The sequence below is a fragment of the Notechis scutatus genome, chromosome 4, assembly GCF_049901735.1.
Source record: "Notechis scutatus isolate UNSWTSFEM ecotype Mainland chromosome 4, rNotScu1.2, whole genome shotgun sequence".
Lineage (NCBI taxonomy): Eukaryota > Metazoa > Chordata > Lepidosauria > Squamata > Elapidae > Notechis > Notechis scutatus.
The window spans coordinates 61,163,273-61,739,988 of NC_142012.1; the positions used below are offsets into that span (position 1 = coordinate 61,163,273).

Genomic DNA, 576,716 nt, shown 5'->3' on the forward strand with positions numbered 1-576,716 from the left:
AGCCTCAAAAGGTAATTGCAAAAGAAGTTGGATGTTCCCAAAGTGCTGTATCAAAGCACATTAATAGACAGTTATGTGGAAGGGAAAAGTGTGGAAGAAAAAGGTGCACAAGCAGCAGGGATGACTGCAGCCTGGAGAGGATTGTCAGGAAAAGGCCATTCAAAAGTGTTGGGGACCGACCGGACAAGATTGTGCAGGAGGAAGTTTAAAGGAGAAAGTTTGACTGACAGGGGTTGAATGGAGAAAACATCTATTTAAGGTACCTGGAACTTGAATTATAAAGTTTAATACTATTCCTAAACAAGATCTTTAAAGCGCGAAAGGGAAAGGAAAAAGAATTGGCTTTTTTCTCTCTCACATTGACAGCTTTAATTGACTTTGAATGTTAAGAAGAAGAGATCTAAACGAGAAATTGATATTAATCCACTTTGACGTTAACAGGCTATTTTTAGCTGAAAATGAAGTGTCAAAGGGATAAAGACTTGGATAATTTAAAAAAAATTTAAAGGAAGAAAGCAGAGGGGAAGAAAAAAAAAAGAGGGTGGAATCTGGAAAAATAGAGGAGACCACCTGGAAGTAAAAAGAATTGATAGTGGAACTTTAACAAGACTTGTAAGGATATGTTGTAGCTGAAACTTTGTTACAAGATAATAAAGCCCCTGGAAAGGGAAAGTGAGAAAAGCAACAAACAGCTTTATTTTATTTTTTTATTTATTTTTGTCAATTGCTTACAAGATAATAGGTATAAGTATAAAAAAACATATAAGAAAAATAAAAAAAAATTAAAGAAATAATAGGACAGGGACGGTAGGCACGTTGGTGCGCTTATGCACGCCCCCTACAGACCTCTTAGGAAAGGGGTGAGGACAATAGTAGACAGTCTAAGGTTAAAGTTTTTGGGGTTTGGGGAAGAAACCACAGAGTCAGGTAGAGTATTCCAGACATTGACTACTTTGTTGCTGAAGTCGTATTTCCTGCAATCAAGTTTGGTGCGGTTAACCTTGAGTTTGTATCTATTGTGTGCTCTTGTGTTGTTATGGATGAAGCTGACAGGTAGGACATTTCAATGTATGATTTTATATACTATACTTAGATTGGACCGAAGGCGGTACAGTTCTAGTTTTCTAAGTCTAGAATTTCAAGTCTGGTGGCATAAAGTATTCTGCAATGAGTAGAGGAGTGGAGAACTCTTCTTGTGAAATATTTCTGGACTTTCTGGACTGTGTTAATATCAGATACATAATATGGGTTCCAGACTGATGAGCTGTATTCGAGTCTAGCAAATGTTTAATATGCTCTAGTTAGTAGTGTAATATTGCCAGAGAAAAAGCTACGCAGGATTAGGTTAACAACTCTTAATGCCTTTTTGGCTATGGAGTTACAGTGGACTCTAGCACTTAGGTCATTTGAGATGAGTACTCCAAGATCCTGGACAAAGTTTGGATCATCAACAAGATCTTGACTATTCGGCCTGTATTTTATTTTCTGATTTTTTTTTGCCAATATGTAAGACAGAGCATTTATTTGTTGAGATTTGAGGTTACCATTTGTTTGACCATTCTGATACATAGTCGAGATCTTTTTGAAGGGTAGCAGTATTGTCTGTGGTATTGAATAGCTTTACATCATCAGTGAAGAGAACGCAGTTGCTCTTGATATGATCAGGTCATTTATGTTGAGTATGAAAAAAGTTGGTCCTAGTACACTGCCTTGGGAGACACCACTGTTGACAGGTACCCAGAATTTGATAGGACGCTCCCAATTTTGACCATTTGTTGTCTGTTTGACAGGAATGCTTCTATCCAGTTATGCAGGTGTCCAGAGATACCATAAGTTTTTAGTTTTAGTAGTTTGTCGTGTACCACTAAATCAAAAGCTTTACAGAAATCTATGTAGATTGCATTTATTGCTTTGTCCTGATCGAGTTGTGTAGTCCATACGTTTTTGCAGTGTAAGAGTTGCAGATTGTAGGATAGTTTTTTCTGAAACCAAGTTAGAAAAAGATATGTAATCGAACTTAGAAAGGAATGAGATAATTGAAAATAAGGTTACAGAAAGCAAGGAAAGGGAAAAACTATTGAGAAAATTGCAAAAATAGTTATAAGATATAGATTAGAATACATAAAATGAATATGCAATTGAGTTTATGTCTGCATGGAGAAATGATAATCCAGGAGCATGCTGTTCTCAAAAAAAGATGTTTTATTTGTACTTGTATGTTTTGTGAAAACCCAAATAAAACTTTTAATAAAAAAAAAAGTGTTGGGGACTTTCACAAGGAGTGGACTGAGGCTGGAGTCAATGCATCAAGAGCCACCACACACAGACGGATCCTGGACATGGGCTTCAAATGTCGTATTCCTCTTCTCAAGCCGCTCCTGAACAACAAACATTAGAAGCGTCTTACCTGGGCTAAAGAAAAAAAAAAAAGAACTGGTCTGTTGCTCAGTGGTCCAAAGTCCTCTTTTCTGATGAGAGCAACTTTTGCATCTCATTTGGAAACCAAGGACCCAGAGAGTGGAGGAAGAATGGAGAGGCACACACTGCAAGATGCTTGAAGTCCAGTGTGAAGTTTCCAGTCTGTGTTGATTTGGGGAGCCATGTCATCTGCTGGTGTTGGTCCACTGTGCTTCATTAAGTCCAGGGTCAACGCAGCCGTCTGCCAGGAGATTTTGAAGCACTTCATGCTTCCTTCTGCAGACAAGTTTTATGGAGATGCTGACTTCATTTTCCAGCAGGACTTGGCACCTGCCCACACTGCCAAAAGCACCAAAACCTGGTTCAATGACTGTGGGATTACTGTGCTTGATTGGCCAGCAAACTCGCCTGACCTGAACCCCATAGAGAATCTATGGGGCATTGCCAAGAGAAAGATGAGGGACACAAGACCAAACAATGCAGAATAGCTGAAGGCCGCTATTGAAGCATCCTGGTCTTCCATAACACCTCAGCAGTGCCACAGGCTGATAGCTTCCATGCCAGCCGCATTGAGGCAGTAATTGCTGCAAAAGGGGCCCAAACCAAGTACTGAGTACATATGCATGCTTATACTTTTCAGAGGTCCGATATTGTTCTATGTACAATCCTTGTTCTATTGATTGCATGTAATATTCTAATTTTCTGAGATTGTGGATTTGGGGTTTTCATGAGCTGTAAGCCATAATCAACGCAATTATCACGGCTTGAACTATCTTGCTTTGCATGTAATGAGTATCTCATATATTAGTTTCACCTTTTAAGTTGCATTACTGAAATAAATGAACTTTTGCATAATATCCAAATTTTTTGAGTTTCACCTGTGTGTAAATATTGAATTTTTTATACAAAAAAAAGAGCAATTTTTACCTAAAATCAGGCAAAGAAGGCAGGCAGATTGAGCTGCTCACAGAATCACAGATTCATTCACTGATCTATCTGCCATTGTCTACCTGAGTCTGTCACATAAACTTTGCTTGCCGTGAGTCTGCACTGAATAATAGAACCTTCAGTCCTAAGGGAGGTTCGGATGTGCTTAAAAGCAGAGCCAAAGATCTAAAAACTAGCTAGAAAGCAAGAAATCCAGCCATTTCCTGCTTCCTAGCTAATCTAAATATCACAGCTGATGGTCGGAAAAATAGAAATTTAGCAAGCAAGTTTGCCAGGTAAGGAGTGAGTGGGCGGGGAGGGTTCCTGCGGGCCATGTGGGCTGAGCAGCCTTGCGTTTCTGTGCAGCCTGGATTAATTGCTTTGGGGGGGGGGGTGCTCTGGAGGTGAGATTTCTCTGCGGCCCACCAAAATTTTCTCGCAGTCCACCAGTGGACCACCGCCCACTGGTTGGCGACCGCTGCTTTAAACTAATGTTTCTCAACCTTAACTTTAAGATATCTGAATCTCAACTCCCAGACATGGATGACTGGAAAATTCCGGGAGTTGGAAGTCCAGATATCTTAAAAGTTTTCAGATAAAACCGGTCAGCTAAAGGCCCCACCAGATGCAGCACCTGTTGCTTGTGTAGATGTGGTTCTCCATGGCCAAAAAAATTTGGATCGTCCAGGTTCTGTTCCATTAGGACACACAAGTCTCAAGTCTTCTCAGACAGTTCCTAGTGGAAACCTTTGGTTGCTTTCCCAAAATCAAAAATGTTTCCAATTTCTCATGTCCCCCATATCCATTAATGGAATTGTCAGAGGAGCGGGTAGTTAATAGGTAGCTGGACTAGAAAAATCAATGTTGCAGTACATCTTTATACCTCCAGCCCAACTTTTGCCTCAGTGTTTCTCAACTTTGTCAACTTTAGGACGTGTGGACTTCAACTCCTACAATCCCAACCACCCATCCTGGGTGGGGAATTCTGGAAGTTAAATTTCACACATCTTAAAAAGTTGCCAAGGTTGAGAAATGCTGCTTTACCTACAGTAAGCATCATAAATGCTCTGCAGCTTTCCATAAAAATTGCTCAAGCTGCAGTACCCTTTTCTTAAAAAAAAATACATTTTCCAACCCCCAAACCAAGAAGCAAAGCTTGGTGATGGGAGATTGGTTGCATTCAAATGAACACTTTTCCCCTCAGTCTCTGATGGAACCCGAAAGTTTCCCCAGTTTGAGAAATGCTGGTCGAAGGTCAACAAGCAGATTGCAGCCAGTGAAAACTACACACTGCCCATTTCCTAGTGTGCTTACATTATTCTAGTACAGTTTGAACGCCATCTTCATTATTTCAGAATAGTTTTCCTAAGCAGCATAACTTATAAACTGGTTCCAGTTTCTTCTTTTTGGTCTAGAGTAGACTCCACAAATAAACCTTCTTACAACTAATCTGAATGACAGAAGAATTTAGTCACACCCTGAAACCTTATTGATTAGTAACACTAATAATATTCTCCCTTCTGCTCATGCTTAAATTGAGCATTGCTAGAAACCAAAAACTGAATAGTAGCCCATTCCAAATTGTTCAATGCTTACACAAACTATTATTCAGAGTTTTGCACCAAAGGAATCAGTGGTATTATATGGAACTTTTAAATGACGTATTTAAACTTAAAATGATTTATTTTAAGTCTGGCATTCATATAAGCATTAAGCAAAGTGGGGGGAAGCAAAGCAAAAATAAGTCACAATTATAATCATGGTCACTTTATTAGAGAACTTATGCTCAAGAAAAATAATGAAATTACCATACTGACTCTGGGCAAAGGAAATATTAGTTGTTTCAAAATTTCAGATGATGCATTATCTTATGAAATAATTACTGACCAACAAAATAATTCCTTTCATAGGTGTGCTGCTGAGATCATGCTTCTTTCTACACATATCCATAATAATGCCTATGAACCTGGCACCCAATTATGTCATTTTACTCAGCTGGAAGACAACGCAGTGCTGTAGTACAACTTCTGAATTCGTGCTTGCTTTCCCCGTCCTACTTCTTTCAACAGAATGCTATCACATCTAACACGTTTTCCTTAAGGTCTGCTTGCCTGCATTGGCAATTGTCACTGTGAAACATCACAACAGTTGCCTATTTTGCCTGAGGTTGACTCACAGTGCATTCCTCTGTCTACAGCAGCCTCCCCTACGAAGATATTAAGACGATGATTTCCTTCCCATATAACAACAAAAAAAGGACTTGAGCTTGCTTTTACCCCTTCTGCCATACCAAAATAAAATGTAGTTTGTCAGAATATACCGAGCAGATTCTCCTGCTCCTTAATGTAATTATAACAAATGAGGTAGAGGCATTTGGTTCCATCCTGATTTACATCTCTGCTTCCTTGGCAGCCTTCCCATGCTTGGCAGCCTCCTACTTCCAAACAAACAAAATTTCTGCTCGGTACAATTTGACAGTGAGGACTCTCCTCTATGCCCTTTTCCTTAAATAATATATTTGAAGCTAAAGGTGCTATCGCAAGAAAGCCGTTTGCCTTTGCATCTTCCACAAAGATCTTGACGATGGGGTCTCTTGGGATCCACATGGCGCAGTTTCACAGAGCAGGAACATCTGGTCTGCTTGCAGCTCTGAAATTGACACACACAAAAAGCAACAGGGTAACTGAAAAGAAAAACGACTTGGATCTGTATATGAATTCCACAGGAACAAAAATTTTGACTAGGGACAATACGATTGAGGTCAGTTTTTCTGTATTTATGCATACTGTTCAGTCGCAAGTGGGATGACTAAGACTGCATATTATTGCTAGTAGTAGTGGTATTGAAACATCTGCTCCAAGGAAGTGGTAAAATGCCCTGGCAATCCAAATCAATGTTCTTCAACCTCAGCTACTTTCAGATGGATGGATGTCGACACCAAGAATTCTGGCTGGGAAAATCTGGGAGTTGACATCCACACATCTGGAAATTGTTGAAACTGAGAAACATTCAATCTAGATGGTTATTGCAAAGCTCAAAATCTTTCCCTGCTCTCAGATGGTCTAACACAGGGGTCCCAAAACTTGGCAACTTTAAGACTTGTGGACTTCAACTCCCAGAATTCCTCAGCCGGCTATAGGAATTGAAGTCCATAAGTCTTAAAGTTGCCAAGTTTGGGGACATTTGGCCTAACAAGAGCCTTTATATGTCAAGGATGTGGCAGTAGAAAGAAAAAACAGCTATGTAAAAGAGGCATAAACTATATGCTTCCCATATTTAAAAATTCCTACAAAGAAGGAAGTCCAACTTGAGGTGTCAGTCCTCTAATTGGTGGATTCATAAGCTGACTCCCCCAATAAGTGCTGTGATTGGGAGCAATCAGCCGGGCTTGACTCATCCCTCTAAATAAATTTAAGTAGGATAAAACCAGATCTGTACCTGGATGACAGATTATTAGGGAATCTCTAAGTACTTGATTGGGAAGTAATAAAATCTCAGAAAGTAGGAGCAAACCAGTTCCATCTGCAGTCAAGCAAACTAAATGGAGCAATCCAAATGATCTTAATTTTAAGGCAGCTGGATTTTTTTATCAGCAGACATACATTTAATGGAATTAAGGAACATCACATGGTGATATTAAGAATTTCCTTTTAACATCAGAACAGCTGCTTTTGGGAGCAAAAACTTACTGCTTGATTCCTCACCAGCATCCTTCCCATTTCACTCTCTTTCATTTCAGAGCCTTGGTTGGAAGGATTCTAATACCTTTGTTTTTAAATAATGAGAGGAACCATGCCAACCTAAGCTCATGCAGTGGAGCTGTGCTGTCCAGACAGTTTAGAGTTAATGGGATTTGGGATAGTTAGTTAGGAATTGAGAGCTGTCCCCTGAAGGGAATGCATCATGGTAAATGTAGTTAAGGTATCCTGGAAAATGTAGTTCATGTCATGTGGGAAATGTAGTTCATGTCATCTGTAACTCTGATTGGTCACTGAACTGACCCTTGGTGGGTTGGGGAAGGTTTCTTCACTCTTGCTTGGACCCTAGCTTCATGCTAGCCTCTCTCCTTTGGCTCCAGTACTACGGGATGAAATATGGGATGATTACTATCATTTTACACTATGATTTCAACTATGCAAAGAATTGGACATTAGATGCATCCCAACATAACTGTGAGTTACCTTGAGGATACCTAATATAATCCAATAAAAGAAACTTTGTATGGAAGAATTTGTAGAGTTATTCTATCTGTCTTTATATTCAGCAAGTGAATCAAAAGACAGAATAGGATCCCCAATGGACCTTCTACCTTAAATGATGTCCTAAAAGGATCTGCTTACTTGGCAGGTAATATCCTCCACCCGGTACGGGTTGTAAGATTTCTGGCAAGTTCGACAAAACTGCCTAAAGTAAACCTGCAAAAAGAAAGAGAAAATTAAGGTAACTTTTTTTCTAAGGCAGGAACATCCACCCCCCAGTGGTGGGATTCAAAAACTTTTACTACTTCTGTGGGCATGGCAGGGCTTGGTGGGCGTGGCTTGGTAGACGTGGCAGGGGAAAGATACTGCAAAATCCCCATTCCCTCCTCACCCCAACCCACTTAACCTTCTTTCCAGCTCCATTCTCCTGTGCAGGGCAACCAAAGAAGATCCAGCCGATCAGCTGGGACTTGGGAGGCAGAGAAGAGCTGGGGGCGGGGCCAGTCAGAGGTAGGATTTGCAGGTTTTCTGAACTACTCAGAATTTCCGGTTCTTCAGAACTGGTCAGAACCTGCTAAATACCACCTCTGCCCTCCCCCCACCCCCCACTTCCCACCACTCCAAGGAAACAAAGTCTACCTTGGACAATGTTAGGATTTAGGAGATTTCCTGACATTTCACCAGCAACTGTAGCTGGTATCTGCAGACCACCTTGCCTCTAAAGATGCCAGCCAAAGTTGCTGCTGGAACATCAGGAAGTTAGTGGTCTACACTAGGGGTCCCCAACCTTTTGGTTCCATGGACCGCCAGTGTCTTCGGGCAATGGAATGGGGGGAAATGGTTTCGCATGCACAACCTAAATCCCTTTCGTGCGCAAAATGAAGCTTCACACGCTTCCCCGTGGCTTTAGCAGCCCAGCTCCCAATGGGTCACGGTCCGGTAGTGCAACTCAGGGTTTCGGGACCTCTGCTCTATACCCCAGCGACTGAACCCTGAAGCCCAACACTAACCCAAACGATTGTAGTCATCAAAGCCTACCTTGCTTGTGCCCTGTACGCACCAGACATAGGCACTCTCCCATCGAATATTGCAGTCCTTGCAGTGATAATAGCCATACTTCTGCTCTAGGAACTAGAAAACACAGGGGTTAAAAATAGAATATCACTGCAGGTCCTCTTCTAAATTCATCCTACATCTTCTTTCTTCAACCCAATGACCTGGTAAGAAGATCCTTGGACTGGAACTCCTTCAAGTCCCAGACAGAATTTCTGTAGTTCTTATTTACGCAGGTTTCTACTGTATTCGTTTTTTTATTTATTGGATTTCTAGGGCTGCCTAACTCATAATAGGGTTCTGTGCAGTGTACACACACAAAACCCACAATAAACCAAAGGAACCACCTAACAGAGCAACGATCCTCAAGTTTGGGCAAGTTTAAGATACATGGACTTCAATTCTTAGAATTCTTCAACCAGAATTGCGGGAGTTAAAAGTTCAGACATCAAAGTTGTGAAGTTAGAACAAGATGGTCATTCTGAAGCAATACCTAGTAAAGGTAGTTTTCAACTTCACATGCTTCCCCCCAGCAACTGGGACTGGAAAATTTGTTGTTAAGCAGAGCAGTTGCTAAGTGAGGCATCCATGTAACTATGACTTGCAACCTTCTTGCCAGCTTCATAGAATTGGTATGTTGGAAGCTTGCTGGGAGGTTGGCAAATGCTGATCACATGGTTCTAGGAAACTTACTGCAACTATTGAAAATGTGATCCAAGTGTCTAGATCACACCGACAATTGTGAGGATGCTGCAAGGATCTTAACTATGTATTTCAGATAATTGTTTCAAGTTTGCTTCAGATTGTCAGCTTTAACTTAACGCCCTAAATAGGTCATGAAAAGGTTTACAAACTAACACTGGCTGGATTCACAAACTACACCTGGGAAACAAACATGGAATAAACCATATCATGGTTTACTCTGGCATGCAAACCCCAGTCAGAGTCATAGAAATAAACCAGGATGTCTGCCAAACTTGGGAGTTTATAAACTGTGAATGGCACCAAGGAATTCCGGTATTGCTGGAGTACTGCTTCTAGTTTAACATCTGAAAGGGTTTTTTTTTTTTTAAAAAAAAAAAGCTCATTGTGTGTTTGAAAATAGCCAGTCCGTTTTTTGGGCACCCGTCTCAATTCTTTATTCTGGTTTTCCTTTAAAAGCATTTTTTAAAAAAAAAAAACTACAGGCAATCTTGGCTTATTCTTTTCACAGCCTGAGGGAAGAAGTCCCTCTCAACCTACCACCCTTTATTTGGCAAAAAAAAAATATTCCCCTTCTATTGCTAAATAGGGTTTTAAGCCAAGTTATCAAAGGAAGAACAAACAGGCAGAGGCTTGAATTTGATTTTCGGGGTCTCCATTCCGTGTTTAAGGGAGTGAAGCCGTCTAGTTTATCTCTACACTAGGGGTCCCCAAACTTGGCAACTTTTAAGCCGTGTGGACTTCAGCTCCCAGAATTCCCCAGCCAGCATAGCTGGCTGGGGAATTCTGGGAGTTGAAGTCCACACGGCTAAAAGTTGCCAAGCTCTCTACACAGAAGCGGCTTCACGCTTCGAGCAACGCTCCTCTAAGCCAGGCGGCCGCGATAAACTGGGTAAAAAAACCCACAGGGCAGCCGCGACGAAACGGGCCGACTTCCAGCCGCTTTTTATGGGCGTCCGGCACCGTCGCTCGGCCGCCCTGTGGGCTTTTTTGGGGGGGACCACGCCCTGCCGGGGAACGCGGGCGGCTGAGGCGCGTCGTAGGCGAAGCAGGCCGCCCGGGTTACGGGGAGGCTCTCCACCAGGCTTCGGGCCTGGTTCTCCTCGTCGACGGGGGGCAGCTCGGACTGTGGAAGATTTCCCCTCACACCTGGAAGCGCACGCGGGCCTTGTCCGCCTCGGCTTCCTCCCCGAGCGCTTGCGGTGCGCCTTCTTCGCCTTGCCACTTTTCCCCTTCCTCGGCCGAACTGACGGCTTGGGGCTTCGACGGGGAGCCCCCCGCCCCGTCGGGGACCGAGGCCGACTTCTTCCGCTCCTGAGGCTCGGCGACGCTCGCTTCGGCTTTGGCCCGGACGGCGCGGGCGGCGTCGGCGTCCTTCCCCTCGGTGCTTGGAGGCGGACCGGCGTCGGGCGTCGGCGGCTCCCGGGCCTCAGGTTCTTCCAAGAAGGCGGGGAGGCGTCGGGAAGCCACCGGCGAGTAGACGGCGATGGTCCGGGGGAAGCGCACGTGCCGCGCGGCGCCGCCGCTGACCAGGCAGCCTCGTTCCTGCTCGACGACGCCTCCTCCGCCGCCGCCTCCTCCTCCTCGGGCCCGGGAGCGAAAGAGCAGCGGCCGCGGCCCGAGCGAGCACTGCACCGAGGCGTCCTGACGAGGGTTGACCTGCACTCCCACCTCCTTGGTGTTGGCCTTGCGCAACCGCGGCGTCAGGTTGGGGTTGACCTGCGAGAGGATGGCCTTCAGCTGCGCCCGCTGGTAGTTGTCGAAGTATTCGGCCGCCGCCGCCACCATCGCTTCGCTGTAGCCGGACAAGTAGCCGCCGCCGCCGCCGTTGCGGTGGTGGTGGTGGTGCTGTTGGTAGTGGTGATGCCGCCAGGCGCCCTGCCCGCTTTTGCTCTTGGGCGGCTGGTAGCGGTAGGAATAAGGGTTGTACGAGGGATAAGCGTAGCTCTCCATGGCCTCGTCCATCAAAGTCTCCATCGCGCAACGTCCCGGGGACTGGCCCGCCTGCCCGAAGGCGCTTAAATCTCCCCGCGGGGGGCGGACCCGGGAGGCTGCGCTCAGCGCGCTGCTCCCCAAACGAGACACTCGCCTCAGCTGGGCCGCCGTCCCTGACCGCGTGGGGAGGAGGAAAACCCACGCTACCCTGGTTTAATGTTGGCCGGCTTCAGAGAGGCTTTGGGCCCTTCCCATCGTGCCTCGGGGTCGGCTGCGTTTCCAAAATAAAAATAAATAAAAATAAAACGTCCCTGTCCTATTGTTTCTTTTTTATTATTATTATTTTTCTTGTGTGTATCCATTTCATAGCTGTGTTTAGACTTATACCGGTTATCTTGTAAGCGATGGACAAATCAACTCAATAATAAATAAAAAAATAAACCTAGTTTAAACAGGGTTTCCTGTTGAGATGGCCGAGTTACTGGGAAGTCTCCCTTCGGGGAAACCCAAGTCAAAAGTTGCTTTGCGGCAAACGCGCCCAGGATGCAGCTGTCAAATCGAGTTTTTGGAGGCCGTTAATTCATTAGAAGAAAAGGCGATTAATGGGGAGTCTCAATTAATTGTCTGGCATTCCCGTTACTGGGTTAATAAAAACGAAAAAGTGAAAAGGCTGCAATTCTTGGATGCATTTAGGCAGAAGAAAGCAACTACCCCGGTTCATTTGATCAAGTCTGTGTAGATCAGGTGTGACTGCAAATTTAAATAGACAGCTTTGAATCAATGACAACTAGATATACTCACTATGTGCAAAGATACTAAGTATCCCAGCTGTTACCTAGGATTCGCTCAATCAATGGTGGTTTTTGTGTGTGTGTGTGTGTGTGTGTGCTGTAGTGTTGATTTTTGCAGAGATCCCTTAACATTTTACATTAAATTGTAAATAACAGCAATAGAAATGTTTTAGAGATATTAAGTGGCTGTTTGGTTATACCCTAAATCCTTTTAAACTGTAGTGATTTGAAACAACAGAATGTATTCCTGAGCAGGCAGGCATGTTTGGAATAAAAAGAAAATTCAGTAGACTAGTTTTGCCTGGTGTATGTACTTGGGGGGGGGGTCACCTCTTTGACAGTCTTGATGACCTCTCTTCCCCCATCCTAGCTCCGTTTCTTAGTCTAGATGCATTCAAAATATATTCCAAGTAGGAGAACTCGGATTGAGATCTTAGACAGATGTTGCAGTTAAAGTAAGAACCGGTGGTTTTTTTGTTTAAACAAGAGTGCCTCTAATCAGTTTCCCTCCCCTCAATGTCTGTCATAATTAATCCCAGTAAGAAAACGTACTTTTTCTTGTCTGCATTCTTCTACTTCCTATAGAAGTAGTAGTTCTGAACTGTAGAAGAGGCAGGCAGGCTCAGATAAATTCCTTAATGGTTTGTCATATTTGCAAGTAATTTAATCAGTCATGAGGATACACAACTTTACTTCAATCTTTCCAATGTAGAAGCTGAATAATACAGAAGCTACACAACTTGTTTTTTTTAAAAAAAAAACAGCAAATGCAATTGATGATGAAGGTTTACAGTTATCAAATACATTCATCAATATGTTCTCTCTCTCCCCCTCTTCCTCCCTTTCTGTCTCCCTCTCCCTTCCTCTTCTGTTCCTTTGCCTTATCTGGTGGGATGACGGCATCATTTTCTGAGGTTGAAGAGGTTTATACAGTTGTGCAGTTTCTGAAAACAATTACTTCTGAGCGCAGTGAAAAAAGATGACATAACAACAAATGCTCAGCATCCCTGTTGTTTCTCCTACTCGGCTGACCAGTTTATTTCAACACGGGATGTTCTTTTTAAGATCTCCTCTCCCTGTAGAGGACGGTCTGTCACCTCCATAGCCCCTGGACCATGATCCCCAGCAGCTACTGTGCCGTAAGAAATTTCTGGGGTTTCTTCTTCCTTCAGTTTCTTGTAAGAAATGTCTGTATCTTCTTCGTTGTCTCCTCCCAGAGGCTCTTGCTTGTACAAATCCTTTCCATATATCTTGTAAGCCAGTACGAACAGCCCGGCTTCAGCAGATTGAAAGAGGGCGTAGAGTAGGGGAAACATATACATGCTCCCGATGAACTGTGGCGGGAAGCTCAGCTTGAGGATAGCGGTACAGAGCTGGACGTTCTGGCAGCCGGTTTCCAAGGACACCGTCCGCTTGCAGTGCGGGGGCAAGCGAAACAAGGTCGCTACCCCGTAGCCGCAGCCGTAGCCTGCCAAAGGCATCAGCACAGCTACTACGTATACGGTGGCAGGAATAGTAGCCAGAAGCTCAGGACCCAGCATGGTGCCAGTGAGAATGAAAAGTATCACCAGGGTCACCAGGAGAGACCACAAAGAGATCTAGGAAAGAAAGAATTGGATGAAAATTAAATCCGTCATCACGTGGTTGCATTTGGGGCATTTATTCGCTGGCCGTAAAAAAAAATAAAGTTTGTAAAATTGGACGCCGTCACTTGGTGACGTGGTTAACAACCAGCATAATTTACGATCCTAATCCCTGGCTCAAGTGAAGGTCTACCTACTGTATACAGCTGTGTTTTAGTTGTATTAATCAGAATCAGACAAGACCAGGCGTGGGCTGCTACGGGTTCAGCCGGGTTCGGGAGGACCTGTTGCTAACGTTATGGCTGATTTTGGCAGTTCGCCGGTTCAACCCTGGCTGGCCCTACCCACCCTGCCTCTCCCAGGAGTCTCCACACGGTCCATTTTGGATGTGAGGTAAGAGCAGGGCCTGGACAGAGGCTTGGGGAAGGGGAAAAACGGGCTTCCCGGAAGTTCCAGAAGGAGGCCATTTTTTTCCCTCCCGAAGGCTCGAGAAAAGCCTCCGGAGTCTGGCGAAAGTGAAAAACAGGCCTCCTGGAAGTCCAGAAACTGGCCCGTTTGGAGTTCTGGAAGTCCGGAAACTGCCTCCGGAGCCCAGGGAAGGTGAAAACAGCCCCCCTTTACCGTGGTGCAGGAGGCCGACTAGGCCACGCCCACCATGGCCAGCCACACCCACCCAGCAACCGGGCAGAGAACCTGTTGCTGAAATTTTTGAAGGCCACCCCTGGACAAGACTGCTTAAAAGGCCTTGGCAACTTTCAGCAAAAGAGAAGGAAAGACATGACTCCCACTCACCCCCAAATAATTGATATTCGCAGCCAAGAGAAATGATCTTTCATTTGGTTCCAGAAATCTTTTCATGCCATTAAATCACCCCAGATTCTAACATTGAGGTAAAGTGAGAAAATACTTCATTCGTGTTCCTCTTGAGGCTCATTTCTAAGGTTTAAGAAGACCCCAGTGGGATTTCTTGCTGTAAGGAAGATGTTTTAGCCTTGTCATCATTTATTTGCCCTTTTCTGTCCTTTTCCCAGCTGTACCCTTTTAAAATGTTACCAGGACACAGTTGCACTAGAAAAATCTAAAAGGTCATATTAGAATGTCAGATTTATTTACATTCTTTTCTCTAATGATTCCTAACATGGAATTTGCTTGCCATGCACTTACATTCCACGTTTCCATTTAACATCTTCATATTTTTTCCAACTCTGCTTCCATTGACTACATGCGTAGGTGTGTATGAGAGCTGAAGTGGTGGAGTGATAAGACTAAGGTCACTCAGGTACTGGTCTTCTGGTAGTCAGAGAAATCAAAAGTTCATGTCCCTTTTTAATTTTGCTACCTGAATAATCTTTGGGCTGTTGGGGCTCATCCATAGGTGCCCCAAATACATTGAGGACCTGTCCCCACAATGGAGCATCCATCTGAATGCAGGAGTTCTGCTGAAGAAGAAGATTGAAGCAGAGTCAAAACATTCTGGTAAGAAACTAGTGTTTTCCACGGGATAAAGGAATATGTCTCCTTTGTGGACAGTCTGTGTTATGGGGCTCCAATTGGCCCAATTAAGGATCAATTAATTTGTTTTATTCATTGGCCTTTGTTCTTCAGTTGCTGGAGAACTTTGCTTGCCAGCATATTCTTTTATTTTCAGTAGTGATTCTATCTAATATTCATACTGAGGGTGATGAGGTTTGCAGGCGGCCTGTGCAGATGGCAGCGGAATCGGACAGTGGGGAAGGACGGGGACCAGCCCAGGAGTCTGGAGAGGACTCGGACGAGGGTCCTGTGTCCAATGCAGAGATGGGGACAGGACCATCTGGGAGTTATGTGCTGACTCCGGAGTCTCCAGAGTCTGTCAGCAGCGAGGCAGAGGAACCAGGGGAGCCTGTTCCCAGTGCGCATATGCGCAGAGCTGCTAGAAGGCAAGAGCAGCTGAGACAAAAGGGGCAACTCGAGAGTAAGGCTTGGAGGTGATTGCCCCTCCCCTAAGGTATAAAGGACAGGCAAAGGTGACAAAACCTTTGCAGGAAGCAAAGTCATTTGCTTTGTTCAGGTTAATCCTTGAAACTCTGTGCAGACTTTGTACTTCGGTTGGTTTTTTTTATAGTTCATTTGGCACTTTTGTTGTTGGCAGCAATTCAAAAGAGAGAAAAGTGGGTGCTTATCTCGAGGGACTGTTGGCGACTCATTACAGGCTGGGAATGAACATAATTCCCAGTGCTGAAATAAAATAACTACTGAAAATAATATGCTGGCAAGCAAAGTTCTCCAGCAACTGAAGAACAAAGGCCAATGAATAGAACAAATTAATTGATCCTTAATCAGTTTAAGAGTTGTTTTAACTAAGTGTGTGCTTAATTATGGTCTCGGAAGCCTTGGTCAGAACAGAGGGCTTCCATTCAGGACCAATCAAGCAATGGTCCCATTCACTAAGCAGGAAACACTGGATCTGGTTTTCTGAACTGAGAAAGGTGATTTATAATTAAGAGAGGCAGAAATGCCTCCTTTGTCGTGGGCATATCTATCTACCTGATCAGGTTGCAATGGTTGGCATCACCTGTTTCCCCATAAGTGTATGGGGTCAGTTCTGAGGAAAGCATGCAACGTTTTCTGAATCTGAGGAGTTTTCTGAATTTGCTGGCGAGTGTTATTGCTGATACCCCAAATATTATGGTCAAGGCCATCATGATAACATCCTGGAATGGCCAATTTCCCAGGTCCTCTTATCAGTTGGGGCCTTCAGTCCGCCCACTGAGCCCCAAGATTTGGTTTTCCAAAGAGTTATGGGCCATGGAACATCCTGGCAAATGTGTAACGTGACAACAGCATAAATCTAGAAGCAAACAGAGGCAGGTTTACCTTTGAGCTCTCTGGGCAGCCTACGTTGTGACAGTGATAGAAAAGAAAAATGCTTCCACTAAACTTGATGAAAATCAGCTCAGGGAGCTATTCTGTGAAGTGCAGAACCTGAAACCACCTATTAGGGTTATGAAACATCCCCTTATATCCCTGGCAAAGAACTATAAGAGGCTTCATGGATTTTTTTTCACAGATGTTTGAGCTGTGGATTCATTTCATCCTATTGAAAGGATGCTTGAATGAGTTTGGGCCACTATTATTATAATTCCTCCCCCAGAAGAAGAAGCACCGCTTGTCTTGAAAGGGGGATATAGCTCTTCCTTAAAAAAAATCACCAGAATCTTCTTCTTTTTTTTTCAAATTTGGAACATTTCTGGCCGAAGTTGTTTAGGAGGTGAGTCATTAAGTGGGGTTGAATAAATCCAAGTGCTCCAGAAAGAAAATGGATTTTCTATATTTATTCGGTTTTATGCCAGACCATATTTTCTCAATCTGTAACTTTGAAGTTCCTCACCATTAGGATTATTTTTTTTCATTAATGTCTCTAATTTAATTTTCCATTTGAAGATTACACTTAGATAACCATTGGCTGTTTTTATTCGGCTAAGTCTCTGTAGTACTAATAACACCTATGTTCTCCACTGAATATTTGAATAGAAACTCTGCCTGTGACAAAGACAAGCCTTCAACTGAAATAACCCCTGACTTGGGAGACCCTATTCTCTAGAGCGAAAAGGTATGTTGTCATCATTCAAGCATTAGGTGTCTTTCTTTTAAGTTATACATCTGTTTTCTGGAAGCTTCCTTCTCCATGATGGCAGAGGAGAAAGGAAAGGGATGACACTATATTTCAAACATGATAATCTTGCCCAGAAATCACTCAAAAAAAGCAGTGTTATCATTTTCTGACCATCAGTAGAGTTTTGCACCTCTGGATGGTTATTGTATGACAATGCAATGTGTAATAAAATATATTTGGAATGAAGAATTCTTCCTGTGAGCGTTTGCCTCTTTCCTTAAAAAACAACAACGTATACTAGAGAACAGGATATCCAAGTAATAGACTATTTCAGCTGAAGGCTTAACTTTGTCACAGGCAGAGTTTCTATGCAAATCTTCATTGAATAAGTATTGGTGCTACAGAAGAACATAGGTATTATTTAGTACTACAGAGACCTAGTGGAATAAACATAGCCAATGATTATCAAAGTGTAATCCTTTCTTTAAAAAAAAAGGCAAAAGGCAAATGGTCACTGGAAGAATTCTTCATTCCAAATATATTTTATTACACATTGCATCATGCCATACAATAACTACCCAGAGATGCAAAATTTTAGAAAGCAGCACATTTATTGATGGTAATATAATGATTACAATCACTAGCACAAGTAGCAGTAACATTAGCAAAAAATACTTTGGCCAATAAATAAACCATGTATTATTGAAATTTCTTTGGTTCTTGTATTTTTTCTTGACCTCAATGGTATGAAATTGACTTAGAATTGTCATAAGGAATGTTGTACAAATCTTATTTTAAGCTAGAACAAAATTTTTGCACATGCTACATTCTTCATTTAGTATTGCTGCGCCTGTTTTGACTTTCTTAGAATGGGAAAAGGAACAATTTTCCTCCCAAATGATTCCATTCTTTCTTGTAATATTGGATCTGGATCTACATTACATTTTGCTCTACTGTACATTAGTCCAAAGAAATATCTGTTCAAACCTCAGCCAGACCATAAATAGTACGTTATAGTCCTTGTGTTTCTCAGCAACTACTAATTAATGAGATAAAGTTAATTACACAACCTTCCATGCCCTCAATGAATCTGGATGCTTGCTGGCACAATTCATATTTTTTGTCCCTGATTAATGCTCCATAATTAACATTACATTCCACTTGAACAAAGAACAGCACGAAATATCAGCCTAAATGCATTAAATGCGGGAGAACCATCTCTGTTCTGATTTCTTATAAGTGTGTATGAGATAAGCATGAGTCAGATCTAGACAAAGAGCATCGAATCCAGTTAGAAGGAAGGAGGGGATTTTTTTACTGAGGTTTTTTATTTAATTTTCTTTCTGAGTTTGAAGGTATTTTAAAGATAAAAAGATTGTTAACTGGTAAATAGGAGCCTAGTTTGGGGAGGGGGTGAAATAATGAGATAAGAAACAGAAATAAATAGAAACCATCCACTGGATTCATTAGATTTTAAAATAGGTTGTTTGCTAGGAATAAAATCCAAATTTCGTGTTATCCCTTCTTATTCCTAAATCATCCTGAAAAAAAAAAACAAGATTGCCAGTGGCACCTGTAACTGTTAGAATTCTGTAGTTTTAAGAAGGAACCTCAAGAACTGGCTGTTGAGATAATATTTTCATCTACCCTTTGCATTCATATTAAAAGATTTGGGAAGGAACCAAAAGATGAAGCAAATGATGTTCTTGTAGCTAAAGAAATTGTATTAACAAGAGAAATTTGGTTTTGGGAACCATGATCTGCACTTTCTGAATGAATGAATCCAGGATCAAGATGAATTATAAGGACTGGGAAGAGGTAAGTTTTGTCAAAGCATGGTAAGCGTGATTTCAAAATCATTAAATGATATCCTGTCACAGGTTGGGGGTGAAAATCCTGAAGACCTCAGATATCCATTGTTTAAGAGGAGGAAAGAGACTACTGAGACCTGTTACCTTTGAATGAAAACTTTGAAAATCTGCTCCTAAAGTTTATTGCCTTTGTTTTCTTTTCACAAAGAATCGTAGAACCTTAGGGCTAGAAGGAAGCTTGGGCAGGGGTGGTATTCAGCAGGTTCTGACCAATTCTGGAGAACCAGTAGCATTCAGAGAACCAGCAAATCCCACCTCTGACTGGCCCTGCCCCCATCTATTCTCCACCTCCCGAGTCCCAGCTGATTGGCTGGATCTTCTTTTGTTGCCCTGCACAGGAGAACGGAGCTGGAAAGCAGGTTAGTGGGGTGGGGAGGGAATAGGGATTTTGCAGTAACCTTCCTCTGCCCCACCCACCAAGCCACACCCACAGAACCATAGTAAAAAAAATTGAATCCCACCACTGATAATCCAACCCCCGCCATCCATCATAATTCCTACGGACATAATTGGATTATACTTTGAGAATTCCTGGCTTAAAACAAGTAGACAAGACTAATAAGGGCTGATGTTTATTGCCAATCACTCCATCAGGCAGAAGATAAATGCTTTCCAAAATCAATTTGTAACTCAAGAAGACATGGAACAACAAGGTCTTTAATTACCTTGACATCTGCTGGGAGATACACTCAGCTAAGCATGAGCTCTGCAGGTGATTCTGAATATGGATTGCTAACAACTCTACGCTTCAGAAAGCAAAGCAAGGCACAAGAGAGAACATAAGTCCTCGATCTGATATTAATCAGTAGGGAAGACTGAAGTGGAAGTTCCAAAAATGTCACAGGGAAATGACTATGGAATTATGGAATTCTAGAATTTAAAGAAAACTAAACCTCTGTGTGTGTGTGTGTGTGTGTGTGTGTGTGTGTGTGTAGATATAGATACAGATATAGATATATATTTTCTATGAGAATATAGGTCTGTGCTCAGCTTACCTTCACCAGAATGTCTGCCAGCCTTGTGTATCTGTAGCGGATGAAAACCCCAAGGCCAATGGGGAGCAGAGTACTGCACAAGGTCAGGGTGACTGCCCCCAGGGGTAACAGGCGCACCAATGGGGTGTTGATCCAAGCCCGGCTATAGATCCACAGACAAAGAGGCATCAAGATCAAAGCCAGCAAGGTGGAGGAGGCAGTCATGATGATGCTATCAGGAAAAGAAAGAAAGAAGACAGCCCTGGGTCAAAAGCACAAGGTAAGCGGCATCCTGAAGCCCCTCTTCTCTTCCTCCACTTCTCCCGAATGGCCCAGTTACTCCTACTGGCAAGAGGGAGCTGCATGTAATTAGTAGTTCAGAAGTCAGGCTCTTTTTCTGTGTACCCTCTATGCCCAACCCAAGTCTGCTCTTGTATCTTTACACTTTATATTGTTTTTACTGGTTTTCCTAGTATGTTTTGATTGCATATTAGTAACCTATGTATGATTTGATTGCTTATTTAGTAACCTATGACTATCACTAAGTGGTGTGTCTTATGATTCTTGATGAATGTATTTTATTTTTTCTTATGTACACTAAGAGCTTATGCACCAAAGACAAATTCCTCGTGGGTCCAATCACACTTGGCCAATAAAGAATTCTGTTCTGTTCTGTTCTGTTCTGTTCTGTTCTATCCTATCCTATCCTATCCTATCCTATCCTATCCTATCCTATTCTATGTGAAGGAGGAGAGGAGGCAGCCATTTTGAGGGGGGAAGGGGAACAAACTTGTTTTGCTCAAAACCAATTCTTAATATTTGCCCTTCTAGCAGAATTGCCTGTTGCCTACTGTATCCCTCTAGTGCAGGGGTCGCCAACCTTTTGGACCTCAGGGACCACCAAACTCATCATTTTAAATCCCGCGGACCACTAATATGAATTTTGACTGACGGTGGCTTGCTGACATTTTTCCAGGGTCTCTGTAGAAAGCAGCAGAGACCCTGAGAAAATCCCCAAAAAAGTCTGCAGGAAAATTCCCCACCACGTTTTCCTATCAATCAATCGTTCTTTATTTGGGATCGCAGGATCCCATCTCCAGCTCCATTCTCAGGGGGGAGAAAGAGAGAGACTTTTGGCTTCATGCAAGGAAAGCAGCAGAAGCAGCAGAAGTCTTTCTTTCTCTCCCCCAAACTCCACCAAAAATGAATCTTTGTGTGACTTGCTGGCACAGCCTCTTGGAGCAGGATGCCTTGCAGGGTCCCAAAGACTCATTTCTGGCAGAGTTTTGGGGAGAGAAAGACAGACTTTTGCTGCTTTCCTTGCGTGCAGCCAAAAGCAGAAGAAGAAAGAAGTGGAAAGAAGAGCGTGCAGCGAGGCGGGCGAGTGGGGCAAGTTCCCCCTCCACCCTTTCCCCCCCCCCTCACTACCTTGTGTTACTCACAATGCAAGGGACGCAACCCTTGTCTTTCTGCCGGCCATGTGGGTGGCGCAGCCTTGTGTTACCGCGCAGCCTGGATAAATTCCTTTGGGGGTGACATTTCTCTGCGGACCACCAAAATTTTCTCGCGGACCACCAGTGGCCCCTGGCCCACTGGTTGGCAACCACTGCTCTAGTGAAGATTCTTACAGAGGGTTTCCAATTCTCGCTTTTTCCTACTCCTGTTCTCCAGAAAATAATTTTGCCTCATCATCCCCTCTAACCCTAACCCTAGCCCTTCGGCCAGCTCTGGAAACATTATTTTTCATCTGGTAGGTCCCTGGTTGACTATTCCAATCACATTAGAAGTCTCCCAACCCTTCTTTTTTTAATCATTTATGATTCAAGCTATATCAATCCTAGTTTTCCCATCCAAAAAGGATAAAATAAGAAGATGAGAGAAATAACAGCACATTAGCCAAGTACAACCAATCGGAAAGAACACAGGGAAAACATTTCAAGAGAGAGAGAGAGAAAAGAGAGAAGCCGGAGCTAAGCAATTCACAAAAACAGATAACAGGAAAGTGTTTTCTTATCTATATAGGGATCTATTTGGGGCCTCGTCCCTTACTCAACCCCCATACTTTCACTCATACTTCATTTGTTCAGGAAAAGGGAGGAGGCCAGGAGTAAAGTCTGCAAAACCCAAATCCATCAAGTTCTGGGCAATACTTGGCAGGATGCTCCTCTGGGTATTCAACAGGTGAAGCATTTCCCAATCTGGGGAAAGAAGCTTCCTCTTGTCAGAACAGACAGTTCTTATCCCAAACTCCCGGCACCCAGGCATCTTGTTCCCAAATTTCCCCCTCTGGAGAAAGGTGGGAAAGGCCTTTATAAGTAGTCCTCAACTTACGACCACAATAGAGCTCCCAAATGATGTTGCTAAGTGAGAAATGTGTTGAGTTTTGCCCCATTTTATGAATGTTGTTAAGTGAATCACTGCAGCTGAAAAATGAAGCGAATCCGGATTTTCTCTCCTTTGCTTGTCAGAAGGGGATCCTGTGACCTTGGGACACACGGCGACCATCGTAAATAGGAACCAAGTGGCCAAGCATCTGAATTTTGATCCCTGGGATCATGGAGCTGCTGCAAAGGGTCGTAACTATGAGAAAATAACGGTCATCAGTCACTTTTTCCCCAGCGCCGTTGGAACTCTGAACGGTCGCTAAATGAACTGTTGTAAGTCAAGGACTATCTGTACCCGATGTCACCTAGCAAGACCCGCATCCTCATTTTAAGCAGCCGGGCAACCCTTAGGGTGGTGCTACAGCGAGCGCCACACCACACCGGGGGGCATATCTGGCTGAAGAGCTGAGGCAGAATCACAGATGAGGATAACAAGAGTCGGAAGGGACCTTGGAGGTCATCTAGTCCAACCCCTTGCTCGAACAAGCAGGAGAGTCCATGCCAAGTATTAGCCTCTACCTGGGATCGAACTCACGAGCCTCCTGATTGTGAGGCGAGAGCTCTACCTCTAGGCCACTAGCCCAACCCCCTGCTCGAGCAGGCGAGCCTTATGGAATAATAGAATCACGGAGTTGGAGGGGACTTCGGAGGTCATCTAGCCCAACCCCATGCTCAAGCAGGGGCCCCTTACAGAATAATAGAATCATGGAGTTGGAGGGGACCTCGGAGGTCATCTAGCCCAACCCCGTGCTCAAGCAGGCGCCCCTTACAGAATAATAGAATCATGGAGTTGGAGGGGACCTCGGAGGTCATCTAGCCCAACCCCGTGCTCAAGCAGGCGCCCTTACAGAATAATAGAATCATGGAGTTGGAGGGACCTCGGAGGTCATCAGCCCAACCCCGTGCTCAAGCAGGGGCCCTTATAGAATAATAGAATCATGGAGTTGGAGGGGACCTCGGAGGTCATCTAGCCCAACCCCATGCTCAAGCAGCGCCTTACAGAATAATAGAATCATGGAGTTGGAGGGGACCTCGGAGGTCATCTAGCCCAACCCATGCTCAAGCAGGGCCCTTACAGAATAATAGAATCATGGAGTTGGAGGGACCTCGGAGGTCATCTAGCCCAACCCCATGCTCAAGCAGGCCCCTTACAGAATAATAGAATCATGGAGTTGGAGGGGACCTCGGAGGTCATCTAGCCCAACCCCTGTGCTCAAGCAGGCGCCCCTTACAGAATAATAGAATCACGGAGTTGGAGGGGACCTCGGAGGTCATCTAGCCCAACCCCCTGTGCTCAAGCAGGCGCCCCTTACAGAATAATAGAATCACAGAGTTGGAGGGGACCTCAGAGGTCATCTAGCTCGATCCCCTGTGCTCAAGCAAGCGACCCTTACGGAATAACAGGAGTTGGAAAGGATCTTGGAAAGGATCTTGGAGGCCGTCTAGCCGAACCCCCTGCTCAGAATAACAGAATGTTATGTTGGAAAGGAACCTAGGAGGCCATCTAGTCCAACCCCCCTGCTCGAGCAAGCAGGAGAGTCCATGCCAAGTATAACCTGGGATCGAACTCACGAGCCTCCTGATTGTTGAGGCGACAGCTCCACCCCTCTAGGCCACCCGAGCACCCGAGGAAGCACCTCGTCCGCTCTCGGCGACGGGCACCCAAGCCAGCCGCCCCCCCCGGTTCTCCTCTCCGCCTCCCGCGGCCGGCCTACCTGAGGTTCATGTCTCCGTCGACCAGGAAGGACATGAGGTTGGAGAGGTTCCCTCCGGGGCAGCAGCCGCAGATCAGGACGGCCACGGCGGCCACCTCGTCGAGGGCGAAGAGGAGGGCCAGCAGGAAAGCCAAGAGGGGCATCAGCCCGAACTGGCAGAGCAGCGCCAGCCACAAGCCCAGCGGCCGCCTCAGCTGCGCGCCCAGCTGGCTCAGCTCCACCGTGCAGCCCAGGCCCAGCATGGTCACCCCCAGCGCCAGCCCCACGAAGACGCTCAGCCCGTGGTTCAGCCTCCCGTCCCAGAAGGGAGCCTCGACGCCGCTCTCCAAAGGGGCCAAGCCCGGCGGCGGCGGCGCCGCCGAAAGAGCCGGGACGGCACCGGGACCGGAGGGCTCGGGCGTCGCGTTCCCGGCGAAAGGCGGCAGCAGCAGCAGCAGGTGCCCAGCGGCCGTGCGGTTCTCCGGCACGGCGGAGCTGTCCATGGCGCGCGTCCAACTTCGAGGAGCGGCGGGCGGGCAAAGCAAACGGGCGGCCGCCTTTTTGCCAGCCTGCCCCGTGGACGGGGAGAGCGCGGAGGCGAAGCGCCCGGGGAAGGAGCCGCGGAGCCGGTCGGCCGGTTCAATTCTTCGATGTGAGGCTGAGGGGAGACGCCGCGTCCTCCCAAGCCCCGCTCCGTCCGTCGCCTCAAGCGCCGCGCCCCTCTCTCTCTCTCTCTCTTCCGTTGCGGCCGCCCGCCGTGCTTCTCCAACGGGCGCGCCCCCGAGAAGGCCGTCGGACGCCACCCGCCCAGCCCCCGGCTCCGCCGTCTGAGGGTGGATTTCGGCCTTCCCCGTGCGCGCCTCCGATAAGGAGCAAGGCCGCCACCCTCACCCCCCCCACACACACACACACCCGCGCGCCTTTTCTGAGGGGAAGCCAAAGCCGCGTGGAAAAGAAGCGTCTTTATTTGAAGCAAAAAAATAAATGACTCCAACTTCAGGATTTTAAGGGCAATGAACGAAGCGAGACCCCCATCTTGGACTTCAGAAAGCGGTTTTCATAAACTTGCCTCATAGCAAGAGAAAATTAACGGGGAAAAGGAGACAAGGGCTGTGAGGGGAGCAGTTGGAGTTGTTGAAAGCCCAATTGTTCTGAGGGGAAAGGAAGAGAAGAAGCTACCCAAAGAGCTTAGGGAAGAACTGGAAAACAAACAGCGAGACACAGTTTCTGACAGTGAGAACAATCCATCAGTGGAACAGAAGTTGCCTTCGGAAGTTGCGGGAGCTTCATCCCTGGAAGCTTTTCAAGAAGAGACTGTCAGAAATGGTGTGGAGTCTCCCGCTTGAGCAGGGGGTTGGACTGGATGACCTCTAAGGTCCCTTCCAACTCTCTTATTCTGAAACAAAAAGTATATTCTAATCTATGGCCATCGGAGAGAGTCAGGTCGCTGAGGAGAAGCCCAGAACTGTGAACCCACTGAGAATGAGAATGGTGGAGGAATAAAAAGAACTTCTAATACAAGCAAGTTAAAAGAAGAAGAAAAGAAGAAGAAGAAGAAGAAGAAGAAGAAGAAGAAAGAAGAAAGAAGAAAGAAGAAAGAAGAAGAAGAAGAAGAAGAAGAAGAAGAAGAAGAAGAAGAAGAAGAAGGAAGAAGAAGAAGAAGAAGAAACAATTATAATGCCAACAGCTCAAGGGAGGGGAAAGGCAATGCTAACATGCAAAGCTCCTCTTTTGGATCCATTTTCTGTCACAAGAAAACGTATTGTCTTCCACCAAGAAATTGTGAAGGAGCAGGACTGCAGCTTCATTCAGCCTGATAGAAACCAGATCAGAAAATGTTAAAAGTCTTTATTTTAAATGGGATCCACTATCCAGGACCGGATGAATGGCATCTTCCAGAAGTGAACAAACTGGGTTTGGCCAAACCTTGTAAATGATCTTATGCAAATCCTGAAGGATTTTTTTGAAGTGGCTAAGAGAGCAAATATTGATTCTATTTTCAAAAAGAGGGAAAAAGGAAGATCCAACAAACACAAAGTATTCAATTGGACATCAGTAACTGAGAAGTTCCTAGGTACATTCATAAAGAGATTTATCTGTAAGCACATTGAAATCAATGAAGTAATTACCAGAAGTCAGCATGGAATTGTAAAGGAGAATCTTACTCTTTCTCTTTTTTTAAATCAGAGAGCTTCATGAATGGATTCTGGGTGTGCTCTAAGCTATAATATACCTTAAGTTCAGCAAAGCATTTGATAAAGCATGTCATGGAAATTAATTGTGATTGAATGTCATGGTAATTATTACAAAACTGGCTCAAAAATTGTACTGAAGAAATACTCAACTAAATGTGTAATTTTGATTTTTTTTTTCAAGTGCAGGCACCTTGGGAAACCAGAACTTCATTTTATTAAAAAAAAATAGCATAATGAAATTATTGATTTACTCAATGAACAAGGATGCTGAATTTTTCTATAACATCCATGGCATTTATCTTTCAAAACTAAAGAAAGAAATCGTTCAGAAAAAAAGACCCAAAGACATGTACAGTCAATCTTCACTATTCATGAAGTCCATGTTTGTGGGTTTGCTCACTCAGTAACATTTATTTGTGACCCCAAAATTAAGACTTGCAGTACTTTCACAACTGTTTGTGGACACATTGGGAACATTTGAGTTGTTTGATGCCTCCTAAGGCTGAACAATGCTCTGCCTTCTTGTTTCAGTTCTCATTCCATAAACTAATGTCCTGTATTTTCTAGGAACAATGGTTGAATATTTTGCTAAATCAGTGTCCATGGTGACCTTATAAAAGCATACCTACCACGAATAATGAGGATTGACTGCATATTTATGTTTCTAACAATGAGAAGTTACAAACCTAAGAACGTATGCAGCTTCTTTAAAGAAGCATTTTCAACACCAGTTAATCCCACCCTGGAAAGAGTGTGAATTATTTTGAAACACGGATGGTCGGACTTGGTGGCCAAAACAGCTCATCCAATTCTGTGATTCCCATTAAAAGATATTATCCACGGTCCGTACAATCTCCCTTCTCAAGCAATCCCGCTGAGAGGGGAAAGGCTCAGCCATGAGTTTTCTGCAGCAGCCCCCCCCAACCCATTGTATCCAACACAATTGTTGTCCCTATACAAACACTACAGCCTTAAGCATAAAAAACACATCAAAAGCTCAGCCTATAGAAATGGATGAGTGCTTTTGACCTATGCTGAGATTGGAAAATGGGCCAGGGAGAAGCTTTACGGGTGGAAGGCAAGGTCTTTGTCCGTATTGGGCTCACGCTCTGCATTTTCCATTACTAGCAGGTCATGGAGAAGACTTGCTGTCAGGCGCTGGAGAATTACTGAGGCAAAAGATGAAGCCGGTCTAAATGGATAACTTCCTTAAATAAGATAATCTGTGTTTATTCCCTTCTGAAGTACAAGTAATCCTTGACTTACAACCACAATTGAGCCCAAAATTTCTGTTGCTAAGTGAGACCTATGTTAATGGGAATTTTGTCCCATTCTATGACCTTTCTTGATACCGTTGTTAAGTGAATCACTGCATTTGTTAAATTAGTAATTCAGTCAGAGGTGGTATTCAGTAGGTTCTGACCAGTTCTGGAGAACCGGTAGTGGAAATTTTGAGTAGTTCAGAGAATCAGCAAATACCACCTCTGACTGGCCCCACCCCCATCTATTCTCCGCCTCCCATTGAGTCCCAGCTGATTGGCTGGGTCTTCTTTCGTTGCCCTGCACAGGAGAACGGAGCTGGAAAGCAGGTTAGTGGGGTGGGGAGGGAATGGGGATTTTGCATATCCTTCCCCTGCTACGCCAACCAAGCCACGCCCACAGAACCAGTAGTAAACAAATTTGAATCCCACCACTGAATACAGTTGTCAAGTGAATCTGGATTCCCCATTGATGTTACTTGTCAGAAGGTCACAAAACAGAATCACGTGACACTGGGACACTGCCACCGTCATAAATATGAGCCAGTTGCCAGGCATCCAAATTTTGATCACGTGACCCTGGGGATGCTGCAACGGTCACCCTAAACCAGGGGTGGGATTCAAATTTTTAACAACCAGTTCTGTGGGCGTAGCTTAGATGGTGGGCGTGGCTTGGTGGTAATGTGACTGGGTGGACATGGCTTGGTGGTCATGTTATTGGCTAGGTATGGCCAACTCAATATCACTCGCATTGAGGCACGCATCTCCTCACCTGGCCTCTCATAACCGTGGGGATGCTGCAACAGTCGTAAGTGTGAAAAATGGTCATAAGACACTTTTTTCAGTGCCATTGTAACTTTGAATTTTCACTCCACGCAAGCAAAGTACCAGCAAAGGAGGGGAAAATAACTCCAGAGGAAGTTCCTGAGACAGGAAGTCTAGTCCTGTCAAGAATGTAATAAGGGTTAACGGAGAGGCAGTTTCTATAAGCAACACCAGAATGTTTCCTTCCTGCTTTCCTTACAGGATTAGGCCAGTAATTTCTTCTAACAACCAGTTCTCCAAACTGCTTAAAATGTTAACAACCAGTTCTAGCGAATAGGTGCGAACTGGTAGAATCCCACCCCTGCCCTAAACGTCATCATAATCATCCTGGTAGAATTGTAGAATCCGAGGGCTGAAGGTCTTCTAATCCAATCTCCTGGCCAAGTCAGGAGACCTTATTGTATCCCAGACAAATAGCTGTCCAGTCTTTTTCTTGGAAGACTTCCAGGGATGGAGTACCAACAACTTCAGGAAGCAAGCTCTTCCATTGATTAATTGTTCTCACTGTCAGGAAATTTCTCCTTAATTTCAGATTCTTGAGCTTTCACCCATTGCTTCTTGTCTCTCCCTCAGGTGCTTTAGACCAGGGGTCACCAACCTTTCGGACCTCAAGGACCAGTCAAGTCATAATTTTAAATCCCGCGGACCACTAATATGATCTGCCTAATGACCGGCTGGGTGGGCATGGCTAGGTCGTCATGTGACTAGATGGGTGTGGCCAACTCACTGTCACTCACATCGAGGGGTCCCTCGCTGGCCTCTACTCACCCCTCCCCTCCCAGCCACTCCTCGCCTGCCCAACAGGACTCCTTAGGGCTCCAATAGGAAGCAGTTGTTGGAGCTAAGCCGTCACCACAAGAAAAGAGTTGGCAAAACAGCTGGCTCAGTTCAAATTGGATCTGACCGAGAAGGAGGCTCAGCAGAAGCACCTCACTGAGGACTATGAGCATAGGCTTTCCAAGCAGAGGGAAGACCTGCAGGAGTGCAAGGCCAGGCACTGGCACCCGGAGGCTCAGCGGGATGAGATGGTCAGCCAGTTCCAGGCCATGATGCAGTCCCACTGGAGCGAGGCCCTCCGGCTCTTCTCCACCAGCGGCCCTTCCCTCCAGCCTTTGCCCAAAGCCCCCCACCAGGAGGCTGAAGCAGACCCCAAGTTGGAATTTCTGCTCCCCTCCTACCTACACAAAAAGACCCCGAAGGGGGAGACTCTCTGCAGCAACACAAATGTTCATTGCATGCATCCGGCCCAAGGCCCATAGTTTGAGGACCCTTAATTTGGTGCAATATAAACAAATGCAAATAATTTTTCTGCGGACCACCAAAATTTTCTCGCGGACCACCAGTTGATGACCACTGCTTTAGATAATAAGTTGACCCCATTCTTCCTGTGATAGCCCCTCAAGTATCAGTAGATGGCTAACATGCTACCCCTAATCCTTCTCTTTGTTATGCAGGACATACTATATCTAGTTCCCTTGACTGTTCATTATACTGTTAAGCCTCTAGACTTCTTATCATCTTTGTTGCTCTTTCTAGAGTCTCTTGTTTATATCATCGTGACCACAACTGGATGCAGTAGGCCAAGTGTGGCCTCACAAGTGCGGTATAGGGAGGTACTATCGTTACTTCTCATGATCTTGACGCCATCTCTCTGTTTATGCAGTCTGGCACTGCATTGGCTTTTTTGGAAGCTGCAGCACACTGCTGTGTCATACTTAAGAGGTGGTGCATTAATACACCCAGATCATTTTTACAGTTACTACTGTTGAGCCAGATACCGCTTATTCTATACCTGTGTGTTTGATTTTCCCTGCCTAAATGCAGGACCTTGCTTTTCTCACCACTGAACTGCATCTGGTTGGATCGGGCTCAATGCTCACGTCTGTCAAGACCCTTCGGAATCTTGAGTCTATCTTCCAAAGTGTTGACAATTCCCCCCCAATTTGGAAATTTAATTTGCGAATTTGATGAGTTTCCCTTCTATCTGCTCGTGTAGGCCGTTTATGAAAATGTTGAAGACACTGGGACCACACACACTGAGTGTGGTTGGTCAGCCAACTGCGAATCCATCGGATGGTAGAACTGTCTATCCCACATTGTTTTTAACCAAGAAATAGGCTGTGGTCTACTTTGTCAAATGCTTTACTGAAATCCAAGTAAACTACATCCACAGCATTTTCCTGATCCACTAATTTAGTTACTTTATCAAAGAAGGCAATAAGGTTTGTCTGATATGATCTGCTTTTGACAAACTCTTACTGGCTTCTAAGGATTGCTATATTCATTTCCAGAGGCTCACAAATCTGTAACTTGATTATCTTTTCTATGATTTTCTCAACTATTGATGTCAAGCTAATTAGTCTATAGTTTCCTGGATTCATTTTCACCCGGTCTTCCTGAAGATTGGAATCACATTAGCACTTTTCCAGGGCTCTGGCCCGGAGCTCTGAAAAATGTCATTCAATAGTTCTGAAATCACATCTGCCAGCTCTATAAACACCCTGGGATGTAAACTATCTGGTCCTGGCAATTGGAATTGGTCTAAAGTGGATAGCAGTAGAGGTATTTAGCAGGTTCTGACCAGTTCTGGAGAACCAGTAGCGGAAATTTTGAGTAGTTCGGAGAACCGGCAAATACCGCCTCTGATTGGAGATTTTACAGTATCCTTCCCCTGCCACGCCCACCAAGCCACACCCACAGAACCGGTAGTAAAAAAAATTGAATCCCACCACTGGTGGATAGGGATTTTTTTTTAAAAAAATAATTTCTTATCTATTTTGACCTGTGTTCCTGTTCTCTCCTGTTCTGTCTCCCACTGCGCTGTTCTTGAAAAGCTGAGCATTCCCCGCCTCCTTCTTGGGTAAAGATAAATGCAAAGAAGGAATTAATTAGCACTGCTTTCTCTCTAGTGCCCATCACCTTCTTGCCATTTTCTCCCATTAGTGGACCAATAGTTTCCTTGACTTTTTTCTTGTCCCATACAGAAAATTTATTTTGTGTTATTTTTGACATTTGTTGCAAGTCTTAGTTCATTCTGAATCCACCTTCCTGATTCCATCTCTGCAGATTCGGGCTAGTTGCTGATATTCTGCTTTACTGATACGTCCCCGTTTCCATTTTTTATATTTGTCTTTCTTGTCCCTCGGTTTGTGAGGGAGCTCTTTGTACAACCATGCTATCTTCTCTGATGTCTTTTGTTTTTCTTTCTCTGTGGTACTGTTTTCTTTGGGCCTTTTTTCCTTCAAGATTTCTTTCCATCCATGGAATCCTTCCAAATCTCAGTTTGTTTTTGTGGAAGTCACTGCTCTTAAAGTCTCAAACACTTTGTTTGACTTTGTTCAGTTGCCTGTGGCAGCATTATGGCAAATGCTGGTATGACATGTACCCCAAAGTTCCTAAACTTTGAGTCACTCAATCATTTCATTTTTATTAGTTAGGATTAAATTCTTACTCTTAAATCCTTAGCTCTTTCTTCTAACTTGTTAACCTGAAAAGTACTGAGCCCTCGCTGAACCTCACGGTAGCATTGCCTTTGGCTAGAGTAAGGCTAAAATCTCTTTTATGAGGTAAGTGAGACAGCTGGGCAATGCAAGCTACAAACACATGCCCTTCACTTTCAATTTCTGTGCCAGTGTGAAAATTCTAAGTATGCTCCACATTTCAGTGATCTAGAATCACTGGGCATTACTGCCAAATGAACATGATTTCTCTTATAGCAGGGAGAATCACAGAGAGTAATTATTTCTTTTTGTAATATGAAATAGGGATGCTTGATTTCACATGTATCCCTCACTCCTCACTCACTGCCTTCCATCGAGGACCTGTATACTGCATGAGTCAAAAAGAGGGCTGTGAAACTATCTACAGATCCCTCACATCCTGGACATAAACTGTTTCAACTCCTACCCTCAAAACGATGCTATAGAGCATTGCAAACCAGAACAACTAGACACAAGGACAGGTTTTTCCCAAACACCATCACTCTGCTAAACAAATAATTTCCTCAACACTATCAAACTATTTACTAAGTCTGCATTACTATTACTATTAATCCTCCCATCCTTCCTTTCACCCATCCCCTCCCACTTATGACTATATGACTGTAACTTTGTTGCTTGTATCCTAACTATTTTTATTGACTGTTTCCTAGTATGATTTGATTGCTTGTTGTACCCTATGACTATCATTAAGTGTTGTACCTGGTGATTCTTGATGAATTTATCTTTTCTTTTATGTACACTGAGAACATTTGCACCAAGACAAATTCCTTGTGTGTCCAATCACACTTGGCCAATAAAGAGTTCTTTCTTTCTTTCTTTCTTTCTTTCTTTCTTTCTTTCTTTCTTTCTTTCTTTCTTTCTTTCTTTCTTTTCTATCTATCTATCTATCTATCTATCTATCTATCTATCTATCTATCTATCTATCTATCTAAAGCAGATTGAAACTGATCTGCAGCTATCCTCACTCAAGCAGACTTCAAAACCACATTAGATGCTTTTAGGTGGGCAAATGAATAAACTTTTCTTCTGTAGGCAGAATTCATGTGGTTGTTTTATTTTTTATTTATTTTATTTTATTTGGTTTGTCAATTGCTTACAAGATAATAGGTATAAGTAAAAACATAGTTATGAATACATGGATACATATAAGAAAAATATAAAAGAAACAATCGGACAGGGACGGTAGGCACGTTGGTGCGCTTATGCACGCCCCCTACAGACCTCTTAGGAAAGGGGTGAGGTCAATAGTAGAAAGTCTAAGGTTAAAGTTTTTGGGGTTTGGGGAAGAAACCACAGAGTCAAGTAAAGTATTCCAGACATTGACCACTCTGTTGCTGAAGTCGTATTTCCTGAAATCATGTTTGGTGCGATTAACCTTGAGTTTGTATCTATTGTTTGCTCTTGTGTTGTTATGGTTGCAGCTGAAGTATTCATTGACAGGTAGGACGTTGCAATGTATGATTTTATTTACTATACTTAGATCGGATTGAAGGCAGCGTAGTTCTAGGTTTTCTAGATCTAGAATTTCAAGTCTGGTGGCATAAGGTATTCTGCAACGAGTAGAGGAGCGGAGAACTCTTCTTGTGAAATATTTCTGGACTTTCCCGACTGTGTTAATATCAGATACATAATGTGGGTTCCAGACCGATGAGCTGTATTCGAACATTGGTCTAGCAAATGTTTTGTATGCTCTAGTTAGTAGTGTAATATTGCCAGAGAAAAAACTACGTAGGATTAGGTTAACAACTCTTAATGCCTTTTTGGCTATGGAGTTGCAGTGGGCTCTAGCACTTAGGTCATTTGAGGTGAGTACTCCAAGGTCCTTGACAGAGCTTGGGTCATCAACAAGGTCTTGACCATTCAGCCTGTATTTATTGGTTGTAAGCCTTATTGATTCATCACCAATATCCCATCTGATTTACTGTAATTTAGTAGGTAGCAAGAAGTACCAAAGCAGCCACCTGACTATGCTAATAGACCAAGCATGGAATTTTAACTGACCAGGTCATCAACTGTCAAACCAGTCGCTATTACAGATAGTCCTGCACATACAACAATTAATTTACAACAGCACTGAAAAAAAGTGACTTATGAACATTTTTCACAGTTACAACCTTTGAAGCACCCTCATGACCATGGGATCAAAATTCAGATGCTTGGTTCATACTTATGACCCTTGCTCTGTCCCAAAGTCATGTGATCCCCTTTTGTGACCTCCTGACAAGCGAAAGTCAATGGGGAAGCCAGATTCATTTAATAACCAGCTTACTAGCTTTGGTGGTGCAGTGGTTAGAGTGGTGTACTGCAGGCCATTTCTGCTGACTATCGGCTGTTAAATCCCACTGGGCTCCAGATTGACTCAGCCTTCCATCCTTCCACGGTGGATAAAATGTGGACCAAGATTGTTGGAGGCAATAGGCTGACTCTGTAAACCGCTTAGAGAGAGCTGTAAAGCACTATAAAGCGGTATATAAGTCTAAGCGCTATTGCTATTGCTACTAATTTACCAGCTGCAGTGATTCACTTAACAACTGGGGCAAGAAACGTCCTAAAATGGGGCAAAATTCACTTAACAAATGTCTCACTTAACAACAGAAAATTTTGGACTCAATTGTGGTCGTAAGTCAAGGACTGCCCGCATTTTTGCTAAACTTTTCTCAAGATCAGAAAGTTGAAACTGATAAATTGACACAGGTTGTTGATTTGTTAGCAGGGAAGTCACTATTTCTGGGATTTTGTTTTGTTTTGTTAATACTGAATTTCTAGCTCAAGATTTACAAACATTTTTCATTCGTTGGTGACAGATATAGTTCAGATTGATTTATGGGGGCAACTCACACTTGTCAAAGCCTTGTAAAAGAATATCCAATATATTTTTCTGCAGTATTTATGCACTTTATTTTCCTTCCTTGTAAAAGGACACAAAAGAAGTGTAATACAACATATAAGAAATTGGGCTGAAATCTCAAGATCTGTGTTGAGATCTTGTCTTTAGCCTGGAGCTATTTGTTGGAAGGCGGGGTGGGTTGGGGGAGGGAGAGGTTTTAATCTTTCACTGTCGGTGACCTGACTATATAACAAAAGTATCCCTGCTTAACAAGTATGATGTGAGCATGAACATAAACCAGATGGCTCAGTGGTGGAATTCAATTTTTTTTACTACCAGTTCTGTGGGTGTGGTTTGGTGGGCGTGGCTTGGTGGGTGTAGCAGGGGAAGGATAATGTAAAATCTCCATTCCCTCCCCACCCCACTAACCTGCTTTCCAGCTCTGTTCTCCTGTGCAGGGCAACCAAAGAAGATCCAGCCAATCAGCTGGGACTCAGGAGGCGGAGAATAGATTGGAGGCGGGGCCAGTCAGAGGTGGTATTTGCTGGGTCTCCAAACTACCCAAAACTTCCATTACCGGTTCTCCAGAACCGGTCAGAACCTGCTAAATACCACCTCCGAGATGGTTCCTTGCAAATTCAAAGTTCTTCTGTTTTTTCTTCTCTCCTATTTATTGCTCTCCTGTACTGTTGCCTTTTGTTTCAGCTTTTCTGTGCATTTTCTTTCATCCTCCTATTTTATTATTATTTCTTGTTTCACCTGGTTTTCATTCAACATTTAATAAATGTTCCCCTCTGCCTCAATGATCAATTCACTCCTCTCCCTCTGAGTGGTTAGTCTTCAAGTTATTTATTTTGCTGTCATCCTTTTTCTGGTTTGGCAGTTTCTATGTTTATTTCTCTGCTTGTATGGGTTTATTAGCTACCGGGCTAATAATTTTCTTCCTCCTCCTCCATTATTAATATCCATTAATAGTAATACTTTATCTCTTGGCTTCTTAGATTATTGAGCCCTTATTTCAGAATCATCAATACTCTTGATTATACCCAGCACTAATGTTGTTTTCACATCTTTTATTTTATACTAACATCACCTGTTATCTTACAGCTTCCTGTTCTTGTTTTTCTTTGATAGTTCTCATTTTCCTCTTCTACTATCTTAAAAACATACATTCTCTTTGATCAATTTCCATACCTATTCCAGTTAAGCCTTGTATATTTCTCTATACTATTTCTAATGATTCAACTCAAAATTATACATTATCTTCTACTATTTTCACTTTGTTTTGATTGTGCTTCATGTAATTATGTTACACTTTTTTGAGTGGCTTCCTCTATTGTTTTTTATGAAATATAAAATTCCTTTAGCTTTAAGACTTTCTAGCCTTGTTTTGTGCTACGTGTAACTGATTTTTTTTTCCAATTCCTCTTTTCTTCCTCCTCTCTCTCAATTCATTTACCATTAATATCTTAAATTTTGTACTCGTTGGTGCAACCTATTTTACATACATACATACATACATACATACATACATACATAGTGCCTTTCATCAACCAATACGAATATAGTAAACTATAAATAATACAAATAATCATGAAATGCAATAAGTACAATCCTAAGACATTAAATACATATATTTCAAGTGTTTCTTTACTGTTTTAGGATTGTGCTATACATACATACATTTTATGTATATATATATTACAAACTCTCTGTAATGGTAGCTTAAAACTCTTACACACACACACACACACACATAGAGAAAGATATATGTATTTGCCATCTCACTTAGGTCTTAAAGAGGAGCATGCAATTACGGGGCTAGTTGGTGGCCTCCTCTGTCTTTTAATTACCTTTTAATATCAAATTTTAACTATCCTTGCCTCTATTTTAAATTTTTATATTCAGTTTTAATATTTTTAACATTTTTACACCACTAAGAGTGGTGGTTTCTCAATGTGATAAATAAATAAAATAAAGGCAATAAAAATTCAACAGAACAAAACAACTTTAAATTCCGAACCAAGATAAAAAACATGACTTGGAATTAAATCACTGTGACATCCATTTTAATCACAGTATGTGGAGAAAATGTTCTAGAAGTCGTGTGCCAGAACAGTAAAAGGGAGGTCATCCATCAGGGCAAACAATTCCACTGAGATATGAAATCTGGGCTTGTATCCAGATTGAAAAAGATTCCAGTAATGAATGTCTTCCCAAATTATCTGTAGTTGCGCTCCCAATGTTTGTCTTCCAAGACTTTGCTGTTAGGAAGTAGGTGATTGTCCGCAAGCTCTCCTTGATCACTCATAATGAGCACCCACACAATTATCTTTTTCAAAGTTATTGTTACCATGCTATTTTTGAAAAGTATATGACTGACTATCCACTCAAAACCAATTCCTTGTAATGTAAGTAATAAAAAAGGATGAGAATAAAACCTAAACATAATTGAAATTCATTCTTTCATTTACTTTCTCCACGTAGCTCAAACTTTTCATAGAAGCATCAACTGAAACATCCTAGCGATCAATGACATATTTAATGGAACCATATCAAGAATGGAATCAAATTCAAGGCAAATACGTGTGGTTGAAGTTCCTTGCACATGAGACTCAAGCATTCTATTACTACCTAGAGAAAACAGACTTTATTAACTCATATGTTACACATATCTCTGGGACTGTTACTCAGTGATCTATGAATGCTTTGCCATTGGTCCTCTCAAAAAGTAGATTCAATAATCTCTTTTTGCTTGTGTTCAGTTGTATTCATTGACCAATTTCTGCCATAGCTTTTTTAGTCATTTTCCAGCTAGATGGCTAGGGTTGAGGAGTTGGGACTCCATCTCAAGGTGAGTTGATCTTTCCTCCCACTGCCCTACAGATATAAATATTTTTCCAACATTTTCTTTAGGAAACCAGAAGTGAGAACAAACATGTTGATTGTGGAGGAAGAAGGAGTATACTCTTAAGTGTCTGTAAAAATTTTCCCTGGGTTCTCCTGTAGCTAATTCTGCAGAGGTTGGGTGGGTTAGATATCTCTAATAGCAGACTGCAATTTGTAAGTTACATTTACAGATAAGAAAGGGATGGTTTCATCTTTATTCTCAAGAACAACTAAGCATATTTAAGCTAAGAAGGGTGAAGAACTGACAGGCAAGACGTATTGCTTCTGCCACACAAAAAACTAGGCCCAGTGAGAACACGTATCAGCAAAGGCAAGAAGAAAAGAGATCTTAGACAAAATAAGGGGATCTGATGAACCAACAAGTTGTATCAATGCTATCAGAATATATCCGTCTGGCTGTTGTAGGATAGAGAGACTAGACTCTGTTACAAGGATCTCCTGACATTCTTAAACTACAACATGGTTTTCTTTGACTTTTAACTAGGTTATTATGTGCAATTTGCAATCACGATTTCTAAATTATTGTTATTTAGCATTATGTAAGAAGCCGGCTAATCACGTTCAGTCGATTCCGCTTCAAACTAGCTATGGCTTAACTTGTTGCATAGATTCAAATCTAACACAGTTTTTGCATTCTGGTCACTGTATTTTGGAACAAACTCAGATTTCTGTTTCTCTAATGTTTAATCCATATTGCAAGCTTCCAAACAATACTGTGTTGCATAATTATCACCACTTATCTGTGTCTGAAAAACATGTTTGGTATAAATAATATTTTACAGCCATTTCCATGCTGTGGAATATGAGAATAGGAAGGGTGAAATGACAAAGGCTTGTCTCTGTCACATGAAGTCTGCAATTCAGACAGAGGACATAAAAAGCAGACAAGTGACAGTGAAAAGAATGATGTTATATAGTTTTTTCAATGCCCTTTTCGCTATCCCAAGCAGCCACCAGAAAGCTGCTCCAATTTCTGCAGTCGTCTCCCCACTAAAAGCAGCATTTAAATGCTCTGGTCTGGGGGGTGGGAGGATAACAGCAGATCAATACAATCAGAGATTATTCATTGATTTTAATTTAGGAACCATGTGCTTGCTGACTCAGCAAGTGATCGAAGAACAACATTGTCTTCCAGGGAAGCAGGATACCATTCTCTGTTTCTATTTTCTCTCTTTTTGTTCTCTAAAAACACTGGTTTTGCCATTTTCTCTAAGCCAATTGACCACACTGGTTAATCTGAGGAGATTTAGATACTGTATAAATGTGGAAGAAGGTCAGTCTACTTTTTTTCCACAAACATCAAGAGGAAACAATAATTGAGACAGACTTTTTTAAAAAAATCTTTTGTAATATAAGAAACAGTTAACTTTCAACTCCTCCCCTCAGGAGGCTCTTATAGGGCATTGCATGCCAAAACAATTAGATGTAGGGACAGTTTTCCCCCCTCGTGCCATCAGTCTGCTGATTACCCAATTCTCACACTACTACCTTATGTCTAAATATATTTATCCAAGTTATATGGCTGTAGTACTGTTTTTAGACTTTACTATTCCCTCTTACTGGTATCATTATTATGATGATGATTACTCTGTTTGCTTTGCATGTTCACTGAGAGCTTTTGCACAGAGACAAATTCCTTGTTGTCTAATCACACTTGCCCAATAACGTATTCTAATAAAGTATTCTAATTTTCCAGTTCTATAACCTGAAAAGAACCTAAACCAACTGGACTACCCATTACCCAAGCTAGAATCAACTGATCTTAATATCTATCAGCAATTTAGATCTGAGTGAGTATCTGTACCGAATAAAACAGGCTGTTTACAATCAACTTTAACTACAAAAGTCTGATTCTGTTGCCAAAATCTTGGCCAAGATCTCACATGGCAGCTGATTTTTGCATCACATTATTGAGTCTGTCATCTGCACCTCTATAACTGTCTGGTTTGGTTCTGCAATCCAACAGGACAAACACAGACTTCAGAGAGTAATTAGGACTGCAGAAAAAACAATGGCTATCAACCTGCCTTCCATCGAGGACCTGTATACTGCACGAGTCAAAAAGAGGGCTGTGAAAATATTTACAGACCCCTCACAACCCAGACATAAACTGTTTCAACTCCTTCCCTCAAAATGATGCTATAGAGCACTGCACACCAGAACAACTAGACACAAGGACAGGTTTTTCCCAAATGCCATCACTCTGCTAAACAAATAATTCCCTCAACACTGTTTACTAAGTCCGCACTATTATTACTATTAATCTTCTCATCACTCCTTATCACCCATCCCCTCGCACTTGTGACTGTATGACTGTAACTTTGTAGCTTGTATCCTTACGATTTATATTGACTGTTTCCTAGTATGACTTGATTGCTTATTGTACCCTATGACTATTATTAAGTGTTGTACCTGGTGATTCTTGACTCTTGACGAATGTCTCTTTTTTTTTAGGTACACTGAGAGCATTTGCACCAAGACCAATTCCTTGTGTGTCCAATCACACTTGGCCAATAAAGAATTCTATTCTATCTACACCAATCCACAGTCTAAGAATAGTTAATCACAATAGTCAAAGCCAAACAAACCACACCAATGCACAAACTGAATCATGTTCAAAATAAAATACTTATTTATTCTGTGCCAATATGTTTATTTGTAGCCCTTACTGCCATGAATTTTTAATCTCCAATCCAATTCTAGTTTATGTTTGGGATGATTTACCTTAACTTTTTCTTTATCAATACTTCGGCTTATTTCCTTCTGCTCACTTTTCTCACATGAGAAAACAGAGTGGGGTCTCCCAGAATAGACAGGACACTTAAACTAGTATTGTGTGACTCAGGCACAATTCCTTGTTTGATGTATCCATCATAGTTTTATCAGTATCCCTGGACAGTGTCCAACTGGATTCAGGAAACTCTGGTTCCATCAGCTGTCTGGGCAGGCCTTGTTACGTAATCCAGCAGGATAGACATTGATTCCACAATAACCACAATAACAACACCAGAATAAAAGAGAGTTTGTGGGGTCATGATATCACATGCAAGTATAAAAAGGAGACACCTCCCTCTATACATGCCATTATACACGACCACTTGGAACCCAGTTCCCAGAAGAATCACAAGGTTATTTATCCATTATAATGGAGTCCTTGCTCCTTCAGGTTTGTAACTGAAATTGAATGAGTAAAGGTTCCTGAGCAATATTTATGGTGACAGTACATTTAAGAACTCTAATAAATCTCAGCCGCATGTTTTCTCTCCAACATGCAGGTATTAAACATTCCTGTAGTATACTGAATTTCCCCTTCTTTAATGATGCCATTAATCAGCAAATGAGAACACGGTGTCCAACTATATTGGTAGCTTCTCTGGAGGATGTTTCTCATATCCATACATGTGATTTGGATCGGAAACTCTAACAGTTATATACAGTACTTTAACTCAAGGGTCTTCAAACTTGGCAAATTTAAGACTTGTGGACTTCAACTCCCAGAATTCCTGAGCTAACATGACTGGAGGAGGAATTCTGGCAGTTGAAGTCCACAAGTCTTAAAGCTGTCAAGTTTGAAGACTCCTGCTTTAACTGTTGCTACTAATAGATAATCTGTAACTATAAGCTAATATGGTATACTTCAGAATTATTCTCTGAAGAATGTATGTGTTGGCACAAAACACTCAAGATCAACAGAACCATGGCTTATGCAACCCAATGTTTTGACCCACACAGCATTTTAGGCAAAAATATGATTGGCTAGTTTGTACCTAAATTAGATGTTGAACCCAAACCAAATGCTTTCTTTGTTGAGGCCAGTCTGCTTTCACTGGGTGGAAATGAATGTGTTAGGCTGACTTAGGACTATACAGAACATAAACAGTAAAGTAACAAGACAGGTGTGCTTGGTCAGTTGTTGGATTGGAAGTTATGCAGGTGAAAAAGACGTTAGGCTTCTGCCTGTTTAAAATGCAAATTCAGGTATAACTGCCATAACTACTAGCAGTCAGCATGGTGGGATTCAATTTTTTTTACTACCTGTTCTGTGGGCGTGGCTTGGTGGGCATGGCAGGGGAAGGATACTGCAAAATCCCCATTCCCTCCCCACCCCCCTAACCTGCTTTCCAGCTCAGTTCTCCTGTGCAGGGCAACCAAAGAAGACCCAGCCAACCAGCTGGGACTCGGGAGGTGGAGAATAGATGGGGGCGGGACCAGTCAGAGGCGGTATTTGCTGGTTCTCTGAACTACTCAAAATGTCCGCTACCGGTTCTCCAGAACTGGTCAGAACCTGCTGAATCCCACCTCTGATCTCCATTATCTTTGGGCAGCCCATCTTTGAGCGCGCTCCCAATGGAAGGACATCGCTCAGACACTGTGTTAAATATTACGTGGTTTCTTTGGCTTTGTGTTGTGTGAACCCAGACATAAACACACTGCAGCCAGATTTACAAATGTAGTAAATGAAACCACAACGTGCCTTCTAAGTTAGTGTTGGGAAGTTTTCATCTTTAATTTGCAGCTACAACCAAAGAAATAAAGCTTTTGGTTGTTTTTTTTTCTTTCCTTTACGTGCTTTATTAATCATATTTCTCTTGAGAATCGCTGTAGCCTGCTTAGTCATGAACATGATACAGGGTGATTTTATTTTCCCCAGTGGAATTGTTAAAAAAAATAATAGCTGGACAGATTGGAAGAGCCTATAATTGCATGATCTTTGAAACATTAAGTCAAATGGTACCAGGAAGTGTGCTTGGGAGCATCAATTTTTAGTGGATTTAGATCATTCATACCTAATTATTCTGTTTCTTCCTAGGCAGCTTGCTTTCAGTTTGCTTTCAGCCTCCATATTGTCCAATTTATAGGAAGATGGATCGCTTTGGATTTCAGGGAAAAGATATAGAATGGCAGTAAACAAACATCATACATGGTGCACTCAATGTCAACAATCTGGCTTTGATTATTTTGAAGTAAAATAGGGAAAAGCTTTATTGGAGTACAACCATAATCGCTACATAAAAATCTTTCCTATTTTTTCCTTTGAAGACTAGATCACAGGTGGTCAGAAACATAATGATTTAAGAAAGACTACTTAAAGATAATTATTAATTATGATGATTTTAGGATCCATATAGACAGTGGAGCATGGGCAGAGATTCTGGAACAAATACTCAATATGTAACGAAGATAAATTAAAAGAAGCTGATGCCTCTAACATTGCAGAAGAGAAAAAAATGAAGACAAGACATGAACAATGGAAATTGTGAAAGTTAAAGGATTGAAAAGAGGGTGAGTTAAATAATGTGCAGGCAGGGTTATGGACATTTTTCTTTTTAAAGTGAAGGCAAAAAAGCTTTCTGGTGTAGAACAATCCAATGTATGTAAGGTCGTCTGGATTTAGGTTGGCTTTGAATATTTTCTGAGTTTTCTCTGTCCAAATCCCTGACTTTAACAGAAGTTTTGGATGTCATCATAAATGTGGTATTTTGGATGAAACACATTTTCCCTCATTAAAAAAAAGCAATCCCTGTTCTTTGGTGTTTCAGTCCATTCTTGGAACTTCATCATCATCATTCATCAAATGATGCCTCCATCCATATCTTTAAATATCTCTTTGTAGCTTACTGTTTCTTCAAGGGCTTTGTTGAATTAGGGTTTGATTGGTTTTTTTGCGGGGGTGGGGTTGGATATGAGCATTGGGAATCTTCTGTACAAATTATGTTCAAGAGAGATAAAAGGGACACAATCAGAGCATTTCCCACTTCATAATCAACTATAAGCATTTGCAGGCAGCATGTTTGATTAAATGGTTTTTATAAAGGGACATTAATACTTTTTACCAGGCTTAAGCTAGTATTATGCGTATATCTTTTAAAAGGTTGTAAAAATATGATTCTAGAATACAAGTGGATTTTTTTTTGTAAATTTTATTGGTTTTTAAAAACAAACATAAACAAAAAAAAACATAAAAACATCAAGCTTTCTTCCATAGGTATACAAACAGTGTACCAGTTGGTTTACAGATCATTTTGTGCCTCCATTTCGCAGTCTTCAATTACAGTTACATTACATAAAAGCTCATATTATCAATCAAAAATTAGATACCCTAATATCATTATTAATCAATCATTTGACTATAGTTTTATTCATTCATATTTTACGAGATAACCATAATTTACTTAGTTTATTTTATAACAATTCATATTATCCTCCCAAATCTATCCTAAAAACATTTTGTAGATATAATAAAAAATAATAATAATACATCTTTATATATTTATTATTCTCTAAAAATCTACATATTTCATTAGTGTATTTTATTATCTAACCATTGATAGAAAAGGTCCCAAATTTTATAAAATTGTTTATCCTCTTGTTCTCTAATTTCAAGTGTCAATCTACTCATTTCAGCACATTCCAATATTTTCTTAATGATTTCCTCCTGCGATGGTATTTTCTCATTTTTCCAGTTTTTAGCAAATACAATCCTAGCCGCTGTTAATACATTTACAATCAGGTATTTCAAATCTTTGCTATATGTTTCAGGTAAAATTCCCAATAAAAATATCTCTGGTTTCAAGTCTATATGTTTTCTTGTCATTTTTTCCAACCACATGTGGATTTTAGTCCAGTATTTTTTAGCGTCCGCACAAGTCCACCACATATGGTAATATGAGCCAGGTATCTGATGACATTTCCAACATTTTTCGGATTTGTTCTTGAACATTCTTGCAATTCTTGTCAGGGGAAAATGCCACCTGTAAAACATCTTATACAAATTTTCTTTATGAGCTGTTGACATTGTCATTTTATAAGTTTGAGACCACAATTTTTGCCATTTCTCTAAATCAATCCCATATCCAAAGTTCTTCCCCCAAGCAATCATAGTTTCTTTAACTTGTTCTTCTTCTAATTTAATTTCTAATAAATATCCATACAGTTTTTAAATCACCTTTTCATCAGTACCTGTCAAAATCTTATCTAGATCAGTCAATTTATCATAGAAACCTTCTGTTTTAGAATCTTTATCATACCTTGAATGTATTTGCGCATATGAAAACCAATTCATCTTTATACCTTGTTCCTCTAGTTTTTGCATAGATTTAAGTTCACCCTTTTCATTCAATATTTCCCCATATCTAACTGTTTGTTCCTTTTTATATATTATAGGATAAGAAAATGCTTCAATAGTCGATAACCAGACTGGAATTTTCAAATAACATTGTCTTTTAATCTTCTCCCAATTTAACCACAAAGACTCCCGTATATAATGTCTTCTAAAATACCCCTGTATTTTAGTTCCCTTGTACCATAAAAAAGTGTGCCACCCCAACAACAAATCATGTCCTTCTAATGTCAACAATCTAGTATTTCTTAATGTTATCCATTCCTTGACCCACATCAGGTTTGTAGCTTGGTAGTACAACTCCCAATTAGGCAAACCAAATCCTCCTCTAATTCTAGCATCTTGCAAAAGCTTTAACTTTATTCTCGCTTTCTTACCTTGCCATATATATTTCAACACAATTTTATTTAAATCTTCAAAATAGTCTTTTCCAAGCCTAATTGGAATTGTTTGGAACAAATATAAAATTCTGGGTAATACATTCATCTTGATTGTTGAAATTCTCCCTATTAATTACAGTTGTAGATTTTCCCATTTCGCCAAGTCTAGCGCTATCTGCTGTTTAACAAGTGGAAATTTTATGGCATTTAAATGTATCCTGTGACATATGGAAATAATCTGGGAAATTGGCAGGCTGGCATATTCTTTTTATATATAGCTATGAACATAATGCCACAATTCATATAGTCATTGAAAATCCTAATTTTGAACATTTGCCCACAAAGTCTATAATGTACCTATAATGTTCATGTTCACGCACAAGTAAAACCTCTTTCCTGGTTAGGCTAAAGAATTACATGAACCCCAAGTTCTGGTTATGTGTGTGTTTATTAAACATACACAGAGCAAAGAGAACAGCTCTTTAAAACAACATTATCAAAACCTTTAACCTTTGAGGACACTTTACCACGCATCCAACTTAGTCATAATGTGATTTCTTTGGTTTTGGTTTAAGGTAATGAGTATGTGAATCTAGCCATTGCAATTTGCCAACCATGATTTATGGCTTAGAGTTATTTGTGAATCAGGCCACTGTGGCTAGTCTATCAAGAAGGCCCTACCAACTTCAGGGCTTGGGGCATAGCTGGCTAAATTGGTCTCAGGTCAATAAACTATTGTAACTTCCATGAAATATGGCCCTTGTAAGCTACAGTGATCTTAATAATGGTTTAATTAATCTGCTCTGCTGCTGTTAACAGTTTATTTAAATTGCTCCCCAACAATACTTTGTACTATATTACCTTATTGCCTTGAGTGCTTAGAAGGTGGCATTGTGGGTTAACTCTGTTGATTGCCAGCAGTTCGAATCCCACCAGGCTCAAGGTTGACTCAGCCTTCCATCCTTCCAAGGTCGGTAAAATGAGGACCCAGATTGTTGGGGACAATATGCTGACTCTGAAAACTGCATGGGAGAATGGAGCTGGAAAGCAAGTTAGTAGGATGGGGAGGGAATGGGGATTTTGCAGTAACCTTCCCCCAGGAGTGGGGAAAGAATGGGGATTTTACAGTATCTTTCTCCTGCCACGCCCACCAAGCCACACCATGCCCACCAAGCAACCCCCACAGAACTGGTAGTAAAAATTGTTGAATCCCATCACTGGATGAGATGTATACACTGAGTAAACACTCCAGCATCCCCCATTGAGAGGCCAAATAATGCTTCAAATAGTTCGATTTGCATGCCAATAACAGCACCTCTTTGTTCTGACTGGGAACCATAAAAAGCCCAGGTGAGTATTTACTTCATTATTTTATTCAATATGAGGGGGGAACTGCAAGGTCTTTTATGGTTTTGCTCACAGTCCAGTGAAACTTTTGTTGAGCTGATGGCCCTGATGACTCCTTTGGCTTCCCACCTTCAGAGGGTCTTAGCACTGCCACCTGCACAATTCTCCTTCCTTATTTGCCCATAAAAATAATGCTTGCAAAACAGGAATCCAACATGGTTGCAACATTTAAAACAGCCATTTTTATTTTGACAAGTTAAAACACACAAACATGCAGGCGCCTTTTTTGTGGGATCATTGATATGTCTTCTTACATCTGGGCATTCAGCCTTCCAGGGTGTGAAGCTAGTTCGCCTCCTTGTGGTGCATCTTGGATAGCACAACAGCATGAACTAAACTAACTAGCAACTGCTGGCAGCCAAACTATCCAGGCTCTCAAATATATTAAACTGTGTTTTGCCACGATTATAGTAGACTCTGCAGATGGATCAGTAATGCATCTGGATGTATGTCTGGGAGAACATCACCATCAACTAGAGAGAGCTGAGCTTCATGTGTTTGTTAGAACACCCTACAATGTGTTGTTGTAAAAAATGTGAACTTTAGGGAAAAGAACTATTTGCCCTTTTCGTAACATTTCCTAGGGCTGTGGAGGTCATCCAGATTTGGAGGGCGGAATGTGACTCAAAATGCAAGTGGATGATCCATAGCACCATTATTCAAGAATAAAACCAGAGGTGGGTATTCAGCAGGTTCTGACCAGTTCTGGAGAACCGGTAGTGGAAATTTTGAGTAGTTTGGAGAACCGGCAAATCCCACCTCTGACTGGAGATTTTACACTATCCTTCCCCTGCCACGCTCACCAAGCCATGCCCACAGAAGTGGTAGTAAAAAACTTTGAATCCCACCACTGAATAAAACAAGTAGAATTTGGGAAAAGGATAGAAGCCTAAATGCCAGGAATGAATGATTTATCTCTTTTGTGTGAGCACCAAAATCTGCATGGATAATTTTGCTCTTCTTCTTGTCCTCTTTATCTTACAAGTAAAAAGGGAACCACGGGTCAAAAGCCAACAATAAATCACAATAAAGGAAAGTGGTTGTTCCCTAGAATAAACTTCAATAAATTATTAAGACATTCTCTTTTACATTTCAGTCTATTGTAAAAATTAGCAGCACTAAAATAGAGTGTTCTGGGGGAAAAAAAACCCATCAGTTCTGAGATGTCACAATCAAACCGAGACACCACATCCTATGCCGATTAGTCCAGTACAAGACAGCTTTGTTCCTTATGCTATCCATTTTGTAACTTTGCAGGATTCTTTTTTTCGCCATGTATATGTATACATTTGAACTGGACTGCGATGGTTCGTGTGTGTGTGTGTGTGTGTGTGTGTGTGTGTAATGGTTATCCTTTGAGAGCCAAATGCAACAGAATTTTAATTTTAATGTAACAGAATTTTAATTTTAATGTATGCTGATTAGTATGCATTTAACTATTCTATTCCATATTCCATTCTGTATTCTATTCCTATTCCATTCTATATTCTATTCTGTTCTGTTCCATTCCCTATTCTATTCTATTCTATTCTATTTCTATTCTTATTCATTCTATATTCTATTCTATTCTGTTCTGTTCTGTTCTGTTCAGTTCCGTTCTATTCCATTCCATTCCAAATTCTTTTCTATTCTATTCATTCCAATTCCTATTCCTATTCTATCCCAACCTTACTTACCTATATGATTGCCAGGGACAGAATCATCGTATCCCTCTTGATCCCAAACACTAACTACCGTGTTTCCCTGAAAATAAGACCCTGTCTTATACTTTTTTGCCACCAAAAAGACACCAGGTCTTATTTTCGGGGGATGTCATCCACTGACTAACCTCAATTGCATGCACCGCCCCCGGCCTCCTTTTCGCTGTAAGAGGCCTTCAGGAACTTCTTCTTCTGCGGCCAGCAAGGCTTTCCTGAAGGCTTTCCTGCAGCCGATAAGAGAGCTCGGGATCGATCCGGAGCTTTGTTATCAGTTCCAGAGGCCTTCAGGAAAGACTTGCCAGCCTTGCCGGCTGCAGAAGAAATGGGCCGGCAAGGCAGGTGTTGGGGTGTGTGAGGCCTGGCTACAACTGTCCAAGAGTAAGTAGTAGGGCAGCTTTACGCCTATCCCCACCCTAGCTTCATTTTTACCTGTCCACTCTGGAGTGGGTGGGACCTTAATTAGGGCTTATTTTGGGGGGTAGGGCTTATATTGGGTTCATGTATAAGAATCAAGCTAGGACTTACTTTCAGGGTAGGTGATATTTTAGGGGAAACAGGGTATATGCAGGTGGATGTTGCCTGACAATTGAGCTTTATACAAAACCTGGTTCTTCTGTTCTCACGGCTGAAGGCAAAGCTACCTTTCCGGATCCTTTGTCCCCTCAGAAATGTATCGCTCTGCCTTTAATTGTCCCTGCCTTGTCCATAATAGATTCTAACAATATTCCCAAGGGACATTTATTCAGTAGCTGGTGAAGCAGCACTGATGACATGCGGAGCAACTCTGAATATCCAAAGCCTGCTGAACTACTATGAACTCGTTTAGTTCTGTGTTGTTGTTTTTTTGAGATATTATCGCAGAACTAGTAAAAGTAACTCCCAGTCTCCTGCAAAGCAAACAAAGCACAGTCAGAGTGACAGGAATCTTGGTACGTGACAGGAAATCTTTCCCTGCATAAATACCATGGAAGCTGTGGGTTCATACAGCAGACTTATAAGGGTGGACACACCTTTCCTTTGTACTTAGCATTGCTCCAAAGTAAATTAGTATTAACAAGTAGCCTTTCAAATGTCTCATGAATGATTAATAATACATCATATTATGGAGAATTAATACGTTAAAGGGACCACGCTCTCGTTCACTATCTTTCTCCCTCATCAACCCTGCAAACTCTGCAATCTTTTCTCCTGGGAATGTGTGGCCTCCAGCTATTATTGAACCTTAATTCCCCTGATTCTTAGCAAGATCCAAGTGATAAGATATGGGAATCCCATCCGAAGAACATAGGCGAGAGATCAAATTTAACTAAAACAACACAAATAACAAGTTTATCCTTACTTAGTCTCCTGATCCCTCAGCTTGAAATAAATGAATGAATGAGTGAATGAAATATTAGACATCCTATGTTTAAAAATGGGATTGTTGCTATTATGTGTATTTGAACACAGGGCAGGATCGCCCACACAATTTTTCTGAAAACATGCAAATGAACAAAGTATTTAATATATTTAGGGATACAACAAATATTTCATTTTATATATATTTTATTTCAAAAAGGAGTCAAAGAAACGTTTTAAGAATACCTATATTCTTCCTTTTTACACTTTTTATTATTAACATTTACAAAAAACATTCAAACACTGAGGAAAAATTAAATAATTTTAGAAGCAGAACTCCTTTCTTTTCTGCCTACATACATACAACAATTCTGAGCTGTTGACACAATCCCCCCCCCCCACATTCATAAAACCCTTAACAACTATTGTCAAACATAAATTAATTAAATCATAGGCACTAGTTTATCATATTCATGTTTCCACACTTCAATATACCCAAACCTCTAAACACAGAAAGTTGTAGGATGTCATGGCAATCAAATAAACTGACAATGTGAAAGTCTCCTCTAACTATACCTTTTTCAGGAATCTAAATTTGCTAGATGTTTATTGCAATGTGGCAGCAGGGGGATGACACCCTTAAAATTAGATGCATTATCAAAGTAATGCAAGGATGAGCTTCATAAAAACCAAAAACCTTACATAAATCAAGGTGATGTAGCTTGGTTAAAAAGGCAACATCTGGATGTTTGAAGAAAATATTCAGTTAAATATTTCTTTTCTAGTAAAAGTAGAAATGAGAATGTTCCCACTTATAAAGACTGCAATATCTGCTTCACCAAAGCCCCGTTTTAAAAATTAGGCTAGGTAAAAGTTACCTAAAAAAAATATTTAGACATCTTATGTGTTCTGTTCAGCGCTTCAAATATGCTGGACTAACAGTGCAATGCAGCTCTGTTAGCTTCTCTTCCTACAATTATTGGCTACCCTGATTTAAGAAGACACCCTCCGTTCAATTCTTTTTGATCTGACTTGACTGTAATTAGGATGTGTTCATAGTAACATTCCCAGTTAAAGGAAAATCACTTCCCACACTGTGCTTGTGACTCACAGAAGTGCAAGTAATTCCAACTATGTAAAGTGGCAGGGTGAGATGGACTCTGCAAAGTCTCCATGATGCCCACGTCTTAACTTGCAGATGATAATTTGTGTCTGAAAGGTTTATATTGTGCCTTCAGAACCCAGCATCTAAAGATCCCAGAGTCCCATCCCTTACGCAAGACCACAGAAGGGCCATTCCTTTAAATTAAAAAGAAAAAGAAAGAAAAATTGCCTGAGTGCTGGAACAGATGTCTACTCCTATCCTGCCTTGGTCACATTTCCAATTCAAGTAAAAATTGCATGGCTTTTAATCCACTAATCTAGGAAAGCTACCAAAATGATCAAAAGACTGGAATCCCCAAACCATTTACTCCTTTTGTAAAATTCAAAAGCACAAAATTTAAAGAGGCAGGCATGAATGAGGTTTTCAAGCCACAAACAGAATATGTTTCGATGCTCAGTCCTTTTTTTTTAAGCTCAGTACTTGAGACAGCAAAATGAAATGTCATTCTAAGAGGCTGCCTTTTCTTTCCTTTAAAAAGAAAAAAAAAAACAATCCTTGCAATTCACTCACTCTGAATTTCTTTCTGATAAGTAGGCTTACCTTCTGCCTTCCACTCCAACATAAAAAGAAACTGAAAAAGGGAGCTGCAAGAGATGGGGCTTTGGGTATTGACAGTTTTCTACCGCGTGAGGGATACCCTGACAACAAGGACTAGCGAAATAGTGAAAAACTGACAACTGTTAAGAGGAACAAACCACTTTGTAAACATACGTGGCAGAGTTTTCTTTTTTTCAAACTGTTACCAACAATGCAAAATACAAATATAAGGCAAAGTACATAGTTAAAATATTAATGGGGGCAATAACCTCAGTGGAAGTATTTACAATTAAACACACCTCTAGGAAGCTGATTTTTAAACAAAAAAAAAAAAAAAGGAGAAAGAAGACTCCCTCATACCGTGAAACATCACCCACACGAATAAAGCTTTTGGTATCAGTGGAACAACTGATTCCCTTAGAATCCATCTCTGGGCAAGAGCTGCTTAGTTGCCTTTTCCCTTTTATGTTAAACTACAGGCCTGCTCAGTTGCACTCCAGGCATTAAGCACGTGGCGATGTTTCTTCGTCTGTTCTCTTCCTTTCTCTTTCCAGGAAGCTTAAAAAAAAGGACTTGTATGTTTTAAAAAATATCGCTGCAAAAAGAAAAAGAAAAAGGGGGGGGGGAGGCTATTTTCCTGAGCCAGGAACAGCTAGTTTTGGGACTGTACAACTAAAAAAACGAGCCCTTTTGGCAACCTTAGTATTATACAAAACCTGATATGAGACGTCAACATAAAAGAATGCACACTACGCTTACCAAATCTCAGAGACCTAAGGTTTGTTTGTTTAAAAAAATAATAATAATAATTGGTACGGACTCTCCTCCCACTCCCTCTCCCAGGGAGACTCCAGAGACAAGGGTTCTGTGGTGACTCAGTTTCTCCACACATCTTTCCACAGTTGCCTACAACAATCTCACCTAGCCCAGTAGCATTTTTACAATCCAATGTTTTGCTTTGATCGACGTTAATATTTCTCTTCTGCGTGTTAAAAGAAAGCCTTGCTCTTTAAAATCAAGTAACGTATGCTCTTTCAAGAATTATTATTATAATTTTTTTTCTGCTTTAATATTTTATGTGCTGCTTTTTCAAAATGGATGTATCTTTGGCATATTAAAAGATATCTGCCCTGGTTGTATCCGTGTTGTAGCCGCGTGAGCATCGATAACAATTCTAGGAAGCAGGGAAGCAGAGCTTCAGAAATGATACGTGATTCACATAAAAATGATTTGAGTGATCACCAAGGATCTGATGTTAATGTCATTAAAGTGCTGTTTTATAATCTCTGCCAGCTTGTGCTAATTAAAAGGCAGAGAGATCTGGAGAGTTTCAACCCCTCCCCCCAAAGTATTTTCCATCCGTCTGCATGTTGATCCGTGGTTTCGTCTGGTGAAGAAGTGCATGCTGGGTTAACAAACTTTCGCTGCTCAGTAGCAGCCATCCTTCCAGCTCTCGTCTTTTGCGCTGCTATAGGTTTTGGGAGCTGGCAGAGATCTGAAACAAGAGAAAATGAGATTCCATCAGGAAGTTTCTCAGCCAGCAGAAGTAGCCTGCAGTACCCCATTCTAACCACTGCGCCACCGCAACGGAGGCAGCACTGCCAAAAAGCACAGAGGCCCCGAAGCTTCCCGTAATGCTGTGCAGACTGTGTGAGGGAAGCAGAACAGAGTGGTTTGTTGCGCAGCCACGTGGCACAAGTGACATGCCAATTCAACGTGGCGGCTGGAAACATGGCAGCTGCATGGCCTTGTGATGAAGCGATTGTCCTAGTGGTGCAGAAGCTTCTGGAACTCTTGCAAACGTAAATGAGTAGGTGGGTGTGGGACCTGGAAGTGTGTGTGTGGGTGGGTGGGTGGAAATCAGGCCTAAGGTCTGCAGGGACCTGGTGTGTGTGCATGTGGGAAAGTCCTGTAGTCACCCGGCCGGGCGTATGGGGGATTGCAGTGTCTTTCAGCTGGTTGTAAGGTCAGACAACTGCGAGGGTGATGAAGTGGCTTTTGGGAAGTCCTGTGCTGTAACTTTGAACAGCCATTAAGGACTGGTCATTAAGCAAGGACCACTTGTAGTATACAGTCTAACATTGTCACAAGCCAAAAAATGCCTTTGCAGTGAAGCATCTATGTAGTAATTCCAAAAACCACCTCAAAATTAGTAAGACAATGATATAAAAATAAGAGGGGAAAAAAAAACTTCAAAGGTAGATTTAAGTCAAAAGGTACACATAGCAATAATTATCTAAAATTACGGTTATTTCATTCAAAGGCAGCAATAGTGTGAAAATGTTTTATTTCTCCCAAAATCTGAATTGTAAGAGTAAGTATGAGACAGAGGTAACAAACGTGAAGTTAGAATGGATGTTTCAGCCATGAAATCACAAACCGACTCTACCTAACAAAGCACCCAAAATTACTTTCTACCTTCGTTGACGTAAAAATTGCAGTATCCATAAAACATCCAGATCTTTCAAGTCTACCCATACCCCCCCCATCTTATCCCAAAATACTTACCCAAAGGCAGAAAAGTAGATTTAAGTCCCCCCTACTAAATTACACACACAAAATAACATTCCTCTCTATTACCAGCTTCTTAGAAATGCACCACTGAAAATATATTATTTCTGATACAAAACTGACTCATTTTCAAAATAAACACATAAGAGACGAATCTTTTTAGCTCTGTGAGATGTTGCTACCCAAGAGACGAAGGTTTCCCCCATAAATGATGGTGTTTTTCCCCCCCCACATAAAAAGTGAAACTGGCTCACTCACCTGCGAACGGGCTGTGTGAGTTTGCTGCGAGGCACTGGGATTCCCCCTGTGGAGGGGGCACTAGGTCTTGGCAAGCCACTCCTTAACCCTGGGGTTCCCGCAGGTCTGGTAAGGGTAGCGCTGTTGATGGTGCTGGCTGGACTTGCAGAGGCAGGAGCTGCTAAAGGCAGCTGAGTGGCTTCGGGAAGAGAATTAGGTCCATGGGTATTAAATGCTTTTACTGGCTGTCTCAGAGCCAGAGGTGAGGGCGCTGCTGGAGACCGGAACTTACTGGGAGACGGAACTGGAATAGCACCAAAAGAAGACAGTCACATTCAGGGTCAGTAAAATGGCCGCCGCTTAAAACCAGACAGAACCCAAATAGCAATAGCACTTATAGACTTATATATACCACTTCACAGTGCTTTTACAGCCCTCACTAAGCGGTTTTACAGAGTCAGCCTCTTGCCCCCAACAATTTGGGTCCTCATTTTACCCACCTCGGAAGGATGGAAGGCTGAGTCAACCTTGAGCCGGTGAGATTTGATCTGCCACATTTCAGGCAGCCGACAGTCAGCAGAAGTTGCCTGCAGTACTGCAGTCTAACCACTGCACCACCGTGGCTCATAAAAGCATCAGTGATGTAGTAGAACAGCACCCAATATGTATTATTTCATAATAGCCAATATTTCTGAACATTTTTGAGAGAAGCAAATACATCAAGTTGAAACAACAACAGCAATTCAATGAGAAGCAGTTCAAATAAAAACAGCTGCAATGACAAATAACCGTGTAGCTAATTCATCCTAATTGTTTCAGCAGCTAACTACTTTTCATGGATGATGTGCGTAAGTATGTCTAGGTTTTGGTAATTCCTTATTGAAAAAGGAAGTTTAAGTGACCCCAAATTTAAATTTATTTAAATTATTACCTATTACATCAGAAAATGAGGGTAATATATATTTCACAAACTAAGAATGTAGTTCTTCCAGCCAGGTGTACAATATACAGCAAAAACAACATTAATTAATATGTTACAATACTTTAAATTGTGTATGCATGCACGAGATTCAAATTAACGTCAATTAAATGAGATTCGTATTCAAACTATGAATTTGCAAGGTAAAGTACATTCAAAGAGTGTATGATGTGTAAATATGGGACTGTCTCATGGGCCAAGTATATTCATAGCTCAAAGTATGAACATAGTTCATGATAAACCACCCCTATAGGAAGGTTATGATCTGTAATCATGTAAGCCATGTGGGCTTAACAGTTGAGTTACATGTTACAGATTTTTAGAATATTTTTCTTCTGATCCTTCATGTACTTACATTGTGCAATGATTCTATTAAAATACAAATCTTTCTTTCAAGAATATTTTTAGGGGAATTACCAAGGTGGCATTGTGAAGGCATTTTGAGGAGCACACAATGGGTTAACTGGCGGGGAGCTGGGGGACGGAAAACACATAGACTCGGTTTGAAAAAGATCAACATAATGAATTAGAAAAATTGCTAAATAAAAATGGAGGGATATTTGAGAAGCATTATATATAACTGCAGAACCTGAAAGCTCTTGGAGCTATAAATAAATAAACACAATTCCAGCATAGTACAGGGAAATATTTTTTGGAAAAACACAATAGTAAATTCAATGATGAAAATATCCCTTTTTGATATTCTAAGAGCTATTAAATTAAGAAAACATACTAGTTTCTCTTTAAATGCTCTAATATGTCCTATGAGCAAGGCATCCCAAGCTGACTTTATAAAAAAAAAAACTTCATTTGCCTGCAAAACACACTGCCCACAGATGGTGATTTTGCAGTAACAAAAAAGGCCTTTACAACAGAAAGCATAGCGCTTAGAAAAGGATTTCTTTGTCTGAGGTCTAAATCATTTGCAGTCTGATGTATTAATGGACTGTCATCTTTGTTCCGTTCTCAAATAAGTCTTTAGTTCGGAGATGTTTACTTGTAACCACACTTCTATACCACCCACTTTCAACACCAATAAATTCAGCACACAAATGAGATATTATCCCTTATTGGTAATTAGAATGCTAATTAGAATCCTCTCAAGACAGACATTGCTTCCAAAATGAAGCCCTCTAGTAAAGAAATAACAAACTTACAAATCTTGAGCGACACTAACCCAATCAGCAAAAATGTTGTATATGTGTGTGAATATAGGCATGCAACACATTATATATCCAGTCTTCAGCAAGCAATGGGCTAATTTTCCTGAATGCAAAATTGTTAACTTCTTGCATGAAAATACAGCTGGAACTGTACAGTATACCGAGGAAATCAAACTGGTCTTCTATTATATGGTGCAAAATCAAAGATATTAATTATGAAATACTGTAAATTATTGATCTCTGTAATAGATGACTAGATGCATGTCTAGAAAAGCACAGATACGTAGTTTACGTGCGTGGCAGAAGAACCTTAAGCCAAGAGATTAATGGTGTTTATTTCCCCCCCCCCCAGATAACGGTTTACATTTTAAATTGATGCCCAAAGTCATTTATAAACTATCGAAAGAAACTGAAGCCCAATCTAAGTAAGACTTCTAAAACAACCACATTTGATGTGATACAGTTTTGATGTTTTAGGTAGCTGGGTTTGTTGCAATAATCCTGACATTAATTTTGTATGTGTGAAGCAGAAGTCCACAATAAAGTTATCCAGTATAGATTATTGTTATAACTGCATGATTTCTGCTGCTCACCATCTACCAGGTTTCTAAAGCTTTTAGTGAATATTATTTGTGTGGGTTTTTTTTACTGTGAGATCTGCATAAACACTGGAACAATCTCCACTGCTTAAAATTTCTGAAGTCAATCAATGTTTGGTATCCTAAACTTTCCATTAACGTGGACAATATTTTTTTAAAAAAAATGCCAAGGCTTTTTCTAAAATACTGTGATTACGTTGACCTTTCTCAAAGACTCCATATATTATCCTGATAATATTAAGTTCCATAGCTATTCTTGGTTTTTTAGCAGAAAAGTACAAAACTACTTTGAATAGCTGTCCAAGAAGAGTTTTTTAAAAGCACAATATAAGAAAGCCAAAATTAATTAGTCTTGATGAAAATAAATGAGTTTTAAAAAGTATCTTTCTCTCACCAACCATGAATTTCAGAGATATCAAACTTGAATAATACTGATACAGTGTTGCTTAATGCAACACAATAAGTCGTCTTTGAACAAAAAAACAAAACAAAACACTCAAAAAACAAAAAGCTGTTAAGTTCTGAGAAGGTACCCAGGCTGTAAGAAGTTATATCATGTTGTCTTAAAGCAGCCTGTAAAGATGACTAAGTGGCCCAAAGAAGCAATGATAGATTCTGTCTAGAAAGGATGACAATCAAACAGCCTGAGAATTCCACCCAAGGATCCCTAAAGGAGTCGACTTAAGGCAAAGAAAAACAAATTCAATTAGTATAACTACTGGGAGTTTTCTTAGGAAGCAAGAGGGAAGTTCATTTGTACAATCTCCTCAACAAGAGTTAATCCTTTTCTGACAGCTCTGGCTGGGCTGAACCGTGTACCAAGCTTCAGATAGTCACCATCTGCTGACAGCTTGTGCCCCAAATGTACAGTTCAAAATACGGTGAGGTTCTCACAGAGGACCAAGTGTTAACACTGAAGATCAATATTTCCTGGTGAATACATCAACCACAACGTTGAACACATAAAGAAACAACTTCTTGACTTTAGCTGGAGCGCAGTAAGAGCCTGTAAACTAATTACCTCCTTTGGCAGCTGGAGTATGAAGTGCTTGTTTGGTTTTGAAGGCAACACGGTGCAAATTTTTCTGCTTTTGCAGAGCTGTTGAAACAAAGACGTGTTATCTCTGTCTAAACAAAGGCTGATAAGAACTTTGAACTGCATTGAGGTGTCACTTAAGATTCTAAGATTGTAATTTTCATCTTAAACATTAGACAGCAAATGAACAAAAAAATGGCAAATAGCTTTCAAAAGCTGTTATGGCTCCAGTAATAGTAGCAGCAGCAGCAGCAAAGTGTTTTATTTTAAAGAAATGATGCTCAACTCAGCAAGAACTGTCAGAAAATGTGTAGAATAAAATGCATTATGTGTTTTAGCAGGCAAAGAATTTTTTTGCAGGCCAAAAATAATATTAATAATAAATATCTGCACACCTATAAGTGAAAACAAACCGCCAGCCAATCATGCAAAGCCGTATCAGTGCAAGGTTAAATTTAAAGAAGGCAACTGTCCTATTTAACTCCAAAGGTTTATAAAGTTTCACATCAGTCAACTCTTAAGAACAGTTTCTTTTTCTCAAAGTCCCAAAGGTGCTTTTTCAGGAGGCAACTGGACTTTCTTTGTTTTTTTTTCTTTTGAAGACGTTTCTCTTCTCATCCAAGAAGCTTCTTCAGCTCTGACTGGATAGTATCTGACTAGATAGTGTGGAATGGAAGGATTTATATTCCTTGCAGAATCCTTCCACTCCCCACCATCCGGCCAGAGTTGAAGAAGCTTCTTGAATGAGAAGAGAAATGTCTTCAAAAGGAAAAACAAAGAATAGAATAGAATAGAATAGAATAGAATAGAATAGAATAGAATAGAATAGAAGAGAAGAGAAGAGAAGAGAAGAGAAGAGAATTCTTTATTGGCCAAGTGTGATTGGACACACAAGGAATTTGTCTTGGTGCAAATGCTCTCAGTGTACATAAAAGAAAAGATACATTTGTCAAGAGTCAAGAATCATCAGGTGCAACACTTAATGATAGTCACAGGGAACAATAAGCAATCAAATCATACTAGGAAACAGTCAATAAATAGAATAGAATAGAATAGAATAGAATAGAATAGAATAGAATAGAATAGAATAGAATAGAATAGAATAGAATTCAATTCTTTATTGGCTAAGTGTGATTGGACACACAAGGAATTTGTCTTGGTGCAAATGCTCTCAGTGTACATAAAAAGAAAAGATACATTCATCAAGAGTCAAGAATCATAAGGTACAACACTTAATGATAGTCACAGGGTACAATAAGCAATCAAATCATGCTAGGAAACAGAAAGTCCAGTTGCTTCCTGCAAAAGCACCTTTGGGACAACCATGACTTGGATGACTAAGAATCTCCATAGACTTTTCCCCAAAGGTATGTGCATTTTAAATAATATTTATTTCTGAAACAAAATTGCCAACTATTCTCCTTCCTATTTCAAACCGGGCATTTCTTCATTCCAGATAGGGTTACTCAACTATTACAGTGATAGTTATTTAACAATCTACTCCTATTAGACAGAAAAGGCAAACACAGACAGATTTAATCTCTGTGGTAAAGAAACTCTGCAATCAACACGGAAGAGAGGGAAAGAAAATATAGGATGTCAAATATTAAAGCTGATAGGTGAAAATCAATATAAACTAGTGTGTCCACTACAAGTCATCCCCAGAAACAGGATTCTGTATCATAACATGGAATATTCTTTAGCATCTTCTGCCTTGCTTTAGTGTGCAAAAAGCCCTTTTTTAACCGGACGACCACTCTTAACATACTCTAGATCAGACGGACATAATTGAACTCATTTTGAGAATAATTTTAAAAGTCAGCTGCTTGACAAGCATTTTGGAGAACAGGGAGATAGGTTATTTTTTTTATTGATTTATCTGTGCTTCGTGTGTGTGCAGCCACTGAGAAGACACTTTCTGACAAAGGCCAGGGGAAACCTGAAACTGCTCCTATTTGCATTTATGGATCTTTTTCACAGATAAGAGCCGTTCACACGTAATACCACTGTCTGTTTCCTTTTGCTCCATATGTAAAACCAAGGAAAAATTAGCAGCAGCAGCAACAATGGAAACAGGATGAGGGAAGAGTTAATGAGAGAAGAAAGCTAGAAGAAGACAAGAATAAGGAAGAGGCATTTGGAGAAGAAGAAATAAAAAGGGGAAATCCTGATAGATATTTATTTAATATAGCCTGTATTGTCATTTTTTATACTACGGGGACACTGGCATGCAATTAAAAATTGATATTACACAAAGGGGCAAATTAAGTAGGCAAAACAGCCTCCGCCAAGCAATAGCTAAACTTCAAGCTCTTCAAAGGCCATAAAATTCAGAGTTATCTGCATCTCTGCAATTCACTTTTCTTCTATTCTTCTGAGCAACAATTCCCTTCCCTAAGTTCAAATAATTACGAGTCTTCCTGTTAGGGAATATGCTATATAATTATCTATCTTTAGTTTAATTGGCACTTATCTAATTTTAAATTAGTTTAAGGAGATTTAGCAAATGGCTCGGGTATTCCCTGACCTCAATAGTAGGTGTTTTAATTTTTAATCATCCAAATAAATGGTACTGTGTTAAAAATATATCTTTAAAATTATTCACTGAAATAATGTTATATCCTCTGCTCACCTCTAAAACAGAGATTTTTCCCCCCCTTTGGCCTCCCATTTCAAAAAATATAAAATGGCACACACATTGACATACACAATATTCAGCTAAGAGGGAAAAGCACATAAAGTATTTCCGCTGGATTTAAGAGATCCTAATGCTAGTAAAATTTTAACTTCATCATTTTTCTAGATGAATTGAGGTTTGATTCTGACTCTAATTATAGTTTATGCTTGGTTTTCAGATCAACCCTCTTCTTAATTATTATTTTTTAATTCCTAGTTTGACTTTGAAATATCGTTGCATTTAAACTCATAATATTCTCCTTTTGTTTCTTTTGCCTTTCCAGATTCATTCTTTCAGTGGCTGCATGATTCTTTATTTGTCTGCCTTTCCTCTAATAATTCACCTCTGCTGCCAAACCTAGCAGTCTAGGTTTGTATAATAGCAACTGGGAAGAAACCTGCCTAATAAAAGGTTACATTTAGGTGGTTAAAAATTGAGATTGAAGTAACTTCTTTCCTATGCCACTTGAAGATAAGTCTTTTTCATTTTTTTTTTTTTCTTTTAACAACTCTGCAATCTCTTGCATTGGGGTGCAGTTAGGGCAACTGATTGGATGCTGAGTGTTTACTGGCCGGATGCCCTTCCTAACGCCTATTTAGAGCTCACAGCAGATATTTTCTCTTTGCGCCCAGGGAGAGAAATGTCTGCTGTGACCTAGGATCAAACTCAGGGCATCCTGGATTGAGCTCCATCTCTAGGCCACCATGCCACCCTCTTACTCATTTATTCAAATACATAGCCTGAAAATGTCAGCTGATATCAAATAAATTATACCAAAAATATGAGGGGGAAAGTCCACTTGGAATAATTTCTCCCAATTATCTGTATCTATCCCCGAAAACATATTCCCAAGAGATCTCTCATTATGCACAACTTCTTTTCTCCACCATTTCTTTTCTGCTGTAACCAAATACTGCTTTGGTTTGCTAATGAACGGAGTTTCTCACGAATCAAAAATATGTATTTATTGATGAACAGGTGCTGGTTATGGAGAAAGAATCTTCGGAAGCTGGGAGCCCATAACCAAGGATAGTTTTTATGGGCAAGATTTGTATAAAATATAGTGGGTATTAAGGTGCAAATCAAAAGTTGTCTAGGAAACCGAAATGAGTAAGCACTGATCTTTTTTTGGGGGGTGGGGAATTCTAGAGAACAACTGGAAACAGATTTTTTCTGTTTTTCTGAAGATGAAAATGTTACGTAAATTTCTGCCAAAGCCAGTGTGGGTTAAGTATTAACTCGTTGCTTTTGTTTATGCAAATAAATTAATGGCAGTCCATTGAGGAAAGAGTTTGAATTATGTTCAAATTCTAGCTTTTGCACTGAATACCAAATGAACAATGAGTACCGGGATAAAAGTTTCACATCAAAATGCACTGAGTACTAAATGTGATGAGTTTCAAAGCAGTTGAGTTTATTGTAAGTACTATTGAGACTGTGCTAACTCAGGAATGTCAGCAAAATCTTCAGGGTATATTGCATTAAAATGAGGGCAGGATTAAGCCAATATTGAGCAAAGAACTAATTATAGGATGTGAAAAACTAACCGGATTGCTTGACAAACCATGACTGAAATAAACTACAGCTTACTGTTACCCACTTAAAACAGAGCTGTCAGCTCTGAACTTAGTATAAAAAGAAACACACTTTTCAACATAGGTATCAACATCTGTAAATGTTCTGACATTTATATATGCATATTAATGATATATGCTGACATTTATATCAGTTTGGACACACTATGTATATTTCCAATGTATTTTTCAATACTAATATAGTAGGCCTGCAGTTTCTGAAATCTTACTTGTGGAATGAAAAAGGTAATAGTTTTAAACAGAAATCAAAGTAACCTTGTCAAGTTAAGCCCATGCAGAACAGCAGTTTGAAGTGCAAAGGACACTGTAAAGTGATAAAAGTTTTTTAAAAGCAAATCCAAAGAAAACATGGGAAGGTAAACCACGAACACCGAAAAGTGTGTAATAGCAAGATTTCTATATATCAAACTTAATATCAGACTTAATAATACAGTAGGGGCAAACCACAATGTTAAGCACATACTGTCTAATATCATTAAATGCACCTTTGTTTAGTTGGAGATTTGGCAATTGGGATGACAGAGAGAAATGTGTTCTTCCAAATTAAAAGCTCTCAGGTCATATAAACCTTCAAGAAAACATGTTAGCAGTGACTAGGCAAGATATTAATACCCTTTCTCCCTATAAGTGCTCTGGACTTGATTCTGAATGAACAGCTATTACTCAACAGTTAAGCAACAATATATGCTATGTTAAGCTTCATGTTTTCTACCAAGTGTAATTTAATCCTGAGCTTCCTAACGCCATGCCTGATAGGTCTCCATGTTTCTTCCAAATTTGAAACACACGGTTCTACAACACATATACAGTATGTATTTTATATCCATATACTAGAGCTGTGTCTGTATTATTCGCCTGTCCCTTCTAGACACACAAGGCAATTAATAATATTCTCTGAAAAGTCAAAACTCTTATTTTTATAATATATCCTCCCATAGCCCTACAGCGATTCCTTAGCAAAATGGATGCAAAGCAAATCAACATGCTCAAACAATGGCTATGTAATTAATCACATTATCGTGTTCAGCATATTGTGCTACTTTTAAGCCCTTTGCAGGTGTGTAGATGGTAGATGTAAGCATGAAAGCACTGACGGCAAGAAAAAGCAAGTGAGCCTTGCCCCAAACATCTGCATACCTCTGCAGGCATCTATGCACTGAGCATGGAAATCAAGAATATGTTCAGTTTGAGTTTGCTGATCAGGGACTTAAGATAGTTTCTAACTGCAGAAAAATGCATGTGGACAAATAATCTTGTGCCGTTCTTAGAGCTCAGCGCATAAAGATCTGCAGAGGTCACAAAGATGTTTGTGAAATCAGCAACATTAAGTTTTGCCTTTATTCAGGCAAGCATTTTAGGAACCCAGTCTAAAGTATGAAATGAGAATGGCTGTCCTTTGATCCATTTAGGAGAATCCACAGAGAACAATGCACTGTCTTTATCTTATTATTCCCCCCAAAAAACAGTATTGAGCCATAACTACAAAAAGAAAATGGCTTTTCAATATGTTTTGTATTATATTGAAGATATCACAGCTGCAAATTGCAAGAAAATGTGCAGCACACATTAAACCCTAGGTAGTATACTTGTGTGATAATAAATAAAATATGGACATTATATTTGCTGATGATATTGAATGCTTAAAGAATCACTAAAGTTCTCTGGGTAAACCTAAAAAGAAAGGAATACATATCAATAGAAAAAAAAATGCAACTTGGGACAATAAAAATGTTTTCAATGGTGGGATAGAAAAAATAATTTCATTCATTCGACATACATTAGATCTGGCTAAGTTAGCGTTAGCCACATGAAACATCCAATCCCTTTACCATGAAACTGTAAACACGCAGCTACAATTTTCAGCCTTCTTTCAGAAGCTGCATTTACAGCATCACTGTAAAGATACTTACTGGCTGAGGACTGAGGCTGAATACGAGGTATTCCTCCGTTTGGCACTTGAAAGTTTGAGTCACTTCTACTGTTTTTCACAGACTCAACATGGATGTTAGATGTCCTGGAGAGGTTTGGAAGACTACGCCTTAGTTTTTCTGTATTAAAGAAAGATAACAACATACCATCTAATGCAGGGGACTGCATTCTTCTACCACCCAGAGCAACCGGGAGTACAGAAGTCCTGAGGGGGAAAAGGCTAGGTACAGACCTTCAGAGCACATATTCCAGCTGTCAGGCAATACATAATCAATCAAAGCATTAAAAAGTACATATTTATCTAAAATATTGCATTTTATAAAAGTCTGAACCCTCACATAGAGCAAAAATTCATTGATATTTGTCACTTTAGGAGAAACGGTCTAGTGTCGTGATTCCTTCTCTCAAAATGGTGAACGCATATCCAACAGACGGCAACCTATTTATTGATTTAAAATTCCTTTATGTCTGCATAAAGTTATGTAGAACTAGTTCTGAGTCAGAACTGGGATACTAAAACAAAGAAGAAACAAACCAGCAATATATAACCGGGGGAAAAAGAAAGGTTTAGTGAGTTGGGGCTTCACAATAATTTCCTTACACTTCCATAATTGCTGCAAATCTGTTTTGGATGATCAGATTTTATTTTATTTAATACTGTATTTATAGAAGACAGAGAAGGATTCAGAAATTCACAATGTGTTTTCTGGTGGAACAGCTTTTACCAGCTGACACCATTGTACAAAACCCTATTTATTTTGAAAGCCAATGCTATACTTTTAAGAAGAAACAGTAGGAAACAATTTAGACTAGCATTTTTCAGAAACCCTACAGTGATGGAGATTAACAGATTCCATAAGGTAAAGGTTCCCCTCACACACACATGCTAGTCGTTTCTGGCTCTAGTGCGGTGCTCATCTCCGTTACAAAGCCGAAGAGCCAGCGCTGTCCGAAGACGTCTCCGTGGTCACGTGGCCGGCATGACTAAATGCCAAAGGCGCAGGGAACGCTGTTACCTTCCCCCCAAAGTGGTCCCTATTTTTCTACTTGCATTTTTACATGCTTTTGAACTGCTAGGTTGATAGGAGCTGGGACAAGTAATGGGAGCTCACTCCGTGATGCAGATTCCATAGCTTTGAACAAATATGGGTAGTCAAAAAAATTTCTCCATCATCCTAGCAGTACTGGCTTTCATATAGAATGATCCTCACTTCAGATTTGGGGGAAAAAATCAGCTTTATTAGCTAAAAAATATGCTTGCTAAGCAATATAATAATTATTATTCATAATAATAATTATGAATCTTAATAAGAAAAAATTTAATTTATATCCATAACAGTATAATAGTCCAATAAATTAAATATGAATTTGAAGTTTTAAAAATGTGGAATGCATTGTATTGTGGACTTTGTTTATTCTGCTCTGATGTAATACAGGGCTCCCCAACTCCTGGTCATGGACCACAACTGGGCTGCAGCCTATTTGCAACCGGGTTGCGTGAGCAGTGGGCCAGTGCACACGCAGCTCGACTTGTGCAACTGGCAGGCCAGCGTGCATGCACACACGTGCACAGCTCAACTTGCGCAAGTTGAGCTGTGTGTGCTGGCCCATCACTCGCACAAGTTGAACTGTGCACGCGCTGCTGGCCCAATACTCGCATGGCCCATTTTCCTCCACCCCCCCGCCGGGCTGCCAAGCCACAAAGGTTGGGGACTGCTGATGTAATATATAACCAACCAATCTGCATCATCTTACTTTTTCATTCTTTAGCGATATAAATCAAATGGTGTTCTCTGTATATTATTTTCACCTGTTATTTCTTTGGAAAAGAAACTCTCTCAAGTGCAATGACTGTAAGACATAGTGATTTAAAACAGATTGGGGAATTTCTAAAAAGATTTATGGGCCAGTTGTCTGCATGAAATGACAATTGGCATTTTGTCTGCAAAAACTATTGCAAACTAGACTGAACCGTCAACGGAGATATATAATAATATGGACATGCACTGGAACACCAATGCAAAAAAGAATCCTAACTTTATTTGAAGAATATAGAAAGCTAAGTTCTTGGATTTGGTAATACTCCAAATCATGCGAACTTAATTTTCTCAGCTGTCACCAAATCGGAATCCGGACTAAGAAACAACACAAATAATTTCTTAAATTTAATGGAATTAACTGCGTTGCCTTGACCGCTTTTGCTATACCCACAGAATGTATAGTTTTAAGTAAAGATAGGCTTAAAATATATTTCACTGATCACAACATATAATCTATTTTATGGGTGATTTTCGAGTTAGAGAATATTTCTTGTTGTTTGTTGGTGTATCCCATTTTAAGATCAATGCAAGAGAAGCAAAAGCGAAGCAAAAGCTCAAAGGATGAAAAATAATGCAAGCAGGGATAAAGATGAATAGAACTATTCAAATAAGTTTAGCGCCCACCTGCTATGAACTATGCCAAGAATCGTTATTTTAGTCTGATATATAAATACTGTACGTACTTTCATAGTGCTTTGCATCTATCCCTCAATCCCATCCAGGAATAATTACTATAGGGAATAAAGGGATTACTCTCCCACCCGAAATTATGGTCTGTCTGAGATTAGCAGTCTAAGATTATATCAAGACTGGAACTTAATGACAAAAGTACAGAATCACTGTGAGCAGCTATAGCTTATTGCCATTTTGACTTTGTATATTGTGCAAATCAATCTTATAGCAGCTCCCAGCTCCTTAATTGGTACAGAGGAATATAGATGGGGCCACCATCTCTTACAAATAAAGACAGTCCCCCACCCTCCAATCTATTACTGAGTATATTAGATAATCCCTCAATCTTGCTAAGAGACGCAGTAACAATGCATTTTTAATTCATTAATAGCCAAGTTACTCAGACTAATTTTCCTGATCCCTTTAGGAATTTTTCAACCTACTTCTAGTAGAAAGGCTCTTTTCCTTTCAACCAGCTGCTCATTCATGGTGCAAGGGTGTGCATGCATGCAGGGAAGCATGAGGTACGCCAACATAAAGAACAGCTTAAGGTTTTTCAGCCACAGCGTTATTTTTGCTCCAGCAAGATTATCAAGAACCGATAAAATATGGTATACAAAAGTGGTCCCGGTCACGTGCTTTGTGGAACAGGTGTGCCGTCACTTGCCATGCCAACCAAGTGCCATCGTTGCTACTACTCACCTTTCAAGTGTGCCTATCTAGCTTACGGCTCCCGTTTCCACCCTCCCTGTATAGTTTTTCCACTGAGATTAAATCCTATTTAAGAGTTAGTGGCAGATAGCCACAAGCCTGTCAGTACAAAACACAGATTATTTTCCAGTCTGGCATTTTCCACACCACTTGTAGGTATGTGAAAAAGGGAAGGTGCAAGACACAAAAGAGTACATTTACAAGATGTCACCCTCAATATTTCAGACAAAAAGCAGCATATCCGCTTCTTCTAGGAAGCATAAATTATTTTCTGTTGGACTTTAGAAGGAATTTTTGCTACATTTTTTTTTTGAAAGGGTCCCATTTAAGGTACAAACCACACATTGTTTCACTTGATTTATATTTATCGTCTATTCAAACTTTTGAAACACTTAAGATCTGCTTAGAAAAACATATGCTCCAGACATTCTTTATAATTATTTTTGATCAGCCTCCTGTTAATTGAGGTAACAGAAATTATAGTACTATAATATCTTGAGTTCAGATTGCTCACAGAGCTCAAATTTTGTCATCTCTTTTGTCAAGTCAAAGAATTACATTTTTGAAATGCTAATAACTGTTTGGTTGATAAGGATGATAGAATTCTTTCATTCAATTTCCTTAGATCTTAAGTCTACCTGGTAACTAACAAAACAGTTAGCTGGAATTTCACTTGCTGCAGAGGATATACAGAACTGAAAGAAAGCTTTAAAGCAAGCAATGAAAGGGAGCAAAACAGGAAGATGAAATTTTTTAAAATGCAATCGTTTTTTAAACCGTGCTATACGATGTACAGTCTGGATAGGTCCCATTTCACAAAGTAGAATTAGCAATGCAACATGCTAGGAAGCAGCAGGAACACCCAACAACAACAGAAAAATAACAGTGTTGAGTCTGTTTGTGGTCTCTTAGCAACAGTTTAGTTTACATACCACATTGAATCCCATTAAAAACATGCTAACTTTTAAAGGAAAATGTTAACAGAAGAAACATCCTAGTTATTTTTCTTCTGAACTGTAATGAAATTATTAGGAAATGTATATATCTCACCCTCTAACAGTATCTTTCTACTTTGAACTTTGAAAAAAACACTTTTTAGTTTCTGGATACAGTATTTATCCTTCAGGTATAACACATATTATGACTAGATCTTAGAAAAAGATGCAAGAATAAAATGAACTAAATCCTGATATAATAAAATCTCGGTTGTTCTTTTAAAACGTAACTTTGTTCCCCCTTCCATATATTCTCATGAGTCCAGTGACTTTGCTCCCTTTCTTTATTTCAAACTAATGTTGACTGATTTGATTCAAAGGGCAAAAGATATATATATATATATATATATATATATATATATATATATATATATATGTATATGTATATGTATATGTATATGTATATGTATATGTATATGTATATGTATATGTATATGTATATGTATATATATATATATATATATATATATATATATATATATATATATATATATATATATATATATATATATATATATATATATATATATATATATATTTACCCCTCAAATAAACAGTTTTGGCTTCATCCATCAAGCAAGTTAAGTTTGAGGTTAAGAATGAACACTTTATTTTCCAATTCTAGTTTTGAATTACCCGATGTTTGTTGTTTGCTTTGCCATTATTTTATTTTCTTTTGGAGTTGTGCATAGTTGAAAATAATTTATATTTTAATTGGTTCTAGGTAGCTTTTAAGAATATTATTAAGAGTTGTTTCAGTATGAGATGGGTGGCAAATAAATTGAATAAATAAATTGAATAAAAATATTATCATATCCTATCTTTTTTATTACATTGGCCCTCATTATTTTTTTTAAATAATGGCAGATAACCTACCATGCAAGGAATAATTGAAAACTGAAAATTGAATACACGCATGCTTACAGAAAAGGGAATTTACTTTTCCTTTCTCATATATCTTTGCTGAGAATAATTAATCCTATTTGCAATAGCTTAGCAGCTCAAGAAGTTTTTTTAAAAAATATCTTAAAAGCTACCACCTCTTTAAAGCAACAATTTTCATTTTACTATTAATTCTGTTTAGGGAAAAAATACAATAGTTGTCACTATTTTGGCCTAATTAACCTTATTTTTTTCCTAATGAACATTCTTCTTGATGGAGTTCTCAAAATGAGAACAATTTGGCCAGAAAACTACATGGCCAGAAAACAAAGTTGTTTTCAGAGCTTATGGATTTCTAATCATCCTAATGAAAAACAAACACACCCAACCCTGTCACAAATCGTATTCTACCTTTCCTTGTATCTTTGGCTGTAAGGCCAAATACATAGCACATTTTTATTTTATTTTATTTTATTATTTCATTTCATTTCATTATTTTATTTTATTTATTTTATTTATTTTATTATATTATATTATATTTGAATAATCTATAGAGCTGCTGATTTCACAACCAGAGTTTAAATGCTCCCATACCACTGGGGGCACACTCACAGCTACTAGTTGAACGTTTCATACGTAAAACCGAAGATCAGAGTCTTTTTACCTTCATTTTTGACAGAGGTGGTTTGTAAATCAGGGGGATGTCCTTGAAGTGAAAGGCGGGGTTGCTGCAGGCGGCTAAGCATGGGCTGAGGTGACACTCTGCTGTACTCTATTCCTCTAGCAGGAGATCGAGACCGGGGAGAATTTCTCGGGGACTGTTTTGGCGAAGGTCGAGGTGAATTGCGGGGTGATGGAGAGAATCTATTCATAGCTGGGTGCACGGCATGATGGCAGCTGTCTTCTTCATCCTCTAAGCTCTGGGCGTCAAGTTCCTGGTCGCTAAATGTTCCACGCCGCATAGAACTACATGAAGAACCAGAGCTACGCCGAGAAGTAGTTGCTGCATATTCTTGCCGAAGACCTAACGGACAGAAAGAACATTGCTTTGAAGTACAAACCCTTCCTTTTTTTTATTAGTACAGTCAAGGAACATGTCATAACACAATCCCCATTCTGTGGTTTGACTGTGCTACACAATTCAACATGGGTTGTGTTGAGGTAATTCCCCGTTAGGAGAATGAGCGCATACAGGGAGACGTATTTGAGAGGAATGTTTGAATAATACACACAGAGCACACAGATACACTGTACGGTAAATGTAGGTTTTTACTTCCAGAAAGGTTTAAGCAAAGTCCAAAATAAGCAATCCAAAAGTCATTCACAGGTAAATCAGTCAGTTTTTCAATCCAGGGATAATCCAAATATCAAATTCCAGTGTCAAAAACAGTTCAGTATCAGACTTACATTAAATCCAGTAATATCAGTCAATTAGAAGAAATGGAGGAACAGCAACACTTTCCAACAGAAGGAAACAGAGATACTCACTTAGACACACTCTCTTCTGAGACTAAGACTAAACAATCCAGGTTTCTGGCTCCATCTTATGGCCGTTTGAGAAACCACACCTAATTACAGTTTTGCATTTTCTTAAAGTTACAGTTTTAAAATGTTTATCCTGGTTTATATATTTCTAACCCAAATAGCTGTTAGGTGACTCATATTCCCAGCAGGTTGTTTTCAAGGCAGAAACGTCGCTGAATGTATACCAACTTTTCCAGTAAAGGCAGCACATTATTAGCTGTCATTGCTGAAGGCACTGAAGAATCTGGTAAGGAAATATGTTTGAAGTACGAGCGTCAAGCTCAATAACGCCACACGACGTATCGTGACATATCGCAACAATTTTTTGCCTTTGAGAAGCTGGGGCGGGCCTGATATATCCGGCCCGTGGACCACCAGTTTGATACCCCTGGTCTGAAGCAATGGCCCAATGGAGCATGTGTTATCTAGAATTAACCAAAGTTAAGTTATGCACTAGCTATTCTAGACCTTAACATCCAGGATTCAGACAAGATTTGAAAGCAAATGATAATGGACTAGCAATGTGGATTTGACATCAGTTCCAAATTTAGCATTTTAACCAACACTACATTTTTCTTGTCAGTATTTAACCAGCGTTTATTAGGCCAGCTCTTAATAAACTCAGAAATCAAATGTTTCACAGCTTCCACAGCAGCAGATGGAAAGACAAAGCTAGGCATTATTCACAACTTAATGACACGCAACGCCAAATGGCGGCAATATGCCTCCACGTTATCCAGCCAGAAAACAACACACTAGCTTGATTGTTATGCCTACAACATCTCAAACCAGAATCCTTTGGCAGTATTAACTGTATGCTACTATATACTGAAAAATTAATTCTATGGAGAAATTGTATTATAGGATCTCTGAGCTAAACAGAAATGTAATAAATAGACACAAACAAAAGCTGGGTAATATCTACTGACAAAATGTAAGTAGGATAGAAAAGAATACTTTATTGGCCAAGTGTGATCGGACACGCAAGGAATTTGTCTCCGGTGCATATTCTCATAGTGTACATATAAACAGCAAGTCATAGGTCTTTAATCCTAAATTACAAACAACAATTGACAAATCACAAGAAACCAATAGGAGAAAATAGGGAAGATGAAAAATGATACAGTGCTGTGGGAATTAAGTCTTCAGCAGAGTGCTGGTAGGGGACAAAAACTATTTTTATGTCTAGTTGTTTTGGTATGCAATGCTCTTTAGTGGCGTCCTGAGGGGAGAAGTTGAAATAGATTATGTCCAGGATGTGAGGGGTCTGTAGATATTGTCTCAGCCCTCTTTCTGGTTCATGCAGTATACAAATCCTAACTTTACCATGTCACAATTAACTTTCTTCTATGGTTTGGGGGAAGGGACAGACATTTTTTTTGACATCTTGTAGTATTTGTCCAATTCCTGTCCCTCTTCCCTTTAGCTTTAGATTGGTTGGATCACACTATAATTACAATGCCAAAGTAATTGATATTATAACTGATAACATTTTTCTCCAATGAATCTGCGGCTTTACATTCTATCCAGGAAGCATAATGAAGACTTGGGTTTTTAAGAAGTTCGCATTAAGAAACAAATTTTAGCCAAAATATTCCTACAAATCCTTTGTTTCATTCTGGGTAAGTTACTCAGTGCAACAAACGCAAAGTCACAACCTTTTTTATAAACCTAGTTTCAGTTATGTGGCCTCGATGGCAATCACTGAAGGAAAATTGTTCTGTGAATCCGAACTGAAATCGTGCCTGGTAATGTTGTCCTCAATGCAGCTCTCTAAGAGGACTGTAACTAAGAAACATAAATATTGTAATATTAACTCTGATTTAATTCCCAGTCTGTTTCAGAAAGAAAATAATGGAATGGCGGCTCATATATAGACTTTTCCATCCTTCTTGGTAAATGTACCGGGTGATGGTGGTGGTGCTAGAAGAACTGCCTATTCAAACCCAGATCATGTCTTTAACTACAACCAGCACGTCATCTGAGATTCAGGGCAATCTTTTGGGTGATTAGAAGCCAACAAGTCTGTCCAATTTCCAAAATGTTCCCACTTTGCTACTTGTTTATAATCACAGTACTATAGCAATTATTTAAAACTGCATCTAGAAAGAGTTGCTATGTGGAAACGTACACAGACACATTTCAGTGTTAAACATTTCCCTATTTTTATGTCCACTTCTTAGTCTTTCCTATAGTTTTCCTCGTCTCTTGGCCTATATACTTCTCAAACCTTTTTGTTTCTTAACATGTGGCCTTCATGTTGAATCCCTGAAGTTTACCAACAAAAGCAAACTTGCTAAAAATAACAGTAAAAAACTCAGGATGTTTACTCTTTATGATGTGAAAATACTTACTCTCTTCTTGCATTCGGGCTAAAATTTGCACATCAGTTAAGTCATTTAGTTTGTAATTAGATCCTATTGAGTCTTCATCCATTTCTGAAGCACTTAATTCACTGTCTATAGAGGATTGTGGGCTGAGTGGAGGATTTCGATCAGAACTTTTGAAATGACCTATAAGAAAAGAAAAACAAATTAAAATCTAAAGACATTCCTATCATCCCTATAAATCAGCATGATTTTTAGAAAGGAAAAACTTCCAAGAACTCAAATATGTTGAGAAATAAACTCATTTCTCTTCAAGTTAGGTTCCGATCAATCTACCAGGTGCTGGGCTTGAAACGCATAAAGTGCTCTAAAGGAAAAAAATTTGATCTTTTGCTATTAAGGAAAAATAATTCTGGCATTCAAAATTGTACTTCCGCTACAAAAGATGAATTTATAAATGTCAAATAGAATAAATATAATAATAACTTTAACACATTTTGTAAGTATAGTAGTGTACCTTGACCAGGATCTGGGGATACTCTGGTCTGTAGGAAGTTGACTAGATAATGGAAGGGAGGGAAGGAGGGAGGGGAAGGAAGGAAATGTACAGACAAAGCAATATAAGGATTACAGCTCAAAATTAGACATCATTAATAAATTGCTAATATAGTGTTTTATCTGCATAAGCTATATAAGCAGAAATAGATTCAAAAGTCTGAAATAAAAGGAAATATTAAGAGCTAATAAGTTTTTCTTGGTGTCTATCATTTGTGCCTTAGATCTGAGGCTCTTACCTGAGTTGTTAGGATATATGAGCTGTTTTACTAAAGGAGCTTTCGCTGGTGTAGGGGAAGAAAAACCAAAGCTAGTGCTGTAGGGACTGCCAGCACTGTGGCTTTGGGAATTTGTGTAATTGACAGTGTTGAATGGATTACTATATAGGCTGTGTCTCTTGAGAGCTGTATGGAAAAACAGAAAAGAAAATTCATACACTGTTTCACAGAACTTAAAATTGCATTTCTGATTTTAATTCCATATGGTATGTTATGAGGTACAGACCGTGGGAACAAAGTAGAATAAGGTTTTTTTAAAATAAAATGCATCTCTTCACCTTGTTAATAGCACAAACTCTACAGTACAATCCCATCAATTTTTAATTTTTAAATTTAATTTGGCAAACACTAATATTACATTTTGATAATGTAACAGTCCAGGAAATGGTCGTCTGATCATTTATTTCAATTATTTAATGTGCCTGATAAATGTTTTGAAAATCTTTATTAAAATTATTATTTTACATGCCATTTCCCAGATACCAATTCATTTAAAATAAAATGACACTGTTCAAAACAGCTGCCATGCTGGTATACTTATTAGACAATAACTACAGCATAGCTGGACACTTGTTCCCCATTAATTTTTAATATAAGAAAGCATATAATAATCTTCCCATTAACGTAAATTGGATTTAAAACAGACTAACTTTCACTGGAACATAACTATTTTTTTAAAAAAAATGTATATTAAAATACTACCTGTTTAAAACAAGTTAGCATTAAAAAAAAAATCCAGAAGCTCACCTGACATGGTCTGTTCAAGCCTATGGATCAATGACTTTTTAGCACATTCAATGTCTGGAGTTGGATAATCCAATATTTGCCTGCACCAAACAAGGGGGCTCATCGATTTTTGCACAGGGGTCACTTTCTTCTTTGGTGACATATACAACCTGGTGGAAATTAAAACACATAAACATTACATAGGGATACACAGAACTTCAATATAGTGTTCTTTTTAACAACAACAAAAAAAACACACAAGACGACACGGTTTTCAACACAGTGCATCTTTTTCTCAGCATGCTGCAAATTAAGAGACTGCCTTTCCTTGATTGAATGTGCCCACCTAACCCAGATGTTGCCTACATGGGGTCCCCAGATACCAGGGGGAAGAGACCTGAAGGCAGGCGCTTTCTGCAGGGCTCCCCTCTGGGCAGGGGTAGGGTTCAAATTTTTAACAACCGGTTCTGTGGGCGTGGCTTAGGTGGTGGGAGTGGCTTGGTGATCATGTGACTGGGTGGACATGGCTTGGTAGTCATGTTATTGGCTGGGTGTGGCCAACTCAAGATCACTCACATTGAGCCACACATGTCCTCGCCTGGCCTCTCATGACTGTGGGGATGCTGCAACAGTCGTAAGTGTGAAAAATGGTCATAAGTCACTTTTTTCAGTGCCATTGTAACTTTGAATGGTCACTCCACACAAGCAAAGTTCCAGCAAAGGAGGGGAAAAAAACTCCAGAGAAGTTCCTGAGACAGGAAGTCTAGTCCTGCCAAGAATGTCATAAGGGTCAACGGAGAGGCAGTTTCTGTAAGCAACACCAGAATGTTTCCTTCCTGCCTTCCTTACAGGATTAGGCCAGTAATTTCTTCTAACAACCGGTTCTCCTAACTTCTTAGAATGTTAACCAGTTCTAGCGAATAGGTGCAAACTGGTAGAATCCCACCCCTGCCTCTGGGACACATTATCTTTGGAAGCAATAAGAGCCCCTCTTCTTACACTGTAATCTTCTGGAGAGCTATAAATATCCAGCTTTTGCGGAATTGATTCTGGAACCGTCACATAACTTTTAGTTTCATTATCATACTACAAAGTTTCTATTTTACATTGCTTAATTATTGTTGGTTGTATAATGCACATAGTAACCATCTAGAGCAGTGGTGGCTAACCTTTTTGGGCTCCTGTGTTGGAAATTGCGGGCATGCAAGCACTTGCGTGCTGCACACCAGCATCCAGAAGGCAATGTGCGTGGGGGGGGCCACGCCCCCTGCGCATGCGATGCCCCCACACATCTCTGTGCATGCACGTAAGGCCCCCGTGTGCACTGCGCATCTCTGCGCATGCATGCACAGCTCCTGTGCATCCCAGCCTCCCATGCATGCACACCAAATACCCGACAATCAGCTGTCGGGTGTGTGGCACGCACGCATGTGCAGTAAACCTGCTCTGAGCGAGGGCTCGCATGCCAGCAGTAATGGCTCTGCATGCCACTTCCGGCACGCGTGCTCTAAGTTCGCCATCACCGATCTAGAGACCAGTTACTGAGGGAGATTGATTGATGGGCAGACTGCCTGCCCTCCAGGAAAAAAAAACAGATGAATGTTAATTTCAGTATGCAAAAATCAGAATTTATTAATTCAATAGAAAGCATGGGAACTGTCAAAACAGTTCATACAACAAAACAGCCTGTTAAGAGATCCACCCAGCCTTTTTCTGTGCGTAAGTAAACACTCAGAAATGATATGGAATACTGTTTAGGAAATTGAGGTGGGATGGTAGGAAACTTTACTAAGAAGGAGCTCTTGTCCATTGTGGGAGGCAGCCAGGAATCTTCCAACATGCAGGGAAGTTTTGCTTTGTTAAGGAGGCATGGGAGCCAAAAGATGATGGGATGACAAAATTAAAGTCTAACAGTGTAAGTTTAAAATCAAGCTCACACAATATACTGAAAACCCAAATAATTTGACTTGAATTCAAAACTGCTTGTAAAATAAACTACAGGATAAAATATTACATGAAGTATTTTAATACTTTAAACATTTTAGGCTTGAACTAAAGCTTCAATTTAGTGTTTTCAGCAGTGGTGGGATTCAAATTTTTCTACTACCAGTTCTGTGGGTGTGGCTTGGTGGGCGTGGCAGGGGAAGGATACTGTAAACTCTCCAGTCAGAGGCGGTATTTGCCAGTTATCCAGGATAGACTACTCAAAATTTCCGTTACCGGTTCTCCAGAACTGGTCAGGACTTGCTGAATACCACCTGTGTTTTCAGATAGTTTATGAAACATATTCACCATCCAAAGAATGGACAGGTACTTAACAAACAGACTCGTTTAGTTTTTAAAATATCTTTAAAGTCTCGGTTAATATCTTTATAAAATATGTAAAAAATATCTTTAAAGTCTCCGTCGTCAACTGAACCTTGTGTTAGAAAAATAAAAGGCACAATATCAGTCATCCTATTCCAAAGAATCTACCACCAAGGTAACACTTATACATTTCAATAAGAAAAAAAAAACCTAACATGGGACAAAGAGTTACAAGAACTGTATACATTGTTCATTGAAAGTGTAGGTATAAACAATTTATACAGAACTGCTATTCTGTATTCTGCATTATATTTGAAACTTTTTGTCATTCCTTCTAGAATTGTAACTAGTTATGAATGAAATATCAATTCCTCATATTTAACACCTATATGCACACTTTATGGGGACGTGATGGCTCAGTGGTTAAGAATCTGAGTTCGAGACTTGAGAGCCACACGATGGAGGTGAGCACCCATTTTTGCCCACTTAGCAGTTCGAAAGCATGTAAATGCGAGTAGATAAATAGGTACCACTTTGGTGGGAAGGTAATGGCGTTCTGTGTTTTGCTGCATGCTCTGCATATCAGCATGATGTCGTGAGGACTGTGGAGACATCTTTGGACAATGCTAACTAGGAAACAGAGATGAGCACCACCACTTAGAATCAGAAGTGACTGGACAGGGGAAACCTATACTTTTATGAATACTTTAAATCACGGCTGTCAAACTCCCGGCCCGCGGGCCAGATGCGTCATGTGCTGGCCACATCCAAGCCCGGTTTAGCAAAGGGGAAAAAATACGTCACGTGACGCTGACGTGATGCCGTGAGTTTGACACCCCTGCTTTAAATGAACACAGTATATATCAATATTTAAACATTTTAAAGTGATAAATAACCTTGCTTCTTGTTTGTTAATTTATCTGATCTAGGTTGGATTGACAACAATGCTAGTCACAGGAGGAAATAAAACTAATACGGATTTTTGTGTGTGCGTCCATTTCTTCAGAATCATTTCCAGCATCATGCCTACATTCCTCAGATTTTTGGATGGGTTACAGACAACAAACTAACTTTAAAATATCATATATTGTAATGTGGTGATACTTTGTATGACCAACTTGCACCAGCTGTAACAACAACCAAACTGGTCTATACTCTGTAAGACCAATCCACATGTCTTGCATTTATTTATATCTCAAGCAATGTCAATTGTCATCTAAGTTTCTAAATGCTTACTCATGGTAGACCAGTAACAGTAACAAATATTTCATGCACCAACACTGGATCATCCTTTGAGTAGCACCGCTATAGCTAATGCCAGTTGTGGGCTAGACTATGAAAACAATAAAACAGCACGTCACATCCATGTTACTGCCAAAATATCTTCACTGATTTAAGCATGAATTCATGAAATGTCTTTGATTAAGGAAATAATGCATTTGGAAAATAGTTTGTCAATTTTTTTCCATTATCAAAACACAGCTCAATAGCAAACAGGCTATGGAGAGAAAATAACACTTTTTATAAAGTTTTGCTGTACTTTAGAGAAGAGAATGAATACAGAATAGTGAAATGAATTAAACATAGTGGAAAAGAGTTAAACTAACCAATCAGCAGCTAATGACCTCGGAAATCTTTCTACTCGGAAATTTTATTCTGCTTATTTGAGAATTAATACTGAGTTAAGTACATACATGATTGTACCATCAAAGACAAATAAATTTAAAACGAGTTTATCTGTGTTCAGTTCACAATTATAAAATTAGCCTAATGAATCACATTGCACATGGATGAGATAGAAGAGAGGTTCCCATGCTTCCAAATATATGCCTGTATATTTTAATTACTTAAATGTAATTGAGCTCTGCCTGTCAAGAATGAAGCAAATATAATGCATGGAAGGGAGAAGCATTTACAGCACTCAACCATACAAGCAATACATATAAAAGGAGGAAATTGCTCCACACCCCAATTTTAAGTGAAGAAGTCTCAATTTGTTCATTTAAGCTACCACAATCAAATGACATAATGCAATCTTAATAGATCATCTCTTATTCCATGATCTAATTTTGACACTAATGAACACATCCATCCTGACTCATCATTTTGGAAAAATAATTGAAATGTATGTATCCCATTATTTGTGCGTGTGACTGTGCATATGAGGCAATACACAAATAAATGTAAGGTGAAAGAGAATTGGGAGAGAATTGAAGAAACCTTATTGACTATTGGTTTTTCTTGCTAATGTTTTCTCCAGAACTTTAGGGCACATTCTATATTCCTTTCAAATATTGTTCTACGATGCAACATCACCTTTTCGCCCCAACTTTGGTGTCTTTTCAAGAGACAGGATTCTAATCACAAAAGGATCCTTTGATTTCCTGTGTAAACTAGCAAGTTTAAGGCTGAGAGGAAAAGGCACTCAGGGTCACTATGATCTAATTCAATTTTCCCCCCAAATTGGCAAATTTTAAGACCATTAAGAGTTCAACTCCCAGAACTGAAAAATGATGATCTAATTCAGCCCAACCCAACCCATGCAGCTGTTCAACCAATGTTAGACCATAGAAACCTCACCACTTCTAAAAACCTGGTTTGAATTTACCAATCACTCATATTTATGAGATATTGGAACGAGAAAAGGCGCAACCCGTCCACTCCAGACACCGGTGTAAAATTAGGCCAATTTGGTTGTGTCTTTTCCCAGTTAACAAAAGTGTGTCCAGGCCCAACAAGGGAGATCCCCAAACCACCTTTCCTGCCCACCTTAAGCAGCTGTGCAAAGAAGGAAAAGGCTGTGGGGAGATTCCTTAAGGAAAACCCTTGAAGGGGATTCCCAGCTTTGGGGATCCTTGCTCCCCACAAGGATAACTAGAGTTAGCCAGTCTTTGCAGATCCCCCAATATTTGGAATAGGAGGATCCTTCCTTCCTTCCTCTATTGATCTCCTTCCTTTTATACATGTCCTTCCTTCCCTTCCTTCCTTCATCTATTCATCTCCTTCTTTCTACCCATGTCCTTCCTTCCTTTTTCTATCACCTTCCTTTTATACGTGTCCTTCCTTCCTTCATTTATTCATCTCCTTCCTTCTATCCATGCATTTCCTTCCTTCCTTTCCTTCATCTATTTTTCTCCTTCCTTCCTTCCTTCGTTCCTTCCTTCCTCTATCTCCTTCCTTTTATACATGTCCTTCCTTCTTTCATCTATTTATCTCCTTCCTTCTAACCATGCCTTTCCTTCCTTCCTTCCTTCCTTCCATCTCTTTATCTCCTTCCTTTTATACATTCCTTCCTTCCTTCATGTATTCATCTCCTTCCATCCACCTTCCTTCCTTCATCTATTCATTTCCTTTCTCCCCATGTCTTTCTTTCTTTCCTTCCTTCCTTCCTTCCTCCCTCCCTTCCCTTCATCTCTTTATCTCCTTCCTTTTATACATTCCTTCCTTCCTTCATGTATTCATCTCCTTTCTACCCATGTCTTTCCTTCCTTCCTTACCTCCCTCCCTCCCTTCCTTCCCTTCATCTCTTTATCTCCTTCCTTTTATACATTCCTTCCTTCCTTCATGTATTCATCTCCTTCCTTCTATCCACCTTCCTTCCTTCATCTATTCATCTCCTTTCTACCCATGTCTTTCTTTCTTTCTTTCCTTCCTTCCTTCCCTCCCATCCTCTATTCCTTTCCTTCTATCCATGTCCTTCCTTCTTCTATTCCTTCCTTCCTTCCTCCCTCTATTCATTCCCTTCCCTTTCTTCCCGGTTCAGGTGTGGCCTCCCTCCCCGGAACGCGACGCCCCAGCCACGTCGGCCCAAGCCACCCTTCCCCGCTCTGTCCCCCTCACCAGCCCGTCTCGTCCTCTTCGCAGCCGGCCAGCCGCTCCAGCTCGTCGGGCCTCAGCGGCTCCACCTCGTCCAGCAGGCCGCTCTTCTCGGCGGGGCCCCGCGCCGCCTCCGCGCCCCGGTCGTCGTTCGGGGGTGGCCGCCGCGGCCCGGCCTTGGCGTTGAGGCCGCGGCTCTCCAGCCCCAGGGGCGACGGCGAGGAGGAGGAGGACGGCGAGAGCTGGGCGGCGGGAGGCGGGAAGAGCAGCGGAGGCGGCGGCGGAGGCGTGCAGGCGCCCGACCCTCCGCCGCCGCCGCCGCTGAGTAGCCGCTTGGGGCTGCTGCCGCCGGGCGCCCCGGCCGCGCTGCGGATGCGGAGCTGCTCGTTCTGCTTCTCCAGCTTCTTCACCAGCTCCTGCAGCTTCCGCACCTCCGCGTCGGCGTTCACGTTGGAGTTGATGTCCTCCATGGCGGCGCCGCCGCCGGCCTCTCGTCAGGCGGCGACGGTCTGCCGCTCCTCAAGAGGCCGAGGCCGCCCGCTTCCCGAGGCCGACGGGCCCCCCCTACACGGCCGGGCGGGGAAGCGCAGCCTCGCCTCACCCGCCTCCGCCTCGTCGGTTTGGCGGCGCCGGGCCCGCCTCAGCTGCGGCCCCGCGCGGCGGAGGGAACCGACACGTAGATCCGGCCGCGGGCCTGGGCTGAACGCCCCCGGCGGGGGGACGGAGGCCGGCCGTCGGACGGACAATCGGCGTCGGGAGGTGGAGCGTTTTCTCCCTGGAAACCTCCGCCTCGAGGAGGGCGCCCTCCGTGGCTGGGAAGGCGCGCCGTCCTCGGGTTGATCGTGGCGGGGGGCTCGGGGGAGCCGGTTGGGGTCGGCGAGAGCGGTTTGCCCCGGGCTTTTTTTGGGGGGGGGAGTGTGTGTGGGGAAGGGTCTTTGCCCCTCTGAAAGAACCGGCCGCGGCCGTCAAAATAGGCCCCTTTTTCCCTCTCAGAGGCGGTGGGGGAATCGCTTGGAGGTTTATTGCAGGCCTTGTTTCCCAGGAGGGGTCCTCGGTTTACGGCAGTTCCTTTAGTGACCGTTCAAAGTTGCAGCGGCCCTGAATAAAAGCGGCTTCACCTTTGTGAGCATCCCTAAGATGCTTGGTACAACTGGTTTGTACTTAGGACCGGTTGCTGAGTCCTGAGGTTGTATGGGATCCCCCTTTTGCATAGTCGAACAAGCCAAATCAATAATAGGGAGGCCAGATTCCACCATGCAAACTGTGTTACTAACTTCTGTCAAGTGCAGCGATTCACTTAAATGGGGCAAGGAAGGTCGTATAAAACGGGGTAAAAACTTCACCAATGACTCACTGAACAACAACAACATTTTGGGCTCAATTGCGGTCGTAAGTCGAGAGCTAACTATAGTTTGAAGATGGCCTGGGAGGACTTGCCCTGGAGACAAGGCCTGGTTACCTGCGTGTTCCGCGGGTTGGAGCAAATTTAGTGTCTCATCCCAGTGCAAAAGTTTAGGCCCGTGATGGCTAACCTTTTCGTCGTCGCGGGCTGAAAGTGTGTGCGTGCAATGCATGTGTGACCCCCGTGCCCTTGCGCATGCACACACTCCCCTGCGCATGGCCCCCACCCCTTGTACATGCGTGCACGCCCCGCATGACCCCTGCGCACGCATGCCCCCTTGCTCCCCCTGTGCATGCACGCGCAGCTCCTTCATGCGCCCTGCGTATGCACGGCAGATACCTGACAATCAGTTGACTAGCGGGAGGCGCATGCTCAATGCAACTGAGCTGGGGAGACAGCTCACGTGCTGGCAGAGATGGCTTATGACAGGTTTAGGCTGAATTCAGATATCATGCATTTAAAACATGTTTGTAATTCACTCCTGTCCTCCTTATTTAGAAATGATTCCTGATTCCTGATAGCTTTTATAATATACTGATTCCTTGTAACTTTTCACTTGTTTTCATGGAAACAAAGTGCATCTGAGAATATTACAAGAACTTTCTGTTATAAAACAACGATAGTTTGGTACATTGGAAATCCTTCAAGACTGTACAGAGGAAATTCATCTCAGTCTTTTTTTTTTACTGTCATGCCATTATTTTTTGGTACATATTAAAGAAGTCCCAAGGATTATATTCTATTTAATATAGTCATATAGTACAGGTATTCCTTGGTTTATTAAGTGACTATTCGAAGTTACATTGGCACTGAAAAAAATAATTTATGACCGTTTTTCACACTTACAACTGTTGCAGCATCCCTATGGACATGTCATCAAAATTCAGATGCTTGGCAACTGACTCATATATCTATGACAGCTGTGGTGTCCCAGAGTCATGTGATCAACAACTTCTAACAAGCAAAGTCAATGGGGAAGCCAGATTCACTTAACAACTGTGTTACTAACTTAACAACTGCAGTGGTTCTCTTAACAGCTGTGGCGAGAAAGGTCGTAAAATGGAGGAAAACTCACTTAACAAAATGTCTCACTTAGCAACAGAAATGGTGGGCTCAATTGTGGCCTACCTGTAACCAATAGGATTTCTTTTTTAAAAAATGACACATTGTAGGCCTTCCCAGGCCTAAGTTTCTGAGAGAAGTTTGCTCAACCCAAATTATTCAGTATTCTAACCCATTTGGTTGCACTGCTTATTATATTATCTCCATTTATGATCAACATCTGACAGCATGTGAGCATAAATAATTGCCCTTTATTATCAAGGCAAGGGGAGCAATTATATCTACATTTAATTGTGGGTAGAATCCAAACTCCACAGGTAAGTAATAACTTTCATGCCCAGAGGTAGAATCCTGTGATTACTGCTACTTATTGTTTGGATGGGGAAGAAAGGCCTCCCATCAGGTTAAAGCCATGCAAAAAAAACCAACCCTAGATCTTTTGTTTTACCGTTAAGAATTGAAATTCCTAATTGAGTCCAACGTCTGCGCATTCTCTGATGAACTCTGGGGGAAATTAGCTAATAGGGTTCAAGGCTAATTTTTTTTTATAAAAGTTTTTTTTTTTAAGACAAACACTAACAAACACAGACATGAAACATCAACACAAAGCCACCTTCCAAAATACAGCCTGGCAGTTGGTACATTTCTTTTGTGTAATGTCATAATATCAACTGTCTGTACCCTTCCAAACATACATTCATATTACATAAGTCAACTATACATTTTATATTGTATTATAGTGTATTATTATTATATCATTAGACTCAATTAGAAATTCACATAATTCTTATTGAGCAAATCTCAATTTTAATAAATCTGAGAACATCCAATTCATTTCATTCAATTATATAATATCATTACATTATATATCTTGCATATTATACCATTACTTTTTAGAACACATTTTACTTCTCTGTTTTCTTATCTAACCATTGATAAAATAGATCCCAGATTTTTTTAATATTCTTTATCTTCTTGCTAATTGCTAATGTCAATTTATTCGTTTCTGCACATTCCATCATTCTCTTAATCACTTCTTCTATTGGACTTTTTTCCACTTTTCCAAGGCTAAATTTTTAACGAAGTTTGCTCTGAAGGCTTCTAGAAGGAGGTGAGGCAGTAAGCATGCTGAGCCATGTCTCTGGGTACAAAATATAGCTAACATAATGAAACAAACCATAGGCTGGGGAGCAGCTCTCTTGGCTGGTATCCCAGTCCATATTTGCAGCAGCTGGCTGGAAGAAATGTGAATTGACACGGAGACCAGAACAAGTTTGACAAGAATAAGAGCCAGATGAAGAAGGGTAGATATAGAAAAACAACTTTCCCATAAAATTGTAGCTTTTGTGGAGTTTCAAGCATGAAATAAGATGTCTCGTTTCTGGAGAAGTGAGACAAACCACTTACAAAAACCTTGTCATAGACTTAAGTGTAGCACACAAAATTATCTGCTACAATGTCCTACCAGTCAATAAGTACTTCAGCTTCAACCACAACAATACAAGAGCACACAACAGATACAAACTCAGTGTAAACCGCTTCAAACTCGATTGCAGAAAGTACGACTTCAGCAACAGAGCGGTCAATGCCTGGAATGTACTACCTGTTACATCCTCTAATCCCCACTCCTTTAACCTCAAACTAACCACTATTGACCTCACCCCATTCGTAAGAGGTCTGTAAGGGGCGTGCATAAGTGCACCATCATGCCTACCGTCCCTGTCCTGTTATCTCCATTTATTCGTACCTATTTCCTGTATTCTTACATTGATACTTATATCATCTTGTAAGCGATTGACAAATCAAATAAATAATAAATTGTGGGGACTAATCTAGATAACCGTCAGGAGTCATCACTAGCATTCAAAACAGAGGAAGAGAAAGAAGAGAAAGACCCCCTCCCTATCTTACCTACTGCAGATAGTTCTTGACTTACAACAGTTTGTTTAGTGACCACCCAAAGTTTGCAGCGACATTGAAGAAAAAGCGACGTATGACCATTTTTCACACTTATAACCGTTGTAGTATCCCTGAGCTCATCTGATCAAAATATCTGCACATTTGGCAGCCGGTTCACATTTATGACAGCCTTTGATTTAAAGGTCGTCAAACGGGGCAAAATTCACTTAACAAATGTCTCGCTGAACAACAGAGATGTTGGACTCAGTTGTGGTTGTAAGTTCTGGTGCCGAGTGGAAACTTTGCTGTTTTTCCTCTCTGACTTACAAGCAGTATACATTTATTTTGCTGCTCTTTTTGTCTCTATCTGTTGACTAGCTCCAGATTTAACTAAATGCGAATTGCTGCTATAGCAGGTGAACCAGAGCTCCAAGACAAAAGAAGGTTATGAAAGACTATTTTCACGCTGTTTCCTCTTTCTCCTGAAGGAGACTTCTGCTTTCTGATTCTTGCATCTGTAATTGAAGCTGAGATACCATGTTTCGGGAGATTGCAATATTGTTGAGGACACTGCTTTCCTTTTGTCAGGTAACACACTAACATCAGTGTAATAAATTAATAGCAATAGCACTCAGACTTATATACCGCTTTATAGTGCTTTACTACCCTCTCTCAAGTGGTTTACAGAGTCAGCCTATTGCCCCCAACAATTTGGGTCCTCATTTCACCCACCTCGGAAGGATGGAAGGCTGAATCAACCTTGAGCCTGGTGGGATTTCAACTGCCAAATTGTAGGCAGCCAGCAGTCAGCAGAAGTAGCTTGCAGTACTGCACTCTAACTACTGCGCCACAGAGGCTCCTTATCATGATAATGCTCCAATACCTATTGTAAAAACGAGTGAGAGGAGAATGGTGAAAAAGCCATACCTGGAATTCTTCCTTACTTCCTCCCTCCTCCCCCCAAAACCAGCCTATTTTTGGTGGGTTGGGGAGTTTTACAAATATTCCTAAAAACTTAAATTGGGATGGATTGGAATTGGCAAGTATCAACAGGGGTCTTAAGGCAGCACATCCATTACTGTTAGTACTACCTTGAAATATTCAAATGACATGTGACGTCACTGAAGCACTGCCTTCCTCCTATTATCTGAGTCAGAAGCAGAAGACCCAACACAAGAGACTGGTTAGGCAGAGCAACTGTGTTATGTACAGAATAACCCTTGAGTAACAAGGATATGCACATGGAAACATTTATGAGAGTAGTTATGAATAATTATTCAGCCACACACAGATACACTAAATTGACTTAAAGTTTACTTTAAGAAATAGCACAGTCCAATAAATGGTCCAGGTCATATACGTTTAACAGTCCAAAGAATATCCAATTAAAAAGTCTTCTTACCGGTTGCCTTTGTCATTTACAGTAAACAAAGATATCAAAATATAAGCACAGCTTAGCAACAGAATGTCAGAGATACAGAATGTCAGAGAGAGCAAGCCATGATCTCTAGCTCCCTCTTATGGCAATTCACAATGCAATCAACCAATCAGAACATAGTACAAATCAATACAGTAACTTTGTCTTAAAGCTACAAACATACATAGTTGGTTTATATATTGCCAACCCAACTAATTGGTGTACAAATTCCTAACAAACTGGATTTTAGCAGAAAAGCAAAATTAAATTCCGTTGTTTCTGTGGCAGGAAAGGTCACAAAAAGGGGCAGAACGCACTCATCTAGCTGAACTTTAGTTGTTGGACTACTAAACTTTAAATTTTGTACTTTACCAATTTCATCATGAGGGCCTTTGCTCATTTAAATGTGCACAGTCAACAACTTCCTTAGGATCAAGGATGAAATGAGTATCTTGACAATGCATTATTAGATTATATTGTGTAAATGGCTTGGATGAGGCGTCAGACACTATGCTGTTCTACTACAAAAATCTCTTTAACATTACAGATTTGAGGTTTAATAAGAGTCTATTAGGATTCAAATGACATTTTTTTTCTAGCGTGTTCCTGTATTGATCCATTTGGTTGATCGATTGATCCACCACAGTGGTGGCTAACCTTTTTTGGCTCTCGTGCTGATAATTGCATGCCCTCGCTTGTGCGCATGCTCGTGTGCCAGCACCCAGAAGGCAATGCATGCTGGGTGCCCCCCATGTCCCTTGCGCATGCGCATGACCCCCTCATGCACCACACATCTACGCATGTGCGCGTGACTCCCTCGTGTGCCGCACATCTGTGTATGCGCCCGCGATTCCCCTCGCATGCCACGTGTCTGTGCATACATGCGTGATTCCCCCTCGTACGCTGTGCATCTTTGTGCATGCGTGTGTGACTCCCTTGCGTGCAGCACATCTGCGCATGCGCACGCAATCCCCTCACGTGCATGTGCAGGTGTCTCCCATGCACCCCCCTTCACCCCTGCGCACCAGATACCCGACAATCAGCTGTCAGGTGGCGGCGTACATGTGCATGCGCAGTGGGGCTCTTCCGGGCGAGCTCACGTGCTGGGGGAAATGACTCTGCATGCCACTTCCAGCACACATGGCATAGGTTCGCCAACACAGATCTACCAGATTGTTGCCTGAGCCTGACATCTGGGCTAAAAGAGAGAGAGAGAGAGAGCCCAACTTCTACAAACTTTTTGCCGTGGTTGTTAGGTGTTAAGTAAATCATAACGTCGTTAAGCAAATCTGACTTCCTTGCCTTGACTTTGCTTGTCTGGCAAGATCAAGTCTGAAATTCCTTCTCCTGCCCTGTCAAGATGATTACTTCAGTTTGGTTTGTTTGGATTTTAAGTTAGTTTGTGTGTACCTTGTTTTGGACTGAATTTTCTACAGTTAAAGGCTGTTCCTGGGAGAGTTTTTCTCCAGCCGAAGGTAACCTGGACATTGGGGGCAAAGTTGGAGATAATAAAGGGACTCTTATTGATTATCTGACTGTTGCTTTTGTGCCACGCCCCGGGTTATCACAGCTGTACACAATGAAGTTTGCTGGAATTTTAAACTAAGAACATAACAGCTGAGACCACAATAAAACCACCCATTTTAAATGTCAGCATATCTTATTCCCAGAGTGCAAAACTGACAGCTCAAGAGTGAAAATGTATGCATGATGCAAAGCATTTGTGAACTATCCAGACACCTTAAGTATAAATAATCCACGTCTTGAATTACATTTCAATAATATCACAGTAGGACTGAATAGCCTACATAGTCACAGTTGACTAAGCGCATCAAATCATTTGCTAATAGACCATGCCTCTGCTCTGCATCTCATTTCCAAGGTGTACACATCATTTGGTCATACCATTCTTCTCTTTTTTACAAAAAAAATTATTGATGTGGAACCATCATCTGTTTAGAAATTTGAATTGCATCTATGTGACATCATCATCTCACTTCATTGTACCGCTTTACATGTATAGAGTTATTAAATAAATAAATAAAGATTGATCAATATGTACCATACGTATATACTAGTTAAATGTAAGGAAAGGATTAGACTACAGTTCATTTATAGGCAAACTCGGCAATTTTAAGATGAATGGACTCCATTTCCCAGAATTCTCCAATCAGCATGAGCTCTCTGGGGAATTCTGTAAGCTGAAGTCCACACAATTTAAAGTTGCTAAGGTTGAGAAACCCTGCAATTCAAGAATTACAGTTGTCTACTTCTATTTTTTATTATTATTTGAATTTATTGGCCACCCCCACTCCATGTAGATTTCACATAAAAACTTTCTCAGGAGAAACTATAAAAAGCTTAAGTAGATGATTCTGAGGTAAAAACTTTAAAAAGCAGTTATCTAACACCTCTTTGAAGAACGCAATTGCGGAAAAATACGCTGAGAAACCTTGTACAATCTGCTTTACATTCCCAATTGAGAGTTGCTACTCTGCTCTAAAGGGTTAACATGCTCATACTTGCCTTGTTATAAAATTAGTGTCATGGGAGCCTTTGTTTTGGAATTAAATAATAATTCTGGCTTTTTAAAAATTGGTACTGTTTCCATTCACTTTTTTACATCCTAACGTTATATTTATCCGGACAACATTGGACACTACTAGGAGAAGGAATCAGTTCTCACTTGAATTGAATGCAAATATGCTTAAGAAATAGCTGGCAAGCAAGTTCTTGTTAAAGATGGTGCAATAAATTATTATGCTTTATAGAGTTGAGTAAATATCAATGATACGTTCTGGATTTATCAGCAAGTAGTATGTTGTCTTTTAGTAACCATTCAGTATTATTCACATTCTCCCCCCCTTGTTGCTGGCTTCTAAATCTTTTACATTTGTAATGGCGCTTAATTATTTCATTCCACTCCGTATTTGTCTTTGTTAAATGCCATTTTGCTTTCAACAGTTTTGTATTCTGTTGAGGGTTTTATAACAGAGTTCACAGAGGTCTGCTAAAATTATTTTTCAATCATTGATCTAATATTAAAAATTACCAGATAGACAACATTTTGTACTATTGCATGGGAACACTGATGAGCACTTTTAGATATGGCTTATAAATAGTCCTTTAACACTCTGTGCTGATATAGTAGGAGCAGACCCCCCGAAAAAACTTTAACCTTAGACTGTCTACTATTGACCTCACCCCTTCCTAAGAGATCTGTAGGGGGCATGCATAAGCGCACCAACATGCCTACCGTCCCTGTCCTATTGTTTCTTTTATATATATTTTTATTTTTCTTATATGTATCCATGTATTCATAACCATGTTTTTACTTATACCTATTATCTTGTAAGCAATCGACAAATCAAAATAAATAAAAAATAAATAAATAAAATAAAATTTAAAGAAATCCTGCATACTAGAGAAAAACTGGCTGTGTCTCACAACTCCATTAAGTAACTTAGGATGCAGTTTATCTGTGTATGAAGTTTAGAACTGATTGAAGGTAGCTAGGTCTTACTTAACACTTCTTATCAATAGTGAATCCAAGTCATGACAGTTCTCCAATCAGATTACATCTATTTTGTAGAATGTGGGGTCAAGAGTAGAAGTCTTGTAGTCAAACAGAAACAGAAGGCCCTATATTCCAAGTGTGGTCTTACCAAGGCTTCATAAAGTGGTACTAACACTTCATGCAATCTTGATTCTACCCCACTGTCCACTAGGATGCCAAGATCCCTCTCACGGGTTATTGTTATTGAGCCAGGTTCCACCAATGCTATACATTTGGTTTTTCTTGCCTAAGTTGTAAAAAAATTACTTTTCCCACCATCAAATTTCATTTTATTAGATAGGCCCTATTGTTCAAAGTCTGTTGAGATCCTGGATCTTGAGTCTACTAGCGTGTTAGCTATTCCTGCTAACTAGGCGATGTATGCAAATTTGATGAGTTCTCCTAAGTCATTTATAAAGATATTGAAGAGTACTGGGCCTAAGACAGAATATTGTGTACTTCAGTGGGCTATTGATCAGTATTTGTGCTTAATTTTCTGTTCTCTCTTAAACATCCCTTTTTATGTTTTCAAGCCCTTATTAAGTTTACAGACTGTCCTCTGAAAGATCTCACATTTCAGTGGTTTGCATTACCTGACACCTCACACAAGGGAAAGGTGTAGGCCCTTAACAACATACCTTCTCAGGCTGATCCACGTTTTGTAAATGGTTGCTACTGAAATTCCTAGAAAAAAGAATTTCAGAAGGAGAACCTAGCCAAGAATGGCTACACTGAGTCAATCCTTGTTAATTTCATGTGTCCCTTAAACTGAGATGCTATTTTTAATGCTCATGTCCATTCATTATTAGCATAAATAATACTCTTTGTATGATTTTATAATTTGACTTCTCTAATTGTATAATCGTTTGGAAGCCAAACAAGAAAAATGGACTTATTATTGCAAAGTGAAAATTGATTTCATGGTGAAATTGAAAGGGACAAATGTGCCTTTCAAAAAGTAAAAGATAAATAAATAAAGTATATTGATATTTGATGCTACAGTAAACTCTGGAACTTATAAAAGACCCCACCGGTAATTTCTTGATTTAAGATTCCACCCTTTGTAGGCCTCTGATACGCTCAGAAAAAAATTGTTCCATGCTGGCTAAGATTGGAACTGTTAGTTGTAGAGATGGTATTCAGCAGATTCTGACCAGTTCTGGAGAACCGGTAGCGGACATTTTGAGTAGTTCGGAGAACCAGCAAATACCACCTCTTGACTAGCCCAGCCCCCATCTATTCTCCGCCTCCCAAGTCCCAGCTGATTGGCTGGATCTTCTTTGGTTGCCCTGCACAGGAGAACGGAGCTGGAAAGCAGGTTAGTGGGGTGAGGAGGGAATGGGGATTTTACAGTATCCTTCGCCTGGAGTGGGGAGGAAATGGAAATTTTGCAGTATCATTCCCCTACCATGCCCACAAGCCATGCCTGCCAAGCCATGCCACACCCACCAAGCCATGCCATGCCCACCAAGCCACGCCCACAGAACTAGTAGTAAAACATTTTGAATTCCACTACTGGTTAGAAGACCAGTTTTTTAAAAATAAATACCCTGAATAAGGAGTATATTGAGTATGTGGAGCCTTAGCTATTATGCACACTGTTGAGGGATTTGGGCCCATTTTATTTAAAAAAATTTTATACTATGATTCAGTAATTTAATTAGGGTAGTTTATATGAAGGACGTAGAGGTAGTTAGGTTGCATGCATATAAATGAACAACAACAAGCTACTGATGCTTTTTACTGAATATATGCTGAATATATTTAAGGCTGGGCCTTAACTCTCTTCCTCTTTACACTCCTGCCCTCTTCAGAATTCAGTTTTCGCCCAACTCTCAAAAACTACTCTCTTGTATAGGGGTAATCGAATACATATTTATGTCAGGCTGAGATCTCATGGTTAAAGTTAAGAACGGGCATCCCAGCCTTGCTGCTACCTGGAATCTCAGGAACTCGTGATATCTATTGGTTATTATAAGACCTGCAAAGGAGGGACTTTCAGAAATGTCGATGTAAGCACCGGCCATTGACTTTGCTTGTCAGAAGGTTGTAAAAGATGATCCCATGACCCCAGGACACAAATATGAGTCCGTTGCTAAGCGTCGTAATTTTGATCATGGGACCATGGGGACGCTACAAGAATCGCAAGTGTGAAAATTGGTCATAAGTCACTTTTTTCCAGTGCTGTTGTAACTTTGAACGGTTGCTAAATGAACTGTTGTAAGTCAAGGAATATCTGAACTCCAAATCCTGTGACACCCCCAGCTCCCTTCTCCCAAGGAGGCCTGCCTAGGTTGGAGGCACCAAAACCAGGTAGATGCCAACTAATTGAGCAATACTTTCGGCCTTTGCTAGTTAAAAGTTGGAAACGATGCCAGAAGCGATACTGTTCGTGTTTTCCCTACCTTGTTGTAACAGTAAACATAAACAAACAAGAATCACTTGTTCTAACCTTTTTTCTGACTTTATTTTAAAACAAAGTTGGGCTTGTATTTGGCCTAACTTTCAATTGTTGCCTCTGCTATGCAAACTTCATAGTTGTGGATAGGATATCACAGTTGGTGCATTAATATGATGTGTGAACGCCAAGAACTGTATCTGATTCAACAAAACACAATTAAAACACTGTTGTGTGTGGACACACCCAAAACTGCAGTGAAATTGCCTCAGGAATATGTCACTAGAGGGCAGACTGTGACCAGGAACTGCCGTGACTGTTAAGATTGTATGGGCTGCAAGTCACTGGAGTCCTTCATCTGTTCTAATTAATATACAAAATTTGCACACATTTAGTTGTTTTATGAATTAACTTTACATTTCAATGATAGTTCTTTCAAGAAATATTGTATATTACAGTGGAATACAAAGCTAAAAAGCAATCTTGCTTGAAAGTGTTTTTGTAGGGCATTTGTGAAAAATTGTAAATGATTGTTGTGGCTCGCTAGTGGCCAGCAGAGCTGGCAGCAGACTCATACAGGGAGGAGGTTACGGAGGAACATGGACCAGTCCTGGAGTCTGAGGAAGGTTCTGACAAGTGCTCTGCATCAGACGCAGAAATGGGGCCAGGGCCATCCAACAGTTATCAGCTGCCTTTGGAGTTGGACATCAGCAAGGCAGAAGAACAGCTGGAGTCTGTTCCCAGTGTGCACATGAGCAGAACTGCCAGGAGAATGGAACAGTTAAGGAACAAGGATCGACTCGGGAGTAAAGGCTCAGGTGGACGGTGAATGGCCCCTCCCATAGGGAATAAAGAGGAGCGAAAGGGGAGTGGTGTTTGCAGGAGACAATTAGTTCAATTCATTAGGATGAAGATCTGTTCCTGACTTCTTGCCAAGTATTGTCTGCTACAGAGTGACGTTTGGAAGATACTGGCCTGGCAGCTCTCCAAGCGTGATAAAGGTCTGTAGTTGTGAAATCTCATGAAAGACTGTTTGCCGGGACTTTGCTGGAGAGGAATTCACTTTAACCTAAATAAAAGGGGTTTTATCAGGACGAGGAGTCGGCTTCATGCTTTTGGAAGCCTAGGTCAGAACACCGATCCAACTTCTCCCCTTAGCAGGGAGTTTGTACCAAATTTGCCAGTTGTGGCAAAAAGCCGCAACTCAACTCTCTGCATGATTGTACTCGCGATGCAGATGGTCTTATACAAGAATTCTCTCAAGTAGACTGGTCTTTCAAGATAATAATTAACTTTTTTGTATTTAACCAGGAAGCTGTTATTCAAGAACTCCGTGTTTTTCCAGAGACCAATCTGGAATTGACCACGGTAGAGAGAGAGACCAGTTAGGAATCTCCTTACTGGAAAGTGATGCATGGCATCTGTCACGCATCAGGACTGCCATGACTGTAGTACATTGGATCACTAGTATAGTTCAGTTTGGCATAGGGCAGCAACAGCAGGACACAGCATCAGGGGCTGGTGTGATGCTAACTGGTCCCAATTTCCTATGTGGCTTCTTGGGAAAATTAATTGCCTACACTATGCCTTACACTATCCTGGACAAATGGATGTCTAATTTATTCTTGAAATTTCCAGTGATAGAGCACCCACAACTCTCTAGAACAGTGGTGGCTAACCCTTTTGGGCTTCTGTGCCAAAAACTTGTGCGCGTTTGCACACTCGCACTTGTGTGCCAGCATCCAGAACGCAATATGCACCCTCCCACGCCCCTACGCATGCATGAGTAATCCCCACCCACCCATGCCGCCCCCTTACCTGCATTGAGCCTCACAGCTGATTTTCGGCCAGTTTGAGGCCTTTTTTGGCCTCTCAAAGGCTTGAGGAAGGCTTCTGCAGGCTTTGCAGGCCGAAAACTAGCCCCGTTTCGTCACTTCCAGTATTTTCGGAAAAACAGGAAGTGACGAAACAGGGCTAGTTTTCGGCCTGCAAAGCCTGCAGAAGCCTTCCTCAAGCCTTTGGGAGGCCGAAAAAGGCCTCAAACTGGCCAAAAATCAGCTGTGAGGCACGTGCATGCCCAGTGAGGTAAGTTTGCCTGCAGTTGGCGTGCCAGCACAAATGGCTTTGCGTGCCACCTGTGTCACTGAGTGCTATAGATTCGCCATCACGGCTCTTGAGGCAAGCTCTCCCATTTATTCTCATTGTCAAGAAGTTTCTCATTAATTCCAGGTTGGATCTCGCTTTAACAACTTCCACCCATTGCTTCTTGTCCTGCCCTCTTTCTCTTCCTTACTCCAAAAATGTTAGAATGCCTTCATTTACTTTTATTTACTTGCCAAGTGACTTCAATTATTGAGTGACCTGGAGGATAAATCATTATGTATTAAGTAAATGAATAACAATGCACATTATGTATTATATTACCTAAAGCAAGGGTCTTCAAACTTGGCAAGTTTAAGACTCGTGGACTTCAACTCCCAGAATTCCTGAGCTAACATGACTGGAGGAGGAATTCTGGGAGTTCAAGTCCACAAGTCTTGAAGCTGTCGAGTTTGAAGACCCCTGACCTAAAGTATGCAATTGCACTAGCCCAAGTAAATATGTTAAGTGAAACAGGGTTTCGGAGTAACCAGCTCAATTAGGTTTTAATTTTTATAAAACAAAGGAAACAATAAGATTAAAAGGAATATTCATAATATAAAATTCACAATAAACATATAATTTATGTATAAATATACATACTATGTAAATTATTCTCCTGTAGTATAGTATCAACATGTATGTTTTAATGACACCAAGTTTCATTACTGTGAAATGTTTTATATGGGCTGTTTATTCTTTTGGGTTTCATTGTCTTATGTAAATAAAAATGTAAAAAAAATGAGCTACATACAATTACTCGTTCAGAACTTGGGTAATTCTGACCTTCTTCAACCAAGTAGAAAAGACCTTATTAAAAATAAATCATTAGTTTCTAGGTGATTTCCAAACATAAGCTAAACTAAAGTTGTTCTGGTCTTAAATAGGGTGGAATGTCAGTAAATCTGCCACGCAGATCTAACCAATATTTTGTGCTTAATTAAGATAAAATCAGCCCTGATTTTCAAGTTGCTTTAGATTCTCTGTTGCTAAAGGTTGTGTTGTAACTTGCAACTTCTTCCACTGTTATGAAACACAGGAGTATCTACCTCTGCAGAAGTCAACCAGGGTCATGAGCATTCTCTGAAGTTGCTCTGTTCAAAGAGGTGGGAGTGAAGTGAATGAAAGTAAAGAGGCTTAGGGTGGGAAAAATAAATATTCCAAATTTGCCCTACCATGATTGGCCCATTAATGTTGATCATAAATACTGGCTGTGTTCACATAATAAGCTTCATTGGGCCCATAGCATCCACAGAACATAGAAAAGTACCGGTTGGGAGAGATCTTGGAGGCCTTCTAGTTGAAGGCTGGCTGAGGAATTCTGGGAGTTGAAGTCCACAAGTCTTAAAGTTGGTAAGGTTGGAGACCACTATTCTAGTTCAATCCCCTGCTCAAGTAGGAGACCCTATACCAGTGATGGCAAATCTTTTTGTTGTTGTGCTGGCACCCACAATGCAATGCGCCCTGCCCCCCCTTGCACATGCGTGCACAATACCCCCCCTTTACCTGCACTGCGCATGCGTGCGCCTCCCAGCTGATTTTCGGCCCGTTTTAGGCCGTTTTTGCCCTCCCAGAAGCTCGAGGGAAGCCTCTGCAGCCTCGGGAGGCCGAAAAACGGGCCTTCCAAAAATACCGGAAGTGCTGTTTCCAGCCTCCGGAGGGCCTCTGGAGCCCAGGGGAGGCTGTTTTCGCCCTCTCAGAGGCTCGAGGAAAGACTCTGGAGCCTGAAAACAGGCCCATTTTGACACTTCTGGTATTTCCAGAAGGCCCATTTTTTGGCCTCCCGAGGCTGCAGAGGCTTCCCTCAAACCTCCGGGAGGGCGGAAATAGCCTCAAACGGGCCGAAAATCAGCTGGGAGGTGCACACATGCGCAGTGCAGGTAAGTTTGGCTGGGGCTTGTGTGCCTGTACAAATGGCTCTGCGTGCCACCTGTGGCACGCGTGCCATAGGTTCGCCATCATGGCCCTATACTACTCCAGACACCTGTAATTTCTTGGCTTTGCCCTAGGTGCTTTGAAGAATAGCTTGCCTCCCTCTCCCTGTGACAGCCCCTCGAATATTGGAAGACTACTGTCATATCATATCAATCCTACTCCTTCTCTTTGTTAGACTAGTCCAGGGGTCGGCAACCCATGGCTCTGGAGCCGCATGTGGCTCTTTCATCCCTCTGCTGAGGCTCCCTGTGACCAGTCGGTAAAAGGAAAAAGGATGCTGAGCTAGGAGGAGACTCTATAAAGGGGGAACCGGACTTCTGGTTGGCAGAGGAAAAAGGATGCTGTGCTAGGAGGAGACTCTATGGTGGGGGAACTGGACTTTTGGTCGGCTCCAGAATTGAACAAGGGCTTCTGGTTAGGACCTTTGGTGGCTCTTTGAGTGTTTAAGGTTGCCGATCCCTGGACTAGTCATACCTAGTTCCCTCAGTCGTTCATTATATGGTTTAGACTCCGGATTCCTTGTCATCTTTGTTGCTCTTCTCTACACTCTTTCCAGACTAGAGTCTCAACATCTTCTTTTGCATGTGGGTGATCAGAACTGGATGCAGCATTCCAAGAGTGGCATCACTAGTATAGTTTAGAGTGGTGGTAGTATCACTTCATGTGATCTTGAAACTATCCCTCTGTTGATGCAACCTAGGACTGCATTATCTGTTTATTATCTGGCTCATAGATAAGTGATTGGTCACGAGGATACCAACATCCCTCTCGCAGTACTACCTGTTGAGCCAGGTACCCCCTATTCAATATCTCTACATCTGGTTTTTCTTTCCTATGTGTAGGACCTTACCAGTGGTGGAATTCAAAGATTTTTACCACTGCTTCGGTGGGCGTGGCTTGGTGGGCACACTTTGCATGCATGCACACACTTTGTGTGTGTGTGTGTGCACCAAACACGCACTTTGCGCAGGTGGAGAGGCGTTCCAACTCACCTCCTGCAAGCCTGCACTCTCCCTGTTGCTTCAGCAACTGCCGCGCAAAGCAGTTGCGCTTCAAAAGCAGGGAATATATCCTCCTGGAACGGCATGCAATCACCACCTGTGCAACTATCCATGTTAATTTCTTGGTCTCCACTGCTCATCAGCACTACCGGCTTGGCAGAACCGGGCTGAACCGGTAGAATAGCACCTTACTTGGACCTTACTTTATCTCACCACTGAATTGCATTTTGTTGGATGCACACTAAGGCAGGGGTGTGATGAGCCAGAGTGTAACACAAACGTAACAAAATCCAAATCACAAATAAATGTCCTTTAATGCCTCCAGCTTGGCCCCACTGTTCAATAATTCTCAGTTGGAGATAAAACGTACTCAAAAATAGTCTTCCAAAGAAAGCAATACAATCCGAATTTAATGAGCAGATAGAGGTGAAATAAAAAATCAAACTACAATGATGAAATTTCCACAACGGAACAGGAGAAGTATTTACCAAATTCAAGGAGATAACAAGGCACAGTCTGTTGGAAGGACGCCAACCAAGATAACTTCAGACCAAAATGAAACACGTTTGCTTCTGGCAACACTGTGTTTCAACTGTCTCTCTTATATACTTGTCTCCCCAGCTGTAACCAATGAGGAGGATCATGGCCGCTTCCTCTCTCGCAAGCCAAGTTGTTGCCATCTCCATTCCTCCCTGCGTGTCCTAGGATGAAGAGGGGATGGGCCTGGTTCTTCCTCTGACTGCCCAGCCGGCCTCTGCCCTTCCCCAGCCTCCCCCACAACCTTCGGAGCCACACCTCCACTCCCTGTGAGCTGTTCTTCCTCTCCCTCAGAGTCTGACTCTAACAAGGGCATGACAAGGGGTGTCAAACTGGATTTCTTCGAGAGTTGGATCAACATTGTAGTTCTCCTCTGTGTGCCGGCCAGAGGTGGGTGTGGGTGTGGGACCCGGGACGGATGCCTCCTACTGGCCAAAATGGGACATGGGTGGGGGCACACAAGCTCCTCCATGCCCTATTTTGGTTGTCAGAGGCACCATGGCCTGGTCCTTTGCTATTTCCAGGCCAGATTTAAGTATCCTGCGGACCTTGACATGCAGTAAGGCATGTCCTTTGCTGGTCATATATTTGGACCAGCTGAAACTTCTAGGTGACTTCATATGAGGTGTGTCTGGACATCCTTTATCCAGAGAGATGGCCAGTAAAACTCTGGTCTTCAAAGAATATCCTGGTTCTGAATTAGTGGAATAGAAACACAGAAGTGAGAAAAAAGAAGTTAAATATTGTATTCATTGGAATTTATAAATAGGACCTGATATTTTACAAACAACATGGGGGGGGGAAGCATTATACAAGTAGTCTTTGACTTACAATCACAACAGAGCCACAAACTTTTGTTGCTTAGCGAGACATTTGCTAAGTGAATTTTGCCCCATTTTATGACCTCTCCTGCCACAGTCGTTAAGGGAGCTGCTGCAATGTTATGTTAGCGACACAATTGTTAAATGGATCTGGTTTCCCTGTTGACTTTGCTTGTCAAAAGGTCGCAAAAGGGGAATCCCATGCCCCCGCAGGGGACACTGCGACCGTCATAACTATGAGTCAGTTGGCAAGCATCTGAATTTTGGATCACGTGACCATGGGGAGGCTGCAACGGTTGTAAGGGTGAACCATGTTTATAACTCGCTTTATTTTTAAAGTGCTGTTTTAACTTTGAGCTGTCATTAAATGAAACTGTTGTAACTTTGAGGACTACCTGCTTTCCTGCAATTGGATTCATCTCACCAGACTATGCCGAATAGACGAAACTAAAAATAAAAGTCCCTCAGCCTTCGGGGAAAGGGTGAGGATGGCAGTGTGTTTGCTCTTTTTTTTTTTTTTTTTAATGGCATTACCATTTTTCCCTTGCAAGATTTCCGAGCAAAACAATACAAGTTGGCTGGTTGGAGACGGCATTTCCTTGGGCTCAGTTCCTTCTATTGTCAACTGTTAACAGAATGGCCCTTTTCTTGTCGCTACGGATGCCTGGTATGAAATAGCTTCATGTGCACCAAAACACAAGGACTCCTCCTCCTCCATAGAAGTAATGTAAAATAATACATTCCCGTTATTACTGTACGCTGGATATTGCATCCATGTTCTAATTGTTGTGAACTACCCAGAGGCACATTTGATATACACATTTGATTAATAAAGTGTGTGCATCCCTCTCTCCCCCTCCCTCTCTCCCTCCTTCTTTCTCTCCTCCCTTTCTTTCCCTCGCTCCTTCCTTCTCTCCCTCTCTCCTTCTCTCCTCCCTCTTTCTTTCCCTCTCTCCCTCCCTCTTCCTCTTTCCCTCTCTCCCTCCCTCCCTCTTTCTCTCCCTTTTCTCTCTCTCCCCTTCTCTCTCTCTCCCTCTCCCCCTCTCCTTCTCTCTCTCTCCTCCCTTTTCCCTCTCTCCTCCCTCTTTCTTTCCCTCTCCTTCCCTCCCTCCCTCCCTTTCTTTCCCTCTCCCTCCCTCCCTCTCCCTCCCTCTCTCCTGTCTCTCCCTTTTCTCTCCCTCTTTCCTTCCCTCCTCTCTCCTCCCTCTTTCTTTCCCTCTCTCCCTCCCTCTCTCCTCTTGTTCTTTCTCTCTCCTTCCCTCCCTCTCTCTCCCTCTCTCTCCCTCTTTTCTCTCTCTCCCTTCTCTCTCTCTCCCTCTCCTTCTTCTCTCTCTCCTCCCTTTTTCCCTCTCTCCTCCCTCTTTCTTTCCCTCTCCTTCCCTCCCTCTCCCTCCCTCTCCTGTCTGTCTCTCCCTCTCCTTCCCTCCCTCTCTCCTCCTTCTTTCTTTCCCTCTCTCCCTCCCTCCTCTCGTTCTTTCTCTCTCCTTCCCTCCCTCTCCTCTCCCTCTCTCTCCCTTTTCTCTCTCTTCCTTTCTCTCTCTCTCTCCTCTCTCCTCCCCTTTTCCCTCTCTCCTCCCCTTTCTTTCCCTCTCCCCTCCCTCCCCTCTCCCTCCCTCTTTCCTGTCTGTTTCTCCCTCTTTCTCTCCCTCTCTCTCCTTCCCCTCCTCTCCCCTCCCTCTTTCTTTCCCTCTCTCCCTCCCTCCCTTTCTTTCCCTCTCCCTCCCTCCCTCTCTCCTGTCTCTCCTCTCTTTCTCTCCCTCTCTCTCCTTCCTCCCTCCCTCTCTCCTCCCTCTTTCTTTCCCTCTCTCCCTCTCTCCTCCTTCTTTAACCTATCTATTAAGCATATAGCCTTGGGAACCACCAATCCTTTTCTGATCTGCCTTTTAATTTCCAGCAAAACTTGGCAGTCCACTATTAGCATTTCTGGGCATTTGATAGTCAGGGGAAAAAACTCCTCTCCTCTCTGGGCCTCGGAGAATTTTAATATTTTAATTATCAGAGACTAGACGGGCAAGTCCAACAAGATCTCCGGAAGAAGGAGGCACAGCAGTTACGACCATTTGGCTCCCCGGGGAAGAGATCCTCGGAATGCTTTGGCTCCCCTGACCCTGAGGTGACTTTTGCGCAACCCTTTTCTGCAGAAGCGCAGTGGGCTAGGCCGAGGCAACCACAAGCAGCAACACCGAAGTTCCGGTATTACAGCCAAGGCTGAGGCTGAGCTCCTCCGTTGATTTCGCCCTTCTGCAAAGCCCTTCGGGAGGACACCTTGAACCAGACTTCTTGGGCCTGGTTGCCTTTCTTTTGCCCCCTTGCCCTCCATCCCCTCCCATTCCTATCGCCTCCCTCCAAAGCTGAGAGGCTCTTCCCTCTCCTCTTCTTCATCATCTTCTTCTCCCCCTCCCTCTCCTTCTTTTCTCCTTTTTCTCCTCCTCCTCTTCCCTCTCCTCCCCTCCTTCTCCTTTTCTCTTCTTTCCTTTCTCCTTTTCTCCTTCTCCTCCCTTCCCTCTCCTCCCCTCCTTCTCCTTTTCTCTTCTTCTCCTTTCTCCTTTTCTCCTTTTCTCCCTTCCCTCTCCTCCCCTCCTCTCCTTTTCTCTTCTTCTCCTCCTTTTCTTTCTCCTTTTCTCCTTCTCCTCTCCTTCCCTCTCCTCTCCTCCCCTCCTTCTCCTTTTCTCTTCTTTCCTTTCTCCTTTTCTCCTTCTCCTCCCTTCCCTCTCCCTCTCCTCCCCTCCTCTCCTTTTCTCTTCTTTCCTTTCTCCTTTTCTCCTTCTCCTCCCTTCCCTCTCCTCCCCTCCTCTCCTTTTCTCTTCTCCTCCTTTTCTCTTTCTCCTCCCTTCCCTCTCCTCCCCTCCTTCTCCTTTTCTTCTTCTTTCCTTTCTCCTTTTCTCCTTCTCCTCCCTTCCCTCTCCTCTCCTCCTTCTCCTTCCTTCTCTTCTTCCCTTTCTCCCTTTCTCCTTCTCCTCCTCCCTCTCCTCTCCCTCCCCCTCCTTCTCCTCCTTCTCTCTTTCTCCTCCTTTCTCCTCCCCTTTCCCCTTCCCTCTCCTCCCCCTCCTTTTCTCCTCCTTCCCTCCTTCCCTTCCCCTTCTCCTTTTTCCTCCCTCTCTTTATCCTTCTTTTCTCCTTCTCTCTTCCGTCCTTTTCTCCTCCTCCTCCTCCTCCAGCCTCGGCGAGGCGCGCCAAGAAGGACCAAGCGTGCGTTCCGAAAGGCGCGGCGGGGCGCGAACCCGTCGAGCCCGGAGTTTCGCCGCCTTTCGCTTCCTTGCCGTCCGCTGCGAGGCGCGACCTCCGTCCCTCCCCAACGCCGCAAATTCGCAATAAACCAACCCCCTCGCGGAAGGCGCTGCTCCGGAGAGGGCGAGGTTAAAGAAGCGCCGTCTTTGGAAACCGCCGCCCCCGTCGGAAGGGGGACGGAGGAAGACGAGAAGGGGGTCGGTGGCTGCTCGGCTCTTTTCCACCGCGGTGTAATCTCGTCCCTCGGCCCGCAGGCCCCGCCGGGAGGTTCCGCTTCGGACGGCCAGGTAAGGCTGTGAGGGGAAACAAACCCAAAACGCGGCTCTAACTCCCCCTCCCACCCACCCCTTTTTTTTTGCAAGTCACTTTCGGTGGTTAAAGATGGAGCGGAAAATACAGAATAACTTGAGTTGGAAGGGACCTTTGGAGGTCCTCTAGTCCAACCCTGAAAAAAAAAAAGGCAGGTCCGTAAGTGTCCTTGGCCTGGATGGCGCCAGGTGGAAGGGGTTTAAATTCTGGGCAACACCTATTTTATTTTACTTTTTACTTTTTATTTGTCAATTGCTTACAAGATTATAGGTATAAGTAAAAACAGGGGTCTCCAACCTTGGCAACGTTAAGCCTGGCGGACTTCAGCTCCCAGAATTCCCCAGCCAACAGGCTGGGGAATTCTGGGACCTGAAGTCCGCCAGGCTTAACGTTGCCAAGGTTGGAGACCCCTGAGTAAAAACATAGTTATGAATACATGGATACATATAAGAAAAATAAAAAGAAACAATAGGACAGGGACGGTAGGCACAATTGGTGCGCTTATGCACTCCCTCTACAGACCTCTTAGGAAAGGGGTGAGGTCAATAGTAGACAGTCTAAGGTTAAAGTTTTTGGGGTTTGGGGAAAAAAACCAGTCAGGTAGAGTATGCCAGACATTGACCACTCTGTTGCTGAAGTCGTATTTCCTGCAATCGAGTTTGGTGCGGTTAACCTTGAGTTTGTATCTATTATGTGCTCTTGTGTTGTTATGGCTGAAGCTGAAGTATTCATTGACAGGTAGGACGTTGAAATGTATGTACTATACTTAGATCGGACCGAAGGCGGCGTAGTTCTAGGTTTTCTAGGTCTAGAATTTCGAGTCTGGTGGCATAAGGTATTCTGCAACGAATAGAGGAGTGGAGAACTCTTCTTGTGAAATATTTCTGGACTTTTTCAACTGTGTTAATATCAGATACATGATATGGGTACCAGACTGATGAGCTGTATTTGAGTATTGGTCTAGCAAATGTTTTGTATGCTCTAGTTATTAGTGTAATATTACCAGAGAAAAAGCTACGCAGGATTAGGTTAACAACTCTTAATGCCTTTTTGGCTATGTAGTTACAGTGGGCTCTAGCACTTAGATCATTTGAGGTTGTAGCTGCAAGACAAGGCACTAACTTGCTTGCTCGGCTGTTTCTATACAGGCCACCTTACTCTGCGTTAGAATCCCGGACCTTGAACCTCGTCGTGCTAAAAGGAGGTAGTAAACCTGTTGAACCTTACTAGTAATTGGGCAGCTCAGGTTTGGCTGGGGGTTTGTGGATTCTTTTAAACTTCCCGGCCCAGAAAGTCTTCAAGGAAGCATCAACTCTTGGGAGAGACCCTACCAAATCTCTGGAATTGGAATTTTCCCAGGACTTTGTATAGATAGTCCTCGACTTACAACACTTACTCACTTAGTGACAACGGCACACTGTGACAAAGTTACAACGGCACACTGGGAAATGTGATTTATTGTGGCCGTTTTTTCAGAGTTACCACCTTTGCATCTTCCCCAATGATCAGGCGATCTGAAAACATTCAGATGCTTGGTTCATACTTATGACCATCACTGCGTCCCGGGGGGTCATAGGTGATCCCCTTTTGCGACCTTTGAACCAGCAAAATCAGTGGGGAAGCCAACCACTTCACAGCCAGGGGACTAAACTTATTCGCTGCAGTGATTCACTTAACGACTGTGGCGAGAAAGATTGTAAAATGGGGGCAAAGTAAAAGATCTCCCTTAACGACAGAAATTTTGGGCTGGGTTGTGGTCTTGAGGGCTGCCTCTATTGCATGCTATAACAGTCGGCAGTAGCCTTTTGATGAATATGGTGCCCAGCTTGGGTGAAACTCTTTTTTTTTTAAAAAAATATTTTTTATTGTTTTATATCATACACCAACACAAATTCCTTGTGTGTCCAATCACATTTGGCCAATAAAGAATTCTGTTCTGTTCTGTTCCGTTCCGTTTTCTTTTCTCTTCTATTTTCCATTCCATTCTATTTTCTTGTCGATTCTATTCTATTTTCTGTTCTATTTTCTATTCTATTCCATTCCATTCCATTCCATTCCCTTCCCTTCCCTTCCCTTCCCTTCCTTTCCTTTCCTTTTCGTTTTCCTTTCCTTTCCTTTCTTTTCTTTTCTTTTTCCTTTTCCTTTCTTTTCTTTTCTTTTTTTTCTTTTCTTTTCTTTTCTTTTCTTTTCTTTTCTTTTCTTTTCTTTTCTTTTCTTTTCTTTTCTTTTCTTTTCTTTTCTTTTCTTTTCTATTCCATTCCATTCCATATTCTATTCTATTCTATTCTATTCTATTCTATTCTATTCTATTCTATTCTATTCTATTCTCTACTCTACTCTACTCTACTCTACTCTACTCTACTCTATTCTATTCTATTCTATTCTATTCTATTCTATTCTATTCTATTCTATTCTATTCTAAGAGATGGGGCCAGGGCAGACTGGCAGTCAGCTACTGCCTTCCGGTTCAGACAGCAGTGATGCGGAGGAGCTTCTGGAACCAGTTCCCAGCCTGCGTATGCCTAGAGCTAGCAAAAGACGAGAACAATTGGGAAAGCAGGGTCAACTCAGGAGTAAGGCCACACCTCGGAGATGATTGGCCCCTCCCGTAGGACATCAAAGAGGAGCGAACGGGACGTGAGCTTTTGCAGGAAGCAATTAGTTTGTCTGGTCGGTTCAAGCATTGAAAAGTTCTGTTTGACTCTGTGTCGAGTTTGGCCTTGCCCTGTGTCTGGCCATTCGTTCTCTGGCCGCATTCCAAGTGTGATAAGGTGTGTGTTTTTGTAAACATTCCCCTGAAAGACTGTTTGTGAAGCCTTGCAGGCTGTGAATGAACGTAATTCACAGCCGTGGAAATAAAAGAGGTTTTGCCGGGAATAAGATTGTGTGTTATGCTTCCTAAGGAAGCCTAGGTCAGAACACCTTTGACTTAACAACAGTTCATTTTTACCCAAAGTTACAATGGCATTGAAAAATGTGACTTAAGACTTTGTTTCACACTTATAACCGTTGCAGTATCTCCGTTGGTCGTGTGATCTAAATTCAGATGCTTGGCAAATGACTCATATTTATGACGGTTGCAGTGTCCGGGGGCATGGGAACACCTTTTGGGACCTTCTTCTTTTTTTAAAAAACAAAATTTTATTTTTTAGACAAACATACACAAACACAACATTAAAACATCAAGCCATCTTCCACTTATGTACATACAGTGTGTCGGTTGGTTAAAAATTGTTTTGTGCATCCTCTCCATAGTCCTCACTTACAATTACTTGTATATATTCTCATATTATCAATCAAATATTCCTAAATATGTTATTATCATTGTTAATCATTTGACTATACTATTATTCATTCATGTTATGCGGTCTCCTTTTGGGACCTTCTAACAAGCACACTTAAGCCAGGTTCATTTAACAACCAGGCCACTAACTTAATGTTGTGGTTCGCCGGCAGCAGGTGCAGACGGCTGAGGTCTCGGAGAGCGAGGACTCAGATGAGGGGCCTGCGTTTGATGTAGGGATGGGGCCAGGACTATCGGAGAGTGGGGTGCTGCCTTCGGAGCTTGTGGAGTGTGGCAGCAGCAAAGCAGAGGACCCCAGGAAGCCAGTGTGTGTGCGCGCAAGGCCGCTTGAAGGAAAGAGCAGCTGTAGCAGCACGGGCGACTTGGGAGTAAGGCTGCAAGGTGATGGCCCCTCCCATAAGGGATAAAAGCCAGCCTTCGGGGTTGGCTTCTTTGCAGGAAGCAAATAAGTTCTTGCACTTCAAGTTCTTGTGGAAGTCCTGTCTATTCTGGTTTGTTTTCGGAGACTTTTGATTTTAGATATTTCCCTGCCATTAATCTTGTGTTCTTAGCAGCCTTTCACAACCTTGAAAGGGCTTGCTCTTATCTGGGACAAAGAGTTTTCATGACCCTTTGCTGTGAAGGAACGGAATTCACAGAGACGCATTAAAAAGGTTTGCTTTTATATATACTTCGTGTTTATTTGATTTGAACGAGGCTTGGGTCAGAACACTTAACAACTGCAGTGATTCACTAAACGACTGTGGCAAGAAAGGTCGTAAAATGGGGAAAATTCAATTACCGACTGTCTCGCTTAGCAACAGAAAGTTTGAGCTCAATTGTGGTCGTAAGTCAAGGACCACCTGTATTTCACAGGGCTTTTGTTAAGATAACTTGGAAAGGGAATTCAGTAGCATGATTGCCACCTTGAGCTACTTGAATTAAAACAGAACTCTATTTATGTGTGTCTGCATCAGGATAAAAAAAACCTTCCTTCCTTCAGTGACTTTCAGATTTGATATTTGAATGACTTAAGAAATTGATGAAGAGGAGATAAAACACTGAAAATTGTTTTGAAAGACTTTGTCACAGCAAGATTTTAGAGAGGACAAATATCAGAAACCTTTCCCCCCCCTAAAAAAATAGGTGATGTGTATGAAATTGGGTTTTTTTGTTTTTAGCTATCGTTAAGGTCCTTCTTGCTTTTATCCATAGAATTGCTCAACCTCTTTCTAAATCTCAACTTGAATTTAATGGCCTTATCATAGAAGTTGAACTGGTTAAGGATCTCCCATGACCACCCTGTTTAGGAGAAAGTATATATTTTAACTTAATGTCCAGGCAGTTATTATAATCATGTTGATGATTCACTTCTCTGATTATAACAAGGGTGTCAAACTCAGAGCTTAGGGCCGTGATGGCGAACCTATGGCATGCGTTCCACAGGTGGCATGCAAAGCCATTTGTGTGGGCGTGCGGGCCCCAGCCAAACTTACCTGCACTGCGCATGTGCACACCTCCCAGCTGATTTTCGGCCTGTTTTGAGGTCTTTTTCGCCCTCCCGGGAGCTCAAGGGAAGACTCTGCAGCCTTTGGAGACTGAAAAACAGGTGTTCTGGAAATACTGGAAGTGACGAAACCGGAAGTGCCAAAACAGGCCTGTTTTTCGGCCTCCAAAGCCTGCAGAGGCTTCCCTTGAGCCCCTGGGAGGGCCAAAATGGCCTCAAACGGGCTGAAAATCAGCTAGGAGGCACACACATGTGCAGTGCAGGCCGGGGGTGGGAGTTGTGTGCGCATACGGAGGGGGCACATTGTGGGTGCTGGCACACGTACGTGCTATTGCACGCGCGCTTTCAGCGCACCACAACAAAAAGCTTCACCATCACTGGCTTAGGGGCTGGATTTGGCCAGCAGGATGCTTAGATCTGGTCTGCGGGGCCAAAATGGCGAAGGACCAGCCCGTGGTGCCTCTGCCAGCAAAAATGGAGCTTGTGAGGGTTGCGTGCAGTCCTTTGCTGGCAGAGGGAGGCCGTTGTAGCTAAAAATGGAACTCAGGAGCCCGTTTTCGCTGGCAGAACACTTGTGCCACCAGAGCCCCCCCAAACACAAGTGATATCATGCTGGCCATGCCCCCTGGCCATGCTCCCCCACAAGGTCAAACACACCCTGATGCGGCCCTCAAATGAAATTGAGTTTGACACTCCTGGATTACAAGAAATGTGATTTCACTATTACTATGAGTGAGCCAGTGCTTGCTGACCATGTAGCCTAAATTTGCAAATTTAGGACTATTAAGACAGCTGATGAATCTCATTCTTTGCCCTGAAATAGCCAGCAAAGATATTCTATAATATTAGATGCCCTACACTCAGATGTATAGATTGAAAACAGGAAGGTCAGTTCACAACTCTGTAGGAGCCAGGCAGCTTCTTAATAGTGACACTCTGTTTATATTCACTTTGTTTGCCATCAGAGATTTTGTTTATATGCCATGCTTACTCATCATTCATTTATTTGTGATTTATTTAGCTGAGTTTTCCAGGTAGATACGGACATTGTTTTCCCACAACACAGACTGGTGGGTTGTTACTTATCATTTATTTTATTTAACTAATTAATTCATCTTATAACTCTGGTTGGCTCCCATAGTTAAAACAAGCCGACATGGATTTATTTTTCACGTTCAAAACTTTTATTACAGAAAGTCCTCAACTTATAATTAGAATTAGAAGAACTTTATTGTCATTGTACAAGTACAACGAAACTGTGGATGCACCCCAGCAACTGTTCGCAGTACAATAAAACCAAAGCACTTTAAAATGAAGATAAGAAAAATAGAATACCCACGTCTCCATTTGCAATTTGAGAGTACAATATCTACGAATATACACAAAATAAACATCCAACACTGACTGTAACTTTGAACCACAACTGAGGCCAAAACTTCTGTTGCTAAGCAAGACAGTTGTTAAGTGAGTTTTGCCCTATTTTGCAGCCTTTCTTGCCACAGTCATTAAGTGAATCATTGCACTTGTTAAATTAGTAACCCGGTTGTTAAGTGAATGGGACTCATCTCTGGCGGGGAATGAGTCTGCCTACCGAGATGAGGTGGACCGGTTGCTTTCGTGGTGTGGAGACAATAACTTGGTCCTCAACACCAATAAGACCAAGGAGCTTATAGTGGATTATAGAAGGAACAGATCAGACATCCAGCCCTTGCTTATCAATGGAGACCGAGGGGAGCAAGTGGCCAGTTTTAAGTTTCTGGGTGTTACCCTAAAAGAGGACCTGACCTGGGATGCCCACATTGCAGCCCTGGTCAAAAGGGCCCAGCAGAGATTATACTACCTGAGACTTCTCAGGAAACAACAACTGAGTGAAAATCTGCTGGTGACCTTCTACCGCTGCACCATAGAGAGTATTTTAACTTACTGCACCTCTATATGGTTTGCCAATTGCACAATGGCAGATAGGACAGCACTCCAAAGGGTTAACGTCATTGCCCAGAAGATCATGGGTTGCCCTCTCCCCTCTTTGGAAGAGCTTTATAGCTCCCGCTGCCTTAAGAAAGTTCAAAACATTCTCAAAGATCCATCTCATCCTGGGCACCCCCTTTTTTTGAGCTATTACAATCTGGCACACAGTACAGAATAATAAAAACAAGGACAAATAGGCTGAAAAACAGCTTCTATCCCAGGGCAGTAGCTCTGTTGAATTCTACTGTATAGTGCAGTGTTGGTGCGGTGTCAGGGGTTTTCGGTTCAATGTGTGGAGTGTGAAGGATGTGTGTTTGTGTTTATTTTCATGGTCATGATGTGCACTGAAAATGGTGTTTGATTTCGTTGTATGAGGTGCAATGACAATAAAGTAAACTAAATCAGGTTTCCCCATTGACTTTGCTTGTCAGAAGGTAGCAAAAGGAGATCATGTGGCCCTGGGACTCTTCAACCATCATAAATATGAGACAGTTGTCAAGTGTCTGAATTTTGATCCTGTGACCATGGGGATGTTGCAACAGTTGTAAGTGTGAAAGATGGGTCATAAGTTATTTTTTTCAGTGCCATTGTAACTTTGAAAGGTCACTAAACAAACTGTGCTGAATCGAGGACTATCTGTAGGTCACCAGAATATAAAATACCAAAGAAAATAAAAAATAATGGGAACTAGCGGACAGGGGAAAGGGTAAAAGAGAGGTGTTGACCAGGTTCTCTTTAGCATAGAAGATAATAACATTACAATCTCAACTTTTTACTTTTATATAATAATATATGTATATACTAAAGGTAAAGGTTCCCCTCGCACATACGTGCTAGTTGTTTCCAGCTCTAGGGGGCGGTGCTCAGCTCCGTTACAAAGCCGAAGAGCCAGCACTGTCCGAAGACATCTCCGTGGTCATGTGGCTGGCATGACTAAATGCCGAAGGCGCACGGAACACTGTTACCTTCCCACCAAAGGGGTCCCTATTTTTCTACTTGCATTTTTTTACATGCTTTTGAACTGCTAGGGTGGCAGAAGCTGGGACAAGGAACGGGAGTTCCTTCCATTACATGGTGGTACGGATTCGAACCGCCGAACCGCCAACCTTTATGATCGACGAGCTCAGCATCTTAGCCACTGAGCCACTGCATCCCAATACATACACTAGCCATTTGTATAGCAACAAATCTATCTAATCAGCAAAACCAAAGTCAACGTTTCATTTTTCTAGCACGAGCACAAAATCCAGAAGCAGTTTCCAAATAAAAACAAAATTAGGTAAATTTCTTTCTTTGAATAAAGGGACAGTTTAACCCAGGGGTCCCCAATCTTGGGCTACGGCCCACTATTGGGCCGTAAATCATTCGGAACTGGGCTATGGAAGCAGTGGGTGATGTGCATGCCTATGCACTCCCACCACTTCTTTGGCCCAGTTCTGAACAGCTCACACCCATGTTGCTTAAATATGAACTAGCAATGTGCTGCAGCTGCCCAAATAGTCAACCTACTCCTAGGCTGCATCACCAGAGGGATAGCGTCAACATTATGGGAAGTGATAGTACCACTCTATATTGCATTAGTGAAGCCAAACCTGGAATACTGCTTCTCCTCCATGCTGCATCGAGAGCCCAGGATGGGTTGACTCCTTCCTATGATGTCATTTAGCTGAATCTGTACTAAGATATGAAAGCCAGCCCCCGGAAGAGACTCCAGCTTTTGACTCAGCTCCTTTCAGTCAGTAGCTGTGTCTCTGAAAGCTTCTGTTAGATAACACTCACCAGCGATCTTCAGTGCCGTTTTTCCTCGTTTCAAGCAGCTCCCAGGATCTGGGCAGCTGCTCTTCCAGGAGAGCAGGGCGCTCTCTCTCTCTCCTGCAACGTTGGGAGCAGCGTTGCCAGAGCGCTGTTCAGGCAAATTGGGCAGCGTCTGTAGACCTCCCGCACGCCTGCAGTTTGAGCGGTCGTAAAAAGCGATCGGCAAACCGATAACAGCTTCAGCCAGCTAAGGTTCTGTAGATAGCACTCACTAGCGATCTTCATTAACTTTTTTCCTCACTTCAGCAGCTCCCAGGATCTGGGCAGCTGCTCTTCCAGGAGATCAGGGCTCTCTCTCTCCTGCAGCATTGGGAGCAGCGTTGCCAGAGTGCTGTTCAGGCACGTTGGGCAGCATCTGTAGACCTCCCCCACACCTGCGGTTTGAGCGGTCGTAAAAAGCGATCGGCAAACCTATACCAGCGTCAGCCAGCTGATCGTGTGGCCAGAGGCTGCCCTTTCCTTTGCTGACTTCACTCGGGGCTCTTTATAGCCTAAGGAGGGATTCTTCAATCTCGGAGCCTGTTTTCCACAGTCAGCGGCCATCTTGGATTGAAGCCTTCCACCACGAGGTGAGCGGCCATTTTGTAAGCCCGGGGGCCAATTTATACCCTAAGGCAGGGGTCCCCAACCGCCGGTCCGCGGACCGGTACCGGCCGCGGAACAAGCCTTACTGGGCCGCTGGTTGCTGGGCGCCGCCATCTTTTTGGTAAAAAAGCAATTTTTCGTCAAAAGATGGCGGCGCCAGTGGTGAGCTTTTCCGGTAGAAAGCCATTTCTACCCGAAAAGCTCACCAGAGCGCTGGCGCGCGCTGTCGGATTTGACGAAAATCACTTCCGTGACGCCACCGGAAGTGATTTTTTCGTCAAAAAGATGGCGGCGCCCAGCTGACGCTGAACCGGCGCGGCGCCCAGCTGACGCCGGAACCGGGCCGCGGCATCGAAAAGGTTGGGGATCCCTGCCCTAAGGGGCTTAATACAAAAAATTTACAAACAGTTTCTTTCCATCGTAAGAGCCTTTATTCTTCAAATGGAGCAAGATAAGGGTCAGGCAGAGTTTTCCCCACCAGTGGAACAGTCTCTTAAACGCAATAAGAGAAAAAGTCGTAGGCAACGCACCCAATCAGTCCAGAGGGAGGTGGCTGCTAAAATGAGAGCTAAGGCTCTAGCCCCTAAGAAGGCAACTCAGGCTGAGTTGAGGGCAGAAAAGCGCAGACATGCAGCCCTAGAGAGGCAGTTCAACAGAACTATTCAACAGAAAGTAGTGCAACTACAGCAGGTTGCAGGTGATACCCGTGGGCCCCAGCCAAGCCCTCCCAGGGGAGGAGAAGTTATCTATGAGCCTTTCCATCCTCCATCCTGGTCTCCTGAGGCCTTTGTAGTACAATATGATCCTCAGGATCTAACCAGATCTGGGCCTTATTTCCAACAGGCTTCTGGGCCCTATGCTCCTCCCCCTCCCTCCAGGCTTCTAACCTCTTCTCAATCTAGGCCTGAAGCCACCTTCACTCCCACAGCAATGGGCCTTCAGCCTTCTGCCTCTACCTTTGAGCATAGACCAGGGGATATCCAACATGTTGTCTCTTTGGCCATTAGGCAGGGATTGGCTGAAAGCTTCAAGCAAATCCTTCGACCTCAGGAAAGGGTTCAGGCCCTTCTCCCTTCTCAATCTATAAGTTGCCTCATCACCCTGATTTACACAGGCCCCAGGACCTCAGGGTCCATTCTTCTCTACCAGAATGGGAGGAGCTTGATGAGGGGGGAAGAGCTTCACCATCTGAACACAGTTACCCCTCTCGTTCAGAACGTGAAGAGGGCGAGACCTTTGACCAAAATCTTTCAGAGGGAGAGGACTCTTGCCCAGAGCAGACATCCTCTGCATGGTCTTCAATCCTTCTCTCTTCAGGCCATTACTCAGCAAGGCCTTGGTCACTGCCAAGCTGTCGCCAGAGGAAGTGGCTCCCGAGCCACAAGGAATTCCCTCTAGCCAGGCAGACTCACTCTTCTCCAAGCCTGTAGTGCATGCAGGGGTTTTGCCTTCTCCCACTTTGTTCCTGGACATGGTCAAGGAACAGTGCGCTTCCCCTTCGGCAAGTCCTTGCCCATCTTCTCTGGATAAGCATTTCTACAACGTCAGCGCAACCCTGGACAATACCCTGGCAGTGCCTTCTGTTGACATTCCGGTTCTGGCCTCGTTCCCATTTTCTGGCACTCTCACATGGGCATCCATACGGTGGCTGCACCAACGCCAGATTAGATTGCCTACATCTGACCTTCGGTCTCACCAAGACCTTAATAAGATTATTGCAGCGGCGGAATTCACTGCAGATGCCACTCTCAATTCCGCCAAATTTGCATCTAGGGCCATGGCATCTTCAGTAGCAGCAAGAAGACTGTTATGGCTCAGAAATTGGCAGGCGGAGTCACACCATAAATGGAAGCTGATTTCAGTTCCATTCGTGGGCGATAAGCTTTTTGGCGATGCTCTGGAACCTTATCTCATCGAAACCAGAGATAAATGTAAAATTCTCTCTTTCTCTGGGAAGAGAGCCGACTATCGCCCAGCTCCTTATACTGGTAAACAGCCCTTTCGGGAGGGTGGGGGTCATTCCTTCCATCGCTCTAAGTAATCCCTCGTTCTCCCCACCCATCGGAGGTCGCCTAGCCTTCTTTGCCTCCAAATGGGAGGAGTCACGGCGGATGCCTGTGTGCTCAGCACTATTAGGTCAGGATTACAATTGGACTTCCCAATGCCACCACCCCCAAAAATTTTTATTATCTGTCCTGTCCCTCGGGACATTTCAAGGCAAGACCTCATGAATCAGGCCATTCAACTACTTGAAATCCGAGCTATTCAAACCTATTCCCCCCTCTCAATGGGGATGTGGGCTTTATTCTCACCTTTCATCGTTCCCAGAGCCTCAGGGGGGGTAGCGAACCATCCTGGATCTAAAATTTCTCAACCAATTTGTAAAATACAGGCAATTTAAAATGCAGACTCTGCATTCTATTTTAGAGAGCGTTCGGGAGGGCGATCTCCTCTCTTCCACTGATCTCACGGAGGCTTACTTCCACATCCCCATTTGGCCTCATCATTGCCAGTTTCTCCGTTTCTGTTATCAGAATACCCATTACCAGTATTGAGCACTTCCCTTCAGCCTCTCATCGGCTTCAAGGGTCTTCACAAAGGTTCTGGCAGCATTGATGGCATCTCTGCTTTCTGTTCCAGTGAGGATCCAATGCTACTTGGACAACATTTTGATTCTGTCCTCCTCCATCCATGCAGCCCATCGGGATCTACAAATTACCCTGTCATATCTCCAGAGCCACGGATTTTTCCACTCCTGTCCACTCTAATGGTTCCTGCTTCCCTAGAATAGAATAGAATACTTTATTGGCCAAGTGTGATTGGACACACAAGGAATTTGTCTTGGTGTAAATACTCTCAGTATACATAAAGAAAAAATACATTTGTTAAGAATCAAGAATCATAATGTACAACACTTAAATGATAGTCATAGGGTACAATCAACAGTCAAATCATACTAGGAAACAGTAAGTATAAATCGTAAAGATACAAGCGACAAAGTTACAGTCCTACAATCACAAGTGGGAAGGGATGGGTGATAAGGAGTGATGAGAAGATTAACAGTAATAGTAGTGCAGACTTTGTAATAGTTGAACAGTATTGAGGGAATTATTTGTTTAGCAGAGTGATGGCACTTGGGAAAAAACTGTCCTTGTGTCTAGTGGTTCTGGTGTGCAGTGCTCTATAGCGTCGTTTTGAGGGAAGGAGTTGAAACAGTTTATGTTTGGGATGTGAGGGGTCTGTAAATATTTTCACAGCCCTCTTTTTGACTTGTGCAGTATACAGGTCCTCGATGGAAGGCAGGTGGGTTGCAATTTTTTTTCTCTCTCTGAAGTCTGTGTCTGTCCTGTTGAGTTGCAGAGCCCAAACCAGACAGTGATAGAGGTGCAGATGATAGACTCAATAATTCCTCTGTAGAACAGGATCAGCAGCTCCTTGGGCAGTTTGAGCTTTGGCTGTGGTTTATTTAATAAGCTAACTATGGCAGCAAGATATGTAACCCAAATGTCTGCTAACTGGGTGACTAGAGCAAGGGTGTCAAACTCAATTTCATTGAGGACTGCATCAGGGTGGTGTCTGACCTTGGGGAGGCTGGGGGGGGCATGGCCAGCTCAACGTCACTCGTGTTGAGGTGCCTGTGGTGGCCCGAGCACTCTGCCAGCGAAAACAGACTCCCGAATTTTGCAGATCCCTCATTCAAGTCCCTCCCCGCCCAGACTCCAGAACTGGGCCATGTTCCTCCCCACTGCCTGACTCTGCTGCCAGCTCCCCAGGTATCCTGTGGACTACAATAGTGGCAAATATGCATAACATTCTTTCCTTCTCCTATTTTCCATACAACATCAGCCCTATGAGTTGGATTGGACTCAGAAAGAGAGCGATGAGGAGAGAGTGACTGGCTCCTCCCCTGCTTTCTTTCTGGTCCAAATCTTGTCCCATTTGTTCAATTTTTGGAGAGTTATGCTGCACACAGGCACACCGAAAGATGGAAGGAGTCTTTCCAATATACCACTAGGTTAAAAAGTTTTTTAAAAAATACACGAAAAACAAAACTATAATGCAGACAGAGCATTTTCATCACAGCACTTTTCATGATAGCTGGTGGAACAAGTCACTGTTCATTTTTTAAAAAATAGTTTGATACTTAAGCAGTCGGAAATGCTGACATGTCAACCTCATATATCCTTAAATGGTTTTCACAATTCTTCTCTCTTGTATATCACACCTTTGAATTGTTGCAAAAAAGGGGCCAGTAATGAAACCAAATAATTCTTGAGATTCTTTTCATATATGTTTATTTTCATGTAAAGTTCTGTCTTTGGTGCTATTTTAACATGCCAAATCACATGCCAACTTATATATTGCTATAATGGAAACTTTTTATAAAGGTTTCCTGATCCAGTCGTGTCTGACTCTAGTGGACAGTTCTCATCTCTGTTTCTTAGCCAAGGTAGCCAGCATTGACATTTCCATGGTCATGTGGCCAGCATGGCTTATGCCAAGGGGCATAGAATACTGTTACCTTCCCACTGATGTAGTGCCTATTTATGTACTTGCATTTGCATGCTTTCGAACTGCTAGGTGGTAGGAGCTGAGACAAGTAACAGGAACTTACCCTGTGGCGTGAGGCTGGAGTCTCAAACCAGAGTTGTCATCTTTCCAGCTGATAAGCTCAATGTCATTAACCACTGAGCCATCGCACCCCCTTGGGGGGAAAAAAGTCATGCTTTGAAGAAGTTCACTCTAAAAGCTACATGTGACACAATGTCGCTGGAGGAGCCTTCCTTTTCTTTCTTTCTTTCTTTCTTTCTTTCTTTCTTTCTTTCTTTCTTTCTTTCTTTCTTTCTTTCTTTCTTTCTTTCTTTCTTTCTTTCCTTCCTTCCTTCCTTCCTTCCTTCCTTCCTTCCTTCCTTCCTTCCTTCCTTCCTTCTTTCCTTCTTTCTTTCCTTCCTTCCTTCCTTCCTTCCTTCCTTACTTGCTTACTTACCGTGTTTCTCATATAATAAGGCCGGGTCTTTTTTTTTTTTGAGCCCCGAAAAAATGGCTAGGCCGTCTTTTCGGGGGTGACTTAATTCCCCCCCCCTTGCATCTTCGGGCGGGTGGGCGGCGATGGCTTGGATGTTGACCTCGGCGTTGGTGGGGCACTTCGTATTGGGGTCAACGCAGGCAGCACCATATACGGGTGTGCAACAAAAGTACTTCCTAACGGCAAGCTCCCCCATCATTCCCCCCATTTTGCATGTTTTAATATAGGCCTTAATTTGGGGGGAGGGACTTAATTTCATTTCATGCCTATAAAACATGCTGGGACTTCCTATTGGAGGAAGCCGTATTGTTGGAGAAACAGGGTACTTACTTACTTACTTAACTAGACATGATGGTTATAGAGACTTCTGGGTAGGGTTTCCTATGACAGATGGGGACTTAATCTTCCTGACAAAATAGGTTGAATGTTTAGCAGTTTTCCTGCTACCTTGAGAAATTAGTTGTGGTGACACCTAAAATGACTTTGTCAGTTGTGGTTTTAACATGCTCCACAATTTCTTTGATGGAGAACGTACTGTGTCAATTGAGACTTGACATAACCAGCATCAGTAAAAACAACTCAAAAGCATAAATAGGAAACAATCCAAAAAGCTGTATGATTCTTTAAAAATGTGGGATGGACATAGCATTATTTAGTCTATTTCAGTTCAGGGGTTTAGTGGCCCTTCTTGATCCAATTTCAGATATTATGTTTATATACAAGGAGAGTTTCACCAATTTTCCTTTCCGCCTGCCACATGGAAGAGAGAGAGTGCTCACAACAGCGTAGCACACAAAATTATCTGCTACAATGTCCTACCAGTCGATACAAGAGCACACAACAGATACAAACTCAATGTAAACTGCTTCAAACTTGATTGCAGAAAGTACAACTTCAGCAACAGAATGGTCAATGCCTGGAATGCACTACCTGACTCTGTTGTTACATCCTCTAACCCCCACTCCTTTAACCTCAAACTAACCACTATTGACCTCACCCCATTCCTAAGAGGTCTGTAAGGGGCGTGCATAAATGCACCATCGTGCCTACCGTCCCTGTCCTATTGTCCCCATTTATTCGTACCTATTTCCTGTATTCTTACTCATGTTTATACTTATATCTATTACCTTGTAAGCGATTGACAAATCAAATAAATAAATAAAATAAATAAAGAGTGAACGAAGAAAAAGGAAGAGCATCACCTCTCATTTAATTTTAGTATTTATTTCCTATGAGGCATAGGTACTAGGTCCATTTCTTAAACTTTTTGTTTTCATGGACTTCTAAATAAGCATTCAAAAAATGCAAGGACCACTGACTTAAACGCATATATTTTTAATCTTCCAGAGAAGCTCAGCTTACATCTTCAATGTATACAATAATGATTATTATTAATATTTAACTGTGCTTTCTTGTCTTTTTTATTTTAAAGGTCTTTTCATTAGATTCTGTATTCAAAATATTTAGCCAAAATTATTTTCCACTTGAATTGTTTTATGTATTTCCTGCTTTATAATAAGAACTCTTTAGCTTTATGGCATTGTTTGACAAAATTTCAGAACATAATGCTTGAGAGGACTGTGTGGGAGTTGGGGAATGGATCTCCAGCCCAATGAAATTACAGTTTTAGATACTTATCAGTATATTTCCTGTTCACACATTTTTGCTTGCTTATATAAGACATGACTATTCCACTTGGCATAGCAGAAATAATAATAATAACTCTAGAAGTAATAACAACTCTAGAAGTAATTGCACTTGCCACCTCTTCATCATTGTCCTAGATCAGGGCTCTTCAAACTTGACAGCTTTAAGACTTGTGGACTTCAACTCCCAGAATTCCTCCTCCAGTCATGTTAGCTCAGGAATTCTGGGAGTTGACGTCCACAAGTCTTAAACTTGCCAAGTTTGAAGACCCTTGTCCTAGACTGAAGTTGCTGTTTGTATCTTCATGCTATTTGTACTTTTCCATTAATTCATTTTCAGTCACAGTTCATTTTTGTGAACCAAGTAAGGATAATCCAGCATCATAAATAAAAAGCAAAAGCAACTTGAAGAAACGTAAGAACTCGAGGAACATAAAGCATGAAAAATAGCCATGTAAACTTGTATTTAATCTATGTAAACTGGTATTTAATCTATGTAATCTAGACCATGGTCTGCATTACCTACATGAAGGGCTCCTGGCAAGGAAGGGATGGGCTGTCCCTCACAAGAACCAGAAAGAATGTATTCAGAAAATAAGTTGCTCCACCCGAATGCTGGAAATGCAAACATGCAAGGAACATATTGCCATGTGTGGTGGACATGCCCTGTAGTAAGGAAATATTGGATAAGGACAAGAAAATGGATAGAAGAAATAATTAAACAACAAATTGAAATAATACCGGAGACTTTTCTGTTAGGTATAATAACAGGAACATATGATAAGAAAACAGAATATTTTATAACAGCGGCAAAAATAACTTACACACAAAATTGGAAAAAAGATAGTATGCCACTAGAGGAAAATGTGATAAAAAAGATATTAGAGTGTGCCGAGATGGATAAGTTGACCATGGAGATAAAAAATAGAGAAGAAACAGATTATTATTTGACGTGGAATGCATTGTACGATTGGCTAAATAATAGATATAGAGATGAATAGAGAATATGACAATAGGATAATACAGTAAAGGTTATAGATGTAGTTATATAGGTTAAAGATAGATGAAGGAATATAGATAAATGTACATCTAGTTAAGATTTATGGAAAAGTATGTATACTGTCATAGAAGTATTGCAGTGAATGAAAATGATGCTGTATATGAGAAAAACTGTTTAATTAAAATTATTGAAAAAGAAAATAAGTGGCTTAGCTTATTCAAAAAGCTTTAAACGAAAACTGAGGGGGGAGGGTGACCAATTTTTAGGATCTAATCCCAAATATAAACCCCAAGACAACCAAGCAAACAAGGAGGAAGGCAGTGATGGGAAGGAAGAAAAACTCAGATATAAAGCAGGAGAAGTAGAAAGTATATCCAGGATCAGCCATAAAGGACTCAGATGCCGATACACTAACGCTCAAAGTTTAGGGACTTTCAAGTTCAGGGTGAACTTGAACTAGTAATATATGAAGGCAAGTATGATATGAGAAAAGTAAAGTCCTACACTTAGGCAAGAAAAACCAAAAGTACACATATAGACTGGGTGAAACCAGGCTCAATAGCAGGAACTGTGAGAGGGATCTTGGAGTCTTAGTGGACAACCAGCTAAATAGGAGCCAGCAGTGTGCAGCAGCAGCCAAAAAAGCCAATGCAATCCTAAATTGCATTAACAGGGATACAATCAAGATCAAGTGAGGTACTAATACCACTCTATAAAGCCTTAATAAGACCATACCTAAGAGTCCTGCATCCGGTTTTGTTCACCACATTATAAAAAAGATGTTGAGACTCTAGAAAAAGTACAGAGAAGAGCAACCAGGATGATTAGTGGACTGGAGACTAAAACATATTAAGAACGGTTACAGGAACTGGGCTTGGCTAGTCTAGTAAAGAGAAGGACCAGGGGAGACATGATAGCGGTCTTCCAATTTGAGGGGCTACTACAGAGAGGAGGAAGGGGGTCAATCTATTTTCTAAATCACCCGAAGGCCAGACAAGGAATAATGGATGGAAACTGAACAAGGAGAGATTCAACCTGGAAATAAGGAGAAATTTTCTGGCAGTGAGAACAATCAACCAATGGAACAGGAGTTGCCTTTGGAAGTTGTGGGAGCGCCATCACTTGAGACTTTCAAGAAGAGATTGGACTGCCATTTGTCAGAAATGGTGTAGGGTCTCCTGCTTGGGCAGGGGGTTGGGCTAGATGACCTACAAGGTCTCTTCCAACTCTGGTTATCTGGTATCTGTTATATACTTGCCATTACTGAAATATTCATGACTGGAATGTACTGCTGGAAGTATATAAACTGTTCAAAAGAAACAGACCCTAACAAAAGAGAAGTTAGAATTGCATTATATGTAAAAAAAAAAACACCACACCTCTACAGAAATGCATAAAAGCAAGGATGAAAGTCTTCTTGAATGCATATGGGCTAATATAAAGGGGGATAAAAAGAACGACATTGCCACAGGTCAGGGCTGTCAAACTCCCGGCCCACAGGCCGGATGTGTCACGTGCTGGCCACGTCCATGCCCGGTTTAGCGAACTGGAAAAAGTCCCGATGTGTCATGTGACGCTGCCATGACGAAGTGAGTTTGACAGCCCTGCCATAGGTATACACTGCAGGCCATCCAACCAAGCAGGAAAAAATAGATGGACTTTTTGCTCAACTTTTAATATACGTAGGAAACACACCACAGTAGTAATAGGGGACTTCAACTAACCTGACATTAACTGGGAAACAAATTTTGCATCAAGTGGGAGATCAAATAGGTTCCTGACCACGCTAAACGACAACAGGTAGAGAGATTGGAACTTAGAGGGTCAGCTGTACTAGATTTAATTCTTACTAACAAGAGATGAAATGATTGAGGGGGTAGAAGTTGCAGGAACTTTGGGGGCGAGTGAGACAAGCACAAGACTAAATAATTTTTGTAGATATTGAAAGTCCAATGCAATAATAACTGAAAGGCATGTTTTCAGATATTTTATTTAATTTATCAGATTTATTTGCTGCCCATCTCATGGTTCAAGGCAACTCTGGGCTGTTTACACCAAGGTAAAACACACAAATACCCAACAATTATAAATATAAAACTGATTTAAATTACAAAAATTAAAACAAACTAAAATACAAGGGTTCGAAAGGGGAGAGGTGGGGGTGCCTTCCCTGTTAGTGCTTAGCACAGTAGTATGTTGGTCTTAGTACAGATCTCTCTTTTTTTTTTACACATTTTTACATATTCATGTTTACAACTGAATTTTTTTAAATATTTGAACTTTTAAAATATCTGCTTGAATTTTGCTGTTAACTTGATGCTCTTGGTTTTGTTTGTGAACAAAGTTCTATAAACAAACTCATAATAAAGAGGTAGTGATTTATTTCATTCAACATTAGAATGCCTGCCTTTCTAACAGCCTCCCCATTCTATTTCCTTGTTGCTTCCCCCCCCACACTATTCCCTAATTTAAATTTCTTCCCTTCTTGCCCCCTTTCCAAGTTTTATTCTTTAGAAGTCGAAAATTATATTCTATCTTTCTTTTTCAAAATGCCACAGCTAGCACTCATATACCAAGCGCGAGTGAAATCAAAATGCAGAAAAGCACCAAATGAAAAAAGGTATTGAGGAAAACAAGAAACATCCCCTAAGACTTGCAATGATTTGGTGCAGCAGGTTTCGTTTCAGGAGCTTAAGTCGTGCAAATATGAAAAGACTTCCTAAGTAAGGATGTTTAGGCATATCTTCTTCTTCTATATACATAAAAGCGAAATACCACTCACGCATCATCACAAAATCTCCAGAACCGTAAAGCCTACAAACTTGAAATTTGGTACGTATTGTTCCTCTTGGCTTCTAGGTGCTCACTAAGAAAGGATTTTTCAAAATGACCATCAGAGCATTAGTATTTCGTATATTATTATTATTAACACGCTCTGATGCTAAGGAGTTCTACTCCCACTCCCCATCTGAAAAGAAATCTGTTCCAAATGCAAAACACAGACAGAGGAGAGGAGTTTCAGTTTCAGTTTTAGTTTCATAGCTGCAACCAGCTTTAGTACAGAACAGTTGAGCTAAGCCACGCCCAGGCTCCTTGCTGTCTCCTTGCTCACACAGCTAATACTGTTTCAGTTTCCAAAAAGCCCTCAACTCTCTCACACACTGTCAGGATGCTAGCCAGATGAATACCGATGGATGCTGGTAGGCGGAACAGAATTCCCCCCCCCGCTTATTTTCCTCCCCCAAAACTAAGCCCGACCACAAAGTTTTGTAGTGAAGCATGGGTATCGAGCTAGTACATTAATTAAAAGGGAGGTGAGATTCTCTCTGAAGAAAGTTGTGGAACATCAGGGCATCTCCAGGTCCAAACTAAGAGTTCTTGTGGCCCTGGGATGCATTCAAGGACCTCAAGTGATGATTTTAGTTAAATGAGCAGGTTTCAATGAGAAGGAAGGGAGGATCTTCAGATATTCTGGTCTCAAAAATGCTTAGCATAACGTTGAAAGCTATCCACAGCGGATAACTACTGCAGAATGTCATTCTTTTCATACGAGATTCACATGCTCCTTGTTATAAACCCGGTTACTCTCTACCCAACATAAATTAACAAGTACCCTCTCTCTCTTCACAGAATCAGAGAAGCCAAGGATAGCTTGGTGGCATTATTGTTCTAACAGCAGCCCGGACAATAACCTGTCGCTACCACCTCCCCAAATGTCTTTCGTTCATGATAGCACAGACAATATTCTATAGACATTTATTCCTTGAAATATCTTTGTCATTTATAGCGTAAATAGATCAAAGCGAAGTAGAAATAATGGTCAAAAATATTCTGCTTTGCTGACTTCTAGTGCAATGACAGCCGAGACAAAATCTTTACAATGTTCACTTTAAGAGATCCAAGAATATTTACATGTTGAGCCATCACATAAAATTTTCATTTGGGTTGTTAGACTGCTAAACCGCTGGTGTCCGTCTTCAATTATGGTTCCTCTGCCTGCCACATGTATGCTATTTCCTCTTTCTCACAGTCACACGATCTACAAGTGGTTTTTTCCCCTCTTCTTCCTCAAAAGTTGTTTCTCCCCCTCTTGTATGTCTTTTTTTGTGTGATTGCTGTTCATCTCGGCTTCAATTCCCTTGAGCTTTTCCATCTTCTAACCTTCGTACAACATTTCTGATGGCCATGTGGGAACAGAAGAACCATTGCATAAGGCCTGTTTTCTAGGGAATAACGTTTTATTTCCAAGAGCTTTTAGCAGTGAGTGCAGAGTTGCTTGTTCCTTTGTGAACCTCTGATGCTGGGGTGGCTCAGGCACCAATGGAGGAGAAAAAGGATCAGGAGAAAGGTAGCTTCCCGTATCTTGTTTTCTAATCTGCTCCACTCTTGTTAACTTTGTATTTCTGTAAATATTCTGTTGTTTTCTCTGGACTTTTAAGTAATGGAGGTTTGGCTAAAATGGATATGATGGGAGTATTGCCTGCATAATTCGATTGGTATAACTTGTTGGTGGAGGAATATTTGCTGGAGAACAAGACTCGTGGTTCTTAGTTTGTCCTTCCAAGGGTTCTGGTCTGGTCATTCTTTTCGCTTGGAAGACTGTATTTGACTCATAAGGGCACATTCAGGCAGACAGCATTAAGGCACATTATGGCACATAAGGGCACATTATGCAGACACAGACTTCAGAGGATAGTTAGAACTGCAGAAAAAAAATTGCTACCAACCTGCCTTCCATGGAGGACCTGTCCTGGACATAAATTGTTTCAACTTCTACCCACAAAACGACGCTATAGAGCCCTGCACACCAGAAAACTAGACACAAGGACAGTTTTTCCCCCGAACGCCATCACTCTGCTAAACAAATAATTCCCTAAACACTGTCCAACTATTTACTAAGACTGTATTACTATTCTTCTTCTCATCCTTCCTATTTCCTATCTCTTCCAACTTATGACTATAACCGTGTTGCTTGTATCTTTACAATTTATATTGTTTTATTTGTTCCCTAGTATGATTTGATTGCTTATTAGTAACCTATGACTATTCACTAAGTGTTGTATCTTATGATTCTTGATGAATGTATTTTATTTTTTATGATGTACACTGAGAGATTATGAACCAAAGACAAATTCCTTGTGTGTCCAATCACACTTGGCCAATAAAGAATCCTATTCTATTCTATTCTATTCTATTCTATTCTATTCTATTCTATTCTATTCTATTCTATTCCATACTTATACTTATACTGACACTGACACTGACTACTCTACTCTACTCTACTCTACTCTACTCTACTCTACTCTACTCTACTCTACTCTACTCTACTTTATTCTGCCTTGGTACTGAGAGCAGGAAGTGCTATTATCCTAACAGATTAGTAAAATACAATAATTGCTGAGTTTTATGCCAGCAGCAAAACAGCCCCCAATCACTCCCTCAACATGGATGACTTTGGCTGAGGAAGGAGGCAAATCTTGATAGACAAAGTGATGGGTTTAGCAATCGCAATAGCACTTAGACTTATATACCTCTCCATAGTGTCTTAGCACTCTCTGAGTTCTTTACAAATTTTGGCATATTGCCCCCAACAATCTGGGCCCTCATTTTGCCAATCTCAGAAGGCTGGCAAGCTGAGTCAACCTTGAGCTGGTCAGGATCAAACTGGCTATGGGCAGAGTTGGCCTGCAATACTGCATTTTAACCACTGCGCCACCACGGCTCCTTTAGCCATCTAAGTCGGGTGAGTTAAGTGTTGGCCTAGTGATCCTGGTGTGACCTGCCTGTCAGATTTGTGAAGAGGAAAAAAAAAAGATACCTTGATTGCAGCATTGTCCTGCAATGTAGCCCGTAGATTAGAAGTTCACAAGCAGTTTTATGCTGGAGTTATAAATTTGTCAATGTGAGTGTCAGGGTTCCGGCAATTGCCCTCATTAAATCATGAGCCTTGAGCCAAGCTTCAAAAGAATCCAAAAGATTTATTAAGGGCAACATGTCGGCATTAACCTACATGAAGCCAACTCTGGCATACGTAATTTACAGTCACCTGTGACCCTGTTTTCCCCCTCCCCCCTGGGTGTTTCATAAATCATATCCTCCAATGAAGCATGTTCACAGGCTGAGTGTCCTCAATCATGTTCTCCAATGAAAGATTTTTGTGGCAGAAGATCTGGTAGCCTAGCTATAATCTTTGTAAGATAAGCGTGGAATGTACTTCCAGTTTTAAATTGCCATACTACTCCTTCAGATTCCCACCCCCCCTTGTTTATGGCAACTCGAAAACAGGCATAGGAATGTTTTACGAGTTGTCAGTGAATGGCAGACATCATACTTGATTGAGATCATACTTGATTGGAGAGGTTGCAAATCAAGAGTCAGGAGATGTATGTACTTTGCTTTTCAAGTCAAAGCATGTTGACAAAGAGTATGAAGAAGCAGAGAAGCCCAGGGGTAGCCAGAGTCCAATTCAGAAGCAGTGCCAGAGGTTCAATGTGCAAAGACCAAAAATGGGAATGTTGTTTTCGAAAAGGGTTAAGAAAGAGTCCGGAGGTTGCTCTTACATAGTCCCAGTCGTTGGCAGAGGTTGGCCACCAATTTTTCTTGAGGAGACAAGCTGACCACCCTGTATTCTGCATGTCTTAGTTGCTGGTGAGTTCTTGGATCAAGATCAGCCGTCTCTTTCTCTGGCTCAGCTCCAGATTTCTGAGATTCATTGGGAACTGGCTCTGCTTAGAGAGCACAGAGTAACAAGAGCTGGAAGGGACCTTGGAGGTCTTCTAGACCAACCCCCGCTCAAGCAGGAGACCCTTTGTCAGTGGTGGCTAACCTTTTTGAGCTCCTGTGCCAAAAATTGTGCGCGCATCAGCACCCAGAAGGCAAGGCATGGGCTCCCATGCCCCCTGCCCATGTGTGTGTAATCCCCACCCACGCCGCCCCCTTACCTGCACTGTGCCTCACAGCTGATTTTCAGCCAGCTTGAGGCCTTTTTCGGCCTCCCAAAGGCTTGAGGAAAGCTTCTGCAGGCCTCTGCAGGCTTTGCAGGCCGAAAACTAGCCCCGTTTTGTCACTTCCGGTATTTGGGTCAGAACAGTATGTATATGTATGTGTATATATATGTGTATGTATGTATGTATGTGTATGTGTATGTGTGTATGTTTATTTGATGGTGTAAGTGAGGGGTGTCAAACTCAATTTCATTGAGGGCCACATCAGGGTTGTGTTTAACCTGGGGTGGCTGAGGTATTTATGGCCAGGATGGGCGTGACCAGCTCGACATCACTCGTGTTGGAGGTGCCTGTGGTGTCCCAAGTGCTCTGCCAATGAAAACAGGTTCCCGAGCTCCATTTTTTGGCTGTGACAGCCTACTGCAACGCTCTGCCAGTGAAAATGGAGCTTGGGAGGGCTGCCCATGGTTCCTGAACTCTGTTTTTGCTGGCAGAGGCACTACAGGTCAGTCCTTCACTGTTTCCAGGGCAATCCCAGGAGCCAGATCTAAGTACGCTGCTGGCCGGATCCGCCCCCCCACCCCCCGGCCTTCAGTTTGACACCCCTGGTGTAAGTCTTTCTGATACCTTGTTCGATGTCCAAACAATGGCATTTCTTAAGATTTCATTTATGTTAATAAGTTCATGGTAAAATTATTCATTGGATCCCAACGAATTGGATTATGTCTCAGGGATCATAACTGCTCTGTCGATTCCAACTTAATCCATTAAATTGTGGCGTATCTTTCCTATATATAGCTAATCTAAGTATGGCTTTAATTTTGTTTGCTGCTCAGAGTCACCTTTGTGAAATGGGTGGCCATTATAAATCATATCGGAAAATTATCAGTCTGGTTTTGGAAATACCCAGTGACCACTCTCACGCAAAAGGGAAACGATTAGTCTGATTCTCCTTTTTAGTGAAATAGCTACCCATTGTCACACAGAGCAGCTTTGTGTCTGCTTATCTAAGCTACTAAGTTAATTAGAAATCTTTTTATTTATTTATTTTTAATTTTTTTCCCCTTCCATAAGATAAGAGCAATAACGCTTAGACTTATACACCACTTCATAGTGCTTTCCATCCCTCTCTGAAGTGTTTTACAGAGTCAGCCTATTGCCCACAGCAATCTGGCTCTTCATTTTACCCACCTTGGAAGGAGGGAAGACTGAGTCAGCTTTGAGCAGGTCAGGATCGAACTCCTGGCAGTGAGCAGTGAGATAGCCTGCAATACTGCCTTCTAACCACTGCAACACCATGGCTCTTAAACTAGCATTCTCTTTAATTTACAAATCCTAATTTGCACAAGAGCATCAAATTGAGATCCTGACTCCAGGCATCCCAGTCAGCTTTTGAGTTTGGGTGACTATATAGGTCAGTGATGGCGAACCTTTTTGTTGGGGTGTGCCAAAAGCGCTTGCACCTACAATGTGATATGCCCCGCCCCCCCTGCGCATGCATGCGCAACACCCCACCCCGCCCCCTTACATGCACTATGCATGCACGCGCCTGCCAGCTGATTTTCGGCTCGTTTGAGGCAGTTTTCACCCTCCCTGAGACTTGAGACTTTGGCCTCCTGCAGCCTCAGGAGGCCAAAAAAAACGGCCCTTCCAGAAATACTGGAAGGGCCCATTTTCAGCCTCTGGAGCCCAGGAGAGACCGTTTTTGCCCTCCTGGAGGCAGCAGAGCTGCAGAGACTTCCTTCAAGCCTCCGGGAGGGCGAAAAACGGCCTGAAACGGGCCGAAAATCAGTAGGGAGGCACACGCATGCGCAGCGCAGGTACGTTTGGCTGGGGCTTGCATGCCCGCACAAATGGCTCTGCGTGCTACAGGTTCGCCCTCACGGTTATAGGTCCTTACTTAAGTCAGAGGCAAAATGATCAGATTATACATAAATGCATGTAACTTTGAGAGATACAAATGTGGGAAAACAAATGGAGGAGGCCAAGTGACAAATGGTTTGGAAATCAGGTGTGTTTCTATCACTGTATCTCTCACATGGAAGGTGGTTGAAAATCACCTGATTTCCAAACCACTTGTCACTTGGCCTCAAATGACAAATGGTTGTGATTTTCTACCGCCTTCCAGAGATACAGAGGAAAACACAGTATTACATTGTTGGCATTTAATTTCAGCTGGCTTAGACTAACAGAACTAGTCCATAGTCATTCATCAAAATATGGATGAATAATTTAGAAGAATAAATAAAGAAAAAGTATAAAAGTAATCCAGAATTGGGATTATTACATATTTTTGAGGAAGATAACTATAGAGTTTATTGTAGCTTTCCTGGCTGCAGGTTTGAGATTTGCTCCAAACTGATCCATTTCTGGATAACCTATCATTGAATAGTTGCCATGCAAAGGTATGGAAAATTGCTTTTATGGGGAAAAAAGTGACCAATACATGCTTGAAAAAAAAATTCAGATATATGCTTTTCAAACGGATGAATCACATTTTTATTGGATCTAGAAAGATTATGTATAAATGAAGCTATTACTAATTTCTCTTGATAAATAGACTGTTATATGCAACTTATGACTGAATGTTGACATACCTTATTCATTGCTGTTACCTTTCGTTCTTGTTCTTTCTAGCATAAATATTACCTAAAAACAATTAAAATGAAAAAAGGGATCTGTAGGGTATTTTTCCATTAGATCAGCCGTGTCAAACTCACGTTGTCACGGCATTGTCACATGACATATCGAGATTTTTTTCCCCTTCATTAAACCGGGTGTGGGTGTGGTCAGTGCATGATACATTCGGCCTTGTGGGCCGGGAGTTTGATAGCCCTGCATTAGATTTTTATCTTATTTGATCTCCGGTGGTACTCTTTCCTTAATCTTTTGAAATAGCTTGGGCTGAACAAGTTACCAGTGGTGGGATTCCAATTTTTTACTACTGGTCCTGTGGGCGTGGCTTGGTGGGTGTGGCTTGGTGGGCATGGCAAGGAAGGATACTGTAAAATCTCCATTCCTTCCCCACCCCACTAACCTGCTTTCCAGTTCCGTTCTCCTGTGCAGGGCAACCAAAGAAGACCCAGCTGATCAGCTGGGACTTGGGAGGCGGAGAATAGATGGGGGCGGGGCCAGTCAGAGGTGGGATTTGCCGGTTCTCCAAACTACTCAAAATTTCCGCTACCGGTTCCCCAGAACTGGTCAGAACCTGCTGAATACCACCTCTGAAAGTCACCCAGTGAACTTCTATGGCTGCAGGTAAACTTAAACTTGGGTCTCCTCAGGGCCAATCCAGCATCTAACCATTACACCACACAGAAATACAGAATAACCTGTCTTGAAGTGACTTCTCCATGTTGTAGCTACTCTTTCTATTACAGACTATTTTAATGTCTTATAATGGGCTACAAGACTTTGTGTAGGAGGTTGCTCTATTTAGTTTGTTCTGAAGTGCATGTGCTCAGCTACCCATACAAGCAAGGAAGTGACAGAGGAAGTAATCTCAGGATAAGAATGTTATGGTATATATTGAGACAAGCTTTTTAAAAAAGCACCCTGTAAAACAGCTGTTCTTAAAAAGACAACATCAGATGATCTAGTCTAAGTTTGTATTTCAAAGCAAAGAAACAGGTGATTCAGTTTCTCCAAAAAGGCTACATTTAGCTGGTAAGCCATGTTTTACAACAGAGGTAGCAACCATTGAGTGTCTGCACTTAATATTTTTTGGCAGGGGTATAAGTCATCATTGCTCAGGGTTGTCAAACTTGCAGCCCATGGGCCGGATGCATCATGCACTGGCCACGCCCTGTTTTAGCGAAGGGGGGGGAAGTTGCAATAGGTCATGTGACGACAGCATGTCGTCACAAGTTTGACACCCCGTCATAGGTGAACAAGATAAGATGAAAACGAATGTTATATCATTCCTTTAACTAATTTCAGTTGATTACCAGACAGCCTTAAAAAGATAGAATATAGGAATATGGATTTTGAGGGTTGGCTAGGGGGTGGTTGGTACTCCAGCTCTTCCCTCCGAACTCTTGCTTTTTTAGTTGGTTTAAATTTTTGTAATTTTAATCTGTTTTTATATATTTATAATTGCTGAAGGTTTACTTTATCTTGATGTGAGCTGCTCAGAGTTGCCTGAACACAGTGTGATGTGCAGCCAATAAATTTGAGAAATAAACAAGAAACCAACATCAACAAAGTAAAACCAGTTTTCATTTTCCTCCGCTTACAATAATTTTGTTAACAGCTTTTCAAAGCTATGACAGTACTGGGAAAAAAATCTTGGGGCCAGTGCTCATGCTTGTGAGGTTACTTTGAGTAAATTATAATCTAATTGGATGATATAATCATTCAGCACATTGATGGACTTATCCTGCTATGGATTTATAACAAATTTTAGATTTTTTTTATCTCCCTCAGGAAGGATAACGTTTTGAGGGTCAGAATCAAGAAGATCCCAAAAGGTTATTTATCTTATTTTAATTATTTTTTAAAAAATAACATATGAGACACAAAAGAGAAACGTAGAATATGCTGCTCTTTATCAAAAGCAGGTGGATCTACTGCAAAATCTTTTTAGTACCTTATTTGAATTCAGTTTTTTTTTCATAGAAGCGTTTTTTCCACTTTCATAGAAGCGTTTTTCCATACAGCAGTTATACTGAAAATCTGGATTGCTTTCTTGTTTCTGTAGAACAATTGTGGAGTACTTATTTAATGTAATTGTTAACCTAGATAGATACACGAGGACATTTTTTCTCTATGAAGCTACAGAATTTAGCATAAATATTACCTAATACATTTTTTTGCACATTTTTATTTTTACAATCTCCACTAGCTGATCTTTTTAATACTTTTGAAATCAGAAATTATTTTCGTTTACATTTGCCGGTTGCTACATAAAAACATTGCTTTTGTACAGATTGAACAGTATGTTAACTCTGTTTAACTGCTATGATGGTCATTTGTGTAACCAAAAAGCTGCTATTGCTATTTTTTTAATACATTTTGACTACGGATCATCACGGAAATTATACTCTGCACAAGAACTTTTCTAACCTATTAGGGGGAAATTGTTCCCCACAAGATTTGCAAAATAAGAGAAGTCATTTATATTTGTCTATATTGCATTAGCCAAGGTGCCTCGCTTCTTCTTTTGTATCTTTTTTTTTTCATGGCTTCCTTCAACACACTTATGTTTGCAGTTAAACATACCATAATCCTATTCCTCAGAAATAGATGTTTTCAATGTAGATATTTTTGTTTGGTGCATTGTCCAGGGAAGGTTTATATCTGACACGTTCTTAAGAAGAAAAAGGAACATTGTCCCCCCCCCCCCCCCCCCCCCCCCCCCCCCCCCCCCCCCCCCCCCCCCCCCCCCCCCCCCCCCCCCCCCCCCCCCCCCGCGCCCCCCCCCCCCCCCACAAAAACCCCCCCCCCCACAAAAACCCAACCACACCCAAAAAAAAACCCCCGCCCCCCCCCCCCCACCCCCGCCCCAAACCCCCCCGCCCCCCCCCACCCCCCCCCCCCCCCCCCCCCCCCCCCCCGGGGGCCCCCCCCCCCCCCCCCCCCCCCCCCCCGCCCCCCCCCCCCCCCCCCCCCTGCAGGACTGAGAGTGCCATAAAGGTACTTCTATATTTGTCTCCACTCTCGCTGTTATTAGTTTCAGATTTTGATCAGTGTTTCCTGAATTGAAAGCATGAATTAAACTACTCTAGATTGCAATGATTTGGTTCCCTCAGTGGAATTTTGCTTTGAAGTGCTCTCTCCAAACTGGTAAGAGAAAATTTGGGAAACCCATCACTGTTGCTAAGTCACTCCTACTTGGGCAGTTGCAGTGTCCCTGGGTCATGTAATCAACGTCCACAGAAATGTTGGACTCAATTGTAGTTGTAAGTCGGGGACTACCTGTAATCAATTTTCAGAAGGAAATTCAAATCCATTCTGTTGGCTACCACCCAAAATAGAGAATCCAGTTAAATTGCATGTAACTGTAAGAACAGTTTTGAAAAGAGAAAGAAAATAGTTTAAAGCATGTCAATCAAAGGTGGATATTCAGCAGGTTCTGACCAGTTCTGGAGAACCGTAGCCGAAATTTTGAGTAGTTCAGAGAACCGTCAAATATTACCTCTGACTGACCCCATCCCATCTATTCTCTGCCTCCTGAATCCCAGCTGATCGGCTGGGTCTTCTTTGGTTGCCCTGCACAGGAGAACAGAGCTGGAAAGCAGGTTAGTGGGATGAGGAGGGAATGGGGATTTGCAGTAAACTTCCCCTGCCACGCCCACCAAGCCACACCACGCCCACCAAGCCACACCCACAGAACCAATAGTAAAACAATTTGAATCCCACCACTGATTTCAATCACACTTTTAAAATAGGTTTGTGCAATGTTCTTCTGCAGAGATGATTTTTTAAAAATAACTTCTATATTAGTGGTAGAGAAAAGTGGAATGACATATTGGTTTTTGTGTCAAGTCTGGTAAAATACCAGATCTTCTAATAGTTGACCATAGTCCAAAGCCACTTGATTACAAGTAATCAGCCTGCCTATAATATATATAACTTGTAATTGCTTAAATGTTGTTTTTTTTACACTAAATTGGATGGAACACAACCATTCTTAGTGTTTGATACATGATTTATTTTCTGTTCACAAGGAAGATTGTCACAAGTTTCCGGCATTTTTCCATTGGCTAGTGTTATGTGTTGGAGGCAAGGGATCTGATTTTGAGGTCAAGATTAATTTTGCCACTGAATCACCCAATTTACTCAACTTCCCAGTTTCCCCATTTGGAAAATGAAAGAGTCTTGAGGCCAGTCTTAAAGTCAGATTGGAGATCTACAGATAACTTTACATTCATAATGTACTTCTAAATGAAACAGGTTAATGGAAGTAGCGTGACTAGTTTTTATCTCAAGTAACTATATAAATCATACTTGTAAACGTGGGTGGCTTGCATTCAGTCAGCATTTTTTGGCTGACGAGTTTGTTTTCTCCAAATCTGAAATTGTTAGCCTGTGTTTGAAAGGAGAGCTTTATAGTTTTAAGGGCTGCGTTTCATGTTGCCTTTTCGAAACATTAAAATACCACGAGAATTATTGAAGAGTTTCAAATGCCTCTTCAATGTCTCTCTCTCTCCCTCCACTTTCTTTCAGAATGAAATGCTGACAAGTTCTCACGTTGTCCGTCTGAATGAGAAATATAATGCAAAACCCTGTTTCCAGACTTTTAAAATCAACTTATTCCCCTGACATTTCAGCTTTCTGCTTAGGAATAACCTAATGTTGATAGTCGCGTTACAACATAAAGGACAACACGTTGTACGTGATTTTGATGCCTTGCTATTATATGGTTATACCTCAGAGTTCATGTTGAATGCAAGGATGGCCTGTAGGGGATCAGAAAACCGCGTGGCTTTATTCCTGATTGTGTGGAACACCGTGGCAGCATTTATTCAAAAAAGAGTGAGGTCTTCATTTCTGGTCTCTCATATTCCATAAGAGGTTGGTTGTGTTCCTAAACTTTGGACTGAGATGGATGGAGCTCTTGTTGGACGTATGTTTTTGTGTAGAGCATGGGTGCCAAACTCACCGCCTCATGTTGCCGTCATGTGACGTTTCGCTATGTTTTCCCCCTTCGCGGAGCTGGGGTGAGCATGGACTGTGTGTGATGCGGAGGTGGGTATTCAGCAGGTTCTGACCCGTTCTGGAGAACCGGTAGTAGAAATTTTGAGTAGTTTGGAGAACCGGCAAATACCACCTCTGACTGGCCTCGCCCCCATCTATTCTCCGCCTCCCGAGTCCCAGCTGATTGGCTGGGTCTTCTTTGGTTGCCCTGCACAGGAGAACGGAGCTGGAAAGCAGGTTAGTGGGGTGGGGAGGGAATGGGGATTGTGCAGTATCCTTCCCCTGCCACGCCCACCAAGCCATGCCCATCAAGCCAAGCCAAACCACACCTACCAAGCCACGCCCACAGAACCAGTAGTAAATTTTTTTGAATCCCACTACTGGTGTGATGCATCTGATCCACGGGCCTCCAGTTTGACACCTCTGGTGTAGAGTGATTGCTACAGGGAGTCCTCAACTTACAACCACTATTGAGTCCAAAACTTCTGTTGCTAAGTGAGAAATTAAGTGAGTTTTGCCTCATTTTACGAGTTTTCTTACCACTGATGATAATTGAATCACTGCAGTTGTTAAGTTAGAAATATAGTTGTTAAGTCAATCTGGACTCTGGGACACCGCAACCATCATAAATATGAGTCAGTTGCCAAGCATCTGAATTTTGATCATGTGACCATGAGGATGTTGCAACGGTCATAAATGTGAAACACATTCATAAGTTACCTTTTTCAGTGCCGTTGTAATTTTGCATGGTTGCTAAACAAACTGTTGTAAGTTGAAGACTATCTGTATTGTGTTGTATGGTTTATTATATTGTGAACCACCCATTTTGGAATTGGATGATGCCTAAACTGACTGAAATAATAATTTTTCCTCCTTCATTTCATTTTTTTCCACAATTTCCCCCCCCCAATTTCCCCCCCCTTTCATTCCCCCCCCCTCCAATTGCCTAAGGTCGTGATAGTGAACCTATGGCATGCATGCCACATGTGGCGCACAGAGCTATTTGTGCCAGCATGCGAGCTGCATGCAAACTTACCTCACGGTGCATGCGTGCGCCTCACAGCTGATTTTCAGTCAGTTTGAGGTCTTTTTTGGCCTCCCAAAGACTTGAGGAAAGCTTCTAGAGGCTTCTTCAGGCTTTTCAGGCCGAAAACTAGCCCCGTTTTGTCACTTCCTGATTTTCCGAAAATACCGGAAGTGACAAAACAGGGCTAGTTTTCAGCCTGCAGAAGCCTGCAGAAGTCTTCCTCAAGCCTTTGGGAGGCCAAAAAAGGCCTCAAACAGGCCGAAAATCAGCTGTGAGGCGCAGTGCAGGTAAAGGGGCAGCGTGGGTGGGTGGGGATTGCGTGTCCATGCTTGGGGGTAATGGGGGGGCGTGCATTGCCTTCTGGGTGCTGGCACGCGAGCATGCAAGCACGCACACAATTTTTGGCACAGGAGCCCAAAAAGGTTAGCCACCACTGGCCTAAGGGTTCCTAGTATTATTCTGAAAATTAAGCAGAGGCAACCTGGAGCCATTAAAGCTGAATATTTAAAACTCCCACAAACGTGGGTGTTGGTTACAAAACCTCAATGTCTCAACTAGTCAGACTGGCTAAACAACGGCTGGTGAAACTGAGCATCATGGAGATTTGGGAGGGATCCTATTTGGAAGCACCAAAAGCCATTGCTTTTATTGGATGGTTTGAATGAGTAATGACTTCTAGTCTAGGAGGTTTTCAGGACAAGCGTACACTAAAGGCATTATACTATACAGGTAGTTCTTGACTTACAAAGTTCATTTAGTGATCGTTCAGAGTTACAAAGGCACTAAAAATAGCGACAGGACCATTTTTCACACTTACAACCATTGTCGCATTCCCATGGTCGTGTGATCAAAATTCAAACACTTGGGGACTGATTCACATTTATGAGGGTCCCAGGGTCATGTGATCACTTTCTGCCACCTTCTGACAAGCAAAGTCAATGGGGAAGCCAGATTCACTTAAACTGTGTTACTAATTCAACAACTGCAGTGATTCACTTAACAACGGTGTCAAGGAAGGTTGTAGAATGGGACAAAATTCATTTAAGAAATGTTTCTCTTAGCAACAGAAAGTTGGGCTGAATAGAATAGAAATAGAATAGAATAGAATAGAATAGAATAGAATAGAATAGAATAGAATAGAATAGAATTCTTTATTGTCCAAGTGTGATTGGACACACGAGGAATTTGTCTTGGTGCAAATTGCTCTCAGTGTACATAAAAGAAAAGATACATTCATCAAGAGTCAAGAATCATCAGGTACAACACTTAATGATAGTCATAGGGTACAATAAGCAATCAAATCATACTAGGAAACAGTCAATTTAAAAAAAATTGTAAGGATACAAGCAAAAAAGTTACAGTCATACAGTCATAAGTGGGAGGATATGGGTGAAAGGAAGGATGGGGGAATTAATAGTAATAGTAATGCAAACTTTGTAAGGAGTTGGACAGCGTTGAGGGAATTATTTGTTTAGCAGGGTGATGGCGTTCGGGAAAAATCTGTTCTTGTGTCTAGTTTTGTGGGCGTGGCTTGGGGGCTTGGCAGGATATTGCAGAATATCCATTCCCTTCCCACTCTTGGGGGAAGGATACTGTAACATCTCCATTCCCTCCCCACCCTTCTAACCTGCTTTCCAGCTCCATTCTCCTGTGCAGGGCAACCAAAGAAGACCCAGCCAATCAGCTGGGACTCGGGAGGCGGGGAATAGATGGGGGCGGGGCTAGTCAGAGGTGGTATTTGCCGGTTCTCCAAACTACTCAAAATTTCGGCTACGGTTCTCCAGAGCTTGTCAGAACCTGCTGAATACCCACCTCTGGCGCCATGCCTTCTCCACTGCAGTGGCTGCCCTATGGAACAACTTCCCCTTTGAGCTACAGACGCCATAATCCTCTCAGCCACCCAGAAGGCTGTGAGGATCTGGCTTTCCCTCAAGTATCGAGCTGGGATGATAGCTGAGCTCAAGCGTAAGTATAAACTTTGTGTTAGTGAGTTTGTCATACAATGCCTTGGTTATTATAGTCAGGTAGTCGTACAACAATTCATTTAGTGACTGTTTAAAGTTTCAATGGTGCTGAAAAAAGTGAGCTATGACTGTTTTTCACCCCTTATGACCATTGCAACATTCCCGTGGTCACGTGATTGAAATTCAGATGCTTGGCAAGTGGTTCATATTTATTTATTTATTTGTATTCAAGGTCATCACCTTTTGTGAACTTCTGACAAGCAAAGTCGAAGGGGAAATCCAGGTTCACTTAACCACCATGTTAAAATTTTAATAAATGAAATGATTCACGTAACAGTAGTGGGAAGGAAAGTCATAAAATGAGGCAAACTGATGTAACCCCTTTCTCACTTAGCAACGTACATTTTGGGCTCCACTGTGGTCATAACTCGAGGGCTACAGGGTATTTAATTTTAATGATGTTTTCTATTTGGCTGATAGGAGATTTTATTGTACTGCTGTATTGCTTTTGATGATTGTTGTTTGTCAGTCGGATTTCATACGTTACCTGGGTGGCCATATCAAATTTAAAAATAAGTAGACCTCTGTTCTACATTGCTTAACATGAATTTCATATTCAAGTTGTAAACTATATGAAAATCATTGTGTGTCATGCCAGCTGAGTCCTGGGCTCCAATTAGCTATGTAAATTTATTGCAGTCCTTGGTGAAGCAAAATGTGGACTTTTCTGTCTAATATTTAACTTCCTTCCACCTGGAGCAATGAAAGTGTCCTGATCAGTTGTTGCTTTCTGTTTCTCAGTGTGCGTTTGTGTCGCTGAAAAAATAAAATAAGGAGTTTAAGGGTTGCTGCTGCTGCTTCTTTTACAGAGTTGGATCTTCAATGGCCGGAGAAAAAACGAGGAAGGGGTTGAAATGAATATGAATGCTATCCTAGAAGAGATTCTGATTAAAAGGTCTCAACAAAAGAAAAGGACATCGCCTTTAAATTATAAAGAGAGGCTTTTTGTGCTCACAAAATCCATGTTAGCCTACTACGAAGGTCGTCCCGAGGTAGGAAACTGAATTTCAATTATGTATTTTTGCTATTGCCTTTAGTATTTGTTTATATGGTATTTTTATAAATCTTAGTTTGAATAACTTTGCATTTCAAAGAGATTGATAACTGTGACTGAGTGGGCTTTTGCAGGCATTTCATATATACCTGTGATGGCGAACCTATGGCAGGTGTGCCACAGGTGGCACGCAGAGCCATTTGTGCGGGCATGCAAGCCCCAGCCAAACTTACCTGCACTGCACTGCACATGCACGCACTTCCCAGCTGATTTTCAGCCCGTTTGAGGCCTTTTTTACCCTCCCAGAGGCTCGAGAGAGGCCGAAAAACGGGCCTTCTGGAAATACTGGAAGTGCCGAAACGGGGCTGTTTTTCACCCTCCAAAGGCTCCAGAGGCTTCCCTCGAACCCCTGGGAGGGTGAAAACTGCCTCCCCCAGGCTCCAGACGCCCTCCGGAGGCTGAAAACAGGCACTTCTGGTCTTTCCGGAAGGCCCATTTTTCAGCTTCCCGAGGCTGCAGAGGCTTCCCTCGAGCTGCCAGGAGGGTGAAAAAGCCTCAAACAGGCTGAAAACCAGCTGGGTGGCGCTCACATGTGCAGTGCAGGTAAGGGGATGGAAGGTTGCACACGCATGTGCAGGAGGGGCAGGGCGCATTGCATTGTGGGTGCCGGCACGTGCACGCTTTTGGCACACCACAACAAAAAGATTCGCCATCACTGATATATACAGTTCCTCTTATAATATACTATACAAGAGCTGCTGTGGCTCAGTGGTTAGAGTGCAATGCTGCAGGCTACTTCTGCTGACTGCCAGCTGTCTGCAATTTGGAAGTTCGAAACTTACCAGCTCCAGGTTGACTCAGCTTTCCATCCTTCTGAGGTGGGTAAAATGATGACCCAGATTATTGGGGGGAATATGCTGACTCTGTAAACTGCTTAGAGAGGTCTGTGAAGTGTGTATAAGTAAGTCTAAGTGCTATTGCTAAGTGGTATTGCTATATTATTGATTGCTTGTATGAACCATGCCACTTACAGATTCTTGGAAATCAAATTTTATTCTCTCTAAGCCTGAAGAGCTTCTTACTCTGCTGTAGGAGAGTTGTTCAAAACCATGGCCTGATGGAAACATGAGAATGTGTAGACTCAAAAGTAGTGTCATCTTTGTTTCTCAGAAAGGCTGTCTCACTAGAGGGCCACCATAACTAGACCACAGTGGAAATCCAGACATCCATGAGATGGCAGTAAGGAGATGGAGAGAATTCTAAATTTTAATGCACATCCAGATTTTTGTAGGTCAGATATGGTAGTCCCACACGAGCACAGGATAAGAACATGCCAAAGTTGGATCTCAGTTCAATCCAAGAAAGGGAGAGTTGGAAACCCCTCCCAAATTCCTGCTCCAAAATCTCAAATACAGCCTGCCTGAACAATGCTTTTGGTTGGTTGCTGAAGTATCCCGTCTACTCCTTTGTGTCTTACTTAATATGGCTGTGTATATTTGAAAATGATAGACCCATGTAATACAATGTCTCTTTTCAGTTCATTAAAGGAAACTTGAAAACTAAAGAAAAAGACTTTAGTTTAGACAATTTGCTTTGTGGGCCATGCAACTTGCTCTCTTTGTTTATAGAAGAAAATTATTTTTGTGCAATCAGGGTTGGATCTCTTTTGTAGTATGTACAGCATGTGTAGAAAGTCCTCTTGCATTCGTTTGGATCTGTCTATCATTTTGGAAGAAATGTTTATTGGCAGGCAATTGTTTATTTTATTTATTTTGTTTGTCAAGCTTGTATGAGAAAACAAGTATAAGTATGAACATAACATATAAACAGGTATAAGTATATATATATATATATATAATAAATGAGTACGAATAAATGGATAAATGGGAACAGTAGGACAGGGACGGTAGGCACACTGGTGCACTTATGCACACCCCCTTACAGACCTCTTAGGAATGGAGTGAGGTTCACGGTAGACAGTCTAAGGTTAAAGTTTTGGGGGTTTGAGGATGTAACAACAGTCAGGTAGTGAGTTCCAGGCATTGACCACTCTGTTGCTGAAGTCATATTTTCTGCCATCAAGTTTGGAACGGTTTACTTTGAGCTTGTATCTATTGTTTGCCTGTGTATTATTACAGTTGAAGCTGAAGTAGTCATTGACAGGTAGGACGTTGTAGCAGACAATTTTGTGTACTAAGCTTAGACCAGACTGTAATTTGCTTCATTATGTTTTTTCTTCCTCCTTATACGCAAAACCTTTTTAATTAAAAATAATGCTCTGGGTGTTTGGGTGGGAGTGTAGCAGATAAGAAAATAGCCAGTTGGTTCAGTGCCTTATTAGAACTTAGAAATGAGAACTTGTTAGGGAAAAAACTCATTTGGTTAAATGTTAGGGAGAAGCCCTCTGCCTGTAATATTTATGCACTGAGAAAGTGCTGTGTATTTGCCTTGGGTTTCATCTTGCATCATGGCATTCCAGGATTGTGCTGAAGTGAAGCTGGTGACAAATTAAATTGGTGACTAATTAAAATCTTGTCAGGATGCCCTGGCAGTTAACATCCCAAGAAGTAACATAACTGGAATCTGAAAGTCAGGGGCCCATCTGGTTTGAACCAGGACAATAATCAAAATCAAAAGATAAAACAGTGGAGAGTTCTTGAACATAAATTTAATCTGACAGCATTTTCTGATTTAGAGACAGTGGTGAGATGCTGCTGGTGTAACATTGACAAGAACAAATTGTGGACAACCCTTAAAGATATCGTTGTATCAGGCTATATGAGTTGACCGTTGAAAATAATGTGATCTGGAAGCAACATTTAGGATAGAATATTGAACAACCACCGTAAATATTTAATGTTTGGGAAAGGATCCCAGTGTTCTTCCCTTAATTTAATTTATTAATTAAATTTACATGTTGAATATAGTATGAGAAATGCCGAACTAGGAGATGTGGGAAGTAAAAATGGTGTGTTAGAGATCAATCTCAGTTATACTGATGATAACCACTTTGATGGCTAGAAGTGAAGAATGAGAAATCTTGTGGAATGTCATTTATAGGTTTAAAAAAAGAAAGAGCAAAATTTAGTTGGCTATTTTTTAAAAAAAACCAACAACCAAGATTATGCCAACAGGCAATGCCATTCCAGTTCAAGTAAGTGGAGAAGAAGCTGAAATTATAATAGACTTTATATTCTAAGGCTCAAACGTTCACAGGGATGGTGAATAAAATGGAAGACTCAGAAAGTTCTAGTTAGGCAGAATTGATGGCAGACCTTCAAAAGGGGAGAGGGGAGAGGTGTAAAGAGCAAAAGTTAGTGCACGGATTGGCATGTAGACCAGAGGTGGGTATTCAGCAGGTTCTGACCAGTTCTGGAGAACAGGCAGCGGATATTTTGAGTAGTTTGGAGAACCAGCAAATCCCACCTCTGACTGGCCCCGCCCCCATCTCTTCTCTGCCTCCCGAGTCCCAGCTGATTGGCTGGGTCTTCTTTGGTTGCCCTGCACAGGAGAACGGAGCTGGAAAGCAGGCTAGTGGGGTGGGGAGGGAATGGGGATTTTGCAGTATCTTTCCCCTGCCACGCCCACCAAGCCACACCCACAGAACCGGTAGTAAAAAAAATTTGAATCCCACCACTGATACAGACATGGTGGAAGAAAGGGTAGTCCCAAAGAATAGAAAGATATGGGGAAGAGTAGTGAATAAGGTAAATTAGTTTTAGCTGTATTTCCTCTTGGTTTTTCTGATTTCATGACTTTGTTACCGGCTCTGAGTTTCTCATAATATTCTTCATCTCAAATGGTGTATACATGATTGTATATGTATGTACGTATGCAGGTAAACTTCAACTGATGTGCATTCGTTTAATGATGGTTCAAATTTATGAAAAGTGACGTATGACTTATCCTTGAAGTTATGACCATTGCATCACCTCCAGGGTAAACATGATCATAAAAATTAGGCCTGGTCACATGATAACTCACTTAATGACCGCATCACTTACTGAGTGAAATCCTGACCCCCGCTGTGGTCATCTGCACCTCTATAACTGTCTGGTTTGGTTCTGCAACCCAACAGGACAGACACAGACTTCAGAGAATAATTAGGACTGCAGAAAAAAACCAATTACTACCAACCTGCCTTCCATGGAGGACCTGTATACTGCACGAGTCAAAAAGAGGGCTGTGAAAATATTTACAGACCCCTCACGTCCCGGACATTAACTGTTTCAACTCCTTCCCTCAAAACGACGCTACAGAGCACTGCACACCAGAACAACTAGACACAAGGACAGGTTTTTCCCGAAAGCCACCACTCTGCTAAACAACTAATTCCCTCAACACGAACCAACTATTTACAAAGTCTGCACCACTATTACTATTAATCTTCTCATCATTCCTTATCACCCATCCCCTCCCACTTGTGACTGTATGACTGTAACTTTGTCGCTTGTATCCTTATGATCTATATTGACTGTTTCCTAGTATGATTTGATTGCTTATTGTACCCTATGACTGTCATTGTCGTACTTTATGATTCTTGACTCTTGATGAATGAATCTTTTCTTTTATGTACACTGAGAGCATTTGCACCAAGACAAATTGGTGTGTCCAATTTGTGTGTCCAATCACACTTGGCCAATAAAGAATTCTATTCTATTCTATCATTTGAGAACCACCTGTATATGTTTTTCGATGTAATGGTCTTGACTTCATTTGGAGCTTATCAATAAAGTCAGTTTCCCAGATCCCATGCAACATTCAGTGGCAGGAGCATACAGAGGCAGTCCCCAACTTACGACCACAATTGAGCCCAACATTTCTGTCGCTATGGGAAACATTTGTTAAGTGAGCTTTGCCCCATTTTATGACTTTTCCTGTCACAGTTGTTAAGTGAGTCACTGCAATTGATAAGTCAGTAACACGGTTGTTAAATTCATCTGGTTTCTCCATTAACTTTGCTTGTCAGAAGATTGCGAAAAGTGATCACATGACTCCTGGACCCTGCAACTGTCATAAATATGAGTCACTTGCCAAGCATCTGAATTTTGATCATGTGACCACAGGGATGCCACCATGGTTGTAAGTGCAAAAACCTGTTGTGGTTTGCCGGCAGCCTCGTACGGAGGCAGAATAAGACAGTGGGGAAGAACGGAGACCAGTCAGGGAGTCTGGAGATGACTTGGATGAGGGTCCTGCGTCCGATGCAGAGATGGGGCCAGGACCATCTGGGAGTGGGGTGCTGACTCTGGAGCCTCTGGAGTCTGGCAGCAGCGAGGCAGAGGACCCAGGGGAGCCTGTTGCCAGTGCACAGAGATGCCAGAAGGCAAGAGCAGCTAAGACAAAAGGAGCGACTCGGAGGGTAAGGCTGGGAGGTGATTGCCCATAAGGTATAAGGGACAGGCCAAAGTGATGATACTTTTGCAGGAAGCAAAGTCGTTTGTTTGGTTCAGACTCATTCTTGAAGCTCTTTGTACTTTGGTTGGTTTTTGTTCTAGTTTATTTGACACTTCTGTTATTGGTAGCACTTCACAACAAACAAAGGTGGGTGCTTATCTCAAGGAACTATTTGAGATTCATTACCAGTTGGGAATAAAAATAATTCCCAGCGTTGCAATAAAACAAGACTTGTTTTTAAAATAAGCATGTGCGTAATTATGGTCTTGGAAGCCTTGGTCAGAACAAAATCGGTCATAAGTCACTTTTTCAGTAATGTCATTAAATGAATGGTTGTAAGTCAAGAACTACCTGTATTAGACATTAGGGTAGGGTGTAGCTCAGCTACACATTCAATAGACTAAATCTGTACTTGTGTGAACAGAAAGAACACAATTTCTTTTAAATATTTTTTTTATTTTATCTCCAAAGTTAAAATAAGATATTTGAAATACATCTTTCAGCATTCAATCAGGGAGGGCATTTTATGATGAATGTTAAAGTTAATGATAATTTGTTATTTATTTTATTTGGTAGTTTATTATGTCTGATTATCTAACAGATTATCAGATTCAAGTGATGGCGCTTCCACAACTTTTTTATTCTGTATTTTAAAAGCAACAATTTCTTAAAGCCTTTAGAAACTTCTCAGTGGATTATACAGTATCTACAAAGAACAATTTATATCATAAGATGGAATCTGAGCATCACTAATCACAGAACATTGCTAATTAAAAAGAAACGCCTTTACTGTCACTGTATGTAGGAAAGAGAAAGGACAGGTCATAATTACATGCGGCAACCATTCCCATAGTTTTTGCAAGTGGAGCATTTCATAAGAGAGAAATCGAATAGCCAGCCCCAAAATGGCTGGTAATTAAAAACTCGGATTGAAAGAATCTGAAACCAATATTAAAAATGGAAAGTTGTTTCTCTGGTATTCTTTAATAATAACTCTGAGAGTTTTGTTGTGTGCACAATAAAAAAGCTTTGTTGTCCCTTTAATTTCAGGAACTGCAGACTATGTTTTTTCATGCATATTTTTAACCTTATCTAGATTAACAACATCCTGGCTTTTCTTCCTGATGTTGGGCAGTAAAGCATGAACATGCAATACACAGTTTTTGTGAGTGTTTCTATCTGTGACACTTCTAGGGCGTAGTTTTCCCTCGTTCATCAGATCATTTTGTGGATTGGTTGCTGTCTAAAGAACTGAAAGCAAAATCTCTTAGGAATATGACTATGTTCTCTATAAGAATATGTCTTACTCTGAAGGGATATAAATGTGCTTTTCAATGCTTTTTAAGAGTGACCAGAAATAATATAGAAAGGTAACCAGATTTGGAGATGGCATCAAATATTTCAGGGTAGCCTTACAAAAAACAGATAATGAAAAATTTCCAAAGGATCTTCCCCAATGAAGCACACATGTCTTTGAAAGGCAGATGTGATTTAGGGTCAGAACTGTAAAAATTGGAGCAAAGAAATAATTTTATAAGTATGCTGTTGAAGTCTGAACTGGCCCTAAGGGAAAATTAAAGATAGCTAAATGAAACTTTTGATGCAGGAGATGACTGCTATGAACGAAGGAAAATTCCCATTGGGGATCACAAGATAAGGAATGTAAATAAAATTCTCAGAATCTTACTGCTCTCATATAAATCTGTGGGCAAAGTTTATTGTGCACCTGGGAACAAGGACAGAAAGAGGCAATCAAGAGGATTTTTCACCTAGGATTAATTGCTGTGCATTTGGGAATAGATAAACCCTTCCACAATGACTAAGCTTAAAATAACATACCTGTTCGATATCAGGTTCCACACCGTGGTACCTTGGCACCCAACTGTTTTGAAACTCATTGAATTTGGTACTCAACGCATTTTGATGTGGAAAATTTTGTCTTGGCACTCGTCACTTGTTTGGTCACGCACAAGCTAGAGCTTGTAGGTGTCGGCTGCCTTGTGACTCACTATGGGAAAAATGTGTTTGGTACTCATCATTTTTTTTTACTCATCACACTTCCTGGAATCAATTGATGAGGAGTACTGAGGTACCACTCTATTTTTAATCGCCATGATAATGATTTAGAATAGAATAGAATAGAATAGAATAGAATAGAATAGAATAGAATAGAATAATGAAATGAAGAATAGAATAGAATGGAATGGAATGGAATGGAATGGAATGGAATGGAATAGAGAAGAGAAGAGAAGAGAAGAGAAGAGTAGAGTAGAGTAGAGTAGAGTAGAGTAGAGTAGAGTAGAGTAGAATAGAATAGAATAGAATAGAATAGAATAGAATAGAATAGAATAGAATAGAATAGAATAGCTCTCAGTGTTAGGCATAGAAAGGGTGATTGGAAGAAAATAGCTAACATTTTTCTCCCTGGAAATGAAGCCACTTGAAATTTCTGTTGGGTATAAATACAAGTAGCCCTACTTCAAAAAAAAAAAAAAAAAAGGATCACTCTTTGAAAAAAATGATGGACATTTCTATACTTGAATTGTGCATCAGAAAAGTAGTAAAATTTAAATCTCTTAAGTCTCTGGGACCATTTTCAAGGAAAAGAACAACGACCTTGGGGTACTTCAGCTTTATTTGAACAATTGTGCCCTCTTCTGGCCTACTCCGTGTAGGATTGCAACTTGCCAGGTTTTCTAACTCTGCAAATCGTTTGAAATCCCTCATTTGAAAAACTGTTCCATCTTTGTCCTGTTGCAGAAAAAGTACAGAAAAGGATCGGTTGACATTTCCAAAATCAAATGCGTTGAGACGGTAAAGAATGAGGATATTGTTATACCTTGTCAAAATAAATATCCATTTCAGGTGAGCTGTGAAATCTGGTTTGCTGCACTTCAACCAACATGGAAATATTTGTCTAGCTAAGCAGACACACTGCCACCCTTAACCTGATCCACTCTGTGAGAGCACAGGTGGTATTCAGAAGGTTCTGACCAGTTCTGGAGAACCGGTAGTGGAGATTTTGAGTAGTTTGGAGAACCGGCAAATACCTCCTCTGATTGGAGATTTTACAGTATCCTTCCCCTGCCACGCCCACCAAGCCACGCCCACAGAACCGGTAGTAAACAAAATTGAATCTTACTACTGTCTGAGAGGCTTACATGACAGCTAAATTTCCCGCTGTTAGCCAAGTTAACCACTTGGAAGAGCAAGCGTATATTTCCTTTTGGCGAGCACATAAATGATTTTATTTGGAAAATCGCTAAAGCAGACACTGTGGGTATGACCTGTGGGCAGGTTTGATTACTTTCTTGTGCTTTTTCTCTCTATTTCCATGCAATTTTTCCTCTCCCCCTTTCTTCCTTTTATGTGCTATTGATTGGCATGAACTAAAACTGCATGAGCAGTTCCAGATGGTCACTCAAAAGTGTCTGAAAATGTGTTCAGACTTTCCTCTTCCTGTTACGACTGTTGATAACACTCTGTGGCTTTGACTCTTAAGTTGTGAGCTCTAAGAAGCAGCGTACATTTAGATGAAAGTAAAGCTTATTTTGAGTTCAACCAGGCAATTTTCATTTGAACAGAAGTTGTTTTTCAAATTGCCTTCTTTGGAGAACTTTTTTGAAGTTCTCTTTTCAGCCTAGCCTACATCATTGGTAGCCTCATATAGTCTTGCATCCAATTCCTAACCAGACTGGATCTTGCATTGCTTCCAGATCCAGTCTAAGGTGAGGCAGAAGTTGTGATTTGAGGAAGCACAAAGTCTATATACAAGTAGGAATATGCAAATCTGATATAAAAAATAGACTTCTGGCAAGCACTGAACAAGCCATGGCTATTTTTCTAGAGCTGAGAAAGTAACTGGCATTCATTCAGCTGGATTGGTGCCTATGGTTGATTTTTTTCCCCCTAGATTCCAAATATTGAAAGCAGATATTGGCTTTATTTAAATGTTGCATAAGATAGCTTTCAAGAAGCAACAAAAAGAAGTATACATAGATAGTAATAATTGTTTATTTAGTTACGTATTTGTACTTTGGTTGTAAAACCCAACTTTCCACCCTGCAAACTCTCAAGGAAGCTAACATTTAAAATGTGTGTTTAAAGAAAACCAATATTTAAAAAATAGCTAAAAATAGCTTCATTTGTATAAGCCCCCATTCAGTCCATTGCTTATATCCTGTATTAATTTAGCAATTATTGAGGAATAATTAATTGTAATAACTGAGGAACATAATAACTGCAGAGGCAAACTGTGTGCGATTGTAATATTCTGTTTTTCTTTCTTGCAGGTTGTCTACGATAATAGCACCCTTTATATTTTTGCCCCCACTGCCCATAGTAGGGATCAGTGGGTAAGAAATTTAAAAGAAGGTAATTGCAGTTCTTGAAAACATACATCTCTTTAAGTGAAGAATGTGAAGGAAATTTAACAAACAATTCTTCCCCTATGTTTGCCTATTTATTTATTAGTTTAATTTTTTTTAGTCTTAGTTTTTAGGAAACAATTCCTTGCCATCTTTACTATTTATTTTTCTCTAGTGTTTTCTTTCTTTTTCTTTTTTAATGTTTTTATTTTTCACTATCCAAGAGTCGTTGGAAGTTAGGCAGCGTATAAATAAAATAAACAGCATCTGCCTATTTGAGATCCTTGGGAAGGACAAAAATACCAAATCTGGTCTGGGTTACTGTGCAACAAACATTATTATGGTTGATCACACAATCACCAGATGTTTAGATTAGATTTGGCACTTTTGTCTACCTATCAAGTTCATACCAATGATCTAAGAAAGGCACATGTTATTGTTTAATAATATTAAGGGTATTGTTGCAGGACGTAAGTTTACTATTATTATTTCCTTATTGCTTCAGATGAAAATGTTATACCTTGGGGGGAGAAACAAAGAAAGAACCATCAGAAGGGATTCATTTTTATTTTTATTTTGGCCACAAATTCTTATGTGGGAAATGTAGTATTTCTCTGGTCATAGAAACAATGAATGCTAGCTGGAGTACAGATTGTTGTTAGTTTCCCTAAAAAAAATCTGTAATGCTGTCAGTTGGAGAATACAGCTGTACATGATTTACCTTATAACTATGATCTTTCTTAGTTTAAAAAAAAAAGCATTTTAAGCCTCCCACATGTTATGGGCATATAATTTTTACAGAAGATATTTCTTTTCAAAGAGCTCAGCATGACTCTAAACTCCCCATATCTATCTATCTATCTATCTATCTATCTATCTATCTATCTATCTATCTATCTATCTATCTATCTATCTATCCATCCATCCATCCATCCATCCATCCATCCATCCATCTATCTATCTATCTATCTATCTAAAAGCGAAATACCACTCACGTATCATCATGAAATCTCCACAACCAAAAAGCCTACAAACTTGAAATTTGGCACGTATGTTCCTCTTGGCTTCTAGGTGCTCACTAAGAAAGGATTTTTCAAAATGACCATCAGAGCATTAGTATTTCCTATATAATTATTATTAACATGCTCTGATGCTAAGGAGTTCTACTCCCACTCCCCATCTGAAAAGAAATCTGTTCCAAATGCAAAACACAGACAGAGGAGAGGAGTTTCAGTTTCAGTTTCAGAGCAGCAACCAGCTTTAGTACAGAACAGTTGAGCTAAGCCATGCCCAGGCTCCTTGCTGTCTCCTTCTTGCTCACACAGCAAATACTGTTTTACTTTCCAAACAGCCCTGAACTCTCTCACACACTGACAGGACACTAGCCCAAATGAATACCAATGGATGCTGGTAGGCAGCGGCACAATTTTTTCTTCCTTATTTTCCTCCCCCAAAACTTTCCTGATCACATAGTTTTGTAGCGAAGCTAGTATTTCATAATTAAGTAAAAATAGAAAAGACTTATTGGCTGCCTGATCTCTATTAAAATATAAATGCAAGTCTGTTCATCCCTGAGCCATTCTGATGATTTTTTTCTATGATTTGTCGATGGAGATCTTCAATCATCCAGGTCATGGTTGTCCCAAAGGTGCTTTTTCCAAATGGTAACTGGACTTTCTTGGTTTGACACTTTACATTTCTTGGTTCTTAATATTAGTATATCAATAATCCCAATTTATTGCCATTGTTATTGATAATATTTGGATTGTTGCAAGTTGAGCTACTATATAAACTGCTTTGGGTTCAAATATTTACTTACAGTACAACTTAATAAGACATAATAATTTAATTTGCGGCTGTTTTTAACTTTTCTCTTTTTTAGAAATAAAGAGTAATAATAATATAATGGTTAAGTATCATCCTAAATTCTGGACAGATGGAATCTATCAATGTTGCCGGCAGACTGAAAAACTGGCACCTGGCTGTGAAAAGTATAATCTCTTTGAAAATGGTAAGCGCCCTGCTACCTTATAGTCTGTCTATATTTTCATAAATGTATCTTTTTTTAATCTTTACTAATGAATATAATTGCTGTTTTGTGATTCATCAAATAGTTTAATTAGTGTACTGCACACTGCTGTGGGCCCATTAAATTCAAGTTTAACCTTCGACTTACAATTTATGAGAAAATTATATATTTGGCTAATTGGAAAATATATTATCTTCTCCTTAAGGAAAACATATACTTGAATACTCTTGATCAACACTGAAAGCTTAGAATTGTTTTAAAAATAAGATCTGATGAATTCCGGATATGCAGTAGTTGTTGGTTCTTTTTTATATATTTTCTTGTATGATTTGTTTTCCTTTTATTTTTTGTATGGTAAATTGTTCCTTTTTATTTTATTTTACGCTATTTTATGTTTGTTTAAAAATTGATTGATATTTGGGGGGAAATTGCTCAGACACAGTTAGGGTTAGGTAATTGTGTCAGAAGGAATTCCTTCCTTCCTTCCTTCCTTCCTTCCTTCCTTCCTTCCTTCCTTCCTTCCTTCCACTCTTGTGTATATTTATTTTCATTTTTTCTTTCTTCATCATTATGGATATATTTACACTTCAGTATCACAACAGATTGATGATTGAATTTTAATATTGATAATAAAGAATATCACCAGAATAAGGAAACAGTTCATATGGCATCACATTACCCTAGGGAATTAATTCAGTTTCATTATTTTCTGTCCTGAAATATTTTCTAGGATATTAGTTTTAGGATAACAACAAACTGTATAATATACCCATTATTTTAACATTAACAGAAACACAGAGGTTACTGTGAAAACAGCTGTACAGTAAAAGACATTTTCTAATATTCGATAACTTTTTAATGGATATGTGTTAACTTATACGGTTTTATTTTCTCTTGCTTTTTTTAAGGAGTTAAAGCTGTACCTTCATCAAGGACAGATAAACATAAGGTAAGACTAAAATTCAGCACACTAAACAAAAATAAGGGGGGAAATTGCATTTTGTTTGGGATTTGGTTTGGGAATTCTGATAAAGTTATAAACTATTTAGTGGCTAAATTAAATGGATAGCTGTTTTTAAAAATAAAGCTAAATTTATTCTTCTGCAAAATGGAACTTTTAACTATTACTGTAGAGACAATTTTTTCCACCAATTTCATACATGTCTAAATTAGATTGGTAATCATTATCTTCAAAATCTGTAGGAAGATACATAAGTCAAACATAAGTCAAAAGATTAAAATGTATGCATTCTGAAATGGGCTAATGGTCTCCTCCAATCACAGTGCCTGATGGGGGCAGGCTGAGGCACTAAGCACTTTTTTTCACCACTTGTTTCGATGTTGAGGGATAGGCTGCCTATGGACCAGAAGTGGCATTCAGCAGGTTCTGACCAGTTCTGGAGAACCAGTAGCGGAAATTTTGAGTAGTTCAGAGAACAGGCAAATACCACCTCTGACTGGCCCCGCCCCCATCTATTCTCCGCCTCCCGAGTCCCAGATGATTGGCTGGGTCTTCTTTTGTTGCCCCGCACAGGAGAATGGAACTGGAAAGCAGGTTAGTGGGGTGGGGAGGGAATGGGATTTTGCAGTACCCTTCCCCTGCCACGCCCACCAAGCCACACCCACCAAACCGGTCGTAAAAATTTTTGAATCCCACTACTGCTATGGACCTCAGATATATCCCCTGCATATTTTATTTAATTTTATTTTATTTATTTATCCCACCGGAAGTCACTCTGGGTGGCATAGAACAAAGCTAAAACAGTTGATAAATTCATGAAATTGCTTATCATAATTGTTGTAAAAACATTTTAAAACTATAAAAACAAAACAAGGAAATTACAGACAAAAGGACGCTAACCTCACAAGCTCGCCACTCATCTTCCATAAACTGCTAAAAATTAAATTTCTTTCAAAGATGATTGAGATGTTACTTGATTGAGATGATAACGATTAATGATGTTTTTATTGCTATTTCTTGTTTTGATTGACAGCTTTTAGGTAATTACTGTGGATTTTTTTTTATTGCATGGTATTGTGAACTGCAGAAAGTCTTGTTAACTATGGCAGGCAGAAATTGGATGGATGAAGATAGATAGGCAGATAAATAGGTATGGAAGAGAGGCTCGTATTTTAACTTCATAAACTTGGCAATTTTAAGGAAGAACTACTTTTTTGAGCCAATTTATGTGTGCAAAAGAACAAAAATGGCTCTAACAGACTTGTTTCTACTGATTTGTTTATTGGCATCTAGTCACCATTTTTAAAAATAACCTGAATTAAATACATAGTCTTCTAAGAGTATGCCTCGGCATTTGTTTGCAACATCAAACTACTTAATTTGGAGTCACCTCAGCAAGGAAAATACTACAAGTTTCCCCCCCCCCTACTCATTAGCGTCTCCTTGTAGTTTCTGCTTTCTAATAAGTCTTTAGCAGTTCTCCACTGTTCTCCTCCAGGTTGCCTGACTGGGAATTAAGCTTCACAGAGAGTAAATTTGCATGCGTGTATAGATTCCGACATCCCACCTTCTTGCTTGCTTTTTCTCGTTCATTCATGTTAGCTTCAGAAAAACAAGTTTAGGAACTAGCAGTAACATGTAGTTACACCCTCATAATTGTGCAACCTAAGATGGACAAGCCTCTAACTACGATACCTGCACTAATCACCATTACTCATAGGCATATGGTATATGTCAGCAAGTTTCACTCAGGGATAGACTGTACTAAATGCAAGATTAATAATCAGTTCCTTCAACCCATAAAATGCAATATCGGTATGGTCTCATTGACTCCAATGAGGATATCAACCCGCCCTCTCCATTTTGCCCCCAAATGAATGAAATTTGTAGTTATTTTACTCCATTCTTACAGGATAAAGATTACCAAACGGCTCTCAAAGAAATCGAGAGGTTTTTTTTTGGGTGCCATGTGACTTTCAAATCGCTGATACAAATAACATGTGTGCATAGGTATATAATAGATATATAACAGAATGTATAACAGAATGAAAGTTTCAGGCCTGCTATTCCCACAATATGAGCTTTTAAATTCCAGGCAATATATTTGGATTTTTGTTTTTTTGTCCCAGGGATTCTTTAGAGAATAGAAGATTTGATTGTTTTTCATACATTTGGGGGCATGTTTGCATCATGGAGGAATTAATAAATAAATAACCTTCTTAATGTTGAAGACTTATTAATAATTACATCTAATTTGCATTTCTTTTTGTTTTCTGTTCAAGTAACATCCGTGTCTTTTCCAGAACCCTGTATTTGTTAGTAAAATGGAGGGTTCCGGATCCAGAATTAATTTGCAGCCTTAATTTTTATGTTGTATTGCCTTTTAGCAGTTTCCTTCATTATAAATAAAAACTCATTTGTAATTTTTTTAAGTATACCTGTGTCCAATTGGCTAAAGTTTGCTCATCGTTCATTCCATGAGAAAAACAAATAGAATAATATAGATGTACTTGTATATGTACTTGTATAAGTTGCTTACGTGCATTTTAATTGGAATATAATTTTGTGTAAAGTATTTTACTCTGCTTCACTGAGAATAATCAGTTGGAAAAGAGAGTCATCCCAAATCATTATCTTAGTAATTAGAATTATTAGACTATTTCAATCAGGGGTGGGATTCAAATTTTTTAATAACCAGTTCTGTGGGCGTAACTTAGGTGGTAGGTGTGGCTTGGTGGTCATGTGACTGGGTGGACATGGCTTGGTGGTCATGTTATTGGCTGGGTGTGGCCAACTCAATATCACTCACATCGAGGCACGCATCTCCTTGCCTGGCCTCTCATGACTGTGGGGATGCTGCAACAGTCGTAAGTGTGAAAAATGGTCCTAAGTCACTTTTTTCAGTGCCATTGTAACTTTGAATGGTCATTCCACAAAAGCAAAGGAGGGGGAAAAAAACTCCAGAGAAGTTCCAGACACTGGCAGTCTAGTCCTACCAAGAATTTAATAAGGGTTAACAGAGAGGCAGTTTCTGTAAGCAACACCAGAATGCTTCCTTCCTGCCTTCCTTGCAGGATTAGGCCAGTAATTTTTTTTAACAACCGGTTCTCGCGAACAGGTGCAAACTGGTAGAATCCTACCCCTGATTTGAATTATTAACAGATCATAACTTTTTAAGTTTCAGAGAAGGCCTCCACCTCCTGTTCCTCCAGAAGAAGAAGAGGAAGAAGAAGAAGAAGAAGAAGTGGTAGTAGCCATGTACGATTTTGAACCCACGGAACTTCATGATTTGAGATTAGAAAGAGGTCAAGAATATATCGTAATTGAAAAAAATGACATCCATTGGTGGAAAGCAAAAGATAAATATGGGTAAGGAATGCAGTTACCTATTTTAATTTAAGTATAGGCAGAAATAGCTTACATATTACATACAAGATGTCAGCATTCCAAATAACGCACCCATTGAAAGCAAAATTCTGAGGCAAGCAAGTTCCTCAAAGAAAGATTTATTGGATGTATCATATTGGCACAGCTGGTGAAAGCTGACTCTGAATTTTCCCACGACTTTTACCTGATTAAAAGTAAACCTTTTCCCTCCCCACCCACAAGTCACTGGTCACGCTGTCCAATCCAAGTGCTGGCTGGTTGCTTGGTTACTGGCTCCTCCTCTAGCCAGCCACCTGTGTAAATGACCTTGGTTCCTACAGGAAAACATTATTGTTTTGGCTACAAAACCCCATCTAACTCTTTCCTTTCTCCAGAGGTGGTATTCAGCAGGTTCTAACCAGTTGTGGAGATCCGGTAGTGGACATTTTGAATAGTTCGGTGAACCGGCAAATACCACCTCTGACTAGCCCCACCCCCATCTATTCTCTGCCTCCCAAGTCCCAGCTGATCGGCTGGGTCTTCTTTGATTGCCCTGCACGGGAGAATGGAGCTGGAAAGCAGGTTAATGGGGTGGGGAGGGAATGGGGATTTTGCAATAACCTTCCCCTGGAGTCTGGAGGGAATGGGGATTTCACAGTATCCTTCCCCTGCCATGCCCACCAAGCCACGTCCACAGAACTGGTAGTAAAAAAAATTGAATGCCACCACTGCCTCTCTCCCACCATAGTATGGCAACCCTGGAGCCTTCAAGATGGCTTCAGCCAGGCTCACTTCAGCGTTGACACAATATGCATAAATGCATTAGGATTGCCTTTGCTAATATTTTATTAGCTAAAAGAAAGCTAAAATTGCAAGGAAGGGAAAAAATAAAATGTAAAGAAAAAGATACAAAAAAGTCTATCTCGATCTTTATCGGAATACAATTATAATCTCTGTCAATATCCACCAAGGATGCTGGGTTGCCTGCAAACAGCGTTACATAGTAACTACAGATTTCCCAAATTAAATTTTAAAAAAATAAGAAAAAAATGTCAAAGAGTTCAGATGAGAAGAGTCATAATACTGAAATCTTATGTGTTTTTAATTTTGGGGGGCACAGGAGAGAGAGTAAAAGATGGCAATCTGTCAACTCATAAAACATTTTATATGCATGTTTTATAGTTGTCAACAGAAAGAAGGGGGGGAGTTTCAAAGAACAGGCGGCAGTGTGGAATTGAAAATACATTCCATTCATATTCTCTTCAGAGACTGATTAGATGACTGAAGCTTCTGCTGTGCAAAAATCTAATTGGAGAGCATGATTGATGGCTATGGACGTGTTTTTCATTGGATAATACACCCAGAGGAGTGTGTGGGGGAAAGCAGGATTAAGGGTGACAGTGAATTATGTATCTCAGAATTGGCTGTGCCCAGGCTAATGCCAGAAGGTTAACTTCTAATAAACTCTTTTTAGTTTTGGGAGTGTGGCTCGAGGCTCATGATTTAATTGGAGTAACTGCTGGAATCCTGACACAATCATGTCTTAGGCAAATCTCATCTGTGGCACGCATGCCATAGGTTCGCCATCACAGTCCTAGATGATTTATATATGCAATTCAAACATTTCTTACCAGTGACAGCTTTATTAAAATATAAAATTTTAAGTATACTGGTAATCTTTGACTTATAACCACAATGAGAGCAAGAGCAATCTTAATTTTCTCACTACCTGAATTTTAAAATGGCTGAACCAAAAGCATAATGCCTTCAGGTAATAATTGGAAGAAATCTGTTAGTACATTATTTTTCTACGTGGTTTTTAGAGTCCTAGATCAGTGATGGCGAACCGTTTTTGTTGTGGTGTGCCGAAAGTGCACGCCGGCACTCACAGTTTGCACCGCCCTCTGAACATGTGTGTGCAACATCCCCACCCCGCCCACTTACCTGCACATGCGCATGCCTCCCAGCTGATTTTCGGCCCATTTGAGGCTGTTTTTGCCCTCCCAGAGGCTTGCGGGAAGCCTCTGCAGCCTCAGGAGGCTGAAAACGGGCCCATTTCGACACTTCCGGTATTTCCAGAAGGCCCGTTTTTCAGCCTCCCGAGGCTGCAGAGGCTTTCCCCGAGCCTCCGGGAAGATGAAAACGGCCTCAAACGGGCCAAACATCAGCTGGGAGGTGTGCGCATGCGCAGTACAGGTAAGTTTGGCTGGGGCTGACGTGCCCGCACAAATGGCTCTGTGTGCCACCTGTGGCACGCATGCCATAGGTTCGCCATCACAGTCCTAGATGATTTATATATGCAATTCAAACATTTCTTACCAGCGACAGCTTTATTAAAAGATAAAATTTTAATTATACTGGTAATCTTTGACTTACAACCCCAATTGAACCCAACATTTCTGTTACTAAGTGACACATCCGTTAAATGAGTTTTGTCCCATTTTAGGACCTTTCTCGCCACAGTTGTTAAGCGGATCACTGCAGTTACGTTAGTAATACGGCTGTGAATCTGGCTTCCCCATTGACTTTGCTTGTCAGAAGGTCACAAAAGACACAGTGTCCTGGGGTCATGCGATCCTCTTTTGTCACGGTTTTGACATGTAATCATGGGCAGGTTGCAGTGGTCATAGGTATGAAAAACCATAACACGCCACTTTTTTCAGTGCCTCTCAGCAGTCACTAAACAAACTGTTGTAAGTCAAGGACTACCTGTGTTGTTCCTTTTTGGCCCTCTAGAAGCCAAGGATATATTCCAAGCAATTATGTAACAGGAAAGAAGTCCAACAGTCTGGAGCAATATGAGTAAGTCAACATTTATATAGCAAATGTGATTTTACGTATTTTGATCATTTCATGAGAAAACAGCTGGGGAATCCAGTATGGGGTGATATCCCATTAAGACTCTGCGTCTCCAGAAAGATGCTTAGGGGCCATTCCTGACCAGTTCTGGGGCTGCATATGATGCTGCACAAAACAGTAGAAGTGGCCATTCTTAACATACCAGCCAGGTTCTCTCAAGGATTTTGTCATAGCCAAGTATAAAGTGTCCCATTCAGATTGAGCAGTAAGTTGCCTTTAGAACTGCCTTATTAAAATGAATTTTATTGCATGTACTCTTACAAGTTGATCTCATCATAAATGGATTTATTGGCCATTTTTATTAAATAGTGAAGCAAATTGATGCAAAAGAGAGAGGACGCAATGGAGGCTTAAATACACACACACATGGTGTAGATAAAATGGACATGGAGAAACTAGAATAGAATAGACTAGACTAGACTAGAATAGAATAGAATAGAATAGAATAGAATAGAATAGAATAGAATAGAATAGAATAGAATAATGGAATGAAGACTAAAATAGAAATAGAATAGAATAGAATAGAATAGAATAGAATAGAATAGAATAATGGAATGAAGACTAAAATAGAAATAGAAATAGAATAGAATAGAATAGAATAGAATAGAATAGAATAGAATAGAATAGAATAGAATAGAATAGAATAGAATAGAACAGAATAATGGAATGAAGACTAAAATAGAAATAGACTAGATAGAATAGAATAGAATAGAATAGAATAGAATAGAATAGAATAGAATAGAATAGAATAGAATAATGGAATGAAGAATAGAATAGAATAGAATTCTTTATTGGCCAAGTGTGATTGGGCACACAAGGAATTTGTCTTGGTGCAAATGCTCTCAGTGTACATAAAAGAAAAGATACATTTGTCAAGAGTCAAGAATCATCAGTTGCAACACTTAATGATAGTCATAGGGTACAATAAGCAATCGAATCATACTAGGAAACAGTCAGTATAGATCATAAGGATACAAGCGACAAAGTTACAGTCATACAGTCACAAGTGGGAGGGGATGGGTGATAGGAGTGATGAGAAGATTGATAGTAATAGTAGTGCAGACTGTGTAAATAGTTGGACAGTGTTGAGGGAATTATTTGTTTAGCAGAGTGACGATGTTCAGGAAAAAAACTGTCCTTGTGTCTAGTTGTTGTGGTGTGCAGTGTTCTATAGCGTCGTTTTGAGGGAAGGAGTTGAAACAGTTTATGTCCAGGATGTGAGGGGTCTGTAAATATTTTCACAGCCCTTTTTTTGACTTGTGCAGTATACAGGTCCTCCATGGAAGGCAGGCTGGTAGTAATTGTTTCTTCTGCAGTCCTAATTACTCTCTGAAGTCTGTGTCTCTCTTGTTGGGTTGCAGAACCAAACCAGACAGTTATGGAGGTGCAGATGACAGACTGAATAAATAAACTATTTTCCCCTTCCCCCCAAAATACTAGAACCAGATGTCATCCAATAAAATGGAATCCTTGAAGGATCACAAGAAACAAAAGGATTTAAAAAAAAATATGAAATGCACAATTTGGAATTTGACGCCCTGAGGTATCGTGCTGGCTACAACTTTGGCTTGCTTCAAAGAGTTGGACCAACTCATAGAAATCATAGGGATATATTTTGGAATATAAGCATCAGACCCATTTAATGTTCCAACTTGAAAGCAAAAAAAAAAGGTGCTTTGAAGTATGCAGAACATGAATATGGCAGCTGCCCAGGACTCCTTAAAACAGCCACTTTTTTTCCTGAGACTGTGATTATCTTCTGCAGCTCCTCATGGGAAGAGATGCATTTAATTTTGCCTTCAAATCTAAAGACCCAGGAAAGGGGCACATACATACAAAGGTAGCATTTATATATAATATGCTAAACTTTTACTGGTTTCCTCTTTAGGTGGTACTGCAGAAATCTGAATAGAAGTCAGGCAGAGCAGCTTCTCAGAAATGAGGTGAGTTTACCATTATTTTGATAAAATAGGAAAAACAGAAGACGTATACTAGACACCACACAACCAAGTAGAGGAAATAGATGATTTTTTTTTGCTAGTCGGTTACCTAAGGTATATAAGGAAGCACACCACAATAGAAGTGGGGGACTTTAACTTCTCTGACATCAGCTTGGAAACAAATCTTCTGACCAAGGCTTCTGAAACCATAATTACGCACATGCTTATTTTAAAAACAATTCTTGTTTTATTGCAACGCTGGGAATTATTTTCATTCCCAACTGGTAATGAATCTCAAAACAGTTCCTTGAGATAAGCACCCACCTTTCTTTCCTCTGTGAAGTGCTGCCAATAACAGAAGTGTCAAATGAACTAGAAAAAAAAAACCAACTGAAGCACAAAGAGCTTCAAGGATGACTGAACCGAGCGAACAACTTTGCTTCTTGCAAAGGTTTCATCATCTTTGCTTGTCCTTTATACCTTATGGGATGGGCAATCACCCCCCAGCCTTACCCCTGAGTCGCTCCTTTTGTTGCAGCGGTTCTTGCCTTCTAGCAGCTCTGCACATACGCACACTAGGAACAGGCTCCCCTTGTCCTCTGCCTCACTGCTGCCAGACTCCTAAGGCTCTGGAGGCAGCACCCCACTGCCAGATGGTCCTGGCTCCATCTCGGACACAGGACCCTCATCTGAGTCCTCCTCAGACTCCCCCACTGGTCCCCTTTCTTCCCCACTGTCCGATTCCGCTGCCGTCCCCACAGGCTGCCAGCGAACCACAACAACAAACTCTGGGCCTAGTGGAAGATCAAATGGATTCCTGACAAACTTAGCCAATAATTTTGTCTCCCAAAAAGACAGAGAAGGGAACTCGAGGGTCAGCCAGACGATCATTTAAGAAATGAAATGATGAAAGGCATTGAAGTTACAGGAACTTTGGGAGGGAGAAGGACCCTGCAATATTGGACTGCAACATTATGCATGCACAAGCATCAGTCAAACTAGAGTCTTGGACTTTAAGAGAGGTAATGTCAATAAACTTAGAGCTTGGGTGTCAACTCATAAAGCATTCCTGGACTGTTCTTGAGTTGCCATAGGCAGGAGGGGGGAGAAGTTCGGTTGCTATGACCAGAAGCACATTCCACGCATACCTTACTCCAGATTGTATCCCAGTTTACTAGAGCAAGCCAGAGAGGCGTTTTTTTCTACAGCCTGCAAAAGTGCTCCATTGGAGCCGAACCCACTTGCTCTTGGGAAAGTGCTAACATGTTGCTCCTCATAAATAATTGGATTTCTTTTTAAACTTGGCTCGGGGCCTAGGGCATCCGTCGGAACCCTGACATTGGGAGGATCCCATGGATGAGAATCCTCAGTGGGAAAACAACCAAAGAAGCTTGGGAAGTTTTGAAAAGTGAAATATAAAAGCCCAGTCTGGCACAATTTCAATGAAGAAGAAAAACAAGAGTTCTCTAAAGAAACCAGCATGACTGCACAAATAACTCTGTGATGAACTGAAAGACAAAAAGAACAAGTTTTGCATCCAGTTTTGGTCTCCACAATGTAAAAAAGATGTTGAGACTCTAGAAAGAGTGCAGAAAAGAGCAGCAAAGGTGATTAGGGGACTAGGGCTAAAACATACAAGGAATGGTTGCAGGAACTGGGTATGCCTAGTCTAGTGAAAAGAGGGACTAGAGGTGACTTGATAACACTGTTCCAATATTTGAAAGGCTGCCACAAAGAAGAGGGGATCAACTTATTCTCCAAAGCAGCAAAAGACAAGACAAGAAGCAACAGGTGGACACTAATCAAGGAGAGAACCAACCTAGAACTAAGAGATTTTCTGACCGTTAGAACAATTAATCAGCAGAACGATTTGTAGATTCTCTATCACTGGAGTCTTTTAAGAAGAGACTGGACAGCCCTTTGTTTAAAATGGTATTGTCTCCTGCTTGAGCAGGGGGTTGGACTAGAAGACCTCTGGGATCCCTTCCAACTCTGTTATTCTGCTGTTATTTTGTTTGATGCTTCTAACTAAAATCTGATACAAAACTGTTATCAAATGCTCAGTGTTCATTAAAGGTAGAGGTTCCCCTTGCACATATGTGTAAGTCGTTTCCAGCTCTAGGGGTTGGTGCTCATCTCTGTTCCGAAGACGTCTCCGTGGTCATGTGGCCGGCATGACTAAATGCCGAAGGTGCACAGAACGCTGTTACCTTCCCATCAAAGGTAGTCCCTATTTTTCTACTTGCATTTTTACGTACATTCAAACTGCTAGGTTGGCAGAAGCTGGGACAAGTAACGGGAACTCACTTTGTTATGCGGTGCTAGGGATTCGAACTGCCAAACTGCCAACCTTTCTGATCGACAAGCTCAGCATCTTAGCCACTGAGCCACCGCATCCCTACCAGTATTCATTTGAAAGAGGATCTTTGCGAAGTATGCTAGAGTATTACAAGCACCTTTTTTTTGGGAGCTTTGAAACAGTGATGTCCTTTGGAAGATACACAGAAATACTTTGAGAGATATATCCTTGAGTGGGTGTGCAACAGCCAAATTTTAACACTGATTTTTTTTTAAACTTCAAGAGTGTTCTAATGCTTCAAAGGTCTAATGCTTTGTTCCTGATAGCAATTTTTCCCCCGGGGAAGCACCTTGTCAAAGCAGAGCTAGCATTTATCATGGTTGGAGTCCCTTGCAATTTTTAATGCCATATAAGTAAATTGTGAATCTTGCAAATCACGCAACAAAGAATTTTGGTTGGTTTCTAATAAAAGTTTCATTTCTTTTTCTTGGATTTTAGGATAAAGAAGGGGGCTTTATGGTGAGGGACTCCAGCCAACCAGGTTTATATACGGTATCACTTTACGCAAAATTTGGAGGGTAAGTTTCTGAACCCACTGATGAGAACTAGTTCGCCCTGCACATTTAAAAAAAAAATTCTTATGTGTTTACAGAGACCTGATCTTATAAAAAAAGAAATATTCTCTGGAGGCTCCATTTACTGAAATAGCAAATCAGATCAATTAAACTAAATAAAATGCTGCTTGACATTGAAATGACCGTTGCCACTATTAGACTAAATTTGATATACTTAATCTCCTAAATTCCTAGCAATCACCAAATATAAACAACCTGGAATGAATTAACTTTTCATACATATATGCGGAAAGCTAGGACAAGTAGATTTAAACATAGCTTTCACCCAAGTGCTGTGATCAGGTTAAATGCAGAGTTATGAATCTGGTGATCTTAACATATATATATCCTGGTTGTATAGTTTTTAACTGTTATTTGTTTTACATTGTTATTTGTATATGTTTTTTGGTGTTGTTCAGTTGTATGTTGTGAAAGAGCACCTTATTTTGTTGTTCTCAGGTTCTGAGTACAATGACAATAAATTTATCTTATATATGCACACACGTTCAACTTTCAGTTTGCAAAAATTCCTTTCTTTTTTATCCATGTAGCTGTAATTTAGGTTCTAAGTATGCTAGTGCTATATTAAGGTGCTAGTATTAAGGTTCATATATAAAGCTGCACCATGTTTTGTATTAATATTTTGTTGACTGCAGAAATTGTAAAGTTTGGGGAATAATGGAGACCAGACATCTGACAGTGACTTCAACTCTTTAATAATAACAATAGAATAGAACAGAGCAAGGCTATGGGTAACAGCAACCCTTTTATAGGGTTATCTGCTACCTTATTAACCAATGACATGTGCAACAAGTTCAAACTTATAACCAATGAGAAGTGCCCAAATGGTGGCCAATCAGGGACTAGCAATGGACCAATCCCTAGTTGTTGTATAAGGGCCAATCAGGTGTGCGGGTTTCCAAACCCTGATTTGCATTTATGCTAGTAACTTTTATTGATTCACAACACCCTCCCCTTGGGTTCCGTTTGAGGGGAGCTGTAATAAAATCTCAAGATAGACAGGCCGCTTGGTCTGTCTGGATGATTTCCGTGGCTCCACCGGTTTTGGTCTAAGGTCCGGTTCCGTGGAGCGTTTGAATGGTCTTTATTAATTTCTGTTTCGCTGCACGGTGATTCCGTGCTGCTTTAACTGTGGTTGTCTCCGCTACATCGTGTTTCTTCGGGTTTTGCAGTTCGGTTTCCCCGTGTTAAAGTTCCCTGAAAATTCAACTCCCTCCCGCTTCAAGTTCCGGTGTTTCGCTGGGCCCTAGGGTTTCCGTTGGCCTGCTATTTGTCACATCAAAGTCAATTTCCTCGATATTTCCTCCCCTTGAATTGGTGAACCCGGGAGTCATGGGCGCTGGGTGGTAGTCTCGATCGGAGTTGGTCTATGTGGCGTTTCCACACCCTCCCATCATCCGTTAGCAGGCGGTAAGATCTCGCCCGGTAAGGTGGGTAACGGTTGCGGGTATCCATAACGGGTCGCCGGAAAAGTTTTTGGCAAAGATTAAATCGCCTACCTTAAATTCCCGGCATTTGCTGCTGGAGCCGAAAGGCTTTTCCGGTGCGAATGCGGGTGGAGCCGGTCAAGGTGCGATCGTAGTTTCCGCCCCATGAGAAGTTCAGCGGATGTTTTGTTGGTCACGCTGTGGGGCGGATGTGCTGCAACAAGAGAATTCGATTGATTTTGTCGTCGATGTTGCCAAATTCCATTTTGTGAAGGGTCTTTTTACAAATTGTACCATGCGTTTGCACGCCCATTCGCCGCAGGGTGCGCGGGCAAAGTTAGCGCATGGCGGATGCCCCGATCGGCAAGATATTGTTCAAAGGGTAATGCAGTAAATTGTGGGCCGTTGTCCGAGACCAACACGTCCGGAAACCCGTGTGTGGCAAATAGTCTGTTTAATTTATTGATAACTGAGTCCGTTGTAGTTGTGTTCATTCGATGGATCTCGAGCCAGTTTGAATAGGCGTCGACAGTAATAAGGAAAGTGTGGCCTTTGGTAGGCCCCGCAAAGTCAATATGAATACGGGACCAAGGTCCCCTCGGAGTTTCCCATTCTGTTGGGCTTGCTTTAGGTGGGGCGTTGCTGACGCCCTGGCAACGTTGACAAGTAGCGACCCAGGCCTCGATTCTTTTGTCGATTCCGCCACCAAGCGTAGCTGCGTGCGAGTGCTTTCATCCGCACGATACCCGGATGTCCTTCATGCAAAACCGCCAAAACAGTTTGTTGCAATTTGCCAGGGATTACGACCGATCGCCCCACAAGATACAGCCTTTTTGGGAAAACAGTTCGGTTTGGCGGGCTTTGAAAGGCGCCCATTCCGGTGCTATTTGGTCCGTTGGCCACCCCCGTTCAACCCAGCGTAGGATGTGTTGCAGGACTGGGTCACGTTTCGTTTCAAAGGCAATGTCTCTAACCGTCAAAGGTGGTGCATGTAGAGCTTCGATCTGTAGTGTTGAGATGGTTGGGGCTGGATCTACAACAGAGTCTGGGAGCGGTGTTCTGCTCAATGCATCAGCGTGGAGAATTGACTTCCCGGGCGATGTTGCAAGGTGTAGTTGTAGGCCGCCAAGAATTCAGACCAACGGGTCATTCTGGGGGACAATATATACGGGTTGGTTTATTACCCGCAATGATCCCCAGTAGCGGTTTATGGTCAGTAATTATCGTAAACGAACGGCCATAAACATATTCATGAAATCTTTTAACTGCAGCCACAATAGCTAAAGCTTCTTTGTCCAGCTGACTATAATTTCTTTCAGCTTTAGCTAGGGTTCGCATAAAAGAACGCGATGGGGGCTTCCGCTCCATTTGGCAACACGTGGGCCAGAATTGCCCCAACCCCAAAAGGCGCGTCACACGTGATAGTGAGCGGAAGAGTCTCGTTGTACTGCATAAGTACAGAGTCAGAAGTTAGCAATTTCTTTACTTGTTGGAAAGCACATTGTTCCCGTTGTCCCCAAACCCACGTTGCTTTTTTGTCTAATAGTCTATGCAATGGTTCTGCTACCGTTGCTTTGTGGGGTAAAAAGACATTATAGAAATTGATAAGTCCAAGGAACGCCTGTAGGTCTGCCTTGTTCCTTGGAGTGGGGGCCTTTTAATCGCCCTTAATTTGTCTTCGGTGGGATGGATTCCTTGGCTGTCCAGGAGGTATCCCAAAAATTCTACTTTTCAGTACATAACTGGCATTTATCTTTTTTTAACTCTGAGGCTCATGCGTTTGGAATCTTCAAGACCTCTCTGAGTCATTTTTCTAGGATGTCTTTGTTAGGGCGGCGATGAGTACATCGTCGAAATATGGTACGACCCCTCTGATCCCTTGTAACAACCTTTCCATTAAACTCTGGAAGATTCCGGGGGCAACGCTTACCCCGAACTGGAGCTGGTTGCATTTAAATGCGCCCTATGCGTTATTTATAGTTTGCGCTTCTGCCGTGGTAGGATCTACAGGCAATTGCTGATACGCCTGGGCTAGATCTAGTTTAGCGAAAACTTTCCCGCCACCCAGGAATGGAGCAAGTGTTGCACTACCGGCACTGGATATGCACTCTGCTGTAGTGCGTGGTTTAAGGTGGCCCGGTAGTCTCCGCAAATTCTTAGTGACCCATCAGGCTTGATAGGCGTCACTATAGGGGTTTCCCAGCGGGCGTGGTCGGTGGGTTCCAGCACGCCCTGCGCTATTAGCTTATCGAGTTGTTCGTCGATTTTAGGCTTCAAGGCGAATGGCACCCGACGTGGCTTAAGGCGGATGGGTGCTATGTCAGGGTTCAAGTTAAACGAGATCGGGTCCCCTTGTACTTGCCTAGTCCGTTCGCAAAACGCCTTGGAATTCTTGCACGAGTGCCTCCTCCCAATCGCTACTCTCAGCTCGGTGGACCTCGGCCACAGTGATTCCGAGCGGCCTGAACCATTGAAGGCCTAAAGACCAGGCCTGTCGCGGTCCACGACAGTCAGTGGTAGAGCGACGTGCACGGTCCTTGAAAGAGACCTGAATCTGCGGGACCCGACGACGGGAATTGCCGTTGCCCTGATAGTCTTTGAGTATAACCCTTTGAGGGTTAAGGTCTTGGTGGCGAATCGTTGGAATGAGCTGTTGGAGCGCTTTTCCACGACACCATCGAGAGGGAAGATCCCGAGTCTACCTCCATCACGCAAGGTTTGTTTTCGATGGCGACCTTTACTCGGATTTTCCCGGCATCAAGGGATGTAGCGTGGCCTATGGTGATTGTTTGGTGGGTCTCTCCCGTCTGGTTTCTTCACGCCTGGTGGAAGTGGTGGACGGCTTGTTTCTGTAGGAGTGGTTTCCCCATTGGTGGTTCAGTTTTTCGGTGTGTGCCGAAGAATCCTGAAGATTGGCATTCGCCTGTCGGGTTTGGAGTTTTGTTTGCTTCTGCAAACCTTTGCGATGTGACCTCATCTCCCGCAATTTCCGCAGAGTGCGCGAGGAATTTGCAGCTGGATCGTGGGTGATTCGCCCACATCCTGCACACGGTCGGAAAGAGGGTTGCGTGAACTGGTCTCGCTCCGCTCGAGTCGGTTGACCTCTTCCTCATCGCTTTCGGATGGGGATTCTAGGTCTTCGTGGTGAGTCGATACCGGGTGTCTCTCTGAGCGAGGCGAGGTATCATTGGCGAGTTTACGTGGCGGTGCGTTGGTGCGGCGCATTCGGGCTGCCGACTTCTTGGTCGCTCCGCTGCCGAGGCTTCTTTAAGGGCATCGTTGAGGCTGATGTCCCCTTAGCCATAATTTTGCTCTGGATTGTGCCGTCTTCTAGGCCCAGAACCAGGCGGTCCCGGGAGGGCTTCTTCTAAGTCGGCGAATCCGCAGAGGCCTCCAAGGTTACGGAGGTCCGCGATGTAATTGGCAAGGCTTTCGCCTTCCGCTGGTCCCTCTGGTAATATTCATGTCTTCTGACTAAGGTTGGCACGGTGGGCGCGTAGTGAGCCCGTAGTAAAGGCTCGAGGACGTCCCAGTCCATCTCTTTTACCTCTGCAGGCTTGGCAAGTGATTTTGCCATTTTAAACACGGTAGGCCCGCAGTGAGTTAGAAAGATAGCTCTTTTTTTGCCGGTTGTTGCATCTTTCAAATTGTTGGTCTCCAGAAACATCTGGAACCGATCCATGTATGCCTCCCAGTCTTCGGTCTCTGGGTTGAATGGAGCGGGTGGTACGGCACCGCTGGCCATGTTGCCGTTGATGGTGCGTGTTCGACCACGTGCTCTGTTAGTTGCTCTGTAGATCAGTCAGCTCATCGGTCTCCGTATCCCACCCTCATCGCCAGTGTAAAGTTTGGGGAATAATGGAGACCAGACATCTGACAGTGACTTCAACTCTTTAATAATAACAATAGAATAGAACAGAGCAAGGCTATGGGTAACAGCAACCCTTTTATAGGGTTATCTGCTACCTTATTAACCAATGACATGTGCAACAAGTTCAAACTTATAACCAATGAGAAGTGCCCAAATGGTGGCCAATCAGGGACTAGCAATGGACCAATCCCTAGTTGTTGTATAAGGGCCAATCAGGTGTGCGGGTTTCCAAACCCTGATTTGCATTTATGCTAGTAACTTTTATTGATTCACAACAGAAATATTTCTGAATATATGAGATTTGCTTAGTGTCAAAGATATTAATACAGCCGAACCAAAACTATCTTGAGCTATATCCAAAATATTAATTAATCATGGTAAAATATGCAATGCTCATTTGTTTGTCATAAATCCAGACTAAATAATACATGGTAAACATTATGTAGGAGGAGAGACGTGTCAATTTATGTTAGCAAAAAAATCAGGACTTTGGTAGAAACTTTTCCTTTTCAGCTAACAATTTTATTAAAAACGTAGCTGTTTTAGAACATCTGCTGAAAGGCACCTGATGAAATAAGCTGTAGTTCACAAAAGTCTGTGCCTTTTAATAAGACTGTTAATCAGATTCCTTCTGGTTTTTAATATACATTCTGCAAATGCTAAGTCAACCAAGTGGTTAATATATTAGAATCTAGATCCATGATGGTGAACCTATGGCATGCATACCACAAGTGGCATGCAGAGCCACAGGCAAACTTGCCTCACTGTGCATGCCTGTGCCTCACAGCTGATTTATTTTCATTTGGTTTGAGGCCTTTTTCAGCCTCCCAGAAGCTTGGAAAAAGCCTCTGGAAGGCTTTTCAGGCCGAATTATAGGCCCATTTCGTCACTTCTGGTATTACAGGAAGTGACGAAATGGGCCTATAATTCGGCCTGAAAAGACTTGCAGAGTTTTTTCCCAAGCCTCTGGGAGGTCAATAAAGGCCTCAAACTAGCCGAAAAATCAGCTGTGAGGTGCAGTGCAGGTAAGGGGGGTAGGGTGGGGGGATTGTGTGCACAGGGGAGTGGGAAGGGGGCGCACGCATTGCATTCTGGGTGCTGGCATGCGAGTGTGTGCGTGCTGACGCGCGCGCAATTTTTGGCACAGGAGCCCAAAAAGGTTAGCCACCGCTGATATAGGTATTCAAGTTATGGCATTGGTTTTTCCAACCTATAACTAGTAGATTTTTCTGGTAGAACTTCTTATCTGGAAATAATTTATATATACAGGTTGTTCTCAACTTAAGACCACAATGGAGCCCAAAATTTCTGTTGCTAAGCGAAACATTTGTTAAGTGAGTTTTACCCCATTTTACAGCCTTTCTTGCCACAGTTCAGTGGTGAGATGCTGCCGACTCAGACTGGTTCGAGCGAACCGGTAGTTCCGATGATCACCTTCCCTGCGCCCCCTATCCTGTCCTTTATTTCCTGCTTTGCAGTTCATCTCATTCGCGTGGCACAACTGATCCCCCCCCCTTCCTGCTGTTCTACTTACTGTTGCTGATTTGGAAGGTAAGCAACTGAGCTTCTAAATCAGTAGTAGTCAACCTGGTCCCTACCGCCCACTAGTGGGCGTTCCAGCTTTCATGGTGGGCGGTAGGGGTTTTGTACTTTATAAATCATCATTACTGTGGAACCGGTGGGCGGTTAGAGAAAATTTTACTACTAACAGAGATACAAAAGTGGACGGTAGGTATAAAAAGGTTGACCACCCCTGTTCTAAATGCTCCATTTTCAGCGCTGTGTGTGCACACACTCAGCGAACTGCTTGTTAATCCAGCAGCATCCCGCCAATGCCACAATTGTTAAGTGAACTACTGCGGTTGATAAGTTAGTAACATGGTTGTAAAATGAATCTGGTTTCCCATTGACTTTGCTGGTTGCAAAAGGGGATCACTTGACCCCAGGACACGGCAACCATCATAAGTATGACCCAGTTGCCAAGTGTCTGAATTTTGATCACATGACCTTAGGAATGCTGCAATGGTCTTAGGTGTGAAATACAGTCATAAGCAGTGGTGGTATTCTACCGGTTCGGCCTGGTTCGGCCGAGCTGGTAGCGCCAGTGAGCAGAAGAGACCAAACTGGTTCTCTCCGCTGCTCTGCTGTTGGGCCCGCCCGCCCGCCTGGGCTCTCATACTAACCTTTATGTCCTGCTTTTGAAGTGCAGCTGTTTTGCGCGGCACAGCAGAGTGTTGCGAGGCAGCTGCTGAAGCGACAGGGAGAGCGCAGGATTGCAGGAGGCGAGTCAAAATGCCTCTGCGCCTGCACAAACTGTGCATTTGGTGCGCACGTGTGTACAAAGTTTGTGCGCGTGCGCAAAGCACGCCCACCAAGCCATGCCCACCGAACCAGTGGTAAAAAGTTTTTGAAACACGCCACTGGTCATGTCACTTTTTGCAGTGCTGTTTTAACTTGAAATGGTCACTAAAAGAGCTGTTGTAAGTCAAGGACTACCTCCATTCCTTACTGTTCTTATTTTGTCCTTTAAAAGGTATATGTAAGAGAAGAGTCAAATCGAATGATGGACCTAGTTCTCAGAGATCTTAAAGTGATATATACCTGCTACTTAATGTAACAAAATATTAAATCTTGCTTTGATCTTCTTTGCTGGCTTCAGAAATCTCGTTAGCGTTCAAAACTGGAGTCTTGACTATGCCCCAGTGAATTAATGGAAGACGTTTCTGAGTTGATTTGAATGTAACGAGGGACATGCATATTTCCAAAACTATGCTGTTTCTGAAAAATCAAATTCATTTTATTTCCCTTGAAAGCTGCTAAAGGTGCTAAGGAGCAACTGAGTTTGTCCGCATTTTCATGTAGTTAAGACAACTGATGGAGAAAAGTATGTTCCTAAAATAGACCCACATTGAGTACTTACAGGCCTCCAAAATGAAATGAAATATTTTGTTAGCTAGATAAGAGCATGAGGTTATTCAGCAAAAAAAAAAATCTGTTTTAATTTCTACATGATTTGTTGTGTTTTTTTTAGAGAAGGGCTATCTGGCATAAGACACTACCATATAAAAGAAACAATGACATCACAAAAGCAATATTATTTGGCGGAAAAGCATCTTTTTGACTCCATTCCAGAGTTAATTGACTATCATAAACACAACGCTGCAGGTAAATGATGCTGAGTTTTTTACCCTTTAATTTGTACTTTGTAACTCCAAACTATTAAATTTCAGGTCTTTTGAAGATGCTGAATGGTTTAATATGATTCAAGAAAATAAATTATTCAAATAAGATTCTACCCCACCTCTTCTTTGGTCATATAGGATGCTTAGAAGTTCCAAATTTTTATTGAAAATGATTTAATTCGTCCTATATTTTGCAGGTTTCAAGCAATAGAATAATTCTAATTTTCCATGCTGCTGATAGCTATAAATTCGTAGGTAGGTAAGTAGGTAGGTAGGTAGGTAGGTAGGTAGGTAGATAGATAGATAGATAGATAGATAGATAGATAGATAGATAGATAGAAAGAAAGAAAGAAAGAAAGAATTTTTTATTGGTCAATTGTGATTGGACACATAAGGAATTTGTCTTGGTACAAATGCTCTCAGTGTACATAAAAGAAAAGATACATTTGTCAAGAGTCAAGAATCATAAAGTACAACACTTAATAGTCAAAGGGTACAATAAGCAGTCAAATCATACCAGGAAACAGTCAATATAAATCGTAAGGATACAAGCGACAAAGTTACAGTCATACAGTCTCAAGTGGGAGGGGTTGGGTGATAAGGAGTGATGAGAAGATGAATAGTAATAATAGTGCAGACTTTGTAAATACTGTAGTTGGACAGTGTTGAGGGAATTATTTGTTTAACAGAGTGATGGAGTTTGGGGAAAAACTCCTTGTGTCTAGTTGTTCTGGCGTACAGGGCTCTATAGTGTCATTTTGAGGGAAGGAGTTGAAACAGTTTATGTCTGGGATGTGAGGGGTCTGTAAATATTTTCACAGCCCTCTTTTTGACTTGTGCAGGTCCTTGATGGAAGGCAGGTTGGTAGCAATTGTTTTTTCTGCAGTTCTAACTATCCTCTGAAGTCTGTGTCTGTCTTGTTGGGTTGCAGAACCAAACCAGAAGTTACAGAAGTTCAGATGACAGACTCAATAATTCCTTTCTTGTACTGAAATGTTTGTGAAAACTAGCAGGAAAAGGCTTAATGTGCTTAAATCGTATATATTCAAAATATATACGAATGATGCTATAGGAAAATGACATAGTTAACATTAAAACACCAGAAAGTATTGTTCGTCTTGCTTAATTTTCAAAGTAACTTACTCACTGTTTGAATTTTCTGTGAATCTTAGGGCTTGTGACGAGGCTACGATACCCAGTGACTCCAAAAGTGAAACCTTCACCAACTACTGCTGGATTCAGCTATGGTACATTTATGTTTCTGTATGAAAATATTACTGATTTTGTACATGAACAAAGAACTGAAATGTATTTATTTCCTCTCCATTTTTTTTTCATTTTTTTAAAAATTTAGTAAATTTTATTTATTTTCAAAAATTAAAAACAAAAAATAAAACTTTATACATCATTATATCAATGTCAAGACATCTTTTACATTTCCTTATCTTTCTATATACATATTTCTTTCATTATACAATTTCAACTTAATATATAAATAAATATAGATAGATATGAATACAGATTTGTATTTACATAGTTTGTTATTTTATACCTAATTGCCATTTTGATTTCTTTTTATTCTTAAACCATTCATAACAGGCATCCCAGACATTATAATATATCAACTCTTCTTTGTCTCTTAATTTCATTGTTAGTCTGTCCATCTCTGCACAGTCTAAATTTTTTTTTTATAACACCCTCTGGTGGTACAATTTCTTGCTTCCAGAATTGTGCCTAGGAAATCCTAGCAGCAGTTAAAATATGTCGCATAATGTATTTATCTTTTTAATTATATTTTCCCATTATTATGCAGAAAATCTCAAGTTCTATAAAGCCTATACAGGAAGTCCTCAATTTACAACTAAAATTGAGCCCAACATTTATGTTGCTTAGTGAAACATTTGTTAAGTGAGTTTTGCCCCATTTTACGATTTTTCTTGCCACATTTGTTAAGTGAACCATTGCGGTTGTTACGTTGGTAACACAACTGATAATTGAATAATTGACTTTGTTCGTCAGAAGTTTGTAAAAGGGGAATCACATGACCCTGGGACCCTGCAGCCATCATAAATATGAACCAGTTGTCCAGCATCCGTATGTAAAACATATGACTATGTGGATGCTGCAACGGTCTTAAGTGTGAAAAATGGTCGTAAGTCACTTTTTTCAGTACTTTGTACCTACCAGTCGTTTGTACCTTTGCCTAACAGTACAAATCATGTTTATACAATAAATAAACAAACAAACAAATACATGACGTGGTGGCTCAATGGCTAAGATTCCGAGCTTGTCGATCAGAAAGGTCAGCAGTTCGGCGGTTTGAATCCCTAGCCTAACACAGTGAGCTCCTGTTACTGGTCCCATCTTCTGCCAACCTAGCAGTTTGAAAGCAGGTTAAAAAAATACAAGTAATAAAAATAGGGACCACTTTGGTGGGAAGGTAACAGCGTTCCATGCGCCTGTAAAACAGACTGAAAATGGCCCCAAAACCAGGCCAAAAAATGGACGGGGGCTGGGCCAGCCAGTGATGGGATTTGTTGGTTCGTTGAACTGTGCCTAATCTTAACTACCGGTCCACCAGAATTGGTGCAAAGAATACTGACAATTAAAATTCTTCCAATTTGTCTTGGGGGTTTATCCTCAAGTGATTCTGTTCTTCTTGTTTTTTTTTGTTTTTTTTAATAGAGAAATGGGAAATCAATCCTGCAGAACTCACCTTTATGCGAGAACTGGGCAGTGGCCTCTTTGGCGTAGTGCGGCTGGGCAAATGGAGAGCCCAGTACAAAGTAGCCATCAAGGCCATCCGAGAAGGTGCCATGTATGAAGAGGACTTTATAGAAGAAGCTAAAGTGATGATGTAAGTAACGGGCAAAGGGGCTGGATAATCATTAAAGAATAAGGCTGCAAAACATCTTAAGAAATGTCTTCTGAACATCGTCAGATGTTCTGCTCTGTTTCCTTGCACTTCAAAGAATTACATCAATTGTCTGAGTCAGAACATCAAAAGCCGATACTAGTTCTCTCCTTATTTTGTTGCTTGATGCACTATGAATTTATTTTGGAAGTATCAAACTTTCTAAGCTCAAAATTAGGAGGAAACAAATCTGTATTTTGATCAGAAGAAGAATGGGCTGTTTAAACAATTAATGATACTATTATTATTAGCAATATATTGCTAGTGAAATACATATAGTATCCCATACTAAAGGCAGTGATATAATCAAATCCCTACTAATACAAAAAAAACAAAACATTTGCCATTTTTTGTTCCACCTGCTTAATATCTTCCAGCATAGATACATTCATGAACCACTTCATTGACATATTTAAATGCTTAACATATAAAATGATGTTTCACGGGAGCAGGTTTGAAATTGTAATAGGATTTGTGGTTTTCACCTTTAACATTAAAGATTCAGGAACTAGGACTCTCTACTGTAAACAATTCTATTGTACGGAAAAAAGAAAAATCTATTCTTACTAGGTTAGATCGATATAACCCCAACTGTCTATTGTATTTATTTTAGACATGTAATCTTGCAAAAACATTACATTTTGGGGATATATCAGTGGTGGAGTGTTACAGCCACATTTCTGTATGCTGAAGTCTGAGCCTGCATTTTGAATTTGTTTCAGATCCTAAATCTTGATTGCTTGACTCCATCTGCCATAATATTAAATGCTATTGCCTGCAGTTATAAGGCATTACTAGGATTTGCTATTTTACTCTGCTTCTGCAACTTTATCACTTCTGAATTTGTTATTTGTTATTTTTAGCATAAAGACTGCATAAGCTATTTCGCGTTGACTTCTTTCCAGACATGTATGTTTTCTAACTAAGGTTAACTTCATGACGAAAAGGTGGCTTTTTCAAGAGGCAACTTGTTTGTTCTTCGAAGACATTTTGCTTCTCATCCAAGAATCTCCTTCAGCTCTGACTGGATGGTGGGGAATGGAAGGATTTATGCTCCTTGCAGACAGCTGGCCATTTGCATCCTTTTAGAGGGTCGTTGAGGCCACTTGGAGTTTTATCTACCCACTCAAAGAATGCAAATGACCAGCTGTCTGCAAGGAGCATAAATCCTTCCGTTCCCCACCATCCAGTTAGAGCTGAAGAAGATTCTTGGATGAGAAGCGAAACGTCTTCAAAGAAAAAAAAACCAGAAAGTCCAGTTGCCTCTTGAGAGAAAGCACTTTTGGGACAATCCTGACCTGGATGACTGAGAATCTCCATAAATATTCATGAAGAAAACTAGGTCTATATTTCCATTTCCATTTCCCATTTCCCATATAAAACCCATGTTTAACTGTTTCTTTTTTAAAACTACTTTCAGGAAGTTGACGCATCCGAAATTAGTCCAGCTATATGGCGTTTGTACTCAGCAGAGGCCTATCTACATAGTGACAGAGTTTATGGAGCATGGCTGCCTTCTAAATTATCTTCGCCAAAGACGTGGACACTTTACTAAAGACAATCTGCTGACTATGTGTCAGGATGTCTCTGAAGGAATGGAATACCTGGAGAGAAATAGCTTCATACACAGAGATTTGGTAAGTCTGGGGATGAACATGTGTACATTTGTTGCATTCATGAAGCCCAGGGTCAACTCAAAAAATATTCCTATGGCCTTTTTAGAGTTGCCAGCAGAAAGGGAGGGGGGAGCAGTGTAGCAGCTTGCAAACCGAAAGTGCGTTCCATAAATGTTTTCAGAGATAGTAACTAGGTGATTGAAGTTTCTGCCAGGCATAATTCTAACTAGAGAGCATGATTGATGATTCTTGGCTATGGATGTGTCCCATATGAATTATGATACACCCAGGGGGTGGGGGAAAACCAGGGTCAAGGGTGACAATGAATGATGTGTCTCAGAGTCGGCTACACCCAGGCAGTGCCAGACAGTTTAACTCCCAATAAATCCTTTTTAAGTTTGGGAAGTTTGGCTCGAGACTCATGATTTAAATGGGGGTAACTGCCGGAATCCTGACACACAGGATCTAAAGGGTCTGAATTTTTATGTTTATGAAATGTTTTGACCAAAAGCTATGCAAAGTAGGAGTCATGTCCCTTTTAAGACTTGCAAAGGAGAAATTAAAGCTGGTGTTTTTCTCCACCATGAATGGCAATGGGTGCTTTTCAAAAAGGTCACTTTTCCACACATTGTCAACTCTGAAGTGAACCTGGCTGAAGCCACCTTGTGCTGCTTCATAGTTGCCACGAACCCTGAGAGAGGGAAGGGAGAGGGGAAGTAAATAGCCCGGCTAACAGTCGAAACAAAAAGTTATCTTGTGGGAACCAAGGTCATCATAACAGGTGGCTGATGAAGGAGGAGAGGAGCCTGCCAGCTATATTCATTGGACAATGTGACTGGTTACACCTGGGAGGGGGAAGTTTTACTCTTTTAATTAGGTGAAAACAATGGGAACTTTTAGAGTTGGTTTTCACCGGCTGTGCCGATATGATGTATCCAATAAACATGTTCTTCAAGGAATCTACCTGCCTCGGAGTTTTGCTTTCAATGGGTGCATTACGGTAACACACATGTTAACAGCCTCTCATTCTTATTCTTCTTACAAGTGGATTACTATAACATGTTCCACATCAGGCTGCTCTTGATAGTTATCTGGAAGCTATAGCTGGAAAGTGACAGTGGGACAGAAAAACATCAAATCAATCTTGGCTTTGAGCATTTGGGGAAGAGCAGAGAGGATCTCCATCATAGATTTTATGCTACATTTGACCCATTCTGGAAAGGGGAACACAAAACAGATTAAAGCATATCTAAAATGATCTTCAGGATGCTCTCCAGTAAACCTAGTAATTGCTTTTACTTTTCTCTTGGGGAAAAAACCCCCCCATAATTCTGGGCTTGCCTGAAAAAAAATCCATAATTCAAATAGCAATTGTACTTAGACTTATATACTGCTTTACGGCGCTTTATTGCCCCTCTCTAAGCAGTTTACAGAGTCAGCCTCTTGCCCCTAACAATTTGGGTCCTCATTTTACCTACCTCGGAAAGATAGAAGGCTGAGTCAAACTTGAGACTGGTAGAGATTCGAATTGCCAAATTGTAGGCAGAAGTAGCCTACTCGTAGCTGGAGACCCTTGATTTGCATTACACTCAATTCGTATTTCTCAACCTTGGCAGTTGAAAGACGTGTGGACTTCAACTCCCAGAACTCCCTAGCCAGCCATGCTTTCTGAGGGTGGTAGCATGCTTTAGTTTGGCATGATTCTGTTGATGGTGAGAAGCCATACAGAATTCTGCTTTGAAGACTTGCAACATATCTTTCTTAGTTTTTGGTGCCTGATATCTCTACACTTGTGTAACTCTTAGACATTAAGCAGAAATCAGACCACATCCATGACATGCAATCCAACTACTGTTTTACTTTTTTCTTTCTTTCTTTCTCTAGGCTGCTAGAAACTGCTTAGTGAATGAGTCAGGAGTGGTGAAAGTATCTGATTTTGGAATGACAAGGTATTAGTCATCTGTATACGTTTAACGGGAATATTTTAAAGTTACATTTGCACTTTCCAAAGTGGCAGGGTGGTGGCCATGTTTTTAACTTAAAACAGACCCCAATCATGTGTTGCTTACATAACCAAATTTAACTCACCTACCTCAGATGCAGAGGACTGAAAAATATTCTAGCTGCCAACAGTTATCCGGAGTCAGTCTATGTCAGTGATGACTAACCTTTTCCACGTTGCATGCCAAAATAGCGCTTGCATGCGTCCTTCACCCATGATGCAATACATGCGTGACTCCCCCCGCCCCTGTGCATGCACGTGACCCCCCCACACCGCATGCCTCTGTGCATGCGGGCACGTCTCCCCCGCGAATGCGCAGCAGATACCCAACAATCAGCTGGCTGGTGCAGTGGGGTTCTTTTGGGCGACCACAGGTTCGCCCTCACGGGTCTATGTGATAGCCTGTCCTTTTAAATTCCATTTGTCAAATGTATCCATTACTGTTAGGCAGTGACATGAATGTTGAATACAGGTAGTCCTCAACTTATCACCACAATTGGGACTGAAATTTCAGTTGATAAGCAACGCAGCCATTAAGCCTATGATCAGATCCAATTTTAACAATCCTGTTTCCCGTGGTCATTAAGCAAATCACGCAGTAATGGAAGCAAATCACGTTGTTAAGCAAATCCGGCTTCCCTCATCGGCTTTACTCACCAGAAGGCATCTGGGAAGGTTTTGCAAATCACAATCATGCAACTGCAAGAAGGATTGTGCAACAGTCATGACACCAAGGACGGGTTAAAGTCCCTTTTTTTCAGTGGCATCTTAATTTTGAACCGTTGTTAAACAAGTGGTCCTTATTCAAGGACTATCTGTGTCAGTTTTTTGTGTACAGGGGTACCTCAGTACTTGGCATTAATTTGTTCCAGGAAGTGCAATGAGTACTAAAATGGACGTATCACAAACAGACCATGTGACTTATCACGTGACCCTTTGTTTGTGCTGGGAAGAACTTCCTCTTGTCCCTTTTTCTATCTCCGTGATCTTCCCGGCATGGCCGATGTCCTGTCCGCCTTCTGTGGCCATCCCCCTCCTTTTGCAGCGACCTTCCCAGCATGGCCAACTTCCTGTCCATTCTCTGCATCTGTCCCTCTTTTCCTATTGCAGCGCATTGAGCACTAAACAAACGCCGAGTATTGGGACAACATTTTCACATCAAAATGCGTCGAATATCAAATTTGACGAGTTTTGAAGCCGTCAAGTACCGAGGTTCCCTTGTAATTCATTTCAGAGGAAGGATTTTTTTTTCTTCTCCTTTTAGATATGTTCTTGATGATCAGTACACCAGCTCTTCAGGCGCTAAATTTCCTGTGAAGTGGTGTCCGCCTGAAGTTTTCAATTACAGCCGATTCAGCAGCAAGTCTGACGTTTGGTCTTTTGGTAAGATTGTTTCACTTTTTAAAAACAAATTTAGGAGGATTACTTTTTCAAATCTTCCATTCCTCTTCAAACAATCCAACAAAGCAGTAATTATAATTAAGATAGAATGAGAAAAAAAAAATACAGGGAATCTTGCATAAAATCTGGGTGTCATGGCTTCCAGCATGCCTCTGCACGTGCATGCGCTTCTCCCCCGCGAATGCACAGCAGATACCCAACAATCAGCTGGCTGGTGCAGTCGGGCTCTTTTGGGCGACCATAGGTTCGCCATCATATAGCAAGGGTCTTCAAACTTGGCAAATTTAAGACTTGTAAGGACTTCAACTCCCAGAATTTCTGAGCTAACATGACTGGAGGAGGAATTCTGGGAGTTGAAGTCCACAAGTCTTAAAGCTGTCAAATTTAAAGACTGCTGCCTTATAGTGAAAATTAGAACTTAAAACTTAACATTTAGGAATTTCAGATATTGTAACCTCTTTTTAACTTGTGCTTTATTTCCTTCTAGTGGTTTCCAAAAATATTACAAAACACATGTTTCTGGTTAACTGTTCTGATTGTTTTATATGTTTATCAAATTTTTATATCACCCATTTCACCTAAGTGACTTTGGGCAGTTTATAATGTAATGTTCACTCTCCATAGTGAGATGAGCAGCATACAAACTTAAATAGATAAGTAAATACATTTTATATAATGACAATCACTTGTTTTTATGGAGATCTATTACTATATATCAATACGATACTATTACTATACTATCTATAGATTTATTACTATATAACCTTGTGCTAGAAAGGTTTAGTAATTTTGAAATGCTGGCTTTACACACACACACACAAACACACACACATAAAGATATTCTGGTAAAAATGCTTGTATGTTAGGCTCTCAAATTTGGCTGTATAGGTATTCCTCCACTTACAGCCACTATTTAGCCGAATATTTCTGTTGCTAAGTGAATTTTGACCCATTTTACAATCTTTCTTGCCACAGTTGTTAAGTTAGTAACTCTTAGCCGGTCTTCTGAAAGCTCACAGATTTGCACACAAACCACCATACAACAGCAGAAAGCAGGTTTCAAGGTGTTTAATGTCAAACAACAAACTTCCCATCCAGCATACAATCTGGTCTAGATTAGCACTGGAAGCTTCTGCTTTCCAATGCTATTTAAAGGTATAAACAGACCCACCTAAACGCTCCTATCTCCTGTACTCGTCCCAATTAGTCCCTTAATTACCTTCTAGGTCACCATTCGGTTATACCTTATATGTATATATCTTAACAATTGCTTTAACCAGGCAGCTTCTTAAAGCAACCAGCTATTTTATCACAGCTTAAAAGAACTCCTTTAGAAAGTCAGCTCTTTAAAGCCATTCATGAAAACAGCGGCAACTTTTCTTTCAGGCCTCAGTAGTGTAAAAAAAAAGATGTTGCTGCTTTAATGAGTAGCCGAGAAATGAGTATGAAGCATCTCTTCTAAATCATTCTTCGTCCTAATGCCTAGTTCTATTTTTCAGGCTCATTTCATAAGCATTTGTCTAATCATTCTATTGTTGATAAACTAAGTAACCTTAGAAGATTTAGGCAAGGTGATTATTTAGTTCATTAGGATTGATTTTCTATTAACGTGTATTTGCCACCCTGGAGGATAACCCAGAACATTGGAATGGAAATGTTTCAATTCAGTTATTTCTGTGAACTTTGACAAATCTCTCTCTCTCTCTGTCTCTCTCTCTGTCTCTGTCTCTCTCTCTCTCTGTGTCTCTCTCTCTGTCTCTCTCTCTCTCTGATTTTGCAGGAGTTCTCATGTGGGAAGTGTTTACGGAAGGGAAGATGCCCTTTGAGACAAACACAAACTACGAAGTGGTGACTATGATTACACAAGGACACCGGCTATTTCGACCCAAGCTAGCTTCTAAGAATATTTATGACTTGATGGTAATGTGCTGGCATGAGGTATGCTATGTTGCAACTTCACTTGCATTAGTCCTATTGCTGTATTCTGGCATGAAGAGTGACCCAAAGTAGGTGCAACCATTCTTTGCACCCCGCCGGTCAGTCGAGTGAAAATTTCCAGTCAATGCAATAATGCTGTGTGTTCCTCCCATTTTTTTTTTGTGGGTGCCTGCCTGAACAGTACCCCTACTTTTCACCTTACTCATTCAGGGCCGAGTAAGTAGAACAGAGTCTGAAAATAGAAATCAAGTACAGTGGAACCTCAGGTCATGAACGCTTCTGTTCGCAACCAAATCAGGAGATGACAAAAAATTTGGGAAAATTGTTGCTTCTGGTCGCGGAGAGATCCTCGGGTGCTGATCAAATACAGCTGCAGCGGTTTCCCCTTCTGTGCATGCACATAATTGTAGGCGCATGCGCAGTTAGTCTTGCTGTCAGGGCTCCGATAGTTACCCCCATTTAAATCATGAGTCTCTAGCCGAACTTCCAGAAGTTAAAGAAGATTTATTAGGAGTAAACATGCCAGCACTGCCTGGGTGTAGTTGACTCTGAGACACATCATTCATTGTCACCCTTGACCCTGGTTTTCCCCCACCCCCTGGGTGTATCATAATTCATATTCTCCAATGGGACACATCCATAGCCAAGAATCATCAATCATACTCTCTAGTTAGAATTTTGCATGGCAGAAACTTCAGTCACCTAGAAACTATCTTTGAAAACATTTATGGAATGCAAGATGCCCACTGCTCCCCCTTCCCTTTCTGTTGGCAACTCTAAAAAGGCCATAGAAATATTTTATGAGATGACACTTGCTTCAGTTCACGACCAAATCGGGTTGCGACAAAAGTCCTGGAACAGATTACGGTCGTGACCTGAGTTTCCACTGTACAGTTAATGCTCAATTTAATAACCATTCATTTAACAACAGTTCAAAGTTACAGTGGCACTGAAAAGAGTGACTTATGACCGGTCCCATTTAGTGACCGTCGCAATATCGTCATAATCATATGATCAAAATCTGGGGCTTAGCAACGAGCATACATTTATGACGGTTGTAGCATCCAGGGATCATGTGAATGCCATTTGGTACCTTCCTATCAAACTTCCAACTATTTAATGGGGGAAGCTAGATTCACATTAATGACCATGTGGTCCACTTAACAACTGGAGTGATTCGCTAACAACCATGGCAGAAAAGGTTCATAAAATCAGATATGAATCACTTCGCCAGCTGCTTTGTTTAGCAATGTAATTTCTGGTTCCATAAATCACGAACTACCTGTAGACTTAAAAGAGTGGAAATTACATGATTTTTAATTCTAACAATCAGCAATTTTATAAGTCAGAAATACATTAGCAATTGACAGTACTGTCTTACAGTGCCAGGAGGTGATCCTAATATGTTAGTTCTATCTACAAGAAAGGTATTAGGTAGAAAGATTTGGGTGAGCTAAGTGCAGAAATGAAATACCAATAAACAAAAACTTGCCTCACTCTTAATAGAACTGTCATGTTCTTATAACTTCTGTACTTCAGAGGTGGATTCCAATAGATTTGGTTGAAACAACGGTGAATAAAAAAGGATTAATCTTGTTTAGTTGTTCAACCTATTTGTCACTAGAGTGCTTTATGAGCACGTGTGACAGTGTTCTGACCCAGGCTTTGTAAACTGTAATCATGTACAAACTTATTTTAAAATCAAGACTTATTTTATTGCACCGCTGGGAATTGTTTTCATTCTCAGCCGGAATTAATCTCAAACAGTCTCCCAAGATAAGCACACACCTTTCAGTTCTGTGAAGTGCTGCCAAAAACAGAAGTATCAAATGAACTAGAAAAGTACAAAAAAAATCCCTAACCAAAGTACAACTAGCTTCAAGGATGATTCTGAACCGATCGAACTACTTTGCTTCCTGCAAAGGTTTTGTCATCTTGGCCTGACTTTAATACCTTATGGGAGGGGCAATCACCTCCCAGCCTTACTCCCAAGTCGCCCCTTTTGTTTCAGCTGCTCTCGCCTTCTAGCAGCTCTGTGCACATGCGAACTGGGAACAGGCTCCCCTTGTTCCTCTGCCTCGCTGCTGCCAGACTCCATAGGCTCCAGAGTCAGCACATAACTCCCAGATGCTCCTGGCCCCATCTCTGCATCGGATGCAGGACCCTCATCCGAGTCCTCTCCAAACTCCTGGACTGGTCCCCGTTCTTCCCCGCTGTCTGATTCCACTGCCATCTGCACAGGCTGCCAGTGAACCACAACAGACAGTGGCAGCAAAACAGCAAAGAACACGTGACACCGTAAAGACTGACAAATTTATAACTGGGTAAAATATAGATCACTGTCCATTTCATGGATCATATCATCCCCAAAACATATGCAGTAATAGGATAACTTTTTATTTATAATCATCAAAATTTTCTGTTAAATGGCTTCTTCCAGTATTTGTGATTTGCTTTAAGCAGTCAAGCAAGTTGATGAAGAAAAATACCCTTTCAGTTTGGTTTACTAGTCCACAATTTACAACTGTAAGGGAGTCCAGAATTTCCATCCTTATGACGGTCATAAGTTGAGATACCCACATGACCAGACCCAATTTTACAACTTTTTTATGGCGGTTGGTGACTGAATGCAAAATTGTTAAGTGAATGCCATCCTCTTAAGTGAATGCTGCGATTGATAAGTAGATCCATGTATTCCTATAACAATAGCAATAGCACTTAGACTTATAAACCGCTTCATAGGGCTTTTCAGCCCCCTTGGAGTGGTTTAGAGACAGCATATCGTCCCCAGCAATTGGGGTCTTCATTTTACCTACTTCGGAAGGATGGAAGGCTGAGTCAACCATGAGCCGGTGAGAATTGAACTGCTGGCAGTCAGCAGAATTAGCCTGCAATACCGCGTTCCAACCACTGTGCCACTGCAACTCTTATAAAAACACCCTTGGGTATTTTTGTAAGAATTGTTGGAGCACAGTGGTTACAATGGGTGTTTTTTGCTGGAAACAGCCCAAAGAAGCCAGGAAACCAAAAAGAAAACATTATAAATAACTGTCATGTGACTGAAACACTGCAACAGGCTGCAAAGGTGAGCCAGTTGCCAAACACTCAAAATGTGGTCATGTGACTGCAAGTGTATGCAGCCATGTGAACTCCACAATTGGTGGTAAGTAGCCTTTGAAGGGTTGCTAAGTGAGGACTATTTGCATGTCATGCATCACAAAAGAAAAGGATGTCAGGATTCCAGCACTTCACCCCATTTAAATCATGAGTCTCGAGCCAAACTTCCAGAATTTAAAGAGGATTTATTGGGAGTAAACATGCTGCCACTGCCTGGGTGTAGCCGACTCTGAGACACATCATTCATTGTCACCCTTGACCCTGGTTTTCCCCCACCCCCTGGGTGTATCGTAATTCATATTCTCCAATGGGACACATCCATAGCCCAGAGTCATCAGTCATGCTCTCCAGTTAGAATTTTGCACGGCAGAAACTTCAGTCACCTAGTTACTATCTTTGAAAACACTTATGGAATGCACTTTCGGTTTTGCAAGCTGCTGCACTGCTCCCCCCTCCCTTTCTGCTGGCAACTCTAAAAAGACCAGAGAAATATTTTGAGTTGACAAAAGAAATATCAATTATTAGAGCCTCTTAAAAAACTTTTCTATTTCTAGAAACCAGAAGGACGTCCTACATTTCAGGATCTCCTGCATAGGATTGAATGTATAGCTGAAGACTCTTCATCCTGACTATAAGCTTGGCAGGTGCAAGAATTCACAATAAGGACAATATCATTTCAGAGATGCTGCTGGACTCTTGCCAGAGACAGTCCTGGATGCTGCTTAGAAGGACCGTGGGAAGACAAGGCAATTGTGCCTATGGCTCCTTTGTCTCTGGAACAAGTTTTACCCACATATTTAAAGTCCATTTGGCTAGGCAAACAGTATTGTTATCAAGAGGACCAACGTGTGGTTTTCCTGAGAGGGGAAAATGCCCATTTGTAGCAGGATAAAGCTATGTACAACATTGCCCGAATTCAGCACAAGCCTTTTTATAAGCCAGCTGTTGACTTGAAAGGACAAAATTTAAAGTGATGGTCGTTTATAGTCTTGCCCATTGCTGAGCCCTCCAGATGCGTTTGGCCACATTTCCTTTTCAGGAAGCACAGAGGTTGGCTTACACTGGTTTGGTCGTAGCGGCTGGTGAATGTAGAGGTGATAGGTAGATGGTGTGTGGAGAAACTGAGGCTGTGAGTCTCCTTCAGTGGCTTGTCAGGAAAACAGGAACGAAGAGAAAGGACTAGTACAAAATACCAGATCTCCTTGACTAGATTTGCTCAAAGACCCCACCAGGCCCGAAACAGATGTTAGAAAGACTATCAGAAGACCTTCCAGTACTTGTGACTTGTTAAAGCAGTCATTAAGTTAATGAAGAAAAATACCCTTTTGGTTTGATCTGTGATATATAATCCTTCACAAAAGAAAAATATGATTAAAGCCTCTTTAAAACGTGTCCGTTTCTAGAAACCAGAAGGGGCCTTATGAAACACAGCATTTGTCATAAATGTATTCTAAATGCCATTTATGGATTGTAAATATGCACTGCACATAGGTTTTCATACGAAGGGAGAATGTAGTATGTCCTACACTATTTAAAAACACAACACATTGACTCCTTTATCGTATGCTACATGTTCAGTTTGGTGCTTAGCAAAAAGAGAACAAGCTCCCAACTTCATTACAAACTGGAGAGTTTTTTGTTTTTTTTTATCAGATTGTTATTTTGATTTTACCAGCTGCAAAGCGTGCTCCATTGCCAGGGACTTAATGTATAGCAAAATGTGTCGAATAAATGTACTTCATATAATAAATATGAAGTTGTGATGAAAAGTTGAACCACTCGTTTTCATTTTCAGGTGAGTATGTGGAGCAAAATTAAGCTTTCACACTCATTATTAAGATGGTTCCTAAACTATTTACCATGTCATAAATTATGACCATCCTAAAGTTTCATGGGGACTTAATTTCTCATGCCACACAATGCTTCAGAAGCATCGAAACCATCTCAGATACCACTGCATTGCAGAACCCGAAAGGAAAATAGATATTGTTTTGCTTTATCCTGAAACTGTTCAAAATCAGCAAAGGTAATTTTGAAGTTCTGTTCAGGGGAAAAACTTATATAATCCTACCCAAAATTACATAATCCCGCCCAAACAATCCAGACTACTGCTAAAGAATGCCAATGCTGCTTGCATAAATCCAAGTTAATTACATTTGAAAAGGGGTTAGGTGTGAGCAGCAGCAGCTAAAGGACATTCCCATTCCCATCTATTACTTAGCTAAATCTAATTGTGAAGATTTCAGTAAGCCCCTTGCCCCACATTTTTAAACATAAAGACTAGACCAGGGTTGTTAAACTCACAGCATCGTATGATGTGACGTATTGTGATTTTCCCCCCTTTGCTAAACCGGAGGTGGGCGTGGCCAGCATGTGACACATGTGGCCCGCGAGTTTGACACCCTTGGACTAGACTATATTTCTTGAAAGAGAAATACTCTATTTACCACATTACATAAAGATTTTCTGCAAAATTGCAGCACATGTAGCCAATCTTTGCTTCTAAGAATGGCACCACCACAGAAATTTGCCCTATGTTTTGTTAACATCTTAAAAATAAGGGATATTCCCCAAAATATCTAAAATTTAGGAACTTTGTACAGGTGACACATCCTTTGCTTTAATTGTAAAAAGTCTTCAATAGCAATCAATTCACACTCTTGGGTGGGTTGTCTGAATATCTGTTTTCTTGATATAAATCTTATGTGGACCTATCTCTGTCTGAATCCCTATATCTGGGTTTTCCAAAGGAGTATCGTCCAAATGGATTAGGATGATACAAAATATAAAAACTGGCCCAATGTTAGTAGGATACACACTTTATCAAAACATTTTTATTCATTTTTGTCAATATTATATCAAAGCTTCAAAGATTTTCCATTCAGAAGAATAAATATTAAATATCTATAAATACTTACGGCAAACTTTATAGATACAGAAAAGCATCCCCCCCCCCCGCCGAATGGCACTTCACAGTCACTGCTCATGGTTCTTAGATGAGCAACACAGTAAGTGACCATTTAAAATAATTAAAAACCTGTATTTCGGTAAATGATTCCTTATCATGGAACAGAGGCCAATTCTTAATAATCCAAAGTAATTAGAAAAATTCAGAGCTAAAATTATATTACCCAAGTCCATACCTATCCATTACTGTGAGCTAAATATATAATTTATTTGTGTAATAAAACCTGCCCAGCTGTTTGTTTCTTTCTTAAGCCGTTTTGGAACTAAAGTGTTAATATTAAATACTGAAGAGATGACCAATAATCTCCACACAGCCAAGCCTGTGTTTACAGATGGAATTCTATTTCGGAACCAAATTTATTGGCACTGATCATTTTACTTCAGACATTGACACGTAACCAAAATCACTTTCCCGTTCACAAAATAACCAACAAGGTCACCATGGTTTTTTAAAAAAATCTCAACACTGTATTATAATAATACACTTCTATATAAAAGGGAAGAGAATTTAACATATGTGAGTAACACAAATGTGTCTTAAAAGCTAATCTATCATTCTGAACAATTAAAAGCAATTGATGAGGGAAATAAAACTTAACAGCTTTCCAGAGATGTTTAGTCTACACCAACTTAATTCCCAGATTTCATGAGTTTACTGTAAGGATTTCTTGGTCTGGAATTAATTTCAATGCTATCTGGCCTAGAAAGACCATGTTTTCATTTAATGTACCTAAACTTTAAACTTCAACGCTGGAAGTTACACCTAAAAAAGAAAAGAGATTCTCTCTGGACATTTCCTTTTTGGGAAACTAGAATAAATTAAAACTTTCAATTTACTAACCTGCTGATCATTAGAAAAAGTCCTGGTTGTCACAGAATATATTCATTTAGCCCTCAGCAAAAATCTCATTTTGAAACAGTGAAACTATAAAATACGATTTAGAAAATACATATGTAATTCACTTTACTAACAAACCATAATCATCACTTAAGGCGACTTTTGCATGCTGTCAAAGGTGGAAAATACAGAAATACCAGAATGATCTAATTTCCTTTTCTAACCCAAAAGCAAATGACATGTTCCGGCTTTTCCCCCCACAAATTCTGAGGTAGTGAAGATGACGACATTGCTCTGGTTGGCGGTAAGCTGCGCGAGAGACAACTTTTAATGGCAGTTACTGTCGTTCATTTCCTCGGCTGAACAGAGTATTATCCTCGTCGCATATCGAAACGGGAGCATCCATATTTTCTAATAAAGTGTGATGAGACTCGTAAGCATGCAGAGGCAAGTTGGGGTCCTTTTTAACAGATGCTGCCAATTGGTTCCAGGTAATGCTGACATTTTTGAAAGCGTGAAGAAAGAAAATGCCAATGATTATGGTGAAGAATCCACTCAGGGTTCCAATGATATCTCCCAGCTCCATGCTGTTCCATTCTTTGAAGAGGATAACGGAGCAAATCACCACGGTGGTTGTGAAGGACACGTAATAAATGGGAGTGACCAGAGACGTATTAAACACATCCAATGACTTGTTGAGGTAGTTGATTTGAGTACTTACGGCCAGCACCAAAACTACAGTCAAAACATAGAGCAGCGGATTTCGAAAGACTGGCTTCTGATAAAGCATGTCCTTAATAGCGATACCCAGGCCTTTGACGGAGGAGACGGAAAAGGCCCCTATCAGTGAACAGATGGAGATGTAGACCAATATATTGGTCTGTCCAAACCGTGGAGCGACGACAAAAATAAGTACCAGTGAGGTCACAATTACAACAGAAGCAAACACAATGAAGACTGCAAGAAAGGAAAATAACGACACGTTAGGATTTACAGTAGACAACACCAAATATGTCACATCACAAGTGCATTTGGTCCAGTGTTCCATAAAAGGAGAACCACTTCTGAAATGTTTCCTCTTTCTGCAAGGATTGGTACTAGTTTCTAACTGTATTCCTGGCCAGGTAGAGACGGCTCTTTAGAACTTGTGTGAGAAGCATTAGGAGGAAAACTGATAACCAATAGGTTCCTCTTCAAGATCTGGATTTTTTTTTAATAATTGAGGTAAATTAAAACATGTTTGAATTTTATGTACTGATTGTAGAGGTTTCTCTGTGTCAGTATTTCTCAACCTTGGCAACTTTGTGTGGACTTCAACTCCAAAGTTCATAGATATCAAAGTGGTTGAAGTTGAGAAACACTGAGATAGAAGAAGAAAGAGCACAGTTGTATCCGATGCTGGAAATCCTGTTATTTGATTTTTCACTAAGTTTCAGTTGTCTGCAGCCTGAGAGCAGTTTGGAAACATCCAAACTTCCTCCTTCTGTGTTAGTCTATTTCCATTCAGTATCTCCATGTCAGCTGTAACATTGGACAATTTCAAATCTGTTTATGTAGGACAAATAAATAGATTCTAGCCCCGTGATGACGAACCTATGGCACAGAGCCATTTGTGCTGGCACGCGAGCTGCAGGCAAAGTTACCTCACTATGCATGTGCACACCTCACAGCTGATTTTCGGCCAGTTTGAGGCCTTTTTCAGCCTCCCAAAGGCTTGAGGAAGGCTTCTGCAGGCTTTGCAGGCAGAAAACTAGCCCCGTTTCGTCACTTCTGGTATTTTCGGAAAAACAGGAAGTGATGAAACGGGGCTAGTTTTCGGCCTACAAAGCTTGCAGAAGCCTGCAGAAGCCTTCCTCAAGCCTTTGGGAGGCCGAAAAAGGCCTCAAACCAGCCAAAAATCAGCTGTGAGGCACAGTGCAGGTAAGGGGGTGGGGGTGAATGGGGGGTAGGGGGATTGCACATGCATGCATAAGGGGCGTGGGAGGGTGCCTTCTGGGTGCTGGCATGCGGGTGCAAACATGCAAGCGCGCACACAATTTTTGGCACAGGAGCCCAAAAAGGTTAGCCACCACTGTTCTAGCCTAATCTAAATATATTCATGAGGAAACATTTTCATAATAGGGACTCATTCTATGTGCTGTCCCGCTCACATGCACATGCACACCATGGATGTTGGGAGTCTTTATTACGCCTTCCAATCCTGAGTTAATATTCCCTAGCAATTCCCTTTGGCAGCTCCAGCCCACCCCCAATGAGTTCAACAGAAGCTCAAAAGAAGCCAGGACTAATCCACAGCACAAGGGAGGTCCACTAGTCAAAGGCAAATTCTGGGTTGAAAAGGCACTGTTGTAGAAAAATTTCAATAAAGAGGAACACAGATAGATCACAAACAATAATTCTTATGTTAAGATCAGAGGTTTATTTCATGAGCAATTTGGAACATGAACAGCCACCATAACACAACTTACAGTAATAACCTATTGCAATGAGGTCCAGAGCCAATAGCTAGATCCAACAAGGAATAGCTATGGCCAGTGGCACTGAACTCATCCCAAGACATTATTTTTATACTTTTCTGCACTCATTTCACAACTTCACACAGCAAGGAAAGAGGCACATTGTTCCCAGCACTCCCCTTGCTGAGCTAAATAACTGCTTCCTGGTGCAGTTATAAAGAAGGGTGAGGCTGCCTCCTCACAAATAGCCTGGCCGACCTTCACTGTGCCTGCCTCTTCTCTGCCCTACATGCTCTTGGATCAGGAGGCAGTTCTTCATCTCCACTGCAGCTCTGTGTCCTCTCCATCCAAAATCTATGGGCTTCTCAATTATAGCTGTGTCTCCTGTCTCTAGCTGAGCCAGCTGCTCATCCGGTCACTCCCCTGTTCTCGGCCCTTCCATTCCTGGCTCATAGGCCTCAACTGCCTCCCCTCCTGTGATGACCCAGGGTGCGATACAAAATAAACACAGTCACAAAAAACAGGTGAAGCCCCTTTTATTCCTTCACTTTGCTTCCAAGCTCCGAATATCCTTGACTGGAGACAAAAAACTCCCACACAAGCAGTTAAAAGGAGGAAATGCCATTTAAATTATAAAAAACAACACAAATTAAAAAACAAACAAATCAGGCAAGATAAGGGCTTGAATATGTCCACAGATAACACACACTGGGAAGGACACCAAACTCAAGAGAGGAACAATAAACTAGAGATATTTCCATGCTTTGTTTCCAGCACTGGCCAGTACGCAGGTCCGTCCTCTTATCCAGTTGTCACAGCTGCAGCCCATGAAGAGGATCAAGGCCCTCTCCTCCCCTGTAGACCACATCTCTCCCTTATCCTCTGGATGGAGAGGGGATGGGCCTGGGTCTTCCTCTGACTGCCCAGCTGGCCTCTGCTCTTCTCCAGCCTCCTCCACAACCTCCGGAGCCACACTTCCACTCCCTGTCAGCTGTTCCTCCTCTCCCTCAGAGTCAGTCTCCACCAGGGGCATGACACCTCCTAATGTGCCCCGGGATCAGCTCGTCCTCCTCCAAACTAGCATCTGGAGAGGCAACTGGGGAAGCATCTGGGGGAGTCCTCACATTTTATGATAGCTCTCTAGTAAGCATACCTGGGTCTTTCAGTTTTGTTTCCATGTCATCCAATGACGTGATTAGTTCCTCCTCAGGAGCATGGATCACCATCACGGTGGAACCCAGAATGCTTAACACACAGCCCAGCTTCCCATGAATGTTGAGCTTTTCCTCCAAGAAATAGGAAGACAATATTGCACTGTTTGGAATTTTATAAATGGAGAAGTTAAGCAAAGTCGGAACCCTTAGGAATGTAACAAATCCAGCAACCGAAGTTCTGGATAGATAGAATGAATAAGAACCAAGAACACTATTATAAATGGACAACTTTTGCACCTTATTATTATTTTATAATCGTTTTAGACACATCAGCGTATGAAGAGTTTAGTTTAGTTCTGCCTAGGTTTACAACTGCTCCTCCTGACTTTTGGACACATTAGAAAGAGAAATAAAGAACTACACATGGTCTTTTGACAGAGAGCCCGATGACGGTCGCTAAACCGCCATGTAAATTGTGTGTCTATATGCAACTGCCTTTACAAGCCTACTTTGTCACAGTGTCTGTAATGTAATGGTCAAGGCCAGATCCAGGGGTGGGATTTTACCGAATCGGCCTGGTTCGAGCGAACTGGTAGCTCCAAAGATCAGCTGGGAGAGAACCAGTTCACTGCGACAATCAGCTGTTGGGCCTATCCGCCAGCCCTGGTTCTAGTCTGTGCTTTATTTCTGGGTTTTCCAGCTCAGCTGCTTCACGGATTGTCGTGCGTCAGCTGTTTTACACACAGGGCTTGGAGCAGAAGGTGAGTTGTAAATTTTGCATGCGTGCGCGAAGCCGAACTAGTTGTTACACCTGTTGAATCCCATCCCTGGCCAGATTCCTAATTTAAATGCTGTATATACTAAAAGAACCACATATTAGGAAAAATATGTATTTTTGCAGAACCACAAGATAATGGGAAGTGCTGTGTATTTGTGCATAGTCCAAAACTCTTTATATTGCAGACTTCTAACAGAAATGTAATGAGGTATGTTGTCACTTTGGACTCTTCAGAACGGTGTTTTTGGCTGGCTGGGGAATTTTGGGACTTGAAAAATCACATCCTAAAATTGCCAATTTTGAGAAATATTGCTTTAGAAAGATAATATAGACATAATTTAACTAAAATAGGAATATAAGAGCCTGCAATATATTTACAGTCCTGTTGAGCCATTGTTTGAACTCTCATCCTAGAGGTTGTAGTTAGCAAAGCAATTGTACTAATTGTACTAACCTTATAAGGACGCTTAGTGCCCCCAATGGAGTGACCAAAGTTGCAGGAGCAAAGGCATATGCAGCAAAGTTGGCAGCTTCTCCTATTCCCACTGCCAAAAATGACAGAAAACTAGAATTACTCGAGAGATATAACCTTTCTAAAAATATGAGTATCTTTCTGGAATTCTATCAGTAATTTCTGCCTGCCCGTGTTAGATGCAACAAACTTTTAGAAACTATTAGAGCCATGATGGCGAAGCTATGGCACGCATGCCACAAGTGGCAAGAGCATGCATCCCTTTCTCTCCCTCCTCTCTCTCCCTCCCTCTCTCTCTCTTCCCTCCTCTCCCTCCTCCCCTCCCTTCCTCCTCTCTCCCTCAGTCCTCTCTCTCCCTCCCTCTCTCTCTCCACCCATAACACACAGACTGAAACAATCTGTTTCTAAAGAATTCTCATTAAAAGTTAAAGGAAGAGAATGGCATTCCATGACCAACTATCACAATATAAACAATGTTTTACAATACTTCAGCACTCTTTTTTACTAAAACTTTTTACTAATACTAAACTAATACCAAAACATTTTTATTTGCCTTATCTACAGTAGCCAAGGCACAAACTGACTACAGTGATTCAAACTGAAAACAGATGGTACCATTTTCCCAAGATGATAATTATTTGTCTCAGAGAGATAAATAACAACAACATGATATTCTCACCCTTCTTTTTTATATATATATAAATTTTTTATTGGTTTTTAAAACAAACATAAACAAACAAAACATAAAAACATCAAATCATCTTCCATATATGTACATACAGTGTGCCGGTTCAATAGGCTTTCTCTCATGCGTTTAAGCACTGGTCTGCCACAGATTATATAAGCCACGGGTGTCAAACTCGATCACGTCACGTGATCTATTGGAATGTTTTTTTTGCCTTTGAGGAGCCGGGGTGGGCGTGGCCTGTGGGTGACGCCTATGGCCCACGGGCCGCTAGTTTGACAAGCCTGGTATACGCATTAAGAACCCCACGCTACAACCATAAAAAAGATTTTCTGGCAAATGGAACTGGACCTGCTTTCCATTCATACTGTACGACAGTAACATTAAGGCAGAGGAAGTCTTAACTAGTAACAAGCACTGCCAGTTTCTTTGAACAAGAAGTATGCAAAAATAACTACATAAAAATAAAGTTTTGAAGCTTTAACACTTACTTGAAAGCAATCCTGCCCACCATAACCATTCTTTGAGGTAAGAATAGCCCCCCTCTCCTAGGAAAAAGAAAAACAACCATAAAAAACATTTTCAGAAGAAAAAATCTACAACTCAGCTTCTATCAAATACCTCAACTATCCCTTTTTTGATGTTTTTTTCAAAGGAGATTTTCAGAAGAAAAAACAACTCAGCTTCTATTCAAATATCTCAACAACCCTTTTTTGATTTTTTAAAAAAGGAAATGGTCATCCTCATTCCATTGTAACCGCAGGCAGAATTGCACCAGCAACTGTTTGATTTAATAATAAGAATCACAGAACTTTGGGCTGGGAGGGGCCTTGAAGGTCTTCTAGTCTAACCCCCTGTCCAAGGTAGGATATATTGTATCCTGGACAAGTGGCTTTGCACTTATCCTAGGGCTTCAGCATTTTTTTTTTTGTATCATAATGACCAGAACTGGATGCAGTATAAAGCAGTACCATCACTTCTTATGATCTTGAGGCTATCTCTCTGTTGATGTAGCCCAAGACTGCAGTGACCTTCTTGGCATTGCAAACTGCTTGGCTGATACTTAAGTAGTGGCCCACTAACCCTAACACCAAGCCCAACCTTTGGACACTAGGGACCAGTTCTGTGGAGAAAGTATTTTTCCACAGACTGGAGGGGTGTATGGTGTTGTGTGCTGCCTGCATCCCACAAATGAGACTTCACTTGTTTGCACAGCCTGGTTTCTGGCATTTGGTGTCCATGGATATTTCTCATTATTAGTTACTACTGTTGGGCCATGTACTATCTATTCCATACCTGTGCATTTGATTTTTCCTGCCTAAATGCAGGATCTTGCTTTTCTCACCACTGAACTGCATCTTGTTGGCTAGGGCCCAATCAAGATATTTCTGAATCTTCGGTCTATCTTCCAATTCCCCCCGTTTGGTGTCATCTGCAAATTTGATGAGTGCTCCTTCTATAGAAATAGCAATAGCACTTAGACGCATATACCGCTTCAGAGTGCTTTACAGCCCTCTCTAAGCGATTTACAGAATCAGCCTATGGCCTCCCCCCTTACACTGGCAAAGAGAAAGAAAGAAAGAAAGAAAGAAAGAAAGAAAGAAAGAAAGAAAGAAAGAAAGAGAAAGAAAGAAAGAAAGAAAGAAAGAAAGAAAGAAAGAAAGAAAGAAAGAAAGAAAGAAAGAAAGAAAGAAAGAAAGAAAAGAAATATATGATTAAAATATAGAGCTAAATAAAATGGCTACATATATGTCAGTTTCAGGCTCGACAGTCAGCACATTGCCCCAACAATTTGGGCCCTCATTTTACCCATCTCGGAAGGATAGAAGGCTGAGTCAACCTTGAGCCTGGTGAGATTCAAACTGCCAAATTGCAGTCAGCTGGCAGTCAGCAGAAGTAGCCTGCAGTACTGCATTCTAACCACTGCTCCTCTATATTCTCTCATCTAGATCATTTATGAAGATATTGGCCTAGAAACCACGATTCTGTCAGTTCTAGATCTGTCTTAGGCATGAAAGACAGCTGAGTTTGGCCCAGTCATTTCCTCTCAGCCCAATCCACTTCACAGGGTTGTGGAGAAAACAGGAAAAGGGGTATTAGGGGTGTTGGCCATCTTGGGTTATTTATAAACAATAATAAAAGTGGAATAAAAAGCTAATAAATCATATTATGGTTATGAGTTATATAGGAACAAAGTTATTAAACTTAATTAACAGAAGAGTAATTACATTTGTTTCATTTATGTTTCAAGAGCACTTTTTGCTATATATACACGTCAAGTTCAAAATACTGTGAATGTAATTTTTTTTCAACCACTCTTCTTTATTATTAATTTATTTACTGTCAAAAAAGCCCCAAACACTCTTCTCAGACCTCTTACAATATGACAGGAAAAAGAACCCCTTAAAAAACAGAATGCTTCATATGTGATGAAGAATATACCTTATGCTGGGGGTGTCAAACTCAGGATCTGGTCCGCGGGACCATCCTGGAAACAGAGAAGGACCGACCCATGGTACCTCTGCCAGTGAAAACAGAGCTTGGGAGAACAGCCCGTGGCCCTCACGAGCTCCATTTTCCCTGGCAGAGGGTTGCAGGAGGCCGTCGCAGCTGCAAATGGAGCTTGGGAGCCCATTTTCACTGACAGAGTGCTCAGGCCACCACAGGTGCCCCCGACATGAGTGATGTTGAGCTGGTCATGCCCCCCCCCCCGGCCAGGTCCACACTGCCCCCTCCAAAGGTAAAACACAACCCTAATGCAGCCCTCAGTGAAATCGAGTTTGACACCCCTTGTCATGCCCCTGATGGAGACTGACTCTTGAGGGAGAGGAGGAACAGCCAACAGGGAGTGGAGGTGTGGCTACAGAGGTTGTGGAGGAGGCTGAGGAAGGGCAGAGGCCGGCTGGGCAGTCAGAGGAAGAACCAGGCCCATCCCCTCTACATCCTAGGACACACAGGGAGGAACGGAGAAGGAAACAACTTGGCTTACGAGAGAGGAAGCGGCCATGATCCTCCTCATTGCAGTTGGGGAGACTAGTATATAAGAGAGACGATTACAACACAGCGTTGTCAGAAGCAAAGTATGTTATTTTAGGCTGAAGTTATCTTGGTTGGCAACCTTCTAACAGACTGTGCCTTGTTATCTCCTTGAATTTGGTAATTACTTATCCTGGTCTGTTGTGGAAATTCCTTCGTTGTAGTTTGTTTTGGTTTTTTATTTCACCTCCATTTGCTCTAAGTTTGGACTGTATTGCTTTCTTTGGAAGACTATTTTTGAGTATGTTTTATCTCCAACTGAGAATTATTGAACAGTGGGGCCAAGCTGGAGGCATTAAAGGACATTTATTTGTGATTTGGATTTTGTTACGTTTGTGCTACACTATGGGTCATCACACCCCTGCCCTATGCTTTCCACAAAAGTATAACCTATGCAAACTATTAAATATTAAATGCACATTGGAGATTGATAGCCACACTATGCTTTGAGACTTGATTCCCAATTACAAAAAAAAGATATTTAAAAGTAGTATTTTTTTTTTACCAGCTCTAGTGAAACCTTTTGCGGCCATTTGCAAAAGGCCCTTCTTCTTCAGAATAAAGCTGGAACCCACAAAGATACTGGAACCGATGGCCAATGCGACGCCTAGGTATAAGCTGTATTTGCTTCCTTGGGGAGTGGAAACATTCAACACTGTTTCGTTGGGGTATCTCCCCGAATAGGCGAAGAAAGAAGCTTGTAGCTCCGATACGTTGAGGATCTGGCACCAGGCATGTTGAGAGTTGGGGCAAGCCAAAGGAAACACTTCCCCTAGAAAAACAGAGAAATGATGGACTGAGCATCTGATCCACATGTGTTAGAAAACGTTTGCAGACCTGATCTTAGCAAAACAAAGAAAAGAGCAACCAGGATAATTGGGGGACTGGAGACTAGAAAACCTAGAACTACGCCACCTTCGGTCCGATCTAAGTATAGTATATAAAATCATACATTGCAATGTCCTACCTGTCAATGAATACTTCGAATTCCAGCTCCCCTCTCCCTTGTTGTTGGGTTAAAGTAGCTGGATTATTACAAATAACCCATCTTGCTAAACCCTCTGGCTTCCTATAGCACCCTGTGGTTTTGTTGCAAACAGTCAAGGGACAAATATGAGCAACGGATGAACCTATGAACTGACATTTTTCATTTCTCAATACACACATTTCACTATCAAAAGAGCAGTCTTTTATATCCTTCTTTATGTTCTGCCTTACCTTCAGAGTGCTGAGATGCATTTGGCCCAGCAATTTTAACTCCTCTAGAATGGATGGGTGTTCTTTTACTATTTTCTTGACTATTTTGACTTTTCATTTCTAGTCTGTCTCCTATGATGCTGCTTTTGGTAGGTTGGACTATTTTTTCTTTCTTTCGCATGAAGACAGATGCAAAGAATGAATTAAGCAGCTCTGCTTTCTCCCTACTCCAGTTATTTCCTTGCCATCTTCTCCCCTTAGTGGATTGGTCATTTCCTTGACTTTTTCTTGTTTCTTACATATTGAAATAATTTTTTAAAAAATTATTGTTGACGTCTATTGCAAGTCTTAGTTCATTCCAAGCCTTAGCTTTCCTGACATGTCCTTGTAGACTTTGTTGGTATTCTGTTTTATTTATGTCCCTCTTCCTATTTTTACATATATTCTTCCCCAGCCTCCCACCCCCCGTTTGTCAGAAAGTTCTTTATGCTAAACGATGCTGGCTTTGTCGGGAACCTCTTGTTTTTCTTTCTATATGATATTGTGTTAGACTGGGTTTTTATAATCTTATTTTTTCAGTTTCGTAAGCATCTTGAGTTGTTTACCTCTTTAGGGATTTCCATCCATGGAAAACTTCCTAAACTCTTTAAGTTTATTGAAGTCAACTCAAAGTCAAAGACACTAGTTTGACTTTGTCTGATTACTTGTGCCTGCATTATGTTGAATTCCAGTATGAAAGGAGCATTTTCCCGCAACTTCAACCCCGTCTCTCATTTCATCTCTATTCGTAAGAATTAAGTCCAGTATAGCTGACTCTCAAGTTCCCTCCTCTACCTTTTGGATGACAAAGTTGTCAGCTAGGCTAGTCAGGAACCTGTTTGATCTCCTGCAGGGTTTGTCTCCCAGTTGATGTCAGGGGGAGTTAAAGACCCGCATTATTACTGTGGTGCATTTCCTGCACACTTTCTTTAGCAGAATGTTCATTATTTCTTCTGCTTAGCTGGGTGGCCTATAGTTTACCCCTATTGGCAATGACATTTCTTTTTTTTTTTTTTCTATTAGCCCATATACATTCAAGAAGGCTTTCATCCTTGGTTTTATGCATTTCTGTAGCGGTGTAGTTTTTTTTTTTTTTTAACATATAATGCAATTCTTACTCCTCTTTTGTTAGGTCTGTTTCTTTTGAACAGTTTGTATACTTCCAGCAGCATATTCCAGTCACGAGTTTCATCCTATCAACCTTAGGTAATGGCAACTATATCATACCTTCAGGTTCACCCTGCTTATCTTCTATATGTATAAAAAGCAAAAAAGCAAAATATCACTTGCACATCATCACAAAATCTTCAGAACCATAAGGACTACAAACTTGAAATTTGGCACGTATGTTCCTCTTGGCTTTTAGGTGCTCACTAAGAAAGGATTTTTCGAAATGACCACCAGAGCATTAATATTTCGTATATTATTATTAACATACACGGATGCTAAGGAGTTCTACCCCCCTCCCCACCTGAAAAGAAATCTATTCCAAATGCAAACTACAAGCAGAGGAATTTCACTCCGTTTTAGTTTCACAGCAGCAGCCAGCTTTAGTACAGAACAGTTGAGCTAAGCCACGCCCAGGCTCCTTGCTATCTCCTTGCTCACAGAGCAAATACTGTTTCAGTTTCCAAACAGCCCTCAACTCTCTCACACACTGATAGGATGCTAGCCAGATGAATATTGATGGATGCTGGTAGGCAGAGGCACAAATTTTTTTCTTCCTTATTTTCCTCCCCAAAAACTAAGTCGGACCACATAGTTTCCTGGTGAAGCATGAGTATCGAGCTAGTTTCCTCATACTTTGAGCATTAGCGTAGTAGGGGCATCTCAGTCCTTTGCAGAACTTTGGTTTTACTTGTTATTGAGTATTCCCTTCCTCATTGTTTGATTTGGTTATTTTGGGGGGTTTATGCTTTGGATTTGGTCCTAAAGATCGGTCAAATCTCTCTCCCCCCCCCCCCACTTTCCCAATGTTGGTTTTAAAACCCTTCAGGTGTAAACGAAATTCATTTGGAATTTATTTTTTATTTTTATTTTTCGTGCTGTGACTTTCTGAGGAAAGCTGCTCCAATCGGCGTGCAAAGCGTTTCGCCTTGGCCACTCTTCAACCTGTTGAGTTTCGAGGCTCTTTAAAGGCGCAGCGACCGAGAAACTTTTCAACACTTAGGATTGGCGGACCACAGGCGCACAAAGCGTGCTACCTCCTAACCGAGGAAACCCCCCTTCCCTCCCACCCCCGCTAATCCCTCTCTATTTGCGACTCTGCTACTACTACTACTATTACTACTACTACTATTACTGTTAACGGCTAGGTGCTCACTGAGATGCGCACAGCTTTCTCAGTGACCTAGGTGGGAGGCGCACCTCTGTGCAGAAATTAAAGACACACACACCCCAAAACGGGGGAGAAAAATTAGAAATAAGAAATTGGAAATAAGAAATTAGAAATTGAAATAAGAAATTGAAATAAGAAATTAGAAACTGAAATAAGAAATTAGAAATTGAAATAAGAAATTGAAATAAATTAGTAATTGAAATAAGAAATTGAAATTAGAAATACAAAATTAGAAATTGAAATAAGAAATTGAAATAAGAAATTGAAATGAGAAATAAGAAATTGGAAATAAGAAATTAGAAATAGGAAATTAGAAATTGAAATAAGAAATTAGAAATTGAAATAAGAAATTAGAAATAAGAAATTGAAATAAGAAATTGAATTAAGAAATTAGAAATAAGAAATTGAAATAAGAAGTTAGAAATTGAAATAAGAAATTAGAAAGAAATTAAAAATTAGAAATAAATTGAAATAAGAAATAAGAAATTGAAATAAGAAATTGAAATGAGAAATAAGAAATTGGAAATAAGAAATTAGGAACTGAAATAAGAAATTAGAAATAAGAAATTAATCAGAAATAGGGCTGGAAGGGACCTTGGAGGTCTTCTAGTCCAGCCCTCTGCTCAAGCAGGAGCACTGACCTTCCTTGCACGACTGGGGCAGCAACACCATTTTCTCCCCACGCTCGCACCGCTCACCCCCGCCAGGGACGGAGGCTCCCCCGTGGGAACCGCGGCACCAGCCCGGCGCTCTGCCGCCGCGGAGCCGCCTTCCTCGCCCGGCAAGGCGAACATCTGGAGGCGGCCTCCTCCCTTTAAAGAGGAGCCGCGCCGCGCCACCAATCCCAGCCGAGGGGCGGGGAAGTCGCGAAGCCCGAGAGACCTCCGGCGCGGCTCCCCCCCAACCACTGTGTGACGTCACAAAGGGCAAGACTCGGTTGAACGTTCCCTACTGACCTGGGTTCCTTCAGTGCAGGAGCGCCGCTGCCCCTTTATCCGCCTCTGCAGAAACCAGTCTAACAACCGAGCTTTGGCTGAAGGTGAGAGGGGTTTTTTTGGGAGGGGGAGGGGGAGGTTCAGATAATCTAGGAATGGAATAGAGTAGTATAGAATAGAGAATAGAGAATGGGAATAGTAGAGAAGACAAGAGAGAATGGGGATAGAACAGAACAGAATATAATAGAATAATGGAATGAAAATAGAATAGAATAGAACAGAACAGAACAGACAATGGGAATGGGAATATAATAGAATATAATAGAATATAGAATAGAATAGAATAGAATAGAATATAGAATAGAATAGAATAGAATAGAATAGACAATGGGAATGGGAATAGAATAGAATAGAATAGAATAGAATAGAATAGACAATGGGAGTGGGAATAGAATAGAATAGAATATAGAATAGGAATAGAATAGAATAGAATAGAATAGACAATGGGAATGGGAATAGAATAGAATAGGAATAGAATAGAATAAACAATGGGAATAGAATATAGAATAGAATAGAATAGAATAGAATAGAATAGAATAGAATAGAATAGAATAGAATAGAATAGACAATGGGAATAGAATAGAATAGAACAGAATAGAATAGAATATAGAATAGAATAGGAATAGAATAGAATAGAGAATAGAATAGAGAATAGAATAGAGAATAGAATAGAATAGGGAATGGCAATTAGAAATGAATTAGATATTGAAATAAGAAATTAGAAATAGAGCTGGAAGGGATCTTGCAGGAGAACCTATGTAATCTCAGACAAGTGACTGTCCAGTCTCTTAAAAACCTCCAGTGATGAAGCACCTACAACATCTGAAGGCAACTTCCATTCCACTGGTTAATTGTCCTCAATGTTAGGAAGTTTCTCCTTAATTCTAGGTTACCCTCTGGTGCTTTGGAGAATAATTTGACCCCCTCTTCTTTGTGGCAGCCCCTCAAGTACTGGAGCACTGCTATCATGTCATCCCTAAATACTGTATCATGTCAGCCCTTTGTTGAAACAGTACAGGATCTCCTGCTTGATCAGGGGGGTGGACTAGAAGACCCCTGAGGTTCCTTCCAAGTCTTTTATTCTGTTTACTCCACTGCTTTCCTCCTCCCTTCCGCCTGACCCCCTTGGTCCTTGTGCGTTAAGTCTCCAGTTGTACAGCAAAGGACGTCGTGGATCCTACCATTTGTCTTCCTTACCTTCTCTGGGAAACTTTGGGGATAAATGCAGGGTGAGAAATTAAAGGAACTTAATCCCGTTCATAAATGGATCAGTTTAGAAGATTTAAGATGAACAAATCCCAGCTATCACAGTTTATGCCTTGTGATTTAGCATCTCTCTCCCTAGTTTGGTGAATCTGGCCATTTCCCCCACTATAATGTATTCTTAAAAACACATTTGACTCCGAAATGCACTCATCTGGGAACTTCTGGGAAGCAACATGGAAACAGCAATTAACTAGCTGTTAGGAACATAAACCCATCTGAATACCATAGGACAGATCTTAGGTCCATAGATAGATAATTTATCCATCCATCCATCTATCCATCCATCCTCTTTCTCTCTCTCTTGTCATAGTTTAAGAAACATGGACGTAATGCACTTGAAAATATCCTTGTCATGAATGCTGTTAGGAAAAAAAAATCTGTTTTGGTTATGATTTCTTAAATATGATACTCCTAATAGTAGCTCCAAGTGGTTCCCCCCCCCTTCTCCTTCATCTTCAGGCAGTCTACCTCTATTAGATTGAGAATATCTGATCTGAAACAAGTTTATCATCAACAAAATGAGATTGTTTGATGGTACTATCCATACTGCTATATGATAGTACGATGTGCTGGGTTAAACCATAATCTTAGCAGTTAAACCAGGAAGTAGGCTTTTGCACAGAATTTTAGATCGTAATTCCACCCTCTCTGGGAGATAATGGTTTTTTTTTTATAAGCCATAAACAATGGCTTCGATACATTTTGATTTTTGAAATACAATCACGACTGCCATTTCATTTTCAGGTTGTTGAATTGAAGGAAGACAGGAGAGGCCTACAGCGAAGTGTGCGTGGCTTCTGGCAGGTGTACATAGCTCCTCGCACGGTCCTCAGGACAAGAGAAAACAGTTTCCCATGTACACAAGGCTAGCTTTAAAGCAATATTTGCACAAGTTAGGTTTAGGCCATCTTTTGAAGAAAAGATGGTTCGAAATGCAAATTTGGCCTGCTGTTCTTTAAAAGCGTTTCAAGGCCTGATTTCACGTGATTCCAAGAAGCAATAAGAGTTGTTTTCAAGATTTGCGGACATCCCCCAGGAGTCCTTTGAAACGATTTTCGGATTTGACTTTGAAGCACTGCAGACTCCTATATGCAACGTGCTAAGGGGATGTAAGCCATCTGAAACCTGGTTTACAGAAGTAGCCCAATTCTATGAGTATGCAACGACAACATGGAGCTGAGCTTAGTAGCTACTTTCCTACGGATTGCCGGAGAGAAACTTCGTGAGGACTATGGATCCCTCTGTCTTCTCTTGTTCAACGAGGTTCATCCTGGCTCATTTATTTAGCCCCGTGTTTCTGGACTTTGGCGATGTGAAGATATGTGGATTTCAACTTCCAGAATTCCCCAGTCACCCATGGTCTGGGTAGAAGTGGTAGAAACCCAAGATCACAAACCTAGACAAGAACCAAGAAGCTCAAATTATTACAAGGTAGATGTGAAGTACTCCATATTCAGACAGGACAGTTGAAATCATGGTAAGATAAGCATGAAGATTAGCAAAACTTCACTAAATACTTTCTTATCTGTATGTATCAGGCTGTACCCAGTTTTGTGGGCGTGGCTTGGTGGGCATGGCAGGGGAAGGATACTGTAGAATCCCCATTCCTTCCCCACTCCTGGCAGAAGGTTACTGCAAAATCCCCTTCCCTCCCCACCCCACTAACCTGCTTTCCAGCTCCGTTCTCCTGTGCAGGGCAACCAAAGAAGACCCAGCCGATCAGCTGGGACTCGGGAGGCAGAGAATAGATGGGGGTGGGGCCAGACAGAGGTGGGATTTGCCCAATCTCTGCTACCCGTTCTCCAGAACTGGTTCGAACCTGCTGAATACCATCTCTGCAAATATATATTAATGGGATGTATGAATCTGGAATGTACAGAGTAAAACTGTAAGAACTACCCAGATTTGGGTTTTTTTCTGAGAAGATTTGGAAGGCTTTGTAATATGGATTGCCTTAATGGGATTGAAAGGAATTGGGAAATGCTTGACTAAGCAAAATACAAGACAAGATTAAAGATGGCCTATTAAAACTGACCCAACACTGCTGCTTCTCTGAACCGTCTAAGATTTCAAATTGTAAATAATTAGAAAAAAAAATATTTCTTTTGGCCAGAAGTTTATTACATACAGAGGGCCATGCATTTGTTTATAGACAGGGGGCTTATTTTGTTGTTGATATTGGTTTGAGAAGGAATGACAGAAATGCATAAATAAATCAGGTGGGAGTTAAATATCAATTATTTCTCACGGAGGGAATTTAAGAAGAGAGCAAAAAATGTACATCTTCAGGGCACAAAATAGTATTGCTTTATTGTGCTGAAATTCAGGTTAGTTCTTTTTATGATTAATAGGGCACTTTTCCTTTTTCCTCAGGTCCTTAGGAATGCTGCACCTGGGCAGGTGAGGTACTGCTTGAAACAGCAACAAGCCATATTTTTCTCTATAAAAGGAGAACAAAACAATAAATAAATCTGAGTTTGTCCTGTATTTAAAGTACAGTAAGATTTCAAACAATTTATCGGTCCCTTCTGAAAATGAGTGTCATCCACAATCTGGATTTGAAGAACATTCTAAACCCGACATTATTATTTATTATTGGTTTATTTTATTGGACCTTATTTGATTCCTAATTCCCATTATGTGTGTGGTTGCTGTGGTGTGGAGACTTAAAGGATTTCTTGCATTACATTTGCAGATTACATTTCCAAGATAAGCAGAGCTGTACATTATATTGCCACCAGCAGTATTGGAATCCTTTCTCCGCTGCAGCTCATTTATTTTACCTCAAGTTACTTTATTATAGATTTATTCTTCAATGGAAGATTGAAGATCTCATTATCACTTTGGATTTATTACAGCGCAGGGAAAGAAACGAGGTTGGTATTTATGGTATGCTAGCTCGATACCCGTGCTTCGCTACAAAACTATGTGGTCGGGCTTAGTTTCTGGGGAGGAAAATAAGGGGGAAAAATTCTGCCTCTGCCTACCAGCATCCATCGGTATTCATCTGGCTAGCGTCCTGTCAATGTGTGAGAGAGTTGAGGGCTGTTTGGAAAGTGAAACAGTATTTGCTTGTGAGCAAGAAGGAGACAGCAAGGAGCCTGAGTGTGGCTTAGCTCAACTGTTCTGTACTAAAGCTGCTTGGTGCTGCTGTGAAACTGAAACTGAAATTCCTCTCCTCTCCAAAGGAATTCCTCCAAATTCCTTTGAATTTGGAACAGATTTATTTTCATGTGGGAAGGGGAGTAGAACTCCTTAGCATCAGAGCATATTAATAATAATATACGAAATAATAATGCTCTGATGGTCATTTCGAAAAATCCTTTCTTAGTGAGCACCTAGAAGCCAAGAGGAACATATGTGCCAAATTTCAAGTTTGTAGGCTTTACGGTTGTGGAGATTTTGTGATGATGCGTGAGTGGTATTTTGCTTTTATATATATATATATACATACATACTACACACACACACACACACACACACACACATATATGGTATTCAGTTTGTTCGGGTATTTTCCCACGTCATTATAGTTGTGCTTTTAAAGTTGTAGCAACATTTCGGCAGAATCTCATCTGCCATCATCAGGCTTCTGTATTGTGTTCGTCTGTGAGTCCGACTTTCACAGCCGACTCACAGACGAACACAATACAGAAGCCTGATGATGGCAGATGAGATTCTGCCGAAATGTTGCTACAACTTTAAAAGCACAACTACAATGACGTGGGAAAATACCTGAACGAAGCTGAATACTATACATGTAAGTACCCGCGAAAACTTAAGAAAACACACACACATGTATATGTATATGTATATGTATATGTAGTCCTCAACTTTTAACCACAGTTGAGCCCAAAATTTCTGTTTCTGAGAGAGACAGTTGTCAAGTATGTTTTGTCCCATTTTACGACTTCTTGCCACAGTTGTTAAGTGGATCATTGCGGTTGTTAAGTTAACAACATGTTAAGTGAATCTGGAATCTCACCCCGTCGTGTGGTACTCGAGTCTCGGACCTGGGCTGTCAGCTTTCCAGCTGACAAGCTCAGCATCTTGAACTGCTGAGCCATCGCATTCGTGCATACACACACACACACACACACACACACACACACACACACTTCAGCTAAAGTACAAAGTCTGATTAGAAAGCATATGTTGTTATAATCACCTTACTGCCAGACGTTTATAGTTCCTCAACAGAATTATAGGCATTATGTCAACTTGAAACAATTGTTCCTTTGGATTTTCAGAAATTGAAACCAAGTTTTAATTTAAGTTGTGAATGGAATCCTGACAGTGTGATGGTGAGAATCCCAAATTGGCCAATTCATATTCGGACAATATGCCAGTATAATTTGCGCCCCTTGGAAATGCTTGAGCAGGTTGCTTATTCTGTAGAAAAATCCTTTTCCTTCTTGTAAATTAAGGCAGAGATGGAGAGAGGTGCTGAATCACACTCATTTTCAGGCCTTTGTCCATCCAGCTCTGCCTTGATTTTTAAAAATGAACTTTAATTTTTTTTTCCTGCAAAAAACGGAGAGGGTTGCCTGTCCATGTGATAAAAGGAACGTTCTCTGTCTCTGTCTGTATCTCTCTATCTCAGCACACAAACACACACACTTTGGAAACCATATTTTACTTAGAAGCTTCGAAGCTGCCACATTTTTGTGTCTGGGAATTTGAGAGGGGGGATTGTATAGAGTGGTGGAAGATTAGGCTCAACAACATTCTTCTCATAAAGTCAAGGACAAGTTACCCTGCACCTGGGAAGGAATGGTTGGAGGAATGTCTCCAGTTGGGACGACAGTTGATTGGGCCACGTGATGTACTAATGGGTGCAAGGGATGGGTTTGTGAATTTCAATTGGGAAGGGAAAACCCAGAATTCTCAGATTCGAGTTTTCCCAGATGTGCCAGTATGACTTCTTCAATAAATTCTTATTTGGGTGAACTTTGTTTCTGAGTGCTGAATGAAATGGGGAGTTTCATTGGAACATGCACAGATACACACACACACACACACACACCAGTTAAATACTGGGTCTTTCTTGGCTTGTCCAGAGCTATAGGCAGAACCCTATGGAACCAAAGGGTTTCCCGTAGCAACAACAACTATTGGGATTCGGTCTTTGATTCATTTTTCACCCATTGATGAAAGGTAGTTGTTCTTATTGCTTTGAACTGAGTGATCTTCTCCCAGAAGGTAACAGATAATCCGCTTGTATATCTGGTTTACTTTATGGTTACATAGATGGAGGTTATGGTTAACGGCACTTTCATTGGGCCTTGTTGATAGGTAGCTAGGGAAAAAGGATTGTAAAAGAGTGCTGCATTTGCTGCCATTTCCGGGTTTGATTATTAGACCATGTTGCATGCCTTGATATCTAACCCAAAGATATTAGATTATGATTATATATACAAAAATTGTGAAATCACAGCTGCCGGTTCTTTGGCCAATGTTGGCCTTTATACACATCGAGTTCCTCCCAATAATCTAGGATGCCATAATGCATGGATGTTGTGTAAGTGTAGAGTAGACCAAGCCTTTGTAATTGTCAGATGGAAATTTTGTCAAAAAGTGCAGATTTTTTTTTAAAGTGTCCAGAATTTTGGTAAGGTACCCAGTGCGCCAAAAACCATAGGGAGTACTATTTTTATTATTTATTCAAATTTATTATAGCCATCCAACTCCATTGGACTCTAGATTTTTAGAATAAATAGTAGATCAGTAGTGAACCCAACTTCTGGAAGAACCCAAAGAAGTGGGCTCCAGGTCTTGTCTCTTAATCATTGTCAACTACTAGGATCTAGGACAGGGGTCTCCAACCATGGCAACTTTAAGACTTGTGGACTTCAAGTTTTATGCAGCCTGGATTTAGAGTACAGGTGGTCCTCAACTTACGACCGCAATTGAGCCCAAAGTTTCTGTTGCTAAACAAGATGTGCTCAAACTGTTTGGCAGCCATTTTGTGGAGATGAAGCTCTTTCCTCTTTGTCCATGAACCCTGGGCTGTTTCAAAGAGCCTTCCAATGATTTGACTGGATGCTGCCAACTTTTTCCATCCTTTTCTCTCTCTATTATTGTACAGCTGCTGTGTTTTTATTTTTCCATCCTTCTCATAAAATGCTATTTTTTTAAATGTAATCACAGAGAGCCATTTTGGGTACATTACAAATAATCCTCGATTTACAACCACAATGGAGGCCCAAAATTTCTACTGCTAAGCAAGAGAGCTGTTTTGTCCAATTTTACGACTTTTCTTGCCACCATTGTTAAGTGAATCATGGCCGTTGTTAAGTTAGCCACATGGTTTGTTATATGTAGAAATAACATATATATATATATACATATACATATACATATACATATACATATACATATACATATACACCGTGTTTCTCATATAATAAGGCCGGGTCTTATTTTTTTTTGAGCCCCGAAAAAATGGCTAGGCCGTCTTTTCGGGGGTGACTTAATTCCCCCCCCCCTTTGCATCATTGGGCAGGCGGGCAGCGACGGCTTGAATGTTGACCTCGGCGTTGGAGGGGGCACTTCGTATCGGGGTCAACGCAGGCAGCACCATATCAGGGTGTGCAACAAAAGTACTTCCTTACGGCAAGCTCCCCCCACCATTCCCCCCATTTCGCATGTTTTAATATAGGCCTTAATTTGGGGGGGGAGGGGCTTAATTTCATTTCATGCCTATAAAACATGCTGGGACTTCCTATTGGGGGAGGCCGTATTGTTGGAGAAACAGGGTATGTATATATGTGTGTGTGTGTGTGTGTGTGTGTGTGTGTGTGTGTGTGTGTGTATATATATATATATATATATATATATATATATATATATATATATATATATATATATATATATAAATTTTCTGAGGTTCTCATGGGTATTTGTATGTGGATCTTTGGTTATTCAGGTTTTCTCCCGCGTAAGATTCAAAGTATCTAGGCACGTTCAGGCGAGGTCCCACTCGCCATCTTCAGGCTGGTGCTTTCGGCTTAGTGCCAGTGCAAGCAGTGTGTGACCGGAGCTGCCATCTCTCTATATATACAAGTGGTGGGGGGATGGTGTGCTGGGCTGGTTGGCTGTGCTGCAGCCTCTTGATTGGTTGATGGAGTTGATGTTGGTATAATGGGCTGTGTAATGGCCTTTTGTTGTAGAGATATCCTGGATCTTGTGCTGTCATCTCCTGGGTCGTTAGCCTCTTGTGTTTTAACGGCTTGGGTAATGGGTTGTGTGATGGGCTTGTGAGTTCTTTTGTTGTGGTATCCTGGGTCTTGCATTGTAATCTCCTGGGTCGTTTGTGTTTTGATCTCTTTTTGATTAGCCTCCTGTGTAGTAACAGCTTGGGTAATGGGTTGTGTGATGACCTTGTGAGATTTATTGCTGTGGTATCCTTGGTCTTGTGCTGTGATATCCTGGGTCATTTGCTGTGTTGTGACTTCTTGAGTTCTTGAGGTGTAATTTCTTGAGTTTTCTGATGTGATGTCCTGAGCGGGTGGCTGTGATGTAGCATTTTGGGTTTTTAATATGGCTTTGAGTTTGGGGTCTGGGTCTGTGTTCGTTTGGCTTGAGTTCGTGGTCGTGCCACATCTTCATGGTGGGGGTCAGTTCGCTTCATGTATGGTTCAGAGGAGTTTGAAGTGGGTAGTGATGCAGCTGCAGTGCGGCTTCTGGTCTGTGGTCGTGTCTCATCTTCTGTGTGGGTGTGAGTCTGATTTTTACGTGGAAGTGTGGTGGTGGCATCTTGTGTGGCCCTCATGGGTGTGGGTCTGGTGTCATTTATCATGTTGGGTACTCGTCTGTTTATGAGGCGGGTTTCCAAATGGCTGGTAAGCGGGAGGTGTCATCTCTTTTATTCATGCTGTGTGGGCGTTTTCTATCTCTATGGCTTCTCTGATTATTCTGCTGCTGTGGTGTTCAGTTTTGGCGATAGTTCTGGTATTTTTAAGGTCAATCTCATGTCCTGTGGCTTTGAGGTGTTGGACCAGGAAGAGGTTGGTTCTTCTTTTTTTATTGAGTTCTTATGTTCTTCAACGCGTGCACTTATTCTTCTGTTAGTTTGTCCAATGTATGTGGTGAGGCAGGCAGTGCAGGGATTTCATATACTCCTTGGTTTTCTAACTTCGATTTTGTCTTTAGGGTTTCTTAGGATGGTGGATATTTTCTGTTTGTGCAGAATGCTGTTTTAATGTTGTGTTTTTGGAGGATCTTGCTGATTTTGTCTGTAGTGCCTTTTATATATGGGAGGAGGGCTTTGCCGTTCTCTTGTTCTCTGTCTTGGATTTTGGTTGGGGTTTCTTTTTGGATTAGGTGGGTGATCTTCTTTCTTTGAAATCCATTGGCTGTTAGTACGTTGGTGAGAGTGTTTAGTTCGGTTTTTAGGTGTTGTTCATCAGCTAAGCATTTTGTTCTGGAGATGAGTGTCTCAGCTACGGAATTGATCTGTGCTGGGTGGTGGTGTGAGTGCGTGTAGATAGCGGTTTGTATGTGTTTTCTTTTGGTAGATGGTGTGTCCTAGGGAGCCATTGGGTTTTTGTATACCAAGACATCTAGGAAGGGAAGTTGATTGTTAGTTTCTGTTTCCATGGTGAATTGTATTTTGGGGTGTAGGCTGTTGAGGTGTGTGAGGAAGTCGTTCAGTTTTTCTTTCCCGTGTGGCCAGATTATGAAGGTGTCATCTACGTATCTGAGCCAGAGTTTGGGTTTGTGATCATATTTTTCTAGAGCTTGTGTTTCAAAGTGTTCCATGTAGAGGTTTGCGATGACAGGTGAGACCAACCACTGTCTATCCAATACATACTTCACCTACAATGGACAAAAATACAAACAAATAGAAGGAGCACCCATGGGATCACCCCTCTCACCTGTCATCGCAAACCTCTACATGGAACACTTTGAAACACAAGCTCTAGAAAAATATGATCACAAACCCAAACTCTGGCTCAGATACGTAGATGACACCTTCATAATCTGGCCACACGGGAAAGAAAAACTGAACAACTTCCTCACACACCTCAACAGCCTACACCCCAAAATACAATTCACCATGGAAACAGAAACTAACAATCAACTTCCCTTCCTAGATGTCTTGGTATACAAAAAACCCAATGGCTCCCTAGGACACACCATCTACCAAAAGAAAACACATACAAACCGCTATCTACACGCACTCTCACACCACCACCCAGCACAGATCAATTCCGTAGCTGAGACACCTCATCTCCAGAACAAAATGCTTAGCTGATGAACAACACCTAAAAACCGAACTAAACACTCTCACCAACGTACTAACAGCCAATGGATTTCAAAGAAAGAAGATCACCCACCTAATCCAAAAAGAAACCCCAACCAAAATCCAAGACAGAGAACAAGAGAACGGCAAAGCCCTCCTCCCATATATAAAAGGCACTACAGACAAAATCAGCAAGATCCTCCAAAACACAACATTAAAACAGCATTCTGCACAAACAGAAAAATATCCATCATCCTAAGAAACCCTAAAGACAAAATCGAGTTAGAAAACCAAGGAGTATATGAAATCCCCTGCACTGCCTGCCTCACCACATACATTGGACAAACTAACAGAAGAATAAGTGCAGCGTTGAAGAACATAAGAACTCAATCAAAAAAGAAGAACCAACCTCTTCCCTGGTCTAACACCTCAAAGCCACAGGACATGAGATTGACCTTAAAAATACCAGAACTATCGCCAAAACTGAACACCACAGCAGCAGAATAATCAGAGAAGCCATAGAGATAGAAAACGCCCACACAGCATGAATAAAAGAGATGACACCTCCCGCTTACCAGCCATTTGGAAACCCGCCCTCATAAACAGACGAGTACCCAACATGATAAATGACACCAGACCCACACCCATGAGGGCCACACAAGATGCCACCACCACACTTCCACGTAAAAATCAGACTCACACCCACACAGAAGATGAGACACGACCACAGACCAGAAGCCGCACTGCAGCTGCATCACTACCCACTTCAAACTCCTCTGAACCATACATGAAGCGAACTGACCCCCACCATGAAGATGTGGCACGACCACGAACTCGAAGCCAAACGAACACAGACCCAGACCCCAAACTCAAAGCCATATTAAAAACCCAAAATGCTACATCACAGCCACCCGCTCAGGACATCACATCAGAAAACTCAAGAAATTACACCTCAAGAACTCAAGAAGTCACAACACAGCAAATGACCCAGGATATCACAGCACAAGACCAAGGATACCACAGCAATAAATCTCACAAGGTCATCACACAACCCATTACCCAAGCTGTTACTACACAGGAGGCTAATCAAAAAGAGATCAAAACACAAACGACCCAGGAGATTACAATGCAAGACCCAGGATACCACAACAAAAGAACTCACAAGCCCATCACACAACCCATTACCCAAGCCGTTAAAACACAAGAGGCTAACGACCCAGGAGATGACAGCACAAGATCCAGGATATCTCTACAACAAAAGGCCATTACACAGCCCATTATACCAACATCAACTCCATCAACCAATCAAGAGGCTGCAGCACAGCCAACCAGCCCAGCACACCATCCCCACCACTTGTATATATAGAGAGATGGCAGCTCCGGTCACACACTGCTTGCACTGGCACTAAGCCGAAAGCACCAGCCTGAAGATGGCGAGTGGGACCTCGCGAACGTTGCCTAGATACTTTGAATCTTACGCGGAGAAAACCCGAATAACCAAAGATCCATATATATATATATATATATATATATATATATATATATATATATATATATATATATATATATATATATATATATATATATATATATATATATATTCTGAGGTTCTCGCGGTATTTGTATGTGGATCTTTGGTTATTCGGGTTTTCTCCCGCGTAAGATTGGAAGTATCTAGGCAACGTTCGATGAAGTCTCATTCATCATCTTCACGCTTCTCTGAGAAGCACAGAGCTGAAGACAGAAGCCTGAAGATGATGAATGAGACTTCATGACCCACAGACGCGGGTACTTACATGTATGGCATTCAGCTTTGTTCGGGTATTTTCCCACGTCATAGTAGTGGTGCTTTTAAAGTTGTAGCAACGTTTCAGCAGAATCTCATCTGCCATCATCAGGCTTGATGATGTAACTGGCAATATATATATATATAGTTTTCTTAAGTTTTCGCGGGTACTTACATGTATGGTATTCGGCTTGGTTCGGGTATTTTCCCACGTCATTGTAGTTCTTTTAAAGTTGTAGCAACGTTTCAGCAGAATCTCATCTGCCATCATCAGGCTTCTGTATTGTGTCCGTCTGTGGGTCAGACTTTTACAGTGGTTTCAGATTTAAATTTGGGGCAGCCTATTGCTGTGCCAGAATGGTTTTTTCTTCATCCTGATTGGTTGGGAGTCTTGGTCTGTGTTTATTGGTCTCGGAGTTTGCTGTGTTCTGCTTGATTGGTGTCTCTAATATCTTCTGTCTGTTTTTTGGCTCTTTTGTATCTTGATTGGCTGGCAGCATTGTGTTACTTTATTGGAGGCCTTTAGTGCAGCTTGGCTTCGGGTAAATGGACAGCTATCATTAGTTAGGAAGCTGGGTTTCATCTGGGTGCCTGGTTGGGGTGTGTTTGAGCTGGAGGTATCAGGGGGAGTCTGTTTGTGCCCAGGTGTTTGCCTGGCTTGTGGTGTGGAGATTTTTTTGTTTGTGAGTGCAGGCTTCCAAATGATTGACAGCCTGGTGGAATCATCTCTTCTATTCATGCTTTCTGGTCTTTTTTCAATCTCTATGGCTTCTCTGATGACTCTGTGGCTAGGGTTTTCCATAGTGGCCAGGGTTTTGGTGCCATTGAAGTTGATGCTATGACCTGTGGCTTCCATGTGTTGGACTAGTGAGGAAGTGTGTTCCAGCTTTTTGACTGCATTTTGTGTTCATCCAGGCGGGTACTTATTCTTCTATTGGTCTGTCCAATGTATGTGGCTGGGCATGATGCACAGGGGACTTCGTATATGCCTTGGTTTTCCAGGTCAATTTTATCTTTGGGGTTGCTAAGGATGGCTGCTATTTTTCTGTCTGTTTTGAAGGCAGTCCTGATGTGATGTCTGTGTAGTACCTTACTAATTTTGTCTGTAGTACCTCTTATGTAGGGCAGGACAGCTGTTCCATAGGTCTGTTCATCTTCTGGGTTTCTATTATGTTTCAGTGTGTTTTTGTGGATCAAGCTGGTGATTTTGCTTTTGTGGAAGCCGTTGGCTGTCAGTACTTTAGTCAGGGTGCATAGTTCAGTCTTAATGTGTGTCTTGTCTGCCAGGCGTTTGGTTCTGGTAATTAGTGTTTTAGCCACGGAGTTTATCTGTGCTGGGTGGTGGTGGGATTGGGCGTTGAGGTAGCAGTTAGTGTGTGTTTTCTTCTGGTATACGGTGTGTCCTAGTGTGCCATCTGTTTTTTTGTAGATTAGTACATCTAGGAATGGTAGTTGTTTGTTTGTTTCCGTTTCCATGGTGAACTTGATTTTGGGGTGTGTGCTGTTTAGGTGTGTTAGGAAATTGTTTAGGTTTTCTTTTCCATGGGGCCAAATCACGAATGTGTCATCGATGTATCTTAACCATAGTTTGGGTTTGAGGATGGCATTGGCCAGGGCTCTGGATTCGAATTCTTCCATGAACAGGTTTGCAATGACGGGTGACAGTGGTGATCCCATAGGGGCTCCTTCAATTTGTTTGTATCTTTGTCCTTTGTATATGAAATATGTGTTGGTTAAGCAGTGTTCTGTTAGTTCCATGAGGTGTTTAGCTGGTTGAGAAAAATCTTCCAGATGCCCCAAACTATACGGCCTCCCAAAAATACACAAAGAAGGCATACCTCTCAGACGACCCAACCACATATCTGGAAAAATTAACCAAGAAGAAAATTATAACCAGCCACATGAGCAAAGAGATCCAACAGATGATCATCCCAAGAGAAAAATCTTCCAGATGCCCCAAACTATACGGCCTCCCAAAAATACACAAAGAAGGCATACCTCTCAGACGACCCAACCACATATCTGGAAAAATTAACCAAGAAGAAAATTATAACCAGCCACATGAGCAAAGAGATCCAACAGATGATCATCCCAAGAGAAAAATCTTCCAGATGCCCCAAACTATACGGCCTCCCAAAAATACACAAAGAAGGCATACCTCTCAGACCCATAGTCAGCTCCAGAGGAGCACCACTACAAAACCTAGCTAAACACTTAGCAAAACAGCTACAGCCCCATGCTGAAACAGCAGCTTCACATGTACAAAACTCATACCACTTCTTGGAAATGATCAAAGATCTACATGTGGAGCAAGAAGATCTGCTTGTAAGTTTCGACGTGGTTTCACTATTCACTCAAGTCCCGATAAAAGAGACCCTTGAAATCATCAAAAATAAATACCAACCAGCTAAACACCTCATGGAACTAACAGAACACTGCTTAACCAACACATATTTCATATACAAAGGACAAAGATACAAACAAATTGAAGGAGCCCCTATGGGATCACCACTGTCACCCGTCATTGCAAACCTGTTCATGGAAGAATTCGAATCCAGAGCCCTGGCCAATGCCACCCACAAACCCAAACTATGGTTAAGATACATCGATGACACATTTGTGATTTGGCCCCATGGAAAAGAAAACCTAAACAATTTCCTAAGACACCTAAACAGCACACACCCCAAAATCAAGTTCACCATGGAAACGGAAACAAAGAAACAACTACCATTCCTAGATGTACTAATCTACAAAAAAACAGATGGCACACTAGGACACACCGTATACCAGAAGAAAACACACACTAACCGCTACCTCAACGCCCAATCCCACCACCACCCAGCACAGATAAACTCCGTGGCTAAAACACTAATTACCAGAACCAAACGCCTGGCAGACAAGACACACATTAAGACTGAACTATGCACCCTGACTAAAGTACTGACAGCTAACGGCTTCCACAAAAGCAAAATCACCAGCTTGATCCACAAAAACACACTGAAACATAATAGAAACCCAGAAGATGAACAGACCTATGGAACAGCTGTCCTGCCCTACATAAGAGGTACTACAGACAAAATTAGTAAGGTACTACACAGACATCACATCAGGACTGCCTTCAAAACAGACAGAAAAATAGCAGCCATCCTTAGCAACCCCAAAGATAAAATTGACCTGGAAAACCAAGGCATATCGAAGTCCCCTGTACATCATGCCCAGCCACATACATTGGACAGACCAATAGAAGAATAAGTACCCGCCTGGATGAACACACAAATGCAGTCAAAAAGCTGGAACACACTTCCTCACTAGTCCAACACATGGAAGCCACAGGTCATAGCATCAACTTCAATGGCACCAAAACCCTGGCCACTATGGAAAACCCTAGCCACAGAGTCATCAGAGAAGCCATAGAGATTGAAAAAGACCAGAAAGCATGAATAGAAGAGATGATTCCACCAGGCTGTCAATCATTTGGAAGCCTGCACTCACAAACAAAAAATCTCACACCACAAGCCAGGCAAACACCTGGGCACAAACAGACTCCCCTGATACCTCCAGCTCAAACACACCCCAACCAGGCACCCAGATGAAACCCAGCTTCCTAACTAATGATAGCCGTCCATTTACCCGAGCCAAGCTGCACTAAAGGCCTCCAATAAAGTAACACAATGCTGCCAGCCAATCAAGATACAAAAAGAGCCAAAAAACAGACAGAAGATATTAGAGACACCAATCAAGCAGAACACAGCAAACTCCGAGACCAATAAACACAGACCAAGACTCCCAACCAATCAGGATGAAGAAAAAACCATTCTGGCACAGCAATAGGCTGCCCCAAATTTAAATCTGAAACCACTGTAAAAGTCTGACCCACAGACGGACACAATACAGAAGCCTGATGATGGCAGATGAGATTCTGCTGAAACGTTGCTACAACTTTAAAAGAACAACTACAATGACGTGGGAAAATACCCGAACAAATATGTACTGTTTTGTAACATGTTATGTTCTAAAGTAAATGTCAGATTTTTGGCTGGATCATGGGGGTTTGTATTTTGGCTTGAGAATTAATGTAAGAGATGTAGAGTCATTCTGGCCTGAACGGAACTGATTAATGATCAGTGTTCAGATCAATGATTAGTGTTCAGAAGAACATAACAGGAAGATGCCATGAGAACAAGGGTAGTGTCCAAAGAAAGGGAAACAGGTGATACGCTATGGGTGTGGCGTAGGGAATTACGTAGTTGGATAGATTGTGAACCCAGGAAAGGGACAGAGACTGTATATTTGAACCTGTATATATCCCCCAGCCTTCCTGGGGAGGGTGTCTTCTGCTATGAGCAGAATTCCCTTTTGCAAAAGCTCTTTCATATTATTCACTGTCTCTAGATGTATTTTGTGATTTTTCTCACACGGTTGTTAAGTGAATCTGGCTTCCCCCATTGACTTGGCTTGTCAGAAAGTCGCAAAAGGGATCACATGACCTCCTGGGACACTGAAACCATCATAAATATGAATCAATGGCTAAGCATCTGACTTTTGATCATGTGATCAAGTGGATGCTGTCGTAAGTGTGAAAAATGGTTGTAAGTCCACTGTTTTCAGTGCCGTTGTAACCTTGAACCATCACTAAATGAACTGTTGTAAGTCGAGGATTCCCTATACATGATATAACGCCTCTATCTCAGATATTCTTGAGATATTCCTTCCTCTTAGAAGATTTGCCTACACTTATTGCTGGATGTCTGGTAATTTGAGGTTGATGTTTTCTCTATAGATGCCCCAGTTCAGTAACATGTACACCTCGTTGAGAAATCGAATGTTTTCTTTGAGCTTTTAAAAAGCTCAAAAACACTCCTTTTTAAAAGTAGGCTTTTAATCGTCACTTTAAATGCTGGTTTAAAATATTTTTTAATCCCTCCGGTTCTAATTTTTCTTTTTCAATGTAAATGTCCACTATAAAATGTGTATACAAAATTCTCCACGGTATTCCAAACAGGCACGTTTCATACTACCCTCAGCCCGCCATTTAGCCAAACTGTTCCTGAAGCACATCTACCGCCTGCATGGAGTACCATGGAGAATTATCTCAGACAGAGGGGTCCACTTCACAGCCAAATTTTGGAGGGAGTTCTTGCGGTCTATTGGGTCGTCCCAGGGCCTTAGCTCGGCCTTTCATCCAAGCACCAATAGGGGAGGGCAGAGAGATTGAACGCCATGATAGAACAGTATCTGAGGTGCTACGTGAATTATCAGCAGTCCAATGGGGCGGACCTCTTGCCTTTCGCGGAGGTCGCGTACAATAATGCTGTTCACAGTAGCACGGGACAAACCCCCTTCAAGGTAGGGAGCAGCATGGACTTCGTCCCAATGCCTGAGTATCCAAGGGACCCCTCCCTTCCTCAGTCAGCCTGACCGATTGGATGTCAACGCTGAAAGCAACTTGGGAGAATGTCAAAAATGCTCATGATTTAATTGGAGTAACTTCCAGGATCCTGACAGTAAACCATTGAGAGAGCTTGGTATTCAGTGGTATTGTCAGGATTCCAGCAATCGCCCTAATTAAATCGTGACTCTCGAGCCAAACTTCAAAAAACTACAAAGGATTCATTAGAGGCAACATACTGGCACTGCCCTGTATCAAGCCAACTCTGGCATACGTAATTTACAATCCCCTGTGAGCCTGTTTCCCCCCTCCCCTCTGGTTGTGTCATAAATCAGATTCTCCAATTGAACACCTTCATAGGCTGGGTGTCATCATTCACGTCCTCCAATTAAATATATTCGCGGGCAGAAACTCTGGTATTTTAGTTACAAACTTTTAAAGATAAGAGTTGGAATGTACTTTCACTTTCAAACTGCTGCACTGCTCTTCCAGATTTCCTTCCTCTCTCCCTTTTTTTTAATGGCAACTACTAAAACAGGCATAGGAATGTTTTATGAGTTGACTGGTATGAATAAATAAGTAAACAAATAAATAATACTTTGGCTAAGCCGCTGGGCATGCTAGAGATAAGATGGATTAATATTATCAACAAAGCCTTGTTACAAAATGTTGGTCCACTTTGAACATATTTTTCTCTGTTTCTCTCTCTCTCTCTTTCAGATAATAAATTATCACAAGGATGGGGGAGAGTGAAACTCAACACTCAGATTCAGATCCTCGTAATTTAGCGAGCCATGGTAGAAAGGAAAGTCTCAAAAATGTGGAGAATGGTGAAAGCAGGTAAGATGTGGGTGTGCATGAATATATTTTTTTTTGGCTGAGCATCTAAACTTATTTATTTATTTATTAAATTTAAATTCCATCCATCCCATGGTTCCCAGCAACTCTGAGCAGTTTACCTGGTAATATGTATATTGTAATCCTGTGTAATCCATAAACTTGGGTTAGTGTCACAGTTCTTAGGTCTTTGACTGAGTGGCTTTATGCTATAAAGTCATTGGTGACTTAGCGGCCACATACATAGCAATAGCACTTAGGCTTATATACGGCTTCACAGACCTTTCTTAGCAGTATACAGAACCAGCCTATTGCCCCCAACAATCTGGGTTCTCATTTTACTGACCTCAGAAGGATGGAAGGCTGAGTCAACCTTCAGTCAATTGAACTGTTGGCAGCCGGCAGAATTAGCCTGCGATACTGCATTCTAACCACTGCGCCACATTGGCTCTGAGGTAGCTTTTCTCCATGACAATGTATTCTTAACCTGGTCCTTCAACTCTTTCTATAAAGACTGCAAATGAGTCTTTCCACCGTGTTGCTGGTTGCCCTCTCCCTCCTTTTGTTGTCCCCAAAACTGGGCTCTGGCTTGGGGTCAAAGCCGATAAGTCACCGAACACAAGGTGTGATGCAAAATTATACTTTTATTTTGTTACCAAGATATAAGGACAGCAATTCTTACAGTCAGAAGGTGGTCTCGTCCAACCCTTTGCTCTTCCCTAATAATGCATGCATAACAGATAATATTGATTGTGTCATGCCTCTGAGGGAGACTGACTCTGAGGGAGAGGAGGAACAGCCCACAGGGAGTGGAAGTGTGGCTCCGGAGGTTGTGGAGGGCAGAGGCTGGTTGAGCAGTCAGAGGAGGACCCAGGCCCAACCCCTCTCCATCCTAGGGCACGCAGGGGGGAGAGGATAAGGGAGAGGCGTGGTCTACTTGGGAGGAGAGGACCTTGATCCTCTTCATGGGCTGCAGCTGTGAGAACTGAATAAGAGGACGGACCTGCATACTGGCGAGTGCTGGAAACAAAGCATGGAAATATCTCTACTTTATGGTCCCTCTCTGAGTTTGGCATCCTTCCTAGTGTATGTTCTGATATCTGTGGACGTCTTCAAGCCCTTATCTTGCCTGGTTTGTGTTGGTTTTTTTTTTACTCTTTATAATTTAAACGGCATTCCCTCCTTCGTGTAACTGCTTGTGTGAGAGTTTTTTGTCTTCGGTCAAGGATATTTGGAGCTTGGAAGCAAAGTGAAGGAATAAAAGGGGCTTCACCTGTTTTCTGTGACTCTGCTCGTTTTGTCTCCCACCCTGGGTCATCACAGATTGGTCATTTGGATTACAGCCCCCTAAACCCTTGACGCTGGCTATGCTAAATAGCTAAAAGTCATGTCACCTGCTTTTTCACCCCAGGTCACAGGTATCTTGCAAAGTGTCCTAGTTTCATGTGCCAGCTATGTGGTTTTTGGGGTTTTTCTTATAAGCGAGCTATTCTTGTTTCTAATATCCTGGCTAGTCATAGGAGGAGGGAGGGAGGGAGAGAGAGAGAGAGAGAGAGAGAGACAGAGAGGAGCAAAACTGCTTAATTTGTCTGTTTTAAGGCAAAAAGATGTTTTTTATCAGAATTCATATTCCTCACTCTCATGTCCATTACATCCACACCTGGGTCCTATCCAGGGTTGGGCTGCTGGGGCTTCGCAGGGGTTGGGGAGAGCCCCTAGATAAGATTCTGTGCAGTTCAGAGAAACCCCCAAATCCCACTCCTGGCTGGCCCCGCCCACCTTGCCCCTCCCCTCCCAAGAGTCCCCATGAGGCACGTTTTGGATGCAGGTAACTGCAGGGCGCGCGTGGAGGGTTGTGGTGGGCAAAAACTGGGCCTCCCGGAAGTTCAGGAAGGCCAGAAATGGGCCTGTTTCCAACTTCCAGAGAGCCTCCGGAGCCAGGGGAGGCCATTTTCATCCTCCCAGAGGCTCAAAGAAAGCCTCCGGAGTCCGGGGAGGGCAAAAATGTCCCCCTCTGTGGTGCAATAGGCCAACTAGGCCACGCCCACCATGGCCATGCCCACTCTGCCACCGGGCAGAGAACCCTTTGCTAAAAATTTTGAAGCCCACCCCTGTCCTGTCTCCACCTACGACCCCTCCTCCGATGATGATCCCCAGGGATCCTCATTTGTACATCATCTGATCCTTCCCTTCCTTCCCCTTTTCTCAATAGTAGAACTTTTTCCAGAGAGCTAGGTTTTCACCTAATCAGAGGTGGCATTCAGCAGGTTCTGACCAATTCGGGAGAACCGGTAGTGGAAATTTTGAGTAGTTTCGAGAACCGGCAAATACCACCTCTGACTGGCCCCACCCCCATCTATTCTCCGCCTCCCGAGTCCCAGCTGATTGGCTGGGTCTTCTTTGGTTGCCCTGCACAGGAGAACGGAGCTGGAAAGCAGGTTAGTGGGGTGGGGAGAGAATGGGGATTGTGCAGTATCCTTCCCCTGCCACGCCCACCAAACCATGCCCATCAAGCCAAGCCAAGCCAAGCCACACCTACCAAGCCACGCCCACCGAACCGGTAGTAAAAAAATTTTTGAATCCCACTACTACACCTAATGTGTCAGAAGTAGAATAGAAGTAGAACCCTAAGCCTAACCCTAAACTTTGACCTTGTTAATTTCTCAGTTGCTTTGTCTTATTGCTGATCTAATTAACCCTGGGTTATGAAAGGTGCCATTTACTTCTACTTATGTATACGTATGATGATTCACACAGAGTACTATCGCAATTCTGGTTGTAGTGCCTGCCACTCCTTAATTTTGTGTGTATCATAGTGTGGAAAGGAAACTTCACGAGGACAGTGGTGTCACCCAAGCAGGAAAAGCCCAAAGGAAACATCAAGCCAGCCATAAAACAAACTTGCATAGGAAAAGGAATCAAATAAAAGGTATTAAAGAAGCCCCTTAGACAAAAGCCCAAATAATTAAGAAAACAAGAAAAGAAAACCCTTCCAAATCAGCAAAACAAACAGACAAAAGACACAAAATATATTGCAAAGGAGACAGACAGGAGATTGCCACAAAACAAATATAAGAAAACATTAGGACGAAACGAAACTGATAATCCAATCAAACCACCCCGCGGAGTTTACCCTCCGGCGGAAATGAAGACAACCCCTGACAGGATTTAAAACATTAAGAAATACAAACACAAGCACTCACACACAAAAGGAGAAAAAAAGTATAAAAATCAGGGGCTTATCATACAAAGCGAGCTAGCCCCAGGAACGCAGACTTCTTGCTATCTCTCGCCTTCCTGAAAATAAAAAAGATCCAGCTTTCAAGCAGTTGTCTGTATCCTTGCACCGGAGCTCTCCCAGCAGGAAAATCGAATCCTCAGAAGAAAGGCATTTTTCAAGCCTTTCAACACCAGTAAGAAGAGGTTAATTCACTTTAAATGCCTTGTTCCAAGCTTGGGTAGCCAGGATTTGATTGAATGGTGATTGAATGGTGCTTCAAGAACTCTTAATCTGTCATGAATTACTGGTAGCCCTCGACAGTTCATTTAGTGGCCGATCAAATTCAGGTGCTTGGCAACTGACTCATACTTGTGATGGTTGTAGGGTCCATGGGCGCGGGGTGTGTGTGTAATATGATCCCCTTTTCTGACCTTCTGGCAAGCAAAGTCAATGAGGCAGCCAGATTTCCTTAATAGCCATGTTACTAATTGAACATTTGCAGTGATTCAGTTAACAACTGTGACAAATGTCTCACTTAGCAACATATTGTGGTCGTAAATTGAGGACTCCCTATATATTCCAGTGCAGTCAGCTGAATTTATAAAAGGGTTGGAGGTCGGTGCAAAGTGGGGACAAGCATTGCCTGAATCCTTTCTTTTCCTAGCTCCCACATGTTCATCTAGAACAGAGATCTCCAAACTTAGCAACTTTAAGACTTGTGGACTTTAACTTCCAGAATTCAGGCTTGTTGAATAAGACTTGTAGACTTTAATTTCCAGACTTCAACTTCCAGCATAGCTGGCTGGAGAATTCTGGGAGTTGAAGTCCACAAGTTTTAAAGTTGCCAAGTTTGGGGACCCCGATCTAGAAGGCTAAACTAAGGAACAACATTTTATTTGAACTTGAATTCAGTTTTTCATATGACTCAGGACCTTAATAAAGAACAGTTACAGATTAGATAAAGATAATAAGAGTTGTTTAAAGGCATCATACTCCAATCAGTAATTACAGGAGAAATTTTGTTTAATGAGAAAAGATAGTAGACAGTTGAAACAGGACAGACAAAGAATATAAGTACAATGATTTGAATTGAGATGAAATAAATAAAATAAAATTAAGAAAGTTAAAAGAGGGGAGAAGCTATGTAGAAAATGTAGAATAGTAATAAGATATGGAATGGAATATAAAAATGAGCATGAACTTGAATTTGTGTCTGTACGAAGAGATGTAACCCGGGATTATGCTGCTTTCAAAAAAGATGTTTTACTTGTATTTCTTTTCTTTTTGTGAAAACTCAAATAAAACTGATTAAAAAAAAAGATAATAAGAGTTGGAAGGAACCTTGTAGGTCATCTAGTCCAATCCCCCGCCCAAGTGGGAGACCCTACACCATTTCTGACAAATGGCAGTCCAATCTCTTCTTGAAGGTCTCAAGTGATGGCGCTCCCACAACTTCCAAGGGCAAGCTGTTCCATTGATTAATTGTTCTCACTGTCAGAAAGTTTCTCCTTATTTCCAGGTTAAATCTCTCCTTGTTCAGTTTCCATCCATTATTTCCTTGTCTGGCCTACAGGCGCTTTAGAAAATACAGAGTGGAATCTCTCAACCTTAGCAAGTTTAATATGTGTGGACTTCAACTCCAGCATTCCCCAGCCAACAGGTTTATCAGACTGTTACAATACAATCTGTAGCCATAACAATTATGCGTGTAATAGATTAGAGAGTAATTTCTTCGGTAAAAAAGATGGCGTAAGAATGAAAGAAATGTCAGAATACTTTATGGGATTATAAGTTTAGTTGATCGGGGTCATAGACCAATTGGAAACAAATTCAAAATGAAAACATCAGATTCCCAATAGTGAGTAGTAAGCAAGAGTATACGGTACTATATTGGGAATATTTTCATGACAGAGTCTCAGCCGGTCCTTGAGTATTGAAGATTTGTCCTGAAATGAATACCAACTCCATCTCCTTTGTAGTGCAATGATGGTTTATTCATTAGATCAGCAAACAACAAATACTCTTATCTGACAAGAAAGGCTAAAAGCCAGGCAAGGTTAGCGTTGGGTTTGAGTTTGCTCCCTTTTATCACCATTATCATGAGACACACCCCACCACACCCAGGCCTATACACAGTTCTAATTCTGGCCACGCCTAAACCATTAACCCTAAATGCTATTAACCCTATAACATGTCTACATCCCTAACCTATTCCAACCCTCACTAACTGTTCCCCACCTGTTACCACCTTCACCATGTTTAACCTAAGGCTTACTTACCACCTATATGTGCCCCAACCCCCTCTAACAATATGCACCACAATACATGAAAAGAGCCATTTCTAGCCCCGCGGTTGCTTCAGGCTCCATCCTTCAGCCCCGCAGTTGCTTCCGAATCCATCCGGCAGCGACTCTCAACCCCATCGGCCAGCATACAAGCAGAAATATAGATCCAGCAGCAGCAGAGGTAAGGTGACATTCTCCACGGCCGGCTGACTTGCTCCGAGGTGGGTTCGGAGCTGATGGGCTCTGTTGCGAGCTCAGAGCCCGACACAGAGTAATTAAGTGAATTAAAAAAATAAGACAGACTAAGAGTAACTTTATGGTGAGGGTGCTATTTTTATCAGTTATATATATTTTTTTCTTTCAGCAAAACTGGTGATACAAAGAAAAATAACACGGTGTGCAAAGAAGAGAAGGATGAGAAGAAAAATGAAAGCAAACCTGAGAAGAAAAACAATGAGGAGTAAGTGCTATTAAATTTCTACACAGAACGATCTTCTCTTAAAATGCATTACTGTCCAAGCCAGTTTATAGACAAGATCTTTTGGTTCTGATGTTATTCTACGGAATTAGTTCAGACAAGAAGCACATCAAAGAACACTAGCTCTACCTTTATAGTAAGATTATATTAATAGAATTCCACAAGTCCCAAAGCCCACGCCTTTCCTTTAATTTCTCCAGAAATTTAGGGAAGCCTTCTGATTTGCTGAGGGACGCGGTGTTTTAGCCACTGAGCCTGTCGGTCAGAAAGATCAGCAGTTTGGCAGTTCGAATCCCTAGCACCACATAACGAAGTGAGCTCCCGTTCCTTGTCCCAGCTTCTGCCAACCTAGCAGTTTGAAAGTATGCAAAAATGCAAGTAGAAAAATAAGGACTACCTTTGGTGGGAAGGTAACAGCGTTCCGTGCGCCTTCGGCATTTAATCATGCCGGCCACATGACCACGGAGACGTCTTCGGACAGCGCTGGCTCTTCGGCTTTATAACGGAGATGAACACTGCCCCCTAGAGCTGGCATGTGTGCTTGCCTGCCACTTGCACAGAACCATCTCCACTCCTGACCCCCAGCGGTCCGCAAAACTGGAAAGATTAGGGAATTCTGTTTTAGTTCAGCTCCCCAGCTATAACATAGATGATGCTATTGATTAGGAGGCAGGCAGCCTGCTGCTAGGTCCTGATGGGACTTACTCACTACTCACAAGTGACTCCAACTGGGATGTTTCGTCATGCTTATTTGCACCCACATTAGTTAGGAAGGCAATGCTAGCAAGCAACATCTGGAAAGCAGAAGGTTTTCCAGTGTCCTCCATGCCTCAATCTGCAGATATTTTAGCCTTCTCCTTGGACTGTGACATGATGGACAATTGAAAGGGGTAGGACTGGGGAATAGAGTGGGGCAGTTCTCATGTCTTGACATCATCCACTTTGGGGTTTTGAGAGAGGACAATCTGACTCTTACCCCGGAATTAAACCAGTGGTCGCCAACCGGTGGGCAGGGGACCACTGGTGGGCCGCGAGGAAATTTTGGTGGTTCGCAGAGAAATGTCACCCCCAAAGAACCCCCCAGAAAAAACAATTAATCCAGGCTGCACGGGAACACAAGGCTGCACTGCCCACATGGCCCACCCACCCACCGGCCCCCACCCTCGGCTGAGTGCCAACCTTACCTTGAGTAGAGCCATGTGAGCTGGAACTGGAAGGTAAGACCAACAGCGGGGGAGGGAAATCCGCCCTGGGGTGGCTTGCTGACGTTAGTGGGAAAGTCGGTCCCATATTCCAGAGCTGCAGTAGTCACAAGACTTTGGTCATCTTGGAGCAGCTCCTCCAGTCCATGGCAGGCCGGTACACCCGGGTGGAGGAGCAGCTGGTCCGGGATGACCAAAGGGCCAGTCCTGTGACTACTGCAGCTCTGGAATATGGGACCGACTCCCACCAACGTCAGCAAGCCACCGTCAGTCAAAATTCATATTAGTGGTCTGCGGGATTTAAAATTATGAGTTTGGTGGTCCCTGAGATCCAAAAGGTTGGCGACTCCTGTTCTATACCAATGTTATATGGCAGATATATCCCAGGGCAGTAGCTCTTTTGAATTCTGCTGTATAGTGCAGTGTTGGTGTGGTGTCTCGGGTTTCTGGTTCAATGTGTGAAGGGTGAAGGATATGTGTTTGTGTTTATTTTCATGATCATGATGTGCACTGAAGTTGGTGTTTGATTTCGTTGTACGATGTGCAATGACAATAAAGTAAAGTAAGTAAGTAAGTAGATAACTACCTATGTCTTGGCATCCAAACGGAACAACTGTCTACTTTCTTTTTGCAACACCTTGAGCCAAAGTTAAATTGTAGAGATTTCTAAGAAAGAGTTGATTTAGTGAAATCATTCCTGTTTCAAGTTGGGCCACCATTTTGTATGAATGGTTAAAGGGTGAATGGATAATTGTTCCTTCTGGTTACCTCTTCAGGGGGAAAAAAGAAATATTTGTCATTGATCCTTCTGGAAACCTTTATTACCATTGGCTGTTCTGCATCACATTGCCTGTCATGTACAACTGGACAATGATCATCGCTAGGTATTGTAATATTATACAAAAAATGACCATATTAGAAGTGTTGCAGTATCTTAAGCTCAGCTTCCCAACTTGGCATCATCCAACTCTCTTGAGCTTCGACTCCCATAATTGTTAACCATCAAAGCAATTGATTGCTTTAAACAGAGAAAGAACTTCTTTCTTTCTTAATCTTTATTTTTAATTCTTGTTGCATTCTTTGAAACTGTTTTCACCTGTCAGCCACCCAGAGTTGTTGGGAATCATGTGGCCTGCACATTTAATAAATAAATAAGCAGAAAATATGATCCATAACAAAGTTGATCTAATTAAATTCATTGAGAAAATATTGGTTGTCCAGGGTTGTGGGTTAAGAAACATCTGTGAACAATGGAGTTCTTGGCAAAATAATAGCATAACATAGTGTAAAATATGTATCATTCTCCAGTCTGCAATACGGGAATAAGGATATTCACGTAAGAATACTTAACAGCCATACTGATGGCTGCTGACAAAATGTACGTACACTCTTCAAATGTACGTACACTCTTCAAAGTTTCCAAAAGTGTTTTATACATTGTCATTTGCCAAACATTCAGACTTTTAAATTAGGAAATGAATATCTGTGTATTATAGATTTGAATGTGCGGTTGATTTAACCTTAGGAGATAGCTGATTTCCATAATGATGTAACACCCCAAGTTTCAAGGAAGGTTAATTTAAAAAGGAATAGAGATTTATCCAAGGTTTTTATTTAGCATTTGAAGCTGATATGGGCTTGTGAATATAGTAAGTGAAATCTATAAGCCCCAATGTCGTATTGATACTAATATTCAAATACAAATATTGATTTTTATAAATGTTAAGTAATGCCTGCTAAGCCTTTTGCTGGATGTGAATTTAATCATTTGTCACTTGATGGGGCTATTAACATACATCCAAAGGTTTCAAACAATCTCAGATGGTCTCATTAATTATCTTGGTTGCTCTTCTCTGCACTCTTTCTAGAGTCTCAGCAGCTTTTTTATAGTGTGGTGACCAAAACCGGATGCAGTATTTTAGGTGTGTCCTTACTAAGGCTTTATAGAGTGGTATTAGTACCTCCCTTGATCTTGATTCAATCCCTGTGTTAATGCAATTTAGAATTACATTGGCTTTTTTGGTTGCCGCCACATACTACTGACTCATATTTAATTGATTGTCCACTAGGACTCCAAAATTAACTGCAGCTTTTACTAAAATTTGTTAGTTGAAAAAGGTGCTAACGTAGACTAACACTGTTCTTCCTATTATGCTACAATAGACCTGAACTTTGTTGCTGTCAATTTTTTCTGCAAAACAGGAGAAATTTTCAGGGATACGCAAATCTTCATTTACTTTAGCAGATAAAGTAGAACGACTACGCTACGCAATCGAATGTTGTGGCCCATTAACTTTGCAGTTGTGACTCCTCTCCAGAATGTCTTCCTTAAAATGCCACGCAATCTCACCTCAGTTCCACCAAAACGAATAGCTACTGTGGTTGTTGATGATATTTAATGCTTAATTTTAAATTTCTGGTGTCATTTGTTCTTACTCAGGGCCTGTTTTGATGAACTTAATCATAACAATTTAGAAATGTGGTTGATTTTGGACTATTCTGCAGATTTTATTTATATTGCTGACATGTTTGTGCGGACCAGGACAGGTAAGAGTGTGTTCTATTGTCTCTGTTGCACCCTTAAAAAATTGGTACAATCATACACTCAACTTATGACCACCAGTGAGCCCAACATTTCTGTTGCTAAGCGAGGCAGTTGTTAAATGAGTCCCACCTCATTTTACGACCTTTTCTTGCCACAATTAAGCAAATCATTGCAGTTGCTAAATGAATCATTGCAGCCATTAGGGAAATCTGGTTTTTCTCATTGACTTTGATTGTTGGAAGCCAGCTAGGAAGATTCCAGATGGTGATCACATGACTCCTGGACAGTGCAACTGTCATAAATATAGAGGTAGTCCTCAACTTGCAACAGTTCACTTAGTGACTGTCCAAAGTTACAACGGCACTGAAAACAGTGACTTATGACTTATTCACTGTTGCAGAATTCCACATGATCACATGATTTACATTCAGATGCTTGACAACTGCCTCACATATATGACGGTTGCAGTGTCCCAGGGTGAGGTGATCACTGTTTACCACATTCTGATAAACAAAGTCACTGGGGAAATCAGATTCACTTAACAACCTGATTACTAATTTAACAACTGCAGTGATTCACTTAACAAATGTGGCAAGAAAAGTTTTGAAATGGGGCCAAACTCACCTAACAAATTTCTCACTTAGCAACATAAATTTTGGGCTCAATTTTGGTCATAACTTGAGGACTACCCGTAATGCCAATTGCCAAGTACTTGTACCTTTTCCCTCCCTATCTAAATTACAGTAGAACTTTCGACTTTTACCAAGAACGAGAAATACTTTAATCATTCTCTTTTTTAAAAAAATAACATTTAAGATGTATTTTATGAGGGAATTTTTAAAGTTAGCTAGATCCAGAATTCCCTTCCTTACCAAAAAAAAGATCACCCAGTTTTATTCAGTGGTTAAGGCACTGAAACTTGGATACTAGTTTCAGTGCTTTAACCACTGGCTAGAAATTAGGAGACAGTGATTTCTAGTCCCACTCTAAACATGAAAGCCAGTTGGGTAACTTTTTGGACCAGTCATTCTCTCTCAACCCAACCTACCTCACACAGTTGCTGTTTTGGGGAAAATAGGAGGAAGCAGTATTAGGTATGTTCACAATTTTCAGTATTTAAAAAAATATTAAGGTAGGAATAAATACATCTCATAAATTTCAGATCCTCATTTTTTAATTTCTGGGGATGATTATCTTAACTATCCATAACATTTAATGTCTAAATTAAGAAATAGGCGGTCTTCCAAATTCCCTCACAGATAGCACTTCAAGTATTCCTGATGATCACAAATCCTAGTTTGAAAGAGGTGTTCGTTTGTTTTTGGTTTTGAAATGTATGGGAAAACTGTAAGCCCTGCATAAAAATGTAAAAGCAGTGTTTGTGCATGATTTTATATAATGAACAATCACATTAAGAAGTTAATTTAGAATTTTAAGTGTGATAAAGCTTCATGGAAGTTCACTGTACTAACTCAAGTATCATTATTATTATTGAATTTATATTGCTGCCTATTCGTCTATGGTGACTCAAGGCGGCTTATAAAATATATATTGGAGAAAAAAGATGATAAATTTCTAAATGTTGGTTTGGTTCTTCACAATTTAGTTTTAAATGTGAACTGGAAAGGTTCAAAATTCTGACTACTTGCAAAGATGATAAAGATACCTATAGTTATAGATAATGGTTTAGCAATCACTTCTGTTTCCCTTTTGTCATCGATGCAAAGATGATAGAAATACCTCTCTAGTTATAGATAATGGTTTAGTAATCACTTTTGTTTCCCTTTTGTCGTTGATTAAAAATAGATTCGTACCATAAAAAGTTGCTTACATTTTGCTTCAGGTTATTTGGAGCAAGGCTTGTTGGTGAAAGAAAAATCTAAGCTCAAGAAAAGATACAAGGAAACGTCACAATTCAAATTAGATCTGCTGTCCATCATGCCAACTGATCTACTTTACTTCCAATTTGGACTGAATTACCCAGAAATAAGAATAAACAGATTGCTTAGAATATCACGCATGTTTGAATTCTTCCAGCAAACAGAAACGAGAACAAGTTATCCAAATATCTTCAGAATCTCTAACCTTGTCATGTACATTATAATTATCATCCACTGGAACGCTTGTATGTATTTCTCCCTCTCAAAAGCGATCGGCTTTGGAACTGACTCATGGGTCTACCCCAATATTTCTCATCCTGAATTTGGCAGGCTCGCTAGAAAATATGTGTATAGCCTTTACTGGTCAACACTGACTTTGACAACTATTGGTGAAACACCGCCTCCTGTTCAAGATACTGAGTATTGGTTTGTTGTTGTTGACTTCCTGGTCGGTGTATTAATCTTTGCTACTATTGTTGGTAATATTGGTTCTATGATCTCTAATATGAATGCTGCCCGGGAGGAATTTCAAGCAAAGATTGATGCTATCAAGCAGTACATGCAGTTTCGTAATGTGAGCAAAGATTTAGAAAAACGGGTTATCAAGTGGTTTGATTATTTGTGGACAAACAAGAAGGCCGTAAACGAAAGAGAAGTCTTGAAATATCTTCCAGATAAATTACGAGCCGAAATTGCTATTAATGTTCATTTGGAGACATTAAAAAAAGTCCAGATTTTTTCAGACTGCGAAGCCGGTCTATTAGTTGAGCTGGTCCTGAAACTACAACCTCAGGTATATAGTCCTGGAGATTATATCTGCCGGAAAGGTGATATTGGGCGAGAAATGTACATTATCAAAGAAGGGAAACTGGCAGTGGTAGCTGATGATGGAGTAACTCAGTTTGTGGTTCTTAGTGATGGCAGCTATTTTGGAGAGATTAGCATCCTTAACATTAAAGGTAGCAAAGCTGGAAATAGAAGGACAGCTAATATTAGAAGTCTTGGCTATTCAGATTTGTTTTGTCTGCATAAAGATGACCTGATGGAAGCTTTAATAGAATATCCAGAGGCAAAAACCTTGTTGGAAGAAAAGGGAAAGCAGATCCTTATGAAAGATGGACTACTGGATTTAGAGCAAGCAAACATGAAAAGAGACACAGAAAACCTCGAGCAAAAAGTTAGCCAAATAGAAGGAATGCTAGATAATTTACAAACAAGGTTTGCTAAACTTTTAGCTGAATATAGTGCTGCACAGCAGAAACTGAAAATAAGGTTAAGACAAGTCGAGACTATAGTGAAACCATCCCTAGAGTATGATTTTTCAGACTTAGAAGAATTGCAGAGCACTTCTGGTCATTAAGGATTTGAAAAAATCATTTCAGATATTCATACTTGAGGATAAATTAATAAATGATGGGCAGAATTATGTTAGATATTTCATTGGACATGGGAAACTATTCATGACAACTATGTTTGTTTTTTTCTGGGCAGTATATGATTTTTAAATAAACCATGTTCAATAGACATGTCTAAGAACTTAAATTTTGTCTCTAGGAAACATGTCAATGCCATCATATACTGTGGTTCAGAATTTCATGGTTCAACTTGGAAAAAGGAATTAATGAAGGATTCGTAGGTTATATTCTAAATTTTGTCTGTATAATCCATCTAGAAAGAAACATTTCCCAGCTACTCAGTAGCTATTGTGAGTTTACAATTGATAGATGTTGCTAAACCATCTGATCATATTAGATTCATGAGTCAGAGAACAACCTTGTTATCATAATTATCCAGAAAATTCAAAGTAGTTTCTGTGATGTGGAAATATTTCCACAAGAAAAATCTGCACTGCTAGTAACAATGTTATTTATGAAGAATTGTTCTAGTTGTACTGACTGTAAGCAATTCATCATAAATTAAAGTATCTGTTGGATAAACAGACAGAATTTTTACCATGAGAGTTATTCTTTTTGATTATCAGTGTTTTAAAGCAAAGTATATTTCTGTGGCAACCAGATGATACAAATGAAATGACAGCAAGCCCTGCTGTCAAATTATAAGACTCAGTAATGGAGAAGATGCCTAATTGAGGAATCCAGAATGAAGATGTAAAATGTAGTACAGGCACGAAACCTTTCATGAAGATTCCTTGAAAAAAGGAGGAGGAGGAGGAGGAAGAGGAGGAGGAGGAGGAGGAGGAGGAGGAGGAGGAGGAGGAGGAGGAGGAGGAGAAGAAGAAGAAGAAGAAGAAGAAGAAGAAGAAGAAGAAGAAGAAGAAGAAGAAGAAGAAGAAGAAGAAGAAGAAGAAGAAGAAGAAGAACGACAACAACAACAACTTTATTGTCATTGTACAAGTACAATGAAACTGTGGATGCACCCCAGCAACTGTTCACGATACAATAAAACCAGAGCACTTAAAAATGAAGATTAAAAAAAAAATAGAGTACCTGCGTCTCCATTTGCAATTTGAGAGTACAATATTTACGAATATACACAAAATATACATCCAACACTGACTGTGACGCTTTGCCGAGTGTAATACACAAGAGATGGATTGTATTGTAATACGTTATTATACATCTGAATGAGGTATTGCGATTTCACATCTTTTCACATCTTAATAAGGTAAGTGACTTTGTATTTATTTGCGGTTCAGATGGCCCAGAGAAAGAAACTATTTGTTAATCTAGTGGTGTGGGATTTTATTGACCTAAAGCGCCGTCCAGACGGCAGCAGGTCAAAAAGATAATTGCCAGGGTGTGAGGGGTCTTCTATGATGGCCTTGATTCTGCTTTGGCAGCAGGACCTGGCTAAGTCTTCAGGGAGGGCAGAGGGCAACCAATGATCTTTTGAGCTGTGTTTATCACCCTCTGTAGTTTTCCTGTCCTCAGCTGAGGAGCCTGCATACCACACACCCAGACAGTATGTCAGAGTGCTCTGCACAAAGGCTTTATAGAAAGCCAGCAACAGCTTCTTATCCAGATTGTTTTTCCTGAGAACCCGCAGGAAGTGCAGCCGCTGCTGAGCCTTCTTCACTATGGCCTTGGTGTTAGGGGACCAGGAGATATCAGCTGAAATATGGATGCCAAGGAATCTGATTGTAGGAACAGTTTCCACTCGTTCTCCGTTGATGTTGAGTGGGGCGTGGTCTTGTCCATGTTTCCTGAAGTCCATAATCAGTTCTTTGGTTTTATGGACATTCAGTGACAGATTGTTCTGTGAACACCAGACAGACAGGTTCTCTATTTCTGCCCTATATGCCGTCTCATCCTCTCTGGAGATGAGACCAATCACGGTCGTGTCATCTGCAAACTTTATGATGGTGTTTGTTGCGTGGCTTGGTGAGCAGTCAAAGGTATACAAGGCATATAGGACGGGGCTCAAGACACAACCCTGGGGGGAACCAGTACTGAGTGTAATAGTGGAAGAAGGGTGGGGGCCAAGTCTAACAGACTGTGGTCTGTTTGTCAAAAAGTTCTTAGTCCAGGAGCACGTGGGGGTGGGGACCTGCAGATTATACAGTTTGGTTATTAGTATATCTGGGATGATAAGTGTTAAACGCAGAGTTGTAGTCCACAAAGAGCATCCTCACATAGCTCTGTTTGTTCTCCAGATGACTCGGCGCTCTATGAAGTGTGATGGCCACAGCATCCTCTGTAGATCGGTTTGCTCTATAAGCAAACTGATGTTGATCAAAGGAGGGTGGGAGGCAGTCTCTGATGTGTTGTGAAAGTCGTCGCTCAAAAACCTTCATAATGGAGCTTGTTAACAATATGGGCCTATAGTCATTGAGAGTGTTTATATTTGGGTTTTTTGGGGAACAGGGATGATGGTTGCAGCCTTCACGCATTGTGGGATGATGGCATGTGTTAAAGATAGATTGAACAGCTCTTAAGTATTTCTGCCAATTGGTCAGCACACGCTTTAACTACTCCACCAGGAATGCCATCAGGCCCTGCAGCTTTCCTGGGATTTACTGCTCTCAGTGTTTTTCTCACCTCATGCACCTGAAGAGTGCAAGGCAGAGCTCTGCTCAGCTTGGATCAGTAAAAAAATAGCTATCAAAAAATAACCCACACTAACCAAGTGTTCCATTGCAAAGCAGGAAACAAACTTCTTACAAATGGAGCTGTGTAAGAAGAGCATTATTCAGAAACAGCCAATAGACACAACCACATGGCGTCACCATAGAACACAAACAAATTAAAAATCCTCAAAAACATCTTAGTTTAACCAAAATATTCAACAACTCCAAGAAGAAAAAGCAGTCATCTACAAAATATAGTTTAATGATAGTAGCAGTCATTATGTAGGTCATTGTGCAAAGGTGGTCCTAGCTATAGCAGTCACGTATGCATTGAGGCTGGTGCAAGTCTAGAGAGACCTGGAAATTGTGTGCAATTCTAACAGGGACAAACACAACCTCCTTCAGAAAGAGAGAGATTTGGAAAATCTCCAGGAACTATTTTTCAAAAGGCAACTAGACTTTCTGGTTTTTCTTTGAAGATGTTTTGCTTGTCATCCCAGAAGCTTCTTCAGCTGTGACTAGATGGTGGGGAACGGAAAGAATGATCCTTCCATTCCCCACCACCCAGTCAGAGCTAAAGAAGCTTCTTGGATGAGAAGTGAAACGTCTTCAAAAGAAAAAAAAATGAGAAAGTCCAGTTGCCTCTTGAAAAAAACTACCTTTGGGACAAAACCATGCCCTGGATGATTGAGAATCTTCATAGACATTTCAGGAGCTAGAGATACCCACAGCCATTCCATTTTGCTGTGGATGAACCTGTTTTTCTCCCATCCAGATTCCCTCGGCCTCCGGACACTGAGATTCAACCTTGATCACATCACTAGTGACCAGAGCTGAGACATAAGCAGAGTAAGATCAGCATATTGATGATACCCAGCCCTGTATCTCTGGATAGCCTTCTCCCAGCTGCTTCATGTAGATGTTAAACGAGTGAATGTACTTGTGAAAGAAAATGGATAGACAACTGAAACATTGTTTTTACCAGACTGCTTTAACATCCTATTTCTGTGCCAGTGTGGAAAGGGAACTTCACGAGGACAGTGGTGTCACCCAAGCAGGAAAAGCCCAAAGGAAACATCAAGCCAGCCATAAAACAAATTTGCATAGGAAAAGGAATCAAATAAAAGGTATTAAAGAAGCCCCTTAGACAAAAGTCCAAATAATTAAGAAAACAAGAAAAGAAAACCCTTCCAAATCAGCAAAACAAACAGACAAAAGACACAAAATATATTGCAAAGGAGACAGACAGGAGATTGCCACAAAACAAATATAAGAAAACATTAGGACGAAACTGATAATCCAATCAAACCACTCCGCGGAGTTTACCCTCCGGCGGAAATGAAGACAGGATTTAAAACATTAAGAAATACAAAACACAAGCACTCACACACAAAAGGAGAAAAAAAGTATAAAAATCAGGGGCTTATTATACAAAGCTAGCTAGCCCCAGGAACGCAGACTTCTTGCTATCTCTCACCTTCCTGAAAATAAAAAAGATCCAGCTTTCAAGCAGTTGTCTGTATCCTTGCACCGGAGCTCTCCCAGCAGGAAAATCGAATCCTCAGAAGAAAGGCATTTTTCAAGCCTTTCAACACCAGTAAGAAGAGGTTAATTCACTTTAAATGCCTTGTTCCAAGCTTGGGTAGTATGTAAAGCCCAGGACCACAAACCAATTGGGGGGGGGGGAGAATGAGAATTACACTCTTTTTAAAAGTTATACTCTCTCTTAAGAAACATTGGATTCCGGAGATTCAGTTCTAAGAAATTGTGCAAAGGCAGCCCTGAACTACAGAACAGTCAGTCTCGTTTTGTCCAAAAAGTGGCTAAAACCTGGCTCCTCCATCTTTCTCTGAAATAACCTGATAGGAGGATCTCTGTTTGATAGTTAACGAAAGTAAAGAAAAAGGAAGAAACAGAATATTTTTTAACATTGGATTTTGCCAATAATGGTTAACTAACAGAAACAGAGGTTAGTTAGAAACTAAACAGAATTTTAAAAGATAACAAAAATTTTGTATGGAAAATTATGCAAGATGGATAAACCAATTGTATTATTATTCTGTGATTAATATTGATACGTTTTATCAAGATGACTAGTATGATTATGGTTATTGTTGTATCTTTACTTAACATTAATTGTGCCCAGACAACAGGCTGTTCAGATAGAGATGGAATTTTTAATATTTTAAAAAGAAAAATGTACCAATAAAACGTATTTTCGAAGAAGAAAAAATGAAACAGCAAACCGACCAATTGTGTAATTTTAAAAAGAGCAAAATACATGATTTGACACTTTTCGTCTGCTCGATGCAGAGTATTTTCACATAATTTTTTTGCATTTTTGCAACTAGGGAACCCATGACGGATGCAGATTTATGTGGTTTTCTAGAAGTTTAGAAAACAACTTGATGCCACATAAACTAATCCGTGAATACAGAGGAGAAATAACCGCTTCTTTCCCCTCCGCACCTTTTTTATTCATGTTTGCAATCTGAACCGATCTGGGAGCCGTAACAAATTGCGTTGCCATGGACGCAGAAGATGTTACTCTGATGGTTTTTCTATCCGAAAAGATTTGCTGCAAAAAAAAAAGTAATTAACAAAAAAAAATCAATCCTAAAAGGACAGCTATCGCAAAAGCATAGAGAACACGCACGCATTGCAGGAAGAGCGGCGCGGCCACGCTACTTCCGGCGGCTTCGGCTCGCTTTGAATGGTAAAAGCCCCGCCCTCGGCCAGTTTCCACGCCTCTTTCTGGCGGGCGCTTCCGCTCCACGGCTGGCTTTTCGGCGCAAGGGGATGCTGGGAATCGTAGTCTGAGCCGCCCGAATCCCCCCCTCCCCGGCCTGAAGCCAGGAGCCGAAGGGTTACGTCGCCTTGTCCCCGAGGCTGTGGACTGGCGGAAAGAGAAAGCGGCCGTCGGAGGCCCGGGCCTTTTTCCCCAAGCGGGGGGATGGAAGCCGCTGCTTGGCGCCAGGGAGGGCGCGGGAGAGGCAGGGGCCGGGCTGCAGGCGGCGGGGTCTCTCTGGGGAACGGACCCGGCGGGCGGGGAAAGGCGAGAGGAGCGGGAGGGGTGCCGGCCAGCGCAGGGGGAGCCCATGGTGAGTATCTCTCCCGGCGGTGCCGCATCTTTGGGGCGCTTCATCTTTGGGCTTTCAGGAGCCGCCTCCATCCGGAAGATGGGTGGGGGCGGGGGCTTCCTGCTCACCTGGAGCCCTCCAGCTGGGGGGTTTCCATGTGGGTCTATGGGGGGATGTAGACCATGGGGGGCTCTAGGACAAATCAGAAATGGTGTAGGGTCCCCTGCTTGGGCAAGGGGTTGGACTAGAAACAGTGGTCACCAGCCAGTGGGCCGGGGACCACTGGTGGTCCACGAGAACATTTTGGTGGTCTGCAGAGAAATGTCCCCCCCAAAGCAATTAATCCAGGCTGCGAAGAGAATACAAGGCTTGCGTCGCTTGCATTGCGAACTACACAAGGTAGTGAGGGGAGGGGGGAAAGGGCAGAGGGGGGGAACTTGCCCCACTCGTCCCACGCACCTCGCCTGGCCACCGGACTGCTTCTTTCCGCTTCTTTCTTCTTCTGCTTTTGGCTTCACACAAGGAAAACAGCAAAGGTCTTTCTTTCTCTCCTCCAAACTCCGCCAGAAATGAGTCTTTGGGACCCTGCAAGGCCTCCTGTTCCATGAGGCTATGCCGGCACAACAAGTCACACAAAGACTTATTTTTGGTGGAGTTTGGGGGAGAGAAAGAAAGACTTCTGCTGCTTCTGCTGCTTTCCTTGCGTGAAGCCAAAAGTCTCTCTCTCTCTCCCTCCCTGAGAATGGAGCTGGAGACTTGGTATCCTGCGATCCCAAATAAAGAACGATCGATTGGTAGGAAAACGGGGTGGGGAATTTTCCTGCAGACTTTTTTGGGGGGATTTTTCAGAGTCTCTGGTCTGCGGGATTTAAAAATGATGAGTTTGGTGGTCCCTGAGGTCCAAAAGGTTGGCGACCCCTGGACTAGAAGACCTACAAGGTCCCCTCCTACTCTGATTATCTGTTAAATCAAATCAAACGTTTATCGTCAGTCCACAACATGGGGACAATGAAATTGAAATGAGCCTCCCTTGGTGCTGGTCCTGCAAGTCTTATCATATTAAACTCAATTGTGGTGTTTATGTTGTGTTCAGAAGTCTGACAGCCCACAGATAAAAGCTTATTTTTCAGCCTATTTGTTCAGCTGGCTATAACAACTTGCTGCGGCCAACACTCTGCAGGAGAGCTCAGGACTGTCCTGGAACTCAATTGGATGGCATATAAATATAACAAATTATATTATTGTTACTGTTACTTGTTTTCATCCTTCCAGGGAGCTCAGGACTGTTCTGGAACTCAGTTAATATTGAGTTTTCTAAATCAGGTTGAATGGTTTGGATCTTTTTTTCAGGGAATAATAATTTATCTCCTTTTATAGAAAAAGAGCCCATGTGGGTGTAAAGTAAAAAGATTTCTAATCCGACTCATTTATATTTTTCCAGCTGATTAGTCCTAGATCTGCTATAGGTAGTCCTCAATTTATAACCACAGTTGGGACTGGAACATTGATGGCTAAGTGAAACAGACGTTAAAAGAGTCACATCCAATTTTACAACCTTTTGTAAGCAAGTCAGCAAATGAAGCTGGCTTCCCCCCCACACTGACTGTACTTGCTGCAAATGTGTCCCCCCCCCTCTCCCCCTGATGGTCTTAAATGGAGATTGCATGATCTTGGGACATTGCAACCATTATAAATACAAGCTGTTTGCCAGATGCCAAAATTTTGATCATGTGACTGGGACACTGCAGTGATTGTAAGCGTGAGGACAAGTCATAAGTCACTATTTTAAGCACTGTCGTAACTTTGAACCAATGTTAAACAATTGGTTTAAGCAGAAGACTACCTGTGCTTCTCAGTTGCTTAACAGTCTTTGGAATTTCAGTAGCTTCCAGTTTTCACTCTCATTCTTCCAGGGGTATAGAAATGGAAAAGAAACCTGCTAGAGATCCAGTTCTGCATTTGCACATGGTAGTTATGGAAACGAGCAATGTATTTATGTGCTTGGCTTGCCACTTTTCAGCGCATTCCTTAGCTTAAAATTCGAGCACTGATCATATATACAAGCCTTGGTAAGGTCACACTTGGAATACTGCATCCAATTTTGGTCGCCACAATGTAAAAAAGATGTTGAGACTCTAGAACAGTGGTGGCTAACCTTTTTGGGCTCCTGTGCCAAAAATTGTGCACATGCTTACACACTCGCGTGCCAGCACCCAGAAGGCAATGCACGTCCCCTACGTATGCGCACGTAATACCCACCTACCCAACCACGCCACCCCCTTACCTACACTGTGCCTCACAGCTGATTTTTGGCCAGTTTGAGGCCTTTTTCAGCCTCCCAAAGGCTTGAGGAAGGCTTCTGCAGGCTGAAAACTAGCCCCGGTTCATCACTTCCGGTATTTTTGGAAAAACGGGAAGTGACGAAATCAGCTGTGAGGCGCGTGCATGCCCAGTGAGGTAAGTTTGCTTGCAGCTGCACAGGAGAACGGAGCTGGAAAGCAGGTTAGTGGGGTGGGGAGGAAAGCGGATTTTGCAGTAACCTTCCCTCAGGAGTGGGAAGGAAATGGAGATTTTACAGTATCCTTCCCCTGCCACGCCCACCAAGCCACGCCCACAGAGTCAGTAGTAAAAAAAGTAATAGCTGGGTACATGTAGACCTTGTGCAAAACAGCAGAGTTCTTATTTGTATTCCTTAAACATTGTAGCTTAGTTCCGTTTGTCAGCAGAAAGTTTATAGTTTGATTCTTGTAATGGGAAAGCCATGATTCCTGTTTTATTTTTTCCAAAATATGTCAAGAAAGGAAAACCAGGACGCTGAAGAAAGAATTTCCCCATTTCTTTATACTCCAAATTAGTCTTTCTTGAAAAAGAGAGTTTCATGCATTTTTGCGTTAATGCTTAGTTAAAATCCTGGATCTGAGCTATCATTGACTGTGACTTCCTTCAGATCTGCTTTCATCTGAAAGATTATATTCAAAGGATGATTTATTTTAGAATTTTGAATATTAGTGTAATACAGTAAGAAATAGGAAATCTAACCATAAGGAGAGAGTAACCTTAATTTTCCTGGTCATAGATGCTTGAAGATAATTGAGATTACAGTATCTGGAGAACGCTCACATCAAAAACTCTTTTTAAACTTTATGATCTTGATATATAGATTTATTATAGGTAAATATTTACACAGAACTTTAGTTTATTGACCTTGAAAAAATAGGGTCTGGATTCATATTTCATGCTAAGCCATTATGTGGGTTGTTTGGTTTGGCCTGAGTATATTTATATACATAGTTACTGTGATTCATTCAGCAGTTGAACAAACCATTGCTTGTGTGTTATATGACACTAATTACTGTTTTTAGTTTTCCTAATGTATAGTATTATTATTTTAACAGAACTTGCATCACAGAAAAAGTTTGATGAAATTAAGAAGGCTAATCAAGCTGCTGTTAAGAGGCTTGTTGAAAATCAATTTAGTTCCTCATCTGATGATGATGAAGAAGATGAAGAAATTGAAGGAAAGCATGGACAAATACTGGCTAAAACGTTTACAAAATATACTAATCAGACTGGTAAATTTTTCTATATTGGCTTCTCAGTTTTCATTTCAAAGAAAAACATAGCATTACATTAAAAATATTGCTTAGAGATTAATTTCCATCTTTATGATAGAATATTACTTTGCTAGATTTGGAAAACTGCTGCTCCTATTCACGTAGCCTGGTAAGCTAAACGTATTGTGTCAACTTCTGCTTGTGTGTTTTGGAATAAGTATGTAAAATCTCAGAATACTCTGCTCCCTCAAGGTGGTAAATTGTGGTTGGTGTTCCTCACAGTGAAATTGAAATTTTGCCCTTCTGGATGCAGGTTTGGAGAAGTGAATGATGATTACTCAAAAGAGATTTCTGTAGGAAGGGTTTTATCAATATATGAGGCACAAAAGCCTACAAAAAGCATTTGCCAAAACATTGGCCTTCATCACTCGACAGGCAAAATGTATTTCCTGGGTGTGATTGTCAAACAAAAATTTCCCCTCAAACCAAGTACAATGCACTTGTGATCTTGATAAAGGCAAAGGATCTGCAAGCCACTCTTGCAGTGTTAGACATTAGTGTTCAAGATTCTTACATTATGAAATTATTGAATACAAGGTGTACGCGTGAAAGGATATGAGGGAGGCAGCCACTGTTCCCCAGAAAAATTGCCATCCCTCTTAGTTTTGCCAGTTATCACCTAGATAATCCAGATTAGTTATTAGAATAAAACACTACATTTCCATAAAAGACTCCCCTCTTCTCCATGAAACACGGTGACTGGAATACTGTAATATGCGGCTGCTTTCTAGGCTCGGAATATGGATGGCTCTTTTTCTTTCTTTTTTTAAAAATACTTCATTGGGTTTTTTCTTTTTCTTTTTACATATATCTATTACTTAATAAACAGTACTATGACATTTCATATACATATACACATATCCTATCCGATACAAACTATACATGCTCTACCTTCTGTATCATATACATTTTCTTTTTTTATTTCTATTGTCAATCCAATGATACAATTTCTCCCATATTGCATAATATTCTGAATCTACTTTTCCTTTTATTTCCATGGTCAATTTATTCATTTCCGCACGCTCAATTTTTTTTTAATTACTAAACCCTTGGATGGTATGCAATCTTTCTTCCAATACTGTGCATTGGAAATCCTTGCTGCTGTTAGTATATGTAACATCAAATACTTTATCTTTCTATTGTAATTCCTTTTTATTATCCCTAAAAGATATAATTCCGGAAGAAAATCTATTTGACTGCCAGTTAGCTCCTGTAACCACATTTGTATTATCTTCCAATATTTTTTCATTTCTGGACTTAACCACCATGTATGAAAGAAGTTACCTTGTTTTTGTCTGCATTTCCAGCAATTTGGTTTTAAATTTGGATAAATCCTTAGCCAATCTTGTAGGCACCAAATGTGGATGGCTCTTTTTCATTGAGGAAACATGATTTCTAGATTGTACCAGCAAATTCTGTGAGGAAATGTCCAGATACTTGTCCACGAAGTGAAGCTTAAATAAATATACTTTGTGAGAATGATCACACAGAGACACACACAAGTAACTCTATAATCGAATGGCTGGAGCATCGAATGGCTGGAGCAAGAGAAATGTCACATTTTGGAATGCCTGAGAAAAAGAGGTGATCTTGCCCCAATTGAAATGTGGCATGACTTGAAGCAGGAAATATTAATGATTTTAAACAGTTCTGTGAAGAGGACATTCTGTAGAATTGATTGGAACGAAGTTGAAAGAAATATTTAATGCTTAGTGTGATAGACACTTCAAAAGAACACAAGTGATTTGTGATTCTACGGTTTCTAGCCCATAGAGGCCGAGGCAACTATCATACGGTATACCCTGGAAATGACTAGCATGGAACTCTAAAACAGGGAGTGTCAAATTCGTTTTCATTGAATGCTGCATCAGGGTTGTGTTTGACCTCGGGGCAAGTGGGCATAGCCCTGGTGGACATGACCAGGGTGGGCATGGCGAGCTCGCCGTCTTGCAGCACTCTGCCAGCGAAAATGGAGATCAAGAGGGCCACACACGGGCCTTGAGTTTCGTGCCCCTTCTCTAAAAGAACATATCGATTACCCATCTGCCTTTATCTGCTAACATAATAACATTTTCATTAGAGTCTTTTTCTATTCAAAGATGGAGATGCAAGTGAGTTGGAGCGCACAAAGCAATATATGAATGATGCCTTTCAGTCTGGGGCGCTGACATGCCTGATTTGCATTGCTTCAATTAAGAGAAACCAAGCAGTAAGTCTCTTACATTGCTCTACTTCCTTTTTCCCTATCTGTATTCACTAACCTCTTGAAATACCCTTGGCTTCCAAAACGGAACAGCGTATCAGGATGCTTATTTGAGAGTTCCCCTTTGGAATCTCCAATCAGGGTATTCCAAGTCTCCTTTTCTGTGGTGGGTACTTGAATCAACCTGAGTGAATAGATTTCCTTATTAAATTTATACAAACAGTTCAAATTATTAAATTTATAAACACTTAGCATTAATAAGACTTAAATAACTTTTTGGTTGTGTGCTGAAAGCAATGCGCCCTGCGCATGCGTGCGCAACACCCCCGGCCCGGCTTCTTACCTGCACTGTGCTTGTGCGCGCCTCCCAGCTGGTTTTTGGCCCATTTGAGGTCGTTTTCACCCTCCCAGAGGCTCGAGGGAAGCCTGTGGAGCCTTGGGAGGCCGAAAAACGGACCTGTTTCGGCACTTCCGGTATTTCCGGAAGGCCCGTTTTTTGGCCTCCCAAGGCTCCACAGGCTTCCCTCGAGCCTCTGGGAGGGTGAAAACGGCCTCAAATGGGCCAAAAACCAGCTGGGAGGCATGCACATGTGCAATGTTTGGCTGGGGTCACATACAAATGGCTCTGTCAGCTCTGATATTCAGCTGCCAAGAATGTTATAAGGAATGAAAGTGGGGTGGAGGAGTTGGAAAGTTCAAGGTTATTTCGTATGTCGCATTAAGAAATTCCAGCTGCAGTTAACTGGTTCTCGTGATTAATGAAGTGTAAGAAGTGGGAGGAGAGAAGGTGGATTTTGTGAAACAAGCTGAAAATGACTTTCAGTTTTGGAAATTTCCATAGACGTACCAGAGCTGTTCCTAATAAATCAGTTGGAGATTATGCTTGTCTCGGAGTGATTGATTACCGTGGACAATTTCTGGATGCCTAACAGGCTCTGCATGTCACCTGTGGCACGCGTGCCATTGGTTTGCCATCACGGGGTTAGGAAGTTGTCTCTTACCCCATCAACCACTTTCAGCAAAGGGCTCCAAGCTAACTGGCAAAACCAGGTTTTAAAGACTTTCCAGAGGCCAGAAGGGTGGAGGTGGACCACATGTCTAGTGGTACAGTGCTCCACAAGGTGGGGCCACAGCAGAAAAGGCCTTCTCCTTGACCCCACCCACCAAAATTCCTTGACTGATGGGGTTTGTAGCAAACCCCTTTTGCTGGAGTGAATTGTGTAGGACAATCCCATTGGGACAAGGTGGCACCTCAGATACCCTGGACACATGCCCTAAAGGGCTTTAAAAGTAATAACCAACATCTTGAATTGGATTCAAAAGCAAATTGGCAACCAATGTAGTTGTGGAACAGCAATGCTATATGCAGATAACAGATAATCAGAGTTGGAAGGAACCTTGTAGGTCATCTAGTCCACCACCACTACCACCACACCTGCCTGAGCAGGAGACCCTACACCATTACTGACAGATGGGAGTCCAATCTCTTCTTGAAAGTCTCAAGTGATGACGTTCCCACAACTTCCGAGAGCAACTTCTGTTCCATGGGTTGATTTTTCTCACTGACAGAAAGTTTCTCCTTATCTCCAGATTAAATCTCTCCTTGTTCAGTTTCCATCCATTATTCCTTGTCTGGCCTTCAAGTGCTTTAGAAAATAGCTTGACCCCTTCCTCCCTGTGGCAGATATTGGAGGGCTGCTATCCTGTCTCCCCGGTCCTTCTCTTCACTAGACTAGTCAGGCCCAGTTCCTGCAACCATTCATTGTATGTTTTAGTCTCTAGTCCCTCATTATCCTGGTTGCTCTTCTCTCTACTTTTTCTAGAGTCTCAACCTCTTTTTTATAATGTGACCAAAACTGGATGCAGTACTCTAGGTGTGGTCTTACTAAGGCTTTATAGAGTGGCATTAGTACCTCACTTGATCTCAATTGTATCTCTCTGTTAATACAACTTAGGATTGCATTAGCTTTTTTGGCTTCTGCTGCATACTGTTGGCTCATATTTAGCTGGTTGTCCACTAAGACTCCAAGATCCCTCTCACAGTTACTGCTATTGAGCCTGGTTTCACCCAGTATATATGTGTACTGTCTATATGCACCACCCTAAGGACCTCCAGAACTGCCTGTGTAGCTTCATTTTGTATCAGTTGTAGCTTCTGAATTCTCTTTAGGGGTATATATCCCCATTGGAGCAATTGCGTAAACCAGCCAAGAGATCAGTGAGGCATGAGTGACTGCGCTATAACAACTATAACAACCTTTAGTCATTTTATGTTCCCTCATAGAATTTGTCCACGTTTGTTATAATCACTTGGGAGAATTTTTAGTTTTGCTGATTTGCCCCCAGTTTATCAGTACTTAGGAGCTGAGAACTTGGCAGCACAAGGAAATAATAGCCATCAACTTAAAACAGGACAATCATAGAGTTATAATTCCTGTGGGAGGCTAAGCCATATCATTCACCTATAGTGTCATGAAAATCTTTAAAAAAAGTTTTTAAGGAAATGTTTCTTTTCCTTTAAGGAAAGCTTTTATAAATAGTATAATACGTCATTTGCATCAGAAATGCAATATTTTAAATAGTCATGCAGTACAGGTAGTCTTCAACTTATGGCTCTTAAATAGAACCTTCTCATTATAGTCATAAGTTGGGATGGTTGTAAACTAGACACCCATGTGACTGACCTGATTTTACAATTGTTTTTGTAGAGGCCATTAAGCAAATGCAGTTGTTAAGTGAACCCTATGGGCCGTTCTTTTTTTTTTGCCAAAAACTCGAAATAATCATCAGTTTTCAGCAAAAGGATTGTAAATGGTATGTAGGCTGGTTGCCAATGACCAAAATGTTGCCACGTGACAGCTGGGGAGTGGGCAGTGGCTGTCAGAAATTGAGAACTGGGCTGTAAGTATTTTTTGTGGGCTCCATTACCTAGCTACCAGTTGTAAGTTGAGGTCTACCTGTAGGGATGTATTTGGCTTTGCATTTTAAAATACCTTATTAAACACAAGTGGAGTAAGAAAAGTTTGGGGGGGAAATAAAGTAAGAAACTTAAACATTATTAATTTGTGGCTAAGACATCTAAAATATTATGTTGTCAGAAGTTGACGATAAACACAGTTAATATAGTGGTTGTCCCAGCCATTTAAACAACAAGGTATTTCACATCAGACAGACGGACAATCTTCTCTTAAGTTACTTTATTTTTAAATAAATGTTACGGTTTTGATCAACACATATAAAGGACTTCTAAACATATCCTTGTTTTTCTTCGAGGTCTGGAGTTGTTCTGGATGTTTCTGCATATTTCACATGCCATGCCTACAAAAGTGGGCGAAGGATAGCCTTTTCTTAGTATCTTCCCCTCTGACAGATGATGATTTTGGAAAAAAAGATTATCCATGGCCATGGTAAGCTTTTAAGATTTCGTTCTGAAAGCTGGTTTATGTATTGGAGGGTTAAAAATGGAGCAATAACTTTGAAAAGAAGCCTACACTGTAAATGCTGCAATTTTAGCTTCAGTGTAAAGCTCCATAGCTGATAAATTGTACTTTTATTTTGAAGTTTGTTTAGCTAATCTAGCACATCTTGAATATTGTACAAGTTAAGAATATTATCTCTGCGATACATTCACCAGGACCAATTCAGCCAAAATTGTGCACAACCTTTGCCTTCTGTTCAGAATTGTTGGATCTTGAAAATATTTATATTTGGCACACAAGTAATCTGTGAATTTCTCTGTTAGTTAACGTTCAGTTGAGTTGAGTTTACTGTTCACAGTCTATCCATCGTATTTTTGGGAAAGGCTTTGGTAAGCGGACTTCAGACTGTATTGCTTCAATCATGCTAAACATAACAAATGTAACAATGCATCCTCTCGCATCATATGGACCCATTCGAGCAGATTAAGCAGGAAGTAAATACTACTGGATGTGACACATTGTTTTTCTTCTTTTCAGTCCAAAATGCAGGTTTGAATACAAGCGATCTGAGATTCCTACTCGATACTACTGCTATTGTGGGAAGACTGAAGATCCACCTCTGGATCCCTGGCTGGTTCCACATTCCTGTGGCCAGGTCTGTGAGAGACATTTCAAACCTTCTTGTGGACACAAGTGTCTATTGCTTTGTCATCCAGGTATGTAATATTAAGGAGGTTATTTGCAAGCTATTACAAATGCAGAATTATATGCATGTAACGCCACCAGTAAATGAGAGTTCTCAGGTTATAATCATCCGTGGAACCATTTTAGCTCATATATGCAACAAAGTGACATCAGTACATGAGTTAATACATGAGATTAAAATATGAAAATGCCTCTGTGTTAAGGTCTTAGGATTTAAGAGCCGATCAGCAGTGAAGCTGATGCAATGTAGGCTGATGCAATAAGAATGAATCAGCATAGCATGGATATTTCCCTTTAAGACTGGGAATGGGTTCTATCCCTTTAAGAGGTGTTTATATAAAGGCAGCCATTAGAGGGCATGTTCTCTCCTTGTGTCTGGTATTCATTGCAGAGTTCTCCGTGTAGAGTTAAGAAGATTGCTTGTAAGGTATTTTGCCTACCACGTATATGTCTGTATATAACTCTTATAGATAAATCACTGTTAAGTGTCTAAGTCTCTGTGTGCTGTGTAGGGTGAGATATTTATAATGAATTTTTTTTCAGCTGCGAAGATTTCCTTGGCCTATTTTGTTAATTAGTAAAGTGGCGTCTAGGCAACTCAGATTAGCCTGGGAGCAGGGAGCATCTCTCCCAAACATCTGTTAAATTGCAAACAATGTCAATCATAGGTATTCACATCATTTATAAGTGATGTCCAGAGGAAGGAATTTTACATCGTGATGTCGTTTGCAGTATGACATCATCCACAAATAACATCAATTCCTCTGGACATCAATTATAAAATACAATCGACTTGTCTGTTATTTCCAGTGTTAGTGTGCATTAGAATTCTGGCCCATTACATCTGACGTGTATCAAATTGAGGTCTCGCCTGTATTAGTACATGAACTTTGTTAGGGATAACATTGTTTTACCCTAACTGTTTTGGGTAAAGATAATAAAATGATGAATCATGGTTTGTCAGATAAAGTGTATGTGACTTTAAGCTAAAGGAATGTAATTAAGGGTGCAGCTTTAAAAGTACTATATAAGCAGCAAGGCACTCTCTGGCTCTTACTGGCTGGCTTATTGAAGACTGCATTCTTGCTGGATCGGGAGGAGAAGAAGTGTTGGATTACTTTGAAGATATTTCTCAACGGAGAGAAGATAAGTTTTGGACAGATTTATTATATGTGTACTGACACTGGCTATTCCACACGGACTTTGCAAATACAGTATCCCTGACAAGACTTGACTGAAATTGATATATGACTACTGGACTGTTTACATGACTATGCTATAATTCTTAAATGGAATAAATTATAATTTTGATAGCACAAGCGTATCTGTATTTTTACTGCGTGTTAACGAGAAGGCTTATCTCACACATTTACCTGTCTTCCTATCTGACTTCACGTTCTGTTTAGTTTGTTTTCCTTAACACCCGTTGGGGAATCCAGGCTTAACAAACTTCTTGATTTTGTCTTTTGCTCCCTAGGTCCTTGTCCACCTTGCCCAAAGATGGTCATAATAACTTGCTACTGCCAAAAGGCTAAGCCGTTGCCACGGAGATGCAGCATGAAAGAATGGTCTTGTCAACTGCCCTGTGGGAGAAAGTTGCCCTGTGGGCAACACAACTGTGGAAATCCTTGTCATCCAGGTACAAATTGTACTCTTCAAAGATTTTGTTTGGATAATTCCTCATTCTATTACATTATGGTTCTTTTGTTGCTATGGGTTCTGAATAGATTTGATGGCTCACAAATAGAACAGAACAGAACAGAATAGAATAAAAGAAAATAGAATAGAATAGAATGCAGAATAGAATAGGAGAAAGAGAATAGAATAGAATAGAATAGAATAGAATAGGAGAAATAGAATAGAATAGAATAGAATAGAATAGGAGAAAGAATAAAATAGAATAGAATAGAATGCAGAATAAAATAGAATAGAATAGGAGAAAGAGAATAGAATAGGAGAAGGAGAATAGAATAGAATAGAAGAAATAGAATAGAATAGAATGCAGAATAGCATAGTATAGCATAGCATAGCATAGCATAGCATAGCATAGGAGAAAGAGAATAGAATAGGAGAAAGAGAATAGAATAGAATAGAATAGAATAGAATTCTTTATTGGCCGTGTGATTGGACACACTAGGAAGTTGTCTTGGTGCAAATATTCTCAGTGTATGTAAAAGAAAAGAGACATTCGTCAAAAGTCAAGAATCATAAGGTACAACACTTAATAGTCATAGGATATAATAAGCAATCAAATCATATTAGGAAACAGTCCATATAAATCGTAAGGATACAAGTGACAAAGTTACAGTCATACAGTCGTAAGTGGGAGGAGATGGGTGAAAGGGAGGATGGGAGGATTAATAGTAATAGTAATGCAGACTTAGTAAATAGTTTGACAGTGATGAGGGAATTATTTGTTTAGCAGATCAGAGGAATAAAAAGTCTCTTATTAATGAGGTTTTCCCTTTCCCCTAACCCTCAATGGGCATACATTTAAAATGTTCTCTTTCCCTGCTGGTTTCTTGTTGCGTTGAGCGACCGGTCTGTTGTTTAGATCTTCAGGTTGATTGCTGAATTCCTCTCAGAAAGGGACCCTCGCAAGGGTGAGATAGAGAGAAGCCTCGCAAGGGCGAAGTTTGGCAAAAGCAGGACCCTATAGCCAGGGTGATTGAGGGACTCTCGCAAGAGTGATTGCAAAGCTAAAAGAAAAAGAACACAAGACGAAGATTTCTTTAGGTGAGACAGCGCATTGCTTGAGGCAGATGGGATTGCCTCATTTGAGCCTAAGACAGATGGAATGTTTAGGCTGGCTAGCTTGCTCTACGCTGTGCTCTTTTATTATGCTGAAAAGAGGGGGGTGAGGGGGGTTTACAGAAAGACAAAGAAGTTACAAAGTTTATCTTTTAGACCAGGCTACAAGTGATACAAATAACGAACTTCTTGGCTGTTATTGATTAATAGTTTTCCGGTAAACATGTCTTTACAGAATACACATCTTATCTGACAGACTTTTGAATATACATCCTTTCACAGGCTTTTGTGAAATATGTCTTTACTTTATCTGACACAGACCTCTGTGTTAATCTTATCAATTTAGCTTCTTCCTGTCAGTTATTTTCCTGTCAGTTTAGTGAACTTTGCCCTGAGAGGTATACGTGCTTAGCAAGATTTTTCTTATGGAAAAATATTGAGACAGAATCGCCACAATTCCTCCTTTTCTTTATTTTTTGTGCTCATGATTCTAGGTAGAGTCCTTTCTCCTCCCGAGTAGTCCCACAAGGTGACAACAAACCCTTCAGTTTGTTGGTGCCTTGCAGCATACGAGGAAAAGTCCTCATCCCCCAAATCATGACTTGGCAGAGTTAACAAAACTTCTTTTGGAGAAAAGGAGTTATTAGTGTCTATTTCTTCTTCTGACTCTTGGTCAGAGTACCATTCCTGCAAAGGTTTTTTTGACAAGGTCTTTTGATTCAATTACAGATGTGAGAAAGCTAACTTTATTGTCAAGTGTTTTCAAACTATCAGTTTTAGATGAATCATTAAGTGTAGTTGCTAACAATGTGTAAGAAGAATTGACCTGAATATTGTGTTTTTGTAGAAAGGTTGATTTCAAATTAGGATTGGGACCAACATCATAATGAGACATTGATATAGAAAGACGAATTGTAAAAATATTCCCTTCATCTCCTTGACCATCCCACTGACGCCCTCCCCAAGTGAACCCAACCATCCCTTGTTTTCTTGCAAGTGTCTTTCCTTTTGCAGTAAAGGTGATTCTGAGTGGATTTATTCTCTGTCCACAACAAGGCCATTGAGAGCAGGGAAGATGTGCTTGAGCACGAGTAATATGAATATAGTTAGTGGTGGTGTTTAAAATTTTTCCTTGAAAATCAAGGATAGTCCAGGTGTAAGTTTGAGGTTGATGTTCATTTGTAGAAGATGATTGCATGCTTCGAGGAATGCGATGATAGCCAAATCTTGGAACAGCATGAGATGCAGACTGCTTAGAGATGGAGTTGTCAGCGATGAAGGCAGGATACCCAAGATAGCGAGCTCGAATGAGAGCTGTAGTCTTGCGATGGATGTCATCAGGGATGAGGTATCGTCTTTGCACTACAGGTGGTTTGTAGTGATCAGGAACCCAGGAAGATGAATGATGCAATATGCATTTGGTGACATCACAGGGTGGAAAGCAGCAACGAAGATGCCAGCGTAGTTTATCTCCAGGAAAAGTTTTCTCAGAATTAGCTTGAGATGGCAATGTAAGTAAAACCGAAGATAGTGGAGTAGATGCCACTGAAGAAGTTGAAAGCAATAGAACAGTGTGATTGAAATAAGTGTGATTGTGAAAAAGTCCTAAGCAAGAATAAGAACCTATAGTAAGTTGAGTAACATGTATAGTTAAAATTTTAAACAAGGAGAATAGTAATAGTAAATAGTTATGTCAGAAGTAGGAGAAAGAAAACTACCATTGTGTTGGAAAACATAATTACATGCAGAAAGAAGATTATCTTTAAAAATAAAAGTAACAGTGTCAGTAAGGAAAGCAAAATAGCATCAGGAGATGCCTTAAATTGAGAAAAGACAGGAAGTATTGATATCAGAAGAAAGATTAGAGTTAGAGTCAGGTTTGCCATGGTAAGGTCTGACACAGCGAGCAGGAACCCAAAGCACTCGATCAGGAAGTTGGACAGCTGCGTAACCTTTTCCCCAGGTGATGAGCTGTGCAGGACCTTTCCACGCAGGATCTGGAAGCTGTCTGAAATAAACAAGAGGACGGGAAGAGGGAACTACTGGCTTGGTGAAGTGGCGAGAAGCCGCTGTGGAGGGAGGAGAGCCAGTAAGATTGAGAAAGTTAAGAGTGTACAGACAAACATTTAAGATATTTTGCAACGTTGGGAGGTTTTAAGAGTAAGAGATAAAGGAGAAATAGACATTTTAATAGAAAAACTATGGTATCTGAATATAAGCCTGAAATTGAGAAAGTAAATCACGTCCCCATAGATTGCAATGTAGAGGAAGGATATAGGGTTTAAGATAAGCAGTTAAAGTTGAATGCTCAGTAGAAGCAGAGAGCCAATGAGAGCTGACCTTAGCAGCTTGAGCTCCACCTACACCCTGCACTGAAGAAGCTTCTGTGAGAGACCAAGAAGAGGGCCATTCAGAAGAACGAATAACAGAAACATCTGCACCGGTGTCAATCAGACCTTAAAAAATTCGACCATTGAGTGTAACAGAAAGAGTTGGTTTTGAAGCTTGAACAGGCTGCTGTAATGCAAACAAAGAAAGTGGTTCAAAAAGAGGCAAAATTATAAGTGTTGCCACTACTGTTCCCTTTTTAAAGAAAAACAACGATCTCCTATTGCAGCCAATGCAAGATTATTAAGAGCAGAAGAATCATATAAGTAAGGAGCTGCAACCACACCCTCTATTGTAAGAGAAGAATTGGGAATAAGCAAGACAGGTGTGGAAGGAGGTAAAGGTTTGAGAAATGTTGTAGTTAAAGGAAGAGTAAAAACTGCACCAGGATCCTCATACACAAGATCCTCTAACAGCACCACAGGAAATGTTGTGACAGGTAATTCAGCCTTTGTAGCTGGGCTAGCTGAAGACCCCTCAATTAGTTTCCGAAGGCTGAGAAGGAGAAGGATTAGAATGACATTGTGAAGCCCAATGATAGCCTTTCCTGCAGCGAGGACAGATAGTTTTTGGCTTAGATGAGGAAGGTGGACCTCTGGTTTGGCCACGAAAGGCAGCTCCACCCCTGGCAAACGACATTGATTTTTAAAATGTCCTGGCTTTCCACAGTTAAAACAATTGCCATTGCGTGTTACAGCAAAAGCATCAGGAGGAGAAATGGAAACAGAATTAGAATTTGGTAATGAAGAAGTGATTGCAGTAGCAAGCATATCCATTTTATGAGTGGTTGTTCCTACAATTCTACAGAGTTGTAAAAACTCAGCCAAAGTCACTCCTGGCTTATTAGCAACTGGCTGTAGAATTTTTTGACAATCTTGATTTGCATTTGAAAAAGCCAATTTTATAAGTAATTCTTGTTTAGCAACAGAATTATCTATCTGTCTATCTAAGGCTGTTTGAAGCCGACTGATGAATGAAGCATAAGGCTCATCAGGACCTTGCATAATTTTTAAAAATGCTTGAGTGGACTGTGAATCTGAATCATCCACAAACCATCTCTCTCCTTCCTACTTCCATTTCCTTCCTTCATCTTTATCATCAAATCTACTTGCAATAAATAATCTTAGCTTCCCACTCTTGTTTTTTCAAGTACATCAGAAATTGTGGAAAAGCAGAACAATAGAGTAGCAAGACATTATTTACATAGTATTGACACATGGTAGAGTTTTTGCAAAAGATTCCATTAATCAATAATGAGTTTTGTGTTAAGTTGAGACATAAGATCACAGCCCCACAGGTTGAACAGACACAACAGAGAAGTTATAAAAGACAGTTAAATGATTTGTTCTAAGATGGAACACACTGAGAATAAGAATGAAAAATCTGTGGGGTCCTTGAAGAATTTTGTTAAAAGACAAAGAAGGTTGAGAAGGACCTTTCTCATGATGAGATAACCCCTTTCCCCATCTGAATCTCATCCTGTGGAGTATGGGATGGCTCCCTGACAAAGAAGATGGTCTAGGGTAACAGCTTGAGAAAAGCCAGCTGTTGCAACAAATTGAACTGCTAAGCGATTGTCATTGTGCCCAGCAGCAAGTTGAGAAGATATCAGAAAAAAGAATCCTTTAATCAGTGCCTTCTGAAAGGTTTTACTAACAGGCAAGGAGGCAGGAGAATCAGTGGAGTTGATAGGGTTAACATCAGGAATGTGAGGTGAGTTGTAGAAAGGAGGGGGAGGAGGGGAAGAAATGTCTGGATAAGGAGATAAGGAAGAATTTGTATCAAAATGAGCTGCAAGAGGCTTGGAATTTTTTAAATTAGAAGAAGGGGAATCAGAGGAAACAAGAGAAAAGATTTTTCAGGAAGACTAGAAGATGGATAAACAATTGTTATAGCAGCCATTATTGCTCTCCAAGAGATAAGTATATCCATGGGAGCTCTGGGAATTTCATGTAAATATTTTCCTAATTTTTCCCATTGAGAATGGCTAAGAGTTCCAGCAGATGGATAGGCTGGACAGTGCGCCTCAATATAAATTATAAATTTATTTAAAGATTTCTTCGAAATTGGGTACACAGTTGTACCATTAATTTTCTGAAAGGAATTAGCCTTCTTCACTAGACTATAAAGTTCGTCCCTGTGCCCTGACGAAACTTGAGAAAGTGAGGAGCCCATTACTTACGATTCGTGCACGAAACCTATGCCAGGTGCGTAGCAATGGGAGTGAAGGAGATGCACCTCTAGACAGAAGTCACACCTTGGAACCTGAAGATCGAAGAGATCCCAGACGAATCAAGGCATCCCGGACAAATCAAGGAATCCCGGACAAATCAAGGAATCCCGGACAAATCAAGGCATCCCGGACAAATCAAGGCATCCCGGACGAGCCCCCATTTGTTGCGTTGAGCGACCGGTCTGTTGTTTAGATCTTCAGGTTGATTGCTGAATTCCTCTCAGAAAGGGACCCTCGCAAGGGTGAGATAGAGAGAAGCCCTGCAAGGGCTAAGTTTGGCAAAAGCAGGACCCTATAGCCAGGGTGATTGAGGGACTCTCGCAAGAGTGATTGCAAAGCTAAAAGAAAAAGAACACAAGACGAAGATTTCTTTAGGTGAGACAGCGCATTGCTTGAGGCAGATGGGATTGCCTCATTTGAGCCTAAGACAGATGGAATGTTTAGGCTGGCTAGCTTGCTCTACGCTGTGCTCTTTTATTATGCTGAAAAGAGGGGGGTGAGGGGGGTTTACAAAAGAAGTTACAAAGTTTATCTTTAGACCAGGCTACAAGTGATACAAATAACGAACTTCTTGGCTGTTATTGATTAATAGTTTTCCGGTAAACATGTCTTTACAGAATACACATCTTATCTGACAGACTTTTGAATATACATCCTTTCACAGGCTTTTGTGAAATATGTCTTTACTTTATCTGACACAGACCTCTGTGTTAATCTTATCAATTTAGCTTCTTCCTGTCAGTTATTTTCCTGTCAGTTTAGTGAACTTTGCCCTGAGAGGTATACGTGCTTAGCAAGATTTTTCTTATGGAAAAATATTGAGACAGAATCGCCACAGTTTCTGATCATTAGTTTCATCTCACTTTTAGGGGATTGCCAACCATGCCCTAGAGTCAGCAAACAAAGTTGTGTCTGTGGTAAACAAATAGCAGAAAGGCAGTGTGCAAGTCCTTTATGGCAGTGCGATGAGGTAAGTTTCCTCATAAACAGCAGATTTGTTTACAATGTTATTAACTATCATAATAACTCCCATACTTCATTGTCCAAAAGAAAAGGATGGCTCGACATTAAGAGCAGGGGTTTTAAGATTGAAATAGAAAAAAAATATGTTCCAGTTCAGATGTTCAGGAAGTCGGTACGACAATTGCAGTGTGACTTGCTGGCACATATGTGCAGTGAATTTGAAATCTCAAATTCAGAATAGAGCTGGAAGAGATCTACTAGTCCAATTCTCTACCCTAGCAGGAGACCTTATACCTAGACATGTTAAACTCAAGGCCTATGGGCGAAATCCAGCCTGCAAGATGCTTAGATCTTGCCTATGGAGCTGCCCCGGAGACAGTGAGGGACCAGCCCCCCCCCCACTGTTCTGACCAAGGCTTCCTGAGACAGTAACAATCACACGTTGTTTCCAACCCCCCCTTTTTTTATTTCAACGGCTGTGAATTATATGCATTCACAAGCCGTATTGAGTCTCAAACAGTTTGTGAATAGTCCAACAGAAGTCTGCCACAGCCTTTCGGGATAAGGCTGATAAGCACCCACCTTTATCTCCCTTGAAATGCTGCCAACGACTAAATTGCCAATTAGCTGTACAAGGCCAAACGGAGCACCAAGCCAACACGGAGCTTCAGAATTTAAACCGACCAGAACAAATATAGTTGCTTCCTGCAAAGGCTCATGTCCCTTTGCTTCTCCTTTATATCTTATGGGAGGGGCCAATCACCTGCCAGCCTCACTCCCGAGTCACTCCTTTTGTCTTAACTGTTCTTGCCTTCTGGCAGCTCTGTGCAAGCACGCACTGGGAACAGGCTCCCCCTGTTCCTCTGCCTCGCTGCTGTCAGATTCTGGAGGCTCCGGATGTCAGCACATAACTCTCAGATGGCCCTGGCCCCATCTCTGTGTCGGATGCAGATCCCTCATCCGAGCCCTCCCCAGACTCCTGGACTGGCCCATGTTCCTCCCCACTGTCCGACTCTGCTGCCATCTCTGTAGGCCTCCAGCGGACCACAACACCCACTGCCTCGACCCACCCCAGCCAGCAAGCAAGGAAAAAAACTGAATGCAGCAGGCTAGAAGGCAGTCAAGCCACTGTGCCCCTCCTGTTCCTTCTGTTTTGGAGCCTTCCTGACCATGATGGCAGTTCCGTCGGAGACGGGGGGGGGGGGAGCGATGCATTTGTAGCACTAGCCGCAGCCGCAGGGGCTGCCGTTGTGGTCAGGAAGTCTCCGAAGCAGGTAGCTGTGGGGTGAGGGGAAGCAGGAGGCTTTCCAGCAGCTGCAACTGGTGCTACAAATGCGTTTCCACTTTCCAGCCCCGAAATTGCAGAATAAAGTTGGGGCGACCTTTTGAGTGCCCCGACAAAATCCTCCACAAGAGGCAAATCATCAGGCTCACTGGCAGGAGGGGTGGAGTGTCACCTCATGAACCCTCTGTTGGAGAGGCACAGTGTAAGTTCGGCTGCTGCCCACTTCCTTGGCAAGGCCAGGCTGAAGTGCTTAGCCTTTAGCCGGACTCCCGGCATGGCGGGGGGTGTAATTGTAAACCTAGCCCCGGCTATGCCAAGGAGCAATGGCTGCATCTGGGCCCAGGGGCCAAGGAAAAGGAACGGGAGGGACGTGATGGCTGAACTGCCTTCTGGCCCGCTGCATTCCTTTGGTTGCTGGCTGAGGTGGATTAAGGCAGCAGGGGCCAGTCCCTCACTGTCTCCAGGATGGCCCAGAGGCCAGATCTAAGCACCTTGTGGCCTGGATCTGGCCCATGTGCCTTGAGTTTGACATGTCTGTCCAGCAATATAACTTATGATCTAGAGTTTTGCCATCTGTTTTTTTATTCCATGATATAGGACAGGTCCCCTCAATCCCATTATTTCCCTTCACTTCCCATTAATTCCCCACTGGAAAATTGTTTATACTGATTGGGGCCTATAGGACTGTAGCCTAGTGAATATTAGCAGATCAGGTCCTGCTGTGGTGCTTTAAATCATTTATTTCTATGTTTTCATCTCTCTCTCTTTCTCTCTCTCTCTACATATATATGTATACACACACACACACACACACATATATGTATGTATGTATGTATGTATGTATATATGTGTGTGTTTTCTTAAGTTTTCGTGGGTATTTATATGTATGGTATTCAGCTTTCTTCGGGTATTTTCCCACGTCATTATAGTTGTGTTTTTAAAGTTGTAGCAACATTTCGGCAATCTATCCTATCTGTCTGTCTATCTATCTATCTATCTATCTATCTATCCATCCATCCATCCATCCATCCATCCATCCATCCATCCATCCATCCATCCATCCATCCCACTCATGCATCATCACAAAATCTCCAGAACCGTAAAGCCTACAAACTTGAAATTTGGCACCTATGTTCCTCTTGGCTTCTAGGTGCTCACTAAGAAAGGATTTTTTGAAATGACCATCAGAGCATTTAGAGTATTTCGTATATTATTATTATTAACATGCTCTGATGCTAAGGAGTTCTACTCCCCCTCCCCACCTGAAAAGAAATCTGTTCCAAATGCAAAACACAAGCAGAGGAGAAGAGTTTCAGTTTTAGTTTCACAGCACCAAGCAGCTTTAGTACAGAACAGTTGAGCTAAGCCACGCCCAGGCTCCTTGCTGTCTCCTTGCTCACACAGCAAATACTGTTTCAGTTTCCAAACAGCCCTCAACTCTCTCTCTCTGATGAATACCAATGGATGCTGATAGTTCCTTATTTTCCTCCCCCAAAACTAAGCCCAACCACATAGTTTTGCAGCGAAGCACAGGTATCAAGCTAGTTCTTTATGTGCTAATTTATTTGGAGAACTTTGTTTTTCTTCTTGTATTTTGTTGAATTATATTTGAATAATTTCTGTGTCCCTTACTTGCCATTGCTATGCGTATTTTCTCACAAGATTTGTGGGCGAACCTTGTCTTGTGGCTATCACGTTTGTGAACAAATTTGCCATCGTGGCTCCTGTGGAGAATGTCCCAGATCTGGGAGAAGGTCTTGTCCTTGTGGGAAATCAAGTAAGTTTCCTTCTCCATTGTCATTTTTTTATTCACCATTAAGTAAGTCGATTAATACAATTTTCCTAAAACGGTTGTGATACAAATTGCATTAAGAACGAGCGAAATACAGAAAAATGAAAGTAGTTCAAAAGAACTGGGTTATTGAAAAGTGGCTGTAAATGATGCCCAACAGCTCTGCCTGGAACTACTTATACATCTGATTAGAGGTGTAAAAAAAAAATCAAGATATTCAAAACACAACCATGTCTAGAAGCAATATATGTATGTATGTATGTATGTATATTTAAGTTTTTATTTTATTTTGACAACAAACATTTACAAATACAAACATAAAACATCAATTAAAACCATCTTTCCATTGTGTGTCGGTTGGTACATATCTTTTGTGTACAACATCAACAGTCTTTCCCTTCAAAATACATTATTAAAATTCATATTATATAAATCAACTAAGCATATTAAACTTCTTATTAGACTCTGTTTAAACATTTATATCATCCTTTTCGAGCAAATCTCAACTTTACAAAACCTAATTCATAGTATCGTTTGTTTCATTGTAATCATAAAGTATCATTACATTGTCATATCATGACTATAATATTATGATATTATAATATAGTTTATGTTAAGAAGTGATATATTTCTTGTAGATAAACGCAAAAACAGGTGAAAACACAACCTTGCGTTTTTCTCTGGGTATTAAACAGCAGCAATTTGTATGGTTTCAATTTCGCTTTTATTTTAGAATTTTCTTTGCCGTGTACTGAAGACGTGCCTACTTGTGGAGATAGTTGCGACAAAGTCCTTGAATGTGAGATTCATAGATGTTCACAACGCTGCCATCGAGGTGCTTGCGAAATCTGTAGACAGGTTAGCAATTTCTTTCCCTTTAGGTTCTTTTGAATAGATTTGCATTGTTTTGTTTTGAAAGATGATCTTTCAGTGGTATATTCCTGAGGCACTAAATTCTGTTTCCAGTACACCGCTGCTTCTCACGGAGTCCAAAAGCTTCTTCCTATCTCTATTATTTCTAGGTGTGATCCAATGGGCTTCCACATCTTGTAGTTTCTAGTTTCTTTTGCCCAGAACCAAGGTAATTCCCAAGTAATTAAGTGAAAATGGCTTGGGGAAATGTTTAGGCAAAGGTCTTCAAACTTAGCAAGTTTAAGACTTGTGGACTTCAGCTCCCAGAATTCCTGAGCTAACATGACTGGATGAGGAATTCTGGGAGTTGAAGTCCACAAGTCTTAAAGCTGTCAAGTTTGAAGGCCCCTGGTTTAGGAGTATATTTAAAAGAGGCTGATCCAAATATAGGTAGTCCTTGACTTACATTCATTTAGTGACCATTCTAAATTATAATGACACTGAAAAGAGTGACTTATGATCATTTTTACGAGCATTGCAGCATCCCTGTGGTCCCTTGGTCAAAATTCAGATGCTTGGCAACTGACTCATATTTATAACGGTTGCTATGTCCCAGGGTCATGTGATCATTTTTTGTGACTATCTGAAAATCAAAGTCAGTGGGGAAGCCAGATTCCCAAATAGTTGTGTTATTAACTTAATAGTGCAGTGATTCATTTAACAACTGGGATAAAATGGGGCAAAACTCCCCATTAAACCTCTGTCTCGCTTAGCCACAGAACTTTGGGCCTCAATTGTGGTCGTAAGTCGAGGATTACCTGTAATGACATTCATACTGAACAACACAGGAACTGTGTCTGAATAACTGGTTCACAATCAGTAAAAGGGGATCCGAATAAACGTTTTTCCCCCCAGAAATTGAGGTAACTGAGAGATTGTTCCAAAATATTATATTGAGGTAAATAAATAATAAATAAAATAAAATAACTATATAGATAGCAATAGCACTTGTATACTGCTCCGCAGTGCTTTTGCAGCCCTCTCTAAGCGGTTTTACAAAGTCAGCCTCTTGCCCCCAACAATCTAGGTCCTCATTTTACCCACCTCAGAAGGACAGAAGGCTGAGTCAACCTTTAGCTGGTCAGGATCGAACTGCTGGCTGTGGTCAGAGTTAGCCTGCAATCTTGCATTCTAATTACCGGGAAGGAAGGAAGGAATGAAGGAGAAGAGAAAGGAAGGGAAAAGGAAGGAAGAGTAGTAACAATAGCACTTAGACTTATACACCCCTTTACAGTGCTTTATACACCCCTTTATAGCCCTCTCTAAGCAGTTTTACAGTCAGCCTCTTGCTCTCAACAGTCTGGGTCCTCATTTTACCCACCTCGGAAGGACGAAGGCTGAGTCAACCTTGATCCTGATGAGATTCGAACCACCAAATTGCAGGCAGTCAGCAGAAGTAGCCTGCAGTACTGTACTCTAACCACTTAATTATATAGATTTTTTTTTCCAGTTGTGAGACTATTTTAACCTCCTAATTTTTTTTCTCTAAAGTGTTATTTTTACACATCATCCAATTTGTTATCAGTTGGGTAAGTAGTTTTTGACATGCATACGCTAGCTTTAGCTTTTCTTTCCATTGTACCTTGATAGGAAGTTGAAAAGCAGTGTCGTTGTGGAAAGCATATGAAGCAAATGCCCTGCCATAAACCATACCTCTGTGACACCAAGTGTACAAAAATACGGGATTGTCAGAAACACCAGTGCAAGAGAAAGGTAAATGTTGCACATTACTACTGTATTTTAGTACTGTATTTTAGAAATGTAATGTTTAAATTTGTTTTGGATCTATGAAACTATGTGATTGCATGCACGAATATGCTGAAAAAAATACAAGGGAAAAAGGAAGAGGAGGAAGAATATGTTAGGAAAAGATAAGACAAGATAACCTTTATTGTCACTTTTTTCTGTGAACACACTGGCACACATTAAAAAATGAAATTTTGATGCCTGTTCTCAAAAGAATATATATAGATAGTTGCTTAGAACTAAGTCCTGCTATACATGATAGCATTTACTCGGGGAAATCTGGATAGATTTGCAATTTCATATGGCAGTCTTTAAATTTGAGGATTTATATATTTGATACAGTGTTGTCCTGGAAATTGTCCGTCGTGTGACCAAGTCTGTGGTCGAACATTAGGATGTCGTAATCACAAATGTCCTTCAGTCTGCCATAGAGGTAAGAATGAGCTGGAAATCCTGCTAACAGATAACAGATAATCAGAGTTGGAAGGGACCTTGTAGGTCATCTAGTCCAACCCCCTGCCCAACTTTTTAAACTAAATGGTATCTGACTCCTTGCTTGCAGTTGCAAAACATTTCCTGTATATAATCACAGATAAGTCAACCTTTGCAATTCCAGCCAAAACACCATGAAAATGCATCATTCACAGATTGACCCTTGAATTTTTAACTGCAGCAACTGGTAGGAAATTGCAAACAGTTATGTCATCATTTATCAAACCACACTATTTTAAAGAAATATATGGGATAGGATAGGATAGGAATAGGAATAGAAACTTTATTGACACTTTAAATGTACACTAATCAGCATACATAAAAATGAAATTTTGTTGCATTCAGCTCTCAAAATATAACAATTATGCATATAACCACATACACATATATGACACAGAGAAACATCACAGTTTAGTTTGGATGTATACATATACATGGCAGTGAAAAAAAAAATCCTGTGAATTGATAAGACAGTTGTCATAAGGAACTAAGCTGTTATAGAATCTAGTAGTCCTGCTATAGATACTTTGAAACCTCCTCCCAGAGGGGAGCAACAGAAACAGACCATGAAGTGGGTGTGTGGGGTCTCTAACAATGCTTTGGGCTTCAAGCGCATGGCGCTTACAAGCAGTATCCTGAATAACAGGAAGCGAGCTTCCTATAATCTTCTCGGTTGTCCTTACCACTCTCTGTATGGACTTTCTATTTGAGGCCCTGCTACCAACAAACCAAACAGTGATGCAGTGTGTTAAAATGCTCTCAATTGAGCCTCTGTAAAAATAACCAGGCCAGAAGGAGAAAGTTGTGCTCTCCTCATCTGACAATTGATGAAATGCAAATATTGGTTTGCATGCTTCGCTAAAGATAATGTATGAAGAAACCAAGTCAGCCATGGCTTTAAAATATCTCAGCTCTAATCTGCAGATAAGCCAAAGAATTTTGGGGGTGTATTTTGGAATCTAAAATTCTGTCCTTTCTGTAATAAGGTGTGCTAGGTTCAAAACCTCTCACTCCAGTTTAGTTGCCTTATTAATTTTCTTGCTTGATGGGACTGTGTCAAAAGATGGTACAGGAATGAAATATCTTAAAGATTGAACAGTAAAAAAAATCCCCACTAGCTTAAATAACATTATTTAAGTTATTTCTCATTTTTAATGAATTGAATTATAGTTGGATGGGGGGAAAAATAGAGAACACGAGCAATGGTTTGTTTAGCTTTTATCACATTGATGAAAATTGCACAAGAATAACCCTATAATTTACTTGCTAGTTTTTGGCTTGATAAAAACATGGCTCACAGGTTGAGATGATGAATAGATTATTATTAGATATTATTATTAGTTTCCAGTATATCACATGCACACAGAACTCATTTTTTATTCTATGAAAGGGCTTCAGATTAGTTTAGAGCAGGGGTCTTCAAACTTGACAGCTTTAAGACTTGTGGACTTCCCAGAATTCGTCCTTCAGTCATGTTAGCTGAGGAATTCTGGGAGTTGAAGTCCACAAATCTTTTTTTTTCCCCAAGAATTTTATTAATTTTTAAGAAACAAACATATACAAACAAAACATGAAAACATAAAACATCTTTTTGGAAAGCATCTTTTTGTACAGACATAAATTCAAGTTCATGCTCACTTTTATATACCATTCCATATCTTATTTACCATTCTACATTTTCTATAGCTTCTCCTCTCTTTTCACTCTCTTAATTCTATTTTATTTATTTCATCTCAATTTAAATCATTATACTTATATCCTTTGTCTGTCCTGTTTCAGCTGTCTATTTATCTTTTCTCATTAACACAAAATTTCTCCTGTAATCACTGATTGGAGTATGACGCCTTTATATCTTTCCCCTAAATTAACACTTAAAATAATACATAATTTTTCATTCGGATTCTGCTTAGTACATTCTAAAGCTACACACTATATTTTAAAATAAGAAAAAATTATAGATATATAATATAATTAAAACAACAATCCATACCAATTAAACTCTATCGTTAAAATTAATATTCATTTGAGCATTTTACACATTCCTTTTCAAATAGGTATCAAGCTTCTATGGGAACACTTATAAATTTTACGTAGTTACTTCCGCCCCATTTCACTTATATTTTAATACATTATGTAATTAAGATGTTCCCATTCCTTCTTAGTTCAATTCTCTCATATTTCATTTCATTTATTTTATTCAAAAAATAAGAAAATTTCACTGAATTACATTGAATATTTTATCCCATTTTATAATCATATGTTGTTCCAATTTTCTAACATTATTTCTAATACAAATACAATACAATTTTATGTACCTTTGCAGAATCTCTTTTTCAGTTATATTTTTACCCATTATCTCTAAATAAATCCTGTTTCTTTACATCTTGTTTCAAACCTTTGTAGCTTCTCTTCCCTTCTTTCCTCCCTTGCTTCTCCACTCTACCCTTTTTACCCCCTTATCTCTTGATCTCCACCCTCTTCTGTATTCCTCTTTTCTGTTGCTTTCTGACATTGTATCCACTTTTCACCTTATTTTTCCCTTTTTTGGTTGTTTTTTTAAGTCTTAAATTCTCCATTCTCTTTCCCCCCTTTCCCCTTTCTTCTCCAGATAAAGTTTCTTGTTCATTAAAGATGGCTTCTTCTTCATCCCAATCTTCTTGTAGTTTCTCATAAGTAGAAATCGCCATTTCTAAAAAATGAAAAACGGAGCCAAAAGAGCCTTTCCCTTCTTGTTCCTCTTCTTTATATTTTTTGAATTCCATTTTCAGTTCATGCACAAGTAATGCCATTGTAGAAAAAAAATTTAAACAACCCAAATGTTTTTAATTATTCAAATAATAATTTCCAAAAGTCCCAAAGACACCAAGCAGTCCAAATACACACAGGCTGTTTCATTTAACACTTTTTTCCTTTTTTCCTTTTCTCTTCCTGGGGTTGCAATTCAGTTACAAAGTTCCAATTGAAATGTATCTTTTAGAAGTCTTGTTACAATTTAGCTCTAGTCTTTAAATTCCAAGCAGTCTCCTCCAGCCAAATCTTAATCTTAATTCTTTTCCTCTCCCTTCCCGCTTACAGCAAAGAAAAAGTTTTTTTTCAGTGTTCAGAAATCTTTATTGTCCCCTTGGCTTTAATTTTCCAGTTTAATTACCTGCTGATGCCAAAGCGGGTTTTTCCAATTTCTCATTCATCTGCTGTCACCGTAAGGAAGGAGAGTGAGAAAAAACAAACTTTCCCTTTTCACTTTCATTCGCTGCTTCCAGATCTTCTTTGGGAGCGATGTATCCTTTGCCAAAATTTAAATTCCAGGATATCTTGAATGTTGCTTCTCATCCCGGTCAACCGAAACTTTCACTTCTCAGCTTCCTCCTGCATACTTTTCCGGATGAGTGCTTCTTTGTGGCGGCCATTTCTGACCGCCGCTCTTACCGCTTTTGGAAAAGGGAGTTAAGCCAGCTGAGGAGGGGAGGTGCGACTCCCCTCGACCCCTATCTTCAGTCACCTCTACGGGATAACTATAGCCCCGAAGCCGGCTGGCTTGGGGCACTCCAGTGGCGAGCGCAAGCAGAAACCGTGCACGATTGCGGATTCCTGCCGCTGCCGAAGCCCTACAAACCGGAAGTCCACAAGTCTTAAACTTGCTAAGTTTGAAGACCCTCGGTTTAGAGAAACAAATGAGGTAGGTAGATAAATTTTGGGCAAATCAAAAACAGATGCTCTGTGACCACTTTTGATTGAAAAAAGGTCCCATATAGAAGTCAGACATCTTATGGTTCTGTTCTGAAATTACAGAGAGATAGCTATCAGTAGAATTGTACTAATAGATGATTAAAGGTAAAGGTAAAAGTTTCCCTATCAATCATGTCTAACTCTAGGGCACATAGTCATCTCTGTTTCTTGGCTGAGGAAGCCAGCATTCTCTGAAGACAATTTCTGTGATCATTTGGCCAGAGTGATTATGCACCGGGGTGCACGGAACACTGTTACTTACCCTCCAAAGTGATACCTATTTATCTACTTGCATTTAACTGCTAGATGGGCAGGATCTGGAGCAAAGAATGGGAACACTCACCCTTTGCTCTGAGCTCGGATCTCGAACCCAGGCTGTCAGCTCTCCAGCCGAAGAGCTCAGCGTATTTTAACTGCTGAGCCATCAGGCCCTGTTTAATAGATGATTGTTCCTGAATAATTATTGATTGAGATGCATTGTAAATATATCATAAATAAGCGCTGAGCCATCGCACCCCCTTTAATCATTTAACAGATGATTGTTCATGAATAATCATTGATTGAGGGGCATTGTAAATATGTAATAGATACATGTGATTCAAAACGCTGAAGGAAGGCTTTGTATGGTGTTGAATATGTGTCTGATATGATTAGTTACTTTGATCAGGAGACATGAGGCATGTTAGCTGCCAGTGACTTTCCAAAGTTTGTTAATTGTCTCATTTCAAAACTGGTTATTTGTAATGCATATTATAAATTAGGTAATTAGGACTGCAGAAAAAAACAATTACTGCCAACCTCCCTTCCATTGAGGACCTGTACACTGCATGAGTCAAAAAGAGGGCTGTGAAAATATCTACAGGCCCCTCACATCCTGGACATAAACAGTTTTAACTCCCACCCTCAAAACGACGCTATAGAGCACTGCACACCAGAACAACTAGACCCAAGGACAGTTTTTTTCCTGAACGCCATCATTCTGCTAACAAATAATTCCCTCAACACTGTCCAACTATTTACAAAGTCTGCACTACTATTACTATCAATCTTCTCATCACTCCTTAACACCCATCCCCTCCCACTTGTGACTGTATGACTGTAACTTTGTCGCTTGTATCCTTACGATTGATACTGACTGTTTCCTAGTATGATTTGATCGCTTATTGTCCCCTGTGACTATCATTAAGTGTTGTTGTACCTGATGAGTCTTGACTCTTGACGAATGTCTCTTTTCTTTTATGTACACTGAGAGCACAAATTCCTTGTGTGTCCAATCATACTTGGCCAATAAAGAATTCTATTCAATTCTATACATTACATTTTAGGCAGCTGCTATCCATGCCCTGAAACTGTGGATGTGAAGTGCAATTGTGGCAAAACTGTTCTCAAAGTACCCTGTGGGAGAGAACGTACCACCAAGCCTCCCAGATGCAAAGAATTCTGCAGGTTAGTATGCATTAGCTTCTATCCCAGGGCAGCAGCTCTTTTGAATTCTGCTGTATAGTGCAGTGTTGGGGGTTTTCGGTTCAATGTGTGGAGGGTGAAGGATGTGTGTTTGTGGTTTATTTTCATGGCCATGATGTGCACTGAAGATGGTGTTTGATTTTGTTGTACGAGGTGCAATGACAATAAAGTAAAGCAAGCTAAATTATTTGTTTTATTTATTTATTTTAAATTAAACTTGTAGAGTGTCCTCTACCTACAACAGTCGCTTAGTGACCGTTTGAAGTTACAATGGCATTGGGAATGTATCGCTACGAGATGGGTTAGGAGATAACCATCTTTTACTACTAAGGCAGATATGCAAAGGATTGGTCATTAAAGAAGAACTTTGTCACCAATGTGAGTTATGAGGATACCTGATGAACCAATAAATGTACTTTGTGATGGACGTCTTTTTGAGTTAATCTATCTGCATCTGCACAGCTTAAAAATCCACTACTGTGCAGAAGACAGAAAAGTAAAAGATGGTTATCTCCTAACCCATCTCGTAGCGAGAGAAAGCAGCTGCCCTGAGTTAGGGAGTTCAGGCAAAAGTGAGGAAAACTCCCCCAACCCATCGAGGGTCAAATTAGTGACCAATCGGGATTACAGATGTGGCCACGTGACATGAACTACATTTCCCAGGATACCTTTAACTACATTTACCATCATGCATTCCCTTAAGGGGACAGCTCAAAATTCCTAAGTAACTATCCAATTCTCATCGACTGGCTGGGACAGCACACAATCACAATTAAAGTGATGGGTGCTCCATCACTGGAGGTTTTTAAGAAAAGACTAGACAAGTGATGGCTAACCTTTTTGTCGTCGTGTGCCAAAAGTGTGTGCGCACGCTCACACATGCCTGCACCCATATAGGTTGCTTGAGCAGGGATGAACTAGGAGACCTACAAGGTCCCTTCCAGCTTCTCTTCTCTTCTGTTCATGGAAGTATATAAATGGAATGACTGAATGAACCAACCAGATGCGTCCGTGAGACATAGCATGTGATCTGAGAACAGTGGACAAGGTTTCAGTAAGAAACGTTCTTTCAGTTAGTTCTTTCAAACTATTTAAGGCTCTATAAATGCTAACCATGAATATGCATCCTGCCAAATGACTATAGTGATAAGTCAAATTGTTGGGGCTAATTTCTTAGTTTTTCTTGTTCTAGGCAGCCACCAACTTGCCATCACCCTAGCCGAGAGAAACACAGTTGCCATTTTGGCCCTTGCCCTCCTTGCCATCAGATCTGCAAGAAAGTTTTGGAAAAGTGTGGCCACTTGTGCCCTGCTTCTTGCCACGACGAAGCCCTTGTCAAGCAAACTGACTTGGTGAGACAGACGCTCGTAACGTACCAAAAGTGTCTTCTACTCTTCTTAGGAAAGAGGGTTTCAAAGCTCAGGAAAAAAAAATGCTTGCAAATAGATGTTGTGGAAATTTGAAAAGGTTTGTTGCTCTCTTGACCCACATTGTCTAATTTCTCCTACCGTGTTTCCCCAAAAATAAGACCCTGTCTTACAATTTATTTATTTTTTGCCACCAAAAAAGGCACCAGGTCTTATTTTCAGGGAATGTCATCCACTGACTTGCATACGTTGCCCATGGCCTCCTTTTCGCTGTGAGAGGCCTTCAGGAACTTCTTCTTCTGTGGTCGACAAGGCTTTCCTGAAGTCCCCTGCAGGCGATAACAGAGCTCTGGATCGATCTGGAGCTTTGTTCTCAGCTCCAGAGGCCTTCAGGAAAGCCTTGCCAGCTGCAGAAGAAATGTGCTGGCAAAGCAACTGTCAGGATGTGCAAGGCCTGGCTGTGACTGTCCAAAGGTAAGTAGTAGGGCAGCTCCACCCCCCATTTCCCACCCTGGCTTAATTTTTACCTGTACACTCTGGAGTGGGCGGTATCTTAATTAGGGCTTATTTTGGGGGTAAAAATGTAATAAGCTAGGACTTACTTTCAGGGTAGGTCGTCTTTTCGGGGAGACAGGGTAGGTAGCCAAGATAAGTTTTCACTTGGCGGGCGATGTATCGGCGCTGACTAGATTGTAGGATGTAATGAATCGTGAGACCTGGATGGATGTTGTAATTACCCAAAGCATCAGATAATGACTTACTTTGATATAGTTTGAAACGGAGAACTGTGGGAGGGGAAATGAAAAGCTACCTTAAGTTATTGAAGGAGCATGGATGTGTCCAGATGGAATAATGCACTTGTGATTCATCATCACAGCCTGCTTTGAACTTAACCATTCTGTATTAATTTCAAATAAATCAGTAAAGCCAAACTTAGTTGGACTTATCTGTTGATTTTTTTCCCCCTTATAGCATCAACCCGCAGGCCCCTGGGAGCAGTCCATCGCGCCTGCTTTTATCCAGACAGCACTGCCTTGTCCTCCATGCAAAGTCCCGATACCGACGTGAGTTATTTTAACTATGTTTAGTTGTTTTGCTACTTTCAATACATCGAAATACAGGTAGTCCTCAACTTACAACAGTTCGTTTAACGAGCGTTTGAGTTACAAAAACACCAAAAAAAGTGACACGATCATTGTTGTGATGACCCGGGGCATGGCACAAAGGCAACACTGTCAGATAATCAATAAGAGTCCCTTTATTATCTCCAACTTTGCCCCCAATGTCCAGGTTATCTTCTGGCTGGAGAAAAACTCTCCCAGAAACAGCCTTTGACTGTAGAAATTACGTCCAAAACAGAGTAAACATAAACTGTAACTTAAAAGTCCAAACAAGCCAAAGTGAAGTAATTAGTTTGGCAGGGCAGGAACAAGAATTTCAGGCTTGAAAGCACGGCAAAGCTCACACAGTTGGGAAGACACCAGGAACACAGATAAGCCACAACAATACAAGATAAAGTCACGTTTGCCCCCAACAGCCTGCCGCCCACAGCTTGCCTTTTTTTATACAACTGTGTTCCCAGCTGCAGCTAATGAAGGGAATCAGGGCCCTTTCCTCCCCCGTAAGCCACGTAACCCATTTTGCTCTCATCTCCATTCCTCCCTGTATGCCCTAGGATGAAAAGGGGGTGGGCCTGGGTCTTCCTCTCAATTCCTTCTCCCTTGTTCTACCTCTCTCCTGCTCTGCCCAGCCAGACTTTGCCCTTCCCCAGTTTCCTCCACAGCCAACGGAGCTACACTCCCACTCCCTGTCAGCTGTTCAGCTTCCTCCTCAGATTCAGATAGGGGCATGACAGTTGTTCACATTTACGACTGTTGCAGCATCCCCATGGTCACGTGATTCAAATTCAGATGCTTGGCGACTGGTTCATATTTATGACGGTTGTCCTGTCCGAGGGTCATGTGATTCCCCCTTTTGTGGCCTTCTAACAAGCAAAGCATTGTGGCAGCCAGATTCACTAAACAATTGGGTTAGTAACCTATCAACACTCCGGCATTTCACTTAACAACTGTGGCACGAAAGGTCATAAAATGGGGCAAAACTCACTTAACAAATGCCTCACATAGTCATATAAATTTTGGGTTCCATTGTGGTCGTAAGTTGAGGATTACCTGTACATAGTAGAGGTAATCTTCCACTTAACAACAGTTTATTTAGTGACCATTCAAAATTACAACAGCACTGGAATCAGTCCCTTATGAGCATCTTGCACACTCATGACCATTGCGGCATCCGTATGACTCCTGACTCATATTTATGACTGTTGTGGTATCCCGGGGTCAGGTGATTTCCTTTTTGCAAACTTCCAACAAGCAAAGTCAATGGGGAAGCCAGATTCACTTAACAACCGTGCTACTAACTTGGCAACTGCAGCCAGAAAAACCGTAAAATGGAGCAAATCTCACTTAACAAACATCTCCTTTAGCAACAGAAATTGTGGGCTCAATTGTGGTTTTAAGTTGAGAACTACCTGTATTGCAGCTTAAGGTAAAGGTAAAGGTTCCCCTCGCACATACATGCTGGTCGTTTCCGGCTCTAGGGCCCAGTGCCCATCTCCTTTACAAAGCCGAAGAGCCAGCGCTGTCCGAAGACATCTTCGTGGTCACATGGCTGGCATGACTAAACGCCAAAAGCGCACGGAACGCTGTTACCTTCCCACCCAAGTGGTCCCTATTATTTTCCTTGCATTTTTACATGCTTTCGAACTGCTAGATTGGCAGAAGCTGGGACAAGTAACGGAAGCTCACTCCGTTACGCGGTGCTAGGGATTCAAACTCAAACTGCCGACCTTTCTGATCAACAAGCTCAGCCACTGAGCCACTGCAGCTTATTTGTGTTTAAATGGGACACAATTTATGAAGGCCAAACCGAACTGGATGAAGTATCTCAATTCCAGTTTTCTCTTACCAACAGCCCCTGCCTTTTTTCTGGTTTTAATTTCAGCTTACTCAACCACTGTAATTGCTCTTCCACCTCTGCAGGAGTTTCTTAGGAGCTACCAGTCTAAAAGTAATCAGAAAGTTATTTGTTCACAAGGGTGGAGTTACAGGCAGGGGTGGGATTCAAATTTTTTAACAACCGGTTCTGTGGGCATGGCTTAGGCGGTCGGTGTGGCTTGGTGGTCATGTGACTGGGTGGACATGGCTTGGTGGTCATGTTATTGGCTGAGTGTGGCCAATTCAATATCACTCACATCGAGGCACGCATCTCCTCGCCTGGCCTCTCATGACTGTGGGGATGCTGCAATAGTCGTAAGTGTGAAAAAGGGTCATAAGTCACTTTTTTCAGTGCCATTGTAACTTTGAATGGTCACTCCACACAAGCAAAGTACCAGCAAAGAAACTCCAGAGAAGTTCCTGAGACAGGAAGTCTAGTCCTGCCAAGAATGTAATAAAGGTTATTGGAGAGGCAGTTTCTGTAAGCAACACCAGAATGTTTCCTTCCTGCCTTCCTTACAGGATTAGTCCAGTAATTTCTTCTAACAACCGGTTCTCCGAACTGCTTAGAATGTTAACAACCGGTTCTAGTGAATAGGTGCGAACTGGTAGAATCCCACCCCTGGTTACAGGGAGCTCCTGCGCCCATCAAACAGAATACTCTGATGAATAGGTGGGCCCAGAGACCCATGAATTTTACCAGCAATTACCTGGTGTGCAAAAGCAACATCTTTAGATTGGCCAAGGAATAATCTCTGTCCGTTAGACTTCCTTGGTTCAAATGCAGCCTGAAAGAAAAGAAGGCCAACAAGCATCATAGAGCCAGTTTGATCTGGCTGGGAAACCGTGAATTCTAGTCGGTCCTTAGCAATGGTGGGTTGCAAAGTAGGTCATCACCGGTTCGATGGGTGTGGCTTGCTGGGCATGCTTTGCGCCTGAGCATGCCAGTGGCGGTATTCAAATATTGTTGCCACCGGTTCGGTGGGCGGGCTTTGTGCTCGTGCACACTGCGTGCATGCACGTGCCCAACGCACACTATTCTGTGCCGCGCAAAGCAGCTGCGCTTCAAATTCAGCGGACAAAGGTGAGTATGGGAGCATGGTGGGTGGATGGGCCCAACAGCAGAGCCATTAGAGTAAACCGGTTCAGTCTCCGCTGATCATCGCTCCTACTGGCTCTCCAGAACCGGGCAGAACCAATAGGATACCACCACTGGTGCATGCGCCAAACGCACCCCTTGCGCACGCACAGAGGCTTTCCACCTCACCTCTTACAATCCTGCACTCTCCCTGTAGCTTCAGCAGCTGATGCGTGGCAATCTATCTGGCTATGTTGGCAAAGCAGTTGCGCTTCAAAAGAGGGAAATAAGGGTCAGTATGGGAGCCCCGGTGGGCATGTGGGCCCAACAGCAGCTTCTCAGAGAGAACTGGTTCGGTCTCTGCTGATCTTTGGCGCTACCAGTACGCCAGAACCGGGCCGAACCAGTAGAATAGCACCACTGGTCCTTAGGCATGAAAGGTGAGGCTCGATGGCTCAGTAATGAAGAGGCTGGGCTCGCTGCCCGGACCCCTGGTCTAGAGAGCCAGAAACTGAGGTTTGAGACCCGAACTTCATGAGGCGGGATGAGCTGCCCTCTTCCCCCTAGCTCAGGGGTGGGATTCTACCAGTTCGCACCTATTCGCTAGAACTGGATGTTAACATTCTAAGCAGTTCGGAGAACCGGTTGTTAGAAGAAATTACTGGCCTAATCCTGTAAGGAAGGCAGGAAGGAAACATTCTGGTGTTGCTTACAGAAACTGCCTCTCCGTTAACCCTTATGACATTCTTGGCAGGACTAGACTTCCTGTCTCAGGAACTTCTCTGGAGTTTTTCCCCCTCCTTTGCTGGTACTTTACTTGTGTGGAGTGACCATTCAAATTTACAATGGCACTGAAAAAAGTGACTTATGACCATTTTTCACACTTACGACTGTTGTAGCATCCCCACAGTCATGAGAGGCCAGGCGAGGAGATGCGTGCCTTGATGTGAGTGATATTGAGTTGGCCACACCCATCCAATAACATGACCACCAAGCCATGTCCACCCAGTCACATGACCACCAAGCCACGTCAACCACCTAAGCCACGCTCGCAGAACCGGTTGTTAAAAAGAATGAATCCCACCCCTGCCCTAGCTCCTGCCAGTCTAGCCGTTCGATAGCATGCAAATGCGAGTAGGTAAATAGGTATCACTTATGTGGTAAGGTAATAGTGAGCCATGATATCATGTTGGCCACATGATCTCTCAGAAATGTCTTCAGATTTTCACTGCCTCCATGCCCTTTGAAATGGAGATAAACACTGCCCCCTACAGTTGGCAGTGATTAGTGGAGTAAAATCCCCAGGGACTCCTTTATTTATTTTTTTAAGAAAAATTTAGGCATGAAAGCTGATTGGATGATTTCGAGCCAGTTGCTCCCTCTCAGTCCACCTCACCTCACAGGGTTGTTGTTGTGAGAAAAATACACGACAAAGGAACTTTAGATATGTTCCCCACCTTGAGTTGTTTGTAAAAAAGTAATAAAGGCAAGACAAAACTAAATAAAATGAACATTATTCTTATCCAAAGAGTTCCCAAAGAAGCAATTCCGATGAACGAAATGGAGTCACGTTTAAATAAATTGAGCTTCTTTATATTTTATTTGCAGGCAATGCCTTGGAAAACACGAGGTGAGTCATTAGACCTGTCATTATTTGAAATATAACTGAGCCATGCATAACTTGGTTTTGATTAGCGCCTCAGAATTAAGCATTAGCATTTAATTGATTTGACATGAGGTTTATTTGCAACTGAAATGTTTTGCTTCTGGTTTGAAACCCATGGATAGTTTTTCATCCAAAAGTTGACATTTCCGTCAGCAGAATAATGGAAAATTGTTCTAAGTCATTTGTAAGCGCAAGATCCTCGCTTGATTAAAATTTTGACATATTTCAAATAATGTGGCACTTTGATGAAATAACCTTTCTTCATCAGTCTTATTATTATTATTATTATTATTATTATTATTATTATTATTATTATTATTATTATTATTATTATTATTTTGCATGTTATCTTTCTTGGAACCAATTAAATGCTTGTTGGTTGATACTACTGGCATGATACATTTGGTGGCTGTTTCAAGAACATCTGCAAATGATATTTTGAAAATAGTTTTCAAATGTTGCATGGTGTCCAAAGTAGCATTTGAGAGCTTTCTGGTTTTATGAAAGAAATAATATCTTAAGCTCAATATTATATAAGCAGTCCTGAAGTCATTCTGGACGGAAAGTGTAGACGGTTCCTTAGCATCAGGTAATATGAATGGAAACAACATGTATGCTGTGTTGAATTACAGTTTTCTGAAACAGGAAAATCTCAATTGAGTACGATATATGAATTTTGTGTGCAGAAAAGAAGTAAGGTTCTGAGAATATATTTAAAAAAACAAGGATATTCCACCATTCAAATGACTTGAGATTTGTAAAGGGTGAATTGATCTCTGAGCAACTGAAGGTAACTTTGACAGATAACGTTTAGGGGAAAGTTTAATTTTACTCTTAAATGTCTAAAAATGCATTAAGGCTTTTGACAGAATATAGGAGAACTAGAATTTATAAATATGATTTATGTTCCAGTTGACATAATAAACAGAATAAATAAACTACTGCCGAATATATTGCATCCTCCAAAGTTGGACATGCCATTTGTTCCTCTGTCCTATGGGACATTAGTTTCCTTCCTCTGTAGACTTCTTAAAGAAGTTTAAAAATTGTTTCTTGAACCCAGATGAGTTTCCATAGGCATTTCCTTCCCTCCCCCCTCCCTCCCCCCCTCCCTTTTCCTTCCTTCCTTCCTTCCTTCCTTCCTTCCTTCCTTCCTTCCTTTCTTTCTTTCTTCCTTTCTTTCTTTCTTTCTTTCTTTCTTTCTTTCTTTCTTTCTTTCTTTCTTGATAATCCAATTTTGGCACAGTTCATCTATTCTACAGGTATTCCTCATTTAGCTATGACAATTAGGACTGGCAAGCAATCACTAAGTGAAACTGACCATGTTTATGACCTTAACTTCAGCTTTTCTTTGCTTTACTGACTTGCAAAGGTTATAAATGTGAGGAATAGTTGTAAAAATTTTCTCATTGTTGTAACTATGAACAGCTGGTGAATGAAACATCACCAAACGATAATAACTGGTGCTCTCAAAGTTTGCTATTAGAAAGAGTGTCTAATTTTATTATAAACAGTTTGAGAATATAAGAATAATGACAATTTAGGTGTCGTGCACAAGTACGGTACCATGATGGATTTTAGATGATGATGTGCCATATGGAAATTCACTGTGGTTACTATTAAATGTAATTTGGAAAATAGTCTTCCAGTCCTTTATGAAATGAAGAATGGAATATGGTCTTGGGCAATGCTTTTTTTCTCTTTTGTACCTTTTAAAATGCTTTTCATTTTGCTGACTTAAGCTTAGGCTTCAAGTATTAACCTCTTGTACTTTACTCATTCTGCCCAGTCTTGTTTTGGAGTTGAGCAGATTAGAATTAGGATAAGTAAAGATGTAATCTATAAAATTAACGTTCCATATTTTGAAACGAATACTTAGAACTGCTAGTGCAGTGATGGCGAACCTTTTGGTTGTGGTGTGCCAAAAGTGCTCACACGTGTGATAGCAATGTAATGTGCCCCGCCCCCTATGCACATGTGTGCATAATACCCCCCTGTGCCTGCACTGCACATGCGTGCACCTCCCAGCTGATTTTCAGCCAGTTTGAGGCCGTTTTCTGCCTCCCCGAGGCTCAAGGGAAGCCTCTGTAGCCTCGGGAGGCTGAAATACCAGAAGTGCCGAAACGGGCCCGTTTTTCGGCCTCCAAAGGCTGCAGAGACTTCCTTCGAGCCTCGGGGAGGGCGAAAACGGCCTCAAAATGAGCCAAAAATCATTTGAGAGGTGCGCGCATGCGCAGTGCAGGTAAGTTTGGCTGGGGCTTGCATGGCCGCACAAATGGCTGCGCGTGCCACCTGTGGCACGCATGCCATAGGTATGATTACCCGTAGTCTCTCAAAATAATCCAAAACCCAAAACATACATTAAAGTCCAGTAAGGCCTTCAACTTAACTTCACTGTTTTATTAGGCACAGTTTAAAGTCACAAAAGTAAATAATGAGGCAAAAAGAAAACCAAACAAACCGCATTGACGAGAGTTCCGAAGCAAGCCAAGATAACTTATCATAAACGCCAGGAAAATAATTGAGGAGAATCTATGGGAAGAACGCCAGCAAAGATAAAACCTCTTTCAAGGAACACTGAATTGACTCCTGCAAATTCTAACTGCGCAGTTGCAAACTTATATCCATAGCTCCCACCTGCAAGCCACGAGGAGGATCATGGTAATCTCTTGAGTAGACCTCGCTTTTCCCTGATCCTCTCCTCCCTGCATGACCTAGGATGGATAGGGGATGGGCCTGGATCCTCCTGTGACTGGTCAGCCGGCCTCTGCCCTTCCCCAGCCTCCTTCACCACTTTTGGAGCCACACTCCCACTCCCTGTTGGCTGTTCCTCCTCTTCCTTAGAGTCAGACTCCACCAGGGGCATGACAATAGGTTCCCCATCACGGTGCTAGTGTATTGGATAGGCAGCTTTGAAGTACCTTATTTTAAAAGTAGCCTTTGTACTCTGGAAGACTGGTTAGCCATTCTGGGTCATTACAGAGAAGACTTTTGAGTTGCAAGATTTCCCCCCTCTCAGATACAAAGATATGGTAGAAAATATTCGTTTTTCAAAAAGTACATGAGCTTTGTCTTCCATCGACTTCCTGGTTGTGTTGCTTGATGTATCCTTATCCGTCTCTCCTCCTAACATTGAAACCTATTCTTGAAAGCAATAATGCTCTTCATTGTCTTCACAGTCTTCTCATTTCTCAACTTATTCCTCTAGTTTTGTTCTAGAGCATAGAACATAGAATAACAGGGAAGGAAAGGATCTTGGAGATCTTTTAGTCCAGTGGTTGCCAACCTGTGGACCAGGGACCACTGGTGGTCCGTGAGAAAATTTTGGTGTTCCGCAGAGAAATGTCACCCCACAGCACCCCCCCAAAGCAATTAATCCAGGCTGTGCGGGAACACACGGCCCATGGGAACACAAGGCTTGTGTCACTTGCATTGCAAACACGAGGTAATGAGGGGAGGGGGGGGGGGGGAGCGGGGGAACTTGTCCCACTCATCCCACACGCCTTGCCTGGCCACTGGGCTGCTTCCTTCCACTTCTTTCTTCTGTTGCTTTTGGTTGCCCGCAAGGAAAGCAGCAAAAGTCTTTCTCTCCCCCAAACTCCGCCAGAAATGAGTCTTTGGGACCCTGCAAGGCATCCTGCTCCAAGAGGCTGCACCATTCTGGGTGGAGTTTGGGGGAAAGAAAGAAAGACTTCTGTTGCTTCTGCTGCTTTCCTTGCATGAAGCCAAAAGTCTCTCCACCCCCCGGAGAACAGAGCTGGAGGTGGTATCCTGTGATCCCAAATAAAGAATGATCGATTGGTAGGAAAACGGGGTGGGGAATTTTCCTGAAGACTTTTTGGGGGATTTTCCCAGGGTTTCTGATCTGCGGGGTTTAAAATGATGAGTTTGGTGGTCCCTGAGGTCCAAAATGTTGGCAACCCCTGTTCTAGTCTAATCATCTGCTTGAGAAGGAGACCCTATACCATTCTGGACAAATGGTTGTCCAGTCTAATCTTGAAAACCTCCAGTGATGGAGCAGCCACCGTTAGGAAATTTCTCCTTAGTTCTAGGTTGGATTTCTCTTTTAATAATCTTCCACCTGTTACTCTTTCTTCTGCTCTCAGGTCCTTTAGAGCAGGGGTCGCCAACCTTTTGGACCTCAGGGACCACCAAACTCATCATTTTAGATCCCAGGGACCACTAACTGGTTCTGTGGGTGTGTCCTAATTTGTGGGTGTGGCTTGGTGGTCATGTGACTGGCTGGGCATGGCTTGTATGTAAATATTATAAATATTTAGATAAATATTGATTTTTTTATTAAAAAAGAGCAACTTTTACCCAAAATCAGCCAAAGCAGGCAGACAGATTGTGTTGCTCACAGAATACAGATTCATTCAGAAATCTATCTATCTGCTATCAGCTAGCTCAGTCTGTCACATAAAATTTGCTTGCCGTGAGTCTGCACTGAATAATAGAAACTTCAGTCCTAAGGGAGGTTTGGCTGTGCTTAAAAGCAGAGCCAAAGATCTAAAGTCTAGCTAGAAAGCAAGAAATCCAACCATTTCCTGCTTCCTAGCTAATCTAAATCTGGCACAGCAGAACAGCTGATGGTCGAAAAAAGAAAAAACAGAAATTTAGCAGGCAAGTTTACCGAGTAAGGAGTGAGTGGGTGGGCAGGGTTCCCATGTGGGCTTCTGCGCAGCCTGGTTTAATTGCTTTGGGGGAGTGCTCTGGGGGTGAGATTTCTCTGTGGCCCACCAAAATTTTCTCATGGCCCACCAGTGGGCCGTGGCTCACCGGTTGGCGACCGCTGCTTTAGAGAATAGATTGACACCCCTTGCCTTCTCTGTAATAGCCTCTTAAGTACTGGAACACTGCTATCATGTCACCCCATTCCTTTTTTTTATTTAATGTAATACCAGAGACAGGATTTACACGTTAGGTTGTAATGGTTAATTTTTCTCCTATTTTTTCCTTGATCATCTCTTTCTGTCTTTCTAATATTCTATAAAATACCGTGGTGCTTTTCATTCCTGAAAGTTTTTATTTTCAGCGGAAAAATTATTTTTAAGAGTCAATTAAGGAGAAGATTGTAAAACTTCAAAACATTCCTTGCATGCTATTCTTCACAGGCATGGAAAGGAATGTTGTTGGATGTTCAGAGCAGAAAGTCTTATGTAGTTTAATTTGTTTGTTCTAGTATTTCTTCTGCTTTCTTTATATGACTGATACCACTTTTCTATCTAAAAGCACATTGTGACCAGAAGAGTGGCTTTAATATCAAATACTAGGAATAAATTAATTTATTTCCTGCTATAAATAAAGAGGTTGCCAGACACGCAGTACACCTTAACAACACATGATTATAACAGTGATGGCTAACCTTTTCGTCATTGCGTGTCGAAAGTGGGCGCACGCATGCCTGCACCCATAACACAATGCGTGCGCGACCCCCCGTGCCCATGCACATGTGACCCCCCCATGTTCTCCTTGTGCCTCTGTGCATGTGCGCATGACCCCCATGCTCTCCCATGCCCACGTGCACACCGCACTGTGCGCCCCTGCGCATGCACGGCAGATACCCAACAATCAGCTGGAGGGAGGCGCGTGCGCATGCTCAGTGGACCTGATCTGGGTGATGGCTCGCGTGCTGGCAGAGATGGCATGCCATAGGTTCACCATTGTTATGATATGTACAGAATAACCCTTGAGTAACAAGGATATGCACATGGCAGCATTTATGAAAGTAGTTATGAATAATTATTCAGCCACAGCTACACTGAATTGAGTTAAAGTTTACTTTAAGAAATAGCACAGTCCAATAAACTGTCCAGGTCATATATGTTTCACAGTCCAAAGAATATCCAATTACAAAGTCTTTGTACCAGTTGCCTTTGTCATTTACAGTAAACAAAGATATCAAAGTATAAACACAGCATAAATACAACAGAGAACCTTAGATAGCAACAGAATGTCAGAGAGACAGAATGTCAGAGAGAGCAAGCTATGATCTCTAGCTCCCTGTTATGGTAATTCGCAATATAATCAACCAATTGGAATATAGTATAAATCAATACAGTGATTTTGTCTTAAAGCTACAAGCATACATTGTTGGTTTATATATTGCCAACCCAACTAATTGGTCGACAGATTCCTAACAACCGTCATGGACCTAGTGGATTATGGAGAATCAACACCTCTGATCTTTCCTGTCACTTTCTAGTTTGTTCCTTTTCTCTCCTTAACAGTCTTTATGTGTGTATTTCTGGGAGCCTGGTACATGGGTAACACCACTCCCCAAGCTAAGCAGAAAGATTACATGACACAACTTTAAGGAAACATTTAAACTTAACATGCTTCCATTTTTGAATTTTGATAGTAGAATAATGATCAGTGTCCTTCAGTAAAAAGGGATTATTTTGATGAACTGAATTCCATAAGGCTGTAATTGGCCAGTCATCTAAGTATAATTTCTTATTGCAAAATAACAGCGGATTTTAAAAAAAGTGACAGGGAGGTCTGAAGAGAATTAACATTCCAAAATGTTATGCTTTTGGTGATTACACAAGATGTCTCATTCTGATGTATGTATATTTTAGAAAACATATGTAGACTGGCAGGAATGTAAACTGTTAAGGCTAATTTAATCATCATAATATCAATAAAAATGGGCTTTGGTTAGTAAGAAATATCTTAACAACTTCATATATTCAGACCCCTCAGGTTTGGAAAAAAACACCATTAATAATGGACTAGAACATCTGGAATAGATTGTTACTTTAGAACAAGGGTGGATTATGTTTCAGGAATGTGGATTGAAACTCAGCTTTCCAGTAGTCTGCTATTTGCAGATGATGTGATGTCTGGAAGGATCAAGACAAAAGCTTTTTGGATATGAGTGGAGGTGGACATTAAGAGTTGGGAGTGGGATGTGTCGCAGAAAAAAACTATTACACCAAATATTCTCTATACAGGGAGTCCTCACCTTATGACCACAATTGAGTCCCAAGTTTATGTTGTTAAGTGAGAAACTTATTAAGTATTCTGACCAAGGCTTCCTGAGACATTAACAAACACACCTTAGTCTCAAATTGTTTTTAATTTTATTCCAACGGCTGTGAATTATAGTCATTCACAGCCCATAATGAGTCTCATACAGTTTGTAAATAGTCCCACAGAAATCTGCCAAAGTCCTTCGGGATAAGTCTGATAAGCACACACCTTTATCTTTCTTGAAATGCTGCCAACGACTAAATTGCCAATTAATTGTACAAGGCCAAACGGAGCACAAAGCCAACACGGAGCTTCAGGTTTCAAACTGACCGGTACGAACAAAGTTGCTTCCTGCAAAGGCTCCTGTCCCTTTGCTCCTCCTTTATGTCTTTTGGGAGAGCCAATCACCTCCAAGCCTCACTCCCGAGTCGCTCCTTTTGTCTTAACTGTTCTTGCCTTCTGTCAGCTCTGCGCATGCACACACTGCTAACAGGTTCCCCCTGTTCCTCTGCCTTGCTGCTGTCAGATTCTGGAGGCTCCGGAGTCAGCACATAACTCTCAGATGGCCCTGGCCCCATCTCTGTATTGGACGCAGAATCCTTGTCCGAGTCTTCCCCAGACTCCCGGACTAGCCCATGTTCCTCCCCACTGTCCGACTCTGCTGCCATCTCCGCAGGCTGCCGGCGGACCACAACATTGAGTTTTGCCTCATTTTATGACTTTTCTCATTACATTTGTTAAGTGAATCACTGCAATTATTAAATTAGTAACACGGTTGTTAAGTGAATCTGATTTCTCCATTGACTTCGCTTCTCAGAAGGTCGCAAATGACCATGGGATACAGCAACATTCATAAATGTGAGTCAGTCGCCAAGCCACCCGCCGGTAAATCAAGTAAGCATGGGGATGCTGCAACAGCCCTAAGTGCGAAAAATGGCCATAAATCGCTTTTTTCAGTGCCATTGTAATGTTGAACGGTCACCAAATGAACCGTTGTACATCGAGGACCACCTGTGGTAAAAATCATGCACAAGAGTGCAGCAGATTAGAGAATGTTCTGCAGTAATGTCTATTCAGAATGTCAGAAGATGAAACAGGGTCAGTAATTTTGAACTAAATCTTTCACGCTGCATTTCAGTGAATTTTAGAAATTATGAAAAGATTTCCGCCTTTTTTGATCAATCTGCTCTTAAAATTGTACTGCATTATATCTTCACGGCCACTGGAGAACATTGTTTTATTGCTGCTGCAGCTGGTCCATTTATAAGGCAACAATGCCAATTAACGTTTAATTAGAGTTGAAAGACCAACAAAATAAAATGGTCTTCCCAAATGCTGTGAGGGAGGGAACTTCACGAAACTCTGGAAGTAATAGTAATATTACTTTAATGTATCGATGGAAAAATAAAATACAAAGTTTCCAGGTAAAATTCAGACGATAGATGGAGATAGATAGATAGATAGATAGATAGATAGATAGATAGATACTGTAGATAGAGAGAGAGATAGAGAGATTGAGCATAACTGATTCAGGCATGCTTATATGTTAATACAGGGGTCCACAACCACTGGTCCCCGGACTGGGACCGGTCCGTGGATCATTTTTTACCGGGCTGCAAAGCTTGGGCGCCGCCATCTTGTTTCGACGGCGCTTCCGGGTTTTCGGTTCGAAAGTGCTTCCAGGTTTTCACTTGGAAAGCGGCGTTTGGGTGCTCGCGCCTTAGTTTCGTCGAAGGAGGGGGCGGCTTCGAACGAAGAGCCGTCCCGATGGCGGTGGAGTCTCGCATTACTCAGGTACCGATCCGTGGAAGAATAAATAATCGTGAAACCGGTCCCTGGTTCAAAAAAGGTTGGGGGCCACTGTGTTAATAGACAAGACTCTCTCTTCCTTCTTAATAGTCTGAATAGGCTACTGCCATTTATATTTCTTTTTTCCATTTATACTTTGCCCTTTACTTTCCTTCTCTTCCTTATTCCTTCTCAGATTAGCACCTGATCTCTAGCATAATTAGAATTCCTATTGGCTGCTGTCTTCATAAGCTTCCTCTGTATTTAATAACTTAGTTTGGCGTCTATCTCTGTTTTTTTTTCCTACTCTGTCTTTCAGATTATTTTTTATAAGAATTCTGAACTATAATCACTCTTCCAGATCTTGACAAGGAATTGTGAAGTGTTGATGACCAACCACACTCAGCATATATTCCTAAATGGAACAATATCTACAGGCAGGGGTGGGATTCAACTGGTGTTATACTACCGGTTCGGTACTTAACGTTTTGCATAATTTTAGATTTTTGTAATAAATGAATTTAAATCTAGTATTATGCCACTTTATTTTAATGATGCTTGTATCACTAACATTCCAAAACCAAATGAGTATCACAATCCTATTACATTCATAAATGTACGGTAGTTGTCTAATAAGTACTGGTGATTGTGCTGACCAACTTCAGAAGGAAATTTACAGGAAAATGAATACATCTTGCTGAAAAAGTATTTTCTGGTGAAAGAAAAAGCTGATAATTTGAGATTAATAATGTAGCTTCAAACAGCATCAGAATGAAACCACTTATTTCATTAGCCACAGCAAAAGACTTTGATAACATTGATGGCCAACCTCTAGTTTTTATTCTTTCAAAATCCTAAGGATTTTTTTTACAATAATTCATCATGTTGTATTCTTTTGCAAAAGCTCAGGTGAAAGATTTATTCATGAGCAACAGAATTTTCAAAAAATGAGTGCTAGAGTGCTGAAAAATAAAATCTGTCTCTTTGCATTGCTCTGTATCCATAATGAAATGATTCTAAATAATTTGTCTAGGACTCTAGGTTAATGAAATGTGTAGTAACATCCTTATCAAAAGTTGAACCAGTTTTCTTTGGATAGTGATGCATGAAATGTATGGTACCACAATAATTTATTTTTATTTATTTATTTTTATTTGTCAATTGCTTACAAGATAAAAGGTATAAGTAAAAACATAGTTATGAATACATGGATACATATAAGAAAAATAAGAAAAATATAAAAGAAACAATAGGACAGGAACGGTAGGCACATTGGTGCGCTTATGCACGCCCCCTACAGACCTCTTAGGAAAGGGGTGAGGTCAATAGTAGACAGTCTAAGGTTAAAGTTTTTGGGGTTTGGGGAAAAAAACCACAGAGTCAGGTAGAGTATGCCAGACATTGACCACTCTGTTGCTGAAGTCGTATTTCCTGCAATCGAGTTTGGTGCGGTTAACCTTGAGTTTGTATCTATTATGTGCTCTTGTGTTGTTATGGTGGAAGCTGAAGTATTCATTGACAGGTAGGACATTGCAATGTATGATTTTATATACTATACTTAGATCGGACCGAAGGCGGCGTAGTTGTAGGTTTTCGAGGTCTAGAATTTCGAGTCTGGTGGCATAAGGTATTCTGCAACGAGTAAAGGAGTGGAGAACTCTTCTTGTGAAATATTTCTGGACTTTCTCAACTGTGTTAATATCAGATACGTAATGTGGGTTCCAGACTGATGAGCTGTATTCGAATATTGGTCTAGCAAATGTTTTGTATGTTCTAGTTATTAGTGTAATATTACCAGAGAAAAAGCTATGTAAGATTAGGTTAACAACTCTTAATGCCTTTTTGGCTATGTAGTTACAGTGGTCTCTAGCACTTAGGTCATTTGAGATGAGTACTCCAAGATCTTTGACGGAGTTTGGATCATCAACAAGGTCTTGACTATTCAGACTGTATTTTATTTTCTGATTTTTTTTTGCCAATATGTAGGGCAGAGCATTTATTTGTTGAGATTTGAAGTTGCCATTTGTTTGACCATTCTGATACACAGTCGAGGTCTTTTTGAAGGGTAGCAGTATTGTCTGTGGTATTGAATAGCTTTACATCATCAGCGAAGAGAATGCAGTTGCTCTTGATATGATCACAGAGGTCATTTATGTAGAGTATGAAAAGAGTTGGTCCTAGAACACTGCCTTGGGGGACACCACTGTTGACAGGTACAGAATTTGATAGGACGCTCCCAATTTTGACCATTTGTTGTCTGCTTGACAGGAATGCTTCTATCCAGTAATGCAGGTGTCCAGAGATACCATAAGACCTTAGTTTTAGGAGTAGTTTGTCATGTACCACTGAATCAAAGGCTTTACAGAAGTCTATGTAGATTGCATCTATTGGTTTGCCCTGATCGAGTTGTGTAGTCCATATGTTTTTGCAGTGTAAGAGTTGCTGATTACATGATAGTTTTTTCCAAAACCAAATTGTTTATTAAAGAGTAGGTTGTTTGTTTCTAAGTGGAGGATGATGGATTGGTTAATAATTGATTCCATGACTTTACAGGTGACGCAGCATAAAGAGGTTGGTCTGTAATTTTCAACTAGGCTGGGGTCTCCCTTTTTGAAGATGGGGATGACCGTGGCTTGTGACCATAGGTTAGGCAAGGAGCTGGTCCTGAAAGATTTTTCAAAGATTATGCTTAGAGGTTTGACTATGGCAGTGGGTAGCTTTTTTAAGAAGTAGGCACATATTCCATCCGGTCCAATAGATAGAGATGGTTTTAGATTGTGCAGTGCTTTTTCAACAATGTCTTCTGTAAAATCGATATGTATTAGATTGTTGTAGTTGTCTGTGGTTCAACTAGGAAATACTGGGCATGATCCATTACTGTTTACAAATACTGAGCCAAAGAATGTGTTAAAGAGGTTGACTTTAATAGTGTCGTTGTTGCAGTTGCCTTCTACTGTACTAGAGTTTATTGGAGAGGCAGCCTTTATTAAGTAGCAGCAGCAGTAGTAGTAGTAGTAGTAGTAGTAGTAGTAGTAGTAATAATAATAATAATAATAATAATAATAATAATAATAATAATAATAATAATAATAATAATAATATAATTCAAACAATTTATATGTGATTACAGCTTTAACATCATCCAACAACAACAACTGCCCTTCCCATGTCCTGGGTAGGACTCAAAAGGTGGATAAAAATATTAAATCCAGTCTAAACATTTGGCTGACTGTATGATCAACCTTAATAAGTATGGTTTGATTGTTGTAAACTGCTTAGAATCCATGACTGAAGCAACATGTCTTAAATAATGTTAATGTTATGCATTAATGTGTCCTGTATGAAAGCTTGTAGAATTAACATTGAAGGTTCTTTACAGTGTCCCTCAAGTAATTATTTTAATCTTTCAGATAAGCCCATTGCCGTGTCATACTGCAGGGCCGTATTCCTGTAAAAGAGACTGTGGAAGATGGCTTGATTGTCAGAATCATACCTGCCTGAAAGAATGCCACACCGTTACTGGAACAGATGCCAACAATGACAGACAAAAGGCAAGTAATATTTTCAGTGGCAAACACAGTTGATTTCATGATAAAACCAGAGCTTTTTTAACAGGCGCATTACATTATAAGTAGGTTATATATGTGTTGCACAGAGCCCCTCAATGTAAAATTCTTTCTAATAGTAGTAACATTTGGGGAAATGCATGGAATACAATTTGGAATAATGTTCTTCATTCTTGCTTGTTGTACGGTGGTGGCATCAGACAGGGAACGCATGAATCAGAGAGGTATTTAAAATGGCAGAGATCTATGCAGTAATTTAAATAGGATTGTAAATCTACTTAAGTATAGCCCTGTCTCTGTGTATACTGAATGGAAATCTGTAGAGTAGAGTAGGGTAGGATAGAGTAGAATAGAATAGAATAGAATAGAATAGAATAGAATAGAATAGAATAGGATTATTTATTGGCCAAGTGTGATTGGACACACAAGGAATTTGTCTTTGGTGCATAAGCTCTCAGTGTACATAAAAAGGAAAAAAAATATATTCATCAAGAATCATAAGATACAACACTTAGCTTGCTTGGGATCATGAAGGTTCAATTTGTTGAATTTTTACCAAGTATTCTGCTGGTAGATGCCAATAGTAATGAAGATACAGATTTGCAGATGATAATAGAACACTACTTGATAATCGTTGAACCTAATAACAGTATTTAGATTGTTTCTATTTTGGCTACTGCTGCTTTTTCTTTTCTTTATTCTTCCCCCAAAAAAGCAGTGCAAATGCATTGGCTTTGTGCTTAAGTGCCACAGTTAGAATCAGACAACCAGTTCCTTCCTTAAACCTTTCTGAGATTAACATTAGCCATTCTTTGCTCTGGCTCCTGTGTTTGCCAGCTCTTATGCTAATTATCTCTTACATTTTTCAATGCAGACTAGCTCTGTTTGGTTGTGAATTTAAAAAATGGGCTGGGCATTTAAAAGATGCTATCTCCTGCTGAACCACAGTACTCTTTTCCGAGTGCTTTGCCCCTCTCACCTGTCACCCTGAGAGGCCATTCACACCCAGGCGACTGCTTAATATGAAAAAAAAACCAAAAAAACAGAAAACATTCTTTCTCTACTCAACTTGCTTAATCCTTCATTAAAACTGCAGACTCATTTAGATCCCACAGGAGCAGAGCTGGGCTGCACATAGTTTTAACAACCGGTTCACCTAGTGCAGAACCGAAACTGCGAGCGCGCCTGCGAGCGCCATCTGCGCTTGAGCCCGGCTGCAAAACCACAGGGAATTCCTGTGCGTGGAAGCCAGGGTGTGAGTAGATCAGGCGAGGGGGGGGGGGGCGGAAAGCAGCTGGGCTGCAAGGGCAGAGCGAGCAAGTAAGAATGTGAGATTTACAGGGTGGGATGGCGGGCCCAAGAGGTTGGTTGTAACCAGGGGTGGGATTCAAATTTTGTAACAACCAGTTCTGTGGGAGTGGCTTAGGTTGTGGGCGTGGCTGGGTTGTCATGTGACTGGGTGGACATGGCTTGGTCATGTTATTGGCTGGGTGTGGCCAACTCAATATCACTCACATCGAGGCACGCATCTCCTCGCCTGGCCTCTCATGACTGTGGGGATGCTACAACAGTAAAATGGTCATAAATAACTTTTTTCAGTGCCATTGTAAATTTGAATGGTCACTCCACACAAGCAAAGTACCAGCAAAGGAGGGGAAAAAAAACTCCAGAGAAGTTCCTGAGACAGGAAGTCTAGTCCTGCCAAGAATGTAAAAAGGGTTAACGGAGAGGCAGTTTCTGTAAGCAACACCAGAATGTTTCCTTCCTGCCTTCCTTACAGGATTAGGCCAGTAATTTCTTCTAACAGCCGGTTCTCCAAACTGCTTAGAATGTTAACAACCGGTTCTAGCGAATAGGTGCGAACTGGTAGAATCCCACCCCTGGTCGTAACTATCGATATGGCCGAGTCAGTCCGAACCAGCTGCAGCCCACCACTGCACAGGAGGCTCTTCCCTACCCATGGTTCTTTAGGAGTGACTTTCAGGGAGGAGGTTACAGGAAGAACAAAAGTCGTGTGTGTGTGTCTGTGTGTTGGTTTCAAGCCAATATACTGTATTAACTTTCTGTCACTTGAGCGGGCCAAGTGTCATGCCCCTGTCAGAATCTGATTTGGAGGGGGAGGCTGAACAGTTGACAGGGAGCGGGAGTGTGCCTCCGTTGATTGTGGAAGAAAACGGGGAAGGGCAAAGTCCAGCTGGGCAGAGCAGGGCAGAGGTAGAGCAAGGCAGAGGGGATTCTGAGGAAGATCCAGGCCCACCCCCTCTTCATCCTAGGGCACGCAGGGAGGAACGGAGAAGGGAGCAACATGAGTTGCATGGCTTACAGGGGAGGAAAGGGCCCTCATTCCCTTCATTAGCTGCAGCTGGGAACATAGTATATAAAAGAGGAAGCTGCACATAGCAAGTTGTTGGGAGCAAATGTGAATTTATCTTGTATCGTTGTGACTTCTCTGTGTTCCTGGCATCTTCCCAACTGTGTGAGTTTTGCCGCGCTTTCAAGTCTGAAATTCCTTTTCCTGCTGACAAGCTAATTATTGCAGCTTTGTTTGGATTTTTTTGGTTACAGTTTGTGCGTACCTTGTTTTGGATTGAATTTTCCACAGCTAAAGGCTGTTCCTGGGAGAGTTTTTCTCCAGCCAAAGGTAACCTGGGCAAAGTTGGAGATAATAAAGAGAACTCTTCTTGCTTATTTGACTGTGTTGCCTTTGTGCCATGCCCCTTTGGGTCATCACACCAAGCATCCTTACATACGTTTAAATGAACGGATGGATAGTCCTAAAAAGCAAATAAATTATAAGTCACATTTTGCTTGTCTTACTAGGCCGGTCCAGAATGTTCTCAGTGTGAAGAAGGATGTTCCAAGCCACGGCCAGCTGGGTGCTCTCATGCATGCCCTCTGCCATGCCATCCTGGAGAATGTCCGCCCTGTGCCCAAATGATCCGAATAAAATGTCACTGCAAACTGACAAGCCTGTATATTGAATGCATGTACGTAATTAAATGACCTTTGTTTGTTTGTTTCAACGTTTGGTAATTAAGCTGTTTTCATTTAGTTTCTATGCTGCTGTGTTGAGATGAGGGTACACACACACACACACACACACACACAAACCAGTTTCCTTCTCTTTCTAAATAAACAGTCTGAATCTTCCGGTGGGAGGCAACTGCACCCATGGGATGTTTAAATAGTGGTTAGTCCCAATTGTCTTGTTGTTTATGGAACTGGACTTGGCTAGTCTAGTGAAGAGAAGGACCAGGGGAGACATGATAGCAGTCTTCCAATATTTGAGGGGCTGCCACAAAGAGGAGGAAGGGGGTCAAGCGATTTTCTAAGCGCCTGTAGGCCAGACAAGGAATAATGGATGGAAACTGAACCAGGAGAGATTCAACCTGGAAATAAGGAGAAACTTTCTGGCAGTGTGAACAATCAACCAAAGGAACAGCTTGCCCTTGGAAGTTGTGGGAGCGCCATCACTTGAGACCTTCAAGAAGAGATTGGACTGCCATTTGTCAGAAATTGTGTAGGGTCTCCCGCTTGGGCGGGGGGGTTGGACTAGATGACCTATAAGGTCCCTTCCAACTCTGATTATCGGTTAAATGGACAGGATCACATGCCTTGGGTGAAGAAAAAAGGGAAGAGATGCCGAGAGTGCCTGGGTGACTTTCAAGAAGAGATTGGATTCCCATTTGTCAGAAATAGTATTGGTTTCCCTCTTGGGCGGGGGGTTGGACTAGATGACCTATAAGGTCCCTTCCAACTCCGATTATCTGTTATGTGTTCATTGTTTTAATGTATTATGTTTTGTAGGCTGCCCATTAGGATGGGCAGCTGCAGTTGACGATGATGAAGATGAAGAAGAAGACTTGCAAACAAATAGTGCATAGATAGGTCTGAGAGCTTGCCTGTTTTCTTGCAGATATTTCATTACCCTAACTAAGTAACATCATCAGGGTTAGTGATATATACATATACATAGGTCTATTTGGAATGTCAGCCAGGCTTAATTCCCCCAACCCCATCCTAAGCAATAGCAATAGCACTTAGACTTATATACAGCTTTACAGTGCTTTTACAGTCCTCTCTAAACAGTTTACAGAGTCATCCTCTTGCTCCCAACAATCTGGCTCCTCATTTGACCCACCTCAGAAGGATGGAAGGCTGAGTCAACCTTGAGCCTGGTGGGATTTGAACTGCCAAATTGCAGGCAGCCGGTAGTCAACAGAAGTAGCCTGCAGTGCTGCCCTCTAATCACTGTGCCACCGTGGCTCAAGCTCTTTGGTCCAAATTGGTTTTATTGGGTTTTTTTTTTGGAGGGGCAGCTGTTTGGAATGGTAGATGGAGGTACCAATTTCTGAGGATCTTCCTTCAGTCTTGATTCAACTTGATATACAAAAAGAAGTAAAAAAAGAACTGTCATTTTACTGCACTAGCACTTTGTACTGGCTGACTCATCTGTCTTTCTGACTTCATTTTGCTTTCTGCTTACGTTTCAAATATAAAAGGCCTGAAAAATTAGATTTAAAGGTTAAAACTAGGACTATTATTTTGTGGCATGCTGAGTTAGTGGTCAGTTTATCCTAATTATCAGGCTGGTTTGAATCAAAGCATTTTCCCCCCCAAAACTTACTTGAGATATAGTAAGCATTTCAGATCTTGCCGTATAAAATTTCTTTATTTTATTCTCATGAGATTATCACTTAATCTGATATTAAATCACTGGACCAGGTTTTATTTGATTGTTCAAACTCAGTCTCCTTTTTAAAAAAATCCTCATCTGTTTTACATTTGCTTTTTCCGTTCAACGTTGACAAGGTCAACTGAAAATAAGACAATGAATAACTTGTCTTGCTGTTCATTTTGTCTCTCTTTTTATGGATGACCATTGATTTCTATTTCTTCAGAAAAATCACTAATGCTGACGCAGAAGAAAAAGAAGAGCTGTGTTCCTGCAAAAACCAGTGCCCCAAGGAGGTAAACCCTAAAAGAAAAAGAAAAAACATTTTAAACTATTAATGGCAGTAGATATTAATGTAGCATTGGAAATTGATCAGTAGCACCATAGCAGATTTCAAAAGTGATCTGAAGTCCTTTAAACCAGGGGTCCCCAACCACCGGGCCCCGGACCGGTACCGGTCCGTGGAACATTTTCTACCGGGCCGCCGGTTTGCCGCCATCTTGTTTCGATTAAAAAGTGCTTCCGGTGAGCTTTTCCGGTTGGAAAGCGGTGTTTGGGTCCTGAAGGAATCCTCGCGCCTTAGTTTCATTGAAGGGGGCGGCTTGAACAAAACTAAGGGCGAGGATTCTTTCAGCACCCAAGGCAAGGCGAGCGCGACGCGACCGTCCGAAGCCCATCGACAAAGGTACAAAGGAGGAGTTGAAGGTGGCGGGGAGAAGCGGGGGACGGCTGGCTGGCCGGTCGCTCGGCTCGCCTTGCCATGCGTGCTGATGCCGGTATCGGGCCGCGGATCATTTTGTGATGCCGGTACCGGGCCGTGGCACAAAAAAGGTTGGGGGCCACTGCTTTAAACTATGTATGCTCCTTGACAAATGCATCCAATGACTTTCATTCTAAAAACTAAAGGGGGAAAAAGAATCTGTGGGTTGATTTGAATAGTAAATTCTGAAGTGATGGTTTGGTAACATTTGGTGACTACATGGATGAATCTACATCGTTGTCTTGGTATGAGCCTGGAAAGAGTTTTGCATTAAAAATGAACTGTATAGAAATTTTGTTCACATCCTTGGTTCAAAATACAAGGAATTTAAGTATAATAACCAACCAATGCAAGTAAGCAAAAACGAGCATTTATACTTTGTGCCAGACACATGTATTTTTCTCTGACATTACAGCTACCTTGTGGTCATCGATGTAAGGAGGTATGTCACCTAGGGGAATGTTGTCAGAATTGCAATCAGAAGGTTAAGATCCGTTGTCCTTGTAAGAGACTCAAAAAGGTAAGCTATATTGATGAAGTAAACCATATCATGAACAAGGTTATTGGATTTTGTATGTGTTCATTCGTGAAATGGTATTTACTACTGAGGGACTTTCTGGAGCAATTTTGAGAGGTCACACAGGGAAGCCTTGTTTCACGAGGAGAAATCAGCTCATGATTTACTACAGGTAGTGCTCAACTTACGACTACAACTGAGCCAGTGGTGGGATTGAATTTTTTTTACTACCGGTTCTGTGGGCATGGCTTAGTGGGCATAGTGTGGCTTGGTGAGCATGGCTTGGTGGGCGTGGCAGGGGAAGGTTACTGCAAAACCTCCATTCCCTCCCCATCCCACTAACCTGCTTTCCAGTTCTGTTCTCCTGTGCAGGGCAACCAAAGAAGATCCAGCCAATCAGCTGGGACTCGGGAGAGAGAATAGATGGGGGAGGGGCCAGTCAGAGGTGGGATTTGCCGGTTCTCCGAACTACTACCGATTCTCCAGAACCTGCTGAATACCCACCTCTGAACTGAGCCCAAAATTTATGTTGTTAAGTGAGAAATTTGATAAGTGAGCTGTACCCCATTTTATACGACTTTTCTTGTCACATTTGTTAAGCGAATCACTGCAGTTGTTAAATTAGTAACACGGTTGTTGAGTAAATTGGTTTCTCCCTTGCCTTTACTTGTCAGAAGGTTGCAAAAGGACTATCACATGACCCTAGAACACTGCAACCATCATAAATATAAATATGAATTTTGATCATGTGACCACGGGGATGCTACAGTGTAAAAAATGATCATAAGTCAATTTTTCCAGAGTCGTAACTTTAAACCGTCACTAAATGAACTTTTGTAAGTCAAGCACTACTTGTAAACTGCTTTTCCGTTTGTTTGTTTTTTAAAATAGTGCATCATAATAATTAATATGAATATTTTATTGTATTTTTAGTTTTGTTTGTCAAATTTAACTCTAACTTATAATAAAGCTCTATTAGAGATAATAAAAGCAAAAGCATAGCAAAGAAATATACATTGTATAAATTAAATGGTATAAATTACTATATTTTTAGGGCTGTAATAATAATACAATAGTATTATTAATTAACAGTTAGCAATTTAATAACAAATTTATTAAATTTAGATGCCACCCAACTCTGGGTATATATACACATTTAAATGCAAATTACAAGATGGGTTTTAGTGTGGGGGGTTTTCTTTAAACATATGTGCTTTTCATTTTTTTTTTTTCATTCTTGAAATCATCCTTAGTTAGAAAGAATTTTTCGAACTCCTTCCTTTCAGCTCTTCTTTGTATTTTTTTGGCTGCTTTGTACAAGACTTAAATATTAAAATATTATAGATGCAGCTGAAATAGTGGCAATATAAATTATTTAAGCCCTAGGATATTTATCGCATAATTAATGTGGAATTGAATTTAGGTATGAGTAATTTTTCCACTTAAATCACTTGTATACGGCTGGATGTGATTTTTTTATATTGGTGATGACACGCTAATCAAATAGTGAAAGAAAGGCAGAAGGTTAATTACCATTTCATGACAGGCATCAATTGAATATCTGTCTAATTACCCATTAAAAATTGTGTGTTTTTCTTCCTTGAATGCTACTAAGAATATTCTGAAATTAGCCAGCAGCACACTTCTGAGAGTTAAGCAGAGGCATATGTCATAAACCAATGTCCTGTATTAATATTCATAACATAAATATTAAGTGTATGTTTTGAATATTGAATTAAATTAGGAAATTTAATTCAGTCTGAATTTAATTCAATTCACACTCTGCTAGAGAGAAGTTCCGTGGAGGTGGGTTCCAGCACGAGTCCCAAAGCTAGGAAAACAGAACCTCGGATCCCAGTGACCAATCCAGATTGGATCCTGTAAATTAGGAATTCATTGTTGGGGAATTGTTTAAGCTCTTAATGTGTGTTGAATATCCATCTAAAACAATCCAATTAAATGCCACTGACGCTTAATTTAATGCATTACTAAGTGACATGAATGAAAAAGGACGTTTAATTCTTAATAAAATGTAGGATTATGTTATATGGTGGACTTTTTTTGGTGTATGATATATACTGACTATTTGCCAGACTATTGCCAGGTAGTAAACAATGTAACAATACAATTAGTACAATATAAAATGCATGATAATAGCAACAATACAAATAAAATTAAAACCAGATAATATGAGATGGATGCAGGGGTGGGATTCTACTGGTTCGGACCGCTTCTATAGAACCAGTTGTTATGATTCAGCGCAGTTCGGAGAACTGGCAAAATGTTCCCCTGGCTGGCCCCTCCCCTCTCCGCCCGCCCCTCCCCTCCCAGTCAGTCCTTATCGTGCATGCACGACATAACGCACACTTTATTCTGTCCTCTCCTCCTTCCCAAATCTCCCCACTTTGGGAGGATATGGGATGTAAAAAGAAGGGGAATTGTGGTGTCCATCCAGCTAGCAGATGAGTGCAATCGAATCCATCCATCCCTCCCTCCCTCCCCCCCTTCCTTCCTTCCTTCCTTCCTTCCTTCCTTCCATATGACTGCCCATCAATCAAATAATTTGGAGCAACTTAGAGCTCCTCTTTGCGGGATCTGGGCAGTCTAGAAACATGAAATATAACCAAATAGTTAATAAGTGTACTTTTGTTCGTTGGGAGAATAAGATAGTTTGTTTTGAAGATTCTTTGTGGTAAATATCGTTATAATATATTCAGAATTTTTTTGGGGGGAAAGTAAGGTTGTTTTTTTAAAATATATTCAAATTGTTCTCCTAGGAACTTCTGTGCAATGAAGTTCGTGAAGGTCAGTGTTACTTGGAGTGTGATGCGGTATGCCAAGAAATGAAACGGAAAGCTTCTGAGGTAATTTGCCCTTTGCGGTTACAGTATATTTGTTCTGACCCAGCCTTAGCAGAACCAAGAAACAGACTCCTTGTCCTGAAAAACCCTTTTTTATTTAGTTACTGTGAATTAATGTCATTCACATACAGAAAAATCCCGGCAATAATCCTTCCAAGGGTTAATTGCAAGAACTGACCTTATCAGTCCTTGGATAATTGCCAGGCCGAGAGCTTCCAGTCCCAAAGCTGTAAATTAATTCCTGGCAAGAAGTCTCTGAGGCACGAACCAAGATATAAGTAAATCTTCTGAAAGAAATACAAACTATTGTCTCCTGCAACCACCACTCCCCTTTTGCTTCTATTTATTCCCCAGCCAGGGAGGGCCATTCAGTGTCCACATGTGCCTTTCTTCCTGAATCGGCTTCTGCCCCTCAGTTGTTCTCCTCTCCTGGCAGCTCTGCGCATACGCGCATCTGGAACGGGCCCCAGCTGTTCTTCTTCCCCACTTATCTCCGACTCTGGAGGCAGCTAGGAAATGTTGGACGGCCCTGGCTCTATCTCTGCTTCCAACACAGAGCATCCATCAGAGCCTTCCCCAGACTCCACGACTGGCCCAAGTTCCTGTGATGACCCAGGGTGGGATACAAAATAAACACAGTCACAAAAACAGGTGAAGCCCCTTTTATTCCTTCACTTTGCTTCAAAGCTCCAAATATCCTTGACTGGAGACAAAAAACTCCCCCATAAGCAATTATGAAAAGGAGGAAATGCCATTTAAAGTAAAAATACCTATAGATTATAGAGAGTAAAACCAACACAAACAACACTCAAGCAATTAAGGGAACCAAGCAAGATAAGGGCTTGAAGACGTCCACAGATATCGCAACACACACTGGGAAACCAAACTCAGAGAGAAACGACAGACTAAAGATACTTCCACGCTTTGTTTCCAGCACTGGCCCATACGCATGTCCGTCCTTTTAACCAGTTCTTACAGCTGCAGCCCATGAAGAGGATCAAGGCCCTTTCCTCCCCCATAGACCACACCATTCACGTTTCTCCCTTATCGTCTCCTCCTTGTGTGCCCTAGGATGGAGAGGGGATGGGCCTGGATCTTCCTCTGACAGCCCAGCCAGCCTCTGCCCTTCCCCAGCCTCCTGAGCCCCACTTCTGCTCCCTGTCAGCTGTTCCTCCTCTCCCTCGGAGTCAGTCTCCAACAGGGGCATGACACTTCCTCTCCAACCTCATCATCTGAGCTCCGCTGGCAGCTGGCAGGCCACAACAATATTGTTGCTGTTTTGTGTTAATGAAAATGTGTGCAGGATTACTTGCCACGATTGTTGGGTAGGCCAATTAAACAGCAATTGCATGTCAATTTTAGTTCGCTTGTATGTAGTGCAAATAAAGCAGAAAGTCCCCAAATGGGATTGAATTTGGCTGAAACCAAGCTGAGCCAAGAACAATGCAGAATTAGATAAAATATGATAGGGGGATGGTCTGCCTTGGTATAATATAACATAACCCATGTTCCATTGTCTTGCTCTTTAATGCTGTGTGCCAGCACACATTTTAGGTTGCAATAATTTTAATCCTTATTTATTCCTCTATTTTTTCTATAATTTATATTGGGGTGTTTCTTGAGCCTTTTTATAGATGTACATTTTCATTTAGAGGGAAATGCACTGCTCACTCTGACTTACTATTCTGCACTGTCTTGTCTATTATGTTTTATGTGTAATAATTTACTGAGTGTATTTGTTGTCCTTTCAAACTCTTGTCAGTTAGTTTATGTGTGTGCTTGGCTGTGACCGCGGTGGCTCACGTAGTAAAAACCCTGGGCCTGCGCACCGCTGAGGTTGGTAGTGCGGCGGTTCGATTCCCGTGAGCGAATAAACCGTGGAAGGGACAAGAAAGGAGCCGTCCCCTGATTGCCTACTGGCATTCAGGCATCCCACGGGTAAAGATAACACCGCCCGAAAAAATTCCTTTCACAGAGGCAGCCAGCCACCTCGGTGATCCCTGGCTAATGCATGTGCCATACACTAAATAAATAAATTTGACAATTGAGTATGTACCCCATCCATTTTGTGCATGGAATTTCAGTTCAAAGAAGGTGATACAGAATAGTAGTTTGGTCTAGTGGTTAAGGCATCCAGCTAGAAGCCAGGAAACTGAATTCTAGTCCCACCTTAGGTATGAAAGCTGACTGGGTGACTTTGGGCCAATCACCAGGAGACTGGGAGTTCTAGTGCTGCCTTGGACATGAAAGCTGACTGGGTGACTTTGGGCCAATCACCAGGAGACTGGGAGTTCTAATCCCGCCTTGGACATGAAAGCTGGGTGGGTGACTTTGGACCAGTCGTCCTCTGTCATCTCAACCTACCTCTGAGGGTTGTTGTTGTGGGGGATGAGTAGGAAGAGGAGGGAATATTAGGTGCATTCACCACCTTGAGTTCTTTAGAAAATAATAAAAGAGGCAAATAAATAAATGAAAGAAACCCTTCACATTTAACAGCCAACATATGACCAGAATGAATCAGGCCTCTGCACCATTTCATTTTGAACCATTTGAGCTATTTTTTCATGGGGACTAAAGTTAAGCTGAAAAAAAATCTAGTGCAAGAATAGTGGTATTAATAATATATGCCTCCATGTGTAAAGATCGTCATTCTGAGTGATTGAAAAATAACACATATCTGTTTTAAGGCTGGGTTAATTCTGGTATAGTAACTACACTGTTTCTGGAGCTTGCTCTCTGGAAATTTTACAGGGCAGCATATCAATAATTGGATGAACTATAGCTAAGTTATAGCTTTCTTAATAGTTACATTTACATTGCCAATGCAACTAAAAAGCATTTGCATTATGGCATTCCAACAAAGATTTTTATTTTTTTTAAAGGCTGTGGGTTACAAAAAGCTTGCCTTCTAAAGTCGAACGGACTAATTTGGAACAGATTTTAATGTATTCAATGAGGGCACAACGCTGCATTCCCAGTTTGTCACTTCAGAGCCCTGGCATGTTGCATGACAGATGGCATTGTGGCAACTTGTGCCAAAAAAAGAAAGGATGTAAAACAACCAATCTGGGAACAGAACAAGCGAGAGTCCTAGATACAGAAACAAATATATTTGCCCTCAAATCTGTCATCCCTGTGGTCAGATCCCTGCATTTGAGAGCAGTGGAGTGATTTGGAGGGCAGATCCTTAGTTCTGCTGTTTGTCCACATCAGGAATCTTAGTCCGTCATCCCAAGCAGTTGCACACAGGATTTGTCAACTATTTGGCTGCTTTATAAACCTGACTGACTCGTTTTAGGAAAAGACCAGTGAATTAATCTCTTGCATCCTACCTGCTCCTGACAATCAGCCTTACTGCCTTGAGCAGACTTGTGGACTTCAAGCTATGCTGGCTGGTGAATTCTGGGAGTTGAAGTCCACAAGTCTTAAAAGTTGCCATGTTTGGGGACCTCTGGCCTTGAGGGAAGAGACCTCCTCCTCCTCCTCCTTCCTCCTTCTCTTCTTCCTCCTTCTCTTCCTCCTCCTCCTCTCCCTCCTCTTCCTCCTCCTCCTCCCCCCATCTGTGTGCATGCACACAGTCTATTTGTACATCCCACTGTCAGGCAATTTGTTTGAAATCTATAATGGATATTCCACACAATAGAAATTATGTTTGAGGGAAGCATGATCATATCCTAGATGTTGGAGAAATTGGCATTTCGACAAAATCAGAACTTTGAAGCAGAGACAAACAGTTGTTTTTGTGACTAAGAGCCACACTTCAGGGTTTTAGGGCTCCGAGGCTCACATTGGGAAGGGGGTGACGCAAATAGTTTGGGATCACCTCATATATGTGGGTGAGGCTGGAAAATCTATTGTCGATCATCCAGGCCATGGTTGTCCCAAAGGTGCTTTTTCCAAAAGACAGCATCCTTGGTTGCTGTTGGGTTTTTTGTTTTGTTTTTGAAAGCATCAAAGAGGCCCTTGGAATTTGTGGCTATCCTAACTGAGTCTTCATCAAATCCACAAAAAGATCCATCAGGAGTTCTTTTGTAACAGACAAGAGAAGCGCAACAAACACCAGCGTTGTCATTCCATACGTTGCAGGAATATCTGAAAAGCTCAGGAGGGTTTTCGATCCATACAACATACCTGCACACTTTAAACACTGGTATACTTTAAGACAGAAGCTTACCCACCTCAAGGACAAAACACCCAGACACAAATAAGAGCAATATGCAGTGCAGTGTAGCAAGGCATGTGCAGACGTGTACATTGGAGAAACAAAACAACCACTTCACAACACAGGAGAACACAACTCATCAGGGATAGGATTCAACAGTCCATCTGCATCTGAAAAACAAGGGCCGCTCTTCTGAAGACAGCAAAGGTCAGATTCTGTACAGAGAGGACCATTGGTTTGAAAGAGGACCATCTATGTTAAAATTGAATAACATTCCCCCTCAATAAAGCGGGAAGAATATGATACCATCTAACTTCTGTTTACAATGCAATCCCATGATGGTTCCACACCTGTTTATATTCTGATTCAGGTAACTCTGTGGATACAGACAAAGCCCCACCACCAGTAGTCTCAACAACTCTCAGAGAGTTAACCATCAGACAACTGCAAAGAATATAAATCCTTCCATTCCCTACCTGTGATGACCCAGAGTGTAACATAAACACAACAAAATCCAAAACGTAAATAAATGTCCTTTAATGCCTCCAATTTGGCCCCACTGTTCAATAATTCTCAGTTGGAGATAAAACCTATTCAAAAATAGTCTTCAAAAGAAAGCTATATTCCATACTTAATGAGCAGATAGAGGTGAAATAAAAAACTAAAACAAACTACAATGAAAATTTCCACAACGGACCAGGATAAGTAATTACCAACTTCCAGGAGATAACAAGGCACAGTCTGTTGGAAGGATGCCAACCAAGATAACTTCGGCCCCAAATAAAACATGCTTTGCTTTTGGCAATGCTGTGTTTTAACCATCTCTCTACTAGTCTCCCCAGCTGCAACCAATGAGGAGGATCATGGCCGCTTCCTCTCTCGTAAGCCAAGTTGTTTCCTTCTCCATTCTTCCCTGCGTGTCCTAGGATGAAGAGGGGATGGGCCTGGGTCCTCCTCTGATTGCCCAGCCGGCCTCTGCCCTTCCTCAGTTTCCTCCACAACCTCCAGAGCCACACCTCCACTCCCTGTCGGCTGTTCCTCCTCTCCCTCAGAGTCTGACTCTAACAAGGGCATGATACTACCAGTCAGTTAAAATGAAAGAAGCTTCTTGGATGAGGAGCAAAACTTTTTTAAACAAGTTTAGAAAGCTGCTGAAAATCTTTTCATTTTCTGATGTCATGATAATACAATTAGCAGAAATTCTTTTTCCTTATGAAGGAATTTATGAAAGTATGTTGTATGTTATGAAAGTATGTTGTAGTTAGATAATCTATTTGGAACTATTTTCACAAAAAAGCAACTAAGTAATTTTCATATTTTCATACAACTATGTTGTATGTTATGAAAGTATAATATTATTTCAATGTTATGAAAGTATCATATTTTCACACAACTATGTTGTATGTCAGTGGTCCCCAACCTTTTTGTACCAGGGACCAGTTTCAAGCACAAACACTTTTTCAAGGACTGGGGGCGGGGGGAGAGAGAATCCGAGTTTGGTGGTTTGCTTGCAGACGTTTCATTACCTGACTAGGTAACATCTGATGTTGTTACCTAGTCGGGTAATAAAACGCCTGCCAGCAAACCACCAAGTTCAGGAGCGCCCGGCCCTGCCTCCCTCAGCCCCATCCCTCAGGTGTCTCCCTCCCTCCCTCAGGTGTCTGCCTCGTTCCTCTCTCAGTTGCTCTCTCGCTGCTCCACCAGCCCAGGAAGAAACTGATTCAAAGAAGCGGGGGTGGCTTTTCCTGTCGTCGCAGCGCCTCCGAGCGCCTGTTTACCCCACCCGCCCGCCCGCCCGCGGTTCAATCCACAGTGCTCCGTTCTGCCTGCCTGCCTGCCTTCTTCGTTTCGGAGCAGCTTCGGCTGATAAAAAGAGGCGAATAGTTATTATTCTCAGCCAAGCTGCTCCCAAACAACCAAACAGGCAGGCAGGCAGAACGGAGCACTGAATTGAAGCTGGCGGGCGGGGTGGGGGTAAAACCGGCGCTCGGAGGCGCTGCGGCGACAGGAAAGCTACACCCCCCCGTTTCTTTGAAGCAGTTTCTTCCTGGGGTGGTGGAGGAGCGAGAGAGCGACTGAGAGAGGAACGAGGCGGGAGGAAACCAAGCCGCTGAGCCAGAGAGCAGGACAGGCTTCGGTTGCTTCCTCCCTCCCCTTCTCTCATTTGTGTCCTTGATCCCGATCCCAGCAGCATTCACCGAAGGCGAAGAAAGCCGCCATTTTTTAAAATTTTATTTTCTTTGCGGCCCGGTACAGAGTGCTCCACGGACCGGGACCAGTCCGCGGCCCGGTGGTTGAAGACCCCTGTTGTATGTTATGAAAGTATGTTGTAGTTAGATAATCTATTTGGAACTATTTTCACAAAAAAGCAACTAAGTAATTTTCATATTTTATTCACACAGATTAAGGAAGCAGAGGCTAGAGCTGCCATCGAAGAGGAAAAACGAAGACAGCAGGTATGCACCCCAACTCTTATTTCCATCGCATAGGATAAACTTTTAATATGTTCTCGTCTTGAACTAGACATTTCAGATTAAAGTAAACTTGTGAAATTCTAAACAAGCCAACTTCATTCAGCAGATTTATTCTGCTTGAGCAACCCTTACTCAGTTGATCCTACTTAGCTGCTTACATCAATCTAAATCAGGGATCGCCAACCTTTTGGACCTCAGGGACCACCAAACTCATAATTTTAAATCCTGCGGACCACTAATATGAATTTTGACTGATGGTGGCTGGCTGAGGGTGGTGGGAAAGTCAGTCCCATATTCCAGAGCTGCAGTAGTTACAGGATTGGCCTTTTGGTCATCCCGGAGCAGCTCCTCCAGTCCATGGCAGGCTGGTGCACAAGGGTGGAGGAGTAGCTGCTCCGGGATGACCAAAGGGCCAGTCCTGTGACTACTGCAGCTCTGGAATATGGGATCGACTTTCCCACCAACATCAGCAAGCCACCCCGGGGCTGATTTTCCTCCCCTGCCGTTGGTCTTACCTTCCAGTTCCAGCTTGCGTGGCTCTACTCAAGGTAAGTTTTGCGCTCAGCCGAAGTATGGGGGCCAGTGGGTGGCTGGACCATGTGGGCAGTGCAGCCTTGTGCTCCCGCGTAGCCTGGATTAATTGCTTTGGGAGGTGTTTTGGGGGGGCATTTCTCTGTGGACCACCAAAATTTTCTCACAGACCACCGGTGGGCCGCGGCCCACCGGTTGGCAACCACTGATCTAAATTGTTCCATGTTATGAATTACCGGTAGTTCCTCTACTTTTTGGGATCTCTATTTTGTTGCCCTTCTGATAACATAGACTCTGACGCCAAGGGTCAGAGGCAATTTTGTCAGAAGGGATCCCGCTGAGAGATAATGCTAAACAAAGCACACATCAGGCTCCCTAATTTACTTAGCTGTTCTTACTGGCAGGAAGAGGCAAATGGAATGATTGCATATTATTTAAATAAATGCCCGCTGCACAATCATGATAAGCTGTAATTTGGAAAAATGTTGGCTTATGTGGGTAATCTCACCAATGTGTTCAAATATGGTTTGAAAATCACCTCTCAAAGCTCCCGCATAACAAATGTGGTTACTTTTGGCAGTTTTCATTCTTCTAAACATTCCTTCTTTTTTGTAAGATAAGAGTGTTAGTTATAATCGTGTCAAATGCTACTTGTATTGGATACGTGATCATGGAAAAAGAGCAATACCCATGTGTTGGGGTTGGCTAAATATAATTGCATAATTATATTTTGAAAACTGTAGTGCCTGTTTCATCGAGTAATATCCTTTCCTCTAACCTCTTCATTCTTCGCTGATTAAAATCTTCATGAACAAGCTCTGATAATACAATTAGCAGAAATTCTTTTTCCTTATGAAGGAATTTATTTAATGCAATCAATATCAACCATAACACTTTGATATATAGTAAATTCATAGTTTCTCTTTTTTCCTTCCCTTGCAAGTTGCTCATTGCAGCAATATTAAACATTCTATGTACACCTCATACAAATATACCATATACTTTATATACAGATATACTTTGTATGGGCTAGTGCTAAAGTCATAATGTCCTTCTTAATACGGAGCTTAAGGACGGTGGTGGCGGCGCAGTGGTTAGAATGCAGTATTGCAGGCTAATTCTGCCAATTGCTCGCAGTTCAGTTCTTACGGGCTCAAGATTGACTCAGTCTTCCCTCCTTCCAAGGTTGGTAAAATGAGGACCCAGATTGTTGGGGGCAAAATGCAGAATATAAGTCCAAGTGCTATTGTCATTTAGAGTTGAAGCTTTTCCCTGAAGAAACATTGAATGAGTTTGTTGCATGTATCTTCTCACATTAATGTCCATGAGCACACAAATGGATAGAAGATAGATATAGATAGAATTCTTTATTAGCCAAGTGTGATTGGACACACAAGGAATTTGTCTTGGTGCAAATGCTCTCAGTATACATAAAAAGAAAAGATACATTCATCAAGAGTCAAGAATCATAAGGTACAACACTTAATGATAGTTATAGGGTACAATCAAATAATACTAGGAAACAGTCCATATAAATTGTAAGGATACAAGCGATAAAGTTATAGTCATACAGTCACAAGTGGCAGGGGATGGGCAATAAGGAGTGATGAAATTAACAGTAATAGTAGTGTAGACTTTGTAATAGTTGAACAGTGTTGAGGGAATTATTTGTTTAGCAGAGTGATGGCTTTCAGGGAAAAACTGTCCTTGTGTCTAGTTGTTCTGTTGTGCAGTGCTCTATAGCGTCGTTTTGAGGGAAGGAGTTGAAACAGTTTATGTCCGGGATATGAGGGGTCTGTAAATATTTTCACAGCCCTGTTTTTGACTTGTGCAGTATACAGGTCCTCAGTTGAAGGCAGGTGGGTAGAAATTGTTTTTTCTGCAGTCCTAATTATCCTCTGAAGCAGGGGTCAGGGAACTTTTTTACCTTTTACCCCCCAAAAAATTTATAAACGCCGACGTTACCCACTTGATTTGAAAGGAAGGAAATCATACACTATTTGTATGTAAACCAGTGGTCCCCAACCTTTTTGTGCCAGGGACCAGTTTCACTCAGAAACACTTTTTCAAGGACCGGGGAGGGGGGGGAGAAAGAGTCAGTTTGGTGGTTTGCTTGCAGACGTTTCATTATCTGACTAGGTAACATCTGATGTTGTTACCTAGTCGGGTAATAAAACGTCTGCCAGCAAACCACCAAGTTCAGGGAACGCCAATGCCTCCTCATTGCAACCCTGAGCGACAGATAGTCCCTGCAGGATGGCTGAGAAGCCTCGCCTCTCGGCCCTGCCTTCATCAGCCCCATCCCTCAGGTGTCTCCCTCCCTCCCTCAGCCTCATCCCTCAGGTGTCTCCCTCCCTCCCTCAGCCCCATCCCTCAGGTGTCTCCCTCCCTCCCTCAGCCCCATCCCTCAGGTGTCTCCCTCCCTCCCTCAGCCCCATCCCTCAGGTGTCTGCCTCGTTCCTCTCTCAGTCGCTCTCTCACTCCTCACCAGCCCAGGAAGAAACTGCTTCAAAGAAGCCGGCAGGGTGGCTTTTCCTGTCGGCGCAGCTTCCCCAAAGCGCCCGTTCACCCCCACCCCGCCGCCCACGGTTCAATCCTCCGTTCTGCCTGCCTGCCTTCGTTTCTGGTGGTTTCGGAGCGCAGCTTCTCCGAAGCGCCCGTTCACCCCCCACCCCCCCGGCTTCTTTGAAGCAGTTTCTTCCTGGGCTGGTGGAGGAGCGAGAGAGCGACTGAGAGAGGAATGAGGCGGGAGGAAACCGAAGCTGCTGAGCCAGAGAGCAGGACAGGCTTCCGTTGCTTCCTCCCTCCCCTTCTCTCATTTGTGTCCTTGATTCCCGATCCCAGCAGCATTCACCGAAGGCGAACAGAATGTCGGAAATAAAATGCCTGGGGGTAATGAGAACGGTCGCGCCAGCGCGACCGTCCTCATTACCCCCAGGATTTTCAGTTTTACCCCATTTGGGGTAATTTACCCCTGTTCCCCGACCACTGCTCTGAAGTCTGTGTCTGTCCTGTTGGGTTGCAGCACCAAACCAGACAGTTACAGCCCTCTTTTTGACTCATGCAATATACAGGTCATCAATGGATGGAAGGCAGGTTGGTAGTAATTGTTTTTTCTGCAGTCCTAATTACTGTATATACTCAATTATAAGCCTAGTTTTTCAGCCCATTTTTTGTGCTGAAAAAATCCCCCTCGGCTTATACTCGAGTCAGATTCCCCTCTGAAAAAAAAATGGTGTGGAGTCGCGGCCTCCGGCGGCAGCGACTCCCAACAGCCCCAGCCGGGAAGGGAAAGGCAAAAAGCGCTTTGCCTTTCCCTTCCCGAGGCGGCGGGACTGGGGCCGCGCCGGCGGTAGTGACTCCTGACTCAGGGGGCCTCCGAGGGAGGGGAAGAGAGTGACTCCTGCCTCCCGCTGTCATCATCATCTTCTTCTTTTGGGTTAGTGAATCAATTAAACCTTTCATGATAGTGAGATCGTTTCCCAAATTAATTATTTTTATTTTTGAAATTTACCAGTAGCTGCTGCATTTCCCACCCTCGGCTTATACTCGAGTCAATAAGTTTTCCCAGTTTTTTGTGTAAAATTAGGTGCCTCGGCTTATATTCGGGTTGACTTATACTCGAGTATATACGGTATCCTCTGAAGTCTGTGTTGGGTTGCAGAACCAAACCAGACCGTTATAGAGGTGCAGATGACAGACTCAATAATTCCTCTGTAGAACTGGATCAGCAGCTCCTTGGGCAGTTTGAGCTTTCTGAGTTGGCGCAGAAAAAACATTCTTTGTTGTGCTTTTTTGATGACGTTTTTGATGTTAGGTGTCCATTTTAGGTCTCATGATATGGTAGAACCTAGACATTTGAAGGTGTCTACTAATGATACTGTGTTGTCTAGTATTGTAAGAGGTGGTAGTATGGGAGGGTTTCTTCTAAAGTCTACCACCATTTCTACGGTTTTGAGTGTGTTCAGTTCTAGATTGTTTTTTTTTTTAAGCAAATTTTATTAATTTCAAAAACAAACAAATCATCATCAACCATTACATATTTGAACCTTTTCCATTATAAATTTTACAAGTCAGATAAGACCTTATCTTATACAATACAATTCTATTTTAAGCCATTTCCATATGAGCATAAAAATACCTCTTATCCAATTTCTCTTTACTTCTCTTTACTCTTATTCAATTTCACTATTATTATTTCATCTATTTCTTTCTGACTTGATTACCATTATTCTCATTCTGTATTTCTACAAGGTTTTATTAATACTCTCAAAAACAGAGACACACAACAAACAAACATATAAAAAATCTTTTAGGAAAGTAACTTGGCCCCAGGTATCTCTCTTTATATGGGCTTTAATTATATTCATGCTCATCTTACATATCATTACCTATTTTGTTTACCATTCTATATCTTCTATATAAACTTCTCCACACATCACTCTTCATAATTCTATCTTATTTAATCCATCTTAATTTAAATCATTATATTTTTATCTTTTGCCCATTCTTTATTATCCCTCTATCTCATTCCTTATAATGAAAAAAAAGAATTTCTCCTGAAATCACTAATCAGAGTATGATGCCTTTCTATCCTCCCCCTAAATTAATTAGATTAACATTTAAACTAACATCAAATACCCAATCTGGTTCTGCTTGGTACATTCTATCTACTAATTTTTTCTTTTAATAACAATAAAAACAGAGTAATAAATCGAAAATGTTTAAATTCATAGTGCCCTCCTAAATACATAGTTGAATAGTAAATCTAAATATTAAATCTTATAGCATTCCCATTGCCTTTCCCTTTAATATTTTATTACATTTTAAAATCAATCATTATTAAACATTTCAACATTTTGATTTCTTATTAACTCTTAAGCCATTCTAATTTTCTATTTCTAATACAAATGTTACAATACCATCTTATGTACCTTGCAAAATCTTTTTTAAGAAAATTGTACTTTATCCTTTGTCCCTAAAAAAAATTCCTCTTTTCCCATCTAATTTCAAAACTTTGTGGCTTTTCTCCGCCTTTCCCCTTTCTTTCTTCCCCCACCAAATCTTCCTACCCCCCCTTCTTCTAGCCTCTGCCTTGCTGGCATCCCTTCTCTGTTGTGTTCCCTTTTTCTTTTGTTTACTATCATTATATTTATTTTGCATCATATTTTTCTCTTTCTTAAGTGTTTTTTTAGATCTTAAGTCCTTCATTTTCCTCGCTTTCTTCCTTCCTTCTTTCTTAGATAAATTTTGGGATTCATTAAAGATGGCGTCTTCGTCTTCTTCTTGTTGTTGTTCTTCTGCTTCCATCTGTTGTATTGTTTGCTGATAGTTAACCAGCGCCATTTCTAAAAATAGGAAGGCTTTTTCCATACCATCTTTACAGGCTGCTTTTGTTTGCTCATATTCTTCCCTCAGTTCCTCAGAAGAAAAAGCCATTATAGATCTTTTCTTTTCTTTTTTCCCTCTTTCTTCTTACACCAACCAAGATATTTCAAAAAAAAAAAAAAAAAAACAATCCCAAAATCCACAATCCTCAATCAATCCAAGCCAAGACATATTTCTCCCTTTCTCTTCCAGGGGTAGAATCAGACAAAAGAAAAAAGAAAGTCCAAATCTATATTTTGAAGCCTTATTAAAGTTATATTTCTGTCTTCAAATCCTTAAGGCATCTCCTCCAACAAGATCAAACCAGATGAATATATTTTTTGTCCTATCCCTTCCGACTTATCCCATAAAACTAGTTTTACCTGAAAAAAAAACAGGTTTCTCAATATCCACTTATTAATTCCGTCGGGAGGGAGAATAAACTTTCCTTTCAGCACCTCAGAATTGCCGCTTATTTTCTCTTGTGGAAAGGATCATCCAAAAAGCCATCATTTCCAGGAATTAAATTAAATGTATCTTAGAGTCCTGGATCTACCAAGAAGACTTTCACTCTTAAAAGCTTTCTCCTCTTCCTCCTGCGCATACTTGCCCAGCTGCCGGCTTCTTTGTGGCGGCCATTGCGGACCGCCGCTGCACCGTCTTGGGAAAAGGGGGTTCTGCCGGCCGGGGAGGGGGTCTGCAACACCCCCAAACCCCTCTCCGGATCCCCCCTATCTTCAGCTACCCCTGCAGGGTAGCCTAGCTCCGGACCCGTCCGGATCGGAGCACCAAAAGCGGCTAGCACGACAGGGATCGCGCGGAATCGCAAATCCCTGCCACTCGCGAAGCTGACAAACCGGAAGTTCTTCAGTTCTAGATTGTTCTGGTTACACCAAATGCTTTTTTTTTTTTTTAAGAAAATGAAGACTGTAATCACTGGATGTTTCAGAAATCTGTTGCTTATTCCAAGACCTTGAAGAACATAAATACTCTAGACTTTTTGTTTCACTCCAAGTGAACTGCCAGTTGTAGTGTATGAGTAGGGTCAAAGTGTGCATGTATTACCATATGCTTGTAGTAGAATAATCTTTTCCCAGTCTGATGTTCTCTAGTCCCATTTCTTTCCTTAATGAGCTTCAGCAAGTCAAACCTTGGCATTATTCCATTTACACAGAACCATTATATCATACAGTATATTATCTTGAGAAATAAGTGGAAAAAATTGGTACATTTTATTGTTAAAATTTTTTATTATTTAATTTCATTTTTTTCTCTTCTGCAGGCAGAACTGGAGGCTTTTGAAAATAGGTTGAAAGGACGTCGGAAGAATAAGAGGAAAAAGGATGAGATTGAAATTGAACAACCTTTATGGCAAAAGTATAAGAATATGATTTTGCTGCCAGTCTGTGGGATTATTGTTTTAATGATGGCCTGGTTCCTAGCATACAATAATTGAAGACTTCATTACTTCTGCATGCTTCTGTGTAAAGAATTGGTAAAATGTTCTGTGTTCTACATTGAGAATTAATGGTCTTTGGTGTTTTTCAATAATTTCACTTAATAGAACAAAACCTATTTCGGTTTTTACCTCAAAATCACTTCAAAATATCTTGTGATGATCATACTATACTTAGTCCTAGGCAAATATGCCAAGTTCTTTAGAACGTTTGAATAAGATTAATCATGTATTGCTTCTCTGACACTATTTTGTTTCAGGTTAACTGTGAGGGTTGCCAGTGCTTAGTTGTTTTGAAGGATGTTCATAAGCATGATCTCTTGGTGATTTAAACATATGTTAAAGTCGGTTTAGTACACTTGCACAGTCCTTGCAGGTGTGTAGTTTAGCAGCTAGCTAAATGAAATTTCAGAATTTTACTTCAAGCATTCTGTGCTCTGATCCATTTTTGCTAATTATATAATCAAATAGCAGCTCTTTCTGTATTAGGAAATTTCTACTGTGATTGCCACAATAGTCTATATAAATGGCTTCTTCTTTAGATTTCTTCTGCTAAAGAAAGCTGAAAGGCTTCCAAACCATAGTGTATAAAACTAATATCTCTGCCCCTCTGAAAAACTGTTTTCATAATGAAAATGTACTTTAAATAAATTATTATCTCTGTCAGTTTTGTGTATAGTGGCACTCGTTTTATCAATAAATACATGCTCACACTTAGAAAAAAATTATCTGATTCAGATGTGTTAATATGTTAAAAAGATTTAATATATTTTAAAATTGTGCCTTCTAAGGGAATGATTAAAAAGTTGTTTAAATGGTCAACCAACCTGATACATATTTACAATATATTAACATATTAATAGCCCTCCTTCAAACCTTTCGGTTATTTGGTTGCTCATCAAAATTCTATTAAACATTTTGCAAAGAACATTAAAACTATACAATATAATAAAAAGCAGAAGAATTAAAGAAGAAGAAATGCACAAAAATATAAAAATATATAAAAGAAATAGAAAGAAGCTTCCAATATCCCTTTTCATTATTATTATGTATTAGACTTCTGTGCTACTCATTTCACCTGATATTTTCAAATATTAATGAAATGGGTTAGATGAGATCACCATTATAAATGTATTACACATTATAAAAGTATCTAAGCCCAGAAAGTGGGTAATAGGTATGTGTAATGCATATAACTTTCACGTTATATATTAGAAACATTGTTTGCAAATACTGTAATTTATTTGAGGAAGTGAAGACATAGTTACATGAAAACAAAATTTATGGTACAAAACCCAGAAGACTTACTGTTTTCATATATATTTCCATCTTTTTAGACACTGGGCTTGCAATATTTTATTCCGGGGGGAAAAAAAGATGTTTGCATTTTTGGCCATAATGGAATGTGTTTATCCTATGTATCACAGTGGTGGGATTCAAATTTTTTTACTACCGGTTCTATAGGTGTGGCTTGGTGGGTATGGCAGGGGAAGGGGAAGGATACTGCAAAATCTCCTTTCCCACCCCACCACACTAACCTGCTTTCCAGCTCCGTTCTCCTGTGCAGGGCAACAAAAGAAGACCCAACCAATCAGATGGGACTCGTGAGGCGGAGAATAGATGGGGGCGGGACCAGTCAGAGGTGGGATTTGCCGAACTCCGAACCTCCTCTAATGTATCACAATGACTTTCACCCATTAGAGGTTAATGTAGCATTACTTTTGATAGGCATTTAAATCAAGCAGGTTTTCTATCAGTTTGAAAATAAAGATATGCAACGATAAACATTTACCGTATTTGCCGGCGTATAAGACGACTGGGCGTATAAGACGACCCCCCAACATTTCCACTCAAAATATAGAGTTTGTTATATACTCGCCGTATAAGACTACCCCTCTTCCACACACCTTCCACTTTTGCACTTTTTTTTTTTTTTGACGCACTTTTCTGCTTTGGACAATTTTGAAATGAGCTAATCCAATTTTGAACCAAGAATATGCAAATAGCTATGGAGTTTAGAAATGAGTTTTAAAAATATTTTTCATTGCTTACCATTAAGCATAAAATATGTTGTAAATAAAATGAGAACACAGGAAACGTTCTCTTCTCAATACAGCTGATCTCTCTCTCTCTCTCTCTCTCTCTCTCTCACACACACACACACACACAAAAACCCGGACACTGAAAATGCCTTCTCTTTAATCAAGAAACAAGGAATTCCTTAGAATCTTTTTTTTCCCCAAGTGGCCCTCTTTAAAAAAAAAAAATGGAGGTAACACTTTCATTCAAAAAGTCTTCCAGTATCTGGAGTCGCTCAGACATATTGAAGTGAGGCAGGAGAGTAAGTGAAATTTGAAATGATCCAGCTACCGTTTTCTTCCCCTCCCGCCCGAAGGCCATTATCTCCACGTCAAAACGAACGAGGGGAGGCAAAGAAGCCAAACACGCTAAAAGGATCTCTTTATTTTCCTACACAAGGTCACACCTACTTTTCCGCATTCAAAGGACAACCTCTCCTCACCACCACCACACACACACACACACACACCCCCAATACCCGCAAACAATGTTCTGGGCATTAATCACCATTGCTACATTAACCTGGTAAATTTATACCCTGCCTCCCCCAGTGTTGCTTTGACGGCAAGATTTCACACAGCGGGCGCTCGCTCGCTCTCTTCTCCGCTCTCCCACCGTTCGCACATGTTGGAAGCACTGTAAAACCTGATAACCCACCGGGGCTCCCCATCCTTAACCTACAGCCGCCCGCATGCAAAACCTGCGTGCAAAAAGAAAAAAAAAAAAGAAAAGTACGCCACACGTGAGGATCTTCGAATCCTCTCCTCCCCACACCGCTAAGGAAGGAAGAGGGGAAAGGTTGCGCAGCGCGTGGCGAGTGACACCCGCCACACACACACACACACACACACCGCCCCCAGCCTCCTCCCGGCTGCAACTCAAGCTCGAAGTGGGAGTCGGAGTCCTCCCGGCGTATAAGATCGACCCCCACTTGGAGGCATGTTTTTCAGGGCAAAAGTCGTCTTATACGCCGGCAAATACGGTAATAGTTTCTATACACGTGGAGGGCTGTTTTCTTATTAGTGGATTAACTCTTTTGCTAATAGAATGTGCTTTTAGAACATGGAAGACCTGATAGCATATGTGACTTTCTGGAACTCTGGAAACTCATAAAAGCTAAACGTTTCCCTTTACAGGCAAACTAGGGTCAAGAATAGTTCTAAATAAATAGTGAGTGAGTGAATAAGTGAATACATACATACATACATAACCAGGGGTGGGATTCAATTTTTTTAACAACTGGTTCTGTGGGCATGGCTTAGGTGGTGGGCGTGGCTTGGTGGTCATGTGACTGAGTGGACATGGCTTGGTGGTCATTTATTGGTTGGGTGTGGCCAACTCAATATCACTCACATCGAGGCACGCATCTCCTTGCCTGGCTTCTGGGGATGCTGCAACAGTCGTAAGTGTGAAAAACGGGCATAAGTCACTTTTTTCAGTGCCATTTTAACTTTGAATGGTCCCTCCACACAAGCAAAGTACCAGCAAAGGAGAGGAAAAGAACTCCAGAGAAGTTCCTGAGACAGGAAGTCTGGTCCTGCCAAGAATGTCATAAGGGTTAACGGAGAGGCAGTTTCTGTAAGCAACGCCGGAATGTTTCCTTCCTGCCTTCCTTACAGGATTAGGCCAGTAATTTCTTCTAACAACCGGTTATCTGAACTGCTTAGAATGTTAACAACCAGTTCTAGCGAATAGGTGCGAACTGGTAGAATCCCACCCCTGTACATAATGATAGTTTTAAAAAAAACAAGTAACCATAAGAGACCATGTAGAGTAGGGGTGTCAAACTCTGTCCCATTGTGGGCTGTATCAGGATTTTGTTTGCCCTTGGGGGGGCCGGGCTGGGTGTGGCCTGGTCATCATGGCCAACGGTGGGTGGCCCCGTGGGAGAACTCAGCCTATTGTGGGCTGGATTTGGCTTACGGGCTGCTTGTTTGACACGTCTGATGAAGAGTAACAGAATCCCATGACCCAAGGCTGTTTTTCACTTAGATGAGGGACATCATCACATGTGGTGCCGAAGCTCAGGAACGGTGATACTCTCCCAATTGCCAAACAACAACAAAAAAATATCTGAAACTAGCAAGCCTCTCTTCCCCCATTTCCCCACTGCACACTGGCTGCCTTAAGCATATCCTAGTTTGGGCTGTTCTTTAAAGGGGCCAGGTGACCCAAATAGATTTGCGCCTGCAGGATGCAGCCTTTGCAATGAGCTTCAGGCAGGGGTGGGATTCAAATGGGTTTACCACAGGTTCGGTGGGCGTGGTTTGGTAGGCGTGCTTTGCGCGCAGGCGGGGCAAACACACTTTGCGTGCGCGCAGAGGCATTCCTACTGACCTACACTCCTGCACTCACGGCAATCTGCTATGCTGCGCGATGCAGCCGTGCGTCAAAAGTAGGAAATAAAGGTCAGGATGGAACAGATCATCGGAGCAAACCGGTTCTCTCCCAGATGAATTTCGGAGCTACCGGTTCGTGTGAACCAGGCCAAACTGGTAGAATATCACCCCTGGCTTCAGCTGAGCTACTGGAAGTTCTCCTTTTCTGCTCAAGGTGTTTAGTGGGTTACGCACAGCTCCGATACAGGACGTGATCCTTGCTAGAGTGCTTTGTACATACTGCAGCAGTGCTAATTCATTTCTCTTTATCCATACTTGGTTGCTTAGAACTGTGAGAATGTTTTGGATATTTGGCGGGAACACATTTCCCCTCCCCCCAAACTTAACTGTGCGTGATTTTTCAGGGGGAAAAAAAGTACCCTAGAAGAAAACGGGTAACAGGGTCGTTGCTGTAATTCAATATTTTTAGGATCAATAGCCAGAAGCTCTTTTTAAGATTTCACAATGAAGGCTTTCTCTGACTCGGAATATTATGCATACAGAGCAAAAGCTCCATATGAGTTTTAGGGGAAGCATTTTGACGGTGGAAACTGTTGGGTTTAATAGTGGGAATGGGGGGATGGGCGGAAAATGGATATAAATGCACACTTGTTAAAATAATTTATGTTATAATTAAATTATAAACCGCTATAAACCGTAACAGGTAATTCTTGACTTACGACTGTAATGGAGCCTGCCAATTACAGTCATAAATTGGGCTGGATGTAAAGCAGGTTGACATTTTTGGGCTGGGTGTGTTTTCTTGTAAGTGTTAAATGAACACTGTGGTTGTAAAGCCAATTCCACAGTCATTATGTGAATGCTATTGATTATTAAGAGAACCATTGTTCATGATAGGGTGTTTTTGCTGAAAACCAAAAGTAAATGCCAATTTTTGGTTAAAATGTTGTAAATGTGTGCCCGTGGGATGCTGCAAATAGCCATAAATGCAGGCCAGTTACTAAGCTACCACTATCAGAAGCTCATACGTACTTTTTGGAGCATCCATTGCAGAGGTGGGTATTCAGCAGGTTCTGACCAGTTCTGGAGAACCAGTAGCGGAAATTTTGAGTAGTTTGGAGAACCGGAAATACCACCTCTGACTGTCCCCGCCCCCATCGCTTCTCCGCCTCCCGAGTCCCAGCGGATTGGCTAGGTCTCCTTTGGTTGCCCTGCACACGAGAATGGAGCTGGAAAGCAGGTTAGTGGGGTGGGGAGGGAATGGGGATTTTGCAGTATCCTTCCCTTGCCACGCCCACCAAGCCATGCCCACCAAGCCATGCCTACAGAACTGGTAGTAAAAAAATTTGAATCTCAACACTGGTTTGTAAGTGTGAAAAATGATCATAAGTTACTTTTTTCAGTGCTGTTGTCATTTTGAATGGTTTCTAAATGAATAGTTGTAAGTTGTAAGGCTGCCTGTAGTGTGACACGGTAGCAGTTGAAGAGTAAAGCGTTAAAGGAGGAAAGAAAGCTGGGCCACTGAAGGATTTTGTAAAAATATGAACTTGTAACTAACAAATTACATACCAGAAAAAGAAAAGCTCTCCAAATCTGAGCAAAGCTATTTATAAAATAATCCTCTTGTTAAATAAGAGTTCACTGTGGCAGGTTTTAGTTTCTAGAAGAGGGGATGAAGAATTTAAAAGCAGAGTTCAATGTTCAATATGAACCCTTTCCATCATTTCAAAATTAAAAAAAAAAAAGTTTTTTTAGGGTTGCTTACTATTTGTTAAAGGTCTGGTTTTTAAATCTCAAGTCTTTGATTCTCGTATTTCCTGAAAGTGAGAGCAAATGTGGAATTAAACTCTACTATGATTGCAGAAAGAACATTGTTAAAGACCACTTATTGAATATAATATATAGCATCAACAATCAAGGTCTCTTTTAAGACAAAAAAAACCCCAAGTATGACAAACTATTGGCACCTACAGGAAGAGTCGCTTACGATGATTTGAGAGGTGAAGAATCATACAGAAAGCAGCCTTTTCTCCTTTCTGTACAGCCTCAAGCAATAAACTTTCAAAAATAACAGTGGGTTGTATCTTGTGTGGAGATTCAGAATCACCTGACTCCATGCCTGCTTCTTCTGAGAGCTTTATGTATGCACTGTTATCCCGGAAGTTTCACATCCAGTGTGTATTACTTGTAGGAAATTCCCCATGTATGAAAGCTCAAAAGAGGCCTACATGGGAGTTTCCTAACCAGAAAACATCGTCCCAAAGTGGAATTGGATGTTTTTTGCCAAGTAGACAGTTGGACATTGTGTCATGGCCCTGGGGGAGGCTGATTCTGAGGGAGAGGAGGAACAGCCGAATTGGAGTGGAAGTGTGGCTCCAGAGGTTGTAGAGGACTAAAATCAATCGGTTGTTTAAAAATTTCTACAATGGCATTACTTTTGGATGAATTGAAAATGGAACTTAGAAAGTACAAAGAAGATGCACAAGAAGGGAGGAGCTCTTTTAGCTTCCTTTTTCAATTCTTAGAAATGGAGATTTGGAACTATGAGAAACAACAAGAAAAGACTGCAAAACAAGAAGACTGGGACAAAGAAGAAGCCATCTTTAATCAACAAGTAATTTTATGTGGGGAAGAAAAAGGAAAGGGGGGGGGAAGAGAATGAAAAGTTTAAGATTTTAAAAAAACAACCAAAGAAAAGAAAAATAGTCTGAAAAACAAGCATAATATTGGAAAGCAACAGAAGAGGGGAATACAGAAGAGAGAAATAGAGGTAGAGAGACAAGGGGGTAAAAAGGGGAGGGAGAAGAAGAGAGGGAAGAAGGAAAGGAAAAGAAGTTACAAAGGACAGAAACAAGATATAGAGAAACAGGGCCTATTTAGAGATAATGGGTGAAAATTTAATTGAAAAAGGGATTCTGTAAAGGTACAAAAGATTGTATTGTTATATTAGAAATAGAAATAATTTTAGAAAATTTGAAATAATGTATGATTAAAATGATGGATAAAATAGTTATTGTAACCCAGTGAAATGTTCGTTAATAAATAAATGAAATAAAATGAATGAGAGAATTGAATTAGGAAGATGGGAACATTTTAATTATTTAATGTTTTATAAAATATAAGTGAAGAGGAATAGGGGAAAAAATTAATTATGGAAAGCTTATAACTGTTCCCAAAGAAGTATGATATTTAATTGAAAAATAATGTTAAAGAAGTTAAGATTTTAATGAACATTAATATTAATGATAGAACTGAATTGGAATGGAATGAGTGTTTTAATTACATATATTCATAATCTTTTTTAAAGAATATAGTGTGTATTTTAAGAATGTACCAAGCAGAATTCGAAGGGAAGTTATGTATTATATTGAATGTTATAACTTTAAGGTTGAAGCTTAAATAAGAGTTAAATGGATAAAACTAAAAGATATAAAGGTGTCATACTCCAATTAGTAATTACAAGACAAAATTTGTTTAATGAGAAAAAATAATATGAAATTGCAACAGGACAGACAAAAAGTATAAATATAATGATTTGAATTGAGAGGAGATAATCAAAATAAAATTGAGAAAATTAAAAGGGGAAAAGCTACGTAAAAAATGTAAAACAGCAATAAAATATGGAACAGAACATAAAAATGAGCATGAAATTGAATTTGTGTCTGTACGAAGAAGTGTAACCCGGGACCATGCTACTTTCAAAAAAGATGTTTTATTTGTATTATGGGTTTTTTTGTGAAAACTCAAATAAAATTTACAAAAATAATAATAATAATAATTTAAACAGCATTTCCTCCTTCTTGTAATTGCTCGTGTGGGAGTTTTTTGTCTTCAGTCAAGGATATTTGGAGCTTGGAAGCAAAGTGAAGGAATAAAAGGGGCTTCCCCTGTTTTTTTGTGATTGTGTTTATTTTGTATCCCACCCTGGGTCATCACACATTGTTTCTCCAAAAGGATGACGGCGAAGGATTTTGCCCTTAGAGCAGGGGTGTCAAACTCAAGGCCTGCAGGCTGGATCTGGTCCCTGGGGTGTTTACATCTGGCCCGCAGGGCTGCCCTGGAAACAGCAAAGAGCCTGCCTGCAGTGCCTTTGTCAGCGAAAATGGAGGGTTGCAGGAGGCCATTGCAGCCAAAAACGGAGCTTGGGAGCCCGTTTTCACTGGCAGAGCGCTTGGCCCTCCACAGGCGCCCCGACACAAGTGATGTCAAACTGGCCACGCCCCCCCGGCCACCTGCCCCCCCCCCCAGAGGTCAACCACAATCCTGGTGCGGCCCTCAATGAAATCGAGTTTGACACCCTACCTTAGACTGACTGGGGAATTCGGGGAGTTGATGTTCACGCATAATGGCTAAGATTGATAAACACTTAGACAATCATTTAGAGAAGCCTTAAGACTAAAGATGTTCATTGGCTTACATACATGTCTCTGTGTGTTTTAAACCAGGGCATAAACTACTTTGCTGAATTTAGTATGTAACTGTAAGGGATGTATTTAAAAAAATAAGGGAGAAAGGGCAAAACAGCTGGAGAATTATTCGGATGGGATCTAGGCTTATGAAATATGCTGAGAGATAAATTATGATTTACATTTTATAAATCCTTAGCAATAATATGTTCATCGTTGCTACGTAATGAAAGTTCCAATTCATTTTTAACAAAATCAAATCCATAGTTCTTTTTATCCAATTTAAACCTTTCTTTCAATTGCTGGTAAGTAAACCAATGGCAAGCATAACCTTCTGATTCAAGTTCTTCCCTCGGTTTTAGTATTGGGTCACCAGAATTGAAAGGTAAAATTTTACCATACGTCAACCAATTTGGCTTTGCCGCCATTTCTTCTCTAAAAAAGGCTTCCTGTGGCGAAACCCAGAGAGGCAACTTCGTAGAGAGCCTTGTTTTATATTTATTCCAAACTCTTTAGTATGGCACATCTAACAATATGGTTATTAAAATCAACATTAACTTTACTTTTATCATACCGTAAGTAGCCGTGCCATCCAAACCTTAATTCATGTCCCTCTAATTCGAGTAACCTCTTGTTTTGTAAACTCACCCATTCTTTTGCCCAGGTCAAGCAGTATGCATCAAAATACAATTTAATATCTGGTAGGCCCAATCCCCGTCTTTCCTTGGCATCTTGCAATAGATTATATCTAATTCTATGTTTTTTCCCCTTGCTATATAAACTTAGAAATATCCTTCTGCCGTTGTTTAAATGGGTTATCAATTGTAAGTATTGGTAATGTCTGAAATTTAAAAAAAAACATGTTTGGTAAAATATTCTTCTTAATTACAGAGATTCTTTCCAATAATGATAAATGCAATTTATCCCATCTTTGTAAGACTTGTTTAACATCCCTCCAAAGAGGAACATAGTCATTTTCAAACAATTTTATGTTTGTATTTGTCAACTTGACCCCTAAGTATTTTACCTTTTTCTCAACCGTAAAACCAGACTTTATATTCAATATATCATTATCCTGAGAAGACATATTTTCAGTCAACATTGTTTTCTATTTGTTTATTTTGAAACCCGCCAAGCCCCCAAACTTCCACAACACACTAGCCTAAAATCCTGGTTTGTAGTCCATGGGTGATGCAATCACAGCTAATGGGAAAAGAACAAGAGGCTCCATTGCCCTATTTACATCACAATTGGTAGAAACCCACACTTTGGAGTGATGCAAACTTTGATGGTGGCAGTGGGGATTAAGGGGGGAATGAATTGCGCATCATGGCTTTAATTTTATTAGCAGAAGGAGGAATAAGCGTTTTTAGTGAGAGTCTGCAACCCAACAGGACAGGCACAGACTTCAGAGAGTAATTAGGACTGCAGAAAAAACAATTCTAACCTGCCTTCCATCGAGGACCTGTATACTGCACGAGTCAAAAAGAGGACTGTGAAAATATTTACAGACCCCTCACATCTTGGACATAAACTGTTTCAACTCCTTCCCTCAAAACGACGCTATAGAGCACTGCACACCAACTAGACACAAGGACAGTTTTTTCCCAAGTGCCATCACTCTGCTGAACAAATAATTCCCTCAACACTGTTCAACTATTTACAAAGTCTGCACTACTATTACTATTAATCTTCTCCTCACTCCTTATCACCCCTCCCCTCCCACTTGTGACTGTATGACTGTAACTTTGTCGCTTGTATCCTTACAATCTATATTGACTGTTTCCTAGTATGATTTGATTGCTTATTGTACCCCATGACTATTAAGTGTTGTACCTTATGATTCTTGATGAATGTATCTTTTTTTGACCGCATACTGAGAGTATTTGCACCAAGACAAATTCCTTGTGTGTCCAACCACACTTGGCCAATAAAGAATTCTATTCTATCCTATTTTGCCATCCAGAGGGCATTCTATTTGTACAGTTCTTAGTCCAAGATTATCTTTGAGATTCTGGAGAATGGTATATCCTGACAATACAAATCTGAAATTTATGTAACCCCTCCATTTGCTTTCTTCAGGCCCAGTGAAGTTAACTAAACCTCTGAAGAAAACAATTAACTTCAGAGACCATTGAGAACTCCATAGCAGTAGTTCAACCTTGTACTACAGATATTCTCTTCAGTTCCCTCTGACTCTCTGTGTAACTAGCTAGACTTTTCTCCACCTAGTTTTATCGATGAGGGACATGCCATGTTGAAGTCCTTTTATTATAGGTATCCTCTACCTAAGACCACAATTGAGCCTCAAATTTCTCTTGCTAAGTGAAACATTTGTTGTTCTACCTTTTACGACCTTTCTTATGACAGTTGTTAAGTAAAATCACTGCAGTTGTTAAGTTAGTAACATGGTTGTTAAATGAATCTGGCTTCCCCATTGACTTTACTTGTCAGAGGTTTGCAAAAAGTGATCGATCACCTGACTCCAAGACATGGCAACCTTCATAAATATATCAGTTGCAAAACATCTGATTTTTTAAAAAAATAAATTTTATTGAGGATAAACATTAAAAAACAGTGAACGCGATGGTTGTCTTTGACATACATTTCTGTCAGAATATTTTGCATTTAGAAATTTTCAAAAGAATATATACATTTATATATATATATAAAACACATTTGAGCTTTTTTTTTCTTATTTTTCAAATAGGAGGTGCCTCACCTCTTCCCTATTTCATCTTGAGTTCTTATTTCAAATTTTGTGAACTCCCTTTCATACCTCTCCAATAGTAAAATTTATTCCATACTTTATAGTATTCTAATTTATCTTGTTCCTTCAATTCTAGTGTCAATCTGTCCATTTCGGCGCATTTTAATGTCTTATCAATTATAACATCTTCGCTAGGTATTTCATTTGCTTTCCAATTTTGGGCGAATACTATTCTAGCTGCCGTGATTATGTGTATGATTAAATAGGTATCAGCGTAAAGCATCTGAATTTTGATTATGTGATCATGGGTCGTTAAGTGTGAAAAATGATCATAAGTCCCTTTTTCACCGCCTTTGTAACTTTGAAAGGGCCACTAAATAAACAGTTGTAAGTCAAGGAGTACCTGGTCAGATATTCTCCCTGTCAAAGGTGCTTTTTCAGGAGGCACCTGGTCTTCCTTGTTTTTTTCTTTTTGAAGATGTTTCTTGTTTCTCATCCAAGAAGCTTCTTCACCTCAGACAAGATGGTGAGGAATGGAAGGACTATCCAGTCAGAGCTGAAGAAGCTTCTTGGATAAGAAACGAGAAATGTCTTCAAAAAGAAAAAAACAAAGAAGTCCCGGTGCCTCCTGAAAAAGCACCTTTGGGACAACCATGACCTGGATGGATGACTCAGAATCTCCATAGACCTTTAGCTATGCACATTAGGATGAACACTCTTCAAAAGGTGTGAGATTATAAACGAATTTGCAGAAAACTTGCAGACTACAGGAACCATTTGCACCACTCAGGTGGCCCTGAGGACAAAAATAAACCTCCAAGTGGCCTCATGGACTCTCTAAAAGAATTACAAATGACCAGGAGTATAAATCCTTCCATTCATGCTATCCTGTCAGAACTGAAGAAGCTTCTTGGATGAGAAGTGAAACGTCTTCAAAAACAAAGATAAGAAAGTCCAGTTGCCTCCTGGAAAAAAAATGCATGTTTGGGACCACCATGACCTGAATGACTTGAGAATCTCTACAGACTTTTGGCTGTTCAATTTGGGATGAACACCCTTGGAATGGTGTGGGAGTAGGAATGGATTTCCAGAGAGAAAAAAAGCAGACTAAAGAGGGACGCGCCATGTTGCGGGTGTGTGTGTGTGCGTGCGCGTTTGATAAAAGAAAGGGAACTTTATTGAAGTCCTTTTATATAAGCTTCCCTGGGTCGCCCTTCGACCACTCTCGGGCTCTGAACCCTTCAAGCCGCCTCGATGACAGCTTTTCCTGGGGTGCCCTGATTCGGGGGGAAGTCTCTTCTGAGAGGGCTGAGGGGGACGCGAAGCGGAGGCTCGACCCTTTCTCCTCCTCGCGCGGCGTCCGCCCTCCCGCCTGGCAGGCCGGGTGAGGGGGGGAGGTTTGGGGGGGGTCTCCTCCGGACGCTCCGACGAGGACCCGGTGGCCACATTCCCCCCTCACCCCACTCGGGAGCCGCCTGCCTGCCTGCCTGCCTATCGAGAGGAGGGTGGGGGGAGAACGGGCTGGCTTTGGCCGCCGCGAAACCGCGCGTCAGGAGCCCGGCAGCCCCAGTCAGGCCAAGCGGCGGCGAAGGCGAGAGGGCAAAGAACATGTCTCCTCCCGACCGGCTCCCTGAGGAGGCGGAGGGCTCCCGGCACGTCTTCCCCACCGAGCAGGTATAAAAAGGGCTACGCGGGCTTCGTCCTCTCCTCAGCGCGCCCTTCCCAGCCCGATCCTCGCGAGGCTCCCCCAGGCGTCTAAGGAGACGCGCAGCAGGGCGCTCCAAGCCAAAACTCGCCGGCTTGGCGCTCCTTTCCCACCTGGCCGGATCGGGAAAAGGGATCGTGGGAAGGTAGCTCGACTAAGTGGGTGGGGAATCTAAAGCCGGACTGATGATCTTTGGGAACCGGGCCGCCGCTCCTGAGAGGACCGTCTCGCAGCTTTCGTTGGAGGTTTTAAAAATAAAATAAAATAAATAAAATAAAAAAGCCCGGCCCAAGTCCGCCTTTTTTCTGCTTGAAGAAAGTTGGAAGCGGAGCCGGGCTGCGCTTTTTCTGCTCCATAAGGCGCAGAAAAAAAAAAAAGCGAGCGCGAAAACGGCTGAGGGGGCGCAGAAACCGGGCGAAGCGCGGGAACCAAGCGGGGATGAAGGGTGGATTTCCCCGCCCGATCCTTTTCTTTTCTTTCCCCCACCACCAACCCCTGACTTGGGTGAGGGGGAAGGCGGGGGGAGGACACGGAGAATTCAGGCGGCGCCGTCCGACGCCCGAGCGCCTTCGGCGGGCATCAACCAACCACCACGAATCCTATCCCAGCGCGCAGAGGGAAAGGTTGCGCGCTTTCTCGGCCGACAGGTTCACCCAACGAAGCAGATTTTTCCGGAGATCTTTCCAAGGGGGATCGAAACCCTATAAAGCGAAACCCTTCGGATTTGGCACACAAACCCCGATCGGCTCAAAAAAACAACAAACCACGCGCCTTAAATCGTGGCTTGGTTGTTTGCGGGGACTCAACCCCCGCTTCGGGATCGGTAACATTTGGGAAGCCGGACCCAACCCGTTCGCTTTGGTACCTGACCCAAATCATGATTATAAGGCTAACCATAGCTTAACTATAGTTAGCGGGAGGCGCCTTGCCTCTTTTTTAAACTTTGGTGGCGTGTATCAAGCCCGTTGGGTTTCTTCTTTTTTTTGGGGGGTGATTCCCGCGACTGGGTTTTACTTGAGACTTTCAAAGAAGAGATTTGGACTGCCATCTGTCAGAAATGGGGTAGGATCTCCTGCTTGGGCAAGGGGGTTGGACTAGATGACCTACAAAGGCCCCTTCCAACTCTGATTATCTCTTATCGGTTAAATGTCGGGAATTGGCCGCTTCCATCATCACCAAAGGAGAACCCGGGCAAACTTGACTTTCGCAGCTATCTTTCATTTCTAAGATCTGGATTTGAATTCGGACAAGGTTTTTTTTTTTAATTATTATTATTATTATTTTTTTGCAAACCGGATTGTGGAAACAAACGAGTAAGCCTGCCGTTGCCCTGGAGGCTGAATTCCCGCCTTTGCCATCCGGGCCCGAAGAGGTGGCTTTGGACCGGAGATTTTGCAAACCGGGCGGGGAGATGCAAGCTTGGTTGCAAGAGTTTGGACTACTAGGACGGGGAGTCGCGGTTCCGGTTCAGCCTTAATCTCCCCCCGGGTTTGATTTTGGATCCGCGAGCCCAGCCTTTCTCCCAGGGTTTCCCGGGAAGAAGAAAGAATAAATAGGAGGAAAGGAAGAGAAAGAGAGGGAAAAAAATACGTAATGATTGGTCCTCTCTGAGGTTGTTTGTTTGCAGGCATTTCGTTACCCGACTAAATAACATCATCAGTTCGCTAAATACTCCGTAAATGTTGTTTCATAGCTTGCCTTGACTTAATGATGTGGTGGATTCAGTTTTGGACAAAGTTGTGTGGGCATCCATTTTGTTGGAAGGTGCTTATATCTGTTTCCTTATTCTGATGTTCTGAGTTGCTGTAGTGCGTAAGTCGTCTGAATTATGTTCTTACACAACTCCTCTTGTGGGAGGTTGGCTGTTAGTTACTTCAGCATTGGAGCACTTGGTGAGAGAGTGGTTTCTTTTTCAACAGACTGGGCTCTTCCTTCTTTTGAGAATATATCTAGGAAGGAAAGGGACGTTTTCTTCTTCCCCTGTGAACTTTATTTCTTTGAAAACGTTGATTGTTTCATGAGTCTTCTCTAGTTGTTCCTTCTTTATAACAACAAAGGTGCTGTCTAATATTGGGTGCATACTTTAGAGTAGACTGTATGTGTGGGAGTGCTGTAGTTTTTAGACGTTGCATTCCAGCCTCTGCTATGAATCCTGATCGTGCTGATCCTTGTGGAAGTTCCTCTGATTTTCTGGTATATTTGTCCATCAAACTGAATGTGGGTAGTGAGGCAAGAGTGGATAAGATCCCTGATTCAGGTTTTTCCATCCTAACGTGTATTTGGCTAGGTCTAATACACAGGTTGTTGTGTAGTATTGTCGCCATGGATTCTTTTGCTAGTTCTGGGACTAATGTATAAGATGTATAAGAGTGCTGTGACATTGAATGCAACCATAATTTCATCTTCTAGTTTGAGGTTTTTTAATTTTGTTTTTGAGGCATTGTAGCGGGGAGTTGATAGAATATACACTCCCTTCTGTGAGATCGATATCCAAGCTATTTTGTACATTCTGTGATGGTGTTGTATGTGGGAGACCCTGATAACAATACAGTTGGACAAAGAGGAATAATGTGTATTTTGGGCATCCATGGACATGCTTTAACTTTTTTCTTGGATGGTTTGTTTGGTATTCCTATTTTTGCTCTTTTCCTTTGAGGTTTCCCTTCTGGATTAAATGCCGATTCACTCTAGAGCAAAGGCAACCAGGAAAGTGCTGATATAATATGGAGTGCTTACTGTAATAATTCTCACAACTCAGCACAGTCTGATTTTGCTGCTGTGCAAAATCCTGAAAACAGAATTTAGTGTAGATGTCTGCAAAAAATGAATTAGGGTGGGAAAAAAAAAAAAAAAAAGACTGGCAGAAAACTCTGGAAAAGACAGGAAAGGGTGGCCACGATCATTTCCACCCAGTTGCTTATACAATCTCTGTTCAATTTTAAAAAGCATCGAAATATTTGCTAAAATACCAGAGGTTACAAAGAAGCTATAAACTTCTACTGGGAGGGCCAAAGGAGTACAGAGTTTGGAATCATAAGCCATTTCCTCAATCACTAAGGATTCATTGGCATTTTTTGTACCCGTTGCGATAAAAAACCTATCATTACTGGCATAACACCATCCCATAATTCTTGTGATGATGTACGAAGCCTCTGGGAGGGATTATAGCCACGAGTGTGGTTTGAAAACATTCATCATTTCTAGTCTGGATGTGTTCATTCAGTTTCCATTTCTGTTTTTCCACTATGTGAACCCAAGAAGTTACGAAACTAACCGCTTTCCAGATGATATTAGGCCGTTTTGTCGAAACAGTACAAAAATAGCTTGCTGCTTCATGACATGTATTTTTCAACTAGCCATTTTGTTTTGCAGCCCTGACATTCCCAGGTAATCTTTCACCCAAGAAATGTAACCAGGTTGGATTGGTCTTGTTTTTTTTCAAGATTGGCTTCATGCTGCCACCTATTGGGGCTCAGGTGGGCTGTACAATCCTAGCAACTTTTAAGTAAAAAGCAGAAATGCTTCGTTGCACTGACCTAACTTTTCTTCTAGTACAGATAGTTCTCATCTTAACAACAGTTCATTTAGTTGACTGTTCGAGGTTACAAAAGCACTGCAGAAAGTGACTTACGACCATTTTCACCTTTAAGACCATTGCAGCATTGACCATGGCAATTGACTCATGGCATATTGGCAATTGGCTAATATTTATGACGATTGCAGCATCCCAGGATTATATGATCACCTTTTGCAACCCCTCTGACAAGCAAAGTCAAATTCATTTAACAGCCGTTTTACTAACATAACTGCAGGGATTAAGGTTAACTGTGGCAAGAAATGTCATAAAATGGGGCATAACTCACTTAACAAATGTCCCATTTAGCAGCTGAAATTTTGAGCTCAGTTGTAGTCGTAAGCAGGGGTGGGATTCTACCGGTTCTGTCCACTTCTGTAGAACCGGTTGCTCTGAAAAGCAGCAAACAGAGAGCATACATAGAACCGTTTCTATGTCTGTTGCTGTTTTGGTCTACCTGCCCGCCCGGGCTCTTACCTGACCTTTATTTCCTGCTTTTGCAACCGCAGCTGCTTTGTGCGACACAGCTGCGGTTGAAAAAGCAAGAAAAAGGGGCTTTTCCAGCCGCTGCGCACTTGCATGCAGCACTGCTCAGCTGTCCGGGCAGCTCAGCAGGTCGTAAATTGCACTCATGCATGACACAGAGCAACAGAACCGGTAGTTATACCGGTCGGATCTCATCCCTGGTCGTAAGTTGAAGCATATAACTATTCTGAAGGAGAGCAGTAGGGGTCTTTATTCGTTTAATCAGTATGTTTCTGATATGTAGAGAAATTGAAATATTCAAAATGTGTTTGACAGTTTTCTCACATGCCTTTGCTATTTCAAATAAACCAGGAATTTTTATTGTCTATGAAAAAAAAAATAGAAGATGTATGGTTTCCCAAACACAGTATGCTTCTCCAAGCATAGCAATAGAGTAAATGTAGCTGTCCAGTGAAAAACATCAAGGTCAAAATAAATAAAAAAGATACAAAAACAAAATTATGATTGGTGTCTTTTATAGACAGTCACCTCAAGGAGACAATGTGAATAATATTTCCCTGAAACAGATTACAGAATTGCAAGTAGGAATCATTAGCAATGTGAACATTGATTTATATCTGGCAGCTTATGAATTCTGTTCAGCATAACATTTCCCACAATTATGTGATTTAATTAAACATGTCCTTTTAAAGAAGGAGGAACAAAATTAATTTTCTCTCTCTGACTTGCAATAAGATATGGTTAACCAGTTTAAAATAGTGCGAATTAGGAATTGTGTCCTTTGTAATTCTGGAATTCATTATCTTGTGAAAAAGGATAGATGCTGTTATTTCTCGTTGTGTTCTGCAAAAACACCCAGGCTTCAAAGTTGGGTTTGGAATTGGTTCCATTGAGGAATAAAATCCTCTTTGCTCTTTTGAGCAAGAGAAAGAGCAAACTGAATGGTATGGGATCTATTTGATCAATGGTTAAATAATAAAAATGGAAGTTAGAAATAGGGAAACAAAATAAAGAAGGCATGTGAAAAGAGATAAGTAAATATTATGACTCGTATGTTGAATATTATTATGTTACTATTGTAGAATTAACATGTGGAATATTACTATGTTACAGATTGCAGAATCAATATTGATTTAACGAAGGATGTTGTAATTTTCATCATTGTTTAACAAAGATGTTTGTACCCAGACCACACACTGTTCAACTGAAGATGGAATGATTATATTAAAAATAAAAAAAAATCTAAAACAAATAATAATAAAATCCTGTCTTCCCTTGCTTACATTTAGGCGTGAATCTTTAAATGGGAGGTACACCCTGCCCCAATATTACATATGACAGATTCTCGAATAGATGTAATGTTTAGAAGTCTGGCAGGAACAGAAAAAGCCACTGAACTTTAGAGGATGAGGAAGACTGCCGTTTTCGGGGATTGCGAATGACAAAACTGGAGATTTCCTCACAGATGTCAGCTGACGTTAAAATATCTGGGGAGCTACCAGCCTCATGTTGTGGATGGTATCCTTTTTCCTCTCCCATTGAAAGCCAAGGGAAGCCTAAAGCATTCGGAAAGGCGATTCCTCCCACCCCTCCAATCCTGAAGTTATAAATAGCTATGGCCCAGCTTATGTTAGATTCCCAGGACTCCCTGAGCGATGGAAAGTCTGAGGAAAAAAAATACCACTGTAAAAATAAAACCCCAGGACGCTGGGAAAGAATCCAGCACAGGATTGACAGTAACTACAAAGTCTTCTCGCTATCATAGTAGATACCCCATAATTGCCAAGGTTCATACTTATTGGTCTCCCTCAGGCCTGTTTGAAGCTTCCAAGTCAGTTTTGGCATGTAGCAAAACTGTGCAGCTGCAGGATTGTGTGTCTAATTCCAGAAGGGAAAATGAATGATTTCCCTGCTTCTGTTTAACATCTGAAAAAGGAACTGGGACAATTATCGCTGACTTTGGCTCCTCTTGAAGGAAATATCAAGGGCCAGCTATAAGTAAAAGGCTGTCATCAGGACAAATTTCAACAAGAACAATTAAAGCCCTGCAGATAGATATGGATAGATAGATATGGATGGATGGATGGATAGATAGATAGATAGATAGATAGATAGATAGATAGATAGATAGATAGATAGATAATCTCCTAACAATTGTACAACACATAGAAATTTGGTAGCTGAAGCTTCCGCTTCTCTGTATGTGAAAAAGTTTGAAATGTTGGACTGGAAATGAAATGAAAGTCTAAGGCATGTAAAAGGAAAAAAAGCGAACAAAAGCAACTACACTTTAAATCCCCAAACAATATAGATCACTATTTACATCTTATGCAGTAGAGTTTCCTTTTTAGGGCCAAATAGGGCCTGATCCTTCCATAAAATATATATGCAATGATATGAAATCATTAAAGACTTTCACGAGTGATGTTTTTGTATACATTTTATTAAACATTTTAAAAGGAAGATTAAAAACTAACAAAAACTAATATAAAGGAAAGGAAAAAAGACAGGAAATCATAAAGGTGCAAAAATAAAAGGTAAAAAGAAATAGAAAGTTTGGATTTCTTTGCAGCAAATGCGTGATTATGCTCTGTAGTTACAAAAAGCTCACACTTTTCTATTCTCTAATATTTTCTAAGCATTAAAATCGCAAATCAAAAGTTTATCTTGTTTCATCAAAAAGTCTACAAGGAGTTTCCAGTTAGATATAGATGTCCTTTCATTAATAAGGAAGTAACTTTAGACATCTTTGCAAGTTCCATCATCTTTACCAACCATCATCCATTGTGGGGAGAGGAGTGCTGAATATTTTTAGTTTTGAGCATATAATAATAATCTGGCTACAATAATACAAAAAACAAAGTTCCATGACTTTTCCCCCAGCTCCCCCAGTTTATTCATTAATCCCAAAAGAAAAGTAATCTGGTTTCAATTGTATATTAGTCTTTAAAACCATATGAATTAATACATGTGTTTAAATTCAAAAATTTCTGGCTTTGGTACACTTCACCAAATGTCCCGTCGTGTTGTTCTATTTCCAGCATGAATTCGAAGTACCTTTATACATTCCAGAGAATTAATTTTTCTGGTGCCATATACCAACAGTGCATCATATAAACAAATTATTTTAAGACAAGAACATAATATAAATTTAAGCCTTTCAACCACATATTTTCCCTTTGTTCCCTTTGTATATTAAACAAAAATTCTTAGCCTATTTTATCATTTTATCACACGTCCTTTCACTTGTTCTTCTGCCTCAAATTTCAACAAAAGTACATTTTAACAATAAAAAGTAATTGTGTTAAAAGCTACAAAGTTATTTTCAGACACAGCTTAGATTTGTATTTACTCCGTATTCTCAAAATGGTATCTCTAACATAGTATTTTTAAAGTCTATAGTCTATAACAGCTTTATCATACCACAAATATACATGCCACTCGAATCTTATATTTTGTTTTTCACCCGCCTTTTCCCAATAGCCTAGTTTCTGTTTTTCAGGAACACCCATTCCTGCATCCAAGCTAAGCAACAGACAGCAAAATATGATTTTAAATCGGGTAGATTCAATCCTCTGCTTTCCTTTACATCTTCTAATGCTTCATATTTAACTTGTGGTTCCCCTCCCACCTGCCATGTAAATTTAGATATATTTGGGATATAAACTTAGATATCTAAGTGGATGATTACTTAAATATGAGCCAGCAGTGTGCGGTGGCAACCAAAAAAGTTAATACAATCCTTGATTGTATAAACAGGTATAGAATCAAAATCATGTGAAGTATTAGTACCGCTTTATAAAACTTAATAAGTTTTAAGGAATACTGTATCCAGTTTTGGACACCATACTACAGAAAGGATGTTGAAACTTTGGAAAAAGTGCAGAGAAGAGCAACTATGATGGTTAAAGGCCTGGAGACCTAAAACATATGAAGAATGGTTGCAGGATTTGGGTTTGGTTAGTCTAGAGAAAAGGACTAAAACTATCCTGAAAAGGCCAGATTGAGATCTGTTGCTGTAAGATCCTTAGCCACTTCTCTTTTCTGCGTGGCGGCTTTTGAACTCCTGAACTCTTCTTTCCTTCCTTGTTCCTAAAAATAAGATGGGGTTACCCAAGTTAGCAGCGCTTATTCCCTGCCTAAATAAATTCCAATGGCTTAACAATAGTTACTGCTTTGAAACTATCTAGTGACATACAAGTTTAACCCCCCCCCCATTAAACCTTTAAAAGTATTGAGAAAAATATAGATACAATTAAAGTAATAACTACATTATTATTGAAAATACTGTTTATTGTTTATTGAACTTCATAGCACAATCCTTGAAGACAAATTAGTTTAATTACAGATGCTTTTAATCAGGTTAGGTATGGTGACAATTAAGGTTTCCACTTCTATTCATTCCTATTCGTTCTTTAAATTTCACTAAAAATCCAGAACTTTCAATTGAAGCATTGAGGAATTCTCAAAAACAATTGGATTGGGTTTATTTTTACAGGGAACAAAAACTCATTTTAGATTCTGAAGTATTGTGTTTGAATTTATGTATTAGCTCTTATCCTTCTTTAATTACTTTGTGAATAATTCATGTGGCAAATATACATAATACTCCCTCCTCCAGTCCTAGAAAGTACCGTGCAGTGGGAATTCCCTTCAAATGTTTTGTTGGACTGGAACCAAAAGGAAACTACATCTCAAAGACTCGGCTCACAGGAGGCTTAATATGTGGTTCCCTTGTTGGCATGAGTCCAACAACATATTTGCAAAGGAATTCCACACCACCAGGAATAAAATAGCAGATGTGAATGGATTCTAATTTTGGCACCTACAGCATTTGGAATAAAGCACCCACCGGAAACCAGTCAGTAGAAGAGCTGCTTTAGTAAAATAAAGATTCTCCTCTTATCAAAACTCTTCTGGCATGAATGTGTATTAAATTTGATCAATTGGGATAATTAAAAACCTGATAAGGAATATTTAAGCTATAAATATTGACTCTGTGCCAAGATCTCTTCTAGGTTTATAAAAATGCTACCCGTATTCTTGATGGCTTGTCAACTTCTCTGGCTATGAGGAAGGGGTCTAGGAAGATTTATCAAGCTTGTAATTCCTGGGGAAGAGACGAGTAGGTTATAAGAGGAGAGCCTTTGGTGGTTAGCCTATTTATTAATTGAGGAGTCAGAACTTGGGCCATCAGTATTGATTAGAAGAGAAATAGAAGAGAATATAATAGAATAACAGTTGGAAGGGACCTTGGAGGTCTTCTAGTCCAACCCCCTGCCCAGGCAGGAAACCCTACACCACTTCAGACAAATGGTTATCCATCTTTTTAAAAACTTCCAGTGTTGGAGCATTCACAGCTTCTGGAGGCAAATTGTTCCACTGGTTAATTGTTCTGTCAGGAAATTTCTCCTTAGTTTTATGTTGCTTCTCTCCTTGATTAGTTTCCACCCATTGCTTCTTGTCCTGCCCTCAGGGGCTTTGGTGAATAGCTTGACTCCCTCTTCTTTGGGGCAGCCCTTGAGATATTGGAACACTACTATCATGTTTTCCCTAGTCCTCCTTTACATTAGACTAGACATACCCAGTTCCTGCAACCGTTCTTCATATGTTTTAGCCTCCAGTCCCCTAATCCTCTTTGTGGCTCTTCTCTGCGCTCTTTCTGATTAGTAGAAGTGTGTAGATTTTAACCACACCATTTATTAATATGCATTATTTGATTCACTAGTTTTAAATCCTTCCTTTTCTCTGGGAGTGAAAGTTGGCTTCCTTTGGGATGTCCCTTCAGTTTACCTGCATAATCATGTGGGACAGGCTGGGCTGAGAGACAGTGATAGGCTCAAAGTCCACCCAATGAGTTTCTGTGGCTTATTGAACTTAAACCAGCACCTGGATCTTCTGAGGTCTAGGTGACACCACATTAGCTCTGGGTTGCCACGGTGAAGGGCTTTATAAAGACACATCACTCAAGTCTCCGCTGAATATTTAGGTGGGATTGATTGGCTGTTCTGCTTTCTTAGGGACAGTTTCTGTGCAGAGCCGCGTAGTTGAAGTACTTCGCTGGTTCGAAGCAGGGCTTCTACTCTAAAGCTTATAGTGGATCATAGAAGGAACAGATCAGACATCCAGCCCTTGCTTATCAATGGAGACCGAGTGGAGCAAGTGGCCAATTTTAAGTTTCTGGGTGTTACCCTAAAAGAGGACCTGACCTGGGATGCCCACATTGCAGCCTTGGTCAAAAGGGCCCAGCAGAGATTATACTACTTGAGACTTCTCAGAAAGCAACAACTGAATGAAAAACTGCTGGTGACCTTCTACCGCTGCACCATAGAGAGTATCTTAACTTACTCCACCTCTGTACGGTTTGCAAATTGCACAGGGGCAGATAGGACAGCATTCCAGAGGGTTAACATCACTACCCAGAGGATCATGGGTTGTCCTCTCCCCTCTTTGGAAGAGCTTTATAGCTCCCGCTGCCTTAAGAAAGTTCAAAACATTCTCAAAGATCCATCTCATCCTGGGAACCCTTTTTTTGAACTATTACCATCTGGCAGATGATACAGAATAATAAAAACAAGGACAAATAGGCTGAAAAACAGCTATCCCTGGGCAGTAGCTCTATTGAATTCTACTGTATAGTGCAGTGTTGGTGCGGTGTCGGGGGTGTTCGGTTCAATGTGTGGAGGGTTAAGGATGTGCGTTTGTGTTTATTTTCATGGTCATGATGTGCACTGAAGATGGTGTTTGATTTCGTTGTACGAGGTGCAATGACAATAAAGTAAACTAAACTAAAGATACAATTTGCAGTCACTCTTGACATAAGAAAACTTGCAAAGGTACATCTCAGCCTTATAAATTGTTAATTGATTTCAGTATTATTGTTTGTAAGATCAGTTCCTACAGCACTTTGTGTTAAATCCATTGAATGTTCCCCTCAGCAGAAAAGGGGGGGAGGGAGGGAAGGAAGGACTGGTTTTTACAATTGCAAAGAAGATCTTAAAACTGTAGAAAAACTGATATGAACTTGGACTTGCAATAAAATATTACATTTTTATTTAAGGATTATTAAAGTCAAGTCTAGAATAGAATAGAATAGAATAGAATAGAATAGAATAGAATAGAATAGAATAGAATAGAATAGAATAGAATAGAATTCTTTATTGGCCAAATGTGATTGGACACACCAGGAATTTGTCTTGGTACAAATACTCTCAGTGTACATAAAAGAAAAGAGACATTAGTCAAGGGTCATAAAGTACAACACTTAATGGTAGTCATAGGGTACAATAAGCAATCAAATCATACTAGGAAACGGTCAATAAATAGAAGAGAAGAGAACAGAAATTAATGGGATAGGATAGCATAGAATAGAATTCTTTTATTGGCCAAGTGTGATTGGACACACCAGGAATTTGTCTTGGTGCAAATGCTCTTAGTGTCCATAAAAGAAAAGATACATTTGTCGAGAGTCAAGAATCATCAGGTACAACACTTAATGATAGTCATAGGGTACAATAAGCAATCAAATCATACTAGGAAACAATATAAATCGTAAAGATACAAGCGACAAAGTTACAGTCATACAGTCACAAGTGGGAGGGGATGGGCGATAAGAAGTGATGAGAAGATTAATAGTAGTGCAGACTTTGTAAATAGTTGGACAGTGTTGAAGGAATTATTTGTTTAGCAGAGTGATGGCGTTCGGGGAAAAACTCCTTGTGTCGAGTTGTTGTGGTTTATGTCAATTCATGGCTATCCTGTAGATAATTGATTTGAATTGTATTTGGTCTTCAGCCAGGCAGTTAATTGTTGCTCAACTGACATGCATGTCATTATGGATAGAATAATCATATCCTAATCATCTCCTGAATTGACCACTGTAACAAGCTGTCTGCTCTTAAAAAAATATCTGGCAGCTTCAGGTATTGCAAAATGCAGTGGCACAAGCAGTTTTGTGTACTCCAAGATCTGCCCACACATTACTCTCTCTGCGTTGTGAGCTGCACTGGTTGTCAGTTGGTTTTTGGATCCAATCCAAAGTTCTGGTTATAACCTTTAAAGCCCCACAAGACATAAGACTGGGATAGTCAGGGGTTTGCCTCTTCTGGGATTACATGTACCCACCTATTCAGGTCTGGCAGGAAAGGCATGTTGCAAATTATGCTTTTCAGGGAGTTCAGAATCTAGGACAGGGGGTGTCAAACTTGATTTCACTGAGGGCCACATCAGGGTTGTGGTTTGACTTGGGGGGGGGACTGGGGTGTGTGGCCAGGGTGTGTGTGGTCAGCTTGATGTCACTCGTATCGGGTGCCTGCTCTGCGTTTCCAGCTGCAATGGCAGTGGTGGTAATTTTTTTTTTACTACTGGTTCTGTGGGCGTGGTGTGGCTTGGTGGGCGTGGCAGGGGAAGGATACTGTAAAATCTCCATTCCCACCTTACTCCTGGGGGAAGGTTACTGCAAAATCCCCATTCCTTCCCCACCACACTAACCTGCTTTCCAGCTCTGTTCTCCTGTGCAGGGCAACCAAAGAAGACCCAGCCAATCAGCTGGGACTCGGGAGGTGGGGAATAGATGGGGGCGGGGCCAGTCAGAGGTGGTATTTGCCAGTTCTCTGAACTACTCAAAATTTCTGCTACCGGTTCTCCAGAATTGGTCAGAACCTGATGAATACCCACCTCTGTGCAATGGCCTCCTGCAACCTTCTGCCAGTGAAAACAAAACTCACGGCCCTCCCGAGCTACATTTTCATTGGCAGAGGCACTGCGGGCCAGTCCCCCGCTGTTTCCAGGGTGGCCTGCAGGCCAGATCTAAGCACCCCGCAGGGTGGATTCAGCCCACGGGCCTTGAGTTTGACACCCTGATCTAGGAGGAAGGGTTGGTTTTTTTTGCCAAGGTTCCTGCCATGTGGAATGTCTTTCCCCTCGAGGTGTAGCTGGCTCAAACTAGGTTGGCCTTCCAGAAGGCCCTTAAAATATGGTTCCGTCAACTGGCCTGAAATCATTCAAGTGACCTAAAGTACTGTATATATTCTTACATTTTTCTCTCCACAAACCATGCACTTATATGGCACTTGAGAAAATAATAAGGAAACCGAGATTCCTTGGAATCTGAAAATAGACACCAGAAAAATAACAGGGCGGTTAAGGTTGGAAAAAGTGAACAATGTTCTGTTAGGAATATGTTTTGTAAGGAAGTTATATCACTCGATCATTATACAAGAATTCGGTTTTGTAATAGACTTTCAGCAAACACAATGAGTTTGCTTTTAAATATCCTTTTCTCTTTATGCATGACTTGAGAATAATTTTCCTTTTTTTTCCTTTTCAAAAATCAATGCTCATTCAATGTTCATATTCTGCTGAGGATTTAATTTTCAGAGTTGTTTTCACATGCTGCTTTTATTAGCATTAACAATATTTGCCATTGTAAAGATTTGTGCTCATAGGATCCAAACCTTCAGAGCTTCTCCATTGCTGACTTGGCTTTGAGAAACAGTGATAGAGTCGTGAGGACTTAACAGATCTGCAGGCAGCTTGCAGAAGTTCTGTGAGATTTCCTTCCTTCCTTCCTTCCTTCCTTCCTTCCTTCCTTCCTTCCTTCCTTCCTTCCTTCCTTCCTTCCTTCCTTCCTTCCTTCCTTCTCTCTCCTTGGAAGAATTATCCTTCTGGGTTCAGTTCCAAGTGGGGAAGAAAGACACTGGAAACATAGTGACTGCTTGGATAGATGGTTTAATGGTGGACAGGACTACATGCCTTGGAGCTCCAAAGTGAAAAGAACGATTACATGCTTCAAGATGTTGGGTGAATGAAAAGAAGGGAAGAGATGCTGAGAGTCCCTGGGTTTTATACCTTCTGTTAGGCCCCATCTTAGTGTATCCTGTTCCTGTCTAAGAAATGTATCCCATTGGCTGTCAGACTCCCAGGGGCGGGGTCTTAGCTAACTTTGTAGGCTTTGTCTGGACCACATGGCTTCACTTGAGTACTGGCTGATGCAATCTTCCCAGGCCATGTGGTGAAATGGGTAGAGGTCTCTGTTATGTAGAATACTCTGGCCCGGGCCTTAATAGCCCACCCATTAACAAAGGGGGGGGGGTGTGAACTTCTGCTTCTGAGGTGAGCTTCTGCTTCTGAGTTTCTATTTCTCTTTTTTAGGGGAAATATTCTGCCTTTTTAGTATATCCTAAAATATTTCATTTTCCTAGGAGAGGGGTGTGTTTTAATTTCCAACACTTCCTCCCTCCTTCCCTCCCCTCCTCCTCCTCCTCCTCCTCCTCCTCCTCCCTCTCTCTCTCTCTCTCTCTCTCTCTCTCTCTCTCTCTCACACACACACACACAGAGGAGACAGACCTGCAATGGCTCACACAAGTTTAGAAGTAGTGTTTTGACTGCTGTACACAGTTTTATTATGATTTAAATTTCTACTTCTCAATTCTAAGTTCAGAACATGTTTTCGTCTCTTGGTATATGTTGGGGATACAGATGGCTGATTGGAGAAGACAATTCCCCCCCCCAAAACAAGGTATAAATAACAGTGCCGACAAAATATTTCAAACTTCTTTGGAACATGGGTTTGGACCAGTGCATCTTTTTTTCAAATCTGCCAGCAAAATAAAATTAACACGGGTGCATTTCATTCTTGGTTCTGCCATTTGGCATCCTCTTCCAAGATTTCTTGCACCGATAAACATATTCATCCAAGGTTGCCAATCACCCGTTTTAAGAAGGCACAATGCGGGTACTCCTCACATAACTTTCATTTCAGTCTTGGACAGTTCTAGAGTTGCAGAGATGCCAGATGAAGAGATAGGGTCAGGGGACTTGTCAATCAAACTGCGAGTCACTCAGCAGTTTACACTTGACCTTGCTTCACAAATTCTGGACTAAATATAGGGCCGTGATTGCGAACCTATGCCACTTGTGGCACGCAGAACCATTTGTGCGGGCGCGCGAACCCCAGGCAAACATACTTCAAAACGCATGCACGCGCCTCCCAGCTGATTTTCGGGCCTTTTTCGGCCTTCCTGTGAAACGGGCACAGTTTTTATCCTGTAAAAGCTGCAGGGCAGGGGTGGGATGCTACCGTTTCTGCTTGGCTCTAAAGAACCAGTAGCTCTGAAGAGCAGCAAACACAGAACCGGTTCTGTGTTTGCTGCTGTTTGGCCCACCCGCCCACCTGGGCTCTTACCTGTCCTTTATTTCCTGCTTTTTCAACCTCAGCTGCTTTGCGCGGCACAGCTGAGTTTGAAAAAGCAGGAAAAAAGAGGCTTTTCAAATGCTTTGAACCTGCGCGCTGTGCTTTTCAGCTCTCCGGGTGGCACAGCCTAAGGTTAATTTACACGCATGCACAAAACGTAATCACCAAACATTCAGTCTGGAACCCACATTACGTATCTGATATTAACACAGTTGAGAAAGTCCAGAAATATTTCACAAGAAGAGTTCTCCACTCCTCTACTCGTTGCAGAATACCTTATGCCACCAGACTTGAAATTCTAGACCTAGAAAACCTAGAACTACGCCGCCTTCGGTCCGATCTAAGTATAATATATAAAATCATACATGGCAATGTCCTACCTGTCAATGAATACTTCAGCTGCAACCATAACAACACAAGAGCACACAACAGATACAAACTCAAGGTTAACCGCACCAAACTTGATTGCAGGAAATACGACTTCAGCAACAGAGTGGTCAATGTCTGGAATACTCTACCTGACTCTGTGGTTTCTTTCTTCCCCAAACCCCAAAAACTTTCACCTTAGACTGTCTACTATTGACTTCACCCCTTTTCTAAGAGGTCTGTAGGGGGCGTGCATAAGCGCACCAACATGCCTACCGTCCCTGTCCTATTGTTTCTTTATATTTTTTTATTTTTCTTATATGTATCCATGTATTCATAACTATGTTTTTTACTTATACCTATTATCTAGTAAGCAATTGACAAAAATAAGTCAAATAAATAAATAAAAAAATAGTAATGCCGTTTGAATCCCACCCCTGCTGCAGGGGCTTCTCTCAAGCCTCTGGAGGCCGAAAAAGGCCTCAAACAGGCTGAAAATCAGCTGGGACGCGCAGTGCAGATAAGGGGGCAGTGGAGGATCATGCGCGCATGTGCAGGGGGCGTGGAGGGGCTGCACGCATTGTTTTCTGGGTGCTGGCACGCCAACGCAAGCACGGGCACAATTTTTGGCACAGGAGCCCAAAAAGGTTAGCCACCACTGATATAGGGGATCGCAAAGGGACAAATTAGGGTCCAAACATTTGTATTGTGGTGGGTCATTGTCTCACATGAATCTCAAATCAGCCAAGAATGCCCCTTGTTGTTGAAACAGTAAAGGGAATTGTTTTCAGAGATGCTCTGAACACAAGTAGCATTCAAATTTCTTATCTACTGGTTCCATGGGTGTGGCCTAATTTGTGAGTGTGGCTTGGTGGTCGTGTGACTGGCTGGGCGTGGCTTGTATGTAAATATCGTAAATATTTATGTAAACATTGATTATTATTTTTATTAAAAAAGAGCAACTTTTACCCAAAAGCAAGCAAAGCAGCTAGGCAGGCAGATTGAGTTGCTCACAGAAGCACAGATTCACTCAGAGATCTACCTTTCTGCAATCTGCTGCCTGAGTCTGCACTGAAAAATAGAAGCTTCAGTCCTAAAGGAAGGTTCAGCTCTGCTTTTAGATTAGCTAGAAAGCAAGAAATCCAACCATTTCCTGCTTTCTAGCTAATCTAACAGCTGATGGTTGTGGGAAAAAAAGTAAAAATAGCAACTTAGCAGGCAAGTTTGATGGCGCGCATGCCAGGTAAGGAGTGAGAGGGCCAGCCAGTAGCACGATTTGCCAGTTCTCCAAACTGGGCAGAATCATAACAACCGGTTCTATAGAACTGGTCCGACCAGGTAGAATCCCACACCGGAAGTAGTCCTCGATGTATAATGGTTCATTTAGTGACCGTTCAAACTTACAACACCACTGAAAAAAACGCCACCATCATAAACATGAATCAATTGCCAAGCACATCTGTATTTGGATCATGTGATTATTGGGAGAACAATCATAGTCATTCACAATTCACTTATTCCAATGCTGTCGCAATGTTGAATGTCACTAAATGAACTGTTGTAAGTCGAGGTCTATCTGTAGCTGATTTAAAAGGTCTACAGTTTGCTTGAAGTTGCGATATTTCTGAAGACCCTTCTTATACTACCGTAGTAATTTTAATCTTGGATACCTTTTGATGTTAGGGCCAAATAAGGCAGTTGAAACATACTAGAGCCATCTAGTGGTCTGCTTGGAACATTTTTTTTCGTGTGCAATTTCCCTTTTTTTTTTAACTAGCTCTGACATTTATCATTACCAACACCAATTTTAATATCGGATCAGCTCTTCCCTAATTCACAAGGAGATACTTGAAAAGGGGGAAGCGCATTCAGGCTTGTTCATATAGCGGTTGCAATACGAGTACTCCTGATTTATGTGATGTTGATTTCCTACTCAAGTCATCAACTGAAGGTGATTTTCACTCAACCCACTTCTCTTCCAGAGAAATGAAATATTGTAGGATATATTAAAAAGGCAGAATATTTCCCCTCAAAGAGAAGTAGAAACTCAGAGAGGCAGAAACTCAGCCCCACCCCCTCTACCTTTGCTAATGGGCCATTAAGGCCTGGGTCAGTCTATTCTACATAACAAAGATCTACCTCCTTCAGGCAGACCCATAATAGGAATTGCCCCAAAGCCCTTTCATTACATCATCATCCAGCAAGGCTCAACCAAGCCTGGGACTCAGGACAGCCTACAGAGTTGCCCCTGCATGGCCCCATGGGAGTCTGACAACCAATCAGAATACAAGCTCAAATTCAAATCCCAACAGAGGGTCTATAAAACCCAGGCACTCTCAGCATCTCTTCCCTTTTTTCTTCACCCAAGGCATGTGATCCTGTCCATTTAACCGATAATCAGAGTTGGAAGGGCCCTTGTAGGTCATCTAGTCCAACCCCCTGCCCAAGCGAGAGACCCTACACCATTTCTGACAAATGGCAGTCCAATCTCACATTGAAAGCCTCAAGTGATGGCGCTCCCACAACTTCCGAGGGCAACTTCTGTTCCATTGGTTGATTGTTCTCACTGTCAGAAAGTTTCTCCTTATTTCCAGGTTGAATCTCTCCTTGTTCAGTTTCCATCCATTATTCCTTGTCTGGCCTTCAGGTGCCTTGGAAGACAGCTTGACCCCCTTCCTCCTCTCTGTGGCAGCCCCTCAAATGTTGGAAGACTGCTATCCTGTCTCCCGTGGTCCTTCTCTTCACTAGACTAGTTCCTGTCACCGTTCTTCATATGTTTTAGTCCACCATTAAACCATCTTTTCAAGCAATCACCATGTTTCCGGTGTCTTTTCTTCCCCACGTGGAAGTGAACCCAGAAGGATATTTTTTTCCCAAAAGTAGAAGATGGATATTGTCAGGCAGAAAGATTGGGAGTGGCAGTGGGAACTGCCAAGATAGAATCAAGAGCGCAGACAGTCCTCAACTTACAACTACAACTGAGCTGAAAATTTCTGTGACTAAGCGAGACATTTGTTAAGCGCGTTTTGCCCCATTTTACGACCTAACTTTCCACAGCTGTTAAGTGAATCGCTAGCAGTTCTTAAGTTAATTAACAACGTGGTCATTAAGCGAATCTGGCTTCCCCATCATCTTTGCTTGTCAGATGGTTTGCAAACGGGGAGTGCCTGAATTTTGATGGGGGTGTCGCAGCGGTCGTAAGTGTGAAAAATGATCACAGGTCACTTTTTTCCAGTGCTGTTGTAACTTGGAATAGTCATTAAATGAACTGTTGTAAGTGGAGGACTACCTCTATATATACTGAGTGGCTTCTGGCAAAGAGAGTTTGAGCGCTCCCAGCTTTTCACCCTACAGGCTTAGCCATTTTTTAGTTATTTAGTTAGTCAAAAGCTTACAGTACAATAGAAATAAGAATAAACATAAGTTTAAATATAAGAAATAGGAACTAATAATTGGGGACAATAGGACAGGGACGGTAGGCACGATTGTGCGCTTATGGACGCCCCTTACAGACCTCTTAGGAACGGGGTGAGGTCAATAGAGATTAGTTTGAGGGTAAAGGTGTGGGGGTTTGAGCAGGTGACAACCAGATCAGGTAGTGAGTTCCAGACATTGACCACTCAATGCTGAAATCGTACTTCCTGCAATCGAGTTTGGAGTGCTTTACATTAAGTTTATACCTGTTGTGCACTCTTGTGATTAAAGCTGAAATATTCATTAACTGGTAAGACGTTGTAACATATGATTTTATGCAGTGATCCCCAACCTTTTTGACGCCGCGGCCCGGTACTGGCATCAGCTGGGCGCCGCGCCCGGTACCGGCATCAACTGGGCACCGCCATCTTTTTTGTGAAAAGTGCTTCGGTGAGCTTTCTACCCGGAAAAGCTCACCGGAAGCACTTTACCAAAAAAGATGGCGCCAGCAACCAGCGGCCCGGTAAGACTTGTTCCAGCGGACCGGTGGCGGTCCGCGGACCGGCGGTTGGGGACCCCTGATTTTATGTACTATGCTTAAGTCCAATCTTAGCCTGCGTAGTTCGAGGCTGTCTAAGCCTAGAATCTAAAGTCTGGTGTTGTAGGGTATTCTGTTGTGAACAGAGGAATGTAGTACTCTTCTGGTAAAATACTTCTGGACTCGCTCAATTGTATTAATGTCCGATATACATTGCGGATTCCAGACAGCGGAGCTAAATTCAAGTATTGGTCCAGCAAAGGTTTTGAACGCCCTAGTTTGCCAATCAGTATTCCCAGAGAAGAAGTTTCGTAAAATTAAATTTACAACTCTTAAAGCCTTTTTGACAATACTGTTGCAGTGAGCTTTGGCGCTTAGATCATTCGATATGAGAACTCCCAGGTCCTGGACAAAGTGAGGATTATCAACAAGGTCATATCCGCCTAGATTGTATTTGGTATATAGATTTTTTTTTTTTTACCAATGTGTAGGACAGAGCATTTGTTGGTCGAGATTTGGAGTCGAGATTTCTGCTAGAAAAAAAACGAATATTTTGATTGGGTGGCAGTTTTCTAATTCTACCTATAGAATTATAAATCATGGTTTCTCTGTGTTTCAGGTTCCAGGAACAGACGAAGATAAAATGGAGGATGGCTGTTCTGAGAAACTGGCCTCAGCAAAAGGCTTCCGGCTCTTATTGCTAATACTAATTCCGTGCCTCTGCGCCCTGATACTTACGTTTGTGATTCTTCTTTCATTTGTAGGTGAGTATCAGAAAAGATGAGTGAAGACATAATAAGTGAAGGATGTTGAACTTCATCGATCATTTTGTTCACACAACATGATGGCATGCCTGTTTTAAAACCGAAACCAAAAAAAACAAAAAGAAGAAAAACCCCCCCCCACAAAACCAAAAAAAAAAAAAAATAAAAAAAAAAAAAAAAAAACAAAAAAAACCCAAAAAAAAAAAAAAAAAAAAAAAAAAAAAAACCCCCCAAAAAAAAGAAAAAAAAAAAAAAAAGAGAAAAAAAACCCCAACACCCCCCCCCCCCCCCCCCCCCCCCCCCCCCCCAAAAAAAAAAAAAAAAACCCCCCCACACCCCCCCCCCCCCCCCCCCCCCCCCCCCCACTGCAGTGTAAGAAAGCCATCCCTGAGATACTAATTTCTGTCTTGAAAGGCGAGCAAAACAAACTCTTTGTGGAGCTACGTTGTCTTGAAGAAATTGCATTAAGAGGCAATTGCATTACATTTCAATCTGCATGAATTAAAGCTTTGCTGGACTAGCTTCTTTTTAACAGCTTCTGAAATGCTAGCATATTTCAGGAGAATAGTTCTTGCCAACTGATATCTCTCAGTGATACATTCTGGATTAGTTTCGAAAGCCTAGGCTAAGTATCCATTTATAAACTATGATTTATTTTATTTTATTTTATTTTATTTATTTTATTATTTTATTTTATTTTATTTTATTTTATTATTATTTTATTTTATTTTATTTTTATTTTATTTTATTTTATTTTATTTTATTTTATTTTATTATTTTATTATTTTATTATTTTATTATTTTATTTTATTTTATTATTTTATTTTATTTTATTTTATTTTATTATTTTACTTTTACTTTTATTGTCATTGCACCTCATACAATGAAATTAAATACATCTTCAGTGTACATTATGACTGAAAATAAACACAAAGACACATCCTTCATATTCTATACATTGAATTGAAAACCCCTGATATTGCATTAATTTTGTACTATACAGTAGAAATAAATAGAGTTACTATTGGGAGAGAAGCTGTTTTCCAGCTTATTTGTCCTTGTTTTTATTATCCTGTACTGGCTGCCAAATGGTAATAGTTCAAAAAAAAAAGGGTGCCCAGGATGAGATGGATCTTTCAGAATGTTTTGAACTTTCTTGAAAAAGAAGGCGGAGCCTCCTCACTGACGGACCGTATATCGCGACTCTCTGCGGCTATGGTCCGTGCTCTTTCATTGGAGAGCCCTGATCATTATGATTAGGGGCTGAAGCTGCCTTGGAGGGGCGGCGGAGTAAGGGGAAGATGCAAGCCAGGTTGAGGGGAGCCGTATCTCCCCCCCTGGGCTTGGTCTTTTTCCCACTGAAGACAACTGCAGCGGTGGTTTAAAATGGCCACCCCGAAGAGGAGGACTCAGCTGGATTAAGATTTGTGCAGGAGGGATGAAAGAGATGGATAACATCTGAACTGGGACAACTGGGCAATACAACTAAACAAAAGTACCCCGGGATTAAGGTAACATGGAATTTTTAAGAAAAGTGAGCGACGAAATTACAAAGGGACAGTAAAAAAAATAAAATAAAATATTTTTGACAGCTAAGAGGGGCTTCGAACCGGGAAAGGAAGAAGCCGGAACTAAAGATTTAACTAAATTGGACTAAAATATTTTGGCAATAAACAGGCATAAAATAAAGCTGGACTTAAGATTGTCAAAAAATAATAATAATAAAGTTTACAAATTGGAGACTGGACTGTGCTGGAATATTGAGGTTCGAAAAACCCTAAACAAAAAAATAGGGGAAAAAGGTGAAGACTTTGTATAATGGAGAGTGCCACCTTTTGACAAAAAGTTGAGCTCAAACAAAAAGCAAAACATCCTGTTTCTGAATGAACTTGTGTGGATATAACATTAAAGAAATATTGAAACAAAGTAAGAATCTTAGAAAGTAAAAGCAGAACCAGAATAAAGAAAAAAGCAAGGAAAGACTGACTGTGGGATTGATTGATGTTTTTGGTATAGACCCTGGGCTGGAATAATTGAGAACTTTAAAATTGAAAGAAGAAAGAAGGAAAGTAAAAGTGTTTGTTTTTTTTTGTGGACTTTAACGATCATAAAATATAAGAGTGTAATGATATCTCTTCGGGAATTAAAAATGGAACTTAAAAATATGAGAGAATTACTACAGGAAAGAGGCGAATCACTTTGCTCTGTGTTAGAAAAAATGGAAATGGCGATTGAAGAACAAGAAGAAAGAGCTTTAGAGGAGGAGGAGTCGACTCAAGGAGAAGAAATTTTAAATAGACAATTAACACAAAGAACACTACAAAAAAGTGGGGGGAAAAGAAAGGTTAAAAAGTTGAGATTTAAAAGAAGGCCATCAAAAGGGCGAATACCTGTGAAGTCGGGAAAGGCAGAAAGACCCAGCAGAAAAGGGGAAAGGAAGATATTAAGAAAGAGGGATATAAACTGGAATGAGAAAAGATATGGGGAAAAGAGGGGGAGAAGAAGCAGTAAGAAACAGGTGCATGAAATAAAGAAATATGGAAATAGTAAAAGGTTGAAAAGAAATTGTTTTTTCAGAGATAATGGTTGATGGATTAAAAAGGGAATTTCAACTGTCTTTTTTCATAGAATAGGTTGTATATTGTGTGGAATGTTTCCTGGAAGTAAATACACATTTTAGATACGCTGATTGTGCCTTATTATTTTTCTTCAATGCAGGTGTGTTGGGTACAAAGTGCCTTCATTCAAATGGAAGTGACACTCATTTTCCTAACATGAATAAGAGTGATTCAGTTGTGGTTCCATCACTGGACAATAAAGTAGAGCTGACCTCTTGGACAACGAACCAGATGCACCCAAATATGAGTATACTTAGAGGAACTATTCAAGTTGTCTCTGAAACTCCAGCGGTGAAAACTAATATTACAGATGAAAGGATTTTGGCCAATAAAAACTGGTCGATGTCAGAGGAGAAAGTAGAAGAGGAGCTGGGGTCCACTCACCCATCCATCAAAGTCACGACCAAGACATTTTCTGACCCTACGGTGAAACCTACAATACCGCCCGCTGTGCAAGACGTGGGTTTGAGAAAAGGTAAGTTTATATCAATATGGATTCTTAAATGAGGGCACAAGAAAGCGGTGTGATGATTGGAAACATTCTCACACTTGCAGGTACTATTATAGGTAATCCTCGACTTATAACAGTTCTGTCAGGATTCCAGCAATCGCCCTAATTAAATCATGATTCTTGAGCCAAACTTCAAAAAACTTCAAAGGGTGTAACTGAGGTGACATACTGGCACTGCCCTATATGAAGCCAACTCTGACATACGTAATTTACAGTCACTTGTGAGCCTGTTTGCCCCCTCCTCCCTGGGTGCGTCATAAATCAGCTTTTCCAATTGAGCCAGTTCACGGGCTGGGTGTCATCATTCACGTCCTCCAATTAAATATATTCACGGGCAAAAACTCTGGTATTTTAGTTACAATCTTTTAAAGATAAGAGTTGGAATGTACTTTCGCTTTCAAACTGCTGCACTGCTCTTCCAGATTTTCTTCCTCTCCCCTCTTTTTTTAATGGCAACTAGTAAAACAGGCATAGGAATGTTTTATGAGTTTGACAAGTTCATTTAATGACCGTTCAAAGTTACAACAGCAGTGAAGAGAAGAGACTTAGGACCGTTTTTCATGCTTAGGACCGTTGCTGCCTCCCCAGGGTCATGTGATTTACATACAGATGCTTGACAACGGGTTAATATTTGTGACGGTCGCAGTATCCCAGGCTCACGTGATTATCTTTTGCGACCTTAACAACTGTGCTACTAATTTAACAACTGCAGTGATTCACATAACAAACGTAGCAAGGAAAGTCGTAAAACGGGGCAAACACGCACTTAGCAGATTTCTCCCTGAGCAGCATAAATTCTGGGCTCGGTTGTGGTCGTAAATCAAGGACTACCGTACCTATAGAATAGAGTAGAGTGAAGTGGAGTAGAGTAGAGTAGAGTAGAGTAGAGTAGAATAGAATAGAATAGAATAGAATAGAATAGAATAGAATTCTTTATTGGCCAAGTGTGATTGGACACACAAGGAATTTATCTTGGTGTAAATACTCTCAGTGTACATAAAAGAAAAGATACATTCGTCAAGAGTCAAGAATCATCAGGTACAACACTTAATGATAGTCATAGGGTACAATCAACAATCAAATCATACTAGGAAACAGTCGATATAAATCATAAGGATACAAGTGACAAAGTTACAGTCATACAGTCACAAGTGGGAGGGGATGGGTGATAAGGAGTGATGAGAAGATTGATAGTAAACAGCAGTGCAGACTTTGTAAATAGTTGGACAGTGTTGAGGGTATTATTTGTTTAGCAGAGTGATGGCGTTCGGGAAAAAACTCCTTGTGTCTAGTTGTTCTGATGTGCAGTGCTCTATAGCGTCGTTTTGAGGGAAGGAGTTGAAACAGTTTATGTCCAGAATGTGAAGTCCAGAATGTGAACACAGAATGTAAACACCGTATTTCTCCAACAATATGCCCCCCCCCCCATAGGAAGACCCAGCATGTTTTCTAGGCATAAAATGAAATTAAGCCCCTCCCCCAAATTTAGGCCTAGTTTAAAACATGCGAAATTGGGAGGGAAGGCATGGGGGGAACTTGCCATTAGGAGTGCCTCATGGGCAGCTACACCTCACCATCAGCTGCTCCTAACAGCCAATCATGGTGGAGCACGGAGGGCTCCCTTACCCAGATCAGTAGGCAGGTGGCGGCGTGGATGTCCGGCAGCGTTTCAGCCACTTCTCAGGCCTCCGTAGCTTCCACAGTTCCCACCGGTGCTGGTGCCTCTCTCACCAGCACCGTCTCGAACAACAGCATTTGAGTCGCTCCCGCTTTCCCCCCGTCCCCGTAAGAAGAAGAAAATATTTTTTTTTGGAAGTAGCTGGGAGCGCTGCGTTTTGGTTTAATCCCGAGTGGCTGGGTGGGCGTGAGAAGAGCCGAGCGAGTGTCTCTGCTGCTGCTACCCTTGGTGCTCCAGCCTCGGGCTCTGCAAGTTTGCAAAAGTCCCAGTGCGCAGCCTGTTCCTGCATTCCAAGCACCCAGGCCGAGCTGCAGCTGTCCCTCTCTCGCCAGCGCCGTCTCCAATAACAGCGGCAGCAGCGGCAGGAACCGTGGAAGCGTTTCAGCTGCTTGTTGGGTGGGGGAGCCACCTCCGTAACTTCCCCAGTTCCCGCCGCTGCTGCCGCTGTTCTTGCCGCTGGCGTGAGAGGGACAGCTGCAGCTCGGCCTGGGCGCTTGGAATGCAGGAACGGGCTGCGCACTGGGACTTTTGCAAACTTGCAGAGCATTTGCACCAAGACAAATTCCTTGTGGGTCCAATCACACTTGGCCAATAAAGAATTCTATTCTATTCTATTCTATTCTATTCTATTCTATTCTATTCTATAATCATAAAATACATTCATCATAAATCATAAGATACAACGCTCGGTGATATACATAGGATATCAAATAAGCAAACAACATAAGACATACTAGAATACTAAATAAAACAATAAAAATCGTAAGATATAGTTATAGTCATAAGAAGTTAAGGAAAAAGATAATAGGAAAGATGAGAAAGATAATAGCCCTAGTAGGTAGTTTGACAATGTTGTGGGAATCAGTTGTTTAGCAGAGTAATGGCATGGAGAAAAAACTGTCCTTGTGTCTAGTTTTTTTTTGGGCATGCAATGCCTTACAGCTTTAGCATTTATTTATAGCATTTATCTGCTTGGCAAATGCCCTCACATGTTGGCAGATGACACAGAGTGTGTATGGCTGTTGTAAGTATGGATTGTATCTCTGAGGAGGGTCTGTTGTAATTTAGTCAAATAGTCCCGGCAGAATATGTGTAGCTCAGGGATTGAATGGTGAGATTCTTGGGGTTCTCTCTTGGGGTTCTGCAAGAGGAAAGTTTTCTTGCAGACATTTCATATACAACTAGGTATAATCCATTACCTAGAAGGGGATGGAGTTTGCTCCTTGTTTAATTTACGTTAACCCTGTCAACGTTGGTGGGAATGTTCTTGGTAGTTCCTTGGTTAAGTTGGTGTTTACCGAGGTGGTAGTTCCTTAACTGGAACTATCATTTACTGTTCGGTGTTAATCTCTGCTTATTTAGGTGTTGGTTGCTGGTTGGGAGGTGTGGTGTTTTGATAGTCTCTTCTGAATGGTATGTAGACGTCATTTATTTCTGTGTGCCTGTTGATGGCTGATATGCCTGAGTGCCAGGCTTCCAGGAATTTTCTAACGTTTTTGGAGTTAGCTTGGCCTAGAAGGCTCGCTGTTGAAACAATGGTTCAGTTTCTCCATGTGTTGTGCAGATAAGGAGTTTTCATCATGTCCTCTGATGGCTAGTTAGTGTTGATGGATTTGCATTTAACCATGAAATCAGTTTGGTTGACCAGAAACAACCCATAAGGTTGGCGAGGCCACAAAGATTTTTTAGTTTATCTAACACTATTTTCATTTTTAAGATGTAGATTGAGTTCACACGTGGTTCTAATTTAAAACATAAGGAAGGAGGTATGTTTGTTTTGGACTTAATGTGTTACATGAAAAAAACACCCTATTGTGGTTTGTGAACTATTGTTTGTCACTTGCCGCAGCATATAACTCCAGCCTCTTCCGGCTTATCCAGCAGGCCATGGCATAAAACATGTTTTCCATTTGATCACCTCACACACACACACCCCCTCAAAATTAACCTAATACATTTTGTATCTGACAGGAAATTCATTATGACAAATAATTCTTAGATATTGTTTTGCTAATGTCTGTTGATTCAGTCTTGTATAAGTTCAGTTTTACATATAATATGCTTGGCATTCCATTGAGTTACATGCACGGACAATTAAACAACAGATAGTAATTATCTATAATTCCTTACCGCTATACAAAGTTACAGGGTTTTAAAAAATATTTCCAACGCTTGACTCATAATGGCATGAAATGGAGCTAAAAACAAAATGTTGGACACATTGCAACAGTACAATAATATATTTCTTACTTAACTCTCTTCTTCAGTCCTTTCTCCCTGCAGAGCTTCTTTCTTTATGGGAGATTTTATAAAGTAGCAAAATTGGAGAGAGAGAAAGAAAAAAAAGGAAACAATTAATGAGAATTTCCCCAGACCTTCTCAAACGCCTCTCTGTATAATACTTCAAGATGTTTTTTTTTTATGGGTTTAGAGCAGCTCTGTGTAGGCAGTACTGTCAGGGGTGGAATTTGAAAATTTTAGCCCGGTTGCTGGGTGGGCGTGGCCATGGTGCGCGTGGCCTAGTCGCCCTCCTGCACCATGGCAGGGGGGGGGGGGAAGCGTTTTTGCTCTTCCTGGGCTCTGGAGGCTTTCCTTGAGCCTCTGAGAGGGTGAAAACGCCCTCCCTGGGTTCCAGAGGCTCTCTGGAAGCCGGAAACAGGCCCACTTCTGGCCTTCCCGAACTTTCGGGAGGCACCCTGCATTTACCTGCATCCAAAACGGGCCACTGTCTTTAGGTGAGATAAAAGTCCTCAAAGAGACCTCAAAGGATAAACCTCACTGAATACAATGGGACCCTCAAGTTTGTAACTAAGTTTGCATTGAATTGTGCAGATAATAGCTACAAGGACAAGTAAAAGTGCATACAAACATCATCCTAGTCAGTGTAATAATTCTGAAGGTCATGATAACTGCTAATGTGCATTTACAACAATTAACTACATTGACTATTCTAATCCTGGAATAAGGAAATAGTGTTTAGCAGAGCCTCTAAGCATACTTAAGCTGTGTTTTATGTTACTTGATAATTTATTCAGTAATATGCAAAAAAAATTAAGATCAACAAATGCTGATCACTTGGCTAGAAATCTTGGAACGCGTAGATGTTTGAAATGACTTGTGGCAACTGGGAGGTTGTAGAGTTAGAAATTGCTTACATATGAGAAAGCATCTGCAGGAGTAGCTACTAAGACTACTATAAATATTCAGGATGGTCCATAAATAATACATTTATATAGTAAATGATTTTTTTGTTCTGGGTTGAAAGGCTTAGCTACTTTGAGAATAGTTAACTTCTTTTGGCACAAAATTAAACAAAGTAATAGACCTCATGGCAATATTTTTTTTTCATTTAGAACGTTTCTTTTTTCTTTTGCTGGGATGAAAGGAGTCCTAGAGGGAAGATTATCCAGTTCTGCTTGAACTTTTATAGTGGATATTGATTTGATTAAACTGAGTTATGAACTCACACAGTTTTCTTCTGAAGACCTTATTTTTCATGTACGAAAAGTATTAAGTATTTTGTTTTTTTTCTCTTTCTTTTTCTTTCTTCCAACAAGATAGACATCTGGTGGAAATACTATATTCACTGCAGTGATTCCAGTATGAAGAGGCACATTTGTCTAAGTAGTTTACTGACAGGAAAAAGATAAAACTAAAATTCTCACTTGACAATAACAGTCTATATGTCTGAAACTATATTCTGGGCAATCAAAATATAAAAAGCACACTGGAAAATATATTTCTTAAGTAACATTATCACATTAAAACAATTCATAAACATAGCATATATTGAATATGATCTCATTATATTTATAGAACCAGATTTTAGATGGTTACCTTTAGAAATTACAGCTGTTGAGTTTTATTACTGTAATGTTTCCCTGTGTCTATAAGGGCTATTTTCCAAGATTATGGCTAGAAGTACATTAGATATCTTCTCCCTTATTTAAGGAAGAGGTAATAACAAACTTGCAGATTTATGGTACATTCAGTAGTATATTATTCTGTATATATTCTGCAATGTATGCTGTAATACATTGAGGACTCATCGACTCATGATATCTTGATCTACTTGGCAGAGTTATAAAATATAGTAGCATTATTGTTTTTAACAAACTAACTGAAATGTTTATGCAAATAAAGATTTTTTTCAATCCAGGCTGTAGGGTGTGCTACAGATTATCACCCACAAGGCAGAGATGGTATTCAGCAGGTTCTGGCCAGTTCTGGAGAACTGGCAGTGGACATTTTGAGTAGTTCGGAGAACCGGCAAATACCACCTCTGACTGGCCCCGCCCCCATCTATTCTCTGCCTCCCATTGAGTCCCAGCTGATCGGCTGGGTCTTCTTTGGTTGCCCTGCACAGGAGAACGGAGCTGGAAAGCAGGTTAGTGGGATGGGAAGGGAATGGGGATTTTGCAGTATCCTTCCCCCAGGAATGGGGTGGGAATGGAGATTTTATAGCATCCTTCCCATGCCACACCCACCAAGTCATGCCCACAGAACCAGTAGTAAAAATGTTTGAATCCCACCACTGCCACAAGGGGACCAGGTGAGGAGGACCTGTCAGGGACCTATTGCAGCAGAATAGCAGTTGGAAAGGACCTTGGAGGTCTTATAAATCCAACCTCCTGCTCATGTAGCAGACCCTATGCCATTCTAGACAAGGAGTTGTCCTGTCTCTTCTTAAAAACCTCCAGTGATGAAGCACCTACATCTTCAGGAGGCAAGCTGTGCCACTGATTAATTGTTCTCACTGACGAGAACGTTCTCCTTAATTCTAGGTTGGATCTCTCTTTTCCGCCCATCATTTCTTGTCTTGCTCTCAGATGCTTTGAAGAATAGGTTGACCCAGTCTTCTTAGGTTGACCCCTCAAACATTGGAAGATTGCTATCATGTCACCCCTGCTCCTTCTCTTTGTTAGACTAGACATACTATTTATCGTATGCTTTAGCCTCCAGTCCCCTAATTATCTTCGTTGCTCTCCTCCGCACCCTTTTTAGAGTCTCGGCATCTTTTTTATATTATGGATCAAACTGGAGGCAGTATTCCAAGTGTGTATAGTATAAAGCAATACTAACATCTCACATGATTTTTATACAATCGCTTCGGTTGTTGCAGCCTAGGACTACATTGGTCTTTTCGACAGCTGCAGCACACTGCTGGTGCATACTTAAGTGGTTGTCCACTAGGACAACTAGATCCCTCTCATAGTTACTGCTGTTGGAAGAGGTATCACCTCCTATATAGAGTAGAGTAGAGTAGGGTAGAGTAGAATAAAGAAGAGTATCAATGGAATGGGGTGGGATAGGATAGGATAGGGATAGGAATAGAATAGGAATAGAATAGGAATAGAATTCTTTATCGGCCATGTGTGATTGGACATACAAGGAATTTGTCTCCGGTTCATAAGCTCTCAGTGTACATACAAGCAACAAGTGATAAATCATGATCATAGTCATCATAAAAATACATTAATCATAAATCATAAGATGCAACACTCAGTGACAGTCATAGGATACTAAATAAGCAACAATAAATCATAACAATAACAACATAAGCAACAATAATTCAACATAAATCATACTAGGATACCAAATAAAACAATATAAATAGTAAAATACAAGCAACAAAGTTATAGTCATAAGATAAGAAATAGGTAACAGAAAAGTTGAGAGGGATAATAGTAATACAACCCTATTACGTAGTTTGACAGTGTTGTGGGAATTATTTAGAAGAGTGACAACATGCGGGGAAAAACTGTCCTTGTATCTAATTGTTTTGGTGTGCAGTGCCCTATAACAGTGGCCCCCAACCTTTTTTGTGCCACGGCCTGGTACCGGCATCACAAAATGATCCGTGGCCTGATACCGGCATCAGCACACATGGCAAGGCGAGCCGAGCGACCGGCCAGCCAGCCGTCCCCCGCTTCTCCCCGCCACCTTCAACTCCTCCTTTGTACCTTTGTCGATGGGCTTCGGAACGGCTTCGGGACGGTCGCTCGGCTCGCCTTGCCTTGGGTGCTGAAAGAATCCTCGTGCCTTAGTTTTGTTTGAAGCCCCCCCCCTTCGATGAAACTAAGGCGCGAGGATTCCTTCAGGACCCAAACACCGCTTTCCAACCGGAAAAGCTCACCGGAAGCACTTTCTCATCAAAACAAGATGGCGGCACCCAGCAAACTGGCGGCCCAGTAGAAAATGTTCCACGGACCGGTACCGGTCCGGGGCCCGGTGGTTGGGGACCCCTGCCCTATAACATTGTCTTGAGGGAAGAAATTGAAACAGTTTGTTATATTTCTTGGCACTTGATTTTTCCGTATTTTCTCACCCCTGGAATTGTATTTTGTTGGATAGCACCAAGTATTCAAATCTGTCAACATCCTTCTGGAACTTGAGCCTTTCTTTTAAAGTGTTGCCTATTCCCCCCAGCTTGGTGTCACTTGAAAATGTGATGATTTCCCCTTTTCTCCCCTCATCTAGTAATTGTCTGTGTGCGTCTTGAGTTCACAAGATGGCTTTACAGTTTTCCAAAAGCCATACAAGGGAAAAATCTCCTGAATTTAGATTCTCAAATTCGATAATCCAAACGCTTTGTGTTCCTTGACCTTCTAGCCCTTCTGGATAAAGGACCCTAAGTAAATTTATTAGAAATGTATTATTAAGCAATGAGTGGAGGAAGGTTTATAGAACAATGTGCAGTCCCTGAATTTAAACTTTAAAGCGTATTACACATAAAATAAACATCTAAATACCTCAGTAGACAACACGGTTGAGATAAATGTTATCCATTTGTTAATGCAAAACAATCATAAAGCAGTCTATTAAAAAAAAACACTACATGCAAACTTGTGTATAAATGGTGGAATGTGAGGAAGAGGAGGAGGAAGAACAGATATAAAAATTACCATATTTTTTGCACTATAAGACACTCCAGACCATAAGATGTGCTTAGCTTTGGGGGAGGAAAACAAGAAAACAAATCTGCCTTTGCCTCTCAACAATTTGCCTCCTTGCAGCAAACAGCAAACAGCCAGGTCAGCTGCAGCATAGCCTGTTTTAGCACGACAGCTGATTGGCGGTTGGATCAGCCACCTGGAATACCACCAGTCAGCTTTTCCAGGCTGCAGGGATTGCTGCTGCCGATCGCCGCCGCCGATCACCGCCTCCATGGGCCCCATTTTTGGCCTCTGCACATCCTGTTTTTGGCCTCTGCACATCTCGTTTTTCACCTCCACGTGCCCCATTTTCGGCCTCTCTGCGTTCTGTTTTCGGCCCGTTCTAGGCTGCCTGGAATGGGCCAAAAACGGGAGGCGTGGAAGCGGAAAATGGGGCGTGCAGAGGTTGAAAATGGGACATGCAAAGGGCGAAAATGGAATGGGCAACGGCAATGGCGGCGATGGGCGGTGGCGATCCCCGCAGCCTGGAACAGCTGATCAGCGGTATTCCAGGAGGCTGATCCAACCGCCAATCAGCTGCTCATGCTAAATCAGGCCGTGCTGAAGCTGACCAGGCTGTTTGCTGTTTGCTGCAAGGAGGCAAATTGCTGGGAGACAGAGGCCAAAGGGTGGGCGCTGGCGTGTGGGCGGGGCTTCTGCAACATTCGCTTTATAAGACGCACAGACATTTCCACCCACTTTTTTTGGGGGGGGGGGGGTTGGAAGTGCGTCTTATGGCGCGAAAAATACGGTAGTAGTTTATTTAAAACACCTCACCCTAAATAAGGTTTAAAAAACTCTTGCAAGTATCAAATGTTTCTAGTTAAACTAAAACCTCAATCTTTTATAACTTACTATAACTTCCTAAAGGACAATTAAATTTAACAGGACTTTATTTTCTGAGTGGAAATGGATAGAACTGTACAAGAATCCGTTGTTGTTATAGTTGAGTTTTGAACTAGAGTTTCCAGGGCAAGGGGAAAGGTGCGTAATCCCCTTTCTAAAGGGAAGGATAGTATCAGTATTTATTTAATAAAATTAACATACTTAAGATGAATGCTTCATCTATTTTGAATGAGCTAGTGACTTTTTGCTTTTAGTAGACCCCTTGCTCTCAGTATTTATCACAAATACGTTTTTATTTTGCAGGTTTGTGCATAAAAATCAACTACAGCCAATGTGAAATGTTGCCATATAACCAGACTACTCTAAGATCAGTTCTTTCCATTGTGAGAAGCATTGAAATGGAAAAATTCCTCAAGTTCTTTGGTTATCTCAACCGCCTTGGCTGCTATCAACACATTATGCTGTTTGGATGTAGTCTTGCTCTTCCTCAGTGCATCAGCGATGGTGTCAACAGGTATTTGGGAAGCAAAGCTAGTTAGTGATTAAAGATGAATTATGGCAGTGCAGTAAGTGTTAACTTTTACAATCTCTGGGAGGAAACTCGCAGCTAAGACTGTTTATACCAGAAGATTATTTCAAAAAAACAACAACACCCCAGCTGCAAGGAGTATATATATAGTACAGAAATCAGCAAAGTTCAGCTTTCCTTATTGGCCGGACAAAATTAATTCTTTTATAAATACATTAGCCTGGTTTTTTAAAAAAATGAATTTCATTATTCAAAGACGTGTGGAGTGGAGTGTGCTCTTCGGATAATCAGAATTTAAGTTAGAAAATGGAGATTAAGCAAATGTGACTTGAACATTTTTCTTCTAAATCTCTCATTACAAAAGTTGAGGTATTTTATAACTTTTTTAAAAAAAACAACTAGTTGATAAATATTTTATGTCTGATTTGATATTGGTTATCTGCTAATTGACTACAATATTCAGAATGAGAATAGCTAATAGTGACGGATAGAATTGAATGTTAGAGAAAGTATATCACAGACAACTTACACCCATTCTTTCATCTCATAACTTTGATATTTTGGGTTTATGCTTTCCAAGACAACGGAACAAGGATTTTACTAAGCCTTCCATATATTAAGATTTACATTTAATATTGTTTTAGCACAGGGGTGTCAAACTTGATTTCATTGAGGGCCGCATCAGGGTTGTGTTTGACCTTGGGGAGGCTGGGATGTGTGGTTGGGGGGGGGGGGGCGTGACTAGCTCAATGTCACTTGTGTCAGGAATGCCTATGGTGGCCCGGGAGGGTCTGGGGGATCCTTCTGAAGCCCTCTGCCAGCAAAAATGGAGCTTGGGAGGACCACATGTGGCCCTTCCGACCTCCGTTTTTGCTGGCAGAGGTACCGCTGGCCGGTCCTTTGCTGTTTCCAGGCTGGTCCCGTGGGCCAGATCTAAGCACTCCATGGGCTAGAACCGGCCCTCAGGCCTGGAGTGTCACACCCCTGTTTTAGCATTTACAAAATTAGGCTAGAAGCATTTCAAACAGAGATCAAGCAACGACGCAGAACTATGGTCAGCATTGACAGTAGGAAGTTTCCTTGGCACGATGTTCTACAGATGTTTTGGGACCATTCCAAAATTCCTAAGAATTAACAGTCAAAGGAAGCTTATAATCATTTTTATAATACATATGGAGCATATTATACTGGGAAAGATTGATAGGTAGCACATGAAAAATCTTAACATCTGCTAAACTGATAAAAAATCAGATTTTTCTTAAAAGATATATTGACCACACTCCAAAGAATTATGCTTATCAACCATCCTAATCACTACCAGCAAGCATGTAACAAGTCTGTACATGCTCAGAATTAATCAAAGGATTACTCTTTTATTTCAGTAATGAAATATAATAAAAATGTATTTTTTAAGATAAAGGAGACACCCACTGCTTGTTACTACTTGTTACTGTGGAATATCAGAACCATGATTTTAAAGTTATCAAAAAAATGGTGTTGAAGTGACAAGTGAGGATCCACATCAAGAATAAAGTTATTAAAAGCTTCTTAAAGTGCCTGGGAATTAGGATATGTGTCAGATAAAGAGTAGAAGTTGAGTGATAAGGGCTGCTGTCAAGGAAGCATTGTATGTGAAATGGGGAACTGGTACTCACAGATACAGGAGTCTGCGGAAAAAATATTGCTTCTAACTATAATTGTTAAGAATTAATTAACATACACATGTTGGGGAAAAAATCAAAACATACATTAGTATGAGCAATTTAATTCTTTAAAAGTTTCTTATGTTATTACTGATGAGTTTCTTGTGGCAATGGATGGAAACTGATCAAGGAGAGAACCAAGAAGAATTAAGAAGAAAAGTTTCCTTTGTCAAGCTTGATGGAGTTTATGAAGCAACAGTTGGAAGAGATTTTTCCAGTGCCATCTTACCTACAGTCCTGATATTCTGTTGAGATTTTCAATCTATGTGTTACTATTGGATATCCTAGAAGATACCAAGAAAATGAGGAGTTCTGGTCTACTACTCCTTGGACAGTGCAACTAATCTGGTTGATTTCATACTGGGCACTGTACTAACAGAATTCTTTTTCTGTCCTGTGTATCTACTCAACTGAGTATCTGATTTCTAGCTGATCTAGAAAACTCTTGGGTTAACTCTTAATTAGCGAATCATTTGAGAAAGCAGGAGAGGTCAACCTATTCTCCAGAGCAGGAGTTGCCAGCCTTTTGGACCTCAGGGACCACTAAACTCATAATTTTAAATCCCGCGGACCAGAGACCCTGGGAACCCCTCCAAAAAGTCTGCAGGAAAATTCCCCATCCCGTTTTCCTACCGATCGATCATTCTTTATTTGGGATCGCAGGATACTGTCTCCAGCTCCATTCTCGGGGGGGGGGGGGGGGAGAGACTTGGTTTCATGCAAGGAAAGCAGCAGAAGCAGCAGAAGTCTTTTTTTTCTCTCCCCCAAACTCTGCCAGAAATGAGTCTTTGCCGGCGCAGCCTCTTGGAGCAAGATGCCTTGCAGGGTCCCAAAGAAGGCCAGGTGAGGCATGTGGGGCAAGTTCCCCCCCTCCGCCCTTTCCCTCTTCCCCTCACTACCTTGTTGTTCGCAATGCAAGCGATGCAAGCCTTGTATTCCCGCGGGCCATGTGGGCGGTGCTGCCTTGTGTTTCCGCGCAGCCTGGATTAATTTTTTTTTTTTGGGGGGGGGGGTGATTTGGGGATGACATTTCTCTGTGGACCACTAACATTTTCTCATGGACTACCAGTGGTCCTCACCCACTGGTTGCCGACCACTGCTTCAGAGCACTGGTAGGCAGAACAAGAAGCAATAGATGGAAACTGATCAAGGAGAGAACCAAGAAGAATTAAGAAGAAATTTCTTGGCAGGTAGAAGAATTAATCAGTGGAAGTTTGCCTCTAGAAGATGTGGGCGCTTCAACACTGGAGGTTTTTAAGAAGAGATTGGATAACCACTTGTCTGAAATGTTACAGGGTTTCCTGCTTCAGCAAGGGGTTGGACGGGAAGATCTTCCAAGTCCCACTCTGTGATTCTATTATTTATGGATGTAGGTTTAACTGGGAAGTAAAAACTCAGAGCTAGAGAAGATGTTTGCAAGCTTATTTCCATACAAAAGCACTTTGTATGGCTATAATCTACTCTAGAGCTGACTAAAGGTTCCCTCCTCACCTTTTTATTCCCATATTCAGGTATGCACATTTAAATCCTTATCAGGGGAAAAAGTCATGGCAGACCCTTGCAATTCTTACTTCCTGGTCTGTAAAACCTTAACTAGGATAAGGTAGAAAATACCTATTTCTCCATTCCTTGACGAGATTTCTTGTAGGCGACTGCCATTTTTGCATTCAATGGACTACTACAGCCCTCAATGTATAACCACAATTGAACCTCAAATTTCTCTTGCTAAGTGAGCCATTTGTGAATTATGCCCCATTTTGCAACCTATTTAGTTTAAGTGAATCACTGCAGTTGTTACATTAGAGACTTGGTTGCTAAGGGAATTTGGCCTCTCCATTGACTGTGCTTGTCAGATGGTGATCACATAACCCCCGGGACACTGCAACCGTCATAAATATGAGTCAGTTGCCAAGGGCCTGAGTTTCGATCACACGATCATGGGGATGCTGCAGTGGTTCTAAGTGTGAAAAACAATCAAAAGTGTTTGGCTCCGTAACTTCAAACAGTGACTAAATGAACTAGCTAAAACTAAAATTAGCTAAAACGACTAGCTGTAATTGGCTTCAATTTTGTAGCAATTATGAAGCAATACCCCTGGGTTGCCTGAATCGGGAGAACTGTTCTGACCAAGGCTTCCTGAGGCTGTAATTAAGCACATACTTAGTTAAAACAACTCTTGTTTTATTTCAACGCTGGGAATTATGTTCATTCCCAGTCTGTATTGAGTCCCAAACAGTTCCTTGAGATAAGCACGCACCTTTCTCTCCTTTGAATTGCTGCCCACAACAAAAGTGCCGAATGAACTATAAAAAAACAACTGAAGTACAAAGTCCACACAGACTTCAAGGCTTAATCTGAACAGAACGAACGACTTTGCTTCCTGTAAAGGTTTCATCACCTTTGCCTGTCCTTTATACCTTAGGGGAGGGACAATCACCTCCAAGCCTTACTCCCAAGTCGCCCCTTTTGCCTCAGCTGCTCTTGCCTTCTAGCAGCTCTGCGCACATGCGCACTGGGAACAGGCTCCCCTGTGTCCTCTGCCTCACTGCTGCCAGACTCCAGAGGCTCCGGAGTCAACACATAACTCCCAGGTGGTCCTGGCCCCATCTTTGCATTGGACGCAGGACTCCTGTCCAAGTCCTCTCCAGACTCCCGCACTGGTCCCCGTTCTTCCCCACTGTCCGATTCTGCTGCCATCTTCACAGGCTACCAGCGAATGACAACAGGATGAGAGTGAACAACATTCTTATGTTTATATTTCTGTATCACCAACTGCTGATTCCTTGCATTTTCCTATCATTGTGATAGCACAGTTCCTCTGCATAAAGGCAATTGACTACCCAATTGAGATTAAACAAAACAAAACAAACTTCATTCACATAGCTTTGTCTCCCACAAAAGCAAAATCACTGTGCGAAACACTTTTCTATGGATCACGTTCACAGATTTTGAAGCAGTACTGTAACATTTGGGACAGGTGGCTGTTTCAGAAAATGCTAATTTCTGGGGAGGAAAAGCAGCATTCTTTGATATGATGGTGGAATTTCTCTGGAGCTGGAAGCTAAAATAGCAAGCAACAAATGGAGTTGTGTATTTCTTCAGTTTTGTGCGAATGATCTCCTGACAAAAAATTGAAGGAAAAAAAAAACTTTGTTCCATTGGGAATTGGCAGAAACTAAATAACACAGGAGTTTAACAGCTGATTTTATGTTTACTTATTTTGCTATTTTAAGATTGTTGGAATACAAAGATCATACTGTGTAATGTTCTTCCATATCTTAAGATAGCACCATTTCAATGTTTATGTTTAAAATCTCAGTATTTTATTATTCTATCTCCTTTATGATCTCATAATTTCCATGGGGTTATTGTTATCCCCTGTGGGGTAGGAGGCAGTGGGAGAGTTAAATATGCTGAACTCTTCAGCTGGATATTTGGATGGCCTGGGTTCGAGACCCAAACCCACAATGGCATGAGCTCCCTTTCCTTGCTCCAGCTCCTACCCATTTAGTAGTTCAAAAGCATGCAAATGCGAGTAGATAAATAGGTACCACTTTGGTGCGAAGGTAACAGCATTCCATGCACCATGGCATATAGTCATGCTAGTGACATGACCACAGAATTATCTTTGGATAACTGGCTCCTTCGGCTAAGAAATGAAGATGAGCACAGACTGTGAAGTGGGTGTGTGCAGTCTCTAACAATGCATTGAGCTCTAAGCACATAGCTCTTATAAGCAGCATCCTGAATAACGGGAAGCGAGCTTCCTATAATCTTCTTGGTTGTCCTCACCACTCTCTGTATGGGCTTTCTATCTGAGGCACTGACTGCTGCCACTAAACCAAACAGTGAAGCGGTTTGTTAAAACGCTCTCAATTGAGCCTCTGTAAAAAGTGGCCAGGATAGAAGGAAAAAGATGTGCTCTCCTCATCCGACGCATGAAATGCAGATGCTGGTTTGCACACTTCACTAAGGATGACATGTAGAGAGGCTGGTTGAGATTTTAGTTATCTGCACCCCCAATACTTTGACCACCTCTACAGTTGCATCCTTGATACTGAGTGGAATATGGCCATGCCAGCTCTTTCTAAAATCTGCAATTATCTCGTTTGTTTTATTAACGTTTAGAACCAGGTTACTTTTATTGCCCCAGTCCACCAGAGCCTTCACCTCTTCCCTATATGCATCTTCATTAAACGTCCCGACCTTGAGGACCCACCACTGCCGTGTCATCCGCATACTTCACAATAGGATTTGTAGCACATTTGACACAGCAGCGGTGGGTCCTCAAGGTGAACAGTAGAGGACTCAAGACACAGCCCTGTGGGGAACCTGTCAGGGGTGGGCTTCAAATTTTTTTATCAAAGGGTTCTCGGCCTGGTTTCTGGGTGTGTGGCCATGGTGGGTGTGGCCTAGTTGGCCTCCTGCACCATGGCGCGGGGGGGGGGGCATTTTTGCTCTCCCCGGGCTCCGGAGGCTTTCCTCGAGCCTCGAAAATGCCGAGCGAAAATGGCCTCCCCGGACTCCGGAGGCTCTCTGGAAGCTGGAAACGAGCCTGCTTCCGGCGTTCCCAAACTTCCAGGAGGCCCATTTTTTGCCCTCCCCGAGGCTCAGTGTGCGCCCTGCACTTACCTGCATCCAAAACGGGCCATGTGGGGACTCCTGGGAGGGGCGGGGTGGGCGGGGCCAGTCAGGAGTGGGATTTGGGGGTTTCTCCAAACTGTGCAGAATCTTAGCTAGGGGCTCTCCCGAACCCCTGCGAACCTCCAGCAGCCCAGCCCTGGAAGCTGTCCTCAAGGAGATGGAGTTGGAGACTTTTCTTCCAACTCTCCCAAATTGGAGAAGTTGAGGAATACCTATAGCACCCTGATTCTTTGGAGACCATGAAGTATCCCACTTGGCCCATTGACTGCAATACCAGCCTGAATACTGAAAACATTGAAGACATTTTGGGGTTGCTTAAATCACATAATCTCTCCTTCTTGGAGAGGCTCTGTGTCCCCCCACTTCCACACTTGGCTATGCAGAGAGTGAAACGGGGAACAAGAAGGGACTGCAGAAATATTTCTGTGGTGGCTGTGCTTGGTAAACCACAGATTTTTATTTTTGTTTTCAAACATCCAAGCATAATAATAATAATAGCAGTTATAAGAAAGGAAATACTGGCTGTTAGCCATGGCAAATATGACTGAGATTTAGAATTTAGAATTTACCTTTATTGTCATTGCATTCCACAAATACAATGAAATTTGGAAGCTACTCCAGCACAGTGCCCCAAACACCACATCACAATCACACTACAAGTATTTAAAAATTAAAATAATTACAATCATGATAATAATTAAAAACCTAGTCTAAAACCTAACTAAAACATTTAGTAAGTTAAATAGTCTAAAAATGCCACTATATACATAGGACTAAATCACACATGCACTATTTGATTGGAAAAGAAACTCTTAATCTATATGTCCTCATTTTAAGATACCTATAACGCCTCCCTGATGGTAACAGTTCGAAATATGAATGATCAGGATGAGAACGGTCTGTGGAGATTTTTAGTGCTCTAGAGAGGAGTCTGCTCTTCGCAATCTCTTCTAAAGAAGAAAGAGAGCAACCAATGATTTTTTGTGCTGTGTTTATAACTCTCTGGAGCATATTCTTATCCACTACAGAGCATCCAGCATACCACACCGTTACACAGTATGCCAAAATGCTCTCGATGGTAGAACGGTAAAAAGTAACCAGCCACTTCTCACCCAGAGCACTCTTTTTCAGCAGCCTCAGAAAGTGCAGGTGCTGTTGGGACTTCTTTGCAGTGGCCACAGTGTGGACCGACCAAGTAAGGTTGTCTGAAATATGAGTTCCTAGAAATTTAGCCTCAGAGGGTGCAGGCGTTGTTGGGCCTTCTTTGTAGTGGCCACAGTGTGGACCGACCAAATAAGGTTGTCCAAAATATGAGTTCCTAGAAATTTAAAACTATGAATTCTTTCCACACAATCTCCAATGATATATAGTGGAAGAGGCTCTGCTTTGCATCTTCTGAAGTCTATAATCAATTATTTGGTCTTTTTGATGTTCAGGGTGAGGTTATGACTTTTGCACCACAAGACCAGTCTGAGAACCTCTGACCTATAGGCCGTCTTGACTCCTCCTGATACAAGATACTGCCAAATATTAAAGGTGACCAGCAATCTTAACTGGACATGTTTGTCATATCATCTAGCAGAACACTATAGATAAGTGCCTTAGCATGAAAATACTGTATATTTTGTGTATTCCTATGCTAATGGCAGTTTGTAATTTATAAGGTGAGATTATATAATATTTTTAATATAGGAATTTTCAACATAATTTTATAAAATGATGCACGATTTTGTTTTCAACATCTAAAAGGTTTTGGACTGGATGGGGAAAAATGGGATTTATCGCTTGTTTCATACCTGAGTTAAAAACTATTTTAATTCAGCTCCATGCAGTGTTGCCTGCTTTCCAATTCAAGCCTTATAATCTGAGCCAGTAGCATTTTCAGAGCCAATCTTTTGGAAAGCAACGCTTCTGTTTATGGGTGAACTTTATTTTTGGTTGGCAATGGGACTTAGAATTATTTGCCAATATGTATCTTTAGGGAGATTCTAGAAAATATAACTTTGGGGCAAATTGAGTAAGACGGCGGCATATTTCTCTTTAATCTTTCAAAAATAATATTTTAAGCTAGGAAACTATTCGTCTGAGTGTTGTACATATCGGTTCTCATGGCTGTTCTTTTGTCAATCATGTTTCCTGTGTCAGGAAATATATGGCATATAACTGAAAAACACTTATGAGAATATTTTCAAGAAGCCTTTTGATACCGTCATTCAGTTTATGATAACCCTGAAGAGCAAAGTAGAAAGCAAATAATTTTACTTTACTTTATTGTCATTGCACCTCATACAATGAAATTAAATGCCACCTTCAGTGTACATTATACATAAGAAAACTATAAAAATAAAACACAAGCAAGCATCTACATTTTTATGCAATTGAATTGAAAACCCCTGATATTGCATTAATATTGCACTATATAATAGAGTTACTGCCCTGGAATAGAAGCTGTTCTTTAGCTTATTTGTCCTTGTTTTTATTATCCTGTACCGTCTGCCAGATGGTAATAGTTAAAAAAAAAAGGTGCCCAGGATGAGATGGATCTTTAAGGATGTTTTGAACTTACTTAAGACAGCGGGAGTTATAAAGCTCTTCCAAAGAGGGGAGAGGGCAACCCATGATCTTCTGGGCAATGACGTTAACCCTCTGGAGTACTTTCCTATCTGCCTCTGTGCAATTTGCAAACCATACAGAGGTGCAGTAAGTTAAGATACTCTCTATGGTGCAGTAGTAGAAGGTCACCAGCAGTTTTTCATTCAATTGTTGTTTCCTAAGAAGTCTCAGGCAGTATAATCTCTGCTGGGCACTTTTGACCAGTGCAGCAATGTGGGCACCCCAGGTCAGGTCCTCTTTTAGGGTAACACCCAGAAACTTAAAACTGGCCATTTGCTCCACTCAGTCTCCATTGATAAGCAAGGGCTGGATGTCTGATCTGTTCCTTCTATAATCCATTATAAACTCTTTGGTCTTATTGGTGTTGAGGACCAAATTATTGTCTCCACACCACGAAAGCATCCGGTCCACTTCATCTCAGTAGGGAGACTCATTCCCCCCCCCCCCGGAGATAAGTCCCACCACTGTTATATCATCTGCATATTTAATAATAGGATTACTAGCGTGAATGGAAATGCAGTCATGTACATAAAGAGTATAGAGTAAGGGACTCAACACACAACCCTGTGGTGTACCAGTGTTAAGAATAAGGGCTGAAGAGGTATGATTACCTAATCTGACTCTCTGTGAGCAGCCAGACAGGAAATCCATAATCCAAAGGCAGATTGAATTAGAAAGCCCAAGGTCCAGAAGTTTAGACACTAATCTATGTGGAAGAATTGTGTTAAATTCAGAGCTAAAATCTACAAAAAGCATCCTCATGTAGCCCCGGTGTTCCAGATGTGTCAGAACAGTGTGAAGAGTGATGGCTATAGCATCCTCTGTGGATGTATTTGTTCTGTATGCAAACTGGTGTTTATCAAATGTATGCGGAAGACCAGAATGGACTGGGATAAAGACCAATTGAAGATCCTGCTGAAGAGTCCAGCCAACCAATCAGCACAGTCTTTAAGCACTCGGCCAGAGATACCGTCAGGTCTGGCAGCCTTTCTAGGGTCCACAGCCCTCAAAATGCTCCTCACCTTCTGTTCCTCCACAATGAGGTGGGGGCTACAACGGGCTGGTGGCTGTATTTTAGCTGTCTCTGATGTCTCCACTTCAAAGCGAGCAAAGAAATGATTCAGTTCCTCTGCCAACAAAGCATCCCCCTCAGCAGGGATTACATTCCTCGATTGATGGTTGGTGATTTGTTGAATCCCTCACCACACCTGCGAGGGATTCAACATTACTATAAAAATTATCTTCAATCTTCTTCTTATAATCAGTCTTGGCCTTCCGAATACCTTTCTTCAGACTAGATCTGGCTACACTGTATCTTGCCCCATCACCGGATCTCAAGGCCTTGGTCCTGTCACGCAAGAGGCGCTGGATTTCCTTGGTCATCCAGGGTTTCTGATTGGGATAAATCCAGGGGTGGGATTCTACCAATTCGCACTTATTCGCTAGAACCGGTTGTTAACATTCTAAGCAGTTCAGAGAACAGAAGAAATTACTGGGCTAATCCTGTTAGGAAGGCAGGAAGGAAACATTCTGGTGTTGCTTACAGAAACTGCCTCTCCATTAACCCTTATGACATTCTTGGCAGGACTAGACTTCCTGTCTCAGGAACTTCTCTGGAGTTTTCCCCCCCTCCTTTGCTGGTACTTTGCTTGTGTGGAGTGACCATTCAAAGTTACAATGGCACTGAAAAAAGTGTCTTATGACCATTTTTCACACTTACGACTGTTGCAGCATCCCACAGTCATGAGAGGCCAGGCGAGGAGATGCATGCCTTGATGTGAGTGATATTGAGTTGGCCACGCCCAGCCAATAACATGACCACCAAGCCATGTCCACCCAGTCACATGACTACTAAGCCACGCCCACCACCTAAGCCACGCCCTCATAACCGGTTGTTAAAATTTTTGAATCCCACCCCTGGATAGATCCTAATAAGTTTAACCACAGTGACAGTATCTGTGCAGCATTTGATATAGCACAGAACCGGTGCAGTGTGCTCCACTAGGTCAGGGTGGTAAAAGATGCCCCAATTTGTATTCTCAAAACAATCCTGAAGTTGTTAGGAAGCATCTTCTGGCCAAAATTTCACCGTCTTTATCATAGGCAGAGCCCGTCTCCTGAGGGGGATGTATGCTGGTGCTAAAAGCTGTGACATATGGTCTGATTGTCTTAAATGTGGTCATTGTATAACCCTATAGCCGCTATGAAAGGGATGTGGTGGCTCAGTGGCTAAGACGCTGAGCTTGTCGATCAGAACGGTCGGCAGTTCAGCGGTTCGAATCCCTAGCGCCATGTAACCAAGTGAGCTCCCGTTACTTTTCCCAGCTTCTGCCAACCTTGCAGTTTGAAAGGGCCACTTTGGTGGGAAGGTAACAGCGTTCTGTGCACTTTCGGCATTTAGTCATGCCGGCCACATGACCATGGAGACGTCTTCGGACAGTGCTGGCTCTTCGGCTCTGTAACGGAGATGAGCACCGCCCCCTAGAGCCGGAAACGACTAGCATGGATGTGCGAGGGGAACCTTCACCTTTACCTTTGTAGCTGCTATTACAAGGCATGGACTTGCATTTTGAGCAGAATTATGAGAAGGCGTCATGCCCAGCCAGTCACATGACCACCAAGCCACACCCACAAATTATGTCACGCCCACAGAACCGGTTAGTGGTCCCTGGGATTTAAAATTATGAGTTTGGTGGTCCCCGAGGTCCAAAAAGTTGGCGACCCCTGCTCTAGAGAATAGGGTTGGAAGATTAAAGGGACCTGTGAGTTGTTACCATGGTCGAATGTTTATTGTGTTTGTTCTCAGTGGCCCTTGGAGGTTTTCATGCTTTTTCATACATTGTTAGCTATCCAGAGTTGTATCTGTCATATATAAATGGATTAAATTGAATGGTAAAACCAATAATATTATTCAGAAGAAGAGTAATTAGGATTCTGCAGGTTCTCTGTAGACTTGGCAATAGAGGAGACGAATCGATTCAATTTGTCCTGAATTATTTTATTTACTTGACATTGCCCTTCTCCCTCAAAGAATGACATACCTGTAATAATTATGGTTTCGAAATCTCTATCCATCTTCTGATCTTAAGACATGAATGCGGTTGATCAATAACAGCAGCGATTTAGTGACCTGCGTGAGCTGTTTGCCCAAAGACTAGCCAGCCATCTCAACAATGTCTTCGTTCAACAGGAGCCATTAAGGCCTGGGCCAGAGTATTCTACATCAGGGGTCGCCAACCTTTTGGACCGCGGGGACCACCAAACTCATAATTTTAAATTCCAGGGACCACTAACCGCTTCTGTAGGAGTGGCCTAATCTGTGGGTGTGGCTTGGTGGTCATGTGACTGGCTGGGCATGGCTTGTATGTAAATATTATAAATATTTATATAAATATTGATTTTTTTTAATAAGAAGAGCAACTTTTACCCAAAATCAGGCAAAGCAGGCAGGCAGATTGAGTTGCTCACAGATTCATTCAGTGATCTATCTATCTGCCATCGGCTAGCTCAGTCGGTCACATAAAATTTGCTTGCCGTGAGTCTGCACTGAATAATAGAACCTTCAGTCCTAAGGTAGGTTTAGCTGTGCTTAAAAGCAGAGCTGAAGATCTAAAGTCTAGCTAGAAAGCAAGAAATGCAACCATTTCCTGCTTTCTAGCTAATCTAAATCTCCCGGCACAGCAGAACAGCTGATGGTCAGGAAAAAAAGGGAAAAATAGCAATTTAGCAGGCAAGTTTGCCGGGTAAGGAGTGAATGGGCGGGGAGGGTTCTCACAGGCCATGTGGACGGTGCAGCCTTGTGTTTCTGCGCAGCCTGGATTAATTGTTTGGAGGGGGTGCTATGAGGGTGAGATTCCTCTGTGGCCCACCGGTTGGTGACTGATGTTCTACATAACAAAGGCCTCTAGACCCATCTCACCACCTGGCCTGGGAAGATTGTATCAGCCAGCACTCAGGTGCAGCCATGTGGTTCAGACAAAGCCTACAAAGTTAGTTAAGACCCCCCACCCCTGGGAGTCTGACAGCCAATGGGATACATTTCTTACACAGGAACAGGAAACACTAAGGTGGGGCCCAATAGAGGGTATAAAATTAAGGGTCTCTCAGCATCTCTTCCCTTCTTTTCCTTCCCCCAACATCTTGAAGCATGTGATCGTTCTCTTCACTTTGGAGGTCCAAGCCATGTGGTCCTGTCCACCATTAAATCATCTTTCCAAACAGCCTCCATATGTTTCCAGGGTCTTTTCCCCCCGACTTGGAACTGAACCCAGAAGGATAATTCTTCCAACAATACCAACAAAGAACAATGACCTTTCGTTTCCTTTTCCTTTGTAGTCATGGACTTCTGCCTTGTAGATCATTTTGTGAGGCAGCGAAGAAAGGATGTGAACCAGTCCTTGCGATAGTCAATTCTTCTTGGCCAGAGTTCCTCGCCTGTTCCCAGTTCCGTAACAAAACTAAAAGCAACAATATCACCAAAGTCTGCTTCTCCCCACAAGGGGAAAAATGGAAAGGATGTAAGTATATATCTCTCTCTCCATTTAAAGTGTGCTTTTAGCCGGAGGAAAACTGTGATGTGATATATATATATACATTTATGTAAAAATCAGGGAGGAAAAGTTATAGGAAATGTTTAGCAAGCTAATAGAAAGAAATACACAATTGTTCACCAAGCAGTTACTTGCTAAAACCAGAGCAGAAACTACTCTTGGGAGGTGTTATTGTTCGGACCAAGACTTCCGAGACCGTAATTACACACACACTTATTTTAAAAACAAGTCTTGTTTTATTGCAATGCTGAGAATTATGTTCATTCCCAGCCGGTAATGAATCTCAAACAGTCCCTCGAGATAAGCACCCACCTTTCTTTCCTGTGAAGTGCTGCCAATAACACAAGTGTCAAATGAACTAGAACAAAAAACAACCGAAGTACAAAGAGCTTCAAGAATGAATCTGAACTGAACGAACGACTTTGCTTCCTGCAAAGTTTTCGTCATCTTGGCCTGTCCTTTATACCTTATGGGAGGGGCAATCAACCCCCAGCCTTACTCCCAAATCACCCCTTTTGTTTCAGCTGTTCTCACCTTCTAGCAGATCTGCGCGCGCACACACTGGGAACAGGCTCCCTTGGGTCCTCTGCCTCACTGCTGCCACTTTGACGGCTCCAAAGGCAACACCCCATTCCCAGATGGTCCTGGCCCCATATACCTATACCATTTTTGACAGATGGCAGTCCAGTCTCTTCTTGAAAGCTTCCGGTGATCAAGCTCCCACAACTTCTGAAGGCAAGTTGTTCCATTGGATGATTGTTCTCACGGTCAGAAAATTTCTCCTTATTTCTAGGTTGATTCTCAACATTGGGCACTTGAAGATGTGTGGATTTTAACTCCTACAATTCCACAGCCAGCCAAGCCTCGTTTGAAAAAATTGACAGCTTGTGTCCTTTTAGAGATGATACTCTTAGAGTATAATATCATGTATTTTAAAAGAAGAGTTGAGAAAACATTCAATAGACACTGTCCTTGCTCCTCTCTTAAAAGAAATGTGCTATAAATTAATGTAAATTATTATTTAATTAGTCGTAAAGACTTCCAGTTTATAAATTACAGGTAGTCCTTGACTTAAAACAGTTCATTAAGTGACTATTCGACATTACAATGGTCCTGAAAAAAGTGACTTATTGTCATGCCCCTGGTGGAGACTGACTCGGAGGGAGTGGAGGAACAGCCAACAGGGAGTGGAAGTGTGGCTCCAGAGGTGGTGGAGGAGGCTGGGGAAGGGCAGAGGCCGGCTGGGCAGACAGAGGAGGACCCAGGCCCATCCCCTCTCCATCCTAGGGTACGCAGGGAGGAGAGGATATGGGAGAGACGTGGTCTATTTGGGAGGAGAGGGCCTTGATCCTCTTCATGGGCTGCAGCTGTGACAACTGAATAAAAGGACGGACATGCGTACGGGCGAATGCTGGAAACAAAGCGTGGAAATATCTCTAGTTAATGGTTCCTCTCTGAGTTTGGCGTCCTTCCCAGTGTGTGTTATCTGTGGACATCCTCCAGGCCTTATCTTGCCTGGTTTGTGTTGCTTTTTCCCTTCTTGTAACTGTTTGTGCGGGAGTTTTTTGTCTTCCGTCAAGAATATTCGGAGCTTGGAAGCAAAGTGAAGGAATAAAAGGGGCTTCACCTGTTTTTTGTGACTGTGCTTGTTTTGTATCCCACTCTGGGTCATCACATCTGGTGCTAATTTAGTGTTGCATTTTAGCTGACTAGATCGATCTAACTGCAAAGGGATCAAGGCTATCCGTGAAGTTGTGGCAGAGAAGATTTATTCAAGCCTATGTACAAGGATCTGTGACTTATGACCGTTTTTCACACTTAGGACCATTGCAGTATCCCCATGGTCACATGATCAAAATTCAGATGTTTGGCAATTGGTTCGTATGTATGATGGTTGCAGTTTCCTAGGGTCAGGTGATCAGCTTTCTGGCAAGCAAAGTCAATGGAGAAAGCCAGATCCACTTAACAATCATCTTACTAACTTCACAACTGCAACGATTCACTTAACAACGGTTGCAAGAAAGTCATAAAATGAGGCATAAAACTCACATCAAATGTTTCACCTAGCAAACAAATGTTGGGCCCAATTGTGGTTGTAACTTGAGGACTACCTGCATTTAGGTTTTTTTTTTTAAGTTGTTATTTGAAGCTTAAAATAAACTAATAAAATACAGCCTTTGTGGTGGCAAAAAACTACCTTTGTTTTCTAACTAGGCGATGTTTCCAAGATAGGAATACAGAAACATTAATTTGGCCTAAATCATATCGGGCGGGGGGCGGGGGGGGACGACGACACAATGACTGGGGCAAACTGTTCACTCCAATAATGCTATAAATAACTGCAGTAATGAAAAAAATTCCAGAGCTATTTTCCCCCTCATTAATCACGTTTTAAAGACCACGTCCAACTCTGATCGCTTAAAAGAATGCACAATAAATATAAGGGATGCGAAGGGAGGATAGGAAGAAAAATATGTGGACTTTTTTTTTTTAATTTCTAGGGAGGTGAGATAGGAATGTCATACTGCTATTCTTGCTGGGTAAATAAACAAGGTCAGAAAGAGCAAGAAGGAAGAATGTTGGATGAATCCTGATTTTCACTCTTATGCGGGCTGATGAACTCACTTGAAAAACTGGTAGAAATATAATATTTCCACCAAACCGTGCTGAATTAATTTTATTTTATCCATCCCTTACATTTATACAGCAAACAGAATAGGACTCTGGGCAGTGAACAATAAAAGAAAAACATAAAAAACAAATCTAAAAACACTCCATAATAATAACAAAAACAATCAAATATGAAAAAGCGATAGAAGAGAGCATCCTTACTGTTAAAGACAATACAGCCAACTCAACAAATTATTATTTCTCTGAGATCTCCAAGCTTCAGTGTGTTGTGGTTCACCAGCAGCCTGTGCAGACAGCAGCGGAATTGGACAGTGGGGAAGAACAGGGACCAGTCCAGGAGTCTGCGGAGGACTCAGACAAGGGTCCTGAGTCCGATACAGAGATGGGGCCAGAACCATCCGGGAGTGGGGTGCTGACTCCAGAGCCTCCAGAGGCAGCAACGAGGCAGAGGACCCAGAGGAGCCTCTTCCCAGTGTGCATATGCACAGAGCTGCTAGAAGGCAAGAGCAGCTGAGACAAAAGGGGTGACTCGGAAGTAAATTGATTGCCCCTCCCCTAAGGTATAAAGGACAGGCAAAGATGATAAAACCTTTGCAGGAAGCAAAGTCATTTGTTCTGTTCGGATTAATCCTTGAAGCTCTGTGTGGACTTTGTATTTCAGTTGGAGTTTTTTCAGTTCATTTGGTACTTTAGTTGTTGGCAGCAATTCAAAGGAAAGAAAGGTGGGTGCTTATCTTTTTTTTTTGTAATTTTTTTTTGAGTTTTCACAAAGAGAAAAAAAATACAAATAAAACATCTTTTTTGAAAGCAGCATAATCCCGGGTTACATTTCTTCGTACTGACACAAATTCAGGTTCATGCTCATTTTTATATTCTATTCTATATCTTATTACTATTTTACATTTTCTGCATAGCTTCTCCCCTCTTTTAATTTTCTCAATTTTATTTTAATTATCTCATCTCAATTCAAATCATTGTATTTATATTTTTTGTCTGTCCTGTTTCAATTATCTATTATCTTTTCTCATTAAACAAAATTTCTCCTGTAGTTGGAGTATGACGCCTTTATATCTTTTCCCTAAAGTTATAACATTCAATATAATACATAACTTCCATTCGGATTCTGCTTGGTACATTCTTAAAATACACACTGTATTCTTAAAAAAAGAAAAAATATATAAATGTATATAATTAAAACAACATTCCATTCCAATTCAATTCTATCATTAATATTAATTAAAGTCTTAACATCTTTAACATTATTTTTCAATTAAATATCATACTTCTATGGGAACAATTATAAGCTTTCCATAGTTAATTCCCCCCCTCTTCACTTATATTTTATAAAACATTAACTAATTAAAGTGTTCCCGTTCCTTCCTAATTCAATGTTCTCATTTATTTTATTTCACTTATTTTATTCACAAACATTTCACTAAATTACACTAACTATTTTATCCCTCATTTTAATCATACGTTGTTTCCAATTTTCTAAAGTTATTTCTATTACTAATATAACAATACAATCTTATGTACCTTTACAGAATCCCTTTTTCAGTTAGATTTTCACCCATTATCTCTAAATAGGTCCTATTTCTCTATATCTTGCTCCGGTCCTTTGTAACTTCTTTTCCTTCCCTCTCTTCCTCTCTCTCCCCTTTTTACCCCCTTGTCTCTCTACCTCTATTTCTCTCTTCTGTATTCCCCTTTTCTGTTGCTTTCCAGTATTATACTTATTTTTCGAATTATTTTTCTTTTCTTTGGTTGTTTTTTTAAGTCTTAAATTCTCCATTCTCTTTCCCCCCTTTCCTTTTTCTTCCCCACATAAAATTACTTGCTCATTAAAGATGGCTTCTTCTTTGTCCCAGTCTTCTTGTTTTGCAGTCTTTTCTTGTTGTTTCTCATAGTTCCAAATCTCCATTTCTAAGAATTGAAAAACGAAGCCAAAAGAGCCCCTCCCTTCTTGTGCATCTTCTTTGTACTTTTTAAGTTCCATTTTCAATTCATCCAGAAGTGGTGCCATTATATAAATTTTTAAACAACCACCCGATTGATTTTAGTCATTCAAATATAATAACCAAACATCCAAATACACGCAAGCTGTTTCTTTTTTGCTCTTTTTTTTCACTTTCTCTTCCTGGGGTTACTATTTAGTTGCAAAGTTTCAGTTAAAATGTATCTTTTAGAAGTCTTGTTGAAGTTTTACTTTAGATTCTTTTTAATTCCAGGCAGTCTCCTCTCTCTTCCAGATCCTGCCCTTATTCTTTTTCTCTCCCTTCCTGCTTATGAAAAAGAAAGTTTTTAATGTCCAGAAATCTTTATTATCCCTTTGGCATTTTGTTTTATTTTCAGCTTAATTGCCTATTGATGTCAAAGCGGATTTTTCCTATTTCTTATTTAAGTCTCTTAGTTGTCAGTATAGGGAAGGAGAGAGAAGAAAAAAAAAACCAAACCTTTCCCTTTTCACTTTCCTTCGCTGCTTCCGACTCTTCTTTGGGAGCAATGTTATTTTTTGTAAGTTTAAATTCCAGGGTACCTTGGTTGTTGTTTTTACAATTTAACCCGGTCAGCCAAAACTTTCACTTCTTATCTTCCTCCTGCACATTCTTTTCCGGTCGAGTTCTTCTTTGTGGTGGCCATTTCTGACCACCGCTGCAACCACCTTCGGGAAAGGGAGTAATGGCCAGCTGAGGAGGAGAGATGCGGCTCTTCTCGACCCTGCTGGCGGTCTCCCCCCTCTTCACCACCTTTACGGGGTGGCTTAGCCCCGAAACCAGCTGGCTCGGGGCGCTCCAGCGGCGAGCCCAGACAGAAACCGCGCACGATCACAGATTTCTGTCTGTCGCCGAAGCCCTTGGGTGGGTGCTTATCTTGAGGAACTGTTTGGGACTCATTACCGGCTGGGAATGAACATAATTCCCAGCATTGAAATGAAACAAGAGTTGTTTGGACTAAGTGTGTGCTTAATTACGGTCTCAGGAAGCTTTGGTCAGAAAACAGTGGTTCTGATGTGCTGTGCATAGGACACTTATTCCCTGTTGAAGTCTGATTCAACATTTATAGCTTGTTTCTTAATAAAATTATCTGAGAGTTTGTAACTAGCGGATGGGAATGCTGGTAGTCCTCGACTTACAAGTATCAAGCCCCAAATTTCTGTAGCTAAGTGAGACAGTTAAGTGAGTTTCACCCTATTTTACGACCTTTTTTTTGCCACAGGCGCTAAGCGAATCACTGCAGTTTTTAAGTTAGTCACCCCGTTTTTCAGTGGAACTGGCTTCCCCATTGATTTTGCTTGCTAGAATGTGCAAAAAAAAGGGCAAAACCATGACTTCAGGATGCTGCAACTGTCATAAATAGGAATAAACTGACAAGTGGGGAGGTTGTGATAGTCATAACTATAAAAAATGGTCATCAGTCTTTTTTTTTCTCAGTGCTGCTGTGACTTCAGTCACTGTGATGACCTGGGGCACGGCACAAAGGCAACACAGTCAGATAATCAATAAGAGTCCCTTTATTATCTCCAACTTTGCCCTCAATGTTCAGGTTACCTTCTGGTCTGGAGAAAAACTCTCCCAGGAACAGCCTTTGACTGCAGAAATTACGTCCAAAACAGGGTAAACACGAACTGTAACTTAAAAGTCCAAACAAGCCAAACTGAAGTAATTAGTTTGGCAGGGCAGGAGCAAGAATTTCAGACTTGAAGGTACGGCAAAACTCACATAGTTGGGAAGACGCCAGGAACACAGATAAGCCACAACACAAGATAAAGTCACGTTTGCTCCCAACAGCCTGCCGCACATAGCTTGCCTTTTTATAAACTATTCTCAGCTGGGGTTAATGAAGGGAATCAGGGCCCTTTCCTCCCCCGTAAGCCACGCAACCAACATTGCTCTCTTCTCCGTTCCTTCCGCACAGAAATAATTAAAGGACGTTCTGTTAGAATTGCAAGCAAGGCAAGAAAGAAACATTGCATGTCGTAGGAGATAACAGCTTGTATTTCTGAATATTTTGCTCATTGTATTTCGTGCCACAGAGATGGCTTGCCAGGACTTAATTTTCAGCTGGGAGCCCACGGCCTTGCAATTATTATTATTTTTTATTTAGTTATTTTATTTTGTCGAGCGATTATCAGGTAACAAGTATAAGTATAAACGTGGTTATGAATACATGAAATGGATACGAATAAGAAAAGAAAGAAACAATGGGACAGGGACGGTAGGCACATTGGTGCGCTTATGCACGCCCCCTACAGGCCTCTTAGGAAAGGGGTGAGGTCAATAGTAGAAAGTCTAAGGTTAAAGATTTTGGGGTTTGGGGAAGAAAGAAACCACAGAGTCAGGTAGAGTATTCCAGACATTGACCACTCTGTTGCTGAAGTCGTATTTCCTGCAATTTCTGTCACTGCTGTTAACTGTTTGAAGGACTATTGCCTGGACTTTTCGGTGGGTGAATGCCATTCATTCACAAGAGGTAAAATAAAGAGGGTTTTTTTCGTGACAAGGAGCCTGTTTCTTGCTTCTGCAAGGCTAGGGTCAGAACATTATTTGCCATGGGAAGTTCTCTGTCCCAGAGTTGTGCCTTTCTCTTGCAAGAGTCCTTACTGAAATCTTCATTCCACTTTCTTGGTCCTTGTGTAATGTGTGAAGGCTGAGGATGTTTTCTTTCTCTAAATCAGGGGGGTCCACCTGCAGGTTTGCTTCTGTAACAGGTGGCTGATTCCCTGACAGCTGAAATGTGGTGGCCCGTCTTGAAAACTTGTGGCAAGACAATAGGTCCTGTCTCATCTGCAGATACTGGAGAACATGCCGTGCCTGGAGTTGCAAGGTCAGACTGTATTGAGCTTTCCTCCAAATTGAGTCAGACTCATCAGACGGACCCATAATCAGGGAGACTTCATTTTAAAGCTGCTTGTGACTCATCAGGAATAAGCGTGATCCCCAGACATTGCTGTGCATGATCTCAGTAAAATCTATTGTTTTTCCCAGCTAGAGTATATTGCACTAGATTTTCCATAATTCACAGCACGACTCCTATAGAAGAAATCTGAATACTGGCCACAAAATTCTGGAAAGTCAATATTTTTCCATAGCATCAGATTGATCAAGATATTCCTGACCATCCTAGCTGTGACTTGCATTGAGTGGGGTGGGGGAAGATTTAAAAAAAAAAGCCAAGATAGCAATTGTGGGTGTGATGACCCAGAGCGTGGCACAAAGGCAACAGTCAGATAATCTGTAGGAGTCCCTTTATTAGCTCCAACTTTGCCCCCAATGTCCTGGTTACCTTCTGGCTGGAGAAAAACTCTCCCAGGAACAGCCTTTGTCTGCAGAACATCAAGTCCAAAATGTGGTCAACAAAACATGGAATTATAAGTCCAATCAAGGCAAAATAAGGTAATTAGTCCGGCAGAGCAGGAAGCCAGGAACACAGATAACCAAAGTCAACACAAGATAAACTCACGTTTGTTCCCAGCAGATGCTGCACTCAGCATCATCTCTTTTAAACTCTTTTCTCAGGTGTGGCTAATGAAGGGAATCAGGGCCCTTTCCTCCCCCGTAAGCCAGGCAATCCACGTTGCTCTCTTCTCCGTTCCTCCCTGCGTGCCCTAGGATGAAGAGGGGGTGAGCCTGGGTCTTCCTCTGAACTCCCTCTCCCTTGTTCTACCTCTCCCCTGTTCTGCCCAGCCATACTTTGCCCTTCCCCAGTTTCCTCCACAGCTAATGGAGCCACACTCCCACTCCCTGTCAGGTGTTCGTCTTCCTCCTCGGATTCAGACTCCGACAGGGGCATGACAGTGGGAGTGTAACTAAAGCTATGCTTTTTATGTGTGACATCATTGCACATACCAAAGTTGGTGTCAGCCTAATAGCGCCAGTTTGGTCCAATGGTTAAGGCACTGGGCTAGAAAGCAAGAGAGTTGTGAGTTCAAGCCCCTGTCTTGGCCATGAAAGTCAGTTGTGTGACTTTGGTCCAGTCACTCTTTTTCAGCCCTATCCATCTCACAGGATATGTTGTTGTGTGGGAAATAGGAGGAGATAAGAGGGTAGGATATGTTCATCCCTTGAGTTGTTTGTAAAGATAATACAGCTGGGATATGAATAAAATAATCCTGCTTTTTCGAATTCCCTCTTACTGATGCTACTGCTTCCATAACTTGCAAAGTATCTACAAAAGGGAGGGCATTTTGGGGGCTGCTGCATAATGAGCTGTATTGGGTAGGTCAGTGTTTCACATCCTTGGCAACATTAAGCTGTATGGACCTCAACTCCCTGAATTCGCCAGCTCTCCAAGGTTGAGAAACAGTGGGATAAAGAATGCAAAAGAGATGAATTTTGAAAATGGATGGAGTTGCATTTACACAACAGAAGAATTAAAGCCACTTACACCCTCCTGTGGAAGCCGCAAAACTGGTGGAGAGGAGCTTCTTAGGATGGTACTTTGGCTTGATTACTTCTCTCCCACTCCTGTCATATTACATAAGATAGTTGTGGTGGGACCAACAGGGTAGGTGAAAAATTAAACTGCCTAGAGATGGGCTTTGGAAAGCTTAACTACACTTCTGAGAATATTGGCTTGATTGGATGCAGGTCAACCTCCCTTCCATCGAGGACCTGTATACTGCATGAGTCAAAGAGGACTGTGAAAATATTTACAGACCCCTCACATCCTGCACATAAACTGTTTCAACTCCTTCCCTCAAAACGACGCTATAGAGCACTGCACACCAGAACAACTAGACACAAGGACAGTTTTTCCCCGAATGCCAGCACTCTGCTAAACAAATAATTCCCTCAACAGTCTCCAATTATTTACAAAGTCTGCACTACTATTTACTATCAATCTTCTCATCACTCCTTATCACCCATCCCCTCCCACTTGTGACTGTATGGCTGTAACTTTGTCACTTGTATCCTTACGATTTATATTGACTGTTTCCTAGTACGATTTGATTGCTTAGTATACCCTATGACTGTCATTAAGGGTGATACCTTATGATTCTTGACGAATGTATCTTTTCTTTTTATATACACTGAGAGCATTTGCACCAAGACAAATTCCTTGTGTGTCCAATCACATTTGGCCAATAAAGAATTTTATTCTATTCTATTCTATTCTATTCTATTCTATTCTATTCTATTCTATTCTATTCTATTCTATTCTATTCTATTCTATTCTATTCTATTCTATTCTATTCTATTCTAGCTTGGAAATAGCAAAGGACCAGCCCACGTGCTCCCCCCGTGCCCCATTTTCCGCGTAGACAGCCTCTGGAGCACTCTGCCTGCTAAAATAGAGCATGGGGGAGCTATATGCAGCCTCCCCGCGCCCCATTTTGGCCAACAGGGTGCTTCAGGAGGCATCCATCCCATCTCCCCTCCCCACCTCCCATGGCCGGTCCGCAGAGGAGAACTACAATGCTGATCCGGCCCTCGGAGAAATCCAGTTTGACACCCCTGCTTTAAACAGTCCTCAAGTTACAATTGACTGCTTAGCAATGTTTCAAAGTTACGTCAGACCTCCCTGGTTCTGACGGCTGCCCTCCCCTCCATCACATGATTGCATGTCAGGTCACCTGGCCTGCATTTATCGATGTTTGCAGCGTCTCGTGGTCACGTGACTCTGTTTTGCAGAAGTTTTGCTGAAAACCGGCGTTTCCTTTTGGTTTTCAGAGAAACCGTAGCAAAGCTTTGGCGTGTTTAACTGACGATAGAGTTGGTCTAATGAACGTGTCAGTCGCTTCACAACTTAATGACCTCTGCAAAAAAAAAACATTAAAAAGTCGTAAAATGGGATTGCTCGGGTGGGCAACTCATTTTGTGACTGTCATGATTTATGACCATGATGGGCAAGCTCCATTACAGTCCACCGGTAACCCCTGTGGTTTTCTTGGCAAGGTTTTTCAGGTTTTTCAGAGGTCATTGCCTGATTTTTAAGTCTTGAGGCTAAGACTGGTTTAAGGTCACCCAACTGGTTTCATCTTAAAGGCAAGACTGCAATTGTTACTCATTTCTATTTAAATTATATATTTTTTGGAACAGTTTCCGTTTTAAACGAAATTTTAATCATCTGAACTTGCTTTGCTCTATGATATGCTTGAATTTAGGTAGACTTTTATGGTATTGCTCCGTATTCTCCCATTTTTGGTCTTTCAGTTGTATTCCCTGCAATTTTTTGGTGATTAATTCTTGCCACTATCAGCACATACCTTAATAAGTTGTGATGCCTTTCATTTTGTACTCTCTAGAATCATGCCCAGGGGTGGGATTCTACCAGTCCGCACCTATTCGCTAGAACCGGTTGTTAACATTCTAAGCAGTTCGGAGAACCGGTTGTTAGAAGAAATTACTGGCCTAATCCTGTAAGGAAGGCAGGAAGGAAACATTCTGGTGTTGCTTACGGAAACTGCCTCTCCGTTAACCCTTTTTACATTCTTGGCAGGACTAGTCTTCCTGTCTCAGGAACATCTCTGGAGTTTTTTCCCCCTCCTTTGCTGGTACTTTGCTTGTGTGGAGTGACCATTCAAAGTTACAATGGCACTGAAAAAAGTGACTTATGACCGTTTTTCACACTTATGACAGTTGCAGCATCCCCACAGTCATGAGAGGCCAGGTGAGGAGATGCCTGCCTCGATGTGAGTGATATTGAGTTGGCCACGCCCAGCCAATAACATGACCACCAAGCCATGTCCACCCAGTCACATGACCACCAAGCCACGCTCACCACCTAAGCCACGTCCACAGAACCGGTTGTTAAAAAATTTGAATCCCACCCCGATCATGCCTAATAAAAACCACTTGTGGCTTCAATTCAAATTTTACTTTCAGAATTTTCTGGACGTTTTGGTGTATTTCTTTCTAATATTTTAGAGTTTATTTTGCACAACCACCACAAATGGCAAAATGTTCCTTTTGGTTACAGCATCTCCAACATTTATTGCACTATGAATCTTGTTCACCATTCAGTTCCTTAATGGGCAATAGATGCCTTCAGAATTGTGCAAGCGAGGCATCCGCAGAGTTATCGTGCTCTTTAGAAATTAGTATTGTGAATCGTAGCATAAATGTGACCACCATGATACATTATTTGTATGAGCAGGTTTCAATTATAAAAATTCAGAAGATTTATTTCAAAATTAACCACAACAGGGAGGCAAAAAGCAGCCTTTGTCTCTTTGAATCAGACTGAACCACAGGAGTCTGATGAGAAACACTTGTATGTTTTCTTCAGTAGAATAAATAGCATCTTGCCTTTGTTGTGAGATTATATTAATTTGGTTTCCTGTTCATGGTGTTCTTGAAACTACATCAAAATAGGATTGTGCATGCTGCTTCCAGATAAATCTTTGTAGTTTGCAGAACCTATATACATGGCTCGTTACCAAATGTTTAGCACAGTTTCTAGAATCGAGATGATATTATCCTTCAGTCAGTCAATTTATTTTTCTTGTTTCTGTTTGGTTTCTCACCCAAATGGAAATAATTTGTGTAAGGCAGAAAGGATTGACCCAGATGAGCAGATGTGTGAAGATAGAATATTCCAATAGATGAAGCAGCTTTGATTTCAGAAGTCTGCAGTGGAGAAGAAAGGATTAACCCTATCACAAAGATTGCACAAAGATAATTAGTGTCAGTTCTAGCATGCTAGACTGGAAGCTGATAGATACTCAAGGAGTTAAGGAGGTTTATTATTGAAAAATTAATGATGCTGTTAAACAACAACAACCAGCAGCAGCTACTGTGCATCAAAGATGATTCCTATTTATATTGAATTAAAGGTTCAAATTCTTGACTTCTATGTTCTTTCCAGTCAATGAGATGAGCTGGAAGCTACTGTATTTTAGATAGGGGGAAACTGTGTATAGATTAAATTATCTATGCTACCCAACTTCAAACAACTTTGGGTGGCTTCACAAAAGTTGAATAGCAACAAGAATTACAGAACTATTGAACAATATCCATAAAACAACAATCATTCAAGATCCTGGAGGAGGAGGAAACAGGTTTGTTTTTTTTAAAAAAAAAAAGTCCTTGAAAACAGGAAAGGTGAGATGCAGTTTTGAAAGAAAGGCCAATGTCAGAGAAGATCTGCTTTCTGGTCCCACTAAATCTCTTTGAGTTGTGGGCCCAATTTTATTAGGAGGGGCAGATGCTATGGGAGACAGCTGGTCCCTTAAATGGGAAATTTTGGGAATTGGACTGCTGTGGTGTCAGGCAGTCTATATGACAGCGTGCTCTTTCCATTATCATTGAAATAACAAGCTTATAGTTTCAGATAATATTGTTTTTTTTAAACAAGTTTTATTGATTTTAAAGACAAACAAAACATAAGACATCAAAGTATAAAACCTCCTTTCTCAAAAATTACTTATAAGTTTTAACAAGGCAAATAAAGCATTATTTTTTAAGGCATAGTTCCACATTATCACATTTCCATTTAAACACATATATATCTTTTCCAAATTTCTCATTGTTTCTCCCTTCACTTTTATTCAATTATATTTCTTTCTATCAAGGTTTTATTAATTCTCAATCAAGCATAAACACACAAAATACAAAACATAAAACAAGACATAAAAAGATAAAACCTCCTTAATTATCATTTATACATGTCTTTTCCAAATTTCTCTCCCTTTAGTTTTATTCTTCCAAGGTTTTATTAATTCACAATGAAAACATAGCTAACCCAAACACAAAACATAAAACATAAAACTTCTTTTGAAAAGTGGCTTAGCCCCGGGTTACATCTTTTTTTACAGACCTAAATCAAGTTCATGCTCACCTTATATACCATTAATATCTTATTAACCATTCTATATTTTCTATATAACTTCTCCCTTCTTTTCACTCTCTTAATTATATTTTGTTTATTTCATCTTCAAAATCATTTCAAAATCATTATGTTTGTATCTTTTGTCCGTTCTTTTCCAATCATCTATTTATCTCTTCTCTTTAGCAAAGAATTTCCCCTGTAATCACTTTTAAGGTGTGACGCCTTTCCCTAAAGTAACACTTAAAATAATACATAATTTCTATCCTGATTCTGCTTAGTACATTCTACATATTGCATTTTGAAAAAAAAAGAATAATAAACTTATAATATAGTTAAGTATATAATTTCCATTCTAATTCTAATTCTAATTAATAGTATAACTAAGCATTAATCATTTTACACATTCTCTTTGATATTTTATTAAATATTGAAATCTATCATTATAAAACATTTTAATATTTTAATATTTTGTTAAATCTTATAATATTCCAATAGACTATTTTAAATGCAAATACTACAATACTATCTTACGTACTCTTGCAGAATCTTTCTTAAATTATACACTGTCCTTTATCCTTTATCTCTAAAAAAGATACCTTGTTTCAGACTGTGGCTTTTTTCCCCTTTTTCCCTCCCTTTCTTCTCCAGTCTGATCTTTTTGCCTCCCACCTCTCCTAACCTCCACCTTTTTAGCTTCCCCTCTCTGTTGTAATTCTCTTTTCAATTGCTTTCTAACATTGTACCTTTTTTTCACCTTATTTTTCTTTTTCTTGGTTGTTTTATTGAATTTTAAATTCTCATTTTTCCTTCCTCTCTTCCTATTTTTTTTCTTAATCGAACTTTTTTGACCATTAAAAATGGCTTCCTTTTCTTCTTCTTCTTCTCCTTCTCCTTCTTACTCAAGTATTTGCTGGTACGTAGAAACCGCCATTTCTAAAAAGTGGAAGACAGCTCCCAATGAATTCTTGCCATTTTGTTCTCTTTCTTTTAATTTTTCATATTCCATTTTTAGTTGATCCACAGATGGTGCCATTGTAAATTTTTAAGAACAACCCAGATGTTTTTAGTCTTAAAGTAATTTGCAAATGTCAAAGTTATCAAACAATCCAAACAGACCAAAATTATTTCCTCTTCTTCTCTTTGCAACTTTTCCTCCTGGGGCAAAATCCCAAATATATTTTAAAGCCGTATTACAATTAGTTGTTGGTCTTATAATCTTCAAAGCGGTTCCTCCAACAAGTTTTTAAAGATTTTTTTTTAGTCCTCTCCTTCCCACTTATAACAAAGAGCTTTTTACCTTAAAGAAACAGGTTTTTCTGTGCTCATTTGCTTTCTCCATAAGGAAGGGGAGTGAACTTTCCTTCAGCACTTTCGCCGCCCGTAACAACTTCTTTTGGAAACAAATGTATCAATCCGAAAGTCAGGTTAATGTCCCGGTTCAGCCAAGAAAACTTCTCCTTCTGTCTTCCTCCTGGACAGTCTTATCCGGTTGAAGATTCCTTTGTGGCTGCCATTTCTGACAGCCGCTCCACCGCCTCAGGAAAAAGGAGTCTAGCCGGCTGGGGAAGGGGGGTGCGATATCCCCAGACCCCTGCCCGGATCTCCTCTGTCTTCCGCTGCCTCTTTGGGGCAGCGACAACCCCAAATCCAGTTGGATCGGGGTACCTCAGCGGCGAGCGCAGCAGGGACCCGCAGAGAAGCGGATTCCTGCCGCCGCCGAAGCCTTGCAACCGGAAGTCCCCCAGATAATATTGTTAATGTACTGTCTAGTTTGGCTCTAAGGTTCCTACTTGTGAACGTTTTTAGTGTTCATGCAGATCAGAGCAAAATTAAAGGCCAACACCAACAGCTTGTTCAGGAATGGTGAAAATTCTTGTAGTGGACATCATTCATTAGTCCTAGTTTTAGTAGCTCTCATTTGGGTTAGTGGAGATTTTGAGCACTTTTCAAAGGCAGCCTATGGTGGGGGGTTTTTTGGGAGGGGGAGGTGTCTTTTAGATAGTGTTGACTTCTGGTGATTGCTTGGGTTAGACCATGGGTGTCAAGCTCACGGCGTCACGTTGCTGTCACGTGACGTTTTGTGACGTTTTTCCCATTCACAGAGCTGGGGTAGGCGTGGGCCTGTGTGTGATGCATCCAGTCTGTGGGGCTGCTAGTTTGACATTCTTAGACAAGACCATTGTCTATTATACTAGAGCGATGGAGAACCTTTTTGTTGTGGTGTGCGGAAAGCGCATGTGTGATAGCGTGCATTCCAGCACCCCACCGCCTGCGCATGTGTGCGCAACCCCCTCTTACATGCACTGCACAGACGCATGCCTCCCAGCTGATTTTCAGCCTGTTTGAGGCTGTTTTCGCCCTCCCGGGGGCTCGAGGGAAGCCTCTGCAGCTTTTGGAGGCTGAAAAATGGGCCCGTTTTGGCACTTCAAGTATTTCCGGAAGGCCCGTTTTTTGGCCTCCAAAGGCTGCAAAGGCTTCCTTCGAGCCCCCAGGAGGACGAAAAAGGCTTCAAAACGGGCCGAAAATCAGCTGGGAGGTGCGCGCATGAGCAGTGCAGGTAAATTTGGCTGGAACTTGCATGCCCGCACAAATGGCTCCGAGTGCCACCTGTGACATGCGTGCCATAGGTTCGCCATCATGGTATTAGAGTAATCCCAGTGTCAAGTGCTGGGGAAATTTAGGAGATTCAGGCAGTTCAAATGAGTATAAAGATTTATTGCAAGCTTAAATTCTACAAGAATCTGAGCAACTAACAGTCAAGGGAAATAAGTGGGAGATAAGAAAGGCATTCAAGGTGGGCTGGACTTAGATATCTTGCAGGCAAGCAGGGACTCATGACTTATGACATGTTTGACCCCTCCCTCAGGCTCACCCTAGTCATCTCCTACACCCAACTGAAAAAATACCATAATTAATGCCAATTATTTATCCATCTTCGTTATCTGGATGAAGTGGCACTAGTATATTGGCTGAAACTGATATAAAATAGTCCTGACCATCAGTATTAGTTTTTATTTTTTTAGTAGAAGTGTTAGATCCAAGAGCTCTCTGAAACAGCATGTCTGAATTTTCTTAAGAAAGCGTAAAGAAGATGATCTTATATATGAGTTCTGTTAGCACATGAGGAGGAGAAGAACTGTAATGAAATGTGGCTAAAGATGGGGTGGGAGGGAAGAGGTGCTGCCCAGGGAACGTCCCTTAAAAGGGGGAGGAGCCCACAATTGAGTAGCTGGCAAAGAAAGGAACTTACAAGGAATTTGTCCCAACTAATCAGGCTGTCAACTCATAAAATATTTCTATGGTCTTTTTAGAGTTGCCAACAGAAAGGGAGGGGGGAAAGGGGTTTGAAAGAGCAGTGCGGCAGCTTGGAAATCAAAAGTGCATTCCATAAATAGTTTTCGAAGATAGTAACTAGGTGACTGAAGTTTTCTGCCGCGCAAAATTCTAACTGGAGAGCATGATTGATGACAATGTGTCTCACTGGAGAATATGAATTATGATACAACCAGGAGGTGGCGGAAAACCAGGGTCAAGGGTGACAATGAATTATGTGTCTCAGAGTCGGCTCCTGTTGAGGTTCGCTGGCAGCAGTTGCAGACGGCAGAGGTCTCTGACAGCGAGGACGAAAGGGAACCAGTCAGGGAGCCTGGCAAGGACTTGGACGCGGGTCCTGCGTCTGATGCAGGAATGGGGCCAGGACTATCGGAGAGTGGGGTGCTGCCTTTGGAAGCTTTTGGAGTCTGGCAGCAGTGAAGCAGAGGACCCCAGGGAGCCTGTGCCCAGTGCGCGTGTGCGCAGGGCTGCTTGAAGGAGAGAGCAACTGAAGCAGCAAGGGCTGCTCGGGAGTAAGGCTGGAAGTGATTGCCTCTCCCAATTCTGAATCAGCCCTCGGTGATGTGCTCTTTGCAGGAAGCAAAGAAGTTCTTTAGACTCTGAGTCCCTCACTGAAGCCCTGCTAACTCCGGTTTGTTTTTGAAACTTCTGATATTTATCAGAAGTTAGACTTCTGTTCTTGGCAGCCTTTTACAACCTTGAAAGGACTTGCCTTTATCTCGGACACTTAGGTTTAAATGACGCTTGGCTGGGAATGCAAAGAATTCCCAGTGCTGCATTAAAAAAGGTTTGCTTTTATACACAGTTTGTGTTTGTTTAATTTGAACAAGGCTTGGGTCAGAACAGCTACACCCAGGCAGTGCCAGCCTATTAACTCCCAATAAATCCTCTTGAAGTTTTGGAAGTTTGGCTCGAGACTCATAATTTAATTGGGGTAACTGCCAGAATGCTAGCTCAAGCGGTAAAAAGAAAGGGTGGGAGAGTTGTACTTTCAATCTTACAAGAATCTGTTCTCATACCCTGAAAATAAAATAGATTTAGCTTATCTTGTCATGTTTCCTGTTCGGTTTGCTTGGAAGGCTGACAAATACATATTTGAGTCCACGAAAAAAAGAGAAAATATTGGGAAGAAGCATAGGCAGGCACTCCCTAATTCACATGAGTATAAGAATGAGGAGGAGGGACTTCCGGTTTGAGCTTCTTCAGTGACAGACCGAAACCTCGTCTCTGCGAGGCTTCGATCCGTGCTTGCTGCTGGAGCGCCCCAAGCCGGCTGGTTTCGGGGCTAAGCCACCCCGTAGAGGTGGTGAAGAGGGGGGAGACTGCCAGCAGGGTTGAAGAGAGCCGCTTCTCTCCTCCCCAGCTGGCCATTACTCCCTTTCCCGAAGGCGGTTGCAGCGGTGGTCAGAAATGGCCACCACAATGAAGAACTCGACCGGAAAAGAATGTGCAGGAGGAAGATAAGAAGAGAAAGTTTTGGTTGACCGGGTCAAACAGCAAAAGCAACAAATAAGGTACCCTGGAATTGAAACTGTTAAAAAACAATGACATTGTTCCCTAAGAAGATTTTTAAGCTGTGAAGGAGAGAGAAAAGGGAAAAGATTTGGTTTTCTCCTTTTCCTATACTGACAGCTAAGAGACTTAAGCAAGAAATTGGAAAAAAATCCACTTTAACATCAATAGGCATTTAATGCTGAAAATAAAAAGTCAAAAGGATAATAAAGATTTCTGGATAATTAAAAGCTTTTGAAAACAGGAAAGGGGAGAAAAAGAATAAAAGGGCAGGATCTGGAAGGGAGGAGACTGCCCGGAATTAAAAAAGAACTTACAGCAAAATCTCAACAAGACTTCCAAAATATACATTCTAACTGAAATATCACAACAAAAACCCCAGGAAGAGAAAATCGAAAAAGAAATAAGAAGATATCTCGGGACTATCTGGATTACTTGATGATTTCTGGATTCTTGGTTATTGTTTTGAATGACTAAAATCAATCGGGTGGTTGTTTAAAACTGTTTAAAATGGCTCCACTTTTAGAAGAACCGAAAATGGAAATTAAAAAGTACAAAGAAGATGCACAAGAAGGGAGAGGTTCTTTTGGCTTCGTATTTCAGTTTTTAGAAATGGAGATTTGGAATTATGAGAAACAACAAGAAATGCCTGCAGAACAAGAAGATTGCGACAAAGAAGAAGCCATCTTTAATGAACAAGTAATCTTAGATGGGGGGAAAAAAGGAAAGGGGGGAAAGAGAATGGAAAGTTTAAGATTGGGAAAAACAACTCCAAAAAAAATATAGAGTAAAAAATAAGTATAAAATCAGAAAGCAACAGAAGAGGGAAATGCAGAAGAGAGAATTAGAACTAGAAAGGGGGTAAAAAGGGGAGGGAGAAGATGAGAGGGAAGAAAGAAAGGAAAAGAAGTTATAAAGGACAGAAGCAAAATATAGAGAAACAGGGCCTATTTAGAGATAATGGGTGAAAACAATGAAAAAAGGGATTCTGCAAAGGTACATAAGATAGTATGGTTATATTAGAAGCAGAAATAATTTTAGAAAATATGAAACAATGTTTGATTAAAATGTCTGATAAAATAGCTATTGTAATTCAGTGGAATGCTTGTCAATAAATAAATGTAACAAAAGGTATATTTAATGATTTATAAAACATATGTGAAGAGAAATAAGGGAAACATTAATTATGGAGATTATATGTGTTTTTAAGGAAGTATGATATTTAATTGAAAAGAAGTGTTAAAGATGTTAAGATTTTAATTATTATTAATGATAGAACTGAACTGGAATGGAATGAGGGTTTATAATTACATATATTTACAATCTTTCTTTCTTTTTTTTAAAAGAATATAGTGTGTATTATAAGAATGTACCAAGCAGAATTCGATTGGAAGTTATGTATTATGATATTGAAGGTCATAAACTTAAGGTATATATTGAAGTTTAAATAAGAGTTGAATGGATGTAATTAAAAGATGTAAAGGTGTCATACTCCAATTAGTAACTACAGGAGAAAATTAGTTTAATGAGAAAAGATAATATGAAATTGAAACAGAACAGACAAAAGTATAAATATAATGATTTGAATTGAGATGAGATAATCAAAATAAAATTGAGAAAATTAAAAGAGGGGAAAAACTATATAGAAAATGTAAAATAGTATAAGATATGGAATAGAATACAAAAAGGAGCATGAAATTGAGTTTTGTGTCTGTATAAAGAAATTCAACCCGGGACCATGCTATTTTCAAAAAAGATGTTTTACTTGTATTTTGTGTGTGAAAACCCAAATAAAACTTTATTTTAAAAAAAAAGAATGAGGAGGAGGTAAAGCACTGGCAAGATTCGATTTTTATAGTCGCTTGCTAACAGTTGAAGCTCAGGGTTATTTAATGCCCTTTTAAAGGGAAACGGATGTGTTTCTGGTTTTCAATCTAAGAAAAGCTATTATCCTGTTCCTTTTTTGTTTTGTTTTTCAGTATTTTGTGAAGAAGACGAAAGCTTCTTGTGCAGAAGTGGGATTTGTATCCCAAGGATTCTTCAGTGCAATGGCTTTAATGACTGTGATGACTGGAGCGATGAAATGCATTGCAGTAAGTTACCTTATTACAGCTTTTAGAGTGAACTTGTACTCATCCACTGTATCTATATAATAGGTAGTCCTTGATTTACGACAGGAACTGAGACTGGAATTTTGGTTGTAAGTCATGGCGGTCATTACGTTGAGGCGGCCACAGGATTGGACCCAACTTTATGACTTTTTACTGCCATCATTAAGTAAATCACGTGGCCATAAGTCTGAGTTATGTGGCTGTAAGTGAAACATGCAGTTGTAAGTCTGAATCTATTCTCAGAAGAGGGCAACCAAAATAGTGAGTATAATAAAAGTAGTGCAGGTAGTCCTCAACTTTACACAGTTTATTTAGTGACCGTTCAAAGCTACGATGCCACTGAAAAAAGTGACAACGACTGTTTTTCACTCTTACAACTATCGCAACTTCCTCACAGTCACATGATCAAAATTGGGGTGCATGGCAATCAACTCATATTTATGACCGTCCCAGAGTCATGTGATTACTTTCGTCCACCTTCTGACAAGCAAAGTCAATGGGGAAGCCAGATTCACTTAACAACCGGGTTACTAACTCATTGTTCTGACCCAGGCTTCGTTCAAATTAAGGAAACACACGCGGTGTGTAAAAGCAAACCTTTTTTTAATGCGACGCTGGGAATTATTTGTATTCCCAGCCAAAACTCATTAAACACAATTGTCTAAGATAAGAGCACGCCTTTCAGGGTTGTAAAAGGCTGCCAAGAAACAGAAATCCACTTAATTAGAAGATAAACCAACAAAAATTCCAGCAAAGACAAACCAGAGTTCGCAGGGTTTTGATGAGGAATCAGAATCGAATGAACTTTATTGCTTCCTGCAAAAAGCACATCACCAAGGGCTGGCTTTTATCCCTTATGGGAGGGGTGATCACCTCCCAGCCTTACTCCTGAGTTGTCCCTGCTGCTTCAGCTGCTCTCGCCTTCTAGCAGCTCTGTGCACACATGCACTGGGAACAGGCTCCCCGGGGTCCTCTGCTTTGCTGCTGCCAGGCTCCGAAGGCAGCACCCCACTCTCAGATAGTCCTGGCCCCTTCCCTGCATAAGATGCAGGACCCTCGTCCAAGTCCTCACCAGACTCCCTGACCAGTTCCCTTTCATCCTCACTGTCCGATACTTATGTTGTCTGCACTGGCTGCCGGCGAACCACAACGCTTATCAGCTGCTGTGATTCACTTAAGAACTGGAGCAAGGAAGGTCATACAAGGAGACAAGCTTGACTTAACAACTGCCTCGCTTAGCAACAGAAATTTTGGGCTCAATTGTAGTTATACGTTGAGGAGTACTCATATTCAGCTTCAATTAACCGCCAAGTATATTGCATCCCTATGAAAAACAGTAGTAGAAGTTGAAGCCATTTTATTGTAGTTTCAACCTTTCCCTATCAGTCATGCTGTTGAAAGAATGAAACTCGTGTTTATTTTAAAAGTTATCTAAAAATTTGTAAAAATAGCAGAAATGAGTTAATATTTTGCTTAGGGGAATGGACTATCTTAGTTCAACCAAACTAAGCTTTAATATATTTTTTTCTATTTTGCAGATTGCAGTGAAGAGCTTTTCCGCTGTGACACTGGAAGATGCCTCAATTATACCTTTGTTTGTGATGGTTATGATGATTGTGGAGACCTTAGTGATGAACAGAACTGTGGTAAAGGAAAATATATATTTTAAAAGCTTGGGGGTGATTTAATCTCAGAAGAGTTGGATACAGGCACTTTTAACCATCCCATAATCCCTTGTGGAGTCTGGGAAACAGAATGGAGCTGAGTTTTGACTGGCCAGATGCCCTTCCTGTCATCAATGTGGAGCTATGTTTAGCAGATATATTCTCCTCATGCCCAGAGAAATATCTGCCTCTACGTAGAATCGAACTCACAGCCTCCTGACCGTGAGATGAGAGCTCCACCTCTTGGCCATTGCACAACTCCTGTTGATTCTGGAATATAAACTGAAAATTAGATGTAGCTAAAACAGTCCTCTGAATTCTGGTCAGTGTTGCTGCAACATGTTCTTAATTATTACATTTACTGTACACCAATGTTGACAAAAGAGGAAGATAATTTCTTAACCTCAATATCCTGCTAGCCAGTTTTTATGCTAAGTAATGAAGAAATATTGTCTGTGTTTATCATATTATCGAATAACACGATCTATTAAAGATTGCAATCCAGTGACTCAGCATCAGTGTGGAGATGGGAGATGCATAACCATGGATTGGATCTGTGATGGTGATCCTGACTGCCTAGACAAATCAGATGAAACCAACTGTTGTAAGTTCGTTTGTGCTTTGACAACAGACAGTTTAAGTGTAGTGTCTTCCTATTTGATACAGACTTCCTTGGGAATCTTATTTGAAGTATCTCATCCGGCATAATCCAAAAGTATCCACTTCAATACAACATTTATACATGTAAAATGCTATTTTGCTAAATTATCGTAGTAGTATAACATCAGTATGTACTATGTAGTCATCTTCCAAAACTATGATCCTGTCATTATTCTTTGCTTGCATGTTTGCCTTTGAGTCAGTGTTGACTCTTGGCAATTGCCTAGACATGTCCCTGCGGTTTTCGTGGCAAGATTTTGGAAGTGGTTGGCCATTGCCTCTTTCCCAATGCAGGCCTTGTCACCTAGCTGGCTTTGTGCTTAAGATGAAGAGTGGCTCAGTGGTTAGAACGCAGTACTGCAGGCTACTTCTGCTGCCTGCCGGCTGCCTGCAATTTGGCAGTTCAAATCTCACCAGGGTCAAGGTTGACTCATCCTTCTGAGGTGGGTAAATTGAGGAGCCAGGTTGTTGGGGGCAATAGGCTGACTCTGTAAACCACTTAGAGAGGGCTGTAAAGCACTGTAAAGAGGTAGATAAGTCTAAGTCCTATTGCTATTAAAATTATGTGCAAAACTGGCTCTTTGCTTATTTGCAATAGTGGCGAAAACCTGTAGCTCAAGTGTAGGATGAGAGTTAAAGGTTCGTTCTCTGTGGAAACTAACCCACAAGCTCGGAGAAGGAACCTTTACCCTTTGCTTATTTCCTCGTTATTTGAACAGTGTAACAGAAAATATCCAGTTTGTATCCTATTTTGCATTTGTAGGTTTTCTGTCATATCCATGTAGGAATGAAGTAAGTCATTGCAATTTATGAGAAATGGAAAGTCTATAAAGTGATAATCTTCTTGTTTCCAGCATGCCATAGCCAAGGACTGGTGGAATGCAGAAATGGTCAGTGTGTTCCTAGTACTTTCCAGTGTGATGGAGACAATGATTGCAAGGATGGAAGTGATGAAGAGAACTGTGGTGGAAGTAAGGGCATACCACTTATGGTCGTTCTCTACTCAAATTGCTGGAGAAAAGATCTAAGAGCTTCCTTTGGAAAATAATATTTCTTTTGTTCTACGAGTCCTTTTGAGGATGGTGGTTCAGATTGTTCGTTTGAACAGTGTTCATGTGCTTTATAACTCAGAACACAATACATTATGAGAATGTCATATATGGGTTTGGAGTCTTGTGATACTTCTGCAGAGAGTCACCATTTCTCTAGTTACCGCTGTTTTGATTTATTCCTCCTTGTCTATAGAGGGTTTCTTTTGTTTTTTAGGGAAAATCTGTCTTGCCATTTCCCCCCTGCCCACTTTGTTTCTTTTATCGTACGATAACACTATAATTATTTCAATGCATTTCAATGCATTAGTGTTTAAATAATGTGACTAAAAGTATTAACTTTCTGTTATTTAACAAGTTTAAATTAACTGTCTTTATACTGATGGGCTTTAGGACTTCAAATTAATCATCTTTTTACTGTTCTGTATTCTGTACAGTGGTAGATTTTGTCTTCTGTACAGATGCAGATAGATAAGCTCAACAAAACGTACATACAAAGTTTTTATTATTGGTTCATCAGGTATCCTCGTAACTCACATATGTGATGAAGTTCTTGTTTCATGACCAATTCTTTGCATATCTGTCTTGTAGGTAAAAAGATGGTTATCTCCTATCCCTTTTCTCCCATCTTGTAGCAATAGAAGTAGAACAGTTACCACGAGTCCGTGAGTTCAGCCAAGAGTGAGGAAACCTCCCCCAACCCATCGAGGGTCAATTTAGTGACCAATCAGGATTACAGATGTGGTCACGTGACATGGACTACATTTCCCAGGATACCTTAACTACATTTACCATGATGCATTCCCTTAAGGGGACAGTTCAAAATTGCTACCTAACTATCCAATTCCCGTACACTGGCTGGATAGCACAGTAACTCATGCTCTTGGACACCAACACGTGTCAGGGGAAAAAAACTGTTCAGTAAGAACCAGTAAGAAGTTTCTTTTTTAAAAAAAAATTAAAAACAATTTTATTTACAAATTTAAAAACATACAATTTCAAAAATACAGAAACAATAATATGTGAATAACACATAATTCTTTACATTTGTTGTCGAATTTAGTAAGTCCTAAAAATCATTATTGGCTAGTACTAGTCACATCTTCACTCATTATCACATCCTAAGCGCTAAATAATTCACAGTATACTCCACTTATTTTCACGTTGGTTTATAACTACTCTTCTATTACAAATACATTCATGTTTTTTTAACTAATAAACAAAAAATATTATAAATGGCTAATAATAATAATAGTAGTAACAGAGAAAAGAAGGTTTAAAACCTTTAATTGTTTTTATGTACTTAATATATTATAAACTGCTGAATATAATTTGTATCTTAGGTTCATTTACATGTTTCCCTTTTTATTGTCTACCCACTTATACCATTTATCCCATATCTGGTAGTAATCTGTATCCTCCTTCCCATTGATTTTAAGCGTAAGCCTCTCCAATTGGGCACACTCATATGTTTCCTGAATAGCAACATGTAATCGGTGGTACATTTGGGTTTTTCCAATATTGTGTTAGTGAAATACGTGCCACAATTAATAAATGGATGGTCAAATATTTTACTTTAGCGGGGTAGTCCCCTTTGATCATTCCCAACAAAAATAACTCCAGTTTCCACTCCAGCCCACGCTCTATAATTTCTTCTATCCACGTTTTTATTTTTAACCAATATTTCTTTATCTCAGGACAAGTCCACTATGAATGAAAGTATGTACCAAATTTCCCTTTACATTTCCAACAGCAAGGATTGGCTGTCGGAAATATTTTGGCGTCAGATGCCATCTGTACATCATTTTGTATAGATTCTCCTTGTGTGCTACTGATTTGGTTAGTGTCAGGTTTTTCTGCCAGATTTGGTGAGAAATCACCAAATCATTGAAGATAAGGAAGGGGGTCAGACAGGGATGTCACCTCTGCTTTTTATAACAATTTTGGAAACTTTGCTGGACAGAATTAGATTAAATAAGGAAATTAAAGGAATTAAAATTAAAAATCAAGAATATAAATTACAAGCCTTCGCAGACGATATGGTCTTTGTCATAGAAGACCCAATAGACTCAGGACCAGCTCTACTAAATGAAATAGATAAATTCGGTACATTAGCAGGACTAAAAATCAATAAGGAAAAAACCAAAATGCTAGTTAAAAACATAACAAATATTAAACAAAAAAGATTGGAAGAAAAGACGGTTACAAATTGTAAATAAAATTAAATATTTAGGAATCTGGTTAAGAGCTAGAACATTAAATCTGCGAGAGGATAATTATACCAAATTACTGAAACAGATTGAAAAGGACTTGGAAAATTGGAATAAGATGAAAATTTCATTATTAGGTAGCATAGCAACAATCAAAATGAATGTTCCACCTAAAATATTATATTTATTTCAAACAATTCCGATATTATTGGACAAAAAATTCTTTAAAGGTTTAGATAAAATTGTGATGAAATTTATCTGGGCAAAGAAAAAAACAAGGATACAAAAAACTTATTTACAAGATAAAAGCAGGGGTGGATTCGGACTACCTGTCTGAGAGACATATTATAGAGCAGCGACATTAGTGTGGATAAAAGATTGGGTTGATTTAAGGAATAACAGGATTTTACAATTGGAGGGACATGATTTACAGCTAGGTTGGCATGCATTTTTATAGAACCCGAATAGTAAAAATAATTGATATTTCACTAGACATGTATTCTGAAAGTCTTTAATTAAAATTTGGACTGATATAAGAAAGAATCATTACACTAAAATCCCGAGGTGGTTTTCAACGATGGAGGCAATGTTTCACTTAAATACGATGGATATCAGTAAAAAAAACTTAAATACTACCAAATATTAGATAGTGAGGAAAGAATTAAAACAAAACAGGAACTAGAATCACTAGAGATAGTTATTGATAATTGGTCATATTTTCAAATAAAACTGAGATACAACAAAGACGTAAAGGAATATGGAATTGAGGTAAAAGAGACATATTTAGATAAAATACTTTTAAACCCTGAGAAAAGTTCGATTTCCAAATTGTATAATTATTTATTAGAATATGAAATGGCCGAGAAAATTGTGAAAGGTCCCATGTTTGCTTGGGAAAAAAAAACTTTGGTTATAGTATTGATCTGGACGCCAGTTCATACTCCTATCTGCAGAAGTTACTGCTGTACCACTTTCTTTGTTCCCTACTCAGAGGATGCTCATTTGTGAGGGCCCTGGGCTTAAACAAGCAAAGATTACTTGCACAAGACTGAACAGCCACCAATTCCCACATCCGTAGATGGCTATTCTTATGATATAATTCACCGACTGAGATAAAATTTTATTGTTGTTGTCCTAGGCCAAAGAGTATGCCATGAAAGAGATCAGAAGTGTAATTCAACTTTGTGTCCTGATTCTTGTGGCCATTCTCCTCCCTGTGACGTCAACAACAGCCAAGTGAATTGCGGTGAGTATCAGCACACTGCTTTGTGATTTTCTAAAAGGTTTTTAAAAAGGAAGGTTAAAAACTAACGCAAACTAATGTAAGTTACAAAAAAGAAAGAAATCAAAACGAAAGCTAAAAGAAGGAAACAGAAAATAGATAAAAAAAGAAACCGCTTCCATTCTTTTTTACAGCATTTATAATTATATAACAATTATAAAGGTATCTCTTACTCCATGGTTACATCATAGCTCTCTTCTTCCTATTATCTCCCCTCTATAAACATCAAAACCATAAACCATGAGTTCATTGTTTTCTATTTCACATTTAAAATACCTCTAAAGCAGTGATCCCCAACCTTTTTTATGGCGCGGCCCGGTACCGGCATTAGCTGGGCCCGCATGTTGCCATCTTTTTGATGAAAAAGTGCTCCGGTGAGCTTTCTACCCAGAAAAGCTCACCGGAAGCACTTGTTCATCAAAAAAAGATGGCGGCGCCCAGCAAACCAGCGGCCCGGTAGGACTTGTTCCACGGACCGGTACCGGTCCGTGGACCGGTGGTTGGGGACCCCTGCTCTAAAGGGTTTTCAGTCAGCAATAAACATAGATATTGTCTTTTCTCTGATCAAAAGAACCAATTTAGCCGTATCAGCGAGTTCCATCACAAAGTATTGCTTTTTGAATTGTTGCCTCTTCTGTACACTTTCTAATAGACTCTGTGTTCCAGTTACTGAAAATGGCGCACTTCAGAAAATATGTTTAGTTATTTGTAAGGATTAATTCTTCATGTATCACACAAATGAAATTGTTTCAAAAAAGCAAAGGGTCACATGTTTACTGCATCTAAAAAGACACATTGTTTTGTGTGCATCTTTAACAAGTTTTTATTTTCACATGCTTCCTGTCCTTTCTTCCAACTGGGTTTTCCTTGTTTCACAGTTTCTCAAAATACATTATGGAAGAATGAACAGTCAGATGTGAAAGCTGCTCTCTGAATCTGCACTTTTGTTCATTTAAACAAATATGATTCAAGCAAGAAATTGTAGTCAATACAAAGTAGAATTCGATATGTTCCATTTTTCCTATTTGGTAGTTTCTCTAGTGGTGTCCTTATATTGGGTGGGGTGTGTTGTGGATCGCCGGCAGCCAGTGCAACCAGCAGTGGAGTTGGATAGTGAAGAAGAAAAGGAACCAGTCAGGGAGTCTGGAGAGGACTTAGACGAGGGTCCTGCGTCCAATGCAGGGTTAGGGCCAGGACCATCTGGGAGTGGGATGCTGACTCGGGAGCCTTTGGAGTCTGGCAGCAGTGAAGCAGAGGACCCAGGGGAGCCTGTTCCCACTGCGCCTGTGTGCAGAGCTGCTAGAAAGCGAGAGCAGCTGAAGCAGAAGGGGTGACTCGGGAGTAAGGCTGGAAGGTGATTGCCCCTCCCATAAGGGATAAAAGTCAGACCTCAATGACAAAACCTTTGCAGGAAGCAAAGCAGTTCAATACATTCTGAGTCTTCCTTGAAGCTCTGTGTATTTCTGGTTGATTTTTTTTCTGGTACTTCGGTTGGTTTCTGTTATAATTAATTTGGATACTTCTGATTTTGGCAGCATTCCACAGCACTGACAGGCGTGTGCTTATCTTGAGGAACTGTTTAAGATTAGTTCTGGCTGTGAATGAAAGTAATTCCCAGCATGGCATTAAAATAGGTTTTGCTTTTAAAACAAGTTTGTGTTTCATTATGTTTGACGAAGCCTGGGTCAGAACAGGGTGTAGGAAAATTCATTGCATCAAAGAGAAAACAATTTCTAGGCAGGTTTCTCTCGTCTTTGTAAGATTCCTTATATAAATTAGGATTCCTGTAACTATCATATAGGTCTAGAGTAATTGTTTTTTCTGTATCTCTAAAACAATTTCTGTTTTTTTCTGCCCAGGTCAATGTGAACACATTACACTGGAATTGTGCCTGAACCTGCCGTACAATTATACACATTACCCCAACTATTTAGGCCATCGGACACAGAAAGAAGCCTCTATCAGCTGGGAATCTTCTCTCTTCCCAGCCTTGGTCCAGACTAACTGTTATAAATACCTGATGTTTTTTGCCTGTACCATCTTAGTGCCAAAATGTGATTTCCAAACAAAGGAACGTATCCCACCATGCAGGTAACGTGCTATATTACTCTAAAATAAACAAACAAACAAAACACAATAAAACGTACATTATAGCGAGCCAATCCAGCAATGCAATCCTTGTAGTCTTTCTGGTTCTGCCTTTCTTGTACTTTTCTTAATTTCTTTGGCTTTCAGTACATAGTTCCTTATTTTTAATCTTTTCAGCCTGGGCGAAGTTGTGCCATTCGTGTGATGTCTGTTCTATGCTTCTTCTCCCTTCCTGGCCAACGTTATTGTCCCAAAGGTGCTTTTTCAAGAGGCAACTGGACTTTCTGGTTTTTCTTTGAAGACGTTTTGCTTCTCTTCAGCTGAAGAAGCTTCTTGGATGAGAAGCAAAACATCTTCAAAAGAAAAAGCAAAGTCCAGTTGCCTCTTGAAAAAGCACCTTTGGGACAACAACCATGATCTGGAGGACTGAGGCTCTCCGCCAACATTTACCAATTTTATTATTGGGACTGTGTAAGCGGAAAGAACCAAATCTCCCATATTTTTTTTCTTTTGGAAGGCAGAATGCAATTATTTGAAACCTCTACTTTGGCTCTGCAAAGGTCTTCAAGACCAATAGCAGCTGCAGCAGCAACAAAAATTTATAAACATTCATAAATTAAGTCAGCACATCATATTATTATTATTATTATTATTATTATTATTATTATTATCATCATCATCATCATCATCACAAAAAACAGTGTACACAGCAAACGAGATAACTATGCTGGATTTTCGTATCACAAATCACTAGTCGAACACTTCCCAAGTGTTTAGGAATGTGTGATGTATCGGTGAATCATGTGAGCAGATCCCAGTAAGGTGGCCTTCTGCAGCTGACCAATGGTGATTTTATCAGCGCCAATTGTTTTCAAGTGCTTGCCTAGGTCTTTAGGCACAGCACCCGTGTGCCAAGAACCACTGGAACCACCTGCACTGGTTTATGCCAGAGTCTCTGCAGTTCAATTCTCAAATCCTGATATCTGGTGATTTTTTTCAAGTTGTTTCTCGTCGATTCTGCTGTCACCAGGTATGGCAATGTCGACGATCCACACTTTTTTCTTCTCCACAATCGTGATATCTGGGGTATTGTGTTCCAAAACTTTGTCAGTCTCCATTCGGAAGTCCCACAGTAGTTTTGCATGCTCATTTACAACCACTTTTTCAAGCTTATGATCCCACCAGTTCGTTTCTACAGGCAGATGGTAGTTGTGACACAAGTTCCAGTGGGCCATCTAAGCGATTACTGTTGTTGTTGTTGTTGTTGTTGTAATTTCCTTTGTTGTATACAAAATTTCCATAACCACAATGACAGTATACTGTCGGGTACAATCTCTTTTAAGTACAAATAACAAACCTTATACACACCTTAATTGTAACCCTTATTCTCTAAATCTATTCACCATAATCTTCACTTACCCTTATTAAACAACTTCCGTTATTTGATTAAACACAGTTGTTAAAGTGAATCACTGGAGTTGTTAAGTTAGGAACATGGTTGTTAAGCAAATCTGGTTTCCCCACTTACTACTTTCATTAGTCAGAAAGTCGCAAGAGAGATCACATGATCTGAGCTCACTGCAGCGGTTATAAATATGAATCAGCTGCCAGGTGTCTGAGTCTTGATCATGTAACCATGGAGATGATGCAATGATTGTAAGCAGAGGTGGGTATTCAGCAGATTCTGACCAGTTCTGGAGAACCGGTAGTGGAAATTTTGAGTAGTTTGGAGAACCGGCAAATCCCACCTCTGACTGGCCCCGCCCCCAATCTATTCTCTGCCTCCCATCGAGTCCCAGCTGATCGGCTGGATCTTCTTTTGTTGCCCTGCACAGGAGAACGGAGCTGGAAAGCAGGTTAGTGGGGTGGGGAGGGAATGGGGATTTTGTAGTAACCTTCCCCCAGGAGTGGGGAAGAAATGGAGATTTTACAGTATCCTTCTCCTGCCACACCCACCAAGCCATGCCATGGTCACCAAGCCATGCCCACAGAACTGGCAGTAAAACAATTTTGAATCCCACCACTGGTTGTAAGGGTGAAAAACGGTCCTAAGTTGCTTTTTTCAGGGCCGCTGTAACTTTGAACAGTCACTAAACGGACTGTTGTAAGTGGAGGACTGCCTCTATTATAATATACACCCACTTGAGTTTGTGTATGTTAATACATATATTTCTACTGTATGACTTTTAAGTTGTCTGGTTTTGGTGGGACTTGCTATGTGTCTGTGAATATTTCCGGTTATGTAATTTTTCTTTTACCCATTTCCCCCTCTCTTCCCTCTTCCTTCTCTCTCTTTCTTCATTCTTCTTGATATTCTCAGGGCTCTTTGTGAGCAGTCCAAAGGACGTTGTGAATCTGTTCTTGGAATTGTAGGATTACAGTGGCCAGAGGATACTGATTGTGCACAGTTCCCAGACGAAAATTTGGACAATCGGACTTGCCTGATGCCAGATGACAATGTAGAAGGTTATTTATGTGTCTCAACTTCTAACAGAATAGCCAAGTTGGAAGGACCTTGGAGGTCTTCTAGCGTAGGGGTCACCAACCTTTTGGACCTTGGGGACCCCCAAACTCATAATTTTAAATCTCGGGGATCATTAATATGAATTTTGACTGACGGTGGCTTGCTGACGTTGATGGGGGAGAGAGAGAGAGAGATCTGATCTAAATTCTCTCTCTCTCTCCCTCCCTCCCTCCCTCTCTCTCTCTCTCTCTCTCTCACACACACACACACACACACACACACACACAAAGATCCTTCACACACCCCTCTCCCTCCAAGGCAGCCACATTCCTGCTTATGAGCTCCGTTCTCAGGGGGAGGGTGGGAGAGAGATCCGATTTAACACAGAGATCCCTCATACACACACACACACACACACACACAGCCTCCAAGCCACATTCCTAACCTGCTTAGAAGAAGAAAGGAGTGGAAAGAAGCAGCGCAGTGGCCAGGCAAGTTCCACCCTTTCCCCTCACTACCTCGTTCCGACGCAAGCCTTGTGTTCCCACGGGCTGGCCATGTGGGCGGCGCAACCTTGTGTTCCCGCGCAGCCTGGGTTAATTGCTTTAGGGAGTGCTCTGGGGGGTGATGATTTTTCTCGGCAGCCCATCAAAATTTTCTCGCGGACCACCAGTGGGCTGCGGCCACTGGTTGGCAACCCCTGTTCTAATCCAATCTCCTGCTCCATCAGGAGTCCCCGTAGCATTTCAGACAAATGGCTGTCCAGTCCCTTCTTAAAAGCCTCCAGTGAGGAAGCACCTACAACTACTGAAGCCAAGCCATTCCACTGGTTAAATTGTTCTCGCTGTTCGGAAATTTCTCCTTAGTTCTAGCTTGCTTGTCTCCTTGATTAATTTAAAAAGTTATGAATATTTCATTCTTGTAGGAGAGCAACGATTATCTGGTGTTTAAACTTTTTTTTTTCTGCAGTCAGATGCTATATAAAATAAGAGAATAAAATGAAGCTTACTTCATTAGAAAATGCAACTATGGTAATTGTGGTAATTACAATACAGGAGAAAGTAACTGGTGGAGATAGCATTAGTGCAGTCCAATAATGCTTATCCAGTTGTTAAGCAAGAAAAATAGTGTGAAATTTGTTAATGTCATTAAGCATAATGATTTCCAGGATAATTTATGAGCAAGTTAGTTTTTCTCTTCACACATTGAAAGCCTCAGTGCAATAAAATGAAATTATACTGGAGTGTTATGGTTTATTTGTTCTTCTAAAGTTGAGTTGAGTTGGGTCTGAGAAGAATTGCATGATTCAGTTTTTACTTTATTTTGCTAAATGGTGCCCCAAATCTCTTTATTTGTGCCATTTAACCTTTAAAGCAGAAATAGTGAGAAGTATATGGTCGAACATAATTATATGTAGAACTGGGACAGCTAACTGGTTCTGTCTTCATTCATTCATTCATTCATTCATTCATTCATTCATTCATTCATTAGTTCATTCATTCATTCTCCTGAATGGATGCAGTCTACCAATTTCTCCCAGTCTCACATACAGTAAAAACCTTTCAGGAAACACAACTCCCAAGTTCTCAAGCTGTTTTTTAGAATCGGAGGGGTGGGGGGTGGGGTGGGGATTTCTCTGCTTATAGAATTTTGTGTAGTTCTAACTCCACTAAGTTTGTTGGGTTAGCTTATTCCTGTATTAAAATTTAAATGGTGCAAGCCATTAGTAAGGAAGATACCTGGGAAGGTGCAAAATCATTGTTTTATTCTTATAGTAATGTAGCTTTTAACGTTTAACATGTTTAATGCTGGACATCAGAAACAGCTTGTTTCTGAGATGGTTTTTTTGTGGGTTATTGTATGTTCCGATTTTTAGCTATCCTGACAGCATTTTTGTTCTCGCACCCTGTACTTTAGATAGTTAAGCATTCCAGACCTAAGCTCTAAAGAAGACTCCATTCGAAAAACGTAGACTTTGCAGCAGAAGCTAGTAGAATATCCTACTACGCTGTTGCTCCTTCTAGTAATATCACCAAACCTTACATCACCATCTCTGGAGCAGTAAAAGCCAAATGCTTTTTTTAATTCATGAAGTAATAAATGGTTATATTACTTTAATAATTACCTAGAGCTGGAAACGACTAGCACCATGATAGTGAACCTATGGCACACATGCCACAGGTGGCATGCAGAGCCATTTGTGCGGGCACATGAGCCCCAGCCAAAGTTACCTGCACTGTACATGCGCGCACTTCCCAGCTGATTTTCGGCCCATTTGAAGCCTTTTCCCCCCGCCTGGAGGCTCAAGGGAAGCCTCTGCAGCCTTGGGAGGCTGAAAAACGGGCCTTTTGGAAATACTGGAAGTGTCCGTTTTCAGCCTCCGGAGGGCCTCTGGAGCCTGGGGGAGGCCGTTTTCGCCCTCCCGGAGGCTCGAGGGAAGCCTCTGCAGCCTTGGGAGGCTGAAAACGGGCCCGTTTCTGTATTTCCGGAAGGCCCATTTTTCGGCCTCCCGAGGCTGCAGAGGTTTTGAGCCTCCGGGAGGGCAAAAACAGCCTCAAACGGGCTGAAAATCAGCTGGAAGGTGCACACATGTGCAGTGCAGGTAAGGGGGCGGGGTGAGGGGTGTTGCACGTACATGCACGGGGGCACATTGCATTGTGGGTGCCGGCATGGGCGTGCGCTATTGTGCATGCATGCGCTTTCGGCATACCACAACAAAAATGTGCACCCTCACTGGGCTAGCACATATATGGGAGGGGAACCTTTACCTTTACCTTAATAAATGGTTATATATGCTGAGAGGTGACCAGGTGGATAAGTCTCGGAATTCAAGTTACTGGGAGGAACTTTCTGATATTTCAGAATGATTTGAAGGCTTGCTGCTCTCTTTTCTTTCTTTCTTTCTTTCTTTCTTTCTTTCTTTCTTTCTTTCTTTCTTTCTTTCTTTCTTTCTTCCTTCCTTCCTTCCTTCCTTCCTTCCTTCCTTCCTTCCTTCCTTCCTTCCTTCCTTCCTTCCTTCCTTCCTTTCTTTCTTTCTTTCTTTCTTTTTCTTTCTTTCTTTCTTTCTTTCTTTCTTTCTTTCTTTCTTTCTTTCTTTCTTTCTTTCTTTCTTTCTTTCTCTTTCTTTCTTTCTTTCTTTCTTTTATAGCTTGTAAACACCCTGTTAGCACAGCAGGAGTTTGAAATGATGGCTTTTTTGTAATTTTCCTGGCAGAGTGCTCACCCAGTCACTTCAAATGTCGTTCGGGAAGGTGCATCTTGGCCTCCAGGAGATGTGATGGGCAACCAGATTGCGAGGACGATAGCGATGAAGAGAACTGTGGTAAATGAAGGAAGCAAAACTTGCAACAAAACAGTTGTGGCTCAGAACCATCTTATGATTATTATCATCCTTATGATGATGTTTCAATCCTTGGCTTATGATGACAATGGGATCTCCCATTTCTGTTGTGAAGTGAGACAGCTGTTAAGGCGTTTTGCCCCATTTTACGACCGTGCATATCAGAGTTGTTAAAGGGAATCATTTCAGTTGATAAGTTAGCCACCCGGTGGGTAAGTGAATCTGGTTTCCCAATTGTGCGTAACAAATCCACACAATATACTTGGATCAACCAGAAGTAAGATTTATTAACTTGTTTGCAAAGAGCGGCGAAGCTCCTCTGGTACAAAAACAGACCCCCACCCCCAAGTTACAGATCTCAGCATATTTTATACCTCCCTTTCACCGGCCGTAGGTCCTTCCTAGCCAGGCCCAGTTGATAGGTCTGGTTCAGTCACATGCTTTCCAACCCCCTGTCATCTTACTATTACCCCAAATGTATAAAGTTAGTTAATCCCTTATTGTCACCCCAAACATGCTAAGCAATCAACCCCACCTTGTATCTCATCCAGGGGTGGGCTTCAAAAATGTTAGCAACAGATTCTCTGCCCGGTTCCTTGGTGGGCGTGGCCTAGTCGGCCTCCTGCACCATGTGTGGGGGGGAGACATTTTTGCTCTCCCCGGGCTCCAGAGGCTTTTCTCCAGCCTCTGGGAGGGCGAAAACGGTCTCCCCGGGCTTTGGAGATTCTCTGGAAGTGAGAAACGGGCCCATTTCTGGCCTTCCCGAATTTCTTTTCTCCAGCCTCCGGGAGGCCCGTTTTTCACCTTCGCCAAGCCTCTGTGCGCGCCCTGCACTTACCTGCCTCCAGAAACGGGCCGCGTGGGGATTCCTGGGAGAGGCGGGGTGGGCGTGGCCAGCCAGGAGTGGGATTTGGAGGTTCTCTGAACTGCACAGAATCTTAGCTAGGCGCTCCCCCCAGCCCCTGCGAACCCTCAGCAGGCAAACCCCCGATCTCATCCCTTGGCATTCTCTTACCTAGTTTTTCTGTATAATTCAGCACCTGATTCGTATTTCAAGCCCAGAGCTGGCATGTCCAGAGGTCAAAAATCAGGCAACATGGCTGTGCTCTAGCTATGTAATATTGTGGCTCTACTTAAAATACTAACTCCAGGCAAGTAAATAAAGTATATACTATACGACAAGCTATATGCTAGTCTACATTATGGCAAATCACAACCTATTACATTGTATCTCTATATCACCTTGTTGGGCCAAAGCTCTGTTAACTTTTTATGCTTCTATTCTGATAATAATAACTTGAAACCATCCCCTACACCAGGGCTGTGAAACTCAAGGCCTGGGGGCCAGATCTGGCCCACGGGGTGCTTAGATCTGGCCCACGGTGCCACCCTGAAAACAGCAAAGGATTGGCCTGCGGTGTTTCTTCCAGCCAAAACGGAGAGCCCTCCCAAACTCTGTTTTCGCTGGCAGAGCTTTGCAGGAGGCTGTCGCAGCCGAAAACAGAGCTCGGCAGCCCATTTTCCCTGCAGGGTGCTCGGGCCACCACAAGCGTCCCCAACACGAGTGACGTCGAGCTGATGACGCCCACCCTAGCCACACCCTAGGTCAAAAACAACCCTGATGCGGCCTTCAATGAAATAGAGTTTGACACCCCTGTCCTACACCGTCAACTTCGCTTGTCAGAAGGTGACAAAAGATGATCACATGACTTTGGGACCCAGCAATGGTGCGAAATATGAACCGGTTGCCAATCATCTGAATTTTGATCACGTTGATTAAGAGGATGCTGCAAAGGTCATAACTGTGAAAAGCGGTCATAAGTCTCTTTTTTCAATGCCATTGTCACTAAATGAACTGTTGTAAGTCGAAGACTATCTGTATTTATCCTCGCTATAATAGGGATTTCCTTTTATAAATTTGAAAGTTTACTGTTCTTCCGCCTTGGCAGTTTGAGAATCAGAAGATCTCTCCATGCGATTGGTGAATTTTAATTTTTTTAATACTGTCTTCCTTTTTCACAATGATTTTAAATTTTTATAATTAGCCTTTTCATATAGTTGTTGTTTTCATTGATTGTTGTCCGCTGCCCAGAGTCGCTTCCCGCTTATCAGATGAGATATAATTATATTTTTGCGAGATGTTTCAGCTTTATTACCTTTCAGAAACAGAGCGGCCCATTTCTGAGCACAGCAATTAATTTTTCATTGTCCTCTAGCCAGTTCCCAGAGAGACAGTTTCAAGCATCTTCTGGGATAATTCAGCTATTGCTGTACCACATTTTTGTCCAAGAATTGGAGATCAAATTAAGGAAGAACAAATATTTACAAGTCTCCCCAACTTTTTTCTTTCCAGATTTCGCCGTGACATTAATTAGACCAGTTTCCCCAATTCTTCTTAGTCTCTCGGTTTTTGACTTCCGAAGGATCCTGTAGTAATGGAAGTTAGCATAAAAGTAGGAAGTTTGCAACCATCCATAATCTCTGACTAAATCTTCCATGTTGCATTCTCAGTTCAAAGCACTACAAAAATATCTGAAGCTCACATTTCTCTCTCCATTCTCTTATAGAATAGAATTCTTTATTGGCCAAGTGTGATTGGACACACAAGGAATTTGTCTTGGTGCAAATGCTCTCAGTGTACATAAAAGAAAAGATACATTTGTCAAGAAACAAGAATCATAAGGAACAACACTTAACAATAGTCATAGGATACAATAAGCAATCAAATCATAGTAGGAAACAATAGATATCATAAGGATACAAGTGACAAAGTTACAGTCATACAGTCACAAGTGGGAGGGGATGGGTGATAAGGAGTGATAAGATTAAGAGTAATAATAGGATTAATGATTAAAAAGTTGAGGCTCTTAAATCAGGACTTGCTAATACATACTGCCACGCAAAACATGTTTTAGATCAGCGGTCACCAACCGGTGGGCCATGGCCCACTGGTGGTCCGTGAGAAATTTCGGTGATCCTCAGAGAAATGCCACCCCAAAGCACCCCCCAAAGCAATTAATCCGGGCTGTGCGGGAACACAAGGCTGCGCCGCCCACATGGCCCGGGAACACAAGGCTTGCGTCGCTTGCATTAGGAATAGCATGAGGTAGTGAGGGGAGGGGGGAAAGGGTGGAGGGAGGGGAACTTGCCTGGCCACTGGGCTGCTTCTTTCTTCTTCTGCTTTTGGCTGCATGCAAGGAAAGCAGCAAAAGTCTTTCTTTCTCTCCCCCAAACTCCTCCAGAAATGAGTCTTTGGGACCCTGCAAGGCATCCTGCGCCAAGAGGCTGCGCCAGCAAAGACTCACTTCTGGCAGAGTTTGGGGGGAGAGAAAGAAAGACTTCTGCTGCTTTCCTTGCATGACGCCTGAGAACGGAGCTCAAAAGCAGGCTAGGAATGGGGCTGCCTTGGAGGGGTTGGGCATGTATGAGGGATCTTGTGTGTGTGTGTGTGTGTGTGTGTGTGTGTGTGTGTGTGAGAGAGAGAGAGAGAGAGAGAGAGAAAGAGCATCACCAGCCCTCTGAGATTAGATCAGATCTCTCTCTTTCTCTCCTTCTCCCTCCCACCAATGTCAGCAAGCCACGTCAGTCAAAATTCACATTAGTGGTCCACGAGATTTAAAATAATGAGTTTGGTGGTCCCTGTGGTCCAAAAGGTTGGTGACCCCTGTTTTAGATTCTACACCAGTCCTTTATTAAATGTAGTGTGCTTTCTAATTATCAACAAACTTGACATTATCCTAACACTGCAACCAATTTTCTCCTGGCAGATATTCCAGTTGACATTTGCAGTTGTTGGCGATTTAAAATCAGCAGGAATCCTAGTTAGAAGATACGTTCCTGAGCATAAAGAGAGTGGTGAAAGAATACAGGTAGTCCTCAACATACAACAGTTCACTTAGTGACGCCTCGAAGTTACAACAACACTGAACAAAAGTGGCTTATGGCCATTTCTCACACTTATAACCGTTGCAGCCTCCCCGCGGTCACGTGATTTGCACTCAGATGCTTGACTCACGTTTACGACGGTTGCAGTGTCCCAGGGTCACGTGATTACCTTTCGCAACATTCTGACAAGCAAACTCAATGGGGAAGCCAGATTCACTTAACAACCGGGTTACTAAGTTGACAGCTACACTTAATAAATATGGCAAGAAAAGTCATAAAATGGGGCAAAACTCACGTAACTAATTTCTCACTCAACAAGAGAAACGTTGGGAGTCAATTGTGGTCATAAGTTGAGGAGTACCTGTAGTAAATGACAAAATAGTAGAATATCCCATTGGATAAAATGATCTATGATTCAACAGGAAATCTAAGAGCTGTGGTGGCGCAAGTGGTTAGAATTAAAGTAGTTTCGATTTTAGCACGAAATGGCAATAGAATAGAAATTAGAATAGAATAGAATAGAACAGAATAGAAGAAAAAGAATGGGATGGGAATTGAATTGAATTGAATTGAATTCCTTATTGGCCAAGTGGGGTTGGACACACCAGGAATTTGTCTTGGTGCAAATGCTCTCAGTGTACATAAAAGAAAAGATACATTCGTCAAGAGTCAAGAATCACCAGGTGCAACACTGAATGATAATCGTAGGGTACAATAAGCAATCAAATCATACTAGGAAACAGTCAGTATAAATCGTCAGGATACAAACAACAAAGTTACAGTCATACAGTCATGATAGTGTTGAGGGAATTATTTGTTTAGCTTTCAGGAAAAAAAACTGTCTTTGTGTCTAGTTGTTCTGATGTGCAGTGCTCTATAGCATCATTTTGAGGGTAGGTGTTGAAACAGTTTATGTCCAGAATGGGAGGGGTCTGTAGATATTTTCACAGCCCTCTTTTTGACTCTGATTTTATGATATTCAAAGTAGCTTTATTTACCTTCATTTATTCCATATTTGTGAAATTAAGACTTTTTGATCCTCTACAAACGACATAAAATGAAACTCTTATCTTTGAATGAATCTATTTAAGATTTCAACTCCTGTAGAAGTTTATGGCAAACTGAAATCAAAGGATATTATTAAAATCCTTTTTAAAAACTTAGAAATGATCTGCATTAACACAGGTCATTCTTTCATCTGAATGCTGAAATGGACTTGCTTTAAGAAAAAAAAATACAATCCGATAAAATATAAATATTTCATAGATCTGCCCTCAGCCTTAATTTCTTTCACATGATGAAGTAAGAATTTAATATTGAATGACTGACATAGCTATGCAAAAGTACATATTGGATTTATTAGAAGACCAGTTTGATTGATTAAAAACAATTGGAGGAGACAGGTTATGTTTATTGAATATTGCTCTGTCTTAGGATATCACTGTCAACGGACATTTCTCCATTTTAATGCATACTTTGTTACAATCTTACATATTGCCTAAGTTTTTAAATAATTCCATACTTCTCTTTTTCTTTTAACATTCTGATTATTGGCACAGAATCAGATCCTATCCATTTTAACGGAAAAAGTTAGTACAGAGTTTTCCCATTAACGTGATGGAAAAATGTTTGTTAGATTATACCTAGAGGTCACCCAAAGAATCAGTAACAATTATTGGGGGATGGAAATGGGGAACAACCCAAAAAATACTTTGGTTGTCAGAATCTGGAATGTGAATGGATTATATGTTATACATATGGGCTTAATCTTAAGGTTTCAAATATATTGTTCAGACAATACATTTATGTATTGATGCAGTTTAACATCTGTTATAGGTTGGATCTGAATTTATTCACTTTTATTTACAATCTTACTGATTTCATGGGTTTTGTTCTAAATATAATTTAAGTCTGGTTCTAACTCCATACCAACATTCAACTGAAGCAAACCAATTATTTTTTTAAAAAAATATTATAAATACTATAAATAAATAAATGTGTCTAAACAAGCCCTATCTTACAGTTTCAAGATTGTGTCCCAAGATATTAAAAGTGATAATGTCCTTTCATCTGTCCAAATTGACCAAGCTAACACAATGGGTTGTGGTCTTCTGACAAAGTTGGAAGATAAAGGTTGAATCAGAGAGACTTGACTAATAGAATAGAATAGAATTTTTTATTGGCCAAGTGTGATTGGACACACAAGGAATTTGTCTTGGTGCAAATGCTCTCAGTGTACATAAAAGAAAAGATACATTCGTCAAGAAGCAAGAATCATAAAGTACAACACGTAATAATAGTCACAGGGTACAATAAACCATCAAATCATACTAGGAAACAGTCAATACAAATCGTAAGTCAATACAAGCGACAAAGTTACAGTCATACAGTCACAAGTGGAAGGGGATGGGTGAAAGGAAGGATAGTAATAGTAATGCAGACTTAGTAAATAGTTCGACAGTGTTGAGGGAATTATTTGTTTAGCAGAGGGATGGCTTTCGGGAAAAAACTGTCCTTGTGTCTAGTGGTTCTGGTGTGCAGTGCTCTGTAGCGTCGTTTTGAGGGAAGGAGTTGAAACAGTTGATGTCCAGGATGTGACGGGTCTGTAAATATTTTCACAGCCCTCTGACTCGTGCAATGTACAGGTCCTCGACTGAAGGTAGGTTGGTAGTAATTGTTTTTTCTGCAGTCCTAATTACTCTCTGAAGTCTGTGTCTGCCTTGTTGGGTTGCAGAACCAAACCAGACTGTTATAGAGGTGCAGATGACAGACTCAATAATCCCTCTGTAGAACTGGATCAGTAGCTTCTTGGGCAGTTTGAGCTTTTTGAGTTGGCGCAGAAAGAACATTCCTTGTTATGCTTTTTTGATGATGTTTTTGATGTTAAGTGTCAATTTTAGGTCTCCTGATATGATAGAACCTAGAAATTTGAAGGTCTCTACTGTTGATAATGTGTTGTCAAGTATTGTAAGAGGTGGTAGTATGGGAGGGTTTCTCTTAAAGTCTACCACCATTTCTACGGTTTTGAGTGTGTTCAGTTCCAGATTGTTCCGGTCACACCACGAGGCAAGTTGTCCAATCTCCCGTCTGTATGTGGATTCATCGTTGTCTCGAATGAGACCAATCACTGTTGTGTCATTGCAAACTTCAGTATTTTAATAGATGGGTCGTTTGAGATGCAGTCATTGGTATATAGGATATATAATATAAGGAAGAGGTAGAATGTATATCTTGTTCCTGGTGAGGAAATTACTTGATATGCTTGGTTCTAGAACTTTCAGCAGACGTTAACCTAGTTATAGAACAGGCAACAGCATTTGTACATCTCTAAAGGATTGTTCCGATGTCTTCTGTATCCCCTCTTTGGATATCAAGTCAAAAACACATTTTAAGTCAATTAAAAAGTCTCACAACGTTGTGTATTTCCTGCGTTTCTCTTTGAGTAGCTTCTTACCTGCTCTTAGCCAGTTCATAAGCATGAATGGTTTGTCATCTTGGTTTCTTACATTCAGGTTGCACAGAAAGAGGTCTTTGGGAATGCCCATCAAACAAACTGTGTATTCACCACGCAATGATATGTGACGGTTTCCCAGACTGTCTCGACAATTTGGATGAAAAAAATTGCTGTGAGTATTTCAAATTGCTTTGCCTTCTTTGGAGAGAGTCAAGGACGCAGCAGGTCCTTTCTTATTTAAATGCTTTTCATGTTACTCATTTCATTTCCCCTTGGATACTGAGCAATCTTCCATCTTTGCCTTTATTCATTCCTAGCTTTTTTTTTTTTTTAATAACTACGCTTTGGTTCTGCCACCTTTTCTCTCTCTTCTTGCTATATCTGCCTCCTTCCCTTTCCCCTCTGTCCTGAGATCCCCTTTCATCTTGGGCTTTTGTCTGAATATCAATTACTTTTGATAAGCTTTCTGTTCCTGTCATTCTTTTATGAACTTTGCGTGCTTTGTCTATTCAACGGCCACAGAATGGAGAGAGCAAAATAAATTATGCCCATGCCTATTTCATAACTGGATGAAATGCATTATTCATTTTTTTTGCAGCCGAACTTTCTGAGCAAGAGTGAAAAGTAGGAAAGGTATGGGGAAATGCATGCAAACATTTCTGCCAATGCTGAGGTTTTTAGAATTTACATTTCTTTGTGGCTTATTCGGGAAGGAAATGTTCTGAATTTCTATTTTTTTTTATTTGTTTTGGGTTTGGTTTTTGTTTCTTCCCTTTAATTTTATATTTCACAACAAGTATTATTAGTTCCCAGGTTTGCATTCATTTTATTTAATTAATTCCTTGACAAAGCCTAGAAGGCAATCAACACACTGTTGGGTGCTGATTTTATTCTATTGTCACAGTGTGGTGCTCTGTAGAAGCACATTGATAACAAATGGTGATTAAAGAACTTTTGTTCATTAAAACTCTTAAGGGATTTTGGTTCTGTAGACAGAGGCTTCAAGGGTGGATATATTTTCATAATACAGAATATTTAGAGTTTTTCATGCCTTTTTTTTCCTGAAATGTTTCATTTGTTAATGCGGTGATGAAATGTTATTTTTCCTTTCTGACTCTCTTGAATGTTGATTCAGGATAAAATTGCACTAAGGAGTTCATTTGATTTCTTCAGGCACGTGAAACTGGATTTAGGATTTAGGATTTATTTATTTGTCAAGCGATTATAAGATAACAGGTATAAGTATAAACATAGTTATGAATACATGAAATTGATACATATAGGAAAAAGAAAAAGAAACAATAGGACAGGGACGATAGGCATGTTGGTGCACTTATGCACGCCCCTTACAGACCTCTTAGGAAAGGGGTGAGGTCAATAGTAGACAGTCTAAGGTTAAAGTTTTGGGGGTTTGGGAAAGAAACCACAGAGTCAGGTAGAGCAGGGGTGTCAAACACAATTTCACGGAGGGCCGCATCAGGGTGGTGTTTGACCTTGGGGGGCCGGGGGGCTGTGGCCAGCTCAACGTCATTCATGTTGGGGGTGCCTGTGACATCCCAAGCTCCATTTTTGGCTATGACGGCCTCCTGCAACCCCTCTGTGGTGGCCCAAGCACTCTGCCTGCGAAAATGGGTTCCTGAACTCCATTTCTGGCTGTGACAGCCTCCTGCAAACCTCTGCCGGCGAAAGCAGAGCTCCATTTTCCCTGGCAGATGCACCGCAGGTCAGTCCTTCACTGTTTCCAAGGTGGCTCCATGGGCCAAATCTAAGCACCCAGTGGGCCAGATCTGGCCCCTGGGCCTTGAGTTTGACACCCCTGAGGTAGAGTATTCCAGACGTTGACCACTCTGTTGCTGAAGTCGTATTTCCTGCAATCAAGTTTAGTGGGGTTAACCTTGAGTTGGTATCTATTGTGTGCTCTTGAACTGTTATGGTTGAAGCTGAAGTATTCATTGACAGGTAGGACATTGCTGGCTCTTAGAGTCGAGCATTCTTCCAAACTAATTTGGAAGAAGAACTAATGGACCTTGTGTCAGCATAGCGCAACTCTCATATCTGCTCACTAAAGCAACTCAGCCTTTTCCCAAGTATTTGCACTGTTCACGTGAGATCCAAAGCTGAATTGTTTTCAAAGCACTTTGTGTGTTGTCTGCTCTTTTCCAACTTCCTGGAAATGAGAAAACAAGAAGTTTTTCAGCACCAAAGGTGTATTCTTCATGCGGTTACCAGCAATGTTGATTGAGTTTACAGAACTATTATACAGAATGAGTTAAGAAGTTCCAGGCTATCTGAGATTTTTACTCCTGGCTATAAAAAGCAACTATAGCAGTGATGGCGAACCTTTTTATTGTGGTGTGCCGAAAGCGCACATGCGTGCCGGCACCGACAATGCCATGTGTTCTGCCCACCTGCGCATTCATGCGCAACATCCCCGCCCCGTCCCCTTACCTGCACTGCATATATGTGCCCCTCCCAGCTGATTTTCAGCCCATTTGAGACCATTTTCACCCTCCTGGGAGCTTAAGGGAAGCCTCTGCAGCCTCAGGAGGCTGAAAACGGGTCCGTTTTGGCGCTCCCGGTATTTCCGGAAGGCCCGTTTTTCGGCCTCCCGAGGCTGCAGAGGCTTCCCTCGAGCTTCTGGGAGGGCGAAAATGGCCTCCAACGGGCCGAAAATCAGCTGGGAGGGCGCACGCAGGTGCAGTGCAGGTAAGTTTGGCTGGAGCTCACGTGCCAGAAGAAATGGCCCAGGTGGCACGTGTGCCATAGGTTTCCCATCTATACTCTAAACTATAGAGTTTGCTTCCAGGTATCAGCAGTCCTAATATGTTATGATGGCACCCAGGCATAACTCTATTCCCAATTCAACAAAGCCTCTAGCATTTCCTAAAGCAAAGGTCTGGTACTAGTCCATAACCTGTGAGGAAGTGGGTTGCACAACTGGAAGTGAGTGGCAGGTGAGCGAGTGAAACCAAAACCATCCCCTGGTCCATAGAAAAAGTGCCTTCCACAAAACTTGGCCCTGGTGCCAGAAAGGTTGGGGATCGTTTGTTCTACAGGATTTAAAGCTTTACGCTTCTAAAGCTTGTTTTTTCCCCAATGTACATTTTTTTCACGGCAGCGTTTTGCAAGAAGGATGAAATTGCGTGCGCAAACCACGACTGCGTACCCCGCGAGTGGTGGTGTGATGGGCGAGCAGATTGTGCCGACAAATCAGATGAATGGAGCTGTGGTAAGTTATGAGACTTGCACCATAATTAAGAGGCTAACATGAGGATGGCTGAAGAGAAACAAACTTACGGGAAACAGATCAACCCAGGTTTAAAGTAAACGACTAGCTCTGATAATCAAAGATGCTAGTCTGGTTTGTTGGCTGTTGTTTCTTTTTGTTTGAATGAAAACCGAAACTAAAAAGCAAACATGGCTCTAGGATGAGTAGCCTCATCAGAGTCCATTTATGTCCTTGGTGTCATGGTATTTTGGCCCCCCAAAATTCATAAAATTTAATGGCATCATATTATTTGTACTTTCAGAACAGTTGGGAATAAAATTAAACCAATCGATCCTATGGAATCCTTCCTGGAAGCACTTCTAAACTATCTGAAAATTTCACTGCCAATTGTCAACATTTTGTTGGTACAGTTTTGGGGAAAGGTTGTGTGTTTTTTGTTTTTTGTTTTGGTAGGATGAATGTGGAAATGGGATTTTCCTGCGAAGACACCCCATTCACAGAAAATAACGTGGTGTAACCTTTCTCGAGATGTAATTGGAATGAAAGGCCTGGCCTTTAACCTAAGAAATTGGGCCATGTCTGCTTTAGGAAAACATTGTATGAATTTCATTATTTATTTAGCATATTGTGAGAACGTGGCAGAAGTAAACATATGCACCCAATCCACGTAATTGCATACAAATCTTCTATAGGGGTACAGCAATGGCTTCATAACTGGATGTCCAATTCAGCTATCCAGGGAATTGCCTCTGGGGTTGCTTCAGAGGTTGGGGACTGCTGTTCTAGGATTTAAAGCTCTACGCCTCTAAAGATCGTTTTCTCTCAGTGTACATTTTTCAGGGCAGGGTTTTTTGCAAGAAGGATGAAAGTGCAATTTCTTCTAAGTTCTTCTGAGGAACCAGAGAATGCATGTCAATCATGGGCAGACTTGCACAATACGTTAATTGTTTGCATGTTAGCATCACAGTCGCAACAAGGGGAATCTTTCCAGACCCGTTAATACAGGGCAGAAGCACTTCTTCCCAGTGTCACACTTTAATCCTGTTCAATTTTATCCAGACAGATCGAGGTAGATCAAAACCAAGTGGTTTGGTAGAAGGGATCACTAATGGTCAGGCCTCAAGAAGATACTTTGGACGTTCCTCTTTCCAAGAATTCTCAGGGTTAAACTGGGTAGATGTGTTGTGGCCTGTTGGCCGCTGGCCCCTCCAGCAGCCAAATCAGAGGATGAGGAGGCATGGGGGTCACAGTCAGCATCAGGGCAACCTGGGAGTTTCGAGGGGGAAGAGAGAATGGAGGTGGCAGGGAGGGAGGGAGACAGAGAGAGAGAGAGAGAGTTTGTCAGTCCTCAGATGGAGAGTCAACAGCCCCCAGGTCTGGAAGTAGCTGATGAGGAAGAGAAGGAACAGCTGGGCCCACGGATGCACAGAAGGTAGAGGAGAGGAGAGCAGTGGAACTCTATGGGCCGGTCCTTGGGATGGAAGAGCCACTGCTGCTAGCGAAGCCCCACCCTGGCTCTGGGGATAAAAGGCAGGGGGTGGAGATGAATAGATATGGCGGACAACTATTCATCTCCCTGCCGGACAGACTTGTTAGCCTGTATTGAGAGAGAAACTTTTTGCCTGGGCGGCTGGCGCTCCTAATAAAGGAATCATTGCTTCCACTACAGAGGGCTTGTCGTGTTTGGGGAGCTGGGTCAGAACAAAATGCTAAGTGAATACCTGTTTTCCATGCTGGCCTACGAGGTTTCAATCTTGTGATGGGCTGTGCATTGTGTCAACTCATGCCTATTTTAGTAGCTGCCATAAAAAAAGGGCAGGGGGAGGAAATCTGGAAGAGCAGTTGAAAACGAAAGTACATTCCAACTCTTATCTTTAAAAGATTGTAACTAAAATACCAGAGCTTTTGCCCATGAATATATTTAATTGGAGAACGTGAATGATGACACCCAGCCTATGAAGGTGCTCAATTGGAGAATCTGGTTTATGAGACACCCAGGGGGGTAGGGGGGAAACAGGCTCACAGGTGACTGTGAATTACATATGCCAGAGTTGGCTTCATACAGGGTAGTGCCAGGATGTCGCCTCTAATGAATCCTTTGAAGTTTTTTGAAGTTTGGCTCGAGAATCATGATTTAATTAGGGCGATTGCTGGAATCCTGACACATTGCCCTGGTGACTAGGGAGGGCCTTGTTGTTCAGCATACTTGACCATAGCCAAACAAGAACCTTGTTAACTTCTAATGTGGGGCAGTATGATATTGCTAAGTACTGGCAACCAGTGCACAGGAATGCCATCACTCTGCTAAACAAATAATTCCCTCAACACTGTCCAACTATTTACAAAATCTGCACTACTGTTACTATTAACTTTCTCATCACTCCTTATCGCCCATCCCCTCCCACTTGTGGCTGTATGACTGTAACTTTGTCTCCTTACGATTTATATTGACTGTTTCTTTGATTGCTTATTGTACCCTACGATTATCATTAAGTGTTGTACCTTATGATTCTTGACGAATGTATCTTTTCTTTTATGTACTCTGAGAACATTTGCACCAAGACAAATTCCTCGTGTGTCCAATCACACTTGGCCAATAAAGAATTCTATTCTATTCTATTCTATTCTATTCTATTCTATTCTATTCCACCCACGGTATTTGTTAATGATCGCATATTAATTTGCAAATCAATTAATGATCTTCTACCTGGATGTATTAAAGTCAAATTTTCCTTCATTTTTCTTCACACAGTGTCCCTATATAAAAACAGCAGCTCCTTGATGTTCCTGACTGTATATAGGTCAGCTGCCAATTATTATGTATGCGCCGATGACTGGGAAGAAAATTTAAGCCGCTTGGCGTGCAAACAAATGGGTTTCGGGTAAGGTCAGTAGTTTGTAATATTGATAAATCATAGCCTTAGGGACAAGCCTTTGAATCTGTGATGTTTTCTTAAGACATGGGATCATTCAGTTTTCTGAATTTTTTTTTAAAACAAGTTTTATTTCAGTTTTCCACATTTTTAAAAAGTCTCTTTTTAGTGAACAGCATGATTACAGGTTTCCACATTTACAGTTTTCTGCATTTTTGTTAATTGGATGGGGGTCTGATATTTGCTACCACATATGTTCTTTGGTACATTATCAGTACCCTAGTCAATCAATGCAGTAGCTGATTTGCTGTGTAAAAATAAATAAATCATATTTTCCCCTTAGTTCCAATACATAGCAACAGTGTTTAGACTTATAAACTGCTATCAAAGTATTTTCCAATAAAACAAACACGAACCAAAGGGAACAGAAACCTTTTAATGAATCTTACGAATCCCCGGTTAAAAGGCTGCTGCAAACTAATTAACTTTGATAAACACAAGCCTCACCAAAACTGTGTGAGGCTGCCAAGAATCACAGGTAAGAAATATTTTACAATAGAAGAATCTTCAAATAACTAACTAAGATACTGCAGTGTCCATGAGGCTGTTTCAAAACGTCTTTGCTTCCTGCAAAGAACATCTAATTCACGGCTGGTTTTTATCTCTTGAGGGAGGGGCCGTTACCTTGCAGCCTTACTCCCAAGTTGCCCGTGCTGTTGTAGCTGCTCTTTCCTACAAGCAACCCTGCATGCATGCGCACTTGGCACAGGCTCCTCGGGAACCTCCTCATTGCTGCTGCCAGCCCCCACAATCTCTGAAGGCAGCAGTCCACTCCCTCATGGTCCTGGCCCCTGATCTGAGTCCTCGCTCTCCTCAACCGTCCGCACCCGCTGCCAGCTAACCACAACAACTGCTTCACGGTGCTTTTACAGATCTCTCTAAGCGGTTTATAGAGTCAGCCTCTTGCCCCAAACAATCTGGGTCCTCATTTTATCAATTTAACATTCAGCTATCTTAAATGTATGCTTCCCCCCACTACCAGTGGACCAGTCGTGACAGAACTTGTTCCAGTGTCTGAGCTTCCACAACAGGAAAAATGGTTGAATCTACACCCTGAATGGGAGAAGAAAAACGGAGCCACTTTGCATGCTCTTTTAGTAACAGGGTAAGAAATAGCTACTCTAGTGTTATACTTTATGGATGGAGAGAATGCAGCAGTCTAAATGTAGCATGCCCTTCAAGCTAGACTAGACTAGGGGGGAAAAATTATGAACGGTAATGCTACTTTTATTACAAGTAAAAGTAACAGAATCTTCCAAGTCTGAATACATTTTTCCTCTTCATCTTCATAAGAACTAGGGAGGGTCAATATCTGAAACTTTCTCAAATTATATTTCTCCTTGTGATAAAAATCAAAAAACAACTGGAGACTCTGAACAAGAGCTTTATTATTAAGCTTTTGCAAAAGGGAATTCTGCTCAAGGCAAAAGACATGGTTCCCAGGAAGGCTGGGGTTTATATACAGGTTCAAATATACAGTCTCTGCCCCTTTCCTGGGTTCACAATTTATCCAAGCTATGTATCTCCCTACGCAACAACTCTATTATTGTATCATAGCATCTGCTTCCGTATCCTGTTTACCCGTTTCCATTTGCAGTAATCTCCATCATTAACACGACACTGGTCAGCGTAACCTGCCAAATATGTAATCTTTATACAAAACAATAGAGAATTTTTCCATAACATTTCAGTAAATTATCTGAGGTTAACACAGAGGTTAATGATGGCATTACCATTGCTTTACATTTTCACAGGTATAATTTTACATATCACACTCTTCCAGATTAAAATTTCTTTAATCATTCTCTTGGTAGTGGCTCTTCCTTCTGTTCCTCAAAGTTATTCCTTCAGCCTATGACAGGGATGGCTAAACTTTTTCGGCTCCCGTGCCGATAATTGCGCGTTCGCATGCCAGCACCCAGAAGGCAATGTGGGCTGCCCCCCCCCACGCCCTCTGCGCATGCACACACAATTCCCCCTTGCGCACCACATGCAGGGGTGGGATTCTACCAATTCGCACCTATTGTTATGGTTGAAGCTGAAGTATTCATTGACAGGTAGTACATTGCAATGTATGATTTTATATACTATACTTAGATCGGACCGAAGGTGGTGTAGTTCTAGGTTTTTTAGGTCTAGAATTTCAAGTCTGGTGGCATAAGATATTCTGCAATGAGTAGAGGAGTGGAGAACTCTTCTTGTGAAACATTTCTGGACTTTCTCAACTGTGTTAATATCAGATACGTAATGTGGGTTCCAGACTGATGAGCTGTATTCGAGTCTCACAGATAATCCTCAACCTACGATCACGTTTGATTCACGATTTCTCTTGTTAAGTGAGACATTTGTTAAGTGAGTTTTGCTCCGTTTTATGACCTTTCTTGCCACAGTCATTAAGGAAATCACTGCAGTTGTAAAGTTAGTAATACAATTTAATGAATCTGACTTCCCCATTGACTATTCAGACTGAGTCCCATTTACAACTTTAAAAGCAATTATTCAGCTTTGGTTTTCAGCTGACAGTTGATCTAGTTGCCAGTCCTGAGGATTTTTTGGAGAGGAATAAATGAAGGATCAAAATACTGCCTTTAGCAATCAAGTGTCCTCCAGGTTCCAAGCACATTTTTTGATGATACAGATGAAAGATAATCAAGGTTTTTTCAGTAGATGTATGATTCCTGCACTTCTATATTATGCTGATGAAACTGAGCCTGTTTTAAGCTGTTGTTTCTACACCTAGGTTACCATGTAAGAGCAGGAATGTGGTTTCTCTTCTTTGTTCCAAAGAAGGTAAGATCATAATAAATGGCTAATATATATAATATAATAAATGGCTAATAATAATAAATGATGTAAATTACATGCTTCCAAATTATCCACTAATTCTTGAGAGTTTAAAAAAGGTTCGTTGGGGAGAATGAAAGTGGAACCTTACTTCATCTTCATCTGGGGCAGCATTTTGCTTTCTGAGTGGAAAACCTTTGCCTTCCAGAGGCCCAGAACCAAAATATTAAGGCAAAAACTGGAAGGGTGTAAGGTGTCCTGCTTCAGCCAAGGGTGGGACTAAAAGACCTCCAAGATCCCTTCCAACTCTGTAATTCTGTTGTACTGAAATTTCCAAAACATGGAGTGGGTTTTGATTTTTATAGCCATTCTCCATTCTATTTACCTCCTTCCATCTTTTTTCCCCCATATTTTGGATTGGATTTTTCCCCCCTTTGCTTGCAATTTTGTTTATCACTCTTCGTAGTTTTGCAAACCCCAAAACTCTATTGGCTGGGCCTTCTTCTTCCTTTCAAGGAAACAAAGAACCTGTTGTTTAGGCAAACAAATGAGGTTGGGTTATTACCTCTTGCCCTAATATTCATTGAGGTTCTAAAGCACCTTGTCTGCAAGGTTACACAGGCTAATAGAATTGGCATAGAATTGGCAGGGACCTTAGTGTTCTGACCAAGGCTTCCCGAGACCGTAATTAAGCACATGCTTAGTTAAAACAACTCTTGCTTTATTTCAACGCTGGGAATTATTTTCATTCCCAGCCAGTAATGTCCCAAACAGTCCCTTCGAAATAAGCACCCACCTTTCTCTCCTTGGAATTGTTGCCAACAACTAGATTGCCAAATGAATTATAAAAAACCAACCAAAGTACAAAGTCCAAGAGCTTCAAGGATTAATCCGAACAGAATGAATGACTTTGCTTCCTGCAAAGGCTTCGTCACCTTTGTCTGTCTTTTATAACTTAGGGGAGGAGCAATCGCCTCCAAGCCTTACTCCTGAGTTGCCCCTTTTGTCTCAGCTGCTCTTGCCTTCTAGCAGCTCTGTGCACACGCGCATTGGGAACAAGCTCCCCTTATTCCTCTGCCTCGCTGCTGTCAGATTCTGGAGGCTCTGGAGTCAGCACCCAATTCCCAGATGCTCCTGGCCCCATCTCTGCATCGGACGCAGGACCCTCATCCGAGTCCTCTCCAGACTCCTGGACTGGTCCCCGTTCTTCCCCATGTCCGATTCCACTGCCGTCTGCACAGGCTGCCGGTGAACCACAACACTTAGGAATCTTCTACTCCAGCCTTTTGCTCACAGCAGCAAAGTTGCCCACAACTTTGACTTGTAATTTGTATTTGGCCTTTTCCCTAATCAGGAAATTTCTGACATTGTTAGTGTGATTTAAGCCAGGGTGTTAAACTCAAGGCCCGCAGGCCAGATTGGCACATGAGGTGCTTAGATTTGGCCCGTGGTGCCTCTGCCAGCGAAAACGGAGCCGCAGGTGACCCTCCTGAGTTCCCTTTTCATGGGAAGAGAGTTACAAGAGGCCATCGCAGCCAAAAATGGGTCTCGCGAGGGCCACGCATAGCCCTCCCAAGCTGTTTTTTCGATGGCAGAGGGTTACAGGAAGACGTTTGCAACCGAAAGCAGAGCTTGGAAGCCCGTTTTCGCTGGCAGAGCACTTGGGCCGGCACAGGCGCCCCCGACACGAGTGATGTCATGCTGGCCACGCCCCCCCACCCCCCGAGGTCAAACACAAGCTTGATGCGACCACTCAATGAAATCGAGTTTGACACCTCTGATTTATGCTTAATGACAACATAGTTTTTGTAACTCCACTCTGTCTCCGGGTATACCATGTCTCTTAAGCTTGTTGTGGAATAGATGCTAAAGCTTTCCAGATTATGCCCTCGCTTTTGCCGGCACTTACCAGCTGATCTTTTTTCTACAAGATTGCGGCCGTCGCCCTGCAGCTCGCATGAGTAAGAGGATCCTTGGTGGCAGGACCAGTCGCTCAGGACGTTGGCCATGGCAGTGCTCGCTCCAGAGCGAGACCAGTGGGCACATCTGTGGCTGTGTTCTCATAGCCAAGAAATGGGTCTTAACAGTGGCGCACTGCTTTGAAGGGTGAGTAGTGATGAGCTTCAGAAATAGGTGGGCTGTCAACTCATAAAATATTTCTCTGGTCTTTTTAGAGTTGTCAACAGAAAGGGAGGGGGGGAGCAATGCAGCAGCTTGGAAATACAAAAGTGCATTTCACAAATAGTTTCACAAAAATAGTAACTAGGTGACTGAAGTTTCTGCCATGCAAATATCTAACTGGAGAACATGATTGATGATCCTTGGCTATGGATGTGTCCCAATGGAGAATATGAATTACGATACACCCAGGAGGGTGGGGAGAAAACCAGGGTCAAGGGTGACAATAAATGATGTGTCTCAGAGTCAGTTACACCCAGGCAGTGTCGGGCATGTTAACTCCCAATAAATCCTTTGGAAGTTTTGGAAGTTTGGCTCGAGACTCATGATTTAAATGGGGGTAACTGCCGGAATCCTGACATGGGCATTGTAATTAGAGAGGTGATCCCAAGCTAGTGAGACGATCGAAGATTTGCACATGGAAACATCCAGGAGCTGTGACCAAGCTGAGTTACAAAAGTCATGTCCTTCTATCACAGGTGTTTCTCAACCTTGGCAAATGTCAGGTATTTTAGGTCATGTGATATAGTAGAACCTAGAAATTTGAAGGTCTCTACTGTTGATACTGTGTTGTCTAGTATTGTAAGAGATGGTAATATAGGAGGGTTTCTTCTAAGGTCTACCACCATTTCTACGGTTTTGAGTGTGTTCAGTTCCAGATTGTTCCAGTTACACCACGAGGCTGTCTGTATGCAGATTCATCGTTGTCTTGAATGAGACCAGTCACTGTTCTGTCATCAGCAGACTTCAGTATTTTAACAGATGGATCGTTTGAGATGCAGTCTTTGGTATATAGGGAGAAGAGAAGTGGAGATAGCACACAGCCTTGGGGGTGCCCTGTGCTGATTCTACAGGTATCGGATGTGATTCTGCCTAGCTTCACCTGCTGCTTCCTGTCTGTTAGGAAGCTTATGATCCACTTACAAATGTGTTCAGGTACCGCTAGTTGGTTTAATTTACTGAGAAGAGTGTCTGGAATGATGGTATTGAATGCTGAACTGAAGTCTACAAAGAGGACCCTTGTGTAGGTATTTGGAGATTCAATGTGTTGTAGGATGTAATGCAGAGCCATGTTAACAGCATCATCTGTCGATCTATTTGCTCGGTATGCAAACTGCATGAGATCTAACAGTGGATTCGTGATGGTTTTCAGGTGGGACAGCACAAGCCTTTCAAAGATTTTCATAACTACAGATGTTAGAGCAACTGGTCTGTAGTCATTCAGTTCCTTGATGGAGGGCTTCTTTGGCACTGGGATGCGACCTTCTGAAGTCAGTGGTGAAGCCAGATTGACTTAACCATGTTAGTAACTTACCAATCACAGTAATTCACTTAACAATGGAGGCGAGAAAGGTCATAAAATGGGGGAAAACTCACTTAACACCAGAAAATTGTGGTCTTAAGTTGAGGACTGCCTATAGTTGGTGCACATCCATCAGGAGAGTGACGTACATAAAGGACTTCTTATGACAGACAGATTTAGAATCTTCACTGGTATCTGATGTCCTTCTTTTCTTTCCCCAAGGAGAGAAAATGCCAAGGTATGGAAAGTAGTTTTTGGCATCAACAATTTGGATCATCCTTCAGTCTTCACGCAAACCCGCCTGGTGAAAACAATTATTCTGCACCCTCGTTACAACCGCGCCGTGGTGGATTACGACATCAGCATTGTGGAACTCAATGAAGGCATCAACGAGACGAGCTACGTCAGGCCAGTTTGCCTTCCCACCAGGGAACACCAAGTGAAGCCAAATACCTATTGCTACATCACCGGCTGGGGACACATGGGCAACAAAAGTAAGCGTCACGTAGACATGTTCTCGTGCAAATCTGTTTCTCCTTTGCCATATCAAATCGGTTTAGTCACTATAATTGGTAGTCCCCAGGGGTGGGATTCTACCAGTTCAGACCGGTTCAGGCGAACTGGTTGTTCTGCTGATCATTTGGCCCCACCCACCCTCCCTGCCCTTTTCCTGTGCTTTATTTCCTTGTTTTCGAGCACAGCTGATTCGTGTGGCAGAGCGGTTGGCCACGCATCAGCTGTTTTACTCACCGGGGCTACAGCAGAAGGAAAGTATGCGTCAGCTTTGGAAGCCATATTGAGACCAGATGCTCTCACGCTGCCACATTTTGAGCCTGGGAAAGTGGGAGGAGGGAATTGTGTATGTAGTTAGACATAATAAACATTCTTTTACTAATTCAAGGTCATGTTATTTTGCGAAGTCTCAAGTCCGGACGGATGGTGATTGGGCCATGTGATGTGATGATGGGTGCAGGGGATGGATTTGTAGTTTTTATTTATTGCAACGAAACCCGGAACTTTCAGATTCAGGATTCCCCAGTTGTGCCAGTTTACTATGCAAAATAAAAGGAACTTTTGAGAAGATGCCTGTCGCGGAATTATTGGTTGGAGTGAAGGTTTCCTGGAACGCTGATGTCATGCCCGTTGGAATCTGATTCCGAGGGAGAGGTGGAACAGCTGACAGGGAGTGGGAGTGTGTCTCTGGTGGCTGTGGAGGAAATGGGAGAAGGGCACAGTCTGACTGGGCATTCAGAAGAAGACCCAGGCCCACCCCCTCTTCATCCTAGGGCACACAGTGAGGAACAGATAAGGGAGCAATGTGAGTTACGTGGGTTTTAGGGGAGAAAAGGGCCCTGATTCCCTTCATTAGCTGCAGCTGGGAAAACAGGATAAAAAGGGTGTTTGCGCACAGCTCCTTGCTGGAAGCAAAGCGTGAATTATCTTTGTTTCTCAAGTTTTATCTGAGTTCTGGCGTCCTCCCAACTGTGTGTGTTTCATTGTCTTTTGAAGTTTGCAATTCCTTATTCTGCCCTCTCTCGTTAATTGCTGCAGCGTGGTTTGTGTTAGTTTTTATTTATAATTTATATGTACTTCGGATTCAGACAGAATTTCTTTCCTTTAAAAACTGTTCTTGGGAGAGTTTTTTCTGCAGCCGATGATAACTGGACATTGGGGGCCAAGTTGGAGGTATTAAAGGGACTTTACCTATTTTTGTGACTTTGTTGCTTTTGTGCCATGCCCCGGGTCATCACAGCTGACAGTATGGTAGCTAAAAATGGTCTTTTCTAAATGCTGTGCACGCATGCACTCACAGAACCGGTTGTTACACCGGTTGAATCGTACCACTGGTAGGTCCCCCATTTCCAATGAACAATAAGGTAGTGGATTTAAGTCACTCTTGCATTTGGAGCAACCAATGGAAAATCTTCTGTTGTGTTGTAAACATAGTATCGAAACATATGTTCGTTTTTGCTGTCCAGAACTAGGACATAATAAAAAAGAATCCCACTATAAATATATGTGAATGTCCTCCAGGGAAGAGGGAAGGATCAAAAAGGCTGAGATTGTGGGTGCAACTTGGCGGTGAACTGACATCCTTTGAGATGTGTAGTGTCAGTGCACAAAGGATGAAGCTTTGATTAGGCAGGTGACCTGACTTATGCAACTATAGGTTCTCACCCAATTGTGTTTTTCCCCCCCTTCTGCTCAGTGCCCTTCAAACTGCAGGAAGGAGAAGTGCGCATTATTTCCTTGGATCAATGTCAGTCCTACTTTGACATGAAGACCATCACTGTCAGGATGTTATGCGCAGGCTACGAGTCCGGAACTGTGGATTCTTGCATGGTAAGGCTGTTGACAAAGGGAAATCCAAAGCCCACACCTTTTTTAAAAAAATGTCATTCCAGAAAGGCACATAATTGTTTTGGAACAGGTTTATGTTTGTGTTTCTCAGCATAACTCCCAAATATTTCCCTCCCTTTTTTTTCCTCAACCCTAATATTGTCCTCTTCTTATAGGGTGACAGTGGTGGTCCTCTTGTGTGTGAGCAGCCAGCTGGACGCTGGACGTTATTTGGTTTGACTTCTTGGGGCTCCGTCTGTTTTTCCAAAGTTTTTGGTCCCGGAGTTTATAGTAACGTCTCTCACTTTCTCGAATGGATTGAAAGAGAAATCTACTTGCACACATTTTTGATTCGTTGATTTTTTTTAGTGCTGCACTGACCGACCAAAAGCAACTGTTTGAGGACACTGGAGCAATGAAAATGTCGAAGAAGCTGAAGACGTTTGATGAATTGTCAATTGTGCATGTCGCGGGATGATGAGCAGTAGAGCAGGGTCAAAGAATGTGTAAATACTTCGGTGCCGAAGGTGTTTCTGAGTTGCAATCAAACATTTTGCAGTTATTTCTGCCTGGTTTCTTTAGCAGTTCTGCACTCTATCTTACACTCACAAGAATCAACCCGTTTCTAATGTTTTATGATAAGCGTTGTTTTTCCAAAATGTAAAGAAACGAGAAGAAAAACATTGCTAACAACAGCATTTTTAAAAATGCTTTAAAAAAAACAAACTATGATTCCTCTATCTCCAGTCCATCTGATTTTTATAAGCTGGGCCCCGCTGTGTTCCCTCCTTTGAACAGAATGGGATATTTCAGTGCAACTACGTTGAACATGAGTTTCTCCTAGGGTGGCTCAGTGGCTAAGATGCTGAGCTTGTCGATCAGAAAGGTCGGCAGATCGGCGGTTTGAATCCCTAGCACTGCGTAATGGAGTGAGCTCCCGTTACTTATCCCCAGCTTCTGCCAATCTAGCAGTTTGAAAGCACGTAAATGCAAGTAGAAAAATAGGGACCACTTTGGTGGGAAGATAACAGCGTTCTGTGCGCCTTCGGTGTTTAGTCATGCCGGCCACATGACCATGGAGACGTCTTCGGACAACGCTGGCTCTTCGGCTTTGTAACGGAGATGAGCACTGCCCCCTAGAGCCGGAAACGACTAGCAGAGATGTGCGAGGGGAACCTTTACCTTTTAAGTTGGACATCTGTTCAAGTCTAGCTGTACTATTTAAATCAACTATTTCTCATTCCCACATGCCTAGTTTCCTCTCCACATTGTATAATCAGTGCAGAAGAAGGATATTATCCTAGTAATATCAAACATATCGTTTAAAAGTAAGAATTGGTGTAAATAAGTAATACAGATATTAAATTGAGACTACCCAGAATGGTTGGATCAAATAGTTTTTATGCCGTTTAACCACTAAATGTAATAATACTGATAATATTGATAAGGTACATTGATCGGTGACCACCGAAACCTCCAATAGATAGTTCGAATACGTGGCAGGACTTGAAGAGGTGATAGGAAGAAGCTGCAACTGTACATGCATTGCAATTCATGACCCAGAGAATAATTAAGAATCCCATACAAAGAAACTAATCAAAAAAAGAAGCAACCTGGAATTGAGGAGGAACTTTCCAGCAGTGAAGACCAATGAACCAGTGGAACAGAAGTTGCCTTCCGAAATCATGGGGGCTCCATCATTGGAGGTTGTTAAGAAGAGACCGGACAGTCACTTATCTGAAATAGTATAGGTTCTCCTGCTTGAGCAAGGGGGCTGGACTAGAAGACCTCCAAGGTCCCTTCCAGCTCATTCATTCTATTCTAATGCTCAACTTACAAGCGTTCATTTAGTGACCATTTGAAAAGAGGTGGTCTTCAGCAGGTTCTGACCAGTTCTGGAGAACCGGTAGCGGAAATTTTGAGTAGTTCGGAGAACCGGCAAATGTCACCTCTGACTGGCCCCACCCCCATCTCTTCTCCGCCTCCTGAGTCCCAGCTGATTGGCTGGGTCTTCTTTGGTTGCCCTGCACAGGAGAATGGAGCTGGAAAGCAGGTTAGTGGGGTGGGGAGGGAATGGGAATTTTGCAGTAACCTTCCCCCAGGAGTGGGAAGGGAATAGAGATTTTATAGTATCCTTCCCCTGCCATGCCTACCAAGCCACGCCAACCAAGCCACGCCACGCCCAACAAGCCACGTCCCCAGAACCGGTAGTAAAAAAAAATTGAATCCCACTACTGCATTTGAAGTTACGATGGCACTGAGCAAAGGTACTATATGGTTGTTTTTCACACTTACGATCATGGTCATGTGATAAAAATTCAGACACTTAGCAACTGACTCATACTTGTGACGGTTTCAGTGTCCCAGGGCCATGCGATCCCGTTTTGCAACTTTCTGACCAGTTAAGTCAACGGGGGAAGCCAGTTTCACTTAACAACCGGCTTACTCACTGAACAACTGCAGTGATTCTGCAGTGAACTGTGGCAAGAAATGCCATAAAACGGGGTAAAACTCACTGAACGACTGTCTGACTTAGCAACAAAAATGTTGGGCTCAATTGTGGTTGTAAGTTGAGGATTACTTGCACGCTGTCAGGATTCCAGCAGTCACCCCCATTTAAATCATGAGTCTCGAGCCAAATTTCCAAAACTTAAAAAGGATTTATTGAGAGTTAACATGCCAGCACTGCCTGGGTGTAGCCGACTCTGAGACACATCATTCATTGTCACCCTTGACCCTGGTTTTCCCCCCACCCCCTGGATGAATCATAATTCATATTCTCCAATGGGACACATCCATAGAGTCATCAATGATGCTCTCCAGTTAGAATTTTGCACAGCAGAAACTTCAGTCACCTAGTTACTATCTTTGAAAACATTTATGGAATGCACTTTCAATTTGCAAGCTGCTGCATTGCTCCCCACTCCCTTTCTATTGGCAAGACCATAGAAATATTTTATGAGTTGACACACATGATATCTCGGAGGCATCTTCTGTGATAATAAAAGGTTACCTGTTGCTATTCCTCCTTATTTCTCATGGTAAAGCATACTTGTTCAACTAACATTGCAATTCCTTTATCCAAATATACACACAGAAAATGGGGCAACTAATAGTCTACTTTGGGAATCTTTTGGATAGGTGAACTATGGCTTGAATAGGTAGAAATGTCTAGGAGAGTGGTGGGATTGAATTTTTTTTTTACTACCAGTTCTGTGGGTGTGGCTTGGTGGGCGTGACTTGGCTTGATGGGCGTGGCAGGGGAAGGTTACTGCAAAATCCCCTTTCCCTCCACACTCCTGGGGGAACATTACTGCAAAATCCCATTCCTTCCCCACCTCACTAACCTCTTTCCAGCTCTGTTCTCCTGTGCAGGGCAACCAAAGAAGACCCAGCCAATCAGCTGGGACTCGTGAGGCGGAGAATAGATGGGGGCGGGGCCAGTCAGAGGTGGTCTTTGTTGGTTCTCCGAACTACTCAACATTTCCGCTACTGGTTCTCCAGAACTAGTCAAAATCTGCTGAATTACCACCTCTGGTCTAGGAACTTGAGATTCAGTATTGCTACTCCAAGGTTCTGTTTTTAAGGGAGTTGGGATTTTTTTTTTAATGTCTAAAAGAGGTTATGTGACTACAACAAAGCCCAGTTCTCTACTGCCGCAGAATTGGTTATGTGGACTATCCAGAGATAGTAAGTTGGTAGTATTAATTCAAGAGGGATATTGTGATTCCAGCTTTTTATCCTATCTGGTAGCAAAGTCTTCATTTTAAATAAGGAAATAATCTTTATTTAGTTGGTGATCCAGGCATGCAGATATAATAAAAAGAAAATAGATTTCTATTAGGTTTTCAAATATGACAGTAATTGCCTGTATAGCTTTTGCAGCAACATAATTAGTTGCCTTGATTTTCTTCTGTAATGGTGCAAAAGGCTAGGCATAAACCTCTGCATATATTCTAACTTTATTTTGGCTCTCATTAAACATCTTTGAAATAATGCTGTACTAAATCACTTTCGGTTTATTCCATAGCCAGAAAGGGAAAGTAATCAGATAACTTTCAGAACTCATCCAAAGCAGCAATTAATTTGTAATTTGTAATAGCAATTTGCTGTATTAGTAGGGCTTTCAATAATTGTTTGCATTATTTGTAATAATAATAATAATAATAATAATAATAATAATAATAATAATAATAATAATAATAATAATAATAATAATAATAAATTTGTTGTAATTTGTTTCAAGCTAATTGTATTTTAAATATCTATCAAAAGAAAAATAACATTTAAAATAATACCATGAATTGTAAAACTTATCAAATGGCAAATCCTTTGCAGTTGCCATTATACCAGTGGCCCCCAACCTTTTTTGTACCACGGCCCGGTACCGGCATCACAAAATGATCCACGGACCGGTTCCAGCATCAGCACGCACGACCAAGGCAAGGCGAGCCGAGCGACCGGCCAGCCAGCCATCCCCTGCTTCTCCCCGCCACCTTCAACTCCTCCTTTGTACCTTTTTTGTGCTTTTCGGGCTCTTTCTTAATCTCCTCCTGAGTAACGTGAGACTCCACTGCCATCGGGACGGCTCTTTGTTCGAAGCCGCCCCCCCCCTCTTCGACGAAACTAAGGCGCGAGGATTCCTTCAGCACCCAAACGCCGCTTTCCAACAACCGACGACTGACAAGCTCACCCGGAAGCACTTTCTCAAGCGCCGTCGAAACAAGATGGCGGCGCCCAAGCAAACCGGCGGCCCGGTAAAAAATGATCCACGGACCGGTAGCGGTCCGGGGCCTGGTGGTTGGGGACCACTGCATTATACAATGTTTTGAAAAGCAGTACCCTCAAAAGCCACAGCTGTTTTGGTTATTTTTGGTGATCAAAACGGTTTAGAAGTTCAAGGGGGCGGGTGAGATCTTGTGATCTCCCCCCAAAGTAGCCTTGCAGCCCTTCACTGAGCTTCCCTACACTCTGCTCTCCTTGCCCTTGGATCAATGGAGGAGGCCGTGGATCCTCCTCAAAGAGATCTGCTGTTATCAGCACCACTGCCTATCAGCAGCCAATCCTCCCGTGTCTGTGCAGGCAGGCAGCTCTCAATCGGGCATCTCCAATGCCCGAGCGGCCCGAGACAGCATCGTCCTCAGCCTCAGCCTCTCCAAACATGCCAAGGGAGACGTGTCATGCCTGTTGGATAGTCACAGATCCTACCTTAGTCACTACCGGTTTGGTAGGCGATCGTGCGTGTGTGCGCACGCCCCTAACGCGCATGCACCTAACAAGCCAATCAGCTGAGAGGATGAAGAAACAAAAAGCTAGAAGCGACTCTCGCACACACACACACACACACACCCCAATGCGCTTTTTGGTCTTTTATCCTCAGCTGATGTGGCAGGTTTGGTTTTTTTTTGGTCTGAACCGGTAGCATCCCACCACTGGTTCCAACTCTTCCTTCAAACTGGGCTCCAGTGGGGCCGTGACACTATTCCCCCCCGCCCCCCCGGAGGCACTTCTTCCCCCTGGACCATGTGGAGAAGGGCGTTCCGGGTATTTGTGGAATATCGAAACCAGATGGCGGAGCATCAGTGGTGGGATTCAAAGATTTTTACCATCATTTTGGTGAGCGTGGCTTGGTGGGCGCGTTTTGTGCGCATGCACACACTTTGCATGTGCGCGTGTGCCAAATGTACACTTTGCGCAGGCGCAGAGGCATTCCAACTCGCCTCCTGCAAGCAGGGGTGGGATTCAAATTTTTTAACAACCTATTCTGTGGGCGTGGCTTAGTTGGTAGGCATGGCTTGGTGGTCATGTTATTGGCTGGGTGTGGCCAACAATATCACATCGAGGCATGCATCTCCTTGCCTGGCCTCTCATGACTGTGGGGATGCTGCAACAGTCGTAAGTGTGAAAAGTGGTCCTAAGTCACTTTTTTCAGTGCCATTGTAACTTTGAATGGTCATTCCACACAAGCAAAGTACCAGCAAAGTTGATAGATTGATATGGAAGATGATGGATGGATGTAGAAGATGATAGATGGATGGATGGATGGTTGGATGGATGGATGGATGGATATAGAAGATGATGGATGGATGGATGGAGGGATGGATGGATGGATGGACGGATGGATGGATGGATGGATATGGAAGTTGATAGATTGATATGGAAGATGATGGATGGATGGATATAGAAGATGATGGATGGATGGATGGATGGATATGGAAGTTTGATTGATATGGAAGATGATGGATGGATGTAGAAGATGGATGGATGGATGGATGGATGGATGGATATGGAAGTTGATAGATTGATATGGAAGATGATGGATGGATATGGAAGTTGATAGATTGATATGGAAGATGATAGATGGACAGATGGATGGATATGGAATTTGATTATTGATAGATGACAAATACTAAACAAACGACCAACTACCAGAACCAGTCCAGAATCAACATCGCGCACACAAATCCTCATCAAATCGGATGACGGTGAAGCTCTGTAATTATTATTTTTTTCCTGGGCGCGTACTTTTTATACAGTAAATGTTTCAAAAAGAGCCAGAAATCGCCGTAACACTTCGGTACCATCCGTGCCGCCTGCACGAGGACCCAGCCAATCGGAAAACGGCTCAAAAAAGCCATCCGAAAAGTACAGAACACCCCCAATTGCCTCTTGCCCAAAAGCGCACCACCGAGTTGATGCCGTCACAGAGAGCTCGAGTTAGAGGGCGGGCCTAAACAGTTTTAAACTTTCACCGGATAGGACGGTTCTGTCTTCCTGATCAGCCCCCCCCCACCCCCGCAGCTCCTCCCCTGTCTTTCCATTGGCTGGCGGAATGGCCCCTCCCCCGCGACTGCTTCCCACACATTGCTGTGGCTTAATGGAGAGGGGTGAGGGAAGGGAGCAAGCGGTGAGCTTAGCGCCTGCGCGGTGGGGTGGTGGGGGGAAATGTTGGTTGCGGTGTGGTTGGCTTTGGCCGCTTGTTTCTTCGCCGCGCTGCTGGTTCTGCAAGTCCCGCTACTGAAAGCGTCACCCGGGGCTCTCTCGCTTGACCTCGCCGGGATCTTTCAAGACCTGATCCGGTACGGGAAGACCAAGGCAGCCTGTGGGCAACGACCTGTCCAGCTGCAGATCTTTGATGTTCCCAAGAGGTAAACGAAACAAGTCAGCAGTTATGCAGGGGTGTCTATCTGTGTACCTCAACTCCCAGAATTCCTCAGCCAGCATTGCTGCCTGAGGAATTCTGGGAGTTGAAGTCCACAAGTCTTAAAGTTGCCAAGGTTGGAGGCCCCTGATCTAGAGATTAGAGCTGGAAGGGACCTTGGAGGTCGTCTAGTCTAACCCTCTGCTCAAGCAGGAGAACCTATACCATTTCAGACAGGTGCTGTCCAGTCTCTTTTTAAAAACCTCCACTGATGGAGCACTGACAACTTCTGGTGGTGGTTAAAGATATGGAGGACGGGGGATTCCACATGGAAATGTACTTTGGTATTCTAGAATATAGATATATGGATTAAGGAGCTTTGGAATTAAAGGTTTACTGGGGATTATTGTTAAAAATAAGAAAATAAATTCAATTGGAATAGAAATCCCCGGGGAGCCGAGGGCCACCAGGTTGCCTAAGGAGGGGTGAACCGGCCCAGGTCGGAGACGGAGCAGGTCAAATGGAAATAAGAATTTATTATAAGAATGCTATTTGAGATTATGTGGTGAGGAAAGTGAATGTAAAGAGAAATAAGAGAAACCAAAATGATTATATTGTTATTAATATTATATAATGGATTAAATGGGAATGAAACAGAAAATATAATTTGTTACATAAATGTAATTGGAAAAATAAAGAGTATGGAAATTAAAAATGATTATTAATGTTTAAGAATTTAAAATAAGATAACTACATAATAATTAGTAAGGTGGTGAAGAAAATGAATACGGAGCATGGAAATCAAACACAATATTGTTATTAATATTTACAATTGGTTTGTTATATAAACGGTTTTGGAATAAACATAAGATTTATTATGTAATAGGGAAAGAATATCATGTGGAACCCGATTGGGAGAAAAGAAATAAATGCATATATAATAGTAAATAGGAGATCATTGTTAATATAGGATGTAGCAACTAAAAAAGACTATATTGATATGTGGTTTTTTTTAATTTGTTATATATCGGGTTTAATGGAATAAAAAGGAGAGAATATATAAAATAAAAATAGGTGGCAAGATTGAATTGATAATGAAAGGGGATAAATATTGGATAACATATTTTGGGATGATTTTTTTTCTGTCTGGAAATGATGAATGAAATGACATGAAGTGATAAAACATGTTAAAAGAAAAATGGAATAGGAATAGGAATTCTGGGAGTTGAAGTCCACAAGTCTTAAAGTTGCCAAGTTTGGGGACCCCTGATCTAAAAGCAAGCCAGCCACATTGTGGTTCAACGCAATGTGCAGACTGAAACGAACCCTAAACTGACCCTGGTTCCTTCTGCAGGTGGTTCTACCATTTTTATATTGTGTCTGTGACCTGGAATGGCTTCCTGCTACTGCTGTTTATGCAGTGTGTGCTTTTCTCTCGATCGTTTCCTTCCTGGGTTCAGGATTTGCTTGACATTCTTGATGGAGGAAAGGAAGACGGAAACATCCACCACTCAGAAAATGGTATGATATTTTTTTTTTTGACATGTATGTATATTATTTGGTGGAGAGGGCCCCAATGTATTGTAGATTTTGGAGGACGGCTTTTCTACGAAAGCTGAAATTATTTATTCTGTGCATCAAATGGGAGGACAAGCAAAATCATTTTCACTACAGATTTTTCAAGTATATTCCTTTCCATGTATCCCACTTTCAATTGGGGAGGGAAGTGGGAGGAGAATAGGGCTGCTGGATCTGGAAAGATCCAGAAAACTGTAGAAAAGAGGTATGACAGCAATAATAACTATACTCAAAATAATACTGGAGATTAAAGGGCATATTTTAATATATTGGATCCATGAAAAGTTACAGGTAGCCGTTGACTTACAACTTTTGTTTAGTGACTATTTGAAGTTTCAAGAGCACTGGAAAAACAGTGACTAATGACCATTTTTCACACTTATGACCCTTATAGCATCCTCATGGTCATGTGATCAAAATTCAAACACTTAGCAACTGGCTCATATTTATGACGGTTGCAGTGTCCCAAAATCATGTGTCCTTCTTTTACGACTTTCTGACAAACAGAGTTATTAGGGAAGCCAGATTCACTTAACATCCATGTTACTAACTTAACAAATGTCTCACTTAGCGACAGAAATTTTGGGCTCAATCACGGTCGTACGTTGAGGAATATCTGGATTGAGCAGATGCCTTCCCCGCAGTTTTGCATGAGTAGGACATTTTTATTGAAATTTTTTTTTCAATAAAAATTGTTTTAATTGAGAGATCTAAACCTGAGGAACTTCCTAATCACTCAACTCCTATTTGAGGAACAAAGTTACTAAGGGAACCTGGCTTCCCCACTGCAAAAGGTGAGATACCATGACCCCAGGACACTGCAACCGTTGTAAATATGAGTCAGTTGACAAGCCCATCTGATTCCCAGGCATCAGACTTTCAATCACACGACCATGGGGATGCTCTTATGGTTGTAAGTGTGAAAAACTGTCATGAGTCACTTTTTTCAGTGATGTTACGGTCACTAAACAAACGGTTATAAGACAAGAACTACCTGAATTTTGATGTTTCGCCCTCTGTTAGTCGCTCAAAGTCATTTGGAGCTTGATGTCTTTTATGTGAGATGGAAAAAAGTAGAGGCTCATCCCCTATTTTTCCCACCAGCAGAATTCTGAACGTTAACATGGGTAATATCTCTGAGGATTTCTTGTGCCATCTTGCAGTTTTTTTTGGGGGGGGGGGGGGCTGAATTTGGCACCCCTGCGACAAGCTAACAGTTGTTTACACATTGTCTTTGTTGGATTTCTAGGTGCCACATTCCTGTCAGCCTTCCTGGTCTGCCTTTTGGTCTGGGTGAATAGCTGTCGACGGTTAAAAGAATGCCTTCACGTCAGCGTCGATTCTGGAGGTGTCATTCATTTTGTACACTACTGCTTCGGCCATTTTTACTATGTTTTGGTGGGGTTGACAGTGCTGTGTCAGGTGCCAGCAAAGAGTAGAGAAGGTAAGCATCTTCTTTTGCCTTCTTGCAATAAAGTGTAGGAGAAGGAAGGGCAGAGCCAGGGGAGGAGTAAAGAGAGGGGTCGGCCTAAAATTGTTAGGTAGTCACAAGTGAACTAAACCCAACCTTCCTTGAGCCATGGTGGCCCAGTGGTTAAAACACAATTAATGGTAAAGGTTCCCCTCTGTCATGCCCCTGGTAGAGACTGACTCTGAGGGAGCGGAGGAATAGCCGACAGAGAGTGGAAGTGTGGCTCCGGAGGTTGTGGAGGAGGCTGGGGAAGGGCAGAGACTGGCTGGGCAGTCAGAGGAGGACCCAGGCCCATCCCGTTTCCATCCTAGGGCACGCAGGGAGGAGAGGATAAGGGAGAGATGTGGTCTATTTGGGAGAAGAGGACTTTGATCCTCTTCATGGGCTGCAGCTTAACATCTGAATAAGAGAACGGACATGCGTACAGGCAAGCGCTGGAAACAAAGTGTGGAAATATCTCTAGTTTATGGTTCCTCTCTGAGTTTTGGCGTCCTTCCCAGTATGTGTTCTGTTCTCTGTGGACGTCCTCCAGCCCTTGTCTTGCCTGGTTTGTGCTTTTTTCCTCCTTCTTGTAACTGTTTGTGTGGGAGTTTTTTGTCTTCAGTCAAGGATATTCAGAGCTTGGAAGCAAAGTGAAGGAATAAAAGGGGCTTCACCTGTTTTCTGTGACTGTGTTTTATATCCCACCCTGGGACATTACACCCTCACACATATGTGCTAGTCGTTTCCGGCTCTAGGGGAAGGTGCTCATCTCCGTTACAAAGCCGAACAGCCAGCACTAAGACGTCTCTGTGGTCATGTGGCCAGCATGACTAAATGCCAAAGGCGCATAGAGCGCTGTTCCCTTCCCACCAAAGTGGTCCCTATTTTTCTACTTGCATTTTTTATGTGGTTTCGAACTGCAAGGATGGCAGAAGCTGGGACAAGGAACGGGAGCTCCCTCCATTACACGGCACTAGGGATTCGAACTGCTGACCTTTCTGATCGACAACCTCAGCATCTTAGCCACTGAGCCATCGTGTTCCCCTATAGAACGCAATATTGCTGACTAATTCTGCAGAAGGCCAGCAGTTTGATTGTCACCAGCTCACCTTCTGAGGTTCATTAAAATGAGGACCCAGATTGTTTTTTTGGGGGGGTCATTACAGGTAGTCCTTGACTTACAGTGGTTCCTTCAGTGACCGTTGAAGGTTACAGTGGCACTGAAAAACTGAGGACTATTTTTCACACTTGCAACCGTTGCAGCTTCCCACATTCACACAATCAAAAGTCAGCTGCTTGGCAACCGATTCATATTTATGACGATTGCAGTGTCCTGGGGTGGGGGCATCTGATCCCCTTTTGCAGACTTCTGACAAGCTAAGTCAGCGGGGAAGATGGATTCACTTAACACCTGCAGTGATTCACTTAACAACTGTGGCAAAGGTCGTAAAAATGGGGCAAAATTCACTTAGAAAATGTCTCACTTAAGCAACCGAAATGTTGGGCTCCATTCTGGTCGTAAGTTGAGGACTACCTGTATGCTGACTCTGTAAGCCACTTAGAGAGGGTGTAAAGCACTCTGAAAATGGTATATAAGGCTAAGCGCTATTGTTAAGCTGTTTTTTTTTAAAGTTTACAGATAACAGATGAACAGATAATCAGAATTGGAAGGGACCTCGTAGATCATCTAGTCTAACCCCCCGCCCAAGCGGGAGACCCTACACCATTTCTGACAAATGGCAGTCCAATCTCTTCTTGAAAGTCTCAACTGATGGTGCTCCCACAACTTCCGAGGGCAACTTCTGTTCCATTGGTTGATTGTCCTCACTGTCAGAAAGTTTCTCCTTACTTCCAGGTTAAATCTCTCCTTGTTCAGTTTCCATCCATTATTCCTTGTCTGGCCTTCAGGTGATTTAGAAAATAGCTTGACCCTTCCTCCTCTCTGTGGCAGCCCCTCAAATATTGGAAGACCGCTATCCTGTCTCCCCTGGTCCTTCTCTTTACTAGACTAGCCAGGCCCAGTTCCTGTAACCGTTCTTCATATGTTTTAGTCTCCAGTCCCCTAATCATCCTGGTTGCTCTTCTCTATACTTTTTCTAGAGTCTCAATGTTTTTTTTATAATGTGGTGACCAAAACTGGATGCAGTACTCTAGGCGTGGTCTTACTAAGGCTTTATAGAGTGGTATTACTACCTCCCTTGACCTTGATTGTATCCCTCTGTTAATGCAATTTAGGATTGCATTGGCTTTTTTGGCTGCTGGGTCCTATTTACCTGGTTGTCCTCTAAGACTCCAAGATCTCTCTCCCAGTTTCTTTATATTTACAATAAACTCATCTTTCATTTAAACAATGTGTCCACTTAAACAGTGTGACATTTTGCGACATTTTTCTCACTCACGGAGCTAAGGTGGGCCTGGCCTGCATGTGGTGCATCTGGCCTACAGGCCGCCAGTTTGACACCCCCGATGTAGAATAAATAATAGCAATACCGGTTTACTATAGACCACATTGAAATCTGAATTTAATAAAGCAAGGGGTTCAACATATTTTAAACACATAAATACATTCTGTTTCTCTTCATTTAGGCACAGCTCCTTCACTGACAGTCTGCTGGTTCCACGTTCTAGGACTTGGGATGTTCTGTTGGGCTTCTGTCCATCAACACAGATGTCATGTTATTCTTGCTAACCTTCGAAAAGATAAATCAGGTAAAAGAATTGCTATTCCAGTCAATATTTTTTAATCTTCCCAAGTCAAATATATTAGTATAGCCAGGGATGGGATTCTACCAGTTCGCACCTATTTGCTAGAACCGGTTGTTAACATTCTAAGCAGTTCAGAGAACCGGTTGTTAGAAGAAATTACTGGGCTAATCCTGTAAGGAAGGCAGGAAGGAAACATTCTGGTGTTGTTTACAGAAACTGCCTCTCCGTTAACCCTTATTACATTCTTGGCAGGACTAGACTTCCTGTCTCTGGAACTTCTCTGGAGTTTTCTTTCCCTCCTTTGCTGGTACTTTGCTTGTTCGGAGTAACCATGCAAAGTTACAATGGCACTGAAAAAAGTGACTTATGGCCATTTTTCACACATGACTGTTGCAGCATCCCCACAGTCATGAAAAGCTAAGCGAGGAGATGTATGCCTCGATGTGAGTGATATTGAGTTGGCCACGCCCAGCCAATAACATGTCCACCAAGCCATGTCCACCCAGTCACATGACCACTAAGCCACACCCACCAACTAAGCCACGCCCACAGAACTGGTTCTTAAAAAATTTGAATCCCACCTCTGAGTATAGCCCAGTGTTGGCGAACCTTTCAGGAGCGCCGGAAACCGGAAGAGCAGCTCCCTGGCATGCATGCGTGGGCTGGAAGCTTCCAGTTCCCAGCGCATGCATGCGCACTGGCCAGGTGAACTTCTTGCGCATATATGCACCAATAACTAGAAGACCAAGCAGCCGGCATGCATGCATGCATGCGCTGGAAACTGGAAGCTCAGCTTCCCACACTGGGGAGCTGCCCTTCCAGTTTTCGGTGTTCCCACGTGTGCGGAGACTAGCTGGCTGGTGTGCATGCGCATGCTAGAACCCAGATGAGCAATGGATGACAGCTGGTGTGCCCGGAGAGATGGCTCTGCGTGCCACGTCCAGCAAGCATGCCCTAGGTTTGCGATCACAGGTATAGCCCCTGTTGCAATCCTTGGTGTATCTGGCTGGTGTGCATGCGCATGCTAGAACCCAGATGAGCAATGGATGACAGCTGGTGTGCCCGGAGAGATGGCTCTGCGTGCCACGTCCAGCAAGCATGCCCTAGGTTTGCGATCACAGGTATAGCCCCTGTTGCAATCCTTGGTGTATCGTTCAAAGAACACTGGTGATACTTGGGGAGAAAGCGTACAGAACAAACAATTTAGGTTATTAAATCCAGATTAGGGATGTTAGTGCTTCAAATGCCAAGACGAAAGGTGCTCTGGAGCGAGCTTAACTACACACTGTACCCTGTCGATCTCTCCTTAAAACATTGGTTATTATCCTGGGATTGTATGGGAGCAACCAACCCCAGGAGAAGTTGAGCTTGAGTTAATAACAGGCCAACAACCATGAACCCATATCTGTCCTACAGCACTTTTTTTGTACTCCGTTGGCATTTCTTTTAAGTCAAAACAGTATTTTCCTGTGACTGAGTAGGTTCCATGGGAGCCCAGAAGACAGAGTTTCTCTTACCTACATATTTATTCCATTCAAGCCATCTTTTTCGGCTTGGGATCCAAAATGCTGCACATGCCTAATGCATACATATTCTGACCTTGTAGGTAAAAGGGCAGAGGATTCAACATAAGGAACCAAAATATATGTACGATGGAGGATTGTTGAACCCAGTCACTCCAAACTTTCTTGCCTCATTGCCCTTCTTTGCATTTTCTGCAGTGTTATTTTGAGACCAAAAGAAGGGAGTTATTGTGAGAAACAATAGTAGAAACACATGTTTTGGATGGAGAGATTTCTTGGCACCTCTCACTAGCATCCTGGTTTTGGACTACCTCCAAGGCCACTTGGACAAGACCCACTGTTAGCAATATAGACTATAGCTAAAGAGTTAAGAGCAAATTTCATTTCGTTGGCTATGTTAGCTGGGATGGTGGCTCTTGGTGTTGAACATAGTTTGAAACCAGATGATTGCAAGATTCAGCTAAACTATCTACTTGGGAAAATGTTTAGTTTTTTATAAGCACAGTGTGTCTAACATGTGAAACAACATATGTTGGATGTGTCCAGAGGCACAACCATTAATACATCATATAATCCAGGAAAACAGGTTCTTTGGCCAAATTGGATGTCCTGTCACTCACATTAACCATATAGTTGTTAATTAGCAATCTATTTTTGTTAGTGCCCATTCACAAATATCATAGTACTTATAGATAACTTGTAAACAGTAATAACAGCGAGATAAGAGAATAAATTATTTTCTGACTAGTGTGTGCATTTATGACCAGATTTCCTGCATCTGACAACAAAAGCCGCCTATGTGAAACTGATTAAGGTCTGGTCAGTTTCAGGTAGCAGCTCTTTAAACAATCTCTCTGCCCTCTGTGGAGATTCAAAAATGGGGGGGAAAAAAACCAGGCCAGGGACATGACACTGTACAGAGAAGTTTATCTGAATGACGTAGTTGCAATCGAGGATTCTCATAGTATCTCCTCCCTTGCTCTCTCAGACACATATTCTATTATTAACTATTTTGCTTAACGATAAAGTGACTGGACCAGATTACAGTCACTAAATGGGGGGGAAAAGGTATGATTGGGAAAAGGGTGAAATTTAGCCAATGGATTTATTAAAGTTGTAGCCTTTCCCAACTTTCATAATCTAATTACACTGCTAGTTCTGCTCACCTTTCTAAATTCAACAGCTAATTTTTTATTTTTATATTTCTTTTAGGAAAGGTCTCCAGTTTGGATCATAGCATTCCTTTCGGTGACTGGTTTGAACTGGTGTCCAGTCCTCATTATTTTGCAGAATTTCTCATATATACATCAATGGCTGTCACATTTGGATTTTATAATTTAACTTGGTGGCTGGTGGTAGTATATGTCTTTTTTAATCAGGCAGTTAGTGCTGTTTTGTGCCACGAATATTACTTAAACAAATTTAAGCACTATCCAAAATTTCGGAAAGCATATATACCCTTTATTTTTTAAATTGTTTATATTAAATGGAGTATGATTCTACATTTGCAGCGATTAAAGATCTGGAGATCTTCTGAGACAAAGTGATTATTACCAACAATTTTTTTTTTGCTGAAATTGAATTGTTGCTGATCATTCTGCAGGTCATTTATTAGACACAGAAAATATGCTTCTGTCGGTTGTATTGTGATCATCAGAGCAATTTTATGTAATCTACTTAGATGAAAGTTCAACTGAGTTTAATATGTCTTATCCCAAAGAGAATGCTTCCTAAAATAAGATCATACCCATAGGCAATTACATTATGTATGCTGGTTTGACAAAATGTCTCACTAACTGTGGGGCTTACTTCTGAGTAAACTGCAAAGGGATGTACTCAGGAGTGGGATTCAAATTTTTAACAACTGGTTCTGTGGGTGTGGCTTAGGTGGTGGGCATGGCTTGGTGATCAGGTGACTGGGTGGATGTGGCTTGATGGTCATGTTATTGGCTGGGTGTGGCCAGCTCAACATCACTCATATCGAGGCACGCATCTCCTCGCCTGGCTTCTCATGACTGTGGGGATGCTGCAACAGTTGTAAGTGTGAAAAATGATCATAAGTCACTTTATTCAGTGCCATTGTAACTTTGAATGGTTACTCCACACAAGCAAAGTACCAGCAAAGGAGGGGGAAAAAACTCCAGAGACGTTCCTGAGACAGGAAGTCTACTCCTGCCAAGAATGTAATAAGGGTTAATGGAGAGGCAGTTTCTATAAGCAACACCAGAATGTTTCCTTCCTGCCTTCCTTACAGGATTAGGCCAGTAATTTCTTCTAACAACCGGTTCTCCAAACTGCTTAGAATGTTAACTGGTTCCAGCGAATAGGTGCAAACTGGTAAAATCCCACACCTGGATGTACTTTTAATAAGATACTGATGGATTTTTTCCCCCTTTGCACAACGTTCTTGCTTTGGATCAGAACAAAAAAAGCTATACTTTTTTTCTATACTTTTAGTCAGATTCATACAAGGTCTGCATGAATGATGAAATGAAATTTAACACTCGACTGGCAGTTGTCATGTCTTATACTTGTCTGTTCAGAAATATGCAAACGCTATGCTTGGATGATCTCAAAAAAAAATAAAAAAAATTCAGGGCTGAACTTGTTTAGTATTTGCATAGGAAACCACCAGATAATTCCAGGATTGTAGAAAAATCAAGCTAACAATTTAGGAGAAGGAAACGGCAAACCTTTTCAGATATCCAGGAGCAAAGTTCCTGGGAGAGAAAATAGAACTTTACATCCTATAATTTGCGATATTTCTGTCTCTTGCAGAAATGCCAGGCTTCCTTAAATGGAGGACCACCAAATTTGCTGGCCTGAAGCTAGTTGTGATGACCCTGGGTGTGGCACAAAGGCAACACAATCAGATAATCGGTAGGAGTCCCTTTAATAGCTCCAGCTTTGCCCCCCAATGTCCTGGTTACCTTCTGGGCTGGAGGAAAACTCCCAGGAACAGCCTTTGGGTGCAGAGAATCAAGTCCAAAACGTGGTCAACAAAAACTGTAACTATAAGTCCAATCAAGGCAAAATGAGGTAATTAGTTTGGCAGGGCAGGAGAAGAAATTCCAGACGTGAAGGAATGGCAGTAATTCAACCCGGTTGGGTGGATGCCAGGAACGCATATAACCAAAGTCAACACAAGATAAACTCACTTTTGTTCCCAGCAGCTGCCGCACTCAGCTTGCATCTCTTTTAAACTCTCATTCCCAGGTGTGTCTAATGAAGGGAATCAGGGCCCTTTCCTCCCCCATAAGCCACGCAACACACATTGCTCCCTTCTCCGTTCCTGCCCTAGGATGAAGAGGGTGTGGGCCCGGGTCTTCCTCTGAACTCCCTCTCTGTTGTTCTACCTCTGCCCTGCTCTGCCCAGCTGGACTTTGCCCTTCCCCAGTTTCCTCCACAGCCAATGAAGCCACACTCCCACTCCCTGTCAGCTGTTCGTCTTCCTCCTCGGATTCAGACTCCGACGGGCATGACACGAGCTGGGAATACTAGCTAGCACATCTGGAAGGGAGATTTTTTTGGGGGGGAGATTATCAATAGTGGAGCCATGATGGTGCAGTGGCTAGAATGCAGTATTGCAGGCTGACACTGCCAGCTGCCAGCAGGTCGATTTTCACCAGCTCAAGGTTGACTCAGCCTTCCATTCCTCCGAGGTTGGTAAAATGACCTATGGTCATTTTGCGATCGTCTAACAAGCGAAGTTGATGGGGAAGCCAGATTCACTTTACAACCGTGTTCCTAACTTCAGTGATTCACTTAGCAACGGAGACAAAGGTCAGAAAATGGGGCAAAATTCATTAATAAATGTCTCAGTGCCAGAAATTGGGCTCAATTGTGGTCATAAGTCTAGAACAAGGGTCTTCAAAACTTGGCAAGTTTAAGACTTGTGGACTTCAACTCCCAGAATTCCTGAGCTAACATGACTGGAGGAGGAATTCTGGGAGTCCACAAGGTTTAAAGCTGTCAAGTTTGAAGACCCCTGGTTAGAACTACCTGTGAGGGCACTAATTCAAGAGCTCTACATTTTCTTGACTCTAAACCAGGGATCTGCAAACTTGGCAACTTTAAGACTTGTGGACTTCAACTTCCAGAATTCTCCAGCCAGCTATTCTGGGAGTTGAAGTCCACAAGTCTTAAAGTTGCAGTTTGGAGACCCTTGCTCTAAATATTTACCAAAATTGCTCAAGCCGGATGTATTTCTCACATCAATATTTCAAAAAGCTTCAGGTTTTCAAATTGTACCAATTATTTTGATAGAATTCCGTTCCTTTGTTATAAGTTTCAAAATTATTAGAAGTATTTAATACAAAAGTATTCAAAGTATTCAAAGTGTTACATTAGATACACCCATTGCAAGTACTAACAGCTGCACTTAAGTATTAAAATTAAGTTATCAAAGATAGATTAATGATTTGGAAGTAGGAATCCCAATATTATTTGACCTCGGTTGCTGATTTGCTTCGTTGGGCTGCTGTAAAGGAGGAACAAAAGCTAAAAGGGGACAAGAGTGAACAACTTTTGCATTGTTGCCAGGATCTGCCCTTTAAATTAGCAGTTGAGGTCTACTTGCAGGAGACTGCACTAATCTGAGAGATGGCTATGATTTTGGGCATTAATTGTTGCATTTCCAGATTATTACAGACTCCAAAACTTCTCCGCTTTTTCTCTCTCTCTCTCCTGCCAGAAAAACTACAAATGGGAGGAGCTTCTGCCTGCCGGAAGAGCATCACGTGACACGCGTTGATTGGCTGGCTCGCTCTTCCCTCAGCCTTGTTAGCTCCCGCCTCTCCGAAGGCGGGACAGCCGAACATGATAGTTTCTTAATTCTCTTGCGTCAATCCCAGAGCGAGCGGGGAATTGCCCAATCAGACGAGGGAATCGGGCGGCGGAGGCGGGACGTCGCCAAGGCTCCGGGTTTCGTGTCGGCAAGACGAGACCCAGAGCGGCAGGGTTCGGTTGCACGATCGGGCCCGGAGGAAGCGGCCATGGCGTCGGGGCGGGTTCCACTCACTTCCGCCCGACGCGGCCGCCGCTGAGAGGGCGAGGAAAACGGCCGGGCTCGCGGGACAGGCATGGCGGGGGTCCGGCGGCTCTGGCCGCTGCTCGGTTTCTGGCTGCTGGCGGCGGCCTTCGCGGGCCCCGAGCAAGAAGTCGTCCGCGAGCGAGACTTCCCGCCTCACCAGGAGCAGCAGAAGCCGCCGCCGCACCAGCAGCCGGCGGTGCAAGGGCCGGACCTCCTCCGGGCTGAGGTGAGCGGAGGGAGGCGGAGGCGACGCCCCCGGTGGCCGGCTTGAGAACGGGGTTGTCTTGTCCCCGGGGCTGGACGACCCTCGGGCCCGGGGAGGGAAAAAGCTCCGGCCGACGTCGCTTCTCCTTTCCTGCTCAAACGGGGGGTGGCGGCCCGTCAAGACTCCGCCCTGGGGCAAAACGTGGCCGGGTGAAGGGAGGGATGGGAGGTCGCGACAGGTGGGATTCCTACGTGCATACACGCACACGAGGGAGGCCTCGACATACATACATGTATATACATACACATATATCTATACATACAAAGACACGGATGGCCTCAACATACACTTACACATACACACACACAAACATGGGTGTCTACATACATACATACATATACATACATGTATATTCACACACAGGGAGTCCTCAGCACACATACACACACACACACACAGATGTCAACATACATACATATATACACGTATACAATATACATTCATGTATATACACACATGAGGGAGTCCTGAACATACACTTACACACACACACACACATATATATATACATATACACAAACCTACGTGTCCTCAACATACATACATACATACATACATGTATATTCACACACAGGGAGTCCTCAACACACATACACAGATACACACACACGGATGTCATCAACATACATATATGCACGCATACGATATACATTCATGTATATACACACATGAGGGAGTCCTCAACATACACTTACACACACACATATATATATATATATCAACACAGATACACACACACACATGGATGTCCTCAACATACATCCGTATATACACATACATACGTACATATATGAGGGAGTCCTCAACATATACTTAACCTACATACACACACACATATGGGTGTCCTCAACATACATGCATACCTATACATACATATATATTCTCACATGAGGGAGTCCTCAACACACACATGCACACATATTTATACACACACACACACACACATGGATGTCCTCAACAGACATGTATATACATATATTCACATGTGGGAGTCATACATACATACACATACACACACACAGAGCAACTGTCATGAATATGAGTCAGTTGCCGAAGGACTGAATTTTGATCCCGTGACCATGGGGATGCTGCAACGGTCATAAGTGTGGGAAACGCTCATAAGTCCCTTTTTCAGGGCTGTTGTAACTTTGAACCATCACTAAATGAACTTGTTGTCAGTTGAGGACTCCCTGTAATCCCTTTTCTAGGCTAAGGCAAGAGGTTGGACCTTAAATAGAGGGGGAAGGTAGGGTTACCTAAGACAGTGGCCCCCAACCTTTTTTGTGCCACGGCCCAGTACCAGCATTACAAAATGATCCGCAGCCCGGTACCAGCATCAGCACGCATGGCAAGGCAAGGCGAGCCGAGCAACCGGCCAGCCAGCTGTCCCCGCTTCTCCCTGCCACCTTCAATTCCTCCTTTGTACCTTTGTTGATGGGCTTCGCTTCAGGATGGCTTCGGGATGGTCGCTCGGCTTGCCTTGCCTTGTGTGCTGAAAGAATCCTCGCGCCTTAATTTCGTTCGAAGCCCCCCTCGATGAAACTAAGGCGCGAGGATTCCTTCAGGACAAACGCCGCTTTCCAACCGGAAAAGCTCACCCGGAAGCACTTTCTCATCAAAACAAGATGGCGGTGCCCAGCAAACCGGCGGCCCGGTAGGAAATGTTCCACGGACGGTACGGTCCGCGGCCCAGTGGTTGGGGACCCCTGACCTAAGAGACAAATCATATAAAGGAAGGAGCGAAGGAATCTAACCGGATTTAACCCTGACTACATTTGCCTGATGAGCCCACAACATTACCAGGGACTTTGCTCACCCATTTTCTCGCTTCCCACAATACATCCAGCCATCCAGGGACTCAAAGGGGGCTTTGCAAAACACGCTATGAGCCAATTGCCAAGCATCTGAATTTTTGGGAATGCTGAAATGGGCGCAAGGGTGAAAAAAACGGTCCTGAGTCAGTGCCGTTGTAACTTTGAATGGTCACTAAATGAACTGTTGTAAAGTCAACTTAGGACCACAATTGAGCCCCAAATTTATGTTGCTGAGTGAGGGAATTAAGTGAATTTTGGTCCCCTTTTCTTGCCATATTGTTTAAGTGAATCAGTGCAGCCGTCATAAATGTGAGCCAGTTGTCAAGCTCCTGAATATAAATCATGTCACCATGGGAATGCTGCAGCGGTCGTAAGTGTGAAAAACGGTCATATGGTAAGTCAAGGACTATCTGTACATACTTGCTCCTGTCCCACAAGTTCTGTGGGTTGTACAGGTAGCCCCTGACTTACGACAGTTCGTTTGAAGTTACAGCTCAGTTACAGTGCATTGAAAAAAGTGACTTATGATCATTTTTCACACAACCGTTGTAACACCCACATGATCAAATTTCGGCTGCTTGGCCACTACTTCATATTTATGACCGTTGCAGTGTCTCAAGATCGTTGATCTTTTTTCAGCCTTCTGAAAAGCAGAGTGAATGAGAAGCCAGATTCATTTAACAGCTGTTTTAGTAACTTTTAACAGCTCCCATGTTTAACACCTGGGGCAAGAAAGATCATTAAATGGGGCAAAACTCAACAAATGTCTCACTTAGCAACCACAATTTTGGGCTCAATTGTCGTAAGTCAAGGGCTACCTGTAATGCCCGCATTTCATTTTCTTAAATGCCTCATCTCATAGAAATTGTAGGACACTGCAAAGAAGAGAGTCCTGCTGGATCTTGGGAGGGTGGGGAAAAAAAGCAGAAATCTGGCATTGTATCCAACTGAGAGCAATTTATTAATATGCCTCATTTCCTTCTCTATCCATAATGACACCTGGTTAGCTCGTTTTATATACCAATCTGACCAATGTGCTATTGGCCAGCTGCAGACAACAGCAGTATTAGTAATTGATGGTTCACCTCTTGCTAAAATTAAATTTATTTTACACCTTGTCTATTGGAAGAAAGTGATACAGGCTCACTAGGTACAGTTAAACTGTCTACTATGTAACTTAACCGCTATTAGTTTAATTTGGTTGATTTGGAAATAGTGACATTGCCAAATTGCACAGTCAGTTAGCTCGCATGTTACAGATCATAGTGACATTTCAGCAAAGCGTTTTCGAGGTCTTGAAAAGTAAATATATTTAAGTGATTTGATTTGATCATTGCAGTTGGATAATGACTGTTCAAATGGTGTTACAATTTTTTTTTCAAGTTACTGTTAGAAAGTCCTAAGCTTGCATGATAGTTTCCGAGCATGAAATCACAATAATTTGTCATTTTATGAATATGCAGCCCATTGGTTTAACCCGTTTATTTTAATTGTTTCTCCAAACAGACTATAAATTTACAGTTACATATCAATTTTTTTAACCCTTTCAGTTGTGCTGAATTAAGCATCTTGCCATAATGCCTATATAGTGTTGACTGCTCAGCAGTTCTTGGAACACAATTTTGTAATCATAATCAGATAGAAAACGGTTCTGTTCATTCATGCCTTGTTTAATCAGAATTGATGAGAAGTTCTAAACTATCAAAAGGTGACTGCCCTCGAATGTCCTTGCCATAAATTATTAATTGAAGTTTACCATTGCTTAAACAAAAAGGAGTGACTAACTTACCAGCAATTTTTAATATTTAGTAAACAACCCCTGACTCCTTGATTCCTCATTTCAGAGATATTTTCTTCCCAAATGCCTTCAACAATAAGTTCTTTAAAATTCAGGGAGATATTCAGAGATGCATCTACCTTAAAAGTAGCCAAGTAGTATTTATTGTATAACATAAACATCAGGAATTGGCCATAGGAAATGTTTTATTACATTTTGTTTTGTCATAAAATACTTTATGATAATTCTTACATTATAAACTGCTTTATAAAATTTGCCAAATTTCAATTCCATGGAAGTCATGGGTCCCAAAATTTGGACACAATCTGTAAATTCGAGCTGTCAAAGTATCTGGGTTGGAAAAGCTTGCCCTATAATGGACCATTTCGCTTAATTAAAAGTTACAAGACACAGAGTTTTAGCAGTATGCAGATGATCAAATAATAGCAAGAGTGTCTTCTTTAAAAAGCACTGATTTTATAGTCTGGGGGATAGTTTTGTCTTCAGAAATAAAATGTGAATTGAAGTTTCATGCACTTTTCATCTACAAGCTACTGTTTCATGATACACTAAATCTTCACCTTTACAAAGAGCAGACAAGGTGAAACACGTTGGATGTATTTGCATGATAAAATCAGCTTTTATTCCTGAACTGATAGCACCTGGTTGGAAAAATTTGAGGCAAACAAGAACTAGCTTTCTTTGTGATCTACAACAATATAGCTATATTTGTAATAAAAGAAAAACGCTTAGCTTGTCAACAATCAGTAAAGGTGAAGATTTGGAATATCTTGAAACACTAGCTTGTAGATGAACATGCATGAAACTTCGAGTCACATTTCATTTCTGAAGACAAAACTATTTTGGGACTATAAAATCAGTACTTTTTTTTTTTTAAAAAAAAGATACGCTATTATTTGGTAATTTCACTTATTTAAAAATAGAACTTGCGGCTACTTTACTTAGAATTCTATTTCTAGAATAGTATTTTCTAGAATGATATTCTAAAAATACAGTTGTATTTTAATCTCTGTGTTAAGATATGTATTTAGCAGATGTATTCAAAAAGAACATGTGAGTAATCCTTAACTTAATAACCATTTGTTTAGTGGCTGTTCAAAATTAAAATGGACCTGAAAAAAATGACTTACACTCACAACACTCACTTAACAACAGTCTTGCTTAGCAACGAAATTTTTTTACTCAGTTGTGGTCAAAAGTCAAGGTATATACTACCTTTAAACAGTGAAATAATAACTCTGATTTAGAAGGTCGAACAGATAGAATAGTATTATATTGATCTCAGTTCTGGTGACAGTTTAGATATGACTTTTCATTAGAATCCCAGCTATCTGGAAGAAAGTAGTTGGCTTGAAATCGTTTTATTCATTCATTCGTTGGTCTGGTCTGCCATTGCTCTTTTTGAAGCAGTATCTGGAAAAGTGTGGCTTTGATTGGGGGATTTGATTGTGAAGCTTCTTTAAGGAGATGCTTCAAGTGCCTCCGGCTTAATTCTCCCTATTTCAACAAGTTTCTCATTTTACTTTATGAAACTGCTTTTATGAAACCTTTACTGTCTTCGTTACAGTCGTTATTGCTTGTTATGAATGTTTTTATTGTATATAGTCACAAATCGAGGATTGTCAAGGTCAGGGGATCCCAACCTTTTCTATACTTCTGATATGTTCTTGCACCCCTTACAAAAATAAATAATTATATGCATATGTATATACACTATAATTTTGAGATTTCAGGAGGTGTGAGCAGTCCTGGGTGGGAACCTCTGGTCTAGGTGATATAATATTATAATAGCTAGAAATGGCCATTTAAGGCATATAATTCTCTGGTCAGTAAAGTGAATCTTGACATATAGTTCCACTGATGAAGTACTCTTACTGTTAGGAGTTTTGTTCTTGATATTTAATAGAATTACTTTTCTATTAGGCTAAGTCCTATATTTTGGAACAATAGTAGATTTTGAAAAAATACTGTGTGACATATTCAAGGACTTAAATATAACTATTGTATCTGCTTTCTGTATTTTTTTCTCAAGACTACACATAGTTAATTCCTTCAAATATGCCTCTTAAATAATTGTTAGTATGATGAATTAAAATATGTAGAAATTTGTTGGAGTTATTACAATTTATTGTTGAAGAAATGCAGATAAATTGCAGTTACGAGTAAAGTGCCCTAACAATAAAATATGAAAAATAGAATGCCAATGAGTCAACATCTAAAGTTCAAATCATTTTCGTACTTTGGTTTCAGCAAGGATAAATAAAAACCTTGATGAAACAGTTGACATTAAATACCAAGGACAACAGGTGATCATGAGATGCTTGTTTTATAATACATTAAATTGGGGTGCTACCTGACTCTCGGTGACTTTGGGCAGCACACAAGTTTGTGCTTTAAAAAATTTCAGTTCTTTAAGGAAGTATTGCATATACTCTCAGCTGTGTTCCTCTAGACAAGTTGAACTGGGTGGTTTATTTTGGCACTTAAAACTTCTTGACTTATTCATAAGATAAGTAAAGAATTTGTAGGGCCCTTTGACATAACTATCCAATGGATTGCATTTTTCTTATGTGTTGACATGATAAGGAACTGGTTTCCTTAAAACCTGGAATAAAAAAAAACATGTTATTTTTTTCTTTTCAGAAAGGACCAACCCTCCTCGTCCCCGTCCATTCTGTGAGTGAAGAGTCCTCAGATAAAACTAACCTAGGATTTATCCATGCTTTCGTGGCTGCAATTTCGGTCATCATTGTTTCAGAACTGGGCGATAAAACCTTCTTCATTGCTGCTATTATGGCAATGCGTTACAACCGCTTAACGGTGCTGGCTGGTGCCATGCTAGCCTTAGGGCTGATGACGTGTCTATCTGGTTAGTGCTTTTGTCTTTCATTTCCTGGAACGTAGTACATGTACTATATGTGGGAGAGAATAAGGGACATGCGAAAAGCCTCAGTTGTGAAAATGTCCAGTTATAAACTACGTTGTTTCGTTTTATCAGAAATGGCCATTCTGACATTATGGGAAGCGTTGGAACACTTTTGTTTTGAATTTTAAGTAATTTGCACTCCTTTAGAGCAGGGGTCTCCAACCTTGGCAACTTTAAGACTTATGGACTTCAACTTCCAGAATTCCTCAGCCAACTATGCTATGCTGGGAGTTAAAGTCCACAAGTCTTAAAGTTGCCACGGTTGGAGACCCCTGCTTTAGGGGAGCCCTTCTGATAATAGGAAGGCACTAGAGGCCATACTTTTTCTGGTGTTGAAGGAAAATTTTGAGTAGCCATTTGGCTTTTGTTTTTGTTTTTATATTAGCTTTAATTGTTTTCTTTTTACTTGTACATCACCTAAAGTCTGCATCATCTGAGCAATCTAAAAATGTTATGTAATAAAATAAACTATCTTCTCTATGCCCTATTCATAGAACTGTAGGTTAGGATTACTGCAAATTAGGTAGAAATATTTTGCCTATTGTAAAGATCTACATCAATATCTATATCATCTATATCAACTTTTTTTGAAAAAATTGTCTGGATTTCAGCTAGGTAAAAATGTGGGAAATGATATTGTATCTTAATGTTGTATTACTATATAATTTGGGAAATAATATTGTATATAATATAGCAATGTACATTAATTCCATGGAATTAATATATGCAGGACTTCCTGAAATTTTTAAAAAAGTGCTTAGTAGAAATTAACTATGTCTGCTTCATGGAAAACCTAAACTATTTGCTTTTCTCTTCGTAGTTTTATTTGGGTACGCTACCACAGTAATTCCCAGAATATATACCTACTATGTGTCAACCGCACTCTTTGCCATTTTTGGTATCCGGATGCTTCGAGAAGGTTTAAAGATGAACGCAGATGAAGGTCAGGAAGAATTAGAGGAAGTTCAAGCAGAACTCAAAAAGAAAGATGAGGAAGTAAGTTAAAGTTTATAACAGTATTTCTCAACCTTGGCCATTTTTGAGAAGTGTAGACGTCAACCCCCAGAATTCTCCAGCCAGCATGCTTGATTAGAAACTATTGGGTTGGTATTTGGTTATTACTTCTTAAATGAAATTCTTCACAAGTACCTATTTGGTACTTAATGATATGAAGGCTGTGCAAAGATCTAGCCTGAAGAAGGAAAGGTGATTCAAAGGGCACCAATCACTACTACCTCCTTAAAATCAAATGTGTCTTGTGCCATGTTGGTCCAGGAAAAGAAATTGACGTCTGTCGACATTTGAAATTCTGATTTCCTTGCACATTTGGAATCACTTTTTCTCCCTTGAATCCAAATTGCTGCATAAGATCACTAAATTAGGGATGGAAATGAGTTACCAGATACCACTGAGTTACAACTCAAAATACCCTAGGAATCTTGACTAGTGCTAGGAGCTATTGAATCTGTAGTTAGGTAATTTCTAAAGACCCACTTATTGTTTCTCATAGGATTACCTGCATGGATGTCCAAAATTAGACCTGGACCAGCCTTATTAAGATATCCCTTTATGGACATTTTTGTTGGTATTTTTATTGTCAATATATGCCAGTCTATGACCATTTGATATCATATATTATCGATATAGTATTGTAACACTTTAGTGTCAGAATTGTTCCCATGTATGATTATTTCTGAAACCAGGATAGTAGACTAGAATTGCCATTCCGTTTTAAAATCAGATTACCCATTCCTTTATATTCAGTGAATACTCTGCTGCCAACCAAGGATTGATTGTAAAGGGAGAAATCTTCATAGCCAGCAAAAACCTCAGTATTTAACCACAGTTGCAAACCTAGATTAGTTGCAGCATCTGTCTGATTCCTGCACTCAGCACTCTTAGGATGAAGTATTGATTATTTAATTGTTAGTTTGCATCTATTTTGTAGCTTTACATTGTAAAGCTGACCATTGCTGTGTATCGCTGGGTGTTGACTCTTTGGATCTGATTTGTGGTTCCCCAAGTGTTCTAACAGCTGCTGCTTCTCCTAGCTCCAGAGAATGAAAATCCTAAATGGGCCTGGAGATATGGAAGCAGGTACAGGCCCTGCAATACCTCAGAAGAGATGTCTGCATTTTATTTCTCCAATTTTTGTGCAAGCATTCACTTTAACGTTCCTGGCTGAATGGGGGGACCGTTCTCAGTTGACGACCATTGTCCTGGCAGCAAGAGAGGTGAGTCAACTGTATGGGAAATGCGCACGATGGTCAGAAGTTACAGAGCGAAATGCTCAGGACCTAATTAGGTATAGGTAGATTAAGACGATGGTTTGAGCCTTAAGCAGCGTCCTAAGTCATCTTCCCTTGGGATCTGCCCAATTTAAAAGGCACCATTATAACGCATCCTCCGTGGGATGCACTCAATGCAGTTGAGTATCTGAGAAAGGACATTATTTTGCTTATATCTGTGCATGGGAAGTGATGGGACCTGCAGTCATTAGACTGCTTTTGAGACCCAAGCAGGTTTTGATTTAATTAGAATTATTTATTGGCCCAAGTGTGATTAGACACACAAGAAAATTGTCTCCAGTGCATAATATATAATTATACTAATATTAATATTATGTATGTTAAATTGTTGCTTCCATGTAAGTTGCTAGGCACAGCATGGTGATGAATCAGTTCTAGGAGCAACTGTAGTTCAACTTATATAGGAACTTTTAAAGACCTGGAAGTACAAATCCTGCTATGAAATAGTTGAATATTTTGGTTTAACATTAACACAGTTTTAATTCATTGCACTTTTATTCTGTCCAATTGGTTAAGTTACATTAGGGGGAAAAATGGTTCCCCTCGTGGTGTTGAGGTGAGCATTTAAACTGAGTAGGAAAAGCACCTTTTGTTCCTAGTTTGCTCATTTTTTAAAGTGATTGTGGCAATTTCTGTTATCCCAGGAATAACGTTCTGGTGGATTCTCTCTGGTCATGAACTAAAGCTGGATGTGGCTGACAGTACGTTCCCTGTGTGTTTTTATCTGTTTGCAGCCTTTGAAAATATTAGTGGCTCCTTTGTAAGCAACTGCTGTAAAAATGTGTAGCTTTTCAAATAGCACTGAAACGTTTTCTATGTTTGACACAGGATCCCTGCGGTGTGGCTGTGGGTGGAACACTTGGGCATAGTTTGTGTACTGGCCTAGCAGTGATTGGAGGAAGAATGATAGCACAAAAAATCTCAGTTCGAACTGGTAAGTTCTGGGCAGGAAAAGAAAACCATCTATTGGCAAACAGAGAAGGAAAATGAGATGTTTTCTAACCAGGAAGAGATTAAAAAACCAGTTTGGTCTGATGATTAAGACGCCAGGCTAGAAGGCAGGGGATTGTGAGTTTGAGTCCTGCCTTAGGCATGAAAGCCCTATGGACGACTTTGAGCCAGTCATTCTCAGCCCTACTAGCCTCACAGGATGGTTGTGGGGAAAATAGGAGTGTTGGATATGAGTTATTTATAAAATCATAAAGGGGACCTCTTTGAATCATGTTCAGTAATTCCAGTCCCAGTTACTTTTATAAGTTGAGGACTATCTGTAATGATAGACTTTTAGTCTCCCTCTTTCCCTGGGAAGGCATGCAAAAATTAATATCATCACTAGCAGTTCTGTAGATTTTGAAAAGCTGATCATTGGACCCACAGTTTAGGCATGCCCAAAGTAACCAATGCATTAAAATAGAGCCATATCCTATCATTTGTTAAGTTAGGGGTTCAAGAAAACTGAAATAGATGAAATCTGTCCATTTACCATATTCTTTTAAAGTTCATGCTCATTATTTAGAATAGGGGTTTTTTTTGGGATGGAGAGGGGAAATAGTCTTTAATCCACTGTCAGTCAGTGTGAACCAGCCTGAGCAGATACAAACCTGTAATCTTGTCATGAAACTTCCTATAGTGTCTAATTTTCCAAATGGTTCAAGATCAGTTTTTCAAATGTGTCTCATTTAACCATTTACTGAAATATTTTATTATTTCTTGATAGGACTATGCAGCAGGAAAAAAAATGAATATTTTCCCCATTTATTTATTGGTTGAAATTATACAACAGCCCATCTCACATACATGAGTGTGGGTGGCTTATAGGATTAAAATCACACACACACACACACACACACCACACACAAATATAACTAAAATCATAACTAAAGACAAAACCTTAAGACCCTAAAAACAATGAAAAATATAAAAAAACATAAAGGGAAGGTACATGTTTCCTATGAAAACCATCCCCAAAAATGAGGCCTTTGTATAGTTCGAATTTTGCTGAATTGCACAAAACTCATTTGATGTGGATTTTTTCTTAAAGTATATAAACGCTAACTAAATCTTGCCATTTATAACATCTTGATTCTGACCATGTTGGAAATATGTAGGGTGGGTGTCTTCATTGATTAGGTGCTGGTAAGAAGTAGAGGCACGAAAATTCATGAATACAAAAAGAAAAAAGCCTTGTGAAATTTTGTCCTTTATATAGGTTCTAATCACCTGGTTATTCCCCCTCCCTTTTTTTTCTTTTTTTTTACAGTGACAATCATAGGAGGCATTGTTTTCTTAGCATTTGCATTCTCTGCACTATTTATAAGCCCAGATGTTGGATTTTAGCAGGATTTTTCACTCCTTTTCCTTGAAATACAAGAATTAGAACCAGTGATTGCCATTCGGGTTCCTGTATACAATGTACAGCTACTTATTCAAACAAGCACTGAAGGTGGGATACCGTAATTTTTATAGTAACAATTAGTTTGATATGTTTTGTAGATACAGTCTCTGCTGGACAATTACATGGTCTATATATTTGAGATATGAATAATGTACATTTGCTTACTTATCGACTCGGGTAAACTGAGGTTCAGCTCCTGAAATTTTGCGAAGTTATTTTACTTGCAGATGTCCCAAAAACACTGCTTGAAAACCCCCCCTTCGATTTTATTTCTCAAGTACATGATCCCATAATCAGAAATGAAGAGCTATGCCAACAATTAAGTCATCTATTCAAGACATTGAATGTGGTGGACTTGTGGAAGAATCAGAAAACTTAGATGCAGAAATGGTCTCAAAATACAGAATCCATCTAGATATTTACAGATCAATTTTTGTATTTTACTGAACATTTGATGCATTTTCAGATTAAAATATTCTTAAAGTGGTCATTGTTTTCTTTTTAGTAAGTATAATAATAATATGGGAAAAAATGGATAAAAACTAGGTACCTCCTATTATAGAAATGCAATTAAAATGAGTTTTGGTTTCATTCAGAGGAAATAATGTGTACTGTTCAATATTTTATATTTTTAGTGGTTGTACCCATTTCTTTTTACTCCAGTACCTTTGATGGATAAATATTTCTGTGATTTCTCATGATTGCTACTGTTTTTAATTTTAAGCCATGGTGCTTGTCAGTTATGGAAAAATGTTAATTTGAAACTGATTCATTGCCACGCGCATTGTTCTAAGCGGTGCCATGATTTTGCCTTAGTATGCTGTGTAGGCTCAGACATAATCTCTGGTCTTTAACTTGGTGTTAGGCAAACCCAGTTAGATGTCACATTTAACAAATCATTGGCTTAGTGTAATTAGTGGATCTTCTACCCAGAGTATCTGAGGCATAATGTTCTGCTGATCAAGAGGATGTGTTACACCAAGTATGGCACTGCCACAATATGAGGAAACCCCTTTCTCAAATTAAAGCTTTATTCCTAACCAACACTGCAATAGGAAGGCTCAGGTAATCAAATGGGAGAGTTCCCAATTACTCCTCCTTTTTGCCCTCAGAAACGGGGGTTCAAAGCATTCCCCAGATTTATATCATGTGCCTGGTATAGGAGAGAATTTAGATCAGCTATTTTGCTGGTCTAAACCAATATCTTCCCATTGCTTGGAATGGAATTAAGGAAATGGGAAACAGTTGAATTAATGCTGCTCTTATTTTTGATCTGCCAGCAGGATTCTGGATTTGCCAGTTGCTGTCACTGAGCAATATAGATGCCCATCTTGTAGCCAATGGGGAAAAAAATCCAGTTTGTATCAAGCTAAAAAGATTGTTTTAAAATAAATTTTTGTAAAGATGATTTTTTTTTTTACTGCTTTTATCCTATCTTTCCTAACTATGAGATTCTTATAGCTAAGCTTAATGTGTGCAGGTATAATTTCTGGATGATTCTGAAGAAGGGTTCACCTTCATGTAGTAAGCTGGGTTTTCACTATTTTCCAGTGTAGGTGCTATTCCTAAGAGAGGGAAGAAAAACCCTTCACTGTTTTTCAGGAGAGTTTAATCTTTTGTTGTTGTTGTTGTTGCCATTTTACTGAGACTCTAAAAGCATTCTTCTGTCTTAAAAGCCTTTCCTACTGTGCTGGCCTGCCTCATGCAGCTTATTTGCTTCTGCATCTGTATGTCCTTATTTTTACATCATTTCTTCCAGAGGCTGTTCAGTCTTAAGCCAACAGCATCTAGCGGCGTTGTAAAGTGTTGCAAAATCTGAGGCCCCCACGCCGCCTACAGTGACCTGCATGGAATGGAAATCAAGCCCTCCCAATGCCGTGGTGGGAGGGAGAGTGGAGCCTACCGTCCCTGAAATCAGCTGGGAGGGAAAGTACTAGCTGAGGCTCCCTTGCTGGAATACCTGGTGCTTCTTTTTTTTTGCTGGTGGTTAACAGCATGGTGCCATAGAGTCAACAGACTACTCATCACCTGTTACGCGTGGCCAGATTGCCCAGGGATGCATTTTCATGCTCCACTTTGATCTCGGCCGTTATTCTTGCCATTCCTTCTAGAATCATTAGTGCTGATCTTCCTTCCCACACAATATAATCATTGTTCTCCTAGTTCTGCTGCAGAAAAAGCTACTTTCTGACTCCTTTCTCAGGGCAGAGCAGGTGTTAAAAATCAAAAGTATCCAGTATGATCATCAACCGATAAATAAATACAGGCTATGCAAGAATTTTCTTTTTTTAAAAAAAAACAACAAAACCCAGAACTGTTATCATTGCAGTGTCACGAACATATTCTTACACCGTGGAAAGATAATTTAAGCAGATCGTGATCATATGGCAATGCTGAAGCATTTTGATCAGGGCTTAAATTTTTCATGGTAATTCCTTTGATCTGCTTTTTTTTTACTGCAATGGTCAAGTCATAAGTGATCCCATTCCATCATCAGCTGATTTTTGAGGTTTCTCCAAGCCTTTGTGTGGGTGTCAAAGTTAACAATCCCTCAGTCTCTGGATATCCAGAAAAGGATGGATGAATAATTACCAGGGCAGGAAGGTTTATTTCGAAGATTTATTGTGTACAAATACTTCAAAATCATTCCAATTTGAAGCTAGATTGAGGGAAAGATGCAATCCAACATGAGGAAGTTGACACTCTTACTGTATTGTTGGCAACTGGTATTTGTTAGATGGGTGACTATAATTCTATAACTTTTCTATAGAAATAAGTTCATCCTCCTAGAAAAACATGGCACATAGATTTCTTTTCACAGGATGAGATTTGTCCTATTATTGGCTCCATGACCCCACATTATTTTTAACAGTGGCAGGTCCAATGGAAATGGCAATAAGGAAAAGCTGTTTTTAAGAGATCAGGATGCCGTTTTCATGAATCAGAAAACCCCTTCGACTTCTTTCACGTGAAAACCTCTTAAAGCAGGGGCGTCAAACTCAAGTCCCGGGGGCCAGATTTGGACCATGGGGTGCTTAGATCTGCCCCACCGGGCTGCCCTGCCAACAGCAAAGGACCGGCCCGTGGTGCTTCTGCCAGCGAAAACGGGCTCCCGAGCTCCGTTTTTGCTGGCAGAGGGTTGCAGGAGGCTGTCGTTGTTAAGCCTGGATTCCCCAACGGGTGTTAAGGAAAACAAGCTAAACAGAATGTACAGCGAAGTCAGATAGGAAGACAGGTAAATGTGTGAGATAAGTTTTCTAGTTAACACGCAGTAAAAATACAGATACGCTTGTGCTATCAAAAATTATAATTTATTCCATTTAAGAATTATAGCATAGTCATTATAAACAGTCCATTAGTCAAATACCAAATTCAGTCAAGTCTTGTCGAGGATACTCTAATTGCAAAGTCCGTGTCGAATAGCCAGTGTCAGTACACATATAATAAATCTGTCCAAAACTTATCTTCTCTCCGTTGAGAAATATCTTCAAAGTAATCCAACACTTCTTCTCCTCCCCGATCCAGCAAAAACGCAGTCTTCAATAAGCCAGCCAGTAAGAGCCAGAGAGTGCCTTGCTGCTTATATAGTACTTTTACAGCTGCACCCTTAATTACATTCCTTTAGCTTAAAGTCACATACACTTTATCTGACAAACCATGATTCATCATTTTATTATCTTTACCCAAAACAGTTAGGGTAAAACAATGTTATCCTGTCGTAACCAAAAATGGAGCTCGGGAGCCCATTTTCGCTGGCAGAAGTGCTCAGGTCGCCATTGGCACCCCGACACGAGTGATGAGGTGGCCATGCCCACCCTGGCCACGCCCCCACGACCCTCCCCCCGAAGGTCAAACACAACCCTGATGCAGCCCTCAATGAAATGGAGTTTGACACCCCTGCTCTAAAGAAAAGCCCAGCTATATGTTGTGAACTTTTTTTTAGTATACTGTATTTCACAAATAAGGATGTGGGGAAGGCCAGTGGGATATGTGTAGAATTAAACACTTGGCACAGACACCTCACCTTCTCAGAAGTTACTTTTCAATGGGAAAGAAAGGCTTGAATCAATTTAAATTTCTGTGACCAGTAGCGTTAGAACATGCTTCTAGTACTCTAGGAATATGGTAGTTTTTGAGGTGGGGGGGGGGGGGGCAGGAGCCATGACAAAGGATAGAATGATTCAACTTTGAATCATAGAGTTGAAAGGGACCTTGAAGGACTTCTAGTCCAACCCCCTGCCCAAGGCAGACCTTATTGCATCCCGGGCAAAATGGTTGTCTAAACTTTTCTTGAAGACCTCCAGCAATGGAGCCACCCACAATTCTGGTAGGCCACTGATTAATTGTTCTCACCTCCCGGAAATTTCTCCTTTGTTCCAGATTGGAACTCTCTTAACAAGCTTCCACTCATTTCTTCTTGTCCTGCCCTCAGGTGCTTTAGAGATTTAAGTGGATCTCGCCCTTCTCAGGTTAGACAGGCTAAACAGGCTGGACAAGTTAGATCTAATTCCTTTAAGCATTCCTCATATAGTTTAGCCTCTAGTCCTCCTGCCACCTTTTTGGTCTTCTTTGCACTCTTTATAGGGCCACCACCTTTTTTTTGTATTGTGGTGAGTAGAATTGGACGTTGCATTTCAAGTGTGTCTCAGTAATACAGTATATAGTAATACAGTATATATACAGTATATCTTGGTGCTGACCTTCCATTGATGCAGCCTAATTACTGTGCTCTCAACAGTTGCTACTATTGAAACAAGTTCCACCTGTTCTGTAACTATGCATTTGGTTTTTCCCAATCCTAACAACGCTTGAAAGGGACTCGTTTTAACTATTACTTAGGTAAATTCTGAACTATTACTTAAATGTTATTAAAAGGCAACTGGGTCTTACCATTCAATTACAGTTTTAAAAAAAACAAAACCACATCTGTGAAATCTTATCGGACGAGGTTTTATTTTAACACAGGGACTCAATCCTCTGGCCATCAAAGCAGCACAGACACTATAGACCGGTATTTGTTTTCCCCCCATCGAAGTCAATAGGGAGAGTTGTAGAGGCTCTTGAAGGATTCAAAATCTAGGTCATTTCTGATCCTGGGACCTTCAAGGCAGTTGTGGGGGCAACCCTCCTTAGATTTTCTAGTCTTCCCTGCCATCCTTGAAAATAAAATCCGATAGGCAGTTAGCCTAATTATTTTTCTTCCTACCACTCGCTGTGGATTTAAATTTTTGTCCGAAGCACGAGCATTGAAAAAGACTAGTGAATGTTTGTTCCTTTTCCATCCGTCTAGAAATGCAAGGGACTCGTGTTTGCAAGAGACGGGTATTTAAGGCTGGAGAGAGCTGTTTCTCGACCTGGACAACTTTAAGATGTATGGACTTTTTAAGTTGGCTGGAGAATTCTGGGAGTTGAAGTCCATACATCTTAAAAGTTGCCCAGGTTGAGAAACAGTGTCTAGAATCATTAGCACGATCACTAATGCCAAAAAAAAAAAAAAAGCCACAAGTAGCACCAGCCAAATCCTGGGTGCCGCTTGAATTTGCCATTTCTTCCTCTCCCTCCACCCCACTCAATTCTTTCAGATTGATGTTGTTGTTGTTGAGGAAGAAAAATAACATTATAAGATACCAAGTCAGCAAGAGGTATTCAAGCCGGAAACGTTTATCAAAACCTGAATGCCACAAAGCAGAAATTTCAAATGTTATGTTTATTCAGTTAAAAACTGACACGTGGTAAGAATGATCACATGAACACTAAGGAGCCATATCTACAGTTCCTGATGTCAGATCATGAAAATCACACACAGGTTTCCTACATATACAAATCTAATGCCAAATTTTAAAAAGGCAAAAAACCAAGACAATGTGAAATCAACACTGAAAAGTATCCAATTAGACAATTTAAAAAATAAATACTTTTTTAAGAATAAAAAACACTTTCAAAGCAGCTGTATCTTTAAGAACATCCCCCCCACCCCCCCACCCCAAAGTCTTCCACAGATTTTGATTGTCTACTAGTGCAGCACCTCAGTTAGAGCTGGGATCTGTATATCAGGCAACGCAGTATTTTGTTCATACACAGTGTTTCATTTTGCTTCGTTTGTGTGTTACTGGCAGGTACAATATCTCTAAGCAATACGGCCCCGGTCATGCTGCTGGCAATACCCATGCAGATGAGAAAGCATGAAGCGTAGCAACACAGACTGTAAAGTACTTGTTTATTAAAGACAGAGGAATGTAGTGTTAAAAAAAATAAAGTATCAATAAACTGTTCAGTTTCATCAACAACCAGATTTATGTTTTTAAAATTGTCTCTCAAAGCTTGTCTCACTCGCTGACTGTTCAACATTCAACTTCAAACGATTGTATACATTTGAAAACATATCCAATTTTTAACGTGGGGGGGCAGGGAAGAAGAAACCGTCCCCTCTTCCAAATCAAATCGGCTCCCTCTAGGCCTCCTTGTCTCATCACATACGTATCTCAGCGATACATTTCCGACAATTGATTTAAGAGTTTGACATGCATGCTGACATCACATGACACAGTAACGTTATTTTAAAAATAAAAAATAAATTCACACACACATCTACAAAACATACACAACAAAAACGGGTGTTCACTAAAAATACAAACTATACTCGTGACTGAAGCAGTCTACTAAAGGCCACATCTGTAAACCCTCTACACCTTTAATCCTAAGGGCCACTTAGAATTATTGGAAAGCCTCCTGTTGATAATTCTCTGGCAATTGTGCAATATTTATTTTTTTAAAAATCAGTTCTGAAAAAAAAGCTTAGATATTTTAATCTACACCTGTACAAAGCCAACCAATACTACATGTTCTGCATAATCACGTGTTTAGACTTCAGCCTAAACGTTAAGAAACATTTTCCAGCAATGCCTCTTTTTGACAATAGTCTACATTCCGACCCCACCCCTTTCCTCGGTGAACAGTCCCGTTGCCTAAATAAATCGTATTTCAAAATGAGATTCCCCCCCCCCGCCCCCAATAAAGTGCTTATATTTGCGCACATTTTTAGCCTACCTAATTCAATATCATACTCAAGTATTACAGGAGAGTGATCACCCCTTGCAGAAACAAGAGTGTGGCATTTCAGAGAAAAAAAAGCAATTTTGACTTGCTAATCTACCCGGGTGCATCATCACATATGTTTTAGGTGCTGGTCTCTTGGCAAGACCCTTTCCACTTAAAAATATTCTATTATTTCATATCCCACCCTAAGTGTGGTTACACCCCCCCAATCTCTACGCAATCCCAGTGATTCTAGCCACAGTGGTCAACAGGATTACCTTTTCAACAGACTCTTAAGCAACTAACATGGTTTTATCTGACAGCCTTGGATGCTCAGTCATTTTTATTCTTGTCAGCTGGCAGCAGGCAGGAAGCCTACAGATTGTGACAGACTGGAATAATCCATTGCACCAGCAAGTAAACTTCTACATAAAAATAATGGAAGGCATATGGAGAGCTCTGACTATATTCTCTTAATATGTGTAGAAATATAGTATATAATATGTATATATATATATATATATATTAAATATAATATCAAAAATATGTATACGGTTCCCTCTAGAATTCCCAGAAGAAGCTCACCTTGGAGTCTTCCTTCCCTTTCCCACCCCCACAAATGTAAGCAAACTACCTTTCTCCCTTCAGCAGCACTTTGTCAGGCTTCCTACCCCTTGTAGGAACTGTGGCTTCAGCACAGAAGTTGGGCGTCTTGCCACTCCCCGGATCTCACCTGAAACCCTCCCTCTTCAACTGTACTGCTGAGATTCAATGGCAAAAAGACTGGATTTTGCCAAAAAACAAGTTTCCCTCCCTGCCCCAAAGCAATAAGAATGAGAATGGAAGCAAAATGTTCCTGTTCCCACCCTTCACGCTAGCCAACCACCCTGAAAAAGGGGCCAAAATCGCACTGCCAAACACTGGCCACAAAATGAACGCATTTTTGGCACGGTCTCAGTGTTTGATGGTGGGAGTGCAGGGAGGGGGGGAACAGCCTGCCTCCCAGAGGTCTCCTGTACCCGTTTCCCACTCAAACACGGCCTCTCCAAAGGCCAACGCGTTTCTCCATGTCAACGGAAGGCCTCCTGCACTTCTCCAGCAGGCCAGGAAGCTGTCCGGTGGGTCCCTGGCCCCCGTACAGGTTGCCCACCCCTTGCTGCTTTAGGTTAAGTGCAATACCCACAAAGTGAACCCCCAACTTCTCCTGCCCACTCCGCCCCCCCCAGCCGAGACATTTGGCCGTGCTAAGTTACAGGGGGAGGAATAACCACACTTCCAAACAATTTCTGAGATTAAAAATTAGCCTTGGTTATCATGAAGAGAAAAGGCTGGATCTTTGTGCTATTTAGGGCACACTGACACTCCACGGAAGCAAAAGATCCTCAGACAAAGTCGTCAGCCAGAAAATAAAACATAAACGCCAACATACCTTCTAAAAAATATTTTTGATTCATTGAAGTATGTCTGGAGTGCTGTAGACAAAAAAAAAATCTTCAGTAATTTTTTTTTACTTTCTTACTACTTTTCTTCCATTAGCTTACCTTTTATATAACCTCCCAAAATACATGTCACATCTACTGATAGTTGTGTTCTTTCTCAATAAAAATTGCAAAGAAAATCTATACCAAATAAACTTGCCATGACTGTTGCTTTGCATTCTTAGACTAAAACCCTGGTCTCTCAAAGCAATTCCAAAGCCCTCCCAATTTTTCTTATTTAATGCTCTAATATTCGAAACAGCTTCAAGCCCGACTAGACAATCATTTACTACATACAAAAGATCTTTGTTCAACACAGCCAGGCTTGGGATTACAACAAACAAGTTACGGCAGAACAGAGTTAATTTGCAATTAAATTCATAGAACTATTTCCACATTTCTTATGCATGTAAATAATAATGCTACGTAGTTTCCTAAGCAAGCTACCTACTGGTTTCCAGTATTTGCCAAGAGGGAAGAGGGTTAATCCAATTCTTTGGTTCTTTGGTTCTTTAAAAATAAATCTTAAAAATTTGATTACGGTACAAGCTATTAAACTTTTGAAATGATGTATGGGGTGGGGTTGGGGGAGGGAGGTTTGGAACCATATAAGGCTACAGCAATGAAAAAAACTTGAAGGAGCCATTCATGTATCACATTAAACCATACGGCTGGCTTAGTAACAAAACATGCTCAAGCATATCCACTGGTGTGGTTATAAATGTGGCTACAGTCAACCCACATTGTGGGCAAGCCTAGCATGTTTCCCAGAAAAAACAAGAAATCAAGCCATGAGTGGCCTTTGAACAAATTATGGCTTATTCTCTGATTTCTTCAAGGCAGATGAGAGCAGAATCTTACATTTGAATGTTATGCTCAATTTATCTACTTAGAATGTAGTCAGCAGATGTACAAGGGCACATTTACAACTAAGATAAGCTGATAGTTTAACACGATACCTGAATAGCATCCAAATTATCCTTAGGATAAACATTTGGTATTTTCTACCAAGATGTTGCTTTGTCCAACCAGCACTACATTCTTTGCGCCTTTCCCTATAACTTTGGTTACGTTAATAAAGCTCCTCTTTATTACCCAATCTTTCTTGATTCAGACATTCCAGATTTATTTTTTCTTTTAGATACCCAATTTATAAGTCTTTTCAAACTTATTTTGCTCTGCAGACGTGGATTTTAAAACTAGTACCATAAAATATATTAAACATTTTTTAAAAATCTGTACAGAATTTCAGTTGGATCTTTTTATTATCTTTATGAAGTGAATTTGTCATCTGAAGTCTTAATACAATGTTATCCCTTTATATCTTATTCCACCTCATTTCAGATAACTCAATTTAAATTGCTTTACAACTCACATACATGTTTTCACATAAATTTAGAAAAAATTAGATGCATAATTTCAAATTGTGAAATGTGAGTCATTGCACTGCAGCTATCCCCTTACTGAATGGTTGAGAAGGAGGGCTCAGCATTTTAAAAACATTTCGATTCTCAATTTGTACAGTTTTAAAATACTTATATGTACAACTATAATAGAGACTTAGTTAGGAAGCAAGTTTTGTCAGTGAACTAAAACTTCAAATATGTTCATAAATTCAAGATAATGTAATTCAGTATGTTTAGCACTACTACCTGAATCAAAATCAAGGCACTGTGGAGGTTTTATTATTTGTTCTGCTTCAAATGACCCTGAATTATCTCTGATTCAATGAAGGTTAACATTTTACAGGAGAATAAAAAGATTCCAACAAATTCCGAAATCACATTTCCCACGGCAGAGAAGTTAAAAAGTGCCTACAATTATTAAATTTAAATATACTTTGTGCAAATTATTCCTATATTTGAGTCATTTGTGAAAATTATGTTCATATTTTAAACCATATGTTTTACATAAATATTTGCAACTATGTATTATATCAAAAGACAGCTTTGGGGAATCAAAATTCCAAACCATCAAAAACAGAGCAGTGCAAATTCCTATTTTTTTTCCAAAGAAAAAAATATTCATGAAATGATACATGACAAATGGTATTTATGAAATTGAATGCCTTGAACCCCCACAGTTCAAAGAGTTTCATCAATAATTTAACTTGCAAAAAATTCCACAAACCTGAACACACTATTACCTCATGGAACAAACTGGACATTACACATAAACTATAAACAGGAGATTGTGCCCACATTACAGAAGAGAATAAATGATCGTGCAGGTTATAGATTCCACGATGGAGAAGACGAACAGGTATAAAACAGATGAAAACAGTAGTTTGAACATTTGGTGAAATTTTGGGGAAAAACATATTCAAACCAAGTTCCATGCATCATATAAAATATCCTGCTCTCTCGCTTTTTACCAGACATATACACAGTATTTTACAGTATCTGTACAATGAAGATAGATTCCATTCAATATTTTGAAAATATTTACTGTCCTGTAATATGAAAAAAATTAATTTTGCTTTGGAGCATAATTGCAGGCATACTTAAATAGCTGTAGCAACAGCATGTCCATTATAACACTTAATCTGAGCAAACTTAATTGTAAGTATCTTGTTTAGTCCACTGAACATTTTGACTTTGATCTGGACAAATTAACTCCCGGCCTTTGAAGAAAAGCCAAACATAGAAACCAGAGCAGTTACATTCCCAGCATGTCCCTGTCCCATCATCTTTTCCAGCTTCACACCGACTGGAACTCCCATAGAGCACTCTGTGCAATTCTCTTCGGCAGATACATTCCAGACAGTTAAAAAGAATTTCAATACTGTGCATTGCCAAATCTGTCGACTCCTATCTCACCATCTCCAGTGCAATTACAAACTGAGCAGTTTTCTCTGCCAGTCTTGCTCCCAGTAGCAAAGCCCCCACACGTTATTGGGGTGGCACTTTAGACGCCTCTGACATGCTGTTAGCTCTGTGCCGTGGCATTTGCAGGGGCTGTGGCTGTGACTGATGCTGCTGGTGATGCGCCTGGGCAAAAGTGCTTTGTTGTAGTGGGAAAGCAGCAGAGAGAATCAGTTGCGTCGACTGATTTCCATGGAGTAATCTGGATGTCTGCAAATATACAAATGAGAGGGGGGTTAAGGCGTCAGAACACAAGCACGTTACCTAACAACATCACTTTATGATCCCATGTTGAAACTGCAACTGCAACTTATTTATTATAAGGAGAGAAAAGGGGAATTGTGTGGATGCATCCCTTTTCCCTGTGTGTCCAATCGCAGAATATCTATATATAATGGGAGTCTGTTTGGTCTAGTGGTTAAGGCATCAGGCTAGAAGCCAAGACACCAAGTTCTAGTCCTGCCTTAAGCATTAAGGCCAACTGGGTGACTTTGGGCTAGTCCCGCTTTCTCAGCCCAACCCACCTCACAGGGTGGTTGTTGTGGGGAAAATAGGAGGAAGGAGTACCGCCTATGTTTCTCTCTCTCTCTCTCTCCCTCTCTCTCACATACACTAGTTGTATCGACCACTCAGCAAAGAAAAAGGTATAATTCAGACCACTAAACAGATGAGTTATATGCCATGTCACAAGCTCTTATCAAAATATATTTAACTTTAAAATCAAGGTTGTATGTTTTCATGAATCTTTATATCTTTTGCTTTCTTCCTACTGCTATTAATGAGAAGGTACGCTCTTCAACTCTGGATTTTTCTTGCTTCTTTATGTTGTAATTGGATCATAAATAAATAAACACTAACTCATGCCTCTTACTAGCAAAGGGTAGTGTATATAGACATGTGCAAGTGATTGCACATTAGCAAAAACAAACAAAAAAGATTTTTAAATGATTTTTTTAAAGCAAATTTTTTTTAAAAAGTTCTAACTGTACATCAGAAGAATTGAAAATGCAATATATAAACCCAGCCAAATCCCTTCCCTGAATATTTGAACTTAGAACTATTTTAAAAATCACCTTTCAAGAACAGAACCTTTATTTTGGGCAATTCTTAATATATGCCCTGCATTTATACGCTTTTAAAGGTATGTCCTGTACACCTAGGCACATAACACACAAGCACCCAAATTGTAAAGCCTGATCCGTCTGTGGGAGACGGTTCTGCAAAGCTCTTTGATGATACCCCTAATTTGGTAGTGGTGGTGTTTTCAGCCTTGGCATCTCTAAGGTGTATGGGACTTCAACAGATGGCTGTAGAATTCTGGGAGTTGAAGTCCACAGGTCCTACCTTACCAAGGTTGAGAAACTCTGCTCTAATTGAATTGAACTGGGGGTTCAGAGAGCCGGTTCCTTCTGGTTTCACCTGTAAGAACTGTTGAGGAGGCTGAGTCAGCTGAGCCTGAGCTGGAGGGTGAACTGTAGCAAGCTGTTGCTGGGGCTGCTGCTCCTGTTGGCTCTGTTGCTGCTGCTGTTCTTGCTGCTGCTGCGGTATTGACAACGTCTGTGGTTGCTGCTGCTGCTGCTGCTGCTGTTGTGCAGCAAAAGTCGGATAAGCAGTCACCACCTGCCCCATAAACATGGTACTTGGTACCATTACTGTTCCACAGGCTACAGGCGCAGTCACTAATTTTGTCACAAGCTGTTGGCCTTGGGAAAATCTGTGAAAGCAAATACATATCAGTTGTCCCTCCCAGGTACTCTAAATGGACTCAATGTGAACTATATTGGCTTGGACTGCCAGTAAGTTTCATACAAAACAACGGCCCTGTTGGGACAGAACAAAGGTCCAAGGGATCGAACGTTTTAAGCTAGAGGCTGCCAGATAGGTTTCTACTTTATCAGCAACCTTTTGACACAATTTGTTTTACATGAATACACTTTCACTTAGCTGGCTAAATTTTTAAAAGTTTATATGCTGAAAATATATACTGGCAGAACTACAAATCAATATATTCACTAGGTAAGAGACACAGGCATAGGTCCTTCCTGTTGGGAAGCGCAATTTAAAAATATGGTATCATGACCGAAAAGGCTTCTCCCCATCTTTATAGCCAAATAATTTCAAGAAAGTCAGTGTCAGGCATGAAGGCAATCTGTTACCATCACCAGATACATATATAGCAAATAGCATCCAGTTAGTTGCCTTAACGGATCAGAAAGGGCCAACCTGAAGCCACAAAGTCTCCAACATTCTGTCCCCAGAATCATTCCCCAGCGAAATAATTTTTGTGATTCCTCTGACCACAATTGTTGAAAACTGGCAGCATGACATTTTTGTTTTTGTTTTGCTTTTTTAGACAAGGGACAGCATTTTGAGGTTGACAGCATAAAAATGGTAGGAAATCTTAAAATGAGCTTAATAAGCTTTTAAAAAATCCCAACTTTAAAGAAAGAAAAAACAACAAAAGACATCCAGAAGATCCTAACTTTGCCCTCACATATGACACTAAATCTACCTATGGTGCATCATCACTCCATCCATGCTGGCTCTCCCTTTCCCAAGAAATAGTTAAGTGCTGCAATAGCTACCAGAAGATTCCCCCCCAATGCATAGTAGAGAACATATCAAAATATTATTCTTTAAGTTGGTCTCTTGTTTCCTAATTTACTAAACTAATTTCCTAATTTAATCCTTCTAAGTTTTCTTTTCACAATAAAGAGAACTTTTCCAAGCAAAGTTTAAAAAAAAATAATAAAAAAAAAAAAAAAAAAAAAAAAAAAAAAAAAAAAAAAAAAAAAAAAAAAATTTTTTTTTTTTTTTTTTTTTAAAAAAAAAAAAAAAAAAAAAAAAAAAAATATACAACAAAGTTTATTATGTATATATATATTATATGTATATATATATACATATATACATATATATATACATATAAACACACACACACACACACACACACATATATGGATCTTTGGTTATTCGGGTTTTCTCCCGTGTAAAATTAGAAGTATCTAGGCGACGTTTCGATGAAGTCTCATTCATCATCTTCAGGCTTGCTATATATATATTATATATGTATATATGTGTATGTTTATGTATTTATATATATATATATATATATATATATATATATATATATATATATATATTGTGTGTGTGTGTTGTGTGTGTGTGTGTGTGTGTGTGTTATATATATATATATATATGATTTGCCCGAATGGCCAGTGCGCATATATATATATATATGAAAACAATATATATATATATATATATATATATATATATATATATATATATATATATATATATATATATATAATTTATCTATCTATCTATCTATCTATCTATCTATCTTCTATCTATCTATCTATCTATCTATCTATCTCCTAACCTTCCAATTCTGCTATCCGGAATACTCGGGTGGTACAATCCTGCCAGACTCACACTCACCTGATTTGCCTATCCTGGGCAAAAGTGGTGATGGCAGCATTCTGGTTATTGGTCTGCTGTAGAGTAGAAGGAAGCTGGACTACATTTCCTGGAGCCGGCTGGGAAATTACCATAGTGTTGTATAATGGGGCTGGTAGCGTGTTCTGGCCTTGGGTGCTGAGAGATGTCTGTTGACTGTGCCCACCGAGGATGCTTTGTTGATTATGCTGCAGAAATAAAATATTTTGTCAGGGCAATTATTCGGCTTCATTCAATAGATGTGAACTATTCCAATGGTAAGGAACAGTAGTCTTTAAGCTAAATAAAAGTGTTAACTAGGAAACAGTTATATTACTCAGACAATATCGTTTTCTGAGCTTAGCTGTGACTATAAACATTATCGCACTAGAAACTTAAAATCTTATCATGTAATTTGCTAACCAGCCAGGAATCCAATTTGGAAAAGAATAGGAGTTAAAATAAGATGAAATCGTATTTCTGCAACTTTAATCAAAAGAATAGAAGGTAATGTTTATTAGACATCAAAGGATCAATGTAAGATTCTTATCTGAAGGAGCAATTTCACATTACTACATGCTCCCCATTCAATTCTCCAAAAGTTGGTTTTGGCTCACGAGTTACACTTTCCTGCCCTGTAAGCATTTCCTTATGCAAAGAACTCCGTTTCTTCTTGAAGACATGCGCTAACAAAAATAAATGCTGCTCAGGGAGCACTCTGGTGACAGGGCATCACACAGATGCAAGAGATGTTTTGTGACACATAATTAGGGTAATGAGTACTTTGACTTCATTTCTAGAAAGTTGCTTCAGAACATATAGACACAAAGAGGATCAAATCCCATAATGGCAGATTTCAAGCAAAAAAAGAAAAAAGAGGGCTGTTTTAAAGAGTTGCACAGATATGCCAAATTTACTTCGCCCTATGCTCCAAATCACTATTTTGGAACTGAATCTGAAACATTACATCAGTGTTTCTCAGCCTTGGTGACTTTTAGACGGGTGGACTTCAATTCCCAGAATTCCCCAGCCAACGTTGCTGGCTGGAGAATTCTGGGAGTTGAAGCCCACCCATCTAAAAGTCACCAAGGCTGAGAAACAACTGCATTACACAACTCTGCAAAACATCACCATATGGCTGAATCCTATCTACTACCTGTGCTGTGGTACTTTGCAGAGATTGTTGCTGCATCATGTGCTGAGAACCAATATGTCCGCTGTTCATGCCACCTTGGATCTGGTTAGTCTGAATAACCTGGCCTTGCATGCTTATTGGTGTGATCTGTTGAATAGTTGACGCGTTTCCAGAAGCTAGCTGTACAGACCCAAAGTTTAACCCCGGAGTAGATTGCTGCAAGAACATCTTTTGGAAGAAACATAGTCCATATCAATGCTCAAAATACTACCAACAATTAAATGATCATTTGCATGATTATTATTATTTTTTTAGTAACATTGTTTAGGAGAATCTATCCAATCAAAACACTTGGAAATAAGAGCCATTCAATTCAACGGAGCTTGCCTTTAAGCAAACACAGATACAGAAAGTCCCTAGCGGCACATATTCTAAATCCTCATACCTTTCTACTTTCTTTCAATTTTTCTAACCTTTTGTCTTGCAGATATATTGGGTATGTGCAATACATTTTAAGGGCAATACATTGAAGAAAGCCCTGGTAATTAATAGCAGAACATATAATAATATAACTTGTAAGGAAGTCAGTATTTGTTAATAACCCCTACAAATAATCCTTGTTTAGCAATGGAGTCATTTAGAGACGATTCATAGTTACACCAGTGATGAAAACGAACTTCATGAGTAATCCTCACTTTTATGACCTTTACAGGTCTGACGAGCAAAGAAAAGCTGAAATAACACCAAGGACTTTCAGAGGAAGAAAGGTCAGACTGAAAACAGCTCTGTGAAAAGCAGAGCCAACAACCATGGTGAAAAACAAAAAAACAGTAAACGGAACAGCTCTTTGGACAAAGGGAGGATGTGAAATTACCCAGAGGTACCCCGGATGGTTGCTTCTCCCAAGGAGGCCACAAAGCAGCACTCTCTTGGGCTTTGAGCACTGGGATGTGAGTGAGTAGCCATTTCGCTCAAACCCCAGTTGGAGCTTTTAAAAGGACACAACTTTCTCATGCTTCACTTTCTAATCACATTTGGAAATGGTTTATTAACTATTTTCAGCTATTAGCAACCTTTGGCTTAATAAATATGAAAACTCTGGGCTAGTCTACCATTAATTATTGAATGAAAGAATAACCGCAAGTTTAAGAACTTTAAAAAACTGAAATAAACAGAAAAAAGATGAATTAAGATTTTGATTTTAGAAAGTGATAAACAGATTAAGAGTCCAGATAAGTCTGAAATAAGATGTTGGAATTAATTATAAGATTTCTTCCCATGGAAAAGTCAAGTTGTTTTGAACATAAAAGAGATAAAAGATTTTCAAAGTTTGGACACTGGAGGTAACGAAAGGTTTTGATTAAAGGGGAAGAATATATAAAATATTACATCATTAGAAATATTGAAAGCTACTTTTGAAAAATGGAATCAGAAGTTAATATTGACAACGTAAATAGCTATGTTTGCTTCTATGGATAGATTATATCCAAAAGATATTTTTGGAAGAAATGGCAAAAGAGGAACAAACTCACAAGATAGAGACAGATACAGAGTTGAAAATGGATTTACAAATGACGGGCTACAAGAAAGACATGGAAAAAGATCTAGTGAGAAAAGAGTTAAAAAGAAAGAAAAAGAAATTAAGTTCTACGACATTACTTGAATGGATATAAAATTAAGACTTAGAAGTAAAAGAAATATAAAGATTGTTTCTTTGATTAAGGTTAAAATAGTTATTTCCTTAATGGACTGTACCTGATTCCATTCCATGAAATGATGATGCTTTATGGATTTGTTTATAGGTAAGACATTGGATGAACAGATCCAATTGGTTGTAAATTAAGAGGAGGTGAAAAGTTAGTAAAATTGTTTATACTTGTGATGAAGATTGGAAATTACTTATTTAGATATTACTTTTCTTTTTCTTTACTAAATTCTTACATTTTTTTCTTTTTTTGACTTTTTTCTTTTTCATCTGTATACTTTTCCTTTCTATTTTTTCTTTATTTTACTTTGCATTAATTTTTAACTAAAACATTTTTTTAAAAGAAATCTGAATTGAAGTCATAAAATTGTGATGTTTCAATTAATGATCAAGTTGCAGGTCCCAACTGTAGCCACTAAATAAGGACTATCTTTAATATTAATTATCCAATGAATTAATATAAATAGAATTGACTTGAGTGTTGTGTTTGTGATTTTTTTCTAAACAAACGAATTATCAAAACATAGATAGCTGTCTTTATCATGAAATTTTGTAAATAAAATATTAGTTTATTCTGGCCAATAGAAATATAAACACAATTTTCCTTTGTTGAAATTAAAACTCATTTTTACATACTACCTACTTTCCTATCTGATTAGTTCAAACTAACCTGAAGACCTTGTCCATGAACCATCTGGAGTTGTTCCTGAATTTTTCGCAGTTCCTCTTGCTGGCGATGGATGTTTGCTTCTATCATTCGTGTTCTTTGCTCCAATTGGTCCTTTAAGTGTTGCATAGCTCCTAATTGAGCAGAAAACTGAAGCATTGGCTACAAAGCAGAATTTTTTATAAAAGATCTGAATCAGTAATCAATATGTTATAAGAAAAGTATCCGACTATAACATAAGCACCTTACTGTTAGCTATATACATGTTGAAATCAATTTAATCAGCTAAAGTATTTGTCAATGAATACAGCATAAAACAACCAAAAATAAAATACAGAGAACATGTAAAAGTAAACAAGGAGAAAAGGAGATCAGCTGAACCAAGGGGAGAGATGTCAAATAAACAGGAGCTACAGATAGCTTCCAAATACAAGCTCCAATGTAAGATATATACAGAACAGGGGGAATAAACTACAGTGTGCAATGTAGCCGTCTGTTATTTATAGAAGGCTGATTTAACTAGGAAGATAAGCTTAAGGATTTGGCATGATTGCAAAAAAGAAAACTATTACAGATTTGCCACTGAAATGACCTCTATCAAATAAACTGACTCCCAATCATATTTGATGCCCAAATGATTGTTTAAAAGTGGTTTAAATAACTTTTTAATTGTTTGCTCTTTACAGTTTTAAATTTGGCTACTGGGCACAATTGAAAAACAAGCTGAAAAGTACAATTACCATTTGGACCACTATAATATATTCACAACTAGCTTTAGGCAATGAACTCCCCAATCCAGACAAATTTAGTGTTCCAACGGTAATATCTGTTTCATGTTGCTCAGATCCCCAAATCAATTAATGAGCCACTGGTATCCTTCCAAATATTTACTAGTTCTGGTAAAAACTTTTAAGAGGGAAAAAGTACAGAAGTAGCCATAGTTGAGTACTTAAAATTTATATTGTCTTGGTAGCTGACAGCACCTGGCCTATCTTATCTGGACAGGGGACCTGAGTAGGATCAGGCAAGGTTAGTAGTTGGGAAGGAAGTCTTTCAGGACTGTAGATTGCACTGGGCATTTAATAAAAGTTATCAGTCTCTAAGAATTGAGTCTAATTCAGCTAAGATCTTTTAAACTCTGCGTTAAATTTTGCATTGTATTTTTGACAGTCTGCACAAAGTATCGCGATTTGCTTTTAACATTCAGATTGAGTTGCTACCTGAGACATGCCTTGCTGAAGTTGTAACGTTGCAGGCTGTGTCATCATTGGCTGTGCCAGTGGCTGCCCAACGGATTGTGAATTTAAAGGCTAAAATTGAAAAATATATACACACGTATTATAATTACTTAGTTACATTTCTTTCAGATTTGATGAAAATAAAGCAACACTTTATTTTAATGGCAATGATTTCAGGAAAATATTTTTAAAACCCATCCTTTTTTGTTTGTTTGTTTCTACTGACATAACTGACTAAAAACAAATCCTCCTATTCTACAAAAACAAGAATGAAATTGGACCATGCAAAATCATTTAATGAAGTCATTTGCCTTAGTATAAATATTCATTAAAAAATGTCAAACCTGCATCTTGCAGAGGCCAACAGAGAGCAAACATTCAAAGAAGAAACCTCAAAGATTTATCCTGTGTTGCTCTCAGGGAACATAACAACTTTCTATAAACATCTTTGTCTTTGCATCTAATGGTCACAATAGAAAAATGATTCTAAAGAACATGAACACCACAACATTTATAACCAAATGGTTAAACGGAAAGACACCAACTTCAACTCACCAAAGTGAAATGTATTAAAATCTAATTTCTATTCAAATATGCATTGCCTTCTATATTACTTGAACAGCCAGATGTACTGAGTGACATTAACAAAAAGGCTATTAAAATATAAATAAAGAGCACAGGGGGGAAAAAAACCCCTAGATATCTGAAAGCTTCCAGAATGATTAAACTGGATGATGAGATAACCTTCTAGAATTTGCTTTTCTTCTTAAAAAAACGAAAGTAACTTTTCTTAACTTTGGAGAAGTGATGCTACTTCTATAGAATTACCTGGTTACCAAGCGAAGCTCTCCTTTGTGCAGACTTTTCATGTGCAGGTAAATTTTGCCTTGGAGGAGTGCTAGTATCCACTGTCATCTTTGTTGGTGTTGCTAAAGCAGTAAGCCAATGAATATTGAAAGGTAATTTTATTAACCATCAACTCAAAACAAATACACTTAAGACAAATGCTTGCTCTTTCACTGGAAAATTATAAAGCTTTTTAAACTGAAAACAGACTCCAAATGTAATTACTTGCCCTTTATTTTTTAAGTTTCTTAGCTTCGAACAGAACATATCATAAACACTCTATAAGTAGTCAATCATAGGAGAAGATTTCAATTCTCGACACTCACATGAAGGATCCGAAACTGCAGTATGAGAAGATTTCCTGGAACTCCTAGAGGAGGCAGAAGGTGTGGGGCTGTGATCAAATCTCTCCAAGGCCTCTTTGAGGCTCACTGTATTTATATGATTTTCAGAACCAGAATCCTGACTCTGGGAAGAAAAATGTATTTACATATGTACTCATAAATAACTTTTATGTGAATGCATTTTTGGATATTCAGTTCACTTTATAGATGCAAATTAATTTTAAACCATTTATAGTTTAAACCATTCACTAGGTGAAAAGAACAATACATCAATAAAAGGAACAAATATAAAGAAAGAGCAGAAAACATACTTTCTCTGCTATAATCTCTGGCAGAGATTCTTCTATGCCAAGTTCACGCCGCCTTTCTGCTCGAACTTCAGCATAACTACAGATAAATAAATGAAAATATCAGGATATTACAAAATACAAAAGCATCAGCACCATTTAAGATATTAGACTTTTAGTACTGTAGAGTTCTATACTAAAACAAAAAATAATTATAACCCGAAATTAATGTAATCATATGTTCAGATATTTTTCACTAGCCATTTTCCTGAAGCTTAGTTGAAATAGCAAATCTAAAATAGAAGTAGAAAATGGTTTTAAATAATTAAAGTAAAAAGTGATGCAGAATTATGTTACCTTACTACAGTGTGTGTACACACGATAAATTCTGGCCTAGAATTCCATTGATGGTAAGTGATATAGTAATGAGTCTGCAACCATATCCACTGCTGGCCTTTTGTGAGGAATCGGTAATAGCAGGATTTCCCTTTGCCGTACTGCATTACTACAAGATGAAGCAACAAAGTGGGGGCTTCATAAGATGCCAATTTTGGGGTATGGTCTAAAACAGTTCACAACATTTATTTAAATTTTCTTGATAGGAATCTAAATACTGGTATAAAGAGTTTAGATCTGCTGGAACTTATTACACAAGGAGACAAAATATCCAAATGGCAAGAAAGAATCAATTCTGGACAGACTATTTTTTTAAACCAGCAATTATTTAATTTGTTTTAAGTAAGATTTTTCTAATTCAGATGCTGCTATGAATCATAAAATTGGATACATTCATACATAAAACACTGGTTTAAAAAGAGTAGGCAGAAAAAGGCATTTTAACATGAGTTTTAGTGTTAACATTTAAAAATATGGAAAATAGTACTATGAGTTTTATTTATAATGATTGCACCATTGGTACATTCTTTCTAAGCTTTAATTACAGGGGGGGAAATAGGAATTTGTCTACCATTTGATGTATTTAATGGTGTTGCATTGGATTCCTACCCTGGGCAAGGATTAAACTAGATTAACTTCAAGATCCCTTTCAACTCTTACATTCTATGATAATGTAGGGTGGTTATGTTATTACTTACGATGTTCATGACATTTTGCCAAATTTTCCAGGTCATCCACATGATAATAATCATAGCCTGATGTCCCCAACACTTCAAATGGTAAATAGCCTATTATTGGTGGAGCCCTGGATAAAGATACAAGGATTATTTCTTTGGTTTTAGAAAAGAGAAAAATTGAATAAAAATATTTATCAACAGTATTCATTGTTTTCTACATACACACAGCTAAGGCCAAATAATGCCCACTAATGCTAATAAAATGCTACTACGTGGTACTGTATTTCTAAGAAATGGCACCTGTGATCCAAGAAAAGGAACTTCCATTCTAAGCTATGCCTGGAGGTGAACTCTTCATTAGGTTCTTCTACTGTGCTCATTTCCTAGAAAAAATATTTAAAAAAAATATGTAAGATTCTCAGAATTCCTCTGATCTAATCTAAAGACTTTTGAAACAGTTGGCCAGATAATGAAACGGATTAATTTAATGCAACTTGCTGCACCTGCATTACTATCTGTTTTATAGGATGAACATTCCATTACCGCAGGAATTCTATGCATGGGATCAATAAAGAAACTACAGGTACCCTCAGCCTTCCACCTATTTCTCTTCAGAGCTGGGAATAATAAGCCTGTTGGTGTAGCGAGTCACAGTACTATTTCCAATTGATAATTCATGCACTGTATTCTTCTTTAAAGAGGACAGCCTTTAGAAATAACCTCCAGCAATTTAATATTGCATGATGAATGACTAGCCACACAGATGTCAGCATTTCTATCCGGAAAATATATCTACTTTGGTTCCAGTACCAAACAGTTGAGACATATATGGTTAAGGTAAGACAAGGGCTTAATCCACTAGACATTACCAAAATGCAGCAAACAGAAGCTGGATGTAGATGCTTTCACATCTCCAGTACTTCATAAAAGCCCTTTGTCTAGAGCAAATACCACTATTAGTTTGTTATTTTAACAACTATATATCCCCTCTAATTTAGAAACTGTTGTTTAATATTTAAATAACTATTAAGTAAGAATAAATCAGACTAAATGAATTTGAAAGAACTAGCAAACAACGTTTTTGATGAGATAATTTGAACAAACCTTAATAAATTGAGGTGTAGCTAACCTAACTGTAGCTACAAGGCAAATTCTGTCTTCATATGAAGGCCTATGAGGTCGTTGGATGGTTTCTTCATAACCATTATGTGCAGAGTTAGGCACTATGCAGAAAACAGAGTTTAAAATTACAATAACTTCAAGGCATCAGCACAAACACATATAAACAGATAACACACCATTATCTGAAAAAATAAAACAAGACTTCAGTTTTAAATGAGAATTTAAATTAAATGATCACGTTAAATTACATTATCATCACTTTAAAGCAATTAAAGTGATAATAATCCAAACCCTTAATTAGTGAAACTAATTCATTGGAATAACTACTTGATTTTAATCGACAACAAATTTTAACTTCCCATGCACTTCAGGCTAAAATCTAAAATATTCTACAACATCTCACAGTTCACCACTGACTTACAGAAGGAAAACACATAAAAGAGAATGCTAATGAATATAGACTTTGTTCATTCATACAGGGCTTATAATTAGGTTTTAATTATTATTGGCCATCTGTGATGTCTATCAGGGGTGTCAAACTCACATCGTCATGGTAGCGTCACATGACGTATCGTGACTTTTTCCCCCTTCACTAAACTGGGCGTGGGTGTGGCTAGTTGCCCGAGAGTTTGACAGCCCTGATGTAGATTAAAGGAAAGGTCTCTGGTAACAGAAGTGTGATGCTTCATGTCAATGCTTTCTCCATTTGATGAAAATGCCTCCAATTCTTCCTAACCACCCACAGCTGTTTGGTCCAGGGATGCCATCATTTACTATTATTGCACACAAAACTAGTTCCTGCTTGCCATTTGTTCTGCTTAAGGGTCTTCCCAGCAGTTCTCATCGCCATAGTAATGTTAGTGCTGCTAATTGCCCTTTCCTGTTACTATCAGCTGCCACCTACCGATGGTTGTCTTTCTCTAAAGGAAAAAAGCCTGGCCTGTCACTTGAAACTACTATATGCCTTCTCTATTTTCACACCCAGGCACTAGCAGAAAACAGCAGAAACCTCTGGAAAGAATGACTGTGTTGAAGAACACTGCCAAAGTTAAAAATAAAAATGATCCAAATGAGCCATAAATAGGATTTCTGAAGATGCTTCTGGAGAGGCTCTCCCAGCATGTAAAATAGAGGAAAATAAATAAATAGCATGTTTTATAAACACACTGTATCCAAACACAAAGCAAAATAAGGCTTATATGTGCCAAGTCTGCATATTTTTGCTCCAATGTTATAAATATGAATGAAACTATATTTATTCAAAGGGTTATTGAAGTTTTCTGTCCATTCAGATAAAAATATATTCATTGTATTATAATACAAGTAGCCCTCAACTTACAATTACAACTGAATGCTCAAATTTTGTTGCTAAGCAAGACAGTTGAGTTTTGCCCAATTTTACAACCTTTCTTGCCACAATTTTTTAACTGAATCTCTGCAGCTGTTATTAGTAACACTGTTCTTAAGTGAATCTGGCTTCCGAATTGACTTTGATTGTCTGAGGACTGCAAAAAGTGATTACATGATCCCAGGACACTGTAGCTGTCATAAATATTGCTAAACATCTGAATTGCCAAACAGCTGAATTTTGATCACATGACCACGGAGATGCTGCAATGGTCGTGTGAAAAATGATCGTCACCTTTTTCAGTGATGTAACTTTGAACAGTCACTAAATGAATTGTTTTAAGTTGAGGATTACCTGCATTTGTTTTATTATATTGCAACCATTTGAAGGGAAGTGGATGTAGATACATGTAAACTAAGACAATATAAACAATCTCCGTTGTATGGAACAGAACCACCACACAAATTCTGAGCTATTTGGAAAAGAATGTGAAGGAAGCATATCAGCAGTTAACTGTGATCATATCAGCATATCAGGAAGTAACTGTAAGGAGGAAGAACTAATTATGAAGAGTAACTGGCTTATTAGGCTACGGTCTGACCAAACCTAAAAATAGGCAAAGTAAGCTGTCATTTCAGATAGATAATCTGGAGAACCTGAAAAGAGCAGCAGATTTTTCATTTTGAATTTATTTCTTAATTGTGCTTGCAGAGGTAGATATTTAGGACACTCCCTTGCATCAAAAAAGAGTCTATGGTATCTTGATTTGGAAAGGTATGGTGGTAGCTGCATTTGTTATTCTAACCATCTTCAGGCACTTCTTAGGTACTTCTAATGGAAAGTGGACTGAAAGTACTTTTGTTTCCACTTTTCAGTTCTAAAGTCTTTGTAAGACACTACAATCATAGTTACCAGACAGTACCATATTTACCAGAGAGTACCATCACACTATAATTCTACTTTCACATAAAGGGATATGAGATTACAACTTTGAATTCAGAAAAAAAGCTTTTTAATACAGTTTTCTTCATTCTCTTTATACACAGTAATTTACAGTTCAATAAAAATTATGATGAATCTAATGTGTTGTCTCTAAAATAATCAATGGTTCAGGAAATTCCAAATAATCTGTTGATATCAATCTTTCATTCTCTGGTATTTCCATGCACAGATCGTTGTAACACATCTCATTTCAGTGTATTCTTGTTAGTACTATTATTGTTATCATTATCAATTTAGTATTATGCCTATTCATTGCAAAAATACGAATATTTTTTCTTATTTATTTTACAGTTTCATAGATTGTCAAAGTTCTGAAAAATATTGCTTATTAAAACACAGTATGTAATTAACTTACTGTTACTCAATGATTTGAAGTTTCCTATGCATTTTACATATTCATATGTAGGTGGCTCTTTAGGGTTTATTGTCCCTCGGAGCATATGGCAACAAAACTCCAGTTGATTTTTTGCTGCAACAATAAAACAATAAATGATGAAGTGTCAAGATTAAATTAAAATATGATATTTCCACAAAATGAGAACCAATGGAAGAAGCTGCTTTTCGTATGGCGTAATCTTATCTCAACCATCTAAGTTTATTTTTCATATCTTTACTCAATGTCTAGAGCAGGGGTCTTCAAACTTGGCAAGTTTAAGACTTGTGGACTTCAACTACCAGAATTCCTCCTCCAGTCATGTTAGCTCAGGAATTCTGGGAGTTGAAATCCACAAGTCTTAAATTTGCCAAGTTAGAAGACCCTTGATCTAGAACTTTCACTTTTATAAAATAATGTCTGTGCAAGCATACTGCATGTCCTCCAGATTCAAAGGTTTATGTCCAGACTAATATCACTATAACTTATTTTTTTAGCTCAAATTAAGACTTATCTATAGAAACAGTAGCATTGCAAAATACAATTATTTATAATAGTAATTTTTTATGGGCTACATTGGGAGTGACCAGCTTTTATGACACTCAGATAGTTCAGTGATAGAGAAACCACTTATTTCAGTCCATGGACTGTTATAAAAATGTAAAAATAGCTCTTCTTTGAGTTTCTTTGTGTGCCAAATAAAAGAAATTGGACCAGGGGCTTTCAACCTGCATCTCTTGAAGAATGTTCCAGTAGCTATGTTGCTTTTGGGGGGGGAAAAAACCTGACATTTGCAGCAATGATAATTTATTCTGCAAAGAATACACATAAACGCATCAAACAGGTTGAAATGTTTTTGTGCTAAAGGTTTTTCAAAACGAATGATTATGCTTTTTTTTCTAAAGGAAGTGGTTGTTGGGGTTGAGAAGTAATTAGCTGGTTGATATTTTTCACAAAATACTTTAGGACTCAGTCAAGCTTGTTAATTAAATCAGCTCAAAAACTATTCCTATAAAAACTCCAAAAATGCAACACTGGAGGAAAGTAGCCAGTATAAAGAAATAACAAAAGGAACCTTTCCCCCTCAAAAATATACTGTAATTGGGATAATTGGTTGTCCACTACATTAAGACTGAGTCTCAAAAAGACTGAGACTCAAGCAGTTAAGGTCTAGAACTGGAATGGAGCAGATCCACACTAATTCATTCCATGCTAGGGAAACATGATTTATTTCCAAATCATTCTGCTTCATCTTGAAGTCTCTTTTTTGGCTAAACCTAACAGATTCAGTATTTCCAGTCTCTACCAATACCCCAGTTTCAGATAATCCAATAGGGTTTAGATAATGTTATCGCTCTTAATGATAAAGAACCTAGAAGATGCAGTGTACAAATACAGCTTCCTGTCATGCCCCACATTTCTGTAATTCAGAGTGTGTAATCTTTTATACAGCAAAAATGGCCCTATCTACACACAATGAGAAGATACTATCAGGATTAACAAAACTACTATTTGGAGAAGCACAAAAGTACCAAAGGCAATGGGGCTCAAGAAACAGCTCAAGAGCCTGTTAAAAAAACCTGCTAGGAAAAGGAAAACATGAAATTGGGGGAATAAAGAATTGTAAGGAAATAGTATGCGACTGATAGAAATACTGAACAAAGATACTCTAAATCAGAGGTTCACAAGCACTGGGCCGTGGCCGATTCGGAACCAGGCTGTGCGAGAAGTGGGCTGATGCATATGTGCGCACGCAGCTCCTCATGTGAATGGTGAGCCGGCACGCACCAGCATGTGTGCCAGTCTGCTGTTCACAAGAGTGGAGCTGCACCCATGTGTACGCCAGCCTGCTGCTTTTGCAGCTAGTTCCTGTCTGCCCCCCGCCATTTGGGCCAATTTAGTCATTGGTGCTGGTCATTTGTTTTCTGTCATACTATTCTTTTCACTTACTTGTCATGTAAATTACTTCAGTAGATTCTTACCCCAACAAATAAAATAATTCTTTTCATGAAGTTCATGTATATTTGTAAACATGCAGGTTTGTTAAGGGTATCTCCTTGTAACTATAAAATTATTCAAAAATTCAACTTACATTTTAAATATTCTGGGATCAATGAATCACTTTCCAACAGACGTGTGGATAGTATTTTATAAACCTCTGAATGTTCCCCCTCAGGGACAAAATTAAATATACTCTGATCCACAAGGTCAGACTAAAGGAGAGAAAAAAATAGATTGAAAACTAACATGTAGTATTAATGAATCACACTTTTTAATATAAAATCAAGCTGTCAAAGAGAAAAAAAAAGTATACATTCTGTAGCACATGATCAGGTATGCTACTTCAGTATTGATTCAGATGTGGCTAATAAAGGTTACTATATTGCCAATATTAGTTGTGCCTTAGATTCTAGTCCCAGGAATATAGATGGAGGGATTATAATATCCAGCTTTAAAGTAGCTGTTGTGAAACCTCTGTGAAGAAGCAGTCTGTCTGCTGGATGGGTAACTTTGGGCCAATCAGCACCTCCTCAGACCCATGAAGACTGTCATAGCAAACTACTTCCAAAAATTGTCTTGTAGTCACTAGAACTCACGAGTGACTTTTAAAAACAAACAAACAGATGTCTACTGCTTTATCACAGAAGCCTTTCATTTGTAATTTCTACATAACATAGCATAAAATAACCTCCCTTGACTTTTGGACTACAAGTAATGAAATATTGGTTCAGAGTATTCGTTTTCAAGTGCTCTGAAAAATGCATGTACAATCAGTAGGATTTTGTACTTGTTTTCTTTCAGCGGCAAAACTTCATGCCACAGTACAAATATTTTCAGCTTCAAAATGTATGTATGTATGTAGCACAATCACTTGAGACTGCTCTCCGGATAGATGAACCTACTACTACAAAGTTTGGACCTGGATCAGCAAGTGTAGAGAAATACATATTTGCCAGCATATTTTAACTCACACATACAAGCATCTATCTTTCTACTACTACTACTACTACTACTACTACTACTATTATTATTATTATTATTATTATTATTATTATTATTATTATTTCAATCTTTAGCATATAAAAACTGCAACAAATTTTATGTCAGGTTTGTTTTGGACAAATAACACTCCATCTCTTAATAGTACTTCTTTTGAAGCTAGTCTATGCTATTGCATGAAGTACTATTCAATGAAAAAAATAGTTTTCAAAATCCAGAAGCCATATCTTAAGATAATTACATTGGTTCTAGCCATAAATATTTTGTGAGCATTTAAGGCATTAAAGAGAATATATGCTTATAAACACTGCATCTTATTCATCTATGTCCAAAAAAGAAAGCATAGTGCAAGTTTTGAAAATGGCCAGTATACTGGGATGGTAGATGTCTATGGAGATTCTCAGTCATCCAGGTCATAGTTGTCCCAAATGTATTTTTTTTTCCAAGAGGCAACTGGAGCTTCTGGTTTTTCTTTGAAGACGTTTCGCTTCTCATCCAAGAAGCTTCTTCAGCTCTGATTTTCATTCCCCACCATCCAGTCAGAGCTGAAGAAGCTTCTTCTTGGATGAGAAGCGAAACATCTTTGAAGAAAAAACAGAAAGTCCAGTTGCCTCTTGAAAAAAAAGCATCTTCGGGACTGGGATGGTAGGTTAAAGATCTTCAACTGTGTATTTCTTTTCATGATCTCCACCAGAAATATTACTAATAGTCTGCATGGGGAGGATACATATACTGTGAATTATTATATGCCATCATACTCCACCTGCTTCTTCAATTATTTATTAATATTCTGTTAGTAATTGGAAAAATGTATATTGCTTTCTCTACTCAGAGGCTGATTCAGGAACATGAAGAACTTGCTGGATTTACACAGGCATTCCTGCATCTTACTTGGAGCACGTGTTTGCATATATACAGTATATTCATTGTCCTTTTCCTATTTATTTACATGTCTTGTTTGCCAGATGAGGTGTGATGGACCCTAGGTAATTTATAACACGTATAGTAAAAAGATTATAATTACTTAAAATAATAAATACATAATCAAATTGGCCAAATGAATATTAAAAGTGACAAGCTGAAACTGTTTAATGTGGCACCACTGGTTAAAATTCATCCCTAAGACCTTCTGGAAAAATCTATGCTTTTAGGAAGGTCATGAGATTGGGGGCCTTCAAACAAAGGGGAGCTACTACAGAGAATGACCATGTCTGGCCTCCTATCTTTAACAAGTACTCTCTAGTCTAGTCAGTTAAGGGAGACCAAGTCTGTGGAGATTTTATATCTAGCTGTCTTATGGTGACCTCCAAACGCTAATACTGCACCTGCCGCAGTTGCTTAATATACCGTAATGCTGGACAAACATGGGTGAATGGAAAAGGCTCTGGTTTTAGCCCCTGACAGAGTAGGGGTATATATCACTTTCTCAGTTCTCCAGAAACCTTCCTGTCACAGCACTGGCCTTAAAGAAAGTATAGTTCTTAGAAAGTATAGACTTTCCTAAGCTGATGCCCTCCTGGTGCAATGAATTTCAACTCACATAATTCCCAGGAAGCATGGCCTGAGAGGAAATCCAACACACCTAGAGGGCACCAGGATTGTGGAAAGCTGAGAGTAACACGGTAGAAGTTCCACTGAGAAAAACAACAGAATCTTTAAAAAGATGAGAATGCTGTTTAAATTCCAGATTCTTAAATGGCAGATGGTAAATTGCCCATCGAATGACTTTAGAAGTTTGGTATCTCTCTGAAAGTGTGTACTTACTGGCAAATGTTCAAGTAAGGGGGTTACACTTTCTGATACATATATTATACTTCCATCTGTCATGATTGCTAGAAAAAAACCATCAAGAGCCTGAAATTAAACAAAAGAAACAGTTAGAGATAAACTGGTCTCTAACTGTTAATTTAGTTAACATTCAGAAAAAGGAAATAACTTAATTGAATGTAAAAGTAAACCTGCTTTCCACAGTGAATAATATATAGTTGGCAATGCTGAACATTATCTAAATAGTAGATCCTGGGTTAGTCTGGGAAAATGTACGGTGTATTATTGCTGAGATTATCTCATTTTTCAATCTAAAAGACTCTTAACAGCAGTAGAGTTTATTTTATATAAAAATTAAGAAGGCTGAAATTCAAATAACTTAAATAAAATATCAGCAAAAATATTATTTCAAAAACACCAGAAGAAACAAAAAAGTAGACATTGGTAATTGGGAACTTAAGTAATAAATTACTATGTCATGAATTCCCAGGGTAAAAAAAAGCCTTTGCTGTCTTTTGGAATCAAGTCCTAATTGAATACCAGAGTTTAGACAACACTGCAAAAAACCAAAACAAACAACAAAAAAAGCTTGCCTTCTCAGACAATGGTAAAACAGAAAAGTAAAAGTCTTCCAAAGTTTTCAAAAGCCAGGCATGTCATGGAAAAATAGACAGCATTTTCTATAAACTAGACTCAATCTTCTGGGCTTTGAAAAGTGATAGGACACATTAAATCAGGAGTCCTGCATTAGTCGAAGAGCCAATTTAATCTTACGAATATACAAATATTATATTCCAAATAATAAACAAGGCCCCTCTTTCCTGGATAGCATTCGACATCAGTGGCATTTCTTTGGAACATATTTTAACATGCTATTAATAAAAATGCACTTTAAGGATAATGTAAAACTAAAAAGTTATATTTAACTATACCAATATAATATAAAGAATACAATAAGAGTCTAATCACATATTTTAAGATGAAAACAAATTACCTCTAACATTAATTGAGTGAATTCTTCATTACTAAGGAATGTGGGTTTCCAGTCCTGTCGAATCTCACTGGCATCTGACTGGGCAGTGATTTCTACAAAAGAAGAGAAATTTTCTGTCCATAAAGACAATTTACTCTACCTATCCATCTTTGCATGCTGCTAACAATCCAGTCATTCTAGATAGGGAGAAGGCAATAAATTATGTGTCAAGAATAAAAATGTAAGTACTAAATCAGTCAAACTGATAATAAAAAGGTTCATTTCTCATTATTGCAAAATTGCTCAGTTTGTATTTTGCTTCGAAGTGTCTGGCCAGGATCCCGCAATACTCCTATAATAATATAATAATAGTCCTATAAGACTATTATTTTCCAACAGCAAATATCAATTCTCCATGCGAATGAACTCAGTTGTTAATCCTTTTTTAAAGTTTTAAATTCCATCCAGCTAACACATCTTACATGACCTTAAATTGCTTTTTAGATAAAGAATGCATTATTTCCAGCCACCAAAAACAAACAAACCCATTGGCTTTAAACTCTGGCTGCAGCCAACAATTCTTATTTTTTATCGGTATTATGCTATAAACCAACAAAGCTCACAAATGTAAGATAAACTTAAGATCTACATTAAACAATTTGCGTGAGATAGAAGTACTATAAGTGAATGGGGACAAATTACATTCTAAGAAGCTCAAGCATGAAAGAGACAAGGGAAAGCTTACATCCGACATGTCAATCAAACCTAAACCAATCGATCCGACTGGTGAGCCAAAGAATCAGTCAAAGTCAAGAAAAGGCGGGCTTTAAAAAGAGGACAAAGAAACTCCATTTCGCCTTTGGTAGAACTTCTTTCTCGAGAGGAGCAGAGCAACTTTTCCCCAGTTGGCACACAGCCAAGCAAGCAAGGCTCTCTCAGGGAGCTGGAGACTGGAGATGTAGGAAATATTTAGCAATTTAAGGACTGGTGGTAGCAGAAGCGAACCAGAATCTATTTTTTGTTTAATATAAACCACTCTCTCTTAATTTTATTAGAAATTGATTTTAATGAAGTCCTTGGCTTTCAATTTTCTGTGCTGGTTCTGTGTGCATGTTTATTTTGGGAAATGAACAGCCCTTTGGCTTAACTCCTTCTTATATTTATCTTTCACACCTATCACTATGACTCAGAGGTCTCCAAACTTGGGGAGCCCTGCTATAACTTAAATGGATATTTTTTCAACCTTTTCACAAAATCAGTCCACCCATTCTGGAAGAACTTCAGTTATAGCACACACTTCTTGCTGGGCTAAGCTACTGAGGAAATGGAGAGCTGGTCTGTTTTTTGACTCCCTTCAGGTAAAAGTCCACGGAGAGAGGTTTTGCCTGGAATGAAGTGGACAACAACATTTATCATCTAAGCTTTCACAAGAAGAGGTGAGAATTATACATTTAAAGAATTCCTCATGAGAATTATGGGGCCAATTCACCTGTAGGCATATGTGCATATAAGGGGTATTTTGTGGTCAAGTTTATATTAACTCTAATAAATTCACTAATTTCACTAAACATAAAGTTGTGTTATTTTTAGAAATAAGTCCCTGTAAATAGCAATAGCAATGGGACTTAAGACTTATACATCACTTCACAATTCTTTAGAGCCCCCTCTAATCTGTTTACAGAGTCAGCATATTGCCCCCGACAATCTGGGTCTTCATTTTACCAACCTTGGAAAGAGGGAAGGCTGAGGAGTCAACCTTGAGCCGGTCAGGGTTAAACTGGGCAGAGTTAGCCTGCAATACTGCATTCTAACCACTGCACCACCAGGGCTCAAGGTAAAGAGAAACTGAATGTATTACCAAACATTTCTTGTTTGCTATAATGTAACCAGTTACCTTCAGAAGCATGACTACTTTAACAGAATTTTTGTGTTCTTTTCTAGAGTTGTAAAATCCCTTGAAAAGAAGTAGTTTGTAAGGCGTGGAAACCCCATAAAGCATCTCTCTTTCAGTCATTAAAAGGCTGCATCTGCATGTATGTATATAGTTTCAACTAGAAAAAACAATGAAGCAAAGAGGCTATACGTAGACATATATGTGGAGACAGCCAGAAACTACTTACAAAGCAGCTGTATGGAAGCTTGGGGAAAAAAATGTGGCTGCTTTAAAAATTCAAAGAGGAGTCTTTTTATGTATTGTTACATCTTATGAAGCATGTCTCTCAAATGATTTGCTTAATCCTATTATTTTTCATCTTTGAAATGTTATATTTTGCAATGGTGGTTGCTGCTTATGGTTTATCCATTTAAAGTATTAGTTCCAGTGGCTTCTCAATAACTCATCTGCCAAGGTTTCTAAATATTATATACTGGGATGAGGAGGAACTGAGTGTGATTTATATATTTTGTACCGTTATTTCAGAGGAGTTTCCCTTGGAGCTGTACAAAAGACAATAGAATGTTAATATATTTGTAAATTCAAAAAATTCACAACTTTCATGCAACATCAAAAAATTACCTTTGTGCTTCCTTAAAAAGTCAATACTTTTCTGCAATACAGTGGATTTATCCATCTTTCGAGCGTTGCCTGGAAGCATGGATCCCAGCTCTTTGATGAGTACATTAAATTGATCTCTGCGTTTCTTTTCAGACTTGTTTCTTGATACTCTATTAAAAAATTAATAACTACCATAAGAGAGAATATACATGCAAATTGATGAATAGAAGTATGACTAAGTCAAAATTCAGCAACCCCTTTTTCTCTCTTAATTTTTAAATCTTGTATCAATTATTTTAAAATATATAGAAATCATCTAGGGGAAAATATATAGGACCATTCATTGAAATATGGCATTTTGGATTTAAGAAATCATAAACTGCAAGGAATTGTCTTCTTCCTCCACTGTTGCTATGGCAAACGTGGTTGGGGATATCTTTGTATAATAGAGAATGCAATTTCAATGCATAAACACCCCTCCTGACCACAAATAAAGGTTTCATGCTAGCTCTTTCACAAAACAAACCTCTTTGCTTTATCCTTGTCATCTTCCTCCACGAGACCATCGAAAATGCTGCCATCATCTCTGCAAAGAAAAAAAAAACGGGTTTTAGAAAACAATAACCTTGCACGGAATAGTGCTGATCATGAAGCCATAGCCAGAAGCAGATATACTTCAGAGCCAGTTACATACAGTATTTATTTATTAAACCTGTTTACCCCCCCCCCCCATTTCACTTCAAATGATGCAGCCATTTTAACAATTCAAAAAGAGATACATCTACCACATTCCTACCAAGCTTTTTCTTTAGTCCACACACATGTCTCAATCATACTTAGGATAATGTGAAAGCTTAATTCTAATTTGTAACAAATAGAAGATAAATTTTTCACCTGTCCTTTGAAATTTTCATTTAGAACATAGGTAACTTTAAGAGTATAAACTTAAAATTTAAAAATAACTTACCGGTCTGCAATGGAGCTCATTTTATGGGTGCTTATGGTAAGGAACATAACATATCACTCTTTAGTCTTGTGGTAGACATTTGTAATTCTGATCTGTAGGTAAATGGCAATAAAAGAAAATAGAATTTGCAATTATTCCTTCTTCTATTTTCTGATTGATTCCAACAAGCCAGGGAATTAAGTTCCAAACGCTCAAGAGCTTTTTGGCTTCGGTATCTTCAATATAGCTCCTTTCCTCAGCAAATCATGCCACAGCACGTGCCACCATAAAAACCAAGAAGAAATCAATTTCTTACAACATATCAAAGTTTGCTATTTTTAAAAGGTTCAAAAATCCCATTTATGATGCTTGATATACCTAACCTAGATTCCTGCATCCAGTCTCTAGTCTTATTTATTGATACATATCATAATTATGATTTAAATTTAAACATGCAATATTTTACCGTGTATTCCTTTCTGGATGATAAATGGCAATATTCTACAAAGACTGATTTCAAAAGGGCCAATTTTTGAGAGAAAGGTATCTTCAGAATGTATTGCCCATAGAAGTTCTTTTAAGTTCTAGCGCGTATTACTATTTAAAAGAAAACAGAAAAAAGTTAATGTTTTAATCCAAAGGACGAACACCCAATATTAATCATAATAATGGTAATAACAGTAACAAAACAATATATTTAATAACATAAGAAATACTTGCTGGATTAGACCAATGGACTATTTAATCCAGTATTTTGTGCCTGTAGTTACCAATCAGATGCAAAAGCACCGCTTATATTCTCCCAGCAACCAGTGTTCACTTTTAATCTTAATATCACTTTAAAAATATAAAAGTTACCGAAGTTGACAGCCACAACTAAGCCTTGTGAAGGGGAACTACACAGCTTAACTGTGTAGTCTGTGTAAAAATGTTTTCCTTTGCCTCTAAATTCCATAATTTAATCCCATATTCTAAAATGGAAAGAAATTATCTACTTTTTCCATACCTGTCCCATTTATTGTCCTTTACATATAAAAGTCTCAACTATTTATCTCCCCCCCCCCAAAAAAAATTATAGCAATCTTATGACCATTTTATCTTTTTTCTTAAACTAAAGGCAAGAAAGGCCTACCTAATAAGATGAAATTTCTTTAGAAGGTTCACTTTGTTGTAGCTATGTAGGTTCCTATATATCATCTCACTGCCTATACAATTGTTTTTAATACGATGCTTGGGGAGATGATGTATTTTAACTAATTTAATTAGAATGCATTTTCTTGGATCTTTTCAACTTCTTTGCATCACTGAGCACCACTAATTATCCTACTGACTGATTACAACAACTGGGACTCAGGGGCACCATTTTACAGTGGTTCCATTCTTACCTGAATAAGCAGTTGCAGTCAATAATTATGGAGGAGCAGAACTTGAATCCTTGGCTGCTTCTGTGTGGGATACCACAGGACTCAGGGATCTCTCCTATACTATTTAACATCTATCTGAAGTAGCTGTCGTCTTGAAGTGAAATGACTTTAGTATGCTGATGATATCCATATGCCATCATTCCGAACTGAGCCAGACATGCTGTAGAAAGCCTGAACTGGTATCCTGAAGCTGTCAGATTCTGGATGGGATGAAACAAACTACATTAGTTCTAACTGACTGATTGTGGCCATGCCATATTGGTCTGTATTTTTATTCTGTTGTGACACTGCTATTTAATTTTCTCCACTTAGTTGTACACTTCTGAAAGGAGTGTACTATAAATATTTTCAATTAAAATAAATAAGGGTTTGATCTTGAGTAATTCCTTCTTATTACACTTATACAATTAGGGCTATTCAGCAAAACTATAATCTCAAAAACCTGCAATCATTTGATTTACTCATTTTCGATATTACTTGTTCATCTATAAATTATATAATACAGTATATGTATGCACACACACACATTTTGCACTATTTTTGGCTTGTAAAAAAAACAGATGCTAACTACAAATAACTATCACTTTGCTTCATCTAGTGATTGCCCAAATTTGTTCAGTTCTGATATTGTAAATCTAATCAACACTCACAATTTAGAAAAAACAATAATTCCAGAGTGGCTATAAATCATCTGATAAGTTTAGGCAACTAGTTCAGTTTGGAAAGCAATGACATGTGAATATGGCTGTTCTATTCATACTACCAATATTTTGAATTCTGGCAGAAAATCAAACCGCACACCATACCTTAGAGCTATGTTTAGCTCTTGACTATGCATACACATGTCAAGCTTAGAACTTTAGACTATTACGAGATAACTTGTGACCAGTTGGGTCATTATTTCAGAGACATTTCTTTACCTAAACAGAGAAGCAAAATGATCACAGGAGGGCAAAAAAGCAGTGAGATGAGGAGTGGCTTCCTGCTGACTTCCTCACTGACTTTCGTTGTACGAAGCTGGCAGGGACGGCTGAAAATTAGAATCACATGACCACCACCACTGACTGTCGCAGTGTAGCATTATGGCTGTGCAGCAACACTAAAGCAACTATAATTTTTCCAAATTTCAATGCTATAGGAATCATGATCCAGGATTTTGAACACATTATATATATAAGTTAGCCCATTTGAGCTAATGATTCAAAAAGTTGTTTCTCTACATGCATTGTTTCTCCCAATTGAAGGTTTCAATCAAATGGACCCAATTTTTTTTAGTAATACATAGATTGCGGGCATGCTTATCGGGGCTCATGCTATCCCATAATGTTTTTCTGCTATATAATAGCAGATGCCTCTTGACTCTCAACAGTTTAAATAAAGGTTTTCCAAAAGTTTTAAGAATTGAGGAGAAACAGATGTAAACAATTAAAATCATTACTCAATAATTCAAACTGAAAAGATCAGGCTAAAAAAGGTCTTGTTTCCTTTCCTACAAGTGAAGATAGGAGAAGGACGGAGAACATTCTTTTACTTGCCTGGGGAGACCTTTTACTTTGATCTGTCAGTTTGCTTAATTTTAAATAAGAAATTAATCTCCACTGTTTCTTAGGTTTTTTTTTAATGCTGAGATGAACGTCCTGTTGCCTACGAATGTCTACTCTCATTTATCACTGCTTACCCGCTTGTTTACTCGCTGTTTATTGTTTTTGCTCCTTAACAGTTGGAGAATGGGCGTTGGTAGAAGTTACCCTGAACGCCCTTTCTATCTATGCTGCGAGAGAGCCCAGGATGGGTTGACTCCTTCCTATGATGTCATTTAGCTGAGTTTGCACTAAGATATAAAAGCCAGCCCCCGGAAGAGACCCCAGCTTTGGCGAAGATACTTGACAGACTGAAAGGTGTCTCTAAAAGCCCAAATGAATACAGAAATATGACTTACCCTCTCCAGACGAATCAAGGGAGGGGCTGGGCTCTCTCGCAGCATAGATAGAAAGGGCGTTCAGGGTAACTTCTACCAACGCCCATTCTCCTCCGTGCTGCATCGAGAGCCCAAGATGGGACATACCAAAGCTTGCATGTCCACGGGCAGGTCCTCGTCCGGCTCATCACACCGACTGTTGAACCACTCATTGAAGCACCCATCTGCCGAAGTTGCAGTTGCAAAGACATCCAGACGGTAGTATCTGATGAAAGGAGACGGAGATGTCCATGTGGCCGCACCACAGATCTCCTCCAAGGGTGCTTGGGTCGCCCAGGCAGCCGAAGTGGCCGCGTTTCTGGTAGAGTGCACCGTCAGACCTCGAGGAACCGGAAGGGCCGCAGCTTTGTAGACCTGCTCAATGCAAGATCTGACCCACCTGCTAATAGTAGGAGAAGAGGCCTTGTGCCCCAAGTGAGAAGGGAAAAAGGAAACCAAATTCGGTTTGTGTCTTCCGACTTCCTGAAGGAGGAAGTGCGCTTAATGGATATTCTAAGAGCCCTACCTATGTCTAGCGTGTGCCACTGCTGCTCTAAGTCATGGTGCGGGAGGGGGCAGAAGCCAGGCAACATAATGTCCTGGGACCTGTGGAACAGCTGTTAACCCTTGGAATAAATGAGGGGTCCAGACTGAGGACAACCCTATCATCGTAAAAGGAACAAATGTCCTGTCTGATGGAAAGAGCAGTGAGCTCGGATACCCGCCTGGCTGAAGTGATGGAAACAGGGAACACTACCTTCAGAGTGAGGAAACGGAAAGACAATGTTCTAAGGGGTTCAAAAGGGGGCTTTGTAAGGGCATAAATGACCACATGAAGATCCCAGGAAGGATACCTGTGAACCACCGGAGGGTGCAGGTTGGAAGCCCCTTTCGAAAACCTCCTGACTGAAGGGTGATGGGATAAGGAAGGAAGCGAACCCCATGAAAGAACCAAGGAGAGGGCCTCAACCTGCCTGCGTAAGGTGTTGGGGGCCAAACCTTTCTCCAGATCATGCTGAAGGAATCTAAGAACCTCTGCCAACTGGGCTAAAGCGGGAGAGACAGACCCTCCCTAAGGCACCATCGGGAAAGGGCCTTCCAGGTGGCATCATAGATGCGCCTTGTGGGAGGTTTGCGAGATGCCAGGATAGTGATGATGACCCTTTCAGGAAGATCAGCCACCTCTAGCCGCTGCCGCTCAAGTGCCACATGGTCAGCTTGAGCCACTGGGGCCCTGGGTGGAGCAGAATCCCCTGATGAAGGGAGATTAGATGGGCTGGGATCCTCCAAGGAGAAGCCACCGATAGGTTGACCAGGTCCGCAAACCAGGGCATCCTTGGTCAATAGGGTGCCAGGAGGAGGAGCTACGCTCGTTCTTCCAACATCTTCCGAATTACTGCCGGAATTATGGGGAGCGGGGGAAAGGCATAGAGGAGACTTTTGGGCCATCTGCACCGAAGGCATAGAGGAGACTTTTGGTCCCCTCCGCTCCCTGGCAAGGAAACCTGGTGAAGAATCTGGTGACCTGGGCGATTTGAGGAGTGGAGAAGATCCACTTCCAGCGTTCCGAATCTGAGGGAAAGTACCTGAATAGAGACGGAGGAATGGACCATTTTGCCTGGTCAACTAGGCTCCTGCTGAGCCAGTCAGCCTGGGAGTTGTTGATCCTGGAGAAGTGGTCTGCCAAGATCGACAACAGGTGTTTCTCTGCCCATAACCCAACCATAGAGCCTCTCCCATGAGGGCTCTGGACCTCGTCCCCCCTTGCCAGTTAACATGAGCCATGGCGGCCATGTTGTCCATAAGGACTAGAACATGAGAGCCGGTCACTGAGTGCCTGAAATGCTTGAGAGCTAGAAAAATGGCTCTGAGCTCTAGCCAATTTATGGGAAGGGCCTGCTCTGACCTGGACCAAGGTCCTGAGCTATCTGGCCCTGCATATGGGAACCCCAACCCAGGAGGCTGGCATCGGTGGTTATCACTAGCCTGTCTGGGACCCTGAAAAGAAGTCCCTTCCAGATTAACGGGGAACACCACCAATTGAGAGATCTCCGGATTTGTGGCGGGAGCGGGACCTTGATGGATGAGTGGCTGGTTCCTGCCCATTGGTAGGGAAGCAGGAACCATTGGAGTGGACAGGAGTGGAAAAATCCGTGGCTCTGGAGATATGACAGGGTAATTTGCAGATCCCGATGGGCTGCATGGATGGAGGAGGACAGAATCAAAATGTTGTCCAAGTAGCATTGGATCCTCACTGGAACAGAAAGCAGAGATGCTATCAATGCTGCCAGAACCTTCGTGAAGACCCTTGAAGCCGATGAGAGGGAGAAGGGAAGTGCTCAATACTGGTAATGGGTATTCTGATAACAGAAACGGAGAAACTGGTGATGATGAGGCCAAATGGGGATGTGGAGGAAGCCTCCATGAGATCAATGGAAGAGAGGAGATCGCCCTCCCGAATGCTCTCTAAAATAGAATGCAGAGTCTGCATTTTAAATTGCCTGTATTTTACAAATTGGTTGAGAAATTTTAGATCCAGGATGGTTCGCTACCCCCCCTGAGGCTTTGGGAACGATGAAAAGGCAAGAGTAAGCCCACATCCCCGTTGAGAGGGGGGAACAGGTTTGAATAGCTCGGATTTCAAGTAGTTGAATGGCCTGATTCATGAGGTCTTGCCTTGAAATGTCCCGAGAGACAGGACAGATAAAAAATTTTTTGGGGGGTGGCATTAGGAAGTCCAACTGTAATCCTGACCTAATAGTGCTGAGCACGCAGCCATCCGCCGTGACTCCTCCCATTTGGAGGCAAAGAAGGCTAGGCGACCTCCGATGGGTGGGGAGAACGAGGGATTACTTAGAGCGACGGAAGGAACGACCCCCACCCTCCTGAAAGGGCCGTTTACCAGTATAAGGAGCTGGGCGATAGTCGGCTCTCTTCCCAGAGGAAGAGAGAATTTTACGTTTATCTCTGGTTTCGATGAGATAAGGTTCCAGAGCATCGCCAAAAAGCTTATCGCCCGTGAATGGAACTGAAGCCAGCTTCCATTTATGGTGTGACTCCGCCTGCCAATTTCTGAGCCATAACAGTCTTCTTGCTGCTACTGAAGATGCCATGGCCCTAGATGCAAATTTGGCGGAATTGAGAGTGGCATCTGCAGTGAATTCCGCTGCTGCAATAATCTTATTAAGGCCTTGGTGAGACCGAAGGTCAAATGTAGGCAATCTAATCTGGAGTTGGTGCAGCCACCATATGGATGCCCACGTGAGTGTGCCAGTAGATGAGAGCGAGGCCAGAACCGGAATGTCAACAGAAGGCACTGCCAGGTATTGTCCAGGGTTGCGCTGACGTTGTAGAAACGCTTATCCAGAGAAGATGGGCGAGGACCTGCCGAAGGGGAAGCGCACTGTTCCTTGACCATGTCCAGGAACAAAGTGGGAGAAGGCAAAACCCCTGCATGCACTACAGGCTTGGAGAAGAGTGAGTCTGCCTGGCTAGAGGGAATTCCTTGTGGCTCGGGAGCCACTTCCTCTGGCGACAGCTTGGCAGTGACCAAGGCCTTGCTGAGTAATGGCCTGAAGAGAGAAGGATTGAAGACCAATGCAGAGGATGTCTGCTCTGGGCAAGAGTCCTCTCCCTCTGAAAGATTTTGGTCAAAGGTCTCGCCCTCTTCACGTTCTGAACGAGAGGGGTAACTGTGTTCAGATGGTGAAGCCCTTCCCCCCTCATCAACCTCCTCCCATTCTGGTAGAGAAGAATGGACCCTGAGGTCCTGGGGCCTGTGTAAATCAGGGTGATGAGGCAAGGAATTTATATAGATTGAGAAGGGAGAAGGGCCTGAACCCTTTCCAGAGGTCGAAGGATTTGCTTGAAGCCTTCAGCCAATCCCTGCCTAATGGCCAAAGAGACATCTTAGATATCCCCTGGACTATGCTCAAAGGTAGAGGCAGAAGGCCGCTGCTGTGGGAGTGAAGGTGGCTTCAGGCCTAGATTGAGAAGAGGTTAGAAGCCTGGAGGGAGGGGGAGGAGTATAGAGCCCAGAAGCCTGTTGGAAATAAGGCCCAGATCTGCTTAGATCCTGAGGATCATAGTGTACTGCAAAGACCTCAGGAGACCAGGATGGAGGATGGAAAGGCTCATAGATAACTTCTCCTCCCCTGGGAGGGCTTGGCTGGGGCCCTCGGGTATCACCTGAAACCTGCTGTAGTTGCACTCCCTTCTGTTGAATAGTTCTGTTGAACTGCCTCTCTAGGGCTGCATGTCTGCGCTTTTCTGCCCTCAACTCAGCCTGAGTTGCCTTCTTAGGGGCTAGAACCTTAGCTCTCATTTTAGCAGCCACCTCCCTCTGGACTGATTGGGTGCGTTGCCTACGACTTTTTCTCTTATTGCGTTTAAGAGACTGTTCCACTGGTGGGGAAAACTCTGCCTGGCCCTTATCTTGCTCCATTTGAAGAATAAAGGCTCTTACGATGGAAAGAAACTGTTTGTAAATTTTTTGTATTAAGCCCCTTAGGGTATAAACTGGCCCCCGGGTTTACAAAATGGCCGCTCACCTCGTGGTGGAAGGCTTCAATCCAAGATGGCCACTGACTATGGGAAACAGGCTCCGAGATAGAAGAATCCCTCCTTAGGCTATAAAGAGCCCCGAGTGAAGTCAGCAAAGGAAAGGGCAGCCTCTGGCCACATGATCAGCTGGCTGACGCTGGTATTGGTTTGCCGATCACTTTTTACCACCGCTCAAACCGCAGGCGTGGGGGGAGGTCTACAGACGCTGCCCAACTTGCCTGAACAGCACTCTGGCAACGCTGCTCCCAATGCTGCAGGAGAGAGAGAGCCCTGATCTCCTGGAAGAGCAGCTGCCCAGATCCTGGGAGCTGCTGAAGCGAGGAAAAAAGGTACTGAAGATCGCTGGTGAGTGCTATCTACAGAACCTTAGCTGGCTGAAGCTGTTATCGGTTTGCCGATCACTTTTTACGACCGCTCAAACCGCAGGTGTGGGGGAGGTCTACAGACGCTGCCCAACTTGCCTGAACAGCGCTCTGGCAACGCTGCTCCCAACATTGCAGGAGTGAGAGAGAGAGAGAGTCCTGCTCTCCTGGAAGAGCAGCTGCCCAGATCCTGGGAGCTGCTTGAAACGAGGAAAAACGGTACTAAAGATCGCTGGTGAGTGTTATCTAACAGAAGCTTTCAGAGACACAGCTACTGACTGAAAGGAGCTGAGTCAAAAGCTGGAGTCTCTTCCGGGGGCTGGCTTTTATATCTTAGTGCAGACTCAGCTAAATGATGTCATAGGAAGGAGTCAACCCATCCTGGGCTCTTGATGCAGCATGGAGGAGAATGCAGAAGTTTTCAACCTCTATTCCTTCTTTGCTGATTCAATCCACTGATGCCACAAGCCCCAACTTTATGCCCTCATTTGACTTTTTTCTCCTCCTCTCACCACAATGTGACTTATGACTTTCAAAATAGTAAAAACCATCCAAACTCTGTTCCCTTCCTAACATTATCATCCCTCTTTCTCACTCACCACCTCATAAGAGCATCTCTTCTTGACAGAGTGGGAGTACTTTAAACTACAGTATCATTAATTGGATGGGGAAAACTTGAAAGATGGCAGTTATTTAGACTATTATTTCAATATTGAGAGTGTACAATTTTATAGATTCTAAGTGGCTTACCATTAAAAAGCAAAAGAACACGTATCAAAGGAAGACAGGATCCAGATTATTGGGGGCAATATGCTGACTCTGTAAAACCAGTTAGAGAGGGGCTGTAAAGCACTATGAAGCAGTATATAAGTCTAAGTGCTATTGCTATTGCTAACCCAAGGCTTGAAAAAGAGCCAGTCTTTTAACTTCAACTTAAAAGTTAAGTTCAACTTAAAAGCATCTTCCCCATGGTTTTTCATGGCAGAAACCACAAATCTAAAAATGAGTTCTCTCACAGGAAGCGCTCTTCTACATTTTGTTCAATATCTATCTATCTATCTATCTATCTATCTATCTATCTATCTATCTATCTATCCTATCCATCCAGATCTCTCTTTCTAATCAATCTATCCATCCAGATCCCTCTCCCTCTCGTTCAATTTGGCAATGCCTGATGTGTGTGTGTATATATACACATGCATTTAATAAAATATATGTGTGCTAAAAGTTATTTAGCAAAAATTATGTCATTTTATAACCTATTAATTAATCATACACTTTGGTCTCAATTAATACCAAACATCACTGATTCTTAAATTGTAGGTTAGAACTCCTAGGAAGAGAACATATGCAGCTGAGGGTATTTGCACAGCTAAAAAGGGAGTCAAAACTCGCTCTTGCTTTGCCTAGGCAACTCTGCAGTGCGAGTAATATCAAAACTTACTAGGCATTTTATTGCCCTGCTTTGTTCTCACTTTGTCCGGGTAACCTGGCAACTGGGTTGCACAAGCAAAACACGGAGAAAGGGCCAATACTGAGTTTTGATAGCAGATCCACTTTGTCGGAACATACCTGCAGGAGTCCTGTCAACTTATTCCTGACTTTATCAAAACAGGGCTCCCACAGGTTTGTATAGGCAAAGAGGAAATGTTGTTAAAAAATCCCCCCTTGCTTTGCCTGTGCAGGCTTGTGCAGACAGAGCAGCAAACAAAGTGCAAAATGAGTTTTGAAAGATAATGAGTGGCTCTAACAGTCTGTAAAGCCATCTGCTATCTTTATTTATTCTTAAATACATAAATATTTTAAAACAAAATTTAAAATAATTAAATAAAAATGTTATTTTATATTTATTCATGCCTCAACACCAGCATTGATATTCTTAGATGGAATGTATTCCTTCCCCTAAAAAAGTTCTGCATCCCAGTTTTAAAGGAAGATTTCATTCTTTGACATCCTTATGTAGTGGCTGTCTCCCTTCACAGTCTTAGTACAAATTTGATTTCTTCCAGGAAAAAGAGCTGCTACTAGGAAACTACACAACTGTCTCTCAATTAACCTTACTACCACAAAGCCAGAATAAATATTACTGGATTTGCCCTTGCAAACCAAACTTTTACCTACCAGAAAATACAGATGAAAAACATATAAGTAATAAACAATGAAGATTCCCTCTAAATTAGAGCTTTCCAAACCTGGGTAAATTGCCCAAAATTCATTAAAAGTGGTTGGGTAGTGCCCAGAAACCCATCATTTACGGACATTTAAGCTCGTTAAAATGTTATTCCTACACTGAGTAAAAAGGACATTCTGATAAGCAGTTTTGGGTCACAAAGGGAAATATTTGGAAAGTACTGCTCTAAATAATAAGGAAGGACTTTATCTGTATTCTGCCAAAGCACCACAAACAGGAACTGCTTTAAACCACTAGGATTTTGTTGGTTTATTTTGGTATGTAATTTTGTTTACTTTTTTACATCATGATCTTATGCCATATAACAGATCATTTTGGGATAATAATCATAGTTTAAAATCATTTGCCAAGCAATTTGAGGAAATAATTATATGACATACTTAGAATCAAAGCTCTCAAACCTTTTTGCTTTTTCAGTTTTGAAAAACTGAAAATTTCAAAGTTTAATTTTATTTTTTTGTTCTGAAGTTTTCTCTTGGCATTATTGTTGTGAACTTCATGAGCAGTCTCAGAAAGAATGAAACTAAAGAACAACAAATATTGATAGCAAATATTCTAACAAAGATCAGCAAACTGCAAGCAATGTAACACCATATGGAAGCAAAAATTGGGCCTTGAAGAAGCAGGACAGAGAGACTATTGATGCTTTTGGTGTTTGAAAAGACACTAGCAAATACCATGGTTGGCTAAGAGAACAGATAAATAGATCATTAAATATACCCAACCCAGGATTCTCAGGGATAAATTATAAGGCTCAAACATACTGTAGGCAAAATACCCAATTCTTTGGAAAAGGCTGTATTATTCTAAAATATTTCTAATTCTAAAAATAGAATGATTTTTTTTAATTTTTGTGCAAACTAGAAGAATGTATCTGCAGATCTAAACCCAAACCCATTCATTTTTTTCCACAATTCATATTCTTAACCATTAATTCTAAATAATGTTTCCAAAGTCAGGATCATTAAAAAAAGTTCTTTGAAATTTACATTGCATTTGAAAAATAATGGAAGATCCGAACTAAACCTGGAACTAGTTCCAAATAATAAATTATTTTTATGTTCAACATGCATGTTTACTTTATAACTTTAAAATTAAAGTTAAAAATAAAATCCATAACATTTTAAGTCTTTAGTGATAAATTTAACTTTATAATTAAAAACATGTGTCAGTGATTCCTTGCCAAAATATTCCATTTCTTAGAAATATGTAAAGATGGAGGTTTTTACTTTTGAACGTTTGTACTGAACTCCTAATTATTACCTGAAACACTTTAGACTCATACCAAGAAACTATTGCTCCACCCACCTTACATCATCACCCCATCAACTGCAAGTTCTATAAAATTAAAAATCACCAATGGTCACCAAAACTTTGATAATCCCAGTTGTAAATATTTACAGAAATAGATTATTTTTACTTTTATTTATTTGTATCCGCCTTTATTATTTTCATTAATAACTAAAGGTGGTGAACATATCAACACACCTTCCTCATCCTATTTTCACGACAACAACCTTGTGAGCTGGGTAGGGCTGAGAGACAATGATTTGGCTCAAAGTTATTGACTTTGACTTTCATATCTAAGATGGAACTTGAATTCACAGTCTCTTGCTTTCTAGCCTGGTGCCTTAACCGAACTGGCTCTCTATTAATATGCTTTTTTTCCTTTAAATATAACCTAACACCTCTGGTTTAAAAATGGGGATCCAATTTAATGTTTCATTGTCACTTTTGACTATAAAATTGAATAGACATGATAATTACTCAAAGTAAATATGGCTTACTGCACAATATGTAATAGAGGAATGGTTAATTACATGGGTATCATATAGAAATAAGGAAGGAAGGAAGCTTTGTCTGTTTTCATATACTGCATAATATTGTATCAAATATGCATTTCTCTCTTGCATTTCAATTAAAAAAATAAGCACTAATTTCATATCCAAGTATGAGATCTATTCAACTTCAGACATTTGCAACTTTTCTATTTGTGTTTGCCAGTGGCTTTAGATCTCAAGTTACTATTTGGTAAGAATAGAGGAATTTCACAAATTGATGTGACCATAGCAACAAACTAATTTGCTAGATCTAAAAACTTACTGAGTTCTTGTAAATGAAAAGATAGCCTGGTCATGTATTTTAAGATATTCAAAGAAATGAGTATGTCAAATTATACTTCTTATAAGAAATGAATGCCTGTAGAAACAGCTCATGGGCACCTACATTAATCATCTGCCAATTATTCTTCCATCCACCATAATTCTTCAAACTTCTTTGGAGTTCTAATTTGATCATAGCAGGCAAGGCTTTTTCTTTAATTTGAAAAATTAAAACTTAATCAAAAAGCATACATGTTCTTCATTTCTATTTTTTAATTGAATTCTTTAATTATAGTTTACATTCTTTAATTGAATATAAATCTAATTCTATTTCTTAATTTAATTTGCCCACCTACATGATTTTGTAATGTTATCCCATAAAGCAGTGGTTCCCAACCTTTTTTTCGCCCCGCACCCCTAAAGAAATTTCACTCGGTTTGGTTTCCGGTTTGTCGGCCAGCGGCGGCGGGATTTCGCGGCTGCGCGATCCCCCGCGCTAGCCGTTTTTGGGGCTCCGACCCAGGCGGGTGCGAGCTAGGCTGCCCTGCAGGGGCAGCTGAAGGTAGGGGATCCGGAGAAGGGTTTGGGGGTGTTGCAGACCCCTTCCCGGCCGGCAGAACCCCCTTTTCCCAGGACGGTGCAGCGGCGGTCCGTAATGGCCGCCACAAAGAAGCTGGCAGCTGGGTAAGAATGCGCAGGAGGAAGTGGAGAAAGTGCTTGAGAGGAGAAAGTCTTTGTTGGTTCCTAGGACTCTAAGACATATTTAACAAAATTCCTGAAAAGTATGACTTTCTGAATGATACCTTCGAGAAGAGGAAAAAAGCGGCAGTTTAATGGTGCTGAAAGGATAGCTTACCCTCTTTTTTACGGAATAAAAGTGAACATTAAGAAACCTATTTTTTTAGGTGAAAACTGGCTCTAAGCGGTGAGTGGGAAAAGAGAGGACTAAAAAAATATATTTGTATGCTAAGACCTTGTTGGAGGAGATGCCTTAAGGATTGAAAGACTAAAATATATTGCAATAAGATTTTAAGAAACAGATTTGGACTTTCTTTTTCTTTAATTGATACTACCCCAGGAGGAGAGTGGGAACTCTGTCTTGGTTTGGACTGACTGAGAACTTTGGGATTGTCTTATTTTTCCTTTGGAATATTCTGGCTGTTGTAAGAGAAAAGAAAAGAAAAGATTTATAATGGCTTCTTCTATCGAGGAACTGAGAAAAGATTATGAGCAAGCAAAACAAAATGGTAAAGCTGGTTTGAAAGAAGCCTTCCTTTTTTTTAGAAATGGCGCTTATTAATTATCAACAAACATTGCAACAGATGAAGACAGCAGAAGAAGAACAAAGAGAGGAAGCCATCTTTAATAAATCTCAGAACTCGACCAAGAGGGAAGGAAGAAGAAAAAGAAGAGAAATAAAGGACTTAAGATTTAAAAAAACATTTAAGAAAGGGAAAAACAAGGTGCAAAATCAATATAAGGATGGTAAACAAAAGGGAAGAGGAATACGACAGAGAAGGGAAGCCAGTAAGGCAGAGGCTAGAAGAAGGGGGGCTAGAAAGGTTTGTTGGGGGAAGAAAGAAAGGGAAAAGGTGGAGAAAAGCTACAAAGTTTTGAAATTAAATGAGAAAAAAGAATTTTTTTTAGGGATAAAGGATAAGTATAATTTCTTCAAAAAGATTTTGCAAGGTACATAAGATGATATTGTAGTATTGTATCAGAAATAGAAAATTTAAATGGCTTGAGAGTTGATAAGAGATTAAAATGTTGGAATGTTAATAATGATTGGTTTGAAAATATAATATGAGGGGAGATTTAGAATATTAAACTTTAATTAAAGAGTTTATTAAGATTATGGTATTGATGTTATTATAAAACTTTCATTATAGTATTTTGTTTTTAATATTTAAATCTATTGCTTAACTATGTATTTAATTGTTTTAGATGTATTATTCAGTTAGAATGTACCAAGCAAAATCGGATTGGGTAGTTTAAAGATTAATTTGATTAATTTAGTGGGGAGATAGAAAGGCATCATACTCTGATTAGTGATTTCAGGAGAAATTTCTTTCTTTTTAAAAGGAATGAGACAAAGGTATAATAGAGAATGGACAAAAGATATAAATATAATGACTCAAATTAAGATGATTAATTAAGATAGAATCAAGAAGAGTGAAATATGTGGAGAAGTTAATATAGAAGACTTAGAATGGTAAATAAAATAAGTAATGATATGTAAGATGAGCCTGAATATAATTGAAGAGAAGAGATACCTGGGTCCAAGTTACTTTCCAAAAAGATCTTTTTTATGTTTTGTGTGTTGTGTGATTATGTTGTTTTTTTGGGGGGAAAATTAATAAAACCTTGTAGAAATACAGAATGAGAATAATGGTAACTAAGTCAGAAAGAAGTAGATGAAATAATAATAATAAAATTGAATAAGAGTGAAGAGAAATAAAGGGAAATTGGATAAGAGGTTTTTGTATGTTTATATGGAAATGGTTTAAAACAGAATTATAGTTTATCTGACTTGTTAAATTTATAATGGAAAAAGGTTTAAACATGTAATGGATAATGATGACTTGTGTGTTTTGAAAATCAATAAAACTTGTTTAAAAAAAAAAAAAGAAAAGAAATTTCACTCGAACCTCACACCCCCTGAAATTTAGACTTTAGGCACTTCTGAACGCGTTAAATATATGGTAGGATTGAATCTTTTCAGCTATGTATGTGACGGCCACTAAATAACGATACTTAACTCTAAAATGAAAACAAAGTTAATCCATTGCATAATAAATAAATAAATAAAAATAAATAAAAATTACCTGGACTTTTCTCACACCCCCTGGAATATCGTCTCGCACCCCAGGTTGGGAACCCCTGCCATAAAGGGATGCACTAAGGAGCAGGCTGACTTTCTATACAGAGAAACTCATATCTCTTATTCAACATAGAGCAGGGTGTCAAACTCAAGGCCTATGGGCCAAATCTGGCCCACGGGGTGCTTAGATCTGGCCCGTGGGACCACTCTGGAAACAGCCTAGGACTGGCCCGGGGTGCCTCTGCCAGTGAAAATAGAGCTCTATTTTTGCTGGCAGAGGGTTGCAGGAGGCTGTCCCCAGCCGAAAATGGAGTTTGAGAGCCTGTTTTTGCTCGGGCCATAGAAACAGAAACTTCCAATACAAGTGACATCAAGCTGGCCATATCTACCACGGCCACTCCCCCCAGCCCACCCCCCCCCGAGGTCAAACACAACCCCAATGCGGCCTTCAGTGAAATTGAGTGACACCCCTGATAGGGATACAGAAACTATAGGGGAGAAACTACAGTCAAAGGGAGCCATACATAAATCATCACACAGTACAAATAAAGACTAATAGTTCAATGTTGGAAAATGAATGCTTTGTCCCAGTCTCCTACATGCAAGTTATCGCTTCATAATGCTGTATTTATGATGATCTCAGAATAAATAATATATAACTTCCTAAAATGTATGTTGGCCATTTTGCAGACAAAGCCAAGATGCCTTGGTACAAAAAAATTTCCAATATTGCACTAAATGATTATTTAATTAGAACATTAAAAACAATTCCACAGGGTTTAATTTAAAAATGGTAAAACTAAACTTGTGAGAACAAATCAAGTCTGTTTGTTTTGCTTTTATTTTATTTATTTATTTTTATAAAGGAAACCACAGAACTTGATAGGATGTATAAATTATGAGTGGGAATAAAATATGAAGTAAATCTGTACATATGTTCAAAATACTGTATAATAGTATAATTCAACCAAATTTGAAGTAGCAAATGGCAGAATTAACACATTTTAATAATATATGATAAGTATAAAGTCCGAAATGACCAAGCTGAATATTTCTAGAGATAAGTCACACTGGATTTAGTAATAGTTTTCCTTGATAAATGACCATAGGACTGCTATTTAAATTGTTGCAGATTAATACATGGGAAAACTAATAAATCAGTACTGATATTCAAGAACTTCATATAATCTCCATGCACAAGATGCTGGAGACGAACACTAAAGAATATTGTCCTTATGCTCCAATGGTGTGTTTTGTTTTTGGCCATGTACAATATATAATCATCTAATGGAACCATTGTTCTGACCTAGCCTAATGCTTATCTTTTTATAATCCCTGAATTATATTCATTCATGTTTACTATTATATTCATACATTATTATACTTGAGAATGACATTGAGCAGCCACAGCATTCTGCTGCCCAGTCTTCAACAAAAATATGCTTTAAAATTTACAGTGTTAAGTACAATAGTTTAGGAACTATGCTAAACATAAGATAGCAGGAAATAATGCAGTTATATTGTTTTTAATAATTCATATTATATCACTAAACAGATATAAAAATATTTTTCAAATTTTTAATAGAAACATTAAGTAGCTATAATGATGCACAGTAGCAACATTATTCAATAAAAATCTTGATATAAATTCTCAACTCTCCAGGAACTTTGAACATATTATAGTACATTCAATTTTTTTCCTCTTCCCCTCTCCCCTTTAAGCAAACATACTCACAATAAATAAAATAGCCGCAGTAAATAAGTTTCTAAAAGTTCCTACCATCTTCTACTTTATAATAGTCAATTTTACTTTTTATCCTGGTCTTATAATTATTCGAAATGTGGTCTCCAATATGGCAAATAGTAAGCATGGCTGTTGATGCAGGAAAAGCAGGTCACCCAACTTTTAATCATCTTTAAACAATATTGTTCGTTCAAAACAATATGAAGATTTGTAATATGACCAAGCTTGCAATTTCACCAAGTTTTACAGCAAAACAGAGTATACAAAAGAGAAATAATGGGGTCAGATTTAAGGAAGCTGAGAGAAATAGAGTATTTCTGTTTTTGTTCTTATTTGCACTGCTAGAACATTGCTTTTAATCCTGACTAAAGGTAGTCCTCAATGTACGACCACAATTGAGCCCAAAATTTATTTTGCTAAATTTGTTAAGTGAGTTTTGCCCCGTTTTATGATTTTTCTTGCCACATTTGTTAAGTGAATCACTGCAATTATTAAATTAGTAACACAGTTAAGTAAACCTGGTTTCCCCATTGACTTTGCTTGTTAGAAGCTTGCAAAAGGTGATCAAATGACCCTAGGACACTGCAACCATCGAGTCAGTTGTCAAGCACCCAAATGTAAATCATGTGACCATGCGGATGCTGCAAAAGTCATGAGAAAAATGGTCATTTTTTAGTGCTGTTGTAACTTTAAATGATCACTAAACAAACTGTTGTAAGTCAAAGACTACTTGTATTATGTCCTATAATAACCGTATACTAAGCACCTGGATTCATTATCACTAATTAAACTGTTTTCTTTCTGAGATATAAAAACATTTTAATATATACTGACATTGGTGTCAACTGTCCAGTAATTTGTTATCATGCCCTTGAAGCTTTGAAATTAGCCTTTTATGAATCTTGTTATACCTGGATGGGGGACCACTGGAACATACATGGGAAAAAGCCTTGGCTCTGCAGTGTACAGAACAGCAAAACTATTCATGTATTTTTTATTTTATTTGCATCCCACCGTTATTATTTTTAAAAATAACTCAAAATGGTGAATATATACACCTTCCTCCTATTTTCACCACAACAACCCCGTGAAATGGGCTACACAGAGCGACTGACCCAAAGTCACCATATAAACCATACAAGTTATACTTTATTAATCTTCAAGCTACGCTCATCTTAAGAATTTTTGGAAGCATACACAAAATTGCAAATGAAGATTCAGTTCAGACAAAACTGCACACCGAAATACAGTCCTTGACCTACAAGTTTGTTTAGTGACCTTTCAAAGTTACAACAGCACTGAAAAATGTGACTTATGACCGTTTTTACAGTTATGACCATTGCAGCATCCCCATAATCATGTGATCAAAATTCAGTTATTTGGCAATGGGTTCATATTTATGACCGTTGTGTCCCATGGTGACATGTTCATCTTTTGGGACCGCCTGACAAGCAAAGTTAATGTGGAAACCAGATTCACTTAACAACCATCTTATTAATTTATCAACTGCAGCAATTCACTTAAATGTGGCAAGAAAAGTTGTACAATGGTGCAAAACTTAACACTTAAGAAATGTTTCATTTAACAATGGAAATTTGGGGCTCAATTGTGGTCATAAGTTGAGGACTACCCATACAAATAGGTTATCACTTAACTGGAGCATTTTAGAGCAGGGGTCTCCAACCTTGGCAACTTTAAGACTTGTGGACTTCAACTCCCAGAGTTCCTCAACCAGAGTTCCTCAGCTTTGCCGGTTGGAGACCCCTGACTTTTAAGCAAAAGAAACAGCACTATGTGATAGCTGGTTCTCTGTTAACCCATATATTGTAAAGGGTAACAATACATAGCTGAATTCCATAGCATTTACTTAAGATGTGCCCAGCTTCCTATCCATATGAAAGGAGTCAAGTTATTCTGCACCAGATTTCCACTGTAGGAAAATGTAGACACATAAAAGCACAACAAAATTAGAGGAAGGAGGAGCAGGAATTATTATAGAGGAGGGCCCAATTACTAAAAGAATGCAATTGCACCAAGAAGTGAGGACTTATTGCTGGCAGTACCCATATCAAGCCTTGCAGAAGAGGGAGGCAGGCAGGGGTCCTAGCTATGGGCAATAAATCAATAAACAGTGGGTGATCCAATGTCCTAGATCATTGGGCCTCAACAATTTTGGTCTCGGTACCATTTTACTGCACAGGTAGTCCTCAATTTACAACAGTTTGCTTAGTGACTGTTTGAAGTTACAACAGCACTGAAAAAAGGGACTTATGACCATTTTTCATGGTCACGTGATTTGCGTTCAGATGCTTGACAACATTTATGGCGGTTGCAGTGTCCCAGGGTCACGTGATCCCTTTTTGCAACCTTCTGACAAGCAAAGTCAAAGGGGAAACCAGATTCACGTAACAACCCTGTTAGTCATTCAATAAACTGCAGTGATTCACTTAACAAATGTGGCAAGAAAGGTCGTAAAGTGGGGCAAAAAGTCACTTAACAAATTTCTCGCTTAACAGCATAAATGTTGGGTTCAATTGTGGCCATTAAGTCGAGGACTACCTGTATTAAAATGATCCAGGCCTCCGCAAGAGTTTTGGCTTAAGTGGGTTATATACCCATCCATATTTCCTGTGTTAGAAATTAAAACAAAAATTTCAAAGTAGAGTTAGCCCTGGACTTACGAACACAACTGACCCCCAAATTTCTGTTGTTCAGGGAGAAATTTGTCAAGGGGGTTTTGCCCCACTTTACGACTTTACTCGCCACGTTTGTTAAACGAATCGCTCCAAGCTGTTAAATTAGTAAGACAGTTAAGTGAACTTGGTTTCCCTTATCAGAAGGTCGCAAAAAAAAGGGGGGGGGGAATCACTGCAACTGTCATAAATGTGAGTCGAGTTGCCAAGCATCCCCGAATGTAAACCACAGGGATGCTATGAACGGTCGTAAGCCTGAACAAAGGTCCCAAGTCACTTCTTTTTTTTCCCAGCACTGTTGTAACTTTGGATGGTCACTAAAGAAATTGCTGTAAGTTGAGGACTACCTGTAAGGCACTGATAACAAATAACAAATTAACAGAGTTGGAAAGGACCTTGTAAGTTATCTAGTCCAACCCCCTGCCCTAGCAGGAGACCCTACATCATTTCTGACAAATGGCAGTCCAATTTCTTCTCGAAAGTCTCCAGTGATGGCGCTCTCACAACTTCTGAGGGCAACTTCTGTTCCATGGGTTGATTGTTCTCACTGTCAGACAGTTTCTCCTTATTTCCAGGTTAAATCTCTCTTTGTTCATTTTCCATCCATTATTCCTTGTCTGGCCTTCAGGTGCTTTAGAAAATAGCTTGACCCAGGGGTGGGATTCAAATTTTTTAACAACCGGCTCTGTGGGAATGACTTAGTTGGTGGTCATGTGACTGGCTGGCCGTGGTCAACTCAACATCACTCACATTGAGGCACACATCTCCTCACCAGGCCTCTCATGACTGTGGGGATGCTGCAACAGTCATAAGTGTGAAAAACGGTCATAAGTCACTTTTTTCAGTGCCATTGGAACTTTGAATGGTCACTCCACACAAGCAAAGTACCAGCAAAGGAGGGAAAAATAACTCCAGAGAAGTTCCTGAGACAGGAAGTCTAGTCCTGCCAAGAACGTAATAAGGGTTAACAGAGAGGCAGAGTTTGTAAGCAACACCAGAATGTTTCCTTCCTGCCTTCCTTACAGGATTAGGCCAGTAATTTCTTCTAACAACCGGTTCTCCGAACTGCTCAGAATGTTAACAACCGGTTCTAGCGAATAGGTGGGAACCGGTAGAATCCCAGCCCTGGCTTGACCCCTTCCTCTCTGTGGCAGCCCCTCAAATATTGGAAGACCACTATCCGGTCTCCCCTGGTCCTTTTCTTCCCTAGACCAGCCAAGCCCAGTTCTGCCAACCATTCGTTGTATGTTTTAGTCTCCAGTCCCCTAATCATCCTGGTTGCTCTTCTCTGCACTTTTTCTAGAGCCTCAACATCTTTTTTATAATGTGGTGAGCAAAACTGCATGCTGTACTCTTAGGTGTGGTCTTACTAAGGCTTTATAGAACAGTATTAGTATCTCACTTGATCCTGATTATATCTCTCTGTTAATGCAACTTAGAATTGTTAGCTTTTTTGGCTGCTGCACACTGCTGGCTCCTGTTTAGCTGGTTGTCCACTAAGACTCCAAGATCCCTCTCAACAGTTACTGCTATTGAGCCTGCTTTCACCCAGTCTATAGGTGTCCTTTTGGTTTTCCTTGCCTAAGTGTAGGACTTCACTTTTCTCTATATTGAATTTCATTTTATGGGATAGGTCCCAGTGTTCTAGCCTGTCAAGATCCACCTGGATCTTGAGCCGATCTTCTTGGGTGTTAGCTATTCCTGCCAGCTTAGTATCATCCGCAAATTGGGTAAATTCCCCTTCTATTCCCTCATCTAATCCCTGTAGGGATTTGCTGCTTGAGGGTTCTTCTCAGCCCCCCCCTTCCACAAGACGGGAAGACGAGGAAAACCCCTTCCCCGCCTGCCTCCCTGGGACGCCGTGGAAGAACGAAACGGGGCGGCCCGGGCTCTGAGGGCGTTTGAGGGCAACCCCGCCGCGCCCACAAGGCGGCCGGGCGAAGAGAAAGCGAAGCGGGCGGGATCCCCCTTAGCCCAGCCTGGGAAGCGCGGCGGCGGCGGCGGCAACAAGCGGGCACCTTCGCCGTCCCAGTCCAGCCCAGGGGCAAAGGAAGGCTGCCCGCCGGCTTTGGCTCTCCGTTATGAAACCGCGGCGCTCGCCCGTCCCCCGCCTCGCTATAAAGGGAGCCCAAGCGGCCAGGACTGGAGTGGCCGGGCTGGGTAGAGGGAAGGGCTCCCTCCAGAGGGCCCGGAGCGTCCGTCCACCGCGGGTCATCTGAGGCCTTCGGGAAAGAGGGGGAGGGGGGCCGCCGCCTGAGATCATAGCCCTGCGCCAAGCCCGCCTGTCACAAGTTTACCTCAGCCCGCTCGCCGAGGACGCTGCTCTGTCTCTAGAAGGGGGGTCGTCGTTGGCAGCTGTTTCCCCCCCACACACGCACACACACCCGGCTCCCCCTCCACCGTCCCCTGACCGACCGCGCGGGGTCTCCTCACTCTGCCCTCCGTCCCTCGGGCCGCGGGGCTGCAGCGTCCAGCCTCCCGCCATCCATCCACGAGGCGACTTGCCCTCGTTTTACCTCAGAAGTAGCAGCAGCAGCAGCAGCGACGGCAGCAATCTCCCAAGGCCTCGGCGGCAACCTTCCAACTTACCGCGCATGCGCCACACCCTGGCACTTACCGGCAAAACAGTAGCTTGCCGCCGCCAAGCCTGGGGAAAAAGCAAGGTGTTTGGTGTTTTTCTTTTCTTTTTTTTTCCCCTTCCCTCTCCCTTGTGCGCGTGCGCTTCTGGCAACCCGCAACGGGAGCTCGCGCGGATTCCGTTCGGGCGCCCACCCCACCAACTCCGTCTCTTCTCCCTCCCTCCCTCCCCCCCCCACCGTCGAATGTTTCCCTTGGAGGCTACTAAGCATGCGCCATGGGCACATACTCCAGCCCAGGCTGCCACAGGGTGATTCCCGCTCGTCAAAAGCCGAGTAAGGACAAGGGTGGCGTGCGCGTGCGCTGCCGAAATGTTAGCCGAGCGGGCCCTACTGCGCAGGCGTCCTAGCCGAGCCCGCCTGACCTCAGATTACCTCGTTGGAACCAGGAGGCTAGCGAGGAACTGAGGAGAAATAAATAAAAAGGCCGCGGCGGGAAGACCTCAGTGCGCGTGCGCATGATTGAGCGCGCGCGGGTGGGGGGGGGAAAGGAATGGATTGAATTTATCCAAAGGAGGAGCCCCTTTAGTAAAGTGGGATTATTGGTGCCGTCATGCAAGCGCATTTAAAAGAGCGGGGGGGCTTCCCTCTGAGGAACGTGCTAAGATAGGGTCTCTCTCTCTCTCTCCAACCATGGCACATTTTAAGACTTCTGGACTTCAACTCCCAGAATTCCCCAGCCAGCTCTGTTATGCTGACAGGAGAATTCTGGGAGTTGAAGTCCACAAGTCTTAAGCTTACCAAGGTTGGAGACCCCTGAGCTTAAGGAACCTCCTTTACAATGGATCCACTTAAAGAAGAAGGCGACAAGATGCCCAAGGCAGCTTTGAAGACAATGTAGACTAGACTAGAGCAATCAACAAATGGAACAGAAGTTGCCTTTGGAAGTTGTGGGAGCTTCATCACTGGAAGCTTTCAAGAAGAGATTGGACTCCCATCTGTCAGAAATGGTGTAGGGCCTCCTGCTTGGGGGTGGGGGTGGACTAGATGACCTACAAGGTCCCTTCCAACTCTAAATCTGTTAGAAAGAATGCCGGTCAAGATAGGCAGCATTGTGTTAGAGCATCCCGGAAGGATCTGAGAGCAGGAAACAGAAAAAAGAAAAGAAAAAAAGTTACCACACACATGATTTAAAAAGTTACCACACACATGATTAAGTATTTACACCAAGACAAATTCCTTGCGTGTCCAATCACACTGGGCCAATAAAGTATTCTATTCTGTTGAGTTACCACTTAATCATGGGTTCCAGGATAATTTTTTAAATTAACAATTTTAAAAAATGAAAATCCTTGCTCCAGAACAGGGGTTCCTCAACTTTTTGCTGTCATCTTTTCACTGTGGTGTAAGCTTAATTTATACATCTCCAGTTAAAAAAAAAAATCCACTTCTAAAGGCCTCCCCTAAAAAAAAAAAAACACCACCAAAATGAACACAAATGAACAAATGGAGACTATGCAGTGAGATTTGGAAAAAGGTGGATTTTTCATAACATCATAACTAAAGGATTCTTTGCGTCTTGCTGGCTGGATACTTATGTCCCAAGATAGATACCTCACAGTTTGCAAAACCCTGCTCTAAAATGGTTCATTATTCTTTGCATTTTCCCTTAAACAGGGGTCTTCAAACTTGACAGCTTTAAGACTTGTGGACTTCAACTCCCAGAATTCCTCCTCCAGTCATGTTAGCTCAGGAATTCTGGGAGTTAAAGTCCACAAGTCTTAAACTTGCCAAGTTTGAAGACCCTTGCCTTTCAACACTGAGAAATGAAGCTCCTTCTTCAAACATTTGATCAATGATTTGCCTTCAACTGACAACTTAGGTAGATTTTCTCCATGATAATCTGGTCCCTCAGATCTTCCAATGACGTAGTCATCACCACTGTCACAATCTCCAGCCACCTTGTTGGTTGTTCTCTTTCTCTCTTGCAGTCCATCTTTCATGGTATTAAAACATTTTCCAGGAAGCTAAATCTTTGCATAATGTGTGAATCTGAACCTGGTCATGTGTGCCTTGAGTAAAAACTCTGGGTTGAATTGTTTGTTGATCCAATGGTTGGTTTTCTTGGCTTTCCATCTCAAGAGTTTTCTCTCACACCAAAATTCATAAGTGTCAATACTCTTTCTTTGTTTGCTTTGTCAAACATTAGGATTTGTTTAAAGTTTGGAAATAGGTTGGCTAGAATTTACACCTCGCAAAACTTGTGACTATTACCACATGCATGACTCGGTATCATTAAAGCTTGGTATATTCCTTCTATTTTGTTTGTTCATTTCCTTGGGTTGCTAAGCAACTTTAACCAAATTGACACTTGGCTTCTCACATATTTTTTTTAAAAAATACATAAACTGTATAAACACCTGTTCCAAATTTAAAAATAAGCTTGTTCCCTTCGTCCTTGTCATTCTGAAAAGTTATGATCCTAATCACCTATACAATTTATCAGGCCGGTTCAAAGTGGTTGAATTATAGACTGTTTATTCTATACAGCTAGTGCTTGATTTACTGTTCTGACCAAGGCTTCCAAGACCGTAATTGAGCACAAACTTAGTTAAAACAACTCTTGTTTTATTTCAACGCTGGGAATTGTGTTCATTCCCAGCCTGTAATGAGTCCCCAACAGTCCCTCGAGATAAGCACCCACTTTTCTCTCCTTTGAATTGCTGCCAACAACAAAAGTGCCAAATGAACTATAAAAAAACCAACCAAACTATGAAGTCCACACAGAGCTTCAAGGTTTAATTTGAACAGAGCGAACGACTTTGCTTCCTGCAAAGGGGAGGGGCAATCACTTCCCAGCCTTACTCCTGAGTTACCCCTTTAGTCTCAGCTGCTCTTGCCTTCTAGCAGCTCTGCAGACACACGCACTGGGAACAGGCTCCCCTGGTTCCTCTGCCTCGCTGCTGCCAGACTCTGGAGTCTCCAGAGTCAGAACACCACTCCCAGATGGTCCTGGCTCCAATCTGCATCGGACGCAGGACTGAGTCCTCTCCGACTACAGAACTGGTCCCCGTTCTTCCCCACTGTCCAATTCCGCTGCCGTCTGCACAGGCTGCCGGCGAACCACAATATTTACGACTACTATTGAGCCTAACAGTTCTGTTGCCAAGTGAGACATTTGTTAAGTGAATTTTGCCTCAATTTTACAATCTTTCTTGCCATGGGTGTTATGTGAGTCACTGCTGTTGTTATGTTAGTAGCATGGTTGTTAAATGAATCTTGGCTTGCCCATTGACTTTGCATGTGTCATGCCTCTGGTGAAGATGGACTCTGAGGGAGAGGAGGAACAGCCAACAGGGAGTGGAGGTGTGGCTCCAGAGGTTGTGGAGGAGGCTGGGGAAGGACAGAGGCTGGCTAAGTCAGAGGAAGACCCAGGCCCATCCCTTCTCCATCCTAGGGCAGGCAGGGAGGAGAGGACCTTGATCCTTTTCATGGGCTGCAGCCGTGACAAATGCGTAAGAGTTTGGACTGCGTACTGGCGAATGCTGGAAACAAAGTGTGTTTTATTTTGGTCCGAAGTTATCTTGGTTGGCGTCCTTCCAACAAACTGTGCCTTGTTATCTCCTTGAATTTGGTAAATACTTCTCCTGTTCCGTGGTGGAAATTTCGTCATTGTAGTTTGTTTGGTTTTTTTATTTCACCTCTATCTGCTCATTAAATTCAGACTGTATTGCTTTCTTCTGAAGACTATTTTTGAGTACATTTTATCTCCAACTGAGTATTATTGAACAGTGAAGCCAAGTTGGAGGCATTAAAGGACATTTATTTACGTTTTGGATTTTGGTACGTTTGTGTTACACTCTGGGTCATCACAGCATGTCAGAAGGTTGCAAAAGGTCCCATATGATCCCAGGACACTCAATTGTCATAAATATGAGTCAGTTGTCAAGTGTCTGAATTTTGATCACATGACCATGGGAAGCTGCGAGGGTCGTAATGATGAAAAACGGTCGTAAGTCCCTTATTTCAGCGCTGCTGTGACTTCAAGTGGTCACTAAACAAATCGTTGTAAGTCAAGGACTACCTGTGCTTTTTTGTGAACCACCCAAAATCGATTAATTGGGGTGGTATAAATTTTTTTGCAAAGGTATAAAGATAGAAGAAAAAGAACTACAGGTGACACAGACATTTCTTGTGGCTGCATTTCATTTCTGAGGAAACCCTTTATTTATATTGGGAAAGAGAAGGACTGAACTGAAGAATTAAAATTAGCACTCTGCATTTTAAAACATTTTTAGTAACCAGAACAAATGCCACATTTAGTATCCAAAAGATCCGCCCCAAATGTAGAGAATCTAGTATATTCCAGGTAAGAAACTATAAATATCCTTAACGGGCCAAATTAGGGAAACATAAGATTCAAGTCTTCCCCGGTGAAGTTCATTTGTCTGGGTGGTAGACCAAAAATAGCAGGTGAAATTCTCACTGTGAATAAATACCAAATGCGGTTGTGTTGTTTTCAGGAAAAACTGCAAATGTCTATAATGCTGATTCAGAGGGGAAATCCTAGAAAACGTAGAAGGAATGTTCTTTCTGGAAACATGAAAATATTTGCAACTTTGGGGGAGGAAAGCAGTGGTGGGATTCAAAATTTTTTTTTACTACCCGTTCTGTGGGCATGGCTTGGTGGACGTGGCCGGGGAAGGATACTGTAAAATCTCCATTCCGTCCCCACCCCACTAACCTGCTTTCCAGCTCCGTTCTCCTGTGCAGGGCAACCAAAGAAGACCCAGCCGATCAGCTGGGACTCGGGAGGCAGAGAATAGATGGGGGCGGGGCCAGTCAGAGGTGGTATTTGCCAGTTCTCCGAACTATTCAAAATTTCCGCTACCAGTTCTCCAGAACTGGTCAGAAGCTACTGAATACCCACCTCTGATACCAACCTACGCTTGAAGTGGCCCATTCTGAAAACATCTTGTTTGAGCCTGATTGGCATGGATGTGTCAGCGACGGGAGCTAGTTAAGGATGGGAAATTTTGAACTTAGGGATTTGGGAGCACGATTCTCAGTTCTGGCTATGCGCTACTCCTGCAATGCGCTTGACTTTTAATAAAACTATACCTTTCTCAACAAACGGAGCCAAAGGTCGTTTCTGTTTAGAGGTTTAAGTCTGAGGCAGGTCTGACATTTTTACCAAAAGGAATTGGTTGGCTTGATGGTGGCTAAGGATTTGTGTAACAGAGTCAATGATAAATGTGTGTTTTAAATGAATGGAAATCATTTGGTGAACCATCCAAGAACTTAATTTTGTTTAGTTGCATGTGGCCTTCTTAATCAGAGCTTGTTCCTTTGATGGCTTGCCCTAGCTCCAATTCTTAGCTTTTGTTTTAATTTCTCTATTTAGCAGAGTAAGTCTCTATTTCAAGCGGAGTCCTATTCAAAAGAAGCAGAATGACAATCGTGTCTTGACAGGGACTAGAGCCTTCAGATATGAACTCTATGGGACTTACTCCATGCACAGGGATTTGCAGGAGCCCTTCAATAATGTCCAAACACAACTGCTCCCTTTTCAAGCGTTAGTGAAATGTTGCCAAAAACGCATCCCGAAGTTGTTGAGTTTGGATTGCTTATTGGACATAATCTTGCTGCCTTGGAGTAAAGAGGCAGAAACAAGTACCTACTGAAGAAGCAGGTGTGAGCTTGTGGTTGCGTTCAGTGTTAATTTATCTGTATGACTTCCTGCCATTATAATTCCAGCGCTTTCTGCCTTCAGCAAACATCTTTATTAATAGCCTCCAGTACAATAGCGTCAATTGGCCTCTGCTGAATAAAAAACTGTTAATTGCTTCTTTTGTGAATAGAAGCGATCCTTCATTTTCATTCATCGTTCATTCATCATTCGCACAGAGAAAATCATCCTGTTTAAAGCTGGCTCAACCCCGCCTGCTGTTAATAAAGAAATTTATAGCTCTGCTTTATCTGATTCAGGAAAATTAACGGGACTTGAGAATGAATGGAAGATATTTGGTTTACCTCTGTTTCCCCCAAAATAAGACCCCGTCTTATATTTTTTGCCACCAAAAAAAGGCACCAGGTCTTATTTTCAGGGGATGTCATTCACTGACTAACCTCACTTGCATGCATCATCCCCGGTCTCCTTTTCACTGTCAGAGGCCTTCAGGAACTTCTTCTTCTGCGGCTGGCAAGGTTTTTCTGAAGGCCTCTGCAGCCAATAACAGAGCTCTGGATCAATCCAAACCGGTCATGCTGGAGGATGTTTCAGGCAGCAGAACGTTCTCCACGGCATCTCCAGACCCTGTCACGTCTGTCACATGTGCTCAGCGTGAACCTACTTTCATCTGTGAAGAGCACAGGGCGCCAGTGGCGAATTTGCCAATCTTGGTGTTCTCTGGCAAATGCCAAACGTCCTGCATGGTGTTGGGCTGTAAGCACAGCCCCCACCTGTGGACGCCGGGCCCTCATATCACCCTCATGGAGTCTGTTTCTGACCATTTGAGCAGCCACATGCACATTTGTGGCCCGCTGGAGGTCATTTTGCGGAGCTCTGGCAGTGCTCCTCCTGTCCCTCCTTGCACAAAGGCGGAGGTAGCGGTCCTGATGCTGGGTTGTTGCCCTCCTATGGCCTCCTCCACATCTCCTGATGTACTGGCCTGTCTCCTGGTAGCGCCTCCATGCTCTGGACACTACGCTGACAGACACAGCAAACCTTCTTGCCACAGCTCGCATTGATGTGCCATCCTGGATGAGCTGCACTACCTGAGCCACTTGTGTGGGTTGTAGACTCCGTCCCATGCTACCACTAGAGTGAAAGCACTGCCAGCATTCAAAAGTGACCATACCATCAGCCAGAAAGCATAGGAACTGAGAAGTGGTCTGTGGTCACCACCTGCAGAACCACTCCTTTATTGGGGATGTCTTGCTAACTGCCTATGCTTTCCACCTGTTGTCTATTCCATTTGCACAACAGCATGTGAAATTGATTGTCAATCAGTGTTGTTACCTAAGTGGACAGTTTGATTTCACAGAAGTGTGATTGACTTGGAGTTACATTGTGTTGTTTAAGTGTTCCCTTTATTTCTTTGAGCAGTGTATTTCTTCCAACAATTTGGCATCCCAGATGGGACTCCAAGCTAACCTGACCAATGGACCTGGCCCAGGTAAGCCTTCCTTGCTGTCATGGACCCATTGAGTCTGTGGTTGAGTTTTCCAGGGCTTTGGCCATTTGGAACAAGGATTTTAAAGGGGTTTTGAGTGTTGAGAGCTCAAAGGCTGCTTGGAAAGAAGGTGAGTACTTCTAAATTTTAACTTTTAGAGCCCAGAAAAAGGCGGAAATGTGTGTAGGCCTGTGTGTGTGAATGAGAGGACCCTTCTCCCCGCTTGGAACTGAACCAGATGGATATTTCTTCCAACACAAGAGTAGAATGAGGGCAGAACACCACATTTTAGACTCAAGCAGAAAGCATTTATATTAGAGTGTTGACAGTACAGCAAATGGTACAATTGCAAATTAATTTGACCACATAGTTATAGCAGCACTTGTCTCTTCGTACTCTAGTTATCATCTATAGAAGCCTTTCTAAGTGAGGACATCATCATGTCCTTAATACCTTTTCTGGGGTTTTCTTCTAAATCCGTTTTTATAGCACCAAATTCTGCCAACTTCCATTCAAGATCTGAAACAACAAAACCTATTCAGAGAAATGGAAAGAGAAACTGCTAATAACACGCATAACGTTTTATCACTGGTAATGCACACTTTCACTCAGAGGTATCATTTCTCCCACCTGATGGAACCTAGCATGGAATGCATAAGGTTGTCAGGTAGGACTAAAAGCTTAAAGGAACCTTATAAGTTTGTTAGATTTATTACTATACATTTATCCTACCGTTTTACATATAACACAGCGTGCGAACATACCTAATTCTCCTGCCTTTTATTTTCCACAACAGTGATTTTCTGAGGTAATTGGGCTCAAGAGAGTGTGACTGCCTTAAAGTCACCCAGTCAGCTTTCATGCACAAAGGAGGCCTCAAATTTGCAATCTCCTGTTTTAGCGCCTTGGCCACTACAGGCAAGGGTGGGATTCAAAAATCCCAGCAACCGGTTCACTGCCCAATTGCTGGGTGGGTGTGGCCATGGTGGGCATGGCCTACCAGAACGTCCAGGAGGGTGGTTTTTCGCCTTCCCAAGAGGCTTCCTTTGGGCTACTGGGAGGGTGAAAATGGCCTCCCCCAGGCTCCGGAGGCCCTCTGGAAGCCAGAAACAGGCCCGTTTCTGGACTTGCGGTAGTTCCGGAAGGCACGTTTTCCCACCTCCCAGAGCCTGCATCGAAAATGGGCCACGCGGAGACTCGTGGGAGGTGTGGGGAGGAGTGGACGGGACGGGGCGGGGCAGGGCAGGGCCTGTCCGTTGGTTCAACTACCGGTTCAGTGAACCAGATGCAAATTTAACATCCAAACTGGTAGAATCCCACCCCTGACTACAGGTAGGCCTTGACTTACAACAATTCATTTCGTGACCATTTGAAGTTACAACGGCACTGAAAAAGGGGATTTATGACCATTTTCCACAGGGATACATGACCAAAATTCAGATGCTTGGCAACAGACTCATATTTATGACGGTTGCCATGTCCCAGGGTCATGCGATAGTCCTTTTGCAAAATTCTGACAAGCAAAATCAATGGGGAAGCCAGATTCACTGAACAAACGGGTTACTAATTTAATAATTGCAGTGATTCACTTAAGAACCATTGCAAGCAAAGTTGCAAAATGACACAAGATTCGCTCAACAAAGGTCTCACACTTAACAACAGAAACTGTTGGTCCTAAGTCGAAGACTACTTGTACAGGTTCTCACTGCTTGTTTCCCACTGTTCCTCCAGGAATTCAAAGCAACTTATATGGAGATTTCTCTTTTCATTTATCCCCACAAGAGCAAAGTTTGGTAAGTGAATCTGATAGAGAGATTGGCTGACCCCAAATCACAAAGTGAGCTTCTGTGACTATGAGTAGACTTGAACCCAGGTTTCAGTTTAACCACTACATTGCATTGACTCTGTGTATAATCCTCCAGTTCACTAATGTATTTAAATATATATATACATATATACATATATATTACCTTCTACCGTAAGTGCTGTTCCACCAAACTCCACAACTCCAATTAACTTGCCTTCAATTTTACCGTCCTTATAGACAAATATTGTAGGCAAGCAATTATCGTGATAATTTTCAATACAGCTCTTGGCAATGGCTTTCACAAACTTAGTTTCTGGAAATTTTATGGCCAGCAGGCTGAGGTATCTATTAACCAACGCACACATTGGAATACTAAAAGAGGAAAAGAATTTGATTATTAATCTTCAGTGGAAATATATAATAATAAACTTTGTTATAATGAATCTGAAAATGATGGATTATTAAAAACTCTGTCAATTGCTTATAAATCCACATATGCAAGTTTATAAATATGTTAGTCTGATTTCAGATGTCATTTTGTAATAGCAATAACACTTATACTTATATATCACTTCATAGTGCTTTACAGCCTTCTTTAAGTGGTTTACAGCAGTGGTGGTCCACAATAAAATTTTGGTGGTCCGCAGAGAAATGTCACCCCCAGAGCACCCCCCCCCAAAGCAATTAATCCAGGCTGCAGGGGGACACAAGGTTGCACTGCCCACATGGCCCGCGGGAACGTCGATTGCATGAGGAACAACACGAGGTAGTGAAGGGAGAGGGGAAAGGGCAGGGGAAACTTGTCTGGCCACTGGGTTGCTTCTTCCGCTTCTTTCTTCTTCTGCTTTTGGCTGCACACAAGGAAAGCAGCAAAAGTCTTTCTTTCTCTCCCCCAACCTCTGCCAGAAATGAGTCTTTGGGACCCTGCAAGGCAGGGGTGGGATTCTACAGGTTCGCACCTATTCGCTAGAACCGGTTGTTAACATTCTAAGCAGTTCGGAGAACCGGTTGTTAGAAGAAATTACTGGTCTAATCCTGTAAGGAAGGCAGGAAGGAAACATTCTGATGTTGCTTATAGAAACTGCCTCTCTGTTAACCCTTATTACGTTCTTGGCAGGACTAGACTTCCTGTCTCTGGAACTTTTCTGGAGTTTTTTCCCCCCCTCCTTTGCTGGTACTTTGCTTGTGTGGAGTGACCATTCAAAGTTACACTGAAGGCACTGAATAAGGCACTGAAAGAAGTGACTTATGACCCTTTTTCACACTGACAACGATTGCAGCATCCCCACAGTCATGAGAGGCCAGGCGAGGAGATGCGTGCCTCGATGTGAGTGATATTGAGTTGGCCACGGCCAAACAATAGCATGACCACCAAGCCACATCCACCCAGTCACATGACCACCAAGCGAAGCCCACCACCTAAGCCACGCCCACAGAACCGTTTTTGTTAAAAAATTTGAATCCCAACCCTGCCGCAAGGCATCCTGCTCCAAGAAGCTGCACCGGCAAAGACTCATTTCTGGCGGAATTTGAGGGAGAGCGAAAGAAAGACTTCTGCTGCTTTCCTTGCATGACACCTGAGAACGAAGCTGAAAAGCAGGCTAGGAATGGGGCTGCCTGTGGGGGGTGTGAAGGAGAGAAGGAGAGAGAAAGAGAAAGAAAATCACCAGCCTTCAAGGTTAGATCAAATCTCTCTTTCCCCCTCTCTCTCTGAGAAGGGGGCTCAAAAGCATCTCTATGAAGCCTCTAGATCAGGCGTGTCAAAGTGGATTTCTTCAAGGGCTGGATAAGCATTGTAGTTTTCCTCCATGGAATGGGCAGGGGGGAGGAGACGAGACAGACGCCTCCTGCAGCACTCTGCTAGTGCGCCCTGTTTTCGGCCTTGATGGCTTTCTGCAACACTCTTCCAGCCAAAACAGGGCACGGGGAGGGACCACATGTGCCCCCTGCATCCAATTTTGGCCAGAAGACTGCTACAGGAGGCTGTCCAGGCTGAAAAGGAGGCACCCTGTTTTGGCTGCCAGGGGTACCACAGGCCGGTCCTTTGCTATTTCCAGGCCAGCCCTGTAGGCCAGATTTAAGCACCTTGTGGGCTGGATCGAACCCACAGGCCTTGAGTTTGACACCCCTGCGCTAGATCATTTTGGCTGACAGAGTGTTGCACAAGGCCATCCAGGCTGAAAACAGGCAGGGGTGGGATTCTACCAGTTTGCACCTATTCTCTAGAACTGGTTGTTAACATTCTAAGCAGTTCGGAGAATCGGTTGTTAGAAGAAATTACTGGCCTAATCCTGTAAGGAAGGCAGGAAGGAAACATTCTGGTGTTGCTTACAGAAACTGCCTCTCCGTTAACCCTTATTACATTCTTGGCAGGACTAGACTTCCTGTCTCAGGAACATCTCTGGAGTTTTTTCCCCTCCTTTGCTGGTACTTTGCTTGTGTGGAGTGACCATTCAAAGTTACAATGGCACTGAAAAAAGTGACTTATGGCCATTTTTCACACTTATGACTGTTGCAGCATCCCCACAGTCATGAGAGGCCAGGCGAGGAGATGCGTGCCTCGATGTGAGTGATATTGAGTTGGCCACATCCAATAACATGACCACCAAGCCACGTCCACCCAGTCACATCACCACCAAGCCATGCCCGCTACCTAAGCCATGCCCACAAGACTCCTTGTTAAAAAAATTTGAATCCCACCCCTGAAAACAGGGTATGCCGGCTCTCACCACCACCCCAGCTAGCCCACGGTGGAGAACTACAATGCTTTAGATCTGGGGGTATCAAACTCAGGGCTCCAGGACGGCGTCACGTGACATATTGGGACTTTCCCCCCCTTTGCTAACTGGGTGGGGGCAGGGCCAGCAAGTGATGCATTCGGCCTGTGGGCCATGAGTTTGATCCTCTTAGGAGGTTCCTCCACCTCTCCGGATAAGATTTGGAGATGCACCAGAAAGTAAATTGGGAGAACAGGGAATGAGTGTGTCCCAAGACTGCATGCCTTTCTAGTAGCCAAATGACATCAGGGTGTGAAGAGACTTACTGTATTTACAGTATAAATCAGGGGTAGGATTCTACCAGTTCGGAACCGGATGTTAAAGTTACAGCTGGTTCGCTGAGCCAGTATTTCAACCAACCGGTTGGCCCCTCCCCTCCCAAGAGTTTCTACGTGGCCCGTTTTCTTTTTCTTTTTTTAAAGTTTTTATTTTTTTTAAGACAAACATATACAAACAATACCTAAAAACATAAAACCATCAGTGGCAAAACAAACCTATTTCCGGCTTCCGGTGGGCCTCCAGAGGCTGGGGGAGGCTGTTTTCACCCTCCCAGAGGCTCGGGGTAGACCTCTGGACACTTGGGAGTGCAAAAACGGCCTCTCCCAGCTCTGGAGGCCCACTGGAAGCTAGAAACAGGAAGTTCCGGTAGGCCACGCCCATCTTGGCCACGCCCACCCCGCAACCGGGCGGCAAACCGGTTGCTGGGATTTTTGAATCCCACCCCTGGTATAAATGTTCTAACACACACACACACACACACACACACACACACTCCTCTCTTACCTTGCATTATAAAGATGGATGACAACCCACACATCCTTTGGCGCATTTGTGACTTCCTTCACATACTGATTCCCAGCAATTTCATTCAGTTCTCCAAATCTTTGTCTCTTTTGTAGAGCTTTTAACTCTGCCAAACGTTGTTTCCTAATTTAACGGAAACCTTTCGTATCATAACCGTTAGCAAAATTGAGATGAGAGACCGTGAAAATATAGGGGTATTCAAACAATTTTACTACTGGTTCTGTGGGCGTGGCTTGGTGGGCGTGGCTTGGTGGGCATGGCAGGAGAAGGATACTGCAAAATCTCAATTTCCACCTTACTCCAGGGGAAGGATACTGAAAAATCCCATTCCCTCCCTCACTCCGCTAACCTGCTTTCCAGCTCCGTTCTCCTGGGCAGGGCAACCAAAGAAGACCCAGCCAATCAGCTGGGATTTGGGAGACGGGGAATAGATGGGGGCGGGGCCAGTCAGAGGTGCTTTTTGCCAGTTCTCTGAACTACTCAAAATTTCCACTACCGGTTCTCCAGAACTGGTCAGAACCTGCTGAATACCCACCTCTGAGGGGTAAGGTATTTTGTTATTGTATCAATCACAAAAACAGATGTAAAATATAGAAGAATTGTATGTAGTTGCATTCCAAAATGAAAGGGAAAGTAATATAACTCAAATCTAGGCTGCAGCCCCATGTGAGCACAGAACCTTATAGAGTTTTATTTCAGATTTGATGTATGCATAATTATGTGCAAGAAAAAAATTCCAGTTGCTTGGCTTTTCTTATTTGAGGGATTATACTAAGGATAAATAAAACTTCCCTTGAGTAACATCCCAGAAATTTGGAAAACTCGAAAGATGAGAGGCAAGCAGTACAGAAAGAGGACATACTCAGGTTAAGAGTACTCACGAGAACAATACGTAGTCACTAAATTTGAACTAACAGGTACATACATTATTTAGATGGGGATTCAGTGAAAATTGATTTTTGAACGTAAGAACTGTAGATGGCGCCTGTTGCTTGACTATTTGTTAACCCAAGAACTAACCTTCCATGTATTTAAAGGCATTTCTAACATTTAAAAGTTGAGATGATGAAGATGATTTGTTTATCGACAGGGAAATATCTATTTCCCCTCACTGGGGTCATTGCACCTGTTCCTTAGAATTGGACATACCTGTACATTTCAACCGCTTTTAAATCTTCCTCATCAAAATCGTCTTCGGCTCCTTTCAGTTGCTTCAGATTCATTTTTTCATAAGGTTTCACTAGAAAAAAAGAAAGGGAGAGAAACAGTTATTTGAATCTAACCAAAGGCTACTACAAAATGCCCCAGTTTAAATATTTCTGGGAAAGAAGTGGATAACAAATCAAAACTTTTTTCTCTCTCTCGAGATTTAAAAGGGAAACTTATTTATTTTTATTCATTTATTTTATTTTTCATTTATTTTGATTTGTCAATCGCTTGCAAGATAATAGGTATACGTATATATGTAGTTATGAATACATGAAATGGGTACATATAAGACAAATAAAAGAAACAATAGGACAGGGATGGTAGGCACGTTGGTGCGCTTATGCACGCCCCCTACAGACCTCTTAGGAAAGGGGTGAGGTCAATAGTAGACAGTCTAAGGTTAAAGCTTTTGGGGTTTGGGGAAGAAACCACAGAGTCAGGTAGAGTATTCCAGACATTGACCACTCTGCTGCTTGAAGTCGTATTTCCTGCAATCAAGTTTGGTGCGGTTAACCTTGAGTTTGTATCTATTGTGTGCTCTTGTGTTGTTATGGATGAAGCTGAAGAATTCATTGACAGGTAAGTCATTGCAATGTATGATTTTATATACCATACTTAAATCAGACCGAAGATAGCGTAATTCAAGGTTTTCTAGGTAGAATTTCAAGTCTGGTGGCATAAGGTATTCTGCAACAAGTAGAGGAGTGGAAAACTCTTCTTGTGAAATATTTCTGGACTTTCTCAACTGTGCTAATATCAGATATGTAATGTGGGTTCCAGACTGATGAGCTGTATTCGAGTATTGGTCTAGCAAATGTTTTGTATGCTCTAGTTAGTAGTGTGCTATTACCAGAGAAAAAGCTACGTAGGATTAGGTTAACATCTCTTAATGCCTTTTTGGCTATATAGTTATGGTGGGCTCTAGCACTTAGATCATTAGAGATGAGTATTCCAAGGTCCTTTACAGAGCTTGGATCATCAACAAGGTCTTGACTATTCAGCTTGTATTTTATTTTCTGATTTTTTTTTGCCAATATGTAAGACAGAGCATTTATTTGTTGAGATTTGAAGTTGCCATTTGTTTGACCATTCTGATACATAGTCGAGATCTTTTTGAAGGGTAGCAGTATTGTCTGTGGTATTGAACAGCTTTACATCATCAGCAAAGAGGACACAGTTGCTCTTAATATGATCACAGAGGTCATTTATGTAGAGTATGAAGAGAGTTGATCCTAGAACACTGCCTTGGGGGACACCACTGTTGACAGGTACAGAATTTGATAGGACGCTCCCAATTTTGACCATTTGTTGTCTGTTTGACAGGAATGCTTCTATCCAGTTATGCAGTTGTCCAGAGATACCATAAGATTTTAGTTTTAGGAGTAGTTTGATGAAGTCATGCCAAGGACCTCACCTTTAAATCTCATTTTCAGAAGTAACATATGAAATGGCCTCTGCGGGCAAAATTACTATTTTGCCAGCTTCGAATCTGAGCTCTCTTCTGTGAACTGTGGAGATGCTAGTTAATTCAATGAAGTCCTGACGTAAAATGGCTCATGGTTGAAAGGCTGAGGGATGGAGGAATGTCAGGCTATGTGTGAAAAGCTTCAGATTCAAATATTCTCTGTTTCCAAGATTCCCTTTCCTCCTGGAGACATTGTCTTTCCTTTACCTATAGCAGAGGTGTCAAACTCAAGGCCCACAGGCCAGTGGTGGGATTCAATTTTTTTTACTACCGGTTCTGTGGGCATGGCTTGGTGGGCGCGGCAGGGGAAGGATACCGTAAAGTCTCCAGTCAGAGGTGGGATTTGCCGATTCTCCGAACTACTCAAAATTTCCACTACCGGTTCTCCAGAACTGGTCAGAACCTGCTGAATACCCACCTCTGCCGCAGGCTGGATCTGGCCCACAGGATGCATAGATCTGGCCCATGGCACCAACCTGGAAACGGCAAAGGACCAGCCCACGGTGCCTCTGCCAGTGAAAACGGAGCTCAGGAAGCCCTTCTGAGCTTCATTTTCTCTGGCAGAGGGTTGCAGGTGACCATTGCAGCTGAAAACAGAGCTCGGGAACCTATTTTCTCTGGCAGAGCCCCTCAGGCAACCACAGGCACCCCCGGCACAAGTGATGTTGAGCTGACCACACCCATCCCAGTCACGCCCATCCGCCCCCCTCCCCGAGGTCAGACAAAACCCTGATGAGGCCCTCAATGAAATTCTAAAACATATGAAGAACGGTTGCAGGAACTGGGTATGTCTAGTCCAGGGTTCGTCAACCTTTTGGACCTCAGGGACCACCAAACTCATAATTTTAAATCCCAGGGACCACTAACTGGTTCTGTGGGTGTGGTCTAATTTGTGGGTGTGGCTTGGTAGTCATGTGAGTGGCTGGGCATGGCTGGTATTTAAATATTATAAATATTTATATAAATATTGAATTTTTTATTTAAAAAAGAGCAACTTCTACCCCAAATCAGGCAAAGCAGGCAGGCAGATTGAGTTGCTCACAGAATCATTCAGTGATCTATCTATCTGCCATCGGCTAGCTCAGTCTCTCAAATTTGCTTGCCGTGAGTCTGCACTGAATAATAGAACTTTCATTCCTAAGGGAGGTTCGGCTGTGCTTAAAAGCAGAGCTGAAGATCTAAAGACTAGCTAGAAAGCAAGAAATCCAACCATTTCCTACTTTCTAGCTAATCTAAATCTCCCAGCACAGCAGAACAGATGATGGTCGGAAAAAGGAAAAATAGTTATTTAGCAGGCAAGTTTGCCAAGTAAGGAGTGAGTGGGTGGGGAGGGTTCCCGTGGGCCATGTGGGCTGAGCAGCCTTGCGTTTCTGCACAGCCTTGATTAATTTCTTTGGGGGGTGCTCTGGGGGTGAGATTTCTCTGTGGCCCACCAAAATTTTATCATGGCCCACCAGTGGGCCGCGGCCCTCCAGTTGGCGACCGCTGGTCTAGTCTAATGAAACCTCTTGGTTATATATCTGGCTGGCAAGAACTAGAAGATTACTAATTATGATAGGAAAGAAAAAAATCATGTTGCAGACATTTTAATTTTGGGAGTTTAGCTATGGAAGGCCTACCTACGGCGACCGTGTTGGTGAAAGGAACAGCGGGGCACAGGTGTGAGGCCCAAGGCAGCAGCTTCCCCTTGCTTTTTGAAGAAAGTCTGTATTATCTACATATCATATTAAAGTGCTTAATTTGCTACAAAGATGAGAGGAAGTTAATTTTAATAACTGATGAAAGCCGGGCCCTTACCTTCTGCTTCCTTTTGTAAACGTAAAACCATTTCTTCAATTTCATCCTTAACCTCTTCTTTTGGAGGCAGAATCCCAAAATCTCTTAATATGTCATTCCATTCCGTGTCCTCATTTGGATCCTTCGTGAAGAGAAGTCCCAGATATCACTAAGTTACAGCATGCAATCATCTCCCCTCTACTTGGACAACAGAAGTTTTTTTTTTTTTTAATCACTTCCTCTTCATTAGAATCCTTTCAGAGATCCAGAGGTCCATAAATCAGAAGGCCAGAAATGAATGGCCTTGTTAGGTTTTAATTGACAGCATCGCCTTCCCTTCTCCATTCATTCCCTAGAAATTCTCTAGAGAATTTTAAGGTGAAAGAAGTCAACCTCCCCCCACCCTCAAATAAGATAGCTATTTAACTGCCAAACAGGAGGCCCGGTGGCTCAGTTGTTTAATGATGCTGGAGATAATCTCAGCTCCTGAGGTTCGAGCCCTAGCACTGCATGGCGGGGTGAGCGCCTGTCCCTTGCCTCTGCTTCTGTCCATCTAATACCAGTAATTTGAAAGCATGTTCTATGCAAGTAGATAGATAGGTACACTTAGTGGGGAGATGAGCTGGTTGCTCTGTGCGGGTAGTCAGATTCCTGTTGGCTCTGAACCTGTTGGCTCTGAACCTCCTGTTGGCTCTGAACCTTCCCGGTTGTGATGCTTGTTTACGAGGCCGCTCCAGGTACGGAGGGGGTCTTGGGTGATGTTGCAGGAAGAGCTACTCATCTTTCTCTAGGGTTGGAGTCAGCTCACCTCCTTGTGGCGCACCTTGGGAAGCACGCAAGCATTTCCTATAACAGGGCGGGTACCTTGGCAAACCAAACTACTACTCTGCAATAGCATTGTGGTCTCCTGGCTACTGTAACAATGCCACTCTCATCATCATCATCATCATCATCATCATCATCATCATCATCATCATCATCATCGCTGAACAATCTTTCCTACAAAAGACAGCAATAGGAACAGTGGCAGGCAAACTGAATTTTTGCTATCCAGGTAAGAGGTGATGAGTAAATGAAAGCAGCATTTTGTCCCAAAGGTTTTCAATTTGTTGTTGTTCATTCGACACTTTTCTGCTTCTCTCCAACATGAATTGACTTTCTTCCACTGATTTATACTTCTAAATTTGATATGAAATCTATTTAGAAACTTCAGTTGGTTGATCAATACCGGGATCATTCCGGCTAAATTATATGTACTTAGATATTGATTGCATATATTTTCCAGGTGACTTTCAAGACATTGTTCTTAACTTTCTAAAGCAGGAGTAGCCAATATGGTGTCCATGGCAGAGGTGGGTATTCAGCAGTTTCTGACCAGTTCTGGAGAACCGGTAGCAGAAATTTTGAGTAGTTCGGAGAACCGGCAAATACCACCTCTGACTGGAGATTTTACAGTATCCTTCCCCTGCCACGCCCACAGAACCGGTAGTGAAAAAATTTGAATCCCACCACTGGTCCATGGGCATCAATGTCCTGGTAAATATACAATCATTGATGGTGCATTCTAGACTCTCAAATCAATTTTCTTACAACTCTTGAATCCTAAAATATTTTCCCCAGAGGATAGGTAAGTCATTGAGACACCAAGGGAATACATTTTGGCTCACAATACTGTAAATATAATACAAGGGACCTGAACTTTGGCTAACTTATCTTGTTATACATTTAACGTAAATTATTTCATGTTCCCTGTTCATTTCTCAGAGTATTCCATGCATGGACTTGTCATGCCCCTGTTGGAATCTGATTCCGAGGAGGAGGTCAAACAGCTGACAAGGAGTGGGAGTGTGGCTCCAGTGGCTGTGGAGGAAACTGGGGAAGGGCATAGTCCGGCTGGGCATTCAGAGGAAGACCCAGGGCCACCTCCTCTTCATCCTAGGGCACGCAGGGAGGAATGGATAAGGGAGCAACGTGAGTTACGTGGGTTATGGGGGAGAAAAGGGCCCTGATTCCCTTCATTAGCTGCAGCTGGGAAAACAGGATTTAAAAAGGGTGTTTGCGCACAGCACCTTGCTGGAAGCAAAGCGTGAATTAATCTTTGTTTGTCAAGTCTTGTCTGGGTTCTGGCGTCCTCCCAACTGTATTTCATTGTCTTTTGAAGTCTGCAATTCCTTATCCTGCCCTGTCTCGTTAATTGCTGCAGCGTGGTTTGTGTTTCTTTTTTTTATAATCTCTATGTACTTTGAGTTTGGACTGAATTTCTTCCCTTTAAAAACTGTTCTTGGGAGAGTTTTTTTTCCAGCCAATGATAACTAGACATTGGAGGCCAAGTTGGAGGTATTAAAGGGACTTTACCTACTTTTGTGACTTTGTTGCTTTTATGCCACTCCCTGGGTCATCATGGGATTGCTCAGAATAAATCATTCTTAATCTGAGTTGCTACTAAAACACTGCTGATCAAATCAGCATATGTCAAAGTACCATTGTCTTGAAAACAAAATGAAGATTTAAAGTTGGGCAAGATACAGCTGATCCAAAATATTTTATTTGGAGTCCCTTACTGTTTTGGGTATATGATGGGCCATTTTTGGTCAAATTAAGTGTAGAAAATATATGGTCTTTGGTGTGGCAATTTCAAGATGCATGGACTTCGATTCCCAGAATTCCCCAGCCAGCCATAGCTTACTAGTTTTATAAAGATAAATAAAGATAAATACTATTATTTGTAAAAGATAATTTTAATAATTTTAATAATAGATAAATAAAATTTTTAATAATGGGTGCATGTGTCTGCAGTACAATTTTAAACTTACTGTTTAAAATTACGTTAGTTGTCACATTCCGGAATCTTGAATTTATCATTCTTTAAAAAGATGGAAGATTTCTAACTGAATTTTCAACATTCTCATAAAAGTAGGATTTCCAGTACTGAGATACAGGAGCCTTGAGGCCTAATAACACTATGATAGTTTTGTAATATAAATAATATGCCCTTATTTATTTAAATATTTTAAGACTCGTGAGGAATGTTTAGAGACAAAATATACAGTCATAAAATTACGTAATTGTCCAAAGGGCTCTAGTATTACTCACTTCTGCAAGTGTTTATCTGTTACGGCTTGTGTAGAAACACATTTTCAACATAGGATGCCCATAAGTGTCTTTATTTTTCATTTCTCACAGAATTTAATCCATTGGAGTTAAGAGACAGGTTTGTAGACAAACTTGAACCTGGGTGTCTTTTAAAAAAATATTAGTTATTGGTTCAGTCACCGTTTGCTTTGTTCTTCATATATATATTTATGCTTTGCCTTCTTCATCTAAAACAGTGTTTTGCAAACTTGTTGACGTTAATTTGGTTGGCTGGGGAATCCTGGGTGTTGAAGTCCACACATTGTAAATTTGGCAAGTTAGAAAAATGCTGATCTAAAGTGACATATGCGATAACGGTTCTTTCCTTCCCACTACTTTTTATTCAGAAGAGTTTGTACATCAAACAAAGCTATGATTCCTTAATTTTGGTTTTGATAGCAAATGCAATTAATGCAGCTCATACAGTAGAGTAAGTTGTCAAGCATGGTTAACAAATCCACCATAGCTGAATTCATGCATCCCTGTAAGACAAATCTAAATGAACCATATGAAGTCTACCCAAAATATTTGTCTTTAATGGATCTCTGGATTTCGGCAGCATAGAGTAGGCCTACTATAATTCAATACACTTTAGCAACTATTAATGTTTGCTTTCATATTTCGTTTCTAGAACTACTGCAGCCTTTCCTCCCATCATCAGGTGCATTTACCCTTGCGCAGTGCAATTTTAAATTACAACTGATAGACCTTGCTGCTTAATAATCTCACTTTTTTCTTCTCCGTGCTGTTTCAGGGCAGTTTCCTTTCCCAAACCACATCTAATAGTCCTTTTGTGGCAAGTTCCAATGAGCTTAACTTGGGTCAAAACAAGCAAGACTTCATGTCCTACTCTATTTTCATTGTGAACAGCCCAGAAATAAAAAAACTTTTCCATTTTTATTTGAGTCAACTGCTACCTACAGGTAAAAGTGAATATACTTGGTACAGAGTAAACATACTATATATTGTTTTAGCTCTGACCTGCATGATGCTTAGGAGCTGCCAAGGGGATACCCCAACACTGAGCTCAGATGCCACCAGCTTACATCTTCTTGGGCTTTCAGCTGAATAACCAACCAACCAACTGCTTCAGAATGTGGGAGGAGCCAGTAGAAGGTCCATAGCAGTGGATTCCTGCACTGGGCATGGCCTTCAATGTCCATTTGCAACCTTTTCAGTTTGTCTCAGGAAGTTGTGAATGCTCCAACACAGGACGCTTTTATGAAGATTGACAGCCACTTGTCTGAAATTATAGGGCTTCCCACCTAAGCAGGGGTTGGACTAGAAGATATCTAAGATCCATTTCCAACTCTGTGATTTTGTTCTGTTATTCTATGAATTGTGAAACACCTTTTACCATAGATATAAAAAAAAGGAGTCAATGTAATACACAGGCATAGACAAAGCAACAAAGGAAATGGGTAATACTTGGATAGTTTATGTTCCATATTAGCAGGCTTGAAACCCTGCATTCCTATTGGTCTGTGTTAACCGCTACCTGATTGGTCAGCCTGGGTGTTTATGATTGGCTCGCTAAGAGTCTGCCGCGATTGGTTAAAACCAAGCGCGGGAGACTCAAAGCGATGTCATTGGCCACCAAGCCTCGGCAAGCTCTATAAAAGAGCTGCCGTGGCTGCTACCTTCTGAGTCTGATCTAGCCTATTAATAAAGAGCTGTTGTTACTGAACCCGAGTCTCTCGTCTCTGAAATCCGTCCTTCCGAACTTAACAGTTTATGAATTCAGCACACTGATATTCCAGTCTCTGTCCTATCAGTTTCTTCTCTGCAAGTGGTAGAGGTAATCCGTAGGGTGAGCCAATAGTAAGAAAAGCACAAAAACAAATGAACAAAGGCACTTTATTGTAGCATCATGGATTCCACACTTATTTCCTTCCACTGATATCAACCTATTAGGCTAATCTGATGAAGATTACAAGCACAAACTGTGTGGCACATGTGGATAAATGTTATGTTTAAGATACAAAAGGGATTTGCTCAAAGAATAAACAAATACAGCTACTGAACACTATTTGTTATATTTCCCAAAGGTAATTTTTACTCACTGTTCATGGTTCCATTTTTTGTAAACTTTACAATGCTATAAAGCAGAGATCTCTAAACTTGGCCACTTTAAGACTTGTAGACTTCAACTCCCAGAATTCTAGAGAATTCTGGGAGTTGAAGTCCACAAGTCTTAAAGTGGCCAACTTTGGGGACCCCCTGCTATAAAGCCTCAGTGTGTATCAGTACACTGCACATGACTCCTTGCTGATATGTTGTCTTGAAAGGAGCCCTAGATTGGAATCACATCTTGCACAGAATATGCAGGCATGCTTTGGGAAAAACTAGACTTTAATTGTGCTTTGACCAAAATATGCCAGAAATGATCTGTACTTTTCTAACCATTAGAAAGGAATGCCAAATGTGGCATGAGTAGGTTGGTAACGTCGTGTGCTGCAGAAAAAACAATTACTACCAGCCTGCCTTCCATTGAGGACCTGTGTACTGCACAAGTCAAAAAGAGGGCTGTGAAAATATTTACAGACCCCTCACATCCCGGACATAAACTGTTTCAACTCCTACCCTCAAAACGACACTACAGAGCACTGCACACCAGAACTAGACACAAGGACAGTTTTTCCTGAACGTCATCACTCTGCTAAATAAATATTTCCCTTAACATTGTCCAACTATTTACAAATCTACTATTACTATTAATCTTCTCATCCTTCCTTTCACCCATCTCCTCCCACTTATGACTTGTCGCTGTAACTTGGTTGCTTGTATCCTAAAGATTTTTATTGACCATTTCCTAGTATGATTTGATTGCTTATTGTACCCTATGACTATTATTAGGTGTTGTACCTTATGATTCTTGACTCTTGATGAATGTCTCTTTTCTTTTATGTACACTGAGAGCATATGGACTAAGACAAATTCCTTGTGTGTCCAATACTTGGCCAATAAAGAATTCTGTCTGTCTGTCTGTCTGTCTGTCTATCCTACATCTGTTCCATCCTACAACAAAACAGCATGTGAAAGCCTCCATTCACCAAAGTTATGACAAGCAAAGGAGAATCCTACGTGTAGGCCCGTTTGATGCTGACCACACCCTGTGGAAAAATGAGAATGTGAGAGGAGGCAATGGTCAAGAGCAAGCGTTTCTCAACCTTCACAATTTGAAGATGTGTGGACTTCAGCTCTTCAATTCCGGGAGTTGAAGTCCACACATTTTCAAACTAGAAGAACTGATGGCAGGTGGACTAAGGCAGTTATAGAATGGATTCCACTTGATCAGAAGTGTCCACAAAAAGACCTAAACCAAGATGGATTGAAGTATCGCGGGCCCAGTTGGCAAAGGAAAATTCAAAATTGTATTGGTTGGAAACAGGCAGAAGAGGCCTTGTGTAGAAGTATATAGACAATGGCCAGAATGAGGATGAGGATGACAATGACAAGAGTTCTGAATGGAGGACATTTTTAGTAGTAATACTTTATTTGTGGTCACAGACCAAAACATAAATACAACAAAAGAAGAACATGGGAAAATTAATCATGAACAATTGGTCACCAAAAACTTGACTAAGGGGAATTACAGCGTTCTCCTCTGATGGACAACTCATTTTTAGTAGTATCAATAGTGGATCTTGGGAAAAATGGATATGGAGCAAGAAAAATATGATAGAAATGGGACTGAAAATAGGATAACGTCAGAAAAAGATGTCGTATAAGAATATTAGAACTCCTTCCAACAGAATGAATGGAAGATAAAAATAAGAGGCTTTTGAATCTGCCTATTTAGTTGTCTTTGACAGGGAAAATGCAGTGAAGCTTTGCAAGTTTTATATAAATGCCAAAAAATTAGAGCTAGTACATGGATCTATTCTTTAGTCAAATGTTTATTAGAGAATTTAATAAATTAAAAAAGGAATTGAGAAATGTTAAGAACTGCAAAGATTAGATAGATAGATGATAGATATAGATAGATAGATAGATGATAGAGATAGATAGATAGATGATAGATAGATAGATAGATAGATAGATAGATAGATAGATAGATAGATTTTCATGATTTTAGACTGCCCATCTCTGTCAAGGAAATATATAGTAATTGGGTAAGAAGCAGACTTTTGCAGCAAAGAAATGTTTTTCAAAAAAGTTTAAATGGCTATATTTAAGCCAGTGTATTATTAAAGAAAGTTGAATGCCACCAGAATGGGATGCTTAAGAAGTGTAGATGGTAACACAAAGAAATGAAGTCAAGATTTTGAACATTCCAATGTTCTCGTGCTTCATAATATCATAATATGCAAGGAGGACACATTTCAAAATATTCTGGATATTAGTGCATTAGTTGTATTGCAAAAAACACTTACGCCTAAAAGGAAATCATAAGACCTAAAGCACAGAAAGCAAGACACTTAACAATCAGCAACATTCTCATTAAAATACTCTCATTAAAAACAACTCTCTATTGAATGTTTTTATTTACAATAAAGGAGGAAAAAACTATATATATGTAGCATTCACTCAACCAGCAAGGTCCATACAACACTTTTGTTTATAATTTAATTTCACACAATTTCAAAACTTGTAACACAAGGGAAGAGAATAATGTTAAGATGCTTTAAAAATGGTACTTTAGGTTGCAAACCTCTAAACACTAATGTGAGCGTAAGAACATTTTTGTGAGTAAACATGCAGAAGTTTGCATTTTTAATGGTAAGAATTTTGTGCTGTGGATAGAGTATCTTTTTAAAAAAAGCTTTGACATTTAATAGCGCATAAGATGTCCGTTTTTCTCTGCAGCCCCAAAGGTGACCCAAGAACAAGCCTAAAGAAAGAAAGAAAAATAATTATAATAATATATTAAACAATTACATGACATTTTTATGATAGACACTTTTAAAAATGGATTAGTGTTATATGCCCGGGAGAATATTAATATTTTTGCGATACTGATTAGTAAAATCCATTACTGGAATCTGTGCTTGCTCTAATACAGAGTTTCAAGGATTCTTTCTCCAAGAATCTGCTCTCTCTCTCTTTCTTAAATGTGGTGTCTTTCACAGAATTACAACTTGCCCCACTGAGGCAGGGAAGTGTCTGTTTGTAGGACAGAAGACTTTGAAGAGTGGGTGATGCTATGGAAACTGTGATGACCTGGGATGTGGCCCAAAGGCAACACAGTCAGATAATCAATAAGAGTCCCTTTATTAGCTCCGGCTTTGCCCCCCAATGTCCAGGTTACCTTCTGGCTGAAGAAAAACTCTCCCAGGAACAGCCTTTAGCTGGAGAGAATCAAGTCCAAAACATGGTCAACACAAACTGTAACTATAAATCCAATCAAGCCAAACTGAGGTAATTAGTTTGGCAGGGCAGGAGCAAGAATCCCAGACGTGAAGGCACAGCAAAACTCACACAGTTGGGAAGACACCAGGAACACAGATAAGCAGACAACACAGGATAAAGTCACATTTGCTTGCCACAATCAGCATTCCATTCTTTTAAACTTTCATTCCTAGGTGTGGCTCATGAAGGGAATCAGAGCCCTTTCCTCCCCCGCAAGCCACACAATCCACCTTGCTCTCTTCTCCATTCCTCCCTGCATGCCCTAGGATGAAGAGGGAATGTGCCTGGGTCTTCCTCTGAACTCCCTCTCCTTTGTTCTACCTCTTCCCTGCTCTGCCCAGCCGGACTTTGCCCTTCTCCAGTTTCCTCCACAGCCAGTGGAGCCACACACCCCATTCCGTCAGCTTTTTCTCTTCTCGGGTTCAGATTCTGACGGGCATGATAGGAACAAACCTCCATTCTTATCCATGAAGACCAAAGAGGGCTTTTTAAAAGAACAAAGTGGCTCTACCAACCACAGTGATACCACTAAAGGATTTTAGAAAATTGTACATGGCTTAGGTTACATTTATAGTTTTTGAATAATCAGGTGGTTACACAATTCTAAACAGACAAAATCAGGAGATATGGAAGCAGTCATGTAGAGAAGCAGTAAAATCTTCCATTACACATTGGGAAGGATATGATAGAAAAAGTGAGATTTTGTTCTCAGGACAAAAAATTGAGCACTGGAATTATTTCTTTTTTTAATGGTTTTTTTTAATGGTTGGCTTCTTTCTGGGGAGATGAAAGGATGCCTTAAAATGCTGAAATTTAATCCTTATCCACTTGTTTAACTTCTTTAGTAGAATGGTTAGGAACACACACAGACATACTTATCTATAATACGTGCCTCCATGCATGTTAGTGCCTAGAGTATTTATTTAAAAAAATTAAAAATATAAGATTTGGTGAAAGGTAATTTTTATACTTTTCCATAGGCATTCCAACTATATTATAAAGCATTACTTGAAACAAAAAGTAAGATTAAACACCTTTTTAATAGAGAGCAGCTGATCTTCTCCCATTACGTGGCTACAAAAGAAAAAGAAAGGATAGATAAGTAGTATTTTTTGGAACGCCTCTGTGAGAGTTATAAACTCATTTTTTGCAATTTGCAATTTGAAACAAATTTCTAACACGTTATGATTTCCCCCCCCCAGATTGCTCTTACGTTTTAATTACAGCTGAATGTCAAGAGAAGAGATCTGAGAGTTTCATTAGTAAAGGAAAAGTAGGAAAAATGAGCAAAAAATATTGACCTCCGTTTACCTTAAACTAAGCTTTCTGACTGCAAGTTGCCCTAGAGAGGTATATAAGCCATGAAGTCTGCTCAACTCATTGATTTAACTCGCCAGCATTTATATTGACATATTCAGCAGAATATATGTAGTGCTGGAAGATAGCAGTGATAATCAATAGTTGAGGACTGCAGAATTATTCTCTGGTAGAAGAATGAGAAACGGAGCAATTGGTATGTATCAGGTCCATCCGTACCTCTTTATGCTCAGGGCTTTTCATTGATCTCTTCAGAAAATGCTGGAAGTACCATATTGCAGTGCTCTACTACAGTGGTCCCCAACCTTTTTTGTACCAGGGACCGGTTTCAAGCAGAAAATTTGTGCAAGGACCGGGGAGAGAAGAGAAGGAGGCTTCGCTCTCTCGCTGCTCCACCATCCAAGGAAGAAACTGCTTCAAAGAAGGGGGGCTTTTCCTGTCGCCGCAACTATTCCGAGCGCCCGTTTCACCCCACTCCCACCCGCCCGCGCTCTTCAATCCACAGTGTCCCGTTCTGCCTGCCTGCCTGCCTGCCTGCCTGCCTGCCTTAGTTTCTGGTTGTTTGGGAGCAGCTTCGTCTGAGAATAATAACTATTCGGCTCTTTTACTCAGCCGAAGCTGTTCCGATTCAACCATTAACGAAGGCAGGCAGGCAGGCAGAATGGAGCACTGGGTTGAACCCCCCGCGCGCTGGCGGGCGGGCGGACGGACGGGATGGGAAGAAACGGGCGCTTCGGGAAGCTGCGGCGACAGGAAAGCCCCCGCTTCTTTGAAGCAGTTTCTTCCTGTGCTGGTGGAGGAGCGAGAGAGCGACTGAGAGAGCTGACCCAGAGAGAAGGACAGGCTCGGTTGCTTCCTCCCTCCCTTCTTTCATTTGTGTCCTTGATCCCCGATCCCAGCAGCATTCACGAAGGTGAAGAAAGCCGCCATTTTTTAAAAAAAATCTTTGCGGCCCGGTAGAGAGTGCTCCACGGCCCGGTACCGGTCCGCGGCCCGGTGGTTGAGGACCCCTGCTCTACTACACTGAGAACAATCCTACTCTCTCCCCTTTTGGAGATTTCTTTATTTAGGTCATCCTGTCCTATCCTGCTGTGCGCATTTTTTGTGCACATGCACACATAACAGCCCGGGAAATTAATGAAGGCAAAAGAAACAACACAGTTGAAGGAGGACAACCTTATTCAAGGTTTGTTCTCTAAACCGGTTGATGTTCAGTTCAAAAAATAGGGGTTCGCAGGGGTTCAGGAGAGCCCCCAGCTAAAATTCTGTGCCGTTTGGAGAACCCCCAAATCCCACTCCTGGCGGGCTCTGCCCCGCCCACCCCGCCTCTCCTGGGGGTCCCCACGTGGCCCATTTTGGATGCAGGTGAGTGCAGGGTGCTCAGGGAGGCTCAGGGAGGGTGAAAAAATGGGCCTCTCGGAAGTTTGGGAAGGCCGGAAATGGGCCAGTTTCCAGAGAGCCTCCGGAGCCCGGGGCGGCCATTTTCACCCTCCCGGAGGCTCGAGGAAAGCCTCCGGAGCCCAGGGAGAGCAAAAATGCATGTACACATCCGGCCGTGGTGCAGGAGGCTGACTAGGCCACGCCCACCATGGCCACACCCACCCAGCAACTGGGCAGATAACCCTTTGCTAAAATTTTTGAAGCTCACCCCTGGTATCGTTTGCCTCTTAAATTAGTTGTATTATGTATTTAAAGCAGAGTCATGAAGATGATAAAATCGGCTGCATCATCTATTGGCTGCTCTAGTTTATTGGCCAGCCAAAAGACTATTCCCAAAGAACAACCTAAATTCTCAGCATAGGTCCCGTTTATTGTCTTCTCATATAGCCCTGAGCCAGAAAGAAACAGAAATTGACTTACTCGGAACATAAAATATCCCCTGCTTTGAACTCCTCCAGGTATTCGAAGTTCTTCCTAAAAAGAGAACAGATTTCAAAATCCCCCAAAACACGGTGGCAAAGTAACCTATTTTCGTTCTTTTGCCTATCTCAAGACCTTTCACTCCTACAAACCATCTCAATTTGAGCTTAATGAGTGGATATGCCATAAATGGGAAACATTTACACCAACAATCAATGCAATTACAATCAATAGTCTGAATGCTAAGATCCCATAAAAAGACGTAAGAAGTACTAGGAGTTCTTAAATACTATGAGAATGTCAGGTTATGCTAACTTATATTGAGTCTACTTAGTTGATGAAGCCCTCTTAGGGTTTGTTGGGATTATGATAGTTATTTTATTTATTAAATTTATATGCCACCCACCTCACCATCCAAAGAAATTCAGAATCCAACATGATCCATGTTCAGTTAATGTTTCTTACAATTTAATTACAATAAAATAAATGAATATATTGGAATATTTTCTTTTTCAAAAAAGCTAATGCAATCCTAAATTGCATTAACAGAGGGATACAATCTAGATCAAGTGAGGTACTAATACCACTCTATAAAGCCTTAGTAAGGCCACACCTAGAGTACTGCATCCAGTTTTGTTCACTACACTATAAAAAAAGATGTTGAGACTCTAGAAAAAGTGCAGAGAAGAGCAAACAGGATGATTAGGGGACTAGAGACTAAAACATACAATGAATGGTTGCAGGAACTGGGCTTGGCTAGTCTAGGGAAGAGAAGGACCAGGGGGGACATGATAGCAATCTTCCAATATTTGAGACGCTGCCCCAAAGAAGAGGGGGGTCAAATTATTCTCCAAAGCATCTGAGGGCAGGACAAGGAATAATGGATGGAAACTGAACAAGGAGAGATTTAACCTGGAAATAAGGAGAAACTTTGTGACAGTGAGAACAATCAACCGATGGAACAGCTTGCCTTCGGAAGTTGTGGGAGCGGCATCACTTGAGACCTTCAAGAAGAGATCGGACTGCCATTTGTCAGAAATGGTGTAGGGGGTAACCAACCCCCTTCCAAGGTCCCTTCCAACTCTGATTATCTGTTATCTGTTATCTCTTGTCACTGGAGTCTTCTGACAATTAAAAGTGCCAGACACACAAACATCAATATTTACATAGAAAGATGCTGGTTCCTACTTAATTAGTGATGGTTCACTGCTTTAAGTGTTTTCCTTTCTTGCTCCTTTCTCAACTATCCATATATTCAAGTACCACTCCTAAGTATAAGAATATTGATTTAGATTCTGCTACTCTTGGACTAAGAATCTAGATACTAGACTGCGCTGAAAAGCACCAAATATTGATTATGCAGGTCAAGAATTCTGAAGGGCACCAAGTACAGGAAGAATGCTATAGAATAGATATTGTAGTGATGTAATAACGACTGATCCGAATAGACTCTTGCATTGAACAGCTATGCTGTCCTTATTAATAAAAAGTCATACCTGCCAACTTTACTTCTTGTTGTATATCTTGAAGTGCCATATAAACAGGGGTAAACATCATAAAATGCCTGAGATATATCTGTTGTGGTTCGCCAGCAGCAATCAGGAAGGCGACTCGGGAGTAAGAATGCTAATTAATGGCCCCTCCCTCTGGGGAATATAAGCCTGGTTTCAAATGGCTTTTGCCTTTGCAAAAGGCAAAGTTTGAAGGAGTTAGTGTGATGATTACAGACTCTGATTTATTGGACTAATTGGCTGGAAGTCATCTGTTATCTACAAAGAGGGTAATTTATGGAATAAAGCCATGAATATTTCAATTTTGGAGTTTATCTGTGTTTGCTTTTGGAACCTTCGGCTGGGACAGAACAATATCCTAACACAGTGATGGCTAACCTTTTTCTCATTGCGTGCAGAAAGTGCGCATGCATACATGTGGGAATGCATGCACCCATAGTGCAATGCACGCGTGACCTCCCGCCCCCTGCGCATGCCCCACTCCTCTGTGCATATGTGCGTGGTTCCCCATGCATCTACCCCCGCCATGCGTAGCAAATATCCAACAATCAGCTGGCTGGCGGGCCGTGCGCATGCGCAGTGGGTCTGTTCCAGGTGACCTCTCGCGTGCCGGCAGGAATGGCTCTGCGTGTCACTTCTGGTACGTGTGCCATCACGGTCCTAACAGATTCTATGGCTTGTTGCCCTATTATTGTCCTATTGAAACCAATAGTACAAGACTGTCATGAGTAATTTAGGCCAGGGGTCGCCAACCTTTTGGACCCCAGGCACCACCAAAGTCATAATTTTAAATCCCGCTGACCAGAGACCCTGGGATAATCCCCCAAAAAGTCTGCAGGAAAATTTCCAACCCCGTTTTCCTACCGATCAATCATTCTTTATTTGGGATTGCAGGATACCATTTCCAGCTTTGTTCTCAGGAGGAGAGGGAGAGAGACTTTTGGTTACATGCAAGGAAAGCAGCAGAAGCAGCAGAAGTCTTTTTTTCTCTCCCCCAAACTCCGCCAGAAACGAGTCTTTGTGAGACTTGTCACGCAGGTGCAGACTCTTGGAGCAGGATGCCTTGCAGGGTCCCAAAGACTCATTTCTGATGGAGTTTGGGGGAGAGAAAGAAAGACTTCTGTTGCTTTCCTTGCGTGCAGCCAAAAGCAGAAGAAGAAAGAAGCAAAAAGAAGCAGACTGGTGGCCAGGCAAGGCGAGTGGGGCAAGTTCCCCACCTCCACCCATTCCCCCCCTCCCCTCACTACTTTGTGTTGTTCTCAATTCAAGCAATGCAAGCCTTGTGTTCCCATGGGCCCTGTGGGCGGTGCTGGCTTGTATTCCCATGCAGCCTGGATTAATTGCTTTGGGGGGAGCGCTTTGGGGGTGACCACCAAATTTCTCTGGGGACCACCAAAATTTTCTCGCGGACCACCAGTGGTCCGCGGCCCACTGGTTGGCGACCACTGATTTAGGCTACAGTGCTAAATGAATGTACTAATATCCAACGCACATAGGATTTAGTTCTGAATAAGAAAGCAGAAGCAGGCACTTAGAAATACAGGTAGTCCTTGATTTACAACCACAGTTGAGTCCCGAATTTACGTTGCTAAGTGAGGAGTTAAGTGACTTTTGCCTCGTTTTACGACTTTTCTTGCTGCATTGGTTAAAATGAATCACTGCAGTTGTTAAAGTTAGTAACCTAGTCACTAAATGAATCTGGCTTCCCCATTGACTTTGCCTGTCAGAAGGTCGCACTGCAACCGTCATAAATATGAAGCAAGTGGCCAAGCATCTGAATTTTGATCGCATGACCCTGGCGGATGCTGCAAAGATCATAACTGTGAAAACCGGTCGTAAGTCACTTTTTTTTCAGTGCCGTTGTAACTTCAAATGATCCCTAAAGTCCCCTGTTGTAAATTGAGGACTACCTCTATGGTACAGTCCAATAGAAATAATTAAAACTTAGGGCATATAGGAAAAAGATTAAATATATTTTATTACATGTATAGACAGCAACAAGGATAGCATTCGCACAATGCTGGAAACAAAATAATATGCCCTCAGAGGAATTAGTAATTGAAAAAAAAAACTAGATTATGCTGAAATGGATAAACTGACGTTAAAATTAAAAGATAAAGAAGAGTCGGAGTGTTACGAAATTTGGGACAATTGGTATACATAGTTGAAAAATAGAAATAAGGTTAACAGAGATAAGAAAATTATAGATAAACATATATAAATGTAGATAAATGTAGATGGTTGTATGAGATTGGTTTGTATAATAATGATGGCACAGTATTGTTGATATTAAGGTTAAGAGAATAGAATAGAATAGAATAGAATAGAATAGAATAGAATAGAATAGAATAGAATAGAAAATATGGAATGGAATGAAGAATAGAATAGGATAGAATAGAATAAGGAATAGAATAGAATAGGGTTCAGAATAGAATAGAACAGAATTACAATAGAAATAGAATAGAATAGAACAGAATTACAATAGAAATAGAATAGAATAGAATGGAATGGAGTGGAGTGGAGTGGAGTGGAATGGAATGGAATGGAATGGAATAGAATAGAATAGAATAGAATAGAATAGAATAGAATAGAATTCTTTATTGGACAAGTGTGATTGGACACACAAGGAATTGGTCTTGGTGCAAATGCTCTCAGTGTACATAAAAGAACAGAGACATTCATCAAGAGTCAAGAATCATAAAGTACAACACTTAATAATAGTCATAGGGTACAATAAGCAATCAAATCATACTAGGAAGCAGTCAATATAAATCATAAGATGTATAAAAGGTGAAAAAGGACAATAAAAAATATTGGGGGGGGGGAGAAATAATTAAAACTAAGACATAGAAGCTTTTTTTTTTAAAAAAAAGGATGAGTAAGACACATGGAGTTATGCTGTTGTGCATAACTTAGAAGTCACATACGTCCGCTTTGTATCTCTTCTGTCTCCTGTCATGAAGTTGGGGAGGAGGTGGCAGCCAAGGATGCGTGACCAGTGGCTAAGAGAATAGGAACACAGACACAGGAACAGCAATGAGATTCTAGCTTGAGGTTGGAAGAAAGTCCCTCTCCTGCAACAGACACTCATAAGCACAGCAGAGACATGCATAATAAATATCTCCCAGGCTTAAAATCATGGCATGTTGGAATCAGGGCTATTATTACACCAAAACTGGTTAGAGGGCTAAATACAGGTAGTCCTTGACTTCAGGGTCCTTGGAGCTCTCTGAGCTTGCTTGTTTTCTTGCAAGACATTTCATTACCCTAACTAGGTAACATCATCAGTGCTAGTAAGGAGTGCTGTCAGCACTCCTGACCAAGGCTTCCGAGACCTAATTAAGCACACGCTTAGCCCAAACAACGCTTGTTTTATTTCAACGCTGGGAATGATGTTCATTCCCAGCCCGTAATGAGTCCCATACAGTTCCTCGAGATAAACACCCACCTTTCTCTCCTTTGAATTGCTGCCAACAACTAGAGTGCCAAATTAACGGTAAAAAACAACAACAACTGAAGTACAAAGTCCACATAGAGCTTCAAGGATTAATCTGAACAGAACGAACGACTTTGCTTCCTACAAAGGTTTCTTCACCTTTGCCTGCCCTTTATACCTTAGGGGAGGGGCAATCACCTCCCAGACTTACTCCCGAGTTGCCCCTTTTGTCTCAGCTGCTCTTGCCTTCTAGCAGCTCTGCGCACATGCGCATTGGGAACAGGCTCCCCTTGTTCCTCTGCCTTACTGCTGCCAGATTCTGGAGGCTCCAAGTCAGCACGCAACTCTCAGATGGTCCTGGCCCCACCTCTGCATTGGACGCAGGACCCTCGTCTGAGTCCGCCCCAGACTCCCGGACTGGTCCCTGTTCTTCCCCATTGTCCAAGTCCACTGCCATCTGCACAGGCTGCTGGCGAACCACAACACCTAGTTTGGGTAATGAAACGTCTTGCAGGAAAACAAGCAAGCTCAGAGAGCAACAAGGACCCCTCATTTCAGCCCTGAGTTAGATAGATAGACAGAATTCTTTATTGGCCAAGTGTGATTGGACACACAAGGAATTTGTCTTGGTGCAAATGTTCTCAGTGTACATCAAAGAAAAGGTACATTTGCCAAGAGTCAAGAATCATCAGGTACCACATTGAATAATAGTCATAGGGCACAATAAGCAATCAAATCATACTAGGAAACAATCACTATAGATTGTAAGGATACAAGCGACAAACTTACAGTCATACAGTCACAAGTGGGAGGGGATGGGTGATAAGGAGTGATGAGAAGATTAATAGTTACAGACTTTGTAAATAGTTGGACAGTGTTGAGGGAATTATTTGTTTAGCAGAGTGAGGGCGTTCGGGAAAAAACTGTCCTTGTGAGTAGTTGTTTACTTGATATATGTTTGCATATATTCTCCTTTATTAGTCCTTGATTTACAATGTTTAGTGACCATTCCAACAGTACTGAAAAAAGTGACCTATGACCATTTTTCACACTTATGACCAGGGGTGGGATTTTCCTGGTTCAGACTAGTTCGGCTTTATTTCCTTGTTTTGGAGCAGAGCTGATTCACGTGGCTGAGTGGATTTGCCATGCCTCAGCTGTTTTACTCACCGGGGCTGCGGTAGAAGGTAAGTACAGTATTATAGTTGTAAATAGGCTTTTTAAACATGGTGTGCACTCTGGTTGAGTTGCATCCCTGCTTATGACCTTTGTAGCAGTGGTGGGATTCAAATTTTTTTACTACCGGTTCTGTGGGCATGGCTTGGTGGGCGTGGCAGGGGAAGAATACTGTAAAATCTCCAGTCAGAGGTGATATTTTCCGGTTCTCTGAAGTACTCAAAATTTCTGCTACCAGTTCTCCAGAACTGGTCAGAACCTGCTGAATACCCACCTCTGCTTTGCAGCATCCCCATGGTCATGTGATTAAAATTCAGATACCTGGCAACCGACTCATATTTACGATGGTTGCAGTGTCCCGGGGGCATGTCATCCCCTTTTGCGACCATCTTGACAACACCAACTTTGATTAGTTTCTGAAGACAACTTTAGGAAACAATGGCTTGAAATTAACTTAGATTCAAAATAATCTGCATCAAAGCCCAGTAATTTCTCAAATAAAAATGTTAGAAAGGAATAAACACTGAACTGTTTCAACCATACAAAGAAGTTGCTTGTATGGCTTGTCTTGCTATGTAATACAGAAAATATTGAATTTAAATTCATTTCAAGGCTTATGCAAATTAGAAATGGCTTTTTTAAAATAATCTTTTATTTCAATTTTCCACATTTAAAACAAAAGGAAAAAAACATGTTTTTTTTAGTGAACAGCATGATTCCAGGTTTTCACATCTCCATACAGAATAGGTTTAATGACATAATCATCTTTCATATTTAATTTCATATCTTACCACTGTATGTGTTCTCTATTATTTTTCTCAAATACTTCCCTCAGGCTTATTTTGTAAGTTTTCCATACATTTCTTAACCTATTCCTTTACAATTCTCATATCTTCATATTCATTAAATTTATACTTTTATCTGTCATGTTTACAATTTCATCGCATATTTCATATTTCATCCTTTCAAAAATTCCACCTCAATTAAAACATTTCAAAACAAGATTTCCCCCACAATTGCCACCCCTATAGCTTATCATTAATTCCCTTTGAAATCCCATTAAACATTCAACTTTTAATTATCCCCTTAAACATTTATAACAATCATCTTCTAACAACTACATAAGATATATACCTTTTCAATCAGATTCCGCATGGTACTTTCCCCTTCAATTACCTCTGATACATTTCTAAATTAGAAATGGCTTATTGGTATCTGCTAGTTTATTTATAGCTCCAGCTGCCTTAAGAAAGTTCAAAACATTCTCAAAGATCTATCTCATCCTGGGCACCCTTTTTTTGAACTATTACCAGCTGGCAGACGGGTAATAAAAATAAAGACAAATAGGCTGAAAATCCCAGGGCAGCTTCTATCCTAGGGCAGTAGCTCCGTGGAATTCTACTGCATAGTACACTGAAGATGGTATTTAATTTCGTTGTGCGATGTGCAATGACAATAAACTAAACTAAACTGAACTAAACAGAACTAAACTAAACCTTTCAGATTTTTTAAATTACCTGGCTCACCTAAAATTTGAGCAATGATTCTGCTAATCAGCTTCCCACTAGAGAAGAATCCCCATTAGACTTAGGTCTTAGAATAACTTTATTGTCACTTTGAAGGGATGTTAATCGGCATACATTAAAATGAAATTTGGTTGCATACAGCTCTCAAAGGATCACCCACCTTCCAGTATACACTACATAAGCACGACAACTAAACAAAAAAAATAAATATTATGCATATACCCACCTACATTATATCGGTGAGATAGGTGGCAAATAAATTCAACAATAAATAAATAAACAATCTAAGCTAAAGATATATAGAACTGAACATTCTGCCAGCCACTTCCAATCTAAAAGATTATATTTTGAAACAACCCACTGGAACGGTCATTCTTGATATAGTAATATCGACATGTTTAAGAAGAAAAACAGACCATATGGTTTTGCATATTCCTTATTTAAATGTATCCATCTGTGAGTAGCCTTGCAACAGCTGGTATCAGAGAACCCCAAAGCTGAGAATCCATTAGCATCCACCGTTTGCTTGAAAACTAATGATAAAACATTGCAAGTAGTCCTCAACTTACGACCGGAATGCATCTTGCCCATTATTGTCATAAGTCATGACAGTTGTAAAGAGAACCATCACATTTTTTTGACCTTGGCAGCAGTCGTTAAAGGAACCCATTGTTCACTATGGGGGTGTACTTTTTCTGAAAACTGGAAGTAAGTGTCACGTTTTGGCCAAAACGTCATGAATTGTGGTGGTTTCATGACCGCACAACACTGCAAATGGCCATAAATGTGAACTGGTTACTAAGCACTCGAAATGAGGTCATGTGATGGGGAGACAGCAGTTACAACTTCAGGACTGGTTCTTGAGTATTGTATTAGAAGGGGCCGTCAGAAACTTGAGCAGTTGCTAAGCAACCAGTCATAAATCAAAGACTACCCGAACAGAAGAATCTGACTACCATATTAAAAAAAATACAGTGGTAACTGTTATTACCTTTTCCTTCTGTAGAAATTCCAGAACCATAAAGCAAAATTCTTCAAGAGCATTGGATGGCTAAAAACAAAAGAGACTAGATTAATGAACTGAAAGCATCCTCCTGTGATGACCCGGGGCGTGGCACAAAGGCAACACAGTCAGATAAGCAATAAGAGTCCCTTTATTATCTCCAACTTTGCTCCCAATGTCCAGGTTACCTTCGGGCTGGAGAAAAACTCTCCCAGGAACAGCCTTTGACTGTAGAAAATTCAGTCCAATACAAGGTACACACAAACTGTAACTTAAAATCCAAACAAACCAAACTGAAGTAATTAGTTTGGCAGGGCAGGAGCAGGAATTTCAGACTTGAAAGCACGGCAAAGCTCACACAGTTGGGAAGACACCAGGAACACAGATAAGCCATGACGATATAAGATAAAGTTATGTTTGCTCCAAACAGCCTGCTGCACGCAACTTCCTTTTTTTATACACTGTGTTTCCAGCTGCAGCTAATGAAGGGAATCAGGGCTCTTTCCTCCCTTATCAGCCACTCAACTCACGTTGCTCCCCTTTCCGTTCCTCCCTGCATGCCCTATGATGAAGAGGGGATGGGCCTGGGTCTTCCTCTGAACTCCCTCTCCCTTGTTCTACCTCTCCCTGCTCTGCCCAGTTGGACTTTGCCCTTCCCCAGTTTCTTCCATAGCCAACGGAGCCACACTCCCACTTCCTGTCAGCTATTCAGCTTCATTCTCCAAGTCAGATTCCGACAGGGGCCTTAAAAAACAACAACACACATTTACATTATTTAAAACGTTAAATTAAACTGACCTGAGGCAGAGAATCTCTAGCTGGGATAGCAGAACACATGTCATCTATCTATCAAGATTGACAAGAAAGTAGATTCAGTTATGTTTTCAACTGAACAAAAATGAAAGAAATTTAAGCTTTTTTGTTGAGTGTTACAAATAAAGTTTTTGCCAGTCTCCTCAGCTATTAAATCTGGTTTAAAAAACAACAACGTATAGTACAAATGGCATAGGTACACTTTTGTGTTAAATAAAACAACACTGAATGTAGTAATATGAGGGATACTGTTTTTTACCTCATTCCACACTTTTTCTCCTTGGAGAACATGGGACATCACTGGTACACCTGGAAATAAGGAAAAACAATGATCTGGGTTAAAAAAAATTTATTTATGATATTACCAGCTCTGCAAAGATTATCAACTCTGAATATGTCAATGAATAAACAAATACTGTAACTCAGAAAACAGAGTGAAAGTGTTAGTAACAAAAAAGCAGGCAAGATATTGAATATACACAAGAAGCTGATATTCAGAGTCCGAAAACAGTTCACTTCAGGTGTGATTTATGTTGCAACATGAAATATTATATGCTTACATCATTATTTTTTCATGCTTTTCATTAATTTCAGTGCCAAAAAAATTGTGAATGGAGTATTGAAATTTCCATACTTTTGAATCTGAGCTGCATAGCAGTATACGTTGGGTTATGTGAAATACATGTTTTCAAACATGTTTTATTTTAATCCCTAATCCCAACAATATTGAGTTTGAAATGTGATCTGTCCCATAAATATCTGCATATATTTGAATGCAGAACTTTTTTTTTCTTTTAAATTAGACTACTTTATCTAGATGTGAATTCTATATACTCAGGTATTTTTTTTAAATGATGATAGGGAAAAATATACTATGTTTTTCTGACTCTTTCATTCTCTAAAAGACATATATTCAAAACTAATCAATATTTCAACTATTTATGAATAAGGAATTTTTATGGTTCCTTGTTTATAAGGAATCATAAGCATATGGAACAAATGATCAAGAAATATACTATAGATTAACATTTTCTAGAGCAGAGGTGTCAAATCATGTCATCACGATGGCGTCACGTGACATGTCAGGACTTTTCCCCCCTTTGCTAAACCGGGCATGGGCATGGCCAGCACATGACGCTGTGATGACCCAGGGCATGGCACAAAGGCAACACAGCCAGAGATCAGGTATGAGTCCCTTTATTTGCTCCAATTTTGCCCCCAACGTTCCGTTTATTCTCCCTCCTGGAGAAAAGCTCTCCCACGAACCTGCAACAGCCTCTGGCTGCAGATACTCCAGTCCAAACGCTGTAAACAGAATGACTGCAATTAATCACTTCAGCAGGGAAAGATAATGAGTCCAATAATTTCTCTTTCTCAGAAAGAAAAAGTGAGGTACAGATATAATGGCAGCCAGAATTATTTGCAAAAATACAAAAGGTATGGAGAATATATTGAATAGTGTTGGTGAAATCCAGGTTTAAACCTGTTTCCTCTTCTTATCTCATGCAATTAATTTCCTTTCTTACTACTTTATATTATTTTTTTGTGCTTTGCGTCACACATCCCAAAAGGGAATAGCATGACATTTATGTATATAGGCAAGTAGAATTATATTAACAGGGTGTTTTCATTGTTCCTAGAGAAAACAAATAAATAAAAGCATCAAAAAGATAAAATTAAACAGTTCTGATTTTTTTATAATCTTATGTATATCTTTCTATTCTGAAGGAAATTATAGTCAATGGGCTTTGCTGCCAGAAAACTGAAACATGAATGTATATATGTACAGTGTATATGTATATGTATGTGTGTGTGTGTGTAGAGATAGATAGATAGATAGATAGATAGATAGATAGATAGATAGATAGACAGTCAGACAGGTAGGTAGGTAGGTAGGTAGGCAGGCAGGCAGGCAGACAGACAGACAGACAGACAGACAGATAGATATTGGTAGGAGATAGAACATAAATGACAGATGATAAATGATATAGATAGATAGATAGATAGACAGACAGACAGATAGAAAGCTAGAAAGAATTCAAATTGTAAAATGAGGGCAGAAAGAATATACCCATTTACAGCTTGTTAGTAAAATATTTTATTATGCACATCAGCTGTGCTTGCTAGTTGAACTCTGGATACTATTCTTAGCACTACTAATTTAAAAAAAAAAGCATTTTGCAACTATTCCACGTATTTCTGTTTTTAAAGGAAGAAAAAAGTCACAGAAGAAGCAACAAAGAAATAGAAGGGAACTGCACAAAGAATAAAATCTGAGCTAAGCACCTCATTAAAATTCTAACCGGTCAATGTCTATGCTTTGTTCATACTTTGTGTAGAAGCACAAAGAGAAGATACAAACAAGCCTCTGCCATTATTCACGTTCTCTTCATTACATTTTCATTTTTATGATTTTTTAAATATATTTTGAAGTTGTAAATATGAACATGATTTCATTTAGGACTACGAAGCAAGTAATACAGATCAGGCTAGATGATATTAAATATGAACATTCCATATAAGTGCATTTCTTTGCGTGCTTTGACGAATGCTGTCATTTTTGTTACTTATCAGTGAAATAAGGACTCTAAACCATGGAACGGTTTGAGAATAAATAACTGGGATATTTTTAAATGTATTTATCTACTTGCCTTAAAATACATATCTTCAGAATCTACTAGCAAATTTAACTTTATGTTTTAAATCCAAGCATTTTGTTCAATGAGCATACTATAGATATACTTGAAAATATTTAGAAAGGGAAATACAAATTGGTATCTCAAAACTATAATGCCTGCATTGTGTGAAGAAATCCTATACCCTGTATACTATTGCAGGGTATTTATTTCTGCTGTGGCTTCTATTTAAAATTAATGTATAATATTCATTGGTATCCCATTCTTTATTCCGTCAACTATTATTTGAAAATTTAATATTTTGCAGATTATTTATTAGTTGACCTAAAAAAGGCACTATTGCTCTCTAGAGGGACTTACATTTTGATAATAAGTGACTTTGCATTGGAAATGACATTCATTGTTAAAACTAAACGAGAACAAGACAGAGTTTTAAAATTGGAATTACATTCTTATTGCTATAATTATGACAAGAAAGAACCCCCAGATCTGACTTAAAGCTCTGCATAATACACAGTTATGCGGGACCAAAATTGGATTATTTTTCTTTTCTAAGACCAAAACATAGCTTAACACAATTGATAAGAAATTCCTAAGACATAGAACAGAGTTGGAAACAGAAGAAGTATTCAGTAGTGGGATTCAAATTTGTTTACGACCGGTTCTGTGGGCATGGCTTGGTGGGTGTGGCCGGGGAAGGATACTGTAAAAACTCCAGTCAGGAGTGGTATTTGCCGGTTCTCCGAACTACTCAAAATTTCTGCTATCGGTTCTCCAGAACTGGTCAGAACCTGCTGAATACCCACCTCTGGAAGTATTCCATTTAGAACAGGGAAGCCCAACCTTGGAAACTTTAAACCCTCTGGACTTCATCTCCCAGAATTCCCCAGCCAAGTTTGATAGGTATAAAATGGCACACCTTTTGCAACTTTTCATATTTACTTTATTTATTTATTTTTGTCAATTGCTTGCAAGATAATAGGTATAAGTAAAAAAAACATAGTTATGAATACATGGATACATATAAGAAAAAAATATATAAAAGAAACAATAGGACAGGGACGGTAGGCACGTTGGTGCACTTATGCACGCCTCCTACAGACCTCTTAGGAAAGGAGTGAGGTCAATAGTAGACAGTCTAAGGTTAAAGTTTTTGGGGTTTGGGGAAGAAACCACAGAATCAGGTAGAGTATTCCAGATATTGACCACTCTGTTGCTGAAGTTGTATTCCTGCAATCAAGTTTGGTGCGGTTAACCTTGAGTTTGTATCTATTGTGTGCTCTTGTGTTGTTATGGTTGAAGCTGAAGTATTCATTGACAGGTAGGACATTGCAATGTATAATTTTATATGATATACTTAGATCGGACCGAAGGCGGCATCGTTTTAGGTTTTCTAGGTCTAGAATTTCAAGTCTGGTGGCATAAGGTATTCTGCAACGAATAGAGGAGTGGAGAACTCTTCTTGTGAAATATTTCTGGACTTTCCCAACTGTGTTAATATCAGACACGTAATGCTGGTTCCAGACTGATGAGCTGTATTCAAGTATTGGTCTAGCAAATGTTTTGTATGCTCTAGTTAGTAATGTGATATTACCAGAGAAAAAGCTGCGTAGGATTAAGTTAACATTATGTTACAGTGTAAGAAAAGCAGCTTATTGCAATGCGTAAATTTAACATCCCTAATAAAAGGAGAATATTTGCAGCTGAAGGTTGACAAGAGGACTCTCCTTGGTGCTCTCTGAGCTTTTTTTTCCAGATGTTTCATTACCCTAACTAGGTAATGAAATGCTAGCACTGATGATGTTACCTAGTTGGGTAATGAAACGTCTGCAAGAAACCAAGCTAGCTCAGAGACCAACCTCTTAACAGCCCTCTATCAAGAAAATAGGTAAGTCACTCAAGAGTTTGCCTTGTTTATTATATACTTCGTGATACCTATCCCAAAATCTAAGTAAAACCTCATGTATTAAAACCCTGGTGAATTTTTTTGGGAGGGGAAGCAAGCAAACTTTTCCAATTGCCTTAAAGCAAGAAACGTAAACTTTGAATAAGAGGAAGGGATGCTTGGATAGGAAACCTATTTGTGAATATACAACTATTTGGGAAGAGTTGAAAGATGGGGGACACCCTTCCCCATTTTAATGGCCATTTTAAAGAGGGGAATCCTCAGCCTCAGAATATAGCATTTGCAAGGCTCGGTGTTTTTCCACTCAAAATAGCAACACGCTAGAAGCAACATGCAGGAAGCAATGGACTTACAACAGTTCATTTAGTGACTGTTACAATGGCACTGGGAAAAAAAAGGTGACTTATGACCGTTTTTCACACTTAATGACCATGGTCACATGAACAAGATTCAGACGCTGTAGGTGCTTCATCACTGGAGGTTTTTAAGAAGAGACTGGGACAGTCCCTTGTCTGAAATGGTATATAGCCGTGTTGGCGAACCTATGCCACGCGTGCCGGAAGTGGCACGCAGAGCCATTTCCCCCGGCATGCGAGAGGTCGCCTGGAAGAGCCCTACTGTGCATGAGCGTGCATACCGCCGCCCGACAGCTGATTGTCCGGTATCTGGCATGCATTTGCAGGGGGCGGGGGGGGGGTTAATGGGAGACATGCGCGCATCCAGACAGTTTAGAGTTAATGGGATTTGGGATAGTTAGTTAGGAATTGAGAGCTGACCGCTTAAGGGAATGCATCATGGTAAATGTAGTTAAAGTATCCTGGGAAATGTAGTTATGTCATGTGGCCACATCTGTAACCCTGATTGGTCACTGAATTGACCCTTGGTGGGTCGGAGGAGGTTTCTTCACAGCCTCATGGTAGCATCTCTACCCTCTGTTTCTACGATATGGGATAAAAGGGATAAGAGATAACCATCTTTTTACCCAGAAAGACAGATATGCAAAGGATTGGACATTGAGAAGAATCTCATCATAACTGTGAGTTATTGAGGATGCCTGATGAACCAATAAAAAGGACTTTGTATGGATACTTTGTGGAGTTTATCTATCTGTCTTTGTACAGGACAGAATAGTAAAAAAGATAGTCATCTGTCTTTGTACAGGACAGAATACCCTGAGTGTGAGGGGATTGCGTGGGCATGCGCAGAAGTGCTGGGGGGAAATGCGCACGCATGGGGGAAATGCGTATACTGAGAGCATTTGCACCAAGACAAATTCCTTGTGTGTCCAACCACACAATAAAAAATTCTATTCTATTCTATTCTATTCTATTCTATTCTATTCTATTCTATTCTAACCTCTTATTCTATTCTACCTCTTATTCTATTCTACTCTACTCTATTCTATTCTATCCCTTATTCTATTCTATTCTATTCTACCTCTTATTCTATTCTACCTCTTATTCTATTCTACTCTATTCTATTCTATTCTATTCTATTCTACCCCTTATTCTATTCTATTCTATTTCTATTCTATTCTATTCTTCCCTTATTCTATTCTTCTATTCTATTCTATTCTATTCTATTCTATTCTATTCTATTCTATTCTACCTCTTATTCTATTCTACCTCTTATTCTATTCTATTCTACTCTATTCTATTCTATTCTATTCTATTCTATTCTACCCCTTATTCTATTCTATTCTATTCTATTCTATTCTATTCTATTCTATCCCTTATTCTACTCTATTCTACCCCTTATTCTATTCTAGTCTATTCTAGTCTAGTCTATTCTAGTCTAGTCTAGTCTATTTCTATTATTTCTATTTCTATTTCTATTTCTATTCCCATCCCATTCTTTTTGTCCTATTCCATTCCATTCCATTCCATTCTATTCTATTGAAGCCCACAAGTCTTAAAGTTGCCAAGTTTGGGGAAACCCCCCCCCCCCACACCCACACATCCACCCACACACACACCCACAAAGCGAGACCGGCTGCCAAGAGAAGAACCCCAGGAGGCGCTGAGACTTGGGCTGAGAAAGGGGACCGGGGCTGCCCCCCCTCCGCCCCTTACCTTGGCAGGAGCTGACCCCCAAGGCCAGCAGGGCGAGCAGCAGCAGCAACCTCCAAGGCGTTCCGGGACCGGGTTCCCTCCACCGGCTGAGGGGACCGGCTTTGCTGCTGCTGCTGCTGCTGCTGCTCCTCCAGCCGCCGTTGGCCGCCCACGGGAGGTGCCGCTGCTCCGGCCGGGTCCGGCAAGCGCTCGCCCTTCGCATGGTGCCTCTTTCCGTCCCGGCGCTCACCGCTCCGTTCCCTCCTCGGCCGGCCGCTCTGGTTTTGCAAGGGCTGGGCTGGAGCGCTCCCACTTTTAAGTCTCCCGGATCCGGAGAAGGCGGCGACTTCGCGTTCCTTGCCTCGCCCGCCCGCCCACGCGTGACCCGAGGGGGCGCCGTTCCAGCAGCAGGACGCGTGTCGTCCACCCCCGCCCGGTCCCTCCCTCGTGAAGGACTCTCGGAGAAGGAGGCGCGGATGGCCCCGCGGCGCCTTGCAGGAGCCGCGCCAAAAACACGCGTGGGGCTGCCCCTCCCGTGGGAGCTAGCCTCTCCCTCCTCCTTTCTGCTCGACGGGGCAGAAAGTGGCAGAGTCCGAGTGGGACGCTTTGGAAAGGAAAGTGTGGGCGACCCCCCCCCCCCATATAATGATTTCCTCCCCGCCCAAAATCAGGTGGTCCTAGATTTATAACAGTTGATTGAGTAGTGACTGTTCAAAGTTACAGGGGCACTGAAAAAAAAATAGAACAGAATAGGAACAGAATAGAATAGGAATAGAGTAGAGAAGCAGAATAGAATTGGAATTGGAATAGGAAAATAGGAATAGAGTAGAGAAGCAGAATACAATAGAATTGGAATAGAATTGGAATTGGAATAGGAATAGAGAAGCAGAATAGAACAGAATAGGAATAGGAATAGAATAGGAAGAGTAGAGAAGCAGAATAGAATAGAATTGGAATTGGAATAGAATAGGAATAGGAATAGAGAAGCAGAATAGAAGAGAATAGGAATAGGAATAGAATAGGAATAGAATAGGAATAGAATAGAGAAGCAGAATAGAATAGAATTGGAATTGGAATAGAATAGGAACAGAGAAGCAGAATAGAACAGAATAGGAACAGGAATAGAATAGGAAGAGTAGAGAAGCAGAATAGAATAGAATTGGAATTGGAATAGAATTGCTATTGGAATTGGAATAGGAAAAGAATAGGAATAGAGTAGAGAAGCAGAATAAACAGAATAGGATAGGAATCGAATAGGAATAGAATAGAATAGGATAGGAATAGAGTAGAGAAGCAGAATAGAAATAGAATAGAATTATGTTTGACAAAGCCTGGGTCAGAACAATCCATAAGAGAACCAACCAAGAACTAAGGAGAAATTTCCTGACAGCCAGAACAATTAATCAGTGGAACAGTTTGCCTCTAGAAGGAGTGAATTCTCCAACACTGGAAGTTCTTACAAAGAGATTGGACAATCATTTGTCTGAGATGGTATAGGGTTTCTTGCCTAAGCAGGAGGTTGGACTAGAAGACCTCCAAGGCCCCTTCCTATTCCTCCCCTACCCTATTCTAAATACTAACCATTTTTCAATAAAAGCTCAACTGCATTTGAGATCCCGTTTTCATCAAGTTCAGAGCTCTGGTGCTTAGTAGCCACACCGGTATTCCACAAGGAGGATCAGGGCATGTGCTTTGGTATCTGGCTGAGTTTGATTCCTTCATGCCATTAATTTGCAGCTCTTGCAGGAATGAACACATCCTTATTAAAAGGATATTTCCAGTTTTAGATTGCTCATTCTGAGCCCTGATCTCTTGAGCTTGTTAAACAGACATGATCCTGGCAGATTCTGGGATTGATCTTATTTTTCGTTGACTATGTTTCTTTTTTTTAACGTTTGGCTGTCTATTTTTGGGGGATTCGGGAGGGATCACACCACAGGATTGCTGCAGCTCTTCCATGCTTCATCCGTGAAGGAAGAAAAATACAGGCAACACATTGCAAAAAGTGAAACTGACCTGGCTTTTCTTGTGTCTCCAAGTCCGATGTAAGGACAATTAGATAGCAATTTCTTGATGCAACTGCCTCTCATATTACCCTCTGTAGACGATTATATAGAAGCCTATACTGTATATTTCTACAATATTTTAATTCCCTACTTACCTCTCTGCCTACCCCAGCACCTATCTTATTGCCAGGGTTCCTAAAATTGACTTGTTTTCAAACATGTGTGCTAGCCCATACGGCTAAACTTGCCTGTAAATAGTCTGAAATAAAATAAGAATCTGCCCTGTTTTTAATATAAACTTACTCCTGGTTAAGAAACTGGTAGAGCCCACAACATTGCCAAGTGGGTGGCATTTTGTGGTGGTTTGCCGGCAGCAGGTGCGGACGGCTGAGGTCTCGGAGAATGAGGACTCAGATGAGGGGCCTGCGTGTGATGTAGGGATGGGGCCAGAACTATCAGGGAGTGGAGTGCTGCCTTCGGAGATTGTGGAGGCTGGCAGCAGTGATGAAGAGATCACTGAGGAGCCTGTGCCCAGTGCATGTGCGCGCAGGGCTGCTCGAAGGAAAGAGCAGCTGCAGCAGCACGGGAGACTTGGGAGTAAGGCTGCAATATAATGGCCCCTCCCTGAGAAGATAAAAGCCAGCTGAGAAACCAGAGTTCTTTGCAGGAAGCAAAGAAGTTCTTGCCCTCAAGCCTGGTGGACGTTCAGAGTATCTTGGTTGTTGATTGGAGACTCTGTGTTTGAAATATTTCTTAGTAGCTTTATCTAGTGTTCTTGGCAGCCTTGCACAACCTTGGCAAGGCTCGTTCTTATCAGAGGCAATTAGTTTGAAACAGCCTTTTAACCGGGAAGGAACAGAATTTGTAAAGAATCATTAAAAGGTTTTGCTGTTACCTCCATTTCATGTTTGTTTCTTTGGAACAAGGTTTGGGTCAGAACACATTTCTATCCACATATTTTTTTATTACTGGGAAGATTGAATCAAGAATACACGATGCATGAAGTTGGATTACTGCATACAGGCCGTCCTCAACTTACAGTCACAACTGAGCCCAACATTTATGTTGTTGAGTGAAAAATTTGTTAAGTGAATTCGTCCCATTTTGCGACTTTTCTCACCGTGCTTGTTAAGCGAATCACTGCAGTTGTTAAATTCATAACAGGGTCGTTCAGTGAAATCTGGGCTCCCCCATTGACTCTGCTTGTCAGACAGTCGTAAAATGACTCCTGAACACGGCTACCATCATAAACATGAGTCAGTTGTCAAGCATCTGAATGTAAATTGGTGCAGGGATGCTGCAATGGTCATAAGTGGGAAAAATGGTCATAAGTCACTATGTTCAGTGCCGTTGTAACTTCAAACAGTCACTAAGTGAATTGTTATAAGTCGAGGACTACCTGTATTGATTCTCATGTCATTAAGGGTATATATGTTCAGTACTTGTTGTTGTTAGCCTAAATAGTCTAGATCAGGGGTCGCCAACCTTTTGGAGCTCAGGGACCACCAGACTCATAATTTTAAATCCCGCGGACCAGAGACCATGGGAAAATCCCCCAAAAAGTCTGCAGGAAAATTCCCCACCCCGTTTTTCTACCAATCGTTCTTTATTTGGGATCGCAGGATACCATCTCCAGCTCTGTTCTCAGGGAGAAAGAAAGAGAGAGAGAGACTTTTGGCTTCATGCAAGGAAAGCAGCAGAAGCAGCAGAAGTCTTTCTTTCTCTCCCCAAACTCTGCCAGAAATGAGTCTTTGTGAGACTTGCTGCGCTGGCGCAGCCTCTTGGAGTAGGATGCCATCTCTGGTGGAGTTTGGAGGAGAGAAAGAAAGACTTTTTCTGCTTTCCTTGCGTGCATCCAAAAGCAGAAGAAAGAAGCGGAAAGAAGCAGCCCGGTGGCCAGGCGAGGCACGTGGGGCATAAGTGGGGCAAGTTCCCCCTCTCTGTCCGTTCCCTCCTTCCCTCACTACCTCGTGTTGTTCGCAATGCAAGCGACGTAAGCCTTGAGTTCCCGCGGACCATGTGGGCGGCGCAGCCTTGTGCTCCCGCGTAGCCTGGATTAATTGCTTTGGGGGTGACATTTCTCTGTGGCCCACCAAAATTTTCTTGCAGACCGCCAGTGGTCCCCGGCCCACTGGTTGGCGACCACTGGTCTAAAGCAGTGGTCTAGTACAAGATGAAGAATGCAATGGCTTACTTTCCAACTTAATAAATAAGGAATAGGGTTTCTTTTTTAAATTGAATCATAAAGGTTGAAGGTGGAAAGCCAGGCAGATATTTGAAGGATGACAATAGCCTGTGACTGAATCTATTTCTCTGTCCTTTGGAAAATGTTTTGCTGAATTCCAGTACCCACTAAACTGGCGCATGCTTCACGGCCTTGGTTTTGCCCTAGAGTAAAACCCATCATTTTGTCAAGGCAGACACAACTCATTACTTGTAGGATTTCAGGTTCCCTGGTAGTTCTCAGGGAGTGAAGACTTGAAATGCCATGACCTTTTCTAAGAAGGGGGGAAAATGCCACTAAAACGAGGAGGGCGATGTAAGAGAATAGGTTGAGGAAAAATATAAATCTCTCTCTCTCTCTCTCTCTCTCTCTGTCTCTCTCTCCCTCCCTCCTTCCCTCCCCAACTGCAGTGATTCACTTAACAAATGTGACAAGAAAAGTGATAAAATGGGACAAAACTCATTTAACAAATTTCTCACTGAGCAACATAAATTCTGGCCTCAATTGTCGTAAGTTGAGGTCAACTTTACATGGCAGTGCCCCAAAATTCAATTGGTGGAATAAAACTCCACTTCCATTGGCTGAGTAATTTCTCCCTCTCTTTTTGTGGACTCGGTGAGAAATTGTCTACTAGTTAGAAATATATATGCAAAATAATCCCAGACGAGATATAAAATGAGACAGTATATTTGGCAAGACAAATATTGGTAATGGACACTTTGTTATGGTCATTGCTTCCTTCCTTAAGACAGGAGACAATTGGGAAGAATGGTGAACTGTGTACTTTGAAAAGAATAGAATAGAATAGAATAGAATAGAATAGAATAGAATAGAATAGAATAGAATAGAATAGAATAGAATAGAATAGAATAGAATGCTTTATTGGCCAAGTGTGATTGGACACACAAGGACTTTGTCTTGGTGTAAATACTCTCAGTATACATAAAGAAAAGGTACATTCATTAAGAATCAAGAATCATAATGTACAACACTTAATGATAGTCATAGGATACAATCAACAATCAAATCATACTAAGAAACAGTCAAGTGGGAGGGGATGGGTAATAAGGAGTGGGGGTGGATTAACAGTAATAGTAGTGTACACTTTGTAAATAGTTGAACAGTGTTGAGGGAATTATTTGTTTAACAAAGTGATGAAAAAACAAAAAAAAACAACAACTATAATTACATTCTGGTCTCGTTATATCAGAGTCTGCACAGACCAAAATCATTATTTGTAAACTTGATGTACTACACACTATACACTTGCCTCCTTTACTGACAACAGTTCTCTCCATGTGGCCCATTAGGGAAGGTTGGGTAGAGAATATCCCTCCATATTACCAGAAACCATGGCCCTTCTTCCATAATTAGAGGATACAAGGAGAAGACATCTAATTAAATTAACAGGAAATGAGCTAAACTGTTCACATTTAATAAAATCATCCCTATTGATTTCTGTTGCACCATGACAACTTGTTTAAAATCAAATTATTAAGCAAGTGTGCCCTGTTTCAATACCAACTTCCAACAAACTTTCGTTTGTTGAATTTCTGGTGTCCATTGGAGAAATGAATATTCCAATGTAGAAGACAATATGTTTTCTTGAAGGCACCCTTATTTTTTTTTGAACATTAAAAACTGTGGCAGCGGAGAAGAGGTAAGCAGGAGAAATATGAGGCTCTTGTACTGTTGGCAGTTCCCTTTCTCCAAGTTTAATTGTTATGAAGTGCAAATTGCTTACTTATGTTTCCCCGAAAATAAGACCCTATCTTATAATTTTTTTTTGCCACCAAAAAAGGCACCGGGTCTTATTTTGAAAGGGAAGTCATCCTCTAACTAACCTCACTTGCGTGCGTCGCCCTCGGCCTCCTTTTTGCTGTCAGAGGCCTTCAGGAACTTCTCCTGTGGCTGGCAAGGCTTTCTTGAATACCTCTGCAACCGATAACAGAGCTCCGGATCAATCGGAGGCCTTCAGGAAAGCCTTGCCAGCCTTGCTGGCTGCAAAAGAAATGGGCCGGCAAGGCAGGTGTTGGGCTGTGCAAGACCTGGTTACACTGTCCAAAGGTAAGCAGTAGGGCAGCTCCACACACACCCCATCCCTACCCTAGCTTAATTTTTACCCGCCCACTCTGGAGTAAGCGGGATCTTAATTAGGGGTTATTTTCAGGGTAGGGCTTATATTGGGCGCATGTGTAAAAAAAAATCAATCTATGGCTTACTTTCTGGGTAGGTCGTATTTTGGGGGGAAACAGGGTAGAAACAATACTTCCCTCAAGAGTGAACAATGTTTTACCGTTACTCTGAATGGCCACTGGCTGTTCAGGTGCACCGTCTTTGTCTCCCATTTTGCAAATTTTCTTTTGTTGTTCATGAAATGGGAGAGAAGGAAAAAGCCATGTTCCCCGAGGAAGTAATGTCTTTTGCCGTGCCAAATCTGATAATTTGCAATTGAAATGAAATAAAAGAGCTGAAGGACTATAATCCCACCATTGCATGGTGTCCAGGTTACCGCTTTTCTTATCCGCAACAATAGAAAGTTTCTTATTCTTAGTATGGTTCCAGAGCAGGGATGGGGCACTAATGGCGCCTTTATGACCTGTAGACTTCAACTCCCAGAATTCCTGAGCCAGCCGTGCTCTCATCCCCACCCCTGTGTTCTAGAGAATGGTCCTCCAACCTTGGGAACTTTAAGACTTGTGGATTTCAACTCCCAGAATTCTGGGAGTTGAAGTCCATAAGTCTTAAAGTTCCCAAGGTTGGAGACCCCTGTTCTAGAGTGTAACCAAGATGATAGAATTTGAGAGAGAAACAATGGGAAGAAGTAGGAAGGCTTATTAGAACTTTAAATAGGGATATGTTGCCCAGTTTACTAACTATGGAAGAGTAAAAGCAATGCAGGAGATATCGCCAACGTTCAACCAGGAGTAAATAGTCCTTGGAGGGAATATCGTGTAACATCCTAAGGAAAGGAAGGAAATCAATATGTGGGCTGTTGGTTTTTGTAGCAACCTAGTATAATAAATAACTAATTCTTCTTCTAAATAAAATATGGAAGGGATTTTTGTTTAACATCATTAATTTGAGATCATCAAAATGAAGCAGCCCAGGATTTTCATGGCAGTGTAAAATCAAGTGACTAAAGGAAAAAGTTAATTATTTGAGTTATTTCTTAACAATTGCTGATTTTGTCTCATTTTAGAGGCCATAAGGCTGTCCCAAATTATATATATTTTCAAACAATGCATATAATAATTTTACAGGTCTTCATTTTGCTTTATAAAATTATCTCTAAATTAAGAGTAATTCTCATACCACGGCCCTTTCTACTGTAGGTTTTAAGGATCAGTTCTGGAATCTTAAAAATAAACAATAAAGATTTTGTTACATACAGGTAGTTCGCGACTTATGACCACAACTGAGCCCCAAAATTCTGTTGCTAAGTGAAACATTAGTTAAGTGAGTTTTGTTGCGTTTTTGGACCTTTCTTGCCTCAATTGTTACGTGAATTGCTGCAGTTGTTAATTTAGTAACACGGTTGTTAAATGAATCTGGTTGTTAAATGAATCTGGTTTTTGTCAAAAGTTCACAAAAGGCGAACCAAAACAGTACAACAAAAGTTGCAAGAGTCTGTTATCATAATTAATCTCAATAAAACTAACTTCAGACTTCTCATGGAGGTGATTTCTTGCTCTTGTCTACCTATTGGAGAGACATTGATTTTGTAAGTCTGATTGAGCTCCTTCTTATTTCTTCCTTTTTTCCCCGAAATAACCTTTATTGAAAATTCAAATTATTTATCCATTGATACCAATTTCCCCAAACCGTATAATAATCTGAGTCTTCCTTCTCTTTTAATTCTAATGTGAGTTTGGTCCATTTCCGCGCAATCGAAAATCTTTTGGATTATTAAGCCAGGATTCTATCCTGTCGGCATAGAATCCTCCCTGTCGGCACAGAATCTCCTTTCCAACATTGTGTGAGTGCTGTTCTTGCTGCTGTAATTATATGCAAGATTAGATATTTTATCTCTTTCGTATAAATTCCCATTGATAATTCCCAGGAGAAATATTTCGGCTTTAAATTCTATTTGAACTTTCGCAATTTCCTTTAATCATTTTCGTATTTTGGTCCAATATTTCTTAATATTGGACCAAAATACTTCTTTTTGGACATAGTGACCATAATATTTCTTTTTGGACATAGTTACCATATATGAAACAAGGTAGCCTGTGATTGCTTACATTTCCAACAATTTAAGCTTAGATTATGATACATTTTAGCCAATCTTGAGGGGGCTAGATACCACCAGTAGCACATTTTATATTGGTTTTCTTTAAATGCCGCTGATTTTGTTATCGTATAGTTTTTTTTCCAGATCTTTTCCCAGTCCTCCAGCTCTATATTATGTCCCAAATTCCTGGGCCACGCCATCATTGGTCCTTTCACTATTTCTTCTGCCAAATCATATTTCATTTGGCATGCTTCATCTGTTTTTGCCTAATTAATAGTACCTGAATAACTCGGTCGAGATCTTCATTTTAAGGCTCTCCAATTTCATTCTGCCTGCTTTAAGGTAAGCATGTTGTGGTTCGCTGGCAGCAGGTGTGGACGGCTGAGGTCTTGGAGAATGAGGACTTGGATGAGGGGCCTGCGTGCGATGCAGGGATGGGGCCAGGACTATCAGAGAGTGGAGTGCTGCCTTCGGAGATGGTGGAGGCTGGCAACAGTGATGGACCCCGAGGAGCCTGTGCCCAGTGTGCATGCGCGCAGGGCTGTTTGAAGGAAAGAGCAGCTGCCGCAGCACGGGCGACTCGGGAGTAAGGCCCCTCCCTTAAGGGATAAAAGCCAGCCCTCAGAGGTGGAGTTCTTTGCAGGAAGCAAAGAAGTTCTTCGCACTTCAAGTCTTGTGGAAGTTCGGTCTATCCTAATTTGTGTTTGGAGACTTTTGGTTTTTAACATTTCCTTGCAATTTAATCTAATGTTCTTGGCAGCTTTTGCACAACTTTGGCAAGGCTTGTTCTTATCTGGGACAATTAGTTTCAATTGTGTTTCACTGTGAATGAACAGAATTCACAGAGAAGCATTAAAAAGGTTTTGCTTTTATCTCTGTTTGGTGTTTGTTTGCTTGGAACGAGGCTTGGGTCAGAACAGAGCGATGTCCCATTCTTTTCAGCAAGGAAGGGACTGGGAAGTTTTATTGTGGGAAGAGAATAGCTTTGGATAGGTTTATGTCAACTGAGAAATTGGACTTTGTCATATCGGGGACGGGGGGAGGGCAGAGGGAAGGTGTTCTCTTTTTATTTCAGCTGTAACAAGAGTTAATTAATGAACACAAAAAAGGGATAGATAGAATTATATTAAATTTTTGAAACAGCAAGAAAAACCAAGCTTCCACAATCAAATACACATATACATAGAATTTAGAAATTTTAGAAAATAAATAAATATATAAAGATGTATTTTTTTTTCTTTTTTACTATATCTACAAAATGTTTTTAGGATAGATTTGGGAGGATTATATGAATTGTTACAAAATAATACTAAGTAAATTATAGTTATCTCGCAAAATATGAATGAATACAATTATTGTCAAATGATTGATTAATAATGATACTAGGGTATTCAATTTCTGATTGATAATATGAGCTATTATGCAATGTAACTGTAATTGAAGACTATGAAATGGATGCACAAAAATTTTTGTAAACCAACTGGCACACTGCTTGTATACTTATGGAAGAAAGGTTGATGTTTTTATGTTTTGTTTGTTTATGTTTGTCTTTAAAAATCAATAAAAAAATTACAAAAAATACCCCAAAACCAAATACACATATACAGTAATGTACTCAAGGAAAACGGAAAGTCTTTCTCTCACGTCCTATGCAGACAGTGGACGGCAAACATTAATATATTGAATTTTGGATTCTAGTCATGGAAGGGGAGTCTACAGAAAAACACTTTGCTTTCGTCAACATGAAGCATCTATTTCTCTGCCAATAGTATCAGCCAGTCCACCTATCAAGTGTTCTTCATATTTTTCTTCCTTTGTTTCAGCTAGAATATTATTTTCTTTTAACTTGCAAAAGTATGAATGCTTCTTCTGTACCCACTGCCGTCAAGGAGGTGTTATGGAATGCAAGTCAATATTGCTGTCCAATAACTAAGGCATGTTGGTTTTTTCTCTTGCGTCAAACTGAGCCATATTTAGATTGAATCCAGGAAAAGGATATGGTGATTTTGCTCAAGATCATTACACCAATTAACATTTTGCCAGGTAGTGAAAACAAAGTTGCCTTCTATCAAATCCGTTGCCCGGTTATGCCATCCAAGTATTGCCTATTTTAGCCTGTTCTCCGGACTCTTAGGCATAATCTTTTGTCATCACTGGTTATCTAAGGCTACTGGGAGGGTCCTTCTATATGCATCACAAATTCTTAGTTGTTCCATTGAATGGCATCACCGAATCCCTTGCTTAAGGCCTGTTATCTCTCCAGTAGAAAGCAATGTCATTCCTACACATGGTCTTTCTGAACTAACCAAAGAGCCATTTGCCAAAACGAAGCCGTTTATGACATTAATTGGCTATCTCCATCTTTTTCGGGATATAGCAAATAACATCCAATGAAGGTGACAATCATTCGCGTTCTCAAGACAAGGAGAATCCTGTCCTTTATCCTCCAATCAGGGGTAGGCTTCAAAATTTTTAGCAAGGGGCTTTCTGCCCTAATGACTGGCTGGGTGGGTGTGGCTGGGTGGGTGTGGCTGGGTGGTCATGTGACTGGGTGTGTGTGGCCAACTTGACATCACTTCTTTGCCCTAATTACCTAAAAAGAACGATATATACCAAAAAAGTTGTTTATTATTTAGTGCATTTAATACTTAAAAAAAAAAAGACTGGGTGAAACCAGGCTTAATAGCAGTGACTGTGAGAGGGCTCTTGGAGTCTTAGTGGAGTTTCTGGTGAGTTACGTGATTCTTATTATTTGGGAATTAATCCCCTCTGAGGCTTGTGGCTATTTTATCTGATTTTCTCAATGGCTCTCCCTCGCAAGCGCTGAGTGGATTGTTTATCAAGCTTGTAACACTTTTACCTGGTGTGAAATGCTCTTGGCTGAATGCCCAGAAGTTCAATTAAGCCCATTAAGAGCTTTCCCTTGCTACTTGTCTTTCTGAGGCTATTGGGGGCTCCCCAACAGAGTCTTGGCTAGGGGTTCTCCTGAGCCCCTGCGAACCCCCAGCAGCCCACACCTGCCTCCAACCCAGCAGATGAGCTCCTAGGAAAAATGTGGACTCTGTAATTGCAGATATCTGAGTTTTAATTTAGAGAATATCTTCCAGAAGTTTTAATCATTCCTTCATGGGAATGGAGCTGTCCATGGCTGCCTTATTCAGTTGAGTGTATTTATTTATTTATTTATTTGATTTGCCAATTGTTTAAAAGATAATAAGTATAAGTGTATACATAGTTGTGGCAGAGTGTAGAGTGTAGAGTATTGCTGTAACAAATTACTTCTACTGTCTAACTGGGAAGAACAATCTGCAAAGGGCTTTGGGAGACATGGTGTGGGAGAGAATTGTGAAAGTGTTGTGTCATAAGTTCCACCCCTCGCACATGAATATCATGACATTATATATAAGTATGAAAAGGGCAAACCTTGTGCTGTGACATTGCTTCCAATGTTTTGATAAAATATTGCCTCGGTTACAAGGGGAAAATGTCACCCAGTAGGACTCATTGTTTGTCATGTCCACATCGGAGTCTGAATCTGAGGGGAAGACTAACAGCTGACAGGAAGTGGGAGAGTGGCTCCGTTGGCTGTGGAGGAAGCTGGGGAAGGGCAAAGTCCAGCTGGGCAGAGCAGGGGAGAGATAGAACAAGGGTGAAGGAGTTCAGAGGAAGACCCAGGCCCACCCCCTCTTCATCCTAGGGCACACAGGGAGGAACGGAGAAGAGAGCAATGTGGGTGGCGTGGCTTACGAGGAAGGAAAGGGCCCCGATTCCCTTCACAAGGCACACCTCGGGGTAGAGTTTAAAGGAGAGGCAGTTGGGAGAGGCGTTTGTCGGAAACAAATGCTGAATTCATTGAATGTTGTGAGTGTTTGCCTGCATTCCTGACATTGCTTCTGTTTGTGTGAATTATTGCCATCCTTCTGTATGATTATCTGCCTTGCTGTAATTATTGGACTCATTATCTTGCCCTGCTGGGAATGATTGATTGCAGTCATTCTGCTTACAGCGTTTGGACTGGAGTATCTGCAGCCAGAGGCTGTTGTAGATTTGTGGGAGAGTTTTTCTCCAGGCCGGAGAGTAACTGGGACGTTGGGGGCAAAATTGGAGCAAATAAAGGGACTCATAATTATTTTCTGGCTGTGTTGCCTTCATGCCACACCCCGGGTCATCACATTGTTAAAAATATTGCTTCATGTTGTCATCTGGGTATGAGATGACAGCATCTTCCTGGATCTTGTTTTCCTGATTTCTGGTGATTGTCCTGGAATTTTCATACCTAGTCTCAAGTAATATCATATAAGACAGAGAGGCATAGTCAATGACTTCATGACTCACTGCACTAGTGAGGCCACACTTCGAATACTGTGTCCAGTTCTGTTCACCATAGCACAAAACAGATGCTGAGACCTTAGAAAGAGTGCAGAAAAGAGCAACCAAGATGATAAAGGGTTTTGGAGGCTAAGGCATATGATGAAATTGTTAAAGGAATTAGGTACGTCTAGCTTATCAAAGAGAAGGAGTAGGGTAGCATGATAGCTGTCTTTCAGTACTTGAAAGGCTGTTACAGAGAAGAGGGAATTGAGTTATTCTCCAAAGCACCTGACAAGAAGCAACAGGTGGAAGAACATCAAAGAGAGATTGAAGCTAGAACTAAGGACAAATTTCCTGACAATGGGAACAATCAATCGATGGAATGTCTTGCCTCCAGAATTTGTGGAGGCTTCACCATTTAAGGGATTGGACAGCCTGAAAAGTATTGGGTCTCCTGCTTGAGTAGACGGTTGAACTAGAAGACCTACAAGGTCCCTTCCAACCTTGATAGTCTATGTTCTAAGACAGAGGTCTCCAAATTTAGCAACTTTAAGACTTGTGAACTTCAATTCACAGCATTTCTCCAGCCAGCATTCTCCAGTTGAAACCGTTTATGTCCGGGATGTGAGGGGTCTGTAAATATTTTCACAGCCCTCTTTTTGACTCGTGCAGTATACAGGTCCTCCATGGAAGGCAGCTGGGTAGTAATTGTTTTTTCTGCAGTCCTAATTATCCTCTGAAGTCTGTGTCTGTCCTGTTGGGTTGTAGAACCAAACCAGACAGTTATAGAGGTGCAGATGACAGACTCAATAATTCCTCTGTAGAACTGGATCAGCAGCTCCTTGGGCAGTTTGAGCTTCCTGAATTGGCACAGAAAGAACATTCTTCGTTGTGCTTTTTTGATGACGTTTTTGATATTAGGTGTCCATTTTAGGTCATATGATATGACAGAACCTAGAAATTTGAAGGTCTCTACTGTTGATACTGTGTTGCCTAATATTGTAAGAGGTGGTATTATGGGTCAGTTTCTTCTGAAGCTATGCTGGCTGGAGAATTCTGGGAGTATCAAGTTTGGGGACCCCTGTTCTAAAAGCACACATTTCCTAGTCAGCCTTGAATACATTCCTCCACAACGATGAAAGAATTGCAGCTTAATTTAATTTTCACTATGACTAAAGGGAACAATTGCTAAATACATAGAGGGAAGCTAGGTATTAAAAGTATTCGATTAACTCATTTATTTTAATTAATTTAAATCAAATCAAATTTATTAATGGAATCCAGTGTTTTAATGGATACTTTAAACAGAACAGTAAAATACCAAACAAGCACAACACTCGGATCAACAATCCAATCCATTTTTCTTATTTTTCCATCCTATTTCAACATCAAATTAAACAGCTAATTAACAGCTTAAAAAGCAAAATATGCCTCAAAAATTGATAGCTTTTCTAATATGGTCATTTTTATATACAGGTAGTACTCAAGTTACGACCACAATTGAGCCCAAAATTTATGTTGCTAAGTGAGACATTTGTTAAGTGTGTTGTGCCCCATTTTTTTTTACAACTTTTCTTGCTATAGTAAAGTTGTTTAAGTGAAAAAATACTTAACTAAACAGCAAGAGGCTCAGTGTTTCATACTGCTCTGGATATTCAAGCTGATCAACCCAACAGAATTAATATCGTTAATAACATATTGCAATGATGTCCACTAAAATATATCCAATAACAACAAAATATAATCCAGGACATTAAAAACAAAACTGCCCTTTTCTATGCAAATCAGAAGGAACGCCATGTTATACACATGTATTAAATGGAAGCGCTTATTTTAATACTGTGTGAAAACTCAAAGGATGTATTGCTTTTGGACATATAAAGTAGAAAGGTAATAAATTTCTGAAGCTTAATCTTCAGGAGGCTCTTTTGTGGGCTTGGGAGAAAATAATAATTTGGCTTACATAGTTACATCTTCTATTACATGTTTACCTTGAGGCTAATACTGTAGTAACTTGAAGTTGATTTTGCTTATTATGTCAGCTCTTTGCAGCTCTGAATACAAATTTTTATCAGTTTTGCATTTTGGGGCAATAAATAAATAAATATGTTCTAGCCACTTATCATGCATATTTCAATATTTTAAAGTGGATCTGCAGGAATAATTTTTCATCTTCTTAAGTACAAATTCTTCATGGGTAAGTGTGATGACCTGGGGCATGGCACAAAGGCAACACAGTCACACAAGTAAGAAAAGTCCCTTTAATACCTCCAACTTTGCCCCCAACGTCCAGTTATCTTCGGCTGGAGAAAAAACTTCTCCCAAGAACAGTCTTCAAGTGGAAGAACTTCAGTCTGAAAACAAAGTACATATAAACTGTAAATAAAAATCCACACATCCACGCTGCAGCAATTAACTGGACAGGGTAGGATAAGTAATTGCAGACTTCAAAGGCCAACAACAAAAGTTGGGAAGGTGCCAGAAACACAGATAAGCCACAACAATACCAGATAAATTCACAATTTGCTTCCAACAAGTTGCTGTGCGCAAATTCCCTTTTTAAACACTGTGTTCCCAGCTGCAGCTAATGAAGGGAATCAGGGCCCTTTCCTCCCCCATAAGCCATGCAACTCATGTTGCTCCCTTCTCTGTTCCTCCCTGCATGCCCTAGGATGAAGAGGGGGGTAAGCCTGGCTCTTCCTCTGAATTCCCTCTGCCTTGCTCTACCTCTCCCCTGCTCTGCCCAGCCAGACTTTGCCCTTCCCCAGTTTCTTCCACAGCCAACGGAGCCATACTCCCACTCCCTGTCAGCTGCTCAGCCTCTCCCTTGGAATCAGATTCCAACAGCGGCATGACAGGTAAGTAGCAGATTATAGACTCGTTTATGAAGAAAAACAACTGGTGGGGTGAGTATTTTTTTGCTCTTCTAGGAAAGTTTCATTTTCCTTGAGCATAATGCATATCAAAGATTCCCATGCAAGTCTCAGTGCACCATTTCATTTTTCATCAATGAGAAACTCCTGGGAGACTAAATATCTATTTTCCACACCATAAATGATCAGCATCGGTACGAAGAATTACTATCAATTTGGCCCTCCAGTTAAATTGTAGCATGGAACGTAATTTGCCCCTTTAGAAATCTATAACTGAAGTTGCATATGCAGAAGTAAAACTTATGGGTTGGATCTACAGTAATGTCTTCAGTTAATAAGTATTTGTTTTTCACCTTATCCCTCCGTGCAATATTTAAAATCCATGTCGTGAACATTACTGTATATTGAGGCAGAATGGCTTCTGGAACAAAACTTGCCCATTGCATTGAAAATAATTAATTCTGCAAGCACCATGGAAGAGCCAAAAGCCAACTATCTTTTCCTGAAGTGAAGACATCTCCAGAACTTTAGGAATCAGAGATTTCAAACTGTCTTCTCCAACAATCCCTACACAAAAAGTCGTATTTCAAAGGAGGGGTGAGGAATTCCCCTTTCTAGGTTAGAATGGGGGCATGTTACCGTGAATCTGACCACCTAGAGCAGGGATATCAAACTTGATTTCATTGCAGGCCGCATCAGGGTTGTTTGTGTTTGACCTGGGGGGGGCAGGAGGGGCGTGTCCAGCTTGGCGTCACTCGTGTCAGGGATGCCTGTGGTGGCCCGAGCGCTCTGCTAGCAAAAATGGAGTTCATGTCCCCCCAAACTCTGTTTTTGCTGGCACAGGCACCGCGGGATGGTCCTTTGCTGTTTCCATTATGGCCCCATGGGCCACATTTAAGTGCCCCGTGGGCCGGATATGGCCCCCGGGCCTTGAGTTTGACACCCCCGACCCAGAGGCTGCCTTCAATGTGGGATCAAAGAATCAGAGTTTGATTTTTTTTAATAAAAAGTTTTTATTTTTATAACAAAAACAAAAAAATAAAGCCATCTTTCAGTTATATAGTGTGTTGGTGGGTACATATATCCTGTGCTCATATTAATATTTGTATACATTTCTTACTAAGTTTACATTCATATTTGTTGTGGTTTGCTGGCAGCAGGTGT

The 576,716-nt window shown here is 41.0% G+C and overlaps 14 protein-coding genes and 1 long non-coding RNA gene across 30 annotated transcripts in view; 6 read left to right on the top strand and 9 right to left on the bottom strand.

Moving 5' to 3' along the window:
* Positions 1-4,811: 4,811 nt before the first annotated feature.
* Positions 4,812-11,372, bottom strand: ZAR1 (zygote arrest 1). Its single transcript, XM_087963581.1, has 4 exons — positions 10,449-11,372; positions 8,583-8,675; positions 7,686-7,760; positions 4,812-5,994 (listed from the first exon to the last, which is right to left on the bottom strand). The coding sequence occupies exons 1-4, from the start codon at positions 11,274-11,276 to the stop codon at positions 5,851-5,853; spliced, it is 1,140 nt and encodes a 379-aa protein (XP_087819707.1). The 5' UTR covers positions 11,277-11,372; the 3' UTR covers positions 4,812-5,850.
* Positions 11,373-12,679: 1,307 nt separating this feature from the next.
* Positions 12,680-24,985, bottom strand: SLC10A4 (solute carrier family 10 member 4). Its single transcript, XM_026676586.2, has 3 exons — positions 24,148-24,985; positions 20,070-20,280; positions 12,680-13,623 (listed from the first exon to the last, which is right to left on the bottom strand). The coding sequence occupies exons 1-3, from the start codon at positions 24,627-24,629 to the stop codon at positions 13,045-13,047; spliced, it is 1,272 nt and encodes a 423-aa protein (XP_026532371.2). The 5' UTR covers positions 24,630-24,985; the 3' UTR covers positions 12,680-13,044.
* Positions 24,986-49,776: 24,791 nt separating this feature from the next.
* On the bottom strand, positions 49,777-81,366 carry SLAIN2 (SLAIN family member 2). Of its 3 annotated transcripts, XM_026676549.2 has the most exons (9): positions 80,653-81,366; positions 74,527-74,675; positions 73,741-73,905; positions 72,974-73,132; positions 69,760-70,119; positions 63,997-64,134; positions 57,800-57,877; positions 54,059-54,341; positions 49,777-52,784 (listed from the first exon to the last, which is right to left on the bottom strand). In XM_026676549.2, exons 1-9 carry the CDS (start codon positions 81,096-81,098, stop codon positions 52,718-52,720), a joined length of 1,845 nt encoding a protein of 614 aa, XP_026532334.1. In that variant the 5' UTR covers positions 81,099-81,366; the 3' UTR covers positions 49,777-52,717. The 3 variants fall into 3 exon arrangements, with proteins under 3 accessions (XP_026532334.1, XP_026532335.1, XP_026532336.1); XM_026676550.2 differs by lacking the exon at positions 57,800-57,877; XM_026676551.2 differs by lacking the exons at positions 57,800-57,877; positions 63,997-64,134.
* A 19,105-nt stretch (positions 81,367-100,471) lies between these two features.
* On the top strand, positions 100,472-184,879 carry TEC (tec protein tyrosine kinase). Of its 2 annotated transcripts, none has more exons than XM_087963616.1 (18): positions 100,472-102,310; positions 137,605-137,787; positions 145,947-146,051; positions 147,479-147,560; positions 149,436-149,564; positions 150,491-150,531; positions 153,722-153,912; positions 156,646-156,711; positions 158,657-158,711; positions 161,506-161,585; positions 169,972-170,105; positions 171,295-171,369; positions 172,808-172,979; positions 174,457-174,673; positions 176,537-176,601; positions 177,919-178,037; positions 179,836-179,993; positions 183,665-184,879. In XM_087963616.1, exons 2-18 carry the CDS (start codon positions 137,650-137,652, stop codon positions 183,737-183,739), a joined length of 1,902 nt encoding a protein of 633 aa, XP_087819742.1. In that variant the 5' UTR covers positions 100,472-102,310; positions 137,605-137,649; the 3' UTR covers positions 183,740-184,879. The 2 variants fall into 2 exon arrangements, with proteins under 2 accessions (XP_087819742.1, XP_087819741.1); XM_087963615.1 differs by lacking the exon at positions 100,472-102,310 and adding an exon at positions 123,263-123,510.
* Positions 184,880-187,171: 2,292 nt separating this feature from the next.
* NIPAL1 (NIPA like domain containing 1) lies at positions 187,172-199,907 on the bottom strand. The gene is made up of 6 exons (XM_026676599.2): positions 199,712-199,907; positions 196,002-196,268; positions 192,952-193,008; positions 191,758-191,848; positions 190,525-190,685; positions 187,172-187,872 (listed from the first exon to the last, which is right to left on the bottom strand). The coding sequence occupies exons 1-6, from the start codon at positions 199,740-199,742 to the stop codon at positions 187,253-187,255; spliced, it is 1,227 nt and encodes a 408-aa protein (XP_026532384.2). The 5' UTR covers positions 199,743-199,907; the 3' UTR covers positions 187,172-187,252.
* An 89-nt stretch (positions 199,908-199,996) lies between these two features.
* Positions 199,997-231,720, top strand: CNGA1 (cyclic nucleotide gated channel subunit alpha 1). Of its 3 annotated transcripts, XM_087963622.1 has the most exons (9): positions 199,997-200,109; positions 202,076-202,808; positions 203,705-203,731; positions 204,027-204,207; positions 218,474-218,593; positions 224,460-224,555; positions 226,552-226,659; positions 228,216-228,322; positions 230,164-231,720. In XM_087963622.1, the coding sequence occupies exons 5-9, from the start codon at positions 218,493-218,495 to the stop codon at positions 231,558-231,560; spliced, it is 1,809 nt and encodes a 602-aa protein (XP_087819748.1). In that variant the 5' UTR covers positions 199,997-200,109; positions 202,076-202,808; positions 203,705-203,731; positions 204,027-204,207; positions 218,474-218,492; the 3' UTR covers positions 231,561-231,720. The 3 variants fall into 3 exon arrangements, with proteins under 3 accessions (XP_087819748.1, XP_087819749.1, XP_087819750.1); XM_087963623.1 differs by lacking the exon at positions 204,027-204,207; XM_087963624.1 differs by lacking the exons at positions 202,076-202,808; positions 203,705-203,731; positions 204,027-204,207.
* A 5,258-nt stretch (positions 231,721-236,978) lies between these two features.
* On the top strand, positions 236,979-309,905 carry NFXL1 (nuclear transcription factor, X-box binding like 1). The gene is made up of 22 exons (XM_087963632.1): positions 236,979-237,328; positions 240,703-240,879; positions 243,021-243,130; positions 246,398-246,531; positions 247,081-247,259; positions 248,726-248,887; positions 255,490-255,590; positions 258,531-258,645; positions 259,394-259,518; positions 261,163-261,285; positions 261,661-261,751; positions 266,862-266,982; positions 268,193-268,352; positions 269,340-269,431; positions 274,050-274,071; positions 286,281-286,421; positions 289,257-289,423; positions 291,338-291,407; positions 292,287-292,391; positions 295,166-295,252; positions 301,814-301,867; positions 309,066-309,905. Exons 1-22 carry the CDS (start codon positions 237,181-237,183, stop codon positions 309,237-309,239), a joined length of 2,658 nt encoding a protein of 885 aa, XP_087819758.1. The 5' UTR covers positions 236,979-237,180; the 3' UTR covers positions 309,240-309,905.
* LOC148130756 (uncharacterized) lies at positions 265,771-375,743 on the bottom strand. The gene is made up of 3 exons (XR_015749291.1): positions 375,699-375,743; positions 269,556-269,680; positions 265,771-265,787 (listed from the first exon to the last, which is right to left on the bottom strand). It is a non-coding gene; the product is annotated as an uncharacterized LOC148130756 (long non-coding RNA).
* On the top strand, positions 321,977-430,501 carry CORIN (corin, serine peptidase). 3 transcript variants are annotated; one of them, XM_087963602.1, is made up of 23 exons: positions 321,977-322,045; positions 322,163-322,447; positions 342,670-342,814; positions 345,533-345,907; positions 355,706-355,916; positions 369,227-369,408; positions 389,667-389,780; positions 391,337-391,444; positions 391,956-392,066; positions 392,977-393,093; positions 396,520-396,627; positions 398,523-398,754; positions 401,072-401,217; positions 404,430-404,537; positions 411,953-412,066; positions 415,013-415,123; positions 417,876-418,005; positions 419,039-419,161; positions 420,797-420,846; positions 422,772-422,946; positions 424,544-424,815; positions 426,531-426,664; positions 426,838-430,501. In XM_087963602.1, exons 1-23 carry the CDS (start codon positions 322,028-322,030, stop codon positions 427,018-427,020), a joined length of 3,552 nt encoding a protein of 1,183 aa, XP_087819728.1. In that variant the 5' UTR covers positions 321,977-322,027; the 3' UTR covers positions 427,021-430,501. The 3 variants fall into 3 exon arrangements, with proteins under 3 accessions (XP_087819728.1, XP_087819729.1, XP_026532350.2); XM_087963603.1 differs by having other exon boundaries at positions 424,547-424,815; XM_026676565.2 differs by lacking the exon at positions 321,977-322,045 and having other exon boundaries at positions 322,169-322,447.
* Positions 430,502-433,579: 3,078 nt separating this feature from the next.
* On the top strand, positions 433,580-445,924 carry SRD5A3 (steroid 5 alpha-reductase 3). Of its 3 annotated transcripts, XM_087963586.1 has the most exons (6): positions 433,580-433,809; positions 435,157-435,323; positions 436,630-436,824; positions 439,420-439,542; positions 443,841-443,942; positions 445,756-445,924. In XM_087963586.1, the coding sequence occupies exons 1-6, from the start codon at positions 433,607-433,609 to the stop codon at positions 445,803-445,805; spliced, it is 840 nt and encodes a 279-aa protein (XP_087819712.1). In that variant the 5' UTR covers positions 433,580-433,606; the 3' UTR covers positions 445,806-445,924. The 3 variants fall into 3 exon arrangements, with proteins under 3 accessions (XP_087819712.1, XP_087819711.1, XP_026532354.1); XM_087963585.1 differs by lacking the exon at positions 445,756-445,924 and having other exon boundaries at positions 443,841-444,115; XM_026676569.2 differs by lacking the exons at positions 443,841-443,942; positions 445,756-445,924 and adding an exon at positions 442,275-442,605.
* An 86-nt stretch (positions 445,925-446,010) lies between these two features.
* TMEM165 (transmembrane protein 165) lies at positions 446,011-458,089 on the top strand. Its single transcript, XM_026676568.2, has 6 exons — positions 446,011-446,320; positions 452,615-452,840; positions 453,718-453,893; positions 454,949-455,131; positions 456,035-456,140; positions 457,467-458,089. Exons 1-6 carry the CDS (start codon positions 446,144-446,146, stop codon positions 457,541-457,543), a joined length of 945 nt encoding a protein of 314 aa, XP_026532353.2. The 5' UTR covers positions 446,011-446,143; the 3' UTR covers positions 457,544-458,089.
* Positions 458,090-466,034: 7,945 nt separating this feature from the next.
* On the bottom strand, positions 466,035-515,413 carry CLOCK (clock circadian regulator). 5 transcript variants are annotated; one of them, XR_015749287.1, is made up of 24 exons: positions 515,012-515,175; positions 494,125-494,363; positions 493,206-493,336; positions 492,761-492,852; positions 492,320-492,379; positions 491,815-491,963; positions 489,321-489,412; positions 488,324-488,413; positions 485,652-485,772; positions 483,542-483,655; positions 480,819-480,937; positions 480,015-480,097; positions 479,736-479,842; positions 478,999-479,146; positions 478,666-478,741; positions 478,337-478,478; positions 477,993-478,093; positions 477,147-477,236; positions 475,930-476,088; positions 473,576-473,782; positions 472,423-472,628; positions 470,398-470,692; positions 468,934-469,188; positions 466,035-466,108 (listed from the first exon to the last, which is right to left on the bottom strand). XR_015749287.1 is itself a non-coding variant. In XM_026676562.2 (23 exons), exons 4-23 carry the CDS (start codon positions 492,805-492,807, stop codon positions 469,006-469,008), a joined length of 2,589 nt encoding a protein of 862 aa, XP_026532347.1. In that variant the 5' UTR covers positions 492,808-492,852; positions 493,206-493,336; positions 494,125-494,363; positions 515,214-515,413; the 3' UTR covers positions 467,254-469,005. The 5 variants fall into 5 exon arrangements, 4 of the variants coding, with proteins under 4 accessions (XP_026532347.1, XP_026532345.1, XP_087819710.1 ...); XM_026676562.2 differs by lacking the exons at positions 466,035-466,108; positions 515,012-515,175 and adding an exon at positions 515,214-515,413 and having other exon boundaries at positions 467,254-469,188; XM_026676560.2 differs by lacking the exon at positions 466,035-466,108 and having other exon boundaries at positions 467,254-469,188.
* Positions 515,414-522,744: 7,331 nt separating this feature from the next.
* Positions 522,745-533,422, bottom strand: PDCL2 (phosducin like 2). The gene is made up of 6 exons (XM_087962605.1): positions 533,414-533,422; positions 532,207-532,327; positions 528,885-528,975; positions 527,715-527,858; positions 524,318-524,526; positions 522,745-522,866 (listed from the first exon to the last, which is right to left on the bottom strand). The coding sequence occupies exons 1-6, from the start codon at positions 533,420-533,422 to the stop codon at positions 522,745-522,747; spliced, it is 696 nt and encodes a 231-aa protein (XP_087818731.1).
* Positions 533,423-537,951: 4,529 nt separating this feature from the next.
* On the bottom strand, positions 537,952-560,264 carry NMU (neuromedin U). Of its 3 annotated transcripts, XM_026676591.2 has the most exons (8): positions 559,926-560,221; positions 553,571-553,620; positions 553,297-553,344; positions 552,487-552,546; positions 548,285-548,359; positions 543,847-543,900; positions 541,704-541,743; positions 537,952-540,151 (listed from the first exon to the last, which is right to left on the bottom strand). In XM_026676591.2, exons 1-7 carry the CDS (start codon positions 560,125-560,127, stop codon positions 541,708-541,710), a joined length of 525 nt encoding a protein of 174 aa, XP_026532376.1. In that variant the 5' UTR covers positions 560,128-560,221; the 3' UTR covers positions 537,952-540,151; positions 541,704-541,707. The 3 variants fall into 3 exon arrangements, with proteins under 3 accessions (XP_026532376.1, XP_087819757.1, XP_087819756.1); XM_087963631.1 differs by lacking the exon at positions 548,285-548,359 and having other exon boundaries at positions 539,598-540,151; positions 559,926-560,264; XM_087963630.1 differs by lacking the exon at positions 553,297-553,344 and having other exon boundaries at positions 539,598-540,151; positions 559,926-560,262.
* Positions 560,265-573,942: 13,678 nt separating this feature from the next.
* Positions 573,943-576,716, bottom strand: part of LOC148130757 (cyclic nucleotide-binding domain-containing protein 2-like) — a 77,321-nt gene continuing 74,547 nt past the window's right edge. Inside the window, exon 15 of the mRNA XM_087963627.1 lies at positions 573,943-575,033. The gene's annotated coding sequence lies outside the window, so the exon portion shown is untranslated. The remainder of the gene's footprint in view (positions 575,034-576,716) is intronic.

Coding starts and splice junctions, on each gene's coding strand:
- ZAR1 (XM_087963581.1), bottom strand. CDS start 11,276: ATGGAGACTTTGATGGACGAGGCCATGGAGAGCTACGCTTATCCCTCG. Junction 8,676..10,448: donor AGGCCCGCGTGCGCTTCCAG/GTGTGAGGGGAA, acceptor TGTGTTTTCTAG/TTCCTAGAGCAGAAGTATGG. Junction 7,761..8,582: donor GCGTACAGGGCACAAGCAAG/GTAGGCTTTGAT, acceptor TTCTTTTTGCAG/GTTTACTTTAGGCAGTTTTG.
- SLC10A4 (XM_026676586.2), bottom strand. CDS start 24,629: ATGGACAGCTCCGCCGTGCCGGAGAACCGCACGGCCGCTGGGCACCTG. Junction 20,281..24,147: donor GACGGAGACATGAACCTCAG/GTAGGCCGGCCG, acceptor TTTTCCTGATAG/CATCATCATGACTGCCTCCT. Junction 13,624..20,069: donor TGGCAGACATTCTGGTGAAG/GTAAGCTGAGCA, acceptor TTTCTTTCCTAG/ATCTCTTTGTGGTCTCTCCT.
- SLAIN2 (XM_026676549.2), bottom strand. CDS start 81,098: ATGGAGGACATCAACTCCAACGTGAACGCCGACGCGGAGGTGCGGAAG. Junction 70,120..72,973: donor AGCCCGAATGCAAGAAGAGA/GTAAGTATTTTC, acceptor TCTGTCCGTTAG/GTCTTCGGCAAGAATATGCA. Junction 54,342..57,799: donor TACTCCAGCTGCCAAAGGAG/GTAATTAGTTTA, acceptor GTGCTATTCCAG/TTCCGTCTCCCAGTAAGTTC.
- TEC (XM_087963615.1), top strand. CDS start 123,460: ATGCTGGGGTGGCTCAGGCACCAATGGAGGAGAAAAAGGATCAGGAGA. Junction 147,561..149,435: donor GGTAAGAAATTTAAAAGAAG/GTAATTGCAGTT, acceptor TCTCTTTTTTAG/AAATAAAGAGTAATAATAAT. Junction 150,532..153,721: donor CAAGGACAGATAAACATAAG/GTAAGACTAAAA, acceptor TAACTTTTTAAG/TTTCAGAGAAGGCCTCCACC.
- NIPAL1 (XM_026676599.2), bottom strand. CDS start 199,742: ATGGTGTTGCTGCCCCAGTCGTGCAAGGAAG. Junction 196,269..199,711: donor GCCCCAGTCGTGCAAGGAAG/GTCAGTGCTCCT, acceptor CTGTTTTTCTAG/GGGAAGTGTTTCCTTTGGCT. Junction 193,009..196,001: donor AAAAGGTTTCACTAGAGCTG/GTAAAAAAAAAA, acceptor TCTTTTTCCTAG/GAGAGGGGGGCTATTCTTAC.
- CNGA1 (XM_087963622.1), top strand. CDS start 218,493: ATGGGGGAGAGTGAAACTCAACACTCAGATTCAGATCCTCGTAATTTA. Junction 224,556..226,551: donor GAGAAGAAAAACAATGAGGA/GTAAGTGCTATT, acceptor TTACCTCTTCAG/GGGGAAAAAAGAAATATTTG. Junction 228,323..230,163: donor GTTTGTGCGGACCAGGACAG/GTAAGAGTGTGT, acceptor ATTTTGCTTCAG/GTTATTTGGAGCAAGGCTTG.
- NFXL1 (XM_087963632.1), top strand. CDS start 237,181: ATGGAAGCCGCTGCTTGGCGCCAGGGAGGGCGCGGGAGAGGCAGGGGC. Junction 237,329..240,702: donor CAGCGCAGGGGGAGCCCATG/GTGAGTATCTCT, acceptor TTATTTTAACAG/AACTTGCATCACAGAAAAAG. Junction 286,422..289,256: donor CCAACAATGACAGACAAAAG/GCAAGTAATATT, acceptor TTGTCTTACTAG/GCCGGTCCAGAATGTTCTCA.
- CORIN (XM_087963602.1), top strand. Junction 398,755..401,071: donor GAACGTATCCCACCATGCAG/GTAACGTGCTAT, acceptor TGATATTCTCAG/GGCTCTTTGTGAGCAGTCCA. Junction 418,006..419,038: donor TGCAAACAAATGGGTTTCGG/GTAAGGTCAGTA, acceptor CCCCACTACCAG/TGGACCAGTCGTGACAGAAC.
- SRD5A3 (XM_087963585.1), top strand. CDS start 433,607: ATGTTGGTTGCGGTGTGGTTGGCTTTGGCCGCTTGTTTCTTCGCCGCG. Junction 436,825..439,419: donor GCCAGCAAAGAGTAGAGAAG/GTAAGCATCTTC, acceptor CTCTTCATTTAG/GCACAGCTCCTTCACTGACA. Junction 439,543..443,840: donor CCTTCGAAAAGATAAATCAG/GTAAAAGAATTG, acceptor TGTCTCTTGCAG/AAATGCCAGGCTTCCTTAAA.
- TMEM165 (XM_026676568.2), top strand. CDS start 446,144: ATGGCGGGGGTCCGGCGGCTCTGGCCGCTGCTCGGTTTCTGGCTGCTG. Junction 452,841..453,717: donor GCTGATGACGTGTCTATCTG/GTTAGTGCTTTT, acceptor TTCTCTTCGTAG/TTTTATTTGGGTACGCTACC. Junction 453,894..454,948: donor TCAAAAAGAAAGATGAGGAA/GTAAGTTAAAGT, acceptor TGCTTCTCCTAG/CTCCAGAGAATGAAAATCCT.
- CLOCK (XM_026676562.2), bottom strand. CDS start 492,807: ATGTTCCTTACCATAAGCACCCATAAAATGAGCTCCATTGCAGACCG. Junction 491,964..492,319: donor GACAAGGATAAAGCAAAGAG/GTTTGTTTTGTG, acceptor ATTTTTTAATAG/AGTATCAAGAAACAAGTCTG. Junction 469,189..470,397: donor CTCCTCAACAGTTCTTACAG/GTGAAACCAGAA, acceptor GTATATTTGCAG/ACATCCAGATTACTCCATGG.
- PDCL2 (XM_087962605.1), bottom strand. Junction 528,976..532,206: donor TTTACAAAAGGAAGCAGAAG/GTAAGGGCCCGG, acceptor CTTTTTTTCTAG/TGAAACCTTATGAAAAAATG. Junction 524,527..527,714: donor ATCCATCTTTATAATGCAAG/GTAAGAGAGGAG, acceptor TTCCTCTTTTAG/TATTCCAATGTGTGCGTTGG.
- NMU (XM_026676591.2), bottom strand. CDS start 560,127: ATGCGAAGGGCGAGCGCTTGCCGGACCCGGCCGGAGCAGCGGCACCTC. Junction 552,547..553,296: donor CTAGAGATTCTCTGCCTCAG/GTCAGTTTAATT, acceptor TTTTGTTTTTAG/CCATCCAATGCTCTTGAAGA. Junction 543,901..548,284: donor AGAAGAGATACAAAGCGGAC/GTATGTGACTTC, acceptor TTCTCTTTTTAG/GAAGAACTTCGAATACCTGG.